At 40.7% G+C, this 462,037-nt stretch overlaps 1 protein-coding gene across 6 annotated transcripts; it reads left to right on the forward strand.

The window, feature by feature from the left end:
- Positions 1-35,761: 35,761 nt before the first annotated feature.
- On the forward strand, positions 35,762-341,733 carry CELF2 (CUGBP Elav-like family member 2). Of its 6 annotated transcripts, none has more exons than XM_063099375.1 (14): positions 35,762-35,874; positions 169,230-169,426; positions 218,405-218,487; positions 250,785-250,833; positions 259,091-259,225; positions 267,420-267,499; positions 271,489-271,647; positions 275,207-275,270; positions 292,965-293,099; positions 320,636-320,767; positions 327,728-327,907; positions 332,368-332,511; positions 336,215-336,386; positions 337,767-341,733. In XM_063099375.1, the coding sequence occupies exons 1-13, from the start codon at positions 35,801-35,803 to the stop codon at positions 336,340-336,342; spliced, it is 1,560 nt and encodes a 519-aa protein (XP_062955445.1). In that variant the 5' UTR covers positions 35,762-35,800; the 3' UTR covers positions 336,343-336,386; positions 337,767-341,733. The 6 variants fall into 6 exon arrangements, with proteins under 6 accessions (XP_062955445.1, XP_062955444.1, XP_062955446.1 ...); XM_063099374.1 differs by having other exon boundaries at positions 320,636-320,755; positions 327,710-327,907; XM_063099376.1 differs by having other exon boundaries at positions 320,636-320,755.
- Positions 341,734-462,037: the final 120,304 nt, after the last annotated feature.

Genomic DNA, 462,037 nt, shown 5'->3' on the forward strand with positions numbered 1-462,037 from the left:
CAGTGATGACTATGAAGAATCCGTGAGCACAGTATCCGTGAGCTAGGGAAAGTTTTATGTAAGCATGCCTCGTGCCTCGTGCCTTTTCAGAAGTCACTAACCGAACACTTTTAGCTCCTCAGTGAGACTCAGTTCTGTGTTCACCTTGTAGCCCATTTTCAGAATTCCAGCCTTCTTATTTCCAAAAGTTAGAAACTGTTCTCCAACCTTGAGGTTCCAGAGCCAGTTCTCTGCTCTTGAAGTCCCTCCCCTCACTCTCTGGCCCCATGGTTGGCCACCATTCTCCAGGAGAGCAAGGAAAGAAGGGGGTGAGAGATTTGGGGTCCCTCCTGTTTGCCTGCTTTTTTATACCCTGACTGGTATTGTTTCTGTTCTCTTGGCACTAGGCATGTGCCTTCCAACCACGCAGCTAGGATGAGGGCAGGAGAGTCACTGATTGGCAAACCTCAGATTCTAAGTCCAAGAAGGAGTGATACGGGTGAGCCATAGAGATTTCTTAATTATTAATAATTATAATACAGATCACATTGCATTGTAACTTTACCATTTACAATATACTCCAGCTAAAGGGCAAATCAAAGCTGACAATGCCTTTAAGTGCAGAACTAAATCAGAACCTATCTGGTAAAATGTCTAAAATGGGGAATGGGGGGAAATGGAACACTGATAATGATAATGTGAAGAGAGAAATCTTTGTAATTGCAAAGATTCTAGTAACTATGAGGGTACTTCAAAAAGTTCATGGATAGATTCATATTATCTTTTAATCTGATTTTTCCCTGAACTTTTTGAAATACCCTTGTATTTCTCTTGTCCCTTTTTGATCAAAAGAGATTCTTTTTTTGTTAGCATGTTTATTTTAAGAAAGTCAAAGGCATTGTTTTTAGAGGAATCTTGACATTGCTTGCAGATGCAAAGAGAAAGGTGATAAGGTGGTATGAGGTCACACTCATGATTCAACTAAAAGACATCTGACTTTTTTTCCTAAAAAGTTGCTAAAAACAGGAAAGAGAGAAGAACGCAAGGAGAAAGAGAAATTGTAGGCGCTTTAAATGTCAGAGAACATTTGGGCAGCCAGCCGTGGTTGAATTTTTTCTCCCTTCCTGGCGTCTCAGCTGGTGCTGTTTTGTTGCATGTGTAGTTTTTCTTCCCACATCAGAGTTTTATCCTTACAGATGTGCCTATTTATTTAAAAAGAAGACATGTCTTTTTTCTATTCTCTCTCAAGATGGTATCCATCTTACCTAGAAGGACTATTACCTTCAAAGGCTTTCTTGGATCTTAGTCTCTGTTATCCCTCTATTTTAACCATGTCCTACGAAGTCCATGTTCTCTCTGGTCTCCTGTTACCTACGGCACTCAACTCGGCTCACTCTGCTTCAGCTGGGCTGGTCTTTTTGCTTTTTCTCAAATCAGCTAGATCCTGCCTCAGGAGTCTTTGCACTTGCTCTTCCTGCTAGCTGGAATGCTTTGCCAATAAATGACATGGTCTGCTTCCCTTCTCTCTCTCTTTTACACACACACACACACACACACACACACACACACACACACAGGTTATTCAGGTATCTGCTCTAATGTCACCTCTTCAGGAAGGCCTCCCTTTACCAACGTATAAAAACATCCCTTACCCCATCTCCACCCCTTCTCACCACCTTTCCTCTCTCTCTTTTTTTTTAGATTGCTGTACTCATTACCTGGCATGAGGTCACATATTACTTGGTGCATATCTACATACAAGTTTTTACAACAGAGGTTGTCACAAAGTTCTGAACTACCAGAGCATGGGACTATATGTTAGGGGCAAACAAGGGTCCTGGTGCCCTTATAACAGGGCCACCAAACTCCCAGAGCCCGTACTGATGAGGTGCCCAATAAATATTGTTGAATGAATGAGTGTTTCCCACTTATTTTATTCCTTTGCTCTCACTTGGATTCCACCTCCTTAGGTAGACTTCTATTAAATACCTGTAATCAAAGGTCTTTTCTCTTTAGTCAGTGTGGTTGTTGGAACTATGCGATTTGTTGAAAGGCTGAGTGGGAAATGAGCTCACTAAACTGTATCCACCTGTCAAAATACTTAGTGGCTTTTACTGCCCACTTAGTAATACCCTATTGGTGCTGCATTTTGAGAGCACTAAAAACTAATAGCCGGAAGGAGCGACATGCATATGGTCTAATATATTCAAGGTAGGAGAATCTGCACCTACAGTAATTTGTGCAAGTTAATAAGTACTTCACAGGTTGTCATCTATGTTTTTTAAATACTGAGTTTCTATACCTGTTTTATAAACAACAGAAAAATACATACTTTGTCTTCTACTGTCCATGCATGCATTACTTTCACTGAGACTCTTAGAGAAAGTAGATATTCTAACAGTGCTTACCATAGCTGCTCCCCTTTCAAGGAGTCTGGTAATCTTGTAGTAAAATAAAATTGAATGTTTTACACTGACTTTTTCCTGCTGAGATATTATAGAAATAATGTGAATACCTAACATTCACTGTGCACTTTCTATGGGCCAAGCGTTGAGCCAAGCCCTTTTCATGCATTTCCTCACTTAATTCTCTCTTCTCTATTAGACAGGTGAAATTATATAATTCTCACTTTATAGATGAGAAAACTGAGGCTTAGAAAGTCCACACAGTCAGGATATAAACCCTGTCGTGTTCAGTTTCCAAGTGTCTGCTCCTAACTGCTTGGTAGACCACCTTCTCTACTTCCTGGAACCCTAGCAATCAAAATCCTGTGGCACCTGGAGTCATGTAGAAATGAAAGGTAAAGGTGTAGGAGGTCTTACAAGGACCCAGGCTCCCCATCCCCATGCATGCTTCTAATGTTATATTTCTAAACTAACAAAAGAAAACCGGCTTCCAGATGAACACAAGAAATGAACTGGTAGCTGCTCCAGAAACTTAGAATTTGGCTCTCCTGGAATTACAGATGAGGTTAATCAAGCAGCATCCGGGTCCCAGGGAGAAGAAACAGGAGAATAGACCCCAGCCCAGGCTAGAGGCCTGAAAGAAAGGAGGTGAGGCCAGAGCACGTGGGAATGAAGTCTAGGAGAGAGCTCCTCATCAGATTTCTAAGAAATGTGACTAATGCCGTCTTTTTATTACCCTCTACTTTCAGCTTTAATTTGAGGGAAAAAAAGTTGATTTCCTTCTAGACAAGGTTTATTTTATGACATAAAGCCTATTGATTCAAGTAACTTGAATGTTACATTTTTCTCACAGCCCTTTTCAAGCTAATTCATTTATCAAGCACTTGCCGGTTTTCCCATTCTTGTTCATAACTAACCCCCAAATCTTCAATTTCTCAAATGATTTTGGGTTTAAGGTTACTCTCATTTCTTATGGTCTACTGGAGCTTTCCTCAGTGTTTTTCATATTTGAAACTTTATGGGAATGTTGTGCTTCAAGGCGTATTCATTTAAATTGGCAACAAGTACATTGTCAAGAGCCTAAGCTAAAGAAGCCTTTTACCCCAGATGTTTTGCTGTATTGATGGGGTTATCAACTCTTCACTTACTGGAAGTCTGCATCTTCTCAACCCAGTGGGTTGGCTGAGGGACTAATTTTTTTAAATAATTTAAGCTCTTTTTCCATTATATTTTTTCCAGTATTTCAGAAGGTAAATTCATACACATGAGTTTGTACAAGATGAAAGTATTAAATTAAATTTTAAGCATTTTGACTTCAATACCACAAATGTTTACTTAGCAATACAGTATTTATACACATTACAGTAAAAGAAACTAAGGGTGTTGGGGGGAAGAATAATCAGTAAGTCACTTGTACCTAAGTTGGCACATCTTCCATAACCTAACGATTTACTTGGTTGACTTGATTAGGGGCTGTTAAAGAATGAAATTAACTTTGGAAGCAAAGAGCAAACATATATAACATGGTTCTTTTACTGGAATCAATTCAATCTACATTTTTTATTGAGTGCCTATAAAGGTCCTGTGCTGTGGTAGGTGCTACTGAAGATATATCTGCTTTTAACATAGGTTTTGATTCTTGACCTCAAGGATTTAAAAGCCAGCATTTCAATTTGCATATAACTTCTGAGTTCAGTTACTGAAATGTTAGGTTGAGATTGGGAGATGCACATATGTGACTTTGCTGATTTTTTTTAAAGACCTTGGGTTGAAAAGATCATGATAAGAAAGAATAACACTTATTAAGTATTATGAGCCAGGTGCTTGACATCTGTTCACTTATCTGTGAAACATTCATGTACAGTATGCATTATCCCCACTTCATAGATGAGGAAATAGGTTCAGATGAGAAACTTGCTGAAGGACACACAGATGGTCATTGAGTGGCAGTTGGACTCCAAGCCCTGTCTTCTTCTAAAGACCCCCTTCTTTCCCCTTCCCTTCCAATCACAACATATACAATCAGATGGATTTGTGATAGCTGTTTAATATGATCAAGGCAGGTGACCACAAAGAATAATTAATACTCTAAAATAGCTACTTTGCGTTGACTATTTGGCTTATTTAACTGTCTACAGTTACCAGCAAGACAGATCATTGTAAAGTCTCTTAATTTCCTTACTTTATGTGGACATAAGCCCGGTGCTGTTTGATTCTGACTCTAATGATATTTAATTTCATATTCCTAATAGCTCCTTATCTAGTGGGTATTCTAGAGAATGGGGAAAGGTACACTTTAAGGATGACCTCAGCTGTGTGTATTCAGTAGTCTTCAGGTAGGACAGGTGTGCCTCCCTTAAACAAACTCTGTCCAGAAGAGTCAGGCTTGCAAACAGATACTCTGGGAAATAATGGTTTGATAAAATTTTTCTCTTTTAAAGGGATACACCACAGGTTTTGTTTCATTAGTAAGACCCTCTAATATACTTAAAATATTTAATGACACCTCTTTCTAGAGATACATATGTTAAGTGAGGCACATCTGGTTGTCCTTATGCAGAGCACAAAACACTTCTGTCATTCATTCTTTTAATACAGTAATTTTAAAAGCAGGGACCAGGGTAGAGATGAAGAGAAGTAGGGGCATGATTGTGGTCACCTCTGTCTGTTCTGATGACTAGTGTTTCCAATCCTCTAAAACTTCGAGGAAATGGAATAATATGTTGCCTCACTCCCTTTCCAACTTCTGAAGATGCATTTTGACTGGGAATTAGGTAAAATTTATTCCATATATAACATATATGAAGATGTTTAAACTGTAATTGCATGTAATTTGAAGGAAATGTTCTTTCAGTGGAATGAATATTGACCTACTCAGAATATTAAAATGTACAGGGTTCACATTTTTGTGATAATATTTTATGATTTTGAAAACTTATTCTTAATAGACCCCCACATTACATTTCAGGAAAGTGGTTTCATTTTCTTTAACAACCATTAATAGCTATTAGAGGTTTAAAAAAAAAAAAAAGGCTTTATATGGATCATTAAAGTGCACTTAAGTAATTTGTAATTGACAATTAAATCAGCATGGCAATGCATTATCATAAGTTTGATAGATCTGCCTTTTTTAAGTACTGAGAAGAAAGGCCCTTTTTTGCAAGACGTCCCACTACAGACTGTTCTTGCATTTTAATTGATCACAAAGCACACATTGTCTCAACGTATGTGCTTGGTAGTCATCTTTTACAAGTTTCCTTTGTGAGCATTTCGCGGCTGTGTGTGGGAGTCTGGCTTATGCCAGAAACAGTGTCCTTAGTGAAATATGGAATTAGCAGCACCATCTTTAACCTTTGCCCTTACCATTGTCTTATAAAATAGAGCTTTCTGCTTTGAGAGTCCAGATTCCTCATTCTCTCCTTCCCTCTTCTTTTCCTTCATCTCTCTAAGACCAGTGAATGCATGTTCACAAAGCTGGCTTTCAATGCCAGCTCAGCGGTGGCCGCACTGATGAAGTCCCCAAACTGGCAGCCAATGAGCGTTGACTTCATTCTGTTGAACCATAAAAGAGGCAGGTGGGCTATGTTTCTCTGTAAAATTTTAATCTTTTCTTCCCCCTAGGAATTTTGTGGACTTCCCATATAGAAATTCTGGTTAAAATAGTTTCTATATTGAGATCAAAATACAGAAATATCACTAAATTTGAGAAGGAATTTTAATCATTCATGTATCTGTCTCTGGAGCGACTTCTAAAAATTCCAGATAAGTGATAATTTCCACTTTTGTTTATTTCCTTACCCTATACACTAACAGTGGATCCTGTCTATATAGTGTAAACCTTAGAAACAGAGTACATTCTCTGTATTTCAAACTATTAAAACAAAAATTGAAAAGATTAATGTTTATATAATTTGCTAGAATCTGAGAAAAGTACCAGTAGAGTTTTTTCCCCTCTAATATCAAAGAAAGATATTTTATAATATGGACATTATTAAGTTTTATGTGAGTCTAATTAATCTCATAAAGATTTTATCTGCTTTTACTACATCTTCCTACTATTATTTAATTTATAGATTTTATGGGTTTTCACATGAGATAAATGCATCATATTAAGGGTGAAAAAGTATGGTAGGTGATTTTTAAGTAGTTTTTAAAATATCGAAATTAGTTAGATATTGATGCCCAATTAGAAGAAATAATTTTAATCTAACTGGGAAGGAGAAAGGAGTATGGTATAATCAGACTGAGTATCTTTATACTGTAATATAGTTCCATGCATATGACAGCTACTCAGTGGTTTTTTTTAAAAAATTAAATTGAATTAATTCAAGGGGTTCAAATCACACTTAAAGTGACTTAACCTGGCTATGACACAACTCTAATGAGTAGTTCAGCTGATCTCTCCAGGGTCACCCGGTTGCAGGAATGCATGAAATACTGTTTACAGTCAGAATGACAATGGGGATGCATCCCCATCACCATGTGGAATGGGTATATATGAGTATATAAAAGGAGAAAAGAAGGTCCCCTCCCCCACTCCAAGGGGTAATTGATGAAAATGTTAAGAGAATGCTGTAGAAGTGTAAAGATTGTTTATCATACGCAAAGAAAGCTGAAACTCACTGAAAGATTTTTCTGAAGGTCAGCCATGGTCAGACTACTTGGCAGTGGTGATCTTTAATTTTAGACCCGCCATCTCAATTTGATTCTACTACTTGAAACACATCTCAAGGTATTAATGAAAGAAATTAAGATTGGCAAGTCTGCAGAGACTCTTGATTCTAAAACACAAGCAGCAAAATGGTTGATAATTTAAAAATATCTACTCAGTCAGTAGTGAAAAGATTACAACAGCTCTTCAGAGATATTTTTTCCCATTTCTGGTAATACACTAAAAGCCCACTGATTCAAAACAGTCCTTTCTAAAATTGGACAATTTCCCAATGTAAACTATTTTGGTAAATATTATAATAAACTGAGACATACTTATACTACTTAGTTGCATAGAGTATACTAAATGAAAACAAATATGTCACAACAGTGCTATAATAAATGTGTTTTCTAAACTATAAAATATCAAGTTACATCATTTATTTTTTTAACTTTTTACTCTAAAAAACATTACATAGTCTTTGGGATTTCTAGTTAAGGTCATGTTTTGAATTATGGCCCTTTACGTAATCTGAAGATAGAGTACATTAAAAAAATCATACTCCACAACCAATTATGATTTGTGCAAGAATAAGATGTTTTAGTTTATAATGTATAACATAATACATCACCTCAGTAGGTCAATAAGAAAAATTATATCAATGGGCAATACATAAAATAAGGGGTTAAAAAAACAAACAAACAAAAAAATCTTAGAAAACCAGGAATACAAAGGAATTTTTAAAATGTAGTAAAAGGCAGCTATCTTAAACCACCATTGGGTAAGAGATGAGCAAGCATGCAAATTATCATCCTTCTTTAAATAATGTTATGGAAGGTCTAATCATAGCAATAAGAAATGGAACTAAAATAACAGATATACTAATTAGAAACACAAAAATAAAAATTTTATCATTTGTAAAAGAGAGGAAAAAGATAAAAAATAGAAGATAACCAACTAAAAATCTAAGAATTTAAGGATGAGTGTAATGAAAAAAAATTTTTTTAAATCAATAACTTCACTTTAAATCAGTACTAACAGATGTGGAAACTATTTGAGGAAAACATTGTCCTCCCTGAGAGAGAAAACATTAAGATTTTAGGGAATTTAGAGTTAACCCATGCTTTTAGATGGAAAGAACAAGTGCTATAAATATGTTAAATTTTTCCAAATAAATCTCAGGGTTCATTCACTACAAACACTAATCAAAAATCTCAGTAGAATTTTTTTTGAATGGACAAGATTATTTTAAACCTCAACTTGAAATTCTCTTTCAAAGGAAAGAGTAATAAGGGGGGTGACTTGCTGTACCAGATGATATAGAACATAGCTACCAAGTTTTCATAATTAAAGCAATGGGGTACCAACATAAGAAATGACAGGCAGATTTGGTAGCACGGAAATTGATACATAAACATACACATATTAACCCCAGAACATCTGGGAAAATGATCATGTATAAATGATGCTGGTAAAACTGTGTGGGAAAGAGGAAGAGCTCAGATTGAATCTTCATCTTATCCCACTCACCAAAATAAATTCTAGATGACTCAAGTGGTAAAAATAAAGCCAACAAAATACAAAGGTAAATATCAATCTACTTTGAGGGTGGGCAAGACTTTTTATGTAAAAAATAAAAAGATAAAGGAAATTATTTAAATCTTTGGCTACATGAAAATTTTAAAATTCAGCACCAAAAAGATTTTAATAATTAAAAATTATTACTTTTAATAATTAAAAGTAATCTGAAACGAAATTAAAAATCTTTTTTTAAGAGTTAAAATACAGAAATAGAGAGCTGCTTCAACTCAAAAAATTACCAGTTTATGACTACGGGACATAAACAGACCATAAAAGTAGACAAATAACAAACATTGGGGGAGGTATTTATCTTCACCAGTATTCAAAGAAATGCAAATAAGGCAGTGAAGTAACATGTTCCACCCATCTTATTTGCAAATTTAGAATTAAATAGTCCATTTGAGAGAATGGCAAGTTGTGCATTCTTGTATGTGGGGAAGTGTAAACTACTGACAATCTTCTGCAAAGAAATTTGGTCATATATGTTCAGACTTAAAACAGTTCTCTTCTCTCAGAAGATCAGAAATTCCCACACACGTACGTGTTTAAGAATTTATATTTCAATGCAATATATAACAGAAAAAATTTACAAACACCTTCAATATCTAACCTTAAAGAAATGGTTAAATTATAGGACATCAGTAAAATGAAATAACATGTAGTTCTTCGAAAATATTTTGAAAATCATTACTTCTATGAGAAAAATGCCTCATGTTACATAAAGAAAGGATTAGAAACTGCTCAATAGAAACAACCCCAATTTTATATAAAAAGATGAAGTATATGCATTTAAAAATGACTGAAAGGAAATGTGCCAAAAGTTAAACAATTATTTTTTTAGTTGGATTTAGGTGATGATAATTTTTCTTCTGTATACTTATCTGTACTTCCAAGCAATATTGTGAGCATGAATTGCTTTTATAATCATTAAAAACAAGGAATGTTATTTTTGAAAGAATCACATTCTATGTCCAAATTATCACTAAATCTGAGTTAATGGCATCTAAATTAAGAACATATTAATGGTAAAGTTTTAGTAGTATAATATTATACGCTCAGTGGGAATTCAGTATATTATACTGATAAGTTTCATTTGTAGCAAGATGCTAAATATAGGCTAAACAAGGAAATGATCTTTCAGAGATTTCTGGATGAATAATTGTTATAAAACAAGTTTGTTTCAGCCTGAAACAGCCTGGAAATAGGATTAAATCAGTTGCTCACAAATGCACCAACACTTTTCTACTTAGAGTGGTTTGGGTATCATTTGGGGCAATGAGTGTTCTCAGTGACTTTCACAGCCCTCATGGTTTTGCAGGTGTTCTGGCACTGGGCCTTCATTTATAGAATTGAGAATGAAATGTATTCAGGTGCTTATAGCATCTTTTTTGAGGATCGTTTGTGTGCATGTGTTGTTTTGTTTGTGTATGTGTAGGGGTTTTTTTCTCCCTATAAAGTATTCCTTTTGAAGTTCAGAGCTTAGGCAGAGAAAGCCAGAGTTTGGCGGGTGTAACTTTTGAATGCATAAAACAGCAGCTTTAATCTCAGGTTATGATTGACACCAGACAAAGTGCAGACTCTCTTTGTTCTCAGAAACACAGTGGAATCCATGTGGGTATCTGTGGTGTCGGGTGGGCATGCGTGCACACGTGTGTATGTGTGCATTGTTTGTTCAATGTAAAAAAAAGGTTTGCAAAGTTCAGCTGAAGACAGCTAATGAATTTGGCATCCTTGAAACTGTCTCCTATGGAGAAATTCTAGTGACAGGCCCATGACATACATGCTAAGGGAATGTGACAACAGTCTCAGTTGGGACCACCACTGCTGAGGAGACTGAGGAGAATGTGTTGCAGAGACCTCTGGTGACCAGGCCAAGAGCCTGGAGAATTTCAGATGTGCTGTCACCAACAAAAACCATCAGTGGGTCAAAAGGATGATAAACCTCCCATATCAAATCAGCTGATTACACCTAGACAAGATTACCTGAACGAAGAACAAGGAAGTTTCATTTACCAGTAATTTTGTTTTCTTGATTTTATTTTTTTTCCAGAGGAGGTTCAGGCTTTTCATCTTTTGTTGATTTCCCTAATATTCCATGTAGCTACAGAGACTCTGCAGCTGCCCCCCAAAACTGTAGAGAGTTAAGAGCAGAAGAAATGCTCTTCAAAGAATACTGGAGTCACATGGAACCCCTATGGCCCTTTGAACATTTGGTCATCAGAAAATGAAAGGCAGATAACTTTTATCCATAATTGTGCACGTTCTGCTTACTACTTGCTTCCAGACTCACTTTCCTCATTTCCATCCTACACAGCTCATCAGTTTCCCCTTCCTAAAATACCACTCTGCCATGCCTCTCTCCATTGTGGTTCTTTGATCATTTGGTCATTTGTTTGTTTATTCTATTATGCAACAAACATTATAGCACCTAGTGTGTATCAGGCACCTTATTAGGCACTGGAGATATGGAAAATTTTATCATCATCCTCGATCTCAAGGAGCCAACACTCTAATGGGGACTCAGATAAGAAAGCGAATTTGCTAGTCAATTGCTGCAATAAGGGTATGTACAAATTATTCCACAGAACAGTTGCTTGCAACAATAAACATCTGTTCTTGCACTTATGAGTCTGCAGATCAGTGGTGGTTGGCATATCTAGGCTGAGTGGCTCTCTTTCTGGCTGCGAGTCCTCTGGACTTGGCTCCAGACTGTGTGTTGAGCTCAGGTCTTAGCCATGTGTGTTTGTTCTGGGGCCCAGATGGAAGGGGCAGCAGATTCTCTGGGCCATGCTTTTTTCATGACAGGTCACAATGCATAAAAACCCAAACCAAACCATACGAGCACATTTAACATAATTTCTGCTAACATTTTAATAGCTGAAGCAAGTCCCATTGTCAAGTTCAACTTTCATGGAGTGGGGAATGTATATTCCACCCAGTCTAGTGCACTATGAGTCCACATGATGGAGGGAGGACATGAAGAATTAGCAAAATAATCCAATCTACCACACAATTGTGACCATAAATTATCATAAATGATGCAAGAGCAATATATTCAAGGTTTAGAGGAAGTACAGAGAAATATTTTAGAGGAGGGGTATAACCGTAAGGGTTCAGCTAGAGAAATGGAACTAGCAGGATCAATAGACAGATGATGGGTAGACAGAATATATCATAGATAAATAGATGGTGGGTAGAGGATGTATGGATAGACAAAAATATAGATACATGATAGATAGATGATAGATATTTGTTACTGGAATTTGACTTTACACAGTTGTGGCAATAGGTTCAGCAGTCTCTGCAGGATTTTTTCCTCTGCATTTAATGCTGGGGCTTGACGTAAATAGCCCAAATAATCAAGAAAGAAAGATGGTGACCTGGGGGAGAACTAACGCAGGCTAGAACCCACAAACTGAAGCTGGAAGCCCTTAAGGATGGACTGAAACACTTGTAAGGTCTTGTTTCATCTGCCTTTATAAGGTTCTTGTGACCTTGGTGATGGAGCTAAACACACACCTGGCCCAGAAGTCAGAGAAGCTCAGGATGCAGGGGAAGGCAGGACCAGCTCTGCTTCACAGCTGCAGGGGCAAGTCAGCAGATCATCAGCAATGTGTGCGAGCTACAAGATGACTGTTTCTTCTCTTCCGTCCTTCAGGTCTGCTAAGGATCTTCCCTGTCGTTCACCCCTAACTAGAAACTTTTTTAAAAACGAATTCTGGGAAATGTAGTTCAGCTTAGCCAAGTTGATAAATAGCAAAGCCATCACAGGAGGCATCTGATTGAACTACTAAGAAGGAGTAAATTAGGAAGTGCTTTCAGGGCAGGTGACATTTGAACTGAATCTTTAAGGATGAGCAGGAGTTATTCGGGAAGGAAAAATGTCAATTTTGGCAGATACAAAGCACGAGAAAGATAAACCCCCAAATATGGAAGATCCTGGCATAGAAGCCCAATAACCAAAGCCACCAGGAACACATCCATAGTCAAAGTTATATTTATTTAATTTGCTTCAGCAATGGAAAATGCATGGTAAGGGTATGCTGGGGCATCTTAGGAAAAGGGAGTTGGAAGGGGCTTATTGTAGAAATAGGGCTTGTGCTGCATGATTCTAAGCAGGTTTTAAGGAAGTTCTGGATTGGGTGTTTTCAGGACTATTGGGTATTGTTATGGACTAAACTTTGTCCTTCCCAAAATTTATATTGAAGTCCTAACCTCCAGTACTTCAGAATGTGACTATTTGGAGATAGGGTCTTTAAGGAGGAAATTAAGTTTCATGAGGTAATAAGTGTGGGGCCCCAATTCAGTAGGACTGGTGTCCTTATGAGAAAAGAGACACTAGGGATGTGCAGGCATAGAGGGAAGGCAATCTGCAAGCAGGAAGGGGGGATCAGGAGAAACCAGACCTGCCAACACCCTGATCTTGACTTCCAGCCTCCAGAATTGTGAGAAATAAATGTCTGTTTTTAAGCCGCCAACTGTGTGGTGTTTTGTTATGGCATCCCAAACTAACTAACACAAGTATCTTGGTAGTTTTTAATCCAGACGGCAGGGAGATTGAATCAGGGCTAGAGTTGTCACTGGTAAAGAAGCAGTTGGAAGGAATATTTCATCATTTTTGTCGTTATGGTGTCTTTGTCTTTCTTTTGTTCCACCATGGTCTCAAAGTGTGATTATTTTTACATTCTGTGAAAGCTGTTTATGCTTAGTTGGGAACATCATGGTCTACCTGTCAGCTACCAGCTGCTGGAACTGTTTTTCACTTTCTCATTGGCATGTTCAGAGAGGATTCCCATTTACTGATCTAGAAATTACAGGGAATCTCCATTGTGTACTATGTTGAGTCCAGATGCCTTTGCCCAGTTTACAAGATTTGCAGCCTGGCCTCACTCTTCCCAGTGTCTGTTTCTCTATCTTCATCAATCCATGCTGTTCTATTCAGCTTTTCTTTCACTGTCTCCCACATAACCTACCCTCAGACTGCATGGGATACCCTCCCTTTCCCTCCACGTCCTGCCCAAATGAAAGCAAGCTGTATTAGTTCATTTCTATTGCTTATAACAGAATACCTGAAACTGGGGAATTTATAAAGAAATGAAATTTATTTCTTACAGTCTGGAGGCTGGGAAGTCCAAGGTCCAGGGAGCACATCTGGTGAGGGCCTTCTTCTTGGTGGTGGCTCTACAACAGTGCAGTGTGTCACATGGTGAGAGAAATAGGCTGAGCAAGAAAGCCAACTTCCTCACCCTCACTCCTTATAAAGTCATCAGAACCATACCCATTACTCTGTGAATGGATCAATCCATTCACCAGGGCACAGTCTTCGAAATCCAGTCACCTCTTACAGGTCCCACCATAATCAAATTTCCTACCCTCTGAACACTATTACAATGGGGGTCAAGCTTCCAATACATGACCTTTTAGGGGAGACATTTAACCCATAACATATGCCCTTCAAGATTCACCCAAGTCCTGAACTCATCTCATCTCTCCTACCTTGGAGTTCTTATAGCTCATAAAATCTCATAGCTATAGAAACTGTATTTGTTCTTTGTTTCACATATGTAAGTTATGTCTAATGCCTCTTTTAAATCCTCCATAGTGTAATTCCATTTTAGATAACTAACACTGTATCCATCAAAAAAAAAAAAAATGTGTGGCTTGTTCAGTTCATCACGTTTTTTGTGGTGTTTTAAACTGGGACCATATTATGACATCTTTCTATTGTATTTCTTTAGCGACCAAGATGATGTCCTTGACTTATTCATCTATTCAGCCAGCCAGTATTTTTGAGCGCCTATTTCATGCTCAGCACTTTGGTATTTAAACCAAGTCCAGAAGGAAACACAGGAGTAAACCTAGTGAGGGAGTGGGGAACACTGGAGAGTTTGCATGGGTAGGAAACAGCAGGAACAAAAGCACAGAGGGAACAGAAATCATATATTTGAGGAATTGGAAGAAGTTCAAGGTGCAGAGTATAGTGTGTCAGGTGAGAGAGCCTGAGAGCTGAGCTGGAAATGCAGGTGGTCTCGTGAGCCACTGTTAAGTGGCTTGGACTTCATCTGAAGGGCAGCAGGAAACCTGCATGGGTTCTAGGCAGGAGGCAACTATGACTATATTTCAGTATTAGATAACTGGCTGAAATGTGTGGGGTGGATCAGAGCCAGAGAGATGAGAGACAGGAGATTCCTAGGAGGTATGGTGGCCTGAACTAGGACCTAGATGGGAGAAGTAGGCAGGTTCTGGAGAAAGGGTCCTTCAACGGACTCCCATTGTCTCTCTGGTCATTTTACTCACAAGCATTCTAATTTATACATATTTATATTCATCAAATTATACTTCAGTTATGGACTTAAAAATGGACACAAGATATTTTTGATCTGGGTGCTGGTGGCATGGGTATGTCCAGTCAGTGAATAATCCATGAGCTGAACACTCCTGGGTACTTTTCTAAAAGTATATGATACTTTACTTAAAAAGGTTGAAGTTTAAAACAATTGAGCCAATAAATTTTATCCAAGTCTAGAGTTTATAATTCCATACAACTTTGGAATTCTTGTCTGACAAAATTTACAGATACCTTCAAAAGCTACTTTTGCTGTTGCTTTTTTGACATACTGGATCCAGCCAGCCTGTTGCAAGCACTGAGTTTGTTCCACACTGTTGCTTCCTGACTTGAAAGCTGGTTGCAGTCCCCCTGCCCCCATAATGTTTTTAGTTACACATTAGAGGAGATGGTTAAAAAAAAAAAAAAAAGGCAGCAGGGCACTTTTCTATCTCAGAAGCCAGGTAAAGCTGCTGAATATTTGGCTAGAGTCAGTGAAAGCAAGGATTTTATCTAACATCTAGAATCTACTTCTGCCCTGGGGCCCTGCCTGACAGAAGCAGCTTCCTTTTAAAACTAGGCTGCCCTAGGGGCTGGCCGGTTTGCTCAGTTGGTTAGAGTGTGGTGCTCATAACACCAAGGTCATGGGTTCAACCTCTCTACCAGCCAGGTGCCAAAATAAAAATAAAAATAGGCTACCTTCTAGGGTTATTGCCCCAGTTCCCAACTGGTTTCTGAAACTTTGTGAATGTTCCTGCCTCTTATTTGTACTGCCTTGCTTTTTCATTTAGCATCCAAACAAATAATTCGTGATATCATATATGACAAAGTAGCTCAGAACTTTATATATTTTCTGTCTCCAACCAGGTTTCAACACTTTTGTAACATGTTTGGCCTCTCTCTCACTGCAGTATCTTCTCTTGCCTCTTCCTCAATTTTGGATTCACCCTGGGGTTCTGGTCTTGGTCCAATTCTTGTTTCTCATCCTCAGCTTCCTACCTGGCTGGTCTCTGTCACTGCAGTGCTTCTGACTGCCTCCTCTGCTCGGAAGGTCTGCCTGCAGACGTCTCAAGCTCAGCTTATTCTCAGTGGAAGAAGTTACCTTTCCCATCTACCCTGTCTCACCTTTTTTGTTTCCTTCTCAGGTAACAGTACCATCATTTGCCAAACCGTCCATGTTGGAAACATCAGAATTATCCTCAACTTCTGTTTTCTTCATTCCACCCCTTTGGTTGTCCACATGGTGATTCCACCACTAAAATCCCTTTGGACCCTCTCTTCTCTCTCAGCTACTGCCTAGGCAGTGTGGAGTAGGGGAAAGAGCCAGGCTTGACTCCCAGCACTGCCACTTACTGGGTTGGTCAGCTGGGACCTTTCTTAATCTCCCAGGCCCTCAATTTTTTCCATTTGTGTAATGTAGGTGATAATGTTGATTTGCTGTATTGCTCTGATCAGTGAGTGATTTAATCTTATCTGGAGCATGTCACACAAGCCGGACAAATAGGTAGTGGTCAGTGAATAGAAGAACCTCCCTCATGGGGCCCAACACCTCTTACCTGCACGGTGGCTTCCCCATCACCTCCAGACTCTTTGCTGTTCTCGATTCATGCTTCTTACTGAAATCAGAGTGATCTTTCTAGGGCTTGAAACCTTTCATGGCTTCCTGTTGCCAAAGTCTTTAGTATAGAACGCAATGGGCTTCCTCACGTAGCACTAGCTACTTTCTGCCTCATCTTCATTATTCCTTTGGCCTCTAGGAACCTGCTAGGAATTTTCTTTTGAAGACCATGACTTAGTCATATCCTTAGAAAATTGACCATATAGACCATAACAATATTAACATATTTCATAGGAACAGAGAATTCAATGTAATGTTTAATGTCCATCCCTGCAATGTAAAACAAAATCAGATTTCATACACTCTAAATTTAAACTGAGGATACAACTCATGAGAGCAGATGTAAGGAAATGTGTGTGGCATTTAACAGCTTTTACTGTTGTGTTTTTAATAGCAGGCAGAGGACGGTGGCAATAAGATTGTAATTGGTTGTAGATCTCTACAGCCAGCAGAGGTGGGAGAGGAGCGGAGCCTGGGAGGCCACTGGGGAAAGGAGAGGCTGCTGACACTTGGGACCATGGCACAGTTAACCAAAGGGTTAAATACATGGAGGAGACCTACTCCTGAAAACGAATGGAGCAAAAATTAGACTGACTTCTGATTCTTGTTCTGTGACTAAGGTCACTTGCTTTTTCCAAGATACCACGAAAATCACCTTCCCACTGCCATTGCCCCTAATTCTGACAGTCTTGTCTACTCATGTTCAGTGTCCAGTCCCACCTGCCTGAAGTTTGTCAACTCCCAAACTTCAGCATTTATGGAAAGTAATGAAAGAAATATATAGTTTTGTCACTTTATTTTCTGTGCACCCATATAAATGGTGCTTTAAAGTTAAAAAAAAAAAATGTGAAAACAAGCTCATCATTCCATCTCAAGAAATGTATAGGTCCTTAAGGTGGAGAATAGGACCTTTCTAATCTTTCTGTCCCTCCCAGGTTCTCGATTAATGATATAATGACTGCTTCTCCTTGAGGGTAGTATTTCACAAATTGTGAGATATACAGCTGCAAACCACTAGGGCTAGGTAACTTAAGAAGAGGGCTTCACGAAGAAATCCAGAATGTTTATTAAGTGTCTACCGTATGCCACACATTGTTCTAAAATGGTGTTAAAAGTGGAGAACGTCCCAGCTCTCATGCAGCTTAAGTTCAGATGGGAAAACAGATAATGAACAAGTAAATAAGTAAATAACTTAATTTCAGAGAGTGCTGTAGAAAGAAATGTAACACTAAAGTTCCTGAGTACTCTCTAAGAGCTGTAAATGTGTCACGGTAGTTTCAAAACGATCTTTCCTAGATTGTGTGGGTTTCTATCTCTGTTATATCATCACATGAATCCCTATCTTGGTCTCACATTTCAGAAAAGAAGGCTAGTCTGTTCCACCCATGGTCTTTGTTAAGGTCATGTTGTTTACTTCTTAGGATTCTCCAGATCAAAACCATTAAAAAAGAGGGTTCCCCAAGTGTATCAAATTCTACATTCCCACTTCCGATGCATGGGTAATGGTCAAGTTACTATGTTTCTCTGACGTGGCAGTTTGGACAGGCAGAAATGCAGTTGCTTGTGCGTATGTCTCCCTCAAAAATAGCAAGAATAAACTTGGTTCTTTTTCCATGCAAATGTTATGCCTGACTTATGTATATTCACCTGTGGTCTTCTTAAGATTTCTCATCTGCCTGAGAACACCCCTTGGCAAAACAGGTCAAAAGTGGTCACTCAGCTGTGAACACATTTACTAAGTCATAAGAGTTCACAAACCAAAGTTCATTATTTTGTCAATGAAGCTATTTATGGTAGTCTACGTTAATGGGAAATTCTTTACTTTCTTCTATTTGTCTTCAGTGGATCTTTTGTACCTACACAGACATAGTCCTCTAAAGCCAGTTCTTGGTGTTCATTTACAGCAAGCAGTCACTGTTACTCTTTATAATAATACCTCTTAAATTTAAGTAGTACCTATTTTCAAGTGGCTTCTTAGAGCTCTAAGTACTTCGTGGTTTATTATTTACACCTACTTATTGGTAAATATGACACTTTGTCATTTTAAGAGGCTGTACAATTATTCTTGCTGATCTCTATGCCCCACTCATCCCAGTAAACATCTCCTGTTTGAAAATGAGTTAATAGTCCCACAGCTTGTGGAAGGAGTGTCCATTTGGAATTTTGGGCCCTTGGGTGTGTCACTGGGATGGCTGCTTCCTGCTTCCAAAGGGTGACTTAGAAGAAATTTTTGAGTGCACAAGTAAAATTTATGTTCCAAAGTTCCTCAGATTACCACCAAACCCTTTTTTTTTTTTTACCAAGGCTGCTGGGGTTTTACTTTAAACCATTAGTTTTGTGTCTGAGGTAGTGATTTGTAGTAACTATATCCTTTTGGCTTTGAAGGTTCCCCCCCAGGGTGGGAGAAGGCTCTGGGATTGTGCCATTTCTCATTAGTTCTGGGCTCCCGTCCCTGCTGCTGCCATGGGCTCGCCACTCTTGCGGACTTCATTGCTTTGCCTCCATCACACCCACAGAGACTCTTCCTCTGAGGCTGACAAATCTGGGTCAGAGTAACTTTGTTCTTCAGCAGAATGAAAGCAAATTAATCCATCACATGTATATTTATAAACTTTGCTGAGCACCTACTATGTGTCATGCACTTAGCATGCTAGAAATCCATTTCTTTTAAACCATGGTCATTGGCTCATGTTTCCTTCACAAATTTTCTGTGTATTCTTTTCATCCTTTATAACAATATGGTATGTTTCTTCGTTAAGCCTGGCAATTCTGGGTATCTGAAACTAGCAGCTAAATACATTTAACATTCTTGGTGCCTTCACATTCCAGGATTGTTCTTTTAGGATGTGGATCTAAAGGGCAGGCTAGATTTTTGTAGTGCCCCATCCTTCAGCAGAGGAGGAATGGGTTCTGCCTGGCTCTGCGTCCCTAGAGCACTTCATATTATACACTTACACTGCAATAGTACTTTCTATTATCTTTGCAATGTAAATGTCAAAATGCAAAGACATAGCACAGAAGACAGAAAAAATTTGGAGTCATTATGTTGCATTTGGAAGTTTAGCTTTTTTTCTGGAAATTACCTATAACAGAAATAAATGTACATATAATTTACCTTTTTAAAAAGGTTTAGGAAGCTCAAATCTAGAAAGATCAAGAAGCTGGCTTATTCTTGGCTCACCACCAATATTCCTGCATTACAGTACTTTTCCAGTTTTAACCTTACTGGTTTCCATTATTAGCTGAAAATTTAATTTATATAGTTAAAAAAAAAAGTCTTTGGATTTAGACAGCATCAAGACATCTAAGTTTTTGTTGTTATTGTTGTTCTCTGTTAATTATCACTTAATTCTTTTGAAAGAAATTGCCCCTATAAATAAAATTTAGTAATAATCAGGATTATTAAAAATTAACTCCTATAGCAGATGATCTTTAAAAAATGATAATAATAATTCACCCCCAAAATGCTTAGACTGTTTAGTCTCAACTCAGTCTTCATTTGGAATAAAGTTAGAAAGGAATTGATATGACACTAATATCAAGATATAATCTTTTATCCAATTTTTTATTAACTTACTATCTTCAAGTTTATTACTATCACATTAGAAAAGTGTAAGATTCATTACACTAAACACTCCTTGAAAGCTGTGCCTTGCCAGGCTGTGTGTCTGTGTACCACTTTGCACGACGGGTGGAGGTCTGGGTTCCAGTGTGGTGCTGTGGACAGAAAGCAGGCCCAGGGGTCAGTGGACTGAGTCCCCAAGCTCAGTCACTGTTGTATTTTGATCTTCCTGCACTTGAACTTCTTCAGCTGAGTGGGGGCAATGGTACCAGCTCTGCCTGCCTCCCAGTGTTGTCGTGGGGACTAACTGAGCTGCTAAATGTAAAAAGGTCTTGCAATTTTAAAACAAAATGGCATAAAAGGAATTTCTCAGTTGTCATCTGTGCCAACCGATGTCTGAGTTAGAATAAAAAGAAGGTTTTTTTTCACATGTTTGTTAAGGAAACAACATAAAGACATTTTGAAAATAAAATGGTCCTTTCCCTATAGTTCCAGTGGTTGAAAATAAATTCATTCCTTTATTTAACAAATATTTATTAAGCACCAGCTAAGGGAAAGATATTTTACTGGGTACATTAAGAAGTGGAAAAAATTAACTCAATGTGGATTTGGGGCTAAAACTTACTATACGATATAATACAATATATAATATACTATACAGTATGTAAATGTATTAAACACTGTGGCTCCTTTCAATTCCCTCATCTTTATAGCCCCAAGTTCAGCACATGCAATGGTGGATGTCAGGCCCTCAATCTGTCACTGTAGTGGAGTTTGGGCAAGTACTAAACTCTCACCTCAAAAGCTTTCGCATTGTTTAAGTCCCTAGACTAAAAAGGAAGAGGACAGAATATAAAATATTTAATGGTTTGCTTCAATTCCAGTCATTACTACTATGGATCCATAATTTATTTCAATATAGAATAGCCCCATATACAGAGCACTGGCTTCCAGTGCTAAGAATCTATTTATGGATAAGCATATGCATTATTTGGACATGTTAGTACCTGCCTCACATTTTAGCCCCATTAGAAATTGTATGGAAGTATGTAGAAGAGGGCTTTGTGTCTGAGCAGCATATTTTTACCTCTCTCTCATAGATAAAACCCATGACTGATGTCAGTCCAATCCTTCCACTTTTTGTTCTATTTGCACTGACTGAACACACCCAGTTTCATTACAAGCTCTTCAGATGCTTTAAAACAAATTAGAATTCATTGCCCCTATTTAACTGCTGGGGCAAAGAGAGCCACAGAGAGGTTAAGAGACTTCTGCCCCAGCACTCAGCACAAGTCACAACGGGAATAGGCTTGAACTCTATCTCCCTAAGGTCTCTCTGGCTTCAGGCTCATTTGCATGTTGCTTTTTTTGCTTTGGAAGAACACCTGAGGTCTTATATGATATCACTTTCTGGCAGGGTCATTATATATATATATATATATTATATATATATATATATGTTCAATAACTTTCATATGTTATCATGAAGCAAGAATATGTAAAAATGGTGTTTTAGACAGGGTTCTCATTTCATAATTTGCCTTTTGTCAAGCAATTCATCATGTCTTCTCATTGCCATCTAGAAACAGAGATGAAGACTGCTATCCTATGCTTATATTCCTTAGTCCAATTAAGATGCTAACAAGATTATTGTGCAACAGGAATTAAAGAACCTTCATCACTCCCCTCTCCCCCCAGAGCATCTCCATTTCCCTAGCTGTGGACCAAGACCAAGTTCAGAAGTCAGAGATGTAGCAAATTATCGAGGCATGCTCCAGACTCTCAAATAGTTGGGAAACAGGGTCCACCATTATTTTCCCCACTTTACTGTTACTCCCAATAATTCTTTGATGATTACTGAGGTGCATGGTCATGCTGATGGAGGATGGGAGTGAGACTAGTACTCAGTGACCCAGGTCTGTTTCAGGCTGTTCTGTGTTGTTCCATCCAAGCTGAGAGCATTCTTGGCTTCCAGTCAGCACACACCTCCTGGAATGGTGCCTTTGCTTGCACTTTTGACAACTGATTGTTCAGTCCATAGCATCTCGTCTTCTCTGTGTGTGTGTTTCACTTGCTATTTTACTTGGCTAATCTTCATGGAATTCTTCTAATTCCAATAAACAGAAGTACAATATGTATTTCCCTGGTTAACTGTATGTGCAAAGCCCGGTGAGTATAAATAGAGAAGCAGATTTTTCTCCTTTTGGAAAACAGCAACTCACTGGTCTTTTGAGGGTCTTTTGAGGAGGATGCTCCTGTGTTGATTAGGACTTGAGTGTGACCAAACAATCTTGGCATTGCCTACCTCTTTGAGACACGCTGCTTCAGCTGAATTATGCTCTGATTTACAAGAACTCTGGTGCTCACAGAGTTAAATTATTTCCAAATCCCCCAATCTATCCTCTGCATCTATGACCCAGGGTGGGGCTAAGGGTCTTGACCTTGTCACTCTTCCTGAGTACAAGAGCAGAGGAACAGATGAGTCCAACTGTGAATGCAGTGTCCCGGAAAAGAGAGGCAAAAATCCTTTTTAGCCCACTGACCTACCCAAATCTTCCGTTAGTCATCTGCGAGGCTTGCTGATAGTTGATAGCAAAAAGAAACTGTGGAATTGGTTTTGCTGTTAAATGTATAAGAAAAAGGTAAATGAGTTGCTTGTTTTTCTTTCCAATTTTTTAAGATAGTAATTAGGAGAACTAACACCAGCCAGGCTTGAGTGAATGCAGACAAGACCCCTATAGGCAGCACAGTGTATTAGTGTAAAAATATGCATAGACAACATAACTTGTCAGAGAGGATTATTTCTACTTAGTGAATCTGCAGGAGCCCTCTTTGCTCTACTATTCAGCATTAGACTAGAGAAGAGAGTGGGAAACAGGGAGAGAGAGAGAGAGTGAGAGGGAGAGAGGAGAGAGGGCGCATTAGTGAACAGCGATGTGGCATTGATGTTTGAGCGCACTTCTGAACTGGCTTTTGTTGAGACTATCAGTGTAGAAAGCATGCGCTGTCCCAAATCCGCTGTTACTATGAGAAATGAGGAGCTGCTTTTAAGGTATGTTGTTGTGTGTCCTTTGTTTTTAATGTATGCTTTTCTAGTTTCTAGAGCTGGCTGAGGCGATAGTCGTGCTCTGAATCAAGTAGCTTCCTTATCCTAGAAGAGAAGGGGGAAAAAAAGAATCGAAGGAGAGAGGGAAACGAAATTGAGACCAAGAGACGGGGAGAAAGAAAGCAAGCGAGAGAAAGGCGAAGGACCGCTGTGTGCGAGTTAATATTTGCACTAGTTGCCTTTTGAAAGCATATCATGTATTTGCTCGCTGCTATTTGTGAGTGGCCAGTGGATGGTTTTAAGGGCTCCGAATCTGGCTCTTGGTTCGTCTTTTCCTTTGCAATGTCTAAGCCTCTTTCATTATTATGCACTCTGCGTGGAATAATCACCGAAAAAGGAGCTGAGGAGACTCCATATTAGACTTGCGTTCCAAATACCGCTCTAATCTGGACTTAGCCTACCTAAATAGTCCTCCTGTGTTACCAGGTTTGGATCACTTTATCCTGTTTGCCAGAATGTGTACCTGTTTGGAGACCTCTGTTCATGCATGGCGTCCTGGGTCCCATGTATTGAGAGCAAATATTTGTTTCCTGAATCTGTGTTGGGGTTCTATCACATAGCAGGAAGGAGGCACCACTGACCTTTGGGGAAGCAGAGAGAGAATTATGATCGAATTGGCATCCTGCTTTGAAAAATGTAGTCTTTTGTTTATTTGCTAGCAGACATTGTACCACTGAATACATCTTTGGGTCTGACAATGGGATCCGCTGAACAATGGAGCTGTCAAACTAGCTTAATGCATGTCTGGGGCTTTTTTTTTTTCTTTCTTTCTCAACACCCTTTTTATCTCTTATAATCTTGTTTGTATAGACTATACAGAAGGAAGAGCTTTCTGAACTGCTTGTTTGTGGTTTTGTGCCTTTAAAAAATTTAGCATCTACCGTTCGTACAGCTTTTCACATTTTGCAGTTATGTTGGTTGGATTAAGTTAGAGATTTATTGCTTACTCTCTGTTAACTACTGAAAGAAAACTTATTGATTGAGAATGCTTGTAATACCATTGTCATTCTGGCAAATGCCTTGTGCTCAGACCTGCCTTTACGGTATTTAATGTTTCAGGATTCTAAATTTGCCCATTTGGAGGACATATGGAACGTAGCATAAAAGAGAAGTTAAGAGGAATATTTTTAATGTTTAAGTAAATTATCATTTCTAGTCCCTACTTCCCCTTTTGACATCCATGCATATAAATAGTTTAGAAATTCAAGGACAAGTGAAAACTTTTGCTCTTACAATTTTGGTCACAAACTGTTATTATATAGCCTATTAAGTTGTTAAGTTAAAGGTCTCTGTGGAATATATTGATATTTGATTTACGCTTATGTCCTCATAAAATGCATTTGTATGCAGGGCAAATGTTTCTCATGTCTTCAAATATCTTTCATTTTGATAAGCATTGGTTTCTAAGGTGAGAACGAGTGAGACTTTAGAAAGAGAAAATGGAAAAATGTGTTTCAAACTTCTCAAATATTGAACCAATTTTTATTCCCACATTAGACATAAAAGAACTGGCCTTAGAATAGTAAATGATAATTGATTTACATGAAAATCATCTTACTAAGGTTGATTTCTGTGAAGAATGTATCTTATCTAATATTTTAGTGTTTTGCTTAATTAGCTATTTGTGCCAGAGCAATATATCAAAATATATTAGTAAATTTATTGAAAAAGATTAAGGGCCTAATTTTTAAAAACAGACAGGAAATCATTTTAAGGGGCACAATTTTAAAAACGTTTAGTTGCAAACATTTCCTGTTGGATTATATTTTTATTCAAATTAGTGAGGTTCCCAGTAAATAAGGAACAAGATATATTACTTATGAAAACACAGTTATGAAACATTAGCTATTTTTTAGAGTTTGGACATGAGTTTCATTTTTTTAAACTAATTTGAAATGTTATAAAACATTTAATTCAGAATTATTAAATGTTTCCAGCTAAATAGAATTGCCTTCTCAAGAAAAGATTTTTATACTGACAATATTTTTAGAGCCTAGGAGCACCCAAAACATATGTATGCAGTATAATAATATTTTTAAAGTTATCCATTGTGAATAGAGTGGATTTTAAATGCATCTTTATTATGGTCTCTTACTTCCAATGGGATCTGAACTGTTCATTCCATCGGGTACACCAATAATTGCTTTTAGGATGAGCTCATAAAAGGTAATTGGTGAAGCTTTTATATCTGAAGCAGGCCCACTGTTACCAGCACACCCAAATTCTACTTTCATGGGAAATTTTTATTCTAAAACAAAGGTTGCAAGTCAATTTTTCTGTGGTTTGGGAGAAAAGTAGTAGTCTGTGTTCTCCCTAACTACTTGTCAATAACACACTTAAAGAAATCACTTGGAAACCTCCATGTTGGATTTTTGACTCAATTACCAATTATTTAACTATTTGCTTTAATTCCTGGGCATAACAGTTTGGTCCAGAAACAAGGGAAATCCCTTCTCACTTTTCTTCTCCGACTGTTTGATCCATTACCAGCTTCCGGAATTTGGAGACACTCCCCACCCCCAATCCAGCATTCATCATACAGATGTCTTTTCCTTTAACCTGATAGGGGAGGTGTGAGGTTGTGAGAAGTTAGCAAACTTGTCTACATCTATTTCCAAGATTCATAATCTGTATCCTGCCATAAGCCTCTATGTGTAATGATTCCTCTGGACAGTGACCTAAACAAATTTGAAATAAAATTTAATTCTGAGCTCAGATCTGCAGAAAAGGAATAGTAAAAGACCTAAACGGAAAAAATGGTTTATCTCAATAGAAAGTAATAATTGCACCCTGAATCCCTTTATAAAGGAGCCTCAGGAATATAGATGTGTTCAGCAGACTACAGATCGAGATCTGAAACCTCAGTGTTCTAATATTCCTTTATTTATTAAAATAAAACCTGACAGTTTTTATGTTTAAAATTATGAGTGTATGCAATTGCAAAATATCCTGCTGGAGCTGCAAAACAAAGGAGAGCGTTTGATTAATATTCATATCTAGAACTTTATAGTAAGTGCAGATTGTGCTTGAATACCTGGGAAGTCATTCAAAGAGTGAATCAATACTAATTATTGTAATCAGGGGGGTTAATTAGGTGAAAATGTGGCTGATGGAAAGTTCATTGCTCACAGCCCTGGAAACACCTAGGTTGATGAAAAGAGAGGTAAAATGCAAAAGTGAGAGTGTTACGTGGGAAATGATCGCTCCATATTTAAGGTGTCAGAATTTGTAGATGAAAAACATACCTTGATTTTGTATAATCATGGTAGTGGGTAAGTTAGACATGTCCAACTTTGTTTCATACATAGAGATTTCTGTAACAGTCATTAACAGATTGTAGTTTGTTTAGTGGCATCTTCTGCTCCATAGCATTTCTCTGTACTGCTTCGAACAGTAACAAGTATTAGTCCATCCAGTGGCAATAATGTCTTCCTGGATCATCTTTATTAGCCTTCACTGAATTTCTCTCTACGTTTTGGTAATTCCTGGGGAATTTGTTGGGGGGGATGGGTTCTCGTTTCACAGAACTATTGATAACGTCTCTAATTGTTATTGGATTTGGGTGTTTTTCTAAACAGTGATTTTTATTCTATGGGAAAGATGAGGCGGTGGTTTGGAGAGGATTGAAATTCATGGCATTTTCCTTAGCTGACATTGGGAAGAGGGTGTCAGAGGAAGGAAGGCATATGTGAGGTTTTAATGCAGCCCATTCAGAATTGAAATGAAGTGTCCCAGAGGTGAGGCACCTTTCTGATCACGTGGTACCCATCTACAGAGATCCAACCAAGGTGGAATCTAGATGGAAGTGCATGTGTGTATGTCTGAACTGCCCACTCAACTCAGAGGTGCTGCTGGTTAACCCTGATTTGGGATGAGGTACATTTTGTTCCCAAGTGCACCCTTCTGTTTCATGGAATGTCGTTAGCAATTATCACATACAGGTGTGTTTACTTCACCACAGCTTTCCTCGGACTATGTGACTGATCCTGGCACATTTTCTTGTATGTCAGAACTATCAACGTTAACAGGAAATGGCATCTGTGGAGAGAAGGTGACACCAGTCCACACAGTGACATGTATTATGAGGGCAACTTGAGCTCCTGCTACCTCAGCCCATTCCAGGTTGACCTGCCGCTGATTGGGTGTTTGGGATCATGCTGAATCACTCGAGTGTATGAAGCAGGATCGCCAGCATGTCCTCAAAGAAAAATAAAACTAGAATTTTCCTGTAAAATTATTCAGTTCAACCAACTTTGTTGTCATGGTAAAGAAGAGTGTGAGGTTTGAAGTCATAGCACTGACACACCTCTAATATTCGTGGCTTTTCTCTATCCTTGAGAAAGCTTTGCAGCTGCAATCAGTAAAGACTCTGTTGAAACTTATGGGTGGCATTGCTGGCTCCTAGCAGGTGTGTGAACCTACTAGCTTGGGCACAGTTGTGCCTTTTTGCAGCAATCCATGAAATGCTTTTCACCCATCCTGTAAAGCTGTTCATCTCAGACATCCAAGGGCTTCATGCCTTGCAATGTTTCTTATGCCTTGCTTTTTGAATGTCTTGGTCTGGGACTGTAGCTCTCTTTTGGGCTCTAAGAGATGGCTTACCGACTCATTCAGAGATGCCTTAGGAATCATCTCTGTAAATGAGAACTTACTGAGTTGATGGTGAGTGGTGTGACTTCCTGATGGCAGTGGTTGAGATTCATTTTGACCTTCTCTTTAAAAACTGATTTGATAAAAAGGAGTGAAGTCCTCATTCCAGGTCCCAGAATGCTCAGTGCCTGCTCTGTATAAACCATAACCTTCCTTTTCCCTCTGGGTTAGCTTCAGGTCTTAGAAGTATCAGTGAAAACCTTAATGCTACAAGAACAATAGAATTAGAACTGGCTTCCTCTTTTCCTTACCAACTGCCAGTTCTAGATTTCAACAAAGATTGCAGAGTGGGGTGTTATGATAAAAGTAAGGAATAAAACTAAAATTTATTAACAGTCTCCTTTGTGAGTGGCACTACACTATGGGTTTTTTTTTTTTTTTTTGGTTTTAAATAATTTAATCCTCATAGATATCCAAGAGTTAGTGGTAGTTGTTATTCCCATTTTAAAGATGAAAGAACTGAGACCAAGAGAGGTAAATAATAAGCCTGTAGACACACAACTGATAGTGGAAGGGACTGTACTCAGGTATTAACCAACTCCTTCCCTGGTCAGCTGGCAAGGATACCTATTTAATATTCGACATTTTAAAGCCATTTCTTCCTGGTGCTGCATTTCCACTGTAGATTTTGATTTGTATGTGCCTCTACTTTTACCAGTGAAGAAGCTGTAAAATTCTCAGATCCTAGGAGGAAACATCACCTAGGATCTGAGGTCAAATCACTGGTCCTTGTTTATGATTTCAGCTGCTCAGCCCTTCCAGAATTACAGTTCTTTTAATCTTGCTTACCTTCCAGTGCCAATTTGGGGAGGAGGGTAGGACTGAAGAAATGGAGACTGGTGATAAAGGAGAAAGAATCAAGGGAATAAGAAAGAAATGTTTTTTGGAAGCAGTGACTTTTGCTTCAGAGTTCTATCAATTCTCTTCTATATTCTCACTTGTTCACCTTATTGACCATGAGGTCTTTGAATTAAAGTGCTCTGTGCCTCACTTCTCTTGGGCTTTAATCTGTATAATGAGGACAGATGTTGGAAGGAATAATAGAGAATTTTAAAGCATTATGAAATTTAAATGTGAATTTTTATGTCTACAAGATGCCAAAATATGTCATACCATGATCAGAACCAATCAGGCAACCACAAAATATATATATAGTACTTAATAAAAGACATAGTCCTGGCCCTCAAGCAGCTCACACACTCATGGAACAAAGAAAAAACAGTGCATAAGGAGGGGGCAAGTGGTAAATGCAGAGAAAGGGGAGCTGAGCTGGGCCTTGAAGGATGGACAGGGTAGAGATAAGTGAGAAAGAGGGGAAGGTGCCTTTAGCACACCCTGAATTTATCTTTGTTACTACAACAGAGCAAAACACAGTCCTTAGTTTAATCACTTTTCTGCCTCAGACTCCGCAGTCATCCACATCTCTCTTTCTAACTTTGTCATGTTCCTATGAAATAGGGCAAATATGGCTATGACGGCATGAAGAGAGAATAGAGAGATGATCAGATAACAAAGCTTTACACTCAGCAATAGTGATAAGACAAGAGGTAGCACATGCCACTCAGCTTGGGTAGACAGCTATACCCTCTTCCCATGAAGATTTTGGGTAGCTCTTTTAAGAGAGAGAGAGAGAAAAAAAATTTTCCCCTAATGGACTTCATGGGAATTAGCATCAAAGCAAATTTAAATAAAAAGTCATTTGGGATTTTCAAAAACTTCTATCCTAGGCTAAAAATGGCTAGAGATTTGAACCATATTTTATAGATAGAAAATAAACTTCCTGTGCTCAAAACCTTAATGTATTTTCAACCTACATGTCACTTTAATAGCTTGGTTATATAATTGCTATAGTAATAATTAGGTTAACACATTGTACTTCTTATCTGAGGATCATAGTAGGCTTTGATTTTTCAGCCATCCATCCCTACTAGGAAGTAACGGCCACACATTAGGCAAAGGTCTGGCTGATGAATCAGAAAATTAAATGACTTGTGCTCAATGTCAATCAACTCCTTGACACAATGAAATGCAGAATCCAACAGGTTTGGGTCTTAAATCTCATAATCTTTTCACTCAGTTTGAGAGTAGCATTTGCACTAGAGTTTGATCTGCATGAGCCAGATCAGATATCTTCTGAGCTTAGTAACCAAAAGCTCTTTGGTAGGGATCAGTTATCATTGTGCATAAAGAAGATTCGTGTGCTTTATTTTACAGAAACCCAAGCTTTTTCCTCTCTTAATCCTCACTCTTCTTCAAGATGTATTTGTTCAGGCCGCCAAGCCCCCAGAGATGATTCCCTGTTAAATTGAGATTTTGATTCTTGCCAAGACCTGTCTCAGACAAGCCCATTCTAAAGCTTACGATGTCTGTCCGTTTCTTTTTCTTTCGCCCCCACCTGTTGCTGCTTTCTCTGGCATCTAATGTCGTGCCAGCAACTGTGTCCTCCCAGCTGTACTGCTCAGCTGTTGTATTTTGTCAAGCAGTAACTTCTTTTTTTAACACCGTGTGACAGATAAGAACTTTTGGCCAATGGGGGAGAACATTTTGCGGGGGTGTTGAAGGGTGGATTGTGAAGGAATTAAAAACCTCATTCTGATAAGTATAAATTTTGTTCCTGCCGCCAGGTTGGCACCAGATAAGGTCATCTGGTATAGTTTGACAAATCTCGGCATCTTCAAGAGGCACTGGAACATTCCTTCAAAGGTTTTCTTTTTCGGAGTGCCTTCCATGTGCAAATCATGGTGCTAGACAGGGAAGGCTTTTATTCTCCGTACCCTTTCCCCAGACTCCTTCCCAATTTTCACAGCTGATGTACTCACTTCATGGTACACCATCTTACATCCTCCTCCTCCCTCCCCCTGGTAATGTCTGGAAAGGAGTCCCACTGGTCACTGCAAAGACAGCTGTTCCTAGTTCCCAAATCAGCCTTGGGCAAGGCAAGTCCAACTTGATTTCTCTGGCAAATGAACAGCTCAGGACTCTTTACTCTGGACTCCTCAGACACAGCTGCAGAGGAAGGCTTCTCACATTGTCAGGCTCCCATTTGAGAGAGAGAAGGGGGAAAAGGCTAAAGAAAGAGAAAGCAGAGAAAGAAAAAAAAAAAGGCAACAGCAGCAGTGTGATGGAGAAAGGAGAGAAAGGAAAGGGCAAGTTAGAGAGGGAAGTGATGGGGTGGGTGGGCTCTGGGTCTGAGAGATCCACAGTATTGACATTTCATCCCCTTGGAATAGAAGCTTCTGAAAACTGTAGAGGGGCATCTCATTTGCGAGTGCGAAGGTATGTATGCAAAGAACCATCTTCAGTTTGATGGCCTCTTCAGCAGGAGGATACATTCACCATTATGTATTTGGGCTCTATTAAAAGCAGACTCAGAAAAACACAAGATTGCAGAAAGCCTGTAGAAGCTGCTCTCAAGGGAGTGTGACTACTTAATATTCTCTTTAAAAATGTAAAATAAGAGTTTAATAACTATTTCATCTTTATTGGTATTTAATTTTACTTAAATCATTTTAGGAATGTGATAAAGTCACCATTCCAGAAGCTTTCCAAATGAGGGAGGGGGACGGAATAAGTGATCATTTTAAACTTACGATTAGTGATACATTAATTTTTTAAGTGATACTTTTATGGAATAGAATATATATATATATATATATATATATATAATGTATCACTTAAGGATTTGTTTGAATTTTTTTGCCAAGTACATTTTTTAAAATGTTTATTTTTGTAAGTTGCTAATGAAGCTGGGGTAAGCTAGGAACAAACACATGGCCACAAAGTCAGATACTCTCTCAGGTACTTAAAATTCATGTGGATTTCAAATTTATTGCCTGGAAATGATGGGAAATCCCCTTATAGGGCCTGTATTTCTTGTTCCAAATGGCTCTGAGCACATTGGGCTTGTTTTTTGTTTATTTGTCTATGTTTTTTTGAAACTGAAACAGCTATGTTAATAAAATTTGAATTTGAAAACGTGATAGGCAAAAGATGTTTTGGATTCCGGTTTGTAAGGACTAGCCAGAAGTGAGGGGGAAAAGAAATCCTTCAGTAAAGGTGGTTTTATGAGTGGACTGGACAGTGCTATTACATTGTTCTGTCGTCTCATCGCTGATAGCTACGGCTTTTAAAGAGGTTGCTATGTGAGAAATTATGTATAGGAATAACAAAAAACAGAAATTTGCCATAAAATATACAGGGTTATGTATGGGAGATGAAAATTAACTGTTTGCTTATAAACATTAATCACGATATGTCAGGCACCAGTCTAAATTATAGTATAAATTTTGTGCAAAAATGTCGAAAGATCTTTAGTCTGGACTATATTCTGGTTCATTGGTCGAGTGGGGTGTCAGGAAAACGATTCTCCCCTTTCAAGCAGTGTGTACTCTGTACGTTTATTAGCACTCTGTTTCTGTTGAGAGTTGTTTTTTAAGGACAGTGATCATTCAGTGCTCACACAATGGCCATTGGACAAAACTCAGTATGAGGATGGAATTGGGGAGCTGAAACAGCACAGGGCACTTGCTTGCCTTGGAAGGCCCCATATAAAATGAGGTCATTCAGAAACTTTCCCTTGAAGTGCTTCCAATTCATGAATTGCCTTTTGTTTGGAAAATGAATAGCAAGTTGATTAAAAAAAGGAGACAATTAAGGAAGGTAGGGGGATGGGACTAGGGAAGCGCTTAGGGTTTTTCTGACAGTGGAGCAAAAACTATGCGGAAACTTCATTGTTCCTGACAGCCCAGTCCCCAGTGATGTCAGCACACGATGGTGTCACCAACCAGTTTACATCCACCAGAGAGGCCCACTGATGGCCTCATCCCCTTTCACTGCTGTCGATAAGATCCTTGCCTATAAAATAGCTTCATTGAACCTGAACATTCAACAGCAGCCCAGTGGAGCTGTCTGCCAAATAAACGCCAACTGCCAAAACATGATACCTGATGGCTCATTACTGCATGAAAATTAAAAAAGGGGCCCTATTGAGTTGTTGTTAGATTTTCTTTTCTTTCTACCAAAGCAGTGAAATGAGAAATTTAAGCTTTTCATCAGATGGTATTTGGTTGAGTGTTTTTGTTTTGTTTTCTCAAGAGCTTTTGAAATTTGTATTTTTTAAAACGGCTCTTGTAAATGTGCTGTGATAATGGAAACTGAATAGATATTAGAAATGAAAGCTACAAGGGGAAGACTGTTGTGAATAACCTATGGGTGTGTGTGTGTGTGTATAAATGTTTTGTTTCTCTCTGACACCTCCATCAAGGGCCTATGCAGTCACTACATTATTTATGAATTTGGCAGCCAAAATATTTAAACTAAGCCACACTCCATAAGCTTTCCTTGGTACAAGTCATCGTATCCCATATAGAGTGAGTTTTGTTTCATATTTGACCCTGGTTTTGCTTCTAACTTTAAATGGCAAAGCAAATGCTTTGAAAACTATGTTTTGCTGTAGTTGTTAAATAAGGCAATAACCTATGCACTTGTAATTCTCTCTCTATGACCTACTTACATACTACTTCACCCTCCGTATAGTATGATTAAAAGCTGCTTTGAATCCACTACTGCCTCAAGGGATTTGAGGCTAGAATTTAACAAACTGCTGAGAAGGCTTAAGTCAGTAAGAGGGCTTCCCTATACCTTCTTCTAACTAATTCACGTGCAATTAAAGAAAAAATAAATATTTCAGAAGTGTACTTGTTAATGAAGCATTTTTTATCTTATAGAATGTAGATATACATGGAGCTTTATTCCATAGCTGATTTGAAAATATTTTTTGCTTAACACACTTGTGTTTTGCTTCTGTTTTGGAGGCTGGTTCTGATTGTTCTTTCTTAAAGTAAACTTGTTATATATCAGCTCGTTATATATATTAGGGATTTATGTAAATACTGTAATATATAGAAAACCAAGAGAAGCCAAGGTTTGTCTACATTTATCCAGCTAATTAATTTGTTAAGATAATTAAAAGACCAACCAAAATCTTAAAATTTCAAAGGCAGCCGGCAGTAGATGGGGTGGGCAGTAGATGTACCTTAGTATTATAAGGAAAAGTTTGGGCATTTTGGGATATAAGAATTCATTTTATTGCAAGTGTTTCTCAGTTCCGTATGAACCTAGACCTGTTCCTCAGGAAAGGCAATATTTAAAATGAAGATTAGTCTAGCCCTACGTCTATCTTGGAATTAGAAAGTCAGAAGCCAGATATATTGTTCAGCTGAAGAAGGAAACTAAGTCAATTAAGTATGTGTAGACTTAAATGAATATTCCAGGCCTGTTACTCCATATGGCTCAATGCATTGAGTCTGGGTTTAAAATCGGTATGTGAATTTAAAGTTCATATGTAGATTATCAATTTTCCTTCATAACCTCTAAAAATAGTTCTCATTATCACACAAGAAATTGGTGAGAAAAAATTAAAGCAGTCTTCTCCCTATTGTGTCTGATACATTTAATTACACGTGACTTAGTTAGTTAACCCTCTGGCTACTGTGACTATACTCCTTGGCATGTGTCGACTTGTGAGGAGAAAGCCCAACATCCTAGCACAAAGCTCTGATTTTCTTTAGAATAACAACACAGAGTGAAAATCAGATTTTTCAAACACATAATATTTGTATATATATGTATTTACATGTACACTTAAATGTATACATATCTTAAATTCCGAGGGTAACATATATGTCCTTACAAAATAAAATAAGTGATGATTACCACGAAGCAAACTGTGAACTTTTGGTATACAGTTTACGATGTGGATTTACAATGTGAACTCTGCCGTGAAGTTTTCCATACTTGTGACTACATTGTGAGAAGTTCCGTTTAACCCAAATAACAAAACAGTCAGAATGCTAAATTAGATGTCACCTTATTAACTACTTATCTCTCGTGAACTTTTGCAAATCACCTGGAAAAATTAAACTCACCTGCTTCTATTCATTCGTAAGCGTTTTGCCATTTTTCTCAATTCTTTTTAGTAAATCAGTAACGAATCTTAAATGGGTATTTAGGCTTCACGGCCAATACATTACAGACCTAACACTCATGAAGTCCCTCTGGTGGTTTTTAATCACTGTGTTAAGTACTAGGAAATGACAGATTCGTGATTTATCATTTTAAAAGAAAACGTGATTTATTACAGTTTCTTATTTTCAATCCCTTACACTTCTTAGTGTTTTCAGGATAATACAAAAGGCAGTACGGTTGTACACAGACAAATTCATCTTTCTCCTTAAAGCACTACAATAAGTCCCTAAGTGTCACTGGGGCCATTTATCTGATATTTACTTTGTCTAAACCACGAATGCTATCCCGGTGATTGCGGTCAGTTCCTACCCTGGCAAGCATGTCACACCTAGCAGCATCGAAACCAACACTCGTGCTGCTCCGTGTCCCCTGGCTTCGGCTCGGGAGCGTGGTTCTGGTCTGGAAGTGCATCTGGCTTTGGCGCTCCGGTGGCACTAAACCTACTCCAAGTGGCCATGGCGGCCTCGCGCCAGGTGTGATGGCCGTGGGGGACAGAGTGGAGCAGGACAGACCAGTGCAGCGAACCAGCTCGCCTGTGGGGCTGCGGGGGCCCCGGGCTCGGGCGGCTGCGCGTGCGGCCGGGAGCTCAGCTGCGCGGCGGGTGTGCGCGGCTCAGGGACGGGCCGGGCCCGCAGGGGTTAAGCGGTGGCCGCCCCGGGAGCTCCGCCCCGCCCGCCGCACCTGGCTCGCGGCAGCCGGCCGCCCGGCGCTGGATGTCGCCGGGGATTGGCGGAGAGCGCGAGGGAGAGAATGTGACAAGTGCCGGCGCGGCGGTCGCCGGGGGAGGCCGCGCGCACCTGTCCCTGCCCGTTTCGCGCCGCCCGCGGCCGCTCGGACGCGCGCAGAGCCGCCCCCCGCCCGAGCGCCGCCGCCGCGTGCGCCCGCCCGCCCGCCAACATGACTTCTGCCTTTAAGCTGGATTTCCTCCCGGACATGATGGTCGAGGGCCGCCTGCTCGTTCCTGACAGAATGTGAGTGGAGCCGCCGCGCCTGAGGGCCGAGGGGCCGCGCGGCCGAGCGGGCGTCGTCTCCTCAGAGCTGGCGGTGCCCGCCCCGGGCTCAGCCACCTCCCTCGGCGTTCCGGGGCCGGCGCTGGCCGCGGGGAGGAGGAACAGGGTCCGGACGTGCGGGGACCGGGCGGGGACCGGGGCGCGGTGCGCGCGTGCCAGTGTGCACGCTCGTGTCATTGGGAATGCGGCGCTGATGGGGCTCTCGTGGCCCGTTCGGAGATCCCTTCTTCCCCCAATTGCCGCTCATCGGACTTTCCAGCTGCAAAGACTCTTTCCGTAAGGTGGGCGAGGGGAAGGAGCGAAGAGGAAGGGAAAAGAAAAAAAAAAAAAAAGGGTAATTGCAGAGCATTAAACTAGCCAGGTGCCCTCCATTGCAGAAATTAGAGGTAATTTTTACGTAATCGTGGTGGTTTGTTTCATAGGCAGTCTGTAATTTAATAATTAATGTGACTCGAGTTGTTTTACCTGTCGTCAAACTAGGGTAGAGCGTTTATTGGGACAGGTAGAAAGCTGGGATTCCTGAGGAAAGTATGTCTAATTTTTATTTGGATCGTTAGTCTTGATAGGAAAGTTTCTTTTACGAGCTCAGGGACTGTCAAGTCAGGAGGGTTCACTTGTATGTCAGGCATGTTATATGAAAAGGAAACCTAAAGAGATAGAAAAAGGAAGCGCATGGGAAGGTCTGTGTCCTTTTTAGACACGGAATATATAAAATTCTCTTTTAACAGGCAAGAGATGTGATAGCGGATCTGGGCTGCAATTAATCTAGTGGAAAAAAGGACTGGTGTTCTAAGAGTACGTAGAATATTTTTCCTATTCTACCCACTGTAAGACTGAACATCCATATTCTTTCTGGCACCTTATGGTACCCTGCAGTGTTCAGGCCATTCCGAGCTTTATGATCCATTTCCCTGGCAACTAACTTTCCCCTACGATGCCAGATTCTTTTTCTGGTATGTTAAGTGTTATGAGTTGAGAGATTCTTGAGAAACTCTGTAGTGGCCAATTATCTGAGCTGCTAGGACTTAAAAAAAAAAAAAAAAAGTGGGGGAGGGGAATGATAGAATCTGTTTAATGTGAATTGTCCTGTCAGTCGATATTAAGAATGTTAACTTGCTCCTACATGATCAGGTTCATTGTCTCAACTAAGATAATCAGATAACATAATTTAAAATATTGAATTTCCTTTGGCAGTTTTCTCTGAGAAATTAATCTTGATTAGTAACATTCCCATGATATTTGTTTTAAGTGATCTTTGTCCTGTCCCCCTTAAAATACATGTATCTGTATAGACACGTAATACATGTTTGCACATGAACTAGTTTGAAAGTTTTGTGTGTTTTCTGCTCTGTAGGCTGGAATGTTGGTGCTGAACCAAAGAATTGGCTTGATCATGATTTTGAATTTATGGTCATCTGCTACTTAAGAGACCATAATATATCTAGCCTAATGAATGCTCTATGAATTTAAAGTGTCATTGGCCTCTGAAGGATACGGTCTCTTGTCAGTTACATTAGGAATTGTGAAAATTTAATTTGTCCTTTTCATTTGGTGAATGAATGTGGCTTGTTCAAACTATTTGCTCTGATCCTAATATAACTTCTACCCTTCTTCTCTTCAAAATGTTATTTCCAAATAGGAATAACTGGAATAAACTGGAATCAAGCCCAAATTGTTTTCAGCATTTGTCAACTATTGCTTAATTGAACAACAACCCCCCCCAAAAGATTTGTAAATAAGTTTTATTATTTGTTTCTTATATAACTGCTGTGTGTGTCCATAGCCCTGAAAACACTCTAGCACATTTTCCAAAATAGTTTGTAATTAACTCACATTAGAGACTATTTCGGGGATAGACGTATGTGGGAGGAAATATGACAAGTTGAAAATACTTGAAACCCACCTAGGCATAGATTTTATTGCCTTATTCATACAGTTGAGAAGATAGCTGTTTAGATTTATTGTTTTCGGGACTGGTTGTCATGTATAGTATATTGCCTTTGGACTAAATTGCAGTCTGCTAGATACTGGCCTATTCCTAAAAGGAACTTAAATAAAGCATAGGGGGCTTTTCTGGTGTTGATTTTCTAAAACAGTAGAACATATTTTCAATGGCATTTTCCCACAAGAATATATTAGATAAGTTTGCAAGATGTAATATGTTTGAGTCCTCAAGGCAGATGAACAAATAGCTTTTGAGATGAATTATTACGCTTGATGGCCCCACAAGCCATCCAGTATTTAAAGGGCCCAGATCATTTAAAGCTGTGTGGTGGTATAGAATTGCTATGACATATGCGTCAAAGTTTTGGGATTTTAAATGTTCAGAATTAAAACTGAAAATGAAATGGACATTTTAAATAATATTGACTATTAAAGTTTTGTTGTCTTTGTGTTCTTATAGAATATCATTTAACAGCAAAGCAGAAGGAAAATAGAAACTGATTTTTTTTTTTTAATCTATTTTAAACTGGGGCAGAAGGTTTTGAATTGGGGGTGGGGAACAGTGTTTCCTCCTTTGTTTCACCTTTTTAATGATCATGTACATGCATTTAGGGTTTCTAAATGCTTTTGAATTTTTAAACAAAACAGAAATATCTCAGAAATGAGAAAATACAGGTGGAAATGTTATAAATGCAGCTTTAAAAGTACTAGTTCAGGATAAGATACTAAGAAGTTACCAGTAAATTAAATTGAAATCTTAATTTTTTTCACATTCAGTGAGTAACCTTGTTGAAAATGAGGAAGTCATCCTGTCTATAAATTCATCACCTTGGTGAATTAGCCGTTTTGTGGATTAAGTCCTCCCAAGTTAGGATAACTGGCAAAATATCTATCAGTGTATAATTAAACTGAAAGGTAGTCCTGAGGACATTATTGTTAAATTTGAAAGTAGTTTTAGAGACCATTTTATCAGACCTGGTTTTATAGATTAAGAAACTGTTAAAGGGGCAATGTGACTAGTCTGAGGAGACAAAGTAATTACTGCTTTTTTCCAAAATGATGAAGTGTGAGTTGAATCGGTCGTTGGATTACTGCTATGTGCCATCGTTCTTTATTACATTGTCTCTGATCTTCACAGTAGAGCTACATGGGAGGTATTATCCCCACTTTACAGATAATGCTTATAGAGGTTACTTGCTTGCTCATGCCACATGGGCAGTAAATGGCAAAGCTGTGGTTTTCTCGTGTATATGTAAATGTATGTTCATGAGTTGATGGGAAGAGAAGAGACATTAAAGTATGACATAGGTTTTTATCAGAAAACCAAAATTGTGCCATGTGAGAATGATTGAGCATTATGAGAAGGAAATATGTGTCACCTATTCAGGATTGACGTATCTGAAGTGTCATTTTATACTCTCTAATTTGATTCAAATTCAGTTATTTCATATGTTTATTAACTAATGAGAATATATTTTAATTACATTTTTTTCATTTACAAGGTGCCAGCAAAATGAAGATCAAAAGCAGTGGGGTCCTTCCCCCAACCCCATGACATTAAAAGTATATTTGGAAAATGAATTTACAAATAAAAAAAATACCAAGATAACTAATATTTATCACCAGACTCCATCATGTTCGTGAAAGGAAATTAAAATGAGAAAACGCTAAAAGAAAGGTTTTTTAAAATATTTTTTTAGGTGGGATTTCTTAGTTAACATTACATATTTTAGTATTTTAGTATCAGCTGCTCTCTGGGACCAAAAATTCATCCCACACTGGCTTTTTAGAACACTAATGTTATCTTTGATCTGGGCAGGGGTATTATTTTAATTGTTAAGTCTTGCTATTTAATTGTAATTTGCTGGATTGAGATTACTTTGGCATCTGTTGATGAGATACAGTGAACTGGGGAAATAAGACCTTTGAAAGACAAGATAAAAAGGAGATAGAATTTTTCAGATATGAACCTAGTAATTAAGATTTCATGGGATCATTTAGAATGTTTTCCACCTCAGAGTGTTTTTTTTTTTATTCTCCCATAACAGCTATAATAACACTATATTTGGCCTGTGATAAAAGACTACAATCTCCTTCCCTTTTCTACATAAATCCCCAAACTTTTCATTTCATTTTATCCCTTCCTTTTGGTTTTGTTTCTTTCAAGTTAAACACTCATTCACTTCTCATAAAAAGGCAGGTAATGTTTTGGCATGCAAAATAATCTGATCCCCTTGAGTGTAGTACAACCAGCACAGGATATGATCCAGCTATCGTGCAAAAATTCAGGATAGTGCTCATCATGGAGGCTTATGAGTAGACTCAGGAGACGAAATAGAATAATGGGAATCTGATGTCATTGTGGAGAATTAAAAACAACAACAACAAAAAAACTCCCCTAAAAACCCGAACAAATCCTCACAAATGTTAAAAGATAATATAAGCACCCCTTATTTGCATTTAAATGGAAAATGTTATATTTTCAACATGTTTCAAGGAGCTAAATTAGTAAGTCATTGATGTTTACTTTCAATGCTGAACATTTCCCAAATTTAACAGGTCTTTTTGTCCAATTTAGGGTATTACTATTGGAGGGTTTTGTTTCTTCAGGGGAGGGTCACATTTTTGCTTTTTGTTTGCAGATTAGGTCATCACAGAGAGTTAGGTATTTCTCAGTGTAATATTGGTTTTACAGAACTGCAGAAAGGATGATTTGGAAACTACTAATGATTTCCAGTTCATTAGCACCTACAAGTTCTCATGCCATCCTGTTTGTTTCCACTATCAAGGAGGTACCTAGTAATATAATGAAGCCCGCATCAGTGGTGTGCTACTTGTGTAGCAGTGCAGAAAATGCATTTTATTTTTCCTTAAGAAAAAGCTCTTGCTAAACCTAAGAGAAATGGAGCTGTGCATTCCCAGGAAAACCTGTGTGGGAAACAAAAACTAATTAGAGCAGTAAATGTGATGCTCTCAGGTAATTGTAAAATAATTATTCCCCTTTAGCATCATCTCTGTTTAATTGTGCCATCCAATATCCGCATGCTCTGAATCCAGATGTAAAGGGATGGAAACCTCCTCCTCCTCCTGGGAATGTCTTTTTCATTTAGTGTGAGCTTAAGACTCTTCCTAAAGGACTTTTAAAAGAAAGGGGGAAACATTTAGGGAGGTTTTGAACAGCTTCACTCTCCCCGTTTGTTCCAATTCATGACAGAAAGTGATTACTCCAACTATTTTTATAGAAATACAGTTCCAGTTATGTGGCTGAAATGCGTTGTGAGCATATTTGAGATTTACACTTCTGCAGTGCCAACCCAGAGTTTTATAAACAATCTCTTTTATGAACTGCAGATTGTATATTATGTTCAGATACTGAGAGTGATGCTTTAAAATCAGCTGATAATTTAAAATGTAATGCTAATAAATATATAATTGTACAGCTTTCAAAATGACATATGAGTACAAATTCGGGTTTTGGTTAAATTTTAATTACTCCATTTGAATGAATGCCTCAGCAAATTATTAGATCCACTTTTTTCCTCCTGAAGATTTATGTAAATTGAGTTTCAGCTATATTTAGACTAAAATATCATTTTGGTTTATTCTGCACTTTTCTACTAAACTTATGTGGCTTTTTACTTAAAGTGAGATTTTTAATTAAGAAATCTATTCTGAAGAGATCAGGGCTTAAATAATCTGTGTTCCCTTTAGGTCAGCAGCAGGGTTAGAGTCACCCAGATAGATGATCAGGATTCCTTTCATAGTAATAGTCTTTTAAAAGTGGTATATGTGTAAGGTTTTGATTTTGTCTCAATAATTGAAGTCAAGAGGTTTGTCTCTTCAGTGAGACTGTGTATGCCTCTGTCATAGCCATGGAAATCAACTTCCCTCAGCCCAACAGCTGCTTTGTCTGACATTTACAGACTCAACTAGGACTGAAGATTTCCTGCTTTCACAGATGAAGGTAGTGACTCACTATTCATAGAGAATGCAATTAACTTTAGCTGATTTGGCATTTTGACAAAACTTTTGGACAGCTTAAATATATATATATTTTTAGTGCCATAACAGTGTACTCCTAAGTACTTCAACTTACTTACTAAACCTAAAATTCTATGACAATGGCCGAAAGACTTGATTTTCATGCTTTCTCTAAAGAAAGTTCATAGCCTGGCTTAGGTTCATTAAATTTTAAGGTGGTATTTTATATCTTTTTCTGTGAATTATGTCTTTGTTTCTCCTAGTCTCCCCTTGTAGCAGAAAAGTTGCACCTCATTTATCTGACACCCAGAAAACCAGTTGGTTCTTTAGGCTAAAAGAGCAAAATATTTTATTTACCTGGCAGTGGTCAGTAAGCATAAAATATGTGTATATGTATGTATGTATGTGTGAATATATACAAGGGTATTTCAAAAAGTTTGTGGAAAAATAGAATGAAAAGATAACATAAATCTTTCTATGAACTTTTGAAGACCCCTCATATAAATAAGTATGTGTGTGTGTGTGTGTGTGTATATATATATATATATGTGTGTGTGTGTGTGTGTGTATTTATGGAAACCCATCTTATTAGGTATAATTCTTTACTTTCTTAAGATAGCTGCCATTTAATGGTCTTTGGTTACAAAATTTATGAAATTGTTGCACAACATAAAATGTATTTACAGATTATTACCTTTATACCCGAAAAGTTTAAAGTTCTGAAAGGTTTTACATATTACCAGAGGTATAATACAAATTAGCGATACTTCTAGAAAAAGGTCTCAGGACTGTTTTGACTGTTTTGTTCAGAATCTCAGATTAACTTCTGTTAAAAGTGAAAAAAGAAATCCACTCTGATTCCTGTCATGTCTCATTGGATAAAAAGCTGAGGCCCTTCCCAGTTTAGTGGCCTCTTCTACACTTAACTTGCCAAGTCCTCCGACCTGGAGGCCACTCTGTTTTCCAGTTGCAGTTGAGATGTTACTACTCTCAAGATCTTTTTGATTTAGAATATGAAGTAAAAAAGGACTCTTCACAGAAAAAGCTGGACAGTGGGTGCTAAATGGATATTTTCTTGTTGTGTAGTTACATCTGGTTCTGGCCAGACTGAATTCCTTACCCTGTGCTGCTTTGTTGCTGCCAGCATTTTGTGTGACCCATCTCATTATCCCACAGCCTTCTGTTCCTGTGGAAAGGAGTCACTGAAATTTTGTTTATGTCTAATGGGGGTCCAGCAGGTAAACCAGACATTTTAAGAAGGTATATGTTACGGAAGCGTTATGAGGCTATAAGGGGGTAGAATAAATGTACAAACCAATTTACACACACACACTCTCTCTCACACCCTTGCACCCCCTCCCAACCCCCCCCCCCACACACACACACCCTCACCCTCACTTTCAGTTGTTTGGAAGAAGGCATTGGGTGTCAAGTACTGGTTGAAATGCGACATTTTGTTTTGTCCTTGAAAATCTTAGAGGAATAATAGAAGATAAAGATGATACAAAAAAGCAGAAAGAAGGAAAGCATTTGGTAGAGGACTACTGTAGATTTATTTAGCTTGCTTATTTGTTTTATGCTTCACTCCTGATTCTTTGTAGCCCAACCTACATTTACTGGGGTCATAAACAGTAGAGCTTTTTCTGAAGTTTCTTGTCGCCTTTCTTATATTTTCTTGATTTATATATTTTATTTTAATCTTCTCTAAATCCCATTTTATTATTCTTTTTCTGAGCAGTTTCCTAAATTTCAAGAGAGGGGGCCACTTCCATCCATGACATAGTTCTCAGGATTGGAGCCTCGAGAGAAGAGCAGTATCAAAATACCTAGATCATCACTTGCTGTAAATTCCACTGGAGCAGCTGCATGTTTCTGTGCATAAACTGTATTTTGACTTCCTCCATTATAGAAGGGGTGTTGAGTTTTTGGGTTGAGCATAAGGGTAGCATATTTCAAAATGATTAACTTTATGGATGTCATTGTCTTGGCCAGCTATATTTGGCTATGCTGCAGCTGTGTTTGCTTTCTCAAAATTGTCACCGGGAGGCCTCCAACTGCAATTATTCACTTCAGTCCATGCTGGTAACATCTTTCCACATGATTCCCATTGTCTGTCCAACCATCTTTTCTTGGTGTCAGGATTTAGAGATAACACATGAGTCTTTTGAGAAGGCTGAATGCTGTTTAATACTGCTGGCAGCTCTGTTTCAAAGTGGTTTCTTAATGTTAAGTCTGTCTTCCCCTTGCATCATAATCCTACCTGTCAGGATTCTTCTTTCTTTTCACAAGCCCATATTTTCCATACTCCTTGTTCCTCCTTTTCTTTTAAGCTTAGATGTCGAAAAGTTGCTTCCAACATCTGATGGGCGTTATATCTTCCTCTTCTGTGTTACTAGAGCACTCTGGAATGCGTTTTTACTTACTTCTGGTGACTTAGAGGCCCCTTACACAAACACTGTGTTGGAGAGAAGACTAAGAAGCAAATCATTTTTTTTTTTTCTTAAGCACTTGCCAGAGAACTTGCTTTTCTCTCCGGAAGAATTTAGGAAACATTTTTCTTAATGTAAAAACCATTTTAGTTCCATTGGCTGTGTATGGATTTTAATTTCTAGATAGAAATAACTTCCTCTTGGATTGTTTCTGCTTTTCAGGGACACTTGCCCTGTGTGTAGTAGAATGGAATCACTGGGGACATTGCTTCAGGGTCAGCCATGTGGAAGATCAGCAACAGAGTGGAAAGTCATCCTTCAAGGCTAAGTGTCTTTATTAAGCAGCATCTCATGTATTCTCCTGGCTTGTCTTCCAATTTGTTCCATGCCTTCTTCAAGTCTCAGTTGACTTATCAAGATTTCTCATTTAGAAAACAAAGATAGTAAAATATGCTTCTTATCTGTCTGATAGCATTATTGTGAGACCAGTGTTGGGAAAGGAAATTACAACCTAAATATTTTATAGCTTCCTGACACTTAAAACTGGCCACAAATTCACCTATGTTCCCTGGGAGAGTCAAATGTGATGGAACTTCATTACCACTGAACAGTTAATGTTTTCTCCCTCAGAACAGTCATGCTTTAAAGTCTCAGGCAAAGTCCCATAAAGCAGTATTGCTTCCATATAAAATTTCAGAAAATGCTCAGTTCCTAGAACAATGTTGTGAAACCTGATTTTTTTTCCTCCTCTTTCTGCATGGTGATTGAGAATGAAAATGCAGTTCATGTTCCAGCTGTGAACTTGTGGTCAGACCTTCTGTCCTGGCTGGGATGGGGTAAAGCAAAAGGAATATCTTCATCCAGTATGTCCATATGCACCTTCTGAAAAGCTCATCTCTATGCCCACTGAAATAGATTTTGATTTTCTTATGGGAAGAGAATCAGCCACACAGTATGAAGGCTGGTTCTCATATATTGGGAATCCTAACCCTAGCAGAAACCTAGCCATTTGATGATATGAATGTGGAGGGGGAATATTGTAGACCCTGCAGCCTAATGGCCTCATTAGGTGCTCAGGCCACAGAATGCCTAGAAAACATAGAAGGTGAGTCTCTGGGGGAGGAAAAAATTAGAGAAGGAATCAACAGTTTTTGCCTTATGAGGTGGCATAAGGTTAAGACAGTGGGTATGGTGTGTGTGTTATCAACTGCAGTATGCGTGCTAGTTATGCTATTTTTGTGCTTAATGGACAGGCACTTCTTTCTCCTGACATAGCTGATAGGGTCTTTAGAATCCTAAGAGATCAGAGCTAATATATAGTTTGAAGATTTGCTTTATTCATTCAGGCATGACCAGATTCAGTTTGGGAGACTAAAGCCTTGGTGTTGAGTCTGTTGGTTGAGGATTATCCTCCATGACAGGCCAGGGGAATACATGACACCCACTGTGGCTGAAAGCATGATACTGACTGTGGAGAAACTCACCAAGCCCATGAGTGTGACTACCAAAATGCAGAATTTCTAGGCTCACATAACAGAGCACTTTGCATTAGAGTGATCCAGGGACTTTGCTGATTACTATAACTTCAAGGGATACAGCCTTGCTGTGGGCATATTTTCTGAAATATTTTATGATATTAGTTGTTCCCAATTTAGGATACAACATGGGTCAGCCATTAGGCTAAGTAATTTATATATCAGTAATCTTTAGAAAAATTTTGCCTCACAGTTTGGCCTTGGAGGTTGCTTGTCTTTTGAGGGATTCTTAGGTCCTTCTAAGACCATAAGTAGGTTGAATTTCTAGATATTTTGGCAGATTGGCAGCAGAAGATGTGGCTGTTGAGTGTGAAATATAGGTTCTTGGCTATGACCCAACAATCTTCTGCTTTTTATGTGCTCTTTCGTAAAAAAAGCTCTTTCTTGCTTTTTCTTGATTTTACTTCATTGCCAGACCAATTTCTGAGTCTAGAGGCGTGAGTAAGAGATGTCAGTGGAAAGGGGCATGAAAGCAGTGTCAAGATCTCTTAAGGCCTGAGGCAGATTCTCACTTACTGCTGAGATAAGGAAGCAATTAACATTGCAGTTAAGGGGATACTTATTCTTCATTTATCATAACTGTATATTTATGAAGAGGTTTCTTTTGAGGATTTTATTAGACACCTGGCATTTCCCCCATTTACTTCCAACTTCTTAATTTTTGCATTTGATTTAGATAAACACTTGCCCTTTCTCAGGGGCACTTCTAGCCCATATTCTTGTGACTTCTTGTGAATTAGAAAAAAGCCCTCAGGTGGCATTCACACCCCACTGTCCCACTCAGTTAGTGACTTTATGCAGTGTACTTTCTACAGTTACAGCCACTTTTACCCCCTTCTTTATAAGTGGGCTACATAAATAGGCAATAGAATAATATATATAAGTAAGCCTCTAAGCCAGATCATAGTGGATTTTGGATGATTGACAGTTATGACCAACTCATATATAGTACCTGGTCCATTTCAGGTGTCATTACACTTTCATCCTCTCTATAGCTTTTTGCTCAAGTGCATAAACATTTGATAGGATTCTGTTTTTTCAGCAAATGTGTAGATACCCAATGTAAAGGAAGGGATAATAGAAATGTTAGAGTAAAATTCATGCATGGGTTGGTCTAACCCACAAACCATTTCATACTGAATATTAGCTTGTCGCAATGCCTTTACTTTTGGCAGGACACAAGTGCAGTAACCTAAGAGGATGTGATTTTAGTGGAGTTTTCATAGCCTGGGTGCTTATTGTATTCTTGCTACTGATGCAAACATTATCTATAATTACATTTTCAAGTGACTGAAAATTGCAGGCTTTGTTGAACAAAAATACAGCCAAAGGGTGGAATGTATATCCACTCCACCCTCATTATAAGGCTTTCAGAAATCAGACTATGAGGTCCAATACCATAGCTCTTAACCACATGATACCAACTCCATTCTCTGATGTTTAAACACTGTGTCAAAATGCTGGGTCCCCAGTGATGATCATATAATTGAAGGAAAATGCTGTTACTCTTTTAGTGGTTTGTTTGCTCCATTGTCCACTCAATCACAGTGGCACCTCCTCTCACAGATCCTCTGTTTCCAGGATGTAAAATAAACCACAATTTGATTTAGATCTAAGCATGATAGACAATGTTTTAAAAGTTGGTTGAGGTACAGATGCTGTTGTTTTTCTGGGGCAGGTATGATTGCATCCCTGTGACATGTGGTCTTCTCATCCTCCACCCCGAAATAGCGCTCAATCAATAAACCTTGTTCTTGTGGGGATCCGTTATGTCATAGGCTCTCCCCTTGTGCTTAGAACCTAGCCGTGGAATAAGAAAAATATCCTGGCTGATTTTATTCTTCTAGAGACAAGATAAGACCTTATTTCTAATTTCAATGAGAACTTAAACCACTTGGAATTTAAAAAAAGAGAATCACATATTATAGCTTAGAATTTTGCTCATTGTTGAGTAGCATTTTAAAAACCAAGGATTCATTGAGTAGAACATTTTCCTTGGTTTTGCACTGAAAACTAATGGGAGGAAGAACTTATGATGACATCGTCGTTTTGTTTTTAAAGCATTAAATTTGTAACCTGCATGGTGTTTCACAATGTCATAACTTAACCTTCCAGGCCCAAGTAGAGTCCAAACTCTTTGAAAAACTAAAGAAAAATTATTGTGGTGGCTTTAATCCAAAGTAGAGGCAGAACAAATACTTAACTAAGATTGCTCAGAAAACCCACAGATCATTCCTGATTTTCTTATGTCCTTCTTTGACAGGTAGGATAAACATGTTATCAAACAAATGTTTATCAGGTCATAATTAAATTGTGAATAGTTAAAACCCATTTAGGTCTGGCATTTACCTAGTGAACTGGGTATTTCCCAATATGTATGTTGTATTACCTTTTCTAATATAAATTATAAACTGAAATGTATGTTGGGTTTTAGACCACTTTATACTTTAATATTATGAAGGTTACCAATTATATTCAGTATTTTTAACATTCATAGAGCTTAAATAAGATAACTTTGGGGGTCCAAATAAAAGCTTTCTGTGTGATACAACATGCCAACAAGGGTTTGTTTCTTTTTCTTCATTTTTTATGTAAATAGATTATTGCAGCTTTTGAAGCAAGGCCAGCAGTGAAAATTCTGAGGCATAGGCAGTCTCATAATATAGCATAATTGCCCAATTGTAAGGTACAAATGAGGGGAACTCAATTTGTGTATTTCAGGAGTTCCTCTGTGAATTACAAATACTCTCTTATGTTCAAGGTACTTTTTTGACAGGTTATGTGTTTTTGCCTCTGACCAAGTGCCTGAGCTTTTGATAGCTTGGGTTCTTAGCCAATCAGCAAAACTTACTTTAAGAAATGTAATTAGCTTAGAACCAAAGTAAATTAACTTTTAAAGTTGTCTAATTCTCAGGGTTTCTTGTGTGCCACTACAATAGCAAACTGATTCCACTGTGGTGTTGTAAATATAGTGCAAGTCAGAAAATACACTGCAGTTGTACAGTTTGTACTGCAGATTGAATAGTTAAGTTGGACAGCTGAGGAGTATAGGATTTATGAGTCACAATCAAACTATTATTCAGCTGAACTGATTAGTTGTTTTGTTGTCATATGGAAACAAACCTAAACATTTTCTTTACTGAAATCTTTTATTTTTACTCTGAAATGCCTCTCAGTGAATAAGAGGGGTTGCAGCTTATTTTAAGCATCATTCTTTACACAAATATTCAAAGACTCAGAGTCTCGTAATGTACTGGATGGTTACTGACAGTTCTACGTGTCAAAAAAATTTTATAAAGGGTAACAATAGTTAGTAGATAATAAGCCTTAAACATTTGGTTACTTTGAGTTTTTAGTCTATTGCTGTTGACTGCCTATTTCTTCTTCAGAGAAATACTAGTTGAAAATGAAAAAGGATCTGCACTTTTGTGTTTTGGGCTATGTTGGATTAATAAAAGATTTTCTTGTTGGGACACAAGAATTTAGCCGTTTCAACTTTCTGGAGACCTTCATTCTTTACCCTGTAGATCAGTTGAGGTAAATATTACATTGCCTCATCATTTTTTTCTTTTTCTTTTTGCTCATATAGATCCCTCCTAGATGCCTTAAAAGTATTTCACGTGTTCTTTATTACTAAGAACACTGGATGAAACATAATGAGAACACATTTACATTAGTACCTCGACCATTTGGATTGCAGAATCTAGTTATCTTGTGATGGGAGAAAATCAACATTAATCAAAACTGGTAATCTTGCAGTTCTTTCCCATCTGTAAAAGCTGCCAGAGTAGTAGTACCCTACTTCATTAGGTCAGATTGGATCTGGTATGAAACAGAGCTAATTGTGCAAGCAATGAAATGTAGATTTTATCTAGTCTATTCTTTTGCTCCCTGAACTTCCTTTAGAAGAACTCTTTAATTTACACTGGATCAAGAATCTTGAGAACAAATAGACGTGGATCAGTGAAAATAAGAGAATGGGATAGTGGTCAGTTAATTGGTATTCCACATGTTACCTCAAGCTCTTTTTCATATTCTTGGTACTCAAGATATGTGTCTTGGTTTGCTGGGGTATTCCCAGTTTATATGTATTGACCTGGTGTCATCACTAATAGTGTCCCCCTTTTACTTTAATAAGTGTCTCAGTTTTGGATGATAAATTGTATTGTCCTGTTCTCATGTATGATCCTGTATCACTAGCTTTCTTAAATACAAACATGTGTGCCAGTTATTAAAAATCTATACATAGGTTTAACCTAAACCTTTCCACAAAAGTGGTTATCCATGCTTCTAAAATGTTTAGGAAAACAAATTTCTAGCTTCTCTTTCTCTGACCCATTTTCTTACCTAAATTCTTATGAATAGAAAAGCTATTCAAAATTTAACAAAAGTTTATTCAGTGTTTCTAATTTGTTAGCACCTGGCTGGGTACTTTGGGATATGCTCTCTGATTAACTTATGTTTTTCTTTAACCCAAATCACTTGTGCTGGAAATTTGTCTCTACAGCTCTCTGTAAACATCATTCCCTCAACACCTGGGTTTGGTGTTGAAAGAATCTGAGACAAGACTTTCAGGGACACCTTTCCCTTCAGCTTAGTCAAATTCATGAAATAACTTTTCCCCATTCTGGAAAGCTCAAATAGGAAGCTCAGATACTTCTGATAACTTTGATCTGAAGCATGACCAGGGCCAGAAAATGATCTAATGATACTGCCTTGGTTCTCATACAGCCCCTTGTGAATTAGTAACAAGAGCTTGGCCAAGGTATGACTCCAGGGTGCCCAGGTAAATTTTTGAATTTTAATCTCTTGTATACTTTTTCACTCTATAATGCTAATGGCTCTTTTTTTACAGTGCTAGAATTTCAGAGGATTTGTGAAATACGTGTATTTAAAATTGATTTTCTGATTTTTACATTTATACCCAGCTGTTTGTTATTCATTTCAGCCATCACCATCTGAGTCTCAGCAGACCATGTAATGTGCAGCTGTAGCCAGACGTAACATTGCCTCTCCCTAAACGTTTTTGTTAGAAGCTTAGAGAGGCAGGTTAAAGACTGCTGATAACTGTGTTGCCTGTATTAATTTACCCTCTGGAGCTACACAAATTCTGTTTGGCAATTTTATTTCATGACCAACAAGCAGAGCAATGTTTGTGATCTCCATCCGTGGTGGTAGTAATGTTGACACTGTATATATCAAGTATATCTACACTGATATGAAAGGTACTTGTACAGCTAATTCAGACTGCAGGAAGCTGTCTGATCTGCATGCATAAATACTCTGGAAGCATGGTTGTACTTAAGAAATATCAGCCAGGATTCACATCAAACCTTTGCCCAGATTAAAATAGGTTCATAAACCAGTCTCTTGAACAGAGAATTTCTTAGGAAAAATAATTTTAGGATCATTTCCCTTTAGTCTACAGTCAAACCTTGTTTCTAATTTGCATTTATTATTCAAATCTGTGTTTCCTTTTGTATTTGTGTGATGTATCTTTGTTTAGAGGCTACAGCTTCTGCTAAATTTAATTACTTCCCTTCGAGGCTTTAAATTGAGGGCAGCATCTATTAATCGTTAATTACTTTCCTCTGCCATTTACACAGTAAAGGTACAGTTACTAATTGAGGGTATGTTCCATACAATAAGAGGCTCCTTCAGTATCAATATTTACTTTTGTGTGGGGACCAATTTTTATTTCTCGAATCTTATCTTTTATTCAACATAAAAGCAGACATTCCATTGATACATTGACCATTCTTATGATCCAATGTTTTTATAGATCCTAGATAAATAAAGGGAATTATATTTGGCCCTGTGTTGCCATCTGGTGGTGTCTTGTTCTCTTTTAACCTCCTTAGACCAATCTCTGGTGGGAAGATATATCCCTGAGCCTATTCTGATTTTAGTTTTACCCCATGAGCCCTCTGGGGATTTACACATAGCCTGTTTCTCACTGGTGGCCAGGGGAGGAAGCATCAATAAGCCCTGGTTTCTTTTCTTTTTAAAATTTTTTTAATGGCACTAGTGTTTATTGCATGTCTTCTACATATTTGGCAGTTTTAACTGTCTTCTTAAAATTCCTCTCTTGACCTCTATGGCAGGTAATTCTTTTTCCTCTCCTCTGATTATCCCCCATTATTCCTCCTTCCCCCCATTCTTCCTGCCTCCTGACTATAGGTATCTTGCCTTACTCTTTGGCTTTCAACATGTCCTTTTCAACTTTCCATTTTTAGAAAGCTTGTATCCTCAACTACCATATCTAGATTGATGGAGAAAAGAGCTGTTTCTCAACATTTGACCTTACATTTTTATCTGGATGTCTCTTGGTGAACTGTTTCTTAGCCTTAGTAGCCTAGGCTTAGATCAAGGTAGGTAATGAAGTCTGTCAGCTCAGCTGTGGGCACATCCTCAGTGCTCTTGGGTTGGCCACAGTCCTATTTCAACAATTTATTAAGAGTATAATGAACCCCACTAAGGGTTTTGTAATTTCTAAAAGAACAGTAAGAGTTGATTCATTTATTTGATTCAGCATTTCACAAGATGACGGTACCTCATGGCTTAGCCTGGACTGTTTAGTTCCTTATTGACATTTCAGTCTCCACTTTTAAATGGGTTTGCTACAATCTTGACTGTTGTGTCACAACGTGCTTCTATTCCATGTTCCTAAAATTTTTAATTTAATTTTTAAAAATCGTAAAGGTAGAGAGCAAGAAAGAATAGGGATAAAGACTGAATTAATGAGCAGTGGCAAAGTGAAAAGCTTGAGATTTCCTTATTATGGGGAAGTTTAAGGTTATGACAAAAACAAAGTGATTTTAGTTTGTAGTGTTTATTAGATTTTGTCAAAATGCTCTCCAGACCCTAGAACTCCGGGGAGGTAGCCATGTGAAATTATAAATCTCCCATCTCTGCTAGTAATAATAGGCAGAGGAGCCAAAGCTTACATGGGAAATGCTGTGTGTCCCTCTGTTTCCTGGAGGTGGCTGCCTCTGGGATGACCAAGCCACACCAGCAAGGATGAGCACAGGTCAGTGTCCCAGGGGTGGACATTTCAACCTCATTTGAAAAATGACTTCCCTTTTCCCCGCCCATAGCCAGGCTTCTCTTTGTGGAGTCCTCTCTCATAGCCTCTGACCTGTGTTCTTTTTGTTGTTGTTGTCTTGTTTTGTTTTGTTTTGTCCTTTTTTTGTGTGTGACCGTAAGGGAATCGCAACCCTTGGCTTGGTGTTGCCCGCACAACCCTTGGCTTGGTGTCGCCTGCACCGCGCTCAGCCAGTGAGCGCACCGGCCATCCCTATATAGGATCTGAACCTGCGGTGGGAGCGCCGCTGCGCTTCCAGCGCAGCACTCTCCCGAGTGAGCCATGGGTCGGCCCTGACCTGTGTTCTTAAGAGAAAAATACTTTATTCTTAGAATGCGTCTGAGGTGGTTTGCACTTTATTACTTCTCCAAGTTGTGCTGGTAGAGATGAGTGGTGTGTAGAATTGAATGGTATTTCAAATGGTAGTGGTTATTAAGCTATTGATACAGGATGGTTGTCAGCTTAGGCAAGCTATAGAGATAATCCTACTAGAAAGTGATTACTCATCTACCAAAATGCATCAAAAGAGTAGTAGTTATGGTACTGGAACAGTAGGAATTCTGACAGGATTTCTGCAATCAATCAAATATTATGCAGTACACAGCTATAAAAATGAATTCTATAGTGAAACTTAGAATATCTATTTCAGCACTGATTTCATACACATTACACATAAATTTATAAGTCATACATAAATTACTAAAAAAGATGGGTAAAACACTCCTAAGGATTATGTTTTAAAATGTGCTACGAGCTTAGAATAAATATCCCACAATTAAAAATGATTTTTATATTTGGAACCCCATTTATGGAAATCACGATAATTATTTTAAATTATACTGGTTAGGTTTATTTCTATTAAAACATTTCTGGCAGCAGTGAAACTCACTTATTAAATATGATGTTGGAGTTAAAAGTGGAAAGTTTTACAAATTCTTTGAGGTGGAGCAAGGATAGGACCTTCTGTGGGATGAACATGCACACACACGCACATGTCCACACTGCTCTCTCAGCACTGACCATGTAGCGGCGATATCATCTGAGTCCTGTGCAGTCTCTCCCTGTAGCCTGTAGGACACTGACAGCAGAGACTAAGATGAAGTGAGTCTTAAGACCACAGCCCCAGCGCTCTGTATGGCACAGAGTAGTTGCAAGCAGATCAAATGAAGAGGGAAGAAAAGTAGAGAAGTCATATTGCAGGTGTAGATATTTTGGAGTACCTCCCATGTGCCAGGATTTGGGATATAAAGACAGAAACCTCACCAAAGCTAGCAAGGACTTTTTGAAGTATGCCTCTTACCTATCCTTTCTGGTAGTTGTATGTATTCAGACTATGAGGGCAGAAAGCTCTATAGTCAGAGGGGACTGAAAGTGTCATAAAACTAGAGCTCAGTGCTTAAACTATGGGCACAATTATTTACCTCAAAAAAGATTACTTGTTCTGTATTTGCCCACATTTTATTCTTTTCGTAAGCCTTATAAGCTCCCAAATGTGCATTATTGAAGAAAAATTTTTACAAGTCACACTTTATTTTCAAAGCTTTATTTAAAGCTACTCAATGGAAAATATGTAAAGTGTCCTTCAGAACTTTGAAGTAGGAACTTATGTATCAGTTTTTAAAGCTAGTTTTATTTTTTAAAAAAGGAATAATTGTATATCTATTACATTTTACACTTTTATGCGAGTGGCACTGGAGAAAACCATGGGCCTGAGCAATCCAAATATGCAATTCTCAGTGACTCTGGAATGTAGGGTATCTGAGGGATTAAGGACAAAATGTGTTGATAGTCTGTATTTGGGCTGTGACAAATTGATTTTTAATTGAAGACTTCCCATTTTCAGGAGTTCTGTATCCCTTAGGAAAATAATAAATTTTGAAAAATTTCTATAATGTTCATGTCATTGATAATGGAACCGCATGATTATAAGGTATGGTAGGACAGGAGGAAGTTAGAGAATTCTCACAGGAGTGCAAAACAGAAAGAAAGGGTGGCATTTATGTACCTGACTGCATCTTCACTGTGTTCTCTGTGTGAACTGCCTCCAACAATATGGAGATAATTCAAAACAAGCATAAACAAGATGTAGACACAGTGTTTTGGAGAAGAAACAAAATAGGTTCTCTGTTATATAAACAAACTGTTTTGTGTTTTGTGCTTGATAAGATCTTAATCTGCTATAATAACATTTTCACATCTGATAAATTGCATCATGTAATAAAAGTAATAATAGTTTATAGAAACTTTAAAGGTATAATTTGTATGGAATTTTAATTATGGAGCTGTAGAACTTAGAGCCACCAGGAAAAACCTTTCTTATGCCGTATTTCCTAACTACTCATTTTGTTGTAGTTATACTTATTTGGTTGGTTGCTCTTTTCCATATATAATGATTTTAGTTGTTATTCCTTGGTTCAGCAAATAATTTTAAATGCGTACATATCTGCCAGTTGCCATTCTAGGTGTTGGAGAAACCCTGCATCCTCAAGGTTATAACCTCATTCATAGAAAAGATTATTTATTACTTCTGTTCTATTTCCTGAGTTCTCTTCTGACCATTTCAGCCTTCTGTCTTTTTAGAGTTTTCCATTATCCAGGAGTGCATTAAGCCCTGTTTAGCTCCATTTCTGTGATGGGTTGTTTTAGCTGCTGTTCTCTGTTCTTCTGCCACTGATAGTGTTTTAGTCAGCTTGTGCTGCTATAACAAAGTACTATAGACTGAGTGACTTAAATGCAGACATTTATTTTTCATAGCTCTGGAGGCTGGGAGGTCCAAGATCAAGGTGCCAGCAGATTTGGTTCTTGGTGAGGGCCCTCTTCCTAGCTTGCAGACAGCCAATTTCTGGCTGTGTCCTCAAAGAAGCTCTGTTCTCTTTTCCTCTTCTTATAAGGGCACTAATCTTGAGGGCCCCACCTGCATGACCTCATCTAAAAGTAATTACCTCCCAAAGGCCTGGCCTCCTAATACCATCATGTTGGGGGTTAGGGCTTCAATATATACATTTTGGGAAGACACAAGCATGCAGTTCATAACAAATAGTGGAACTATTAAGACATAGAAAGAGATCCCGAGAGAGATGGAAGAACTGCAGTCTGCACTGCTAAGTGGGGTAGAATCAGGAAAGTGCTACAGCAGTACCAAGACCCACAAGCTATGAATAATGGTGTCGACAAAACACACGTGTCTTGGGATTTCTCTTTCATACTCTTAGGAGGAGCACTCAGAAAGCCAAACCAGAGAAAATTCCCAAACCTGCTTATGTAATGAGGCTGAAAAAATCACATTAAAGTGCAGGTATAGATGGCCTCAAACTTATATGACTTCATATTAACAATATGACATTTATTTCTTAGGTACTTCTTTCAACACATTTTAAATTTCTGCCCAATCAAGTTACATGAACTTATTTCATCTGATTTTTCAAACCATTTTCCTGTGAACATTACCTAATATTAAGATATATATATATATCTTTTATGTATAGAGAGAGAGAGGAGGAAGAGAGAGATGGGCCCTTCTTCATGCTCTTAACCCAGTGGGATCTCTTTAACCCTTCCATCAGGACATTAATCCCTTTGGAATTGAATGCACCCCGGAGAGTTTACAATATTTAAGCTGATATATTTAGATGTTCATATTCCTGTTACTATATGTATAGTAGCACACACACACATATATAGACACATATATACACACACATATTATAAAAGAATTCTGTCAGAATTATTTAGACTTTTATATATTTGGTACATACCTAGCTCTAGATTTCTGTGACTAGTCCCATTAATATGTATCTGGATTTTACTAAAATATTATGATCTACCCATTGGGGGCGTAGTTATAGGTACATGGTTAGCCAAGGTAGATTCAGGATAGACTAGAACACTTGTGTTGCACTATTTTTGCATGATCAGAATTTCAGTAATACTGTGAAATGAAATCCTGGAAAACTGGGGGCTGAGCAGTATGTTGATATATCAAGAGATTACCAAGAGGCTAGTTTTCTGCTGTGGTAGAAAGAAATTCTATATTTACCCCTTTTCCTTTCAGATTTCTATTATTCCACAGTAGTCACTATATTTAGTACAGAACTTTTTAAAGCCTGGCATCATTGCTTTATGTTGAACAACTTTAAACTGGGAACTCAAAGATCACAGTTTTTTGGAAGCAGGAGTCATGGTAAAGGTGGAAATGAGAATATAATTGGTGGGTATCTCGGCCATCCCTGCATACAAATGACTTAATTGTTCCTCTTGGCTTTGAAGACTCACTTTGATGTTTCTTCTAATGGCATAAGAATTCAACCTGGTTTAGCTTTTCTTTTTATATGAGAAGCTGTGACTGATTGACTGTGGCTGTCTTTTTTCTTATTTCTTTTTTTTAATCAAAATATAATTCACATACCATGATAGTTACCCCTCTAAAATGCACAATTAAGTGGTTTTTAGTATATCTACAAAGTTGTGGGGCCATCACCAGTATTTTCAGAACATTTTCCCTGACCTGATCATGACACTATATATATCAGAACAACAGATTGTACCCTATAAGCACGTACAATTACAATGTGCCAATTAAAATAAATGAATTTAAAAAAGAAACCCCATACCCTTTAGTTATCAACTCCCATCTTCCCCTCTTACCCCAAATTTCCCTAGCCCCAGGCAACCATTAATATACTTTCTGTGTCTATGGATTTGCCTGTTTTGTACATTTCACATAAGTGTAATCATACAGTATGTGGCTTTTTGCATCTGGCTTCTTTCACTTAGCATAATGTTTTCAAAGGTTCAACCATGTTATAACATGTATCAGTACTTCATTTCTATTTATGCTTAGATATTATTCCACTGTATGTGTATACCACAATTTGTTTATTCATTTACTGATGTACATTTCAGTTGTTTTGGCTGTTATGAATAATGCTACTATGAACACTCAAGTTTTTGTGTGAAAATCTGTTTTTAATTCTCTTGGGTATATGCCTAGGAGGGGAAGTGCTGGGTCATGGGGTAATTTGGGGGGAACTGCTGAACTGTTTTCCAAAATGACTATACCATTTTACCTTCCCACCAGCAGTATTTGAGGTTCCAGTTTCTCCACTTCCTTGTCAACACTTGTTGTTATCTGTCAAAATATCATTCTGCATTACATTTATTCTATAGATGAGAAGGGTAGGATGTAGAGGTAAGAACCAAACCCAGAGGACCTTGGCAGAGCGAGGGTTAGATTCAAGTCTCCTGACTCTGGCTCACCATTCTTTCTGCCACACTGCATTTCAGGAAAGCTGGGCAAGGAAAAAACTGAGAAAAGAATAGTTCTGGAATTACCTATTTTTATTTTCCCATCGTAAGAATAGAGTGTTTGTTTCTTCATTATCTGTGATGACATTCAATTGCATATCTGTAACCTCAGCCTTTTCTCTGAACACCAGACTTGACTATCCAACTGCTTACTCAACTGTCCCTAACTTGGATTAGGCACCTCAAACTTTACATGACCCAAACCAAACTCTTGATCCCCTTTCCCTTCCATTTTCCATCTCAGTGGTAGCCAGCTGCCCAAGGCAAAACACTGAGATTCTTAACTTCTCCTCTCATTTTCACATCCGGTCTGTCAACAACCTTACTGGTTCTGTGTTCAACACTAGTCACTCCTACTCTGACCACTTCTTTCTTACCACCCTAACCAAGCCATAAACATCTTTCACCTGGACTGGTCACCTGGCTGTCATCTCTCACCTGAGCATCAGCATGCCAGTCCCCTGCTCACATCCCTCCAATGGCTTCCTTTCAAATCTAGAAAGAAATCCAACATCCTTAAAATATCCTAAAGCCCCTGACTACCCTGCCCTCTTCTGCTTTCTCCACGCTACCCACATCGGCTTCTGTGCTGTTCTGTGATGATGCCAGCATGGCATCCTCTCAGGTTCTCTGTGCTTGCTCTTCCCTCTGCCCTAAATACTCTTCCCCAGTTGCTTGCACCTGCTTGCACCCTCACTTCTTTTAAGATTCTATTAACATGTCACCTCATCAGAAGGCTGTCCTTGAACACAAAAAATTGGATCTCAAAAATAGCAGTCCCGTCACTTTCTATCCTCTTACATACCCTGCTTTATCCCCTTCATGGCACTTTTTCCTATTTGACAATATATTATACATTTATTTGTTTATTTTCTGTCCTGTCTGCTGGGATGTAAGCTCCCAGACAGCAGAGGCTTTGTCTCTTTGGTTTACTGCTATATCCAAAAAGCCTGAAATAGTACTTAGCACATAATGGGCAGTCAATAAATTATTGTTAAATGAATGGTTATTTTATTCTTCCTGGCATCACTCAGTATCTTTTTGCTGTCAATCTATTTTGGGTGAGCTTTTAATCTTTCACACATTTTGCAAAAGACTTCCATATATTTATTTATAAATGTGTATAGGTCTTTCTATAGCAGTTTCTTCATATATAAATTTGTGGTAATGCTAGGCAGGTACTTTGAGACCTTGTTTGAAAAATGGTTATCCCCCCCCTTACAAGTTTCAAAGATTGTAATGTTGTCATTTTTATTACTCAAACTGGTTTTAATACATTATAACAGTATGGACCTTGTTAACCAAGGACATGATAATAGCCTTTTATTATAAAACCCTACGATATAATATTGTGATGTAATAATATCTTCTTATTATGGTTCTACTAACAAGGATCTCACTTATATATACATAGAGCTCTCGTAGTTTTATAATAAATATCCAAGGGTAAGAATCTGCTGTTGAGAATCTTCTCTAAAACATAAGATGCTACAATACCAAAAGGGGTATCAACAAGATATGTCCATATGTTCAAATTATGCATTCATAGTTTAATTCATTCTTCTGTGTTGCACATTGTTACCTTAAGATTCCAGATTGTTCAAGTGCCTTCCAGCCCTCCTCTTGTCTGTTTATTCCATTTTATGCAAAAGCCAAAATAAGTAAGGCTAATATTAACTTGGGTGAAGATAATGTTCCAGTGCTTTCCAGTACACTAAATAATTCAAGAGGTTATGATGCAGCGGCTGAGAACTTGGGCTCTACAGTCAGGTTTACCTAAATTTAAGTCTCGACTTTATACTTTAATATGGTGTGTAACTATGAGACTTTACCTTCCTAGTCTTCAATTTCCTCACCTGTAAAATGGGATGAATAACGGTAGCTACCTGATAAGGTAGTGTGAGAATTAAATGACATGGTTCATGTAAAATTACCTGGCACATAGTAAAATGCTCAATAAATGTTATCTGCAATTATTATTATTATTATTATTATTATCATCTTAAAACGTTTGAGCACTATGTGTGGAGAAATATTCTTTGGCAAAATTATTCTAGAATGACTATCGGGTAAAAAATAGTAAAAGGGCTTTAAGTAGAGCAATAAAATGCCTTATATCATCAGAATATATATATCCAGATATATATTCCTCCAGAGTTGTGTATCATTCAGTTTGTTGAAAAAGAGAACTAGGGCTGCTACTAAACACAGCATAACAAATATAACACAGATAGAGACCCCCTTAAGGTGCCATACGTATTTATACTCTATTTAAAGAACAAAAATGGATCTTTCTGAGCACTTAATCTGGCTAGGACACTCAGAATACCCATTAGATTGTGTGCTCATTTAGTTGTTATAATGGGAGTTGACATCCTTTCCTCTTTTTATCTAAGCCTCTGGGGGTAGAGGTAAGAGAAAGAAAACAATTTAAAATGCTCTGGGTTTGTTTTTAAAGGCAGTGCCTTGATCATAAAGAGTTTGAACATTCAGTGAGACTGACTTTGAGCTCTTTAAACTTTTCAGCTCCGTTTTATTAGCTGCTATTTAATGTTTTCATGCCTCCCCAGCTGGGCTGTATGTGGTTCTCAAAATCACTGTAGGGCTTGTTAAAAACACTGAATGCTGGGCCCATCCTCAGACTTTCTGATTCCCTGGATCCAGGGTGGGGCTGAAAATTTGCGTTTCTAACAAGTTCCCAGGTGATTCTGATGCTGCTGGTCAGGAAACCACACATTACCAACCACTGCTATATGCAATTTGGATCTCCCCAGAGCATTGGCCCGAGTTGGGCATAGAGTATGCGCTCAGTAAATACTTGTTGGTTCACTGCATCTAATGACACTGAAATGAAATATAAAGGGAAAATAAAGTATATTAAGGTTCTCATTAGGCAAACTGCCTGATTCTCATTAAGACTGTCCTGATTTCTTTTATGTCCTGGGCATGTAGGCTCAGTGCTAATTTTCATGGCTTCCGTGAGTCCCTGAAGTAGTAGTATTTTCATCTACTTCAAGGTTCTCCTCATTTACCCTTTCCTTTCTTGACTCATTTAAGACAGAACACTAAAAATAACCAACAGAACTCTCTGGACTAATACGTGAATGAGAATTCTTATATCTCCCAAAGAGTTTTTATAAATCCCTTATCTTTAATCTCATTTCACTCTCTCTCTCCACCCAGTTAACATGAAGCTAAAGCCCTTGGCTTCTTGCTTCATTTTCTCAAATTTCAAATTTGATTGAAACTGCCTCCACTAAGCTAGCATTTGATTGAGTCACTGGGGAGAGAAAGATTTATAGAGAAGTGATAGAAAACAAATTGAACTTGTAGAGGAAGGATTGTTTGAAATTATTATATTGCCAAATTCATTGTTTATTTTCTCCTTATTTTTCTGAATGTGAACGCTTGGGTATTTCTTCACCAGAAAAGAATTTTAAGCATTTTAGAGGAAAATGTTTTCCTTCATTAAAACAGAAAAAAAACAAATCTCTGTAAGTTTCCATTTCCACTGACACATTACTACTTAAAAGGGAGTAAACTTTTATACAGAGATATTAATGACCTTTAGGTATCTTTTCCACTGCATTTCTGAGTATAATTTTTACTCTTTACTTACAGCCAACACGAGTTCAATTTTTAAATTAGTGTTTTCCAAAGCAGACTCCATGGAACACAATACGTATGAAAGTGACTCTATGGCAAAAATTAAGCTTTGTAAACGTGGGTTTAAACAAAGTTAAACAGGTGTCTTTAATTCAGGACTGTCAGAATCTTTGATATGGCTATTGTGCGTTGTGGGTATGGAAAAGAGAAATATCCCCAGACTGTATTGGACTATGGAACCTTCTGGTTCTAGTGTTCTGCAGAACAGAATTTGTGAAGTAGTGTGTGAAAATCCTACCCATCATCATCTTTGATTCCTAAAGCTCAGAGGTATAGAAAGCTGCTTTTTTTCTGTGCAGTCAGATACAATAGACACAATTTTGGTTCATTTTCAAAGCAGGGGAAAAAAAAATTCCTGTCGGAAGATTTAAAGTAGTGAAGAGATCCTATTTGTTTAGTAATTCTGTCGCCATGAAGACCTTGGTGCCTTTCCTGGACAAATTTTTGGGCCAAAATTTTTGGGAATATAGACATTTTTTTCTCTATTGCCTATGGTTAGACAAAATTTCATTATCTAATTCACCCAGCATGTTTTTATTGCTAAATGCACTTCTAGGGTGAAATACTACAGGGTGGTCGTGGGGTTTATTCTCTCCCAGGTGTCAGTTTTCAAAATTATTGAAAATTCAACGAAATGTCAACTTAAGATTCAAAGATTCATAATCTAAACAAGCGCACGAAGCCATGTATTCAAATGTAAGAATTGTTCCTTGTCATGGTCTTTTCAGGTTCATTGTTCCTCTCAAGACTCCCTCCCCACAACATTCCCCAAGGTTATATTCCAGTTAGCAATACTCCGCCTATAATGTGACTTTTCCCAATCACTAGAAAATGTCAAGGAAGTATAGTTTGAACTGTGGAGGCTATTTATCTCTATGCCATAGTCAAAGGAAAGAGTAGAGTTTTATAGCTTCAGGTTATCAGTACTATTGGCAATAGAAAAGTTGACATTTTTCTTCTTTGTGTTTGAGCTCTTACCTCTTTTTTAAATTTTAGGTTGGCAGTGAAGAGTTTGTGTTTTCAGCTGTTTCAATATTACATGTATAAAAATGGTGAGAGATGAAACCAAACATATACTTTATCATCAGATTGTTGGATTCCTGAACATAGGGTTTTCTCAGTTACTTTGTGTAGTTTAACTTGTAATTCCAGGATGGTTATCTGTGATAGTAAATGTTTCAGTGCCATCAAATCTTATTTTATATTTTACTCCCACCTCTACCCCCCCATGTAAGGAATATTGGCATCTGGAAAGAATTTGATCACCCTCATTTGACAGCAATATTATGCTTGTTAAGATCCACTGAGCTATGAAAACACATCCATAAAACATCTAAGATAGAATTTAAGAACACAGTCTTCCTTTTCTCTCTTCTTGAGGGGCAATCCAAACTTTTTAACTTGATATATTACAGAGCACTGTCATTTTCTGTTTCAGCCAATCTGGTTCTTATTCACTGACTGTAATTACGAGTGTAGGTGTATGAATTAGTTGGTTAAAAACTCCAAAGTGCTCATGCACACAAATGTGTTGCATGTAAATGTTCCGAGTACAGAATACCTAATTTAAATGAATGACAGGGAGCACAACATCATTGAAATTGTCAGGAAAACAGAAATTAGGTATTTTACAGCACTGTTTTTGTCTCTGCATCCTGCCTTCATGTATTAGAAGCCAGAGAAGCTGCAAAGTATGTACAGAATTGAGTAGGATCTTGGGTGTAACCTATTACCAGGAAAAATTGGCAAGAAGGAAATCACTTCTTGTTTTCTGCATGTACTTATGTAACCTTGAACAAACTGTTCTGTTAAAAAAGTCTTTACTTTTCTCTTGCTGGGGAAAAAAAAACTTCAGCCTACCAAATGTTTTGGTAGCTGCACTCGATTGTATGCCTTTCATTTGAAACTGCATGTCTTCTCTATGTTCTTTTTCCCCTCATGCTTCCCAAGTGTTGGATTGCAGATGGAAGCCTCTGCTGAGAGTCTCAGCAACTTGACTTATGGCAATATGTTAATTATTTGGAAGATTACAGTGTGTTCAAGTGTGCTGGATTCTATCATCACTTTACTGCTACATTCTAATGTCAGCAGGATTATGCTTGTGTTGATGCCCTGTTTATGTCTAATCATTTTATGGTGAAAATAGATGAGAGAGAGGTTAAGGACATAGCCTGTAAAAAAAACAGCACAAACCAGGACCTCTGATTTTCTCTAGTCTGAATCATTCAGTAAATTGCATTTATTTGTTGCTTTTCATTATGTTTCCCTTTCTCTTCCAACTTACTTGTTCCTGTCTCTCCTGTTCCTTGCTTTTCTGATCCCTTAATTATTTTTCCTCAAAATTTACTTTATCACGTCATTTCTGCATCTTTCCTTTCTGCACTATTCCATGCTTCCAGTACATAGTGAAACTCGTAGAATTTGAGAACAGAGATACTGTTACTCATAATGTCTTGCCTGCCTCTTTAGGGTGGTCATATTTTCTTTTGGGTTGTGTATGCCCTCTGGATATTGTAGAGAGGAAAATGCTGAATGTGACAATGCTTACAGAATGTGTCTTCACAGTTGGGAGGAGAAAAATAGAATATCCTCAGGAGAACATTACCAATAATGGAGGACTGGTAATGTCCTCTTGGCTCTCCATAGCCTGTGTGCTTTCTCAGGGGTGTAATAAACATTTGCTGGTCACACATGCCACCTGTGGCCCATCAGGTGCTCAGAGGGTCTGTGGAGGCAGGCAGTACTTAAATAGCTTCATCAGGATTCCCAGCTCAGCTGGCTGCTATAGCTTTCCTGCTCCCTCTGGGTTTCTTGACAAACTGGTCTCCTGCTAAGGGCAGAGAACCGAATGGCAATGGGAGGAGTTAATGAGCCACAGAAAATGTGGCTGTCTAAGAACAGAACGTTGTTTGTGTCCCGTACTCTTTGTCCCTGAAGTTTTCAGTGAGAAATCCAGTGTAACAGGCTTAAAAACATCCTGCTTGTGTTGATCTCTTTTGAATGGTAAAAGAAAATGCAACATTTAAAAATCATTAAACCACAGTGTTTGGGCATTATGCTGGGCTTGGGTTTCAGATACTTTTATGAGATGCTTGATACTACTAAGAGGCAGAAATTGTAAAGAGTAGAAGATGTTTGTATAATCAGAACCTGGCCTTTCTCAAACCTGGAGTGTTTGTTGTAATTTGGTTACTTGGATATGCTGGGCTCTTTGAGCTACTCCTGCCTGCTGGGGGACCAGTTCTCACTGACTCACAGTTTTGTGCAAACACTTTATATACATTCTTATTCCACCTTTCTTTCTTTCGTATTGAGCACTTTGTTATATAGAGCCTGTCTCTGTCATCTCTTATCAGTTCTTGGCTCTCCATTCCAACGTCACTCTATTCTCTCTATTATTGCACCAACCTCCTTGTCTTATTGTCCATCTCCAATCTCTTCCACCCAGTATGGCCAGATCAGTCTTCTGAAGGCCTGTGTGGTGGGGTCATGCCTCTTTTCACAATACCTGGTGGTTGCCCTTACCTACCTGGCACTCAGAACTCTGCAAACCAGTCTCTCTCTCTTACATAGCATTCTCTTCTACCCCTACCCTTCGCTCACTCGACCCACGGGCATGTCTCTCACTTGCCTGCTTCCCTGCCTTTGTCCTGTCTCTTCATTTATGAAGTTTCCATTTGTAAGGGAAGGAGAGATGAATAAAACCTCAAACCCCGAGAGAACCTCATCTGTTTTCTGAGACCAGTTCTGTTTTTTAGCAGCCATATCAAGATACATGAAAGCTGAATGAGCACATTGTATGATCTGGTGTTGCCTTCAAAGCATGGGGACAGTTCTTCAATGTGGAAGGGGAAGAGTCTGTGATTCTGAGCCAAGTCTTTAGTTTCTAGATTTTCTTAAAAAGATAAACTTCCTTGAAAAGTTTAGCCTTTTAGATGCTTCTTGAAAGAAAACTTATGTTGGATCCATACAATGATATGGAAGCTATCCTGAAAACATCTTTGCTACTGCACGTCACAGGAAATGCTTGCTTACATATTGAATACTGAAAACAGCTGAAACATGTACAGTTAGTTATCTTTCAATTATCCACTTATATATTATTTATGGAAAATACTTAAATCTAGCAGGATCCTTAGCCTAGCCTATATTATTTTGGGTTTGCTCAGCTCTCTCTAGCTCAGCTTAGTTGCAACATAATAATAACCTTACTAAACAGTGCATGTTTCTGAAACTTATCCTGATGCCTTCCAAATCAGATAATTGCATTTGATTTATTCATTCAGTATATATTGAACACCTATTGACAGGCACTGTGTGCTAGAGTTTCAGAAGAGATAAGGCGACTGCTTTCATGGAGCTCACACTTGAGAGGGAAACAATTGTTAATCAAATAATGACACAAATACAGGTATATAATTACAAGCTAGTTTAAAATTTATAAACAAGGGATTTGATTTAACTGGGGCTGGAGCTGGTAAAGGATGAAATGTTTGAGCTTCATGTAAAAGAGCTTCATATTGCCCACTCTGTATGATTTAATGACATTAACTGCTTCCTAGATTCTTAAGATTTTTGTTCTTGTATGTGTGTGTGCATTTGTTGTTAATAGTTGTTTTGCTAAACTGGGTCTGTAGACCATTCAGGGGAAGTCTGAGAAGACAACCAGTAGAGAACATTACCTCTTTTCAAAGACATTGCAAAATTTAGTGCAGATAATCTAGTTTTTAGTTACTGTGATCCAACCTTGATCGATCCAGACACCTAAGACTGAAGTTTCTTTATCCTGTTACCAAACTGTAGGTCGTTTGGTCTCAGAAATCACCAGACTGGAAAATGCTGATGCATGTTTCCTTAGGTGATCATTGTTGCAAGGGTCTTGGGCACTGTCCTGTGGGTTATCAGATGGACTTTCACACTGTTCAGAACCAAGCAGTGCCATATTTAAAAATGAAATGCTAACTGCAGACAGGTAAGGTATAATTTGCTTTATATCCTTTAATGGTCTTGTGTTTAGCTGGCACTTCTCTAGATCCTTATAAATGTCTCTGACAGTAACCGTATATGTTATCCTTTTCAACGAAAACTCTTTTTTACTCAGTATCTTGTTTGATCCAAGCAGCAACTTTGCAAAATAGATGGCCCTGTTATTACAGTGGAATTGACAAGAGGAAACTATGGCCTGGGAAGATGAAGTAAGTGGATTAAAGTGCTAGAGTTAGTGAGCTATGTAGTAGAGGGCTTCTAATTTCAAAATCTGACTTTTTTTTGATTGATTGTTTTTATTACCTAGCTGCTCAATACTAACTTTTCAGAGCTTATTGTCCCTTAGACTGAAATTCTACATTATCCTATTTAAAGTTTCCCCTTGATTAGAGGCTGAGGTTTCTTTTAAAAAATATTGTGTCTTCAGTATAATCTTGTAGTATTGGGTTCATTATTTTAAAGACTTATTTTATAGTAAATCAAGGTTATAACAAAGTTGTATTGTTACAAGGTGGAGGAGACCATAGAAAGAATCCAACTCATCTAGCCCTTAAGTTATCAACCATAATCACTGTAATTATGTGAACATTCTCTGGACTTTTAAAAAATTATTACAGTCACTTTCCCAACAAAATGTCACACAACAGCCTTCTTTTGTTCCTTGGATCAACTATTAATTAGTTTTCCCTCAGTAGACCATCTCTTCAGTTAAGTAATGGAATGTTATGATTTCTTTTAGTATTTTCTAGTGCACAAATCCTCTCCTTAATATTGCCATCGGTCCTTTCTTTAATCTGAGGTGCATATCTAAGGAAATAAAATGCATTCAAACACAATCGAAATCATTTCAACTATGTGTTGTGAATGGGTTAGGAGGAAATATCTTTTTTTTTCTTTTTATTCTCCCATTTTTAGACTAAAATTTTTTTCTTTTTGCATCAACAAATGTCTGTCATTTTTGTTCCAAACACATTTCTTAAAGACCGAATCAATTTATTTGAGCATTCATAGACATACTCTTTAATTCAGTTAACTTGCCTTGAACATACTTCTGGTGGTTCTGTTTGTAGGTTTTATTAAGGATGTTATTTCAAATAATTGAGCTATTTGGTTATTTTGGAAAATAAGTATCCCATTTTGATAATAATCAAACATAGCCACAATTAATTTTGGTGTATAATCGCCAGTATCTTTAGAAAAGCAACAGATTCTTCAACTAATCCCAAGTTGTGAGAAGTGAGATAATGTACATAAAATAATTAGTACAGAGGCTGGCTTATGGGAAGTGCTCTCTGTGGTTATTACCACAAAGCTGGCACATGTTTATATAGCAGTAGTCCCAGAATACACAACTATGTCTTTTATTACATTGCATCTTTCTTCACCAAAGCTTTGGTCTGTCATCTTTCTCTTTTTTATTTTATCATCCCATAGTTACGGTGGTATCATTAGGAAGAGGAGGTTGATATTTAGGACAATAGTTCCTAGACTTGGACATATATAAGGCACTTAGATCTTATTTTGACAAGAAAGGACATTTTAAAAATCTATCATCAGCTTTCATCATAACTTTTAAAAGAAGCAGTAAAAGACAATCTCAGTGTGTAGTAATAGGACTATCTTTTAACTTGAATAATTTCAATTTGTGAAAAATTTACTACATTATTCTTACTGATCTCATTTCATCATGGATTGGAGGAAACTGTGGTGGGCCTATAGTGAGTGGACTGGCACTAACCGACATGTAAGAACATCAAGGTCAAATGAAGGAAAGGACAGGAGTTAAGACTGTTAAGGGAAGACTACAAACTCCCTTTTCTAGTTAGTCTGTGAGAAATAAATCTATGAGCTATTGTAGATTGTGAAAATGGATTGGATCATAGACATTATTATAATGGTCATAACTTATATTCCATGTGTTTATATATTATTTATGCAAATTTTCAGTTGTCCGGAATAATGTGAGGGGAAAAAGTTGACAGGAGAGGTGTTAATTCATATATCATCTGTATTTTTCCCTGTGTACTTTAGAATGAATCTAGATGAAAGATACACAAATATTTACACAAAACAAATAGGTAGACTGTATATTTCTAGAATGCCTTTAAAAGTCCGAGTTGATATCCATTATTATTCTACTATAGCACCACAGTTTAATCATAATCAGAGCACTTTATAAACGGTATCAAATTCCTGTTTCTCTCAAGTTTCTGAATTGGAAAAACTGAGAGAAGGAAAAATAAATGGAATTATTTGGCTGACAAAATATAACCATTTAAAATAGAATAGCTGTAATAGAGATACAGATAATGCGGGCTCACATAAGTGCATTCTCTTCTTTCTTTGTCATTCATGCACCCTCATACTTCATGCGTTCATGAGTGGAGGAGTTTGGGATAGGTGTGCTTGGCTTAGATGGTTTTTAAGATTTGTTCTATACCTATTTTCTGTGGAATGGGTTCTGAAGAGGAAAAACAAAATTGTTTTGCTGAACATGACCCAATTTTGATCCTACTTGCACACCCAAATTCTTGATGGCATCTGGAAAGTATGGCAGATTCTGTAGACTGAGTGCAAATGCTAAGGCCACCATCTTGAAAGCTCTTGCATGTGAATTTTTGCTCCCTTTTCCTATCCCCATCTGGAGTATCCCCTATCTAGCCATTTCTAAAGGTTCCTTTTAGTCCCAACTGCTGTATTATTTAAATCCCATCTACAGCACTCACTGCAAGCAATGCTCAAATCTGCTTTTGTATTTGAAAACAAAGCTTTCAAAGCAGCCAGGGGAGCCACACAGAAGAGTAGTGATTTTGTGACAATGGCCTAAATCCAAGAAATGCATTTAGAAAGAGTTTTTGTTTGTTTTAAACAGAATTGGTTTCAGCATGTTTGTCCGTTGAAAGTGGAGAATGCTGAGACCGTGTATAGACAAAACCCCTAATGGAAATTGTAGATTACTGTTATAGGTAGAGGTGTATGTATTACTCTATATTCCGCAATCCTATAAAACTCTTTAAAATTCATTTTATTATCATACAATAATTCATTCTGCATATAGAATATGCCCTTTCACACTCCATAGTATTTGTAGGATTGTTCCATAAGTGGGGCTTTGTAGTTTCTGTAGGAAATGGTCAGATGTTTTTATAAGTAACTTTAGCCTTTTCTAAAATGCACAGCTAGGAATAGGTGCCTGGTAGCATGCTCTGTAGTTTGTAATCAATCCGGTAATAATGATTTATTATACTTGTACAAGGTTCTGAACACTGTGACAGTCCCTGTACAAGATAAAGAGAAGTGTAAGATGCAATTATAAGCATAAATTCCATAAAATGCACTGATGATGCAAAATGAGAGAGAGAGAGAGAGAGATGGATGTATTTGAGTCTTTAAGGAACCCTTGTGCAGGAAGGGAAAGTATTTGAATTGTATAGGAAGGGAGTCAAGTAAGAATGAAATGTTTATGAGGAGTGCTGATTTATTTCTTGACAGAAGCATCACAAAACATGTCAGAGGAAGCAGGGTTGGAGATTTCATTCTCATTAAAATAGTAGACCACCAATCTTAAAAGAGGTGAAGAAGATACTAAGTACCAATGTTAGAAGCAAATCATTTTGATCAATCAGGGTATTCCAAAGTCTGAAAGGGCACAGACATTAGAATTGACTGTAAGCTTACACCAAAAATAGAAATCATAGGACCAGGGGAGTTTATGTTGTGAAGGGCAGGGCCTGTAGGAGGTATCTCGGGCACCTAGCTGAAGCTCCGAACCACATACTTCTTTGGGGGAGATGAGAACAGCAGAGTGAAGTGTCCCAGTCACCAGCTCTCAAATGAATTCCGAATCTGTGGGCTTACAAGAGGCTGTGCTGGGCCGATTAGTGAGCAGCCGCACCTGGAGTCTCTGGTACCATCTGTGTAACAGGGAAACACAGTCTGCCCTAATGAAAAATCAATCTTGAGAGGCAGCAGATGCAGCCCCTGAAAGAGCAAGAGGTCCTGGACCAGACTTTTGTGCAATGCTATGGGAGCTAATGAGCTGGCCTGGGTCAAAGGAAGTGTGCCCAGGCCATGAGAGCAGTGCCTGGACCTCGCAGGGGCAGGTGGAGCCACAGGGGCTCAGGACCCACTGCCTGGTCCTGTTGCTGTATGAGCATGACCCTTGCCAGAGGGAACAGTGATTTTATGAATGCCTTGAAATACAGCAAGGGGGAAATTTTTATTTTGCTAAAAGTTAATCTACAGAGAGAGCAGGAAATAAAGGAAAACAAGTTAATGGCTTGATAAACAACTACTCACTTTGGAACTCTCACAAAGAAGCCTCAGACGTGGCCATGTGGGGGAGGATGTTATTTGAATAAGTATTAATCCAAGGAGAATGCCTGGCCTTTATGGTAAAAATAATGATAATATGTTCAAAGCCACTGGCATAGTTTTTTTTTTTTTTTTTTTTTCTCACCCTGATGAAGCTGGCTTGTTAAGTGTGAGGATGTAATGTAGGGATGGCAATTGTCAGATTATGATTTGGGGAATACAGGAGCTGCACAATGTTTTTAACAGCCTGTTTCCCCAAACCCTAGCATCATTTCTTTAACCCATGCTATCAGAAAGATGAATTTTAAGATATCGCATCCAACAAGATTCTGATATTTGCTTGCAAGTCCACCACGAAGAACAATTACATTTAGCAAGGAAAGTTCTACTTTTTACTGTTAGCAAGACATGTTAAATTAAATGCAACTTTTGTTTCTTTTTCTTTTTTTTTTTTTTTAATTTTTGTCTAGGTTTTAGATTGCCTGGAAAGAAATAGGAGGCTAAGCAAAATGAAAATATTTTATTCCCAACCAAATGGGAATAAATTGAAATCTAATGTTAAAACCCCCTCTTCTGGAACCACTGGAGAATTTGGCATGTCTGGTTAGGTTTTAGTATTTAAAGGCAATGCAAAAGAGTATAAATAAAATACTAGGCCAGTTTTGGTTGAGCTCAGCCATGTAATAACATTTTGAGTACTTTCTGCAAATTGTCCTCCTATAGGTATAATGTATTCAGCTATAACTGCTCTTCTGTATGTTTCTTTGATGGAAAAGACTCATTTTAAGGAGTTATAATGTATTTGCTTCCCACTCACTCCCACTGATTTTAAGAGCTCTGTTTTAATGTGTTGCATTAAAGTAAAAAGCATTATTTTTCAGCAACCCATGCAAGCAAATTGGATGAGGTATTGCTTACCGTCTTTGTTTTGTATGTGAAACAATCAGGCTACAGAGAAGATTAAGAGACCACTTCAGTGCCCTACACCATTTACAGAACTACCACTAGAATGCAGGTGTTCCGACTCATTTCTGCACGGTTTGAATTGTATAACATCACTTCACCACATGAGGATGCTGCTTTAATGAGTTAGCTAAAATATGTATGCTGTTCCTTAATCCCTGACTTTTCAACTTGATTTGATTGGGTTTGAATGTCTATTTTAGGGTGGAGATCCTATGATCAAGTTTGTCTTTACAGTGGACCTAATAATTTGGGGAGGTTTGAGTCATTTTACTTAGATAGAAAGCAGAAATATTAAGAGCACTTACTAAGCAGATGCTGAGGGAAAATAGGCCCTCTTCTCACAGTGACAGAAAGTGTTTTTTTACATAGCTGTGTCCTTCTTAGGACTAAGCCTGTGTGAAGGAGTACTTTGGTGAGATGGTGAAAACATATCCCATGTGACTGATTTTGTTTCTCTGCATTGAGGATTTTAAACCTTAAAGAGAAGGCATGGAGTCCAAAAAAAGAGTTGTGCGACTGTAATAAGCCTGTAGCTGTACACTTGAGGATAACAGCTGTCAGGACAGAGTAAGGAAAATGCAGTAAATTCTATCAGCCAGAGGGAAGCTTGGCCTCAGGCACTGTAAGAGCATAAGAGTAGTGCTTTCACTTAAGAAACTTAACTCTTTAAGGACTCCCAAACCCATCTTGTTGAATATCTGAAATCCCTGAAACGTGCAAAGTTTCCATCTTCTGATAATGTGCCTGAATGAGGACATTGAGCCTTTGCCTTGAAATTATTGGAGTTTATCTGATTTAGTCCAAGTTTCAATCTTCAGAGGCTAAAGCTTGGAACAGAGTAGATACTCAGAAACAGTTGAATTGGCCATAGTTCTTTTTCTTGGATTCTTTTCATTTAAAAGTGTATACGCTAATCTTTGAAATTAGAGGCTTGCGCTCAAAATGGAAGAGGAAGAAAAGAGAGATTGTGAAGTTCTTGAGTTGGTGCTGTTGACTGCCTTGTGAATGGAGAACACAGTATTTGAAGAGTCAAAGTCTGGTTTGCCTCATCAAGTCTCTGGACAGCCCTGTGATCTTAGAGGTACCAGCAGCAGTTATAATCTATTCTAATATCCAAGATTACATGGAATATGCTTTGCAATTTAATTCAGCCCATAGGTACTGAGTGAACCTCACTCAAAAATCTTCTAGGATAGGACAGCTCTGGGTGCTCCTGTCCCAGCACAGTAAGTGGTGCCTTTGTGATCCAAAAGGTGTTTTACACTTCCTGAGGGGAAGGTAGCCATATGCCAGATTTAGTCATTACAATAAAATAGCTAATTACAGGAAAAGTAGTTTGGGTATGGGAAGTATCTCATATGGTGGGGTTTCTTAATGTTATAAATGTTCCTGCATTTTGTAGGCTGCTGTCTTTAACTCTTTTGCCACTCTTAGAAAGATTACAGTGTCACCCTTCCTTGATTTACTTTGAGATAGAATGTTTAGAAACATGCTACATGTGAGAGGGGATTTACTCCCCATTTGATAGTTGTGAAGTGATTTAAAATCATTAAATGAGAAATGCTGATTTGAAAAGGTCAGGCAACTACCACCACACTTGATTTATCTGTAAAGTCTAGGCAGAGGAAACATATAAACATCAATATTGAAAGTGCAGAATTTTATTAATTTTTATTTGAAAGCACCACTGTGCTAGGCACTATGCACAGCATTTTTTAAATTTCAGAGTAAGTTGGCATCACATTTTAAGTTACAACATCATACATGTAAGGTTTATTTCTTCACTTATTAAATGAAATGTTCTTAGAATATACTCGCAGATTTTAAATTTGAATATCAGATTCTTTGGAAGTGTTACACAAGTGTGGCAGGTGTCTTTAAATAAAGAATGGTATTAATTTTTTGCTTATCAGTGGAGATAAAACATGATTGTATAAAAATGTTTAGGTTTAAGAATTCAGTGTTGTGTTGATGGATCAGTGGTTGTCATTTTTGGCTGCACATTAGATTCACGTGGGTAATTCTTTAAAAACACTGGTTGGGTCCCCTCTGACCACTTAAGTCAAACTCTCTCAAGGCGGAACCTGAATATCTTTGCTTTTTTTTTTTTTTTTCTTTCTTTTCCTTTTCTGATTTAGTCTAAGTTTCAATATTCAGAAGGTGAAGCTTGGCACAGAGTAGATACTCAGAAACAGTTGAATTGGCCATAGTTCTTTTTCTTGGATTCTTTTCATTTAAAAGTGTATCTGAAATGCTAATCTTTGAAATTAGAGGCTCACTCAAGCCGGGTGTGGGCGAATTTGGGCCTTTTGCATTCTCTGTAGATAATCTAATGGTTTGTACCTGCTGTAGAACATTGTTCCTCCAGTGAAGTTATATTCACTCAATTGAACTACAAGAAACTACGCTCATAAGTTTGTTTAACAAATATTTTAATGGTCTGCTATATGCCACGTGTGGTTCTCAGCACCCTCTGGGGAGAGACTTGATCCCCTACTCCTGGAGTTTATATTTCTTAGTTTTGGCAAAAGATTATTTGAGACTTCTCAAAGTCTGAATGCATCACCAATAGGATCATCTCATTTCATGACAGATGAAATTACCTAATTGGGTTCACAGTAGGTTTTCTGAATCAATTCATAGTTCTTGACACTTCTGATTTTTGGATTTTGTTTCTCCTCTACCAGAATTCCATAGCTGGATTAATTTGCTGTTTTCAGCAGGTCAATCCCACCAGCACTGCCCTCATAGTACTCTGTGATCATTTAACCAAGAAATTATTTTTGTTTGCCTCTTATAAAGAAACAAGTAACACATTGCTTTTCTTTTTCTAGAATCCCAAGCTTCAAAGTTTTAAATCACACAGGATTTCTTGCTTGGGAAAAAAGGAAAAAAAAAAAAAAAAGCGTTTAACACTGTGGAAAAAGTAGCAGTAAACAAGTAATATCAATTAAACAATAACAATACAGTTTAAAAGTAAACCTATCATTCAGAATAAAAGATTTCATATTATTCAGGTGTTTTGACCTGTTCTGTTTCAAATGGAGTATAATTGTCACAATTTTTTCTGTGTCCTGATACCAGTCTCTTCCCCATCCCCTCAATAATTATCTAAAATCTTGATATGTAAAGCATGAGCACCAGGGATTAAATGCACATTCAATTAGGCAGAGAGATTCTTTACTGACCTAAATAACAGTTCATTCATGAGATAATGTGACCTGCAGTCAGAGAGATAAAAATCTGTTGCTTGAGCTGTGGTGAACCTGGCATGGTAAAAACTCTGCAGTAGTTGGAGAATCATCTAAAATTAGACCAGCCAGAAAAATATTGCAAAAGCTTTGCAGGCCTGGTCTCAATTTCAGGAATATTTCTTTCTCAAGATGTGTGAGTAATTTGTCACCTAGACTATCCCTGGTAATCCTTTAATGCTCATTTTTATTAGTGTGAAGTACCTTGCTACCAAAGGAACTGAGCAATTAAGCAATTTATGTATTTTTAAAGTAGATTTTCCATTTATAACTTAGGGAGCTCACCTTCTGTTAAAGAGGGGTTTCCTTTTTTGAGAGGTGGTTGATGTATCTTGGGATTTTTGAGTAGTCACAAGTTTGGCAACCATTGCCATCACCTGAACATCAATACCTGTTCTAGAAGTTAATACACTGTATTGTGTATGCAAGTGTTTGTCTTAGTCATTATGATTCACTTTTCAAATATGTGATATCGTCTCCTTTCCTCAGATTTCTTTCAATAAATCTGTTAGTAAATTCTGGTACTGCCTGAGGGAAATTCCTTACCACAGGAGTGACCTCAGATTCTTTTTGGAAAGAGATGGGTGGAAATAAATTCAATACACAAGTTTACTACCCAGTGAACAATTTATTGTGATGGGTAGAGGTTTCCTGGGTCATTTGAATCATAAGGAGGTCTTGGTAGTGGTTTTTTTTTAAATTATCCATGTCAAAGTGGGAAAAGTTCAAGGATGTGGTTTTGCTCTTTGAACCAGTAGGAAAAACTTAAAGGAAATCTAAAATATTAAGTTCAGGCTTTATTCATCCAACAGATGTTTATGGAGCATCGATGAATAGGACAGACAAACCTATCCTACCTCTGTGGAGTACACATTCTAGCAGGGGAAAGAGAAAACAGACACTAAATAGAACAAATGACTTCTGTTAGCTGTTGCTGTAGCAGTGGGGTCGAGAAAGATGAGTAACGGGAATTGGTAGTTCCAGATTTGGAGTATGTAGTGGGGAGGTTTTCAGTTTTAAATAGGATGTCAGGATGAGCTTTAATCCAGAAGGAGAGACCGGAAGATAATCAAGAAGGAGATGAGGGGTTCAGTCATATGGTAACATAGGGGTAGAGCAGTCCAGGCAGAAAGCGCATCCAGTGGAAATGCTGGGGAAAGCAGCGGTGTGCCTGGCATGTTGGAAGAGGTGCCCGAAGGCCAGCATGGCTCGTACAGAGTGAGGGGTATGGGAGGAGAAGGAGATAAGGCCACAGAGTCACAAAGAGGTTCCAGACCATGTATGGCCTTGTGGGTCTTGAAGGATTTAGCTTTACTCGGAGTGATACTGAAAACCTTTGGAAGTGTTTGAACGGAGGAATGACTGATTTGGCTTCACTGTGTGTCTTCACACCACTCATCAGAAGTCTGATAATTACTTTTATTTTTTTCCTTGAATTGTATTACTTTTCTAGACATTCTGGGTCCACACACTTTTTCCTTCATTTTCATATCACTGAAAATCAATACAACAATAGCTAATGCTTGCTGTGTTGGGTATGCTGCTAATCACTGCGCATTGATTAACCCCAGGACCCTTACAACAACTTTAAACAGTAGATGTTATCATTATTTTATAGGTGAGGAAACTGAGACTCAGAAAACATAAATAACTTATGAAAGCACCTCAGGTCACACAAGCGGCAGAGTCAGTGTTGAAGCCCAGGCAGTGGACTTTTAATTTTTAACTGCTGTGGTAAAACACTCATGCTCTCCCACCCTAAGCACCCCTCTTATTCATCAGCCTTAGGCCCTGTAACCCTTCTACTTCCTATACCTGGTTGGCCAAGGGAGAAGGTCAGGTCAACCTGGGTGTGCATGTGGATTGCACCATATGGTTCAGTGTGTGTCTGTTGGGGAGCAGTTGCTGCTTGTGTCAGAGTCATCTGTGGGACGACTTCAAATTATAACTTCCCAGTTATAACACAGTTTTCTATGTGCCAGGAAATGGGGTGCGGGGTAAATGAGACGTTCGTGTATATTAAACAAAGAACCCTGGTTAATGTTGCATCTCTTTCCTCCCCATTGAGACCACTGATTTGATGTTGCTGGTTGTAAACAAAACAATCTGGGTGACATTTTTCTTGGGTCTGTAGTGACCATCACATGGCATGATAGATACTCTTGCCTACAGGTGGAAATTGTGATGAGGGTGTTGAATTTGCAACTTTTACTTCACTCTCAATTCCCTCCAACATTCAGTTATTAGTCATTTAATGTCACTCTAACTTTTTTATGGCTATTAACCATGTCATCTCATGAATTTGCTGTTGCATTTTGAAAGGAGCAACCTAAGCCTCTAATAGAAATATGTGAGGTGAAATAAGTTCTTGGAGGAAGGCATTATAACCTCTTACAAGAATATATAAATGTGTGCATATTTAACAGATTTAAAAACACTGGGCTTGCTTTAAGTCATTATATTTTATGGAAACAAACATTCTGATAGCCAGTGGAAATATGTTTTTGAGGTGGTGGTAAAAGGCAAATTTCCCATGGGGAACTTTCTTTCTGAATTTGCTAAGTAAAACTTGCTTACAAATGTGTAACATCTATATTACGTTGCTCTTATTAATATCTTGGAGCTGACTTTGTTTTCCCTGGAAAATGAAAATGCTTCTCAGTGCCTGTGTGGCATATATTCCACATTTAAATAAGATTCCACACACAAGGCAAGGAGAGTACAAGCTTTTCGGAAAAGAAAAAAAAAAAAAAACCCATACAGATAAACCAAATCTAAATATTGATTTAAACTGAATCATAGCTCTTTAGACAACACCACTAAATAGCCACTGTTTCCCAAGCAAGAAACTCCATGTTCTGATAGTTGTAAAAGAAATGGAACATGCTTCCCTGGTGTGTTTCTATGGATGGAATAAAAGAACACAAGTTAGAGTCAGATCAGGCATGAATTTAAATCTCTTTTCCTACTTTTTTGGTTCTATGACCTTGGGCAGGTTATTTAACCTTCTAAATCCCAGTTTCCCATCTGTAAAGTAAGGATAGTAATATTTACTTTGCAAGGTTTTGAGAATTAAAACAGAGCAGTAAATATAAATCACCTGACCCCAGTAGGTCCTTAGTAAATATTTCTTTCACTGTTGCCAAGGATCATGCATTGTGGTATGGGGTAGGTGGAGGAGGAGAATATATAATGATCAAATTGAAAAAAATTATGAAGCAATTATGGGCAATTATTGCTCGTTATTACAGTTATTTCACATAATATGGAGATAAAAACAGAACTGATTCTGATTTGGATCTGTTTCTTTAAGGTCCCTTTTGAGAACCTACTGTGTGCCATGCTGATTCCAGGAACTGAGACTACACTGGAGATCAAAGTCATAGTCTCTGCCCTCATAATCCTTACAGTTTTATGAGAGAGCAGACATTGATTAAATACTCATAGTAATCAGACCAATAAATGTCAAATTGGAACTGTACTTAGTGCTGTGAAAAAGAAGAAAGCTTTATAAAACTGTATGATAGGCAAGTTTGACCTAGTTAGGGAGATCCAGAAAACCTTCCCTGAAAAAAATGGCACCAATACTGATATCTTAAAGGTGAGTGTATTCAAAACCTGGAATTAACTTTTGCTTTTAACCCTCAATATGGATCAGGGACCGTCAGACCCTATTTTAGTTTTGGAGTTTCTTTTTTGAGACATCTTAACTGTTCTTAAGGATTGCTAGCTCATAAATTGCATCTTTCTTTGAGGTCTTCCAAAGAAAGAGAAAATTTACTTATCTTACCACTGTTATATGGTTTCATTGTACCCCTTTATATGTCTAAGCCACATTGTGGCATCTTAGTGATCTTTCCTATATCTTGAAACATCCTATTTCATCATTTGAGGAGTTAGTTCATCCTTACTCATCAATTATTCCCATCCATATTTATTTTTTAAAAAGGCTAAAATAGTAAGAAAAGCAAAGAATGATGAAATCATCTATAAGGATGATGCAATAGTGAAATAAATGTTCACTATTGTATTATCTTTGAGTTTGCTTAGTGATATAAAACACACAGTTTTAAATCGTCTTTCAAGAAGGTATAAAAGAAGCCTGGAGACACATCATCTTTTATCTAAATTTTAAAAAATTCTTCAATTGAACACCATTGAATTCGGAATGTTACGTTTTCTCCAATGATAGCAAAGAGAGGAAGACTGATGGAGGAGACATCTCACGATTATTACATGATTCAGAAGTTAAATGCAAAAAGAAAGAAGCACTCTAGACTCTAATGATAATGGTAAAATTGTATAAATGAAATCTCACCCTGATTCCTCAGATGAAGATATGCTAGATGAATTTCCCCCTACTCAGGAATCAGTGAGTCAACAATACATTTCAACAGACAAAAATGAAACGTGATATTCTTACCCAGTTAGTCATTCATTAAGAAGTACTCAATCATACAACATTTTACACCGAAAACCTGGGTCATCCTGTTTTTGCTAAAAGGACATGTGACAATATTCTTTCATCTTTTAAATGTTTGTGCACCAAGAATTTACTTCATATGGTTCATAAGTGGACAAATGCAGGTGTGTATACAAAGGTGGTTAGAAGGAATAAATGATGTCAAAATGGAAAAAAAAGTCATTGGATTGTCATTTTAATTGATTTTACTAAATCTGAAAATGAAAGTGTTCTGCCATTATTAAGCCAGGAAGATGGCTGTCTTCTCATCAGCAAAATTATGAGCCATTAAAATGTTCAAAGATGCTTCGTTTGGATGATGCAACTGCAAGAAGAACCAGAGGTAATGATAAGCTAGAACCTATTAAAAGTGTATTCAAAACCTGGAATTAGCCTTTGCAAAATGGGTATGTTCCAGCTTCTTTCAAATAGTTAAAGAGCAGTTAGTTGCATTCAAAGGCTGTTGCCTGCTGTGAATATTTGTAGCTTCAGAGCCAGGAAAATATGGAATAAAAATTTGGGTTTGCTGTTTAAGTTCTTTAAATTTCCAAAAACATCATTTCTATTCTCCCTTTATTTTCCTGTAAATTATTCATTCAATTCATTCAAACAAAGTAAAAAAAAAGAAAAGAAAAGAAAAGCGCTCATTGGCCCCAGATGGAAAAATGGTGATGACTTTTTCTCTTGGTATATAGAGGCTTCAGCAGGCAAAATGTGAAGAGAATTTCAGGTAGAGGAAACAATACACACAAAGGCCCTGAGGTAGAAGAGAGAATAATTCACTGGAGGAACTAAATGAAGGCTCATTGGTGGCTGGAATGCAGAGAGAGCAGAATGCATGATGAGGCTAGAGAAAGAAGGGGCACGCAGGACACGGTGCTTTGTGTGTATGTTGAGGGTTTTTGTCCTGACTCTAAAAGCAAGGGAAGCCAACAAAGGGTTTCAAACAGATCATGGGCATTCTCATACTTGGATTTCAAAAAAAGACTTCATTTGAGATGATTTTTGAAGTATCCAAGATGAGATACAAAGTAAGCACTTGTGTATATGGTGCTGGACTTCATAAGAGGTTTCTGAGCTGAATATGTAGAGTTGTGACTCATCTGCATTTAGTTCATTCGAAAATCTTGAGTTATTAAAATCTTGATCAAGGATGAAATCAGCTAGGGGAGAGTATAAAGTAAGAGAAGATCCAGGACCCAGTTTCTAGGACCACCATTATTTTTGGCCCTGAGGAGGAAGATGAACTTGTAAAGGAGACCAAGAAGTGAGGACTAGTGGCACATAGAGTGTTGTGTGAAGCAAGATAGAGGAGGTGAATGTTAGGGGAAGGGTTCGTAGCATCGATTGCTGCAGGGGGGTCAAATAAAAGGAAAATTGAAAAAAAAATTTGTTTTTGAATTTAGCAGCACAGAAATACGTGTTAACTTTAGTGAGCGATATTTCAGTAAAGTGATGAGATGACAGGCTGGATTGGAACTAGCTGGCTATGAAACAGGAGATGAGGAGATGTAGAGACAGCACAGATCACTGTTTTGAGAAATCTAGCTGTTTAAAGGGGGTAGAAAGAAAACAGTTATATCAAACAGCCAGATAAATACAGCAGTGAACCTATTTGTCTTAATCTTGTTTACATTTTTATTTATCAAGGCTAATTCTATTTTAATTTAAATCAGTGTTCTACCTTTATTAAAAACTTGAATGCTCGTGATGTCTTTGAATTGTCAAGAATTTCCTTAAATTCCATCTGGTGTACATTTTGTAGCAAGCCCCTGGTCGAGACATGCACCAGTTCTTGTAATCAAGCTGAAGGGCATGAAGTTTTATGGGACCAGGCATCCAACCTGGGTTATCTCAGTGTATTCTTCTCAAAAGCCCCATGAGTTGGTTCATTACCTCCATTTTGATCAAACATCTAGGAAGGGGAAACACTGGGTTCAAACTCAGTTGAGTCAGTCTCTACATTTCCTGATTTGTCTTCTACACAAAGATAACATCACAGTTAAAATAACAAGCTGCCTTTCACAAGAGATTTCTCAAATCAAAACCCAGATTCTTGGATTTATTTTTATTGTTGTTCTTTGTAGTATATTCAAACAACCTGTCAGTACAAAACCAATTCAGCATCAGTTCTCCTGCTTCCCCACTGTTGCCTCATATAACATTTCTCTTTAACTATCTTGGTGCTGGAATTAGTTCTTCTGAAAAATGAAAATAAAATGAGTTTACCTCTCAGAGGCTTTGGAAACATGCAAAGGCAGAAGATTTTGTTTCTATTCTCTAACCACCCTACTTACTGTTATCTCAGTACTTTATCCAGGACACCAGTGCAGGAAAAAGCCATATCTGAAATCCTTTCATATCTCACCCCTGTTAAGTCCTGAGTAAATGGGGTCATGTTGGTAAAATGTTTTGGCACATGTAGAAGGAAACCCCTGAATTGACAGAGAAGTCATAACCAGCATTGTATAATGATTATTAGATCCTGCATTGAAAAAGAGATGTTGAGTTTATGATGAAGTGTGGGCTTGGAGATTGCGTGTTATATTGTCATGATTTCACAGTAGGGTCAAGCTGACCAAGAGAGTGTATAGCTGAGTTACACATTTCCAAGTAAAACAGAAGAAAGAGTCGATGGAGGTGTGGTCAAGCAATAGTCTTTTTGTTGGTTTTTCTTCAGGATCAAAGTCCCTGTTTAATACACGTTTTCAGCCTATGGAAGGCACTAATTTGAAAGAATTATGCATTTTTGTCCCCTACAGTTTTAGATTTGTTCCTTCTATTTCTTTAATGGAAAATTACAGAACCTCTTTTAACTACATGTGGCAAGTTGTTTCTTTGCCTTGAGGGGAGATTTTGATGTCACCATGTCAGTCTCAAGTCTTTAATTTTGTTTTAACCAGATCGCAATGAAGAGTTTGAAGGACTTAAGCATTTGTTTTCTGTGCATTGTCCAGACCATGGCCACAATGTAAACTTCTAATGTCTGTGCTTGCTTTGTGAGGCCGGAGTGTGACCACTGTCCTTTGGGAAGCCATGGCAGCCGCACCCCGGTCTTTATCAGCCTCTCTCTGAGCACCAGTGACCCTGGGTGACAGTTCAGCTACTGGGCTCTGGGGCAAACCATTGTGACTGACTGAGCTGATCATCTCTGCTCCCTATGAATTTTAAAACAAAGGTGTATAAAGAGACAACCCATACCATAGAGGCACAAGAGGAGTAGTCTCCTACCCCTACAAAGTTTGCAGGTGACAACTGCTAATCCAAGGTGTTTTTAAACTTAATAGGTATCACTCTCATCTTAGAATATCCATTTTGGTGATATTCTTTTAGATGAGTCCTGTTTTCCCATTTTTTTTCTCCCATTACAAGTCAGAGATACATTAACTGGGGTTGGGAAGCAAATGTCCCTGAAATATATAAAAATTTATTTTAAAAAATAGGAAAAAATGTATCTTAAATGGCTATGTTAAAATAGTAACACTATGCTAATCATATTAATATGATTACATTATATATTATACAAATTATGTATTACACAAATTATAATACTCATACAAAGTAACTACTAATACAAGGTATAAATTATACAAATTATATAAATATATGATAAATATAATTAATAGTACAATTATACTAAAATGCTAACATGCCAAATTATAGTGATAATACTTTAATTTTAAAACTCTCAACAGAATATAGTATAATACTCATAAGCAGTGTGACTTGGTATGTCTCACAAACTGCTCTTGTTGTAGAAGAAATATCCCTTAAGCTTAGCAGTTTGGTCTCAAATTACTGTAGCATTTTCTTTTAGAAAGGATTTTTATTTTATTTTGGTGGAGCTTAACTCCTCCCACCACTCCCCCATCATTGCATCTTTTCAAATAACTGTTTCTAGCAGTATTGATACGTTATTTAAAAGGGAGGAATGGCAGTAGCAGCAAGGGACTGAAATATTTCAGTGATCTCTAGAAATATATGCTGCAACATATATCGATATGAATGGTTTTCCAGCATTTAGTATGTATATATCTAAGTTTAATAAGGTACTAACTTTGATAATTATAAAAATTGCCAAATTTGCTGATGTCTACTATATATCAGGCACTGTGCCTGAACACTTTCTGTGTAGACTATTTGGTTTCAAGTGGAATGGTTTTTATATTTGATTCAGCTGTGGTTCACTGGTTAAGGATTATTATCACATCAAAATGGCCTTGAGCCTCACGGAGTGCTGATCTTAACACCGACCATGGAGGAGAAGCCAGATCTTTTATGGGTGCAGGTAAAGTGACTGCCGGCGGACCCACAGTGTATTTTTGTGTTTCACCTAATGTTGTGAAGCAAAGTGAGGATTTAATTTGAAATTTCTTTACATCCATTAGTTTGGTTATTAATTATTAAAAACTTAAAATATTTAAACACTGTAATCAAACATAAAATAAGTGAGAGAATATTTCTGTGGTCATTGAACTTGGAAGCCTGACATTTGAAAACCTGTTGTAGAGAAATGAATTCTGGCCTCTGTGCCCCAGGCCCCTGAGGGGCTGTAGTTATTGTCAGAAGATCTCAATCCTTAGACACGTCAAGCTCTGTTTATAGGCTGAAGTATATGTGAGTGTGTGTGTGTGTGTGTGTGTGTGTGTGTGTTACAACATCCATCCAATCTGTCTTATTGCTATTTTGATTAGTAAAATAGCAAATAACTTAAAAATATGTTACTGAATTCAAAGTAGCTTTCTGTATATCCTTTTGTATTTTTCTCAGTCATTTGATACCAAAAGATCAACTATTATCCCATGAGGGGACTAAAGCAGTTTTTAAACTATACTAGAAAAGGATGGAAATTACTGTGCAAGGGAGTTTTTTAAACATAGCCAAAGATTGGAAATTACTTAGTGATTTTGGCTTTTAGCCTAGTTCTTCATTCTTGGAAAGCGTGTCAGCTTATTCTAAAGTAAAATCGTTGTTGAAATGAATACCTCCATTCTCCAAATGTCTTAGTACTGCCTTAGGTGCAACATGAAGTTAAAGGGAAAGTTTTCTAGCCCATGCCTGATTGCTGTTCTTTGGTTTCTTTATTAATATTCAATGTGAAATAAATTACCTGCAATTCTTTGGGCCATGCTGAAAGATGCCCTTCAGTCCACATGGTCACTCTGTGGACAGGTATTATTGGCAACACTTGTGTAAGCAGAGACAAAGCATGTGTTACAAAAATATATCACATGCAGTTGAGAGACAGCAGTGGCAATTCTGAATATCACAAAAGGTATAAATCATGTACCATAAATCTGAATGATCAAACATGGACAGTTCTATTTGAACCTCTGCCTAGGAAAATATCTGTTTCTTTAGTAAAGACTCACTAGTCTTGTCTAGCCATAGGAATTATGGTTTATTTTTATGTTCACATATCTAAGCAAATTAATTTTGCCCCTAAATGACAGATTAGTCAAAAGTTAATTTTAAGTCACATATTTAAATTTGGGGACATATATATTTTCTCATAGAACTGGTTTGCATATAGGTTCCCAACTGGGCTACAAAAAAAACCCCTCTTTGACTCAAAATGGAACTGAAAAAATGTTTTTGATAATATTCTTATTTCCTAATGATAATATGGGAAAATGTTCCTTTGTTCTAATCCCCTTGGCCTTGCCATTTGCCAAGGATGACTTGATTGTCCTCTTCCTTTGCTATTACTGAGTGGTAAAGGCATGCAGTGCTCGCACTGTCTGGGTCCCTTATTTGTAAGGGATGTTCAGAAGTCATTGGAAGGCATGTTTATATTTCTTCTACTAAATCATGAAAGAAAGCATGATGCCCATTCCACCTCGCTCTTTCAGCATTCCCCCCACCCCCTCCTCTGTCCTGCTCCTTCCTTCTCCCCGTCCCACTCTCCCACCTCACACACAGTTTTTTAAATAGAATAAAGAAAATGAAGGTTAATGTTTGAATTGCCCAGTAAAAAGATTACATTCTATCATACAACACCTTATTAAGAATTCAAGATTCAATAAGAGTGTGGAGTAGTCTCAGTGTACTGATATATGTGAGGTGGGATAAGAAAGTTCGTGAGAGATGTTAATTTGATCCCCAAAACCAGTATGTTGTAAGTGTTTTATTCTACCTATAAAGATCTATAAGAAACTCAAAAGAAGACTGCTGTGTAAATAAAGCAGACTAATGCCATGAACATAAGGATTGACTCAAATGTCCAGTATCTAAAAAGTGAATAGTGGTTTAGCATTCACTAGAGACTTGTCCTTTGGGAGATAAAGTATTTGCAGCAAAGTAGGTGACCTGCAAGGATGAAATGGGAGGGTGAGCAGTTGTCTGGATTCTTAGGAATAAAGAGTTATACTCATAAAGGACCCAGGCAGGCAGATACTATGACATGATAGTTGGAAACTTTTTAGGCAAGGTAAAATTACTAGTATTAGGGCAACATCTCAATTAACCAAAATCTTTAATTTACTGCTAACATTAACACCTGAGAATGAACAAAACAAAAAAGTTCCTTTTTCTTCCTGTTTTTGTTAAAAAGCTTTTTAAAAATTATACATCAGCATACATTATTGGTGTGAGAAAATAGTGATTATTTTAAAACAGTTTGCTTTAAATAATCTCTTTTGAATTATTCAGAAGGAAAAGAAAAGTCAGGATCCCTTGTTTTTAAAAAAAAAGTCCAGAGTGAGTGTTGGTAGACATTTAAAAAAAAAAAAAAAAAAAAAAAAGCAGGTAGAAGTTTAAAAAAGAAAAAATTAGATGGGCTATTTCTTATCATCATAGGTGGAGGAAGCTTGTTAACAACATTGGCCCGATGGGCAGATGCCAAGCTTAACTAAAGCAAACTTTATTCCTGATCGAGGAGGAATTTTGGAGGGGATAAGAAGAATGCTATATGGGGCCTTTATTTTAGAATCCTAAGTGATAGTCAGAGAGTCCAAATTTAGCAACAAGCAAAAAGGGACAGAAGTTTTTGTTTGAACAGTAAAAAGAAAAGACAGTTGCTATGAGGGTTCATTAGCATTGCGAGGATGTAGGCTTGATATATTATACAGCAAGAGCTGGATAAATGTGGCCTGAGGGCTTTAGATGTGCACTGCTTGCTTTAATATCTGTGGACAGATCCAGATTCGGGGCTACTTGTCAATGCTTGGATGGTTTTTAGGTGAATGCCTTATAAGAATGCTTTGCAACGCAGAATTAAGTTAAGTACTGATTGATAACAAGGAAAGCTAGAGTTAGCAATGTGACATGTAGCACCTACCATTCCCTTTTAAAAGAACACTAGCTCTAGCTGAAGTTATGTATTTAGCCTTTCTTCCAGTGCATTCTAAAATGACGTGTATTCATTAAGTGAAAGTTTATAGTAAAAGAAGCATTGCCTGCATCCGTGGGCTTGGATCTGTTTTCATCTTCCTAAGCTTGAAGAAAATTTAAATCACCTGGTTTGAGCTCCACAAATCAAGGCATTGGTAGTCAATAGTAGAATTTCAGGCTTACAGGGGATTGACTGTAGGAGTACTTGCCTTGCAAATCTAACACGGTTATTGATAGCATGTAGTTTTACAAAAAAAAAAATACAGGTTATAATAAACTAGGGAGACTGTGAAAGAAGTATTGGAATTGTAGGTGAGATCTGGCTTTGAATTCTTGTTCTGTCATTTACTGCTCAGTAACCGTAGGTAAGTCACTTTATTTTTCTAGGCCTCAAGTTTTTCACCTATAAAATGTTGATTTTCCAAGTCCTTTGCAGTTTTAAAAATGATTAACTCTGAGACGAGTTAATTTCATCTTGGTGATTGTAGTTCTATAGTGCCTAGGGTTATCATTATAAAAATCAGATTTCCAGGGTACAGAGAATTGTAGGAACAGCTATGTAAGAGTGCAGAGGAATGTGTGCCAACACCAGAACATACCCCCCAAAACGGCTTCACATTTGCTCATTTTCTTTTGGATTAAAGTTTTTATAATAATTACTGTTTCTAATATTTTCTGTCTTAAAGCCTAGGTCAGTGAAATAAAGAAGTACTACATACTGGGGGAAAAACCTGAAATAATCCCAGGTGGGTTAGTTCTGATTAGCTCAGTGTTTACGGTGTTGTAAGGCTTTTATAACTAAAGATTTGACACCATAAGTGTGAACAAAATATCAATATTGTTGGCATTAGAAACTTCTATTTTCCAAATATGCAGTCTTGAATATGTATTCTTCTCTCTTCTGGAAAATTATGCAAGTCCCCTGAGCTATATAAAAATACCTATTAGTAGTATTAGTAAAATTTAGAGATGAAACTGGAAAGTAAGTTCAAAGTTAGCTATTTATTGTTGAGTGTGTTAAATATACTGATGTCCTGTAAGTGAGGTATGTTGAAGTACAGGGGTGAGGCTCTTGACAGATTAATTATGAACAATTCACTCATAGTCATAACCATACAGTGCACATAAACATAAGATTAATTTTACTTTAATAGACTCTGTTCCTACAGCTCTAGAAATTATGTGAGTAGAAGAAAAATATGTAGGACGAGGATACTAGTCTGATTTTCAAACTGCTATGTCAGGATTTAGACATACAGGAATACCTATAAAAGCATATCAGGAGTTTTGGAACTAAAGCCCAAAGTAATCCTTGAGAAAAGCATACCACAGGGAATGAAAAATATAAATGAGAGCTGGGAAGTGAACTGCTTAGGTAGACTGGAGCACACCATTTTCTGCTAGTTCGAGGTAATTCCCTCTTACTCTGTGTTTCATCCATTTAAGTTTTGAATGCTTTCCCTTGGAGGACAATTTTATGGTCTAATTGGTACAGGTATTCGAGAGCCTCTTTAAGATATTCAGCCTAAATTTTCTTTTTATTTCCTCTTCCAGTTTCTGTGTAATTGTTCTTCCTCGTATCATCCTAAAGGAAGTTTGTGGGGAGATGTATGGAATGGGAAGTAGAGTTCAACAACATTTCTCTCTTGGGTACTACAAATTTCACCTTTCATAAACATATGCTTTGTTCAGAGAAAATGATTACAAAGAGAATGAATTCACTGCTTTTCCAGAGCTGAATGAGTTCTACCGATAACAAAGGTATGCATAGAGAATAATCTAACCCTAAGTAGTGGAAGAGAGAGATTCCCTAAATCTGTTTTTCCTTGACCTCACTTTTACTGCTTGACCCATTTCTAGAGTTACTGGTTTTGTTTATCTAGAACCTCCTCCTTCTCCAGATAATCCATCTTCCAGAATCTATCCATATCCCCAAATACTACTCAGAAAGGCTAGGTAGATATGTAACACTACAGTGTTGTATATACCCATTAAAAGCTTGATGGATGAATTAATAATTATGTCAGATGACAAAAGCTTGGGTAGTTCTGTCTCTTCATGTACTGCTTGCAGAAAATATGAAAATAATCCAAGGCAGCAATCCTATATTCACATACCTAGTCGCTTACCTATGTATTCTTGACCTATGCAAGGAAAGATTATGAACCTGTGGATGCTCAATAGATATTATCTGGGCGTGCTGATGATGCTCTTTAGCATGTCCATTTCTTTCGTTTGGAGAATCATGGTACACCTATCATTAGTATGAATGTGATATGATTAAAGAAGTAAGCAAACACTACTGGACTAAAAGAGATTTGTTTTACAATTGATTAAATCACTCGAGCAGCTCATATTCTCCTTTCAACTGTTACTTGTATTCCATGTGTGTAGTTGAGGTGTGTTGGCAATGTATATCCTTTGTGTACTGAACATATAAAACTATCCTTCCTCCTCTAGCTTACCTTCCTCCCCTCTCTGTAGTTTTAAGGGTACTCTTTACATTTACTGGCCTTGAAGTAAAGATGCAAACATTCTTAAACTTGTTCAGAGTGACTGGGGAGGGACAAAATAAAAAGTGTAAATTGCATATGCTTTTACGACGCATCTGAAATGAAGTCCTATCACCTAAATGATCTCTTAACTTCAGAATTGCATTATATTCCATCTATAGATTTTGGTTTTAGCATATATCCATCATTTAGGTTAAAGTATAGCTGTTAAGTCAACAAAAATGTGGGGAAAATACAGATGGCTTATTTTGGGATCAATGGAATTTTATTTAGTGCAAAACAGAAAGAGAAGTAGTCACTCAGCATTCCCTCTTGGGTCAACTTTTGCTATTGCCTGGCATTGTCATTGTGTGTGATCAGAATTACCACAATGCAGTGCAAACAACAATAGCATTTAGTAATAAAAAGCAGATTACTTTGGGATACGTTAATTGCTAACCATTTGTACTACTTACAGCATTAGGAAAAAAATAAAATCTGATTGAATCATCAAGATTATAAGCTACTGTGAATTGCTCTCTAGTTTATAAATGTTTTAGCCATATTTTGTGAAAGTCAGTATGGTAGAGGGAAAAGAACGTTGAACTAAACAGACACTAGTTGAAACGCTGATTTTGCTACAGAGAGTCACCTTGAACAAGTCATTTAACCTTTCACAGCCTCAATTTCTTCTAAAAATGGAAATAATATAGGCTTATTTTAAGAATTAAATGGAGTCATATATAAAGGCTCCAAGTACAGACCCCATTTAATGGTAGTTCACTTTGCTTTTTCTGTATCTGTTTAAATAAATCTATAGATTTACAATTCTTTTACCATCATTAATGGATACTTTTTTAGTAAGTGCACAGTTTCTGATTTATCCTAGTTGCTCAGTAAATGTCCATGGGAATGAGTGAATGGATGGATGAGTATAAATATTTAGTAGGATGTGGCTGCTATTATTTAATTTATTACTCAAGGAACATAGAGTTTACAGTTTACTCTAGATTACTCAAAAAGCGGATTCACTGACTATGTCAGCATCTAGAAATGTATAGTCTTTGTAACTTTTAGGCAAAACCAGTATTAGACATGAAAGTTTCTGCATGTATTAACCGATACCTTCATCTTTGTCAAACATTCATACTGCGAGAGTGTAATTTGTGCATGGCACTGACTTAGTTATTGAAGGGCCTTTTCATTGTGTGTTGTAGAAGAATCTTGTCTAGGTGCTTAATTTAAAACTTATGCGATAAGCTACTATTCCGGAGGTGGAGGAGGACAGGCTTTGCTGGGACAGTCTTTAATTTGAATTGAAGTCCTAGTATTCACTTAATGAAAAGAAAATTGTGTGAACTGTGAGTTGATCCATGTCTGTTGTCATTAGAATTAAGTTTAGTCGGCTGCCAGTTTCCAGAGCCAGGCTAGAGCTGTTTCAGCAAGCTTCAGTTTTTGGTTTCTAAGTTGGCTTGGTGAGATGAATTAGTATGGTATTTCTTTGAAAAATAGGTTTGTTGAGTTTCTGAAATGTTGCTTTAGCATCCATTTCATGGAAATCAAACTAATTACTAATTTACGTTTTTAAAAAAACAGATAAAAATATTTCTAAAGCAGGGCATGTTCTCATGTTAGTAGCGTCAGCTGGAAAGAAAGATACTTTGAAGGAGCCAACTTTTTAGACAGTGATTTTCTATTTACTAGTTTGGCAAAAAGACTAGCATGGGGAAAGGAAGAAATCTTGAAGGTAGGTGTCTAAATCTCAGTAGCATAATTGAAAGAGTAGCTCTTGAAATTTCGAGTATAACTAGCATCCAAGTTCACCATCTGGGTTTACATCAATCTGTGTTCACACCTGAGACAATTCAAGTTTGAAAAACTGGCTAAAGAATGTTAGGAAAAGAGCTTTTATATTGCTAATGGAATTTGTTCTCAGGAAAGATGGAAATTCTGCTTCAGGAGCTTGCTTCACTGTTTTGACATTATGGGTTCATATACCAGCCAGAACCCAGAAGAGTTGAGATAGGGGGAAAAAAAATAGAATTCTTTAAACTGATATGTTGGAACGTCTAAAAAGGTTCTCACAAGGGATTCATTTAGACATAGATGAAAATTTGAACAAGGAGATTTTGATTGATTTGTTTTATTTTTCTCTGATGTGCTTGATAAATTCTCTTGCCCACTCTGGTAAATAAGAATTGCTAAAGGGTTTCTAGTGTGTATCAACTGGGCATCCTTGATATTATTTTTCTTAAGAAGGAAAGGCTTTCAGGGCACATTAGTCATTTCGTGATGCATTTTCCCTGGACTCTGATATCCCCATTATATTGGTGCTTTCTTCCATATGTTTTTAACTCTTGGAGAATAAAATAAAACTAGATTTATTCTGGGGCTAATATCACACCACCCCTGGCCTAGTTTACTTTCCCTGGAGAGACTTTTGACTATAGCTTTGGCTGGTTTATCACAGAATGGTCAGTATTCCAGTGGGCTGTGGCTGGGGCTCTGGATTCATTATCTCTGGTTGGACCCAGGGTTCTGTGGAGGGGAGGAGTAAGGAAAGTAACACACCCTGTCCACCCCTTCACACATCCTCATCTCTGCTTACCCCCAAGAGCTCTCTCAGAGTTCAAAACTGTTCTTACTCCAAGAGACGGAGCAAAAAGTGATATCCTGCCTCTAGCTCCTTCCAACAGAGGACCCTAAAGAAAATGTGCTCTGTTGTAGCCACTGGGTGAGCTGCTTTTTTTGTTTCAGTCATGGTAGGGATGAGCTCCATGACCTGGCCCATGTGGTGATATCCATCTCCAAACTATTCCCTCTAGTTTTTCTGTATTTCCCAATCCCTCGGGTATTTATTCAACAACAACAAAATATTGGTGGCTGATATGGGCAAGGCAGTGTGCTAGGCTTGCCTGCAGAGTGGAAACATAGTAGCTTAGGAGACACAAAACTGGGCCCCAGATTTGACTTTGCTATGAGTAGCTGAGTTGTTAAGCACTCATCCTCCTTCACTCTCAATTCTCTCATCTGTGAAATGAAAAGATTACTTAGATGAGCTCTGAGATCCCTTGCAGTTCTAAGAATGCTATGATTTTCTGAATACAAACCTCTAGAGCCAGTATTTCACATTTTCAAATTTGAGCTGAAAACCCCATTCTTTCAACTCTTTGCATGAGGCACATGGCAGTCTATGAATCGGTCCATGGTTTGTGACTTGGTTGTCTCATCAGTGGTGGAATAAATTTACTTATCTTAAGCTACATATTTTAGGTGGAGAAAGAAGCAAAACCTCTGAGCGAATATGCAGAGCTTTATCATCCTTCATATAGTATGTTGTGCACAGCTCCTTTGCATGTAATAACTAGCTACTAACAAAATCACTAGTGTCTCAATGTTATTTAGGATGGAATGAGATTTTTCACTTTTTACTAATATCTCTAAGCTGAATTAGTAGATGTCAGATAAAGAATTCCATTCATACAAGAATAATGTTCCTGATCTCCTTTCATGGAAGAGTCAGCCATGAGGATGGATCTTAACCCTGAGTCCCATCCCACTATGCATTGTTTCCTTTCGGTTGTGATTTTTATTCTATCTTGACTGGCAGTGAGGTCAGGGGTCATGATGACCCTTCTGTTCATACCACAGAATCTGTTCACACCACAGAATCTGTTCACAACTGACACCTCTGTTGGGAAAATAAAAACAAATTGGTGAAAGGACCTTTATTTTGACAGATGCCCATTATTGGGGGCTATGCCAACTGGCAAATTCTTAGTAATAGGAAACAAATGTGTATTTCAGCTCCTTGGCTCTGCTCTGTGAATGACTGATAGGAAGGAACCCTTAAGCACAAATGTAACTGAATTTAGATAAAGGTGAGATGGAGAAGCCAGTGAAGACTGGCCTAAGAGTAGTTTAGGAACTGAAGTATGTATTTCGTTCTGTTATGGACATGAGTGACAAGGCCCCAAATAACCAGCCTTTGAATGATGGAAAATAACTCGGGTTTTACATGAAACCTTTATTAAGGTAGTGTCATGCCCGCTGTTTCTAAAACCTCAGTTCAACCCTCTTCTTTTGCCTGTTTTCTCCTTTCCATATTCCAGATTCCCCTTTTCCTACAGTGGGTGATAAGTACAGTTATCCTCAGACCTATCTAGAAGAGTTTAGTGGTTTTAAGAGCAAGGACTCTAGATTCCAACAGCTTGAGTTGGAATCTTGTTTCCACCACTTATTTGGGCAAGCCAATTATCCTTTCTGTGCCTCAGTTTCTTCATCTTTAGAAGGGAAATGATAACGCTTTTCTCGTTTAATGATAGGGAGGATTAAATCAGAGAATGCACGTAGAGGGCTTTGAAACAGAGGCTGTCATATAGTAACTACATCTTTACTCCATGCTTCCCATTGCCAGTTTCAGCAACAAATACATGTTTTCGACATTATTTATACATTATTTACCATTCCTTCGATGATCCCCATGTTTGGGGGTTCAGAGCAGTTAACTAGCCCACCGTGAAGATTCAGTCTATGCTATTTGGCAGTGGTCTGAGCAAATAATTTTTGCCAAAGAAAAGAAACTGCCACTTGGATAATTCATTTCCCTCCAGAAGAGAGAAGAATCTAGAAGAATCTACTTTCTTGTTCTCTAGTTGGATATAACCCCAAAAGTAAAACTATTTAATTCCACAACTTGTATTGAGCAACAACTTTGTTAATGGTGTGTGTCAGCTACGATGGTAGAAACAAACACTAAGACATAGTCCTTGTACTTAGGATCTTTTTGGGCAAAGGGACACTCGATTGACTATATTTTTGAGCAGATGTGGATTAGAGATGGATTCTATATCAGGTTCTTACTGGGTTGAATGAAGGAACACACCAGCACACAATTGTGATATGCAAAATGCCACATTAGAGGTAGCTATAAAAGGCTTTGGGACGCTGAGAAGGGAGAAATGAATGTCATTTGGAAAAATTGAGGATGACATCTTGGAATATGACTTGGGCCTAAAAAAAGATGAATAGTATGTTGACAAGCAGAGTCAAGGGTAAGGTCTGGTGAGAGAAATGAAGTGATATGCTTGAATTCACAGGTGGTATAATTCACAAGCAGTCATTTCTGCCTTTAAAGTAAAAATATTGCTTTAAAAACTAGTCAATTTGTTACTGATGTAGAAATCTGAGGTTCTGCCTGATAATTAGTAACAAGTCCCTGGGAAAGGGAATAAAGAAAGGAATCCATGATATTTTCTAAGTTTTACCAAGAGAATGTGAAAATTATTGTCCAGAGAGTACAGACCCCTTCAACAGAAAAGGTTATTACCGTCTAACTGCTAAGGTCATCAATATATATGCTTTTAAATAAACCCAGTGATCCTCTTAATATCATTATGGAAATGCAGGCTCTGGCACATTAAAAGTGTCCTATTGGGATGTCATGCTATTCCTGTATTTTGCAAAGTCTTTGGCTTCTGAAATTTTCTACAGATAAATACCTGTGGCCTTATTAGTTGATACTACAAGGATATTCTAAATATTCACATTTATCTTTGTGAGGTTTTTCTTCCATTTGTATAAAATTTCAATATGTTGGATTGATTTTATATTTAGTCGTTGTGCTGTTCCTCTCTTCCCCCTAAGTTAACAAAAAGAACAAGTATAACCTAAAGGTTTATATAATACTGTCATTGAAGATATTAGAGATCGTTTTCCAGTTCTTTATAGACAGGAAAACTAGACCCAAAGAAATAAAGGATCATGGCCAACATCATACCATTCCATAGTGACTGACCTGGGTCTAGAAGACAGACCATTTAATTTCTCTCTCGGTGTTCATCTTTTACACTGTAATTCTATCCATTGAAAAAAATTGGAAACTTAGATTTGAATCAGTGTATTAGAACACCATGAATTAAGAGTCCAAGAGATAGCCAAGTACATTTTGATTGACAAATTATTTGAAAATAATAACAGCTAACATTTATGACGTTCTCCTAAGCACTTTTACATGCATTAATTCATTTAACTCATCACAGCAACCTTGTGTTATTAGTACTGTTGTATTCCCCAGTTTACAGATGGGCCATTGAGGCACAAAGAGGTTACATAAATTGCCTAAAGTTATGTATTAGGGACATTGCAAAGCTGGGATTCAGAAGCTGGTGGTCTGGCTCAGGTTCTTTGCATCTGCTTCCCCAAAATGGGATCTGGTCATTGGGAACTTTTTGTACCCATCTCCCCATCTGCCTTGTGTCAGAAGCAGTTTTTGTAATTTCATATTAACTATATAGTTGGTAAAGTACAGAGATCATCCTACGGAAGTTTCATTTGAATCCTGGATCACTGTTCCTTTTCCAGAAATGTGTAGGGTGTGGAACTGTCCTGAATTAATCCAGACATTCAGAACAAAGCTATATTTGCACTGCCATCTGTAACAGCCCCATAGCTATAGGGCAGTTCTCCTGAAGAGAGAGCAGCATGTCCCTGGTTGAGCAAGTGATTTAAACTCGCTTGACATTTGCAGCAATAGCAACCATATTTTTCTCTCCATCTAGGCTATATCTTGACTTTGGGACTGGATTCTTAAGAGAACAGCATTGTTTGTATCTGCTCCCTGCTCCATGGAGAGTGCGAGCTAAACACTCCCTACTTGGGTCTAAAGAATGATGGGGATTAGACTCCAATGTCATTATATAAAATAGAATAGTATCATTGAGAGAGGTGGGATTGAGCAGTCCAAAATATTTGATAACACTGAAAAAGCTTTTTTCTTCTTCCACAATTAATTCATGTCTCCATTTGCATTTGTAAAAAACTCCTGACAGCACCAGCAACACGAGAGATGCACAGCCTGAGCAATAAATCTCTGGAGGCATTCAGCAAGTGCCACGGGGCTCATTAATCTTGATTATTTCCCATAATAGATAACTTCACAAATCAGCTATTATTCCTAATCACGCACATAAAGATAATGGACGGGTAATAGCTTCCTGCATAGTTAGACCAAAATAAAATTTCAGGTAAAAAATATATTTTTACAAATTCCTGGGAAAGGTGGTTTCTGCTTTCTTAAAGGGGCAGGAGGAGATAGGGGAGCAACCATTGAAGGAGAAATTGATCCTCCAGGATTGGGTTTTAAGAAAGAGTTAGTTATGTTTGATTTTTCTTGGAGACATTCACTTGCTTGTATGTCACCGTGTCACTGTAAGGTGGGTTTGAGAGACTTTGGGCCACAGGAGACAACAGAATTGTGCAGTTCCAGTCTCTAGATGGTGTTTAAGAAGAATACCCAAGAAAAAATGGAAAGCACTATGATTGCAGTGCTATTTTATATTTATAATGATGGCATTTGATGTTTGTACTTTTTGCTGAACTCGGTGAATTCATTTATCTTCACAGGGTGTATGGATTACCCCAGGATTGCTCTTCAGATACCAATTACCAAACAGAATGAACAATAGAAAGGATTATAGTTTATGAGAGATGTGTTTGCTACATATTTGGATTGTGTGGATATGATGAAGTGTTTTTTGTTTTGTTTTTAACAAGTGACACTAGACTGTGTAAATCTAAAACCTCGGGTCTTTTTCAAGGGGCAAAAATGTAAGTGTCTATTGGGTATTTGGAAGTGTTCTAACCAAAGTTGTCCAGGTGAAGGAAATTAGCAATTGGCTTCCCCTTCTAAATTATGTCTTTCTGAAGGTATCTCGATTGACATGGGAAATGGCTTTGCTATCATACGACAACAAGCTGCACCTGTCCATCACTTTGCTCTCAAAATGCCAGTGCAGTAAAGCAGGGCCTAGAATGAGATGCATCGCTTTTATGTTGGGTTTTGACTCCATATTATTCAGTCAATAGGAATAATTGGCCTATCATGACAACACATACCTGCAGGAAAACAGTCTCATAACTCATGCCTTTTAAACTGACTGCATTGCTAAATAGTACCAACAAGTATGTTGTATTACAGACCTCCTCTCCAGACCTCTAAAGTTAAGATTTCACTCTTAACTTCTCTTTTTACCTAAAGTGAAGTAGTTCTGTTTTCTTAGAACTTCCAGAGGAAGAAGGGAGGTGGTCTACTTCTCATGGCCTTGCACATTCTTCACATTTATTAATGTTTAAGTGGAAGGATTTCCAGACTACATGATTAAATTTTTCCTGCCAATGAAATCTGTCTGATATAGTCTCCACCATGACAAATTAACTGGATGTCTTTTATGTGCAAGGCAGTGTGTTAGGCTGGGGATAGAGATGCCTAAGATGTCATGAACTTTGTAGTCCAGTAGAGGCGGCAAGATGCAAAAACAAATGTCTATACAAGATAAAAGGTAAAGTATGCCAGAAAGAAGGTAAAAATTAAATGGCTAAGGAAATTCAGGTGAGACAGAGCTATGCATTAAAGGAAGCATAAATCAATACCCATGGCTATGAGAAAGAAGGAAAGATATCTGAGGCAGAATGAACAGCATAAGCAAAGCATAAGCGTGGCAAAATTTTGGACCTCTCTAGGGAATAGGGACTTCTCCTATTGGGTGGGAACATTGGCAGTGTGAAACAGAAGATACAGCACAGAATGTAAATTTAGGCCAAATTATAGAGGACTTTGCATGCTGGGCTAAAGAGTTTGGTCTTTTCTCCATAGACATTGGAGATCTGTTAAAGAGTTTGTTGCAGGAGAATGACATGATTAGACCCATGGTTTAAAGAGATCAATTAAACAATATACAGAGTGCATTAGAGGAGGAAGACTCCAGAACAGAGCCAGTGTGCATACTCCTGTTTACCTCCAGTTTAAAGTGATTTGTCTCAGCAGTGCAAAGTGATATGAGAAGACAAATGTGGTAGGTAGGGAGAGCAAGGAAGAATTGATAGTTTTGTTGGGTATAGCAGTTATATAATGCTGCATAACAAATCATCCCAAATTTAATTGCATAAAACAACCACCGCTTTGTTATAGACTGTATGGGTCAGGAATTTGGACAGGGCACAGAAGTGATGTCCTTTCTCTGCTCCATAATGTCTGGGGGTCTCAGATGGAAAGATGCAGATGACTGGTGGTGACTCAGCTGGCTGAGGACTGTAATCATCTGGAGGCTTCTTCACTCATGTGTCTGACACGTAAGATGGGAAGACTAGAAAGCTGGGCCCAACTGGAGCTGGTAACTAAAGCATATACATGCCTCTCCATGTGCATTGGGCTTCTTACAGAAAAACTGCTGGGTTTTGGGAGAGTGAGCTTCTGTAGCATGAGCGTTTCAGTAGAACCAGGTGAAAAAGCTGTATGGTATTTTCTAACCTAGTCTCAGAAATCAAACAGTGACACTTCTACCATGTTCTGTTGCTTATGAGAGAGTCATAAAGGCCAGCCCAGACTCAAGGGGAGAGAATTGCACTCCCACTCTCAGCAGAGGAATGGCAAGTTCATATTACACAAGAGCATGTGGGATGGGAATTAAGGGAGGCCATCTTTGTGTTTTTCAATACTTTTTTCCAAATCTTTGTGTTTTGAAATGCTTTTTTTCAAAAGCATTTTGGAATACTTCAGACATTTTAACAGACTCACCTGAGAGAACACCAAAAGATTGCTTTGTAATTTAGAAGTGTAGGTATTGAAGTAATAGAATTATATATGATTGTGAAAAATTACAGGCAACTTAAATTTCCAGCAATAAGAGAATAGCTAAAAAAAAAAAATATGGCATATCTACTTAATGGAATATTTTTAGAGCCACTTAAAATTAGAATAATAATTAGGAAAATGACCAATATTTATTGACTATTTTCTATTTGCCAGCACCAGACTAGGACATAAGCAATCTAATAGAATTTCACAACAATTCAATTCTGTGAGGGTTAGGCTTCACTATTATCAGTTTGTAGACAAGAAACAGATATAATCTAAGTGAAAAATCATGTATGTAAAACACTTTTCAATAAAATACAGCTGGAAATATATCAAAACACTAATGGTGGTTATGTTAGAAGCATGAGGCTATATGTTTTCTTCTATTACCTACATTTTCTGTAAGTCACAATTTTAAAAAGGTGTAATCATTATATTCAGTATTTTTGTTTTTATAAGCCATAGTTAATGTGTATACAGTTATAGGTAGGCTTTTAAATATCAGTTATCTGAGTTGCCTTCTGAAACTTAATTCCTTTTAAATAGGATGATTTCAAGGAAAAAGATGTAAAGTAGTAAGCCTACAGTACGAATGTTTGATTCTGCTTTTTTGTCTAACCAGCTTCTTAAAATAACATCACTCTAGGATATAAATTCCCCCACACCCCCCAAATTCAGGTTTCATCATTTTAACAAGCTCCTGTAGAGTCAGCTCACTTGAAGACATTAAGTGAAATCGCTAGTCTCTCCGGACATGGGAGGTAAGGCCCTTCTCCCTGGGGAACAGCTCATCAAAGGAATGAAGACTTTTGTGAGAAATATGGCCTCTTTTATAGAAGTTAATCAGCCTCTTTCTGGCTTGAGAAAATACTGACTCACATGCCCAGCACCTAAAAGAAATGAGGCCATGACACGTGACATAGCCCCTCTGAGAAAATGGGCTTTGCCTTTTCTTTCAGTGCCTTTCCTAGCTTTTTAAAAACTGGGTAAACTATACTTGTGAGGAAATATTTAAAATGCAGGTTTCTGCAGTTAAATGAGCATTTTCTCTGCTCACTGGGATCAGTATAAGAAAAGGTTAAATCCAAGATGGAAGAAAACCCAAATTTTTTTTTTCCTCTACCAACCTAAGTAGTTTCTGAATTCATTTTGTAAAATAACCTGTAGAAAAATTTAACCCATAGAAAAATGGAGATGGCAAACAATAGAATTATACCAAGTGATTAAAAATGAGTTTACCACTGTCAAAATATTCTCAAAGTTAAAAATATTACTCTCGATCAAACATAGAATGAACTGTCAAAGATTTATTTAAGTCATTAATGAGGGAGCTAGTAAGCTGTAACATTGGTTTAAAGAGCATTTGAGGAACTTGGTATTTATAGGCATTTAGAAAAGAATAGTAGCATAAAATTTCTTGATTAGATATAAAACTGGTTAATATCATTTCAACCAGATGTAAATCTAGAAGTTAACCTGTAACTTCTAGTTAAATACTAAATAGCAAAATCAGACATAGGTATGTCCTCCTAGAGTATTAAATAACCCTTGGACAAGCCTGGTAAACATACTCCAGGATGACAGTGGAAGGACATGCTGTACTACCCCCACCTTTCTTTATTTGTAAATTTTAGTTAATTTTTATTGCCACACAATTTTTAGGGTTTGTTTTCTTTTCAGCTTTTAAAAGAGTTTTAAGAAATTTAATACACCTTTCAGCTCCCTTCACTAGCAATAGTAATGGTGATCAAAGAATAGGATATTGCAAGAGGTTGTGGATACCACTTTATTTCAGCCCTTGGCTCCCTTATTTCAGGCCATTGTAGGGGGGAAAAGATTTCTCACCCATTGCAGTTTTCATGACCTAGACCTCTATAACAAAAGACAGATTAACAAGAGAAAGGCATACAGAATTGTTTAATATGAATTTTACCTGACACGGGAGCCTTCATAAGGAAATGACCCGAAGAAACAAGGAAAACTGTGTATTTTATTGGCAGTCGTGCAGAAGTATAATTGAAGGACAAAAGGGTATGATCTAGTGGTAGTAAACTGGGGAAATTAGCAAGGTCTGTTTGTCCAGGTTCTTCTCTGTGTCCCTGTGCCTTCAGAGATAAGGATGTTCCTTTCCTCTGGGTATGGAGTTGGTGTCTTTCACTTGAGGGTCTTATGACCTGCTTCAAGAGAAGGCCAGAAAATTCTTTCTAGGTTATATGACCTGCCTCAGTGGAGAAGGGCAAGGGGAAGGTGAAAGTGACCTTCCTGCTTCTGCTGTTTTCTCAAATACCCGGGGTTTATTTTAGGGTGGCATGTCCTGAACCCTTTCAACGTCTTGGACTGATAAATGAATACTTGATCTCACAGCCCAGTCGAATGAACATTTGTCCACATGTGGGACCCAGATATCTTAGTTTGTAGCCATCACTGAATTTGCAACTTGACTTTCTTTTGCACTTCTCTGTTAGGAGAGGCTTTTCCTGGCATTTTGGATGCTGCCCAGTGAGATTCCATTCGTTTCAGTGTGTGTAAAGGGAGGCTGTGCTTTGTGATTGGCATCACTCTTAATTTCCTATTCTGTCAGGGAATTAGCATGCCAATAGATGCAAAGTGATACGTTCACTTGTAATTGTCTCTCCTAGCTTTTTTTTCAGCCTTTGGTTTGTTGATTTCCTTGACAGAAGAAGGAGTTAATGCTGCTGTCAATCATTTTGTGGGACATTTGGCCTGATCCTTCTTCAGAGGGTGCTTATCATATGGCAACAGTTTGGTGTTTGGGAATTAGTTAATGTGCACATTCCATCTGACTTCCCAGGGTTGAGGCTTAGTCTTGAAAGTTCTGATAACCCAGCATTGTTTCAGCTACACCTCAGGATAACTCTGTCCTCACAAACGGTATTGTGAAATTCAAACTGATATCAATTTTAATTTATTTCAGTATTTAAAGTAAATATATGCCATACAAACTAAGTACAGGTGAGGAGGAGGGGGGAAAAGAAGAGGAAGAAGAGTAAGAAAGATATTATGAAATTAAATGAATGTGCATATCCCACTGTAATTTTAGCAAATCACTACCTTAGTCATCAAATTGCACATCACAGTGAAACTGTTCCTGTATGTGAAACAAACCTTTAAACAAACTTAATGCTAATAATAATCTACATAAACAAAACAGTTCAGCAATTTTGAATTTAGCAGGGAACTTTTTTACTTGTGTTGTCCAGCCCCTTTTTTCAATTAAATCAGCTAGTCTATTCAGTTAACATGGACCAAATTGTCCATATGATCTCAGTTTACTACTCATTTCTTGATCTCTGTTTTGCAGCTAGATCCCCTGAATGGCTAAGAAGGTCCACCTGTGATATAATTGTGATAGTCTCAGGTTGTAGCTCTACAACTCAGACTAAATGAACTCTTCTAAGGTTGAGTCAGTATTTTTCATCATTGTCATGGGCAATTAGTAGCCACTTACGATTGGTTACAGTTCATTTCTGCTAATGGTATTACAGATGAGATCGGATCGACCACGTGACAGTCCACATGAGTTCTCAGAGAATGAACTTCCATATGGTATTGGAAGCCATTCCATATTTCAGGCCAGTTTGGAAAACTACTTTTCTTGGATTGCGATGTTTTATTTGTTCTGGTGTTTATGAAACGTGTCTTTATGGCAAATTGCTGGAGACCTAGCTGCCTGACTGAAATTGAATTGCAGAGCATTAACTTTACACTAAGTACATAACAATGACAAGAACTGCATACTATTTTGGAAATATGACAATCTGTGTTATTTTGTTAAAATGCCATCATTTGTAAGAGTAGCTTTGGAAAAGTTTTCAGAATTAGCCATGGTTGTAGAGGTCTGGTTACTAAGATATGCAGTCCATTTATGGGCAAAGAGCTGCATTGTTTTTTAAAATTACCTTGACTTTCTCTTCTTCCTCATTCTTATTATAATGAACTTGGGAATGTTTAGTGAATCAGGTGACTTGAAATGGTTGAATGTTTTCCAACCTTCTCATTCTGGTCGACCGTAAGGCTTCCATAGCAACCAGCTTTTTCCTGAAAACATTTTCTTTAAAGGAGGAAAAAAAGCAAAAGAAAAGCAAGAGCCATGTCTATATGTTAAACACATCTGCTGATTTATTTTTAAAGGTAGAAAAGGAAGCGTTTTAAGCACTGTGGGAAAAGACTGCCTGTAATGTGTCCATGCTAGAGTGTCTCTCATTTGGTTTCTGAATCTTCATGAGAAAGATTATATGTCCCCTGCAGATGAACCTTACTGTTCAATGAACATATATGAGACTTCTTGATGTAAACGCCTAGCGTGGGGGACATTGTCAAGTATTCTAGTGCAAAACCTTGAAGGATACACTGCACTTGTTTTAATTGAATATCATTTTGTACATTAATTAATGTGTCCATTCTAATTTCCCAAAATGGCAGATAATGATGTGTGAAAACAGTATAATTACATTTTGATATTTTTGGTAGAGTAATAACTAGATTCAATTTGCTTTTGATCTTGGAAGTTATTTATTATTCCTATCAATCATTCATCCTTTTAAATTATATTTATGTCCATTTTCTGTTTTTATTTTTAATTAGGCATGAAGATTAGCACTGTCCGTGATATGTGGCCCTATGATACTTTCTGCAGGGTATTTACAAAGTCAAGTTTCTTCCTGTGCTTGTTAGCAAAATGCATTGAGTTTCCCTTTCATAAGAGAAGTGTGAACAGGCTTGTGCATGCATACACACATATACCAACTTATTAACCAGAGTTTGTGACTTCATTAAAATGAGCACCCTTGCTTTTGTGTGGAGGTAGCATATTATCTGGTTGTGTGCTGCATAATTCCAGAATATGTCATTTCTATTGAAATCACTGAGCACCGTGACAGAATCCCTGTCTGTGATTGTGTGTTGTCCTCGTTTCAGCTTCCCAGCATTCGGCTTATTTTCTCCAGTCCCTTCTGATGATTTACCTGTAACCAAGATGCAGCCGAGAGATGTATTAATCCACGACCTGCAGAGAGTAGGAGCAGTTGAGGTTTAACAGAGGCATGTAAGCTTCCGTGTCTTTTGCTCACATGTTAACTGTGACAAGGAGTTGTCACTTGGAAACAGCCTCTCAGCTTGGGAAAAGACCTTATTGCCTTTCAACTTGAAAGAGGTTGTGGTAGAACTTTTGTTTGGTGACCAGAAAAAGAGTGACAGAGTCAAGCATGAGATACTCCCCAGTAGGAGAAATAGGGTGTTACTATTCATCATAATGACAGTAGACACTTTGAAATGAAAATCTTATAAAATATGAGACCAACACTTAGAAGCAAGAAGAAAGTGATGAAACCACACCCTTGTGAAAATCCCTTGTGAAAATGGATACATTTATTTTGATTGGCTTTTAGAGTAAAGCTATTAAAAAAAATTCTATACTATGTATAATTTGTTTTAACTTTTTGCTGTATTCTGCATTATGATGAAAGTATTTTTGGACATGTACCTCCCATTTTTTTAGGTATTAATAGCTCCTTTTACCTCCTCCTGACTTTGTACTGATATCAGGTCTGATTTTCCAAAGACAAAGAAGTAGCCTCATATTGACCTGCATTTATTAAAAATGCATTATGCACCAAATGCAGAGGAGATGCCTTTACTTCTAGCTCTAAACAACTAAAGCTTAAATAATGATGCATTTCAGCAAGGTAGTCTATTAGAACAGCTCTCTTGAGAAGTGTTGTGTTATGAACAGATTCTGCATTTAAAATATTCATTTTGTTGCCTCCTTCCTACTAATTACTTCTTTCTTTGTCTTACCTCTAATTTGCATTACTTTAGCAGAAGAGAGGGAATCTAGTTGGTTGTTTCCCCTTCACAAATCCTTATACTTAGTGGCATCTGTAATTTTGACTTAAGCTCATTTCTGTTGAAGGAAAACTGCATTGCCAAGGAAAAGATACTAGCTAATCACTATATCTAATTAAAAGAAGAGTAAATCACTTAAAACAAATTAAGTATCTTAAATAAAATGGAAAATAAAAGCAGTTAACAATCAAGAGGGAGGATGCTGCCATTTCTCAAGTCTGTTTCAGTGAGCTAATTGAAAGCAGCTTGTATTTGGATGTCTGGCCAAACTGGGGGTCGGCAAAGTTTTCTCCATGGAACCCCTTCCCAAAGAGTCTTCCCAAAATGAGAAAAGCCAAACAACAAAAAAGTAGAGCTGCCTTTCCCATTCATTTTTGTGGTATGTCTGTAGTAAAAATTATCAGAGCAAAAGTAGGAGAGTTATTTTATTGAACCGTTAATGTAAGAATCTTGCCTTCGATCCTATGCAGTTAAGTGTCTTTTGGTTGTTAAGTTAGGAAGCAACAAATAACCCTCTTGCCTTCGATCCTATGCAGTTAAGTGTCTTTTGGTTGTTAAGTTAGGAAGCAACAAATAACCCTCTCTGTGTGGCTCTGTGGACCTGCTCACTCATTTTTTTCCTTCCTAGCCAGGATGATGGAAGTGACTTTCAAATCACCGAAGCCCTAATTTAAATAAACTGGAAAATAATGAGAATTTTATTCTTGACCTTAATCTGAAGAGGTCTGAAATTAGCTTATTACTAACCATGTCCTTCTTCCTTTCCTTTAGTACTTGTTCTTTATGTCTTCAAATGCATGCCGATCTAGCAGATATTACAGACAACTTAGGAAGAGAACAGTTTTTACCACTGGTTCAAAAAATGTGGTCTGAGGAATACTGTGTTCCTCACAGAATTCTCCTGATCATGTTTTCACTTGGCAACTTCCATATTTTTTTATCAATTGTAATTTAGTGGTTTATAGTATTTTTCATAAGTATCCCAACAAAAGTAGAGCTGCCCTTTTCATTCATTTTTTTAGTATGTCTGTAGTAAAAATTAAGAGAGCAAAAATAGGAGAGGTATTTTATTGAACCATTAATATAAGAAACTTGCCCTTCAAAATGTTTTTTATTTTTCCTTAAACTAGGTATCCATGAAGGAGTTCCATTTGCTTTTCAAGTGCTTTCTTCAATCTTCATATATATGAAGAAAGATCAGAAGGTTTAAATGTAAATTTCTGACACGAGGGTTTAGGAGAACAGATATATGCATGGGAGATGGAAATGTACTCTGGGAAAATTAACATACCCAATAAAATGATCTCTTTATTCTACTCCTTTACACAGAGCCACTTGACTCCCTCTATAATAAGGTTCTACTCTACCCTGAACTCTGGGACCAGGAGATTTGACAGAGTCTAGTATTCCATTTCAGTAGTAGGTATCAGGTCGCCTTACTGTCTGGTTGCCTTGGACCTTATCCTTCAATTCTGAAAGCCAAGTCTTTTTCTGTGTTCTCTGTGACCAAGTGTCCATGAGTAGTGTATCCTGTTCTTTCATTCCTGGTTTTAGGATCCTGCTAGGTACCTGAGTTTCTATGGGTTTTTCTGATGCCATGCTTAGCCTGCTAGGGACACCCTCAAATGGTGGGTCTCTGTAGCCAGCCAACAAACATTGACAGCATCATCACCTCTAATCATGGACTTCCCAGATTAGCTGTAAGTTGGTCTCTTCTCCAGGCTCTGGCCTTCTGGGGTATGACCCATCCTGCCACCTACCACATGAAATTCTAACACACTAAGTCACATACCGCTGGATGCACTTCAGTGACTGTTTCAGTCGTTCAAGTCTGACTAACAGAGAATATTCACCAGAGGCCATGAGCCTTCATCACTGAACTACTAGAGTCCCAAGCACTAACCAGAAAAGCAAATTCAGGATGATTGAAAATAGTCAGGGAGTTAGTGCAGGTTTAGAATTTTGTCTTTTCGAAAATGAAGTGTGTTTTATATGCCCATATTTTGGATTGAATGGACCAAGTAAAGGACAGTCTTAGACTGAGAAGCTGATGAGTAGGATGTTCTTTGCTGTGAACAGTGACAGGCCACCAGCAGCCATTGCCTTTTCTTCCTGCGATGCATCAGGAGATAGTGTGCTCTTCTCTCGGGTTTGGCCAAGACCAGTAGACTTGGGTCCACAAGCTGTGGCAAGTAGAGGTCTTCCTCCTGCTCTGTGCCATTTGTCCTTGGATCAGCCAGAGCCTCACATCAGCCCAGACCCGAGTGTCCTGGAGAGGAATAAAGATTCTTTAGCTTTGGAAAAAGAATCACAGGGGAAGGGACACTTAGGGAAGAAGAGAGGAAAAATGAATAAGGAAGAGGACACAAAAGGAGATACACACTGAAATTGTCCATCCCTTTAGAAGGGAGACTGTTACAGTGGGCACTTTCCCATTTTTTTCTGTTTAAGACAAATAATCCATAATATATACAAATGTATAATGAACGTACTGTTTTCTCTGTAAAAATAATAAAATCCCTATGTAAGGGAGTATATCTGATTTTTCTTTTCCGTAAACTGGTGCCCCCTTATCCTTTTTCTGTGTGGTTAATTTCTGTGGCCAGCTGATGTGACTGGGGCTTGGCTCTGCATGGGGTGATAATACTACCTGGGCAGTGAGCCTACAGGTGAGAACAGACAACTTCCCCACACCTCTTTCATCCCTTCAGTTTGAGTACATTCCAGAAAGAGAATATTTAAAATAGTGTTTGGTTTAAAACGCAGATAATGGATAGAAACACAAATAGAGTTGTACTGTAAGAAACACAGAGATGGCTTCAGATTAAAATTTGGCGTAAGAATTAGGACCGTTCTCCTGGGAACGACGAGACAACCTTTACCCCACCAGTCCTCCCATCTTTCAGGACCTGCAAAATACATGAGTCAATTGGAAGGAACTATTTGAAAAACCTAGGGATACATGAAATGTGACTTTATGAGGAAATGAACATACTCTTAGAATACCTTCACCTTTTTTAATACCAATATGTTGCATGGGCTGTTCTGCTCTTCAGTAAAAATGCTCAATAGCCCCCATCCATCACATCATACAGTGTGGTACATCTTAGTAGCAGAGAGCTTATAAAATATAGTTGGCAATAAGTCACAAAAACATTCGTATTTTTTAATAACATTTTTGAAGGAGAAAAATCTGTTTTTCAATAAATTCTGGCATGGCTTCCCTCCAGATTTTATTTCTCATTTAAAATTATCTTGGGGTAGATTTTTTTTTCCCCCTCTTCATTATCTCTTTACTAGGTTTCTGCCTAAGATAAATACATTTCAGAGGTGGATTAAAAATAGAACTATGTGTGGTCATAGGATTCCAGATTCCTTCTATTTCTGTTTTTGGTTAGTTGTGATAGAATTAACACCAGTGTAATTTATTGAATTTACTGAAATTTTGTAGTCACTGTTACTCAATATCAGGCAAAATTATTCCTCAATTCAACACATTTCTGTTATTACCCTTATGTATTTGGCTTTTCTTTGTAAAATACCTTATTTCTACTCACTTCTGCATACATTTCAGAATCTTATAAGTGGTAGGTTGCTACCATTTTTAATGGTAGAATTCTGAAATTATTATATGTTAATCACCCAGAATCAACAAGTTGGTGCTGTGGAATATCAGCTAAGGGTGATACTAATTGTAGAAAATTCTTTCTCCCCCTTTTCATTCCTAGGAGATCAACACATGTTATTCATAAGTAATATGGGGCCTTTGTACAGGGCCAGATGTAAATTCCTAATTAATATAAGCAGCTTGTACTCTCTAGGAAATAAAAAAGGAACTTTTTAAAAGTCTATGAAATTCATTCTTATACTTGAAAGAAAAGATGACAGTCAACCTCTCCTCTTCACACACACCCCTCCACCAGTTAAACATTAAATCTAAGTTCTTAAATGTAACAATGTGCAGAGTTTTTCCTTCCAGAAAGAGTTCCCACAACATTTTATAATATGAGACTTTTTAAAGCACCGAAAAAATATTAAACATCCAAAGCCAATGAGCAGGTACCTTGGGGAGGTAGGAAAAGCAAACTGACGACACTCCTTCTGTGTTTGTTGTAACGGGGGGTCTCATATACCAGCTGTCTGGTTTTCATCTCTTAATTCTATGAATTGGAAGGTTTCATTCAATGAACCAAAATTCACATTAGGATGGAGATGGTGAAATGTTGAAACACCAGGTAAAGAGGCACTTATTCTACTAAATACCTTTGTGGCTATATAGTTAGATTTTGAGATTTGATTGTTTCTAAAATATTTTGTTTGTGAATCCAACATTTCTTTTTATTGGGCATTCAAGAGATTTAAAAGGGGAATTAGTAGGACATTGTGATGGACTAGATATGAGGGTGAGAGAAGAAAGTATAAAACGATAGCTGTAGAGTTACTTACTTGTGTACTTGAATGGTGGTGGTGGAGAGCTAGTCATTGGAAAGGAAACACGTTCGGAGGAAATGATCAGGGGTGTTATGTTTTAGATATGTGGAGTTAGTTGCTATACTTTTGGACATCCAGATGGAAATGTCAGATAGCAAATAGGATGTACAGATCGGGACATCATAAGAAAGGTCTGAGTTGAAGCTAAATTGTGCCTAGGAGTAATTTGTCAAGGCTGTGAATGAGATTGCTTAACAGTTCATCAGCTGGGAAGAGGAAGATGAGCCTATACAGGAGAGAGCGAGGAATAGCCTAAGAAATAGGGAGAGTGCCAGGACAAGTGTTAATGTCATAGAACCCAAGTCAGGAGAGCATTTCAAAATCAGAGAAATTGTCAACCTGGATTATAAAACATGACTTTCTCCGTCTGCTAATTCAAGCATAGTTAAATATAGGCAACGTTATAATCTAAAACTTCTTTGTGGAAAATTGGCTGCACTTTCTACACAACAGAGATTCACCCTTCCTAACTGGCTGACTAGTATACTTTTACCACTATGACACAACAAAAACTTCCTTTATACACAAAGCATCATTTCTCCCGTGCCTGGAAAAATTTTGCTTTAATACCATCCTGTGCGAAATGTATCGTTTACTACTCCATTCTTTCTATCTTATGTGGGATTATAATTATCCTCACTTTTGTTGACAATTTGGATAATGACAGGAAAATATCATTACTGCTGAGGTGTCCTGGTTTAAAGCAGTTTCCTGAGGGAAAGCATCAAACTCCAATAATAAAGTTACAGTCCAAATTTTAAAAATATTTTTTAAAATGTCTTGTCTTCTACATAGAAGCATCTGCTCTTTTATTGAACTAATTATAATGATAGAGTTCTTGATAGAGCTACTGTGGGTGACTAGTGTAATAGAGTGTTCCCTCTCAATTTTACTTACCACATGGAACTTTCTGAGTTTGACACTCACTATGAGACCAGACTGTAATGCAGTGAATCCATTGTATAAGCAGAAATAAATTCACAAAAATAGTAATTGCTGTTTACATTCACCTTCCTTCCAATTAATGACAAAAATGAGACTTCAGTGAATTTCAAGATACTTTCCCCAATATGTCTGTTTTAAAGTAATCGAGTAAAAGAAAAAGGCATTAACTAGTTCTTTTTTGGTATAAGGTAAGAAACAAATTTAAATATCTAAGCACTTCTCACTTCATAAGGTAATTTTGCTTTCCCTATATAAACACTTTCTGCTATAGCTGAAGATAGAGCAAATGCATATTGTTGTTGATCCTTGTAGCAAGTTAAATTCTGTCTTACTCCCTGAGTCTTGCTTTACACTAAAGTGTCTTCAGGTGTTAGATTACATGGCTCTAGAAATGGACTTCTGGCATCAGAAGCAGGCTGTAACTTTTGTGGGAATGTCTGTTAATTGTCCCTGAAACTCTGGGCCCTCTTCTCTCCCCATTACCAAGTTCAGCCACGCTTGTGGCTTTAGATATCATCCATATAGCACAGACTTCCACATCTTTATCGCAAGTCCCACTTTTTTCTTGAATTTCTATAATTTTTTATTGGAATCTCTACTTAGCCAATCAAGTTCAATGTAAAATAGACCTCTTAACTCCCCCATGGAAGGATCTCCACAGAAGTCTTAAAAAATTACTTAATCATGCATCAGAATCATGCTTAATTCCTTTCTCTCCCTCACTTCCCACACCTCACATAAAACCCTCAGTCTGTCAGTTTTTTCTTCCTAAATGAAGTTTAAAATTTTAGTACCCTTGCCTTCGTCATGCATGGACAGACCATGTTTCCCTTGAACAACCTCGTTTTCCTCATCTGTAAAATGGGGATTATAACAGTACCTTTCTTGAAGGGTTGTCATAATTACCTGAGATAAACTATAGAAAGCACTTGGCACATAAAATTAAAACCGTGCCTGGTATGGGTCTTATTTGCTGTGGTGATGGTGATGGTTATTTTAGTCTTTGCCTCAATATTATGAGTTCCAGTGATTAGTCCTTAGTAGAAGCCCAATAAATACTCAATGAATAGCTAACAAATGGGTGAATTCATACATGAATGTAGTCTGGTAGTTCCAAAGATTAAAGTAAAAACTCTTTCTGAGACGTGATATTGTTATTGGGATTGGAAGGCCAAAATTATTTGATATTTTAAAATTTGGAAGAGTGGAACTTAATAACCCCTAAATTTGTCCTCTTCTGAAATGTAATAAATTCAGATTATACTATTTATGGTCAATCATTTTATTTTTATTCAGCAAAGCATGAGAAATATTTCAAGAAATATGGACCAATACTACCCTTTTACTTTAAGCATTTGGTCTCCAACATTAATCTGATTATCACTGATACTGACTGCTGTTCATTTCATACTGTGTTTAATAAGCTATAAATTACATCAAATTACACAATTACATTTGGAGAAAGCTAGATTTTAAAGGATTTTATTCTTCTAGCATTTCCAACTTATTTGCTTGCATTTTGACATGTGCTATAAACCATTATAATCCTGTCAGATTATCAAACTCTGTACTCTTCAGATGAAAAAAAAATAAGTTTCAGCTTCTGGGAAACAATATATAAAATACTCTGATGAGGTTTACCTTGTCAACTTAAGTATTTACCAGGAATAGTGGTCTATAAGAAAAACCCTTAAACTAAGAAAAATATCCACTAAAAACAAAAGTTATTAAAAACAAGATACAGTTTATTTTCTAATAATGCTCTCTAGAGTTGATGTGTGAAAATCTTCTGGGAAAACAATGGAATGTTCAGAGCCTTAGCATCAATATGTGTAGTTTGAGTGTAGTTTGGCTTCATATAGCATGTGGCCAACGCAGGTGACTTGGTGAGGATTGTAGAAAGTGAGATACTGGAGCAGTTGCCAGTTACAGTTGTGTAATTACCTTGTCTGAAGATACACAATCAAAGAATAAAAACCCTGTCTCAACTGTGATGTGATTGGGCCAAACATCTTTTTTTCCAACCCTATGATTTCATGATTAGCAAAATTAAAACAGTGATCCAAATACACATATAGTTGGGTTATGTGATGGGAAATTAAAAAACATTGTCCAAATTAATCAAGACATCTTTTTATTTTCCCCAGGTGAAAAATAAAAATAAAATAAAGGTAGTCCTTTTTACCATCTACAGTAGTGGTTAAGAGCAAGGATTCTGCAACCAGCCTATTTGGGTTTGAATCTGGCCTTGCTATACTGCCTAGTTGTGTGTAACCTTGAATTCATTTGTTTGCTTCTTGGGGCTCAGTTTTCTTTAGTGCCTATCACAAAGTGGTGTTATAGAGATTGAGATTATATGTTTGTGAAACTATACAGCAATTCCTGAAACAGAATAAAAAATGTTAGGCTTTGTTGCGATTATTGTTCAGAATGAGTTAGCCATGACTTCATTTACCTGAAAGCAACAGTGACTCCTGAATTTGTCTTCAGCCCCTTCATTTTATGATATACAGTTGTATTTTTCAGATGCCCACTAAAGATCACAATCTGGTTTCCTCTTTGGGCTCTGCGCACCTGTACATGTCCATAACCCAATTCATTTTCTCATTCCCCTGTCTGCTCTAGATGTTCTCCCCTTTTCATGTTCTCTTGGTCATTTAGGTCATTCTCCAACTCTTTCTGCTCTAGCACACTGGCCTTCTTGCTGTTCTTCAAACCTCTGAAGCCAATCTCTGCCCTAGGGTCTATGTACTTGCTCTTCTCTTTGAATGTCCACATAGCTTGGAAGCTCCCTCAGTTGACTTAGATTTTTCCTCCAGTGTTCTTTCTTCAGTTAGGTCTTTCTCTTACTCTCTGTAATATCACACCACAGTCCCTCTACCTCCTGTCCTTTTTAGATTTCCTCAAAGCACTTATTTCCTGACAATATAGTATGTTGTTCACTTACAGATTCTTTTTAATGGAAAAATAATCAAAGAAATCCAAGTATTCCCTTAACTATTTTGATAGAACATTGTTGCTGGGTACTAGGGCTTTATATTGTAAAAAATTGGCATCAGACCCATGTCATTCCATTACCAGATATGCCCTGATCATTTTGAGAAGGTGCTACCCTCTTTAAAGACAGGCTTCAACTAAAGAGAACAATTGAACCCAGAACATAGTCATATTGGCACTTTTAATATTAATCTTAAAACATGTAATATATTCATTTCTGTAGAGCTGTGGAATGGGGACAAGGATCCAGCATCCTCTAGGGTGGAATCCTCAGGTGGTTTGAAGTAGGTATTTTGAGCAAGGTTGAGAAAATTAGTATCAATGGAACAATGAATACTTTATGGAGCAATCATTACTTGTACTTTTATCATCTTGTTGGAAGGAGATAACATCTGAGCAGGGAAACAGGAGTTGCTGTTACAGTTACATTTACACACACAGTGCGGCATTTTGAGGGGGTACCAGTCCTCAGGGATAGCCACTATCTAGTGTGCAGGCTTCTCAGTTCAGGCTTACCCTCTAAACCTCCCTTCAGAAAAGTTGTTACAGAACCTCATGTACTTGAATGTCTTCCTAGGCAGGAGAGCTTGAGTACTTTCCTCTCCCTGATCCATTATCCCCTGCTAGTTCTGGCAGATTGCAGAGAGAGTAAAGCCCTCCCAGACATCCCACTTGAATCAAGCTTATGCCTGATTTAAGGCTAAGACTTGCATCATTTGTGTTTAGGGATCTGTGTCAGTATAACTGCTGGTTTCCTCTGTGGCTCAGGAGGTAGCAAACTGTCCCTGCCTATCAATGAGTGACTGGCAGTACTAGCAGTGCTGCCAACTCAGGTGTCCATCCAGGCCTCAGAGGCAGTGCAAGCAAGGGAGGAGGCTGGGGGAGCTGTGGCAAACCCAAGGGCACATGCCTCCTGGAAGAGGGCATCTCTAGCCACTCCAGAAAAGCTGGCTTGTGGGCTAAGATTTTTCCAGTTTTCCAAGAGAGCTAGAAATCCAGATTTAATGTGAAACCTAAATATTGGCAACTAATTCAGTTTTTATGAACATTGTCTAAGCTGGATTTGACCCATGGTCCACCAGCTTGTGACTTTTGTTCTCAAACAGACTTTTTCACTTTATCCCTTTTTTACTAAGATGGAAGATATTACAGGTCATCGTGTAATTCATAGGATAAGAAAGTTGGGGCGAAGCATATATACATATACGCAAGTGTGTGTGTGTGTGTGTGTGTGTGTGTGTGTGTGTGTGTGTGTGTGTACACACACTTCTGAGCTTCTAGGAATCTTCTCCCATCCACCAATAGCTACCATCACATTTTGTGGTATGTTCCTTTGAATTTGGCAGCTTAGGCATCAACCTGTCACAAGGCTATAGGAATTGCAACATTTATCCGTATTAGGATTAGTTTTAGTTTAAATTCATACCTACTACAATCCCAAGTATTCGATAAATGCTTATGGATAGAATGCCATGCTATATTTTAACCAAACATATATTTCTTAAAGTTAAGATATCTCACTTCCCTTTTATGGTCTCATAGTCTAGTGTTTGGCTTCTTAACTCCTGATCTAGTCCATATGTCAGTTAAAAAAAAAAAAAAAAAAAAAGCCTACTCTCCCCCTCCTCGTTTCCCTCCCCCCTCGTTTCTCTCCCCTCTTCTCCTCCCCTGTTCCCCTTTCCTCTTTCCCCCTCTCCCACCAACCACCTTTTCCATTCTCTCTCTTTCCTCTCTTCCTTTCCTCCCATTTCCCCTCTTACCTTGCAGGTGCCCAGCAGTGGTTGATAGAATCCTACTCCCTAGTTCATTGTCATCATCAGGACATGCAAGGATGCCCTCATTTTGTTTCAGTCCCTACCCCCATTCCCATTCCTCTCAAAGGTGTCCCCTGTAGTGCATTTACTGTTTCTTTAGATGTATATGTACCCTTGAAAAATAAATTTTTGTAATATACATAAATGGGATTATGGGTTCTGGTTCTGTGTTTTATTGTTTTCTTTTTCAGTCAATGCTGTTTTAGAGCTACTTAGGTCTTATTACTTGCTTCTGACTGCTACATAGTATCCTATCAAGTAAATCCTCCACATTTGATTTATTTGTTCCCCTAGTGCTAGTCACCCTGAGCTGCCTCTCGATCCCAGGTATTTCAAATAGTTCTGTGATGAACATACATATTCTCTTACAGCTTTGCAGAAGAATTTCTCTGGTTATATTCTCAAGGCCCTAGGGTACAAGCAACTTAATTTCACCAAGCATGGAAGATTACTCTCTACAATGACTGGACCTGTTCATACTCCCAAGAGCTGTGAATAAGGTTTCCTATTTTCCTCCTTTCTCTACTTGGCGTTATTTGACTTTCTAGATCTAATCTAGTTGCTGTATTGTGGTTATTTTAAATTGCATTTCTCTGATTACTGGTGAGATTGAGCTTTTCTTTATATACTTCTTAGCCATTTGGAATTTTCTCCTCTCAATTACCTGTTCATATCTTATGCACATTTTTCTTTTTTCTTGTCTTTTTCTTGTTGATGTCTTGTATAGTCTGGATATTAATCCCTTGTTCATTTCTGGATGCAACAAGTATCTCCTGTTAATAATGTCTACTGTGTTCTTTGCTGTAGGTAGATCTATCAATGTATTTCTTTATGACTTAAAAAAAAATCATGTCCAAGAAATCCTTCCTCCCAAGCTGTCAAGGATATTTCCCAACAGTAATTTCTGTTAGCTTCATACTTATATTTCCTATCTAGGCATTTACAGCATTTTGAGGGAAGGCTTTTACTGTAACGTGTGTGTGTGCGCGCGCGCATGTTTATGGCAGCGAGGTATAGATCTGACATTTTCTGTCCATGGTAAGCTAGTTTTTACAGTATTATTCTTCTAAATAATCCATCTATTTGCAGCTAATTGAGTTGCTACTTCCATCATGAACAAGTTACCACATACGTGTGGATCTGTTTAGGACCCTGTTCCATTTCTAGAATAGCTAAAAGACTTGGGCACCCCAGATAAATGCTCCAAGAAAGCAGTGATACCAGGAATCCCTAGAACCTCATGTATTTGGCGAGTGGACGTGAGGAGCTTCTGTCTAAAAGTTTAAAGGTGAAAGGGCTTTAAGTACAGTCTCCTTCATGTTCTTATCTTCACATGAGGAATCTGAAATTAGAGAGAGATCCAAGTGCCCAGAATCACATGCCAATGGTAGATCTAGAATTGTGACCCAGGTTTTCTCCAGGGCAGCTGAGTACTCTCTGAGTCAGCTATCCCAGGTGGCCTCTCTACTTTCCAGGGCAGAGCAGGTGGTTTTTCAGCCACATATTCTGTTCCTGCCTGTAACGGTTTTGTAGGTTTCTAGTTGCTTCTTTTTAACCTTGTTTAGTGAGCAACTCTTCTGCTGTTCAGGCTGGTTATTTTCTTTAACTACTGAGTGCAGATGTTTCCTACAAGTTTTTCTCCCCTCTTCTTTCTTCCCCTCCTCTGTAGCAAAAGGAAATGTATCGGTGCCAGTCTAGGAAGCAGGTCGGGGGCAGGACAGGCTCTTAGAGAGGAACATAGCAAGAATAGCCTCTGGATGCTTCATATTTTAATATCTCGAAAATTACTCTAGCATTAATTTTTTCCTAGATGCGTTATGACATAACTGCTGTTATGTCTTTCAATGTGTTACCAGGATATGTTTTTCTGTGTGAGAATCAACCTCTCTCTTTCTGAGTGGAGCATAAAAAAACATGTGAAACAGAAAGAATTATGTCTCAAGTTATTCAACACTTAGTTCTTCTTTCCCCATCTTCTACCTAAGTCTGGACCAAACCCTGCTTAGGCTTCTGCATATTATTTGCTTGGTCTAAACACTGCTAGGCTTATAAATATATTATTTTTATGAAGTAGAAACAGAAGAACTTTAAAGGAGACAACATCCCTAGGCAGAGAATCAGAATAAAGGAAAGGACGAAGTCTTGGTGACATTTTGTCTACTGTTTGGTGAGGGGGAAGGCAGTAAGGCGTCTGGTATGATCTTGATGGTGTTCTCTGAGGTCATGGGCATTCTCAGTAGCACACCAACAAAGGACCCTTTCTTCTAGAGTGCCAAAGTAGAGTGTGCCAAAGGGGGGCCAGGGGGCCCTCATCCAGGGGCAGTAGGGGCTTGAGTCTAGGAACTGCGAGCCTGACCCTCCCCACCACCTCCTTTCATGCCCAAAGACTTAGAATCCTTGACCACTAACAAGGACCAAGGCCCTTGGAAATGCACATTTTACTGAATCTTTATTTTCAAAACTGCATCACCACGTGAATGTATAGCAAGGCCCTGGGGAGAGTGGCTGTCAGACTGGAAGATAATCAGCCCAGCTTCTCCCCACTCTGAGTAGCATTTGGTTAGGATGTGCTCTTCAGTCTTTTTCTTTGTGTTACCTGCCTCTGAAATGGGATCCATCATTCGGAAGTGATCTGAAACCCTTTGATGAAGTAGGAATCTGCAGCATTTACTAATGCGTGATTTTTTACTCAGGGGCTCAGAGACCTTCTGGGCCTTCTGATTTGTTAATCTTCATCTTCCCACTGGGTTTTTTACTTATTTTTTTAATTTTTTGTGTTAAAAATGGGCAAACTGAGCAAACAAAACTGCTGTACACCTGTCTATTCTCTAGGTAGGTCATCTAGTGATATCTAAAAGTAAAGCAGTTCCACAAAATAGATACAGTATTTTGATGCTTTTGTTAATGCTTGAACATTTGACAATGTAGTTTAAAATGATTCATAAGAATAAGCTTAGTTTTTCTTTGATCTACATTCAATAAAAGCTGTCTCATAAACTAAGAAAAAAAACTTTTTCCTGCAAAGCCTAACAGAGTTCTACAGGAAAGCTATTTTCAATTATAAAGAGGATTTTTTTTAATTAAATAGGAAACTGTTCTTGGTTATGGATTGGAGAGAATTCTAAATGCTTGTCTGTCCGATATGAAGGTATTCTCTCCTTCACTAAGCAACACATCCTTATGGCATAGAGGTTATAGATGAAAAATGATTGAACTCATGTGAGTGACTTTTCCTGTGCTATGTCTGTAGTGCAGGCAAAATGCCCCAAGTTTGTGTTGGATGCAGTGGGACTCAGTGTGTTTCCACAGGTAATTTGAGAACAAATCAATACCTCAGACAATAATGTGTTTTAGAAAGAGACTTCTCATATCAAGCAGTGGAAGTTGCATCTTACGAATTTGGTTGACTTAAAATAATCAAATATTTTGAGGAAGAGGCATCTACTCTTTTGACGAAGAATGAGTGCAACCTGTGTGCTTGGCCTGGTTTTTGTAAGGAAAATATGCTAAGTATTTGGGGGATAGCCCAGAGTAGCTTTTTAAATCTACTCACCTTCTTATTTCTTGTCTCCACTTTTGGCTTTCAGGGGAACTCTTCCGGATTTATACCTTGAGATATACATGGAATGCTGAAGCAGAACTTTATAGATGTCTTATATCAGTACAGACTCTGAGCTGACACTCTGGTACATAACACATTTTTTGTGGATGTGAGTCTTTTCAAGAAAATCTTGCTTTTTATAGGCTCTTCCATTTTATTCTTTATCTCAGCCATGGAGAGAGTAAGCTTTTTAGGTTTTTTAAAGATGTATTCACAGTAGCCAAGATGTGGAATCAACCTAGGTGTCTGTTGACAGATGACTGGATAAAGCAAATGTGGTATATATACACAATGGAATACTACTCAGCTGTGAAAAAGAATGAAATCCTATCATTTGAGGCAACATGTAAGAGCCTGGAAAATGTTAAGTGAAATGTCAGGCATGGAAAGATAAAAATACCACATATTCTCACTCACATGTGAGAACTAAAAAAAAAAAAATTGAACTTTTAGAAGTAGAGAGTAGACCAGAGGTTATTAGAGGCTGGGAAGGGGAGGAGGATAATGAGAGGTTGGTTAATGAACACAAAGATATAGTTAGATAGGAAAAATAGGTTCTAGTGGTCTACAATAGTGCTAGGCATCCATAATTAATAATAAATTATTGTGTGTTCTCAAATGGCTTGAAGAGAGGAGCGTAAATGTTCTCATCACAAAGAAGTGATAATTTTTTGTGATGAATTTGCTAACTACCCTGATTTGATCACTACCTATTGTATACATGTATTGAAATATAATTGCACCCCATAAAAAATGTACAATCAATATGTTTCAATTAAAAACAAGAAAATTTTTAACAAAAAAAGATGTATCTCAGTATATAGAAAGTATCGTCAAGATCATTAACGAGGGACACAAAGAATTTGAGATTATGGGTCATTTGATATGGGAAAGGGAATGAGAAACTAATTGTAGGGGTTGAAGAAAGAGGAGGCCAAATTGATATTTCTAGTGAAGTTATATACACATACATAATACATATACTTTTGTGTATGTCTCTCTAATTCTGATTGCATGCACACAGTCCTTCACACACTCCACATATATGTTCAAATTAGAGGGAGTAGTTGGTTGAGCTAGTACCAGTTCATCACTTTTCAACTGGTAATGGAAGGGAAGGATTCAAAATGGGTTGTATGTATGGCTTTATATGCTTTTTTTCTTTAATTTTTTTAAATTATTTTTTTTTAATAGCAAAGGAAGAAATGCCATGCCTTAATGTTTACTAAAGGAGAAGGAATTCAATGGCATAAACTATGGAAAACAGTATTTATTTGTGGGAAAGCAATAGTAAGAACCAGTTTTAACACAGGCATCTGTGAGGCAAGAGAAATTTGACCAACAAAAATGACTCATAGACAAAGATAGCTATGGCAAATACTAACTAATTTATGATGGGCGATATTTTTGAAACTGAGTCATGATAAGAAAATTCATTGCATTTCCAAACATATACCCCACTTCTGAAACTTGTGTTCTGACTTCAGAAATACTTTGTCTTACTACCAGTACTTGGAAAGCCAATGAACAGGAAAATGCTCTTTTCAGTTCCTCAGTAGATCAATATCTTCTTACTTTAAACTATAGATGGCTTTAACTTGCATTCTAACCTAGTGGCCATGAAGATTCTTGCCAAGGTAATGCGAGCACTTCATGTTTCTTGGGAAATGTTTCCAAAAGGAAAATCAAGATTCTGTTTTATTCACTATTACATCACAATGGCCTTGATAGGTGTTTTAAATTCATTGAGTCTATCATCATTACTATTAATATAATTATCATCACCACTAGATGGTGCATGGGGAATTGGGGACACCAAATGTTGTAGGATTCATTCTTCTGTATTCTATCACTAATTGGCTATTATGGGACTATAGAAGTGTATCAGACGGTAGAGGAGAAGAGATGCTAAAACTTGATGGACTCTTCTATTAACTAAAATTATGCTGGAGATAGGGTGGTGAAGGTAGGCCTGGCAAGAGAGAAAGTCTTCCATACTTGCACCTTTAAACATACATCAAATACTAAAGTAGAATTTTATAAATGTCCTGTATCAGAAGTAAGTATTCTTTAAATTGGAGTGGATAGTACCTCTTGTGTTCTGGTAGAGCTGGGTTCTTGAGAATCCCTTATTAAGCACGACACTCTGCCTTGACCTGGGTCCCCAACAGGTCTGCATGTGCAGAATCGCCTGAGTTGTAGTCCCGTCTCATCCCCTCTGTTCAGCCAGCCCAGGAACATAAGAAATTAAATTAAGTTTCTTGATTTGACAAGTGTTATTTTCCAAGACCATCACTTCTTGATTTCTTATTTCTTCTGGTGACTTGTATAGACTTTAGGGAGTCTCTGGTGTCAGAAAATGTTCTGGCTTTTGGCTTCCTCTACTAACAATATAAGTGAAAGAAATTATACATAGTCAACTAATGGAGTAATTGGGCAAAAACAGCTCATAACAAATCCAATTCTGGGAAATGTTTCTGTGCTTTGATTATTATGATACTCCCTATTTCTCCTTCTGCTTAATTTTTAGAAGTGTGATATAGTAGTTTATTTAAGGCTTCTCTAGTTCTCATTTATCTTTCTAATCCTAGTGCCTAGCAAAGGGTCTGGTGCTCAGAAAATATTGAGAGTAAAAACAATATGTTTTGAACACTGAAATAATTATTTCTTAACTTCAACATGATATTAATCCACATCCAGTCCAGTATAATAGGCCAATAGTATTTACGTAAAATGCTCAGATAAAACATATGCAAAGGATTGTTAATGAGTAAAACTGATAGTATCAGTAAATACAGAGCATGTTGAAGAAAATTTGACATTTTTAGATGCTATATCAAGTCTTTTGATAACACTAAGTTTGGATTTGTTACAGGCCACTTAATGGCTATTTAAAACTTGCTAACACTCTTACTTAGCTATACTCTCATTGAGCCATAAATCGAGAGAGACCCATGGCTGGAATTTCAACACATTCAAACAACTGCTCTTTGTGTGAGGTTGAGTGAGTGGATAATGGTGGTGGGTTTTGAAAAGAAAAGATTCTTCTTAAGTGATTGTCTAATCATAATAGGTTGGCAAAAGCCCTTTAATTATTTTGACTTGAGAAATTTAAATGTATCCTGAGATCTTAAACCTCACAAATATGTTTCTACTCTGGAAAGACCAAGACCAATACCTTGTCTAAACACCCACAGCAGAAAATGTAATAATCTTACAATATAATCTTGAGCTCTGATCAGTCAAAACATACAACTAACACATCATATTTTAGGACACATAGTAGGGGCTTAAATATTTTTGCGTGGATGAATCCAAATTACACACCTAGAGAATAAAATCGTCCCCATATAAATGTGTGGAGATCTACTTGTTGCAAATTGTCCAGTATTCAGATTAACCACATGACTATCTGGAGGTCAGTGAGGTAGAGTGCTGAGATGTATATATACACACAAATTCAATTTTTTTCAGCGTCATTTTGATCGGAAACATTAATTCAGACATAGTCGTAAGCCTCTTACTAATGGCTTTTTAATGGATTAAAAGGATATGTGTCTTATTCAGCTCTCTGTATCCAGCCCAGCGACTTCATAGAACCTGATAGTATAGGCATTTAACAAATTTTTGTTGCATTGTTGAAAGGGGAAAGGAAAAATGTAGTGGGTCATTAAGAAGTCTTTCCCTTGCTCCTGTGGAAAAGAAAGGGCTGGCTTGTAGTTGGAGGGAGTCACGTTTGTGAGTCAGTGGGATCCATTAACATATCTGCTGGAGCACTGTCAGAGATGAAGTAAATTTAGAGACCTACTTGTCCCTTTAGCTATTCATCACCGTTGATTGGCTCCGGTGGCAGGCAGCAGTATTTTTAGAGAAGCGAACGATATGGAATTTCTTCATGTACAGAACATTAGCTGATCCCATTATTCAAAGCTACTCAAAAAGTCATAGCTGACACCTGATGGGGCTGCAGAGGAAAAACAATAGACCTAAGAAACAAAATACTGAAATGTGTCATGATAATGTTCGTAGATTCAAATTATTCATCACCACTGTTAATCCAGTTGGGTACTGCTAGTTGTCGGTGTTATTAAAAATTTCCATAGGAATCGGTTTTACTCACATCTCTTTGCCTTATCATAGAGTGAAAAATAGGGTGATTTTTCAAATCTTGTCCCACCTTTGTTTGAAATATATCTGACATTTACACTTTGACAAGTGGTATATCAAGACGAAACATGAAGGACCTTTTTACCTATAGCAGCCAACATGGTGCTGTATCTTGGTTTCCTGCATGATAAGTGTAGGAAGACAGCAAATAATTTTTTAAATGGCCATAATCCTGTGGGATAGTATTAGTAATTTATAAGATAAAATCCTTTTAATTTAGTACTCTAAATTAATGTTATTTGAATTTGGAAGAATTCTGGACTAAAGAAATGTATAGAACATCCTTCAGAAGATCAAAAGAATAAACCATATGCCATTTTAACCATCAGTAAAAGGTTAGGTCTTATCCAAAGTAGATCCTTTTTGGCACTCTATTCTTTGACTTAGTTTTTGAAACCTAATGATCTTTCAGATCCAGAAATTCCTCTGAATCTGTTGGGCTTGTTCAACCAGAAGTTTCTGTTCGTGAACTTACATGTGAGGCCTCAGAAGCTTGGAGGCTAACCAAACACTGACCAGAAGGGCTGTAAATCTTAAGCCAAAAGCACTAGTGCTACAGCTGGGTGTGATGACCACTTTAGCTGAATAAGTTTCTTTCTTTGACTAACCCACGTTATTATTTGGTAAAATCAGTTGTTGGTTTTCCAAGCTGTAGAGAGAAGAGTGACCGGTAAGTCAGGGGAAGTAGGTTGGATGTCCAGTAGTGGTCCCTTCACTTTTTAAAATGAGTGAGGAAAGAGATTCTGTATTCCTTTTGATTATGTGGCAAAGAAAATTATCAGGGTTAGTCAAAAGGAGCTTTTAACAAGATCTCAGTGAGGTGGTGTCTGTCTATTAAGAAAATTCGTAAGTTTATGTCAGTTGAAGAAGTACATTCAACATTATAGTAGAATAATTTTTCATTAATTTAACTAACACTTATACAGTGCTTAATATGTGGCAAGTGTTATTGTGCATGGCTTTACAGATATTAACTCATTTAATCTGCATAACAGTCATATGACTGTTATGTTCTATTATCACCTTCATTTTAAAGATAAGGAAACTCAGGCACAGATAGTTAAGTAACTTGCCCAGGATCACACAACTAATACTAACTAAAGGCAGAACTTGGATTTGAACCTGAGTAGTCTGGCTTCAGAATCTGTGCTCAAACCACTATCTGTGCTTCCCAAGTGATACAAGATGTTGATTTGTAGATCACATTGACAACCAGTGACAAAAAGTCCTTCTAACTTAAGATATTTTATTTCTTTATATCATATATCTCTACTTGCATCTTTTATTAAAACCATTAAGAGATTTCGTTGAATGCCAAGTGTGTTGGATTTAAAAGACCTGGCTTTGAATTCTGACATTTACTTGCTTTGTGGCTTTGGAAGAGTTCACCTTTCTGACTCACTTTCTTAATTTAAAAGGGTATAATGATATAGATCCTATTGATATCACAAAAGTCAAAATGTCTGTGAAATATAAATCACTGTAGAAATTGGTTAGGCTTCATTCAAAAAGACCAGTGGTTTCCAATGATGAGAATGCGTGAGGGGGCCTCACTATTTTCATGCAGTTCCAGCTTTCCTGTTATTCTCTGCAGGTGCTCTAACGGCTGCTCCTCTAGACCTGCACCTAACCTAAGGTTATGCTGTAAGACCTCTTAGGGAGTTTATGTTTAACTGCTTAATATTCACAATAAAAACAAAAACCATGCATGTGATGGTATCATGCCAGAAACATGATCCTTATTTACATTAAAATGGAGCAATAGAGTCTCCATTCTAGGTGATAAATCACACGTTCACCCTCTCCAGGGTAGGGTACCTTTGAGTGGCTCTGCCGCTGACCCCAAGCAATGTGATACTGAACTTCCAAAGCATCAGGCTTAGATTGAATAGTATTCATCTTAGCTTCTGGTTCTGATCTTGTAAAAGCTAACTCATGCATGCACAACATGATAGGCCATGTCACGCCTCACAGCCTTTTTCTGTGCTATCCTTTTATACATTTTTTATAAGGCAGAATGTATTCAAAGCATTCTGCCTCAAAAGGCATTTTGCTCTAATGGCTGTGTAGAAATGTTTATTCTCTGCTTCTATGTTTTTAAAAAACAAAAGGGTAATCAAAAGCATTTAATTGTCTTAGATGCTCTACAAATAGTAATTAAAAGCTATTTTTTTTTTTTAGTTCTGCAGAAGTATAAGCATGTCTGTGAATTAAATAAGGCCCTGTGTCGAGCCTGATTTGCACAGCAAAGGTGATATATTTTAGTAGTGCCAAAACCAAGGGCTCATTGCCCAATTCCTTAAGGAAACCCTGTTTATATTGTGCTTATTCTTTATTCCTCTTCTCTGTAGTCTTAATCCAAGGCTCAGTGTACTGTTTTCAGGATCTGGCCTCTACCTGATTTTTGTTCTCCTCACAAGTGGTATGCTCAAAAACCATAGTCATGTCTTCTATTCTCAATGCTTTAAGTAACAATCTTCAAAGATATGCCACTTCTGTTAAGAGATTAGTATATTCAGTAAGTAGTTCCTAATGTCTCCATTTTGTAGAAAGAACTGAGGCACGGTGGCCTCAAGTTTTTGCATAAGGTTATATATCCATTTAGTAGAAAAGCTGAAGTTACTAACTTTTGGATTCTTGGCTTTCGGTTTTCCCCACCATTTCGACAGCCTTTCATTTGTATGTCCAAGAGAAATGTTAAACCAGATAAATACCTTGGCTCATCCTGTCCAAGCATGAGAAAATCAAAAGTCTAGTGCTGTTTTACAGCTCAGTAGTCAATTCTCTTGTCCTTGAATCCTTTGAACAAGAGACAAGGAGGTCAGCAAACCCCAGTTCTATTTTGGTCCTGACCAATGACTGATTGTATGACCTTTCACAAGTCACTTAACTCCTCTGTCACTCTGTGAAATGAGGGTGGAGGAGCCCTGGTCCCCTGCCTGTCTCAGATGGTGACTTCATCAGGAAAGGTGAATGGAGATGCTCAGACAGTGGCCTGCCTAAGACACTTTCCCTAGCCACTGTTCAGTTGACCAGATATGAGAACGAGGCTGAAACTAGATGAAGACTAATGATTTTTCAACAAGAAGATGTGCCAGAAAAGCAGTAAAACCGTGTCACTTTCTGTCTTCCTGTATTAATGAAGTTGTGGTTTTCTTTTTCTCCTTAAACTTCAGATTTCTTGAGTAAACTTAAACAAATTTCAGAGTGATAAAATAGAGTGATAAATTGAGTTGGGAAATTCAGTAGACTTGCTTCCTTAAAGTCAGATTTGACTTTACTACAGTCTTCTTTCTTGAGGAACAGTAAATGTTAACCAACTACCTTAGAAGAAGCTGGGGGATTTTCTGTGATTCGGTATAGTAGACCTAATTTCTTGTGAAAGCATGTGATTAGCACTCTCTCCAAGGACCCTTTTATAGCATTTTTAACAAAGTTTTAAAGAGAAAAAATTATAACACCAATCAAATTTATGATTCCCTCTAGCGGAGTCTAACCATTAATAACTTATTCTATCAATTCCAAGAGAAGTGTCTTGTTTATAAGTGTCGTGTTTATGCTATAAATCTTTAGTTTCTTTTAATTTTTGAATATTTAAAAATACTTTATAAATTGTTTTCAAAATCCAAAACCCAAGTAAAAATGGGTAATAGATACAGATCCCTCTTACAGAAGAAGAAATACACATTGCTAATATACACAACCTCCTATGAAAATACCTTCAACCTCCCTTTGTAATGACTGAGGAACTAGAACATGGCAGTGGTTAAGAGGATGGGCTTATCCATGCTCAAGTCCTGTCTGCACTACTAACTTGGCTGTTTGATTTTCCCCCCTCTTTTTTTGTTTATTATATGCATACGGTACAATTTACCATTTTATGTGCACAGTTTGATGAATTTTGATGATTGTGTATAATAGTGCTGTCTCTCCCACAATCCATTTAGTTCCTTCTTTATGCTTCCATTTCCCGGTAGTTAATTTTCCTAGCATGCAGAATTTGGTTGGAGGCAGGTACAGTGCTAACTCTACAGGTGGATGGAGAGGTTCATTTATGTCAGCAAGCATTCTTTGAGCACCTCTTATGTGTCAGGCGCCTTTGCCAGATGCAGGGGATACTGTCTTCAAGGAGTGTATATACCAGGAAGTATAGGCAGTTGCAGGTAGAAGTATACATATTTAGCTGTTAGTTTACACACTGATGAAGAAGAAGATACCCTACTTACTAGTGCCAAGGAGCAAATATTCTCTGAATAATTGATTTATCAAGTAGCAAGACTGTCCCCATTTTCTAAGCTCCATCCTTTGCTGGATTTTGCTCCTAGGTTGTTAGTTTTCTAACAGGGTTTCATTTCAGCTGTTTCTATCATTGTTGAATAACAAAATTTACAAAGAGAAAACCTGACTTCAAGCTACTTCATGTTATTTAGAGACACTCTGACGATCGACACCATCTTTGAAATTGAAATTCCTGTAAATATCAAACATCTCCAAAGACCTAGGGAGCACTCTTGTTCTTCAGAAATCCGAGGGAGAATGGGAAAACTACATTTGGCTGTGAAACCCTGGAATAGCCTTTGCTATTGCCTTTTCTGCATCTGGGGGGCTCTTGGTTTATCCTCCAGCTTCCCCATCCCTCTCCAGCCTTTGCAACCTCTCCATGCTGTGGCTGGCTTGCACCCTTGATTCCCTAGATTACTGCCTGGAAATGGAAAAGGGCCATATTGAGACATACAGCGTCACAAGAGATAGCGTTGAGGCTCTTACAAATACTTCGCGGGTGCTCCTGCCTGAAGCGTGGAGTCCTTAAAGTGCTGAATTACTGCAAGTGTGGCTCAAACAGTGCACAGATTGGCTTCTCAAATCAACAGCTTTTAAGTGCATCCAGTTACAGACGCACTGAGAGCTCACAGGTAGGTGCGCACCCTGTAAATGAGCTCAGTGTCTACAGTTTCTGTTGCTTAGACCCCAATGCATATTCCCATAAGGGACAGAAATCACCAACTCAGACCCACATCTCGCCTCAGAAGTTTATGTCTATACAATTGGACTATTCAATTACACGCTATTTTGCAAATTCAGAAATAATAAAATTCCCGCCAATTTCCAGGCTTGGAAAACCAGTTTCTCCCTTGATGGGTCCAATTACATGGTTGATATAAAATTTTAAGACCTATCTTAGTGTTTTTCTGAGGCTAGTCACTCTCTGTGGATTTCTGAATAAATAACACATATAAGATGTTTGAGTATTTGTAGGTCTGGACTATTTGTATGAAAGGAATTAGGCAAATTCTTCTCATGCCAGACCATTAAGCAGCATCTTTTATTTTGCAGTAGCCTTCTTTCTTTCCTGTCTCCCTCCCCTCCTTTCTTTTTTTTCTTCTCTTCCTCCCTCAACAAATATTTGAGGCCCTGCTATGTGCCATGCACCGTGTTATGCTGTGGATACAAAGATAAATAGAACAGAGATGGTTTTATGCTCTTCGGGAGCTTATGGTCAAATAGAGGGACAGACTTTAGTAAAATAATCATGAAACTAAACATATATTAGAAATTCACATTGGTGCAGTGAAGAAAACTTGCCCAGTGCTGGGAGGCTAATGACTTTCTTTGCTGTCTTTAATTTTTCATTAGTGGAATAACTGGTTTTGCTGTATCTGTTTCTTAATAGATGATGCTCCCATAGTGCTTCTTGCAGACACTGTCTTTAGGGAGGTTTTATTCTGAGTACATAGAGCCCAGCATGCTAAGAGAAATGCTCTGATGATGGTGGAGAGTAGAGATGATCATGCCTTCAACTGAAGAAATTTACTTTCCAATGAAGGGCTCACTACAGACTAATGAGGGGGCTTTATTTTGTTCATATTTACCAGATGACCATGTAGCCTAGAAAGATGGCTAATGTGAATCCATCTTAAAGGGTCTGAAACATTCTAGATAATTAAGGCATCTCTGGCAACTGCCTTTGGTTTCTATCCTGCCTTCCACTGTATTTTCAAGAAGCCACTGAATGGAACATTCTCATTTTTTAAATGCATAGCACTATTTAGCATTGGGAGCAGTGTTTTTTAAAAATGGATCTTTGAAGCAAGACTGGGGCGATCTCTCTGTATCCCTGGTTCCTTTCTGAATATGACATGCTGTCATTCCTAATACTGTATAGAATAGCCTTGCTTTGCAGCTTTTTTTTTTGCAATAGTGATGGCAGCCATTAGAATGGTATAAACCACTTACTAATCAGTTTAGCAACCAAGGACATCTGCTTTACATAATACGGAGCCAAATTAAGAAGGCTTTTATAATGCTCAGAAATTGTCAGACAAAATCAGAAAACGTAATGGTAAAATCAATTGACTCTTTGTGCTGGTTTCCAACCAGCTGTACCCTTCAGTGACTGTAGAAAGCCACCTATTTGAGTTAATTCAAAATGTTTCAGAAAGTAGTCCCTTCATAGATTGTATTCCAAAAAACTTACTAATTTGATAAATTGTAGGTAGGATGTGAGCCCCCTTTCCTCTTCTCTTAGATTTGCTCCTAGGAAAAATGAGCCTCTTAAAAACAGTTGTGAAAAAAAATTCTTATGCAGATCTTTAAAGCTTTATTTATATATATCAGGTATTTATTATGGTCAAGCTCAATGGCTAACAAAATAATTTTGGTCCCCAGGAAACTTATAATCTTGGACAAAAGTAAAGGAAATTATTTTAGAGTTTGAAATTGCTGTGGTGGAGGTCAATAGCTGATCTGTAGGAGTGTGTGTTGGGGCACTTGATCCATTGTAGGGTGGGGACAGGGATCGAGGGAAGCTCTTTGGAGGAGGAGGGAGAGCATCTGTCCCAAGATCTAGTAATGCAATTGCAGTATCTGGGACCAAAATTTACAATTTTGAACATCAGTCGCCATAAAGAAGAAAATTGAGGGCAGATGAATTTGATGTCCAGAGTTTCCCAATTTTTCCCAGTCCTTCATTCTCTTAGCCCTCCAGTTGCACATCCGTGAAGTAACAGCCATAGATGTGAAAAGAGGAGGCATTTTCCACAACCAGGAAGATTCATGGTCTCCAAAGTGTCCTTGTTTACAAGGACATTGTGAAAGGTGACATTCGGGTACATGAAACAGGCAGCTTCTAAGGCCAGAAATAATATCACAAGTTGCAAAGACTTCATGAACTGTGTTTTCTGTTTATACCTTTTTGGTTATCATTTTTGATGCTATGTCTATTCCTCTCCTTTAGCCACTATAAAATTCATCCTACATCAGAAATGAAAAAAGAGTTGAAAGTTAAAGGGCCCAAGAAAACTCAGTCATGACTCTGATGACATACACAGTATTACTTGCAGAGCCGAGTTCTGCGTCAGGATTTCACTACGTAGTGAAGGATAAGAGTTTGGTGATAATATGCTGTGATGTTAATAAGATCTCTGGGGGCTGAACACCCTGTTGGGGCAATTCCTTAGTAGTGTGAGATACTTGCTCTTCAGAGAAAAGAAACCACTGCTGCTGTCATGCTACACTGTGGCCAGCCCTCTCCAGTGGTGAGGATATTGATCACAGTCTGGTGAGGTGCTTCTGACTAAGCTGAAAGACAAGGAAAAATTATACAGCTAATGTATACAGCTAATGAAGACATGTATCTGTTCTCTCTCTCCCCCACCCCGCCCTCTCACTCATTGTTGAAAGACTAGGTATTTATGTGTACATGCATACATACACAGACTTAACATAGTTGTGCTTCTCATTCTTGTTGACTTACCTGTGAAATGAGATTGGTTCCAACTGTTTTTGTGCCTATTCTAGAAAAGGACAATATCACTCAGCTTCTTTATTCCTAATAAAGATGGAAATGGTTGGGATAAAGGTTGCTCAATTGAAAATAAAGTGCAGTACAAACATGCCTGTAATTAACTTCATGTTCGTATCTAAACCAGAAACTGATTCAGCATTTTAAAATGTAACAGTAAATGTCAGTGTTTAAAATTTTCCAAAAACTAGTGGTCATTTGTGTGAGGCAAATAGGAAGCTTAGTAGAGCATTATCACATATTGATTCATTCATCTTGCCCACACAATTATCTGTTGAATGCCTGCTACGTGCCAAGCACTGTGATAAGTTCTGAGTATACAGTGGTACATATGATCTTATGGGGCTTACAGTCTATCATATGTGAAATTTCAAAAGATACTCAAAAGACTGAAAATCCCTTTGATATGTATTCGTAAATTCTTCCAATAATTACTCTCTCTAACTTACAGGCAACATAATATTTCACTCTGATTCACATATGCTCATTTAAAAAAAAAGTGTGAGGTTGTTTCTTGTAGACGAGGATAGAGGAGAAAAACTGACTGCAATTCCTTTTCTTGGAACAACAGGTAGGTATAAGCTAGAATTTTTCCCGTTATTGCGTGACATTGTTTTACTAGTTAGTTCAATCTACTTGACTTTGTTTCTAGTGGGAACCACTTAGCTGGACCATTAGGTATGATGGTTTCAGGTTCAACAGGCTCTCTTTTAAAATTGACCTGATCAGTGGTGGAAATGGCCAAGAACTTATACAAATGTAGTGTGAGGACCTCTGGGCCCCAGCTGAGTGCAGATCATTAAACAGCAGGTGCCATACAAACCCAACTCCTGAGCAGTTGTACACCCGGGGCTCAGGGAGTGAAAGAATAGTCATTTCTCTTTTTGGCTGTAAAATTAATCTGCTTGGACATAAATCTAAACTTTTGTGAGCCAGGAATCGGGATTATTCGATGACCTTTGTTATTTGTAATGTGGCCATTGGGAAAAAGCCATTGAGTATGATACATGATAAGTAGAGGCAGGCTTAAGATGGGTAATTTAGTAAAAAATGAGAGTTTCACATAAGCATCCAAATGGCTTAACCTTCACCACTAAATTTGGAAAACACTCCTCCCTTGAAGGATTAAGTCCCTCTATTCACTCGCTTTTTAATAAACTGATGATCTATTATCTAATAATGTGCTTTCTTCATTTTAAATTACTCCAAAATGGCACAGTGGTCTAGAGTTGGTGGTGTCAAAATAGTGATGGTAACAATTTGTCACCCTGCCTGTCACCTCTCAGTTTTGCTGCCCCACCTCTGTGCTTTGTCACTACAGCCTTAAATCCCTGCTGCCCCCATTAAAGTGTCTGTTTCTCTCCTAAAACTCATTTATACTGTTTGTTTTTGATGTCTTCCTTGGCAACTTAATTTATATGTCTACTATTTTTCAAACAGAGTAATACTCTGTGCTTACTCTAAATTTCTTTTTTCAAAATCACAGCTTTGGGTTTGTATGGCTTCTACCAATATAAACCATTCATCTCATTTCTCTGTCAACACACACTTATAATTTTCAATATGTTTCCTCAACTTTTCTTTCCATCACTCAGAATAAGATCTTTCTGTCCATTTAATGTAAAATATTAAATCATACAGCTTTGACACCTCCTTCAAATAACCAAAATGGACTGTCTAGAAAACAGAGACCAACTAAGGACAGTTCATTTACCATGACTGGTGTTTTAGAAGAGAACAATACCTATCCTTTCCTAAATTTCCAATTCTTTATTCTATGTTTTTTCCCCATCATCTTTCATAGATTTTTCTATAATAACAAGGAATCTTTTCAGAACCACGTGTCACTTCTGTAGCTGTTAAACATTTCTTGCTTTTTTTCCCTCTCACATATGCCTACTCTTATGTTTCAAGATGTAAAAATTGGTAGACTAGTATACCTGCAGCAATATAAACACAGTCCTTGCAAAGTGGATTATAATATTAAGCAAACTAGGAGTAAGAGAGGAGTTTGATATAGCTCCATAAATTTCCAAGATAGCATTATGCGTACAAGTATGCATACATATGTGTGTATTTACAGTTATGGCAGAATAAGGGATCATCTTTTCAACAATTTTCTAAAAAGGCAAATGCTGTTGAAGTGTATTTTAAAAACTTGCCTTTCCCTTGGTTAGCTCTGTTTGCAGCTAATTAATATTAATCACAGAGCTGTTTCCAAATCAATGCTGTTGATACACAAAATGTAATGTATTAGTATGAGAATAGAATAAAAGTCATATTTGTGGCTGTAGAGTGAGACTTTGAGGTTTGGTGAATTTTTTAATGTATACATTATTAGTAGTTAACATTTAATATTTCCTATTGCTTTGTAATAGTCTGAGCATTTGCTTTCATAGTTTATTACGTACCCCAGGGAATGTGCTTGCTCTGCAGTCATTTGTATCATTTATATTTTCAGGCATTCATTCAACAGACCCCTCCTTTGTGCCAGCATTGTTACACTGCAACGTTTTCCTAATGCTAAGCCATTAGAGGTACAAAATTGTCTCATGAGATCACTGGGGAGGTAGGAGCTAGTATCTAGTCTTCACAGATTGCCCTTTCTCACTCCCCAGGGTGGAAGTTTCATTTCCTTACTCTGATGCCCCATAGCACTTTAGTTTTCTAAGGCATTTATCACTCTCTACTTTGTATTACACGTGTTGAGATTTGAAGAGTGTGTGTATGTAATATATATTTGTATTAATGGTTCTGAGTTCTGAAGTGTAAATGCTTTTTATATTTCTAACCAGATTACATATTTTTGAGAGCACTATATATTTGATTAATTTTTTTCATTTGCCACAGCATCACTAGCATAATCTCTTACAAAATAGTATACGTTAAACCAATAATTGTAGGATGAATGAATGTTCTTGAAACCTAGTCTACTATAAATTTACTTAATGTTGCATTCTTTTCTTTTTTTGCTCCATCTTTTCACTACTAGTTAATACACAACTAGATACAGAGATGGGCAATCCATCCAACATTAGAAATGTGAAAAACCTTGGAAGTGGATTTCTGTGCATTTGTTATTAACAGAGATATTCAACAAAAAATCCAAAGTGAACACAGCCACTGTATAAACTATGGTTTTTAACCAAAAAATAATGTAAAATAAAATAACTTGCATCAAATTGTAGTTCCACTCAAAACTTCACAATAATACACCTTGAAAGTCCGAATATTTGACTGCTTCAAAAAACTTGGCAGGGTATTAATTGAATCAGGGATGGTGTTGATGGAATGCCTTAGAAGTCTAACAAGAAGACAACAATTTCAGAGTTCGCAGTACCCTTAAGTATGTCATAAAGGAAGCCAGCTCTCATATACTTTGTTTCATGGAGGATACTTGTTCAAAGAAGCATGAGGACTCCTGGGGCTCATTATGCACACTGTATACTTAGTCACTAGAGAAAAGGTGGCATGACATTTTGTATGACTTCTGCCCAAGTTTAAGTTTTGGAATTTATCATCCTAGCTGAGAAAATTTTGAGTTAGCTGCTGTGGCTATTTTGGACTTAATAAACCTGTTCTGAAAGCTGACTTTGACCCTGTTCTTCATAACCAGTTTGTAAGACCAAAAGATATTAAGTAAGAACCACCACAAATTTTTTGGTCTAAGAATCTTTCACCATTTATTGATGACAGGCCTCCTCCTCTAGCATAGTCTATGTAGTATGTTAGTATGATCTATGAAGCAGGATAAGATATTCTCAGTTGTGTTGTGGTAGCAGCTATAGGTTGTTGTAATGACTGAGAAGAATAAACCATTATACATAGAATATACTTTGCAGCTAGTTGCAGCTCATAATAAATTGGCCTTAGTGATTTTTGCAGGGAAAGAGAGGGTTCTGTGATGAAAGAAAGACCATTAAAGAGTTGGCCCAGGGATCTGGTTTTGCAGCTGGTTAGATGTAAAAGCCAGCACTCCTGAATTACAGCTCTTAATGAAAGAATTGGGTTTCTGCTAACTCATAGAGAAAACTCATAGCAGATTTCGAGTGAATGTTGAGTTTGAAGTCTAGCATTCATGGATGAAACTCTAGGACTAGAAAAAGTAGAAGACTTGTGATTATTCAAACATTTTTTAACAGAGGTACAGTTTATATCTGTGTACAGTTATCCAATTATATCATTCAGGCCCCTTGCTTCACTCCCTCCTGCTTTATTTTTAAGAATTTCACTGCCTACTAAATATGTCCACCAGTGAGTAGTCAAGAACAAGGAAGAGAAAGCAAAGATTATCAGTGTTACTTCTTCCAAAAAATTTACTTCTTACTAAAGATCTAATATTTAAAATGAGCTTCTTGGTGGATTTCAATTATCTTATTTCTCCATTTATACCAGTTTTTACAAGCAGGTTATGCTTTTTGGAGGGCAAAAGCCTAGTATACAAGAGAGATATCAAGGGAAGGAAATACGAGCATACTTTTATAATGAAGGCTAAATCAGCTCACGATCACAACCAAAGAATGAAAATAAAGCCCCTTCATAATTTAGCAAATATGGGCAACCAAGGTAGAGTCCTAGAAATCAACATGATCCTGATACTCAAGGGACTGTGTATTAAACAATGACAGGGCCCAATAAAATTGTCTTTGTGTTGTAAATTTTCAATTGCAGGAAGTTACAGCTCATTCAAGACCTAATATCCATAATGCAATCTGACAGCAGCAAAATCACTCCACCGGCAAAAGACTTAAATGAAAAGCAATGCTAAATGCCTTGCCTAGGAGAAAAAGTGACACAGTGTTTATCTAATCACATGTCCAAAGGGTGTCATAGAAAACAGAACATGGGCACCAAATGGACCCTTAGGCTTTTGTTAATGATGCATCCAAAATATTGGTCATTCGTGTAGTGAAATTTGCTTTGTTTAGGCCCCAGTATAATTCCTTGGCCTTAAAACAGGATGAATAAGGATTTGGAATAATCTGGAATAATCTAAGAGGAGATACTCGGGGTTATCTGTATCAGAAGCTACAGGAATATGAAAGGGAGAAATATTGGGACAAATGTGAGTCATGAAAATGCCATTAAGTAGTGCTGTTATGTTTGAAAATATAAAACCGTGAAGAGCTTAAAAAAGATATCTGGGCTACATGTGTACTCTAGAATCCCAGTGATATTTCCATCAGAAAGTTGGAAAGCAGAGAACATAAAAGTCTAGGAAAGATGACAAACACCTTTAACTTCTCCTAAAGAGATCCTTGAGTCCACAAGGAACTATTCAAAAAGAGGAGGGCCAGATAAAATAACAAAATTTGGAGCCTTGAATTGACAGGTGTCACGAACCTAGATTTTTTATCTTAGATCAGAATTTATTAAACAATTAGAATCTTGAAAACAAGTTATTCAGTCCTCCACCCCCACCCCATTCAAATATTGGTCTTTTCCCCCACTGAAATATTGACCCTTTGATCCAACAGCTTCTGCTTTGGGACTGAGAAGAGCAATAAAAACACAAATTTCTTTATATTTCACAGTTTAGAGGCCCCAGCAATGTTACTGCAATTAATGGTGATAAGAACAGTAATGATCATTGTGAAAATAAAGTCTTATATAGTCATCCCTCTGTTTCCACGGGTGATTGGTTCCAGAACCCCCACCCCAGGATACCAAAATCTGCAAATGCTCAAGTCTCTTATATAAAATGGCATAGTATTTGCATTTAACCTGTGCACATCTTCCTGTATACTTTAAATCATTCTCTAGATTACTTATAATATCTAATACATTGTAAATGCTATATAAATAGTTGTTAATACTGTATTTTTTCATTTGTATTATCTTTTATTGTTGATTTATTTTTCTTTTCCTGAATATTTTGCATTTGCAGTTGGTTGAATCTGCGATGTGGACTCTTAGAGGGCTAACTATACATATATATATATATCTTATATATATATAAGATATGGGAATGTTATTAATGTCTGAACAAAAGTGCAAACATAATTACTTAAAAGTAAGAGGGAAATAATGTAATTAAGCCTAATATGACACATTTATATCATCTAATTTGAGTCCTCACTACAGTCCAGTGGGTATCATTAACCCTGCCTTTTAGAGGGAATCTGAATCTTGTAAGGGCCCTGTAACTACCTGCTGGAGACTGTTCCCTGCCCTATAGTCTTTGGCTGACTTTGTAGTTTTTTCTCACCCAGTCTCTTTTTCTGTAAAAGGTCTAGTAAAAGATACAGCTTTCTCATAGAAGAGTGTAATTCCTTACGTCTGAACCTGCTAGGGACTTTGAAATCTTTAAAAAATGCCCCCTCTCCAACTTAGCAGGTATTAAGCAAAGGCTGAAAAACCAAACACTTGGGCAACAAATTTTATGTTTTCAATTGCCTTTCCTCTGTCACAAATAGCTTCTCTTTGTATTTTTGGTTAGAATTTGATATGTTTTCCATAGACTGTAAATAGCTAGCATGGAGATATTTGTATATATTTACTAAGGATATCATTACACTCTTTTGAGGTGAGGTGAATACCACTGTCTGTTTTCCCCTCCCTAGTGCCTGACTTAACCTCACACCACAGGTGTGCTGAAGTAAAGCTAACAATTGAGGGGAATAATGGCACAGTAGCCGTTTTCCAAACTAGCAGTGAAAAGGTACTCTACTCCAAGAACAGCACTAGCCTCTCCCACTTTCCTAGGAGCCTAGAGTTACTGTTCAGAGAGCTGTGCTTGGATCCCATAGTTCTGGTTCTTCATAGTGTATTCACTGTGTTGTTTTTTCATTTGTATTTTTTTTTTATTAAGAAAATATAACAAAATCTGTTGCACAAGTATTGAGTTTTTTCAACCTCTGCTTAACACCTGCCAAAGTGGGGATAGAGCATATCTTTAAAGATTCAAAGTCTTTAGCAGATTAACTGTATTGAACCAATCTGATGGACTTGCTGTTGGGCGCTCTGAAGGCACTAGTGGTAAAAGAGCAGAACATCAAGTGTTGCCTTGGAAAATGCATCACCTTGGGTATTTTAGGTATCCACAGAAAAGCTTTAAATATAACTAGATCTTGCCTGATCAAAGCCTTGGAGCTATTGGTTGATTGGATGTCACTGTTACATTCTCCTAAGGCATCCTGCGCTTTTCCTCCTAGTGATCATCGTTCTTGTAGGTACCCCTGGGTGAGTCTGTCTTCCCATGCTGTAGCCATTTCATGAAGTCAGGGATCCTCTAGTTCACCACCATCTTCAGCACCTTAAACAGTGTGCCTGCTATGTTACAGACCTTCAATAAGTGCCTGCTGAGTGACTGAATTAACAAATGTTTGTTTGAAAGGATTAGTGCTTCAGTTGGCAGTGGGGTCTGAAAAGCAGGGCATAAGGAGAGGATGAGGAATACATGGGGAACCTTGGCCTCCATCCTTGCAGGGTTCTTCCTGGTTGGAGGATGCAGGAGACCTGGTAAGCCATGTGTCTGTAGTTTGAATTGAAACATTTTCCTCTTGAGTTATTGGCATAGCTGTGGTACTGACCTTAGGGAGTATCAACCAAATCATAGCACCTAGTATCAATGCTGTTTGAAATCTTAGGTCCTCATATGGTCTTCAAATGCCAGTTTTTGCAGCTTCACAGAGTCCTTAAAGGTTACTGTTGTGGACAGGTATTTGCATTGATGCTTGGAAATGTTGAGCAACTCCATGAGGGATAAGATGAATCTTTGGTCCCAACTCCCTGCACTTTTCTTCCTGAGAAGTCACAGGCACCTACCAGTTCTGGCATGATGTGATATGACACTATTTTATGCTCTCTCTTAACTTAAAATACTGCTTTAGGTTTCTCTAACAGTGCCATTGATGTCTCAGTACTTGTTTTAAAATAATTTATGTGCAACCTCTGTATTAACCTGCATACTTCTTTTTTAGCAATTTCCCTCTTCCCCGACTTGTTATTTTTTCATACATGACATGAAATAGTGGAAGTCAGAGGCCCAGGCCAAGTGCATGGCTTGTGCATTATGTTTCTTTTGGTTTGTTGAAAAAACATTGAGCTCTCATCTATGAAAAATGTGTTTCTTCTGACTTGACTCCACTATGTTCAAGACTTAGCAAGCAGATTTTCTAAAAGTTAAAATGATTTTTATCAGTGCCCATGAAATATGCTACAAGAAAGACCCTTGCTTTTCTAAGAAATTTTCCAAATAGCCAGTCATTTGTGCCTGCTGCTCAAGAGAAAATACCAATTGTAGTGGGTTGAATTATGTCCCCCAAAAACTCAACGAAGCTTGAACTGTGTCCCCCAAATTTTATGTATTAGAAACTTAGCCTCCACTGTGACTATTAAGAGGGTGGGAAATCCTGTTACAGTAATTGAAAAGTGGAGCCTTGAAGAGGTGATTGGATTGTAGCACCGTGCAGTAGTGAATGGATTAAAAATGGTGGTCAGGGGTGTGGTACTGAGCGCTTTAAAAGAGGAGAGTCTGTCTTTCTCTCTCTCTCTCTGCTCTCTCTGCTTCCACCATCTTGCAATATGAGAACTCTGGTTCACTGTTGCTACCACCAAATGGATTTTGGACTTCCCAGCCTGAGAAACTCAAAGGAATAAATGTGGTTTTTCTTTATAAATCACCTAGTCTCAGGTATTTTGTTATAAGCAACAAAAATGGACTAATACAGCAACTTTACCTCATAGAGCAAGGGGTACCTCAGCTACTACTGTGCATTTAGTATTTTTCTCATTCATTTTCCCTTCATAAAATTCATCATGATTGTTCCCCTGCATTTTGTTCAAAGAGCATGAGCTTCCTAGACCACAGAACTTTCCAGAAGTCCTAATAGCAGACGTATATGGTTAGCACTTGTCAAAGTTTGGCATGAGGTCTGTAAGTGTTGCTTGAGGAAGAGGGGGTGCAGATTCCAGGATCTCTCTCTAGACTTTCTGAATTAGACTCTCTGGGGGTGGATCCTGGGATTTTGCATTTCTACCAAGCACCCAGGTGACTCTAGGCTGTTTGAGAACAGTTATGTTTGTTCAGCAAATACTCATTGATGGTCTGTAATGCACCACGCACTTAGCTAAATACTGGGAATAGAGAGATGCACAAAAACAGATTTGGAACCTGAATGTGCTACTTTACACTTGTTTAGAAATGTAACTCAGCCTTGAATTGTAAGGTTTAGAGAGATGCCTAAAAACCTGGAACCAACATTTTGAATCAATTAGCCAATTAATAAGTATTTATCCAGTTCCTAGGAGAAAGGCACTGTGTTAGTTAAGCACTTGAGATGTTAGAGAACATAACATGGTCCCTGGGCTCCATGTTGGGAAAACAGCATAAAAAAAGTTAAACAATAGTAGAGGAGTAAAGTAATTCAGTGCAACAACACAAAGAAACCAGTCTAATGCAAGATTAATTGCTAAGTGAATGATACTAATGGTAACCAGCAATGTTTTGAATATTGCTCTTTTTTTCGTGTATTCCTCCTTCCATCTGGATTTTTCCCCATCCTGATTCCATCCTACTTCTAGCATTTTGTTATTTTTAAATTTATAATGTTAAATATCACTCTGTAAATGTTGCAGCTTGCTAATATAGACTATTTGGAATTTTTTAAACAGAGGCCATCTCTGCTTCAGATAGCATATCATTCTACCGACTTATCCAATCATAAAGTTAAGGCTAATTACCTAATTAGGTAGTCATATATTCAGATAAAATAGACATTTTTTTTCTCAAAATTCTACCTAATTTGAATGCATACATATATGTATATGTGCATATATGGTATGGCATATATAAATATGTACATATATACTTATGTATATCTATAGACATGCACAAATATGGAAAATATAGAAAGAAAGAAGGCATGCTTGGAAAATAGGATGATATAAGAACTTTGTGATTATTTGAGATATTAGCAATTGCTTTATGTTGGCTTTCCAAAGCAGACTGGAATATCTTCTTTTGGGAATTTTAAAGAGGTCAGTAGATTAAAGTGAGTTAGAAATGTTCTGTTTAATTCTCTTTAATAGTTCTTCTGGAATTGCCCTTTTGTGATTTAAGTACTCTGAATTTAAGACACATTTTCTGAGAGTTGGGTGCTTCTCAATCCCAGAGGACAGATGCAGTGTTATTATAGTGCTGTGGTTAAGAGCTTCGGTTTTAGTGCCGCACTCTCCGAGTGAGCCACAGGGTCGGCCCTAAGAGCTTCGGTTTTAGAGTCAGATGTTTTTGTGTTCATGTCTCGGCGCTCTCACTGTACTGTGTGGCCATGGGACTTTTATTTCTTAGATTCAGTTTTCTCATTCTATAAAACAGCCTGAATAATAGTACTTACCTAATAGGGATGTAGAAAATATTAAATAAGTTAATCGATGTTAAGCACTTAACCAAAGGCCTGGTTTACAACAAGCAGTCAGTAAATATTGGCTCTTAGTATATCATTATTCATTTAATTAAAATAGCCCACTATAAGGGCCAGCCTGTGGCTTACTTGGGAGAGCATGGTGCTGACAACACTGAGTCAAGGGTTAAGATCCCCTTACTGGTCATCTTTAAAAAAAAAAAAGAATAGCCCACTATATATTCTATATATTCATTTGCTTTTCCCTAAAAGGTAAGACAAATTAGGTTGTACATAATAACTTATTGGCCTTTTTCAATAACCATTTCTCTGTGTATCTCTGCAAGCATGTAAACTTTTTAAAATAAACTTATCTATATTCCTTCAATTATGCAAAATCTTGGAATTTGGAGCCAAGCCTCAAATGTGTTTCTTTGTAATATAGACCCAAAGGAGGGTATGCATTTACAAATGCATTATTTAGTAATTCATAGTACATATACCAAACAGTATATGATCAGTTTAGGATGGTAAAAATAATTTGAACAGTGTCAAATTATACCCCAATAAAGATGGGAAAAGAAGCAGACTTAGATGATAGATGAATCTTGACTTGGAAATACTTTAGACCTAATTAATTGTATTTCATAGATGCAAATAAAAAACCCAAATAGTCTTTCTAGTACATTAAAATAATAATAATTTGAACAAAATCAGCACAATGGGAAACCATATGGAAACAGAATATAACACTTCCCATAAAAGAGGCCTGGAAATATTGACAGTAATGATTATGGAATTTTCACTTCCCAGCAGCTGCTGTTTCTTGGAGATATTTACATATTAGACCCTTTCTAAAAAATAAACTGAGAAACACAAATGGAATTACCTTTGTCCCAAGGCTAAGGCTAAAGTCCCATAGATACCCTGACTGTATATTGGAAGAGCGTTCCTGGGCATTTCATCTGTAGCCCTTAATGCCCACCCTTCAGCAGAAGCACAAGGAACTTCTGATCAGCTATTGCTCTTCAAAGCCACATAGCTCTTATATGCTCATCCTCTGTCTCTTCCTTTAGAGGCTTATTTTATTCACTCTGTATTTATATACCAAGAGCTTATAAATGCAGGATACCATGCTGGGTGCTTTAGTAGTTATCAAAGTGAACCTAACCCTCCAAGAATTTTTAATCAAACAGAAAAGATTAGGCTGAAGACATGCTACCAAATTTCTATTTTAAAAGGATTTGGGCAGGTGTAATGGACTGCCTTTGTTTAATGTATTTCAAATCTTGTTTTCTTTAAGGAAATCAAGATGCTAAAGTGAATGGCATGTGTTCAATAAGAAATCTTCTCCTGAGTGTGTTAAACAGAGCAGTGTTCTCCCTCCTAAACAATTTATAATGATTTAAAATGGAACCTTGGGTGCTGTGACATAAAAAGGCCATAAATTATCAAGTCTAAGAGAGAGAGTCAGTTCTGATCATTTAACTTGAGCCTGGAACATACTGAAGGCAGGAAGTGCAATGGTATGTGACTGAACTGATGGGAGTTAATATGTAATTACTGTTTTTTACAGTAGGTTATAGTGATTATATTCTATTTATTCTATTTTCCTTTGGAAAGTACAGTATAATGTAGTTATAATTAATAACTATGAAGATAGGCTCAATTACTTAAGTCATGAAAATGAATTACTATCATCGTATTGAGAATTTTTTAACCACCTTTTATATAGAAACAGTAATTCTTCTGAGAATATTACTTGTAAATAAACTGAAATGAATAAATGTGGAGTTTTTGCTGAAATGAGTAGTTTTAAACAATTTAAAAATTACCAGACTTTTGTAGCTTGCTGCTGTCTCTAAACCCATTTATATATTTTTCAATCATCACACTTTAGTTGTAAATTTAAATTTTTGGATTAAAAACAGCATTTCAAGAAAGTTTATCTTTACAAAATAAAGTTTTAAACAGTTTTAAAAGAATGAGAAAAAATTCTGCTAAAATTCAGGATTATTTTTGAACCTTTAATCTACTTTTTGAGGAATATTTTTAAATGATTAGAAAACCTTGCTTTAATATTAATGGTATTATGTGCTAAAGGGGGCCATATTGTTTTCTTATAAATATTTCAGTTACTTTTCAGGATGAAACTTTCATGCAGATTATTTGATTTTAATGTCTATGCTTTCCTTTTATTAGTCTAGTAGCTCCTTTAGGTAAAACTTATAAAATCTTTAACTGTTTCCTCTTCTTCCCTGCACCCCAACACCACATTTAGTTACTCGCCTTTGCTTGTTCTAAGTTCCCTACAAGTACCTATTCTGTACCCCTACACTTTCCTAGCACCCTAAAGTAGGCCTCATCACTTAACTTTGTTTTATTCAGTAAACATCCCCTCAAGTTGTGTTTACCAGTTCCTCAACAAACCCCTCAGTTCTCTCTAATTGGTTCACTTCTCTTCATGTTCACTGTTAACACTCTAGACTAAGCTATCTTCAATTTCTCATCCGCATTGTTTTCCAGGAAGTTAAAATCAGAAACAGTTTCCTGGGATTTCACTTAAAAATGGACATTTCTAGTTTTTAGGGACAGTGAGCCCAACATTATCTTTTGGAAAACGGCGTCACTGCTAAATCAGTTAATCAGAAATACCAAACAATAACTAAACTTGTCTTAAAAGAAATCTAGTTGGTGTGTTTTTACTCTTTCCCAGCCATAGATACCCAAAAGGACAGGAATTCTATTTTAGATGTCAACTTCTGATGTTTAAGTGGCCCATTTCAACTCTTTGACATGCTTTTCTATGGAATAACTGTGGGCATAGGATGGGCTCCCATTCGTCCACCTTTTAGCCTCATGCAGCTTTCTTCTTTGGTGATGGTATTTACTTTGATAAGACTCATTGTACTTTATAAGCACATATTTTTAATTATGGAAAACATTGGTATATTGAAAAAATGTACAAAATACTGAGTTCTATTTGCTTTGTCACATAAATTTAGCTCTTTGAGATTTAATGTCCTCACATTTGTTAAATTATAATAGTTTTCTCAAATAATGTTCATCACTTATTTGCGTTAAAAATAGAGTTGCTAACTTCATTTTTTCATTCATTCATAGAGTCATTTATTCAGTACACATTTTTGAATACCAGGAACAGTGCTAAGCTCTGGGGATGAAAATCTGAACACATGACCCCTTTGGCTGGAAACCTCTGTCTAAGTCATGTGTGGATTCTTAGCATGGTGCTTCCTATCCTATGTGGTATTATGGGATGGAGTAGAAGAGTTCCCTGAAAAGCATTTCAGAGTCAGATAGGATTTGGCCAAATGAATGGAAGTGAGGGGCAGTCCCACCCTGAGAAGAGTGGAAGAGTGAGCTTGGCACATTCTGGGACTAATGGGTAGACCAGTATGTCTGGAGAAGAGGCCTTGAGGGTGATAGTGTAGTAAGAGTAAGGCTATAGTACTAACCACAGGCCAGCTCCTAAAAAGCCTTGACGGTTCTTAAGAGTTTGAAGATAATCTAAGAGAACATTAAAAGATTGTTAAGGAGCTGGAGCAACAGAGGCAGATTTACATTCTTGAAAGATTCCTCTGGGAGGCAAGTGGAAAATGAGTTAATGTGGTTTAGACTAGACAGCCCTGGCGTGAGGAGGAATAGAAAAGCAGTAGGCCTTGGTTCCTCAGGCCATTGCCATTGACTTTGAAGTGCAGAATAATCAATCATTGTATATTTATTTAGTTCCTGTTACATGTGATGTGCCTTGATAGATGAAGTTGAGAATTCAAAGAACTGTTAGACCTGGTTCCTGCCCTCAAGACATTTAAAGTCTAGTTGGGAAGAAAGATGAAAACATCTTGTATAGTATGTAGTGTTTTAATAGCTTGCAGAGTACTTTCACATACAATATCTCTTTTTGTTCTGAAAACAGCTGTGATGTGTCACGTTATTACAGCTGACATTTAATTAATGAAATGATTAGCCACAGATTAAGCCACGTTCTGTAGTCTTATAAGTAATGAAAATACAATTTGAAACAAGGGCTTTGGACTCCTAGGTGTGAGATTTTTGCCATTACATCATACTGTCCCACTTGTTAAGTAGTAATACCATTATTAGGTAACTGTATAAGAAGAAAATATGTGAGATTATATAAAATTTAATTACTCATCAGGTGGTTTATATAAACAAGAACTATGTGGTGAGTTTGGAGAAGAATTGATCACTCTATCTTGAATGATAATTTGTTGATGAAGTAGGAAGCTAATTCTAGGGTACAGAAGTGAATAAAGAAATGTGCAGACTGACAACAGAGTATAAGAGTTTGTGCTTGAGGGTTCTTGTAGTGGAAATAGGGAAAGAGCTGGACTTATCAGTTGGATTCAATCATAAAGAACTTTACAGTCAAGATTAAAAGTATATGGGCTATCCTAAAGGTGGGGAGCACAGGAGCTGAGAAATATGTACTTGTAGTTAGAAAAAAGAACTCAGCAATGGTGTGTGGAATGAATGGGCAGGTAAGCTGTAAGGTCAGGTGGTTAGAAAGAGATTTTAGTAGAGCCAAGGTATGCGCTCCCTCCCCCAGGAGAACTCCCTCTCCTTGTGCTACTTCATTTCTTCCTGTTGTTCTTTGTGTGCCTCTAATGTATCCCTCTTTCATTCCACATCCTTTTGGTATTTGAGGTAGTAAACGTGTGTTTCTAACAATCTTCTATCAACTTCTCATAATCCTAACATCCAGTTCAATGAAATATTTTGCTATTTTTAATTATTATGATTCTGGTGTGTTAAAAATCTGCAAACCCTTGAAGAGTTTGGAGACTTGTAGAAAAACACATTTACTTATTCTTTTCAGGTCCTAGGGACTTGGCCGTTGCAGCTTAAGATTTCCATTCTTGATCCTCCTTTCACTTCACATTACATTTTGGTCTGGCTTACTCACACCTCAGGCCAGATAGTAGATAGCTGTTGCTATTTCTGTCTTCCTGCCTTTACCAGAATTTAGGATACATACATTTGGAATGATTTTTCACACCAGATGAATTAGTTGGAAATTTTCTAATGCACATGTTTTTTCCCACTTCTTCCCTTATTTCTAATCTCTTGCATACCTCACATTGATAACTTCAGGCCCCCACACATTTTAACGTGCCTTCCAATGTTTTATGCTGTTTATTCCCCTATTTCAAAATCCCTACTCAAGGCACCATTCTCAGTCTAGGCCTTGCATTAACCTTTTCAGTGCTCTACTGAACATTTATATTAGGAAGTCTCTAGACATATCTTTGCATTTATTGTCACCTTTTATTACAATACATTTCTCTTAAAGGCTATACCTGACTTTTTAAAAAACAATTTTCCAGAGTGGTAAAATATCTTTACCTTAGTCTTTAAAAACGAAATTATTAAATAAAATGCACAGACTTGCAAGAGACAGCTCTTTAATAAAGTCACAGCACTGCCGTATATCAATAGCATCATTCTATAGACTGAGAAAGCTACTTGGGCATTTCTACAGTTAATGCTTTGCAGCATGTTACATTTTCTTTTCATTTTCAGGTTCACACTCTAAGCCTCTGGTTGGTGTGTTTAATATGGACATTATCTAGTGAAAATGCCACATTTCATAATGTTGGAACAAAGTTTCACAGTAATTGCCTTTGAAAGACATTTGCAGCTCTACATTTACAACTCAGTATCTCGCTAATTTATGGCAAGGTCAGAAAAGCAGCAGGCTTGTAAGAGAAGGAAAAAAGACTGTTCCTCGTGCTCATAATGATTTATGTAGTTGAGCAATTAGGCAAAATATACAAATTGTAGTTTGTTGTATTAATAGGTTTAGCCGTGGGATATAAAGTCATAAGGAGTGTCAACTGCTTGGGACAAAACACAGTGCTACATATAAAATGTTTACTCTTTGGGTCTATAAAATGGACAGTATGTAGTTTCCAATAGAATTATAGTGCTTATTTAACTTTGCTCTTCCAGACTTCTGTGTTGGCTTGATTTTGAGAAAGCAGATCACCAGTTAAACAAAGGAAAGAAACTTCAGGAACAGATTTACAGAAGCATAGACTGTATTTAAAAAAACAAAACAAACAAACAAAAAAGCACCCCCCAGTGAAGCCCTGATTGGCCAGTGGGGACTTGAAAATACACTAATCACTAAAATACACTAAATGAGAACACTTGTGTTGAAGGCAAGGCAGCTTAATAGAATTTGAATATAACTAAATCTGGCCACTTAGCGTAACTGTCTGCCTCCCTATAATGCAATAGCCAAAGGTAATCTGCTTGTTATGCACTTTCCTTTATGATCCCAGCAAGTCCCACATTCTGAGAGCAAATGTAGTATTTACCATAATCCATGAAAGGAAAGAGCCCAGGCTAAAAATACAAAACAGAACAAATGTAAAACACTGTTTTGTAATTGCTCTATAAATGAGTCTCAGGCATCTGTGTGGCAGAGATACTTTTATGTATCATTGAAAGAGCTGGCTGAGCTTCAGATGGGTTTGCAGGAGCATTGGGATTCATGAGCGCCTCTGAAATATGTTTTGTGCTGACCAAGCAAATAATGGCAGGTTGTATGTAGGACTCCTCCATTTGCCTGATGAGTGATTGCCTGGTGAGTGGTTACATTTAATATGAGAATCAGGTAAAATTGTCCACACAGAACCAATTGGTAGGGTGGAGATATTAAAGGGTAGAATTGCTCTGGGAAATCTATAGTCTCAGATCAGCTACTGAAGGAAGGTGGGGATGCTGAAGGCAGGAAGCAGAAAGAGGAAGTGAGCTGTGGGGGACTGCAGAGAGAAGATCATCAACAGTGAACTCCCTTCAACCTCGATATGGAGCAACCACAAATAGGGTTTACAAAATCCAGCCAGGCCTTTGTAGTAGATAAGAAGTTGCTTAATTTATTTTCCTTCTTTTAACATCATTATCAATTCTGGGTGCTCGAGATTGTGTTAGGCCATGTAGCTTCCACTTATTATGTGGATTTTATATGCTGCTGTTTACTTTGTGTGAGAAACAATTATTCCTTATTCATTTATATGTGCTCTGCATTTTCTAGACGTTACTTAAAATCGGAGAACACTGTGAGAGCACCTGTATTCTTTCTAAGTGCTGTTAGACACGTAAAATATCTTGTTTAATCCTCACAATAGCACAGAGAGATAAAAACTCATTGTGCTTATTCTATGCTGAGGAATCTGGACTCTGAGGAACTTGCCCAGGATTATATAGCAAGAAAGCTACAAGAGTCTGCACTTGAACTTGGGTCTGGCTAGCATCAAAACCCTCCTCTTCCATGCATTACACTTCCTAGAAGTATTTTGTAGTATTTTATAGAGACTCATTTTAATGAATGAATGAATGAATGAATTACCCAAATAATTGTACCTTATGAGTAGTATTTTACATGCATTCATATGAAGTTTTCCAAAAGGATCCAAAGTATAATTAAACGTCTTACCAGGGCATATTTTTTAAACATAAGGAATGTATCTGAATCTCTATAGGTATTCTAACAAATAAAATGGATAAAATAATGAATAAATATATCTATGGTTAGGGTCTGAACAATCAAACTTTCATTACAAAAAAGGGAGGAAACATTTTTGTTAAAATCTAAAAAAGAAACTTTATTCTCCCTTTCCTCTTTATTATTATCTCTTGTGTGGCTTATTTACTGAATCATCCTTTGCTGGTTGGAGGAAATTATACACAAAGTGGATTAGAGAAGAATATTGTTGGATTACTAAACCACATTCCATCATTCCCTGATGGCCACATGCTCATGTGCTCTATGTGTGAATCGTTGCTATTCACATTTCTAAGTAATGGTATATTGCGTATAATCTAAGAGATCTTTTCAGGATTCTTGACTTCTGAGACCAGAGGCACCTTGACTCTCCATGTCATTAGATAGCTCATATTTCATTTACAACCCACAGCCCCTAATTGTGTTTATCCACATATTGTTATCTTTGCCTCAGCTCCCTGTTACTGCTTAGGTGAAAAGTAAGGCAGTTCAGCAGCCAGCCCAAGGCCATGACATGTGATAACAAAATGAGATATAAATGGATATGTTTGTTTGAAAAAAGAGGGTGGAGCTGATTTGGTAATTGATATTTAGATTGCATGGTGCCTTGATCCAGATTATTAGAAGACATTAGAATTAGATCAGTGCCTAAAGTAAGAGAAAGATTACTATATCCTGTTTATTTATGAGATAATCTCTCAATCCACTCCTACTCACCTTTTGCATGTGGCAGGCTCTCTGCTCAGGCACAAAGATACACAGGTTGGTGACCACAGGGATGGAAAGGAGGTGATAGATTCAAGACAAACTACTACTTGGGATTTTCAGGTTTTTGTTTGGGGAGAAGAATTGATATTAGAGGAGAGGGTCTGCAGAGGCCGAATAGCTTGTCTCAACCCACCCTGCCCTCTGCCAGGTTCTTGACTCCCACCACAGGAAAGAATTCAAGAGAAGAGTCAAAGTAGAAAGTGAAAACAGGTTTAATGTAAAGAGTAAAAAATACAGACCTCTCAGGGAAAGTGTGGCCTAGATCCAGAGACTGAGTGGCAGCCACACCAGGTTTAATACAAAAGTAAGAAATACATACTTTACAGATAAAATGCAGACTGGTTCCAGAGTGAACAGCAGCCTGCTAAAGGCAAGTTTAACACAAAAAGTAAGAAATACACATCTGAAAGGCCAAGTGTGGGCTGACTCCAAAGAGAGTAACAACCCTGTCTTTCTACCAAGATTCAACTTTTATAGTTTCCCTATCTATACACATTCATGCTATCTAATGAATATTCAACTAATGGGGTGGTTCTCAGTTATGTAACCTAGTATTGTTCATGCTCAGTTGGTCTCTTTGAAGCATATATATTGGTCAAATTCCATTACATGCACTGAGTATATTCAAATATATTCTGGGTGCTCTCTAGCGCCTCCAGTGGGAAGTCATTCAAGGGATAAACTCCTTTTTACCAAGCATGCTTGGCCACCAAGATTACACAAGTCTGCCTCCTGTGGTCGCAGACTCTGTGTTGGTACTGAAAATAGGTGCTACAGGCCAGCACAGCTCAGGACTCAGAGACAGGGCTTGAGTCCTAGGGGAGTGATTTGAGACCCAGGGAAGTGGCCTGAAACCCAATCCCAGGGGGAACGAGCACCTCCTATCTGAGAGTCACAACTTTTCATTTGTTCTGGCCTTGTATGTCAGTGAGAAATCATTGTGATGCCAGCAGTGGTGGTACCGACAGAAAAATAGTGACTGGACAAGTCAAAAGGTTGCATTTTAATTTCTTTCTCAATGTTTAAAGAACTCTTGTTTTAAGATTGTTAGATTCAGAGATAGAAGTAATTAGACGCCAGTGCTACTCCCTTCCTTTTTTGTTTCTTTTAGTATGATGAGCCCCAAGAGCTTCTATAGTCATTAAAAAATAAAATGCTTGTGCAAAGCTTGTCCCCGTAAGCCTTTTTGAGTGTGGCTTCTGTGCATATAAACCAGGATGCCTTTGTTAAGTAGGGTAAGCCTGTTAAAAGGATTGCGTTCAGTGTTTCATAATCACATGACAGTATATACAAGGCAAGTGGATTTCTTTTGTATTGAATGTAGAATATAGGTTACAGGAACATATATAATCACCGTTTTCTGATTTTGTTAGGAAATTGTTCTGATTATATGAGGGATCTTCAAAAAATTTATGAAAGATTCATACTCTCTTTTGTATTTTCTGTTTTTCATATTTCTTTCATATTTTCATTTTTTCTATTTTCTAATATTCATATTTTCTGTTTTTCCATGAACTTTTAAAGTACCTTTATAATTATTTCTGTGGCATAGAGTGGAGATTTCAAGTTATATACCACTTGAAAATTTATTTTTTGGACATCTGGCCATAGGTATATAAAACTGCCAAGCAGAGTCTTGCCTGGGCCCACACACCAAGCAAGATTTCTTTCCTCCCAGTCAGTACAGTGGCAGCAAAGGGGCTTCTCTGTCCCATAGAGAGCCACATGTCAGAAAGAGGATTGGCCTAAAGGTCAGTGAAATAATACACACATAGTAAGTTAAAACAGATTTTATATTAAAGGAATATTGGAGCTTAGCACCCTTGGAACTGCCACAAAAAAAAGTGTGCTTGTTTATTTGCATAAGTTGGACAGCAATGAAAAGTGGCACCTGTACAGCAAGGACTCGTTTAATAAGGAAGGGGCTCCTACATTTTCCTAAATGTGTACATCAAAGTCCCTTGTATTAAAATTGATAAAGTAAAAGGCATCCCAGCCATATTAAAGTCAATGTTTTTAGCAACAATGAGAACCCTAAGCTGTGGTGCATTGCTCATTGTTCACATTTTGCCGAAAGTGGTCCCTGCCTTCCTTCATTTACACAGTACAGGATGGAAGGAGTGCTTTTGCTGACTGGTAAAGTCAAGTGTAAATAGTAGAAGAAAATTTTGCCCAATATGCTTCTTTCTCCTATCTTTAACCAACAGATATATGGGGCTGTAAATAATTGAAGCTAAGACTCATCCAGTGTTAGTCGTATATGAATTTTAATAAAAGTCAAGGGCAGTTTGATACTCTGGCTGGCCGCTGGCAAAGCAATCCACCTTTTATAGCTTGGGTCAAAATAACATTGTGTCCTTTCTCATTCTTGAGATGCTTAGCTTCCTAAAATGACCATTTTTATTTAGATCAAGGACCCATTTAGAGTAGTTTTAATAATGTATGGTTTCATACATAAGTGGCTCTATAATTTATTTCACCATTATTCTTCTCTGACAGGGTTTTGAATGTTTTCGTTAATTAAGGGGGAAAAAAAGAACAGTATTTCCCTCCAGCCAGCCAAGCTAGTTGCCCTTGTTGTTATCGATTGTTGTCTTAAAAACAAAACAAAAAAATAAAACAAGCCTAGTAGCCTGTCAATAATGGCTAGTTAGTGAATTAAAAATTGCCTCAGTAAACCTCATCACTCCGGGTTCACAGGGGAACTGCCTCCTAGCTAGAACCCATTTATCACAAGTTAACCCATTTAGAAAAGTAACCTTCTGCTGACTTTTGCCCAATCACTGCTGCCCACACCTAAATTATTGATAAGCATATTATAATAGAGATCCCCCTCCTTCATCAACTGATACAATTTATTTTCCCATACAACTGAATCCCCTGATCTTTAGGTCTTATGTTATCGAGGTGAAAATTCCTAAAGAACAGATCCTTTCTGTGAATTGAAGACACAAATAAGACCCCTGTGGCCAGAGGAGGGAGGTTTTCCAGAAGCAGTGTCCACGAAGAACCCTGAGGCTTTGCACTTTCTGCGTGTGGCTTCAGAACACATCTGGCGTTCCTGTTATTTCTACATCTTTCTGTGCTTTGCTCTCGCCTACTTTCTTTGGCTCCTCCTGTTCCCTGTGTGCTGAGGTGGAACGCTGCCAAGCTGTCCTTAGAGATCATGATTCTTTGGGTTGCTAATGAAACCCAAATGAGGCTAATGTGGAAGCCTCAAAAACAGGCTGATCTCAAACTGTGCATGTAGTTATAGACACATAATTAGGAAGTTACCTCATTGTCTTGTATTCTCCCTCAGACAAATCTGCTCTGTCCTCAGATATCTATTCATTCAGGTATATTCTCTTGTCAGCTGATCTCCAAAACTCCTAACAACTTTCTGCTGTTTAATATATTCCCAATACTACAGACACAGAAAAGCTCACACAGTTAAATTTCCCAGAAGAAATGGGGTTTCCAAAATTGATATCATATGATCCTAGCAGGGGAATTAAAATTGTTTTTGTAGCAGTTTGTGTTGTTGTGCTTAATATTTCTGTATCATCCTGTCCTTGATGAGTTTTAATGTTTCAACATCAGTAATGTTTCTGTTTCATTGCTGTTTTCAGTCACATAAGACATAAATCTTTCAAAGTAATTTTGTTTTCACTCAGTCTTATAGAAAAACTTTTTTAAAAAATTGTGATTCTTAAAGGAAACATGGAGCTGAAGGCAAGAGCACAGGTATCATACATACTTTTTGTAATTTATATTCTTTGTTGTTTTGGTATAGTTACTGATTTTGTGACACTCTTCCTAGCATAGCAAGTGTGTCCATTGTTACATATAAACATAAAATCTACCATCCCAAATCCTAGAAGAATTTACTATCTATTCTATATTTTTTTGGAAAGATTTCTTTCTTAGTATTTTAATGACTCCATTGATATGAGAATTCCTTTTCTATTTATTTTATTTAATTGCTCCTGTAAAATTGTCTATAAAAGCAAACATACAAACCCACAATCTGTAAGATACTTATGACACCTTTCAAGTGGAGAGTGTTGCTATACTAATAGTGGTCAGCACTTACCCCAGCTTTCCTATCAACAAAGTATGGGCTGCCTTTGTGTAGTCAGACCTCCCTACATTCAACAACAGGAAAACAACAAACCTACACAGCCATTTGTTTTCATCTTTCACTTTTGCACTCACTTTTGAGGCTGTGCCCTTTTTAAATTATAAGCTCCTATTTATTTCCCATGTGTACAACTCCCTTCTCTTCAAGGAGTCTATTTAGCAAATATTGTCAATTCAGGAAAATTATGATTGTAATTTTGGTTGTCCCAGTTTAAAGCTGTCATTTTAACACTGAAGAATTATAGTAATATGCTCTCTGTTATTAAAAATAACAGTAATTATTTCAATAATTTTTAAATACCAACAATAATAATTGCAGGTGACTTTTCAGTTTCAGTATTTGACTCCCTGACACCTTTCAAGAATGATGTGAGATCATGAAAAGTTTTAATAGGAGCAAAAGTAAATGAAGAGTGTTAGTAAACAGAAAGTTCCTAAAAAGAATAAGGCTATTTAATTGATTAGAATTGTTTGTGAAAAAGGCATGCTGTTTATAATTTGTTTCCATGACCACAGATGTTTCCTCACCCAGTTTTGAGTAACAGTGTTAGGCCTTAATTTACAAACGAAAGTTTTCAACCTCAAGTCCCATAGTCCAAATTGGGTTATTAAATTTAAACATCCTGACTTTTCCTGTATATTCCCTGGATTCAGATTAACACTTTGGCCCTTTGAAAGAATCATATTGCTAGCATCTTGGGTTTTGTGTATGTTTGAATTGTTTTTCCTTTTGTATCTTTTCCACGGGTGGTATAACAGGAAAAAAGACCAGGGAGCGTGAAAGTGAGGATGTTTTGTTATTGTTGTGTTTCGTTTGTTTGCTTTGCCTTTTATCTTGCCTTGAGGGAAGGCTATATTAATTCCTTTTAGTTGAGTGAGGTGGACAGGATTTTGAGCTCTGGAGTCCTTTGTCAGCTTACTGGTCCTGCAGACTTACCAGTAATGTATACACAGGGGCCCACAAGTGGCCTGAGCCATGGTGTAGACCCTATGGCTCCTGAGAGCCAGCTTGGCCTCAAGAGACCCAAAAGATTATTCAGCTTTAAACTAAAAGGAGGCTTGAGGTTGTTTATTCTGGACCAAACCCTAACTTGAATCCCTGGGTATTTAAATATCTCTTGGTGAATTGAGTCAGGGAGCAAGCAATGTAGGTAAGAGTTTTTAGGAAAAGTAGTATATACATTCGTTCTCCTAAAAACTAGAGCATCTGGTTAAAGCCATTCATTCTTTTTCCACTTCCTCCTGAATCCACTCTGGTCATACTAGATGTGACAGACATGGGGAAAGTACCCACCCCTCTGAGAGGGAGGCAGCTGTAGTACAATCTGCAGGAGTCACAGGGAGTTACAACAGAGCATTCCAAAGAGAAAAAGAAACACTTTATGGGGAAGAAGAACTTGTAGCTTCTTTGGAAACTACACTGAAAGTTCCTATAGAAGCACCATGGCCCAGTTATATCCTCGACCTTGGGTTTGACCCCATAATTTTCCTCTTGAAGAGGAAGTTGGGGCTGAGGAGTCAGGAGTGGTAATGAGTGGGGAAGGGAGGAGCCCGCTGTTCCCAGTGTGGAGTTGTAGCAAAAAGCGTTGCCTTGCCCCAGAAAAACATACTCTTGTAGCCACTTCAAAATGGACCAAACTTTGGACAGAGAAAAGAACATTGGGACATCTTGTTCAAGACCGCAAATATTAGGTTGTACAAGCTACAAAGCAATGAGGAACTTAAGGGCAGTGACAATGTGTCATTCATCACTGTGTTCTGAACGTAGTGCCTGGCACAGAGTAGGTCGTCAGTAAACAGTTGTTAAATAAAGGAAAAAATACAGTGGAGTGAATTAAATAACAGTGGAGACTGTGGTAAGGTCAAATAGCATTAACTATGTAGAAGAAGCTGATGTGTACAGGCTTGTCTTTTGTCTTTATGGAGAGACTTTGATTTGCAAAATTATCACCCTTTTAACCTTTTAATTCTGGAGCCTGAAAGATACTATTGAATAAAACATAAAAATCTGCTTTGTTCCTAAGTCATCTTCCCCTCCCCCCAAAAAAGGAAATTCATTTTTTCTTCACTTTCTTTTTGTAAAATCTTCCTTTGAACTGTGCTGTATAGTTCAAAGGAAGACACAGTTCCATAGTCTCAACCTATGTACTCAGAATACATCAAACTTACGTAACTTCACAGTTGTCAGTGTCTCAGACCTGCCAAAATTTCAGTAGCACTTGTTTGGCTGTAGATTAGTCAACGGTGGTTCTGGATTCTGGCGGTCCAGTTAGAGTTATTCAGCAGTCAGGAGCAGAGGGGAAGTGGTGGGTTACATTAGTCCAGGTACCATGAGGCTGGTTTTGTCATTGATTTCTCTGAAGCTCAGAATCTGCCGTGATCAGATTTAGTGAGTTGAGCCCTTGGGTTCCAGAAACAAAGACAGATTACGTGGACCATGTTATAAGAAAAAAGTCTATGATCAGGTGAAGTAAGGCATTTCTGGATGTCAGCTAAAGCATCATTTAATAGGTACCATGACTGGTACCTATTATTCCCAAGAAACCAGCAGTTAATTTTTTTTCTGTCCAGTTTGACCCACCAAATTTGAGCCATTCCACAGAGGTCTCTTCCCTCTCTCTCTTAAATATAGATAGATAGATATTTAATTTTTAATATTCTCTTCCAAGTTTTTTTGACAGGTTATACATATGCTAATAGAAAATAGGCTTATTATTTGAAGCACAGAGCTGCTTGTCACCGAAGCTTCATTAACACCGTTATCACTGCCTGACATTTATCTTATAATTTTCTAGAGCTGACTGTTCTGTCTCCATGGAAACCCAAATTGCAATTGAAACAAGTACGATAATAAAGGCATCTACCAAGATTGACAGCATGCAAAGCCTGGTTGCATTTGTTTATAGTTCCTTCTGTAGCTGAAGCTAGAGACAGAGAATATGCACTTTGGGTGTTCAGGATTAACTCTCTCGTATTATGGGTTGTGCCTGACTCTGCTTATATGGCAAGTTTATTATAGCACCCTTGGTTCTGGTGTTGCTAATGAGGATGATGATTTTTACTGGACTCATCTCATTTCAAGACATTATGAATATTGGGGGCCGAGCCCGTGGTGCACTCGGGAGAGTGCGGCGCTGGGAGCGCGGCGACACTCCTGCCGCAGGTTCGGATCCTGTATAGGAATGGCCAGTGTACTCACTCACTGGCTGAGTGCCGGTCATGAAAAAGACAAAAAAAAAAAAAAAAAAGACGTTATGAATATTGGATGTAAAATTAACTGTGATCTTATTTGGATCCAACAGGAAATTCTTCCTGGATAATTTTGACACATGGATTGTTGATCAGTCCTTAAATTGGCAGTTGTGGTACCTGAATGGATTTCTTTTTGGGCAGGGGGAGCAACCACGGAGTTGTACAATTTTTTTTTCACCTTGATATCGAGGAACCTGTGCTCTTTGAAGTTGATGACTTCACATCAATTTGGTTGGTGCCTCAAAGCAAAGAGTCATGAAACTGGAGTAGGTCCAGAATGAATTAATCTGAAATTAATTTGATTCTGAAAGACTCCATCTGGCTGTGTTTGGGAAAGGCAGTTAGACAGATACATAAACACATGATCATCTGTATTCATTGTGCCAGATGTAGTGTCAAAAAATGAAGAAATGGCTTTAAAAAAATCAGCTATGGGGAATTTTGATATAATGATATTCAGCCTCTTAGAATAACAGCCATTATAATTTAGCACATAATCCTATTTTCATTCTTATTTGTGTAGGGGGTTAGATCTGATGGTGTGTGTTTTAAGAAATAAGAGAATTAAATGTCAGAGCCTATTTTAATTAGTGATTTAAGATGCTGAATGGAATTTATGACATTCTGAGAGAGAGAGAGGGCCTATAGATTTCCAAGCCAAGATGTGGTATTTGGTATTGATTCATCTTAAGATGTAATTTAGAGATTTAAAAACTAGCAAAGTAGACTATCATTTGGACTTTCCCTTTTGATATGTTGTTTTGTAGCATGACAAACGCATTTTTGTATTTTAGGGAAACATGCAGGATAAGCTGACATATGTAGAACTCTGGAAGTCTTCTTTCCGTAACTATACAAACTTGACAGTGTTCTTTTCTCTTTTGCAAATTTCTTTAAGCAGACTATCAGAGGCAAATGTTTTGGACTGCTATCTAGGAATTTAGTACAATCACTATAGAGCACCTGACTGACTTATGTATGTCTGGACAGAAAGATTCGAGAAAATTCATGTTTAGTCCCCTTAGTGGTATCACAGTCATCTATTTGGGGCCTTTTATTTCCAATTTTTAAACCTCAACCATCATCTTTTGTTATGTCTTAAAGAGAAAGAATTAAAGCTTACTTCCAGACCAGTGATGCATTACTGACTTTGGAAAAACAAACTAACAAAAGGGAGCAACTTCTCCCTGCCCATGCTCACCACCCACCTCCCTCATTTCTCACAGCCAAAACAACAACAAAACAAAAACAGGTAGGTAGAAATAGAGCAAGAATATTTAGTAGAACTTAACCCAAACAAAGACGAAGAGTCTAGGCAATATCAGTTGTTGCACTTAATGACAACAAATTAGACATTACACAAATCCTAATACTCAATACACTGTCGTGTTCGAATGAGAAAGTAAAAATCTCAGCTCATCCCTAAGGGATGTCAGTCTGATTAGCTAAGTTTGCAGTATAGTTGAAAGCTTAGCCTTTAAGGTACCAATTCTCTTTATTGTTTCATTTTGAAGGAATTCTCCTTACAGTAAATTATATATTTCTCAGCCATCTTAAGCAGTTCTTATTGAGCATAATGTGACCCTTTAGTTGAGACAAGATTGTCATTATACAAATTAATTATTTGGATGTGCTACTGTCCTTGGGATCTACTAGAGAACATAAGTCGGCTCTGCTAGGAGTGGGCTTTTAACTGCTAGGCTCTTTCAGATTCTCATGTCGGTTGCCTGTCACTACGTGGGCCCTCCTACCTCTTGTTTACTACTGCTCTCCTGTCGGTTTGAAATGCAGATGATCAGGGCTATGAAAAACCAGTGTAAAATAAAATCTTTGAGAAATGCTGAGGAGCTCTTCAAAGGGCTTAAAGGACATAAATGACAGGGTGGGAACTTTGTGGCATACATTTTTGACTGCTCTGAGGTAATTTTTTTTCTTAATTCTACTGCTGGCATTTCACAATGGGTTTGAAGACATTATCACAGAAAGAAATACACTTAAATCTAATAAAATCTTAACCTGCAGAAAAACATATCTTCACAAATGGATTCTATTTTCTGATCTAAACTATGGTCATTAATATGATGTAATTAGTTCACCTTTGCTGTGAACTTTTGATTTTCCATATCAGTGGAAGGAAACTGTGGCATTAGTAATCTCCAGTGCACTTACATCAAACCTCATACTGCTGGCTGCATTCCTTAGGTTGGCATTCCATTTCCTTTGTATTCCTTGATTACACATCATTTATGACTGAGAAAGTAGGCCAAAAGCAGGTTGAGGAGAGACCAGCCTGAGATTAAATTTTGCCATTGATAAATTATAAAATGAATAATGAATGGACAGATAATCAATATTTAACAGAAAGGTAGATAGAGTTCTGAATGCCAGGAAAGCACAAAGGTCAGCGAAGTCTTTGTCCTTCATTACAAAAGAGGAAAGCCCACTGAATGGTTTTGCAGTAATTCAGGTACAACAAGATGACAGCCAGAATTAGGACAGTGGTTGTGTGGGTTCAAGTGGACCCAGCAGGCATTTAGAGAAAAATGGGCATGACTCAGTAACTTATTTAGTAGTAGGTGTATTGACTTTCAGATTTAACAGAACAGTACTAAGTGGGATAACATGTTTCTTTATAATAGTGGTGGCAAATTACATAATGTGTGATTTAATCTTTATGACTTTTAAGACTTCTTGCTGTATTAAATCTATTCAAAAAATATGTATTGAGGATATACTGAGACTGAGTTCAATGCACTGTGTTCATCTTCCAAATAAGGCCTTCCCCAACCACCTTATTTAAAATCGCAGCCCTATGTCCCTATCTCCCCTCCCTTTTTTATTGTTCTTCATTGAAATGATCTCTTTCTTACATAAGATTTACTTATGTTGCTTATTTTATGCCCCCCCCCTAGAATAAGCTCTGTAAGGGCTGATTTTTTTCCCCCAATTTTACTCATTGCTGTATTCCCAGCAGCTTGAATAATGCCTGGATTGTAAGGGTCGCTTTATAAATATTTATTGAATTAATGATTGTGTAAGACATCCCTGTCATGAAGAATTTCACAGTTTCAGCATGTACCTGATTGGGGGTTCAGTTAATTATTGTTTCTATAGATTCAGCGGTCAAAGAAGGGAAGAGGTTACAGCAACAGTAAGCAGTCAATCTGTGTTATATGAGTGTTCTGTGTAAGACACTGTTCCTGTCCCCACATTGTGGAGAAGGGGCAGCGTGGGGTGGGATTTTGAGCCAGTAAGTAAAACAGAAGTTGAACATGAAACCTAATTGGAGGAAAAGACAGGAGAAGATTATTTGGGGATGTGCTGAATTTAAGGTGGTGCTGGAGCGTTTTGTTAGATCAGAGTTGAATGGTCAAGATCAGGAAAGTTATTTTCGTACGAATCCTAGTGAGCAGCAGGCATATTTGAGAATGGGTAACCTTTCCACAGGAGTTAGCACAGAGGGCAAGTGACAAGTGGAGGTGGAAGAGGCTTTGCATCACAGGCTTCCAGGATATGGCTGCGTTTCTAGCATAAGTGGGGGACTGGACTATGCCCCCTGTGGGAGGCCAAGAAAGCACATGATCTCTGTCTCTGCCAGGGGTCTGTGCTGGTGCTTCCTCTTCTGGTGGCTTGGTGGAAGAAGGGAGCTGCTCCTGGGGCTGCTTTCCCTAAAGTCCCAGCCCCCTTATGAGAGTTGCATCCTTCTATTTTTGTTTGTTTGTTTCTTTCTATCACATTCCTAGCTAAGCAAAATGGTGCATCTTATTATCCTTGGCCTTTGAATCTTTTTTTTAATTCCATTTAAACATTGACCACGGGGCTATAGTGTGGTTATAAAGCTGAATTCCCAGTCTCCTTGGCCAAATTAGTCACTTGTGTTTGGTTTACTACGAGCCCTTATATGTATTTTGGTTTTATGTTGTATGCACATCTGTCTCTTCTAATTGGCTATGAGTAGCTTAAGGCCATAAATTACACATTTTTCATCTCTCTCCCCTTCAGACCTAGCACTGTGCCTGACATAAAGCAAGTCCTTTTCAATAACTGTGTAAGAATGAGAAGGAAAGAAAAGGACTTTGTGTGAGGGTAGAGTTCAGGTGTGTTTGAAATTCCGCACAGGGGCACTGTCTGCTTCACTTTCATCACCAGCGTTTCTGCAGTGAGTGGAGAGAGTTGTGAATTCACCCTGACTGCTTTCTCTTGAGTAAATAATCCAGGCAAAATATTTTCACCAGTGGTGAAAGCAGGAGCTGTTTGCCTTGAGGAGCACAGCTGTTAGTCTGCAGGGAACCAGGCTTGTGTCTGTGCTCTTTGCCCTCTTGATGCCTGCCCTTATTTTCATCACTTGCTGCTTGGCAGTGAATAGGAGGGACATTTTTGTTGGAAATCAGTGTTCACTTTGGGAAGTGCGGGTCCGTGTTGAACTCCCCCCACCCCCCCCCGACATTTGTCTTCATTTTATAATGATTCACTTTTCAGTTAATTGATGGCCAAAGGGTCTCCTCTCAATCGTCCAAAAGAGCCATTTCCAATTATTTGCCCACAGCAAACAGAAAAAATCTGGCAGAGGGTTTAGGTAAATCAAGGCTGGAAAGCACCGAGATCTGCCAGCTAAAGTGGGGACTCCCCAAGGAGTTTCCTCATCTGTAAAGTAGGGGTAGTAATACTAACCTCAGTCTCAGAGGATTCATTGGTACGAACCCCTAAAGCACTGGAAATGTGAAGCCCTCTGTAATTCTTCCCTGTGATGATTATTTACCTATTGCCATTTCTAAAAGTTCATCTAAAACACCCACCTCTCCCTGTGCAGCTGCCTCCTGCTCAGTCCTGAAATCCACTGAACTATTTCTGATAAATCATTGAAGGAAATGAGCTCCCTGTGCAGGGGCTATCTCTAGCTGATGCCTCGCTGCCTTGCCAGCGAAGGTTTTTGTATGTTGGGCCATCAGCTACCCCCTGGATGCCTCCAAATTTACTTCTTTGTGGGGGTTTTCCAGCTTCCTGCTTTTTACTAGCAGTCAAATTGAGATAAGGTAATAAGGTTTCCCTTTTACTTGATGAATACAAATGCCTGAGTTCTGTGACCTTTTCTGCAGGAACAGTTCCCTACGAGTCATGGTTGCATTTTGCCCTGGCAAGTGAATGTATAGCTTTAGACCACCTCTGACCAAATAAAATCCAATATTAACTCCAGTAATCTAGCAAAACGCCTGTCACAAATATATTCTTTCCTAGTTGTCATCTGTGAATGAACATGATGTCCTGTGCATTCTTAACAATTTTTTTTCCCCAAATTTTGTCAGAGCCCGGGCATGAGCATATTATATGTGCGTACTTACAGGAAACTTGAACCTTTTTTTCAGAGGAGCTCAAACTAATTGATTTACAATTTGACCACTTGGAGAAGAGCTTTGCCTCTCTCAGATACTTAGGGTATTATTTGCTCCAGTTAGTCTTCCGTGAGGATCGTAAGGAGTCGCTAGCTGATGTATGGCCATCTCACCTCAGAATGTGGGGCCTTGTTTTATAATAGGTGTGGTGTGGCTGTGACTCAGAAGGTTTTGCTGCACTTGATAAACAGAAACAAAACCTTCCAGGTAAATACAGGAGCATGATTACTTTGACATCCTACTGGTGATATAACTGATATCCAGAGAGTTCTGTTAAGTTTACCAAAAGTAGTCAGCAACATAGGACCCCACTACAGTATGTAGCCGTCAGACCAGTGGCAAACTACGCCCTGTTGAAAGGCAGTCCCAGAAGATGGAGCTTTTCTTTATAAGAGCCATGACTTGGTGCATTTTAAAAGGGAGTTGCAATTCCCAAAGCTGGAGGTTGGATGACAGTGATTCCCCTTCCTAAATGCAGAGTCTGTGGTTATTTTAGAGGAGATGGGGAGCCTCCCTAGGCTGGGGCTGTGTCTGAGTTTCTGATGTGCTCTCCAGAGTGCAGCGCAGGCAAGAGCTGATGCTCATAACCCAGGTGCGGTGTTGCCAATCTGTGAAGAGAATGTTCAGAAACAAAAAGCAACACCAAAATGGACAATGTAGGAGATTATTAGTATTAATGAACACCATGCCCATCCTGTTGCCCCCAGGGGCATAGGCCCCTCACCAGGTTCTTCCTGCTTGTGCCTCGTGTACTCAGTCTTGGACAGTTTCCTGTGATAACCAAAGCCTGTTTCTTTGTGTGCTATTACTTAAGCACAAGCAATATTAAAAATGATTCTGAGAAAATTATATTAAGTGAAACAAGTCAGGCACAGAAAGAGAAGTACCACATGTTCTCACTTATTTGTGGGAGCTAAAAATAAATAAATAAACACATAAACAAACATAGGGTGGGAGGAGAAGAAGACAACAATCACAACAATTCCTTGAACTTTTTAAGACAAGTGAACAGATATGATGTATGGGGGGAGGGGAGAGATGGAGGGGGGAAGAGGAACAGGTAAAGGGTCATGAAAATCGACTACAATATATATTGAGAAGTTAAAATAAAAATAAAAATAAAAAACCAATTCTGGAGCCATTTGAAAGAGTGGCTTGTCAGCTGACTGAGATGATGGGACTGCAGTTAGGATATTAGGAGGAGCACTGCCACAGACAGAGCAATGGTGCTCTGGCAGCACCCCCAAGCTCTGAGTCTGCAGACTGCTCTCCACAGTGTGAAAGACACCTTGTCAGCTCTCTGGCCTGCAGCCTTAGTCGCCTGTGAGCCTGGGAGAAGGGGAATCACACCAAGATTTTAGGCAGCTGGTCATATTATCTAAATTATTTTTCCATAAATCAGTCTCTGGGTCCAAACCATAACCACATAATTCTAGGAACTCCAAGCCAGATGGGAGCTATTTTATCTTTGTTTTACAATTGAGGAAACTGAAGTACAGATTGGTTACATGATTTGCCTGAGATCTCACAGTTAAGTTGATGTTGAGCCACGACAAGAACCCAGGCCCCCCAACCCACTTATCTACTGACCTGCTGCTTAGTGCCTCACCACTGCTATTTAGCACCAATGTCATCTTCCTGGCCCTGCATTCCTACTTTTCCAAAACAAGCTCCCCACAGGATGATGTTTAGGTGAATCTCAACTCTAATAAGTTAATTAATTCATTAATTAATTAAAGTTAAATAATATTAAAAACTCAGTTCCTCTTTTGCATTAGCCACATTTCAAGTACTCATTAGCTACAGGCAGCTACCATATTGGATTGCAGATACAGAACATTTCCATCATGGAGCAGAGTTGAATAGTAGTGATGTAGGTCATTTCAATGAATAAAAAAAAGTAAGAGCAAGAAAAATTTTTCCAAGACAAGGCATCTTTTTGTGTAGTTTTGGGTTTAGTATGGATTCTGAAGGTGGCATTTTATGTCTTTTTTTCAACAAAAATAAAGTTATTTATACCTACATGGCATTTCTCATAGCCATTTAGTAAGTTTGTTCTTCCTTTTATATAGATAAGGAAAATATAACACAAAGTTATTCAGGGAAAAAGATGAAAGAAATCTCAGTTCTTTTGTTTCTATTCTCCAAAGGAGACCTGCAAATCACTGGGCCTTATAAAAGCTTGTTGACCTGGAATTAATAACAGTAATAGTAATATGTTCAATCGGTTATAATAATTTTTTATAAAAATGTTTTACTGCTTAGAAGAACCTCAGGAGATTTTGCATATTCTCTGTTGATCTAGTTCTTTTTACTCAAAAATAGAGTAGGGAAGTAGGTCATTGCCTGTGCTAAAAGCAAAAAGGAAGCACTCTCATTTTTTTCCCCAAACACCATTACATTTTCATCTTGGCTCTGAGACTGATACCATCAATGCCCGCTGGCTCAGTGCTCTCTGACTGTGGTCTCATTCCATATGGCATCTGTCCTAGAGGAGCCTTATAGTTGGCTTTTTGCCAAGGGCACAAGTGGAATTGGCACTCAGGATCTTGTTGCAATTTGCAGGCAAGGTGCCAACAGAGATGTATGTGCTTGTGTCCAGGGCCTGCACGTGGTCACTGAATCCATGGAAGACATCTCCCTAGAGAAACCCAGTTCGTGGAATATTAAGCAATGACAGTTGGACTTTCAGTCTTAATTGTATCCACATTCTGTAGGCACCATTTCTTAAGGGTGTGACATTGGAAAAGACACTTTACCTCTGTGACTCTGTTGCTTCATCCTCAAAACAGAGGTAATGATTCCACTGGAGCTGTCATGATATTGTATGTCATGTACTTGGCAAAGGTTTCTGGCAAAGAGTAGTCCCTCAATAAATATTACTTGAATTTGAATCTAAATTTCTGCACTGTAAAAGGCACTATGCTGAGTGCTGAGGATGGCTAAGGAGTGAAGAGAAGCAAGCTAGTCCAATTTTCTAAGCCCAAGATCAGATTCCCATAAATACATGGTCTTGCTGAGGGTCTTGCTGAGATTTGGGGTGTCTGTTTCCATAATTACTTCTCTATCAAGAGCACATTGGCTCTCCGTGGCCTCTGGCATGTACCCCCACAGATTTAACTGTCGAACACATAATCTCTGTCTCGCTTAGAAGTGTCAGTGCCTACAGCCCTATGAGGACAGTGAGTCTCCACTAGAAATGACCATCAGCCAGGAAGAAAGTTGGGAGTTCAAAGGAGGAGGAGCTGGGTGGATTAGCACAAAGTTAACCAAGCTGTTGCAATACCATCAGGATTCAGAGCATGGGATTCAGCAGCACTGGGGTAGTTGGTGCAACAGGACCACCTAGTCAGCATAGAAGCTTTTGATCAAGAAGGTGTGGTAGTGGTGGTGCTGTTTTTAATTTATATGACAACTATATATCATTGGATTTACTTAAGGAATTGTCATGCCCTTAGCACTTATGCAAATCTTTGGAACAGTTATTTGCAAAAAGGCAAGTCATTAGGAAAGGATGTAGATGTGGATGGGAGGTTCTCATCCTCATGACTGTGGGAATAGAGAGGAAGAGAATCTGTGGAGATGGAGACATGCTTATGTGAGTATTGGGAAAATATGGGTAGTAGAGTAGCCTTAAAAGACTCCTAAGTCCAGCACTTTGCACCCTCTTTCCCACAGACAGAAAGAGGATAGGTGTATGCACGTGTTTCTTTTCATGCTTTTATTTGTCATTGTGATTCCAGGGACCCCATATGGCTTGCTCTTGGCTTTGTCTTCCCATTGATTCGCAATGAGATATTCACTCTCAACACAAGCTGGACCAGATAGAATATTTGGCCACGTGATGGATTAGAAATAGTTTGCACTCTGTAGCCTAGTGGGCATAGGTTTGAATTCTAGCTCTACAATTTATAAGCTAGTAATCTTAGGAAAGGAACTTATTTCTCAGATGTTGGCATTGGGAAAATACTACTTTCTCATAAGATTGTTATAAGGATTAAAAATGTAAAGCAGCTAGCACAGTATCTGGTATATAAGTGTTGACTGAAAGATACATGTTATTTTTACTTAGGGTATGAATTGTGTTCGAATCTATACTATAAAAATTTTGGATTTAAAAGTAAGGTTGTGATGGCCACTCATTTCAAGTGCATCACAAATGCAAAGAATGGGTCAACAGTAGAAATAGCTGACACTTACCGAGCACTTACTCTGTTCCATGCCTGTGCCATAGGAAGCGGTAGTGCCAGGATTCAGAGTGCATGCCCTTAGCCACTGCACTACACTGCCTCAGGATGATAAGAGGTCTCTAGGCATCTGTGAAGGATGGCTGATAAGAGAGGAATTAATAAATATGCACTCACTAACATGAGGATCAAATGTGTAAGGTGTAAGCCCTCTTCTCAGCTTTTTTGTGTGACTTGGTGAGTCTGTATTTTGTGAGAAAATATAAATGGCCTCTCATTTGAAAAAACATTGAGGAATGCTTGCTCTAGAATTCTAAGCTTAGATATTAGGGCTGGTATACTGCCACCTAACCTCCCTCTCCCTAGCCGCCCCCCCACCCCCCTTCCCGGCCACATTGCATTAATGGTGCTCTGTACAGACAAGATGCAACAGCTCCATTTTTTGAACTTCCGTTCTCTGTTAGCCGAGACCTGTGGCAGTGCCTTCCTCTTCATTCTCGCTGATTGTCAACAGCAATAACCACAAGTCCTTCCTGTCCCATAAATAAGTCTTGCCACACTCGCAGCGTGCTGTGAACACCACATTCTGTACTGCAAGGGGCCCTGCCACCTCCACCCTGCTGCAGTCACAGCTCCACAGGGTTAAGGTGTTTATTGAATTCACAGAGTGAGTTGAAAAGTAGTATAGGTACATAAGAACAAGATGAATGATCTAGCTCTAATGTAAACATGCGTTATATTACACCTAAATTGTTGAAAGAAGATTTTGTACTCAATATTTTATTCAGTGGAATAGTTTTCATAACAATAAGGTTGATTAGAGAAAGCTCTGAAATTGCTTCAAGTAAGACAATCTCAAGGATTAAAAAAATAAAGTGGTAAAATAGGGGGATAAGAACAAGTAGAAATTGAAGCCTGGACCTAGTAAAGAGTATTTGACAGCCTTTTTCTCTCTGGATTCAGGATTCTTTTTTTAGTAGGTTTTAATTCAGGATTTTTAAAAAATAGGTTTTTGGTTTTTTAACCATCAGTGTTGTCTATTTTCCTGAGGGCTCAGGACGAACCTAGACCCACAGCAAATCTGGTGTATTTTTTGATATTTTATTTTAACCAAATAAAGAACTCTGCTGAAAATCTTTGAATACCTCTTCCTATTACCCAGCGGCTACAGTGAAATCACACCTGCCATTTGCAGTTTAGTTTTAGTCAGTGTGTCCCCTTTCTGACCTTTCTGCTTGTTGGGGTAGGGGATGGTCATGGGCAAGGTTCTGTGGATGCTGTCTGCTGGCTTTTCATTTGTTTAGGTGCATTATGTTTTCACAGGCTGAGAAGTTAAACCAAGAGCCCAGTACTGCAAATGAGTGCTGCTCAGAGGCATTTAGCCTTGACACTTGGCAGAGTAGATGAGTTGAGGGTTCATTTGGAGCGGGGGAGGGCAAAGTGTGTATGATTTTGCTTTTACTATTTACTCCAGCTCAAATAGGGAGGGGTGGGGGGGTCCAAGTAGAGCAGGAATGTCTTCCTCATCATGTTACATGATTATGACTAGAACTGCAGGCTTAAACAAGTGTTCCCTTCCAAATGGGAGTTTTGGAAACATTAAGTAAGACTGATATGTAAAAGCTTATGGTTTTGCGCTTTGTATCACCCCCAAATATTTACTGAAGCTAGAAGAAAAGGCAGACTTTCTTTTTTTTCTCTCCTAAACGTGTGATTGTTTAGAACTCAAGTGTAACATCTGGAAGTCAGATATACAGAGAGCAATTTATGGAGTGTGAAAGATTTGAAATATTCAGTGTCCTTTAGTGGGAACTCAACTTTCTGGGGCTGCATTTTTTTTTTCTTCCGGCACAAAGCAGGCAATTCTGAGATCGCTTTTGCCTCTCTGAATTAAACCCTTTGTGCGTGGGTCCCATAAACAATGTGCTTTTTAAAGGAGAGCCCCCTCCCAGCTCCGGCCCTTTTCTCCAGCGTGGGCAGCCAATCAGCTGCACAGAGCTGCATAGCTGGAGCGCTTTCCATTCTGAGCAGCCACAACGTACTAATTTGATGCACACATGGATGCCTCTCTCACTCTGCAAATTCATCACCAGCATCTTGCATTAGTCATCTGACGGACTGCCAAGTGTTTCATTTTCCTTCCATGTGACTTTATTATTACCACCTCTCTCCTCTCTTCCAAAAACCTCCCAAAAAAGGGGCGGGGAGAAGGGAGGGGGAGAGAAATCCAGCCCTGCCTTTCTTTCCCGGTGATAGCCAGTGTGGGGCTGATAATGCTGCCGATGCGTTGATGGCTGCCTCGCGGAGTGAGCCCTGCACTTAACTTGCAGCTGCCTCCTAAGCCCGGTTTCCGAGATGTCCACGCCCCGGGTGACAGCCGGCGGGGCGCAGCCCTGTGCTCGGGCGGCGATGCAGAACAGCGGCATGCAGTGAAAGCCTCGCCGCTGCCGCCGAGGAGCAACCTAATGGTGCCTCTGCTTTGTTTTAGTTCATCAAATTTCTACGACTCATTAGGCACTTTCCCCGTGCTCCTCTTCCTCCTCCTTCCGCCTCCCCACCCCTTCAACCCCCACTAGTTTTTCCTTCCTGTCCCTCGCTGTGCAGCCCTAACTCTGGCTCCCGGTTCCCTTTTTGACAGTAACGGCACAGCCAACAAGATGAACGGAGCTTTGGATCACTCAGACCAACCAGACCCAGATGCCATTAAGATGTTTGTCGGACAGATCCCCCGGTCCTGGTCAGAAAAGGAGCTGAAAGAACTTTTTGAGCCTTACGGAGCTGTGTACCAGATCAACGTCCTCCGGGACCGGAGTCAGAACCCTCCCCAGAGTAAAGGTACAGACAGTGCCGGGTGCGCGCGGCGGGGGTCATCTAGGTGTCCAGATGGGCATCGCTGGGCTGCGGGAGCCGCCTGGAGCCCGCAGCCTGTGGGGGAAGAAGGGAGGGCACGCTGGGAGTGGCCGGTGCTGGTGGCCGCAGTGCTCCTGGGGCTCCTCCCCAAGCCCCCACCCGCTGGGACAGGTGGGATGCAGGAGGGAGAGAGAGGAGGGGCCGAGGGAGAGAAGGAGGCTGAAGGCCCCCAGCGCCTCCATCCAGGCGCGTGATTGCTCCCGTGAGGTCACTTTCTAGGCAGCGCAGGCTCTTCTTGGGCGGGGTGGCTGTTTATCGAAGGAATAGTGTTCCTCAGCCTTGCATTTCACAAGCTAACTCTTTCTACCCCTGTCTTCCTCTGGTTGCCTGTGTGATTACGATTGCACTTCACTTTCTCATAGCCTGTGGGGACCTTGAAATGCCTTATGAACAGTTAGTATCATGCTGCTGGTGGGAGGCAGAAAGGGCTCACTTTTAGGAAGGACGTTCTTTCTTGGGGGCTAGGTGGGGCTCGTTAAGTCAAGTGTGCCTTCTGGAGCAGGGAGTAGCGCCCTAGCGGCCCGAAGTGGTTAGCACACCTTCAAAAATGCTTGAGGTGTAAACCCTTATCCATGGTAGGATTAAAGAGCACAATCTGGTGGTTGTTTCTGCCTCCATTTTAAGATGATGGTTATAGGGGTGATGGGGGTGCAGTTATTAAAATAGAGGCCAGAAACCATTGTACCGGGTTGACATTTTTGTGTGCTGGGGTCTCTGTGCAGACTGAATTTTAAAATATCTCCTCTACTGCTACCACTTAGTCTCTTTCCCTGTTTTAACCTTGCTTTGGTAATTTTGTTCTTTCTCTGTTCCTGATCTCTCAATTTCTCTGCTCAGAGCTTCTCTGTCTTTCTGTGTGTTTCACAGTCTCTTTTTCTCCATGCCTTGGTATTTCGGTCCAGCATTTTATTTTATTTTCATGTGGCTTCTCATAAGAGTTCCTAAAAACTCATTGTTTGGCTTGTAAATACTCGTACACTTTAGTTGGGCATGAGAACAGTGGTACATACTTTTCTCTGAGCCTTTTTCTTACCGGCAAGGTGAAAGGATAGGACTAAATCTTTAAGACTTTCACATTCTGTGTCTCTCAGAAATGTTGGGCCAACCTTTGTTCCCTATAGTTGCTGAGATCTCGTAGGACTTTTGGGAGCCTTTTAAGGAATTTAAGAGCTCCTAGCCAATAATCATTTTATAAAGGTAAACCAACATGCCTTCAGAATATGTTCTTAAGACTCTAGTTTTTTATCTCAGTATATCATATAACACCAAGGTTGTTTTAAAAAGCACACAGAATTTTGTCACCACAAACTTGATTTTCCCCTAACTTGAAAAGTAGAAAATTAGATGTCTAAAAATTGGTAGAATTAAAAACCCCACAAATTAGAGCACTATTGACAACTTTTATTGAACATATTCTGAAACTGTTTACCTACATGTTTCCCAAATGGAGAAGATGGGAGTTTGTCTTAATAATTAACTTTAACAGTATGCTGTTGAGGAAAGATGGGGTAATGTATGGGACTAGAGCTAAGGCATCACCAAATGGGGAAGGGTCTCCCACCCTCTAGAATGTCACCTACAGAAAAAGAAGCCAGAGGCAGTAAACTGTGCTTTAGTGCAATAACAATAGTTTGTCCTTGGCTAGGAAAATATGACTCTAAATTCTGGTTTATTGGCTTTTTTTCAAAATGATCTCTGACAAAATGACCAGAGCTCATTTATTGTTATAAAGCCTTGTTACTTGCATTTTAGCTTTTGAATACACATGTGTTAAGCTTGGTCAAAAAGACCTTTTTCCCAGTCATGTAAATAATTCTGTGTGGACTAGTTAGTCTACCATTTTCTCTTTTCCCCTGATGTTCCTCTGAGCGACATCTTTACCAGACTATATTTGAGACTGTATATTTTGTTAACTTCCATTAGGTCTTATAGCTAATTTCATGAAAATAGCTTGCAGAAGTCCAGTGTCTTGAAGGGGAAGGGAAGTCCAGTGAGGGAACTAACTTTTTGAGCACTTACTATGTATTGGGCCTTATGTTAGGAGCTTTACATATATTCTCATTTAGTCCTTACCAAAATCCTGAAATTAGATGATATTAGTCACATTTTACAGATGAGAAAACTGAGGCTCAGAAAAAATTAAGCAATATAGCCCAGTTTACCCAGCCAGTACATGACAGAATAGAGATTTGACCATAGTCCATCTGTCTCTGTGTACTACATCATTTTGCCTGTCGGTGAGATAAGACAAAATTGGCCCTGCTCTGCTCCATTCAGGGCTTGGGTTAGAGGCCTTCTTTATCTAAGTGTTTCCCAAGTGAAAGGAAGGAATTTCACCCTTTAAGAGCAGGGTAGGATTTCATTTCTGTCTTTATGTTTAGTTTTTATACTCATGGGTTTAGATTATACATCACTCCAACTCATGGTATCATGGGATAGGAGTTACAGATGAAATCATTCAAATCTTACCTTTGGAAATACAGGTCAATTCCCATTACTGTGAACTCGAAGTCTCACATCAAATATTGCTGAAGTACGTGGGCTGTCAGCCAAAGCTTGAAAGGGTTTTTGTTATACAGACATCTCTGTTGTAAAGGTATTTGTTGTAATGGGATTTGAGCTGTATTATGACATTCCTCTCGGAGGATTACAGCCCTTAGCTGCTTACATATAGAGAGCAACAACTACTGCTCGCTTTGTATTGATACCTGTGTGTTCATATGTTATCTGCCTGTTCGTATGTAAAATAGGACCTCAAATTTACATGGATTCTGACTCAGTCAGCAGAGTACAATTATCATGTTTTCACAGGGCTGATGTCAGAGTCTCAGAAACTAGAATTATTGGAGGCTCTGCCTGAATGTGGTTTAAATGATCTAAGTAAGGCTTTTGGAGTGGCCTTGATTCATTGCATTATCAACATTGATGGATCCAAGGAGAGAGACAAAATTAGGCTATTATCTAATCCAGGTGAATTAGAGTTTTCTCTCACTTTACATTTTATGTTGTTTAGTCATGAGACACCAAAACTTTGTCCTATTTTTGAAATCATGCTTTAAGAATTAGAGTCTAAGCTATCTATTTCTTCTCCCTGTAGATGTATATATTGACCAAGCAGGGTCAGCAACTCTGGGTTATCTGGCTTTGTAAACTATCCCACCTGTTAGAACTTACAAAGAGCATGTTTTATTCACTGGTTATCTGTTGAGTCTATGGATGGTGAGAAATACCACACAGTAGTTAAGAGCATGGCTTTTGAAATCAAACAAACCTAAGTTCAATTTCTGGCTCCACTACTTCCTAGGTATTGGCCTTGGGAACATTACTTAATCACATCTGAAAGTGGAGACAGACCTCATAGGGTTGCTGAGGTAGTGAAGTTATGTGCTTTGCACAGAGCTGGACTATGGAAGGAGCTTGTTAAGCTGGTGATTGTTATTATGGTTGTTATTATTATCTTCACCATCACCATTTTCAAGAGCCTAAGATCTAATAGGGACAATAAGGTAAGTGAACATAATTTGAAAGAACTTGAGATAAGAGTAAGAAAGAGATGGGCATACTGGGACTATGGAAGTTCAGAGAAGGAATAATAACTTGCAGCTTACATGAGAAAGGAAAAGATGGTATCTTTCCCAAATCTTGAAGACTATAATAGTACTTCAGTAAGTCAAAACAATGTTGAACATTACAAGTGGATGGACTGGCTTGATTCAGGCATGTAGGTGAGAAGGTGCAGGGCATGTTCTGGAAACTGAATTCTTCCAGAGTTCAGAGGAAATGTGAAATACATGAAATGAAGTAGAAGAGAAAATCACAAAGCCTAGAACTATAGGCAAGGACTAGTTCTTAGAGGCTCTTCATTCTCAGGCTAAAATATTGGAAATTTCTTTGTTAAACAAAGAAGGATATTTTGGCAAAAAGAGGCCAGGAGACTGGTGCAGTGTGTTGATTTGTGTTGAGAGGAGGGTGCTGTCTGAAATGGGAATGAAAAGGCAGGAAGCGAGTGGTGCAGATATGACTGCGGTGGAAGGAAGGAGACTTGATAATAAATTGGGGCAGTGATGGCCAGGAGGTTCTGACTCAACTGGAAGAAGTGGGAAAGTGGTCAGCAGTGGTGGGAACAAGGGAGAGGCATATTGTGTTAAGTTTTGATTGTGCTGAACCCAAGGTCACAGACAAGAAGCATAAGATATGATTGAAGAACTTGAGAGCATTTCAGAAGAAGGTCAGGGTGGGGAGAAGAATTACAGAGGTATAAGTGGGGGGCTGTGAGTGTAGACTCCCCTTTCTAGTAGTCTGGTCATGAAAGAAAAGAGAGCTTAGGTATGCAGGTTTTTGTTTGTTTGTTTAACCAAGTTATAAGATGTAGAGCAAAAGGAGATAGTGAAAGTGTAAGGACAGGAATCAGGTTCTTGAAGAGACAGAAGGACAAGCTGAAGATCACATATAGAAGGTGGCAAGATACTTCGTTTGAGACAGCAAGGCAGTTAGGGGGAAGTAACAACAGAAAATTTCAGCATAATAGAGGGAAATAGACTCTCAGTACAGATGCCCTCCGTCTTCTCACTAAATAGTAAGTTTCTAAGAAGGCTGGGTAGAATTGAAGAGTTAAGAAGAATAGAAAAGTTTTTAAATGACTGCTTTGGAAAATTCAAAAGGGAAAGAATTGCAGAACTGTGGAAGAGCAGAGAAGGCCCAGTTATACTTAAGTTGAGTGGATTTAGAGTGGGCCCTGATGTTTGTGGTTCTCGGACTACCCATCCATGAATGAGCAGAGAGATGGAGTCATAGGGAACCTAGAGTTGGAGGTGACCAAGGCAGATAGGGTAACAGGTCAGGAAGGGTAGCAAATGTGTTAGAATATTCTCTGAGGCCTGACACAGGGAAGACAGAAGAAGCAAAATGTAGCTCCTGGTCTGGGAAGTAAAGAAAGAGTTGAGGGGTTAGAGATCAAGGTGTGGTAGAGGAAGGGGAGACATGGAGATCATGTTCAGCCCAGGCCGAACTCGAAACTCTTAGGTGGTAGGTAAATTAAATGCCTTGGGCCATCAGTCTCTCCATATTTTAGTCAATCAAAATTATAATTCGGGATCACAGCATCCTGAAAAATATACTATATAATGAATGTTATTTACATTTTTCTGAACTTAAATGGTTAGGTATGGTTACTCTGATTTTACAGGAACGGAAATTGAGTGACTAGGTTAAAGTCATTTAGCTTTGAGATTGGAAGGTAGGCAGCAACCTCAGACCTAGCCTAAGGCTTTGTTGATCCGTTTTACTGTCTCTCTTTTGGCGACTTCCCAGCCAAAAGAGAAATAGAAATGGGAAGTGGCTTGTATTGACCATCACTATGTACCATAGGCCCAAAGAACAAAACTTCCTTTTTTCTTGAAATATATTGAGAGGTCATGGCATAACTGCTCTGCAGCTGCAGCTCTTTAGTTCTAAGAGCCCACAGTTTTCTGGGTGAAACAAAAATTCATGGTTCCTTTGGAAAGGGTTATTACCTTTAAGTTTCAAAAGAACGGCTTTGTGGTGGTTACGATACTATTGCTTTTTCATCTTCTCGTTGGTCAAGTGACACTGGGGACTGGCCCTGCTGATCTTAGAATAGAATGGCAAGTTGTTGCTTTCCACCTTAAAGGCATTGCTTCAGTCTTCAAGAATTAGTTAATAAAACCTTTGTTTTAATCTCTCCCAGTTCAATACAACGGAAAAGTTTTTCTGAGAAAAAGACTAGATGGCCAGGGAGTGAACAGGGAGAGGGGAAAAGGAAAAGGAGAAGGTAAAAAGACACCGAAGCCTAACTGTACTGATTCCAGAATTTGGCAGAGGGACAGCCCTGAATCCAGAAGCTTCTTCTGTGCTATGGTAGAATGAGAGTAGGCCTTGAAGTCAGAAGACTTACGACTGGTGCTTAGTATTGCACACTAGGTTAGAGAGTGAGCCTGAACTTCCTTGCTGATACAGTAGAAATAATACCTACCTCATGGAGCTGTTCCACATACAGTAAGAGAACAAATGTGAATGCTGCTGGTGTAGTCTAAAGAGAGTTGATAGTCTTATAAACTTTATTCTCTTCTTCTTTAAAATGTTAAGAATTTGTGAAGAATACCCTTGGCCTTTTTCTTTTTTCTTTTTTCTTTTGTGACCGGTAAGGGGATCGTAACCCTTGGTTTGGTGTCGCCCGCATCGCGCTCAGACAATGAGCGCACTGGCCATCCCTATATAGGATCCGAACCCGCGGCGGGAGCGCTGCACTCTCCCGAGTGAGCCACGGAGTCGGCCAGCCCTTGGCCTTTTTCTGAAAGAAATGATGTTGGAGGGGACAGGGTGGAGGTGGAGAGGTTCACTTTCACGTTTCATGCCTTTCCTTTCTTCCTGAGAACCTCTGTCAGAAACTTCCCTTAAGGAGTAGAAGTGGACTTAGAGCCCGTTTATTTAAATGATGTCATCTCAAAATCAGTAATTATGAAAGAATTCAAAACACAGGAAGATGAACCCATGCTATATTTTAATACATACAAGTAAAGGAAAGGATAGGATTTCTGTCCTAAATTTCTTGAAAACTAGGGTGGCTGCCCTCGATTTTCTGGGACAGCCCCAGTTTTGGTAGAACTACCTCAGTGGCCCACAGGAAGGATGCTTTCATACTGAATTCATTTTATGTTGGCAAAAATATCTGTTAGTTATTACAGCATCCTTTCGTTGTTGGCTGTCCAAGGACCCACAGGATAAACATAAAATGAGGTCAGAATTTCTATATTGATGTAGGCAGGGATCCTTATCACATCTTAGTGAAAGATGGATTTACTAGTTATATCCTATGGTTATATTAAAAGACTTAACAATTCATTTTTTGAAATGGAGTTTTTAATTATTTTTTCTTACACAGACTTCACCTATTGAGCTGATTGAGATAAAGGAGGGAGAAATGTTAAATAAGCCTCTTTTAACTTATAGTAAGAAGGAATCCCTTTAAATATTTCATACTCTGGTGATGAGTGACTGGACTGTGCCTCTCCATCACAGCACTGAATTTTTGTTACTTATTTCAAAGGGTATAATTTCTTATACCCCTTACATATTTTATATATATATATATATATATATATATATATATATATATATATTCTACTGTGGCAGATAATATCTACCATGGATACGTTTTGATCCTTACATCTCTGGAGAGAGAAAGAAAGAAAAGAAAGGAGGGAGACATAGAGGACCCACAGAGAAAGCCAATATCAAAGAAGAAAAGAAATTACTCAAGGCTGCTTTTAGCCATTTTGTTTTCTTCTCCTCGGTCTGGGACATTAAGACTTTGGCTAGTCCCTAGTCATCTTATCCCCAGTAAATAGCAGAAGAATAAAGAAAATAGGCTTTGAACAAAAGGAGAGCAGACTTTTTTGGTAGAAATTTGTCATGAGTAGTAAGTCCAGGGCTTCATGGCTTCTATCTGTTTGAATCCCTCCAACACACATTACAGGTTGATTGGAGAAGCAAAGCCTAGGTTATCTAACAATTTGCATTTGCCATTGAGTGCGTTTATAGTTTGCCTGCCTAGAGGCCTCATTTGCCTTTTTATTTGCCCCCAGTGAGATTTCCACACATTACAGGTGTTCTGCCATCAGTTACGTGTTATTCCAGGCTAGATCACCATACTGTATTATGAAACCAGTCCTGTGGAAATGAGAAGTCCAGTTTCCTAGCCAGAAAGAGAGGCTTTCTCTACAAGGTGATGCTGTTAGTTATTCTGAGACATATATACATTGTCTGACAGCTGCCTCAACATGATCTACCCTCCCTTACTCACTTTTGCTCCAAAGACCCCAGATAATCAAGCATTTGGGTTGAAAGGTTTACTTTCTTCCTCTTTCAATCTTTGCTTCTAATCAAAGTTTAAAATTAACCATAGTTAAGTTAGATTTTAGAAGTGTTTAAAATGATAGCATTAAAAAATAAATAAAATTATTGCATACCTTTTGAAGAAGTTTATTTAATCATTTCAACCATGGTAAAATGAGAAATACCATCAGTATAATTAGTGCTGCTTTCGTATCTTATGATAGTAGATTCTTAAAAGACTGAATTTTCATCCTTGGACATATGGCTGTAGATTCTAACAAAATTTAGACATTAGGTCTCAGGTTGTTTATTCTTCACGCTAATTTTACTGATCCTGAGTAAAATTATCTATCTATCTATCTCATGCTTTGTTTTTCAATATTGGCTGGCCAAACCTTTTACAAGAACAATTCTCCCTCCAGTTAGACATAGGCATGCCAGGGTGTACCACTGTGAATAAATACAGAACAGTTATTATGATCTTCAAAACTTCTGGAATCTAAGAAGGGATGGAAAGATAATTGGCCAAATGGGAAAAGTGGAAACTAGGCTAAAATAATGATTTAGCAACAGATTCATATGAACATATGGGTTCATATGTTCTGGTAACAAAAATGATGATGATAGTATGTTGGCTTCCAAGATAATTGGTCAAGAGAATTTAAAAATGTTCTGGCCCAAACTGTGAAATATAGTGGAAAATCAGTTAGGCATTAGGTCATGTCGGTGATATATTAGAAGTAACTCTAGAGAAACTGGCAGTGAACTACACCAATTAAATATATTAAAGAATCAGGGTCTTCAGATGTGTGAAGATATTTTCAAATTTGCCTTGATGAGTACATGCTACGGAGAAAGGAACACAGAAAAAAAGACATACGTGAGGTGATGGGTGATGATGTGCATGGATTTCTCAAGGCCTCTTTTCCCGAGTCACGTAGACAGGCACATACAGACAGCAAGCTAAGAAGCAAGTTTTGCTGTAAATGGAAAGGGAGCTAGTTAGCCGAACAGGGGAAGGTTATAATGGTAAAACTAATGGGCAGGGAGAATGGCGATGGCAGTTGAAACACCACAGGAATTGGTATTTAGGATCAATATTTTTTCACTCTCTATGTAAATGACAGAGATGTCTCTAATCCAGATCCACATTCTGGTGTTAATTCAAATTGGAGAAACTCATAAAACATACTTTGGACAATGATGAGTTTGAAGAATAAAGGAATATAATTTCTCTGTTTCCATTAGAGGATCATAAATTGGAATTGGAGAAGAGAATTAAAGGATTGAAAGACAATATTCACTCACCATACTCTTTAACTGACCCAGAATTTGATCATTATAAAATATGTTGGGGTCTGTTAGGCCTTAAGTTTATGTAGGACAAAGTCTGCAGCCTAACCGGCATATATGTGGATCAAGACCTATCTCTTTACAGTAGCTTTCAGTGTCGTCTGCCATGTTTATAGTCTCTCACCAGCTAAGTCTATCACCTGCTGCTATTTTGTTGTCTTCTCTTTAGTTTTAGTTAAAAAAATAAAATGTTTCCCAGACTACTGTAGTTTAGTGGAAACTGCGTCTCAGACATGTAGAGAGGAGCATAGGAAACAAGGCCTCTGACAAGCTAGTGGTCAAAACTCCCCCCAAATGCTGAACATTACAAATGACGGTACCAGACACCAGGTGTTAAGGAACAGGTAATTCACCATCTTTCACAAAGAGCTTTTTAGCTCCTATCTAGGGCACTGTGCCCAATATTAGGAAAAGTTATTGAAGATATATCAAGGAGATGGAAGAGTTCCAAAGGAGAGCAGCATGAATCACAAAGGTCTAGGAAGGTGAACCCATATGGAAAGGTCTAGAAGGTTAACTTAAAAGGCGAGAATGAAAAGGGAGAAAGGCTGTAGCAAGACATTAAAAAGACGGATTGTGCTCTCAGAAAAAAAAGAGAGAATATGATTGAAGTTTTGAAGATGCTAAAGTGCAGAGTGAGGCTATATTTAGATAAGCTCTTTCAATTAGTGCTAAACCCTGAAATTCTGCTGCTTATACTTAAAATGTTGGAACAGCAGGCACAGTGTAGAATTTGAACCAAACTTTTACACAGAAGAGGTGGTGAACTTAGAGCATGTTATGAAAGTTAAGGAGATGGTGGGGGCAGGCAGCTAAGCTAGCAGTCCGCAGGAGTGGACCTCTGGCTAGCTCTTTCATAAGGCTTAATGCATAGCTCTTTTGTAACAGTGATTTGGAGCTTAGGGTAGCCTTGAAAGCCCTGGGTCCTATTTATATAATGTTGAATTTAATGTAGAATAGAAAAGATGAGGGGTGTGGCCCGGAGAGCTCACAAAGTGTTTGCCAGGGTACCAGTCACGTGGCAGTGAACATTTATTAGTACATACCTACTGTGTACAAGGTGTTATGCTTAATGCCGAGAATATGAAAATGAACAGTCCATGTTCTTTGCCCCAAAGGAGAGAAAGAATTGTGGGTATTAAAAACAGGACTGCCATAGTTCTTTTGAAATGTAGAGCCAGCTTTGGGTTAGCAATGTCCTGTGTGTGTGTGTGTGCATGTGTGTTTTCTCTTCTAGAGAATGCCCCATCCCCCCAAAAGCATGAGATTCCTACGCTATTCATATACAGAAGAAGAAAAAAGAAGTGAGAGTGTTAGGGGAACCAAGGTCATGTGATAAGAGTCTGATGTTTTTCCTTCCAGTAAAATGCCTGTATCTCTTCTTTCCCCTTTTCTTCATTTTTAGTTTTCTTTCTTCTTTCCCCTCCCTGTAGGGAGTTTAGGACAAGAAGAAGCAAAAGTTTCACTAATGAACCTTTCTGAGGATTCTCCATTAAGTCCAAGGACATGAAGTTCGCCCACCCTCCTGTTAGCATAACAAAAGCATCAATAATGAGCAAGCTGGCCCTCAGTACCTTTTTTCAGTGTTAACATAGTTTAGTGCAGGGTCCTGGAAGAACTGCCAGCCTCTACCTGATGGATCCAGGTACACCTGACACTAAACAGTGACTGATAGTCTTAACCCTCGTAAGAGGTACGTGTGTATATTGTAAAACTCGCACATGTGTGTTTTAAACTTTGTGGTAGCCCAAAGTTAGTTTCTTTCTTTGAATGCCATTTTTTCAAATGGATGTGATACTGCCTACATGGTAGGTTTCTGATGAATAAGTTATTTACAAAATGTTGGCTATGAATTGCCTAGTGCAGTGCCTGGCATGTGGTGGGAACTGAATAAAGAATTGTAAGTAGTGTGTAGTAGATATAGTAGAACAACACAAAGATGAAGAAATAGCAACACTAACGGTGCCTGATTTTGTAAGCTATATGTATTAGGAAGGGTTTTCCGACATTTCTGTCTAGGGAAAACTTCTGATGCTTCTTTTTCAACTAGGTTGCTAGAAAAGAATATACACAACTTAAATAAGCATTATATGGGAAAGGGAAGGATGTGGCAGAATGAGAAAGGGGAGGAGTAGTCAATAAAAATCAATAATCTCTGGGGGAAGAGGGCCTGCTATAGATTCCAAACCTAGGTGATTATTCAGAATTCCTGATCTAGTGTACCTGGCCTTGAAGACAGCAGACTCCTTCAGAGTAATTATACTTCTGATTACTTTGCTTTGGCCTAAATTTCCATGGATATCCTGTAATAACCATAGACCTTATGTTATATTGCTCAGCATATTGCACAGTGTTTAATATTGTACTCTCCTTCATTTGGGGGTTTTCAGATTTTGATTTGTCTTTGGCAGACAGATCTTTCTGTATGATTTGTTCAAAGGTGACTTTGCAACTAAACTACCATCAACAAGGTGTTACTTTTGAGTTATTTTTCAACATTCATCGCAGTTCTTTCATTCCATTTCATATAGCCTCTACACTCAGTTTTGAAAATGTTGGATTGGCAGTAGAGCAGCATTCCATGACCACAAGCAGAGGAAGTTTACTGACTTTCATGGCAGGAGTCTCTAAGCATCCTGAGCTAAACATCGTGAGGAATATCATTTTTCAGAGAGGCCGGTTCTTTACCTACCCCTACACCCTACCCAGTATCACCAGTGGTTTCAGAAGCCTATGTAGGGTAGCTCATTTTGCACAAAGAATTCTTAGGATAAGAATTAGAAGAGTCACAAGGACTCTTGAAAAGGAAATAAACGTGAAAATTTTATTACTAAGCCATCCTTTACACGGAGACTTACATTCTGTTTAGTACAGAAGTATTGTAGTAATTGATAACAATTTTGAATAGGTTTTCTTACTGTATTATGTAGTTAATGAAACACAATAAAAGAAATGAAATTTTTCTTTTTCACTTTCTGTGTTGCCTCTTAGAGATTATCCTTCAAGTCAGGTTAGCTTAAGTTGGGTGTTTGGTTTTTTGTTTGTATGTGCAAATTAAAATGTATATATATTCAGTTATTAAAAAGAGGATGTGAACCAAAACGTCTGCATGAGTTAAGAAAAATCAATGAGAAAATACATTGCTTAATTTGTACCCTCCCCTGCTGTGCTGGAAACATGCTTTTCCTTCACACTTCCATTAGGGAGGGAGAAAACAGACCATCCCAGTTTCACTATCCTGATTGAATTGAATACCTCAGCAGCGAAACAGGAAATAGGGCCTTAGTTTTTAAATCCTCTATAAGATATTCGTGGGTTGTCCAGGTAGATAGTTACACTTGTAATAGAATACCACTTTGCCCTTTCTCTTCAGGATTCAACAATGACTTGTTCATTGTGGGTGAAGACGCCAGTTAACCCAGGAAAGGCTCAAGAGGGCCTTTCTCTGCCGGCTCTGCCTGAAGCATTCTCCCTAATACTGTAACGGTAGCTGATGAGAGCACTGTGGGCAGGTGCAGCCTCCATCAATCCCTCAGTGACATCAGCATGTCCTGGTGGTGGTCTTGGAAGATAACCACTGTGTGGCTAAATAAGCCACAGTCTAGATTTGAAAATGAAAATATTCCTCTCAGAACTGCTGCCATACTACCTGCCCCATTCGGGCTTGCTTCAGTACGACTGAGTGAGCAACCTGGTCAGGCAAAGAAAGAAATGCAGTGTCCATGCCTAGTCCTCTCTCCTCTTTGCCAACCAGACTGCTGAGTATAATGCTCTCTTTGTGAAGTGGACATCTGTCTAATGGGAACTGGACTGTGACCACCAGTTCATTTTATAGAGGCCACCATACAGCTGCCAGATGGTGATGGGTTCTAGCTGTTTTGCAAGTCCAATATGGGTTGTATTCAGCTCTACGGGTGCAAAACATGGGATCCTTCCACCAAGCCCATGTCTCTGAAGAGCAACTGATTCCAAGAGCCAGGGCTTTGCTCTAATCTCTGTGAAGGAAGAAAAAGACTTAAGGAAAGGTAATGAATAAATTAAAGAAACTTTTTAAACCACATCTTTTAAGTCTTTCCTTTCTACCTAATTGCACTCTAATCTGTACTTAGGAGTACAGTTTTTAAGTGGGACATGTCAGGCTTTTATGTCATAGATTAAACCCCAAGGCAAATAAATTTTTGACAGCTTAAGAGGCAGAAAGAAGAGTCTTTGTCAAATGGCAGAGTTTGATTGTTTAACCCAGTCTAATCAGTAGTTGGAGGGCCTGCCACAGTCTTCAGGACAACTAGAATGTTCAGGAGATAAGAGGCCTATCACTGCGGCTTTCTCTTTCCCCACATTAGCTGAAGAGCTTCGTGCATATACGTAAAACTATTGGTCGGCTGCCCTAGCAACACAGAATGCTGTGTTGACACATATTTCATCACATGTTTGCAATGAAAATGCTGTATTGTTAGAACACTTCAAAGTCAGGAAACCGTTAAACCATATTGCATTCTCTCTTTCCCTCCCACCACTTCCCCCACACCCCCAGGAAAATTACCCCCATTTTATAGAAGAGGAACGTGAGACAAAGATTAAGTGGTATTTTGAGCCATGCTGATAATCCCAGGGAAAATGATTCATCTACTCTTAAAAATTACTCCGAAGGATGTGTTAGATTTTAACACCTCCACTTCTTTTACCTACCATGTGTGATCCATATGACCTTGAATCTAAGCCTTAATATTGTATGTAGAGTTCAAAAGTTTCCCATTTTCTTTCCTGGCATTCATTCTAATATAAGTAGGTACATAATACTGTACTGTGAAAAAAAAAAAAAGAAGAAGAAAAAGAAAAATCAAAGCTCCAGGCACACTTTGAAAATCTTTTAGAATTTATAACACATTTGCATAAGAATCTTTCACGCAACTAGCTTACATTGCTTGTTAGAAGACTGTCTTTTGTATCTCTGAAATTTCTGTGCCTAGCTCAGTGCCTGGTATGAAGTAGGCATTAAAAATGAGCTGCAGATTGAATGAATGAGTAAATGCTGCCTTTCTGTGATCAAAAACCCAACTTACCTATTTTTACAGAGTTACTACTGAGCAGCAGAGAGATGCTTTTGTGTATCCTTAGAACAAGTTTTGAGAGCCTTATATGCCAGGCAGCGCGCAGTGTCCCAGGGATACAAAGACAAAACATGTGGCCCAAGTCCACAGGGCCCTCAGAATCTGTTGGGAGGGAGGTAGGGTATACAAGTGTGTGTGTATTGTTGGAAGAGAATCTGTAACATTCTTCCTTTTTTATTCACCCCCCTAAAAGTTCTCTGACCCGATAAAGTTTAAGAAAAACTGCATTATACAAATAGGGAGATAGAGCATCAGAGTTGTCCAATATGTTTAGTGTCTTGCCAGGTGCATGCTAAAAATCAAGTCTTCAAATAATAAAGCTTATTAGGTGTTGGGAAGGTTGCACGCACCCTCAGTGCCCAGCACAGTTCCAAAACAAAACACATTCACTCTGCTTCCAGTCACAAGTCAACTTTTAGCACCTTCAAATATACAGGGCTGAGGTATTTCTTACATGAGGCCCTGTAAGTATTTTATAAGCCTGTTTAGAGTCCCCAGTCATTTGGAGCCAGAAGGAAAAAAAAATGAGAGTGAAAGAGTTTTATAAATTGTTAAGACTTCATACCGACGTGAAGCGTGATGTTTGGGTATATACTTTTCCTGGTTTGGGCCCATCTCCATGCCATGTTTAGCTTTTGTTTACTCTTTGCCTACAGATAAAATACCAACTTTCAAGTAAATAGTGATGGACAAGGATGGTGGTGGAACTGAAAGGCAACTTGGTGTAGTGGTTGAGACCAGGGCCTTGGAGATTAAAATGCCTGGTTTCTGATCCCTTCTCTGCCACCTCCTGTCTTTGTGACACAGAGCATGATACTTGACTTCATGCCTCAGTTTTCTGATCTGCAAAATGAACAGGGTTGTTATGCAGATTAAGTGAGACCATATATGTAGAACACTCAGAAAAATGGCATACTGTAAGATGTTGTTACACCCAATCTTCGCCAGCTGAGAAAACTGAAGTACGCAGAAGTTAAGTGAGCCATTACAGTCTGACGTTGTGTCTTAGCAACACCTCTGGGTACAGTGTACATTCGCAACAAATCAGCCTTTCAGTAAAAGTAGTATCAGTCCTCAGTGGCATTGACAATAACGGTAATAATAACTAATATTTATATAGGTACTTGCTGTGTGTCTGGTCCTATACTAAGGGCTTAATAGACATTATCTTGTTACAACGTATATCCTCACAACAGTCCTTATAAGATGAATACTATTTATTGTGCCCATTCTGCAGAGAAGAAAACTGAAACTTACAAAACTAATACATCTAAGTAAGTGGCAGATTTGGAATTCAAACTTAAGTAATTTGTCAATAGAGTGCCTGCTCCTAACCATTACATTGTTCTGGTTTTATAGTATGAAACTGGGCATGTCTCTATGCCTGATGTCTATAATTGTTATACTGAAATTAGCCATTTCATTTCAGAATGTATATTCCTTTTGAATATGAGTTGTCTTTGATATCTCTCTCTGTATTCTTACCACTTAGCACAGTGTGTGGTAACCAATAGGTGCTTAATAACTTTTGTTGAACTATATTGAATTACTCCCTGAAAACTCCTTGCATTTCTTACTTCTACGCTATACCATTTCTTCTACATAAAGGTATTGTTTCTTCTTCCGAGTTCTGATTGTTTATATCCTGGCCTTTTAAAGTCTAGTTCAAAGTCTAGTGCATAACTTCTCTGTACATTTTGCACTAGAAATACACAATAAATAGTATTCACCTCATAGGATTGTTGTGAGAATATACGTTATAACAAGATAATGTCTATTAAGTTCCTCCTGGACATCCCATCAGAGAGTAATGCCCCACTCCACTGAAATTCCTATGACATTTTGCACCCCTCTCTCTGTGCACAGTGTTTTCTGTGTCATGTTGCATTTGTGTATGTACTTGTCTTATTGAACTTTAAACTTCTTGCAATCAGAGGCTATTGTAGTCCACTGATGGACCTCGTAGAACATCATAGAACTTAATATAATGCCTTAAAACAGTGATAAACATTTGCTGATTGAGTGAATGTAAAACATTCAAGAGAAAGGGATTTTTTTTCCCAGCAACTTATTCTATTTTTTCTTCTTTTTCTTTTCATGACACATTGAAGTAGAGCGCCCCATTGCACTCCTGGTTTTGAATCAGCTGGTGGGCACTCTATGGAGCATGAAAAAAATATTGTTTCAACTGAAGCAACGGAAGTAAGAGAATCATTTTAGGGTGTCACTGTAGTGTGAAAAGCTTTGACATTTAAAAGAAAACAAGGAAGGAGAAAAACAGTTTGCCCTGTAGTTGGAACTGACAACCAATCTTGCCAGCAGAGGCGCCGAGCCCTCTCAGCAGCATGTTCCACTGAAACCCGGCCAGACTTACAGATGTTTTCTTGGGCTCTGGTGGGAAGAATCACACTGCAGTTCTTAGGAACAATTCTATTCTGGCAGAGACTGATGTCCCAGAGAGTGGGCAGCAAACAGAGATGACTTCATAGGCCTTACCTACTTCTAGTTCCTTAGATTCTGTGGTGTACGTTGCCTTTTTCCTCTTTCATACATCACTCTATTCACTTACAACCTTTTTATGAGGCGGTGAAAACTCCACTTAGCTGAGTGCATATTTGGAACTCCATATGATGATGATACACTTTGTCTCTGGTTGTGATCCTAGAAGTTCCCAGAAGGTCATGTGGAGGTGAATGGAACTCTTCCAGACTTGGATTTTCTTCCTTTCAGGACTCAGATTATAACATGGAAGAAAACTTATTTTGGGGGGAGCAGAAAGGAAATAGACTCAGGGGGAATGAGGAAGAGGTATGAAGTTGAAATAAGTGTGGAGATTTTAAAGGCTGCTATCTCTTGCCTCTTATGTCTCATTCCAGGTTTTAAATTGCCCTTTGGATAAGATATTCTGCCAGCACATAGTGTGTCCAAAACTGAACTTATCTGCTCTTGGTTCTGTTGCCCCTCTTGCTGTTAATGGTCCCACTTCTCTAATCTCAGAATCTTGGCGTTATCCCTGACTCCTACCTTTCCTTGCCTACTCATCCAAATCTTGTAAATTTGAATCTTTTGTATTCTTACAGACATTCTGTTCATTCCTATTACCACTTCCATTTGTACCACTTTCTTCGAATATTGTAGCAGACTTTCAAATGGTCTTTTCTTTTTAACAGCTTTATTGAGGCATAATTGACGTGAAGTAAACTTCACATACTTAAAGTGTAAAATTTGTAAGTGTAAACATATATGTATATCTGAAACTGTCACCACATTCAAAATAACTAACATATATCTATCACCCCTAAAAGCTTCCTCAGGCTTTTTTGGAATCCTTTTCCCCCTACGCTCCAACCACTGATCTGCTTTCTTTCACTGTATGTTAGCGTCCATTTCCCAGAATTTCATATAGCTAAAATCATACAGCATGTACTTTTCTAAGGTGATTATACTATTTTACATTCCCACTGCCAGTGTCTGAGAGTTTCAGTTCCTCTACATCCTTGCCAATACTTGGTATGATCAGTATTTTTAATTTTACCATTCTATTAAGTGTACAGTGGTGTATGTCATTGTGGCTTTAATTTTAATTTGCCTAATGACTAATGATGCAAAGCATATTTTCATGTGTTTATTTGATACCTGTGTATCTGCTCAAATATTTTGCCCATTTTTTGATTGGGTTTCCCTATTGTTGAGTTTTGAGAGTTCTTGATATGCTCTGTATTCAAGTTCTTTATGAGATGTATGTTTTGCTGTCAGTTTGTTTTGCCTTTTCATTCTTTTCACACTGTATTTTAAAAAGTAGACATTTTTAATTTTGAGGAAGTCTTATTTATTTATTCTTTTACTGATTGTGTGTTTGGGGTTTTGTTTTTGTATTCACTTAGTATTTTTTTTTATTCTTTTATTGAAACAGAATTGATTGTGTACAGCCATGGGGCACAGCATTGAATATCAATACCTTTGTGCAATATGTGATGCTCAAATCAGGATAATTAGTGTAATTAACATTACACAATGTAATAATTTTTGTGGCCTTTTACCAGTTTCTCACCAAAATAAACAAAAGAATGAAATTCTGTCATTCACAGCAACATGGATGAACTTAAGAAAATTATGTTAAGTGAAATAAGCCAGGAACAGAAAGAGAAATACCACATGTCCTCATAAGTGGGAGCTAAAAAAAATAATAATAAAAGAAAGATACAACAGTCACAGTAATTCATTGAACTTTCAGAAGGAGAGAACAGAACTGAGGCCACCAGAAGTGGGAAAGGGGAAGTTGGAGAGGGGAGGTTAGGGACTAATTGGTAAAGGGCATTTTATTTTATGTAAAGAAAACCTAACTGACGGTCACAAAGGTTTCCTCCTATATTTTCATCTAGAAGTTTTATTGTTTCAGGCTTTATGTTTTGGTCTGTGACCTATTTTGAGGTAATTTTTGTATACAGTGTGAATTATTTACTGAAGTTCACTTTTTGCGTGTAGATATTCAGTTGTTGCCACACTATCTTTTGGGCACTGAGCCCTTTCTCTGGTGATTGCCTCTGTACCTTTGTCAGCAGTTAATTGTCCATATGTGTGTCAGTTTATTTCTAGATCGTCCAATCGGTTGCATTGATCGTATTTGTCTATCTTTACATCAGTACTACATTGTGTTCATCATTATAGCTTTATAACAAGTCTTGCAATGAGATACTGTTAATCCTCCAACTTTGCTCTTTTTGTTTAAAGTTATTTTGGCTATTCTGGGTTCTTCGCATCTCCATATAAATTTTAGAGTCAGACAGTTTTTACAATAAAAGCCTGCTGCAGTTTTGATTGGGAATGCATTCCATCTGTACATCCATTTGGATAAAATTGACATCTTAGCAATATTGAGTCTTCCACCCCGTGTAACAGTGTATTTTTCCATTTAATGACTCTCAGAAGTGTTTTGTAGTTTTCATCGTTCAAGTCTTTTCACATCCTTTGTCAGATTTATCGCTAAATATTTAATATTTTCTAATGCTATTCTAAATAATATTTTTATTATTTCCACTTGTTTGTTGATAGCATATGGAAGTACAGTTTATTTTTATATATTGATTATGTATCCTGCAACCTTCCTAAACTCATTTATTCTGGCAGCTTTTTAAATATTCCATTAGATTTTCTACACAGATGATAATGTCATTTACAAATAAAGACAGTTTGCTTCCTTTCAATCTAGGGGTGTGTGTGTGTGTGTTTTCCTTGCCTGCTTGCACTGGTTAAAACTTCCATTACAGAGTTGAATAGAAATGGCGAGAGCAGACGTCATTGTCATGTTCCTCATCTTAGAGGAAAATTGTTCTGTCTTTCACTGTTCAGTATGATGTATGCTATAGGTTTTTCTTAGGTGCTTTTCATCAAGGACATTCCCTTGTATTCCTGTTTTGCTGAGAATTATTAACAGGAATGGATGTTGAATTTTTTCAAATGCTTTTTGTGCATCTATGGAGATGATTATATGATTTTCTTTCTTAGTTTGTAAATATGGTGAATCACATTGATTGATTTTTCTATATTAAACCAGACTTCCATTGCTAGGATAAACCCTACTTGGTTGTGATGATTTAATTAGATTCTATTTGCTCATATTTCATTTAGAATTTTTGCATCTGTGTGCGGGAGAAATATTTTACTATAACTTTCTTTTAATTTCTTTCACTGGTTTTTGTACAACGTAATCCTGGCCTCATGGAACAAGTTAGGAAGTGTTTCTGTCTCTTCAGTTTCCCAGAAAGGATAAATAAAATTTATTATTTCCTTAATTGTTTTGTAGAATTCATCACATGAGTCACCTGGGCTTCAAGTTGTCTTTGTGAGAAGGTTTTAACTACAAATTCAATTTCTTTAGTACATATAGGACTGTTCAGGTTACCTACTTTTTAAATGAGTTTCTCTCTCTTTCAAAGAATAAGTCCATTTAATCTAAGTTGTGAAATTTATTAGCATAAAACTGTATAATATTCTTATTATCTGTTTAATATCTGTAGAATCTGCAGTGATATCCTCTCTCTCATCCCTAATATTGATCATTTATGCTTTCTTTTTTTCCTTTTTCTGGCTTGAGGTTTCTCAATTTTATTTGTCTATTCAATGGACTTGCCTTTGGTTTTGTTGATTTTCTTTATTGTTTTTGTTTTCTATTTCACTGAGAAAGCCTATTGAAATCTCCAATTATTATTGTGGATTTATCTGTTTCTCCTTGCAGTTCTATTAGTTTTTGCTTTGTATATTTCGAAGTTCCGTTATTTGGTGCATACATGTTTAGAATTTTTATGTCCTCTTGATGAATTGACTCCTTTATTATTTTGAAATGACCTTCTCTGTTTATAGTGTTAGCCTTTGCTTTGAAATCTACTTCAACTGATATTACTATGGCCACTCCAATTTTCTGTTGACTAGTGTTAAATGGTGTGCCTTTTTCCAGTCTCACTTTTAACCTTTATATTTACAGTGCATTTCTTGTTGATAGCATGTGGTTGGGTCTTAATTTTTAAAATCTATTCTGATCTTTGCACTGAAGTGTTTAGATAATTAACATTTAATATGATTGTTGATAAAGTTGGGTTTAGGCCTGTCATTCCTATGTTAGTTTTTTATTTCCCCCATCTGTTCCTTTTTCCTTTTTTTCTGCCTCCTTTTGTATTGTTTTTTCTTCCATTTTATTTCCTTTGTTGGCTTATTAGCTATAAATCTTTGTTTTGTTGTTTCAGAGGTTGCTTTAGAGTCTATATTATAATCTTTACCTTATTGCAGTTTACTTTCAAGTGATAGAATACTGTTTAACATATAGTATGAAAATCTTATGGTACTGTATTTCCATTTCTCCCCTCCCAGCCTTTATGTTGTTACTGTTATATATTTTGCTTTTACATATGTTATAAACCTTACAATACATTGTTGTAATTTTTGTTTAGGTTGTCAAATTTCTTTTAAGAGAGATTCAAATAACTTACATATTTACCCATGTAGCTATTATTCCTAATGCTCTCCATTCTTTGTGTAGATTCATATTTCCTCTGGGACCATTTTTTCTTCTGCCTGAAGGGTTTCCTTTAACATTTCTTGTATAGTTGGTCAGCTGGTGGTAAATTCTTTCAGCTTTTTTATGTCCAAAAGCATTTATTTCATTTTCACTGGTTATAGAATTCTAGGTTGACAGCGTTTTTTTTTTCTTTCAGTATTTCAAATTGTTCCCCACTGTCTTCTCAATTGCATTGTTTCTGATGTCATGTTTATCTTTGTTTCTCTGTATATGAGTCTTTTTTCCCTCAGTTTGCTTTTAAGATTGTCTCTATTACTGGATTTGAGTAACTTGATTATAATGTGTGTTAGCTTGGTTTTTCTTCATATTTCTTGTACTTGGGATTCTTTGAGCATTTCAGATCTATGAGCTTATAGTTTTCATCAAATTTGGAAAATTTTAGCCCTTTTTTCAGGTAGTTTTCTGTCCCTTTCTCTCTCTTCTTTTTGGAGACTCCAATTACTCATGTATTTGGCCACTTGAAGTTCTCCTACAGCTCACTAATGGGCTTTTATTCGTTTCCCTCTGTGTTCCATTTCAAAACACTAATCTTCTCTTCTGCAATGTTTAATCTGCCACTAATCCCATTCAGTGTCTTTTTCATCTCAGACATTGTAGTTTTTAATCTCTAGAAGTCTATTTTAGATCTTTTTTATATCTTTTAAGTCTCTTCTTATCCTTTGAAATATGCCAAAGACAGGAATAATATTTCAAAGTTCTTGTCTGCTAAATCTAGAGTCTGTATTATTATTTCCCTTACTTGTAAAGTAAGATCTTTCTGAGTCCTCTATCCAATGTGCCATGAATTTTGAGGTTTTTTTTAGTCTGATTGGTAGGAATAGGCACTATTCTCAGCCTTTAATCCTTTTGGAAGATTCTTTTCCTTGGCCTTTGGCTGTTTCTTCGCTCAAATGCGTGATTAATACTTTACTGAATACTCAAGAGGGACTTCTACAGATCTTTTGGGTTCTCTGTGCAGCTCCCTCCTTTCCAGTACTCTTTCCTGTGGGTTGTAACTGTCCCCAGACTCTCAGCTCCATATCTCAACACAGAGAGTCTACCAGGTTCTTTCTGGCATCCGTCTCCCTGTGCTGTGGCCTGGAAACCCTTTCAGGGCAGTAAGGTATCTTCAGACTAATGAGTGATCCATCTAGGCCAGAAGCAGAAGGCTTCTCTTCTTGATTCTATTTCTTATCCCTGTTTTTTTTCTCACAGTGCCTTCGTATTTATCTGGAGGAATCACAGCACTGATTATGGTACATGAACCTTTAGTGGCACCACACTGACTAGTAAATACAGCACAGATTCTTTGTTTTTCAGATCTTCCATAAAAAGTTCTGTGTTTTCCTCTGATTCCCTTCACAATCTTCATTTATATTTCTACTGATCCTTTAGCTGAATTTGTGTACTCCATCTTTTCCTGTCAACAGCTTGCCTTTCTTCAGGACCTACCATTTTCTACAATGTCTTATCACATCTCCAAGTTGAAAGTACTCTTTTCTTTCTCCAAACTCCTGTGAGGATTTTTATGTATCTCTTTTATTCAGCCTGTCATTTTCTACCATGTATTAACTTATTTATACACATGTCTTATCTCCTCTAAATTTGTGAATTCCTTGAGGACACAATTCATGCCTCATTTATGTGCTTTTAGAAATATACAATGTGTACATAGTAGACAATCCATATTTGTCCATTTAACGTACATTTCTTTGGAATCTTGGGAATGTACATTGAATAGATATTTATAAAATTTTAGCCCAGTGATAAAAAATAGGCTAAAAAGTACCTGGGGAGATTTAATTGTCTAAAGGATGTTTCTATCCTGCTTCTTACTTAGATGGATATATCTCCTCTTTCTTCTGTGTGTCTTGGTTTGCAAACAAGAATTGCCCTTTCCCTTTGAAAGAATAAACTCTGAAGGCAGAGGATTTCATTTTACTCTCTTTGTATTTTCACCACCCAGCATTGTACCTAGTTCAGGAACTGTCTGTTTAATCACAGCAGTAACTCTCAATGGGAAGAATTCTCAAAAGAATTTTTCTTTAAAAAAAAATAAATCTACAAAGTAGACTGTATCATGGAAGTGCTAAAGAGAACTTTTGTCTTATAAAATCTATCTGAAATACTCAAAACATTCAAGGAAGGAGAAAGCACAAAACTAAATTCTGACTCCCAATCACTGGGTTTTCTATTTCTTTTTTAAAAATCCATTGAAATGATTCTGCTTATATAAGGTACCCAGAATTGTTGAATTCAGAGAGACAGAAAGTAGAATGGTGGTTGCCAGGGGATGGGAGGAGGAGGAAATGTGGAGTATGGTTTAATGGGTGTAGGGGTTCAGTCTGGGAAGAAGTAGAAGCTGAAGATGGGATAGTGGTGATGGTTGCACAACAATGTTAATATACTTAATGCTCCTGAACTCCATTGAATTCTGGCCATGTTTATGAAAAAATTATAGGTAAATGTGGGTTTAGATTATACTTCTCCAAAGTTGGGCTATGTGCTTATCCTCTCTGATTCTTTTTCCTCATCTATAAATGGGGCTTAATGTTTTGAAGTTTCTGGCCCAGTGACTAGAACATAGTGGGCACTCAGAAACATCTCTCTAGTTCTTGTCCTTTTCAGCTTTATACAGAAAATCTTTTTACTTTAACAATCTGCCCAGATATGGGCTTGGAGAGTGAAGGGGACAGGGCTGGTGGTTTGGGAAGGCGCAGTGTTTAGTTTATCTCAACCAGTTGAGGCTAATGCTTCTGTCCTCATGTTTATTAGGGCCAAGCCTATAATCTTGGGAGGTACACTGAGCAAAGAGACTCTCTGAGTTGTCTTCTGGTGTTGCAGTGAGGAGGAGACTTCTGGATCAGGACATCAGCTGCCAACCTGATGGTCTCAGGAAAGTGACCTAGTGACCCATCAGGGCACACAAAATGGGGACACTACCTTGAAATCTGAAGTCACTGAGCAGCTGGGGAAACTGGAGCCTGGGTAACCCTCTGCCAGCCCTTGCATTTAAGTGTGGACCCCCTAGGATATATACTCCCTAATTTCCTCATTGCCAGAGGTTAGCCTTTTCCCAAATCATCAGACTTGACTTCTTTTGTAAGTAAAAAAAATAGTTATTTAATGGTTGTTTCTTGTTGTTTAGATTTCTGAACAAAGTGATTATCCAAAGTCTTAATGTAGAGAAACCGATCTCAAATAAAAGGAGGGAGGGGAATGTGCATGAAAATGCTGTTTCTCTGCCTTAAGTTCTCCCCCACTGCCCTCACATGCAGAGTCGCCACCCTATGTCAATTCTACTTTTTAGAAACTTGACAACCCACGGAATTTTTGTGGTTCAGTTTCAAGTCGGTGTCATTTTATGCGTTATTGCTGTCTGCCAAGAAAAACTAATTAGTAGTGAGGATTGTCACCTGCTCATCTCTGGCATTTGGTGCCTTTGTGAGTGTGCCCATTGGTTTTAGGGAGCCAGCTGTCCTACTTATATAGCTGTGCAGCCCTTTCTTGTCATACTCACACCGACTAAGTAGGTTGCTCGTGTTTAGCCATCGTTGAGACGGGGCTCTTCCAGCATAATCCCAGAATACTACAGTAAGGGGCACTGAATTAGCATCCTCCCTTTCCCCAGCAAGGATGGAAGATAGAGAAAATGATGCAGTTAGTTGGAAGCACAAATCTCAGCGTTCCCTTTATTCTAGGAACATTACAGGACACCAGCTGTTTTTATGCCAGGAAGCCATTTCTCACACACTGAGTAGCCTTGCAGTGCCATCGCACTCCTGCCTGGCCCTACCACCATGTGACTGAGCATTGGAAGGGAGAGTGCGGTGTCAGCTGCTAAAACTGATGGACTAGATTATGCGAGAGCTGGTTTCCATGGAAGTCGGCCACTCTTTCACCTCCCCCAAAGTAACAGTCCCATGACCATCAGTTATGATGTTAAGGGAGCCTTGTTAGCTTGGAAAGGAGTCAGGGATTTTGAGATCTAATACAGACACTGTTAATCTCCTGTGTGGCCTGGGGTAAGTTGCCCACCTTCTCAGAGTCCTTTCACAGAGTTGATATGAGATTCAAATGAGACAGTGGTTTTCAACCCTGTCTGTACATTAGAATCACCTAGAGAAATTAAAAAACAAAAATACTAGTGTCCCGACTCCACTCTCAGGAATTCTGATTTGATTTCTCTGCGGAAGGGCTTAGGCAGCACCTAAAGATTTTCAGTTGATTCTAATGTGCAGCAGAGTTGAGAGGACCCAGACAGACAAGGCAAGAATGCTTTAATAAATTTAGTTTTTTGCATTTGTTTTGTTGATGTCTAAGAATTTTAACCCTACTGACACAAAGATATTGACTTTGTTTTTCTTGACATTGTTTTCAGCAACCACTCCAGGTCATTTTTAGTGAGAATTAGCCACCATAGTTCACAGACCTGAACGCAAGCACCCCCAAATCTTCAGCCTTTCACTGGGCTTCCAGTGACTTTTCCATGGAATATCAGTCTTTATTCTGGAGAACGTGGCTTTCTTATGGACTCTGTGGACAGGCCTAACCTCTCTGAGGCTATAATTGCTTTCTGGTTGGAAAACCCATAGGGGCTCCTTCAATGAGGCAGATGCCAAATATAAGGCAGGAGAAAGGAAAGATGGTTTGGATGGATAAGGTGGTTAATTTCAGCGCAAAATCTTACAGTTGAGGGTCTATAGGAAATCATAGGTTTATGCGAATGTGAAGAGAACGACTCAGAAGTTTCACAGTGACAAGATAAGTGTAGCAATTATATTTAAATGAGTACAGGGGAAAATCTTACCACAAACTGCATTAACTACAGAAGGCTCTCTACAACAGGCTGTAATTGAATTAAGGGTAAGATCTGTGTTCCCACTAATGCCCTACCAGCTCTGTCTGGAATGGTGTCATCTTCAGCCAAGCATTCCTGTTTGTTTAAGACACCTTTTAAGACACCATTTGATTTTGTGCGTGTTTATAGTATTTTTTTAATGGAATAGCTTTTCCAAGAAATTCTGGAACATATTTGCTTATATGATGCTTCACATTTATAGATTTTAAAAGTATTAATTCTCAGTATAATCCAGGAAAAATGCTAAGAAGGTCCAGTCATCTTCATGTTGTGAATGAGATAGCTGAGATTTACACAGTTTAGGAACTGGTCACATAGCTAGGAATTTGGTAAATCAGAGACTAGATATACGATCCTAAAACTCTCGTTTTGGTGCTTTCGCTGTTTTACAATTTTTTAGTTTTTTACTTCAAGCTTTTAAAAATAAAGATTTTTAAATTCAGTTTTCATTTTGAAATGAAAAATGAGAAAACTAAAAATTTTAAAATAAAAAAAATTGGCCATTGCCCAATAACCAATTAGGTCTACACCTTTGCATTCTTCTAGCCCTTTAGAATCAATCAGTAAGTCTTTTTTCTGCAAAGGGTATCCTGAAACATATAAGTTCCAAATACTGATCACTGAAAGGTAGGAAGAAAAGTAAAGGAAACTACTTTAAAATAAAATTGGCTTTATCCTTTAAGTACACTCTCCCTAACCACTCCCCTTTTGTTATTTTAGCAAAGATCAATGTTAATATATTATACTATTTTACTATAAATGTAATGGTAAATTTTAACAGAATTCAGAGTTAAATGGCAGTTTCTGAATCTGGAAGGAAGTAATATTGGTTTCACACACCATAAGTATTATTTACCGTGGAGAAATTCAACTCAATTTTTATTTGCTGTTTCACAGAAAACAATAATCCTTCATATTTTATAGTGCCATTTGGGTTACAAAAATATCAGTGGCTCTTTGTTGGACAAGCTATAATCTCAGGAAGAAATGGAGGTGAGCTTTGATTTCAGTGGCCTCTGCTCTGAATTTAATAAACACACACACACGCACACACACGTATGTACATACATACATACATAAATACATACATGTATATAATTTTGGCAACTGGCCGGTAAAGGGATCTTAGACGTTGGTATTACCAGCATCACACTCTAACCAACTGAGCTATCCAGCCAGCCCTGAATTATAATTTTCAATGGGCCACTTTTTGGCATCCTGTGGCACTAGTCCCATCTCATTTTAACAGGGAAAATAATGCCTTTCCCTGCATAGTTCAGAAGGAGCTTTTGAAGTGCTTTTTCGAAAGCTATAGAAATCTATGATATTTATAGTCAGTGTTCAACTGTGAACTTAAACTCACCTCCTATCACACTGCTAGGTGTGATAATATTTCTCATTCTGTTACAACAGAGTAATGTCACACTTGGCACTTTTACTGTCCTTTTCCTAGAATATCCCCAAAGTGCTTTCTGAGAGTGTTAGCTGCTATTTGGCTCATTTTTCTGCGCCAGAGAGAACAGAAACACAGCAGGCACCGAGAGGAGATTTAGTGTGCAGTAGGTCATTCCGAAAGGCAGTGAGTAAAATTTGGTATTCCCTGACTCCTGCTTTTGTACTTTTGCTACATTGGGTCGGGAGGTCCTTAAAGCCATGCTTAGGTATCATTTCTTTTTATCCATTTCTGTTCCCTGATCATCGGGCATGAACCTGTATCATTCATCCAGGCCAATAGCAATGCTTGTGGAAAATAGTGCCACTGAAGAAAACAGGACAGGAGATAAATTATGGTTAAAGTTAGGGCTGGCATCTGGTTGGAATTAGGACAAAAATTAATTTATCACTGCCTAGGCCCTATAAACCAAGCTATCTTGGCAGGCCTTGGCACCACAACTGCACAATTGCTAGAGAAGAAGGGGAAAAATGGAGTCACAGTCACTAAGACAGTGAGCAGCCACTTCCAACCTGGTAATAGTTTATATGAGCACTGGTATGCTGTAATATCATTTATCTTCTGATTCCTTGTTCCACATTGCATCCCTCTTGAGGCCAAGAACATTCCAGCTGTGCCAAGGAGTGGATGGAAAAATAGCCTTATTATTAACCTAAGTTGAAAACATAATGGCTTTTTGAATGTCTTCATTCACAGATGCAGTCACACAAAATATTAATACTTTTTCTTGAACATGGCAGAACAGAGTCTTCATTTGTCCACCTCCTTTTTCCACATCTATGGTAAAAGAGCACTTCATGGAAAAAAATTAGCTCCTTGAGAATTACTTAATCCTTTACATTTGCATATAGTCTGAATTCATAATTGGACTATTTTTATTGGATAGCAAACGTATTATCCTATAAATCCATGAATATGTAATTTAGAATCATTTAAACCAACCATGCCACAGTAACCCTAGGAAGCAAGTGAGCAGAGTCAGCTTTTCAGGGGAAGAAAATGAAGATGTGGGGAATAACTTGCTGAAAGCTACTTAGCTTCTGCTATGGTGGATCTGAGTTTTTTAAACTAGAGACTTTAGACACCCTGTTTGATAATAACTTACATTTGTATAGAATTCATCTACTAATAGGGTATTTTCACATCACTGTCTCATTTATTCCCTGTGTTGGCCTAGTGAGTAAGTGAGGTGGGGATTAGCATCTTTGTTTTACACAGAAAAGGAATCTGTGGTTGAAGGAGGTCAATAACTTAACCCGTGCTGAGAGACATGGGACTAAAGCTGCCATCTCTGACTCTTTCAGTTATACCAAAGGGACTGTTGATCCAGGACTCTTCCATTGTTATGTACAACAGCATGTGCAAAAAAGGTTTTGTGGCTTAAGTGGCATCCATTTTCTCAAGTTTCAATTCCCATAAAATAAGCAGATACAAGGTAGCAAATAGCCTTATCAAATGTCACTGGGGGAAAAGAAAACAAAAATCATTTTCTGTACTCTCCAGAATACAATTTAGTGTCCAGGTTGCCTAATACCTCCAGTGAAAGCAGCAGTATTTATTAGTCATCTCTCAATGAGCCCCTTTTCTGTTCAACAGTACACAATGGAAGTAACACAGACCGTCCTCTGGGCTTCCTTACTTGATGCACTGAATAGAAACTCACTTCTGTTTGACTTGCACAGTCAGTGGCGGGGGGGGGGGGGGGGGGGGCGAGCAGCTCTCATATCTTTATTCCCAAATGGGTATCTGATATTTAGGGCTTGTGAGCAATCTCTGTTGCATTTTCTGCATGTTTAGTTTATTGGTATGTATTTTCTGCTGATTTTAATTCATCTCTTTTTAAGGACTCTTCTGTACCTTTTTGATGTTGACAATTTATTTCTTTGTGTTTTTCTGTTATTACCCTTTTAAAAGTGTATTTTTGTGGCAGCTCAAGGCTGTTGCAAAATACTATATTTTTCAGTGTGGAAGTTGGATTGCAACTTACAGTAACTGTCAGTTGGTAACCAGACCCCCCATATAACTATGTCAACATTTACCAGTGATTTATTGCTTTAAATTGGAATCAGCTGATATGTGGTTCCACAGTTTTTAACTCTGCCAGGTTAAGCTGGAACCTGCTAGTACACATGAAATAGTTGTTTTATCTGCTGTTCTAAGACTGATGAAATGTTTAAAAGAAGGCTGTGTAATCAGTTTGCTATCTCCTAGTGTTCCAGCTTATTCTATTCTGTGTGGCAGAGTACAGTCTCAAAAATAATTATTCTGCTGTAGTTAACATGGGAGCCAAATGCATTGACTGATAAAAGCTGCGTTTAGCAAGCCCTTTCCTGAATTGGATAGTTCTGTTTTGTTATCTTCTTAGAGGGAAACATGAATTGTGATGGTCAGACCTCCTAGGAGCCTGGAAGCTTAGGGCAAGACCTAGAAGACAGAGCACTTAGTCTATTACCAATGTCTTTTTTTACCTTTGATCTTTTGTTTTTAGATAAACTTAATTAGACTAGATTTTCATTCATTCATCTAAACATAGGTAGACCCCTTGGAAATATGGATGTGATACTTAAGAGTTTTATTTTGCTCTGAAAGCAAACAAAAGTTGTAGAATGTCTTACAGAATGTAGATTTTTTTAAAAAATCTAAACCAGTATCCATTTTTTAACATGCTGCTTTTATAGCCAGCTTTTGAACAAAGCCTGAATTTTTTTTTAAAACTATGTAGTTTCTAAGGATAATTATTTCTGTTTACAAAAATGTTAGTGGTGATCCATAGACTGTAATTGATGTTTCGAGGAAGACCCAACGCTCAAAGTAAAGTCTTTTATATAAAGTTCTGCCAACTAGATTGCACAGCTTGTCTTCGAACTTTAATTAAAACATAAGGTTTTTTTTCCCTTTAACATTTATTTGTACATATCTGTGGGGTACAATTTGTTTCAGTACATGCATATATGGTACACTGATTCACTTAGGGTATATAACGTAGCTTTGTACCCATTAATCAACCACTTCTCCTCCCTTCTGCCCCCATTCCCCTCCCGGCCTCTTATAACCACTATTCTACTCTCTACCACTAGGAGAACCACTTTTTTAAAAACTTCATATATGAATGAGAGCATGCAGTTTGTTGATCTGAGCCTGCCATACTTAATATGATGGTCTTCAATTCCATGAACATAGAACATGAGTTTTTGAGATAATAGTGTAAAAATACAATGTATAATAGTGTAAAAATACAGTGAAATGTATTGGGGAACAATTCTCATCTTGTGGACCAAGAGCGGTTACCTGTCAGGTAACCAGGGATACCTTATGGGCTGGGGATTGTAGAAGCTGAGAATAGGCTGATGTACAGTTGTTTATTTTTTACAGATGAGAGATCATTGAGGAAGAATTGAATAGTTTTATTAGAACTCAAGGTTATGACCTCTGGCACCAACATCTTTAACTGGAGACCAGTTAGAAGCTATTTGGTCAAGAAGGCAGTACAAGATGTTTCTCCCTGTTTCTGTGATGTTTTCTTCCTCTCCCTGAATCAGTTGCTAGTCATTTCTTGGCTCCTTTTTCTTTCCCTCTAGAATATATAGCTAATCGCTTCTAAACAAACTCAGCCCTCTAGCCAGACACTTCTTTCTGTCATTATGTGAGTGTGGTCCCTGCTTACTACTGCTACCTGACCAGAACTGCCAAAAGTAGATGTCAAGCTTGCAAACAGAGAAGGCCTGTATGTCATGGACTTTCTAGAGCTTGTATTAGATGAATCTGGCCTAGAAATGGGGGATGGATACTGGATACATGTTGTCCTCTCCCCACACACCTTTCTGAGTGCGCCTTCTCTTGAGAAACACAGTCAATTACACGGAGTTCATTGCTAGTCACAGTTTAGAGCAGGCTCTCCAGACTCCACTCGGCTTGTCTGTTATGAGGAAAAAGCCATCAATATTTTAAAAGCTGCTGACAGGCATGAAGTTAGCCTTGATGGCTAGAAATTTAGAATTTTTTTTATTCTCCACAAAATCTAGTTATTGCTTCTGCAAAGCAGCAATACTGAGGGAAGGCTTAGCATAGAACAAAGGATGTGGTGAAGATTAATGAGATAAAACCAGTCAGTGTCTTGAAGCTTCAGATAACCTGGAAGTGTTCTAATTGGAGGCCTGAATTTCTCGCCTGGGAGCTCTCCAGAGCATTCAGCACCCAGATATGCCCCAGCACTGGTGTCACAAAACTGGGTCATGGGAATATGCTCCAGAGAATATATATTAGGGCAAATCTTCCAGGGACAGATTTTGACAGGTCTTACAGGTTTCTAGTGGTGGTTGAGAATGAATGATATTAAAATTCGCCAAACATTCCAGATATCACCTTAGTGGTAAGAGAAAAGGTTCAAGGTTCAGGGGAGTATATTAACTCTTTGGGACCACTAGAGAAGTTTTACAAATAGATTTCAAGAAGTAAATGGCCTATGTGATTTCCAATATGCCTACAAAATTTTTAGGGGTTGCATTCACATTTATATGTAGGTATCTCTCTTATGTTCAACCTCACCTTTACATTCATTCCAAACGTTAATTTTTCTTTGTTCCTACGTCAAAGTCCTAATAGGGTAAGAGCGTCTATCTCACAAAGATACTTTGTATCTTTTACATTATTTACATTTACATGAAATCCCAACCGAGTTCCGGGGGGTGGTAAAAGAGGTGAGTTTATTAAATTTACTACCAGTTCTCTAGATTTTCATAGCACACCCCTTGATATTTCTTATACTCTGTTGTATATGGGCATGTGTTTATTTTCATGAATACTTTGGAAGGATTTAAAACAATTACAGAGTTACCTAGATACCAAAAGGTCTTAACTGCACTTACTAACTCGCAGCTTACCGTAGGAAAATGGTACAGGATACTGCCTCTTTCCTTTGCCATGCTGGCCCAGACGCCCTGAGACATCTCTAGGTCAGACTTCTGTACCTCTCTGCGCCAGCCTGCTTATCTGGACCCCAGAGTCATTTGAAACTGCTGCAGGCTAGAGAAGTGGTAGAGGAAATGGGGATAAGCCTGAAGTACTGGGTCAGCACTTTGAGAAGTGCTAACAAAGGAAGGGAGAAAAGGTTGGAAAAGAAGGCAGAAATTAACTGTTGTGTTTATTTGTGGGCTCAATCTCCCCGTGTAAATTTTTTTCCCTGTGAGAAAATGAAATTTAAGAATTGTTCATCAGTAATGATGAAATTGTTAGATATGTCTGTCAAGGAAGTAAGTCCTCCTCTCAGTCTGATCAATTTTACCAAGTGGTTTGTTCAGAAAGTGGGTGTTCTCACAAAGAAACTATAAATACATGTTTAAGTGTGTCACTTTCTTTATCCACCTGACTTCTCTACAGCCATTTACCATCTTCTAATTTTCTGAAACCAAATTTTAGAACATACTAACTTTGATCCTTCTGGAATGTTTTTGATATGGCCATCTTCAGTATCCTCTGAAAATATGCGGGAGGTGCAAGATAGCTCTGTCATGCTCATTGTTGTCTTTGTTTCAATTATGTTTTTGTTGTGTTTTTTTCACCACTGGGTATTGTAGTGATCAAGATTGGCTAAACTGTAACAAATACATCCCAATATACGTTTGGATTTAAAACACAGTAGAAGTTTGTTTTTTGCTCATGTTGAGAATCCTTTATGGGTGTTCTTGCTTGGTGGGTGGCTCTCCTCGACGTGATAATGTAGGGATCCAGCCTTCTTCATTTTATGGCTCTGTCATTGCTGGGGGCTTTTTGTTTTTTCCATCTGCATTCATCCAGAAGAAAAGGAAAGTAAGAAAGTATGGAGGAGTCACGTCTGTTCTATTCAAAGTCCTGGCCCTGAAGCAGCAAATGTCACTTCCTCTCACATTCCCTTGGAATATGCATAATCACATGGCAGGGGACTAGCAAATGGGGTTTCACTGTGTGCTCTGCTACAATTCTGGCACTGTGGAAAGAGAGAATGGATTTCTATAGACAGCTGGTAATCTCTGTCACAGGTGTCCTTTGTTGTATAATTTCCCAGACTTCTAGAGGATCTGGGGGACACTGTCATACAGATTACCAGGCCTTTCCCCTGAAAAGCCTGAGCTGATAGATCTGGTGGTTCCAGTTATTTTATTACCTTCAGGAACGTTTGAGAAACACTGTTTTAGGAAGTAGATTATAGAAAGGTATTTTGTGCATTTGTTTCAGTCTTCTGCTGAGAATCCTATGTTATAAGGAATTTTGGCAGTCTAAATGGGTGAAACATAACTCCTGACACCCTTAACTATCTTCTGTCTTAGAATTTGGCCTTATTATATAGACAAGATTATACTGTGACTGTACCATGTAACACTAATACATCTGTTTCAGCCTGCATTTTTCTTGAATTAGCTGATTGTTTCATTTAGCTGACCAAGCTTACCAGTCATTTTGACATATGGTGATTTTATGGTTCATATCAAATCCTCGGCATATATCACATTTTGACAGCTCTTTATACACGTAGGTCAGTTTACAAGATTGACTAGTAATGAAATCTCAGGGTTTTCCCTCCCTCCTGTCTTAATGTTGAATCGTTCTGAAACCTACCATCATGGAAATTAAAAGCATAAATATCCTTGGCGAACAGTCGTTGAATTATTTATTAGTGACCACCAATTAGTTATCTCAAAAATGAAGGATAGAAAACTTGTCCATCCATCCTTCCAAATATGCCAGAGAATGACACATATGTGGAATATCTGCTTGGTGAGATTTTCACAGCAAATTTGGATCCTAGACTGCCTTCTCCGTACTATCCAGCAGTCACGTGGGCTTCGTCTCTTTCAACAAATTGGAATGTGCTCAAGGAATTCAAACCAACTTTGATGTTAGCCTAAGACAATTATATTCAGGAAGCTAAGTCATCTTCTTACTAACATCAAAAGTATTCCAGGACCTATTAAAAAGATGTTTGGAATGTCCACTTTTTACATTGCCTGAGCTATTGATCTTCTTGTTATAAAATATAATTTAGGACTGTAGGACCCTTAGTGGTGGGAGAAAATCTCTTTTACCTACAAAGACTATTATTATCATTTGTTATCTGCACAATTAGGAAGCAATAGAGTACAGCAGAGCCTTGATCATATAAATGATCTTTGTTGCCTAGAGCTTTTTAGCTCATTGCAGAGTGTTTTACAACATGCCTTTCTTCCCAGCCCATCTTCATAACCATGTGTGTTTGTTTGATATCCAAACAAGCGGTGACCCAAGTCCAAAAGGGCTAGAAGACATAGAAATTCACCTTCATTTAGTCACCTATGGAAGAAATAGGAGCCTGTGGGATATTTCTTTTCTCTTTTTTCTGAAGATTTGTTAGAAGAATAAGTGTCATTGGTGCAATGATTGGGAAAAATGGAAGTTTTTAGATCAAATACTACTTCTGTGTACGGGAAGCACGAGGAAGGTTGATCGATGGCATGTTCTTCTTAGGATGAAACCCAGTGGCTGCCAATTTGTGTGTGGCATGTAGACTTTTCTGTAATCCTGAAATCAAGGAAATATTTCACTTTTCCCTCTGAGGTGTTCTAGAGAGAGATTTTATGGCAAAGATGAATTTTCTTTCTACCTGCTAACAAATGAGCAGTTAACTCTGCAGCTAAATTTCAGGCACATCAAGTGCAGGGACTGTGTATTATATTTTTCTTATATCCATAATCAGTTATACTTATTTAATTTCCTGAAAAATGGAAAGCCATGCTCACTATATCTCTGGTTAGAGGTTTAGAGCAATGAAAAAGCATGGCAGTCTTTGGCAAGAGTAAGTCTACCCAACTGGAACTGGGCCCAGGCTTTGTCACTAACCAGAGAGTTGACTCTGTCAAGATACCACCTCTTTGTGCCTCCTTTTCTTTAACTAGAAATAAAAACTAACCTAGATAGTTGCCAAGATGACTTTTCTCTCTTCAGTCCAGCATTTAAAGTTGATCACAGTCAAATTAGGACCAGCCCTTGTCAAAATTACAATGTGGCTAAAGTTTGTCACTTTCTCCACAGCCACCTCATTTGATTGGGGTCATTTTTCCTCTTTCATGGTACTACCTCATGCTCCAGCACCTGTATTCTCACTGTATACACTCTTATCAAAGTCATAGGTTTATTTACACTAGAGTATAAATCATTGGGAAAATAGGTTACATTGTTGTTTCTTCTGAGAGATTTTTATTTTAATATGAATCTCAGCTTCAAACTAAAAGGATGAAGCTCAAAGGAGGAAAGGAAAGATTGGGAGAGAAGACAAAAGAGGAGGGTATCTGCAGTGTTTGCCTGTGACAGCTCTGGTTTTCATCTGTGGTCCCAGGATTATTATTAACATTATCCCCTCCATCTTCAATGTGCCATCACTTGGATGATGAATTATTTGATCACTCTAGAAACAGAGAAAGGCTCTGTGGTGCCCCTAAAATTATATCATACAGTATACGGAAGAAAAGAAGCCAACCTTTATATGATGTTTTCTGTGCACCAGATTCTGGGATTAGCACCATTTTTACATTATCTTACTAAATGGATTAAACAAAATCAATTTTACCTAACCATTAAACCATACCTATCTTAGGCCAGAAATTGGTAAACTAAATGGGAATCATTTCTTGGAAAATGGGCTAAAGAGTGTTGTGTAGACTGTTTTTACTACTAGTAGCCCGAATCAGAAAGGCTGGTGGAACACGAAGTCTAAAAGAAAACCCTGTTCCTATAGGGTGAGCAGATGGGAAAAGGCCCTAAGGAGAGCCAGTCCCTCAATATTTAATAGGAACCTAGATGCTTAGCACCATACTTTGCCCTGAGTGGGGACGGCAGGGAGGGGTGGGGAGACAAGGATGTCTAAAGACATGGTAGCCACCCTCAAAGAACTATGATGATTGTTAGGGTGGCGTGAGAATAAAAAAACAGCAGAGCCACAGTGAAGACAGCGGTTTATCAGGCACTGAGTGATCTTTTCCTGCGTCATATCATGTGGACTCTCAAAATGAAATCCAGCCACTGGGAACCCCTTTGTCTGAGGGGTGCTTATCACACTGGGTGGTCCATGCCCCAGTCTTCCACCTGACATCTTCCTTCTTTCCCTTCCCTGATCCTAGATGTTTAGGACACCACATCTTCATGCAAAGCCCAATGTTGCTGGGTTGTTGTTTTTTTCTTTTTCTATTGTTGCTGAAATAAAGGGAAGTAACAAATCTGTGGTTAAACTCCTTTTATAGTAATGAAACCCAGGTGTGCTCATTAGACAGCAACAGGTTTTATTTTGCATATAGGAAATTTTTGCCTCTTGGGGGCATAACATAGAGTGTACAGTTTGGGAAAGTTTTGTTGTACCCTGAATAGGAAAGTCATCAAAATGATTCCATTAAAATTGACTGACTATTTAGAGGCCGTGTAAATGGATGTTCAGAGTATTCAAAGGCCATGCAAATGGGGGAACTTGGCTGCTTCCAAGTAATTACTTCAGAAAGCAAGACAACAAAATCAATTCTAAACCCTATTAAAGGGTTCGTGGTCATCGCTTAGAAAAGAACCTCACGTGCCCTCCCTTGCATCCAGAGACCAACTGGGAGCAGCTCCACGTGTGGCATGCGTGTTGATGCTATCTTTCTGTAGCTCTTTAATTTGTCACAAAATCAGGGTAATGCTGCCTGTGCCTTAATTACCTGCCTCTAACAGAACCTGTGGAGGGTCTGTTTGGGCTCAGGCTTATGGAGAAATATGATCAATTTAAGATACATAATAACCTCTAACATTTATTATGCACTTTTATGTGTAGGCCAGAAACTGTGTTATACATTTTATAAATTATCTCATTTAATATAATAAGCCCGTGTAATATCTGCTATTACTAACCCCATGTTATAAATAAGAAAGAGGTGTAAAGAGGTGAAGTCATTTTTCAAATACCCAGTCAGTCTGAGATAATAAGGCATGCCTAGCCTAGACTTACTGTAGAGATTATGAAAGAAGCAAGAGAGAAATATCCAGTATCACTTTGAAAACTCATTATATCTGTCATGAGAACACAAGGACCAATTTATACTTAGCTCCAAAAGTGAATTTTTTGTATGATTTCCACTGTTCCAAGCAGTAGAGAAAAACATCTCCCTCCCTCTTCTACATGCACATGACATGTGGCTTAGTTATGGTTGCAGTGGGCTGGAGGCAGTTATAATGGTCATAAATATTAGCTCTACAGAGTTATATACCACAAGAAAAAATCTAAGATAAGGACAGATCTTTTCTTGAGCCTAACATTCTGATTCTATTGTAGCCAAAGGGTTTGTCTCTCCATTTTGCTTTGACTGTAAAGACCAGAATGAGGAAATAGATAACTTCCTCATTCCAATTCCAGAAAAAAAAACCTTATTCTACCCTGGATTGCAAATGCCCCTTTTGAGAGTTCAGGCACACCTAGAACAGTAAAAAGTTATAATACTGCTAATATGTGCTGAGATTCAGCTCTGGGCTGTATTTTATTTGGGCTAACAATCACAGACGTGTATTCTGAGTCTAGCAAATACAAGTTGATGCACCACTGAAGCAGGACAATGAAATTGAGACTTAAGAGATTGTCCTGGAAGCATCTAATAGCCCAGTGTGCTGAACTGAGAATCACAGGAAAATAGATATGATTTTAACCTACTCTCATTGCCACTAGACTCCTAATTATAATGCTGTCCTATCCTCAAGAGAATCTATGCTATGAAATAACCTTATATTAGAAACTTCCTTTTAATGAGGTCCCTCAGTACGATAGAAAGTAAATCCTTTTTAATTGGATTCAGGATAGAACTACCTTATACCACATTTAACCCTGCGAGGCCTTCCTTAGTATATGTGAAGTTATCTTGGTTCAGTCTGCCTGAAGGCATGCTCAGGCCACTTGGCCCTTGCAGAAGGAGCATTGTCGCCATCTCCGCTGGTACCCAGTCTCTACCTCCACCAGGACTCCTGAGAGACTGGCCAGTGAGTTGGGCCATTCACACCAACCTTAAGGAAACTGCCCAGTATGGCCTTCTAGTAGGCTTGTTACGTTTGACCTAAAGTTATTAACTTTTTTCTTACCTTTAGAGAAAAATATGGTCTTCCTATGGCTCTATAATTAGTATTTGAAAAATAGAAGATGTAATGAAATCTGTTACCTTATCATCTTTCATCCCAAAGGTCAAATGACGTTTCTGTAACAAAGGAGACCGTTTGCTTTCTTCACACTGTCCCCGTGGCGCTATGAGAAACATGTGCTGGGCCTGTAAACTCACCACTCTGATTCTTAGAGCAGAGCAGGAGAGTTCAGGAAACATCTAAATGCGATGATTGTCCCATCGGGGTAAAAAAAAGATGACATTAAAATTCTTCAGATACTTTTATAGCTAATAGACATTCAAAATGGTTTAATGTAAGTGGCTTATTTCAGAGGACCAGGGAAGAGGAAAAAGCAGATTCCAGCAGTTTTGCCCTTGATATCGTTTCTATCTGTGTCGTGCTTCAGTTGGTATTTACATAATAATGGGTGAGGAAGTGTTGCTGTACACACATAGCTATGCACATTAGTCCTCAGTTGCTTTCCCAAAAGGCTTGAAAATGCAGTAAATTTAGTCTAGGTCAAAAAAAAAAGGAAAGAAACTCTATTTTACTGGCAGAAGATTTAGAGAGTGTGCCTGTCTTCACAGGGGCCTGGGAGTAACAGAAGATGGTTCCTCTGGGGGAAGTCCCCAGGGTAGCAAGAAGCTAGCATTAACCTGGATCTTGTGGCCAGTGAACAGAAACGTGGCCCTAACGTGTCAGGGGGAGAGTCTGAGGGAAGGTATGGGGTTGCCACTGAGCCCAGTGACATCATGGTTGCCTCCCTGTCTGAAAAGTTGACTCAGATTTGCTGTCTAGGAGTAAGCCTACTGGGGAGGTGATTCAGGGTTGTTGGAGGAGCACTGGATCACTGCTCCAGGCTGCCACAGAAAGAAGTACAGACCCTGCTTTGTCAGCAGAAGTTTCCCAGGGGATTCCCTTGGGATAGCATTTGGTAATCCCAGTGGTGGTGTCCACATAATTCAGTTACTGAAAGGAGAATGGCAACATCATTTCTCTGCTTCCTAGGTAGTGGCCAGATGCTAGTGCTTTTTACATCAGGGTGCCAATTATACCAAACTCTATAAAACTAAGCTAATTGGACACAGTTTCAAAAAAAAGTTCATTTCTCAGGATGAAGCATTTGTATTGGGTAGCTGCTGTTCTAGCTATGGAAGGCCCACTTTTAGATGGAGGGGGGAGGTTTGTCTTAGGTGACTGTTGGAGAGACATTTCAAACAAGAGAAGTTTAGGTTATAAAAAAACATTTTAGGTGGCAGGAAAGGAGTGTGAAGCAGCTGTGAGGATCTTCAGAGTAAGGTGGAACCTATTGGAGGTGGTTCAGGAAGGTTCTCCTTCTGATAGGCATTGACCTTGTAGGGTGCTCATTAACCAATAATTATTGGGATGGTTTTGCTTTGCTAGTTACTACTTGTGCGATGGGGGCAGCCTGCTAACTTCCTGTGAACTGACCTTTTCCTTATCTGTAAAATGGGTGGAGGGTTAGGCTGGTAGAGTTACTGCTTGTAAAATTCTGTGATCCTACAAAGGAGCATAGAAACCATGAGAAAGCAATGCCACCTTAAGTTCCTCTATTTTTTCTTAGTCTTTAGTTTAACACAATTAAAGGCTGGGGTGGTGCACTGCAAAACAAACCCCTCTCATCTTACAGGTTCTTCCTTTAGCTAACTAATTTTTGCTTTGCTTGTCACTTTTTTCATACCTCTCATTTCTTTCTCTCAGTTTATGTCATTACAGCTGTCTTGGTTCAGCATCCAAGGGCAGAGGAGCCACAATAAAAAAATTATAGCAGGAATACATAAATGTGTTGAGCAGCAAGGGGACTGAATTTTAAAGGTAGCTTGTGAAATCAGTAGCGTCACTTGTTAAGCCGTGTCTTGCACCCTGAGGAGCAAGCAATGTGTTAAGGACAAAGTAAAAGGAATAAAAACCTAGGACTGTGGAGGCCACGAGTTAATGATAGTACATCTGATGTGTTTTTTAACTGGCGCGGCACCAGTTCTTCTGGGTGGGTGGACTTTGGGCTGAGGAAAGAGATACATCCATGACTCTCCAGGGTACCAAATTGCTCCTGAAGCACCTTTGTACTTTCTAAGAATGGAATTTTATTATGGTCTTTTGCATCAAGATGCTGAAGGTATACATACATTTCTAGGCTACAGAACAATGACTCCTCTTTTTTTTTTTTTTTTTTTCAAGATCAATGCAAAGTTTTCTTTAAAAATTTAATTCAGGGGATTTTTGATGGGGTTTTTTGAACCTTTAACTGTTTTGTAGAAACTGAAAGTAGGGGGTCTTGGCAGGGGTGAAGCCAATGATTCATAGTCAAAACCGTAGTGTGTCAAAGATGCACTTGAGCATAAAATGTATAACTTAGATCAACAACCTTTGGACTCTGAAAAAAGTATTAAATTCTCTACGTAGTGGCTAAGATTAAGGGAGAAAATAGATTATAAGGGGAATCAAGTATGAGTATGTCCTCTTTTGACTTAAACGGGCTTGCATGCTACTGACTTGACAAGAAGCCAAGATCCCAACTGCAATTCGACTTGTGTAAAGCAGGCACCTGCTTTGCTTACAAATGTGCATACAAAAGAGAGCTTCATTCACAGAAAGGAAAAAATCATAGCAGGTTCATTAATTTAGCCTTCTAGGCCTTTAGTCTCTTGATCTGTCAGCCCCTTAGAATTCAAAGGCAGCCTGTAAAGGAATTTTTGATTCACAACATAATGACTTTGTTGATCCTGAATTCAAATATATCTTGAATTGAATTTGTCTGCCAGGACTATTACTTTGTTTAAAAAAAAAAAAATACAGGGTTCGATCATCAAATGATCATTCTGTGACTGTTTTCAAGTGTTTATTTGCTTAGATTCACAAAACAAAGTAGATTTCATATGTTTAAGATATCAAATGGCCTTGAAGACATGGACAAGCCCCTGTCTTTACCCTGGGACAGAGTTCACTTAGGGGAGACAGGTGTTCTCATGCACAGCACAGTAAGCTCCAAAACTGAAATACTTTTTACCTTACCAGCTTAGCCACAGAATTGTAGGAATCACTTTTCATCTTCTCTCCAGTCCTCAAGTTGTGCAGTTATTTGCATTTCAGAAAATACTACAGTTTTCCATAAAGAAAATATTACTAAAGAGTAACATCAGATAAAGAAATAGCAATTAGAATTAGAACATTTCAAAAAGACCCTTTCTGCCATTCAGGAGAACATTTTACACAGGAGAATTTATCCTTAGTCCAGGCTGGTGGCTACAGGAGAGGCACAAGGCATGTTTGGCTGATACCAGCCATACATGGGCTGGCTCCTGCCATGGAGAGTGTAAATTGTCAGCATGTGATCTGAAATTTCTACCCTGCATCTGAGGAGTGACTATTTCAATAATTGAAAACCATTAAAGTCACTGATTTCCTGTCTTTATACCTGGATTCTTTAAAAATAGACACACAGATATAATTTTTTTTTTTTTTAAACTGCCTTGTTGCCCATATTTTAGAGTCAAAGGCTTAAGGAAAACTGTCTTTTTTTTTTTTTTTTTTTTTTGTCGTTTTTTCGTGACCGGCACTCAGCCAGTGAGTGCACTGGTCAGTCCTATATAGGATCCGAACCCGCGGCAGGAGCGTCGCCGCACTCCCAGCGCAGCACTCTACCAAGTGCGCCACGGGCTCGGCCCAGGAAAACTGTCTTTTTAAAATGGTGTCTCCAGAGCATCAAACCTTAGTTCCATTTCTTTAATGAATATGGTGTCAATTTTCTTAAGGGCAGAATTAATTTTAAAATCTGATCTTTGGTATCATCCTTTAGGGCTGTGTCTACACTACCCTCCACACTGAAGAATGTAAATAAATTGCTGTTTGACTCAGGGCAAACTGTGCTATAAACTGGTTATCTCTACATAAGCATTACATTTTTTTTTTCTGTGAGTATTATTACCAAGAGTTTCCAAGTAAAGATTTTCAAGAGGAACAGCTGTGGTTTGAAAAGATTTGTGATAATCCAGATGGTTTCTTTGAGGATAACTCTACTTGATCATTTAAAATTAAAGTCTTTCAGTAGAGTTGAGTGTTTTCTTTATGATTTTAAATATACTACTCTGTGTGTTGTGTACGTACATATATACATACATGTGTACATATGTACCATTGGCCTGTCTTGTTTGGGACTTTATCTTTGGAAACAGCAAAAATCTCATGACAGTGTCACAAATTATCCAGCAATTAAGCTAGCAAAATACCCGAGGGAACTCTTTATGACAGCAGAAACTATTAGTGAAAAGATATAGTCAGATACCAGCTACCCCATTTGGAGTGTGTAGTGCTCAGCTACTGGGAATTGCTACTCTCAACTTTTGAAATATGATAGTATAATCATATCTCACAATTATAATACTGATTACAGATTGCTTTACAAGCTGAACATATGCAACTGTGTTGCTAAACTTACCTATTTCTGGAAATCTGGGCAGTGAAAGGCTCCAAGTCCCCCCAACAGGACTCTGAGGAGGGTGACTCCTTTGTACCGCTCTCCTTCCCTCGGTGCCCAGTGTCTCTTGTTGCTTCCTGACCACCCAAAGGCTCACTGTGAGGCCTCACACAGGCCTGCCTTCACAGACAGCACTCTGTACCCCAGGATCTTTCTTCTACACTTTCTCTGTCTCATGTTCCCTTCCTAGGGGCTCTTCTAGATTTTCAAAGCTGAACAGCAGAATTAATTCATAGTGAGATGCTAATGGCCAGTAAGACTTACCCCTCTAAGATATATACAAAATCATCAGAATCCTTTGGTGATCAGCTAAAGAAGTCATCAGTAGTGGAAGTGTTAGGCTCTGTGCGGACCTAAGACTGGTACTTGGTTCAGGAATCACCTCTCAAGTTTTACCGCTGTGCCTAATTTACCTCTGAGTTTGAAAAGTCCTGGTAAGAAGTGATAGGAAGGGGTTGATAAACAGACACATGAAGAATAATTTTTTTGGATCCAAAGTCCAAAGCGTTTATGAATATGATTATAATGAATTGTTGAAATTTTTTGAATGAGGGTCACCATAAAGTAACCTAGGTGTGGAACATCATGTTTATCTTTTCCAACTTGGCTGCTGCCACTGACAGAAACTCCTGAATGAGTGGATAAAGGTAGCACAAATTGTCAAGTGTAAGTGCTTATTAGACAATGTCAAATGAGCAAAGCAGAAAAATGTGAAGCAGCACAGATTACCAGCAGTATGCCAAAACAGCAAGTTGAGACGTGTTAAAGCTCCTGACTCATCCGACTGCATCAGCCTCTGCTGATGCTGAGCCCCTTGGTTGGTCTCTTGTCTTCTTTGACATGGAGCAGGTCCTTTCTGTCCACTCCATGGACAGTAGGGAGAGGGGGCTTCCAGGAACAAAGGCTGAAGCCTGAGGGGCTATCCCCTCTGGCACCTGTTGTAACCACTGACCACTGAAGAGCATCTGTGGATATTAGAGATGTTTAACTACCCACCTTACACTGACGTTTGCAACAGAACCTGCAGAAGGAGGGAGGCTGTCCTCTAAATCCAATTGCTGAGCCATCTGGTGTTGCAGCTGACCTGGAACTGAATCCAGTACATTTCAGACCTGAGTTACAGCTGGTGTGGGGAAATCTAAGAGACAGGTGATTCCCTTAACAGGTGTACATTCAGAGAAGGCCAGCAAGAAAGAAAATTTCATCTGTGTTGAGCCTTCATGGATTTCTGGGATCTGTAGTAGCTCTCTGACCTTGTCATAATAGTTACCATTTTAGGGCAAATAATGATATTTCTCCCTTCCTTCATTGAAATGTTATCTGCAAGTCAATGAATCTAACAGTTTACGTGAGCATATTAAGTGATATGATAGAGTGATTAAAAAAAAAAGACTGTGGTTGTTAGCTGGGAGACTATTCACACAAACAACAATCTGTGAAACAGTCTGATTTCTGGAAATGTACAAGCTAAAGTCCCACTGAGGCAAAAACACTAATTGCTGCATCTAAGGTAACCATTTAAATTTGGAGGTATTTATACTGCAAATTTTAAGATAACTTAACAAAGTTTTTATTAAGTGAATCATTATGCATGCTGAATGTAGCATAAAACTTTTTTAGCCCAATAAAGGTAAAGAGTAATTTTGACTCTCTTATTCTGAATTAAATACTTTGGCTATATGTACACATAATTTTGGGGGGGAGTTGGGGTGGGGGTTTGGGCAAACTTGGTTTTTATTCACTGATTTAGAGGTAATGAAACTAAAGTAACCAAGGTACAGAGAAACTAAGATACGTTCCCCTAAGTCATTCAGGAACGAAATGTACACACCAAAGGAAGATTCTTCGGGTAATATCCCCAGTCTGTCCCAGGCCCCCCACACTTGTACAAGTTGTTCATTGCAGGAGGGTACTCAGCTGAGACTGGGAATAGGGATAGAAATCCAGCCTGAGTTCTGCTCACTAAGCCATGGGCTGTGCAGTAAGGAGTTGTGTCCACCTGGAGATGGGACACCATTTTTGAATTCCCACAAAGGTTCCAAGTTTGCTTGCCAAGCATGGCACCTGTGGAGATGAGAGCTGTCAGGTTCAGGGCATATGAGCAGTGAGGGAAGCATATCATCATTGTTATCTAAGGTATTCTCCTATGTGTTCACTTAAACTAGAGCTTATAAGTCTTTGTTTAAATGGGTATATGGTAAAAGATTTAAAAGCTATGCATAGTGTGAAGAGGATCTGTGGTGATAAGTCCATGATTTCACCAGACCAGTTGCACAGGCAGAGAGTGGACCCTGGATGAAATTGGAAAGAGTTTGAGATTTTGGGTATGTCCCCATGTCCTGTTCTGTACATTAGACTCCTCTCTTCATTCCTTTCCCTTCTTCACCTGCCATCTCACACTGCTCAGGTACCACCTTCAAACTTTCTTTCTCCCAGGTACCACCTTCAAACTTTCTTTCTCAAAAACAAACAAGGGCTGAGCCCGTGGCGCACTCGGTAGCGTGCTGCGCTAGCAGCGCGGCGACGCTCCCGCCGCCGCGGGTTCAGATCCTATATAAGGATGATCGGTGCACTCCCTGGCTGAGCGCCGGTCACCGGAAAAAAAAAAAAAAAAAAAAAAAAAAAAAAAAAAAAAAAAAAAAAAAAAATCACTCACCTTCTATTCACTAAGAAGTACTTTGTTCAAGAGGAAAAGCCTTCAAGTAGTCAAATTTACACTAGGATGTAAATAGCTAGGAACAATTAAATATCCCCTTCCTCAAGGGTAGCATTTTAACACCTAAATATCAAATGGACTTCACTTTCCCAGTGGATTCTCAGGAAGTGGGAAATGGTAGGAATTTTGTTTAGATGTCTAAAGCAGGAGAGCTTTATTCATGAGACCACTGTGTGTTGGTCAGAGCTCTTCAAGTTGGCCCAACATATGAAGGCACACTATTCCCTCAGTTTACATCATCTTTATTCTTTGTTGATTTTGTCTTATTGTGTTTAGTACCACATTTTCAGTTCCCCCATCATTCCACTGTTCTTTCAGCCCAATCTAAACTTTTCTTTCTTGGCTCCGAGCATGCCCAAACTGGCATTCACTTCTCATCTCCCAAGTTTACTCCTACTTTTCAGCCAAGCAAACTGTTCCATCCTTAAGTCTTTTTTCTTTTCTTTTTTTTCTTTCTAACGTATCTCACCCCCAAAAGCTACCTGCTTAAAACTATCAAATTCTGCCACTTTTTGAAACTTTGATTACTAGGCAAGGTTGAAGTTCAGAACCTCCCCATCGCTTCCTTATCTGGAAGCAAATCCCATGAGCCCAGGAGAGAGACAGTGGAATTTACTGAGAGTCTGTCTGTCGGAAGCAGTTAGGAGGCATTTCCTGTTTTTCTTTCTATACCAAGACTGCAGAAACATGCTTAGTATTTTTCTTCTTCTAAAAATGATTACAATAGGTTACCGGAAGCTGGGACTTTTCTGTTTACAATTATTCCTTGATTTGAAGGAATTCCCATAGCGTTTCTGGAGCTTATGTTATAAAAATGAAGCTAATTTAGTGAAAAGTCTACCTTTAAGCAGCATGGGCAAGTGAACTCTGATCAAAGAAGTCAGAAGAGCTGGAGTGAAAAGCTCATTTAAAAATGGCCAGTCTCTCCATCTGTCTTAGTCTGTCTTCTGCTATAACAGAATAACACAGACTGAGTAATTTATAATGAACAATTTATTTGGCATGTGGTTCTGGAGGCTGGGAAGTCCAATATCAAGGCGCTGCATGTGGTAAAAGCCTTCTTACTGCATAATAGCATGACAGAAGGCATCACACGGCAAGGAAGCACATGTGAGACAGAGGAAATTGGGCCAACATCATCCTTTTATCAGGAGCCCACTCCTCAGTAATGGCATTAATTCATTCATTAGGGCAGAGCTCTCAGGACCTAATCACCTCTTAAGGATCCCACCTCTCAGCACTGTTACAATGGCAATTAAATTTCATCATGAGTTTTGGAGGGGACAATCAAACCATAGCACCATCTATGAGTCTTTAAAGAAACTTCAAAATATTCAGTTTCCACCTTCATTCAAATGGTATATTTGAAGAGTTTCTGATCCTTGGACGCATGGAGCTTTTTAAATGTCAAGGAGCTATGATCATACTCTGTCTGCGAGGTGAAGGTTTTGCATATTTATCTTGGTAGACTACAACTACATCAAGTGTAAGACAACAAGGTTCCAAATTTCTTTTGTAAATGGGGAAGAAGTATTTAGATGTCTTTAGGAATGGGTATGAGTGGGATTGTACTTTACTTTCCCCTACTCCTTTGAATGAGTTTTTATTTTGAGAAATCAGAATGCCAGTGTGTGATTCTAAACCTTTGATGGCTTGCAGTGCCAGCACACTGCTCTGCAACTGTGTCATTTTGTTCTCCTCTTTGTCTTATTTGCATCGTTCCCCTAAGTAGAACTGATATTGATGCCTAAGTGCTGCACGTTTCTCTCATGCTACTCTCTGTGCCTGGCGTATGAGTACCTCTCAAAGCTCTTCTCTGGCTCCGTGCATTAGGAGCCTTTAGTAAAGTTGCAGTAAAATACAGTCTTGGAGAGTGCATTGCAGCACTTTTTCCTCAACCCAACTTACAAGAGACAGCCCAGATTAAAGACAGCATCTTTTTTCTTTACATTTCTAAAGTTTTTGTTTGCCCTTTTTCTAAGCCTGGTTGTGCTGAGAAACTGTGAGCTGATAGAAAAAAATACTGATTAAATATTTTTCAACAAGTTGAAGAAGGGGTCACCCATTCTTCAGGATGCAGAAGGAATGGTCTGAGGCTGCAACACCATTTGCTTTGGTGTAAGGGTTAGTTGGAAAGAGGGCATATGCTGGTCTGCCTTGGAGGGGCACTCAGCCTAGACTCTCATCAGCTCTTGGAAGTGGGGAGTCAAAAGGCTGCCAGTTGGAATGCCGCAGGCATATTTAAAACATGGGCCAGAGTCTGCTAACAGCTGCTTGAGCATGTACCCACCCATATTGTAACTTAATTTCTAAGTTGGTTAAAATATAGTCTTTCATTTTGGCAAACATTCCGAGTGTCATATATACAGAACTTTGTATTATGTACTATGGAAGAAATAAAGAATAAGGCATTATCCCAGCTTTTAGGAAGATTATAGTCCAGTTGTCTAAATCTTTGCATTTAGAAAGTGTTTTAAAAGTCTGATGTTCTAGAGGTACCCTTTAAGAAAATAAGAGTTAGTGTAAGTTTGTGCTATTGTTATTGTGATTAAATACTTCTCTTTATGTAGTTGCTATGCCACAAGTCCCATTAACACCTCATTCACCCTCCCACCACCTCCCACCACCTCCCACCCTCCTTCCTGAATAGCTGTATTCCAGATAGTTGGTACAGAGTTATGAATTGATCTCCAACATGGGTAAAGCTAATAAATATGATTTAGGATGAAAGGCACTGTGTAAAAGCTTGAGATGTTGTCATTACTGTTCTCATACACTTTATTATTTTTAAATTGTGCATCCTTTTAAGTAGATTATTTGTTCGCCACAGTCTCCATTATATCTAAGCAAAGCATTCACAGAAATTTCTAAAACCTTTTCATTTCTCTCTGTAGGTTGTTGTTTCGTAACATTTTATACAAGAAAAGCTGCACTTGAAGCCCAGAATGCACTGCACAATATTAAAACTTTACCTGGGGTGAGTCGGTTTACTTTTGTACCAAAATCACTTTATTGCTTGAAAATGGTCCTTTCAACTGAAGGTTCTAGTTATAGGCTCTTAGTGCCAAAAATGACTTTGGTCTTTTGAGGAATGTGTGCTGACCCCTCTGCTCCCTACAGCCGCCAGATCAGCTGGCTGGCCCATAAAGAAGCACTGGTATTAATGCTGACAGGAAGAGCTCTCAAATAGCATGTCCCCTGGTTAGAAAATCAGAGTGACCCCACTGGGTAGCAGCAGCTGCCAAAGGGTATTGGGTGGGCTAAGGTTTTAAAAGGAAAAAAAAAAAAAAACCCAACACAAGAGAAGCAAATGGAAAAGGAAAAGCTTTTACTCACCAGGAGCCCTTTTTCAAATTTAGTCTTTAGATTTTCTTTTGAAAGGACAAAATGTACCCTGTACAGCCATAATATTAAGCCTCCTAATGGTTTCTAAACAGTCAATGGTGGTTAACAAAGTCAATGTTTTAATGCCCAATTTGTGGCTTCATGTTGATATAGAACAAAAAATACAAAGCTTACAGTCTTTTTTTCCATTTTCTTGCGATTAATATTTGATGATTAGTACAATTCACTAGAAATGAACTGATGTTGCATATAGCACCTTCATCAGAATACATTATTACTAAAGGATTTTGTGGCACTTTTATATATTCCAAGCTAGTATCTGTTTCCCTATGCTGTTTGGATATCTTCCCTATTGACTTAAATATCAGTGATGAGTTAATTCAATACCATAATGATATGCATTGGTTATAATGAAGGACCGGTGGTAAGCAATGCAATGATAATGATTTTATTGAAACCTGGTTTGATAGGAATAAAATAAAGATAACATAATGTCCCTAATGTTTTCAGGGTATAATTCTAACTTTGTGTCATTTATCTGTCTCTTTACACATACACAAGCACCTGTGCATGTGCATATACACACTAATATATGTAAACATAAGCATTTTGTCCCCCGTTACTCCCACAAAAGATAGTATTTTTATAATTCACCTTAGATCCATTGAAAATTTTATAATATTTATAATGGCAAGATGCTTAGCAAAAGGTTTTCAAAACAATAACTTCTTAATTACCCAGAAGAAATACATTATGAGCCTTGGTCTTGAATCATACCACTTTGATTTTCCCCTTTTCATTTGAGCGAACTAATAAATGGAAGGTTCAGAAACCAAGTGTGTGGTACCAGAATGCTCCCTTCCAATTTAACTACTACCTGAAACTTCTAAGGTGGTTTTTAGTAAAGCTGCTTTTATTAAGTCTAAGTGATTTGCTCAGTGACTTAGAAAAAAAAGTAGTAGTATTTCAGCTTCATTCTCCATGTAAATGGAATTTTTCCAATATAAATTCTAGGAGATTTCAGTGGTATGTCACATTATTGAATGAAGCAACCAAGGTAAATATTTACTTACTCAGCCAACAACAGAAGAAAATAATCTTTATTTCCCAGGCTCCTAATCAAACCCAAAGACCACTTTGTATTTATTTCTTCTCTTAAAAAGAAGTGCTTTACAGTAATTAGCACACAGAATCCCTTCTAGGTGTTTTCAAAAATTACTTGAGATGATGAATTGCTATTTAGCATTTAAGGTATGGTATTGTTAGTTGCCAAATTACATAATATATATATTTTTTTTTTTGTCATTTTTTCGTGACCGGCACTCAGCCAGTGAGTGCACCGGTCATTCCTATATAGGATCCGAACCCGCGGCGGGCGCAGCACTCTACCGAGTGCGCCACGGGCTCGGCCCTTACATAATATTTTTAATGAACGCAAAGCTTGGTTAACTTGGATTCATCACCTCTACTAGAAGTAACGCTGCCAACATGCCACCTTCATATGTGAAGGTACCCTCAAGAAACCCAGAGTTAATATGAGCATGGGGAGTGTTGAAATGTATAGAAGAAACTGATGAGTATGCTTCTGTTTGGGATAGCTTACTCGGACCCTTTCTTAGCAAATGAATAGCATCTTCTGTATTAAAAAAAAAAAAAGTTATGCATATTTTCTTTCTCTTCTTCCTAAAACATTATGCATGCAGAATTCAGGGGTGGTGATTTTGGAGACCTGTTGTTAAGGACATTAATTTGGGAGTGGGAAAAGTTGGTTAGTGGATTATTTTTGCTTTTGTTTTTATCTAGTTCAATTTTATATGCCCAATTACTTAAGGCAGGTTAAACAAAAATTTGAAAATTCAGATCTGATTTATGAGACTCATAGCCTTTACAGTGTACCCACTTGCTACATTTGCCATTTCAAACACACTAAATAGGCACAGAGTTCCACATCCTGCGTTTATGTACAGCTTTATCTGATAAACATCACCCTTAACAGCTACAGGAGAAACATGAAAGTGGTTGCCTTTCAGCTATAAGCCTTTGGTGGACAGGAAGAAATGGGACCAGACATAAAAGATTAATGCATATTCTTAGAAAAAAAAAAGTACAGGGTGCCTTGCTGTTTGATTACAAGCCTCGGCATTAGTCAACATTTCCATAATTCTAAACCAATATACACCTGTTTTCCCACTGTGACGTGAAGGCACAACTTAATTTAACAGAAACCCTGCTGTGCTAAATCTCTCATTAAATACCAAGTGAGTTCGGTAATTTAAAGTTGTAGCACTACTATTTTAACTGGTTGCCTTCGTATTATGAAATTAATAAGAAATTAATGATGCACTTTGCCATATGCCTTCAATTTCTTTCTGAATAAAAATAAAAGGGATAAAGAAAAATGCATCACCAGCTGACACTTTAAAGCTTTTCTGGTTGTAATCATTTTCCTGCAGATAAAATCCATTAAAAAGGCACTTGCTGCCTTTTTTCTAAAGTGTCCAAAACTTTCAATTTAAAACAAGATCAAATAGTGCCGGGCTTTTTTTTTTTTTTTTTTTTTTTTCCCTAGGTAATTTTCTTTTGCAGTTGATGTTTTGTATCATGAGGAACTTTTATCATGGAACCAAACTTGATTAATGTGTAGGGGTTTGCTTTTGCCTTTATGTTCCATCTTCCTTTCTTAAGGGAAACAAAGAACTTGGTTAGTATTTTAGTATGGGAGGTAAAAACAAGCTGATGGTACTGTCTACCAGCACTGCAATCAGATGTGTGTCTTTAGATTTTGAATTAAAGGCATCCTCCTTTTCATGTCATGCATGGGTTTTAGGGACCCTTTACATGGCGTCGGGGTGGGAGTGCAGTGGTATCCAGGTAAAAGATCAGGGCTTTCCTAAGCAGTGCAAAGTAATTGAGGACATATTTCTCAAACCTGCCTCTTACTATGTAAGCAAGAAAGACACTGGGTCTTATATCCTCTGAAATGCTCCACATAAATCCTGCAAATGCAACAGTAGAAATAAAGGGAGCAAATTCGACAGCTCAGTGCAGAGCAAAGAATGAGAGTCTGGGTGTCGTTTCCTCAGTTTGGTCATGCTCTCCTCTAGAAATGATTGCTCGATGCTCAAGCAACAGATCAAATCTTAGATGTAGTGCCTGATTAATTACTGACATTTCCTGAGATTAAAAAATCACCAGTGATTATTGAATACCTACTATGTGCCAGGCACTAAGGTAGGTAATATGCAGGAAATAGCAGAGATCAAGCCCAACGGGCCTTTTAGCTGGTCTAGCTGGAAGAATGGACAGTGGACAGTAATTAATACTGGCATGGTTTATGCTTTAGTGCTGTTCTTCCTGGAGTCAGTACCAGTTCCACATACATACACATCCTTGTTATCCCGAGTGAGTAGTGCTTTCATAGCCTGAAGAAAATATTGTGACTGTGTCTGCTCAGGCTGGGCTGCTTGGTGAGCCGTCTGGTTTGGTGCAGCCTTGTTAGACTGACATTTTCCACTGCTGTGCCATTTGTGTTCTTGGACACATTTTGGCTGCCTCCACTTTGATATAACAAATCAAGCTTACAGAAAGCCTCCTTCGTTTAGGGTTCTGGGTTGGTACAACCCAGCTGGTAGTATTACCTAATAGAAATGTCATTGTCTGCCATTTGTGTTTCCCAGAGAGAAATCCTTATAAAAGCAACTTGCAAGATTCATTTTGTTTTCATTGGCCTAATTTAATTCAATTAAAAAATAAAATAAAATAAAGACATTATTTGAAGCACAGAAAAACTATCAAGATCTTTTCAGTAATCATATGTCAGGGCCAAATGTCTTTGTGCCTGTGACAGCACCGTGCCTCATGTCAATTTTTTCAAGGTCTCAACACATATTGTTTCTAGCAATAAGACTTTTTGATTGAAAATCTACAGCAGTATCATTAGAGCATTCACTGTATAAATTAATTTAATTAAGGATGTAATAACAGAGAGGAATACAGTTTTGAAAAAGCTCTTAAATTTTAACAGCAAGGAGGAATCTGCAGAATCTAAATGTCTTGTAAAATATTAATTGCAAATTTCTTCCAGACATTTTCTCTGAATATGCCTTTTCTTTTAAGAATCACTACCAGTTTTATTAAATGCAGTTTATATTAAGGAGTTATTGCCCTAAGAGAACATTTGTTTAGTGCAGTCCATTTTAGAGATGGCATACTGAAAGGTGTTTTATAGTAACACATGCAGTGTGAGCAAGGACTACACATAGATCTGAGATATAAAAACAAATGAGCCTGATCCAGTAGGAAGAAGCTGGAAGTAAAATGGCCTCTTGGGACAAGTGAGTTCACCCATCTGAAGTGAATGGGCCCCTTCCTGGCTTGCCCTAGAAGAGACAATTTACCTGTGTGGGTAGGCGCTTTACTCCCAGGCAGGCTTTAACTCAACTCTCCATAGAATTGTCCCCCTGTGTCCTTTAATAGTGAAATGCTAGGGTTTTATTATTCTTTTCAACAGAACAGCTTGGCTCTCACTGGGACCAAATTCAATCTGTCCATTGTAATGTGTTTTAAGGTACTCATTATCTTCGAACCCCCTTTCCTAATTATTAATATGTATTTAATACCTTTGTTTTCAGAGCCATGATTATTATTTTATCATTATCATTATTATTTCTGTCATAAAATCTCCCAAACCTCATCTTCTCATATTATGGAAATTTCCCTCAAAATCATCCCATTTGAATCAAAGCCTAACTAGGTCAAGTTAGATAAAACTTTTTCTCAGATACATTTTATCTTAAATTGTTATGAAAAACAGCCAAAACATCTGTACAAATTAGGTTTGAGTCCTCAAAATCTTGTATCATGTGGAACAAACAGAATATTTATTCATTCATTTGAAATATTTGTTAAATTTTTATTGTTTGTCAGACACTGTTCTAGATACTAGGGAATACAGTAGTACCAAACATTCCCTTTATAACTGAATCAGCAAAAAAATAAATAAAGCCTGCCACCATGCTTATACATGGTAAATGTTTAGTAAATAGCTGTTGGATATTGAAGGCACAAGTGGGTTAGTTTTATAAGCTATTTCCAAAGGAGTCAAGTTTTATTTAAAGAAAGATCTGCCCACAAATATTTCAAATGTTTCAAAATGTAAGATGAATATAGATTTGTTATTATATGTATGAGTGTATAATATAATTTATTTCACATACACAGATCTATATATATTTATATCTCTGTAGATTCACACACATATACATGTGGATATCAATTTAGTCAGATAAATACTGAAGAAGATATAACTTAAAGTCCCATTTTCTGTTTGGCCTGCCAATGTGCTCTTAGTTACTTTGTAGTCAACTTTCTTATTTTAGGCTTCATGAATTCAGTTCCTGAGTATAATTATAATTTTTATGTTTGTTTTTTGGTTTTTGCTTTGAATCAGGATTATGGTTGATTCATAGTGTGTGTGAGAGGGTATTTAAGAACTGCCATTTAATGGTGATATTCCCTCCCTTCTGCCTTCTTAACAGAAGAGAGTAAGGGCTGAATGGGATTCTGCCCATCAAGCTTTTCAAGCCTCTGAAGAAATGTGCCTTGTAAGACATTATTTCTACTTCATAGTGTCTGTCAAGTGTGAACTCTTCTTGGGTAGACCGACATATACAATGTATTTGCTGTGGAGTATTTAAATCGGGACATTGATTTGAATTATATTCTTCAGATTTACATTTGCAGAATTTGGCCTGGGCTAAAATATTTGGCCTCATAGGACTGCCTAAGAGGAACCGTTCCCCTGCTGTCTAAATCCCACAGAAATAAAAGCAAAACGAAAAGTAAGGACTTCGTTTTTCTTTAAGATGACTTTTTTAAGGACTGTGATGGAGAATGCCAAGGTGTAGCTATGGAGGAGTCTCCTTCATCCCTGGGAGCCATGCCAGTGCGAAGGAGTAGGGTGAAAGTGTAGAACCACCCTCAAGTGGCACTCAGACAGGTGTGGCAGGATTGCTTCCAGCTCACCTGTTTATACCTGAGAAAGTTGGAGAATAGAAGGAAACTTTGGCCCAGTGGTTCCAGTCAGTCTTCAGGTCCAGCCCCAGGAATCGGGGAAAGTATATTTTAGTACTTCATAAAAGGCCACTGGTAATTTATTTCTCCTACCATAAAGTTTTATGTGCTACGTGAATAGTGGGTTGTTTTACTTTAGGCTAGCAGTCTGTCAATTCAATAACTTTGACTGGCAGTTATTTTTGTATAGCTTTGATCAACTAAAATGAAAACTAGTTACTTTCAAAACATGGCCCACTCAATACAATGATGTCTATGGAAGAAAATTAATGAGGATTCTTTGTTTGGAAAAATTGAAAATGCCAGCACAGGGTTAAAACAGGGAGCAGCTACACCGTTTTTTGGCAGTAGAACTCAGTGGAAGGCATTACTGTTTTGTTTTGCCAATAACATAGTCCCAGATACATACCTAATTAATAGGACTGTTGTGAGGGCTTACAAGAGAATGTGTGTAAATGCCCTGGCACTGGTGCCTGATCAGATTTGCAAAATTGTCCTGTGTCATTTTTTGAGGAATATTGGTATCTCATGGTTACTGTGTGAGTGTATGGTAGGATGGCATAGGGAAGGTTACAAAATGAAGTAATAGATTTCAGAGATAATCATTTCTCTATGATAGTATAAGATTAAATTGGCAATGTTACGTTCACTTATATAGACCTTAGTTCCCAAAAGGTTGATAGGTTTCAAAAGAAGATAGGGAAGGAAAATCCATAAATTCGACTAAAGGTCTGGATGGAATTGCAGAGGAAGGAGGTGTGGTAGTCAAATGAAAGGGGGGAAAGTTTGAAATAAAGCTAGAAAATTTTTTGAATTCTGTTGTTAGAGTATGAGGTCTGCATGAGAATTCACCACCTGAAAATGTTATATTGTGCTGGACAGAACCTGAATCTTTCATGTGAGCCAGCACAGCTCAGGAGACTAGGGGCAGTCGAAGTGGGATGGCTAGTTCATAGCCTCAAGCTTTAATCCACACAAAAATGTATATGACATAGGAGGGTGTGGAGAGAGTTCTCCCAGGAGCCCCCAAGGTTCTTCCCCATGTACCAGAAACAGAGAGTGGCTGAGCTGGGGGAAGCTGAAGCCAGGATCAGAGGGAGCCTCAGAACCCCACTGCCCGGCCGGGTCTGGTTTGGTTAATGCAAGGGAAGCAAGCACGTTGGTCACACTGGTCACTCTGGAGGGAGGGAGGCAGGGAAGGAAGCTTCGTGTGTCCCTCTGCTTGTTTTAGCTGTGGACTGTCATAGTACACAGGTGCTCAGCAAGTCTCATTAGTAATACGACATAGGTTATTGAAGTTGTTTTGATAATAAAGCAGTATTTCAGGACCACATCATACAGCTCTTGCTACCCACAAGTCAGTGAGATGAAGGGATAAACAATAAACAGTATGTGTGGGAGGCCACAGAAAGGGACACTATGACAAATGTGCCCTTTTGTACTCTTTATTGTTCGTGACGGTCATTACTTCCCATCCGCACTCAAGATGCATATTCCTGCTACCATCCCCTCCTACACCAGCACTGGAAAACACTCAAAACTTCTTCCTTCCTTCATCTGCAAAACAAAGTGGTTGGACTAAATGATTCTTAGAGGAGGCCTTTCCAGTCTTACAAAACTGTTCTTTGCCTTCATGTCTTGTCTATCGTCATGTCCTTTTTAAAGAAGAAAAAAATCTCCATATGTGACTTTACATGCTTCAATTACTGGTTAGTCATTTTAGGTACTTTATGTAGATGAGTCTGGATCATTCAAGGTTTGACTCTCCACTGGGAGAGTCTCTGGGCATCTGCTTCCCTTTCCCCTCTGGTTGGGAACAAACAGGGAACTTAGCACTCATAATTTTACCACCAGGAGACAGAGAAAGGAAAGGAAACTCTAACAAGTCCATTTAATTCCTTGTTTACATCATTGGTTCGACAAGAAAAGGTGTTTAACCTAATGAGGTTTCAGGATTATTGGTGGATTTCTTTTATCTGTATGATTCCTGTCCCCAGTTAACATGGATAAGTGAGTTGTCTGTGTTTGTAAATGGCTTTATGGGGTTGCTTATTATCCCTTCTAAAAATATTTCAGGTGATATATCAATAGCATTCACTATGTTATACTGAGAACTCTGAGGTGACAGAGATTAAATTAACTTCTCTGACCTCCCCTAGCAAAGCAGTGATGGAAGTAGGATTAGAAGTCATAGTCACTGAGACTCCCCAGTATTTGGCCTCGTGACATCTTAGGGAGTGGGGAGCATGATTCAGGAAGCCGACACAGCACAACAGTAAAAACCATCATTACAAGAGGAGCTTCTCTTTCCTGATGCCCATGTGGAGGCTCTGTAACTGTATTTTGATTTTCACAACTCCACAGGACACATGTTGGATAGCCCCATTTTACAGTGAGGAAGTGGAAACTCAGAGAAAATGAGTTGACTTGTCCAGGGTTACACAGCTGGTAACTGAATTTACAGACTGTTGGGTTCAAGCCAGCATGTCTGGACTCTGAAGCTGATGCTGGGGGACTTTCCACTCTTCTGTGTATCAGGCATGGGCTTGCCAGTCCCAGTTCCCGCAGGCAGGTGGCTGGTCTCAGAAGGACCACCTTGGCTTCCTTTGGAGCTGTCTTGAAATAAATCTAAATCCTTAGCCCTTCCTACTGCTGCAGCTCACTGTGTGGAGTGTCGAGCTTGTCGGTGGGTGTAGAACAGTAGGGCCATGCCAGTTCCAGCTGCAAAGGATGGTGCCTGGGAACAGCAGTATAGACCTAGAAGTAATCTGGGCAGCACTCCCCCCACCCGTGCACATGACAGCTGCAGCTCTGCCTGAGAAGTGAATCCATGCTCTCTCGCACAGGCCATGAAAAACATTCGGTGGGCGAGGCACGGTGTTTCCTGGAAACTTGGTTATGAGGTTACCATCCAGCCACCCATTCTATTCAGTCCTGCCCAACTCAGAGCTCTCTAGGAGGAAATTACATTACTGTGAGAGGAACTACTTTGCATAAATGATTATAAATGCAACGCCTTTCTTCATAGGAGTGTAGCTTTACCAATATCATCTCATTGACATTCACATTATTAGGATGCTTTTCTTTATCTACTTCCACAGGCTTTTGGTCCCAATCCACAGTCTGCATTCCAATGCCCTATCTCCATCCAGCTCCCCCCTGCCCCCCCATTTCTGTGTTTCATAGGGGAAGGGCAGAGTTGGGGATTGAGGCTTCTCTCGGAAGAATAAGCACAAACCCTACAACCCCAAGCACAAAGCAGCAGGACAAAGAGCAGACCGTGGCTATGGCCATGGACTGAAGTCGAGAAATTAGAAGTCTCCATCCACTCACCAACATCACTCTCTGCTACCCTGAAAACACCTGGAAGTCTTTAGAAAGCAACTCGTTCTACCCTGTTATTTTACTGATGAGAAAACTAAGGTCCAAGCACTGAAGTCTGCATAACCATCTCAGCTTCTAAATCTGCTGCTGCTGCTGCTGCTGCTGCTTAGACCAGGCTCTCCACCATGAACGAGGGCACTAAGAAATAGAACCATGCAGCAAACACCACAGATAGTGTGACAGGATTGAACATAGTCCCCTCTCCAGACCCATAAAACAGTGCCTGCTGCTCTCTTGGTCACTGCGACATCCACGTTCAGGGCAAGGAGACTGGGTCAGCAGAGGAGCTCTTCACTGATTGCCTGGAAGCTTAGACATTCCTGCCCTCCCCTGTCCCCATCCAGTCACCTGCTGTATTCAGTCCCGCCCAACTATTCTTGCTCCTCACCAGGAGGCAAATTAAGGTTAAAGGCTGAACACTGACTGGGTTATTAGGGCAAGTTCCATGGTTGGTTCCATCTAGTCATCACTCTGCAGTTTCTGTTTTCATATGAATGTTAAATGAGTAGATGTATTTTGGAGGGAGAGGCTAAGGTTACCTCTGCCACTCTAAATTATGAGAGGAGGAGCTAACAATGCCCTGGACCATTGGTGCCTGGGGTTAGACCAGGAAGTTCTCAGTGATCTCTAGGCCGACACTTTCTGCAACACTGTCACGCATCAGGGACAGGAAGCACCTAGTGAGAGTGAAGGATAGGTTCCCTGGAAACTCATCTCCACTCCTGGAAGGTTGACTGAGTGGCTGTGGGTCACAGGGTAAATTTTAATCTGTGAAATTCAGCACTTTACGTAGTTGCCAATACGTGTACAGTATTATCGTTTCTTCAGAAGAGCATATACTTAAATATATTGCAGGAGACTACACCAGGTATTTTGTATTAAGTAGCATATAAGGTCCAGTGTACAGTAGAAGTATTAACAAGTCATAGGGATTAGAAAATAGAAAATTAATTGCTGTTTTTGCATATATATCATATGGTGGATATAAAGTCAAAATGATCGATTCAGAACTTCAGGATAAATATGTTTCTAGCAAATTTTGGTTCTATAAATGTTTTGTCTGCCTGATTGCTATTTTTCGGTGACTTTCAAAATTTAAATTTAACCAAATAGCAATAATAGCAATAAATGTTCATTTAATAAAACTAATAGTAATAGTTAACATTTATTGAGTGTTTGCTATGTCCTGGGAACTATGCCAAGAGCTTTATGTATACCTGACCTCATATAAATAAGAAAATACTAAATAAATAATAAAACAGTAATAATTTGTTTTCTTATTCTGGTTGCCTCTTCAACTAGAAGTTTATTGTTCTAAGTTCAAGAGCATTAAAGTGGTTACATCTATTAGAGACAATTTCTCTAATGATAAATCAATGACTATCTTTTCTGGCTAATAATCGACCTACTCCAGCTAGACACAAATATGATGTAAAAGACGACTGTCAATTAACTCAGGCTAACCTCATCCTGTCTTCCTAATCCAATGCTAATATCTGATTTATGATTTACTAATATTTGTAAGCTGTCATTTAAATAGATGCAGAAGGAGCATTAGCCTAGATTTTGATCAGTTTTATTTTACTTTTTTCCTGCGACTCATAGAGGCACTAACTATAATCACAACTCCTAAAAAAAATAAACCTCATAAGTACTATCAAATCATTTACTAGAGAATCTCAATCAATTTGGAGTTTCCAGATGTAAAACCTCTATAGATCATTAACAAAAATTAAATACTGTCGGTAAGGAAAATGAAAAGTAGTAGTCAAAAGCCCAGGAAATCCTGTAGCTAATTTCAATAGGTTTCTGTTTAGGTGTATGATATTATATGGGTCAACAGAGGAAGAAAGGACCTGTGGAGGAAAATAAGCCAGACCTAATCCTAGATCATAGAACTATAGAAGCTGGTATTCTTCAACCTCCTTACTTTGTAGCTGAGAAAACTGAAGCCCGGAAAGGTCATGTGACAGGTGACCTACTAAAAGTCACACAACCAGGAAGTGGTGCAGGTGGGACAACAAATCACATCTACTAACCCTGAGCCTCTTGCTCTTTTTAGCAAACCATGCCCCTCACGATATCTCTACAAGATGGTGCTACACACATCATTTTAAGGAATGAGAAATTCAGAGCCAAATTACCAGTCTGTAGCGTTACACTCTATGACATTTTTCTTCTCCTTTTCATTCTCTGAAAAAGACCCAGATATTCTTCCTGGTCATTTACCTAAAATGACATGTGAGGTAGATGAATTTATAAAGAATTGATGAAGGAAAAGCAAAGTGGTCCTTAATACTTAAGCCATTTACATCGACAATTAGGGTAGTGATTCGCAACTTTTGACTGCATAACAGAATGACCTGGGGAGCTTTTAAAACTATAGTCGCCCGGGCCACACCACAGACAAATTAAAAAAGAATCTCTTGGGATGGGAGCCTGGTGTCAGTGTTTTTAAAGCAGCTCCCCAAATGATTCTAGTGTTCAGGCAGGTTTGAGAATCACTGCTGGGGGGCATTACTGGTCATGGACCCCAAGGGCTAGTGGTGGTGACTAACTTATTTTCTTCTTCCACTGCTCATCTTGCTACATGAGGACACACTCTCACCTGCTGATTGTCTTCCCATGACAAAGCCTAGACTTGCCACTCAACATGTGGTCTGCAGACCAGTAGCAATGACATCATCTGAGAATGTAGAAATGCAGACTCACAGGTCCCACCCAAGACCTGCATTTCGACGAGGCCTGCTCTCACCACACGCACACAGGCACACAGGCACACACACAAATAACTATGTGAGGTGATGGATGTGTTAATTAGCTTGATCATGGCCATTATTTCACAACATATCTGTCTATTAAAACATCACATTATACATGGTAAAACGTAAATAAAATTTTTAAAAAATTTTTAATTAAGAAAACTAAACCGTGAGTGATAGGTATTCACAGTAAACTTTGAGAAGCACTGTTCTGCAGCATCAGGCCTCCCCATCTTGTTTTCCTAGGAGTCTGTCACAGTGTGCTCTCAGGCAGCCCTGACATATGTGCATACGCATGTCTTGCAACCACTGCATTGATGTTCCCTCATCTGAGTACTGAGGAGGCAAGAGATCTTCTGTGGCAAAAGAGGCTGCCACCTACCCTACTTTGTTTCAGACCTTCTGGAGATGGGTGGGGTAACCTGACCATCCAGAACCGACAGCAGAGAAATAAATGAGGCAATGGGAATGTCCTGTGTTTTCCAACATCTTCGAATGGGCAACTATATTTGTCCCTCCTGTTCATTCTCTAAAACCTGCTGGGAAATCTCTGAATGGGACTGACATAGAATTAATAAGTCCCAGACTCTAAGAGGTGAATGGAACTGTTGCTATTTTAAGCACAGTTTTTCTGGCCAGAGTAAGCTAATTCTAAAGCATGAGGAGCAATTTTCTGCCACAAAGAGTTCATCTGTAATACTAGCAGCCCATTTCCACCTTGCAGAAACCATGGGAGTGTAGAGTACCTGCTGTTTCATCATTCACAGACTTGAAATTTCTTACCAGGAAAAGCAAAGCATTTGTTATCCTGTTTCTCTTGATATCCACAGCTTGACAGACTTTCTGCAACAAACAAAATTTAACTACATATGAATGCTAGGGTAAAATATACTGTCACATAATAAGGAATGTTATATATGTGCATATGTATGTTTCTGTAATTTGGAAGGCTTAAAAGAGTGTCATCTGCCCTAAACAGTTGTGAGATTTCCCCTTGAGTGAGTTCTTGTTTTCCATCCTTTTCTTGTGGATCTAGAGAAGCTTTTCACATTTCGGGTCATTCCGAATCACTTAAAGGATCAATCAACAGACATCCTGTGTAGCACTCTGTAAGCACAAAATCATTCATTGCCACATGGCCAGCATTTGCCTAAGTCAACAGCTGTTATCAGACCGGCATTAAAGAGTGAGCTGCAGTTAGTTGACCAAATAAGCAGAAAGTGAGTAAAGGATCCATATGGAGGGGAAAAAAAAAAAGCAAAGGCGGGGAGCAATATAAGAGAGAGCACATACCCAGTGAAGGAGACAGCCTGGGGTCTCAATCCAGCTGGATGGTGTGTTAGACCTGAACAAAGAAGGGGACCCAGAAGGACTACATAAGAATGGTAGGTGAAAATGACCAGGCTTCCTTTGGAACTTACAAAAATGCACACACGTGTTCATTTTGCTTATCACAGTCAAATGATTAACTCTTGAAGAAAAGTTTGTGTATGGTTGATATCTTTCATCCTCACATTCCACTACCCATCTTTCTGTATTTCGCTATCTGATTAGAGCTGAATTAATAGCTTTGGGGCTAAAAAAAATAGCCTCTACTTCTTAACAATGCATTTTTGGAGGTTCATAAACCTTATTGTTTTCTCACCAGTGTTTGTTGTACCTCTGATCAGATGAGTTGAGTCTTTTTCACCCTTGGTCACCCTTGGGGAGAAAAAAAAAATTAGAAGTCAGCAAATCACACACCAACAGGATCAAGTGGTCACAATCAACATATCAGCTCATTAGTGAAAATGAGCTCTGGACTCTCACCCCAGTTGACTAACCATGAAATCCCCTCATCACTTGGAATGGTGGGAAGGAGCAACACTAAAGATGTTTTAGTCCTTGTGTCAGTCTTTGTTAGCACTCCCTGAGATGTACCTTGATGTCAGCTAAGTAGAAGTATGCTGTACTGATTTTAACAGCATACCAAGGTTGTATTTTTTGTGTAATTTGCTCCATAGGAGATAGCAACTCACATTTATGGGTGGGAAAAGGAAGATGGAAGAACATGTTGCGTACATGTCAAGGCTCTAATGTGTGGCAAGTCTGTCAAAGTCAGTTGTGCCAAGTATCTAGTTCCCAGAATAGCATCCCAAGTCTTGTGTAACCATGACCTTCAGTCTCTCTTGACAGCATTTGGTTAAGTAGATGCTACAGTTTGAATTCTTTGGATGTGTTTATAGGCATTTTATCTTGAAGAACATATCATGTTTAAAGAAGAGAGTCAAGTTTTATTGTGATGTGGATATTAAGTATTTCCAGTGGTAACTTTAAAAAGCTTTACTGTGAAAGAGAAAATTTAGCTTAGACTTTAATAGAACTGTAAATAATGAAAGAATAAATACACCACTGGCCAGGCCCAAGATTTTCAAAAGAGAAGGCTGAATTTGGCCTATAGCTCAGAACACTGAAGAAGCTGTATTGGAGCAGAGCTAAGTATAAAAGATAGCACAGGTATATTAAGCCACATGCCTTCTCATTGCGTTCTTCACACAATTAAGAGAGATTAATGACACTTTCCTTTACTATAAAGGAATTTTGGTTTTTTTCATAGTGATGGCAAGAAAAGAGTATGATCAATTACTGCCCCTTAAACATTGCTGTGCCCTAGGTTCTGTTTTAACCCTTCCTTCTCATACTGCCTGATTTGTGTAGGCCCCTGTCATCCGTTCCAGCAGCTTCCCCTCTTCCATAGGCTGCTGATCGTCAAATATTTATCTTGAAATCAGACTTTTGGGCTAAGTCCTTGGATATCCAATATCTGTTATTAAACAGATTCATCCAGGTGGTCCACAGGAAGTTCCAATACTGAAGTCATTATTTTCCCACCTGTATTACCTGTCTAAGTGAATGGGTGGGCCAACCAAGTCAACAAGCTAGAAATTATCCTCACTTTCTCTTCTTCCTATACCTCCTCTTTCTATCCCTCAATTTCGCTCAGCAAGGAAATCCTGTACTCTACCTTAGTAGCATCTCTACAATTCTTCCCTCTTTATCAGTTGAGATTTATTAGTTGTCATCACAGCTAATAAAAACACAGAAGGGATTAGGGGATTTTTGAGATTATCCCTATAATAACTGTACTCGTTAGCCTTCGAAATGCTTTCTTCAATGGGAAAAGATGGGGTGAAATTACAGTCGGGACACTGGAGTTGTACATTACCTTCAGCACACTCATGGGAGTGGGTGAACATTGTTGTGTCTTGAAGCAGAAAAAACAGATGTAATTGCTGAGTCTGAAGGGTGAAATTCAAACTCCATACTATGCCCCTTCCTTTTTCTTCAGCTTCTAGAACATTCTTGCTCACATACTGTGTCCCAGCCATATGACACTGTACACATGCCATCTCACAATTCTAGGAGGGTAGAAGTGAACATTCATTGTAATTCACTGTATTGTGTGCTTAAATTTATCCTGTCACCTGTTATGCTTTATTATTCTCAGTATATTGACATCTCTGTTTCTCCCATATTGAGCTCCACGTTCCGTGAGGAGAGTGAGTGAGCATTCTCAGAGCCCCGCTTACTGCCTCATACCATAGGTGTTGCTCTACAAATGTTTGTTGGATAGATGAACTCTCAAAGATAGCTTTTATATTTAAAAAGAAAAAAAAAAAAACCTCGAGAGTTCTTTACAAATGGGTTGGGTGGAGGTAAGAGGTGGGAGGGTGGTCTCAATCCCTTCATTCCCCCATCACAATGCTTTTGGTCAGGTGGACTCTACAAACTAGAAACAGACAATGAGACATGAACATGCACAGTCACAAGGTATTTTTTGCTCTAATTATAGTCCTTAAGTGAGTGAAGAAAAGAGTTTATAATCATATAGTACTTTACAGTTTACTGTGCACTTTCATATTTATTATTTGATTCAGTCCTCACGGTCATGCCGTGAGTTTTCTGATATGATCCTTTCTTGAAACGTGAGATTATTAAGGCTTAGAGATGTCAAGTGATTTGACTGTACTTGCAATTGGTAAAGCCAAGATTCAAACTCAGATCTAATGATTCTAACTGTAGTGTTCTTTCCCCCTATAAAACAAACATAAAGAGACTAAACTTCACAAGTCCCCATTAACTGCTACATGTCCAGAGTTGTAAGAAATGAAAGTAGATTTGCCATTGCAGATCAAGTGCTATCAGTCAAGGGTTTTTACTTTATTCCATAACATAAATTCTTTCCCATATTCTTGTCTCACATATTCCTTATCTACATTTACCTTTGCCATTTAAATTTTGGTTACATGCCATATATTTGAAGGCCTAAGCCTTGAATTTGATCTTTAGAAGACTGAACTTCAGGGTAAGGGTATTTATAGAACAATTGAACCATCATCATAATTTTCCTAAACTCTGCCAACAAGTAATTTCCAAAGTTGGTAAACGATCTCACACATTAGAGTAGAAAGTGGAAATCAAAATGAGACAGTGAAATTAAACTCAAACTCATAAAGAATTAGCACTGGAGGAGAGATCTTCATTTGGCAAAATATCAGCCAAAGTTAGTACTACTATAGAAGATGAGATGAATAAATATAGCTGTGGAAAACAATATCAGATGTCTTGCTCAAATGTTCAATGGATTTGCATTTTAAACATGGGTACTATGAAATAGCCCTTAAGGCATGTTTCCAAACTTGCCATCTATATTTAGTCGGAATTTTTTTTTTAAGCCAACCTCATTCATTTTAAAAAAAAGGGAAAGAGATTCTTAATCATTTTTGCTTAAACACAATTAAAACACAATTAAGAAAGGAAAATTACCCTAGTTATCTACGTTCATTCACTTAGTACAAATCCCAGAGGCCATGGAGGTAGTTAAATAAATAAATGGAAAAAGACTGCTAACTGAGGTATGGTATTTATTTGTCAGTTGTAAATGAAGTTGTCATTCCTAAACCAATCACATCATGCATTTTTTATGAGAGGTTGCAACTTGCAGAGAGGTGGAAATGTTAAACACTAATTAATAAACGTGGCTGGCAAAGAAACTCAAACAACTCAGGACTCAGAAACTAAGCTGTGAAAGGATCATTAGAATATGAAATTCAGTGGTGCTTTTCCATTGATTTGATGAAATGCCTATAACCTGTCAGAAGTTTCAAGATAAAATACAGTTGGCTTAAGTTTTCCAAGTTAGTTTTGAAACATAGATATTAAAGATTTGCTTGTTAGAGGGGTATTTTTGTGGTGGCTTTAGATTGCCTTAAAGTTGAAAGCAAACTAGAGATTATCAGATAAAATATCAATAATATTAACAGAGCATTGAAGCTGCTTGAAGCTGGATGAAGAATTCCTTGTGTAAAACAAAATGTTCATCATATCCATGGTTGCTCTAAAGTGTACTGGTGTTTTAAGTCATCAAGTCAGAGTTTAATTTAACTTGAATTAAAACTAGTTAATATTGCAGGTGAATTATTAGAAAGCTTTCTAAACCTTCAAAAGAAAACACTCTCAAAAATTGAGCTTCTGGGACTTTTTGTGAGCCATCTGAAAAGAAGAGTATGAGGTTGAACCATAGGAAATTGTCAATATTTAACCATTTTTAATGTAAAATTAATTGCAAGTTCACATGATTCAGCCTAACTTGAAGTATAGGTGTTTCTATAAACAAACATACAACAGTTATATTGGCAAAGGAAATACTGTGTTTATGTGCATGAGAAGGGTCATTATGCCTTTTTATAGATGAGCATATGCTAGAAGTTCCAGGAACAGGGAGTTGTCCAGTTTGATTAGAATAGATGAGAAATGTGGCACAATAATGAGAAATGAGCCTGAAGAGGTAGCTTTGGGTCAAAGCATGGAATTCCCTGAAATACAAGTCAAGGATCTGGAATTTAATTTGGCAGATAATTGAAAGTTTTTGAGCAGAAGAGAGAAATTTCTAGAGCTGAATTTTATATTAAAAAGGCAATAGTGTAGCAAATGGTTTGGAAGGCAGTGACCAGACATGGTGAGGAAACCATTTCAGGAATCCAAGTGAGCAGTAGTGAAGACCAAGCTAAGTAGTGGCAGGGGAAATAGGAGTATGAGAAGAAAAAACAAATTTAATAGAGATAGATCTAAAAGCTGAGAACTCCAAGGGGAAGAAGATCAAGCACATTTAGGGCCAAGCCAGCACGTTACATGAAAGGTCTGGGAAAACAGGAACTGCTCCCATCACGGAGAAGATGCTCCATAAACAGCAGTCTCAGTCCAGTATCACAAGTTTCCAATGGGTAACCAAAATTCAAGTCCAGTCTGGGCAGGTTTCACTATCCAAAGATATTTCTTATGGGGATGAGGCAGGGGTGTGGCTCGAAGAGTCTGAGTAAAGCTATTTCTGGGATGCAGTACAAGAAATCATCATTAACAGAGTCAAGCCCCAGAAGAAGACTGGGAAGATCCCTGCAAAGAGACAGTTCCCATTATGGCTAGCACTCATACCTGGGTACTCAAGGAGAAAACTAGGGACCCAGATAGAAGGACCGATTAAGCACCTGGACTCTATGATGAGTGAAGGTGAGCAAGAGAGGTGCAGTGGTGGCCTCTCACCAGCATTCAGGGCTCTTCCATCCCAGTTCACTGGATATTGAGAATTGGGTAACAGTCAGCTGCCTGGAAGCAGCTTGTATTGGGGAAGGAGCCAAAGCTGTGTGAGAACTGAGGCCAAAGGTGGTCATTTTGGGCAGAGACTAATGTCAAAAAAGATCATCTATGTATTTTTTTTTTTTTTTGAAAGTTGCACATTGTGGTGTTTCAGTACACTGAGTTACGCTCCCACTCCCACCCCATGGCTTCTTTTTTTCTTTTCTTTTTAACATTTTTTTGGTATATATATATATATATATATATATATATATATATTGCACAGTGATTTACTTAGGGTGAATAGCATAGTTTTGTACCCATTAGTCTAGCCCTTCTCCTCACCCCACCCTTCTCCCCTCCTGGCCTCTGGTATTTGTCTTTCTGTGCCTGACTTACTTCACTTAACTGAATGGTTTCCAGTTCCATACATGTTGCTGCAAGTGATATGGTATCATTTCTTTTTATAGCTGAATAGTATTTCATTGTGTGTATATATCAGGTTTTTTAATCCATTCATCCATTGAGGAACATTTAGATTGATTCCATCTCTTGGCTATTGTGAATAGTGTTTCAATGAATATGAGAGTGCTGGTGTCTTTTTGATATATTGATTTCATTTCCTTTGAGCATATATCCAGTAGGGGGATAGCTGGGTCGTAAAGTAGACCTATTTTTAGTTCTCTGAGGAACCTTCATACTGTTTTCCACAGTGACTGTACCAATCTACGTTCCCACCGTCAATGTAGGAGGGTTCCTTTTTCTCCACATCCTTGCCAGCATTTGTTATTTTCTGTCTTGTTGATAATAGCCACACTAACTGGGGTGAGGTGATATCTCATTGTGGTTTTAATTTGCATTTCCCTAAAGATTAGTGATTTTGAGCATTTTTCCATGTGCTTGTTGGCTATTTGTATGTATTCTTTTGAGAAATGCCTTTTCAGGTCCTTTGACCATTTTTTAATTGGATTACTTGGAGTTTTTTTGCTGTTGAGTTGTTTGAGTTCCTTTCACATTCTGGATATTAGCCCCTTGTCTGATTTGTAGTTTGCAAACATTTTCTCCCATTCTATAGGTTTTCTCTTCACTTTGTTGATAGTGTCCCTTTCTGTGCGGAAGCTTTCCAGTTTGATGCAATCCCATTTATGTATTTTTGCTTTAGTTGCCTGCTCTCAAAAAAGCACTGCCCACGCCCATTTCATGTAATGTTTCCCTTCAGTTTCCTTCTAGTAGTTTTATAGTTTTGGGTCTTAAGTTTAGGTCTTCAGTCCATTTCAAGTTGATTTTTGTGTGTGGTGAGAAACAGGGGTCTAGTTTCAATCTTCTACATGTGGATATCCAGCAACATTTACTAAAGAGAGGCTGTCCTTTCCCCACTGTATATTTTTACACCTTTATCGAAAATTAGTTAGTTGTAAGTGCGTGGGTTTATTTCTGGGCTCTCTGTTCTGATCCATTGGTCTATTTGTCTATTTTTATGCCAGTATCATGCAGTTTTGGTTACTGTAGCTTTATATATTTTGAAGTCAGGAAGTGTGGTGCCTCCAACTTTGTTCTTTTTGTTCAAGATTGCTTTAGCTGTATGTGGTGTTTTGTGGTTCCATACAAATTTTAAGGTCGTTTTTTCTATTTCTATGATGAATGTCATTGGTATTTTGATAGGGATTGCATTGAATGTGTAGATTGCTTTGGGTATTATGAACATTTTGATGATGTTAATTCTTTCAGTCCATGAATATGTGATATAATTCCATTTATTTGTGTCTTCTTCAGTTTCTTTCACCTGTATTTTATAGTTTTCATTGTAGAGGCCTTTCACCTTTTTACTCCTAGGTATTTCATTTTTTTGTTAGCTGTTATAAATGAGATTACTCTCTTGATTTCTTCTTTGGCTGTTTTATTATTGGTGTTTAAGAAGGCTATTGATTTTTGTGTGTTGATTTTGTATCCTTCCACTAACTGAGTTCATTTATTAGTTCTAGTAAGTTTTTGGTGGAGTCTTTAGGGTTTTGTACATATATGATCATGTCATCTACAAGTGATAGTTTGACTTCCTTCCTTCCAATTTGGATGCCCTTTCTTGCTTTCTCTTGCCTGATGCTGCTGACTAAAACTACCAGTACTATGTTGAATAAGAGTGGGAAAGTGGGCATCCTATCTTGTTCCAGATCTTAGGGGGAAAGGCTTCAACTTTTGTCTGTTCAGTATATCAGCTGTGGGTTTGTCATATATGGCCTTTATTGTGTTGAGATACATTCTTTCTATACCTAATTTGTTGAGTGTTTTTATCATGAAGGGTTGGATCATTTATTTTTCAACCAGACTGATTTCTTTTAAGATATGAAATTATACTAAGTTTGTGGCATGTAGAAACTATTACTGGAAGTGCAAATGAACTATTAGGTCATTAAACCACTTCTTGATGGCCAGGTCAGTCATTAATATTTCAGTGTGTATTTTGCGTTGCTCAATTAGGCAGCATGTCTAATTTAGCATCTGGGTAACATCTGGAAGAATGAATATCAGATCATCCATAATTGACTTTGGAAGAAATTTCACAATCAGAAAGAAATCATGGTTAGAAAGGATATCAGTATACTTCCCACTTAGTGATAAGTGCAAATTATTACCTTTCTCTTAATTTTGGCTCATTAATCAGTAGTGATTGTGATCTTCCAACTGTCACCCAGAATTCTTGTGGTCTTTTGCTGCAGTTGTAGCTGTCATAGCATAGACTCAACAGCATGATGATTCAACAAGGCTTTTCTTATGTCGAGTGTTTTTCATTTGTCTCTATTTCTTAAAGTTTTATACTGTCCAGTTTTGTCATTAAAACATGTAGATATAAACAGAGGATTTTAGACAAACCTAAATACAATCTTAACTAGTTTTGCTTTGCTTTTATTTGGGAGCTCAACTGACTGGATCAGTTGTTTATTACATCACAAAGATGCGGTGACAGAGAGGGAAGAACCGAAAAGTTATCAAAGAAATCGTCTTCTGACCACGATAACATTGCGAAACACAGTAAGAACAACACCTTCTACCAAAGTAACAGCTAACTAGGTACCAAATCTTGCTAGAGGGTTAAAATGGAGCATAGACTTACCTTTATAACTAGTATACTATAATATTTCCAAGAAAAATTAAACTAAGAAAGGATTATCATTTTTCTTGACTAGCAGAGCTTCCAAATACATTGTACTCCCATTTTGTTCATATGTTATTTTTAATTCATGGTCCATGCTTCCTATTTTAAGCCTATTCATTTTTCTTCTAATTTTAAGAATAAATAAAGCAAAATGGAAGCTTGTGTTATTATTTAGTATGAAAACACAGAGCCTAATCACAGCTAATTAGTATAATAAATGCTAGGCTGTACCTCTTCTTGTTTGGTATTGTTTTATATACAGAAGGTAACATAGGCTGAATAACTAGGATGCCAAATTACAGATGGGTTTGTGGAATGTTATTTGACAGCCGATTAGAGTAATCTGTCAGAAATGATGACTTAATCACCGTAACAGACTCCAAATTCCCTCATAGAATTCCACCCAGAGTAATTTAATTTTCCTGCAATATTTTATTTTATTTTTTGCCAGGACTAAATGGTTACATTGCTTGTTTTTTCCCCTCTAGTTTACCACAGGATTTTAACAGAAATGTAAATAGGTAGTGTCATTACAGCTAAAACAAGCTGACTTGGAGCCTGAAAAGCTAAAAGCAGGTATATAATTCTGTGTTCTGTACATTTTCTCCATCCCTGAATTATTAGAATGTATGAAAAAAGCTAGGAGTTGAGCAGTACTAACTGTGTACTTCCCAGGTGACCAGAGAAGGCCATTCTTTCAAACGTGTTCTCTTAGCTATCAAATGGGACCTTTCCTTTTTCCCCCAGGGAAACTCCTATACTATGTAGAATAGTAACGATGATGATGATAAATTTATTGAGCACTTATGCAGTCGGTGTTTTAAGCATTTCATGTGTATCAGTGGCTGTTAGGAAGAATTTGTAATGTTCTTCCATTGTGGGTATTTTCCCCTGGTTCACTGACCACGGGACAAGAAGGATAAATTATGTTTACATGTTGTTATCACACTCAAATCCCCCTTTTTGATGTTGTCTTAGATCCCTTCTATAAAAATATATGTCAGCAAATATTGCTTGAAAGTTTTCTGTGCACCTACTATGTGATTTTACTTAATGGTGATACACAAAAGAGCAATCACACCACTGGAACTCAAAGTACACATGTATCCTGTATACTTTACTTCCCCATGGAATTTGCATCTTCAGAGGGTAACAGCTTTCTCCAGAATTTCCAAAGCAGTGTTCAAATAAACAGACCTTGTACAATCCAGGCAGTTAACACAGAGCCAAATACCAGGGTCTTCAGATGTAAATGATCGCTTACGCAACAATAAGCCGTCCATGCCTTAATTCATTTTACAGATTCCAATGTCCTTTTTTGCACTATTGGTTTGTGAATAAACCACAAAATGTAGGATCAATTAATGTCAGTGAATAAAAACCATTACTGTCCTCTTACCAAATAACTGATAGCAAATCTTGCTTATCATCAATTTGCTTCACATCAACACAGAAAATTTCAGATGGCTTGGCCCGTAAAAGAAACCTGAGAGTCTAATTCCATTTTGTGAGTCTTATTGAGAAGGGCATGAAGGGATTACAGGGCTTGAGCTAACACTGAACCTCTGTGTTACAGCATGTTTCTTCTTAAGTCAAATGGCACATTGTTGGCTGGAGCTAGACTTTCCTGATATGACTGTAAAGCCATGATTTTTTTTTTCTTTTTATTCATCGCCAGCTTTTAAGTTTCTTTCCTGCCTTTTTCATGAATTAAACCCAAACAAAAATTTTTGTTCTAGGGCAAATTTTAAAAATTTTATGTGTGTGTGAACTATACACACACACACACACACACACACACACACACACACACACACATACTCATATATGTATACACATGTGTGCTACACACATTAGTATATGAGTTTTTAAAAAATAAAATAAAATATTAAAATGGGACTGGCTGGTTAGCTTGGTTGGTTGGAGCATGCTGTTGGTAACACCAAGATCAAGGGTTTGGATCCCTGTACCGGCCAGCCTCCAAAAAAATAAATAATAAATAATAATATATGAGTTTAGGTTGGGAAGAAACCTATAGACTTAAGGTAGTCTTTATCTCTAGTGTGGAAGAGGAAAATTATGGTAGACTTATAGGTTCTTAGAAACCTCACACTCACTTGCAGCACAACCGTATGGATAAGTGCTAGAGGTGGTATGGAGTAGAGGCTTTGGGCTTGTGCCCCAGCCCCAGACAGTTCTGGATCTGAATTCTTGTCTACTGCTTACTTGCTATATGACTTGGCCACGTTATTTAATCACTCTCTCCCTTGGTTCCTCATAAGTGCCAGTCTCATAGGGCTGTTGTGGGGATTAAGTTAGTTAACATATAAACAGTCTAAAACAATGTCTAGAAAATTGAGGGTGAAAGGAAGCTTTCCTTGGTTTTCATGAAAATTGTCTAACTCCTCCATTTCACTAACCAGATATAACCAGGTTCACTAATGAGCTCCAAATGTGGCTTTGTTGCAATGTTCCTGGTTTTGACTGATCTAATTATTTTTGTCATCTATATTCTTGCGGAGGTGTGATTCTATTAAAGATACCTTAGCAAGTTTTATTATACTGTTACCATTAAGAAAAAAGAAAATTCAAAGGTTCTTGTTCTTTGATGACATTCCTAAATCTACTTGTGTTTCTCCCCAGTCTGTTACACAGAGCATAATATGCAGGTACTTCAAAAAGTTAATGGAAAGATTCATATTATTTTTTAATTCTATTTTTCCACAAACTGTTTGAATTTCCTTCATTTAACAGTGACTAACATGGGAAAATTACTTACCTAAAGAGATAGGAAAAACTATACACCTTCGGGGGTACCTTACTATAATAGAACGTCCCTTGACAGTACACACAGTCTTTTATTTTAGGGGATAATGTGCCTGCAGATGGTAGCAAATAAGTTATGAAACTTATTTTTATGATTCATAAATTTTCTTGAGAAAAATTCAGAAAGTATAGGTGCTTTTGGTATTTCATGGTTACCATACAAGCATGATACAAAGTATTCTGCATGAATCATTCTTTCTGCTGTCCTGGAATGAAGGAAAATACCGGTTTGTCTTCACAGGCTGGGATGCTTTCATTTTCTCATTTGCACATAGCTCTTTTGTGAATTCACTGCTTTCCCTCCCCTCTTTCTCCACTTTTAAATATTTTATGGGCAGTAAGCTTATAATATGTGCCAGCACGGCAGCTCTCTGAAGGGGTCAGGATTGGTGTAATAATGAGATGCATAACAGTGACTCTGTAAAACCCATTTCAGGTTAAAAATGGCATGTTTTATTGAATCTTATGTTAAAGGTAGTTAACTCATCAAATGGCGATGGCTGGGGTTAAACAAGTTTCAACACGAGTTCTTCTGTGTGTGGAAACCAGCCATGCCACCTTCCTCCCATCCCTGTCCTTCCCCTAGGACTTTGTCTTCCAGACTAGCCCCGTGTTAACTCAGAACCTTCCCTCTGTGCACCCCAGGACTGAGGCAGAGAGATTTGGAGAAAGCATGCTGGACTTGGTCCACAGTAGGAATGCTAGAGAGGGCAGTGGCTGGCTGCTGGTGCTCCGTGGCCAGCCTCCTCTCTGTCATCGTGGCCCAGGCATGACAGCTGTTGCCAGTTGTATGCAGCTCTCCATACACATGGTTACCCCAGAGGCTTTAAGTAATGGCTTTGCTCCAAAGTTGTATCCTCATTTTCATTTCCATGAGGCACAGCTGGACTCTTCTGTGACCAATCAAAGTCAACACATTCAGAAGTGGGTAGCATCAGGTCCAATCAGTGGTCAGCCATTCTGAAGACCAGGGGTGGACAACTCAGTTCTGAGGCCCCGTATGTCTATGGAGGGAGGAGAGGAGAAAAGACCAAGTGCCACTTGTCCACGAGGAGGTGGGATGGAGGCAGAGGCTTCATGCTGCAAGGCTCAGGTGCTCCAACACCAGCAAACAGCTTCCTCCAAGGGCAGCGAGAGTGGAGGCCTGGGGCAGCAGCTAATACCTGTGCAGGAAGGGCAGCTGCATGTTGTCTTGGGTGCATGAGCTTAGTTTAGGGGTAGAAAGGACAGCAAGCAAGGCCTTACCCTCAAGAAGTTTCAACTCACTGAAAGCCTGATCAGACCCCGAAGAAACTGTACCTCAGTGCACTGCAGTAACCGTGCTCTTCTCAGGTGCCTCCTCCTTGACTGCGCATGTGATGCCAATACTGAACACACAGATGGAATAGATATAAACAGCTGATTTCCAAAGAACACGCTTAGCTCCAGTCTCCCTCCCCCCTGGGAGTGAGGGAAGGCACTCTAAAAATTTCCCTTTTTATTATATTTTACTTGTCTTTAAACAAATAGGGCTAAATAGAGACCAAGAAGTTAACCAGTACCTTAATTTGTAACTTTAGGTAAAGTGTTCTGCAATAAAATAAAAATTCATGTGCAAAGAAATCTTCAAAGAAATGGATTTAGTATTCTTCATAGAAATGTAAACTTGAAGAAATATGTTAAGTCACATTTACTCCTATGAACAAGATCTATTTCTGAAACTATGAGTCCTGCCATTCCCCTGGTGCAAGCTCACTGCAGACAGCCTATGAGAAAACTGTAGATCTCCTGTTGTCTTATACGTTTGCCCACAAGTATAGCTGAATTGAACACAAGTAACAGACTCCTTGTGTTTCATTGTGACTCAGGAACACCACCCTTTGAATGTCAGAGGCTAGTGTTTATAAAATTTCTGGGCTCATCAAACAGTGTAGACAGATCATGACAGCACCGACCACTGAGTATTTTTCAGACACAGACAATTCTGCATGGCTATGGAGGTGCAGAGCCAATTTAATTAGCACAAGTCTCTTAGGGGACTCCTTGCAAAAGTTCTTGAAGATCATGTGCTCACTTGCCTTAGACAAAGGAAGGACATATCCCCTGGGGAACCAGCCCTGACCCTGAGATTTCCTTGTAACTGGGAAACTTGAGGCAGGTTTGAATAGTGGCTGCCACATTCTCAGGGCCTTTCCTGGTCTGCTGCTGTCACCTAAGACATCCAAATGCAGAGCACAGCATGAAGATCCGTCCTACAGCCTCATCTCACTCTGGCAGCAGATGCAGACAGGTTTTCTGGTCGTATTGGAAGCAGTGTCGAGAAGCAGCAGTTTGGATCCCGCTGATTTCCTTTTTAGTGCATGAGAAAGATGCGGAGGGCATGACCTCTGGCTGCGAGTCATGGTCCCGGGCAGTTTTAATTCAGGATTGACTCAACTTGCCTTGTTTTCGACTTACCTGAAATTCCCTGATCTATGAATATATTCTTCATTTTTAGTCTTGTTGTGCTTTAGGTATTTTGTTATTGGTGAATGATCTTCTTTAACAACTTCTATTGCTTCCTCTATTGGTTAGAATGTCATACTATCATTCTTTAATAATGATACGACCTATTTTCTCTTCCTTTGTGCCTTCAAATATGTTGTCCTCCTCCCTGAAATGTCCTTCAGGCACCTTCTGGTTAGCATTAGGATTCCTTCAAGAATGAACTCAAACATTGCTTTATCTTAGACACCTTCTCCAGTTTGTCCTTCCTTAGTCTGTGTTGAGTATCTCTCTTCTGAGTTCCCACACTGCATGTCTATATCATAGTGTGGGAAATGACTGATGTATCTGTCTGTGCTTCTACCATCATAATGAGAACTCTTTCTCGTCCTTCTGTTGCCAGCATCTAACACTGTGACTGGTAAAAGCAGAAACAAGTGAATGAATGAGTAATCCTAGAGTCACACTGGGTCAAATCTTTGAAACCATTTCTGTTACAGAGAAAGAATCCCTTTATTATAACTCAGAACTTTAAAGTAGAATGCCCACTCTTTTACGGTAACTTCCCTACTCTGTTCAAGAAATCTTCCAAAGTTCTTCGTCATGAGCTTTTGAGGAAGTAAAACAACATTATGAGAATGACTCCTCCAAACTATTTTTTGTCTTCCTTGACATTTGCATCCTGTGTGTGATCAGAAATTTGTAACTCAAATGAACTGTTCATGATAATGAGCCAGTCTTAGTACAGTACTGATTGAGCACCTTTCTCCAAGAAGGTCACAGTGCTGTACTTAACATTATCTAAATTGTCTTAGAACATACCTGAAGTAGGGTGACCACCCCTTCAGAATTCACCATGGTCTGACAATCCAGATCTCTGTGAAGTTGATTCCTCCCCTCCAGGCCTAGGAAAGACCCAAAGTTCAAGTCCATAGTGGCAGTGGCTGCTTTCTTACTACCACTGCTTTCCTAAGCCTTCTGGGTAGTCTTAGGTTAGAAACTGAGCTAATTCTCTCAGCAGCTGCAAGAAAACCAAGAGTCAAGGCTTAGTGCAATACTAGTCATAAAACTGCAGGGATAAAGTGTCATGGAATTTTCTAGTAAGGGTAGATTACTTTCACCTAAAGAGAGATTGCAGGCGCCTTCAAGTGAGTGTTTCTCTGGCTCCTTCAGTGAGTAAAGCCTGCAGTTCTGAACCGAAGGCTCATGTGTCCAAATCCCGTGCTGGACATTTTATGGAGAAGCAGTGTGGTATAGGAGAGTCATCACCGGATTTAAAGTAGGGAGATTAGATTTCTGATCTCACGTCTGTCGTTAACCAGCTGTGTGTCCTTAGTAAAGGCGCTTATTCCCTTCAAACCACAAACTGAGACTGTTGGATTATATGATTTCCAGGACCCTTTACAGCTTTAGAGTAGAGTGATCCTGTCCTTACCACTCCGTGACTTCCTTTTTCAGTCTTCCATGCACTTCACAGATGGATCTGAGTGCTTGTAGCACTCTAGTTGTGCTTTTCTTCTCACATTTGTCACCATTTTTATGTATCTGCATATCACCCACCCTGCTGGGCCTTAAGCTGCGTGAGAGTGAAAGCAGCATTCCTTTCACTTCTGTGTCCTGTGCTGATGTAGGTGCTCTTCCTTTCCCTCTTCCCTCCTCTCTCTTTAAGCTGTGAATCTCGTCTGACTCTTTTCAGCATATTAACCTGTACAAGTCTTTTCTGTCCCACAAGGAAGATGCCACCTCCCATTCTCCACTCCCATCCTCCACTGAACTCCATGTCTTACACCCCCGACCCCGCCCCGCCCCTGCTAATCTTCCCGAATTAGGAGGCTTCATTTATCATACCCACTGTTGTCCTCCCCATTACGCCTCCACTACCTAAAATCTGGCATTCTGGCCCCTACGGCTCCACAGAAACTGCTTTTGATCAATGCTCTGAAGAAGTTTTTATTGCCAAACCCAAAAAGATACTTTGGCCTTTTCATTTGCCTCTAGCAGCACTTGTTCTGAGCACACTCCCTTATTCTTGAAACTCTCCTCTCGTGGCTCCTGTGGGACCAGTTTCTCCTGCTTCTCCCATTCCTCTAATTGCCCTTTTCTCTGTCCTCCTCAGATTCTTCTTTCCTGTTGCTCTCTGTGTTTCTGTCCTTGGCTCTTTTCCCTCCCTGATGGCTTCGTCCCTGCCCATGGCCTCCACTACCTCCTCTGAGATCAGTCTCTGTAGCACTGGCCCTTCTCTTGGGCCTGATCCCTACATTCCCAGCTCCTCTCTACATCCCACAGTCACATCAAATTTAGCTCGTCTGCCTCCCCCAAAACTTTCTCGTGTTTTGCCCATTTGGGCAATGATCCCATAATCCAACTGATTATCCAGGCCTGGAATTCTCCCTATGACCGGCTGCCTCAGTGTCACCTAGACTGTTTGCAGTGGCCTCTTATCTGTCCTTCCTGCCTCCTATGTCTCTCTTCTATACTCTATCCTCCACACTGTAGCCAAAAATGACTTTTCTAGAATACAAATTCAGTTGTTGCCTTTGCTACTTAAATCTTCCATACTTGACCATGGACTTTTAGACAGAATTTCAATTCCTTAGCTCTCAAGACTCTCCACGACCTGGATACTGACCCTTTCTTGTGGCATTCCCTGCTCACATTTTGAACTCCTTATGGGAAGGAACTGTGCTTTCTCACCACTGTATCTTTACATGGGATCTCTCTGTCCCATGGCTTTCACCTGCCATCCCCTCTTCCCCTGCTGTCAAGTCCAAGGACTTGAACCAGATATCATCTCTGCAGGGAAGCCTTCGCTTTCCTCACCAGGCAGAATTAAGTGCCTATGCCCCTGGACTTCCACACACTTTGTCTTGCCTCTCCCCTAACACTTGCCATGTTGCTGGGTGGCTGTTTGCAGCAGTGTCTCCCCCACTGCCCAGTGAGCGGGTGAAGGGGAGGAACTTCTTCCCTTGGCCTTTGTGGCCAGCCCTAGCCTAGAGCCCGGCATACAGTATCTATTCCTTCCATGTTTGCTGAGCAAGGAGACAGATGCATGCTGGAAGGATAGCATACTCAAAGACTGTCCATCTTCCCCAAACATTTTTTTTTTTTATCCTTTTCTCCATTGCTATGGGAGATAGGTCACATTCCTCAGTCCAAATCAGGGGTTTCCATGGTTTACTTCTCCTTTTTAAGGTATATATTCCAGTCTTTTCTGAAAAGATGCACATGTTTACCCCTAAACATTCCATTCTTGTTTCTCCTCCTCAAATTGAATATATTAATGAATGAAGTGGGAAAACTAGTAGACCCAACATCTCAAAGCCTATGTTCTGTGCATAAGAGCCTCTTGCCTTTTAGGAAAAATGAAGCAGCTCTGAACTATTTAGCCTCTTGTCCCTTGATGGTCCTCCCTCTTTCCTCTTCCTCTTGGGTTTTAAAGAACCTGGAAGGTATTCAATGTACATGGTCCTGACTTCCTGCTAATAATTTCTCATCATATAAGTGCTAGAGCCAAGCACCATTCCCCTTTTATTTAAATTAGATAAAACCCAGAGCTGTGGCTTGCAAGTGATGGAAGTCCACTGGGGAAATTAAAGGTTCAGAGAGAACGGGACCCATTATAATAAAAGCATTTGCACAGCCAGTGATTCTGTTCACCCTGTGGCTTCTGTGTTCCTTGGGGTATGATGAAATATGAAGCAAGAAGTCCTTTGAAAGTAGTTTGAGGAATTTATTTTAATTGGAAATGGTAGTAGCATTCTGTGCTTGGAGTAAACTCTGTGGATCATGCACAGTGGTGTCATCAGCATTGTATAAAGAGCCATGGAGCCTCTAGGTCTGCCATGATTCAGGACCTTGGCCCCTGGCCCCACTTTGTTGCAAGTTTTTGTACTCCTGCACATGGACTGAATGTGATCATTATAAGGTCTGTGTTTCTCTCCTTCCTTCTTTCCTTTCTTCCTTCCTTCCATTATTTCAGTGCCTTCGCATTGATATAATATACTTTTATTAGCATTTAATAAAAATTATATGCTGGCACCTGAGTCCATCAAATGCTAGATCTTCATATTACTCATAACTATGGGATGTAAGAGAAATCCATGTAGCAAACATACAGAATGGGCAGAAAAGAAGCAAAGATAATCTGCATTTAAATTTGTAATAGTACAATAACAATAGCTAATTTTTTTTCCAGCATATCCTAGGCTCTGCTTATGAGTCACTTTGTGTGTTTTCTCATTTAATTCTCACAGCCATACTATGCAGATGTTATCTCCATCTCACGGGTGAGGAGTCTGAAGCTCAGAAGAGCTAAGACACATGGCCAAGATCATGTAGCTATAAGGAATGGCAGAACCACAATTACCTAAATATAGAGCGAGAAACTATACTGAATGGCAGAACCAGGTTTAAAACTCAAGTCTAACTCCAAAGCCCAGGCTTTTAAATACTGTTACAGTGCCCTATGACTTAAAAGGGTTGAATTCCTGAACGTAAAGCAGAGTCTTGCTTTTTAAAGTAGTTCATTTTACCTGGGAGAAGTCTTGGTTTTACTGATGTGCCCTTATAGCAGTATCAGTACTCAAATTGTTTCAGATTTCTGAGACTATTTTTACAGTTGTTCAATCTGCCTTTACTTTCTCACTTTTGTATTTTTAGATGCATCATCCCATTCAGATGAAACCTGCAGATAGTGAAAAGTCCAACGGTAGGTGGTAACTGACTGTCTTATTAATAATGTCTGCTGCTTTAAAAAGTCAGATGGGGGAGGGAGGAGCCAGCCCAGCTGCTTTTTCTCTCTGAGAGGCCATGCTCCAGGAACCGTCCACTGCGGTGGCCTGTCTGGAGGAGTGCACACTGCACTCTCTTGCCTCATTGGTCTCTGCTATAAAGATCTGTGAAAGTGTTACAAGGAATAGTTTTCCACGTCCCTCTGTTTGGGGCCTGCCCTGTGTAGTGACCCTGTTGCATTTGGCCATTATTTATCTCCTCCAGTAGAGCAACAGAGACACCTGATGGGTGGAAAGAGGATGTGAGCAGGAGAGGAGTTGCCCATTGAGAATTAGGCTATCTTTTTTTTTTTTCTTCTTCCATTTGTTTCTCGTCGACTTGGAAGCTGTCTTATTGCACTCTTTCTTAATTGTACCAATGCATTTCCATCAGAATTCATTCAGAATTCAGTCTGCTGATTAAATAATCGTACATTTGATGCAAAAATATGCACGTGATGAGGTCCATGAAATAATTGGGATTTGCCTGTCCAAGACACGAGAGGGTTGATGAACACATTTCTCTCTTAAGTTTTTGCTTCCATTTCTACAAACCTTGGGTCCCTCTTTTGTTCTTTTAATTTACTGAAATATATGTTAAAAGAGTTATCTACCTTCATAGACCACAGAACTTCTCTGTCCCACAAGATTGGCATAATCAGCACTGTTTCCTTCCAACAGGCAGTTTTGCACCTCATTAATTAGTAATCAGGGCAGAAGCCACGCACTTAGAGATCTACATATCTACGAATGTAAATTATGATTGGGCTCCAAATCTCTCCACAAGGTATTTTTTGCTAATTGTAGTGCATCCCATTTTCTGGCTTCTTAAAGACCAGAAAGTTTTGAAGAAAATTCTAAGTCGTAGTAGTGCGGGGCTGCTAGCACTTGGTTTATCAAAGCTTTCCCCTCTTTGGGAGTAGACTTTGGTGCTTTACCCACTGTCTTCTCCTCAGCCATGTAGTTTTCTTAGAGTTAATTCCCTTTTTCCTATACTGCTTTATCACAACATGTCATTTAGTGTCAGAAGTTCTAAAATCTGCTGCTGCTTTGAGATCATAACCAACTCACTCACCCCCTCCTTTATTCAGCAATTACTCGTTGGTCACTTACTGTGTGCCAGGCACGTTGCTCTGGGCTGGGACTGCAGCAATGAATTTGAAAAAGAAGAAAAGAATATGAAAAATTGTGTCTCTGAACTCATGGAACTTGTATTCCATCTAGTAGTATCTAGTAGTCACTTAAACACAGAACTTGAATCTCCTCATTAGTCAAGTAGGAATAATAGTAACTGCCTCACATAGATTGACTTTTTTTCCTCCAAGACTCAAATAAGATGTTTGTAACAGTCTTTGTAAATGATAGAGCACTTCCATAAAATGTTGATTACTGTCAGCCAGACATTGTCTCCTGGCTCTTTAGAGCTCTTCATGGAACATGTCTAACTATGTGGAAGGCTGTTTTACCCATGCTGATTCCTTGAGTTCCGGGGGTGCATGCTTGCAGTCTGTTTTATTCCTCAGTAGGAGAATGGAGAGGGGAATCTTGTATCTCTGGGATGAATCCTGTCAGTGCAGGTCATCTCAGACCTTCTTGCCACTAAGAGATGCTCCCTGTCCTTTGCCCCATAATTCTCTAAACTATGTCAGGACAAGGGCCACAGGATGAAAGTCTGTGAAAAGGATTTGTCTTATTACTAAATGTTAGGTTGTAGTTATAAAAACATGACAAATGGAGAACTGAATTGAAGACATTTGACCTGGGATACCCCAATAGTTGAAAAATGAAAGGATTTCTTCTTTTGCATTTTCTACTATGCAGGTATACACACTGACCTAGAGAATCCTTTTCATAGGCAAGCTGCCAGGAATTCTCGAGTGATTTGTTGCTCTTGCTGTCCAGTATCTCCTCTGGACACTAGGGACAACATTTGCTTTGGGTCTACAACGACAGCAACAGAATAGAAGTGTCATGCACACATGCAGTTTTGTATGATCTAAAAAGCCAGTGATTGGGAACTGTTGTTACTAGTACCTCAAAGTGCCATTTTTCAGGAAACAACATGGAGTAGCAGTTAAGAACTATTTTGAGAAGCCTGGGTTTGACTCCTGACTCTGCACTTGTTATTTGCGTCCCTGGGCAAGTTACTTAACCTCACTCAGCCTCAACATCCTCAGCTGTAAGAGGGGCTACAGTAGTGTTGTTGCAACTCTTTTTGTAACACCTGCCTTATGGTACTGTGTGAGGATTACATAAGTTAACATCTGTAAAGAGATTAGCATAATACCTGGCACACAGTAAATATCCAGTATGATAAGTTATGCTAAGTTAACAGCCTAATTCTTCTAATTGAGGCAGCTATTTCAGTGCATTCTGGGTGGCAGAGGCTGGCATGTCCAGGCTTGGGCTATTCATACCAAAGCATGGATCTTTACATACGAATTGAAACCCCCAGTCTTTCTAGTTGGACCAGTTCACCCTTTGCTTGGTAGATTGACCTTCATTTTCTGAATTTCCAGTAAGAAAAGTTGAAAAGTATAAATGGACTGAAAGCTGCTTTAAAGGGCTCTTCTTTATGGAGGCTCAAATGGAACCTCACCTTGCATAGATATGAACAGGTTTAAAGGTTCTCTTTGGACCTAACTGAGGAATCAAAAGAAATGTATAATTTTCTAAAGTAGGTGGTAAAAGCTGCAAGCCTTTTCTGATTTCACATGGCTTTTTTGACAGGTAAGCATAGTTTCAAAAGCTTGAAGAGCACAAAAATTTCTTTGGTTCAAATGCTCTAAATAGTTCCTATAGTTGTGAAAGAAGTATAATGAGCCCTAATTGCACTTTTATTGAGTTTGCTGACATTTATGGATAGCACAAAGGACTCATCACAGTTAGACAATTACTGTCTTCATTATCACTGGGTTCAGATTTCTAAAACTTTGTATTTGCTGAGCAAGAAATGGCTACTAATCACAGATTAATTAGTGATGGACAAATCAGTTTCAGAAAAGCAATCACCCTTTGAAGCGTTCGTCCATGTAGGGATTCTGACAAAGGAAACCTCTGTGGTGAGCCCAGAAATGTTAGATTGCTCTTAGATCAGTCCTGCATTTTGGATTTTACTGAACAAGCTTCCTAAATCTCTTTGGCTACCTATAGCCTGCCCTTTCATTTGGCTCTGATTTCAGCTGCAGCCTCTAGCACACTTAAGCAACTCAACATTTTATTTCCTGCCCATGTGCTTCTGCTGCACCAGGTGTCCAAAAGAAAAAAAAAAAAATACTATGGGTAAACAATAAATACCAACTTTCAACAGAATCCAACATTTTTGTTATTTTTCCATTGCAGAAAATTGAGTTTTGATACAGAAAGGGCATTTGAGGAGGTATGGATTTAGGGTACCCTAAATAAACTAGTGCAAATATAGTTGCTATCTTTCTTTTTATATACCATCCAGCTTTTAATCCTCTATTGCTATGCTGAAAAGGGTACCAGCTGTGCAAGATTGAAAATTAAAGGCACTTGCTGAAGTTAGTCTAGCAGTGAGTGATAAGAAAAGCACAGAGGCTGCCTTTGGTTCTGTGCTTGGGTCTCGGTGGCTTAAGCCAGTATTCACTATATGTCATGCTTCTCATTGTGAAGAGGATTGATTTTACTCTGTAGACAGAGCATAAATTCATCTTGCTTTAACCCTCCAACCTCACAACTTGTTGGGGGTCCTTAAAGACTAGAATCCAGAAATGCCATTTAAGCCCTTTCTCAAGGCCTCCCAAATCTCCAATGTCCACGCATCAAGTTCAGAGCTAGCAAGAGTCAGGGTAACTAAATATTGCCAGGGGACGGTGAAGACATTCAAAGCCTCCATTAAAAATAGGAATCACAGGGTGTTTCCACCTAGTCACTTTCTGATTTACTGGAAGATGAAATAATTTTGAAATTCAAAGTGGAGGACTCACAGATTTGGAGGCAGTAATTAAATGCCATATGTTAGCACTAACACATTGAAAAGTTGTTAATTAATTCAGGCAGTCCCAAATCCAGGTGTGACTTTGACAGATTGTACACTAGGGTGTTAGCACAGACTTACAATTAGGGATTTTTTAAAAATGAAGTTTCTATTCCCCTAACTTAAAAAAGTCACCCCTTAAAGTATTAACTCTTTCTCATTATACTATGTGAGGAGAACTTTGGCCTCTGGTGTGGAACCCCTTTCAGTTTTGTTATCGTTATTATTTATGGAGGGGCCCCATCTTCACATATAAAAAGTATTTTCCTACATTCATTCCATTCATTGGCTCTTCTAGAGAAAAATGGCCTTTCTCCTAGTGAACAAGGATCTTACCTTTTAATTCTCTTTTTTAATTCTCCTAAAATACCGAGCAGAATACTGTGAATGTCATAGGGTCATTTAAGCAGTCAACATTCTTATGACAGATTGAAAAATAAGTGACATACTTATTGCCTAGGAATCCTCAAGAAAGTCAGCAAAAATTGATGAAAAAGTTAAGTGAATTCAAGATAATTGTTTTTTAAGAATGTTTATAAAACTGTTAGGTATCCTTAGAATGGGAATCCTACGAATAAATTTTATGAATAAGTTTTCACTGGAAAATTGGGAAAACTCAAGGGAGAGAAAAGCTGTATATGTTTAGCCATCTCCATTTTGCCATTAAAGCAAACATGGCCCAAGTGTTAAAACCACTTTGGCTAGTAAACAATTGCTATAATGTCCAGCTTCCTTTACACACACATGCACACACAAGCCCACACGCACAAAAAAGGAAATCAGCATTTTGACTAGCATATGGATGATGTAGTTTTCCATTTTTTTCTTAGCTAATACTTGTTATTTTAAAAAGCGAGAGCTATCTTCATCCTCACTGCCCGGTTGAGTTTACTCTTAGTGATGGCTAGGAAGTCAGTGCTTCTTAATAAGTGGTTTCCATTTTTTTAATATTCATCTTAGGAAAAATAATTTTTTTACCTTACTCAGGAGCTGCATATTGAATTTACTCTAGCATCACCCTGAAGCTCAAAACCTGCAAATTGTTTTAGTAAAATACTATAATTATAGGTTTACCAGTGAAACCAAGGACCAAGTGGGAATTTTTCATTTGCTTTTGTTTAAAAGAACTAAAACCATATTCTTCGGGGTAAAAAGTACTACAACAGGATTTTTCTTTTTTTTTTTTAACCATTATAAAGATGACAGCCATAGTTCCCTGGGGGTGGAAGCCCTAGAGATGAGATGGAAGAAAAAGTTAAGAACTGCATACTGGAATTTTTCCCCTCCCTACTCTGCCCCATTTCCTTCAAGTCCATCCCTTGCCCTTCCCCATTCAAGAAAATGCCAATCCTCATAAGGCCTGCCAGGCCAGAGTCCTTAGCACGTGAAGGAGTCCATGCATCCTGCGGAACCTATGGTTGTCTTGACATTGGAGACCACAAAGGCTTTGGCGTAAAGAGAGTTCCTTGCCCAGGGTATGTGATGTTTCTCAAGCTTAGTTGTCAGGCCAGCACTGCCCTTGACTTATTAGGCTGTCTCCACCTCACAGCAGATCACTGATACTTACTGCACAGGGAGGGAAGATAACTTAAATGAAAATCTTTTATCTGCATAAGGAAGTCAGGTCTCAGCAGCCTCCCTTCTAGGAATCATAGCCCATGAGGCCTGTTGCCCATGTCTGCTTTGAGTCACATCATAAGCAGTGACCTTTGACTGTCTGTCACTTTCCTTATACATTGAGCCCCTTCTCCACAGATGAAGCAGAAGACAGTGCATGTTGTCCTAAAGTCAGGCTGCTTTTCTCCATCTACCCCAGATGCAGTCCTTACTTATTACCGACTCTGTACCTTGCCTAGTTAATAAATCTATCCACACCCTGCCGTGCTTCTTAAAGTTCAGCTTAGATTCCACATCTTCCATCAAGCCTTTCTCAAACACTTTGGAGCACAATTCATGGTTTACAAGTTATTGTGGAATTGTGGTTTCAAGCCTGTGTTCCTTACATCCCTGGAGTTTTTCTTAGTTGTTCAAGGAGCTGTCACAAGTTGGAAAGAGAGGCCAGTGGAAGGGATTCTGCACACCGCTCCAACATTCCCCCATCCCTATGCACTTCAGTCAGCCGAAGTTTGTAGCTGGGCCCCATTCTCTCCTGCTTAGGAAAGAGAGAAAGGAAAAAGAATAGAGTTTAAATCTTACTTTATCGATGATAAAACTGAGGTCCTCAGAGGTCAGCTAAGTCTCCAAGGGCACACATCAAATTAATGGCAGCACTGGAACTAGAACCTAGGACTCCTAATCACGGCCATTGCTCTCCCCTTTAAGCCTCATCTGCCTCCTCTGAATTTGGAGGAAACACAGCAGAGTGAAAAGAACACTGGGCTGTGAAGAAGATACCAGGATATGGTCCAGGTTAGACCACGTGTTTGCTGACTGACCCTAGGTGAGTCCCTTCCACCTATCCGGCCTCAGGGTCTCTTTTAGAGACAGACAAAACATCGTTCAAGTCTCTTACTTCCATTCTGGGGTTCTATGACAAGGAATATTCCAGCTGTCTCATTTAGGCCCTTCAGAGCTGCACAATGCCATACAGTAGTCACATGTGGCTTTTTAAACTGAAGTTTTAATTAAAATTAAGTTACGTTTAAAAATTGGTTCCTTAGTCATGCTAGCCCCTTTGAAGTGTTCAGTAACTACACTTGGCTTTTGCTGCTGCACTGAATAGCACAGGCACTGGACAGCGCTGTTTCAGAGTCACCACCCATCCAACATCCCTGCTTCATGAACAGACCTACCCCAGCTCCTTGAGGGCACAGAACACATATTTTAACTTAGGTTCCAGAAGCAACTGGCCTCAGTAAGTCTGGAGTAAATGCTTGTTGGTTAAGTGAAAATGAGACACTTTCTGTCCAGGGAAGGAATAAAAGACACAGAAATTCAAGCCAATTAAATAGTAATGACAGATTATAATACAGATTCAAAACAAAGATTTCTACACAAGTGCACAAGTGACTTATGTCAGAGCCTTTCCCCTAAGCAGCTTTATTTTTTATTTTATTTTTTTTTTTTAACACTAAGAAATAGATTGAAATGAAACAATGGAAAATAAGCAGGACTTTTCTCCCCCTGGGCATCTATGACATCCTAGAAAAAGCACTCTTCTAAAAAAGGCTCCAAACACTGTCCTGAAATCAGTTCTAACCTTGCCTTACAGGCTACATGTAGGTCACGTACCCTGAGCACAGGCATGGAGATTTTGAGGAAAATCTCCCGGGTCATCTGAGATAAAAACTTGTCTTATTTCCCACCCTCTTGTTGGGTTCAGAATTGCATTTCATTATCACAATACCCGAAATGCATTTCTGTTCACCAAGAGTCCTGCCTCCAAGTGATTAGAATAGTACTGCTCCCTCCTATTGTCCTTTTGTCAAGGGTGTCACCACGTGGGACCATCTGTGGTGACTCCCTGGAGGCAGCAGCCCTGTTCTCTTCGTTAGAATTGGCTTCCTCCTTACCTGTAACTAATCCAGCTGGTTAGAACCAAGGGCAGAACCTGGTTAGAGCTGCATAGACAATGCCATGGGAAGGAGGTACTTTCCTAGCTCTCCAGAAAATGGTAATCTCTCTGAGCTCTTATGCTTGTCTAGATCTGTTGCGGGCGGGGGGTGGGGGGACGAAGCTATTTGAAATAAGGGGAGAAAGATTTTTCTTCCTGTGAGTGCTTCGTTTAAAGTTTCATTTACTATTTCACTACATCTGCTCCTGTTGTTTTTCCTCTTCTGACCTTCCTTTTTCCCTGTCACTCAAGTTAAAAGAACATCTACAAAAAAACTAAATTAAAAATCTGTAGCCAAAAATATCTCTGTTGAATGGTACTGTTAAGCAGTTATAGAAGTACTTTAAAATTTTAATAAACACATTACTGTTTTCAAATGGGGGGAAAGGACCTAACAACAGTGTTCCATGTCCTATTAAGATGTTCTATTAGCAAGAACAAATGCACAGAGATCAAATGTTTAGGAAGGGCAAGGTGGGCGAGAGTGAGGGGATGGGCGTGTGGAGGAGGATACAGGACTGCAAGTCCAGAGAGTTTGGCTCAGTTTCACATGGCTGGGGCCCAGCTTGATGTGGTAATGAAGCATTGATTACAAGAAGAAAGATGAAATGGCCTTTGCTTATTCATTATTTTTATCTCCTAGCTGTGGAAGACAGAAAATTGTTCATAGGAATGGTTTCGAAGAAATGTAATGAGAATGATATCAGGGTGATGTTTTCTCCATTTGGCCAGATAGAAGAATGCCGGATTCTCCGGGGACCTGATGGTCTCAGTCGAGGTGAGTGTGCTGTCTATGAAGTCTCTTTCCTTAAGTGCTAATTGGAACTCTGTGTCGCAGTCAAGGCAGATGTAGGCACTGCGTATAGCAAGAGGTCACCCTGTAATACGTCCCGTGTGATAAAGTTATACAACCTGAACTTTTCACCATAGCTGAAATGATCACCTTTTATTTCTCAAGTTGGGAAGGTCTCGGTGCCAACATATTAGTTCAGGTTATTACTGTCAGGTGGGAGTTGATAGGCTGCCCTGCTGCTACACCTTCCTTTTTAATCTCAAGTAGAAGAAGATTTTTGGAGGGTGAGGGGGAGAGCAGAGGATGAGCAAGGATATTTATTGTTTTCATCTTAGTCTTCTGGCTCTCTGCCTGTGCCTGAAAGAAATGTTAAAGATATGGTCTTGACAGTGAAACAAACCAGGAAAAAAGTGTCGATGTTCACGAGAAGTGCAGAGCAGATAAGGGTTCAGCAGCTGGGCCTGTTCTCGTGGTATTAAGAGTTTTGTTTCAAGGAGCAAAACTCCTGGACTCCTAAGCCCAGGAAGTCTTTTAAGTGACAGAAAAGTGACTTCATCCTGAAGAAGATTGTAGGCTCTTTATTGCCACCATGATATAAGCAAAAGCTGTAGTTCAGAGCCTCAGTGAAAACCTTTATTTTTGTAAGCAGCTGTACAAAATAGTTGGAAATAACTGTTCTCTTTCCATGTTTGCCTCCCCTTTTGACGATGCCACATACCTCCTTTCTTAAACCACTCATAAAGGTTGACACTGAGTGTTAACAATTGTCTGACTGCAGTTTCCTGAGTCAGTCCAAAATGGAAGTCCATATGTGTAAAACATATTTTTCAGTTCTTATAAGAAATCCATATTTTTACAACATAAAGAAGTCTTCATTCTATGACCAATGTAGTTACCACTGCATTTCCATAGGGCTAATTAGAAACCTTAGTTTCATTCTCAGTCTCTGGCTTTTGGCCACCACTGATACCCCAAATCATAGGTTGAAAGAAAAGATTGGGCCGTAAGTATCAAGGCACTAATTTTTACCCTTCTCACTAGTTTTTCCTAATTTCAGTACCATGTGAGGAAGAACATTTGGTTTTTTTTGATTTTTAGACATAAAACTTCATGATGTCAGCTGCTAGAATTTAAGGCCCAGAGAACAAAAGTTCCACCTACATCCACCTTCTGAGCTCCCAAATGGAGGTAGTCTAGAGGAAGACTAGGAGGGGGTGGAACAGCTCCAACTTTTTGATTCCTGTATTTTCTTCTGAAGGTGATTTGAAGGAAAAAAGAAAATGAAAAAGGAGAGCAGCGTGGAAATCACAGCTTTTGCATTCTCTAACAGTTCTGAAATTCTTGTTATGTAACACTTACTTAAAAGATGTGATTCTCTAAAAGCTGAGCAAGTCATGGTATTAAGTGTGATCCCCAAGCAGCGGATCCAGTGCCTGAGGCTCATCTGTAGCTTATCGCCTGTACCATCCTCAGTGTCAACCAGAAGTCTATTGTTCTGATGGACTGCACAACCTCTGGCTCCTGTACAATCCTCACCAGCAGGGGATACTAGGAGAGCCATCCTAGCAAGTTCAAACACAAAAGTTTCTAGTTACTCCAGATCATCTGAGTCTGCTGCTATCATAATATATATGCCCACTTAGGCAGACAAACCAAGAGAGCGGACACCATGGGAAAGGCAGTGTGGCTAAATGAAGAATAAAATACGTAGGAAAGCATGGTAATATTTTTGTCATCCCTTTTGTGTTTCCAGTTTAGTAATGAGAATCTCTATTCTCTCCTTTGTTGTTCTCAGTCACACTTCAGTGTAACCATTGCATTTCTCATTCCCCAAGGTATATAGCTTGGAGAAGGGATGTAAGGAAGACCTGTAAATTAATCATAGTGAAATTTATAATGGCTTAAAGATCAGTGACCCCAAGTTCCAGTCCCAGAACTTGTACTGACTTGAAATGTGAGCTTAGTCAATTCATTTTTCTATCCCTCAGTTTCCCCATTTACAAATGACAGCAGTAAAAATATCTGTGCTGCTTATCTCATGGGCAATCATTAATTACTGTTGTGGCACATGTATGGATTAGTAGAGAGGCCTTGAATGTGAAGTACGAATGCTTGCTTGATTTCTGCTCTCCCTCTGCTTGGATTGGCCGATTTATGAAATGGCACTCTGTCTTACTTTCTCTATCTGTCCAGTGGGGACAGGAATGAATCGCATTGCTGCCTGAAGCATTAAGAGCTCCTTGGCATACATTAGTTATTCCTGCAGATAAGATTTTAAAGCAGCCAAAACTTTCATGGGAAAGAGCAGGACACACTGTACTTAACAAGAGAACTTAGCTAATTTAATCTGCCATTTGGTTGATTAGCCAGCACTTGACACCAGAAACAGCCTGTTTCTGAAACAACTTTTTGGAGCCCTCTCATCAATATTTTATGCAAATGCTGATTCAATGTAAGGAGGAGACTCCTCCTCCCCTCCCTCACTTTTTTAAAAAAGAATAATTTCTGGTGAACTGATGAGAATTCCCTACTGCAAAAAAGAAAATATTCATTTATAACCATTTGTTCTGATATACAAAGACAGACAGTAGTACGTTTTTCAATTAGCAGGACCCAGGGACTCCTGGCTACAGCAGCCTGCTCCCAAATCAGCGTATTTGTTAAAAGAACAATTCTTTTCATGCTACTATTTTGCTTTCATTAAAGAATTGCAGTTTTCAATCAAATGTTAATAAGTGTCTCCCATTAGTGGCACTGCAGATAAAGGGCACTCAGCATTTCTGTTCTCAATGTCTATTGCTGGCTCAGCTGTTTAAAAAAATAAATAAGCAAATGAAAGTTTGGCTTCTCTGAGAAGTACAGAACCAGGGTATAAACTAATAAAAGTTTTTCAGTCACACCATTTGAGAATGAGAGAGAGGTGCAGTTGAGTGGTTCTCTTTTCTTTCTCTCTTTTTGTCCCGTTCAACTAAAAGAAAGAAGACATAGGAGGCCATTAGTCTAGCTGGCTCCCTCCCAGCTTTCTAATGTCATTTCTTCTCGCCACGTCAGTAGTTCCAGGTCCTCCCTGGTAGGTATTACACTGAGGTTTCTCCAGGCTTATTGACTCAGTACCCTCACTTTATCACAGTGCTGAGCTGCCAGTGCCCACAGCTGTCCCCATCAATCATTGCTGTACTTTCCGTTAGAATCGCTGCCTTTAAAAAAATATCATGACTCGCCAGCACCAGCCCATGTTCCAGGACAGACACCCTCAGGAAATTGTCATGACTATCTACATGGAAAGTACATAGGACCTGCCAAGCACACGAAGCTATTCAACAAGTATTAGAACTTTTGCCTGCTTTAGGCAGTGTGTCCACGTCTAAGTATGCATTTCCCCCTATGGGGGCAGTAACCTATTCTGCTATCTTTTCTAATATGGAAAAGATGGTTTGAGATGCTTTCAGGCAACTTCCTGATACTCTGGTCATTCTGCAATGGCAGCTCAACTTCTCGAGGCCTGCTGTACGAGCCTTCTTCATGGAGAAAATGAGCAGGATGCCACAAGCCCACACATGGCAATTCACATGAGATGTTTGCTCTAAAAAGCAAAGCTTGAGGTCTCTAAGCCAGATGTGTTTATTCGACAGGATCCCCTTAGCACGTTGATTTCCCAAAATACACGTTCTCCCTTATCCATAACCCCACAGTCAGAATGAGATTTTTAGGTACAATCTACAGAGTTTTCTGCACCATGGCAGTTGAATATCTGTAACTTGGAGACAATGAAGGAGTTTATTTCATTTTTCTTTCCCACAGGCTGTAGTCAACTTTTTACTGCCATTTAAGGTAACTTTCTGCTTGTTTAAGAATATTCCAGCTGTGTTTATGGTGTTTCAACATTCCCCTGCCAAAACCCTTGACAAATGAATTGGCAATATTTTCGGGGATGTTGGAGAGCACAGACTGGATTGGGCCATTAAATCCTCATTTGTTTTTGTTATATCTGATCAGGATATTAGGAGAGAGCTTTTCACTATTAAAACATGTACATGGAGCGGACTCAGTTATCACATTTCATCCCTGCCTACACAGTACCTAAACATGCAGACATGTGGAAACTTCTGTCACATGTCCCCTGCATTATTGACAGCATTTTGCCATGTTGGTCTTAATACTATCTTCCAGTCTTATCTCAGTGATGAGATTTTACCAGCTATTAAGTAGGTCCTAGACTGCAACCTACTAAATGAATGATGTCTCCATGCCAATTTAAATAAACTAACCCAACATTGGGGAAGGTGCATTTAATTTTTACGTTCCAATATTATGCTGGTGTATATATTTAATAAATCCCGCTACTGCTAAAAGATATAGCAAGGAAAAATGGCTGCATTAAGATCTTTGTTTGGCTGACTAGGAATTTATAAACAAGTTTCCATAGGTTGAAATCTCCTTGATGCTACACAATTATTTTAAATTATGCTTCCTTCAGTTGAAATGTAGCAGGCTGCTGTACCTCTTTCAAAGAAGTAGCAGAAAAGCAAGAGGCCCTGGCATTGTTCGTGCTTTGTGCTTTTAAAAATGCCTGTACTTTTTTTTTTGGTGCGGAGCAAGAATTCATCCAGTTCTCTCAAAATTCTCATGCAGCTGAGAGAAAAGGTAGAACACCTGAGTTAAGATATCCTTTCAATTGAAATGACAAGTGTAATAGATGTGTTCCAAAGTCTTCTCTGTGACAGGGCAACGTGCTTTCCTTAGATCCTGTCTGTAGGAGGAAATTACTTTGAGAAACCTTTCCCCAGTCAATCATTTATCTGTTTTAGCAGCAAGAAGGCAACCTCACCAAAATAAGAGGAATTCAACTCCTTTCATTTTTATTAGCAATCTCTGACATTCTGAAAGTGGAGACAATAACTGCAAGGTAAATTATAGGTTGGCCACATTTACAAAGAGATTTTCTTTTTGCTGTTATTTATTTGGAAGTTTTTAGACAGTAATATACATGCTTATCTTAGTTAAACCCCCTCCCCCACCACAAAAGAAAGAAAAACAGCTTCATTACTTTGATATTTGTATCTTTTTTTCCCCAGTCTAGTTTCTCCAGCATTTTGGTCAGTAGCCAGAGAACTGATTGCGGAGACAGCACATTCTACAATCTAGACTTGTAAAGGGCTGACCCTGCAAGACCAGAGCCGTTGTCCTATCAAGACCCAATGAACTCCACTGCATCCAGCAGTTCCTTTTTAGTACAAGAGGGGGGCAATTACAACCCAAGTTATTTCTGTCCACTGGAAAGCTTTCTAGTTGGCTTGTGAGAAAAAGCATCAGCCAGCCTTAATGGTAGGAACTTATGTGATCCTGTGTTGGTAAAAAGCCACACATTGGAGGCCTAATCCCAAAGCTACCAGTATGTTTTCAATGATGTTGAAAAGAAAATTAAAATCTATCTATAGAACTACCATGACTTCCTGTTTTAGAGAAATTACAAAGGTAAACAAGCTACCATTCCAAGAAACATTTGGTTCTGAAGTTGCTTAACTTCATCCAGAGTAGCATAGAGAATGAAATTTTTCAACATGCACTCTCACTTTATAAAAGACACAGTAATTTTTTTCTCTTAAGTAATTGAACACAGCATACAGTACAGAACTTGACAGAAGCCCCTAAGGAGACACTTCTCTCTTACTGCACCACTGCCAATAGAATAAAAAGGTTAAAGAAGTCATCAGATTTGTCAGATCATTTTTTTTGGATGGGGTAAAGATTGTATAATTAGAAACATCAGTCAAGTTTTTAATTGCAGGTTTCGTAGAGGAAAGGGCAATGGATCGGGTTTATAGAGAGATAATTTTATTGTTCTCTTGCTACTACTTTTCTTCTGAGACCTGTTAATTGCTATATCTTTTCTCACTAAGTTACTTTACAAAAGTTCTGCTTGTATGAAATTGTGGTAATGCATAAATTGTGCCTTTTTGATTCTTGTTGACATTTTACATGTTTTTTATGCATTCTTAACCTCCATTTGGAAACTGTCAGTTTGGCACATGTTCCTAAACAATAGCAAATGAAGTGAATATAACAATCTCTTTGACTATTCAAAGCAGAATTAGTTCAGGCTTTGCGTGCTTTCAAATATGTCCATTAGATGATTTGCTTTTTCCTCCATTGTAGTAACAAGATAAGAGGTGGAAAAATAAATATCTCTTGGTATTATTTTCTCCATTAATAATGTTGGTGATGATCATGATGTTTCTAAAGAGAAGTTACTTTGAAACAGATGGTAAATTTTAGAGCTCAGCATCAATATGGAAGCCAGTGGCGGTACTGTCATTTACCTCACACTCTATTACACACATCCTCTAGATGCCTTATAGAAGGCCACTAACTTTCTTTTATTGATGACAAAAGCTGCAGTCAGTCTAGGTGCAGGCAGCCTGTTTAGATATTTAGCTTCATCAGCTGCTACACAGCATTCATAGCGAGCTACATTTCATTCAGGCTTCTTAAGGCCAGCTTAACCGGAGGTAAATGTGAGATGAATTTCCCATGTGCTGAGAGTTTTTTGTGTATTAAAAATTACAGCATGGTGCAAAAAAAAAAAAAAAATGCATTGACTTATTTCCATGACTGGATGTTGTTGTGCTTTGGGGTAATGGGCCGGCATTGCTTTCTCTTATTGTTGTTTGATTAAAAGGTGCTACAACAGCCTTGACTTGATAATCTCACCAGGTACACATGCAGAGTGAAAAAGAAGATATATTTTATGGCTCATAAATTGATTTACATAAACCAAACAGTCTGCTGGTTGTTTGAATGTAGAATGTTCTATTTTGCTTATTGGCCACAGGGGCAACAATTTCATATTGTTGATGCCGGAATTCTGCTTTCATGCTTTCACCGAAATGACAATAGACTTGAGCCGCTCAGTGTTTGGATCTGCTTCATTTGGAAATCTTTTAAGTAGTAATAATAATAATGTTTGAGGAAATTGAGTGGAACACTAAATTATTCTCCGATACCTAAGTTCAAACTGTGCACAGCTAAAGAAGCTGAAAATCAATGCACTTTTAAAGTCATTAGAGATCATAAGTGAAATAAGTCTGCGCTGCTTTAGCTAAGCTTTTAGTGTGTTATGGTATTATTATAAAATCAGCCTGAATCTGCATTAATTTCACAGTCTTTTTCTCTAAGAAGCCCAAGGGTGCATGATGAACAAAATGTAAATTTCAAAAGGCAGTGTTTTTATTAGTGAAAAGGGCAGTGAGCCATCTAGTTGGAGCAGTGACCTGCATGGTGGCCAACGCTGGTACAAGGAGCAGGACCAGGCACTATAGATTCTAGTTATAGCATGAGAAAAAATAGACATGGAACATTTAACAGGTCTCACAGTAGACATTCAGAGAAATGTACATTGTTTTGTGTATGGAAGACTTTAGGTTGAATCTCTGATACATTTCAGAAAGTCACAACTTATAGAAGTCATGAAGATTTTTATACAAATAAAAAATCCAACGCAAATTTTTAAATTTTACTTTATATGCACTGTTGAATATTCTCAGAGTAATAGAGCACTTGTTTTGTTAATAATTAATAATTACTAAGTAGTTTAATGGATTTGGTATATTTGTTTGCATTTGAATAGCATCAACTTATATTTATACATGTATATTTTTTAACTACCCAGAAGGAATTAGATATATTTATTTGCTGACATTTTGAGCTCTTGAGATTTATTTGCTAATTTGCCCTTGGTGTGAGGATTTTCTTATGTGCTCCTTAAAAATCAAGGATAAAATTTGAAATACAAGGTTCTGATATGTGGATGCCCTCAGTAAAGATCATCAGCCGAAGAGAAAATGGAAAATAACAACTTTTATTTTAGAAAATGCAAACTAGATCTTGCTAATTTCAAACTCTGTGGCTAAAAAAAGTACCCAACTTCCTCCCCTAGTTTTTATTTTAAAAATAAAGTAATAAATAAATCTTTCTGCTTTGGTCAGATTAGCAAGTCAGCACTGTGAATAAAAAGCAAAATAGATAAAACCAAAGAGAGAAGTTGTTTATTTTTATGTACTACTGAGAACAGTGTCGTCTTGTGGCAGTTCTCGTAGACTGTGTTGGTTTAACAAGCGTCCAACCCTTTTGTCTTGTTGTTTTTTGTCTTTCCTGCTCCCTGTCCCCTTGTTTCCCACAGGCTGTGCGTTTGTCACATTTTCTACAAGGGCAATGGCACAGAATGCAATCAAAGCCATGCATCAGTCTCAGACCATGGAGGTACTGTATCATCTGCCCTTTCTTTGTTTTCTTTGTGCAAATGATGGGGAATGGTAAAGCAATTCTCTCCTGTGTGGATTGTTCACATGACAATCACAGATTTAAACTTTTACCATCTCACTTTCCATTCATTCATATTCATTCTCTCTCTCTCTTTCTCTCTCTCTTTGCATTTTTCCCCTAATGATGTGAAATGCATTTAGTAAAACCTTCCACTTACTCTACAGTTGTTTTTTGAGCCTTTTGTTACAGCAGCACAGGTCCTGCGACGTAAAGTCATGATGCACTTTAAGCAGTGTCATTCCTGGACCTAAAGGATCAAATACATTCCCCACCCCAGGGTTGGTATGGATTAAATAGTAGTAACTTCCCCCACACCAAATGGCTGCTTTCCTTGTGTTAAGTTACATGGTTCCTTTTTTAGGCGGGGTTAAGTTATCTTTAGTCAAACAGAATGGTGTTTTTGTGTCAAGAATGCTGGAGAAAGTTAAGACTTCTCCCATTTCGTTTAACAGTAAAAATGCCAATTTATGAGAGTCCCCTGAAAAATTAGATTTGTCTCCTTAACTGAAAAATGAGCAATAACATAGAAACATGAAGGCTCAAATTTGGTCTTCTAATGAGAGATAGTGGCTTTAGGGGAAGATGAATACCCTGGTGTCGATGTATACCCACCAGTGTAGATAGATGGTTCTGCACTTTTAGTCTGTGATTTGGGTCATGACCTTTCAGAATTTTGCACAAAAGCATTCCAAGAGTGATATGCTGTTACTTATTCTGTATTGTCTGGTAGAATCATTTGGGAGTGCATGTTCTGTATTATGTATACTGTATCTTTGTGTATGGGTGATCTTTTCTGAAGGTGGCCTTGTGGTGTTATCTAAGCTATGTTTTCATATTTTGAAAAAAAAAATGTTTCAACTTTATTTAATGTGCAAAAAAATTCGTTATTGATTGTTTGAGCTTCTTTTATTTACCCCCATTTTGTTGGGGTTTTATTTTTTGTTCTTTTTTGTTTTTTGCAATGCTGCATCTCCCAAAGCATGCCGGGAGCTAAATAATCATTACGCGTCATGTTTTGTGGGCAACTTTTTTGTAGTGAATCAAAAGGTGGGTGGAAAGGAGGGAAGGAGTGTGCATGGAATTGTCATTAAGTGTTTACTGTACTTTTTTCTAAGTTGTGATATCAGCATTGCAAAGCCTGTTGTCTTTTTCAAACATTCATTTGACTTTGATATTCCTAACATATCTTATTTAATCAATGTGTTTCCCTTTCAGTGCAATGCATTTTTAAGATTCTCACACCCCCTACCTGAAGGCAAGTGGGGGTGACAATCGGCCATGATAGGAAATAATTAGCAGGATTTGAAATATCTAGGAATCCAGTCATGTATAACACGCAGTTTCGTTTGTGATAATGTTTTGATTCCCCCTTTTTCTTAACTTAGGCTGCGGCCTTATTGCAGATCAGTCTGATTTCCAGCTACATTTCAGTCTGGAGATTAAAATGAAAGTGCTGTTAGGGAAAAAAAAAAGTCTTTACCTGTATTTATCTTCTATATAAGTGTTTCGTTCTTAATAATTTTTATTTCCTGTAATTTAATGATTTGCACCCAAGTTGGTCTCACCTGAGATAATTTTTTAATGTAAATTCTTTCAACTCTGTTAGAAACTTTGCCATCCCCATTCCTTCACTTGGAACCCCCTCCTCCGCCCCCCAGGTAATGCCACAGAGAATGCCGATGTAGTCCTTGTTTTCCTTGTTCCTGTAGGAGAGCTAAAGATAAAGCAGAGCTAGGTGTGAACCAAAACCAAGAAAGTAACAGACTCTCCTAATAGAATTTGTTATAGGCAATGAGGAGTATTAATTCTTAAGAAATCCTTGATCCTTTATTATTAGTATCTCTATTACTGAAAAATTAAATTTGGTGTACTTGTTTTTAAAACTGGACATGCCCTGAGGCACTTAGATTGCTTGTTTAGTTCCACAAAGTTGACTTTTAAAGAGATTATATACTAGTATTATATAGTCACATAATTGTGCAACTGAGGGTTTTTGCTTTTTGTTTTTAACTAATTATATTATTTTCAGGACTCTGGCATACATCTTTAACCAAGATGTATTATCTAATTCAAGATAATGTGAATATTAAAAGAACAAGTTTTTAAAAACAATTTTATGTTGTGCCTTCTGTTTCTCCACTTTCCTTCACTCTGTCTCCACCCTGTTTTTCTTTCATAGTTTAAACAAGTCATTTTTTAAAGCCATGATCATTGGCCTAATTTTCTGCTTTTAGATGATTTTTTTAGTATTTAAGGAAGAAAAAAACAACAATAAATGTACTGTTAGGAGATGCTATAATTTGTTATGGAACAGATCTGATGCAATAATAACAACCCTCTTCCATGCAAAGCCCCCTTCTCTATATCATTTTCTTCTTCAGAGTATTTTGCTCTCTTTACAGTGATAAAGTGCTGAAATATGGAGTAGATAAAGAAAAATGAATTATAGATCTTTTAAATGTTAGAAATATTATTTTAATGTAATTTACTGACATTTCACATTCTGTACCATGACTCTACCTACCAGAGCTGAAGATGGATAGGCCAGAAGCTTAACAATGAGACAGTCACCTCATTTTCCTCACTTTTTTTTTTCGTAATAACAGACATGATAGGCTCATGTATTCACAGCTCCATCCCCAATAACTACCCAAGGTGATAAGGGGGGAAAAAAATGCAAGTTTGTTTTCTAGAAGAAAGAAAAATCACCCAAAGGGAATGGAAGGGAAAGCTCATTTGGATAGGACTATAACATTCTGAGAGTTCTGTTATCATGCTGAGTTTCAATAAAAGTTTTTATTTAATCACTTAGGTAGAATTACTTCTTTTTACCTCAGCAAAATTTAACAGCTTTAATTATGATGAAATGTGTAGGCAAGCCATACTGAGAAGGACTAGGGAGGAAGGAGGCACGTTTCTGCTGAGTACTCACCAAGTGGCAAATGTTTCCAAGGCCCTTTAGAAGGGAGGTCTTCCTGCTTGAGGTGTTAGGCCGTTATTTTCCCTGATGATTTTATCTACCCCAAAAAAGAATTCATTCTATGATATGACCTTTGGCCGTTTCTTTCTCACTACCCCTACTCCTTGCCTTTCAAAGGAAATTAAAACTGAAAGAAGCTGCTAGAATGGTACCTTTCATTAGGGAAAGAAGCCAAGTAGAATCCTCCTTCTGCCATTTAAGATATACATCTCCTTTGGCTAGTCTGAGCTTCCGGTTTTTTGTGTTTGCAGTAGCTCCAGGGATTATGGATAGAGTAGATGTGACATGGAAGGAAAAAGGGAGACCTTTCTGAAAACATGTGAACAATTATTTGGTCAGTGTGTTCTCTGAATATCTCCTTCCTTCATCCACATTCCTCAAATGAAACCCACCTCTCCCTAGTATTACTGGATCAATATGATGATTTCCACAGTTCCAAAGTTCAAAAATACATACCTGAAAATTGGAAAGGGTAAAAAAATAAATGAATGAGAATTTTCATTCCCATTACAATTACTTTTCCTTTGTTCTCTGCTCACATGTGGAAATAGGCAGACACACAAAATCAAGTCTGTCTTTAAGACAAGCAAACCGTGAAGCTCAATTAAAGAACATTGATATGATCTGTTGTCGCTAAGGAGGTCCTGGATGGTTGAAGGAAGACACATGAAGAGAGAAGGAGAGGCAGTTTAATAATCAGAGCAAGAAAACAAATGGCTTCACCAACCACCAGACCAGATCCCCCAAAGAAGCCAATGTCAGTATCTGGAATTTTCTCTTGATGGTACCATTCAGAGAAGAAGGAATATCAAACCATTTTTAAACCATTGCAGACCATTCCATGTGTTTCAAGATAGTTAAGACAGACAGATCCAGTGCTGACTGTATTGAGAGGATTCAATCAGGCCATAACTTCCTCTTCACTTTCCAATGTGTCTGACCACAGGGCTGCTCTTCACCTATCGTGGTGAAGTTTGCTGATACTCAGAAGGACAAGGAGCAAAGGCGCCTCCAGCAGCAGCTCGCGCAACAGATGCAACAGCTCAACACTGCCACCTGGGGGAACCTGACGGGTCTGGGCGGACTCACCCCACAGTACCTGGCGGTAAGTGCTGGAGAAGGTCAGCCAGCATGCACTTCTCACAAAGGGGTGGGACACCCACTGTAACTCAAACCATACTTTTCCCCAAGTACACTAAAGAATTCATTTTCTGTACATTTGAGTCTCAGGAAATTATTGAAATCAGTGTTTATGCAGAATGTTTTTCCAAGCAAAATTGATTAGCATAAGAATAGGACTAATCTAATTCTTGCCTGATATAGGCTAGGCAAAGGCCCACTGGCTAAACTTCTAACCACTGTTTGAAAGGCACCATAAAACCCTGTCTTAAAGAGATGCAGTGTGCTTGGTAGCTGATTATTTAACGATGCTGAGACAACTGTGAACTCACTACCTCACAGATTAGTACATGCAGGGACCTCAACTGAAATCTCCTAGAACTTTCATTCCGTGACCCTGGGTCTTCCCAGAGGAACTGTGTTGACAAAATTAAATGTTTCTTACGTCACCTATTTAAAACCAAAAAAGTTAGATCCTATTTCAGGTCAAACAGACCCAATTCTTTCAACCATCCCTTATATTTCATGGTTTCTAAACTTTCGTTTTCTCATTTTTCCTTTGTGCTACACATTTCACTTTGTCAGTCTCTTTAGTGATCAGAATTTAAGACAGTTCTCCTAGTATGATCTAAACAGGACAGAATACTGGCCCCTAGTGTAGACTTTAAAACATCTTACCATACCTTGAAAGTGGTTTTTGTCATAACCATGTCAAATGCGGGCTGGAAAGCAGCAGATACTCCTAGATTTTTATTTTTACTTAACTACTACTGCTAAACCATGATCCTCTACCTCATTTTAGTGCTTCAGAACCTAAATGCATGACTTCATGTTTATTAGTATAATTTCATATTGTGAATTTGGGTCTTTTATTCCAGCCTCTGAGAGAGAGTATGCGTGCATGTAGCGTGTCCTAATTCTGTCATTTTACATTTTAACTATCTCTCTCAGGATTGTATCATCCATTAGCTTTACTTTGTAGCAGAAGCTGTACTGTTTTGTAAAACGGTCCTCCCTATTACCTTGAAAGGTGAGATTTTCCTGCTTACTGTACAGATGAGGAGAGGGAGGCTCAGAGAGATTGAGCAACTTTACCCAAGACCCTGTAGCTGCTAGTGCCTAATGGCGTTTAAACTCTGCATGTTTTTGCCATCTTGCACGTTGCTTCTCTGAAGCCTCCGTGAGTATGGATATGGATCATGTTTGTCTTTTTACCCACCCCACCCATTGCCCAGTGGGATCTGGTCTATAATAGTTTTTCAATATATAGTTGGTTAATGAACAAGAAGCGTGCTTTTCCTGTCTTCATCTGAGCAGTTAATGAAAGCACCAACCAAGGTTCCTGTCACCCTCTGCCCGTTTCTCCATCTTATCCACAAAGATACCGTGAGAGGTTTTGTCAGATGTTTTGCTAAAATCTGTATATGCTCTGCCATATATTTTTCCTGGTCTTTCAGTCTAGAAATTTTATAAAAAAACAAATGAATCTAGCTTAATAATTTGGTTTCCACAAACTTTTGCTGTTCAGGTGGTCACAGACTGTCAGTTTAATTATGTATTTCACAATTTTTATCTGAGACTGACATCACGCTCACTTTTTCATGGTTTCTAAGAGTCCAGCTTCCTGTTCCACCATTTCTATAAACCAAGACACATGTGCCCGCCCTTAGTCTCCTGGCACATGTTTCTGTGACCACATCTGCAAACTATTTCTATACCAGAAAAAAGAATTAATCTCAGTCTCATTTATAAATACTTGTTTTTATAAGCTCTTACTGTGTTTTCTCATATCATAGGTTTTGATTCTTTGTTAGCCATGTTTGCTGTACCCCTTTCAGTTGAAAACCTTTTTTTCTGAGAGGACCCTTGGCCTGTCAGGCATTCTCTACCTCTGTGTTGAGCAACAGATTCTGACCCTGGCTCCCCAGAGATTGTTTGTCCATGGAAATAGTCCTTGGTGATGGTTTAACGACACTCCACGTATTACCACCTACCTCAATAAGTTATTAATTCTTCAAAATATTGCCAAAGCTAATTTATTTTTACTTAACTTTAATTTTCAAAAACATGTAATATGAGGAGGGTGTTGGGATGAGAAACCCAACAAATGAAACCAAAATAAGGTAATTCTTTCTATTAAAATGGGTAATCCCTAGCTGCTCCCGTCTTCCTTTCTGTGTGTCTATGTGAGAGAGCATGTGCACATGCACACACATGCAGAACACGTAGGTAAAATATTCCGAAAAGTTGAGATGGATGAGTGAACATTAAAGACATTTTACTGGTTTTAGTACCTTTTAATGTTAAGTCCCATAAGATCATTGTACCTGAGACTTACGTTTAATCAGCCATTGATATTCCATTCTGCTTGGTGCTTTTACACCAATTGATAGATGCCCATTTTTGATTCATATCCAATTACAGAGTTTTTCATATTAAACTGAAGAGACCTGTATTTACCCAGATGGACAACAATGTTCTACATTATATTTTGCAGAGCTCCAAATTTTGAAAGCTATTTTTAAAATAGTGAATTCATCTTGTTCCTTGTAAGCACATAGTATTATAACAATATTTCAATAACAAATTTGGTAAATCTATGCTTTTTGGTATCTGTGTATATTTGAATATAGGAGATAACTATGTGCTTGCCCCCACGTACAAACTATATCTGTTTTGATCTACCTTACCAAAAAAAAAATCAATAAATCTATTCAAACACTTAGTATAACACCTACGTTAACCTATAGTTCGATTGAATTGGACAAGTACAGGAGTGTTTCAGAACTAGAGACACATGCCTTTACTTTGTGGCACCCTCTGATTCTACGTGGCAGGAAAAATATGTTTTTGAATGCTCTAGGGAAAAATGCAGACTTTTTCACAAGTATTTTATTTTCTTTTTAAGAAGACTGACATTTGTAGTTCATAACTTCAATTTACGTAGCACCATATAATTCCAAGTTTTGACATACATGTTTCTGTCTGCCAGTGAAGACTATCTTAAAAATGGCTGACCATTTTCTTGGTTACATAGTGTGGCTGTAACTGTATGACTGTGAAGAGATACATTTATAAATCTTTGTAGTTATTCTAATGATTTTAGTATTGGCCTAAGAATCAGGGAATGCATGTGCTCCTAATGAAGGATAAAGGATGCTGAGCTGTGAAGGAAAGTAAAGAGATGGAGGGAATGGACCTTGATTGACAGAGATGAGTTATGGTAACTACTAGACTACAGAGAGAGATAATTAGTCATGCTATGTTGGTTTCAATAGATTTAACACCTGGTTGTTAAAAAGAGTAAATTGATTGTTTTAAGGCACAGTGTTAGTGAGTTTCCCCAGTGTCTGTGTTTCTTAATAGAGATTAGACATTAATATGGATTAACAGCCCTAACTCTGGGGACCTTTTGTCCATCAATAGGCAATAGCAACCAACTATATAAATGTAGAGTAAACTGAATTTGCCCTAGTTTAATGAGGAAGTCTCTTTGTTCTCATGTGCAAATTGTTCTGACTTTACACTTGCATGTTCACTTGCAGCTTCTGCAGCAGGCCACCTCCTCCAGCAACCTGGGTGCATTCAGTGGCATTCAGCAAATGGCTGGTAAGTCATGACCATGCATTGCTTGAATTTGGGGTTGGCCCAGAGGGTAAAGAAAAGAAGTAAGGGAAACAGAAGAAGGAAGTCATTATCAGACCTATTAGTTTTCTGTCGTAAGTATTAAAATTGGAATCAGCAGCTCAGAAATGGCTCTCCTGCCTCTTCCATTTCCTATCCACTCTTCACCATGCAAAGCAGTTATAAAATGAAGGGGCTGAGAATTCCTTCATAGTATGTATTCTCTCTAGTCATTTGTTGTTTTTTTAAATGGGATTGATTACTGGGGGATTTCCAACAAGATTTCTATATCCAGGGCAGCCAAAATGATTGACATCCCTCTAAAATTTTAATAATAGGCAGTCAATAAAAATGTTCTGACCTCCATAATGAAAGCCAAGATTGCAGGCTATCTTTGGTACAGTTTGCAGTCCCTTGATAACGACAGACAATTAACAGGGCTCCTTTTCACTTTCGTACCCTAGTTGACAAAATTATGCATCAGAAGCTTTTATGTGAAAGTATAATCTTTGTTCTCACAAAAATCAAAGTGTGACTGTATATGAAAGCCAGCTCATAGAAGGATTCCTTTGTATAATGAGCTGTGCCACAAGTAACTGAGGTGCAGTGATTAGTAAAAGGTCATTCCGACTGTGCTCCCTTCCATGCTGAAATATCCTAACCGAACACAGGCCAGGGAAGGCAGCGTGCACAGTAAATCAGCACACAAGTGCCCATTAACCTGCCACAAGGAACAGTCAGGAAGCTTTTTCCTTGTTTGATTCCAAAAGGTGGAGGAGAAAGGACAAGGAAAAGAACAGATTTAGGCATGTTAGATTCAAGCACTATTTTAATCAAGGACACCTGGAATCGACAAACTGAAACCTGAATGTGCAAAGTAAATACCAAATTTCTCTGTCACTATGAAAACTCCTTTTTTCCACATTTGTTTCTTTTTTTCTTTTTTTTCCAAATACATATCCTTGTTTTTTTCTTGTTTCACTTTGAATGAGTCTGGAAAGACTGTCAGGTTTCTCTCTGTATGTGTTCTGTGATCATCAGCACATTCTCCCGTCCTGGTCCATAGGCACGTGGTGACTCGTGTTACAATGGGCGCTGGCCCACAATAAAAATACTGCTGAATTTTTCATTGGGCTTTAAATCTGTTGGTACTGCCAGCTTGTTCTGTTGTAATATAGCTTATGAATTATTAGAAAAAATGTATCTTGAAATGATAAATAGTTAAGTCATTCAGCAGTATCTTTATGAATATAGTTTGGGAAGCTGGCTTTGGAACTAATTATCACATTGAATGGTTAATTCATTTTTAACTCTATGAAGGGAACTAGAGAGACATAAGTAAAATATTCAGGAGGTTTTCTGTGGTTGAAAAGAGAATACCTCCTGATTGCAAGCTCTGAAATAAATGCTAAGACTTGTCGTACTTTCAGCCTATGCGAGATTTGTTTTCCTTCTAATAGCATGAACCAACCCAGATCCGAAATTAGGGGCTTTCCTTAGAGGCAGCCTCAGGCTCTCCCACTCCTACAGCTGAATTATGCAGAGAAGGTCACTGGGTCCTGAGGCTACTGCCAAACAAGTCTTCTCGGATGGACAGAGTGCCCTGTCATTTTTCATTAGGATGTGTGCGCCTCTGCCGCGCCAGCCACAGGTCAGGGTGTTAGCATTTACATGCTCTGTGCGCTCATCTGAAAACTCAGGCTTCTGGGAGTCACCTTATAAAGGTGCACAGAACAGATGGCTAATTTAAAGGCATTCTGTAAATGCTCTGGGCTTTCCAAAATATCTGTTTCTTAAGCCTTCAACATACTGAATTCAGCACAGTAAGTCTGCCCAGGCTGCGAAGTCAAATGCTGAACAGCCCATTACCTTCCATCATTTTGAACAATTACAGTGTTCAAAATGTAGATGTCAAGTCTCTGTCTGCTTCGTGATTTCTGTAAGGGATACCCTTCATTTATATGGATAATCAGGTTTCATCTTCCTAAGTATTTGAATCATTATGGTTTGGGCTATTTTAATAAGGAAAAGTTATATGGCCTCTCCTACTCTTTCTTCTTATCCCGAAAATAGGGCTGAATTTTTGTCCTTATCTTTAATCTCCACTACTATTATGAAGTGATCGTGGTGGATTGGTAATTGAGGTTACTTCCTAGAAGAAGCTTTTCCACCTCAAATGTGGGAGAGGTGCCCTTCTTCTGTGTCCCCCCGAAGGCCTGCACTTCCTTCCTTCCTTCCTCATTCACCTCTCTGAATACCCCCAACTCGTTGGTACTCCTAGAGGGCATGGCTGGCAGCTGATGGAGTCAGCCCTTCTCCTGTAAGAGGACTATTTTTGAGTGGATAAGTAAATAAATTTATAAATTGACAGACATAAACTTATGTTTTGGATACATTCCTAATGGGATCTTAAGTTAAATGCCCAGTTTTTTAATCAAGAAATTTGTCTTTAGCCTTACATATAAACTAATGACAGTATCTTCACAGATAAATTATTGAGGATTTGGAGATGGTTTGTTTAATGTAAAACCTAACAAATACAATAGAAGCTATATAATAGTAGAATTGAAGGAACCCACTAGGTCATTTATCTCAAACACCACCTGATGTTAAAATGCTTGTTGAGTAATTGATTTTGTGACATAGTGAGAGCGGGCATATATTCAATTCAAATATAATTTTTATGTATTACAGTGGCATATATAATAAGCTCCATATATAAAATTCAAGTAGTCCAGCTTGGAACACTATCACCAAAGAAAGTGAAATATCATTTCAGAACCCAATAATATTTTGTTGTGAGCAACTCTCAAAACGTAATGGTCTATCCTTCAGGAGATTGAGGTTTATAGCTAGAGTCTAAAATGCCACATTTATATGAGTAAAACATTTTTCTGTTTGAGGGGAAAATAAAATAAAGCCCAAAAAAGCAACAGAAAAAGAAATTTTCGATGACACGTTACTAAGTAGTTACATCAATAAAGTCGAATGAAACATCAACTATACTTTTTTTCCAAAAAATCTTACCATTTTCCTTTCAAACTAAAAATAACTTTAAATGTGTTTTATGATTTTTATAAAAGGGAACCTTCACTAAATATGGAATTTAAAAACAGAAAAAGGATTAAGACCAAATCTTTATAAGCTAAATGCTTTTATATATACTTTGTGTGACTCCTTGAAGTTGATTTATTTTATTTTTCCTCCTGAAACTTCTAATGAAAACTTGTCCATTTCCCATTCAACCTTGGTATTTGTTCAATGAATTTCTGAAATCTCAGAAACATGGAGTCTGACTTTGGGCTAAGAACCTGAATTTTTCTTGGAAGAAAATAGAAGAAACAAAAAGTTTCTGTTCGGTCCTTAATTTCTTTATAACAACTATCATCTCAAAAGAGCATCATAAGAGAAAAACAAGGGTAGTATTTCACAATTTTGTTTTTAACAGAGCTCCTTGAGGTAACCACACAGTTTATCTTCACAGCATGCCAAGAACAAAAACATACTTTGTTACTGTATTACAGTTGGATAAATGGAAGTATGAAGAGGTTAAATAAGTTTTGTGAGACCACAGCACCAATAAGTGGCATAAAATGGATTAGGATACAGAATCCCCAAATATCACAACAACTTTATGAGATAGGCTTAGGGAGGTTAACAGATTTGTCCAAAGTCACTAAGCCAGTAAGTGGCACATCCAAATTTCAAGTTCAGCTCAGCCTGATCCAAATCTTGAGCTGTCTGTTGCCCCCAAGACTGTAAAATGTTGCTCTGTGACACAGTCAGTTCAGGTATGTGCATGAATACAAGCTGCAGTGACTTGCCTACACAAATGCGGAACAGGCCAAATGACAAGTCCCACACCTCGATAGATCACGAGCCCCAAAACTGTTAAAAAGAAAGCAATTCAGAGACGGTAAAGGGAAGATGCCTCCTTTCATTCTGGAAAACATTACAAATTTATTTTAGGTTCCTTGTTAGGAGAATTTTTTTTCTGGGATGAGGAATTATTATTAAACAAATTATGGAGATTGTGAAGCTGTGGCTGAAGAGAAGTATCTGTTGATGAATTGGGGTAAACTGTTTCATTTTAATTCTAATTTTCAGTGAAGCTAGTTGTAATTCCCTTCCAGAATATCTGGTTCTAAGTTTTGAAAGTAACAATAAAATTTTAGAGTGCAAATATTCACTTGAAACAACAAAATAGCTCCTCTTTTATCAGCTTTACATCCCGATAGACTATCATAGATATCTGTCACAAGTGAAGAAGAGGGAAGACATTTGCAAAAAACAATGTATAGGAGTCTGAGAATCTCAAATTAGAAACCCTGCCAGAGTTGTGAAGTGTGCAGCATAGATCCACGAAGACCCACAAAGACTCAGCATTCCTCCCAAAGCCGAGTCTCCAACAGTCACAGTGCAGACACTTCCTGCGAATGTGCTAATAGGCCTTATGAGAATGTTCTATAACCACCCATCTGTCACTTTTTAACAGACCTGATTGGCAAGCACTTGTAACAACTGACATCTGTTCTCACTTATTGATATGCAGATTTATGGTAATTGCTATGAACAATAAGACACAAAATTACTTAAGGTGAACATTAAATTAAATTTTCATGCCCTTCTCCTTATAAATAATTTTTTTAAATCTTAAGTTTCAAGTAGGCATATTGCACATCTGTTTTGTACATAATTTCTTCATTTTGAGATTTTTTTTCCCTAAGTAATGAATGAAAAGTTGAATCCCTGTATTCCCAGCTTTTTTTTGCCATCTTGATAGCACATTGTTAGATATCCTAAAATTTAAGTGCTTTGCATGTTTAGTCCCCCAGGTTATGCCCCTGGTCTGAGGGGTACCCATCTGAGCAGAGTGCTTCCTGAAGTTAAATGTCATTTTTCTTCTCAGAAAAGAGCTACTTGCCAAGCCAGAACCAGCTTCCCACTGGGTGATGGGTGCCCTTTCGGGATGATTTTGTGGGAGTAGCTGAGAAAGTGTGACCTGGAGGCAGTCGGGGGCAGCGGTGGAAGGCCTGTGAGAAGAGCAAAGAGAGAGAAAAAATGGAAAATGTGAATTCCAAACATGCAGGAGCAGAAACCCACCCTTTGCCTGCCTGTGGAGCCACCACTTTTCTCTGGGGAGGAGGAGGGCAGAGTTGAGTAAAGGAGGGGACTCCCATTGCCCCCTGGGACATGGAGGGTGGTCAGGAAGTGAGGGCAAAACTGACATGAGCCTGTCCCCACCCAGCTGCCCTTACTGCTTCCTCATGTGGGGCCAAGCAGGAGGGCATGTAAGTGAAAAGTCTGCCTGGCAGCTCAGGGCTCCCTGGCTGTGGGTGCATGTGTGGCAGGAAGAGCCAAAATGTCAGTCATCGGGGGTGTATGCTCTTGGTAGTGAAGAGTTTAGAAACATTGTGCCCACGAAAGATGTCCAAGTTCTTTTCACACTGCCAGGATTACTACCGTGATGGGGTGGAGGTCATGAAACAGCAGTAACATGTAGAAAACCAGGGTGTGGTGCAGGAGTGTCCTTGGGGAGGGGTGGATAGAGAGTAGGCCCAGACCTGCGCCTGGCTGGATGGGAGAACGCTCTGGGCAGAGGAGAAGGCGTCCCGGCTGGGGTGAGGCTCGCAGCAGGGGAAGGTGGGCCCTGTTTGGGTGTGCTGTTTGCTCAGCTCCTGTCAGGGTCCTGCCCCAGTGTCTGGCTGCACCCGGGAATGCAGCTCAGATTGCAGGATCTCGGGCTCGTTGGGCCATTTCTGTAGCTTGTCAGTTCGTGTCTTTCATCACTTCTTGGCTCTAATTTCTTCTTGATTCCTCATGTCTCATAATCACTACCCCAACCCCAGGCCTCTTGGTCACTGGTTTTCTACCAGGACTTGGCTCCTTTTCAGGTTATTTAGATAAGTCTGAGGTTCTTTAGCTTTTTAGGAGCTATCACCGAAAAAGTTCTGCACACATGTCACAGACACATTTTTTCATAAAATTTCAGGGAGTTCACAGACCCCCCGAATCCCATTAGTGGTCTCCAGCTCCAAATCTCTGAGTGGGGGAACTGACATGTGGGGGAAGTCACAGCGTGCAGCAGGCTCAGTGTGCCAAGAGAGAGGCTGCGGTCCCCTTGTTCTCTGAGGCAGCTGACACCAGCAATCTGGGGTAGCTTGGGTTCTGGTAATAGATGCAAAAGGAAATCACGTTAGGAAATAAAAGAATCAATTATGTAATTTAGAAAACAGTATGCAGTACACAGTTACACAGTGGTTACTGGTTAACTCAGTTCTTAGCTGCTAACGAAGACAAGATCACAAATTCAGTCCCTGCCCCCTGGGGTTCAGGACCCATAAACTGAGCTGGGAACAGTGTTGTAAAACGCTGTCTTTCGGGCACAGCATTTCTTCTAAGCAGGACTTAGGTTTGGTTGTGCTGGACTAACAGGCCTCCCCTGGCAGCTTTCATCTATCTGCTTATGCTGTCCTTAGGTAAATGCAGGGAGCCGATAAACATTGACTTCTTGCCCAGGCCCCATTTCCTTCCAAAACCCAGTGCTGTCCCACCCCTTCCCTCCCCACACTCCCACCTTGTCCCTCCTAAATTTCTCTAAGGTGCAAAGTTTAAAGAAGTAAATGGAGACCAAGACACGAGGAGGAGGAGGAGGGCAGACCATACCCAGATGGGACAGAAAAGACAAGAAAGGTCTGGCTGGGGAGGCCAGGTTGGCAGGGTGAGGACAGACGAGAAAGAAAGATCTCCTCATGTTTACCCGGGACCACTCCTTCAGGGAGTGGCCCTTGGAGAGTGAGAAGTGGTATTTTGACTGCTTCGTGCCTCAGTTTCCTCTATCTGTAACATGTACAATAATAATAAAGCCTACACCATAGGGATGTGTTCTCAATACTAAATAAGAGACCACACAAAAAGCACTGAGGCATGCCTGGCTCGTGCTTTATTCTCTTTACCATTACTGTCATCATTTGAGGTGATATTGTAGTTATTAGTCTAGCTAAGAGAGCGCACTCTGATTTTAACTCTGCGCTAGGCATGGTTCTCGGAGCTCTACATGTTATTAATGCATTTAATCTCTTAACCCTCAAGAGTTAGGTTCTATTTTAGTTCCCCTTTCAGTTGAGAACCCCAGGGCACAAACAGTTACATGGTGGCTTGAGATGAGAGAGGTTGGCAGGAGTTGAGGCAGAGCCAGATTTAAACCCAGGTCATCTGAGAGCAGAGCCTATGCTCTGCCTGACCAGCCCGCGCTGCTCCAGGAAGTGCAGTTGTTGCTGCTGTTGTCACCGGCAGAGAACGCTGTGCATTCCAAGCCCAGGAACACAGGACAGGATGGAGAAAGATGCCTCTGCTGGCCCTGCACTGGGAGAAGAAGGAATATTGGGATTGGGATCAGAAAAGTTGGCAGGTGAGCTGCCCTTCCCCACCTCTGGTGTCATGGGTCAGCACACAAGGACCATCAAAGAGGCAGGATAGGAGGGACAGGCTGTCCTCCACTATGACACATGCTTCATCTCCTCGGCCAGCCAGTGCTTTCTGTGCTTCTCTCATCTCTATCAAGTCAAAGACTTTAGTGAGAAATTTGATTCTGAACCTGGGCCTATTTGCAACAACTGATGAACTGAATGGATTTCCGCCCCAATTCCCCCATTCACTGGCTCTCCCTGCTCCAATATCCAGTGACCTCCTTGAGTACTAGGACTGTCTTGTTTTCCACTTTATTCTCATGTCTTGCATTGGGTCTGACCCATCACAGCCACTCAGTAACTACTGGGTGAGTGGGTGGATGGGTGGGTGGATGATGGATGGATGGATAGATGGATGGATGGCCGGCCAAGCAGGCTGGCAAGTATGGGTCCTCCCGCCTGACTGGTTCTGTCTAACCCTTCCCCTCTTCCTTGTCTCTGAGATCCCTCAGATGCTAGAGAACACGGTGGCCTCTTTCCACTATTCATCTCAGCTTCCTTGGATCCTAACTTTTCCTTTCCTTGTGGTGTGATTGTTGAACACTGTTCGCCAGCCCCTCATGTGGACCCCAGAGCCTTAATCATGCCACCTGGCCTTTCTAGGTAGCAGCAGAGAAAGGCTGAACAGGATCTCAAAGACTCTCGGGTGGCGAAGCATGGGAAGGGGGGAGGGGCGTTTAGAGGGGACACCAGCCCTCAGCCCTGATTCTTGAGGGGAGAGGACAGAGGAAATAAAACCTGATTGTTGTCAGCTTTGCTTCAGGAACTTTAGTTAATGTCAGAGGGTGAGATAAAGAATAAATGTGCTTCTAATAAGTATTTGTACAACGGATTAGTTAATGGTTGAGAGAAAACTGTCAATATTTAATGCTGTTGTAAATACTGAAGAAGTAACAAAGAATGGAGAAGACTAAAACGTTGGTTGACTCTATAGACCATATTATTTACAGCAGTTTATGAAAATCTCATACCGTTTATTACCCTGTTCATTCATCTTACATAGATTTATCTATCACCTACCATATATTCAGCTATGTGTATATGTATGTGTGTGTGTGTGTTTAGGTGGACTGGAAAATGAGTAAGACAAAATATTTGTTCTCAAGGAACTTAGTTTCTAGTTGTGAAGGTAAAAAATATAAAAAATATCAAAGAAGGGTATGATGAGAGCCACAAAAGAGTTATAAGCAAGCAAGGGAATTTGCAGATAACACACACAGTGCTCACATTAAATGCAAACCTGGAGGCAACAGCTTTGAAGTGTGGAGCAGGAAAAGAACTGATTCTTAGCTGCAAAAGCGAGTCTTGAAACAGGGAACACGGCGCCAGGGCTGCTGTGGATGCAGCCAGGATCCCGGAGGCTGGGGCCGCACTGAAGGCGGCCAGCTGCCCTATTCAGGATTCGAGGTTTCAGGCCGGCATTAAAGAAGATTCCTGGGAGCGCCCGAGCGGCGCCGCGACTGAACAGCCCGAGGCGGCAGCGCCGAGAACACGGAAGGCAACAAACCAGAGACAGAGCGAGCGCCCGACCTGGCACAGCACTGTGAGTGATCCCTGGCCCACGCGGCTCCCGCCTGCACCACCAGGCCACTCACTGCCCCGGTGCTGCCTCCATTTTCCCAGGTGCGGGCAGCTCCGCCCTGCTCGGCCATCACTGAGCCCATTTGCTTGGCCTGGCGCGGGGCTTTCCGGACCCTGCAGGCCGGCCTCCTCTCCCACTCCCTCCGCGGTTCTCTGGCGGGGCTGGGGGTGTGGGGCGTCCCGACCAGTGTTGGGAGGGCTAGAAAGTACGGGCGGGCCGACTGTCACTCCACCACACCCTGGACTCCGGCCCCGGTAAACTTCCTGTTACTGGGAGGCAGATAACATCTCTGCGACCACCAGTTTGGAAAAAAGCCTAACGAATTTCTGGTTGGGAATAGTGTGGTAGGAGAGTTCCCAGGTCCGCTTGAACCTGCCGGAGAGCAGGCTGCAGGCAGGCACTAGACTCGGTTTATACCGGGGGGATACAAAGGTGAACAAGACCCGAGAAAGATCTACACAGTGCTACAAAGGCACCCAGAGAGACCGGTTGTCTGTGCCTAGCAGAAACCTGATAGACTTCCTGGGCGAGGCGGTGCTGAGCAGGGTCTTGAAGGCCCAGCTGATAGACGAGGGGTGCAGAAGACACGCGCCAGCCCAGCACAGTGTGCACAGAGGGGGGAGACTCGACAGAAACCACACACCCGGTGGGGTCGCCACTGCACGATCTAACAGCCTGGGCCAGAGCACACGGAACGGGGAGAAGTCCTGTACAGAAAGTGAAAGCTCAACAGAGATCACACACCCTGTGGTACGTGATCCACCAGCCCAGCAGAGTACAAGCTGACCAGAAAGGTGGATCCCCGGAGAAGCCCAAGACCCGAGGCAACCACACACACAAGACACTAGAGGCCAACTGAGCAGTCACGGCGGGAGCCATACCAAATTAGCAACCACAGCAAAATCCTAGTTAGTCATTAGTCTCAAACCGGTGGACTGTGAAACCCCCTGCCACAATGAATAAACACCAAAAAAAAGACACCAGAAATACAAAAAATCAAGAAGGTACACCACCAAAAGTTAATAAATCTCATACTCTAGATCCTATAGAACAAGAAGCCCTTGAAATAACTGACAAGGAATTTCGAGTGATAATTCTAAGGAAACTGAATGAGATACAAGAAAACTCAGCTAGACATCATGATGAAATGAGGAAAAGTATACAGGATCTGAAAGAGGAAATATACAAGGAAATCAATGTCCTGAAAAAAAATGTAGCAGAACTTGCTGAACTGAAGAAATTATTCAGCGAAATAAAAAACACAACGGAGAGTTTAACCAGCAGGCTTGTCGAAGTTGAAGAGAGAACCTCTGAACTTGAAGATGGGCTGTTTGAAATAACACAAGCAGACAAAAAGAAAGAAAAAAGAATCAAGGACATGGAAGAAAATCTGAGAGAGATATCAGACAACCTCAAGCGCTCAAATATCCGAGTCATGGGTATTCCAGAAGGGGAGGAAAATGGAGATTCCATTGAAAACATATTCAACAAAATAGTGGCAGAAAACTTCCCAGGTATAGGAAAAATCACAAATCTTCAGATCCAGGAAGCTCAACGATCTCCAAACGTATTCAACCCAAAAAGGCCTTCTCCAAGACATGTCATAGTCAAATTGGCAAAACTCAGAGACAAAGAGAGAATCTTAAAAGCTGCAAGAGAGAAGCGTCAAATCACCTATAAGGGAGCCCCAATCAGGTTAACATCAGACTTCTCATCACAAACCCTAAAAGCTAGAAAGGAATGGGATGATATTTTCAAAACACTAAAAGACAAAGATTGCCAGCCAAGAATACTCTACCCTGCAAGGCTATCCTTCCGAAATGAGGGGCAAATAGTATATTTCTCAGACAAACAAAAACTGCGGGAGTTCACTACCACAAGACCACCCTTACAAGAAATCCTCAAGGGAGTACTGGGTTTGGTTCCCGAAAAATAACTACCACTGCCATAAAAACCTAAGAAAAATCTAAACCCGCTAGTACAATAAAAATGGCATTCATGAAGAGAAAACAAGCTAACAAAAACACTATCTACAACCTAAGGCACCAACAAACAAAGAAACCAAACAGTAAATCAGAAAGCAAGGAACAAAAGACACCTAAGACAACCAAACAACCAATAAAATGCTAGGAATAAATCAACACCTTTCAATAACAACTCTTAATGTTAAAGGCTTAAATTCCCCAATTAAAAGACACAGACTGGCTGACTGGATCAAAAAGCAGGACCCAACTATATGCTGCCTACAAGAGACCCACCTCACCCATAAAGATTCACACAGACTAAGAGTGAAAGGATGGAAAAAGATTTACCATGCAAACAGAAAAGAAAAACGAGCAGGAGTGGCTATTCTTATATCTGACAAAATAGACTTTAAACTAAAAACCATAAAAAGAGACAATGAGGGACACTACTTAATGATAAAAGGACTGATCCATCAAGAAGACATAACAATCATAAATATGTACGCACCCAATGTTGGAGCAGCCAGATTTATAAAACAAACTCTATTAGACCTAAAGAAGGAAATAGACACTAATACCATAATAGCAGGGGACCTGAACACTCCACTGTCAATATTAGACAGATCATCTAGGCAAAGAATCAGTAGAGAAACACAAGATCTAAACAAGACTCTAGACCAATTGGAATTGGCAGATATCTACAGAACATTCCACCCAACAACCTCAGAATATTCATTCTTCTCATCAGCACATGGATCATTCTCCAGGATAGATCACATATTAGGTCACAAATCAAGTCTCAATAAATTCAAAAAAATTGGAATTATCCCATGTATCTTCTCAGACCACAATGGATTAAAACTAGAAATTAATAACAAACAAAACTCTGGAAACTATGCAAACACATGGAAATTAAACAGCATTCTACTTAATGACATATGGGTCCAAGAAGAAATCAAGCAGGAAATCAAAAAGTTTATTGAAACTAATGAAAACAATGATACATCATACCAAAACCTGTGGGATACTGCAAAAGCAGTATTGAGGGGAAAATTTATTGCATTAAATGCTCACTTCAGAAGAATGGAAAGATGGCAAGTGAACAACCTAACACTTCACCTTAAAGAACTAGAAAAACAAGAACAATCCAATCCTAAAGTTAGCAGAAGGAAAGAAATCATTAAGATCAGAGCAGAACTGAATGAAATTGAAAACCAAAAAACAATTCAAAAGATCAACGAATCAAAAAGTTGGTTTTTTGAAAAGATAAATAAAATTGACAAACCATTAGCATGGCTAACAAAAAAAAGAAGAGAGAAGACTCAAATAACAAAAATTAGAAATGAAAAAGGCGATATTACAACTGATTCATCTGAAATACAAGGAATCATTCGAGACTACTATAAACAACTATACGCCAACAAATTTGAAAATCTGGAGGAAATGGATAAATTTCTGGACACACACAAGCTCCCAAAACTGAACCGTGAAGACGTAGAAAATTTGAACAGACCAATAACAATAAAGGAGATTGAAGCTGTTATCAGAAGGCTCCCAACAAAGAAAAGCCCAGGACCAGATGGATTCACAGCAGAATTTTACCAAACATTCAAAGAGGAATTGACACCGATTCTTTACAAACTATTCCAAAAGATTGAAACGGACGCAAATCTCCCAAACTCATTCTATGAAGCAAACATCATCCTGATACCAAAACCAGGTAAAGATATAACCAAAAAAGAAAACTACAGGCCGATATCCTTGATGAATATAGATGCAAAAATCCTCACTAAAATACTAGCAAACAGAATACAGCAACACATACGAAAAATTATTCATCATGATCAAGTGGGATTCATCCCAGGGATGCAAGGTTGGTTCAACATACGCAAATCAATAAATGTGATACACCATATTAATAAACTCAAACACCAGGACCATATGATCATCTCTATAGATGCTGAAAAAGCATCTGATAAAGTTCAGCACTCATTCATGACAAAGACCCTCTATAAGTTAGGTATAGAGGGAAAGTATCTCAACATAATTAAAGCCATATATGACAAACCCACTGCCAATATCATCCTGAATGGGGAAAAGCTGAAAGCTTTTCCTTTAAGAACAGGCACTAGACAAGGATGCCCACTCTCACCACTCCTATTCAACATAGTGTTGGAAGTACTAGCCAGAGCAATCAGAGAAGAGAAGGAAATAAAGGGCATCCAGATTGGAAAAGATGAAGTCAAACTGTCCCTGTTTGCAGATGACATGATCCTATATATCGAACAGCCTAAAACCTCTACAAAAAAACTGTTGGAATTGATAAATGATTTCAGCACAGTAGCAGGATACAAAATCAACACACAAAAATCAGTAGCATTTCTTTTCTCCAATAGTGAACATGCAGAAGGAGAAATCAAGAAAGCCTGCCCATTTACAATAGCCACCAAAAAAATAAAATACTTAGGAATTGAGTTAACCAAGGAGGTGAAAAATCTCTATAATGAGAACTACAAACCACTGCTGAGAGAAATTAGAGAGGATACAAGAAGATGGAAAGATATTCCATGCTCTTGGATTGGAAGAATCAACATAGTGAAAATGTCCATACTACCCAAAGTGATATACAAATTCAATGCAATCCCCATCAAAATTCCAAAGACATTTTTCTCAGAAATGGAAAAAACTATTCAGACATTTATATGGAACAATAAAAGACCACGAATAGCCAAAGCAATGCTCAGCAAAAAAAATAAAGCTGGAGGCATAACACTACCTGACTTTAAGCTATACTACAAAGCTATAATAACCAAAACAGTATGGTACTGGCATAAAAACAGACACACTGACCAATGGAATAGAATAGAGAATCCAGAAATCAACCCACACACTTACTGCCATCTGATCTTTGACAAAGGCACCAAGCCTATTCACTGGGGAAGGGACTGCCTCTTCAGCAAGTGGTGTTGGGATAACTGGATATCGATATGCAGGAGAATGAAACTAGATCCATACCTCTCACCGTATACTAAAATCAACTCAAAATGGATTAAGGATTTAAATATACACCCTGAGACAATAAAACTTCTTAAAGAAAACATAGGGGAAACACTTCAGGAAATAGGACTGGGCACAGACTTCATGAATACGACCCCAAAAGCACGGGCAACCAAAGGAAAAATAAACAAATGGGATTATATCAAACTAAAAAGCTTCTGCACAGCAAAAGAAACAATTAAAAGAGTTAAAAGACAACCAACAGAGTGGGAGAAAATATTTGCAAAATATACATCTGACAAAGGATTAATATCCAGAATATATAAGGAACTCAAACAACTTTACAAGAAGAAAACAAGCAACCCAATTAAAAAATGGGCAAAAGAGCTAAGTAGGCATTTCTCTAAGGAAGATATCCAAATGGCCAACAGACATATGAAAAAATGCTCAACATCACTCAGCATCCGGGAAATGCAAATCAAAACCACATTGAGATACCATCTAACCCCAGTTAGGATGGCTAAAATCCAAAAGACTATGAACGATAAATGCTGGCGAGGCTGCGGAGAAAAAGGAACTCTCATACATTGTTGGTGGGACTGCAAAATGGTGCAGCCTCTATGGAAAATGGTATGGAGGTTCCTTAAACAATTGCAAATAGATCTACCATACGACCCAGCCATCCCACTGTTGGGAATATACCCAGAGGAATGGAAATCATCAAGTCGAAGGTATACCTGTTCCCCAATGTTCATCGCAGCACTCTTTACAATAGCCAAGAGTTGGAACCAGCCCAAATGCCCATCATCAGATGAGTGGATACGGAAAATGTGGTACATCTACACAATGGAATACTACTCAGCTATAAAAACGAATGAAATACTGCCATTTGCAACAACATGGATGGACCTTGAGAGAATTATATTAAGTGAAACAAGTCAGGCACAGAAAGAGAAATACCACATGTTCTCACTTATTGGAGGGAGCTAAACATTAATATATAAATTCACACACACACATACACACACACACACACAAATCGGGGGGGGGAGGGAAGAAGATATAACAACCACAATTACTTGAAGTTGATACAACAAGCAAACAGAAAGGACATTGTTGGGGGGGAGGGGGGGAGGGAGAAGGGAGGGAGGTTTTGGTGATGGGGAGCATTAATCAGCTACAATGTATATCGACAAAATAAAATTAAAAAAAAAAAATAAATGCAAACCTGAGTGGTCTTCAAGGAGGCTGTGAGGTGAAAGCCGAGCAGAAAGCACTGCTGGGGTTCAGGAAGCTCTGCTGCCAGTAGCCATGAGGCCTTGACCAAGCACCTGATGTCTGACCCACATGAGTGGGCTAAGCCAGGCCATCCACAATGCTCCTTGCAGCTCGGTGGCTCCATTACTGTAGCTACCACCTAGGGAGGGTCATTGATATTCTGGAGGAGGACCCTCTGGCCTCAGCTGGAATACTCTGCCTATCATTAGTTGGTGCCAGATGCGTGTTATAGGTTTTAATTTCAGTGCTAAATTCCTTGTATGCCCCACTGTCTGTTGGAGATGTAGTCTGGTCATCTGGTTTACATCATTAAGACAATAGAGGGAACATTAGTCACAAGAGGGCCAAAAGGGGACAAGATGGATTCATACACATGTGCCCTACTCCCCATGAGACACTCAACAGCCCAGGTGCTCCTGTCACTCTCAAGTGTGAAGCACATTCACGTTGCATTCAGGAAGGAGAACCCCTCCTGGGTCCATGTGGTTCTGCATGAAAGTCAGGCCGCACTCATATTCCCTCCATTTCCATTTTCCTAAAGTAAAACTAAAAAATAAGACCAGTGCTTCTTGACACCCACATTCTCATAAATATGACCCTGTTTGACCCTTGACCAGAGAGGACAAGAGAGCTCTGTTCCCGGTTGCATTTGCTTGATAAAGCAGGGTTGCCAGAAGACTACTTTTTTTGTAGGAATTCACAGGATTCCGCAAATACTTATGTCCTACTTCTAAGCATCCCCACGAAATAAGTGGGTTTTGAGCTTTTGTCTTAAGCCAGCAAGTCTGGATTTCTCTTGGAAGAAGAGAGAATATCATTTTGAACAAAATGAGAACCCATTTTGCAGCAAAGACATCAGGAACTCTTTTCAGAGTAGAAATACACCCTGGTTGAGGAGGCCAGGGCAGAGCAACAGAAGTGCTTCCTGCAGAGCTCAGCAACCAGGCTCTGAGCCATGCTTATGCTGAGACCTCCACGCCAGTGGCTGGCGACCTGCGCATATGGTTGCTAGCATATTCTCTTGCCCCTCCATCCACCCCCCTGCCACAACACATATGGAAGTAGTTATCAGGTCACTCTCCCTAAAGCAGATTAAATTTGCTCAGTAGACATTTATTAAATGAATGTGACTATGAGAAGGTAAAATTAAGTTGATTATTTAACTCCAGTGTCTTTCTACAAAAAATTCCTCTGTATGAGGAAAGAACCATTGTTTCCTGCGTCTCATGTGTGCATTCTCTTCCTGTGAAGTGAATCATGGAAAAATACTTTAACTATTCAGAGAACCTTTGGATCAAGAGCTAGAGGAGGAAGAAGAAAAGATATTGAAAGTGCATACGGCGCAGACACCAGGCCCTAGCCCATCCCCAGATCATTACCCCAAATCTTTCAGGTGATCCCACTCTCATGTTCTTGCAAATTTTCATTTCTCTCTGCTATTTTCTTAATTTTCAGTAGTCAGAAACACCTAGTTAAAAAAAAGTTCCTCTTTAAAATGCAAATACAAATAATTTACAAATAAAACTAGTAAGACACTTCCATCTCCATTCATTCTTTTACTCATCAAATATTGAGTTCCTACTATGGACACATTTTGGAGTTCGTATATAAGAGAGAAGTTCCATGGCAATAATGACAACAGTAATAGCTAGCATTTATTGGGTATTTACACTGTGCCAGAGCAATTTGCATTCATCATTTTATTTAATCTGCACAACAGCTCTTTGAGGTAGAGTTCAGTTAATATTGCCACTCAAAAATCAAGAAATGGTGCAATTAACTAACTTTCCCAGGGTCACACAACTGGGAAAGAGTCAGAGGCACAATTAGAACACATGTCAGTTCGACTTCACGGCAAGAGCTTTTACCTGATAAACTGTAATTTCTTCTGTAATACCTTATACATGCGGCCGTCGAGTTTAAGGATTATGAGTTTACCCTGAAGCCCTTCCTCCACCTGTCTACTCTCAGATCTCACCGTTTCTTGACAGCCAAGAAGTGACCAGTCCACAAGCCCTACTCAGTCAACCCAGAGAAATCTGTCTTTTCTAACTCACTGGGCAGCATTGAGAGGAGGCAATTGGAAGAGAATCCTGGGTGAGGACAAGGCAGCACCACAGTGAAGCGACTACTGAGGTGGGATTCAGGGTCCCTGTCTTAGTTCCCAGTGTCTAGGAATAGAAGATCATATCCTAAGAACTGAAGGAGGAGTCCTTGGAGGAGAGGGATAGAGGGCCCACCTCCCAGCCAGGCAGGGTGACCATCACAGACACGAGTGCAGGGGCTTCTACTCTGGCCTCTGTCCTGATGATGCTGTGAGCTATCTCCTGTTTGGATACTGGGAGAGGTGGGCCTTCTGCTAAAGTTACATTTCTCTTCCCTCCCACAGGCATGAATGCTTTACAGTTACAGAATCTGGCCACACTGGCTGCCGCCGCAGCTGCAGCCCAGACCTCAGCCACCAGCACCAATGCAAACCCTCTCTCCACCACGAGCAGTGCCCTGGGAGCCCTCACGAGTCCCGGTGAGTGAGAGGGTGGCTCTTCCTTGTAGGCGACATGGTGAGGTGCCCAGCTGCCAAGGTAGAGCCAGGAAGCTCATGCTGCGCATCTGGGTTATTTTATTGAGTTCATTATTTTTTTAAAGGAACAAAGTATGAATGTAAGTGCATCTTTTTTTCCCCAAGGATAAAATGATGAAAGGTTTAAGTAAGAATCTTTCGTGCTAGTGATTCTCTCGTGTTTTTTAAAAACAGACTATGTTGTCCCATTTGATCCTAAGTCTTTGCCACTGTGAAGGGCCTCAGTCTCTTAGTCCTGCTTTTTTGTCCTTTTTAAGCAATTTAGAATTCTCTGTTGAATCTCAAAATCCCTAATTGTTCCAGTGTTAAATTTCACACCAGCTTCATCCTTCACATTTGATTTTAAAATCCAAGGTCTGAAGCCACCACTGGAAGCCCCCTGGTCTCCCCTGTGGGAATGAGGGGGGTGCCACAGGCCTCAGTCCCACCCGTCTTCCTTCCTCCTCCTTCCATCACCTTTCCTTCCCCTTTCCCCTCTCTTCCTCCCTGCCAACTGCTCCACAATGGCATCCTAGAATGTAAAAAAAAAAAGATATTAATAAAAATTCCATTTTCTTTAAAAATAAATAAAATAAAATCCACAATCTAGTGAGGAATATCTTTGTTGTTCATTTATGGTCAGATTCTGAGCTGTACAATTTAAGGTCTTTTTTCCTCACACATTTTGTTGCCTTATTCAAAAACAGATGCCATTTTTCTTTTCATACAAGCCAGATGTAATATGGTTGCTTAGATACCATGATTTGTGTTTTTTTTTTTTAATTTTTTTAAGTGGAATGTTTTTCTGGCTTTTCTTCTTCTCAGATTGTTCTAGACCTTGATAGATGATCTCACCTCCTTCTCTGGTACATGAAGGAGTTGGCCTGAACAATCTCTAGGCTTCCTTGTAACTTTGAAAATTTCATGACCCTCTATTGACTGTGCCCAAAAGATTAGCTAAGTGTTGAAAAAATGTTAATTTAATACTGCAAGGTTTTCTTTCAGAAAAACATAAAATGAAAGCTCCAGCAAGCACACTGCAGATCAGCATTCTTAAGGCTTTGACTTCAGGGAGCAATGAGGCGTGTTCCTTGAGCCTGCAGCACTGGCAAACACAGTAGCCCCTGGTCTCTTCATAAAACGTTCTGTATCTAAGACATTTCACCCTACATACAGTTTTGAGGGAGAAACCTAGGTGATAGTTAGGAGAAACTGGTGGATTTATCCTTAACATGCTGAAATAATCTCATTGCAACAGCATTTGGGGGCATTGACTTCCTTGTCTAAAATGTCTTTAAAAATGTACCATTACTATATGTGGACCTCACTTTATGCAATAAATAGTATTCTTGAAAAATCACCTGTCAGTTTTTTCAAGAAATTAAGTGATAGCTTTAATGTATACATATGCTTATTATTTAAGTAAATCCTTTAGACCTTTTTGGAGAAATAATCATTTTTGACATGATAAATTTTCCCTTGTAAAAATAATAGTGATTTTTCTTAAAAACAAATTCAAATTTGACCTCTCTAGTTTTATTTGTTTTATAAATCAGATTGAAAAGTCTTTTCTTAAATAGGAATTTTTTTCTCCCCAATGAGGACTGTGAAATGATTACAATAAAATAGCACAGAGTATTATACATGCCTTTTATTGTGCGTTTAGTCAGAAGACGACTTGTCAGTTTAAGAAGCCAAGTGCAAAAGCAGGTGTAAACTAATCAGTGTAGATAATGTAATTCAATAAGTCATCTCTATTAAGTACTGGATAGCGTTAGGCACTGTCCTGGGGCTGGGGCACAGCAGTGAACAGAACAGACACATGGCTTGCTCTCATGATTCTTGCAGTTTACCAGGGGAACTCGGACAGTAAGCAAATGAGCGTATGAGAGATAAGTGATAGATCAGGCTGTGAAGAGCAATTGAACAGAATAAGGTGGAAAGGGGGAGGGGATTGAAGGAGGTGATCCCGCTCTCAAAAGGTGGCAGAAACCCGAACTAAATGAAGGAAACCATGTAGTGTTCAGGCAGAGGACAAAACAGGGGTGCGGGCTGCAAGGTAGGAGGGGCCTGGAAGGATGGCAGCCAGTAAGGATGAGTGCTGCAGGGCTGGGCAGGGGGGTCGGGGCGGAGCAGGGAGAGGAGAGGTCCACTCCATCCAGTATGGTGAGGGTCACGAATTTGTTGTAACCGTCTTAAAATGTGGGGTACTCAAACAGCCTAGGAAAATGGCCAGCTTGAGTGTTTGTTGAAAGGGAATTTTAAACATATTTGGCCATTTCTAGTTTTTTCCTGAAACTATAGTGAAAGAGAAAATGTGGTTCAAGGTGTCTTTTTCTTGTTCCTGTTCTAGGCAAAAACCACCACTAAAAAAGTGTCCTTTCCTTTACTCTCAAAGAGGCATTCTGCCCTTCAGTAAATCCTGCATACTGAGGTATCATTGAAAGTGATTTTTCTCTTCTCTATTGAGGAATGCTTTGCATAATAGCTGAAAGTATTTCATTAGAATCCTGAAGTGTACCAGCAGAAATGACTTAAATCTACATTCCAATTATTTTCTTAAGTGTAACTAAAAAATCCGGTGTTTAAGTAAAAGTAAATTATTTATCTAATTTCCATTAGGGACTTTTTCAAAGCCACAGAAAATAGTAGTATTCATGATTCACCACTTCATCAGGGCAGTTTCCCCTCAAATAAAAGGGGTTGAGAGCCGTTCCTAAGGCCAGTGCGATCACATATCTTTTTATTAATAATAAACTGGGCTTACTATTTGTTTCACGCACAAGTCTGGTCACTGTGAGGCACATGGAAGCCTTATCCTGTCACCCTGCACAGGCCTTGGGTTTACTCTGCTTTTAAGTGTATCTCTTAAGCTTCAGACAAATTCATCTAGAAAGGAAAGGGACAATTCAATCCCCAGAACTATTAATTTTTTTTTAATAATTGTAAATTTATCATTTCAATTTCGCATACCCACAAAAAGTCTCCCTACAGCATTATCATAAATGATTTTAAATAGTCTTGACTTTAAAACATGAAAGATTAAGCTTTAATTTTTGTTAAGAAAAAAAAAAAAGCCCCTTAGGCAATAAATAGTTTCCTTTGTCTCATGGTCTTGAAATAAAAATTAAAATAGTTTAAATTGCCCATGGTTAGAATAAGTGTTTTATGCAATTATCAGATGGTAGTGAATAAAACTCGAAATTAAATCATGAAAGAATAAAAGCCAGGTAAGTGCATATTATGCCTTTTCTGAGTTTCTCACGAGTCTTTTGATGCCTAATTTAATCGTGTTTCTTGTCTTTTATTCTGATATGATAATTTTTCCTTGGTTTATTTCAATCTTCTATTTAGTTAATTAATTCTTGGGTCATTTGTTCTTACCTAGTTTTGAACCTGTTTTTGAGGACTGTGTCTCTGTGTTTATATAAAGAGGCAAATTGTCTAATGCAGGTAGGTATTAAAGAAAGATGATAATATTTGTCTTCCACCCAGCTTATGGATTTGCTGTCTTTGGTAATTTTGAGAGCTTGGGAGAAAGCATTACTATCACCACATATGAACATTTCCTTGGCATTTTCTATTTGACATAATATTGTATTCATGTACCACAGTGTTCCACTGACCTTCCTCTGTGTCATTTTTTTAAAGAAAAAAATGTTTTAAAGTTCTCTAAATGCCTCGGTAAGTGCAGACTCAGTCAAGTACACACTTCAGGATAATAGATCATTTCTTTCGATAGCATAAGGCATTTACAAACGCTAGGTAGCATTTTTCCACTCCCACCGTTGGCTTTTCAAAGAGTCTTCACTTTAAATTCTAGGCAATAGTTATCCCCCATCTTTGGGGTGTTCCCCTCCTCCTTTAAGGCTGTGACAGAGTTCCAAGGAAATGGTGGGGCTTCCTTGTGGACTACTGGGGGTTATCAGAGTTGAGAGCTGTTCTCACTTGATTCAGAGCTAACCTGCCCTCCTCACAATAGTAGTGACCAATGAGTGGTCACTGCATGTGTTGCCCCCGTGTCACCAGAACAGCTGAATGAGCAATGGAAAACGAGAATTCACTCTCAAAATTATTTCATACCCTTGCAGTTTATAGGAGGCTTTGTCACCTTAAATGTACAGTATTTGCATTCATATCATATGAGAACTTGTGTCATGTGAAGAGATGTGATTCACAGACTGATTTAACCCACAGTTCTGAGCCTTCTAGTTTGTGCAGGGCAAGTACATAAAATCCCTGCACTGCCCCCTCCAAGGAGTGACATGCCCGGGACAGTCACCGAAGGTAGGGTGTAATGAGGCCAGGAGAGAGGGACAGACAAAGGGAATTGAGAGAGGCCATCTCCTCAAGGCTCCTGCAATATTGCTACAACCTCAGAAAGTTAAACTACTCCTACAGTCCTGTCTTCCCACTGCCTTTCCCACCCTGGTAAAAGTGTCATTGCAGTTGTTGACGCTTCTCCCTCCCTGGATCTTCACAGCCAGCCTCTGGTTCAGCTGCAGCCTCACCAGTGTCTGCATTCAGTCGGTTCTCCCTTTTCCTTTCAGTTGACACTAGCCTGGATGCGGCCCTCATTTTTCACTTCCTGTGTACTACAACATGGCTCCTGCCTTCTGTCTATTTGGGGCACTGTTGGCACCTGTGGTCTAGACTACAGTAAAACAAACTCCTGAGCCTGGCATGCAGGTCCTCCCAGACCCACCTCCATCCCTTCATGCCAGCGCTGTGCTGCCCCAGGCAGCCCACAGTCCATCAAGCCAGCTCATTCTTCATCCCCCAGACACCCTGTCAGCCTTCACAGCTTTATTCTTGCTGGCTTCTCCTCCTGGAAAGCCTTCTCCCCCGTGTCCTCCCATGAAAGTCTTCTGTATCTGTAATTTATTGCAGTGCCTGTTCTTGGGAAGATTAACATGTGGGTATAAAATTGGTGTGTCTAATACATCTGATAAAAAGTATAGTTTATACTACTTCCATAAATTAAACTGCAGTAAAAAGTGTTTTGTAGTAATTAATACAAATTTTTTTCAGTACCCTACTAACCTTTTAAGAATCAGTGCAAATGCCACCTCCACCATGAAGCCTTTCAGTAAGAACAAGTCCCTTCCCCGTTATGTTTCTAACTTAAGTACTTCACTGATTCTTTGTAAGAAGCTGTCCAGGCTCCTTGAGGGCAGAGGAGGAGGGAGGCTGAAGTGTCAGCGCAGAAAGGAACAGGCATTCTGTAAACGCCATACTTCTCTCCTGTTCTGCTGATGTACGTTCATTATACCTCCACTAAAACACTGATTCTGTATTCTTTGCAGGACAGTTGTTTGGACACATGCCTTGTTTCTCACCCTCTAAATAGTAAGTTCTTTTTAAGTAGGAACAAGTTGGTTATTTATTTATAAACACACACCCCCCCCCTTGCATTTGGAATAACACATCACATACAGGCCGTTAAATGTTTTTTATTAAGTCAGTGGAATAGCAAAGTAAAAACAGCCTCAGGCAAATATTTAAGAGCCATTCTTTCAGTCTAGTACGGTGCACACATCTCTAAGGAGGCACCAGAGCCTCCAGTCACAGTGACGTTGACAGAGTCAGTGCACCCACCTTATGACCCATGATTTGGCTCTTGATGAATCCAAACATAGCCACACTTTGCAAGTGAATATTCAGATCCAAGAGGCTTCTAAGAATGAATCAATGCTAACTTAAATTAGAACAAAGTCATATGAAGCAGAGTTTTCTTGTTTTGTTTTTTTTTAATTATTAATATGTATAAAGAGCAGCTTTCCACATGTTCTGATGTCATGACATAGAAGTAAGTGTCTTGTATCAAATAAAGGCATTTAATTTTGGGAAGAATCACCTACTCTAATGTAGGCTTTTGAAAGATAACACATCAGATCATCCTTAAAAGGTACCCCTTAATTAGGTATGCATCGCTAATTCCACAGAGCCTTCCTGGGCACTGTGCTAGTTACATGAAGCAAGATCCCATTTAGCTTTTCAGAGTATTTTTTACTTATACTTTACTTATAAAATACAGAGCTTTGCATAATTCAGGGACCAGTTATTCATGTGTCTCTTACCCTCCCGTTTTTCTTCTTACACCCAGCTTTTGTCATTGCTTATTCTCAAAGGAAAGAAGTAACTCCCTAAGCAGTCAGTTCTCCCCTTCACTAGCTGCTCTTTTTAGTGATTTAGTCAGGCGGAGTCAAGCCATTTGGTAAGGTGAGCTACTTATTTGTGGAGTTGAATCAGTCAAACATCTTTACACCCTTATTACTACAGAAAGAGAACTGACATCCCATTTTTGGCTCATTTCCTGCAAGTTTCAACATTTTGTGCTTCTCTGAAAGTTTCCATGTATGCTCTTGCTCTTGATATTACGGGGCCCACTTTATTTTCATTAATGTTAATGGAGTCAAACATAAAATGTTCCATAAATGAAATGTCACTGTAGTGGCTGTAATCTCCTATATTTTTTCATTCATTCAACAAGTATTAATTGAGCATCTCCTATATACCTGGGACTATTCCAGGCACTTGAGACGCATCGGTGGACAAAACTGACAAAAATCCCTGCCTTCGTGTACTTTATATTCTAGCTTTATATTCATTAGCTTTTTAAAAAGCACTATTTTACCAAATTCCCACCACAGTAAAATAATTTGAATGCCTTTTAAGTATAAACAATAATTTCTATACTCTGAAAAAAAACTTTTCATAACCAATTTTTTTTTTATATCTTATGTTAAATTTTGTGAATTAGATGGTGGGCAGTGAGGGAGGGAAACTTCTTTCTCTTTGTTCTTCCTCTTCTTTACCCTATACCATTTTTCTATACATTTAATGCAACAAAGAGCTCTGAGTTTCCTTAGAGGTGACTTGGTAAGTGCCAAAACCAGGAAATGAGAAGGTTTTGGATAGAGAAGTATACTTGGCACTCCTACTCTGTGGCTTCTCAACAGAAGCAGTACTTGAAAACCAAGTTTTTTGAAGGTTCTTAATCATTTAAAACTCATATTTTGGAAAGAAAAAAAAATGTTGGGAACAGTGTGTCTTCCTAGTAAATGGTTTTTTTATGTGGCATTGATCATCCTACTTCTGAGAGGAAAGTATGCAAATACCTCTCACCCAGTGGAGCTTTGAAGGCCCCTGCATGTGCTGGGAGCTGATGTGGAATAACCTTTAAATTTCACTTATCATCAGGAAAATAAGTGAGAAGTCTATTGGTTGAAACAGCCAGAACCGCGGATAATTCTCCAACTCATTACAGTGTCCTGATCTGCCTGCAGGTCCTCAGCTGCTGCCATCAGAACAACTTTTGCACAGTGGATGGGCAGCCTGTGCGGTTTACGAGGTGCCCCTGACCTATAGCAGACTGGAGTCTCTTAATAGTCCTGAACTAATTTAAAGATTAGTAAAGCTGCACAGCTGAGGGGTAGAGGTACTTATGGCTCACCACTGAGCCCACATGCACATGTACACAAGTAGATTCCACCTGGGCCCCAAACTCTGTTTGTCAGATCCTGTCATCTGGTAGGTGGACAGATCCTGTCATCCGTTCTTAGAGCTGTCGCTCACTTAGTGCATTGTTCTTTCTTTGTTTTGAGTGGGCTTTTGAATATTTACGGACATTGCCTCTAGTTCTTTGTATGTTTGCTTTTTGCTTTTAGCACTGGAGTCTGTGCTTAGTTTTAGTGATTCATTTTTAAATATTGCTTTGGACAGTTTCCTATATCGTATGGCAAATCCACATCAGATCCCCTTGTGATATTTGTATGAGCTCAGGGGTATGTTTCTTGTCCAACATAATCACTTAATGAAGTTTAATTACCACTGAATTATCTATGTTACTGTCTGATATGACCATGTTATCACTGCTAGCACTAGTGAATAGCATGTATGACTTGCTTAATTATGGTTTATATTAGGTGAAAAAATCAACAAAACTTTTAGTCACCACTTCCCAGAAGTTTATAATATATTGACCTTTTTTTAAGACTTAAAAACAAAATAGAAATTTTTAGTTCATACGTGGTTAAGTTCCATGAAGTGCTATAAACTAGATTCCACATACAAAAATAAGCAAAATGCACCAACCTGTACAATCTGGTTGGAGGGCCATAGGGCAGGCAAGGTACAAGATAATAGTGACAGGAGAGATTCTGTCTTGAGGTAGTGGGGGAAATTTTAATAGAAGAGTTGACATTTGAGCCAAAATTCTAAGACTAAGTGGGATTTTTAAAGCTAGAAATGGGATGGAAGATGTATCAAATGTGTCAAACATGAGAAAATGTAAAAAAAAAAAAAAATTTAATCAGCAAATGGAAATTCATCTCATTTTTCACATGCAAGATAAGGAGCTGGAACTTTTTCTTGTAGGCAGTGAAGAGCCATTTTAGGACTTCAAGCCCAAGAATGTCAGTGATTGAACTAAGGTACCGATTTGATGTGAGGGAGGACAAAAGGGAAGGAAAGGAGTTAAAGACGACCTCAGTGTGCTCAGTTTGGGTGACCAATAGAGCAGTGTTTTCATTAGTTGAGAGGGACTTAAGGAGATAGGAACGTTTGTAGGATAAGATGAGTTGACTTGGCACATGTCGAGCTGAACCCCGTGTGAGCAGGCCATATACTGAAATACATCCAACAACCGTGGATATCTGACCCTCAGGCTTCCCAGAGACTGGGGCTGGATGCATGGCTTGAGCCTTGGCTGCAGAGGTGAGGCTAAGATGAGCTTGGGGAGGGCTGGGGTCCTGTGCTAGACTCACCAACAGAGCAGAGACTGGGGCTGGGTACAGAAAGCCTTGGGGGATGTCTGTATTTGGGGACAGACAGAGGAAGCATTCCAGACAGCACAGTGTCAGGGAAGCCAAGCAGGGAAGGGGATGGAGAAGGTAAGGACAGAGAAGAGCCGTCTGCAGTTGGCACCTAGGCATTCGTCCCCCCTGCGGTGGCCATTTCACTGCAGTGATAGAGCAGACTCAGTTCTGTAGGTAGAGGCGGGATGTGAGACTAGAGGCAGGAATTACATACATTTTCATAAAATTTGGTGATTAAAAAATAAGTAGGGCCACTAGGAGGAGAAAGTGTTTTGTTTTCTTTTTTTAAGATGGAGGAAATTTAAACATATTTTCAGGCTAAAGAAAAGGAGCCAGAACAAAGGAATAAAGTTGGAGGTCAATGAGAGGTGAAAACCGAAGGACTAGAGTCAGAAGGCAGGTTATAGGTATGGAATCAAACCTGCGTGTGTCTCTCCTGTGGCAAGGGGAACAGTGCTGGTGAGGGTCAGTCTGCCTGCTATCTCCCCCACTGGCAGGAGCCCTCGCCAGCAGCTCCGGCCTGGCCTCTCAGTCTCTGCCCAGCACTAGCACACGAGCTCACGGCATAAACCCAGATCAGTGCTGAGTCAGTAGACGGTGTGAACGTAAAAGAACACCTCAGCCTCTGAGACATGAAGAGAGAGTGATCAGGATTGGGCAGGGTATCAAGAATTTAAGACAGAAAGGTATTTGTATCACATATAGGTCAAGAGTTTAAATATCTAGGGCTAGAAACAAAGAGAAGTTCATACCCAGGGCAGAGGCTTAAGAAAAAGTTAATCCACAAAATGTAATAGAGGAATTAAACAATTTTATTTGTCTTTCTAGAGTGTGTAGACATCTTGGCCAAGAGTAACTGGAGCAGATCATTTCATCTTTCTTTAATTTTCTCATGTGAAATGGAATTAATTATTCACTTTAACTTTTCTTATTAAAATATTGAGGTTTAAATGTATATATATCATATATTAAAATGTATACTGGTGCTTTTTTAGAAGACAGTATTAAAGTACACATTCAGCATCCCTCATCCGAAATGCTTAGAACCAGAAGTGTTTCAGATTTTGGATATTTTTAGATTTTGGAATATTTGCATTATACAAGTACTTAATCAAAAATCTGAAATCCAAAATGCGCCAATAAGCATCATGTCAATGCTCAAAATGTTTCAAATTTTGGAGCATTTCAGATTTCCAAATTACGGTTTCTTAACCTGTATCATATGAGAAAGATTATTTTATTATTTTGAAGTGACACTAAATTCTCCTCTGTAGAACACAAAACTAGATTAAAACTAGAATAAGATCCAATGATATTTTTCTCTGAATCTCTTGCCTATGGAAAACAAGTCTCTCCCCATCCTTCCTAAAAATGTTGGAATGTAAATGCAAGAGGGACAGTTTCCTGGTTTCCTTGCCCCTTCTGGTTTGTGCTGAGCTGCACAAGGTGGCAGTGAACTTCCCATAGTACCTCAGACATGACTTGAGGTTGTGGAACCAGCACCCCTCCTTACCAAAGACAGAATGGTGCTGCTGGATGAAATGGAGCAAGACAGCTATGTCTAGCAGGATTTCAGCATTGAGGGTCAGCACTGAGGTCCAGGGGGAGTCATTTGTTTCCATCTCAGGCCATGAGCGGACACATGCTCTGGGCCAGCCACTTGCAGGAGAAGCCAACCTGCCACAGTGCTGGTGAAACAGACCAGCCACACCCCGCCCTTTAAATCCAGGACTGTGTTGGGTCATCTCTCGCCCCTTGCCAAACTGTGGGGTCACGTCATCCTGAGGAAAGTCTGCCTCCTAGAAATGAGTGTTTGCTCCTCCAGCTGATCAAACTGCCCCCTCTCCAAGACACCCTGAAGAAGGCCTGACTTCAGACAGGTTGTCAGTGACGCTAATGACATGGGCCTGCTGTCCTCACCCTTTCTCTCCAGGGGCCAGAGCCTGGTCACATCATCAAATTCTAGAGCTGCAAGGAATCTTCAGAATAGTCTCTCCAGGTGCCTTATTCATGATCCAGGTGGGAACAGAGAGGCCTGTGAGGGTAAACGGTTTGCCCGAGGGAGCACAGGTTGCTAGCAACAGGTGAGAAGACATCAGGTGGTGACATAATTCACCATGTAATGAAGACATAATTCAGAGCAGGAACTCCTGAGAAACTGGAATTATCTTTCTGGATTTTTCCACTTACATGTTCTCACCCTTGTGCAGTGATCAACGTTTTTTCAATCTATCTATGACCACCTGTGAAAACAAACATCTGAGGCCAGCTAAGGGGGGGTGTGTATTTTTATTTTAGTAAATCACAATCAAAATATCATTGGAGGGAAAACTGTTTCTCTTTCCTTTGCTCCATTCTTAACAGATCCATATATACTGAGTTTATATAAACTGACTCTTTCAAACTTGTGGCCCCGAATTACACCTTCATATCTGTGTGCTTGTGATGGGGAAGATACCAAAATAAGGCCAGGCAGGGAGGTGCTCTCGTTTATTGACAACTAATGTAGAAATTTTTTTTCTTAGAAATATCAACTAGTGAGCTCTCCTGCAAGCATTTGAAAATGAAAATTTAAGTGAAGAAAACAATACAACTGCTTTGGACATTAAGAGCATGATACTGTTCTTATCAATTTCTCACTTTCCAAAATGTTTGCTATCATAGAGTAAAGCCTCAAAAGTAATTCAAAGTCCAAATCTAGTCCTCTAGACTTTGAGTTTCTCTCTTAGCCATCTTCTAGAGAACCAATACTGACTTGTCCTGCCCGGTGTTGCTCCAAGCCAAGTTGCTTACCAGTTTCCTTGAGAAACGGAAGTGGACAGTAAAAGGAAGTGACACAGAAGTTTATGAGGTAAAAGATACTGTCCTGTTACAGACTGTCAAGGAGTGAGATCACACCATGTCCAGACTCTTACACCATTCTCTAACAGCCTCGTCCTATCCTATTACCACTACCCCCCACAAAAAAAATCTTTTAGGGAGTAAATTAAAAATAAGAGGTGTGGTTATTGTGAAATAATTAAGTCCCATTGGAGGAGAGGCACTCTGTATTTTGTTAATGCCCTTTGATTAGCTAGTAATGATGGTTCCCGTGTCTTTGCTTAATTATTCTGCCTCCTGACAATGTCCACCTGCACTGCTGACATACAGATCCAAGCTCATCTGAGGCAAAAAGGCAACCAACCGCAGGCTCCAGAGTCCTAAGTATGTTTGGTCAATACAGGCAATTTTCTCTGTACTTACAATAATTGTATTTCTTAAACCACAAAGCCACTATGTTTCCACTGTCTAACTGTTCTATGGAAAGTGTTTAATGAATGCACTGAAGGCAAATTTTGCTGTATTCTTGTAGCTTTAAAAAAAAAAAAAAAATTTCTTGCTGTCCAGGAAAAGTGGGGAGGAGGCTTACTATGAGAAAATTACTGCATTTATTCCCTAAAAAGCAAGGTAGTTTCTGGGATAGACTTACGACCTGCAAATCATTGATAAAAGACAAGAGGAAAGGGGCAACATTCACACAGGAAGAATTTTTTAAATAAAGAATTAAAAAAAGGTGAGAGATTGATAATCCCCTAATGGCCATTTTTCTACCTTTCTTGCTAGACCTGGAGTCTTTAGAAGGATGGAGGAATAGCCAAATTCCTTAGCTTTCAGCAGTCAGTCCCACTCCAAATTGGGCCTTTTTATCATCTCACCCTCTGCGAAGAATAAGAAAGAAACCCAGCTACATTTACTCTGTGTGTCCTTGTGCCTGGTTCAGGTAAAAGGGCAGTTGGGGTTATCAAGGTCTTCAACTTCAGCCCTGCTCAACTCCTGACTGTCCACAGGAGTGGTGCTTTGTAAGCTGCAAGTGGACATCGGGTCACTGCTGCTTAAGAGTTATATCAGAGGAATGGACAGTGTCCCTGGCCCTGCCCTGGTGACACCAAGGCAGCAGCTGGCTTCATCATTTCTATTTTTTAAAATACGCACACTTTCTCTGACACATGCAGAAAGAAATGGTTTGATAAGAGTCTTTTGTTTAGCCACAGGCTCAGCTGTGTCATTAGGAGACCTCTAGTGAGCTGCAACATGAGGTGAAATGGGGCCCCGTCCAGCTCATCAAGGCCTACAAGTTGGCCTCGACTTAAGAGAACTAGATATGGAGTCCAGTTCACCTGCTTCGGCCTTCAGTAGAATCTTCGACTCATTCACTCAGCAAATGCTTATTTAGTGCCTACTGTGTGTCAGTCACCCCTGTAGGTTCTAGGAAATATAATAAGCAAAATCCCTGCTCTTTAATAAGTTTATCTTCTAGGGGGATTTTTCTTATGTAGAAGGTGAGAGCCATCACTTACTACTCTGACACAGTGTTTTACTCTGTCCTCCCAGAAGCTGTTCCCCTTTCCTGTCAGAAATAAACTTTACCTCTCTCCCTGTAACCTTCTGACTTCTCATGCCTCAAACTAAATTTTATACCCAGCCCTGATGGGATTTGATAATACTTTATGGTACATCCCTGAGACCAATAGTTCTCAGACATTAGTATTCAAAGAAACACCATGAGAGCGTGTTTAAAATCAAGATTCCTGAGCCCCCCAGCCAGACATTCCAGTTAACAGAACTGAAGTCCTGGTGATTCTGATGCAGGAGGTCCTGGACTGTGACTGTAAAAAACAACCTTTCTCCTTTAAATGTGTGTACAGTTACAGCGTCCCCAAAGAGCAGTGTGGTGCCTGCCCCCAGCAGACAGAACAATTCTGGAGCAAATGGCCTGGGAGCATCTCAGCAGCCCTGGGCCATGGGTCAGAGGGCATTCAAACCACAGAAGGTCCCCTTGTTCTTGGTGATCACTTAGGATTTGAGTTGGTTGTGCTCAATGTGGCAACTGCTGTATGGGTTTTCCTGGACAGAGAAGGTAGATGCTTTTCATATCTAAAGCTTGGCAGGGCTTGTATTTATGTACATCCATTTGTTCTTCAGCCTCTCAACCAACCAGGGGTTTTCACATTCTTCAGTTATGTCATGGGCAGCGGCAGTTGGAACCTTCACCAAAGTTCTGCCTTAAACCATTACAATTCTGCCTTCTTGGAGTCCTCATTTTCTCTGCCAGGAGATGCAGCCAACATGTGTTTGGCACTAGTAGAAACAATAAGAGCTTTTCAAAAGTTGGTTTATGGGTCCTCCAAGGCCACCATGCTTAGCCTTGGGGTCTGCAAAAACCCCTTGATATATGGCCATCCGGTGGCCTCTGCTTTCATATTTCCACGAACAGGGTGCAGTGTTCCTCTGAGGCAGCTCAGCTCACTTAATAAGTCTTCAAATCCTTGGTTGGTTCTCCTTTATATTGAACTGAAATCTGCCTCTTTACCACTTTCACTCACTGATCCCAATTTTGATCTCTTGCACTACAAAGAATATCTTTCTGATGTCAAGACCCAAGACTGTTTCTTCCCTTAGACTTCTTTCCAGGCTAAATTTTACCTTCCTATCAACTCTTTCTCTCTCACTCAACTTGACTTTCATATCTGCTCACCCTCCTCTGGATGCTTTCAAAACTTACACGTGACTGACTTTCATGATGACCAGACTAACAATAAAGCCTGCAGAATTAGTCATCATCAGTGCAGTTGCCCGCAGGGGGGGAAATATTCAATCTTCATATCAAGTGTTGCAAAAAAAAAGTGGGAAAAATGTAAATTCTTCCTTTTGAGGATAGCATAACCAGATTTCCCTTCAGATACAGATTCAACAAATGTTTGTTTATCACCTACTGTGTATCAGACATCAGTGCTGCCTCATTTGAATATTATATCTGTTGTCAGAGGTGGGTCACATTACTCCCATTTTGTGGATGAATCTAAGCTCTAAGGCTTGGTCAAGGTCTTACAGATTGGAAGGGAGAGAGCCAAAAAAGTAAAGTTGAATCCTGAGTGACTGCAAGCTCATTGTTTCTGTAAGTAAATCTCTACAGTAGCCACAAGAGGCAAAATAGGATAAGTTCAATATCAGCATTATGTCAATTCCCTAAAGACAGACAGCTGGGTTTAAATCCTGGCTCTACCACTTACAGCTGTGGGATCTTCTACAAGTTACTTGACCTCACAGGATAATTCTAAGTGACTAAGTGAGCCAATACATGTAAAATACTTAGAACAATGACCAGCACAAGGTAAGCACTCAACAAATATTAGCTATCATCATTATTAGCTTTATTCCTAGTAAAAGTGAATTAGAGAATATATTAGTTTTCTGTTGCTCCTGTGACAAATTACTATAAACTCTTTTTGTTTGTTTTTGTGACCGGTAAGGGGATCGCAACCCTTGGTGTGGTGTCGCCCGCACCGCGCTTAGCAAGTGAGCGCACTGGCCATCCCTATATAGGATCCCAACCCGCGGCCGTGGAACTCCCAGCGCCGCTGCGCTCCCAGCGCTGCACTCTCCCGAGTGAGCCACGGGGTCCACCCCAAGTTACCATAAACTTAATGGCTTAAAACAACACACATTTATTTTACAGTTTTGTAGATCAAAAATCCAGCGTACTCACTGGGCTAAGATCACAGTATCCGCAGGCTGCATTCCTTTCTGGAGGCTCTGGAGAAGAATTTGTTTCCTTGCCTTTTCCAGCTTCTAGAAGCCACCGACTTTACTTGGCTTATGGCCGTCTCCCCCGTCTTTAGAGCGTGCAGTATTGGGTCAAGTCCTTCTCAGGCTGCCATCTCTCTGGTATCTTCTCTTTCAATTCCCTCTTCCACGTGTAAGAACCCACCCTGATCATTTCCCCATCTCAAGGTCAGCTGATTAGCAATTTTAATTCCTCTTTGCCATGTAACCTAACATATTCACAAGTTCCAGAAATAAGGACATGGACATCTGCTGGGGTGGAAGGGGAGGCATTATTCTGCCTTCAACAGAGGACTTAGTAATAATTTACCTACCCAGGAATGGAGAGGTCAGAACAGAAAGAGAACAGAGACCAGGAAGGCCTTTATCAAGCTCCACTGGCATCTTGTATTTCAGCTCGGCATCCCTCCCCCTGGCCTGGTGGACGTCGGGTTCTTCCCAGTCTTGACAGATTAGTCAACCCTCCTCCCATAGGAAAATCATCAGGGCTGGGGAGAGATGGGAGTAGTCCAGGATATCCATATGGCAGAGAGAGGAACTTTTTCTGGGCAAGCGAAGCTAAGGTCACTTACTCTCTGGAAAGCTGAGAAAAGGAGAAAAAGCATTTATCTCTGGCAGAAATAAACTTGAAAAGAAAACTAATGGAATTTGTTTTTTAAGGTATGATTAGTTTTGCTTAGCATTTGGGGTGGTTTAAGGAAATTTTCCAATAGCCCTTGCCCTCGGGCACACAGCTGGAGTGCCACCTCCTGTCCTGTGCCCTCACTGGTGTGCGCTGTGGCCAGTCCATGCAGCATTCTAAATCTGTGCTTATTCCTGTCTAGTTCCTGGGAGGATCCCACCTGCAGTGAAAGAATATGTCTGGAAGATTTACTGTTATTTGTTGATAGGAATTAGGGAAGAGAAACAAGGCCTTGCACTGGCTTGGTGGGTCCAGCTCTAGCTCTATTTGGGATACTGTACAGCAGTTATTCCAAGTGATCTTCTAGCACTATTTTCTTTCTTTTTTTTAAGACCCTTGCATAGCAAGAGGCCTAATGACCTAGGCACTCAGTCTATGCCATACTTTCACCTGAGCCAAGAAACTCTCCTGGACATATGTTCATCCAGGACCTACTACAGCTCTGAGGAGACAGAACCCCTCTTAGCCCCTCAGTCAGGACTGGTGTTTGGGGATTACTCAGCTTGGAGTCTTTCCAACTACGAATTAACCTGGCCACCTGAGCAGTGCTGTGGACAGGTCAAAGTGGGCATGTCCTCAGCACCAGCTCCCTTCACCACCTCGTTCCCCTCTTCTAACACCTCACCCACCACCCAGTTTTCACAAAAGGGCACTGACTTTGCCTGCCATGTGAGCTAATAAAAACATGGCTTTTGTTCACTGTGTGACCATTGTCTTTCCTGGTTAGCCAGCTGGTTGGAACATCTGTGGGTTGGTTGATAGGCTGTAACCAGTGGTAAAACAGGCCAGAGATGCGATGCATAACAAGTTATTGCTGCCGCTGCACGAGCAAGGTAAGGCAGGCTTTGCTGGCCCCACGTGCATTCCTCCTAGCTTTGTTCCACAACCTCTTGTTTGGATGGAGCACCTTCTACCAAAAGAAGGGTTCTGGGTGGTTATGATCCAACATTTACATTCAGCTCTCAGTGGAGACTGAAGGGAATTTTAGGTGGGCAGAATGCAATTACTGAAGGCAGCATCTTGCTAGTCTGCCAACACAGAAATAGGAAAATATGTGTGTTGGTGGCATTTAATTTGTCTCTGTCTATTGTGTCTAGAGGTCTCTTTTCTCTTTTGTGCATCTGTTGAACATTTAGTTTTGAAGTACTTGATTGATATTGGCTGTGTGACAAATTTGAGTCTTTCTTTTGCTTTAAGGAGATCATTAAAATTCAAAAGTTTCTTAAAAGCAGCTAGATATACAATAGAGATATCTTTTTCCGACTGAGACTCAAATTGGGGTAAATTTTCAAAATATTGTCCAGTGATATGGAACACATACAGTCCTCTCACTTTAAGGCAAGTCATCTTAGTAATTTTTTCTTAGTCTGATGCTTGATTTCTCTCCCTCCTTTTCTTCACCCTCTCCCCATCTTTCTACTGGAACTACCCAAGAACAGCAAAATAAGAGGTGAGAAACTGTGTTCAGTCCAGTCCACTGCAGCCAGTCTCCCTGAGTTTTTAAATAAATAGAAAACTGAGGTGTAAAGAGCCCTCTCACTTGCATATCACTTCTTCAATATCAGTGACAAAATGAGCCCACTGAGTTCCAGACCTCCTCCGCCACTCCCCTGACCCCTGTGCACAGGCCTCCCCGTGCTCGTGAGCTCTGTGTGTCTGTCTGGGACGAGCATTCCCTGCAGCCTGCTGCCCTCCAGTACAGCTGTGGGCTGTCCACACAGGAGCAGAATAAGGCATCGACATATGCCATCCTCACACCTGCTTTACCAACTGGAAGGATCTGAAAAGCCATCCCTGAGCCATGAGATCAGCCAGTTGGGATGTCCTTCAGCGCCTTTTCTCTCTTGCCACTGAGTGAAGCTCCACACAGGAGCAGGCAAGTGACAAGTCTGTTCCTTGCTGTTTGGATTTCTCTGGCCAAACACACATGGCAGCATCTGTGGGCCCACAGTTCCTAGCATGGACATTGTAGAAAGAGAAAGCGTTTCTAGTCTGGCTCATGGGTCCTCTCCATGGTTTCCTGTGAGATGGAGAGGTCATCCAGCAGAAACAAGACCAGTGGCCTTAGAATCATCAATCACTGAAGATGTTTAGATTGAAAGTAGAGAGAAAAGCTTATCTCCTTTTCGTTGTTTTATGAAATATGCCCTACATAGTCTTGTCTCCTTGGGTCAACCTCTACCCAGTAGTTGACGATAATATAAAAAAAACCTCAGAATGGTGCCAAATACTGTGCCAACTTGATTACATCAATTACTTTGCTTAATCCTCATGACAATGCTTCGAGTTAGGTATTATTTTCTCCTTTTCTCCCCCGACCTCCTGTTTAAAAACAATGAAGCAGAAGCTTAGGGGAGATGAGGGAACAGTGTGAGTCCAGAACACTCAGTCTTAACTACAACTCCATTTTTACCTCTAGTTTTCTCTTTTTAAGATTCCACTGAAGGGGGGTATGAAATTATATTGTCGTGTTATCTATTCAGAGCTACAGCCTCATTTTTAAGAGTTGAGGGTCCAGGTTAGGACCCTTTTTCCTGTCCTCAGTGATGCCCATGCCAGCCAATCCCCAAGATCCCTGCCCTGCTCACCACAGATTAGAGGCAAAGTGACCTTCACAGGTCAGGGAGCAGAGGAGCAGAAACTAATGAGGTCTGTGATATAAAATGAGATTCTGCACCATGTAAGCTGCAGAAACTGCAAGAATAAGGCCCTGTCACATGTTTGTGTCTCCAGGAATTATAGTAATCACACTATGGCATCAGCACAATGGCAGGTCCATGGCACTGTTTGCTAGGAAGGAGGTGGCATTGCTTACTGGTAAGCAAGCCTTTCTCAGGTCATTGATCTTAGTGCTTTGGCACAATGCTTCTCCCTCCTGGGGTGAATGGCTGCCAAGTCTGGGAGCCTTTCTGACATGAACAGGAGTTTGTACATGTTTGTGAGATGAGTACTAGAATATTCTGAACTAGTTACTCAATTTACTCCCCTCCGTCCCTCATCCCAGTTTGCTTCCTGTTCGTTTTCTGTGCTGTGTGAGGGAGATCTCATCTCCTCTGCCCATTCTTATCCATTCTCTTCCCTTAGATCTGAATAAAGAATCTGAGGCAGAGAAAGAAACATAGAGCCCTGAATAAAATAAGGGTTTTTGACAGTTACTGTATACCAGCAGTAGATTTAATTAGCTACATTTCATCAAAACAGAGACAGATTTTCATGACAGTATATTCTCCTTTGCCATGCAAGCAGATGACCCAGTTTTTTTCCTCTAAAGTTTTGATCAGTTCTGTATATTAGTCTCAAGTTAGAATAGCCAGTCCAGCACCTGTGGTTGCTGTTTGCATGGTATGTATTTTTCCATCCTTATACTATCAACCTGTTTATATCTTTGAATTTAAAATGTATCTTCTGTGTAGTCAGCATATACAGCACATAGTTAGATCTTATTTTAGGTTACTTTTTTAATCCAGTTTGACAGTCTCTGCTTTTTGATCAGATTGTTAAATTCATTCACATTTAATGTTCTTATGAATGTGATTGAATTTATGTCTGCCATTTTACTTTTTGTTTTCTGTCTCATGTCCTTTTCTTCTTCTGGTCTTTTATGGCTTTATTTTGCATTAAGTGAATATTTTCTAGTATAACATTTCAATTTCTTTAATGATTTTTCTCAATATTTTTAATATTTATTTTCTTAGTGGTTACTCCAAGACTTTAAGGTCATATCTTATCAGAATCTACTTCAGATTTATACTCTTAACTCTAGTAAGATATAGAAATATTCCTTTTACAGAATTCTTTTTTGTCCTACTCTTTTTTTGCCATTATTTATACACATTGTGTCATATGTTAAAAACCCAACAACATATTGTTATAATTATTACTTTATATGTGTATGTCTCTTGAAGAAATTGAAAGAATAAAGGAGAGCAAGTATACATTTTTATTCGTAGAGTACATTTGTAACCTTTTCTTCATGTGGATTAGAGTTACCGTCTGGTATAATTTCCTTGCCCCAATACAACATTGCCCATACCTACCTCCTTTGTGCTGTTATTGTCAAATATATTACATTTCTATATGTTATAGACCAAACAATACAATTATATACATATTATTTTAGTCAGTTGATTTTTAATCAGTTAAGAGAGGAAAGGAGGAAAAGAAATCAATTATACTGTCTTTTTAAACTACCTACATAATTACTGTTGTCAGTGGTCTTTGTTTTTTTGTGTGGATTCAAATTACTATCTGGAGTCATTTTCTTTCAGCCTGAACAACTTCAGTATTTCCTGTAAGGTAGGTCTGCTAACAATAAATTTTGTCATTTTTTCTTTATCTAGGAATGTCTTTATTTCGTCCTCATTTTGGGATGATAGTTTTGCTGGATATAAGATTCGTAGCTGACAGGGTTTTTTTTTCCTTTTCGGCACTTTGAATATATCATCCTACTGCCTTCTAGACCATTATTTCTGCTGACAAGTCAGCTGTTAATCTTATTGAGATCCACTTGTGCATGATGAGTCTTTTTTTTCTCTTGCTATTTTCAAGATTTTTCCTTTGTCTTTGACTTTCACCATTTTGCTATCATGTATGTGGGTACAGATCTCTTGTCTTTATCCTATTTGAGGCTTGTTGATTTTCTTGGATAGTAGATTAATGTTTTTCATGAAATTTGGGAAATTATTGGTCATTTTCTCTTTGAATATTTTCTCTGATCTTTTCTTTCTCCTTTTGCTACAAGCATTACATGTAATTGTACGTAATGGGGTGTGCCATATTTCTCTGAGGCTCTGTTCATTTTTCTTCATTCTTTTTTCTCTCCATTCTTCAGATTACATAATCTCTATCAATCTATCTTCGAGTTCACTCATTCTTCTGCCAGCTCAAACCTACTGTCAAGCACAATGGTGAATTTTTCATTTTGGTTCTTTACTTTTCAACTCCAGAATTTCCACCTTGTTTGTTATTATAATTTTCATCTTGATGAAACATTGTTGTCATAGCTTTCTTTAATTCTTTTAAGAATGATTCCCTTTAATTCTTTGAATGTCTTAGCCTACTAAGTCTAATATCTGGGCCCTCTCAAACAGTTTCTGTTGTCTGATTTTTTCCTTTGTATGGATCACACTTTGTTTCTTTGCATGTGTCATACATAATATTCTGTTAACAACTGGATGTTTTAGATAATATGTCATAGCAATTCTGGATACTCATCCTCCTAATACCCTCCATATTCCTCCTCCCTCACTAGCTTCTTGATTGTTTATTTGCTTAGTGACTTAGCAAGACTACTTCAGTGAAGTCTGTTCCCCTGCAGGGTGCCACTGATATTTTTCCTCAGAGGGCACAGCCTTTGGCTATAAGTGACATTCTTATTTTTCTTTTTTTAAATTATGTAATTCTTCCAAATGGCTCTCTTTGACTGCCTCTTTGCCTGATCTCTGTTAAGTTTCTGGCTGGTCTGTCTCTACTGTTATCTCACCCAGCCTCCACTAATTTGTAGTTGTTTGCTCTGTTGCTTTTGACCCTGGGGCATAAATTGCCCCCACAGTCTGATCTGATGAAAGTCAAGCCCTTTTGTAGGAGTAGTCCTTGGGGCTACCCAGGAGGACTCTTCTTAGCTGTCTCTTTCTCTGGTTCTCTTTTTTAAACTTTTAACTGATCTACCAAGCTGTCATGGAGCTAACTAATCTCCTCTTAATTGCTCACCACCAACATTTCTTTTGTTTTTGGCGGTGCCTTAGGCTTGAGCTTTTTCATGCTCCATCCAAATGAATTCTGTCCCGAGGAAGAGTTATGGAGCTCTGTGTTCTTATGGCCTATCTCTCCCTGTAGACAGAACCTCTGGTCTATAAGAAGGGCCCTATGTAGGGTCTAGCACCTAGTCTTCTCAGCTTGCCTCTTCCAGCATAGAACCTCCACCTTGTAAGTGAGATAGGGTGAGGGTGAATAGGGCCCAGTACTCTCAGAGTGTTGTGCGTGGGGTAGAGCTTCTACCCTATGAATAGAGGTTGGGTTGAGGAAAGGACCTCCATAATTCTTGGCCAGGAATAGAGTTTCTGCAACAGAGCCGGGACAGGGGGATTGGAAATACTGGTGGTCTGCCCCTCCCTGGGAGAAACCATAGCCCTAGATTTGGAGCTGTGGAGAGAAGAAGCCCATCTTCTTGGTCATACCCACCTAGAGTAGAGCTTCCATTATGCTAAGCTTCAGGGGAGTTGGGAGGAGTGGTACCAGGGAAGGGAGCAGGTCATGGGTTGTGGCTCAAATGGCACAAATCCTTCCTGTTCTTACTGAGATTTGGTAAATTTTCTTCAGAAAAATGTTTTTAATTTGTGTATGCATTCAGGATAATTTCCAGAGACTTTAAGTAGTTGATTTTTATAATCACCAGTTATGGTTGTTTCACTGGGGAGAGGGTCCCCAGATATCCTTATACTACTGTTCTATAAGTGCTTCCCTGGTGTTGCCTAAAATTGTGTGGAAATTTTTCAGGCCTATATTGCTGGCTTAGAATTTGAACATGCATTAGAGATAGTTTTTACCCCTTACTCACTGGCACAACAATCTGGTAAGGACTATTGCATGTAGACTGACATCAGATACAGTCCATCGACGGGCGGCATTGGTGGTATAGTGGTGAGCATAGCTGCCTTCCAGATATAATCCATGGAAATATCCCAGATGGGGGGACTTCTGTTTCTGGCAGTTAGGTGGACTAGGTTACCAGAAAAGACCCTCCCACTGGAAAAAAACTAAAATGTATAATAAGATAGTTTAGTAAATATTTTTAATCACATCAATAACTAGTAAATCAGTAAGGAATACTCAGCAACCAATGTTAAGTGAAGGGAGGAACCCAGAGAAGTAAAGTAGCACATTGAAAGGTGGCTTTCACCTTAAGGACATTTGGTGAACCAGATAAACTTGAGCATCAGTTCTCAAAGCCTCCAAGTACATAAGGAATACAAGAAAGTCAGAGGCCCACCTGACACATCTAATAGGAGACCATCCCCATGTAAGTCCGAGACCTAAAAAGGATAAACTTCTTAGTGTAAGGATAAATAAGAAATACTCCATCTTCTTACGAAACTACAAGGAAAACTGCCTTGTTTAGTTTTCCAAAATTTAGTGCTGAGTAGGGTTAGGGAATTTCCCTCTGAAACTTTATAACAATAAACCAGCCCTCACGTGAGTTTGAAACCCAATTTTATTTTATCTGAGTGTTCAAAAACCCTCAAGCAATAAATTTAAAGTGATTCCCAGCTTGTACTTTCCTCCAGCTCCTTGCAGACTCAAATGTAAGTCATCCTTGAAAGGCCCATCTTCAATCCAGGCCTCAAAGAATTCCTAGAAATAAAGTTCCAAGATAGTTAAGCTCACAAGCAAAAATAACAAAATACACAAGTAAACCAAGCACCAAGAGTAAGAAGAGCAGAGACAGAGTTAGACACTATATTTAGATCCACCAAGACATCAGATGTTGGAATTAATAGCACACAACAGAAAGGAAGTACAATTAATATGTTTAAGAAATTTTACAAGATTTGAAAAATGGAAAAAAGCAAATGATTACTAGAAATGACCAAGCATGTTTATCAAATAATTAAACTTCTAGAAATGAAAAATACAACAATCAAAATGTAAAATTGAATGGATATGTAAGTTTAACAGCATATTAGATACAGTTGAAGAGAAAATTTATGAGCTGGAAGACAGATTTTTGGAGGTTATGCATAACTGAGAAACTGAGATAGAAAATATGAGAGGTTATATGATATGGAATAGATCTAACGTGTCTGGTTTAAGTTCCTCAGAGATTGGAGAAAAGGCAATATAAGAACAGTTAATGATCAAGAACTTTCCAGAACTGATAAATGACACCCCCCCAAAAAAAAAATCTAAATGTTGATTAGAGACCCCAGTGAATTCCAACTGGGGAAAATAAAAATAAATCCATAATTGGATGCACCATAGCAAAAAATACAGAACACCAAAGGCAGAAGATCTTTAAAACAGAAAAAAATACTGTCAAAGGAACACAATGAGACATCTCAATACCTGACATCTCAGTAGTAATGATGGAAGCCAGAGGGCAGTAAAATGTACTGAGATAAATAAATGGTCAACCTAGACTATCTGGCAAAAATATGTCATGAACTAGGACAAAGTAGAGATGTACTTTTCACTCAAATGAAAGCGAAGAGACTTTTCCACCAATAGACCCTCTCTAAATGAAGTTTTATTGGATATACTTCAAACTAAATGGCAAATAATCCCAGATGAAAGAAGAAAGAATAATAAGCAAAGGAAGTGGTAAATATGTGGACAAATCTAAATAAATGTTATATAAAATAATTATTATTAGAATAAAAAATAAAAACCAAGCTAAAATCAAAATATATGATGATGTGAATACACCACACATGGGTTAGGAGGGGTTCTTCTGAATTAAAATATTCTAAAGTCCTTGAATTTTTCTGGCAAAAAGTAAAGATAATATTTAACTCTGATTTTTATAAGTTAAGGATGACTGTTAAAATTTGTATGGTAGTATATAAAAGAATGGAAATATGCATTACTTCCAAAGTAGTAGAGGGGGAAAATGGAATTGAAAAGACAAACTTAAAGAAAGGCAAGAAAGGAGAGAAATAGTACTAGGACAAATAGCATAAATTCTAAATGCTGCTATTAAAAGACTATTAAATTATTAGGCCGTATTTTTTTAATCTGCCTATATATTGATTACAAGAGATATAACTAAAATATAAACAGATAAAAAAGTAAAAACACAGCAGAAGATATACCCTGCAGATAACAAAAAAGGCTGGTGCTTCTTTTCTAGCATCATATAAAACAGACTTTAAGGTAAAATTAAACAGACTTTAAGGTGACCACAAAAGGTTTGTGCACCAGAAGATAGGATCATTTACACATTTACATGGAGAAATTGGCATTGTCATAGTGTAAGATTTTCAAATGCTTCTCTCAGTAACTGACAGACCAACCAGACCAAAAAAAATGAGACTTAATGTGAATGTTCCTAATTTTAAAAATGTATCGAGGATAATATGCATAACTTTATACCAATACATATTTGAAAACTTAAACAAAACATATAAATTCCTAAAAAGCAATAACTTAATAAAACTGATTCAAGAGGAAAAAGAAAAGTTGGATAATCCTATTTGAGAAATATAATCAATATTTCAGAATCATACCAGGAAGAAATATGAAATCCAGATCATTTTTACTGGAAAGTTGTATCAGACATTTAAGTTACAAATAATTTTAATCTTATATAGTCCAGAGATCCATGGAATAGAAAAATAGGAATATTCTTCTAGTCATTTTATGAGGCTAACAAAAGCTTGTTAGCAAAACTAAGGAGATTACAAGAAGGAAAAATTAAAGGTCAGTCTTATGCACATAGATGAAAAAATCCTAAGCAAGCTATTATCAAATAATGAAGCCAAGGAATTATTGTTAATTTTGTTATGCATAATAATGGTTTGGGGTTTTAAAACAAAGTCCATAATTTTTAGAGCTGCATACTGAAGTTTGTAGGGATAAGATGACATAAGGTCTGAAATTTGCTTTAAAATACATTTAGGGAGGAGGTGAGTTGGTTCTTAGAATCTGGATGTAAATTTATAAGATTTTGTTATTGCCTCTCTTTTGTGTATGTTTGAAAAATTTTATAATATAAGAGGGCTAGAAACATTGACTTGGTTGTATATCCTTTTCTTTTAAAAAGAAAAAAATACATTATTAGGTATCAGAAGTTAATACCATACGTGAACAGAAATGTGACAAGGTAGGGAATTCATTTTTTAGGAATTTGATTTGGCCTTATCTATAAGGATCCCAAGCAAGGTGGATTGATATGAGGTCTCCAAAGGCTGAGCAGGCATGAAATCCAGCTGGGCAAGAACATTCCAGGAGGATGGATGAAATTCCTGACTATTCTAGATGGAAAGGAAGTTTACATACTCAGGATCTCAGAGCAAGAAATGGACCAGAGGTCCATTTAGTAGAGGTCAGAATTAAGTTTAACCTTTACCTCCATCACCAGGATAGAGTGAAATAATGCGTATGGAAAAGGTCAGAATATTGTAAAGCTACACAAATGTAAGATACTTGAAATATTATTTACAGAAGGAATTATAAGTGCAGAAGGGATAGAGAGTGCAGGCACTTTGGAAAACAGTTGCACCATTCCTCAAAATGTTAAACGTAGATTCATCATATGACCCAGCAATTCCACTCCTAGGTGTACACTCAAGAGAACTGAAAACATATGTCTACTCAAAAACTTATACACAAATGCTCATAGCATTATTATTCATAATAGTGCAAAAGTGGAAACGACTCAAATGTCCGCGACTGATAAATATGGATAAACAAAATATAATGTTATCCACACATTGGAATATTATTGAGCAATTAAAAAAAATGAAGTACTGATTCAAAATACAACATGGATGAACCTTGAAAACATTTTTCTAAGTGAAAGTAGCTAATCACAAAAGGCCACATATTTTGTGATTCCTTTTATATGAAATATCCTGACTAAGCAAGTCCATAGAGACAGAAAGCAGATTAGTGGTTGCCAGTGTTCAAGGGGATGGGAAAACAGAGGGAGTACTGATGGGGAAGGGTCTCTCATGGGGGTAATAAAAATGTCCTAAAATTAGATAGTGGTGATGGTTGTACAACTCTGTACTAAAATCCACTGAATTGTGTACTTTAGAGGGGTAAATTTTATGGTTTGTGAATTATATCCCAATAAAGCTATCTTTAAAAAAAATTTTTTAAAAAGGAACATAGACCATCTTGATGCCCTGTACGAAAATGGTTTTATCTCACCTCACTTACCCCTCTCTCACCACACCACCTAGGCCTGAAGTTTTCTGTCAAACTCAGGAAGATGCATGATTTTTTTTTTTTTTTTCCAAAATTGCATTGAGAAAATATCAAGTCTGAAGCAGAAACAATAAGAAGACCAAGAATTGCCGAGAACTTTTTGGCCTGGATGAGAAGGAGTCCTGGCAGACTGAGGCTCTCCTGAAGTAGGGCTAATGGAGGATCACCCAGAAGGATAGGCCTCCCATTCACAAATTTTCCCCTGCATACCAGCAATGAGCGTGTCCACTGGTTGGTAAAATAGTGCTATGATTTCTTCAATCACCAAATCTAATTGTCAAAAATGCCACAAGTACGATTCCCTATGTCTTTCACACCATAAATACAAGCAAGGCTCGTCGACTTGCAACAGTTAAGAGACTCCTCAGCTCTGTCTGCTGTGACGGTGACAGATTAATTTCCAGTCCAGTAGGCCTTCACTCATCTGTGCTTTCTCTCCCCTGTTCCTCTGTTTTCTTTTTGTTTTCCAGTGGCTGCTTCAACCCCCAACTCCACTGCTGGTGCAGCCATGAATTCCTTGACCTCTCTGGGGACTCTGCAAGGATTGGCTGGAGCCACTGTTGGACTGAATAATATTAATGCACTAGCAGGTACCATAAACAGTGAGTATTTGCTGCTCTGGTGGACAGCCTTCCCCCAAATTCTCCACAGAAAATGGTCAGCCAGAAATGACCCAAAAAGGATATGTAATGGGGAGAACTAACACTTGGGATGGAGGAGCACATGCTTTGATAGGCAAAAGCTCTCTGCATTCATTTTGTCTCAAAAAATCCCCGACCACTCACCACCCCCAGATTCTCTCCGATATGTAGTTTGTATACTCATCCACAGAGTTCTGTGGTTGGCAGATATTTGCAGGTTTCAAGGAGTGTGGTTTGGTTTTGGTGTTGTTCTGCTGTCCTGCCAGGCCGTGTGTTAGAATAGAAAAGTTGATGACGGACTGGAAGCCAGCGAGCATGAGTCCAGCTCTGCTGCTACACAGTTGTCGGAGCTCAGGCGAAACTCTGCTCCCTCTCTGGGCTTCGGTCTCCAGTTGAAAATGGAAAGTTCTGGATGAGATGATTTTAAAGGTGCCTTCCATCTCTACAATCCAAAGATTTGTGACAGTTACAGAAGGGGGGAAATGAGCCTTGGAAAGAAGGAAATGAATCTGAGGGGAGAGGAGCCGCTGCTGGAAGTAATATCATCTAGGATCTTTATTAAGCTCCCACAGGCATGGGTCACTCTATAGCAGGGACTGTCCAGGGGGGCATCATTTTACCATGGCAGGTTGAAACAGGTTTTGAGGCAGATAGGTTGCACTTGCTTCTGAAACATATGGGACTCACCAGAGAACTCTAGGTTCTATCCTATGCAGTCTACCCATTCCTGTTAGTTGAGATCTATGTGAGAAATAGTCCCCAGGCCAGAGGATGTCATATTTCAGGCTCATGCTTGGTGCAGGCTCTTGCACTGGGGAAACTGTCCATAGAGAGGACACCTAATTTACTTGTCCTTCCATTCGGTCCTCCTGGTTGCCTGACAGTAGCCATGCCCAGCAGGCCCATAACAGCCAACACAGTTTATGCTTTGGGGGCCCCGTTACCTACCATATATCCCAGCCAATCTAACACCTGTCCGTTTTAATTTTTAATAAAGGGATTGCTAATTAAACCATGATTGAATAATTGGACTGTTTTAAAGGGTTATCAGGAAGTAAAATTTTTTTAAAAGCAAAAAATCCCAATAATTTTATACTTCAGAAGCTCAAAAAGAAGACCTTGCAATGTATTTGGTTAAATTTAAAAAAAAAAAAAAAAAACCTAAAACTCATCCAAATAAAGATTAACTTTTACTATAATCTTGATAAGAAAATAAATCATAAGTTTAGAAGTAGTCAATTTTCAGGTTTTATTAAATCCTTTTATTCAGATGCCCTGGGAGAAACAAAAACTTGGACTGAGTTTTTTCTGACCACAGGGAAAAGAAAAACATGTTCCTTCCAAATATGATGGCTCTTGATTAGCAGATAATGTGTGAAGTGGTAACCATGTGACAGCCAGAATGTTTTATTCCAGTTAAAACTGCCTCCAGCTTTTACCTTTTCCAGCAGCCACGTAGGACCCTCGTTGCCTTGCCTCGTGTTCCTGGTACAGCTCCTCTCTCTGACCTTGTCCTTCACCTAGGTTGAGGATGTGTGTTCACACACTTCCCCTCATGCTGCTTCTCTTGCCCCAGGACCTAGTTCCCCTAAAACAAGGACTTTGATTTGATCGCCTGCCTGTCCTTGGTCTGCAGAGTACCAGGCCAGTGGGAATGGTTGTCCTCCTCAGCACGTGCTCATGATGCTGCGTGTGTGTCCTCTCGTCTGCTCCTGCGCATCCCCACCCTGCTCTGTTGTGCGTGGCTGGGAGTTTCCCATCATTATCGTGAGGGACTGGCAGGGACTTTGCTGAATGGCAGAGAAACCATGACTAGTTCTTATGTGGGTTCTTGTCTTACACGAATTTTGCTTCTGGCAAGGACAGCAGGTTTAAATTGCTTACTTTTTAAAAAATTCTTTGTCATTGGATTAATGTAAGAATATATAGTTCATGGGAAGTTAAGAAAGAATATTTCTGGTTTCAATTAACCCCTACTGGACAGTATGACCCAGGAAAATGTTTAATTAAGCCAAAAATCATGTACAAGTGAAAATATACTCCTCTTGATTTGATAAGTATTACTAGTGCAGAGCAATTTTACAATCTCAACATTGACTTGGACCTAATGTTTGCCACTTGTCTCAAATTAAACATCAAGAAAAAACCTCCTAAGATAGAGTATCCTCTTTCGGACCATTCTTCCTCCACAGAAATGATGATGCTGTCTGTCCTACCAGATCAAAGAAGGTAATCAAGAAATGGTTACCCAGACAGAGTTCATTTCTAAAACAGTTGACCAAAGCTTCCATATCATTGTTACCTCCTGGCACACTCCACCGTGAGAACCATTCCTTGCTACCACATGGAGGGTATTCTGGTTTTCTGAATAGAGCCAAGTCTTTTTCCATGAACACAGCAGCCATCAAGAAAGAAGGTAGATGGCTCGTCTTAGCTTAAATTTTACCCTCTTCCCTGCCTGAGCGTCCCACCTCTCCCCTCCAAAATGAAGTTTTTGATGAGTAGACAAGTAGCTAAATTAAACTGTTTGAGTTTGATATCCTTTTTCTTCCTTTATATGTTGTTGAATGGAGGCACTAAGAAACAGTACAGCACCCTAAAGATAAAAGCAGGAATCAGCAAGATCAGAAGAAGGAACACGGGTAGCTCCCCATCAGGGCTTTTACCTCTGGATTATGTGAGGGTTCCCTGGGCTTGTTTTGTATTTTAATATCTGAACTCAGATGAAAAAAATACTTTGTGCAGATATGTACACCCAGGAGTCTGTATCTGATTTTGTGTGTTTAAATGTATGTCAAGTGGCATTCTGATTTTTCCCTATTTAAATTGCATAATTCTCCCAAATGGCTTACCATATAGTACTTAAATTATGAGTGTTTGAATATAAGTAGTCAGAAATGCCTGGTGAAAAGTGTTCATGGAAATATTTTATGTAAAGTAAAGAAAAGAGGAGTTGATTTCAGCATATTACTGTGGCTTGTCGCTACTTGCATTATGAAATTACAGTTTCAAACCGTATTCTTGGAATTTATAAAGATGTGTGCTGCTAGACACACACACAAGCACACACAACCCCACAAGCGTTTGTGACCTTATTAATACAGGCATACACATCAGTGCCACTAATTGTACATATTTGTATTCATCTAACCTGGTTCCAGACATTTTATACTCAGGTTCTCATTTATCAGCTTGCAGCTTAGAAGGATATACCTCATCTGTACAAGGGAAAACTTACCTGAGTAGATAGGGTACAAATCTATGAGAACATATTAATACATTACTCACTTTTTCCTCTTTTTTTTTTTTTTTTTTTAGTATGGTACATAGCAGAGTGGCTTGTAAATAAATGTAGGCTGCTTATGGTACTCAGCCTCTGATTCCACTCTTCAGTGCCATCTCCGTCGTGGCCACAAAAAATGATCATGCTCCTATTTATGGGTTAATTCTTCTATGTCATTTTAACGGATTTACTCAGTCTTTTCACAGCTCCTTGGGTCTCTATCAGTCGAGGACCTTTGGAGAACAATTAAGTGCAAAGCACTTAGTAGTCAGGCTCCGCACCAGCTGTATTGACAGACCAGTTAGAGACCGCCCTTACGGAAGTCTGCCACACTTGTCATCTTCCAACCTTCCTCATCCAAATAGCGTGCACAGGAGTCGTGACTAAATGGGAGGAAGTGGCCAATCCATTCAGCCTTTTCAAAGAAAAGCCCTGTGCCTTTAGGTGGAAGTGTTTGATTCACCTTAGCTCTCTGTTTCTGCTGTCCAGGGCTTTTAGAGTAATCAGGCCAACGCTAAGATGACAAGTGTTATCTTTGATATAATGATTATTTAATATAGAATAATATCAGATAATTACAAGAATTACTCTCAAAAGTTGGATTCTTCCTTTAATGGTCCTTCAAGTTCTAGCATATAATCAACTCCCTATTCTACCCTGAATTTGGCAAACACACCACCCCACCACCACCCCCAATTTTCTAAGATGGTTTTGGTTGTAAATATTCTCAGTGCACTTGTGCTTGTTAGAAGTTTTGCCCTTATATTTTATTCAAGAGGATGGTTACAGCACAGAAGAGACCAGTCAGTCCTGGGCTGGAGAGGCCAAACCCTCCCTCTCCCACCTGCACGTGTGCCTGGCTAGTCCCTCTTTTGCATCTACAGCCTTTTTACATCGTGCTATAATAGTCTCCCACATGCATGGCACCAGCAGAAGCAGATAGAACTCTCCAGAAAGCAGATTTGCCCTGAGGTATAGTCCAAAACCAGCCAACTGCTGTGAAGTGTTGCCAGGAAGAGTGGAGGACGCAACTGGAATGTTGCCTGCGAGAACTATGAGCCTCACAGAGACTCTGTTTGGTCCCGTAACATCCACCCCGTATTTCAGGAGCAGGAATTTCCTTTTGTTTCTATGTCTTAAGAGAAAAAATTTATTTGGCAAAAGGGAGAAAGTTCAAGGTAGAAAGATAATTCTCCTGACTTGAATAATAGAAAAGGCCACGTACCGAAGGGGAAGGGAGTTGGGGCAATAGTAGCGGCCCCTGTAATGAAATACCACTGTGTATTCAGCCTCTGGAGAAGCCACGTTACTGAGGCCACAGATCACAGGAGGGTGCCCCTGTGGGGCTTATGTGTCAGGGCCTGAAAACTCCAAGAGCTCAGCTGACAAGGTATGGTGGAGAGGTGGCCTCTTGACCATTCCGTTGAGTAGCAGAGAACTGGCAGAGTTCGCAGAGTGGAGCTCCTGTCTCCAGTGTGCTGGTGGGCAGCTGAGCCTCACGGAGCTCTACAGGCCACCACGTGCACCCAGAACCCCACTCGTGGGGATTATAGTGAGCGACATGTCGCCGCTCGCTTTGCTGCTGGAATTCCCTCCCACGCAGCAGTCTGAGTTGCCGGAGGGCAGAGCCCATGACTTGGTCATCTGTATGCCTAGCACCTGTTGACAGCCTGACAAAATGAACAGAACTTATCAACAGTGCCTGGCCCTGTCCCAGGTTATTTTACAGCCTCCTCCCGCCTCTCGCAGGAAAGAAACATGGATGCTTCTTTGCATCACAGGAACACTGGGAGGTGAGGACGCTGTAACCAAAAGGAGAGAAATTACTCCCTAGCCCTTAGCCACCACAATAGTAGTGGGATGGAGAAGAAAGGAGGCAGTGAGGTCAGTGGGATTAGCTGGTGTCTGAGGGGTCCTTTAGAGTAATGAGGATGACAAACTATTTCCAAGCTCTTCAACAGCACTTATTTACATGGCCCAAGAAACAGATCCAGCAGGACCTCTGCTGGCCGACAGCCCTTAGCTGAGTGTGTGCTTGCTGGATCTGCTGGAGAACACTTCCTTCCTCAGCAGGCCAGGCCATTACTCCATCCTCATGTCCTTCAGACTGGCCTCACCACCTCTCTCCTCCTCTGTGTCCACACTGAGGAGAAGGTACTTGGTACCCTCTCTCAAGGCCCACAGCAGGAATACCAGACCTGAGGCGCTGTGAGTTCCTTGCTCATGAGGCATGGTCTGATTCATATCCTGCATGTTGTCCTTGTAATCTAAGAGATGAGGTTAGCAAAATAACAGATGCACGTATGAAGGCAGTAGAACATTCCCCACCTCCCGTGTCCCGTGGATAGCAACAGTAGCACTGACGGGAGTGTTGAGGGGATTATGCTATTGGATCCCTCTGCGTAATTCCCAAGCTGCTTTATCTGATCTGTCCCCTATTTGCATTAGACTTCTTACAGTTTTTTTCGTTTGGTCATCGTTGCTATTTTAATATCTCTAATCAGTAACCCTAAATCCCAAGATTTTTATTAATGTTCCGTAAGTTCTTCTCGGAAACTGATTTAAAGAAACAAACAAACAAAAAAAAAACCATAATCACAAAGGGAACGGAAGGCAATTGTGATGTCACCTCTTCCATTTCCTGAGTTCATATGAAAGTTAACACTCTATAAAGTGTTACTTGTTTTGACTCAGTATTCAGGGAAAATGTGACACAGCCAGCAATCATAATAGTAGAGAAGAGCAGCCAGGATGCAAGGGAAAAAATCAGAAAAGCATAAAGCATACTGGCCAAGGTCCAGTTCACATCGGTTAATAGCCAAGAGCCAGCTTACAGACACGGTGTCACCTCAGTTGACTGAAAAACATGACACGGAGTACTGTCATTGGCAGAAACCCCAGCTACCTCAGCACTTCATACCCTTGTACTGAAAGCTGCTCTGTTACTAGCCTTCGGTAGTGAATAGTAGTAGCTGCAGTTCTCTGCAGTTTGGGGGCTGGTGTACATTTCTTCCCGTGCCTCCATTCTTACTCAGCGAGGCTGTTTACTTACTCTTAGGGTCCTAGTCCCTGACAACTGCCATCAACTGTTCAGAAAAACCAGTTAATGGAACTGCTAATTCACTGGTGTAAAGAATACAGAAAATTTTATTCTTTCCTCCTCAACTCCCTGAGCCATCCCATGGCTCCTCAGAGAGCCCAGTAAATGGATTTACATGTATAGATGTTACAGGCCTCTGCCATTAATGTTTTTTTTTTACATGCTTCTAAGCTCGAAGAAGCAGAAGGCTTTTATTTCAAAAAGATAAGAACAGTACTTGCCAGTAGCACGTTGCATGGAATTAAGATGTATTGTCTAACTGTAGTGCCTCGGTGAATTTTGATCACTGGCCTTAGGGAGTAAAGGTTATCATTGCTTAGGCCTTTTTTTTTTTTTTTTTTTTTGCCATTATTATGATTTCTGTCTTCATGGTTTCATTTTAATTTCCTGTTGGTTTAATTGGTGTGCTAGCTGCATGCACTTGCTGTTGTACTTGTGTCAAATGATTCTCTAACTTCCTTTGGAAAGCACTAATGAATAAGTGCTGTTTCTCTTCTCTATTGTTGGGTTTTTTGTAAAGTTGCTCAAATGCTCTCAGGTATGGCGGCTCTGAATGGAGGACTTGGCGCCACAGGCTTGACGAATGGCACGGCTGGCACCATGGACGCCCTCACCCAGGCCTACTCAGGAATCCAGCAGTATGCAGCGGCCGCGCTGCCCACGCTGTACAGCCAGAGCTTGCTGCAGCAGCAGAGCGCAGCGGGCAGCCAAAAGGAAGGTACGTGCTGCCCGCAGCCCCAGCCCAACAGGCAGCATTGGCCTGTAGAGCACGTTTCAAAGGTACCAAATTGAACTGGTGTCATAGGAGAAATCAATTGTTCTATTTCTGGTGTTCACATTTAGGGGGAAAAAAAACCTGACAAGCCTAAACCACTTATTTCATTCTTCTTTTCTGTTCAGTTTTATATTTATCTTTTGATTTAATTTTTCATCTCTCAAGATATTCTCATCCATCGTGTGTTTATGCGCAATTACTTTTTAGTGGTAATATCAGAAAATTGCCAGGAACCCCCCTCTCCCAAGTGAGTGTGGGCCATAGTTTCCAACCTGCACATCGACTCCTCCTCGTTAGTGGAAGGGGGTGAAGGAGATGGGTCCGTACAGGCTTCTGTGGATGAAGTGCTCTCTTCTGTATTTCTCAGGTTTTTCAGAGTCCACATACCCTGTGACGGTGTGGCTGCTTCTCAGTAGGCAGTGGTTTTCAGGTTAATGATAAAATCCACAGTTAGGGTGGGATTGACTTAGTTTTGGTTAGTTGGGGGTCTTCTGGGGAAGCAAGTAAGTGATTGATAGCCTTGTTTCTCTACCAGTAAAGCAAAATAAACTTCAGGAAGTTAATGCTAAGAATTAATTAAAACTAATTATGAAATGGTTAATGAGTTAGTCCAAATAAGGATAGTTTGTCATTCTTCCTTTTGATTGAAAGCAAAACCTGCAACATGATAGCTGTATTCTTTCTGACTTGTTTAGAATATGGGAAAGAAGCTAGAAAAGGAAATACTAAGGAAAAAAATTTTTAATTTCTTTCCCTGCTCCTTTACCCTTACCCCACAGTTCCAAACTGCTCTTGTCTGAATACTTTGACTCTAAACATGGTGTTTTGTAAGAAATAGAATACCTTTACTTTGTGAAGCTCTGAGTTTTAAGGGGACACAGCTTAAGAGATATTCATGTGTAAAATAAAGAAAAAGAATATTTTTCTTTTTTATAAATCACTAGAAATGAAAGATATATGAAAGTCTAAGTTACTCTTTATTATTTCAACTTTCTTTTTACTCATGACTGGAACTATTGCAGGTTGTTTAAACATGCACAACTCTTCAGACAATTGTGGTTCACCAGGTGTGTGCAAGAGACCTTATGTCATAAATACCATGTCTTCCCAAAGAAAAGTCTGTATTGAAGCTCTTTGTATGGGGCCTGACTACCCTGGTGACAGATAAGGGTGGTAAGAGGGATCCTGTCAGATAATGATATCCTCACACAGAGACTGCAAAGCCGATCCCCCCACATGGTTTTAGAGAATGTTGGTCACTTCTCCTTTATCTAGCAGCACTTTGTATCAAATTATATAGCCCGTGTCACTGAGAAGTTGTCAGCCACCAAAAGACTCAAAATTCAGTGGTTTAAGGATAAAGTCTGGACCCTGAAACAACAATTTTCTGAGTTGCTTCACCCCAACCCACTGCCCTAAATTTCCTTGCCTTGAGTTTTAGGGATTGCTTGCACAGTAATTCCCCTCTAGGATTAATGTAAAATAGGTCAAAATAATAATTGTCAACTCCCGATTATTCTAATTTAGGTTTGTGGGCTACCAGTAGCATGGTTTAGGGTTTTTTAATTTTTTTGTTGCTGGTGGTGGTGGGTTTGGGTTTCTTTTAATCATCTCCCACCTTCTTTTACCTCTCTTCTGATCACCTTCTCCTCACCTAGTTAATGTGTGCTCAAGAAACTTAAACCATCTTAATATTGGCTTAAGTAAAATGTAATTTAAAAGGCAGATTATATTAGGAAGGGAGGAGGAAAACAGAATGAATTCCAATAGTGAATATATTTTTAGACTTGCTGCTCCACAGTTCTGTCCTTTAGTCAAGAGAGCTGAAAGTTGACTTGACGTATTTAGTTATATACCCTGGTGTGTTTTTCCCCCACAGAAAAATGAACCAGTCTAGCTTTGTAAAGAAATGGTTTTAATTTTTCCCCAGCCAAATCTTCTAAAGGGTTATGACATCCCTACAGATCTGAACCCAGGAGAGCTGATCACCTTTCCTTGCCATTCCTAAATATCCTCTGACTGCTCTCACACCTTCCCATCTTCCTTTATTTGCAGGAGGCAAATCAGACACATTCAGGTAATTAGAGCCTCCAGTTGCCCAGTGAGAGGCTGGTGGGCACTGGTGGTCTCATACAGCTTTGCTCCTACAGACAGCCCGAGGGCTTCATGCTAGATCAAGTACTCTGTGAGAAAAACGACACATGAACACCCCAGCCAGCTAGGACCACAGGATAACACAGTAACTCTCACAAGTTAAACAATGTGTACTAGGAGAAATCTGACAAAGGATGACTTGTGAACAGGTTTTTACTACTACTGGGGGTAGAGGAGAGGGTGATACACAGGTGGAATCCTCAAAAAAGTTAATTTAATCCTTGGTAACAGCCACCTTTGTTGCATACAAGGGAGGTTGTCCATATGAAAATACTTTTTGTCATTTTAATGTTAAAAATGGGGGCAGGAGGTTGCAAAATCAAACTGTTTCTTCGTGATGAAAAAAACTGGGGGTCTACACCAGGCACTGCTTTTGGTATTTTTTCCTAGGAAAATAATTAACAAAAGGGCAAAGCCTACTCAGGTCTGTTTACCTGTCTCCATATTTTCCTGGTCTCCTCATTTGGCCTAGTTACATGCAGAATGTACAGCATTCTGAATGCAAGATTTTTCAGGCAAACCCAGTAATCTTTCTTGTGCATTAAAATTGTATTTTCTCCCCAGGATTCAGGAGGTTAGATGTACTTCGCAATTCAAATTCTGTCCCATTAATCCTCATTTGTACATGTGGATCTTTTATTTAGAAGGAATGTTAAATCTAGTGGTGCTAGCTTTGACCAGTATACATGCTGCAGAGGACATGCGTGGCACAGTAGCACTCTGAACATCCATTTGCAGTGCTGTGGGTTTTGCATCTATTCATATTAAATTCTGATTTTTAAGACATTTTTTAAACCAGAAAACATTTGGGGACTTAAACCCTACAATCATGTTCCTTTAAAATACGGACTGCATCCAACCCTCATTCTGCATCCAGCTCATTCCTATATAGGAGGAGGATGTCTATGGGAATAAAAAGAACTTTGTAAAAATAAATGGATACGCATCTTTGCAAAAAAATGTCAAACCAAGTTTCCCCCCCCATCCCCCACAAAATAAATCATAAAAGAAAGAAGTATTCTAATGAGTGGGGTTTATTTTGTGGGGGGTGGGGGGAAGAAACTTGGTTTGACATTTTTTTGCAAAGATGCGTATCCATTTATTTTTACAAAGATTTTTGTCCCTATTGTATTTTTCTCCAACCCATATGCATAGACACCCTCCTTCCTATGTAAGGAACCCATAGCGGCCTATCCCCCAGGGCTTCCCAGTGGGGCAGTCAGGCCTGGGTCATCTCCTGTAAACATTAGCTGAGGACCCATGAATGAGATGCACAAGTCACTTTGCCAGTCTGTGAGCCCCTTTCCCTCCCAGACACCAGGCCTGGAACATCCAGGAGATATCCAGCCTTTATTGTCCATCCAGCTCATTGGGATCCCCTTTTTTTTTTTCTTTTTTGCTTCTTTTAACTTTCAGGTAGCTCTTGTACAGGTGGGTAGAGGGTTAGCAGAGTGAAATGGAGAGGAACTTGAGCACTTACCTCTCCACCCACTGTAGCTAAAGAAGATCTTCCCTGTTCTACCCTATTTCTTGTTCTCATATTTGCTGGAAAAGGGGGGTGGAAGTGAGGACCTTGGCTTAGTGCAGTCTTTGACTAGCTTCTACATCCATTGCATTCATTTCCAAAGCTAATTCCCAGTGGCATAGTTCCTGTCAAAGTTGTGAGACTCTAGCTACCTTTTTTCCCCTGCCTTGACTCATTGCCAGTCATTTCTAATAAAGATGTTTATTAGGCTGTTAAGAGATTTGATAAAACTAGCTGGATAATTAGGTAAATGACTGAGAAATCTGAACAGCATTCCTGCTACATATGTTATTCTAAATTGCTGCAGTTTGTTTAGATTGCACAGAATACTCTCTTCTTCTCTAAGCCAGTCTATACATAAGAGAAAATAAGGCCACCCAGGAAAAAAACCCATGTCTGTATTCTCTGCCCCTCCTGCCCACTGCTACGATCTTCACCCCCGTGAAGTGTGTGCTAATGCTCATGAAGCGCATGTGACCCACAGAAGACCACCAGTGAAAAGGAAGCCATTCATAGCCAGTGTCTCTTTGGAAATCAGGAAAACCTAAAGGATGAGTGCTTTCCTGAAAGACGTACCAGCACTTGACACTTATCCGTTTTTTCTCTTTTAATATGAGCGAAAGCCAAATGATTAGCCTACCTGTTGTTAAAGTATTCATAGGAAGAGGCTTTGAGAACTAAGACATGAGGGGATACCTTACTCTGATTTTCTTTTCCTCCTTAGGTCCAGAGGGGGCAAACCTCTTTATTTACCACCTTCCACAGGAGTTTGGAGACCAGGACATTCTGCAGATGTTCATGCCTTTTGGAAATGTTATCTCTGCTAAAGTCTTCATTGACAAACAGACCAATCTGAGCAAGTGCTTTGGTATGCAAAAGAAACCAAGCTAGAATGTTGCAGTAGGTTCCCAAGTGAGGAATCATGGGAAGGAAAATGTGAATGACAAATATTTTTAGAGTCAAGATTTTTAGAGTCTTGTGTGGTGGTGGTTCCTGATTTTCTGCATGTATGTAAGCAGATTTGGGCAAAGTTGTTTAATCAAAAACAGGGGAAGGGGCTATATAAAAAGGAAGGAGCTGGAAAATTAAACTAAATGCCCATACATTAGGGTAATGTTCTGTACTGTACTATTAAAGTGCCTTACTACATATATTTAATAATCTTTCATTGTAGAGCAATAGCTGTTTCTTCAAGCCTCATAGATTGAACCATGAACTTTTATCAGATGGAAATATACAGTTAACACATTGTAATTTAGGCTGTCCTGATACAGAATAGTGTTGTAGACACTTTTCCACTAATTTCTTACCCCCTCCAGGTTTAATATGACTCAGACATTTTAATATGCTGTGGGTAACACATTGTATGGGGGGCTTGTATTAGTCCCTTTCTGTTACTTATTCGAACAAAATACCTGGAACTGGGTAATTTATAAAGAAACCAAATTTATTGCTTTCAGGTTTGGAGGCTGGGAAGTCCAAAGTCCCAGGAAGCACATCTGATAAGGGTCTTCTTCGGTGGTGGCTTTACAGCAGTGCAGGGGTCTCACATGGCAGAAAATGGTGGAGCAAAGAGAGACTCTCACATGCTGTACTTTTAAAGCTCTTAGAACCACACCCATGACCTCCCTTATTAATCCATTCAGTAGAGCATGGTCCTACAATCTAATCACCTCTTCAAGGCCCCCACCTTTCAATTATAATAGGATTTCCCACCCTCTTAACAATCACAGTGGGGATCAAGTTAGGGGACACAATCCATATCTGGGCTTATCGTTCAAGCAACTTGATACACACACACACACTCACTCACATACATTCACCAGCAGGGATGCCATCAGGCTGCCACCAGATTGCAGCACACCTGACAGGATGGGCGGTTAACGCAGTGTCTCAGGGTTGGGTAGAACACTGCATTGTGATGGGATTCAAGGGCTGGAATCCGGGATTCTAAGATTGGCAGGGACTGTGTGAGTGGCTATAGAGCACAGGAGTGTGCAAGTATTATCAGAACAGTGGAAAACCCAGCTCCTCAGTGCACCAGCTCATCCTGCCAACCTTCCTCAAGTAGCCTGGACCCTGCCTTCTGTGGCTTTTTCTGCTCTGCAATAGAGTAAGGAAAGCCTGCTGCATGCACTGATGTCTTATACCAGGAGGTGTTTTATTTCGCAAACCCTTTTGGCCCCCAAAGTAGTTTAGAGACCAGGCAGGATGTTCCGAGTATATGTTACTTGCTCGCAAGCACTGGCCCAGTGTGAGGTAGAACATTTGCTTTAATCGCTCCTGCAATTTACTAATGCATGGTGGGTAGTAAGTAACAGTATAAAACAAAATAAAGTAAAATAGATGTGGGCCAAAGGAAACACACAGAATTGTGTGTTATAAAGAAAAATATCAAAGGTAGAGTGGTTCTCAAATAGCCAAAAACTCAAACTTTCTATTTGGCTGACTGGTAATCAGTAACCAGTCCAAGGACAGTGTTTTGGCTTCTAAAACTATGTTATCGTAGTGATTTTCTAATTTCTCCGCTCTCACCCAGGAAGGTCTGCAGTCTCTGTTGTTAGGGGAATTAGTATGTCAGCCATTATAAAGTCACCGTTTTTACCCTAGTGGAAAGGTTGTCAGCCTGAACCCATTACACCATCGCTGTCGCTGTGTCAACTACATAAACCCCCTTGTAATGGTTCATGAAAGGGTGAAATGGAAATTAAATTGTTATATAGGGTATATGTGTGTATTTGAGTGTGAGCTTACCTTCAGGAGTCTTCCCTGCCCAAGGTTTTGAGGCAGACTTTTATATTTGTCATAGCTAAACAATGTTCTAGGCTCATTTGCAGACTGGAAAGGGATTGTGCTTTATGGTTTGACTTGAGAAAATATTTACCGCCCCGAAAGATTACATCAGCCCACAAACTACTTGACCAATGTGTTCATAATGATATAAGCTATAGCTATGTTTATCAGCAATTATTTAGCATTATGGACTGCTTTCAATTTTTACTGAAAGCCTTAGCATCCCGGGTTTTTCACCAAGCCACCCTAATTTTTCAGGGCCCTGGTTTGCTGGATTGCTACTCATGAGGTGGTACCTCGCTCTTTCACTGGTACTGCCTGGCCCTGTTTCTTTATCCTCCTCACCCTTAACCCATTTCCATTCTTTAATCATCTTGCTATGTCTGGATAAAGACCAAGAGGGAAAGGAGAAAAGTCAGAGCAAAAATCTTGGATTTGAGACCACATTTATTGGGAATTAGATTAAATAAAAATTTAAACAACCCCTTTGCAATACAGCCTGCCTGTGAAAAGCTTTTCTGCCTTATGCCATATGCCCATTTTTATCAGCTGAGAAGAGATGCTGCTGCAAGTACATTTATGTCCTTTTCTTCCTCCTCTAGTTTGTAAAGGAATTTTCTCTTTAGCTTTAAATTTCAATAGTAGATAGAGATGCCTACTATAGAAACTTCTGAACAGCTGATGTTCAGGACTGAAATTAAATCTGTGTAATAGCTTCCTTTCAACATCAAAAGTAGGTAGGAACTGCGCAAGCCCACCATTTGAATTGGCATTAACTAAAGCTGTCCTTGTACCCCTGCCCCTGCTTTCCCCCCCAGGGCTAGAACAAATTATATGATCAGAATTCTCTTGTTTCTGGGTCTTTGCAGAGCATCATAAGTTCTTTTTCAAGAGCATGCCCTCCCTTCTTTTTTCATGGTGGTGGTTGCTACAGAGAAGGATACTGGGAATTCTGTTAAGATGATTGTTAAGCCCTAAGCTATTTAGACTGTTTATTCCCCAAAACTTTGGGAGATGAAAGGTAGCAATTTTCTTTCTGTTGAATTTATTGGAGCTCTGAAAATGGAAATACAGGTAAGAAGAAAGGCCCAGCATTTCCCTAGGTTCCTCTCATTAATAACTACAAAATGTTAAAAATCAGGTATAAATTATTCTAGAGCTTATTCACTAATTGACCCATCCTCTAGCCAAACAGGTGTCGGCTCGGCTCGGTCTGTGAATATATATGTGGAGAACTGGAATTAAAGTGAGAGTCTTTGGCAGTATCCACTGTTACCCAGCCCCTCCCTTGATCATCCTGCCTTAAGCCTCACCCGGTTGGGACATGTGAGCCTCTGGCAGCCCTTCGAGGCCTGGAATATTTATACCACTGCTTATATGAGTAGTGCTTATTTGTGTACCTGGGGTTCTTTTGGAAGGATTCTAAGGGACTTTAAAAACAAATAGATTTGACTGAAAGCAATAGATTAAATTCACTCAAACAACTGAGTTCAAGATTTTAGTTTTCTGAGGAGGGGTTTTGTTCTACATGATACCAAATTACCAGACCAACTAGCTTTGTCACTGCTTCTCAGTGGACATTTCCCATGTTGTCCCTGAGACCCTGCCCTGTGCACAGTAAATTTAGCAGGGCTGGAAGGAGACTTTGAGGCTGGCACACATTACTTAGCGCTTGCACTCACACCATGCCAGCCAGCCCCAAAAGCCCTGGTCCCCCTCTTCTGCACTGCTCCCTCTCCATGGTGACTCCCTCCTGCCTTCCCCTTTGTGTTTTCCAGGTTTTGTTAGCTATGACAATCCCGTCTCTGCACAAGCTGCTATCCAGGCTATGAATGGCTTTCAGATCGGCATGAAACGCTTGAAGGTGCAGCTGAAGCGCTCCAAAAACGACAGCAAACCTTACTGATCCTAACCCCAGAGGCTCCCTGCTCTTATTTTAGCTTTCTTAGGGTAAGTCCCATAAGCCAGCCTGTTCTCAACAGGAAAGGCAGAGGAGGACCACATTGCCAACTTTTACCAAGAGAGACGGTTATTTTTACAATAAGGCCTCCATTCCCCCCACTCCCTCCACCCAGTCTGCCATATTAAAACTTGGGCTACCTTGTTTCTATTGAGTAAACTCCACCTCCAGTTGTGCCACTGTATTTCATTTGTTTTGCGATTTGAATCTCCTTTTACCTTTTTTTTTCATTTTTTTTATTTTTGCTTTTTTAAAGAAAAACATATACACAAATAAATGACATCTTGAGAATTTAAAAGGCAAACAAACGTAATGTGCAATTCTAACTCTGAAACCACTGGTGCCCCAAGAGCACTGCCTGGAAAATTCATCCTCCTTGGCCTGCGCCCGCCCCTCCAGAGGGCCGGGGCGGTGGGGACGGTCTTTAGAAGTTAACTTGGTGGCCTAGCGAGAGGGGGAAGCCAGGAGAAGCACTTACTCAAAACAACACAAAACGTCTTTCCACTCCATCAGTTGGTTTTAATAAGTAGGATTTTATTTTAGGGTTCAAAGAAACATGACAATTTATTGATCAGATTATTACATTGGTTGTCTATTTTGTTATTGTTTTATTTTAGTTTTTAGAAGGGATTAATGTAAAAAAAGATTTAGAGATCTGTTTCTTAAAGCTACAGGGTTTAAAAATAAAATAAAAATGAGTGAAAATACTTGATGTTTCTTGAAAGATAAATTTAATAATAATAAATAAATACATAAATAATACTTAAAAAAGAAAGCCACAGGCCTGTAAATTTTATTTGTAAAAAAAGCATTTCTATTTTTATACAAAATTTTTACTGCCTCAGAAATAATGGAAGTTATTTATTGCCTATTGTTAACTTATTGGGTACCTAAAGAGCAGTTCTCTGTCTAGCTAGAACCTTCTGAAGTAGTCTCTAGAGGAATTGTTCTAGGAATGGGCTTTTTTTCACCGTTGAACCCTAGACCTAAAGTTCATGCTTTATCCTCTCGTTGTTCATATCTGTCTGATGATTTTGTTCGTAACTTCCATTATCCAGTTTACAGTTCAGTTGTCTGACTTTCCCCGTATGTCACATTTGTTGAAACTGGACCCTCTCCCCTGTCCCTTGCCAGTCCCTCACCCCAATACACCTGGAATCCATCCCTTCTCACTCTCTCCAGATGGATTCTCTTGGGGTTTCATTGTGCTGTGGATAAAGAGTGTAAGAAATGCAAATTATGTGAATGGCTCGTAGACTCCCTAATGACCTAAGATTTGCATTAGTTTATCTCCTGCACCCTTAAAAGTGATTTTGTTGCTGCTGCATAGATTCTGTGTAACTTTTTACTCTTCCTTGTTTTTTCCCTAGACATCTTCATGCCCGTTAGTTCATCGTTTGCCTAGCATGTCCCTGTGGCGTCTCAAAAAAAGTTTCATCGTCCCGTCATTGTTTCTGATGTCTTTCTGACCTCACATCACATTTGGTTCTCCTACTGACCTTTGATCTAGTTTGACCTTTGAAATTTGCATGTGACCTCATCTAGCTATGAATTCTGGGAAGTCAATGTGAAAAACATTGCTGCATTCATGCAAGACTGAAATTTATTATTAGACAAATTAATTATAGAGAATAACCTGTGGCAAAAATGTTTCCTTCTTTTTTTTTTCTTTTTTCTTTTCATAAAACAGACTTGAAAGTATTATACAGGGATTGGCATTCTTCCCGGTCACTGGTAACAATAGCAATATGTGTCCAGGGACACAGAATGTTGGTTTCTAACAGACTACTTCCAAAAACAGTTTGAGAAAAAAACTGTCTGATTTTAAGTCTCTAGAGGTCTGTAATAGTTTTTACATTTTTCAGGCAGTGTAAAGTTTTTTGATAAGGCCATTTTAGGTGGCTCACTTTCTCATTAAGATATATATATAGAACCACTTTTTGTAGATTAGTATAAGAAAAATATTTACCCTGTTTTGGGGCAAATGCTACCTATTTGTGTCACCTTTTGCTGAACTGACTCACAGTTAGACAATCCATGGTTTAATGCACATGAAATTACCTATATTTTATACTGTTTCAATGTACAGGAGAAAGGTTACTGTAAACTGTGTTATGTTGGTGCTTCTGTGAATTAAGTTGTGGTTTCATCATGAGTCTTATGGTCTTAATGTTCTTTGTTGATAAGACAAGTTTAGAATTGGTTTACTTAAAACAAAAAAGAATTTCAAAAAAAAAAAGTTGTTTGCTTAAAAAAAATTTCATGTGAGGGGAAAAAAAAAAAACCTATTCCAGAATAAGTTTTGTGTTGGCTTGTGAAGCATTGATGTCATTTTTTTTTTTTATTGTGGACTATTTAGATGTGTTTGTGTTCAGCAAAATGTGATTTTTTTTTCTTTTAAAGAAAAAAGTGAAAATATATAGTGCCAAATTCCAAAGGTACGTCCTTCCTAGAGCTTCAGTGTGTTTCTTGTGAGAAGTAATTTGATAACATGGGTATTTTATTATGTGTTTTGTATAAATCCCTAATATTTAAAAAAACAAACAAAAAAAAAGAGGTTAAAAAGTTTGTTAACTTGCTATCCTGTGGTCTTGTTGCCTGAAATTGTTATTGTTTGTTATTTCTCTATGATGTTTTTTGTAAGACATTGTATAAGTGCCCATGTCTCACTTTTTTAACCACTCTGCACATCAATGCTGTGAAGGCAACCTCACCATGTATTTTCTTCATAATATATGGAAACCTCTAAGGTGAGAAAGTTTTGAACTTTTAACCCTTTCTACCCAGAGCTATCTGGAATGTTGGTAACTTTTTATACTGTCATCATGAGTTTGTTTGGGGGTGTTTCTATCTAATTTAGATAATTTTTCATACATATATCTTCTGAGTTTTTTGTTTGTTTTTACTATTTTTTGTCCTTTGGGTGAGATCCAAAAGAAAAAACTCTACAAGGCAGATCTGAAGGGGAAAAAAATAACTCTCCAATTTTTTTCCCTACTCCATTTTTTCTCTTTTTTTACTTTTGATTATTTCTGGTAATTTTTTTTTAAAAAAGAATTCCTAATGTGCTGCTGGAATTCCTTCTTCAGTTTGAATTAAAAACAGTTTATTGGATAAACCGTCTGAGGGGAAAAGTAGGTAGAGTCAGCATTTAAACCTTGAAAACTCTGTAGGCTTTTGAGATCAGGTTTAGTGGTATGTTCTAGTTTAGAATATTTTCATATACCTTGCAGTTAAACGACTTTGAGATGAGATAGTCTTTTGAGGGATTTTGCTTTTGTTTCTTAAAATACTCCTAAATATTTCTAATCAGCCATTGTGGTGGGGATTCTCTGACCCCAGTGGATACCTCTGAATCAGCAAGGTATCTGGAGTTAGAAGCTCACAGCTTTTCCTGCCTTTTTGTTTTTTGGTTTTTATTATTGAACACATTTAAAGGAGAATGACAATATAAGTAAAGCTCAGTTCTTTATCAAAATTACTGACCAAATACCTAGCACCAGTTCCTGCTGCCACTTTTTAAAGTGCCATATGACTTTGACCTTCTGTGAACAGATATCTTGCTGTCTTGACAAACCTTAATGTCATACCTACAGCCCCAACACAAACTCCAGCCTTCCTGATAGCAGGCCCTGGAAGCTTCTTGGTCTCAGCTGCATGTCCCCTCCCCTCTCCCACCCTGTTTGGCTTAATGGGTGTGTGGATGTGACAGCCCTGGGATGGAAAGGACTAGCCTCTCATAATGCAAAAAACAAAAACAAAAGTTTCCTTCTTATAGCACATGCACTTCTAATGAAATTATTTGTATTATCCTCACACGTGTTTACTACTGCTGGGGGCCTTCCTTCATCCTTTGAGGGCTATTTTGTACTTCCTGCAGCAATCAGCTTACTAACAAAAATTATCGCACATGCCTCTCTCATATATTAATTATATGGTGGTGTGTAGACACATACATAAAAACACAAGAGAACACCATTCAGATTTCTTAGAACATTTCATTCAGAATCTCTTCATCTGTCAGTTACATAAATCTCAAAGAAAATTTTCTGATTCCTTCACTGAAGCAAACTGCCCTCCTCCTGCCCTCTTTTCCTCTTCACCCCACTGCGTCTCCCGCAAAAGAGAAACTGAGCGCAGCTGACAGGAGGCTCAGGCTGGGCACTTTGAGTTGAATGTTTCTTATTTTGCAGACAACCAAGACAGTCTATTTAGGGGGAAAGTCCTTTTTTTTCTTTTGTATGTTCCATTGTTAAAAAGATAACCCTCCTCCTCAGAGACAAACTGTCCTTTTATCCCTTCATTCACTTATCTTTTAATATCAAAAGGAAAAAGCTGCAGGGGAGCAGAGGGCCTGTGCCAGAAGAAAAAACACACAGGGAAACTGCTTTTTTAAATCACGTGTAGAGAATAGTCATTTTTAAACTAAATGAGAGAATTAGATAAAATGGCAGTCCTCAAAGGCGTAACAAGTTCATCTTTCTTTCACCATAGGGGTTATAGTTCTTTGGCTTGTGCTACTCTGGAATCATTTTACTGTTTCTGTTTTTATTATCTTAAGTGCTAATTAAAAGAAGAAATAAAATTTTTAAAAAACCTGTAGTTCCATTACCTTTTTGAATAATGTCATACAAAAAATGTATTTGTGTTTTTTTGTGCTGTGAGAATTGTTGTTTGTAGATTAATAATATCATTTTGTTTAGAATTACAAAATAGTTTTTAAATATTGTCTGAGAAAAGCCAAAGTTAATGCAACCTAGTGGAAACTGTAAGACCATTTGAGTATTGTTTCTGTTTTATTGATGCATTTGGATTTTGTTGTTCGATGGAATTTGAGCCAAAAAAAAAAAAAAAACAACGCAGGCTTTCCTATTTCTACAACTGATTGTACTTATGCATTTTGTACCAGTGGAACTTTTTATACTGGAGATTAAAAAAAAAAAAATGGAAATTTTTGTGGCTTACTCTAGTGGGCCCCCTGACAATGACTGATTTCAAGTTTGATTTCCGGTTGATAGGAAGAAAGTTGTTTTTCTTTTGAGAATTAAAAACTTTGGCTTGCTTTCTTTTTTCCCTTTGCTTATATCTAGCATTAGAATTTTGTCTTAAAATACAGCGGTAAGTTTCACTTTTTATTCTGTATTGTGCAGTTACACAATAAGGTAATTAGATTTAGAAGTACTCAGTCACTTTAAGTGGATAAATGTATTAGTTAAAACTTTAGGGGTTTGCTTTTTTGCTGTTTAGATCAATTTTCTGATTCTTCTGTCCTCATTGTGAACATAACTGTGTAGTTGAAATAGTCAAACTTATTTTTGTAATGTATGTTATTGTGTGATGCGGTTTTTTGCTTCTGTCTCCAATATTAAACCATTTTCCTAATACTTGTTTCTCTCTCTGCGTGTTGTATTGTTGGTAGTCATTATATGTTGGTGATACATCTGCACACCTCACTGTTTCACGTATGTTTTTTTTCTATATGTTGTGTAAATAGATACAGTCGATTCCACCTAAGTGAATATCTGATTTGGGGAAAGGGGAAACTGTACACCAGCCACCTTTATTTATGTACAACAAATCATTTTCATTACTGCTTCCAAGGTTTATACACTTTTTTCTATGGTTTACCTAAATAACTGCCACAGAGTTGGACTTGCCAAAATGTTTTGTGGCCTTTTGACCACACAGAGTAATTTCACCTTCTCTCCTCTCCTCTTCTCATCTACCCCTTCCCTTCTCCCTCCCTCCCTCATGAGTATACACATGATATGTGCAGTTCTTAATGTTCATTAAAAACTGCTGCTGGGGTTTCTTCTATCTGCCCGTGAGTCCAAAGACATATCATTACAGTCACTCTTCTTAGAAACTAATCACCTTTTTAAAAAAGGTGAGCTCTCCAGGGAAGAAAAAATAAACCTAGCTGGTGAATAGAGGATGTGAAAAGGGCTAAACTTAAGTCTGTGTGTTGCCATCAATCAATAGATGTGAACAGAAAAGTTATTTCAGTGAGTTAACTGGATCCAGGAGTGGCTTTAACTATTAAAGGTAACAGAAGAGAAAAATATTTCCAAGTGCTCAGATGGAAGCTCTACTCAGTCTGGTGGGGGTGGGGATGAGGTAAAGTTTCGCATGGTCATACCTTCGTAGTATGTTGTCCGTTTCCAAGTGACAGCTAATAATGCCACTCCCTCCTGGATGAACACAGTGTTAAGAATAAGCGTTGGCCCCACTACCACCCCATCCCAGTTACCAAAAAGAGAAGAACTATTCCTTACATGCTCTCTAAAACTGAAGCCACAGGCCCTCCGCCCTTTTCCGTCCATCTCCTATGCTCAGGAATCTTATGATTGCTCTTAAAGTGCTCTTAAGAGATTCCATCGACGTTTGCTCCAGTCTTATCTCTTTTTCCAGTTTCTCAGACGCACAAGCTGTGTCCAACTCAGGCCACCCAGCACCTGGCAGCCATCCTCTGGGTGCCAATGAGGTTTTCCCCTGCAGGTGCTCAGTCTCTTCACCCTCTGGTTTCAGCAGCCCCTCTGGTCCCAAGATTGCAGTTTCTAGTTGGTTCAACAAGAGAGGGGCCTAGGGAGGTGGAAGAAAGGAGGCTCTCTCCTGTATGCTGAACACCTCACTGGTGGTGACTTCCACAGCTCCAGGCCTACACAGATGGGAGCTGACTCCCTGCCGAAGCTCCTGCTCTAGCTCATCACAGCCTGCCTCAGCCTGCCTCTGAAACCCACTGCTTACCTTCGTGGGGAGAGATGGCTGAGGGTGTGATTTCTTTTTCTTTTCTTTGAGAGGGAGGGGGTTGGAAAGTATGAGGGAGGGGAGTGGGGGGAAGGAAGTGATCAAATTGTTTCCCAGGTGCAAGTGTTTATCTTTTAGACACATAAGTACACATTTCCACCATGTGACACAAGGCAAAATACTCATGCTAAGTAAAGGAAGGGAAAAACAAAGCCAAATTCTCCAAAGAAGGGGATGAAAATACCAGCTCCTTTGAGCACTTAACCACTGTAAAGCTGGTCCCTGCTTAAGTTCCTACTTACAATTTTGATGATATAAAACACCGCTGCAGTGTTAGCAAGGTGTGTCTGTTTGCCATGCACGGACCACCCTGGGAAGTGACAAGCGTCAGTGTTTGTTTACCTTGCTCTGGGAGCCACGCGTCTGGCCAGCCCACAGCAGGCATGTGCGGTCTGTGGCCGGACTCTTGGCTGGCAGGCTGGGAAGCCCAGTGAAGGCAAAAAGTACTGTGAATCGTTCCTGATAAGTGAATAAAACGTGACCGAGCAATCAGCTCATTCACTTATCAGGAATCGACTGTTCTGCTGATTCGCTGTTTTTGTTCTTCATCTCTGTTGTAGTTCACTATTTTTGCTGTGTTCTGTTTTCTCCTCTCATGCTTGGGCAAAATCACTGGGAATATTTTCATGTGACTATGAAACGTTTATATCGAGTGAAAATGGTATCTTAACAAAATCTATGCACTTGCTATCAGGAACACAATACTGGATGTGTCTTATATATATTGAACTATATAGTACTCGATTTCTTAAATAAAGCTTAAGAAAGGACTGTTGTGTGTAAAATTAATGTGATTATTTTTCAAAGCAGTGTTTCTAAGGGGTATTTTTGTTCTTTTAAGTCTTGAGTGATACAGGATATTTTTCATTAAAATTATATCGCTGGCTTTATGACTTAATATTCAATAAATTGACTTTGGAAACAAAATGGAGTGGGGGGAAGTTCTTCTCAGTGCATTTTAGAAAGAGACATCTGGAAAAGCATCCCCTTATTTGATCATGGCAAATCTACCCAGGCGCTGTGGATGGCACAACAAAGCAATCCCTTCTCCTCCAAAAGACCACTAGAAAGCGTCCAGAGTCTGCCCTAACCTAGAAAACCCAACTGCTTTTCAAAATATGATCTCTTTAGGCTCAGAAGAAGGGACAAAGAAAGGCAGATCCAAGAATGCCACTGGTTAGCATCTATGCTTTGCCAGAATGATGTGATACTAAAACTATACCCTGCTGGAGAACAGTGGCGGTCCCATTCAGAACTGAAAAAAGACAGCAAAAGAAGGGATTTGATCATTCAGGATGAGAAGTGTAAATTTTCAAAGTGATATGTGAGAGAGAGACCTCCTCTAACAGTGGCAAAGCTTAAATGGGAGCCTGCTGCTAGGCCTTTTGAAAGAATATTTTTGAAGTTTTTCCTACAGGCCGTAAGTTTGAACAGAATGGCATTTTCTGTTGGGTCTTTTTGCTTTGGGGTTTTATGTTGGATTTGTTTCTCTTGCTTAATGTGTAATTCTAAGAAAAACTCCTAAACTCCTACTTTTAAAATGGCACAGGCATCCTAATCCCTTATAAAACAAATTTTAGTTGTCCCTGGTAATGAGAGAAAGAGCATAGTTAATGAAGATCCACAGATAATCCAAAATTATTCTTCCATTCTCTGCTTCCTCCCACCCCAAAACTCCTAAAAAAAAAAAAAAAAAAAACACACAAAAACTTCTAGTGAAGGTGAGGGATCAGAGAAATAGTCCAGGGACAGGAAAAGGTAGCCCAGTCAAAGGGTCTGCACAGGCTGTACTTGCGGGAGCCATGCAGGCTGGGTGGGGGAGAGGAACACTGTGAAAGCCATGGGTCTACATGGGCTGGGCTCCAGTGTTAAGAGTTTGCTGCACGTGGAGGTGTCCTAGGAAATCCTCTCTTCAGTCAGTCACAAGGCTAGAAAGCCTCCCCTTGTCTGAAGAGATCACATCCAAGTCCATAACAGGTAGGAGGGCACTGAGCCTCAGTAAGGGAGTACTGATTCAGGAGTCCCCCACGTCTCATAAGCCGGGAACTGTGTGCTGGGAGGCCAGCTCAGAGGGACAGGTTGAGGCAGCCTTAAGTCAGAGGCCTGTCAGGCAGGAGCTGCCTTAAGGGGAATGCTACATTCTTTTAACCTCTCTCTACTGGTCAGCAAAGCAGCCCAGCACCAACCTCTCCATGCCTGCATCAGGAGGACGTTTAAAAAAAAAAAATACATATAAACAGAATATATATATATATACACACACATATATACATACATGCAGTGTTCTGCACTGTCAATTACAGTTAAAGCTGCACATAAGAATCACCAATTTTAAGACATGGATGATCCTCCCATCTCGAGGCTGGCATCACAAGTACAGAGAGGGAGTGCGCAGGAGCATTCTCTGGGGAGCTAGGCTGAATGCTGATCACCCATGTAACCTCCCTGTGCCTTAATTTCCTCATTAGCAAAGTGAGGGTAGATGTAATACCTAATGCAGGGCTTGGTAATACAGGCCTTGGTATACGAGGACTAACTAAGCTGACAGATAAAACGATTTGATCAGGGCCTGTGACATTGTAAGCACTCAGCGCCAGCCAGTTAGCAGCAGTGGTAGCACTTCTGCCACGGTCAGCTAAACTCCCACTGCCAGCCTGGTCTATTACCTGCTCCTACCAGGTGTCCTTTCAGCCATCCCCAGAGAGCCCCCTAGCTCTCTAAGTTCCCTGGATAACTATATACAAGGTCTAGCCAGAAACCACAGCTCTTCCAGCAGAGATCTCTGCACTAACAAGTTCCAGAACAGTCTTCCTCTCATGAGAAATGGTCCACTAGAGGTACAGGTTAGCATACCATGCAGTTCGGCCCTGAGCCAGGAAGACCAACAATTCACTCCATTTTAGAAAGGAAACCAATTCCTCACTCTAATCCACCCCTTCCTACCTCTAAGTATTATATTTAGGCATCTCTTCCCCAAAACGAAAGCCTAGCTGTCCAGTTTGAGCCTGAGGCAGGAATGACAAAATCACCTGTAGATTTTCTTATAGCAAGCCTGTAGGTTGTAGGCCCTCCAAGGCAAAGTTATGTCTTCAGCAGCAACCAGGATCAGTGTATCTTTGACCACCTTGGGAAGAGCAGAGGTTGGGGCTCAGAAGCACCATGTAGCCAAGAGAGCTCTCTAGACCACCACCCTTCCTCACCCCACACCCATTTAACCAAGAGCACTCTGCTTTTGCTTGTTTTAATTATTGGTGATCCATGTAGAATTTTATCTGGAAAAACAATTCTGCCACCGAAAGCACAAAGATGAAAAGCCACCGCTTTAGCAGAAGGTAACAGAGAGGCTCACCTGTACCTAAGCCTTGTGACAAACATTTACTGTCTCTGAAGTCATCCCCCCTTCCCTCTTTCTTTCCTCATCTCTCTACCCCCTCTGTCTTCCCATAGTTCTTTGTTTGAAATGCTATATAACATTTGCTATTTATTGTGTGCTGTTGACATGTCGCTCATGTCTTTCTCCCAAGCTACACTGTGAACCCACTGAGGGAAGTGACTGTCTCGTTCATCACTGTCTCCCCAGTGCCTTGCACAGTGCCTGCCATACAGTCAGTGTTCAAACATGTCAGATGGAAGGATGGATGTGTGTGGCAGGTGACCTTGCTTGGGCTGGAGGAAAGCGTTTCTTATTCATGGACAACTCAGGAAATGCCTGTGGAGAGAGGTCTGGCTGTGGGATGAGCTAAGGATGGTGGACACTGGAAGCCTCTTGGCAAAAGTCAGCAGGAGCCACTGTGGGCAGCTGGGACACAGGTGGGATGAGGAAGAACTTTTGAGTATGAGCCCCAAATATGCAGGTTCTGCCCTGCTGCCACAGAGCTCATCAGCTGTTGGGTCCTGAATGGAAGGACATACCTGCAGTTAGCTCAAGCTACCTTGGGTGTACTGTCATCTCTCTCTAAAGCTATACTTGGCACCCTCAGGAATATTTTATATCTGGGGACTGCTCTTCAACAGAATTTTAATATCTAAGAGACCAGAAGAGCCAAACAACTGAGTACAAATCAATAGAAAGCCATGAGTAAAGGTGCCCGACTCTGAGGCGTTCCTGAGCAGCAGGTCAGCTCCCTTTCCCCGTCTCCCACTGCAGCAACTCTTGGACAGGGCAAGGCAGCACCGGGAGCAGGACGGGCCCAGCCCAGCACGAGCAGTACAGTATAGCTGCACCAGGTGAACACTGACAAGGTCCGTGCTGCTGCTGGGATGCCGTTTAGCTCCACGCATCCAGGAAATATGCTTGAATCCTAGTAATATGTTCCAACTTGTCAACAGCTGTCACAGAAATAGTGCATAATCCACAAATCATCCACTTGTTCAAAAGACACGCACTAAACAGCTACCTCCATAATAGGCACTCTGGTAGGGGCTGGGAGTGCAAAGACAATTAATATCTCATCCCTGCCTATGGAAGTTTTGCCATGATTAGCCTCTCTGCCAAGTAAGGAGAAACCCTTCAAATAGGTGAGACAGCAGATGGTCCAGACCAACACTCTCCTGACAATGGACACCACATCACCATGGCACCCACATGGGGCCATGTGCTGAAGATCCACAAAGAGATGACAGCTCTTTCAAGCTCTTGGCTGAACTCACTGCTGCCCAGACTCAGTGTCTCCCTGCTATAGCTGGAAGGTCTGTCCTGGGGGAGAATGAAACACAATGGGTAATGGGGGCAGAAGAGCTGTCCCTGAAGTCTTCTACATGGCAATGTCTCTACCAAGGGCAGAGTTGACCAAAGTGGCCTTATGGGCTCCAGAGTCATTTCCCAACTGTCCAACTATGGTACATTCTTACCAGTCTACAAAATGTGATGTGCCTCATGAAAGAGTACAATGGAGTTGGGGCAGGTGGGTAAGGGGAGACAGGGCCTCTGTGGCAGTGAGGGACGGGAGTGGTGGCATGAGAATGCCTGCTAAGCTAACACTGCCATCGGTGTCCACCTGGAGCGCCAGGGCCCCAGGCCCACAAGCTCACCCTGTACCCAGGTCCCACCTCTGCCCATCTTCCCATCCCACTGTGACTGTGTCCACCCTGCAGTACCCCACTCTGTTTCTCCTGCATTGCTAGATACACCCCTGTTCCTAGTATCAACTTCTGCCAAGCAGCCATAAAATGTGTGGGGGTTGGGGGGGGTCAACTGCCTGCTTTCACTGGCATTCAACCCTCAAAGAAAAGGAGATTTCCCACTCAACTTCAGTGTCCCTGGGGTGAAAACGTGAGAAAGGCAGCCCCCTCTGGCTGACAAGAGCAAACCAGAAAGGAAATACTGGTGACTCTCTCATTAAAGAATATGATAACTATAAATACATATCATTCACTTATGTTACTACAATTGCCCAGTTTTAAATTTGGGTAATTTATTAACGTACAGTGTGGTATGAATTTAGAAACACTGATCTAAAATAATATTTTCCAAATTATATCCCACAGACATTAACCTGCAAATTAATCTATGGAGAAAAAAAAAAAAAAAAAAAAACAGGTTTGGTAGCCAAGGAGGTGTGAGCAATGCTGTTAACTGTATCCTCCTCTCGGAAATTCAGTGTGCAATAACCTATGAAAAGCTCTGAGAAGTCTCTACCCCGCAGCAAAGATCCACCTACTTAACTCTGTTTAACCCAGTGTTATTAAGTTGTGTATTCCTTCTCGAAACTTTTTATCATATGACACCTGTTAACCTCATAGAAATACCTATTAACCTGAGGGGCAAAACAATGTGGTGGTTAAGAGCGGGGACTTTGGAACAGTAACTGCGCCACCCCTATTAGCTGTATGACTTTGAACAAGTGACTCAGTTTCTGCAGCTGTGAAATGGAATGATAATAATAACGATGTAACTATATGCAGAGTATTTATAACAGCATTTGTAACAAAATAAAAGCACTAGATAAGCGTTCGAGACGTCCAGCAGAACTAGTGTTCTAAGACACTTTGGGAAACATGAGTAGAGAAATAGAATTGCTGTAGAATTCTGGGGATCCTGTCTCTCCAGAAGATGACAGACTAGTTGGAGAGAGGGGTATATCATTATGGTGCCATGCTATGCCATCAACAAGGAGGAAGTAAGGACTGTAGAGCCCAGAGCAGGGAATAAATAATGTTTCTAATGGTGAGAGAGGTTTCAGGAAAGAATTCACAGCCAAATTGACAAAAATCCCAAAATGCGAGTGGGGTTTCAACAAGCAGAGAAGTGGAGAATGACAGCAGCAGAGACAGAGTAGGTGTACAGCCTGGCTGGGGAACACTGAGTAGCTGGATTTGACTAGAGTGTAGTAGCTGGAAGATGGCAGGATTTACTGGAAGTTGTTACGGGCCCTGTATTTCCAAATTAGGGACTTTGGGATTTCAGTACACAGGAATTAAGGAGCACAAATGTTAGAAACAACAATCAGCCAGGGAAGGACCAGTGTGGGAACTGAGTAGAGGAGGGAAGGACGAGAGGAAAGGAGAGAAGTCTGGAGGGGATTCATGCAGTTCAGGTAAGCAGAAAAGACATGAACAATCAGATTAGAGAAGGGGAATCGGGGTTAGCAGTATTCCAAACATAGTAAAACACTGGAAATGACATTTAGAGAAAGTTAGATACTGCAAAACAAATCAAAAAAGGGACAAAGAATGAGGTATGGAGGACAAGGAGAAGGCCGAGGTGGTAGCAAATGTCCTTGGGACGGACACTGGAGTAGACGCATATTCTGTAAAGGGGGTGAGTATTGACGTGGGTTCCTGTCGGGTTCTAGTCTCTCCCAGTCTGGTCTTGATCTCAGCAGGAGGGGCAGGATTAGATGCGGAAGGTGGAGGAAACAGGCAGGAAAGGAAATGGGCAGGAAAAGAAACGTCTGAGCTCACCCTGCAAGAGTGCAAGAGCAACACTGACAATGTGATACAAGGAGATGACATCTTACTTCTTCCCTACTCAGAAAGGAGCTCAGCCTGGGGACTCCGGGCAAGCTGGGATGTCACCATCTTGAGGCTGTGGCCCATTCAGGAGCCCCTTTTTCCCCGGTGGGCCTTCCTTGCTCTCCCCACTTGCTGGCAGAAGCCTGGGATTTCTCTCCAGAGGATACAGTTTTAGCTGCTTCTCCCTCCTCCATACTGGCCAGGAGACTGCCGAGCTCCATGAACATCCATGAAATTCCATGTTTTGATATGGCTACTTGACACAGCAATATGTTGACATAGCTAAATTTATAAACCAGTATATTTTCAACATTTATTTTATTCCCAGCCATTATACTCAAACACCTTCACCCTGTGCCTCACACTCTTCATCCTTTATCTCGTCCTTGGCCTCAATGCATCCCCGAGCTTCACTCAGAGGTAAGGATGAAGTGCAGGATGGGTAAAGAGCCAGCAATGTCTGCTGTGCACATTGCTAGGTAATAAAAAGTGGGCCACCTCACCTTTCCCCTTTTTGTTATGCCTATGTCAAAATGGCTGCATCAAAACCACCACAAGATTTGCTACCTCAAGCCATGATTCTCTCTATATCCACCTGGATCAGCCGAATCTCCAGGTAGTATTAGCTCATCTCATTAGCTGCCTGCCTTCTCTTGCAACTGAAAACTACACCAAACGCACATCAGTTATATCCCTCCCTGCGTGAAAGCCCTGTTCTTTTCCTGCTGACTTTCCACTTTGAGGCTAATTGCCCCAGCCAAGAATAGACATCTGCTGCAGTATGACCCTGAACTACAGTGCTGGCTGGAGTCCTGCCCGCCAGCTCCTGCACCCAGGCGTCTCCTGGCCAACTGCTGGAGACACTAGAGCATCACCCTGTGCCAGGAGCAGGGCCTACGGTCCCTAGTAGTGGGCCACCTCACTCCTCTCACACTGCACCTGCCATCTGCTGATTCCTACAACCAGGACGGGCTCTCTGCTCCAAAAAATTCCTCCCTAACAAGGTCCACTTAGAAACTGAAGCCTTTCACTTCAAATTAGAGAAAAGGCTAAAATGCAAATGAGCCTGGTAAAAGTTAAACAATATGGTTCCACTTGGAAACTTAAATGGCCCTTCTCTGTGAGGTGATCTTTCTCATTTTCTTTTATGAGGTGATTTTAATCGAACAGAACGGATGTCACAAAAAGCCTGAGAGAAGGTAGGAGTGCGTGGTCAGGGGGCTGCCCAAGGACAAGCTGCTTCTACACAACAAAGCTGGCATATGGAGCCTTTGCTATGTGCCAGGCACTGAAGTAAATGGGTTCGATATACATTAGCTCATTTAATCCTCAGTGTGCCCCAATGAAGTGGGCATTATTGTTTCCATCTTGTAGACGAGCAAACGGGTTTCAAATATTTGCCTACCGCCAAACAGCCGGTAAACAGCACAAAAGTCACGTTCCGTGATTTCCCTGGTAGGCATCTCGGCGCACAGGTGGTCAGAGCCTCGTTCAGGCTCCCACTGCCCACTGGATGGGCCCTGGTGGCGCCCGGGGCCACAGCGCACTGTCAGGTGCAGTGGGGAAGCGTGCTCTGGGGCACGGGGCTCCGGCACGGGCGCAGGGGAAGGGGGAGGAGCACCGGCCACTGCGACGCATTTGCTGACCCTGGCCTCAAAGGCCGCCTGCGACGTCTGAGCCGGTGCAGCCCCTGGCGGAGCGCACGCGCACCCTCCGGCCTCCCTGCACTAGCGCGGGGCACACGGCTGCCAACCTGAGGCAGGTGCAAACGGCTCACACCAGGAATTCAGGTGGGCAAGAGCCCACACGAGTTCTCCGCTCTCCACCTCCCATCAGAGCTCTCGGCTTCACCTGGCATCTAGTCAGCTTCAGGGGCTCTAGGTCACTTCGGCCACTGGGCTCTGTTTGTCCTGCTTTCCGCAGGCCTGGCCCTACGCATCGGGAGGGCTTACCCGGCATTAGGCCGGGAGTGAGGACCCGGATGACATGCGCCCTCGTCCACACAGTCGCAGTGTCATGCTGCCGCTTCTCAGCCGGTCGGCCTTGACCCCACCCTCGACCTTGACCTCAGAGTTGGCAGGGTTGGCCCCACCACACCTGGGGCGGCCCTCCAAGGACAACGCGCGTCTCCTTCCGGCAAGCGCACCGGCTAGGCCGCGAGGAACCCTGGGCCATCCGGTTGCTCACGCACAGCACTCTGGGACGGGGCGGAGCTGGGGAGCGGGTGGGGTGCAGGCGGGGCCACTGCAGGCCATGCCCCCATCCCTGTCCTGGCTGCCCACGCGTGGGGAATCTGTGCTGCCTGTCTCTCCCGCTCGCTGCTGAGCAAAGAGAGGGCCAGGAGGCAGCCGTACTCACCACTGCTGCTTTCTCACCTGGCTCCAGCTCTCTGTGCCTTCCCGATTCCGGAGTTTATCCCATGTCAAGCAGGGGACTAAAACTGACCCAGCAAGTACTCTCTAGTATTTCTATTTTGCACTGAAGCACAATTTTTAAACTTAAAAGACAAGCATTTGGTACTTTTGTTCTTTGGTTTTACTCTCCTTTGGAGTAGAAATGCCAGAGAAAATGCAGGATGCCCAGTTACATTTGAGTTTCAAAAAAAATAATGTTTTTAAAAGTATAAGTGTGTCTCAAATATTGCATGGGCTATACTAAAAATTATTAGTTGTTTATCTTATTCAAATTTAACTGGGCATTCCCTATTTTCATTTGCTAAATGTGACAACCCCACTTTGGGGAAACAGAGGCCTTTTTTCTGGTACCCTCGATCAGGGTAATGCCGTGGAGTGTGTTTGTCCTTGGGAGGTGGGAGATTACACTAATATTTCACAATATCGTCTTCCTGCACAAATAAAAATGCACACCTTTGTCAACTATTTTACAGGAACTATAATAGGGACTTTGTCAAATCCATGAAGTTGGCTACTCTCAGGTACTTATTTAGAACAAATAAAACTGTCATATATTACATAAGGTAGAAAGCACACGTTTCTGCAAGTACAGTTACTGCAATCTGCTCTCTTGTGACTGTTTCAGTCACTGACATTCAGACCGTGTGGACACAAGGGAATTCAACCACAGAAAATTCAGCAAAGCCCAATGGTCGGTCCTTCATCACACGTACACACTGACTCTTGTTTAAGCAAGCAGAATTGCCAAGTGCTCTGCAGGCAGGCACTTGCTCTTGGTGTGAATTTGGGCGAGTTACTTCACGTCACTACCCCTCAGTGAAGAGCCTGGCACAAAAATAAATAACACTACAATATAAACCTGACGGTCAGAATTGGTGTCTGAGCTTAAGTAGTAAATGTGCCACTTTATAAGCCACTTAGATCCATTGAGAAAAAGGAATTCACTGGTTACTCACCCCTCCCAGAAGTGTCTGCAAGCAAGAGAGAATGTGACTGAGATGGAACATTTCAATCAGGTTATTCATAAAAGCAAAAAGACGGTGTTTGGGGAAGACCGCCCCTTGCCTCGTGTCTGTCTTTTGCTACCAGTACATCCCAGTTCCAGAGGTGCCTCTGGCCTAGCACTTGGGATGGGCATCTGGGTGGAAAAGAGGGGACTCCACAGCCAGACGGGAGATCTGAGAGGCATGATTTGTTTTTGCAAAGATACACCCAGAGCCGACCTTATCCAACCGCCTCACATCCTCCTGCCACCCCAATCCTTTCCCAGTGTCTTCTCTCCACCAACCTGATGGCCATTGCTCCAGCTCCACACTTCTCCCTGCGGACTGAAGTCGCCATAGTCACAAGCAGCCGTGCCTTTGATGACACTGGGACCACTGCCAAGCTCACTTGGACCTCCAAACCCATTCTTGCATTCTTTATTCTCTCTTTTTGAGTGTGAGTGTGTGTGTGTGTGTGTGTGTGTGTGTGTGTGTGTGTGTGTGTATACCTAAATGCAAGAGTTGAAAAAGAAAGTCACTTTGGCCTTGGGAGAAAGGCCGATTTATTTCCTCGTCCTGATGGGCTTGTTTTTGTCTGTGTCACCAGCATGACCAGGAACCATCCCAGGTTTGAGTCTTTATCATGCTCAAAAAAAAAGGGGGGGGAGGAAAGGGCCTTCATCCCACCATGGGCCTTAGACCTGACTCAAGGTCCTCTGAGCAATAAAGGACAACAGCAGGACACTGTTTAATCTCTTCCCACCTAGGGCCTCTGTGGCTGTAATTACTCTGCATAGTGAGTCACTGATGTGGAAGGTCCCCATGTCTCCTCCTCTGCCCATGTCTTCCCTCCCAAAGAAGAAAATAGATTCAGATCACCTGAAGACTCTTCTAAGAAGGGTCAGAAATATCCTGCTATGGTTCAAATGTGTCCCCCAAATTTCATATGTTGGAAACTTAATCTCCAAATTCATATCTTGATGGCCTTTGGACAGGCTTTGGGAGGTAAATAGAATTAGATAAGACCACCAGGATGGGGTCCCCATGATAAGACTGGTGGCTTTTTAAGAAGAGGAAAAAAGACGTGAGCTGGCACACATGCACACTCCTGCCCTCTCACCATGTGATGCCCTGTGCCATGTTATGGTGCAGCAGGAAGGCCTCACCAGGTGCTGCCACCATGCTCTTGGACTTCCCAGCCTCCAGAACTATAAGAAATACATTTCTTTATAAATTATCTAGTCTCAGGTATTCAATTATAGCAACAGAAAACAGACTAAGACATATTCCTTTTCATTCTATTTTCTCTGGAGCTATAGACACTCAAAAGTTGGCATTACTTACCAAGAGTTGTACCTTTTGGAACCCACCTTCCGTCACTGCAAGGGTGTCTTTTAGACATGCTACCACAAGGGCCCAAACAGCCTGCGAGTACTCTTGACTTCCTCGTGTGTACCCAGCATTATTCCAGGAACCACAGGCTGATGAACGGAGTGGGAAGAGCACCTGCCTCCGAAGACCTGACACCACCAGACAGTCCTCAGTACATCCATCTACCTACCTAGGAGTGGGGCTTCCACCATGTCAGCCCCATCATTTCAGCCACCTGTCACTCAGCCTGTGACGGTGGGGACAGGAAAGACCCCAGTCAGAGAAGTCTCCGAGCAGTAAAGCGCTCAACACTGGGAAGAGAATAAGGTGAGGCAGGTGTAGAGCCAGCACTGCTTCTCCCTCGGCCATGTGCGTTTCCACTCCACTTCTTCTCAGGCTCGAGTTGCTCTAATTCTGCTTTCTTCCGCCCTCCATCCCTTCACCTCTCCCAAAGGATGTTAGGCCTCGTGGTCAGGTTCAGAGACCAAGAATGAGACAAAGAAAGGAGAAAAACTTACTCCAGGGGTTCATTTGTGTCTAACCAAGACTTAACTTTAAGGAGCTCCAAAGGTTGGGAAAAGGGGAGGGAGAAGAATCAGGAGTCATAAAGTCCTCCAGCTTCTGACTGATGCTTCCTTCCTGCTCACAACTACAGGAAAAGTCAAGGTCAAAAGCAAAGCCGGGTTGAAAGGATGAGCAGAAAACCCACAAGGCAGAAATCAGTAGCAGTCAACTCTCCTTAAGCAAATGTTAAATACACTCATTACAGCAGTAAATAATACCTCACGATGGAGAGCACACGGCGTAAACACCTTTAATACAATTCTAATTTTCTCTTTGCTTCGAGAGCCCCAGATTGTTATGGCAACAAAACAGAAAAACAGATCACAGTATTAATTTGATATCTTAGCTTCATTTGTTCCACATTTGCAACACGACACGTGCATAATAACCAGCCCAGGCCGAGCCAAGGCAGAGAGCACGCCACAGGAGGGCGCCGTGGAGCATCCTCTCAGCCTCGAGCTTTGTCAAATAAAAAACAAATAATAATTTTCTACGAAGAAGAGCAGTGTGATTTCCCACACAACTTGCTATCTGGTTGATAACACTTGAGAAGCAAATCATTCCGTTCTTGTCTGCCCGATGGTGACACTGGGCAAACGTGACAGGCAGCGTGCTGTCAGGGAGTTTCCCACTGTGAATTGGGGACTGAGGAAGCTTAGCTGGCCTGGTTGTCCCCTCTCCATGCGACAAGCCCTTCTACACGTCCCCCTTCCTTCCCCCCACTCACTTTTTCCTTTGCAACCAGCGAAATCTTTTCATAACAAAAACCTCATTATTTAATGTGGAGAAAAGGAACTCTCATACACTTCCAGTGGAAGAATAAACTGGTAGAATCTCCCTTGGATAGAAACTTGGCAACATGTAGTAAAGCTGAATATTCTCTTACCCTGTAACCCAGGAATCTTCTTCTTGGGTATATAATTCGTAGATGCTTTTGCCCACATCTCCAAGGAAACATGTCTGAGATTATTCACTGCAGTGTTGTTTATGACAGAAAACAATGGAAACAATGTAAATATCCAACAACAAGACAATAGATGAATTATGGACAGAAGATAAAATAGAATACTCTTCAAAGATTACAATCAATGAACCACGGCCACATATTCAACACATGCAGACGTCAAGAACAACGCTGAGCAGAAACCAAGTGCACAGTGACCCACATAGTGTGATACTATTTGTGTAAAGTTTAAAAACTTGTTGAAAAACCAACAGCACATAACATATATGAGTCCACAAATATACGGTGTATTTACTGCGTATTTACTGTATATCAAAACAGAAGAAAGAAAAGGAAACGTGGTGCCATGAGGGATGGTGCTTGGCCAGGGTTGGAGGTTGGAGGCTTTCTGCTGAAGGGACAGGAAGAGGGCATAGAGGTGGCCAGGAGCCCCAGAGCGACGCCACTTGGGCCCAGTCCTGCTCTGTCAGTGATCAGTGTGGCCCCGGGCAAATGACCCAACCTCTCTGCGTCCTGGTTTCCTCATCTATACGACAGCATCAGAACAGTGTCTACCTCGCAGGGTTTCTGCAAGGACCAAATAAGGTGACCTGAATAAAAGAGAACACTGCCTGGTGCACAGTAAGGGCTATGTAAATGCTGGCTCTTATTTATATTCCAGGCAGAGGAGTCAGTGCACTCAAAGGCTGGGGTGAGGGGCAGCAGGATGGGCAGAAAAGCTTTGAGGATTCAAGTACCAGCCAGAAACCCACGTGAACAGGGCAAAGCAGGTGGGGCCGCATGCGGACGGTGCTGAGGCTGGAGGGTCAGGCAGAGGCCCAATCCCAAAGGCCTTGGAGGTCACAGCAAGGAGCTTGGATATGCTGCCAGAGAGATGGAAGCTACAGAGCAATGCGGCCCAGTGTTTACCTGAAAAAGATGACCCTCACCGAGCAACAGAACTGAGAGCTATAGACATTCACAGCAACTTGATGACTCTAGAGGGAATAGTCCAGAGTGAGAAAAGCCAGTCGCAAAGGTTACATGCTGTATGATTCCATTTCTGCAGCACTGCTGAGATGACAGCATTACAGAAATAAGAACAGATCAGTGGTTGACAGTGGTTAAGGTGGGCAAGATGGTAACCAGGGGCCCGATGGTGATGGAACTGTTCTGCATCTTGCCTGACTTTGTCAATGTCAGTGTCCTGGGTATGATCTTGTATTACTGTTTTGCAAAATGTCACCACTGGGGGAAACTGGGTAAAGGGTATATCAATTTCTCTGTGTTATTTCTTAAAACTGCATGTGAATCTACAAGTATCTCAAAATAAAGAATAAAAAGACCACCAGCTGCTGGGGGGAGCACAGGCGGGAAGGGGCGCCGTGGGGCCAGGAAATCCAACTGGGGAGCAGGGAGTGTTGAACCTGAAGCAGAGAGGGACAGGGAGAGGGAACAGGGTGGACACAAAACACACTTGGGGAATACAGGCAGGTGGAGGTGGCGGGTAGTGACAGAGAGAGAAGGAGAGAGAATGATGCCAGTTTCTTACTCGGATGGCTGGACTGTGTGTTGGCAGCTTGGAAGGACAGTGTATGAGGAGGAGTGGGGTTGGGAACGGGGGTAAACGGGGGAGTGGCTGGCTCACTTGGGCCAAATTGACCTTGCGCTTCCTGTCAGCTTCTGTGTTCCCAGCTCTGTGCGACGCTCGGTCTGTATTCAGTGAATACTTGATAGAGCGCAGCCTTGTAACGCCAAGGGTGAGGGTTCAGATCCCCATACCAGCCAGCTGCCAAAAAAACAATAAGTACTTGGTCCTTGTGATAATAGCCCCCAAAGATGTTCATTTTCTCATGCCCAGAGCCTGTGAACACGTTACGTTACATGGCAAAGGGAAATTAAGGTTGCAGGTGGAATTCAGGGTGATTATCAGCTAACCTTACAACAAGGAGATCATTTTGGACTACCTGGGTAGGCTCAATGTAATCCAAAAAGTCCTTGAATATGGAAAAGGGAAGCACAAGAGTCAGTGTCAGAGTGATGTGAAGTGAGAAGGCCTTTGAAATTGGAAAGAGGCCATGACCCATGGAATGGTGAGAAGCTTCTAGAAATGGAAAAAGGCAAGAAAACAGATTCTCTCCTAGAGATTCCACAAAGGAACCCAATCCCACCTACTAGTGATTTTAGCCAGTGACTTTTGACCTCCAAAATTGTATTGTAATAAATTTGTGGTTCTTAAGCCACTAAGTTTATGGGAACTTGTTACATCAGCAATAGGAAATTAATGCAAGCATGAATGGGAAGCAGGATGACCTGGCTTGGGAAGGACCTGGGTAAAGTCCCCGTCAAGTTACAAATCCCCCAGTGAGGAGGGGAGAACCAGACAGACAAGAAGGGGATCAAAGATAACTCCAAAGTGTAACTGAATAACAAATCTGAGACTTGCCCCACCACCACCCCAAGCACCATCACCAGCAGACCACATGCAAGCGGTTGCTTTCTCTGTTGGGGGGTAAACTGTAAGTGGAAACCTCCCTTAGTGAAAAGAACAGCAGCTGAACCGCCGGGGATATTGGGCAAACGCTCTTCTGGCCTCACTGCTCCAGGCTGCTCTGTCACAGCCCATGCTGTGGAGGCCTGAGGCCCTTTCTCTCCCTGGGGCTGCCTGAGAAAAGCTTCACTTTGTTTGGGGAAAAGTGATCAACTGCCCCAAGAGTCCTCTGAAGGTGGAGTTTTAAGTTATTTCTTTCATAACTAAAATAGATTTTGTATCTCCGTGTATTTTAGTGTTGTACACACAGGTCGGATTCAGCGAATGCCTACTAGTTGAATGGATCTGAGTGTGTTTATTTTAGAGGGAAAGAGTCCTGCCTTCCTGTGTCCCCACTTTTCTGTAGTACCCACCATGGCATTAGTCCCATATATGTGCCCAAACTGGATCTAAAGAGAGCTGATGTCCAGGGAAGGAGAATAGAAGTGGGAAACCAACATTTAGAATATGGTGAAATCCACAGGCTACAAAGCTTTGAAGATTCTGGGCTCTGTATCTCAAAGTGGGCAGATTCCAAGACTGGGAGACCAGAGACCAGGGTTCCTGGTTTGGGTCTAAGAATCTGGGGTGACCTTTTGTTCCTCAAAATCTCCTAGGAATACCAAAGTAGAGTTCTGGAAGAGGTCCTGGGTACATGACCTTGTTCTGCTACTAATTTTCTGGTTGATGTTAAATAAATCACTTAATCTATCTAGGCCTCACTTTCTCCATCTGTAAAAGGAAAAGATTACATTAGACGTATAGTAAGAACTGATCAAATATGTGACTAAAGTAGGCATACACCAAACAATATTAATCGTGCATATTTATGCACCATTAATTCCTTAATATTCCATTAATATTCTTCTTATTTATTTCAATAAGTCTTTGATACAGAAAAGATTTACAGCTGTTGACAACTAACATAAAATAGAGCAATGTAACAAGAATTGAGAGTGGATGAGAAAAAAAGAAACATAGTCAAAGACACACAAATGTAGGGGATAAAATGTCAACAGAAATTAGACTAGAACACAAAATCAAGTTCTGCATTTTGCTAAAGGCAAGCCAAACATTGTGCTCTGAGCTACCTAGAAGCCAATGTGAAAAGAGAAACTTACCCAGACCAAAAAATAAAGGCAAATCAACTACTCAATAAACAACTAGACTCTACAAAAATGTCAGAGAAATTCTCCTGAAGATCATTATCAAAGGACAATGTTGAATGTAGTGATGTCCTCAAAAGCTTCCTTCTAGAATATACAACAATGAGTTTTCCTGGGGACTGAATAGAGGCTGGTGGCATCACACTGACATGAAAGTCAGTCGCTCAGGAATCCATGGCAATAGACTTCAGGCATGCAGTTCTCTGTGGATCTGGCTAAATTCAAAGAGATATTTTAGATTATTTAGATGCATGGAAGGTGCTGTGGTTTGATCCCCCCCCCAAGTTCATGGATCGAACTTAACCCCAAATATGGTGGTGGAAAGTGGGACCTTTGGGAGGTGACAGGATAGCGAGCATTGATCTATTCACAGGGTAATGGGTTGATGGTTTGATAGGCTGTCATGGGTGCAGCTCTGATGGCTTTAAAAGGAGAGCAAGTGAGGGCCGGCCCCGTGGCTCACTCGGGAGAGTGCGGCGCTGTTAGCACCAAGGCCACAGGTTCAGATCCTATATGGGGATGGCCGGTGCGCTCAGTGGCTGAGCATGGTGCAGACCACACCAAGCCAAGGGTTGCGATCCCCTTACCGGACAAAAAAAAAAAAAAAAGGAGAGCAAGTGAGTTTCTCTCTCTTGCTCTTGCCATTCTTGCCATGTGACACTCTGCATCACTGTAGGGAGTCACCAGCAAGAAGAAGACCCTCACCAAATGCATTCCCTGGACCTTGAACTTCCCAGCCACCAAAGCTGTATGAAATAAATTTCATTTCTTTATAAACTACAAGTTTCAGATATGCTGTTTTAAGCAACAGAAAAGGTACTAATACAGAAGGAATACAAATCTTTCCATGATCGCTACTTGATAGTTTCCAACTAGTTTCAAAATACCAGATAAAGACATTTCTGTCATCCATTCTTTTCTTCAGCTTTATGAGGTATAATTGACAAATAAAACTGTTTATATTTAAAGTGAACAACATGAAGATTTATACACATGTGCATTGTAAAGCAATTACTACAATCAAGTTAAATAACACATCCATCACCTGACATAGCCTTTTTTTCCTTTTTTTGTAAGAACACTTAAGATCTACTCTCTCAGCAAATCTCAAGTATACAATACAGTGCTAGGAATTATAGTCACCATACCATATGTTAGCCCCTCATAGCATTTTCATCATATAAGTGAAAGTTTGTACTCTTTGGCCAACATGTCCCCATTTCTCCCATAGCCCCAGGCTATCACCATTCTAACTCTTTGTTTCTGTGAGTCTGACTTTTTTTTTTTTTTTTTAAAGACTCCACCTGTAGGTGATACCATACAGTATTTTTCTTTCTCTGTCTCGGCTCATTTCACTTAGCATAATGCCCTCCAGTTTCATCCATGTTGCTGCAAGTGGCAGGATTTACTCCTTTTTCATGGCTGAATAACAGTCCAGTGTGTGTGTGTGTGTGTGTGTGTGTGTGTGTGTGTGTACATAAACTTTCTCTGTCTGTTCTCCTCTTGATGGACACTTAGGTTGATTCCATATCTTGGCTATTGTGAACAGTGCTTCAATGAACATGGGAGTGCAGGTATGTCTTTGAGATAGTGATTTTATTTCCTTTCGATATATACCCAGAAGTGAGATTGCTTGATTGTATGGTAGCTCTATTTTTAATTTTTTGAGGAACCCCCATACTGTTTTCCATAGTGGCTATACTAGTTTATGTTCCCACCATCAGTGTACAAGGGTGTCACTTCTCCCAGGGTGATGGAGATGCAAAAAATTACTCAAAGCCCATTTCTTCTGAGCAGTGATAGTCCCTGAAGGGGTTAGTTCCCAGGAACCCTCAAGAGAGAAGCATTCCTTGGGAAATAACACTGAACGAGGGTCTTCTCTCAGTATTTATTCTCCAGGCCAGAAAATTACAGAAAAGGAACATGGGTGGTTACAAAAAGAACTGTAAGATAATTGTCATGGCAACAATCATTAGATTTAGCTGCACCGAGGACATCTGTCCTTAGAGCCAGCAATTTTGCTATGTTACAATTCTTTATCTACAACAGAGAGTTTAGCCCAGGGAAAGTTTTCTGTCTTTCACAAGCTTAACATTTCTATGTGTAATTTTTAAAAGTTAGGCCCTGTGAAATACATTTGTTTTATAAATGTTAGTATACTCCACATATGCCCCTTATTTATTTATTTATTTATTTATTTATTTTAAAGAAAAAGCAAAAGCTATAGATCAAGGTTTCACAGTTAAGACAAAAACATTTTGTTAAAGCAAAGTTAGTATCATTTTAGTATGGCAAATCCTTTTAACTTATCCCAGGTGGGGACTGATGATGTCACCGTCTCTCAGGGCTGTTGCATCAGCATCATTCCCGGTGGTGTGAATTGGGGAGTTATTGCCAGTTGTTAAAACTCTGGAATGGGATTCTGTTCCATGTAATAGTTGATTTTGAGTCCAGAGAGTTTGTTTGTGTTCACCGATCCAGGACATCACTAGTATTTAATATTTGTAAAAGTTTTTCATCAATTACAAATCTTTTGTTTAGGAACAGGATGTCTCATCCAAGTCATAAGCACCCCCTTTAAGGCCATGAAACTTTAGAGAAATGCTTTTGTGGACAAGGTATTATTCCCCCCTTTTACATTCAAAGCATTCCTCATAAAAGCATTGATGATCAATTTTCTGATTGAAAAGGGTTTACTTTTCTTTGTATAGATCCCTCGGCACTGGGAAGGCTCATTCCCAGGTTGTCATGTCCCACGTCGGAGGGGGGAAAGACGAAACAGCGGTTAGGCCAAATTAGGGCAACATGAAGAGGGATCAGGAACTTAGAAGAGACATGCTATTTTATAACCAAAGTTTTAAATTATATCCTGTTATAAAGAGAGAGTCAATTTTTATTGAACTTATGAAAATAGCCACATTGCCATAATAATCATAAAGATACTCAAAGTTTTTAAATTTAGGGGGGATCAAATAGGGAGAAAAACGACTGCTTTTATCTCTGTTTTTAATAATTTTTTTATCAAACTGCTGTTAGTTATAGGTAGCTTAAGAGAGAGTTTTCTTAAATCTGGAAAACAAGACATTAATGAGTGATGTTTCAAAATAAAAATTGTAAAAATCTATAATTCCTTTTAATTGGTTCATTAGTTTTATGTAATTAACTTTTGTTATTTTGACTTTGGTGAGTAATTTCACAAACCCATCAGTTTCTTCATTAGCATTCTGGAAATTCAGTTCAAAGGTATGAACTCAAAGTTTGTCAGGAAACTGTACCTGTCAGAGTTTTTTTATGAAATATTTGAAGACATAACATTTTAAAATTATAACTGAACCAAGATTATGACCAGTAGCATTTATATCAAGATACAGATTTCCAAGAACATTACAAGATTTTGGAACACATATTAATAACATCTTAGTATAACCAAAGAAGGTCAAACATATTTCTTGTTTTGACAATGTTTTTCATATAGTCTAATTTATCAAATAAGCCAGTTGGTTTTGAAACATCTCTTATATATCCTTTGAGAAGCCCCATGGCCCTTGGAACCCCTCAAAGTTACTTTAAGTGAAAAGGTTGAGCTTTCAGAATTTAGTTTTGGAAAGTTTGTCAAATAACAAATGCTTAAATTACTCACCAATCATTACAAAAATAAAACCAAAGTGACATAAGATTTCAAAGGCAGAGAGTACAAGAAATTATCATGATAAAACATGAAATAAGTTTCCTAGGCCAGTTACCTAAAAGATAAAGAAAACCTCTTACAATTTTCTATTAAGAGCAGTCAAGTGCTTTTAGGAAATCTGGTTGTTCCAATGTAGGAGAGCAAATTTTAACTCTGTATAGAATATTTTTGATATTAATTTTTAGAAAAACTCACACATAACTTGCTTTCAAATCCAGTCAATCCTTCTACTGTAAAATCTTTTTAACAAACTTATCTACACAAACCATTTTCATGACTTACTCAGACATTTGACAACATGCTTTAGACTTTTCATTTTTTTCTATACTTTTTATTTTTTAAATAGCCCGTTATTTTACTCTAGGACAAGAATACATTGTACCAGATGTCTTTTCACATAAAAATATTTTCCTTCCTTTAGCCTTTTTAATCACAATTACATCTTTATATCCATAGTCTTTTTTAAAATCACCTTTTTTTTAAGTACTTTTTTTAATCAATGTTAAATTGGCCTCATTTGCCTAAAAATTATATACAGAAAAGTTTTTCTGGTTTTGACTGGGTTCACAACTTAAAAGCCTCTAGGAAAGACAAATGTAATCCTGTTTGATTAGTAAACCCAGGCAAAGATGTGTGCTGATAAGAACATTTTTATACATTCAGATTAGCAAATGGGCATCCATTTGTCAGAGCAGATTATACAAAGCCCAGTCTGAGCCTCAGCTATTTTTCCCAAATAAATATTTATGGTTTTCCAGCCAAAAACTTGGTGTATTAAATTTATACCCTTATCAGATCATGTTAACTAGGGCCTTTGAGATATTAGGCATAGGTCCCCTTTCACTAGCCATCCTGGGTTGCAAGTATCCACATGGCATTTACGGCCATGTGGAATCCAGAGAGGCCATGTGGAGCTTAAGGCAGAAGGCAGCATTCACAAAGATAATGCCTAAAAGATATTGTTTCTCCCAGCATGGCCAGAAGGCAGAGCTGAGATAAGGAGGAGACATATTGGGTTTTTGTCCTGCAGCTGATGGCCCATGTGCTGTGGACAAATTATGCCCTCTGATCTCACCATGGCCCTCTGTTTAGTGTCCAGAATTTAGAGGCTTAAAACCAAACATAAACTAACAACAAGACATGTGTAGGGCATTGGGAGAAGCCCAGAAGCCTGTTCTCATACAGCTTTTAGTCCTTAAACAAATTAAACAAGTATTGAACATACCACAAAATGTGTTGACCTAAAGACAAATTTAGGCAAAAGCTTTAAATCAAATTTTGAAAATATTTTTATTTTATCAAAACTTTAGAAAATCGAAGTCACATGAACTTGAAAAGTATACTTATTTATTTAATGAGCACACATTAATTATAAGCCAATTTGGTACCATGCAGACAATACAAACACACATACAGGTGTGAACATATGAACGTGTAGACATAACATACATTTATGTACTTATACATGTAGACATAAACAGAAACGATAAGGATTTTATAGGTTTCATTTAAATTATAATAAGGAGACAGATAAAATAGAAAACTCATTAGTATCAAAGGACAGTCAGGTTTAAATTGTGTTTCTAAAGAATGTTAAAGCTTATCTGTGAGTCCTCACCCTGTTTTAGAGAAAGTAAGGTAACAAAAACAGGTAGATTTTAGTCTAGTTTTTGTTTCTCAAATGGGTTACTGAGTTTAAGGGCTGAGCTATTAAACATAGATGAAGACATTTGACTTTTTGGGTTTTCAGAGAAAGGCAGCAGACCCAAAAGGAGGTCTGGTTGGTGCTAGGGCTGCGTTTCTCATAAACCCTCAGAGTCTTTGGTGATGAAGAGAAGTACATGTAGTTAAGAAAAGAAAACATGCTCAAACAAAACTAACATTGCAAGGAAATATAACTTATTTTACTTTAGTTTTTCCAATTAAAAGTTTTTTCAGTTACTGGCAAAGATTAAGTTTTATCCTTTTTCAGTGACATAAACATGTCTTTGTTTTTTGTTAAGGTCTTAACTAGTTCTCAAAGTGACTTGACATAGATTCCAAGTTGTTAGATGGGATGCCTTGACAAGAACCATTGTATATAAATTAACCAGTGATCAATTTGTTCCCCGATTTTTATGTCAAGGCTCCCTTCCTTGGTGTACCAAGGATATTGTTGTCTAATAACCACTAACAGTTTTACAAACTGCCGTTTAGTTACTTTATAGCTGGCTGCTTTAAGGAGACACTGGAGTTGTAATATATGTTGAGTCCCCCTTTTTGTTAAAGAATTTTCCATATTTTATAAGTAAAAAAAAGAGAAAAAAACCTTCGGGTTGAAAGCTAGCTTGACCTGCTGCAGGTGTGCAGTCACTAATCGAAAGCCACCTATGATTCCCTTACCGGGATAAGTAAATGCAAATATTGGACATCCTTTACCTTCCAAGGCTTGGCAGGTCGGTCTCTGATCCATGGAGTCAGAATTCCTCACACAGGGCACCATTTGTCACCTCTCCTAGGGTGATGGAAATGCAAAGGATTACTCAAAGCCCATTTCTTCTGAGCAGTGAGAGTCCCTGAAGGGGTTAATTCCCAGGAACCCTCAAGAGAGAAGCATTCCTTGGGAAATAACACCTAACTAGGGTCTTCTCTTGGTATTTATTCTCTGGGCCAGAAAGTTACAGAAAAGGAACATGGCTGGTTACAAAAAGAACTGTAAGATAATTGTCATGGCAACAATCATTAGGTTTAGCTGCACCAAGGACATCTGCCCTTAGAGCCAGCAATTGTGCTGTGTTACAATTCTTTATCTACAACAGAGACTGTAGCCTCAGGAAAGTTTTCTGTCTTCGCAAACTTAACATTTCTATGTGTAATTTTTAAAAGTTAGGCCATGTGAAATACATTTGCTTTATAAATGTTAGTATACTACACACAAGGGCTACCTTTTCTCCACATTCTCACCAACACCTGTTATCTCTTGTCATTTTGATAATAGCTATTCTAACAGGTGAAATGTGATATGTCATTGTGGTTTTGATTTGCTTTTCCCTGATGATTGAGTCTTTCAACTTTTATTAACTCACCCCACATACTAAAGAACAAATCAGAAATACAGACTTTATCTTTAATGACACCAAAGGATATTTGTTACTCAGAATGGTACAAAATGAAGGCAAAAAACAGACAGAAACGACCAAGCTGGGAGCAGGAAGGTCAAACATAAAAGCCTGTGGTAAGGGGTTGGGTCTAGAAGAAAGGAGATTTACTCTGAAGAAGCCCAGAAAGCCCCTGGGACTGAAGGTACAAGGACAGTGGAAAGCAGGTGGCTTAGTTTGCTCAGGCTGCTGTAACAAAATATGTTACACTGGGGAACACACAAACAATAGAAATTTATTGCTCATAGGCCTGGAGGCTGGGAAGTCCAAGTTCAAGGTGGCAGCAGATCCAGTGTCTGGTAGGGCCCTCTTCCCATAGATGGTGCCTTCTACCTGTGTCCTCACATGGTGGAAGGGACAAACAACCCCCCTCAGGCCTCCCTTATAAGAAGGGCTGTCATCCTATTCATGAAGGCTCTGCTCTCATGACCTAATCACCTCCTACAGGCCCCACCTTTGAATACTATTGCATTGGGGATCAGGTTACAACATATGAATTTTGGGGGGATACAAACATTCAGACCATAGCAGCAGAGAAAAGTGAATAAGGATGCTAAGACATTGAACCAGAGAGGGGGACTCACCATCACCAGGCGTGGAGAGAGTGACACTGGAGACGGGGGGATGAAACAAAGGCTAGCACAGTGAAAGCATAGACTTTGGCCCTCTGCTGCTTCCCATCTTTGGAGCTCCAGCAAACAGGGTGACACTCGCAGTCAGGGACCTGAAGGATCCTCCTCTAGAGAAACTGAGACACCCCCAAGAAAACAAAGGCCCACAGATAATGACTTATGGGGGGTCCCCAAGGAAAAAGCCCCTGACCACCTATTCCTCCTCCGGTAGAGCCCCCAAGACAGTAAGCCCCACACCTGCACACAGAGACCCAACCAGCAACTCATACCTAACTCTTATCTGTGAATGAGCTGTGGAAGGATGGTAAAGCATTAGATTTGGTATGCACAGGCCCAGTGTCCGAGTGCTCTAAGAACCTAGAGATTTGAGGGGTGTCGCAGGCATTCTGAAAGTGTCTGATTCAAACCGTATTTTCTAAACACATTTTAACTACTTTTACAATAAGAACAATATTGTGGGAAAAAATAAAATAAAAAATATGAATGAACTGTGAAGGATCACCAGGCATTTTTCAGCAAGAAAGAGAGACACCAAAACAAACAGAAAACAAGAGTTGGGAGAAACCAAAATTTCAAGGAATAGAATAAAACTTATGGGAAAAAAGACCCTATAAATAATAGTCTCATCTAGATAAGGAAAAATCTAAACAAATGACAAAATAATGCAGTTATTAACTCCAAGAAAAATAAAAGCTGAACAAGAAATAAAATATTATCATGATACATTATTTGGCTCAGCAATGAATAATATTCACAGAGTCACAATAGAAAATAAGGAATAAGGACCTAATAAAAAATGTGATTTAACTATAGTGGGAGGACAGGAGAGGGGAAGGGAGGGAAAGTCAAATCCTCATCTTCTGCAAAACTGATGAATTAAGATGCAGGATATTCATTCCGGAAGGTGGCATTAAATACTAGAAGAAGCAGTAAAGGCAGTTAAAAGAATTATTTAAGGAGTAGGGGATAGGATGGAAATAGGGGTTAGAGGACTACTTTTTTCTGATCTGATTTCTTAGCACCATTTCACTTGTTTGAACATGTGCTTGCTTTGCTTTGATAAAATGAAAATTAATTTTAAAATTTAAAGATTCTCTCAGCCACATATGAAATGCACACATATATGATGGTCAATTTACAGTCACTTTCCATAGGGATTCAACTATTCAATGTACCCAGTGAAGCAGGACTTGTATGTATCACAACCAGCGAAGATGGTGAACTGAGGAAACACCTGTACTCTAGACTGTAAGTTGCATGAAGACAGGGATCATGCCAGTCACGTCTCCTAAGCACCTGCCTGCCATGGTAAATAATAACAGCCAACATTTTTTGTTGACCTCTTATTATGTGTCAATCCCCTAGTCTAAGCATGTTACATGTATTAAGCCATTTAATCCTACCAGCATCCCACAAGATAGACATTACAGTTATTCCCATTCAACAGATGAGAAAACTGAGGGACAGAGAAGGTAATTGTATTCGTTTGTTTCTGTTGCTTGTATTAAAATATTTGGAACTGGGTGTTTTATAAGAAAATGAGATGAATTGCTTACAGTTTCAGAGGCTGGGAAGTCCAAAGTCCAGGGGATACATCTGGTGAAGGCTTTCTTTGGTGGTGACTTCAGTGACAGCAGGATATCACATTGCAAAATGATGGAGCAGAGAGAGAGCAAGAAAGAAACAGACTTTTTGTGTTCCCCTTTTAAAGCCCTCAGAACCATGCCCCTGACCACCATTACTAATCCATTCACTACTGCACATGGTCTTACAATCCAATCATCTCTTCAAGGCCCCACCTTTCAATTACCATAATAGGATTTCCTGCCCTCTTAACAGTCACAGTGGGGCCAGTTTCTAACATATAAACCTTGGCGGACACAATTCAAGCTTCAGTGAGTTTTGGGGGGCATAATTCAATCCACTACAGTAATTTATGCATATTACAACCTAGTAAATGGTGAAGCCAGGCTTTGATTCCAGTCTGACACCTTCTCTTTTAATGACTGCATGTGCCCAATAAATATTTGTGGAAGGAAGACAACATGGCCAAAGGGGGTGGGCAGTGGTGGTGGTGGGAATTAACAGAAAGACAAAAAAGAAAAGAAAGGACAACTCTCCCTAGAAAATAAGTTGGAATCTGATATAACACAGATATCCAAAATCCCACTCTAGAGAGCAGGAAGGCAGTCATTTTAGCCAGGAAAAAGCTGTAAGCACATCTAATCAAAAAACGCTCTCAGACTATCAACACAAAGCACCCATAGACTCTCTAGCTTTGAGCAATACTGCTTCCTGGGGTGCTCTCCACAATGACCGCACTGCAAAGTGTAGGTGAAGTAACCAAGAAGACAGCTCACTCCAGGAGGAGGAGGCAGGAAGGACAGCAAGAGCCAGATCTTGAGTGACCTCCCGTCTAGACCCAAAGACAACACCTGTGTACGTAATCCAAGTTTTCCCACTTAATAAAAAGAATTAACATTGCTATGATGCCAGAGTAAGGGTCTGGGAGGCCTGATAGTCAGCCTCAACCCACCCCTCCTCTTACCAGATTCTTGACTCTGTCACAGGAAAGAATTCAAGAGCAGAGTCACAGTAGAAAGTGAGAATAGGTTTAATATAACGAATAAGAGATACAGATTTCACAGAGAGAGTGTAGTCTAGCTCCAGAGACTGAGTGGGCCCCACTCCAAGTTTAACACAAAAGTAAGAAATACACACTCAAAGTTTAGTACAGAGTGCAGGCTGGCTCAAGAGAGTGAGCAGCTGCTTGCCGAAAGTAAGCCTGATGCAAAAGAAAGAAACACACGCTCCACTGGCAGAGTGCAGGCTGGCTCTAGGAGAGTAAGCAGCAGGCCCACCTTCTGCTGGGATTCAACTTTTATAGTTTTGCCATCTAATACATATTCATGCTATCTAATGAATATTCAATTAAGGAGGTGAATCCTTAGTTATGTATCATAGTTTCGCACATGCTCAGTTAGTCTCTCTTTACAGCATGTTCATTGGTCAGATTCTTTCATATGCACCAGACAGATTCAAGAATATTCTGTGCTCTTTAGCACCTCTAGTGGAAGGTCATTCAAAGAATAAATTACACTTTACTGAGCATGCTCAGCTACTAGGGTTATATAATCCCTCTCTACTGAGCATGCCCAGCCACTGGAGGGCACCCCTTGTGGTCTCAATTTCCCTGTGTTGGTGCCAAAAATAGGTCTAACAAGCAACAGTAACTCTCTTCTAAGGGAGAAGCTAGAGGAGGGGCTGGAGACCTTGGCGATTGGCTTGAAACCCAGAGGCATATCCTGAAACCCCAACCCAGGGAAACTGAGCACTTCCTATCTCAGCTATGGTCTGAATGTCTGTGTCCCCCCAAAATTCATATGTTGAAATCCTAACCCCCAAGGTGATGGTATTAGGAAGACGGGGCCTTTGGGAGGTGATTAGGGCATGAGGGCAGAGGCGTCTTTAATGGGATAAGTGTCCTTATAAAAGAGGTCCCAGAAAGCTGCCTTGCTCCTTCCACCATGTGAGGACACAGCGAGAAGTTTCCACCTATGAACCAGGAAGCAGGCACTCACCAGACACCAGACTGCTGGTGCCTTAATCTTGGACTTCCCAGCCTCCAGAACTACGAGAAATAAATTTCTGTTGTTTATAAGCCACCTAAACTGTGGTATTGTACAAACTGAAATAAATATAGCAGCTATGAAACAGGATTGCTCTGGCTCTCTCCCACCTCCTCTCCCAGGGCCCACCACCCCTGAGGACAGCTCACATGTGCTTATGGACACGACCTCCATTTCCCACCCTTCCAGGGACTGGCCCCTTCACACCTCTCTGCTCTGGCTCCACCAACTGCCACCAGCCAAGCATCTGCTGCTTGCACCAAGGCCAGTGCTGCTCACAAACCCATTTATCACTCTCTGGTGTTGTGAGCCATGGAGCTCTCAGTGGTGGCTTCTTCTCCTGCTCCTTCTCCACTTTCTGCTGCTCCCAGGGACTTTACAGTGACTCTTATGGAGCAGCGACCCCCAGAGGGGCCACACTATCTCCCAAGGCCCCCCAGGGACCACAGAAAAATCACCACTTCACTTTCCGCTGCAGCCCCTGTTCTCCAGCATCTGGGCACAAATGCAAGAAGACTTGATTGAGAACAGAACCCTCCGTGCCTCCAAGCGGGAGGCGTTGTCTCTGATCTAGCCTGTGGCCTTGACTCTCTCTTCTTATTGATTTTATTTTCCCCTCCTTAGTTCCTCAGGCAAGCAAGCCCCTGGGAATAATTCTATGAAAGCTGGGACAGGAAGGGGACAGAGAGCTTAGGACTGGGAAGAGCAGACATTCTGTTCAGCAGAGTCAGCCAGGGCATGCTGCAGGGAAACTGTAAGATACAAGCAGACCTTGGAGGATAGGGTCTGCGACAAAGCGCAGAGCACGTGACTCCACGCTGGTCAGAAGTGGAGACCCTGGGAGGGCTGAGTCAGAGGGACCTGTAGGAAAGAGAGCGAGGCAAGACTTGCTTTCAGGCCTTGAAGACCAGGCTTGGAGTTTCAAAATAGAAAGCCAGTTCTGGGAATCTCCCGCACACCTCCATTTGCAGATATCCTGTGGCAGATGCGCTCTGAGGCTGGCTCCTGTCCCTTTCTGACAACTTGCTTCCTTTCCTTCCTCTACAACCGAGCCTAGAAATTAAGTATGTATGTCACCTTCCAGCCCTCTCTAAGGCTAGGGCTGGTCATGTGCTGTTCCGGGATTTGGACAGAAGTAGAGTCCCTGTGGAGGGACCTGACACACACACATACACACACACACACACACACACACACACACACACACACACACACACACACACACACACACACACACACACACACACACACACACACACGTGGCAAAGTGTCAGAAGAAGAAAGCGTGTGGCTCCTGCCCCCGCCTCGGCTCTTCTGCCTCTTGGCTGCAATACAGGAGCACACCCTGGAGAGGTGGCAGCCGTCTTTCCACCAGGAGGACCAAAGCTACACACCAGGAGATCAGAACAGGGGGACAGAAGAGGCCAGTTCCTCCCAAACGTGCTGAGCAGCTGCCCCAGGCCCAGACTGCCTTCCTCCAGGTGTCCCATTATGTTGCCAGAAAGGAAGGAAGGAGGGAGGGAAGAATCGTGCTTAAGCCATTATGGTCAGATTTTCTATTACCTGCAGGGAAATGCATCTCCTGACACTGCAGGATCCTTTGCAATATCAAAAAACTGGAAATAAAAATTGACATGGGGTGGTAACATAAATTATGAGCAATCCACACTGCAGAATACTATATAGTGCTGAACTACACCCACACACACAGTGACATAAAAAGACCTCTGCAGTGTATTGTCAAATGAGACAAAACAGTCAACACAACAACGTACAGTGTTAACTTATGTGATTTTTAAAATTATGTCTGTGCATGTATCTATCTATCCATCTATCTGTCTGCAAATGTGTAGATAAGAGGAGAAATGTATGTACCAGCTGTCCACAGTGGTTTCTCCTGGGGCTGTGGGAGAGCAGGTCTGGCCAGGGGTGCAGGGCCTCACTTTTCATGCCATAGTTCTGGGGAAAGCAGTTGAAGAGCACAGCCTAGCTCCTTTCCCTTCCTTTCGGTAATTAAGTTCTAGACTTGCTGACCTGGACAGAGGGCTTAACGTCATGGGAGATAAGCCTCTAGATGTCTTTGACTCTAGAATTCTAAAGACCCTGATCAGCCTTCCCACCACAGGAAGAAAGCCCTGTGGCTGTGTGGTCGGGGAGCCCTCTGACCTGCCATGTCGATGGCATTACCCCTGGGCTTCTGCCCTGCACCACCCCCAACCCCAAAACCTAGAAATGGAATTCATGCACCCAATCAGATAAGCAATTGGGCCATTCGAAGAGCTGGTGGGTTCTACGACACCCCAAATCTGGCTGAAACACTCTTGCCCACTTCCAGTGGGGACTCTGTACAGCCCTGGCAAAGCTGGTCCCTGCCACCTGTTACCAGTGAGGTTGGAGGAACCTCCCTCCCTCTTCCTGACCCTGGGAGTCTGAATCAGGGACTCCCTGTCACTTCTTGGCAGCACCAAGAAGGGTCCTGGTGCGAGGGGATTGCCTGTCTGCCTAACGCCACCAGCAGGAGAGATGTGGCCAGAGCGGTCCACAGCTGCTCTGAGGGATAGCTGCTCCAAAATCTAAACCACAATGGGTGTGGGGGAGAGAGTGTTCAAAGGTGGCGGCAGAGAATGAATATTGAGGACACTCCCAAGAGCCAGTTCCCTGGGAACAGAGTGTGGGCTGGACACAGTGAGGTCCCACATGGTCGTGAGGCCACCGTTGAGGAGAAAGGAGCCACACAGAAACTGGTGCCCGCAGCCACCAAAGCCCTCCAGCAGCACTATGTTAAGTAAGTGTGAGTTAATTAAGGCGTAATCAGTGGTGAGGGCGTGGGGCAGACGGTTCCATTCCAAAGACGGCACGAGGACCTGCGAGAGAAGGACAGGAGTTACGTGACTTGGCTGCCACACAGTAATCTCAGAGGCTCTCAGCCTGGTACTCGCTGGAGAGTAGGGGAGACACCACTCTCGCCCCGGATCGCCTGCCTCTCAGAGCCAAGCCCCACTTAGGTCCAATACTTCATCCAATAAACCTTTACTGGCCACCTGCTGTGTGCACAGCCTTGAGCTGGGTAGATGCAGAGGCAGCTTGGTGCCTGCACACACGTGGGAAGGGGCACCACTGTGCCCAGCAGGGGCCATGGGGGGGAAGTCACTGGCAGAGCAGCTGCAAGGACCAGGGAGCTATGATGGTGGGAGGGACGACAGTGCTACAAACAATAAGTGAGCAGCTGTGGACGGAGCGTGCAGAAGCGGGGGCAGGAAGACTGTAGGAGGGCTGAGCACAGAAAATCCACCTGCACCTTCCCATGCAGAGGGTTACAGATGCAGGCAGGCAGTGCTCAGAGCAATGACCCTACATCCTCCCGTTCTGTTCCTGAGGCTGAGTGGCAAGCCCACGGTCCCCTACAAATGCCAGCCTGTGGGGCCTTGGCAAGGCCAGAAGCTGAGGCATCCATGGGAAGCACGTGATGGAGTGGGGCAGAGGACTGGGGAGGGGGTTGTTGAGTCTAGAGTAGGAGCTGAGTCAAGGCATAGTGCTGATCATGATGTAGGAGTTGAGTCATGGGGTAGCGTTGTGTGTGGTATAAGAATTGAATCATAGTGCTGGAGCCAAGACGTGGCGCAGTGTCCAGTGCAGTGCAGGAGCCGAGTCGTGGCTCAGTGACCAGCGTGGTGCAGGCGCTGAGTCATGGCACAGTGTCCAGTGCAGTGCAGGAGCTGAGTCGTGGCTCAGTGTCGAGCACGGTGATGCAGGAGCTGTGTCATGGCACAGTGTCCAGCACCGCAGTGTCCAGCACGGTTGCAGGAGCTGCATCGTAGCACAGTGTTGAGTGTGGCAGAGTAGGGTACCGTTGCATTGCACTGCTTCATGATGATTACAGAGCTGCCCAGAAATAAGCATCCCCAGCCCCTTTCTCCTACCCAAATTCTGTCCCATCTCCCTGACCTCCTCCCCCATTCTGGGGAGCTAGAGTGACACTATCTGCCAAGGGGCATTGGAGGGACATTAGAGCCTCAGACTGAAGGGGCCACACAGATCTTCCTCACCTCAAGCCAGGCTACTGCCTGCCTTGGAACCCTGATGACATTGAACTCACCCATCAGTCTCCCTTATCCTGTGGCCCATCTGCCACCTGCTCTCCCTGCCCATCCACCAGACTAGTGCTTTAACGGAATCAGCTTAAAAGGGAAAAATATCCTCCAAGTAACAAAGAATCGTGTAATTACTTTGCAGCTCCTTGTCCTTGGTAATTTTATGCTTGTGTTGCTATAATTACACATTACGTGGAGTTAGAGAGTCACGGCTCTTGTGTGGCCGATCAGTGACATCTGCAGGATTTTCAAATGGAAGAAAATCCACAGGGAGGGAACTTGGCTGTGTAGTGCTTGGTTACTGTGACTTCCCCAGACCTCCATCCGTATTTGCCTCCAACGATGGCCCTCAGCTCCCCCAGGATCCCTTACCCTCCACCGAGGCCACTCAGTCCTTACCTGGACCCCTGCCTCAGCCATCTGCCAGCCCCGCAAGACCATCCGTTCCCCACACAGGCCTCAGATGGGTTTTTCATAAAGGCGATCTGATCATCACTTCCTGCCTGGCGTCCTTCCCTTCACCTTCAGGAGAAAAGCTAGAGTCCTCCTCGGGGAGGGAGGCTGGGCAGGGAGGACAGATGTGGAGCAGGCCCAGAGCCTGGTCTCGTCCCTCTGGGGCGTAGGAGCTGCTGGGTGGCTCCCAGGCAGGACTGGAGGCCTCTGAGCCGCACCAGCGTCCTCATTCCAGGTGGCCCCATGTTTTCAGAATCAAACCCTTGCTGATAGAGAGTAATGAGTACGAAGGAGAGCGCCGACTCCTCTTGGCCTTGGAGACCCATACAAATGACACGAATGAACTGCTTGTAGTTGGCCCCATGGTGACCAGAGGGAGGAGCATACCCTATTTCTCCTGCTATAACCAGTCAGGGTCAGGAGTCCAGAAACCTTGGGATTCACCATTTGAAGGCAACCTGGAGCCAGCCAGCTCTGTTTGGGAGGACACCACTGAGAGAGGCTGCGTAGGGCTGCTGCGTATCTGTGGGAGAAATTTGCAAAGGTCAAGGTACATCCCATTACATGGGATCCCCCCAAGCACACTGCACCAGGACCTGTGTCCACTTCTGCTCTGTTGGCACCTGTACCCCATGTCCAGGGCAGCCAAGGTCAGGACACCCCTCTTGACCACAAACTCCCCCACCAACTCTGGCCCCTGGACCAGCTGCCCAGCCTTCACCCGCTCCAGGGCTACAGCTCCTCAGAAAGCCGACTTCCTGCTGCCAGGGGCACTTCAGCCCCTAAGTGGACCCTAGACTAGACCAAGATGGTGCAGAGGGGCAGCCACAGGAGGTTCTGAGCAGAGGGGTGACATGATCATGTGACTATGGTGAGGAGGACCACAGGGGCCAGGGCTGAGCAGGGCAGAAGTCAGAGGTGGCTGCCACTTTGCAGGCAGAGACAAAGGTGGTGAGAACTAGGTAGATTCCAGGATCTTTTTATTTATTTTTTATTTTTTATTTTTTTTTGTCCTTTTTTGTGACCGCGCTCAGCCAGTGAGCGAACCGGCCATCCCTATATAGGATCCAAACCCGCGGCCGGAGCGCCGCTGCGCTCCCAGCGCCGCACTCTCCCGAGTGAGCCACGGGGTCGGCCCTCCAGGATCTTTTTAAAGCAGTGTTGACTGAGTTTCCTGGTGGCTGGCCTCGGGGCTGTGGGATCCTGTGCTGGTGCAGGGGGTCGTAGGAGGATAGTTCGCCCAACCACTGGCCCTCTCCTCTCTGAGGCCCTTGGCTCTCGGCTGGTACTGAGCTGCAGGCTCATCCCATAGACCAGGGTGATGGGCCCGGCCACGCAGTTCCCTGCTGGACAACCGCCTGTGACAGCGTGACCAGCCAGCCCCACCCCTCGTGGTCTGCACGTGCCTCCCCTCATTCCTGGGGAAATGATGGGTCCAGCCTTAGTTAGGTCACCTCTGAAAGTCCTCTGGTCCTGGCTCAGGAGAGCCTGGGGTCTCTGGGAAGCCCACTGGCTCTTTGAATCTGTGGAATCCTCTCCGTGTCCCCCAGCCCCCAGGAATATGTTGTGTTGGTAGGAACAGAAGAATGGAAAAACAGAAGAACACATGAACTCCTCTGCACCCTGAACTCACAGCATCCCACCCCATCTCCAGCCAGCCATGCTCAGCCTGCCCACCTATGTCTGTCCCCAAATGAGTCCTCCCTCCAACCACCCTTCAGTTTTCTGGGGTATCTCTTCTCCAGGAATGCCCTCTGCCCCTCCTCCACAAGAGGTCTATAAACATGGCCCAGGCTTCCCTTTAAAAACGAGGTAATACCTTATTAACAACAGACTGGATTTGTTTCCCAAGGCTGCCATGAAAAATTGCCCTAAACTTCTTGGCTTAAAATAATAGAAATTTTTCTCTCACAGTTCTGGAGGCCAGAAGTCCAAGATCAAGGTGTCGGCAGGGCCACGGTCCCCCAGAAGGCTCCAGAAAAGAGTCCTACCTGGCCTCTTCCAGGGAAACTGCAGAACTGGTTTCAACCAGTCTCACTTTGTTCTAGCCCGTTTTGAGAAACCCACTGATCAAGCTCAGGGGAGGGAGGTCGTGACCTTGAGCACTTCAAGGAACAAAGATTTCCACCAGCCAAACCCAAAGCCTGGAAACTTAACCGCAACAGCCAGTTCCGCGGGGAGAGTTCCTACAGTGAAGATGGTCTGGTGCACTGACCAACCAAGCTCTGCCAACTCAAAATTCCCCGACCCCTCCAGACATGCCCAGACCCTGGACTGGGGAGACAGGTTTGAGCCTCGCCTCCTGTCTCCTTGCCGGTCGACCTCGCAGAAAGCCTTTTCTTTTCTCAAAAACCCGCGCCATAGTATTGGCTTCTATGTGCTTTGGGCAGGGTGCCCTTGCTCGACAACGCCAGCTTCTGGTGGCTCCTGGCCTGCCCCGGCTCGTGGAAGCATCGCTCCAATCTCTGCCTCCGTCTTCACGTGGCCTTCTCTATGTCTGTGTGTCCTTTTCTGTCTCTTATAGGGGCACTCTCATCGAACTTTGGGCCCACCCTAATCTGGTATGATCACATCGTGATTCTTACCTTAATTATATCTGTAGAGACCCGATTTCCAAATAAGGTCACATTCTGAGGTTCCGGGTGGACATGAGTTTTCTGGGGGGGCACTGTTCAACTTGCTGCACCTACTATGTGCGACATCATGCTGATGTTTACCTGCATGACCTGATCACGTTTATGAGTCGTAGTTCTTATCCTCGATATTCCACAGGGAAACTGAGGCTTAAAGAGATGGAGTGATCACCCAAGGCCACACAAGATGGGGCTGTCGCCAGCATTCTTGCTTATCCTACTTTGCGGCACTGCCATTAAAATTTGGTCTTTCCCAGGATGGCGTCCACATCTGGAGAAATGGCCCAGGCTCTGCCCAGGTCTGTGAGCGGGTGGAGGGACAGGGCAGGTGACAACCTAAATGACTGAATATAACACAAAGCTGGACTGGAGGAGGTGGGAACCTCAGAAAAGCGGTTCAGAGCCAGACCTCCTCTACTGGCTACACAGGATAAAACCACAGGACAGCTGCAGTCACAAAGGTCTGTGTTGAGGCTAGAGGTAGGGAGAACGTATTTTCAGAGGAAGGTTTCCCTTCATTCAGACACCACTGAGCTCAATCACACCCAGGGTGCTGTTTTGAATCCTGGTTTTCAGAAAAGCCCGTGGCCCTTGGGGCTTTAAAAGGGTCAGTCACCTGGCTGCAGTGTAGCAAGCGAGGATTGACTGAGAAACAGAAGACCGGCCCTGCCCCCTGAGGCTCGCTGCAGCTAGACCGGGAGAGAGGCGGGGACACTGACCAGCAAATGCACCCAGATCAGCACAGAAGCAGGCCCAAGTCCTCACAGAAAGAGGCCCCGTGGCCATTCCCGGACGCAGTGACCACACAGAGGAAAAACAAACTTGGACCAGAACTCTCCATGGCACTCGAGGACAAGAGCGAACAGCAGAGTCGGCCAAGAGAAAATCTGGTGGCAGGGACCAGGAGAGCTGTTACGCGTGTCCACTCCTCCCCCGTGTTCCTGAGGTTCCGTGTGAGGACGAGCCCTGTGTTCTCTGATGGGAGAGTGATCAGCAGCTCACGGTGACCTCAGCCTGGACAGTGCACCTGGGAGTGGCTGCTCTTGAGTATGACAGCAGGCCAGGGGCTCTGGGGAAAACCTGCAAAAGTGTGAGGGTCACCTGAGCAGCAGTGAGGACAGCCAGCAGCAAGGGCCCAGCAGAATGCAGGCACCTTCTTTGGGTTCCAGTCGTAGAGTCCCCAGGCACTCTCTTGAGGAAGCCACACACCACCCCCTGCATTTTACAAAGGGAGGCCAAGAGAGGGAAAGGTGTGTCCTGCAAGTGAGCAGCAGCCTTGTCTGCAAGGGGACTGGCCATTGGGTGGGGTTGGGGTCAGTCAACCTAGGGCTCTCCCCTGAGGCATTCCTTCAAAAAGCCCAAGACATTCTCTTCAATTTTTTTCTCCTAGACCCCTTCTGTGATCTGAAATTCTGATAGGTTTTGCAGATGATCTGCTTTTCCTCTAACCACTCTAAGAAGCTCGGGCCCTGGTGTGCATGTGTTAGGTCAACACTGCTCAGTCAACACTGCTAAGTGAATGTACAGATCCAGTCACTCCCTGCACCACCGCCCACCTGCCAGCCGTCTAGTGCACATTTACCATTGTGCACAGCTGCCTACCAGACAGGGAGGGAGCCCAGGGATCCGGGGCATGACCGTTGCTCTGGGTGGCAAGACATCCTCTTGGGACAGGGGACTGACTCAGGACAGCCTGTGAGAAGTGCCCACGAGGGGCCTGGGTAGGAGGTACTAGAGCTGCTTGGGGTGGGGGTGGGGAGGACAGAGCAGGTTGAGCTGGCATGGTTATGGAGTGTGGGCATTTTGGGACCTAAAACCACATGGGTCTAAAAGATTTTTAAAGGATGTGTTTTTTTCCTTGGCATGCATTTCTCTGAGTTCCCTCTCTTCCCATAGTTGTTTGATATTTTGAACCTTGGTTATTGGGCAAGATGACATTATTTACATGAATGTAATGTTGTTTTCCAGCCAGCCTAGAGCTGCAGATTTGCACATACTACCCAAACTCTGAGATAAGGATGGGACCGGAACCAGACGGAGCCTTGGTGAGACCTTGCACCCAGCTCCTTGCACGGAAGCCCTGGCAGCTCACATCCCCCTCCCCCCTGCTTTTCATTTCCCACGTTCCATTACTCAGCCCCCTCTTTAAAGACCCTCAGTAAATCTGAGTCTTGCAGATGGCTTTAGTCTGGCCACTCTCCTTCAGGTTTACTGGAGAGATGGGCTAGCCCAACATCTCTCCTCAGGTCACTGGTATTCCTGAACAAGAGCTGACTTCCATTTTCACCAACAAATGTCAAATGACTTTTGAGTGATTTGCTTTTGAAAGGGGGCAGGTGGCTGGACCTGGGCCCTGTAACACCCAGATCAGGGAGAATTTGAGCAGTACTTTGAATTATGTTTTCCAGTGGTTTCTATTTGAAAAATAAAACAATTTCTTCTACTTTCCTGGTCCCTCATGTTCTGTCCTCTTCGTTCAACTTCCAAACATTGGTGTGCCCCGGGGCTCGGAACTTCGCTCTCTTCTGTCCTCCACTGATAGCCGTTCCTCTGCTGAGCTGGAGTTAAATGCCACCCTCTGTGGACAACTCCCAACTTTACACCTTCAGCCTCATCTCTCCTCCAAACTGTAGGCTTGACTATCCAACCCACGGTCAACGTCTTCCCTAGGATTTCTACTAGACCTTTCAGACTTCTCCCTCACTGCTCTCTCTGGTCTTTCTCTTCGGTTAGTAACAACCTCACCCTCCAGTTAGCCCAACAGCCTGAGCACTTGACTGTCTTTTTTGCCCCCATTGGACAGCTGATGTCTCAGCAGGTCATGCTGGTGTGACCATGTCTAACACATCTGCTGGTCCCACCTCATGTGAGCAGAGCTGCCATCATCTCACACCTGGACTTCTGTAACAGCCTCTACCAGCCTCCCTGCCTCCACTCCTGACTGTGCTGGACATGGTCTGCACCATCTGCTCTTGCGGATTCTCTCTCAGCCATGCCAACCTCCTGGCTGGGCTCTGCCACCCCCAGGACACACGCCTCCCCCCACATGGAAGAATGTCCCCAGCTAGCCACAGACTCACTCCCCACCCTCCTTCCAGTCCCCGTGCAGATGTCGCTCTCTCCATGAGGCTGACCCTGACAAGTCTTATAAAGATTAAAACCCTGCTTGCTCCATCCCCTTATACCAGTGGTGTGCTGGTAAATATTTAACAACTGGTTCTGGGGGAGGGGGCTCATTTGTAGCCACTGCTGATTGCTATGGTGTAAATTCTCCCATCATGGCCCATCTTCAGCTACCAGCGTGAGCTCCCTGAACACAGAGCTGGGAAGAGACGTGCACTATCAGTACCAGCACGTCTCTCCTGAACCCTACTGTTTCTCCATAACACCATTTCACCTTCTAACATACTCAGAAATGAGAACTGTGGTTAATAGAGATGGAAAAGGGTGGGGGAAGGGGAAAGTGAGAGGTTGGTTAATGGACACAAAATCACAGCTAGATAGGAAAAATAAGTTCTATGGTGTACAGTCCAGCTAAACATCTGTAATTAACAATAATTTACTGCATGTTACAAGTAGCTATAAGAGAGATCAAATATTCACAGCTCAGAAAAATGACTAAGTTTTGCAATGATGAATATACTAATTATCCCGACTGGATCATCACACATGGTAAACAGATATTAAAACATAACTCTGTACCCCATAAATATAAATAACCAATATGTTTCAATAAAAACAAATAAATATTAAAAAATACTCAAAAATGTACTTATTTATTATATTCACTGCTTACTGTCTGTATTCCCCCATTAGAATATAAACTCCTCTGGAGGCTGGGTTTTTTGTTTGTTTGTTTTTGTCTTTTATTCCTTGATATGACCCAAGCACTTAAAGCAGGAGCCAGCAGCTACAGCCTGCAGCCTGTTGTTATAAACAGTCTCCTTGAAGGAAACCACACTCAGTTGTTTGTGTAGAGTCTACACAGCCATTTTGCATCTCAATGGCAGAGGTAAGCAGATGCGACAGAGACCATACAGCCAACACCCCAAATATTTGCTGTCTGGTCCTTTACAGAAAAGTGCCCTGATCCCTGACCTAGAGGACTGCCTGGAACAAAGCATGTTCCCACTAAATATGTGTTGCATGAATGACTGAATGAATGAAGGAAAATCACACAGAAAACCAATGTGGAGACTTTTTCCCTCTAATCATGCTATCTTAGTCACTTTGGGCTGCTGTAAAGAATACCATAAACTGAACAACAGAAATTTATTTCTCACAGTTCCAGAGGCTGCAAAGTCCAAGATCATGGTGCCAGCAGATTCCACATCTAGTGAGGGTCACTTCTAGGTTCATATGAACAGCCATCTTCTCCTGTCTTCCCACGGTAGAGGGGAGGGGGAGGGAGCTCTCTGGGGTCCCTTTTATTTCTCTTTAATTTAAAAAAATTATTTTTGGCAGCTGGCCAGTGTAGGGACTGGGGCCCCTTTCATAAGGGCACTGATCCTATTCATGAGGGCTCCACCCTCATGAACTTGTCACCTCACAAAGGTCTCACCTCCAGATTGGAGGTGAGGATTTCAGCATATGGATTTGGGAGGACAAAGACATGAGCCTATAGCAATGCCATACCCACCATCCTACTGTTCTGCTTAAAGAACAAGACTTGGTCCATCACGTTTGCCTGGAAGGTAAGCCTGGGACATCACACCTCACTAATTCTCCTCCCTGGGACACTCTGGGATCAGGAGATCGCCATGATCTTCTCTGAAAGCTCTTGAGAGGAGGTCAGATGTGGAGCTTCTCCATTTCCCCAGGACTGGCCTGAGCCTGGCCTGCCCCTCCCCCTCATAGAGTGGCCAAGGCTAGACACATAGTACAGTTACATCACGTTGCCTTCTCGCAAGGCCTTTGCAAGGCAGAACGTTTTATCCCCATTTTACAGAGATCAGACAGAGGTCTCAGAAGTTTAAGTACCGTCCCCAAAATCACATGGCTGGTCAGGGGCAGATGTGGGATCTGAGCCAGAGTCTTTGGGACTTCAAAGCCCTTGTCTGTGCCATTTCTGCCAATGTGTGAAATATTTGACTCCACTCTGGGGCATGTACCCAAGAGCCCAAACTTCCTGGTTGGAAATAAAGGGACAAAAGATTCCAGGGGGGACTTATTTCTTCATGGAGTGTCATGACTTACTTTTTAAAAAAATCTCATGCAGAGTTTTAATTCCTTTCCAACCTGCAATAATCATCCCAAGAGATGCTAAAGAAACCGAGGGCAGAGGGTCTATGAAGGGAGATCTCTCCAAGCCTGCTGGCTCGGGTTCCACCCAGGTCTTATGTCTGCGAGTCTCTGCTGAGGAAGCAGCACTATTTGACAGATGAAGAAATGGAGTGAAGAAGGGAATTTAGTATCTCCATTTGCACAGAGGGTGAGCTGGCCCAGGAATGAGAACAAAAAACTCTTGATCCCAATCCCATTATCCCACACTCAGTTTTGATTTTAATTCAAGTTAAGGTTAGATTCAAAAAACTCTTGATCCCAATCCCATTATCCCACACTCAGTTTTGATTTTAATTCAAGTTAAGGTTAGATCCTATATCAAATTAATTTGACTCTGAAGTGATAGCTGACACTCAATAAATTTAACAACATAGACATTTAGAGCTGCAGGAGGACCCTGGAGGTCACCTGGGCTGGTGGTTCCCAGCCACGTGCACGCCAGAATTGCCTGAGGAGCTGTGCAGAGGCCATCCCAGACCCATGGCCCAGTGATCAGTCTGGGGTGGGCCTGGGCATCTGCATATTTCAAATGCTCCCCCAGGTGTTTCTCAGGTACAGCCAGACTTGAGAACCACAGATCTAGTTCAATCTCCTGATTTTGCAGATGAGAAACCTAACCCAGCAGCTTTTAAAGGATTTTCCTCCATTAATGTAGAGCCATGCAGGGACCAACCCAGAGACCGAGGCAGGTCTCCCAGGCTGTAGTCCTCTGCTTTGTGCCATCTCCTGCCCACCAGGCAACCCAAAGGTGGAGAAATAATCATCATGGGGATGTGGTAAAACTGAGGATATTTGGCATTTTTTTCAAAAAGTACTAAAGTCCTCTGAGGCCTCAGACTATGTGAAGGAGGGTAGAAACTGGCATTATGGCCCCATTTTACTGATCTGGAAAACTGAAGAGCTGTGGGTTTAAGTGTTAGGAGGCAGTGTAGTCCAGTGTGAAGAGCCCTGGATGTGGATTTAGTCAGACCTGGGTTTCAGTCCATGCTTTCACTGCGTGTTCTTGGGCAAGTTACTGAACCTCTGAGCATCAGGCTCCTTGCTTATTAAGTGGGGATAATAAAGCACAGACTCTTAGGACTGTTGTGTGCATTAAAGGGCCTGGCCCATTGTGAGCACTCAGTAAGGAGAATCTATTAAGGACGACTACCTTTAAGTCACTTTGTCAGTTCCTGTACAACAGGAGTAGAATCACAGATTATCTACAAACGAGCAAGCTGAGACTCGAGAAGTCAAACCACTTGCCCAAGATCACACAGCAAACTGGGGATGGGTCTGGGATAGAACAGAGATGTGGAGACTCTCACTCGGCCTGTGGGCTTTCTACAAATGCTGCTTCCCCAGGATCTGCAGATTCACCTCCCAGGCCTTGTTGGCCCTAATGTGCTGCTTTTAATGAGATTGGAAAATCAGCTCCTTATTAGAACTCCTCAGGGGTGGGCCCATGAAAAGGGAGAGGAGACCCATCGTCCCTGCAGCCTCTACGATCAGCTCAGCCCCTGGAAGAAAAGTAATTAAAGCCATGAATCCTGGGCCGCCTCGTGCATTAACAGCAGCACCATTAGCTCGGCCCTTACAACCCTCTCTCCACAGGGCCACAGGACAGAGAAGAGCTGATTTGCAAATGAACGCAAACTGCTTTGCTTTGGATTTACTGTCTGATGAGGGACCATCCATCACGTTTATGCGAACGTAATTACCTATGATCACCAGGCACAGCAGCCGGAGCCGGCTCCAGTAGCGGCGGGCCCTCCGCAGCCAGCCGGGCCTCTGGACAGGCCATCACGGGAATACCTCTGGAGTCATCGAGAAGCGGGGCAGAGGCCACTGGGGATCCCTATTCTGCATGGGTCTTTCTTCCAACAAGACTTGCTCATGCTGGAGTCATTTCTACTTGCAAGACACAGCCGAAGAAGTCGGGAGGGAATTAATCAACCAAGCAGCACTCATGAGAGTGGCCACCATGTGCCTGGCGCTGCGAGAGACTTTAAGAGACTGGGGGGAGTCATGCGCCCCCTCCCCCCAAAGGCACAGAAGTCCCTGCTCAGCACAACTGGCTGTGCAGCCTGGGGCACGCCCCTTACCCTCTCTAGGCCTCAGCCACCTCCTTTATAAAGTGATCAGGTCACACCAAGCTCTGCCATTCCATGACTCCGAGGAAACAAAGAGCAGGGGCCACACGAGGCCGGGCAGGCAGCCAGCGAAGCCGGGCAGGGAGCCAGCGGGTCAGGGCAGGGCCGGCAGCTGCTCCGGCTGTCCCTTGGACTCCAGCACAGTGACAGCACGAGAGACAGCACCACAGCCTCTACCCTGCCCCCACAGGGTTTGCGGATGAGAAAACCACATCTCCCTGGGAAATGTTCTTTTAGAAACTGGGATTATTTTGACCTGGAAGAATGGGAAACAGTAGAGGAGTGTGGATACCAGTGTGTGGCACTTGGATTCTACTCTCCTGCGATTTGGGAGCTCTTCGGGATTTTTGAGAGCAGGGAAACCCTCTACCTGGTGTTGGAGGGTGATTGTAGGTAGGAAACCAAGGGCTCAGGGAGCCCGAAGGGCAGGGGCTAGGGGCTGTGGGCCTCTGGATATGAAACAGAGTAAGGCTGGGAACCAAACTGACTCCAGTTTCTCTGCAGAGAACACTTTGTTACTTTTCCACTCTTCAGTCATGAGACCCCCAGGGCAAATGATTACCCCATGGGCTGCCCTGACAAAATAGACTGAGATAAGAGAGGAAACAGATATTTACTGAGTTGCAAAACCCCTCCCCAAGGCTTGTTTACCATCACTGTAAAAGTTACAGATTAACTTTAAGACCCCTTTAGGAATTCCCACCTGAGCACAAAGCATCAAGGTGACTGCTACAATGACCCTCCTGGGGTGACAATGATGAACAGCACTGCCAGTTTGGACCTACTAAGCATGCACCCATGACACAACCAAGAACAGAATGGGCCACCTCCAGTGACACTGGCCTGCCACCCCTTAACTCCTTTCCCTGTAAAAGACCCTGAACAGCTCCCCTCAGGGGGCTAGCCTTACTGTCGTTACCCGGCTTATGCATAAGTCTATCTCCTCTTGTAATAAAGCGTTGCTTGCTTTACTATTGGGTACATTGAAAATTTCTATGACTTTGGAATCCAGAGCCTAATTTAATCACTGGCAAAAATTGGAAAGCTTTGGGCACCAGAGAAGACTGTAGCTGCAAGAGGCACGTGGCCACTGGGACTATTTTGCTCCCATGTTTCTGCTGCTGGTAGATCTCTCCTGGAGTCCCTGGCCTAAATTCTGACAAGGCAATGCTTTATTCTCTTTACCTTTCTCTGATTTTTCTGAGCCCTCGTCTGCTGTTTGGTTGGATTGTTTCCACTTCTGTATAGGTGCACCCGGGAGGGCTCCTGGCTATGCTTTGTTTCTCTGATTTAAAATCTAGTTGGTACTTTTCTTCTTTATGCTGATAACAGTGGGAGAACTGCTTTTATCAATTAGTGTTAATGGAATAGGTTGGCCCCGCCGAGTGGGACTAGACTAAACTGGACCCCACTACTCCTCTTTTCTCTTTGTTTGTTTGCTTGGTTAGACATTTAGTTGAGTACCGGTAATCTGAATAAACCTTCCAGTCCTTGCACCAATTTTTGGACTTTCGGGTCATTTGTTTAAGGCGAGAGAGCAAGCCGAGCCTGACCTGTCAGTAACAGATGGAGCCCCTCCACTCAGGTCTATGCACTCCTGTTAAAGTTGAAAATCGGAGCCAACCGAAAGGCCTCCCCCCCCCCAAGTATTTTTTTTAAAGACTTAAAAGCAGCGGAGAGAGAGCAAACACATGCATCCGGCCAGAGGGAGCTCTCTCTGCCAACCTGAAATCTCTGCTTCTCGTTAATTAGAGGAGCTGAGAAATCACCCTTCAAAAGCCAGCTTTTCAACCAGAAATGCCAACTGCTCCCCATCTTGTGGGAACTGTGCTGCTGGACACGTCGGGAGTCCCAACCCCCAGTGGCAAAGCACCCCAGCCACGCGACTGAAATGGCCACTCGGTGCTATCTTTGCAGACAATTGCTGTGTGGAATGTCCCCCCATGCATCCTCTTGATCTGCGTGCTTCAGGAGCTGTCCCCTGTCCAGTGCGCCCCTGCGATCCCAGCTGGCTGAGCTGCCACCCCACGTGCCAGGCCCAGGCCACAGCCTCTCTCCTGCTCTCTCCTCCGGCAGCGGCATCTGGATCTGCGTTTGGCTCCTGCCTCACTCCTTGGCCAGCTCTGCTCCTGGCCGTGCAGAGCAGAGGAACAGCTTGGGAAGCTGCGGTGACAGGCAGTGACAGCTTGAGGTGCTGGGCTCCCAGCTCGGTGGCCTACTTTCCTGCTCAGCTGCTCTTGGGTGGTCTGAAAGTGAAGGGCTGTGCAGTGTGGCCACCAAGGGGACTCGTGTGATCCTGTGGGCTCTGGCCCCACCAGACAATACCTGGATCTCAGCCTCACAGATGGAGAGGGAAGGTGTGACATAAAAAATATGTATTTGGTCTCTTCCCTGGTTCCTGGCACAGAGCTCCTGAACCCTTGGGATTTCCTGACTGGTAGGAGTGTCCTTTGTTCTAATGAGGGGACTCTTGGTGGGCTCCTGTGTGGGCGCTGTTCGCCAGAGGACCAGGCCGTGATTAGAAGCTTGGAGCTTTCAGCCCCACCCCCGATCCTCCTGGGAGGGGAAAGAGCTGGAGATTGAGTTAATAATTGATCACCCAGAGTGATGAAGCCTCCATAAAAATCCCCAAAAGACGAGGTTTGGAAAGCGTCCAGGTTAGCGAACACACGCATGTGCTGGTAGGGTGGCATGCCCCAACTCCACGGGGACAGAAGCTCCCGTGTGAGGACCCCTCTGGACCTGGCCCTGTGTAGCTGCTCATCTGTATGCTTTGTAATATCCTTTGTAATAAACCAGGACATGCCATGCATTCCCTGAGTTCTGTGAGCCGTCCTAACAAATTATTGAACTTGAAGAGGGGGTTGGGGGAACCCCTGATAAGTAGCCAAGTCAGACAGAAGTGTGGGTCCCCGTTACTTGTGCTCGGCATCTGAGCCCTGACCTGTAAGGTCTGCACTAACTCCAGGTAGTTATTGTCAGCGTCCAGAGAGCTGGAGAATTGGATGATGTGGAAAACCCCACACGTCTGGTGTCAGAAGTGTTGAGTGTAGTACAGAAAACAGTTTGGTTTTCCTTTTTAGAAGTGCATTCCCAGAGGTGACAAGGTTTCCCACAATGGAGGGGAACGAGATTGTTTCATCTGGAGAAGAGGCAGCAGGAGGCACAGACCGTGAGAACCGTAGTCAGTGGACAAGGGCATTGACTCCAAGAGGTAGGAGCAGGACTCCGGGTGGAAACAATAGGAAGACAGGTTTCATTGCGATAAAGAAAAGAAAGGCTCAGCCCAGATGTGTGGCCTCCTCTGGAGATGGCATACTCCCCAGTGAAGGCACTGGGAGGAGCCCAGGTATCAGGGGCAAGAGGTGTCAGGAGGTTGGACTTCAGCTCATTGGAAGTCCTCTGACGCTGTCCCGGCCCAGGAAGTGGGCGTCAGTCTGCAGTGCCGGATGCAACAAATTCCACTCCCAATTCTGCCACTACTTTGTTGACAGTGGGAGTTGGCAAGGGCTCAACCTCTCTGAGCCTCAGGCTTCTTATCTGTGAAATGACAGGTCTCAGTCATCTCCAATCTTAAGTATGGCGGTGTGACCCAGCCCCCATCTGTACCCTTCTCCTGTGGCCACAGAGGGGCTGGGCAAGGGCCCTTCAGAGCCAAACTCACAGGCAAAGGCTTCGCAAAGTGATCGAAGTCAGGAGGGGGTGGTGAGCGGGGGTTGTGGAGGACCTTCTAGAACATGTTAAGGCCAGTGTTACACTGGCAGGGAGGCTCTGAATCTCAAACATAAAACCGATGAGGACTTTCAGCACAAATAACCCCTTGCAATTCGATATGTATCTGGTTGGTTTCAGCAACTTAAAGTAAATAAAAGGAAAAGACAGCTGAGCTGAGAGAAGAAAATCCCCATCCCTTTCATCCACCAAGCAGCAGGGTGGAAAGGGCGCCTGGCCTGCGGCTGCACCCAGAGCCATGAAAGTTCACAAGACAGCAGAAGAAACTGGAAAACCTTGCAAATCCTAGTGGAGTCTGGGGGTGGGGAGTGGGGCAGAAGAGGAAGGGTCTTGGGGAAAGAGGTAGGAGTTAAAAGGGCAGAAAAATTGGGTCAGAAGGAAAGAAATAGCTAGTAAAGCTAGACAGGGTGCCACCTGCTGGTCTAGGGAAACTCTTCCTGGAGCCGTCCCAAAGGTCTGAATCAAGATGGTCACAGTCTCAGATGGTGACAGGACACAGGGTTGCTAAGCCAGGATTGGCATGAGGGGAGTGTCCAGTGCCTGGTTTTTCTTCTATTACCACTCTCGCCTCTGAAGTTTAGACTTCTCACCAAAGACCTCAAGGTCTCTCTGAATAGCCTTGGTCTCTCTGTGCTCATGTGTATGTTTGCTTTAGGAGAACAGTGGCCAAGCTGGTCACCAGCTATAGGTGTGGAATAAATCCCAGTCCCCAGTTGCATCAGCTCAGCAAGAGAACCATCTCCAGTGTGGGCTATGAAGCACCTTCAATGGCTGAAAAGATAATAAAGTCAAGTCCTTTGGGCTCTCTCCTCTACTCTCAGCTTCACATCTGTTGGGAAAATGGAATGATTGGTCAGGCTCCGCTCACCTCGGAGCCGGTTCAGGGTGGTTCAGTAACATTGTGTGTGGGGGGGGGTGGAGTAAGTGCACCTGCACAGCACCACTTTGGCTGGTGTTTTTACTGCTTCAGGCGCCTGCCCTGCTCAGCCATGTTTTTCCAGACCTGCAGCTTTCAAGGACCATGTGGCCGGTTGCCTAGCTGATAGACCTGTGTAAAGGGGTCTGGTGACCCAGCCTGGCATGGAGGGGCCTGGTGACCCAGCCTGGTGTATGAAGGGTTTGTGACCCAGTCTGTGAATGGGCTTGAGGGGTCTGGGAGTTCCAGACCCAGCCCGAGCTCAACCATGGGCCCAGTCGGTGCAGGATTACCGGTAGGTAAAAGAGCCACAACAACTAGCATGGTCCTCTAGCTTTACAATTGGGGTCATGAACAGGATTAAGAGCTAGAAAATTGGCCCTGTGAGCAGGATTCCAGGCCTTAGCCATAGCTTAGTAGTAGGCCTTAGCCTATCCAGACAACATCCTTGGGTGAAAGGACAAAGAGACTGTTGTATGGGTTATTTAGGAAAAGGGGAGAGGCTACCATCTTGGATCTCTAAACTTTGGTGCAAATCACACCTCAATCACAGCTAAGGTCCCACAAAGTCAGAGGTGAGCACTGCCCCACTGTGGAGCTGTTATGACATCCAGGGTATGGATACAGAGATTGGGATTGCCTCACAGAGCTAGAGGGACTTGGTATGGACAGCTACAACCTTGGTTCTGGCACAGAATTTCCAAGTGAAGATGATGTCTTAGTTCAGGCTGCTATAACAGAATACCACAGACTGGGTGGCTTAGACAACATTTATATTTCACAGTTCTGGAGACTGAGAAGTCCAAGATCAAGGTGCCAGTTGATTCTGTTCCTGGTGAGGGTTCACTTCCTGGTTTGCAGATGCCACCTTCTTGCTGTATCATCATATGGTTGAGAGTCTCTTCTTACAAGGGCACTAATCCCATCATGAGGGGCCCCACCCTTCTGACCCAATTACCTCCCTAAGGCCCCACCTCCTAATAGCACCACATTGGGGGTTAAAGCTTCAACATATGAATTTGGGGGGGACATAAACATTCAGTCCATATCAGATGGCTTCCAGAGATGGGAGGCTGATCTGCTGGAGTAAAGAGTTCTGGGAAAATCCGAGTTAAATTTCTTACTGCCTGGCAGAAAGGGAGTGAAAAGGCCCAGGAGGAGGAAATGGGATAGGGGAGATATGTGGCAGGACAGTGGAAAAGCAGACACAGACTCTGGAAAGCCTCGTCCAAAGTCTCAGCATGACCCTGCAGAGAGTTTGCTGGGAAAACTGACAGTGTTAACAAACTTTCCGAGGGCCTTCCAGAATCTTCATGATTAGTTGGGGTGGAAGAGGAGAAAGGAGAGGCCATAGAAATTTTAAAGAAAGAGAATGCTGCTGCAAGCTCAGGTCTCTGAGATAAAAAGAGAAAAAGTCACAGAGAGAGAGGTTAGTGGCTGCCCCAGACAGGGTGGGAAAGCTCCAAACTCTTCTCCTAGGATGAGAGCCCAGCTCATGGCTCCACCCTCCTATTTTCAGTTCCTGCTATAGGGACAGGGTGGCATACAAGGAAAGCTGCATATATCCTGTGAAATATTCTTTGATGGTGGAGAAGATGTGGGTCAGTCAGAAAAGAGGTTAGATCACTGGTCAAAGCATTTGGACCCGCCCTCAGAGAAGCTCAAAGCTGGACCCAAGTCCCTGATGGTGGGATCACAGGTAAGGTATTAGGAGGCCCAATGTCAGGTCCCAAGTTGATACTCCTTTCTGGTCCTTCCCAAGAGGGTTCCTGCCCAGGTCCCACTGCAGGACACAATATAAGTAGGTGTCTGGCACAGGGTGAGGACAGGAACCTCTTCTAGGTGCACTGGGATGAACTAAGAATCCATGAGGTGGCCCAAGGGTGACAGAAGCTGTGCCCCACCCTCAGGGCCTGGTGAAGTGGCCTGGGTTCCCAACTCAACCAGCTGGTGGAGAGACCTCAGGGAGCAGCACCCAGGAGACTAGAGTCCAACAGCCTGGAAGGGTTTGCCCTCCAAGCGTGGGAAACAGGCTGTGAGAAGGGGACTGGTTTAGATCGTTAGGTTGCAAGACCCTGAGTGCTCTAGAGACCAGCAACATAAGGAACCACATTAAAGAACCCCCCGTGACAGCATTATATGGGAGTCCCTGTTTGGGGTGAGGGAGTAACCAGCTTGGCTAAAGTGCAGAGATGTGGTAGGAGGTGAGGCTTTAAATCTAACTGATGCCAGACTGCAGAGGGTCTTGCACACCCGACTGAGGGGCGTGAGCTTCCTCCTGCAAGCTGTGGGAAGACGAGCTAGGCAGGGGCCAGCAACGTGCACCTGCAGCCGCCTCTGACCCCCTTCCATTCTTTCCGCCCCAGCCAGCTCTGCAGACCTGTGCCTGGCACTGAGCAGGGCACATGAAGAATTTCCTGAACTAAAATGAAATCAGTAGATGAAAAGGACACCTGCTCTCCCATGTTCATTGCAGCACTATTCACAGTCACCAAGAGACGGAACCAACCTAAATGCCCATCAACGGGTGAATGGATAAAAAACTGTGGTATATGCACAGAATGGAATACTATTCAACTATAAAAAGAAATGACATCCTATCATTTGCAGCAACATGGATGGAACTGGAAACCATCATGTTAAGTGAAGTAAGTCAGGCACAGAAAGACAAATACTGTATGGTCTCAAGCATATGTGGAATCTAAAAAAAGAAAGAAAAAAAATGAAGTGGTTCTCCTAGGAGTAGAGAATAGAATAATGGTTACCAGAGGCCGGGAGGGGCAGGGGAGGGAAGCAGAAGGGGTGGACTAACGGGTACAAAACTATGCTATGTACCCTAAGTGACTCATTGTGCATTATATGCATGTATTGAAACAATACCCTGTACACCATAAATATGTACAAGTAAATGTTAAGATAAAAAAAATTTAATTAAAAAAGAAAAAAAGAATTTCCTGAACTAATTAATGGACAGCAGGATATGGGACCCAAAGTGGAGGGAGTATCTAATGAGTGTTAAAAGCTCGATAAGAAGAAGAAATGTTTAATTTTTGCTCTTAGAGAAACCTCTTTGAAAGAAATATTTTCACATGTCACTTATGGTGAGTGACATAATTATGGATCAAAGATGATCATAAAACAGGCTTTTATGGAAGGTGAGTCTAGTTAACCTGGTAGCTTTGTTTTGCTGTGGAATGTAGAGAGTTTTTATGCAAGTTTGGGAGTAGAGCTGGGGACAGGGACAGCCACCTAGATTGGGCACTTCCTGGGGACAGGGAGATAGAAAAACACTCAGAGAAAAAATTTTAGAGAAACAAAACATCTAAAATGGGTCTTTAAGTCGTTCACTGTGATATAAACCCCTACATCTGTCTTCTCTCTGAGATCTGCTTTAAGTTCTACTTTGCTCACTACTGCTGTCGTGTGAGGGAAATCTTTTTGAGTTCTGCTCCCAAGTTAGCACAGGATGAAAATCAAGTCTGCTTCCACAGTGCAGGTGGATCATGGAGTCACCTGATGTCAAATGTAGCCTGAGGGGTCCAGAAGACAATCCTTTGGGGGACGCAGGTGAGAGAGCCAGGATGGCGGATATGACCACATGTCCTGGGGACAGTTGGTGGAATCCAACAGCATGTGGATCTATGACCCACAGAAGACAGCACCTGCCTGCAGCCCTGTTTCCTCCAGCATGTGATGAGCTTTGATTCTCAAAACTCAAAAAGCAGCCAGCAAGGGCAGGAGGAGGAGAGGAAACCAACACACAAAAATTCAGAGAAAGTTTGTCATGGGAAAAAGTACATAATCACAGGCCTTCACCCCAAGCCCTGTTCCGGAAATCCAACTGTTCACCCTGTATTTTAAGCGTAGGCTCACTAAAAAAGAAAAAAAAAAGTATAAAAGCAATTATATATAAAAGCAATTGAAATTCTCCTGGAAAGACTTCCCCTGCCTGTCCCCAGCCCGCGCTTCACCCTGTGACTCTCTCGAGCTTGATACAACTGGCAATAGAAATGAAGACTGTAATTAAAGCAAGACTGGCTGATGGTGCTGTTCAAATTAAACTCCTTTAAAAAAAAAAAGAAAGAAAATATTTTCAATAAAGAGAGGCTAAACTCAGCATGCTGTAGTCATTACCGTAGCACGTCTCTTCCAGGAGGATTAACAAATATGAAGTATCAGGCCTGGACATTTTGATCAAGCAAAGTACTTTAAAAGGTTTTATTCCCTCCCTCTTTCATTAAAATTGTACTATGGTGATCCAATTCTATATACAATACAGATATATACCTGCATGCTGTGTCGCTTCATCCCAATGGGGACAATACGACCCTCTGTAGAAATGAATATCACTTTTAGGTCCTGGTGGGAAAAAGCTGTACATATAAAGTTATATACAAAAGTGGCCCCATATATAAATATATAAACACAAGTGCTTGCTTGCATTGCTAGGGTGGCGGTTTTGAACTGGGGAACAAAATAGAAAGATATTGAATAGTGCAATGATGCAGATCAAGGTTTGGGAATGTGATTTATGGGAAGCCAGAGCAAAAACCCTGGCACACTCATGGGGAGGCCCCTCTGCAAAAGGCTGACCAGGACAGGAACCAAAGCCCAGCGCTTGGAGGAACCCGGGAGAGAATGGCTGATCACTGCAGTCTGGACCTTTTTGTTTCCAGCGCTGGTCCCTTGAGGCTTGATGCCTAGAAAGGAAGGGAAGGCGGGAGAGGCGAGCAGAGCAAGAGAGCAGAGGACAGGAGAGGGGAAAAGGTGAAGGGAGGGGAGGGTGCCAGGTGCCTTTGGTCACAGAATAGAAACCAGCTCAAGCCAGGTAAGAAGAAAGGGGCATGGATGATGAAGACAGAGGGGTGATTCATGGAAATCCACCCAGGTGGGCATCCAGAAAGCTCTGGAAGGAGGAACTAGAAACTCTTCAGAAGCCCAGGCTGTTCTCAGTCTCCTCCCTACACCTTTATCGCCGCTCCCTGCCCTCTCTGTACATCTCAACCCATGGCTGTGTTTAAGATCATATACACACATCCCTCACACAGGCCACCTGCAGAAGCCACCTGGCCACTTCTGAATCCTAAATCCAACTTCCCCACAGTGGGAGTTTGGTGGCCCATGGGCCCACTCAGCCCAATCCCGGCAGAAAGGGGGTTGCATTATGCAAGCCTGGCCAGAGTCCACCCCTGGAGCAGGATTCCTGGGCTAGAGAGATAATGCAAAAGATGAGGGAAGGGAAGGTTCGGGAAAGGGGTAGAGGAAAGGGAAAATGTGGAAAGGGGCAAAGGAGGACAGAGGAACCTCTTATCTTCCTATTCTGGGAAATCTGGTACATATCATAGAAGCTTCTGGAATCCCCCTTCCACATCACTGCCTCTCTCTGTAGCTACGAAACAGAAGCAGCCTGTCAGACCCTTCTCGCTGAGGGAGAGCCTGGGGGAAATGAGCCCAGGGTGAGGACAGTAGTCCTGGCCACCACCCCTGGCTCTCTCTCTCTGACTCCTCAGACTCCACCTCCCCACCTCAGACACCTCCCTCTTACCTCTTCTTTTCCAGATAGGCTCCTCAGTAAAGAGGCCAGATAGGATCTGATTGTCAAATCCTTTAATAATATTTTTAAACTTTGCTTTTATCTCCATTCACTCCTAAATGTTAAGTCGTGCAAAGGCTATAGACAAGATCGAGGAATCGAGGTTCCCACATCCTCCCTCGCACCCAACAGTTAAGCTCCAGTTCTGTGGTCAACACACTTTGCATGAAGTGGGCATCCCCCAGCCCCAGGGGTCCTCCCAGTACTACTTTCTGTTTTGTTCACTTGCTCATTCAGTCAGTCGTGCACGTCTTCCAGATACCAGGCCATGTGCTAAGCACTGGTGACACAGCCATCATCAGGACAAACTCAAGTGTCTCTTTTCAGAGAACCTCAAAGACTTGGGAGCAGCACTGCCTCTGAAGAAAGAATGCCCCATGTAACAAGTGTCACAAAACGGGAATCAGGACATGGGGAGGTGAGGCAAAGAAGGGCTCATGACTACAGGAAATTTAGAGACTTGGAAGTCTGTGTAACAGTCCCTTAGGGCTGCTGCAACTAAGTACCACAGACTGCGAGGCTTAAACAACAGACATTTATTCTCTCACAGATCGGGAAGCTGGAAGTCTGAGATCAAGGTGTCACCAGGGTTGGTTTCTTCTGAGGCCACTCTCCTTGGCTTATAAATGGCCATCTTCTCCCTGTGTCCTCACATGGTCTTCTTTTGTGCATGTCTGTGTCCTAATCTCCTTTTCTTATAAAGACACCAGTCCTACTGGATTAGGACCCACCCTAGTAACCTCATTGTAATTTAATCACCTCTTTAAAAATCCTATCTCCAAACACAGTCACAATCTGAGATGCTGGGGATTAAGACTTCAACATATGAATTTTGGGAGGGACATGATTCAGACCATAATAGCCTATTAGGCTATTAGGTGCTAGCCAGGTGACCAATCCTGGAAATAATGTTCTAGAAAGAAAAAATAGCTTGGAGAAGAGCAGGGTGTGATTGTAAAGGGTCTAAGAAGTCAGGTTAAATATTCTAGACTTTACAGGTAACCTTAAGATTGTTGACCGGTTTCATGCAGAAGAAGCCTGCATGACAAACATTTTCACATGACAAGCTTTACATTTTAGAAAAATCATTCTGGTGACATTATGGAAAATGAGTTGGAAGGGATGCAGGGAGACCAGGTACTGCTGGCACTCCAGGTGGCAGGTGAAGGTGGCACGGACTGGAGAGGACACTGGGTGTGGGGAGTAGTCGGAGTACTAGAGAGATACTCAGGACTGGAATCTTTGCACTGGGCTATGGAGTGGATGTGAGGAGTGGGCGGGGGGTTGGGGTAAGCTCAGGCACAATGAGGGAAGTAAGGTAGGAAACCAGAGGGAGATTCTGATTTTTGGAGATGGCAACAGAAATGAAAAACTTGACCTGTCTCTGGGCTGTCTAAACAGAGATATCAAAATAGACAGCTGGAGAGAAGAGAGAGTCCTGGGTAAAGGGTGTGGTGTGGGAGGTGATGGCATGTGAATGCAAGCTGAGCCACGGGAGTGGGCGATGGAGAGACAGAGCCCTGGGAAGTGTTGGCACATGCAGACTGAGAGGAGAAAAGAGGACCTAACTTTTGCAAAGTGCAGTGAAGAAAACCACAATAAAACAAGGCATGCCTGTAGAATCATAGGTCTGTGAGAGGGGATTTACTAGGGAAATTGGCTCATGCGATTATGGAGGGTGAGAAGTCCCACGATAGGCCATCTGTACTCTGGAGAACCAGGGAAGCCATAGCATGGCTCAGTCCAAGGCCTGAGAACCAGGGAAGCCAATGAGGTAACTCTCAGTTTGAGGCCAAAGGCCTGAGAACCTGAGGGGCAGCTGGTGCAAGCCCTGAAGCCCGAAGGCCGAAGAACCTGGAGTTTGGAGCCCACAGGCAGGAGAAGAAGGGTGTCCCAGCTCCAGGAGAGAGAGAACCGCCTTTCCTCTGCTTGTTTGTTCTGTTGGATGGTGCCCACCCACATTGGTGAGGACAGGTTCTTCTTACTCAATCCACTGACTCAAATGCCAAGCTCTTCTGGCAACCCCTACAGAGACACCCAGAAATAATGCTTTACCAGCCAGCTGGGTGTCTCTTCATCCAGTCGACCCCTAACATTAACCATCATGCCATCTGACCCAGCAATCACACTCTCGAGCATTTATCCCCAAGAAATGAAAATTTATGTTCACACAAAAACTTATACACAATGTTCACAGCAGATTTCTTCTTCATAGCCCCAAACTGGGAACAACCAAAATGTCCCTAAATAGGTGAGTGGTTGAATGGGATACCGCTCAGCAGTAAAAAAGAATGAGCTTTTGCTCTATGCAGCAACTTGGACAGGTCTCAAGGGTTTTATAATTAGTAAAAAAAATTAATCTCAAAAAAAAAAAAAGAATAAGAAGAAAAGAACAAGAATTCAGTATGGAGCAACCATAAAGGTAAGAGGAAATCAAGAGAATGTGGCAACACAGGAGTCAGGGGACCAGAGTGTTCCCAGAGAGGAGGGTCAACAGGGTGGCACGGACACACAGTGGGCGTGGAGAGTGTCTGTTGGTCCCTTGTGGCCCGTGTGAAGGCAGCCTTGGGGGTGTGTTGAGTTGAAAGTCAAATTTTCATGGGAAGAGGGTGTGGGGGCACCCTGGCATATTTTGGCTGGAAATGGGAAGAGAGAGAAGGAATCACAACTGGAGAGATTAGAGGTCCCAAAGGAGCGTTCTGCAAGGGAAAAGATTTGAACACACTTAGGTGATATTGGAGAAGAGCCAGCAGCAAAGGAGCATCAGTCCCTGAGAAGGCAAGAGGGAACATTGGCTTTAGGAAAGAGAAGGGACAATTCTTCCATTTTAGCAAGAGCGACCAGGGCCTCTAATTGAAGCAACGGAACCCCAGTGAAGGGTGTGCGTAGGGAAATAGTTGGCACAGAGGGATATTTTATGTAGATCATGAATGTGGGTTGAATGGACGAATTAGTAAAGGAATGAACGGAGGACTGAATGCCCAGCACATGTGGTGAGAGACATACAAATCAGGGTTGGTTTTCAATATAAGATTTGTCCTAAGATGGCCAGCTTTGCCCCTTGGCTATTTGGTATCTAGAGTAGAAGATAGAAACCATCTATTACCACATGGAAGTGGGCCATTAAACTACCCTCACGCAAGCCAATTGTTTCCTCCAGAACATTTTGAATTAACTACAAAAGCTGGAGGACCGTGATTAAAGGCCCTAACGCTGAAGACCACGGAGCATGCGAGAGCCGTCGTCCAGGTAACCTGAAGGGGTATTGTCAGGAGCAGAAACGACAGGCGGTGCTGCCTTTGAGCTGGGCCCCTCCTCCCCCAACCCCAGGGCAGGCACTGCGTCTGACTGCACAGGACACCCCCTCTGTGGGCTCTGCGTCCAGATTAAAGCCCGCTAGAATAACTGGACCATTGGATTCCAAATTAAATCACCCCCACAGGCCCTTCTCTCTCCAGTCGCTGGGCTCATTTGGGCTCAGGTAATGGAACATCTCCTCCCACGAATGGCCCAGGAGCAAGTGAAGGAGAGAAACTGACCCTTTTACTACTTCAGTAAAGAGAAACAGGGAGAAAGGGGTCACTGACTAAAGCCCCAAAGTTTTTAGTGCTTTAGAAGAACTTTCTCCTGACCATGGGAGATCTGGAGCATGAAAAACGGCTTCACCGAGATGTGCTTATAAACAGAGTTGCCATTCATTCCTGTGTCCCAGCAACCAAAGTCCAGAGCTCTGGAATTTATCATTCCAGAATGTTCCATTGCTAATCCCATCTGTAGGCAGGGGTCATGTGAGGTCTTTGAAGGCTGCAGAAGCTGTGGGGGCTGCTTGCTAGGAAAAGTGAGGTCTGCTAGGAGCAGCCTAGTTTGTGTGGACTCGTAAAGCAGGAACCACAGATTCTGGACAAGGTTCCCCTCTCCGGTGGTGATGAAGAACTTGACAGTGAGCAGACAGCTGGAAGTGAGGAAGTTTACCAAGGCACTCCTAGCACTCAGCCCTGTGTGCAGGGCTGGCCCCCACATCTGCTGCCTAAGGAAAACAGGGACCATTCTGGGCTCAGAGCACTTCCTGGGTCAGGACTCCATTGGGACTCCTACTAGTGGCAGGGACTACAGAGAAAAGGGGGTACCCCTGGTTGCCCACATGTCTGACTCCAATCCTGAGCCTTAGCCCACCTCCCACCATGCTTACGTGCTAAGAAATTAGGTCATTAGGAGCTATTTCTGGTCCCAGTCTGCCCCCTGATGAGCTGTGTGACCTCGAGCTTCAGTTTCCCACTTGCAGAATGAGGGGGATTGGACTAAGTGAATTCAAGCTGGGCTCTGAGGACCCCCAGGATTCCAAGATAAACCTACATGTCTGGGGGTGGCAGAGTTGAGGGGGTTTCACCTGCACCCAGAGCCCACGTGAACTGCACCTACAGATGACACTGCTGAGGCCTGCAATTCAAAGCCCCTGGGGGTGGGGGGCGATGGGAGGAGGAGGAGGAGCCCACCAAGCAGCTCCACTTTTCTCTGTGTTACGTGCAGAGTTTCCGGAAGGGTCTGCATCTCTGGAAGTTTCTACCATACTCGGCTGGATGCTCTCTGGATCCTCTTGGCCAGGGATGCTCTGCCTGCAGGAGGTCCCTGCTCTGCTGATCCTGCCCCTCATGGCTGTATGGAGCTGGCAAGCCTTGGTGGCCGCCTCCCACCAGGTTGCCTGGAGGTGGCCGGCTGATTTCCTAGTACTGAGACAATTCCAAAACTCTGAAAAGCACCATGTTAAAATTAGAAGAGACCTCAGAGGTCTCCAGGTCATATAGTGTACCTTGCCCAGTGCCCAGCTAGCCCCGTGGGCTACAGCCCAGGTGGTCCCACACCTCGAGTCTGTCATCAGACCCACAGGCCCAGTACTCTCCCCACCATGAACCACTCTGCCTCCAGCTGGAGTAGGACCAGTGCACAGGCCTCCCCACCCCATCCCCCCATGGGTCCTGGTTCCCAGCCATGGGGATGTGGCTGGGAGCTCCTGAGACCTGTGTCAGCAAGGCCTGGGCCTCCACTCTGTGTCTTCACCCTGTGTGACAGCTTCCAGTTCTGCTGTCTGCAGCTGTTTCTCTCAAAGCTGATTTGAAAAAGTAGATGCAATGGAAACAGTCTCCAGTTGATACTGCAGAGGGAGTTTAGCAGGCGAAATGTAATTACGCAGGTTGGAATGCATCCAAGACGTCGCACTCCCAGGGGGGGCCTCTTGGTCTCAGTAGCAGTAGCACAAAATGGCATGAGAGACAGCCCAGCTTCCCAAGATCTAAGCAGAGAGGGGATTTAGAGAGCGGCGTGTGACTGTGTCTCTGGCACCCAGCCTTGTCGCTTTGCACTCTCCTCTGAGTGCACTGGGATTGCCCGAGCTATCTCTGCTGCTATGCCTTCTCTGCGGGTCCCCAGGGCAAGGTGACCCAGCCAGCAGCCCATCACAGAGATGCTCACCTTCGGAAGCCCAAAGCAGGGTGTGGAGGACCCAGAAAATGCCCTGACGTACATTCAGGTACATTCAGGTCCCAGGTCCTCAATGTACCTGACTTTGAGAAAGGGATTCTGAAGCCAGCAGCTCAGGGGACACGGAAACAGCAGAAGGTCTTGATTCTGGCTGAGCCTGTCCTGGCCATGGGTGAAGATGGCAAATGTCAGACATCATGATGCACACAGCTTTCCAATCATGTCCATCCCTGTGCCCTTCACTCAAATTTACAGCCAATACCTGACTGTCTTCTCCTGGCAGGGCAGCGAGTTTCCTAATCAATGGATCTCCCATGTGGAGGACTCTGGGCTCCCACATGGACCCTGCTGCAGGAGCACACGTGGCAGTCCACACAGGCAAAGGACTGAACAGCCACCAAAATGCAACTCAGGCTGGGATCAGGGCAGGAAGTCTGAGCGAGGCACCTGGGGAGTCCAGAGGAGGAAATGAGTGCTTCTGCCCGGGGGATCTGCAGGGAGGTGACAGGGGAGCTGGGAGTATTGAGCAGATCATTAACAATTGGCAGACAATTTCCCCAGCTGGGCTGAGAACATGTCTCAGCTCCCCCAGGGCAGAGGAGCTTGTCTGCAGGCAGGGCCTGGCTCTGTGGGAACCCTGGTCGTGCCAGGCCCCATTCCTGGCAGCACTGATGGGGGGTGTGGTGGGGGCACGAACGTCAAGGCTTAGGCTCAGCTGTGCCCGTCCTCTACTCCATGCGCTGGATCCTACTCTGATTCATTAATCTTTCCCTGCTCAAAATGCCTCCTTTATGCACTGCTTCTCCATCCTCACTCGGCAACATCATCACTCCACTTTGCGCATGTTTTAAACATTTACACAAGTAGATAAAATGACATAATGAGTGTCTGTCATCTAAATTCCACAATTTTCAACTCACGGCCAGTCTTGTTTCATCCACATCCTCCCCCCATGTTCCCCGACCTTTACCCCAGACATCATATCATTTCATCCATAAATATTTCCAAATGTATCTCCAAAAGATCAGCGTTTTCTTAACCCATGTCCACAATGCCATTATCATTTCTTTAAAAAAAAATGGTATCCTGTGCTGGCCGGTTAGTTCAGTTGGTTAGAACACAGTGTTATAAAACCAACGTCAAGGGTTTGGATCCCCATACTGCCAGCCACCAAAAAAAAAAAATTATTTTCTGAATATTACCAAATATCTGGCCAAGAATCCTGCAGTCTGCATCGTGCTGATTATATCCCCAAATGTCATTTCGTATGTTCCTCTGTCCCTTGAAATTCCTGTAAATTGGTATGTAGATCTAGAGACTTAATCTGATTCAGGTATGATTATTTTTGGCAAGAAACTCCGAAGGTGGCGATGTCCCTTCCATCAGGAGGTACATCGTATCCGGCCGGCTCTCTTGGTGACGTTAGTAGGCATCGACGATCATTGCTCAGATCCACTCATTCATGAGAGGCTGCCAAATGGTGAAGACCTTACCCTACAATTCTTTCTTCACTGATAAGCTAAACTGCTTCTGAAAAAGAGAAACTTCGTATGGAAAAAGCAGACTAAATGTTTGATTCTCTCTTATACCAGTTTCCCAAAGAATGGTTGCCTGAACATCCTCCAAAAGCGGTCAATGTGGGTATTATTTTTGGCATCGTTATCAAGGCTTGGATTTCAACATATCGATCCCTTGTAGTTACTGTACCAATCGATGCTTGAATCGCCTCATCTTTGGCCAGGAGGAACGACTTTGGCTTCTGTGTCCATTTTGATAGATCCCTTGCTTTCTGGTGTGACGAGATGTTCCAGGCTCCTCTTGTATATTCATCTCACTCTTGTTTATTTCCATGGCACGTCCCCTTACCCCGGCCTCCATTCTCTCTGTGTCTTCACTGCAGTGAGATTAATCTTTCCGTAAGTTGATGCCAGCTCTCTTTCTCTTCTTGGGCAGCCCTGTGCTACAGAGGAACACGCATGGCTTCGGAACAGGGCAGAGCAGAATTTGGAAGCTGGTTGGATCAATGACAAGTTGGGTAACCCTGGGCTGCTTAGACCACCTCTCTGAGCCTCAGTTATCTCATTTGTAAAAACAGGAATAAGAATATCTGACCTCACAGGACTGTGGTGAGGGGAGATACGTGTGAAGCATCTAGTGCAGAATCTGGCAAATGGGAAGAGCGTGTTGATATACATTCCTTGTCTTCTTTTTCCAAGAAACATCAGTGGCTCCTGACATCCATCCCATTGCTCAAACTTTCAGGCCCCTGTTGGTCTGGCCCCACCGTATCCACCTAATCTTGTTTTCAGACTGTCCTCGCTATGCACCTGCCACCCTAGTGCAACCAGCCTGCTCTCACCTGAGTTACTAACTTCCTTGCCGACCTTTCCTTACATGGCCCCTTTGTCTTAAATGCCCCACGTTTCTCCCGTTTATTCCAATTCTACTCATCTGTCAAGACTCAACTCAGATCCTCCTTTTTCCCTGACCCTCCAGCCCTCCTTTTCTTCTTGTCCCATAAAAGCTTACCAGAGGTACCCAAACTCTGCCGTGGCCACTTTCACTAATACTTACTGCCTGGGCAGAACACACTTTGGGCACTGCTCTTTCTGAAGCTGCAATGATCTCTAGGTTCCCATCTCTGTGTGTGACAGTGACTGTAGCACAACTAGCCTCAGGGTGTGTTTGGGCATGCATGCGTGGGTGTATGCGTGCATGAGCGTGCATGTGTATGCATGTGTGCACACATATATAGGCATGTTCTATGTGCACTTGTGTCCATGGATATGCAAGTGTGTGCCTGCACATATAGGTGTCTATGTAAACATGTACACGTATGTGTGTGCATGCATTTTTGCATGTGGGCATATAAGCATGTCTGTTCTGCATGTGCATGTATGTATGTGCACACATATGCGCACCCATGCATGTATGTGTTCTCTTGTGCATGCATGTGTATGCATGTGCATGTACATGCACAGATATATGTCTCTATGTGGGCATGCACCTATGTACATGTATGCCCATGTGACCAACACCCTGCAGGAAGCTGTCTCCCTGAATATCCTCTGACACAGACGGAATCACTCAGAGTTCCTGAGGCTCTGCCCATCCCTGAGACTCCAGCCAGGACATTGAGGACAATTGGACCCTGACCTTTACAGAGATCCAATGATGGTCTCCTTGGGGATCTCAGTTTTCTAAACCAGATGTGACCCCCATCTGGAACAAGAAGAGCCGTAAATGACTAGGAAACATCCCCGTCCAGATTCAGTGGCCAGATTCTAAACCAAACACATACTCAATGCAGAACTTTTCCTTGGAAGAACTGCCCCCAGGAGTAGCAATGAGGAAGGACGCTCAGCAGGACTGGCCTCTGCTCCCTGAGACAGGACAACCCCACCCAGCAACTTCATCACCTGCCCAAGGTGCCACAAAACCCAGAAAGGCAACCACGAAATGTGATGTCCACCCACAGCCCCCCGGGATCCCCATGGTTTGTCTCAGGGTCAAGTCCAAAGGCTGTTCTTGATTACTGCTGTGCAGAGGGAAAGAAAGAATTGCTGTTCAAACAAAGCCCAGCTGCAGGCTCTTTGGCTTTCTTGGCTAGTGACAAAATTGAGCTTCAGGGTAGCTAATCTTTTGTTTGGGGAAAAAAAACAAAGCTTTGATGGGCTTTCTTGGGTCTTTTGGGTTTAAAAGACATGCCAGGGCTATCTGGTTAGCTCACTTGGGAGAGCGCAGTGCTGGCAACACCAAGGTCAAGGGCTTGGATCCCCATACTGGCTAGCCACCCAAAAAAAAAAAAAAAAAAAGACATGCCTGTCCCTCCCCCTGAAAGCATCACCCAGATAAAGGGGGTTTAGCTAAAGCAGGGTTAAAAGACCAGCATAATAAAGAATAGCAATTAATCAAATAAACCTGGAATTTTCTCCTAGAGGATTGGAGAGGATTAGGGGTTAGGGGAGGTGGTGGCCACTGAAATGGAGAGGAGTTGGCAGTGTCCCACAAAGATGGTCAGTAAAGTCCCTGGCAGGGCGGGCAGGGGCTGCTTAGGACAGGGACACTTTAAGTCCTTGCCCATCCTCTGCTGTCCCAGACTGTGAGGAAGAGGCCCTGGGCTGATGTGTTTCATGGGATGAAGGGCTCTGGCAGCAGTGTCACAAACGCAGGCTGCCATGTGATGGTTGCTGAGCAGCCACGAGACAGCCTGTTATTCTGGAGGAAAGTGGCCCTTGAATAGATGGGGATGGGCTGCACATTTTTTACAAGAGTGCAAATGGGAGCTCAGGTTGCTTTATGGGATGTGAAGGAATGTGTTGCCCTCCACCCAAAATGGGCACAGCACTTGGGGACACATTGAGTTGCAGGTGTTTAGGGATTCAAGGAAGTGGTGGAGGCTCTTTGGAACCTGCTGGCATGTGGCCCAGCACGGATCTCAAATATTGGGTCAACCACTTCCGGGGCATCATGGGGTTGAGAGCAAGAGGAAGTTCCTAGCAACAGAGGCACCTGGTGTCATCACATAACAACATGTAATAACAGCTCACAAAGCCCCAGGTGGCATACTAACAGTGGCTCAAAAATGCCAGCCCCACCTCCTCCACACGTTTGTCACAGGAACAATGTGTCTCGGGGCTGAAAGAGCCCCCACACCCCCCAGCTGCCAGCCACTCCACTCGCAGAGACCCTGCACCCAGTCCTGCATGGCTCTGAGGCTCGGTTTCTCTGCTGGTACCAGGGAGACTCGCCCTCTTCCCATCCTCCAGGGACAGGCCTGACTGTGAGAAATGCAGGTGCGCGTGCCTAGGAAAAAACGTGTGGGCTGCTCGTTATTCCTAACACATAAATAGAACATGCTTTTGTGCTTCTTTCCAGAGCAAGTCACATGGATAGGCTCTCCTTCCACAGCTCACCTACCAGGATTCTCAACTGGGGCACCAGAGCCACCAAAAGGGAGACAGGAGCCGCCTGGGCCAGGCCTCCCAGGAGGCTCTGACAGCAGAATTTTTAGAGTCCTTCTCCCCGCTCAGCATGGTAGGTTGAGGTCACTCCCTCTGGGTCCCAGGAAACTCTTTAAAGTCAGCTCGCTTTTCTAGTTGAATTATTTTTAAATGAGCCAAAGGCCAGGGTCCTGTCCTGCTTTCTCAAGAAGGCTGCCTTGTCCAGGGGAATGGAACTCAGTGAGTTAACACCTCCATTCCCTGCTCCTGCACAAGGGATGCTCAGAGAACCCCAGAAAGACAGCCGTCTGCCATCTCAAATGTCACTGTGCAAGGGCAGGCCACACTGACCCCCGGAACAGAGTAGCGACTAGGGTCAGGTGAGCGAGGCCTCCCGGTGCAAACCCAAGGGGCCAGGCCAGCCACCTCCCAGACGCGTCTGAGGGTCCCCTTGGCTCTCGCGCCCGGCACCTCACTTCCCTCAGCTCTGCTTGGAAATGATCCCTTCTAGTGTTGGATCATTGGCAGATTCTGGAAGTTTTCCCCCACATCCACCCTAAATCCTTCTGCTTCAAAGTGAATAAAGCTTGTAGCTCTTGTTGCAAGAGAGAGAGAGAGAGAGAGACTCCACCAGGTCCTACCAGTCACCCTTCGTATTAGACTTCAGCAGCTTCCTCCCCAACCTCACTTTCCTTCCTCGTTCTTTGAAGCCTGATCTGCCCACCTCTTCCAACCTCCGCTAGGGGGTTTGGTTGCATGAGACCTCCCACCAGCATCCCCTCCATCACAACACATTCTATTTTCCTTAGAGCTTTTTTTTTTTTTTTTTTAAAGTGGCTGGCCAGCATGGGGTATCCGAACTCTTAAACTTGGTGTTATAACACCATGCTCCAGCCAACTGAGCTAGCCAGCCAGCCCCCTTAGAGCTATGTAACCCTTCGAGTCCCTTCTCATTCACTCCCTGCCTGCTGGCTGCAAAGCTGTGAATGGGGGATGGGTTACAGCCAGGAGCAAGACAGACAGTGGCTACTCGATGCCCTCTATGGACACTTTTCCCCCCAAATATCAAAAATTATATTTTATGACTGTGTTGGTAGGAAGATGAATATATTAATATTATCTATGACAATATTTTCTTCAGCCTAAACATTCATATTTTTCTACTGATTTTAAAAGAAATGACAACTAAAACATTTCTATGAGCTCTTTGATATATTGAATTTCTCTGCTTTCCTCTCTGCCTCTGTGTTTATGGGCTCAGGTGATTATACTGAGCCCATCCTGATAATCCAGGGTCATCTCCCTATTTTAAGGTCAACTGAGATGGCTGGCAGGAGTGTGGGGACCTTGGGAACTGACTGTCAGCTGGCAGGAGTGTGGGGCACTGTCACACAGGCAGCCTACCACTGCTGCAGACACTGCTGCCATGTGGGTGGTCTGCCACAGCCACCACCAAAACCACCACCACAGCAGCAATCACTGCCATCATGCAGGTGGCCTGCCAGCCTCTTGACTGCATTGACCCAAGAAGGGTCACCAGCAGAGCCCAGGGAAAGAGATGAGCAAGCACAGACCCGTGACCCACTGGCCCAACCCACAGGGAGAATTCTGCTGCCCCCTGTGGTGGCATACCTGGAGGTGGGAGGTACATGCACAGCCCACTTGAGTGCCTTGATCCAGGGAGAGACACTCACAGAACCCCGGGTGAGGGCAGAAGCCCAGGAGACTCAAAATAGAGTAAGGAAGAAAATTCCCAACCACTCCCAACCCATCCCCCAACCAGGGGAAGCAAGGACCCAGGAGGAGCCTCTGCCTGTAGAAAAGAGCAACAAGAAATGCCACCCAGGGTTGCCCATTCAAACTGAGGAGTTCCAGTATCCCCTGTGTACCCATGATGGTCATAGGATGCCAGCCAGGTGCCAACAAGCCTGCCCCGGGTTACCCACCCCAGCCAAAGAGTGACAAGGCACCCATGCATTTCTCCTAAGAACTCGAGAGCTCACCCATGTCCTTGATGATCCAACACAGTGTCACTAACCTCAACAAGGACATACTAAGTGCCCCAGTACCTAGACCACAGAGGCACTCACACACAGCTCCAACACTGAATATGGCCAAAGTACCCACACAGAAACTACAATACTGTGTCTACCCAGAACCAGTACTAAAGGCAGGGTGGCGGGAGGGGAGGAAAGGGAGGGTTGCTGATTATGCACCCACATCCTAGGGCATCCCAAAACAGACAAGCTGAAAAGGGACACAGTCTGCTGTGTCTGTCCCACCAGGACGGTCCCGACTGTAGGGGTGCAGGAAACGGCCCCCTGCAGGGGAGTGGCCTGCTTCTGACAGTTTCCACCTGGGAGATGGAGGGATCTAAGGGACTGCCCTGGAGGATGAAGGCTCAGGACAGAAGGAGTGGCTGGAGAGCTGCGGTGGAGGCCGTGCGGTCCCACTGGCCCCAGCTGACTGAGCCCCACCTCCCAGGTGGGCACCTCTGAGGCTCTGGGCTCCGGTTTCTTGAGCAGGGGGCCAAGGAGGAGAGGATGGAGATTCTGAGTCTGAAACCAAGACACCGGGGACAGGCCCAGGATGGGGAGGCCACCCTGCAGCACCTTCAGACCCCCTGGGGAAGTCTGCGGGGGATCTCGGCTTATACCACCCCAGAAAGTGGAAGGGCATCGTGGCGTGGGTGGGGGAGGGTCAAAGGAGGATCCAGAGGCCTGGTTCACACCCTGCCCAGCCTGATGCTGGGCAGGTCCTTCACCTCTCCCGCCAGGATCACAGGCTGCCGCTGGGCTTATCGTGACCACTGAATTACCATGCCAAATTCTGAATTAAATGTAACCCACTGGAACATAAGCATCCCACGGGAATGTGGGCCCCTGGAAAGCAGCTATGTTGTCTCTTTTTCTTATTGTGGTCAAATACATATAACATGAAATTTACCATTTTAACCATTTTTAATGGCCCAGTTCAGTGGCATTAAGTCCATTTGCATTGTGCAGCCATCACCAACATCCATCTCCAGGACTTTTTCATCAACTGAAGCTGAAACTCTGTTCTCATTAAACACTAACTCGCCATTCCCCCTAAGTCCAGGCCCTGGCAACCACCACTCTACTTTCTGTGACTGTGGGTTTGACTATTCTAGGAACCTCACATAAGTGGAACCATATAGAATTTGTCGTTTTGTGGTTGGCTTATTTCACTTAGCTCTGTGTCCTCAAGGCTCATCCATGCTGCAGCCTGTGTCCAAACTTCCTTCTTCTTTAAGGCTGAATACTATCCCACTGTAGGGATAGACCATGTTTTGCTTACCCATGGGGCTTGGTCTCTTTTGTCCACTGCCCGATTGTAGCACCTGGAATGGTGCTGGCACACAGGAGGTGTTCAAGCACGTGCTGAAAGATAATTTAGATGAACTCATCCATCCGAAGCACTTCTTTCGGGTGCATAATATGCCTTTTAAAAGTCTCAGCAATGGCTTTGATCAGTCATCTTCACTCTAAACTCATCTGTGTAGATGGGATTTACACACAGAGCAGGACTCAGTACCACCAGGAAGCAGCCACGTGTTCCCACGGCCACCCCATGTGCCCACACAGAGCTGGCACAAGTTACCAGTTAGGATCAAGGTCACTGGTGCTTTTGAGAACATACCTGGAAGTACTACCAGATACTGCCTCTGGAGCTGGGATGGTCCCCCTCGGCTTGGTTACCATTTTCTGGAGATCCTCTGTGGTGGGAGCTGCTGGCTGATCTGTGGCCCTCTGCACCCTCACAGATGAATCACACCTTCCAAGCAGGCTATGTGCAGCCTGGAGCCCACTGTCAGCCCTTCAGAAACCACATGGAGTGGTTGTCAAAGGACGGCCTCCTCCTCTCTTTCCACGCTTGCAGAGAGCCCGGGGTCTGCACTAGGTCATTTTTCACTATATGGAGAGAGAAGCCCTTTCCAATTCTTCTTTGAACACATTCCAGGATGTTACGATCCTCTGTCCTGAAGATGGTCAGCTGGCAGACTGTGTCCCCTGTCCCTTTTTCATGGTGCATGGCCAGGACCCAGTGGTGCCAGCACCTGAAGGCCTCTGCCCCAGCGCAGGGAGCTGCAGGCTGGTGAGGTCTGACTTCAGAGGCTGGCTGCAGGAGTGCAGGAAAGAGGCTGTTATGTGTCTGCACAGAAAACTCCAGAACCTTTAACCCTCCACTGGAGCCCGGAGTTTGATGGCGGCTGCTCTATCTTCTGCTGTCGGATGTGGACAGCTCTGTGCGTCAGCCTTTTGACAGGAAGTAATAATTGTCAGAAGAGGGTCAGGGCTTAGAAAACACAAGCGTGCCCCTTAAGAGGACAGCAGGTCCTGCCCATTAGCGGGTCAGGGGACCTTCCCCAGCTGACATTTATGTAGCTGCTGCCTCATCAGGAAATTTGACATCAATGACACCCCCCTGTGCAGTCACCTTGATGGAGTGTGTGGGGGTGGGGTGCTCAGGCCTCCTGCAGAGTGGCATTGGGCAGATGGTTTAAAATGCCATAATAATAATGGAAAAGGAGCACTCCATGGTTATTGCTGTAGTAATACAAAAGGAACAAACAGTCATAGAAATGTTAGAGATTATGGCAAAGCACACAGATGGAATAAACTGTCCATAATTTCATCCCTGAGAAATGAAAGCTGCTACCACTAGGGTAGAAAATTCTCCGATCTTTGCCAATGCATATATATGTTTGCATGTATATACGTATATATACATACATGTAGGCAGTGATGTTTTTATGAGAAAAGACTTTTGTTTATAACAGAAGTCCATCACCAGTCTCAGAAAAAGATGCTACGAAATAATGGTCATTTTAATACTTAAATTTTTAAAAAATGTTTGTTTATAAACATGTTTCATAGATTTTTCTAGCAGCATTTTCCAAACTGTGTTCCACAAAACAAACTAATTATAATAAAAGCCAGGGAATGCTGAAGACCATATAGAGATGCCCAGGGCATATAAACACCCTGCAAAGTCCAGCAGCGAAGAAACCCATTGTTTAGCCAGCACTGTTGGCCAGAGCCCACTTCTCCCCGCCCCACCCCGCTGCTAGCACTGATCTGTGCTGATCTGCATAATACAGGGAATCGTATTTTCTCATGGCCTTTCCTCAAGCCTGTGTACAAACCCTTTCCGGTTCTCCTGGACCTAAGGAGCAGCCATTTCAATGTCACTGGGGAAACCATGAGAGCAAGAAGGAGAGGGGAAGTGGCTGATTAGTATTTACTGGTTGCAGTTCCAGGTAACTAAACACATTCCCCCAGCTCTTCCTGGAAAAGGGATGATGGCAGGAAAGGAAGGAAAACAAGAAGTTCTCTAACACATAAGGCAACTATCCTGCTCTAACTTTTTCTTACCTTTTCACTCTTACTAAATAAGGTAAGTAAGGGATGGGAGGGGGTGACAGGCAGTGGGAGGAAGGAGAACATTCAGGAATCTATTTTTTTTAAATAAAGAGCTTTACTCTTTTTTGTAAAATTAGGATGACACTGTACTGATGGCTTTTGTAATTTGCTTCTTTCACTTAATAGATCATGAATTTTCTCAAGGCATTAAATAGCCTTCTTTTTCCTTTTTAAAAAAATAGCTTTATTGAGGTATAATTGACATACTCAAAAATCCTGCACATGTTTAATGGCTACACTTTGAGGAGTCTGTACATATCCATACACCTGTGATACCATCACCCCTACCAAGGTAATGTAATTAAAATTCTAGGTTTTCATTGATTGAAAGACAATATTATTTAAAGGTCCATACAACCCAAAGCTGTTTACAGATTCAGTGCAATTCCTATCAAAAAATTTGTCACAGAAATAGAAAAAACAACCCTAAAATTCATATGGATCCACAACAAACCCCAAACAGCCAAAATGGTCTTGAGAAAGAACAAAACTGGAGGCATCACATGTTCTGGTTTCTAAATATATTACAAAGCTACAGTAATCAAAACAGCATGGTACTGGCATAAAGACAGATATATCAACTGATTGAAACAGAATAGAGAGCCCCCAAATAAACCCATGCATATGTGGTCAACCAATGATCACCTAGGTGCCAAGAATACACAGCAGGGATAGAATAGTCTTTTCCACACCTGGCCTTGAGAAAATACAAAAGAATAAAATTAGACCCCTATCTTATACCATACACAAAAGTCAACTCAAAATGGATTAAAGATTTACGAAACTATAAAACTCCTAGAAGAAAACATATGGGAAAAACTTCTTGACATTGGTCTTGGCAGTCATTTCTTGGATATGACAACAAAAGCAGTCAGCGAAAGCAAAAAATATACAAGTAGGACTACATTAAATTAAGAAGCTTTTGTACAGCAAAGGAAACAATCAACAGGGTGAAAAGGCAATCTGCATAATGATAGAAAATATTTGCAAACCATTTATCTGGTAAGAGATTAATATCCAAAATAGATAAGAAACTCCTACAACTAAATAGCAAAAAGCAAATAAAGTAAAATAAAATAAACCCAATTTAAAAACTGGCAAAAAACTTGATTAGTCATTCCTCCAAAGAAGATATACAAATGGCCACCGGGTACATGAAAATGTGCTCAAACATCACTAATCATCAGAAAAATGCAAATTATATAGTCTACTAAAACATAATTTTAATTACTTTATATTATTCTATCTTGTAGACAAATACCAAAATTTTTTTACCCACTGTGCTAGTTTTCAATTTATTGCCTATTGGCTCCAAATTGACCGTTCGGTACCTGCTCTAAGGTACTTGGACAGACTCTAAGCATCGCTCCTTTACAGTGAGTGCAATGTTAAGCTTTGTCAGTAGAGGGCAGGAGAGGGACACTACAAGAGGTGGTGGCCTTCTGTTCCTCATTTCAGCATGCTGGGTTTGCTTTTTTTTTTTTTTTTTCTCCTGTTGCATCACTGGTCGGTCCATTTCTCCGTGACTGGGTCAGTTACTAGCAGACAAGAGACCTGCTAGCGGGGTTTCCATTTGGAAAGAGTAAGGTTGGGCTCAGAAGAAGGAGAGAGAAAAAACTGAGGGCAATTAAACAGGAATGGCAGTGATGGAGGGTCCGGAGAGATGAGAGGAACGGCCTTCCTCTTGGAGAACACAGCGGCCTCTGCTGAGCTCTCACCTGTGGCCATTTTACTGTCCTGGACACCCTCAAGCTCCCCAGGGCAGAAGGCAGGGGTCTGGGACGCTGTCTGCTGGTGAACATAAAGAAGCCCTCATTGCCTTACTGAGATGGAACTGAACTGAACCAGATAGGTGGTGGTTCTGGAGGCTGCATGTCCAAGGTCAAGGTGTTGGCAGGGTTGGTCCCTTCTCAGGGCTGCGAGAGAGGACATGTTCCACGCCTCTCCCTGGTCCCTGGTGGTTTGGTGGCAATCCGGCTCTCCTTGGCTTGTAGATCTCTGCCTTCATGTTCTCACGGTGTTCTCCCTGTGTGCATGTCTCTGCACCCAAGTTTCCTTCTTTTGTAAGGACACCAGTCATGTTGGACAAGGCCTGCCCTAATGGCCCCATTTTAACTTCATTACCTCCGCAAAGACCCTATCTCCAAATAAGAGCAGAGGCAGTGAATTGTCCCCAGTGTATTCTTTCTTTCCTTTTAGGCATCGAACCCTATATTAGATGGGCACATGTCGTCCCAGTTAGAAACTACATTTTCCAGACTCCCTTGCATTTGGGTGACTATGTGGCTAGATTTGGGCCCGTGGACTGCGAGAAGAAGTGGTTTGTGCAAGTTACAGATTGTTTCTATGAGGAAATTCCTTCCCCTCCATGTCTTCTTATTCTGCCTTCATGTGGACTGGAATGGATATGACAGGATGATCCAAATGCAATCCTGCAGTCAGGGAAGACACCCTCAGGGACTGGAGAGCAATAATGAGTGAGGTCCTGGAGTCCTTGATGACCTTGTGGAGCAGAGCCACCATGTACCTGGATCTCCTCAGGATGACTCTATCTAGTGCCTAGCCCACCACTGAAAACTGGGTGAGTGTGGGGTGAGTGGGGCAGTGAACTTCTCTCTCTGTGTCTAGGGTGCCAGAGCAGGAAGAGCCTTTTGGGGGCCTGATGGGGAAGATGGCACACCACTCAGAGATCCTGGTCACTGGGCTAGATGGAGCAACTGGATGGGTCTTGGAGCTGCGCTCTGCAGGGGTGAGTGTGAGGGTGATCTATGTGCGGAAAGAGAGGTGCACCAGGTAGCTGGGTGGCCAGGGGGACCAACTGCTGATTATCAACAGGATCCATTCTCTATTCTCCCCTTACCTCATTCAGTAATAGGACCTCCATCCACTGAGTTTCAGCTGGGCATGATTCTACACTCCCTTGCACTTAGTGTGACTATGTGATAAAGGCTGGGCCAGTGGGATACGAGCAGAAGACATGTGTACAACTTCCAGATCATGCTTTCTTCATTTTTGTTTTTAATGGAAATTGCTTGTCCTCTCTTTCCTCTTGTGCTTCCTTCCTATGGTCTGGGACATGAATGTGGTAATACAAGTTACCTTCAAACCAGGCAAAGACCACAGCCTACAGACAGCAAAGAAACCTGGATTCCTGCTCATCCTGGATCATTCCATGAGAAAGAAACAAAGTCCTACCTTGTTTGAGCCACTGTATTTTGGGGCCTCTTTGTTGCAACAGCTTAGCCTGTACCCTAACTAATATGCCAGGAATCCCCGGCATTGCAGAACAGCATTTGTCACAAAGCAAGGACTGAATGAGGAGGGAAGAGACTTAAATTCTCACCTTTCCTCCATCGCTGACACTCTTTGTAACCTTGAACAACTCACTGACCCTCTCAGCCTCAGTTTCCTCCTCTGAAAGTGGGAATAGTAACAGGTGTCCTAACTCACAGAGCAGCCGCAAGCCTTAGATGACACAATCATTGTAAAGTCTCACTGGAAAATACAGAAAGGTTAAAAAGGCAAGGTTTCTAATCACCAAGAACTTAGCTCACCAAGACCACAGAGTAGATTCCTACGAATTCTTTGTTCTTTGCCCCAGAGCCTCATTTTCCTGACTTTGAACCAATGGGAAAGTGCTGCTCAGGAAAAACTGTTGAAAAATGCAAACCAGCAGAAGATTCTTATGCTATCTAGCCCTCAGCCCCATCTTAGGGGGAAGTCATCCTGAAGTTAGGGGGTTTTGGTCCCTAACTTTCAGTCTCTGACTCAAAACACCACAGACCAAAGAACCTTGGAGATGCTCATGTAAATGCATGCTGGTGACATCTCTTATAAAATCACTGCTCCCCTTTAAAAGCCACTGTGAGTCCCTTTTCCCATAGGAGGTGGCACAATGCAGGTACAAAAACACAGGATTTGCTATCACTCTGCCCTGGGCTCAAAATCTACTCCCCATCCCACTGGCTCTGTGCCCCAGGAGATAAATTTCATCATTAAGCCTTAATTTCCTCCACTGTAAAAGGAGTCCACTGGTATCTGCCACACAGAATTCAACTGGTTCTAAATAAAGCATTTAGCACAGTGCCTGACACATAGTAGGCACAGAATCACAAAATACAGGAGCAGGCACCCACGAGCAGAAAACTCTGCAGGAACCATTGTTGGCTGCAGAACCTGAACTCAGGACAAATTGCTGGAGACTCAATGTGGACAACTCTGAGATAAAAGCACCAGAGGAACCCAGACATGGGGGGGTTCCACACTTTTGTGAATTTTATCTCCAGGTGCTCGATCAGATTCTCACAGTGAATACTGGAGAAAAATTCCTTCATGCTTCTGGCTGTGGAAGGGGGAAAGGAAACATTTTAAAACACAACAGAGCATTCTATTCTTCTTAACAAGGTCTGCCCTCAGGGGAAACTGGTTAACCAGACCCGAACATGCTAGGGTTTCCCGCTACTTGCAGAAAGGGAAATATCCAACTCCAGATTACTGTGTGGAGAAAGGGAAATACCCAGCTCCAGCCCACTCCAGCCATACCGTCCCACCAAAGGTGGTGGTGGGACTTAGAAGCACTTGTGAAGTTCACAGTTCAGAGGCGCAGGCTCACAAGAAGACTCAGACCTATTCATAGGACTATAGCCTCCCTGCCCCCACACATCACCACCACATTACTAAAGGCCTATTTACCACAGTTCCTCTTACCCACTAACTTATGTCTGTCTCTCAAGAAAAAACTACAAGGCATACTAAAAGGCAAAAAAAATAACCAACCTCCACTCCCCCCCACCCCCAGTTTGAAGAGACAGAGCAAGCATCAGAACCAGGCTCAGATATGGCAGGAATTATCATATTGGGAATGGAAAACATCTATGATTAAGATGCTAAGGGCTCTAATGGATAAAGCAGATAGTGTGCAAGAACAGATGGGCAATGTAAGCAGAGAGACGGAAATTCTAAGAAAACAAAAACAAAAAGAAATGCTGTACTCTGCAAAATTATTCTTGAAAAGTGAAGGAGAAATGAAGATGTTATCAGACAAACAAAAATTGACGGAATTTGTTGCCAGTAGATTTGCTTTGCAGGAAATGCTAAAAGAAGCTTTTTAGAGAGAGGGAAAATGATATACACCAGGAGCTCAGGTCAGTACAAAGAAAGGAAGACCATCAGAGATGGAAAATGTTAAAGTAAAATCAAAACTTTTATTTTTCTTATTTTTAATTGATCTAACAGATAACAGTTTGTTCAAAATAGCAACAATGTATTTGATTATATATTCATATATATGAGGTTGCTTCCAAAAGTTCATGGAAAGATTCATATTATCTTTTAATTCTAATTTTCCACAAACTTTTAAAGTACTCTTGTATATGCTTATGTAGAGTCATGTCTAAGCAAAATGAATGATAGCAAAACACAAAGGACAGGAGGGAGGAGTTAGGATCATTTTGTTATTATGAGATACTCTACCCATGAAGTGGTATAGTGTTATTTGAAAGTAGACTTGGATAAGTTGTAAATGTACATTGCAAATTCTGGGGCAACCACTAAAAAAAAGTTAAAAACAAAAAGTACATCTGATATGCTAAAAAAATAAGAGAAAATGGAATCACATAAAATACTCAATTAAAACCACACGCACACACACACACACACACACACACAGAGAGAGACACACACACACACACACACACAGAGAGAGAGAGAGAGAGAGAAAAGAAAGAATAGAAGACAAAAATAGTAACAAAGAACAAGGGCAAAAAATAGAAAGCAGTATCTAATCCAACAATGTCTGTGTCTTAGTCCATTTTGTGCTGCTATAACAGAAATACTTGAGACTGGGTAATTATAAAGAACAGAGGTTTATTTGGCTTATGATTCTGGGACAGCTGCATCTTGCATGGTCCTCAGGCTGCTTCTATTCGTGGTGGAAAGCAGCAGGCATCCAGCAGGTACAAGCAGATCACATGACAAGAGGAAGCAAGAGAGAGAGAGAGAGGAGGTGCCAGGGTCTTTTTAAACAACCAGCTCTCATGGGAAATAATAGAACGGGAACTCACTCATTAATTCCCCCTCCCCCAGGGAGAGCATTAATCCATTCATGAGGGATCCACCCCCATGACTCAATCTGTTTCCAACACTGCCACATTGGGGATCAAATTTGCACATGAGTTTTGGAGGGGACAACACATCCAAACTCCATCAGTCTGTAATCACTTCAAACATCAATGGTTTAAATGCACCAATTAAAAGACAAAGATTGTCAGAGTAGATCAAAAAACAAGACCTAACTATATGTTGCCTACAAGAAACCCACTTTAAATATAAATACACATATGATTAAAAGTAAATGGATGGAGAATGATATATTCTGTTAATACTAATCAAAAGGAAGCAAGAATAGTTATATTAGTTTCAGACAGAGCAGACTTCAGAGAATTGAAAGTTATCAGGGATAAAAAGGGACATCACATAATGATAAAGGGATCAATTCTCCAAGAAGATAAATAATCCTTAACACGTATGTGCCTCACAATAGAGTGTCAAAATACGTGAGGCAAAAAGTAATAGAACTGCAAGGAAAAATAAATTAATCCTCCATCATAGTTGGAGACTTCAACACCCCTCTTTCAGAAACAGATATGGCAGGCAGAAAATCAGTAAGGATGTAGTTGAACTCAATAATACCATCAATCAACTGGACATGAACTACTTCATCCAATGATAGCACATCACACATTCTTCTCAAGCTCACATGAAATTTTCACCAAGACAGACCATATTCTGGGCCATAAAATACACCTTAATAAATTCAAAAGAATAGAAATTATACAATGTCTATTCTTAGGCTAAAATAAAATTAAACTAGCTATCAATAACACGAATACAGCTGGAAAATTCAACATACTTGGAAATTAAACAAAACACTTCTAAATAATACATGGGTCAAAGAAATCTAAGAGAAACAATAAACTATTTTGAATTAAATAAAAATAAAAATATAACTTATCAAAATTTGTGGAATGCAGTGAAAACAGTCCTTAAATAGAAATTTATGGCATTGAATGAACATATTACAGAAGAAGAAAGACCTAAAATCAATGATCTAAGCTTCCACCTCAGGCAACTAGAAAAAGAAGAGCAAATTAAATCCAAAATAAGCAGAGGAAAATAAATAATAAAAATTAGAGCAGAAATCAATGAGATCAGAAAATCAATAGAGAAAATCAACGAAACCTAAAGCTGGTTCTTTGACAAGATCAACAAAATCGATAAGCCTCAAGACAGGTAAAGAAAAAAAGAGAGAGGACACAAATTACTAATATCAGAAATGAAAAGTAGAGGGACAGCACTACAGATCCTATGCACAATGAAAGAATAATCAAGGAATAGTATGAACTCTGATCAATTTCTTGACACCAGGCCCAGATGGGTTCACTGGTGAATTCTACCAAACATTTTAGGAAGAAATAATATAAATTCTCTACAATCTCTTTCAGAAGATAGAACCAGAGGGAATACTTCCTCACTCATTCTGTGAGGCTAGCATTACCTTAGTACAAAAAAAGCAGACAGAGACATGACAAGAACACAAATGACATACCAATATCTTTCATGAATACAGATGCAAAAATCAACAAAATATTAGCAACTTAAACTCAATGATATATAAAAAGACTTATATACAACCAAGTGGGATTTATCCCAGGAATGTGAGGCTGATTCAACATCTAAAAATCAATTAATATCATCCATTACATAAACAGGCTAACGAAAAAAAATCACAAGTCATATCAATAGTGCAGAAAACACATTCAACAGAAGCTAGTACCCGTTCATGAAAAAAAAAAAAACTCTCAATGAACTATGAATAGAGGAGAACTTTCTCAACTTGATAAAGAATATCTACAAAAACCCTACAGCTAACATCATATTTAATAGTGGGAAATTTGAAGCTTTGCCACGAAGATCAGGAAAAAGGCAATGATATCACCTTTCACTATTCATTTCTACACTGTACTGGAAGTCCTGGCTAATGTAATTAGACAAGAAAATAGAATAAAAGATATACAGATTGGGAAGTAAGAAATGAAGTTGCCTTTTTTTGCAGATAACATAATTATCTATGTAGAAAATTTGAAAGAATATAGGGTTTTAAAATGTTTACGGTTCTTTTTGTCCCCAGAATCCAGTCCAATTAGAGATGTAGTGTCAAGTTATTGTGTTTTATAGTCACTTGAAATAGTTCCTTTCTAGGTGGTGAAGCTACCAATTCAATAATCATTTCATTTGTTTCATTTTGCTTTCCATATTTAGGGATTACTTTTTAAAATTTAATTTCAGTTCATAATTATGTAAAACATTTAAACAATTCCAAAGTCGAGTATATAAAATAAAAAACAAGGGAGAATTGAGTTGACTGGTCTTAGTATTTGTGGGTCCTGGGACAAGGTCAAAGGTAGAGAGGCCCACACCCCATGTGGATATGTATTTAAAAGTTATAAATTGAAACAAACACATTCTTACATAGAATATGTCCTGTCCTCTCACTTAGACAAGTACTTCTTCACATTGACATGGAGGGCCAATGTCCGACTTAGACCTCTGGGCTCCTTAGAGTTCCACACTGGAGCATGTCGGCATGGAGGGGGCCTGCCCTGCTCTTCCTTCTTTCTCTTTCCATTCCTCATGCCCTCCCACACCACAAGGGGCCTTGAAATGTGTAGATGTGTCAGCTCCTGGTCAGCCCTCAGGAGGAAGGGCCCAGGGACGAGGACTTCCCAGGCCCTAGAGTTAGGCTTGAGATCATTTGGGTAGGGGATTCCGGAATCCAGTGTTGTAGAAAGGAGGGTGTGGGTGCCACATCACTCGGCCCCGTGGATTCCTCATCCCATAGAAAAGAATCGTGCTGGAGCCAGGCCAGAGCAGGGTCTGCTCTTATCCTGTCCCTGTGACAGCCTGAACAGAGAGATCTACTTTCTCTCCCTGTCCCCTGCACCCTGCAGTTTTTGATTTATCATTCCATTTTATAAACACAAGCAAACACACTCCTACACATTTACGTAGACTGTGTACTCCGTGGTGGGAATGAGGGAGAGAAGAGAAAACGTCACCACATCACCAGTCTCATAAGGGCTAATAAGGTGTTGAAGTGGGTGGTGGCCAAAATGACCCCAAGCAGCAGAAAGTGACATGGGAAAAGAGCTTCCTATCACTTTGACATGTGGATTAGTTTGTTTTCTGTTGCTTATAACAGAATACTTGAAACTGGGTAACTGATAAAGAAATGAAATTTATTTCTTACAGTTTGGAGGCTGGGAAGCCCACAGTCCAGGGGAGGCATCTGGTGAGGGACTTCTTCTGGATGGAAACTCTCTACAGGGTCCCGTGGTGACCAGAGTGTCACATGGTGAGAATGAGCTGAGCAAGAGAGAGCTCACCTCCTCACTTGTTCTCCTTATAAAGCCATGAGAATGACGTCCATGACCACCCATTAAACCATCAACCCAAGGCTCCATCAATGGTTCCATCTATTCTCAAGGGCACAGTCCTTACAATCTAATCACCTCTTAAAGACCCCACCTTTCAAATACCATAATTGGATTTCCCACCCTCTTAACACTATTGTAGTGGGAATTAAGTTTTCCAGTACATGAACTCCAGGGGGACACATTTGACCTGTAGCAAGATGATCTCTCAAAGGTAGCAAATACAACTTAATTTGCATTAACCGATAGGAAAATACCATCTTCTTTATGTCCCCAAATGAGGCAAATGGCATGTAAGAGAAGCAGACCCAATTCAGGCTCCTGAAATAACATTAAAGCACCTTGCACACTGCGCTGGTGGGACCACCTGCCCTCCCCTTCGAGAACCCCTGAGCGTGCTGATGCCGGGCGCTCCAGGCAGAGGGAAGGAAGGCCCCGGGCCAGGGAAGCAGGACTCGCCCACGGCCAGCGCCAAACCACCCTCTTCGGCCACTCCATTCTTGCCGTTGACCTCCTCCCGTATTCTCCACGTTTTGCTCTATTTTCTTCAGCTCCATGTGCCACTCGTCCCCTGCTCTTAGTCAGGGGACGAGTGGCACTTCACGGTCTTCCAAATTGCCAGCCCTCTGCTGAAGTGACACGTCCCCCACTATCAGCGCGATGCTTAAACGCTTCCCACCCAGTGATTAGGAAGCAGCAAATCTCAGTGAGGACGAGGAAACCAGAACCCAAAAGCAGAACCCCGGGTGAGCCAGGTGGCGCTGCCCATCAGCGCGTGTGTCCTTTCTGTCACTAAAAAGGAGCTGAGCTGCTTTGTCACAGATATCCCAGAGGAAAGCCTGGTTCCCTCTGGACACTTTGAAGTGCGCAGTGGCCGCTAGGTGGCCCGCAGTGTCTGAGGGACAAAACCTCTCCAGCCCCCAAAGCTGAGAGAATTGGAAAACTGATGTGCCAGCCAACAGTTCTTTTTTAAAAATATATAAATAAATAAACAGATATTATTTTAAACTTCCCGAAGTTTTTATCTATAAGAGCAATGTGGGGTCAACTCACTAAAAACTCCACCACTTAACTTTATCTTGGGTTAAAAAAATCTTCCTGAAATTTTTAAATTATTTTGGTGGCTGGCCGGTTTGGGGATCTGAACCCTTGACCCTGGTGTTACCAACACTGCTGAATATTTTTAATGTTAAAAAGAACAGGAGCAATATTCACTCCATGTTAGGCCCCCTCTCCATTAGCCTTATGTGGAAGAGGCTTCCACAACTGATAATTAGCAAAGAAAAGAAAAAGCTCCTCTGCTTGGGCTCTTATCCTGTATCCTCAGTTCTCTCTCAATTCATATAATTAAAAGAAAATCTACCTAGAAGCGTAGCAGCCAGACACCACTGCTCTCTTCGTGAATCTGTCCAATCAGGAATCAAGTGCACCTTGGTTACCATGGGCAACCACCACTAGTCCCTCCACTCTCTCAGGCCCTCTTACAAACAAACACTTCTCTGGTAAGGAAAGGATTTTCTTTGTTAAGGGATGACTCCCCTCCCCAGACCTTCAACTTCATCCTGAAACCTCAGATCCACCTGCTTTGTTTTCTTTCCAAATACTCAAACACTTTGAACAGAACAGCTGGTACATACACAGTATTCAGCAGTTTCCTCTAAACTGGCAAGCCAAGGTCAAACCACAGGGTTGCTCAGCCGGGATGTTAATAATGTCACTTGCAGAAGCAATTTTGTTTACATAAGACAGCAGTGAAAAAAGACCCTGTTTGCTCTAAAGATGATATCGTCAACTAATCTCCATCTGAAATATTCTACACGGAGCTGTGATTCTCAGAAACAAGTTCAGGCGAGCCACCTGCTAACTACCTGCACGACCCCCTCTCCCTTTTCCTCTTTGTGCACAGTGGCCACACATCCAGCACCAGATAATGAATTGTGACAATCCTCTTCCTTGCTTTCCCAACTTCTCTGGCAACTAGGGTGGCCGTAGGACCCACTGCCGACCAATGAAACCTAAACGGAGGTCCGGGGAGAATACTTCTGAAAAACTTTTGCTTTTCTAATTAAATGGACAGATATAGCTGGTCCTACTCCATACCTCCTTTCTTTCTGCCTTCAGCGCAGATGTATCAGTCTGTTTCTTTTGCTTCTAACAAAATACCTGGAATCCATTCCCTATGGCATGGTCCTAAAATCGAATCATCTCTTCGAGGTTCAATTACTGTTCAATTACCGTAATAGGATTTCCCACTCTCTTTACACTGTCATAGTGGGGACTAAGTTTTGGGGGGACATCAGTCCACAGCAACAGACATGATGTCTGGAGCTGTAGCATCTATTTTGCAACCACAAAGCAAAGAGATTGAGTAGGTGTCTTAGTCTGCTCAGGCTGCTAAACAAAATACCATAGACTGGGTGGCTTATGAATAACAGAAACTTATTTCTCACAGTTCTGGAGGCTGAGATGTCCAAGATCAAGGTGTCAGCAGATATGATGTCTGGTGAGGGCCCAGTCCAAGTTCACAAATGGCCATTTTCTAACTGTGTCCTCACATAGCAAAAGGGGAGAAGAGCTCCCTTTTTAAAAGGGCACTAATCCCATTCATGAGGGTTCCACTCTCATGACCTGATCACCTCCCAAAGACACCATCTCCTAATACCATCACCTTGGTGACAAGATTCCAACATAGGAATTGGGGGGGGGGGACACAAACATTCAGTCTATAGCAGTAAGCATCACGTATTAAAGCACCAGTGGTAGGAAGCAAATGCCCACCCCTGAACATCTGGTTATGTGAGAAAAATAAATCTGGAGATGTTCTAGCCACTTGAGTTGGCTTTCTGTTATGTGCAGCTTAAAGGACACTCCCTGCTTGGCACACTTTCCATTAACCCTGCTGTCTCTGAAGGAATGTGAAACAAGAGTGGAATTTCCACCTGCCTCCACTCTCCAACTCCTCTGTAGGACAAACTCACAAAAACCCAACCCGGGTAGATTGTGAAAATTTCCAATTTGGCCCAGAAATTGTTGTAACTGTCAGGCTAAATGAGTGACAGCTAATACCCAACGGAAGTCATTGGGATCATGTAATAGAAGATGTCAAAGAGCCAGCCCATGCCAGGGCCAGGGTGTCTGGAGCCTGGGAGGGGGCGGCTTCCCCACCCCCCAGCAGCCTGAAATGTGGCCCAACCAGGTACCCTCGTCACGGGGATGGAAAGGCTCTATCCAGCTTCCTGTGCTGCGTCCACCTGGCAGTGCCACGGTTCAGAAGACGATCTGTGTAAGGACAACACATTTGAATGGGGCTGGAGCAGAATATTTTGAAGAAACCCTCAATATCACTGTTCCCAGTGGCTTATTCTTCATTAATTTCAGAGCTTAAAGAAAAAAGGGTGAGGAAAGGACCTAGAATTTACATGGCACAATCATACACAGAAATTATGGTTTTAGATAATAATAACCTCTGATGGGGTAGGCTGGCGTTATTGTTAATCCCACTTGATTGACATTTTTTAAACTGAGGCTGATGGTGTCTCCACCCAGAAGGCAGCCATGGCCGAGTCTCTCCCCTTCCCTACCCAGGGCATTCATTCCAACTCCTGTCTAGTCCTGGAGCACGCTGCGCCCCGAAGTCATCAGATTCCAGGACACTGACTGTGCCGGGCTCACTGGGGGCAGGATGGCTGCTTGAAATGGTGTCCTTTCCTCCTCCCCAATACCCCACGGGCAAGGAGCCCACACCGCCAGGATCCAGTTGGGCTTTCTCCTCCATTCTCTTCCTCTCTCACGCCACCTTGGGTGCCCTGGTCACTTCCACCTCTTCAACTGGGTGGTGTGACAAGATCTGACATTGGGGATGGGGGGTGGAAGTGGTTTAGACTATGTGTCAACTTGACTGGTCATGGGGTGCCCAGTTTAACCATTGTTTCTGGGTGTTTCTGGACGAGGTTAGCCTTTGGATTGGTGGACTCAGGAAAGCAGACGGCCCTCCCCGAGGGGAGCGGGCACCACCCGGTCCACTGAGGGCCCGACTAGAACGAGAGCTGGGAGAAGGAGTCCACCCCTTCTGCTTCTTGCCTGTCTGCTTGTCTGTCTCATCTCATCTTCTCCTGCCCTTGACTGGACTTACACCATCAGCTGCCCTGGTTCTTAGGCCTTTGCACTTGGACTGAATTTCACCACTGGCTTTCCTGGGTCTCCAGTTTGCAGACCCCTGATGGTGGGACTTCTCAGCCTCCCATAATTATGTGATATGATTCCCATAATAAATCTCCACAGGTAAATACACACACACACACACACACACACACACACACACACACTCTCACATACATATCTCCTTTGGGTTCTCTTTCTCTGAACACCCTGACTAATACAGGTGGTCTTTTTGTAAGATACTGGAGCTGATTCAGCAGGAAGAGGGAGGGGTCGCGCAGGTGCTGGCATTTGGAAACAGCATCATGTGGCACTTACAGGCTACAGTGCTGGCCAGGGCCCCCGGTGTTCTTACCTCTAATTGCCAGCACAACTGCAGAGGGTCATAGCAGAAAAGTGGACCCACTTTAGGTGAGGTCAAACTGAGCTGGCAGGAGTCTGCCCATGGTGGAAATAGTGACCTTTTCTTGGGGCCAGCAGAGATCTCTGGCAGAGACATTTTCAGTCATGGCCGGCAAAGTCACACAAGCAGAAGACTGCATCCTGCTGGGGCTGCAGGAGGCCTAATTCTAAGGAAGCAGAGCTCTGCAGGCTCCTCAGAGTCAGGCCTCCACTGACCTTTTCCTCTTCTACTGCTGCTGCTCGGGGTAAAGAAAGCACAGCACCACACAGGCAGTGAAGCTCCAGGTGTGGACGTGGCAATAGCGATTCTAGCATTTTCACTTGTTTCTTTTTTGTTTTTAAAATTGAAATCAAGAAGAAAAAGTGAACCATGGGTTTATGGGCCTGCTGGGGCTACAAATAACAAAGTACCGTAGACTGGGTGGTTTAAAGAACAGATATTCATTTTTGCACAATTCTAGAGCTGGAAGTCCAAGATCAAGGTGTCAGCAGGATTAGCTTCTTGTGAGGCCTTTCTCCTTGGTTGGTAGATGTGTTTTCACATGGTCTTTCCTGTCTGCGTGTTTGTGTTCTAATCCCTCTTGTCATAAGGACACCATTTGGATTGGAATAGGGCCCACCCTAACGGCCTCATTTTAACTTCATCACCTCTTTAAATATCTTATCTGCAAATACAGTCATGTTCTCAGGTACTGGGGCTTAGGGCTTCAATGTATGCATTTTTGGGGGGACACAACTCAGCCCACAACAGGGCTCGTGTGATGACATTGGGCCCACCCACATAATCCAGGATCATCTCCTTATTTTAAGATTCATAATGTTAATTATGTCTGCAAAGTCTGTCTTGCCATGAAATATAACACATTTACAGGTTCCTGGAATTAGGGCACAGATATCTTTGATGGTGTTGGGTGGAGCGGTGGGATTCTGCTTACCACACCATGTTAAGCATTTTTTATATATTATCTCATTTGTACGTGTGCAGGTTATGCTGTCATCCCCAATTAATAGCTGCAGAAACTGAGACACAAGGTAATTGTGAATGACCCAGAGTCACATGGTGGGTAGATGATGGAGCTTGGCTAACCCATAGCCTGACTACAGGGCCCTGTCCTTAACTGCATCCTGAGATGCCTTCATCCCTAAGGGTAGCAGGTCAGAAGGTGGTAAAATCCTGTGTCCCAGGGTTGTGGCTGTTGCAGGATCCACCCAGCCTTATGATGCAGACCTGCACAGTGCTATCACATGGGCCCAACTAACATTAAAGTGGCACCTGGTTCCCCATTTGCTCTTGCTTCTTATGTCTGTAGCTCCCTTGCAACTTGACAGGCAGGACTGGGCCAAGACAGAACCACATGTTCCTGAACTCCCTTCACCTAATAACATTGATGACAGTCACCCCATTCTATGTACTGAATGTTTGTGTCCACCCTAAATTCATATGTTGAATGCTAATCCTCAAGGTGATGGTATTAGCAGTGGGGCCTTTGGAAGGTGATTAGGCCATGAGGGTGGGGATCTCATGAATGAAATTAGTGCCCTTGTAGGAGGCTGAAGAGACTAGAAATCTTCCCTTCTACCACATGAGGATACAGCAAGAAGATGGCCATCTATGAGGAGGGGAGCCCTCACCAGAAACTGACCATACTGGCACCCAGACCACAAATTTCCAGCCTACAGAACTGTGAGAAATAAATTTCTATTGTTTATAAGCCACCCATCTGTGGTACTTTGTTATAGCATCCTGGACAGACTGAGACACCCTGATTCCTAGCCATGTGATTCAGCAGGTCTGCAGTCCACCTACCCAATCTGGAGTCCATACTCTCTGACAGGGCCGGGTCAGGGTGCACCTGTGTCATAACTTGGAGGATGCATATGTGTCCCTCCAAATTGCATCACGGCTGCAGCAGTTCTCAGAGGAACTTTTAAGCCACTGGATTTGCCACAACAAGTGACACAAACATAGCACATGCCTAGCACTGAGCACGGCACTGAGTGGATCCTATGGCATGTGTGTGCAAATGCATGAATTCATGAATGTCCAGGAGAGCCAGTGACCCTGGAAAGCATATGCCTGGGTTGTGGGAGAGCTTGAGATGAAAGAGGAAAATCCCATCCTCCATCATCCAGTCAGAAGGCAAACCAGCCATTTCCCCAAACAGCACTTCTCTTCTACAAACAACGGCCATAAACGCAGACACTCTGAAACTTTAAGAGGCTGTAAACCCTTTGGCAACAACACACAGCTCCGAGAACACGCACATGAATAAATAAAAACCCAAAGCTGCCACTGAGACCTTGCTGCCTCCAGAAGGACACAGAGCAGCTGACTCTTAGAGGAAAGCAACACAGACCCCTTGGCCTGACTGCCGAGGCTTCACAGGAGCCCTTAGCAAGGTCTGCAGCTCCCAGGCCACTGAGCAGGGAGCACATGGTGCAACCCGAAATGGAGGCCATAGGCTGGTAAACCAACTAGCATCCTGGGGCCACTCCTGTGAGAAGGCAGGAGGGTGCAGACCAGCTGCGCCCTCAGTGCCAAGGTCACAGTCATCTGGCGCACAATGTGCTTCAGGGCAGACAGAACCTCCTGTCTGGGCTCTGCATCAGTGGTGCTTGAAGGCAATGCTTCACACTGGGAAAGTCTGGTCTGCAGCTGGCTTTCTCTGTTGAGAGCCGGCTACGAAGACCCCACGGTCCCCACAGCCTGTTTGGACCAAGGTTTTGTCTTCGACTTAAAAACATTCTTTTCTGTAAATTGCAAAGAGGTCCTTGTAGTCGGACAGAATGAATCTGACCATCTCCATGTCGCTTCTTTTCCCAGGACTGCGTGTCAAGGCTGCGCGCTTGGTTAAGCTTCAGGGATAATTCGCGATGGCGTGAGAGTTGAGTCTGTGTTGGAGGAGAAGGGGTTCTTTTTCTCATCTGCTTTTTATTTGCAAGCACACCTTTCCGATCAAGTGCCCAAACACACATTTTATCAGGGCTAAAAAATGCACACACACCAGGACTCAGAAGAGCTGGGCAGGTAGAAGCCACTGGAAAGAGCCAGAGCTTGGCAAATGGGAATTTCTGCTTCAATTTCAGCAGCAGTTGGGTGGGGGCAGGGCGCAGTAACGATAAGGCAGAATGAGAGATGAACCTGCCAGGGAGTCATCCTGGGCTTCCTGAGCACGTATTACGCTCTGGAGCCAAGTGGGGTGAGGCAGGCATGAGCAGTTCAGGACCGAAGGGAAAAAAGACCAAGGAGCCTTGGAATTAGGGGCTGTTATCCTCAGAAGGACTCATCTGAGGACAAGACTAGTCCTTCACCTTCCAGGTAAAGAAACCGAGCTGCAGAGACAATAAATAAAACATAAACTTTCAAAATATAATAATAAAGTCTGTGTCTGCTTCTAAATCACAGGACTATTGTGTCAGGAATCCTATAATTTTGTTTGGGTTCAAATGAGCCACGGGGACCAAGTAAGCCACAGGGCCTGAAGCTGGCCTGATAGCAGACGGGAGGGGCTTTGCTGTTCTCTGGTGGGAGGCATAGAAGTCTGGGGGTCCTGTAATATCTTTTTCTAAGTCGAGCTAATAGAGATAAGCTATTGAATTTTTTCACATTCATAAGCCCTACTTTCTCCCAGATAAAAATTTTCCTTCTTCCTTAGTAAGGAAACATATCTTTGAACACCTCCAGTTCCCTCCCAACACTGCTACAAGGTTGGCATTGTTATTCCCATTTCATGGATGGGGACGCAAAGGCTCAGAGAGGTTCAGTCACCTGCCAAAGTCACACAGCTAGCCATGATCTAGCCAACTCCAGAGCCTGTGCATGCTCCTTATAATCTCAGCAAAACCCTTGTAGGTTTATTGGCCGCCCACACGCAGGCTGTCAAGTTTCCATCCACGGTGGCAGGAGCAGACAGAGCAGATGAACAAACCCACCCCTGCCGGCCCTTCTCGGGCCGAGGCTGCTCTCAGAGATGGGGGCCAGGGTGCAAGGGCTACTCCTTTCTGTGGACACGAAGGGGCAGGAAGCTGGTTTGCAGGAGGGGCCATGATGAAGCCAAGCCACCCCCCTCTAAGTGCCATGCACGAAGGTGGTTTGGGCATGGGAACCTGAGGGACTGTGGCAATAGAGTGGAGGGATGGTGGCCTCCATGGCAGCACCTACAGTACCTGATGTCACAGGTGACCCATGAATGCCCAGACTCATGTTCAGTTGGGAATAGAGATGGATCACTTGAGTTGATCCTGACGGCTTCAATCAGTCACTGAGTTGAATGACCTTCTCTGTCATAAGTGTCCACAGAGGTCAGCCACACGCACTCATGCTCCTCTAACAGAAAGCCCCCCGTGTTCTCACTAGAACACCCAGGGAAGTGGCAGAGCCAACTTCGAGGAAAGACAAGGGGTCACCCTTAGACAAGCTGCTGCGTAATGTGGCACAAATGTCACAGCCTCACAGAAAGACTTGTTTTCAAATCTGGGCTCTGCCACATACCATGTGAACTTGAGAGAATGATGTAACATTGCCATTTGCTCATCAGTAAATCTGCTGGTAAGGTTCTGAAGGAATGAACTGGAATAGCACCTAGAATGACAGGTGGCATAATTAGACTCTGGATGACATGTGACGTGGAAGCTCCTGAGCTCCCACTTAACCCACGCACAGTAGCTGGGGTTTCCACCTCTAGCACCTTCCATCCTTGGCCAGAGTTTAAGAGCTATGGTCTCTGTGTAAGACAAGAAGACTAAAGAATACCAGATGAGCTAATCACACACGATGCCTCCCCTCCATGAGAGAGAGAGAGAGAGAGGCCTGAAAAGAAGAGGGCTGGAGGGAAAGGACGGGTTCCTGAGAAGAGGCCCTTGTCTCACGGGAACTTCCATAAAGTTCCCAGATAAGTTTGGGGAAATTAAAATTCCCTTGAGCCCACTTCCTATAGAGCCTTGCTAGACACAGACCCTCAGGAGTCCCTGGGCTCCCCTGGGGTTTGTGGAGCCCCCAGTGATCCCCATCTCCTGGTGTTCCTGCCCTGTATGTGCCCTCCCCTACTGAAGAGGGCTGGCCTGTGTAGCCAATAGGGTGCTGCAGATGACAGTGTGACGTCTGAGACTAGACAAAGATCCCATGGCTTCCCCCACATTCTGCAGCATCACCTGCTCTGGGGGCAGCTGGCTGCCAGGTTGTGAGGATGCCCAAATAGAGGCCCCCAGGTGAGGAGTTCAGGCATCTGTCCACCAGCAGTCACTGTTTCCTGCTAAGTTTGGAGGTAATTTGTCAAGGTAATTTATCTGGGGTGCTGTTACAATGAAAACCTAAAAACACAGGCATGGCTTTGGAACCAGGTAGTGAGCAGGAGCTGGAAAGACTTTGGGAAAGTGTCAGTGCAAACTTGAGAGCCTTGAGAAACTGTGTAGAGAAGCATGATTGTCACTGAGGAGGCCTCAGGAAAAGGCCTAAAGGAAAGAGGACCTTACTGGGAACGGTTATGTAATAGTGGCCAAAATCTCACCAACACTGTCGCCTGAGGTCGTGTGGAAAGCAGAAACTGCCTTCCGTACTGCTGTATTCATGATCCCATTGACTGTTGAAGGTGCCATCTGATTCCTTCTGACCGCTTCTAGCAAAATGCGACAAGAAAGAGGTAAGCTAAGGGAGGACTGTTTGACAAGTGGGAGCCAGAACTTCCTGCTTTTGAAAATTCTCACGCCATCCAGATGGCAGATGATACCAAAGTTAAGAAAGGACTGCCAGGCAAGGACCAAGTCAGGAAGATCCGGTCTGAAGACGAGTCCAAGAGTGTGGCTGAGTGTGAGTCTACTCATGTGCATAACAAACGCCACAGACTGGGTGGTTTAAACAACAGACATTCACTTTCCCACAGTTCTGGAGGCTGGAAGTCTAAGATCAACGTGCCATCATGGCTGGTGTCTGGTGAGGCCTCTTCTCCTAACTTCTAGATGGCTGGCTCCTCACTGTGTCCTCACACGGACTCTTTGTGCACATGTGGAGAGACTGAGATCTCTGGTGTCTTCCTCTTCTTTTTTTTTTTTTTTTTTTTTTTTTTTACAGGAAGACTTTGCATTTTATTTTTTTTTATTTTTTATTTTTTTTAATTTTATTTTGTCGATATACATTGTAGCTGATTAATGCTCCCCATCACCAAAACCTCCCTCCCTTCTCCCTCCCCCCCTCCCCCCCAACAATGTCCTTTCTGTTTGCTTGTTGTATCAACTTCAAATAATTGTGGTTGTTATATCTTCTTCCCTCCCCCCCCCGATTTGTGTGTGTGTGTGTGTGAATTTATATATTAATGTTTAGCTCCCTCCAATAAGTGAGAACATGTGGTATTTCTCTTTCTGTGCCTGACTTGTTTCACTTAATATAATTCTCTCAAGGTCCATCCATGTTGTTGCAAACGGCAGTATTTCATTCGTTTTTATAGCTGAGTAGTATTCCATTGTGTAGATGTACCACATTTTCCGTATCCACTCATCTGATGATGGGCATTTGGGCTGGTTCCAACTCTTGGCTATTGTAAAGAGTGCTGCGATGAACATTGGGGAACAGGTATACCTTCGACTTGATGATTTCCATTCCTCTGGGTATATTCCCAACAGTGGGATGGCTGGGTCGTATGGTAGATCTATTTGCAATTGTTTAAGGAACCTCCATACCATTTTCCATAGAGGCTGCACCATTTTGCAGTCCCACCAACAATGTATGAGAGTTCCTTTTTCTCCGCAGCCTCGCCAGCATTTATCGTTCAGAGTCTTTTGGATTTTAGCCATCCTAACTGGGGTTAGATGGTATCTCAATGTGGTTTTGATTTGCATTTCCCGGATGCTGAGTGATGTTGAGCATTTTTTCATATGTCTGTTGGCCATTTGGATATCTTCCTTAGAGAAATGCCTACTTAGCTCTTTTGCCCATTTTTTAATTGGGTTGCTTGTTTTCTTCTTGTAAAGTTGTTTGAGTTCCTTATATATTCTGGATATTAATCCTTTGTCAGATGTATATTTTGCAAATATTTTCTCCCACTCTGTTGGTTGTCTTTTAACTCTTTTAATTGTTTCTTTTGCTGTGCAGAAGCTTTTTAGTTTGATATAATCCCATTTGTTTATTTTTCCTTTGGTTGCCCGTGCTTTTGGGGTCGTATTCATGAAGTCTGTGCCCAGTCCTATTTCCTGAAGTGTTTCCCCTATGTTTTCTTTAAGAAGTTTTATTGTCTCAGGGTGTATATTTAAATCCTTAATCCATTTTGAGTTGATTTTAGTATACGGTGAGAGGTATGGATCTAGTTTCATTCTCCTGCATATCGATATCCAGTTATCCCAGCACCACTTGCTGAAGAGGCAGTCCCTTCCCCAGTGAATAGGCTTGGTGCCTTTGTCAAAGATCAGATGGCAGTAAGTGTGTGGGTTGATTTCTGGATTCTCTATTCTATTCCATTGGTCAGTGTGTCTGTTTTTATGCCAGTACCATACTGTTTTGGTTATTATAGCTTTGTAGTATAGATTAAAGTCAGGTAGTGTTATGCCTCCAGCTTTATTTTTTTTTCTGAGCATTGCTTTGGCTATTCGTGGTCTTTTATTGTTCCATATAAATGTCTGGATAGTTTTTTCCATTTCTGAGAAAAATGTCTTTGGAATTTTGATGGGGATTGCATTGAATTTGTATATCACTTTAGGTAGTATGGACATTTTCACTATGTTGATTCTTCCAATCCAAGAGCATGGAATATCTTTCCATCTTCTTGTATCCTCTCTAATTTCTCTCAGCAGTGGTTTGTAGTTCTCATTATAGAGATTTTTCACCTCCTTGGTTAACTCAATTCCTAAGTATTTTATTTTTTTGGTGGCTATTGTAAATGGGCAGGCTTTCTTGATTTCTCCTTCTGCATGTTCACTATTGGAGAAAAGAAATGCTACTGACTTTTGTGTGTTGATTTTGTATCCTGCTACTGTGCTGAAATCATTTATCAATTCCAACAGTTTTTTTGTAGAGGTTTTAGGCTGTTCGATATATAGGATCATGTCATCTGCAAACAGGGACAGTTTGACTTCATCTTTTCCAATCTGGATGCCCTTTATTTCCTTCTCTTCTCTGATTGCTCTGGCTAGTACTTCCAACACTATGTTGAATAGGAGTGGTGAGAGTGGGCATCCTTGTCTAGTGCCTGTTCTTAAAGGAAAAGCTTTCAGCTTTTCCCCATTCAGGATGATATTGGCAGTAGGTTTGGCATATATGGCTTTAATTATGTTGAGATACTTTCCCTCTATACCTAACTTATAGAGGGTCTTTGTCATGAATGAGTGCTGAACTTTATCAAATGCTTTTTCAGCATCTATAGAGATGATCATATGGTCCTTGTGTTTGAGTTTATTAATATGGTGTATCACATTTATTGATTTGCGTATGTTGAACCAACCTTGCATCCCTGGGATGAATCCCACTTGATCGTGATGAATAATTTTTCGTATGTGTTGCTGTATTCTGTTTGCTAGTATTTTAGTGAGGATTTTTGCATCTATATTCATCAAGGATATCGGCCTGTAGTTTTCTTTTTTGGTTATATCTTTACCTGGTTTTGGTATCAGGATGATGTTTGCTTCATAGAATGAGTTTGGGAGATTTGCGTCCGTTTCAATCTTTTGGAATAGTTTGTAAAGAATCGGTGTCAATTCCTCTTTGAATGTTTGGTAAAATTCTGCTGTGAATCCATCTGGTCCTGGGCTTTTCTTTGTTGGGAGCCTTCTGATAACAGCTTCAATCTCCTTTATTGTTATTGGTCTGTTCAAATTTTCTACGTCTTCACGGTTCAGTTTTGGGAGCTTGTGTGTGTCCAGAAATTTATCCATTTCCTCCAGATTTTCAAATTTGTTGGCGTATAGTTGTTTATAGTAGTCTCGAATGATTCCTTGTATTTCAGATGAATCAGTTGTAATATCGCCTTTTTCATTTCTAATTTTTGTTATTTGAGTCTTCTCTCTTCTTTTTTTTGTTAGCCATGCTAATGGTTTGTCAATTTTATTTATCTTTTCAAAAAACCAACTTTTTGATTCGTTGATCTTTTGAATTGTTTTTTGGTTTTCAATTTCATTCAGTTCTGCTCTGATCTTAATGATTTCTTTCCGTCTGCTAACTTTAGGATTGGATTGTTCTTGTTTTTCTAGTTCTTTAAGGTGAAGTGTTAGGTTGTTCACTTGCCATCTTTCCATTCTTCTGAAGTGAGCATTTAATGCAATAAATTTTCCCCTCAATACTGCTTTTGCAGTATCCCACAGGTTTTGGTATGATGTATCATTGTTTTCATTAGTTTCAATAAACTTTTTGATTTCCTGCTTGATTTCTTCTTGGACCCATATGTCATTAAGTAGAATGCTGTTTAATTTCCATGTGTTTGTATAGTTTCCAGAGTTTTGTTTGTTATTAATTTCTAGTTTTAATCCATTGTGGTCTGAGAAGATACATGGGATAATTCCAATTTTTTTGAATTTATTGAGACTTGATTTGTGACCTAATATGTGATCTATCCTGGAGAATGATCCATGTGCTGATGAGAAGAATGAATATTCTGAGGTTGTTGGGTGGAATGTTCTGTAGATATCTGCCAATTCCAATTGGTCTAGAGTCTTGTTTAGATCTTGTGTTTCTCTACTGATTCTTTGCCTAGATGATCTGTCTAATATTGACAGTGGAGTGTTCATGTCCCCTGCTATTATGGTATTAGTGTCTATTTCCTTCTTTAGGTCTAATAGAGTTTGTTTTATAAATCTGGCTGCTCCAACATTGGGTGCATACGTATTTATGATTGTTATGTCTTCTTGATGGATCAGTCCTTTTATCATTAAGTAGTGTCCCTCATTGTCTCTTTTTATGGTTTTTAGTTTAAAGTCTATTTTGTCAGATATAAGAATAGCCACTCCAGCTCGTTTTTCTTTTCTGTTTGCATGGTAAATCTTTTTCCATCCTTTCACTCTTAGTCTGTGTGAATCTTTATGGGTGAGGTGGGTCTCTTGTAGGCAGCATATAGTTGGGTCCTGCTTTTTGATCCAGTCAGCCAGTCTGTGTCTTTTAATTGGGGAATTTAAGCCTTTAACATTAAGAGTTGTTATTGAAAGGTGTTGATTTATTCCTAGCATTTTATTGGTTATTTGGTTGTCTTAGGTGTCTTTTGTTCCTTGCTTTCTGATTTACTGTTTGGTTTCTTTGTTTGTTGGTTCCTTAGGTTGTAGATAGTGTTTTTGTTAGCTTGTTTTCTCTTCATGAATGCCATTTTTATTGTACTAGCGGGTTTAGATTTTTCTTAGGTTTTTATGGCAGTGGTAGTTATTTTTCAGGAACCAAACCCAGTACTCCCTTGAGGATTTCTTGTAAGGGTGGTCTTGTGGTAGTGAACTCCCGCAGTTTTTGTTTGTCTGAGAAATATACTATTTGCCCCTCATTTCGGAAGGATAGCCTTGCAGGGTAGAGTATTCTTGGCTGGCAATCTTTGTCTTTTAGTATTTTGAAAATATCATCCCATTCCTTTCTAGCTTTTAGGGTTTGTGATGAGAAGTCTGATGTTAACCTGATTGGGGCTCCCTTATAGGTGATTTGACGCTTCTCTCTTGCAGCTTTTAAGATTCTCTCTTTGTCTCTGAGTTTTGCCAATTTGACTATGACATGTCTTGGAGAAGGCCTTTTTGGGTTGAATACGTTTGGAGATCGTTGAGCTTCCTGAATCTGAAGATTTGTGATTTTTCCTATACCTGGGAAGTTTTCTGCCACTATTTTGTTGAATATGTTTTCAATGGAATCTCCATTTTCCTCCCCTTCTGGAATACCCATGACTCGGATATTTGAGCGCTTGAGGTTGTCTGATATCTCTCTCAGATTTTCTTCCATGTCCTTGATTCTTTTTTCTTTCTTTTTGTCTGCTTGTGTTATTTCAAACAGCCCATCTTCAAGTTCAGAGGTTCTCTCTTCAACTTCGACAAGCCTGCTGGTTAAACTCTCCGTTGTGTTTTTTATTTCGCTGAATAACTTCTTCAGTTCAGCAAGTTCTGCTACATTTTTTTTCAGGACATTGATTTCCTTGTATATTTCCTCTTTCAGATCCTGTATACTTTTCCTCATTTCATCATGATGTCTAGCTGAGTTTTCTTGTATCTCATTCAGTTTCCTTAGAATTATCACTCGAAATTCCTTGTCAGTTATTTCAAGGGCTTCTTGTTCTATAGGATCTAGAGTATGAGATTTATTAACTTTTGGTGGTGTACTTTCTTGATTTTTTGTATTTCTGGTGTCTTTTTTTTGGTGTTTATTCATTGTGGCAGGGGGTTTCACAGTCCACCGGTTTGAGACTAATGACTAACTAGGATGTTGCTGTGGTTGCCAATTTGGTATGGCTCCCGCCGTGACTGCTCAGTTGGCCTCTAGTGTCTTGTGTGTGTGGTTGCCTCAGGTCTTGGGCTTCTCCGGGGATCCACCTTTCTGGTCAGCTTGTACTCTGCTGGGCTGGTGGATCACGTCCCACAGGGTGTGTGATCTCTGTTGAGCTTTCACTTCCTGTACAGGACTTCTCCCCGTTCCGTGTGCTCTGGCCCAGGCTGTTAGATCGTGCAGTGGCGACCCCACCGGGTGTGTGGTTTCTGTCGAGTCTCCGCCTCCCTGGCCGCACGTCTCCCCCCTCTGTGCACACTGTGCTGGGCTGGGGAGTGTCTTCTGCACCCCTCGTCTATCAACTGGGCCTTCAAGACCCTGCTCAGCACCGCCTCGCCCAGGAAGTCTACCAGGTTTCTGCTAGGCACAGACGACCGGTCTCTCTGGGTGCCTTTGTAGCACTGTGTAGATCTTTCTCGGGTCTTGTTCACCTTTGTATTCCCCCGGTATAAACCGAGTCTAGTGCCCGCCTGCAGCCTGCTCTCCGGCAGGTTCAAGCGGACCTGGGAACTCTCCTACCACACTATTCCCAACCAGAAATTCGTTAGGCTTTTTTCCAAACTGGTGGTCACAGAGATGTTATCTGCCTCCCAGTAACAGGAAGTTTACCGGGGCCGGAGTCCAGGGTGTGGTGGAGTGACAGTCGGCCCGCCCGTACTTCCTAGCCCTCCCAACACTGGTCGGGACGCCCCACACCCCCAGCCCCGCCAGAGAACCGCGGAGGGAGTGGGAGAGGAGGCTGGCCTGCAGGGTCCGGAAAGCCCCGCGCCAGGCCAAGCAAATGGGCTCAGTGATGGCCGAGCAGGGCGGAGCTGCCCGCACCTGGGAAAATGGAGGCAGCACCGGGGCAGTGAGTGGCCTGGTGGTGCAGGCAGGAGCCGCATGGGCATCCACCCCCCGAACAGAGCTGTGCCAGGGATCACTCACAGTGCTGTGCCAGGTCGGGCGCTCGCTCTGTCTCTGGTTTGTTGCCTTCCGTGTTCTCGGCGCTGCCGCCTCGGGCTGTTCAGTCGCGGCGCCGCTCGGGCGCTCCCAGGAATCTTCTTTAATGCCGGCCTGAAACCTCGAATCCTGAATAGGGCAGCTGGCCGCCTTCAGTGCGGCCCCAGCCTCCGGGATCCTGGCTGCATCCACAGCAGCCCTGGCGCCGTGTTCCCTGTTTCAAGACTCGCTTTTGCAGCTAAGAATCAGTTCTTTTCCTGTTCCACACTTCAAAGCTGTTGCCTGTAAATGAGGCAGCCTCTCCTGCCGGGGGCAAAGTGGCGTTGAGCCCCCACAACCGGCCAGCAGCAGCAGTCCTCCCTTAAGAGATGGCCAGAGGAAGGTCCACAAGTTTCCCGGCTGCCTGAGGCCCAGCGGCCACCTTTTCCACCTCAGCTACTCCGCGCCAGCCGCCGCAGCCGCCGCCATCTTGAAACTCCCTCTTCCTCTTCTTAGAAGGACACCAGTCCTATTGGATGAGGGCCCCATACTTATCACCTCATTTAACCTTAATTATCTCCTTAAAGGCCCTATCTTCAAATGCAGTCACACTGCGGGTTAAGGCTTCAACATATGAATTTTGGGGGGACACAATTCAATCCATAACAGACTATAAAACCCTTTCCTCAGATCTCAGAAAGATCCAAGGCAGTGCCTCACTGAGCTGCTGAAACAATGGGCTTCTAAGAAGCTTAAGGATATGGTCCCTCAGCCTTCTCAGCAGAAAACCAAGGGAGAAAAGGGCTTATATTAAAGATATTTGTGGCTTTCTCTCTTTCTTTCTTAGCTCCCAGTTATGAGTGAGAACAGGCAGTATTTCTCTTTCTGTGCCTGACTTATTTCATTTAACATAATTTTCTCCAAGCTCATCTGTGTCACTGTGAATGGCAGAATTTCATTCTTTTTTAATGACTGAGTAGTATTCCATTGAGTATATATACCACATTTTCCTTATCCAGTCATTAAGACCATAATAAAACATTGAACTTTCAGAAGTTACTAGAGGTTGGACAAGGGGAGGGAGAGGGGAGGGGGCTAGGGAGTAATTGAGTAAGGGACACAAAGAATAATTCCGATTTGTAATGATAAACATGCTAATAATATTGATTTGATCATCATATACTGTACGCAAATACTGAGAGTCAACTCTGTACCCCATAATGTGTATAATCAAAAATAAATAAATAAAATGTCTAGGAAAAAATAATTAACAAATATATTGTAGTTTGGGCACTGCTCACATTTTCGACCAAACCAGCATTGTCCTCTATGAGATAGCTATTTTCAGAAACCCACTAAAGTTCATGCTATTACAGGAAAAAAGAAAAAAAAAATTGCATACAGATAGGTCATATCAAGCTGCTGGCTATATGGCTATTGACATCCATATTCATTGGAAATTATCTAGAGTTCCCACAATGCACTTTGGTCTGATGTCCTCAATTCTGTACTGTGTCCCTAGAGACATCAAATGACAGAATGAAGGTTTGCTACAACACATAGCTTTTTCTTCCTTAATCCAAATTCATTGAGAAAAATATTTTTGTCACTTGGGTAAACAGTGTGAGTTAAATTTTATCTATATATGTTCTGTAATAGCACCTTAAGAATTCTTCTCAGTCCATCCATTCAGCAGAATTTACATTAAACTAGAGCCACTTTGTGAAAATAAATATTCTCTTTATATCTGAAAAAAGAAAAAGATATTTGTGGGTGAGTCTTTTTTCCTAATGGAGAAAGCCACAATAAGATTCACAGGACACCCACAAAGTTTTTAAGAGAATTGTGTTGGATGAAACATTGGCAGCTTAGACTGAACAGGACAGAAACCACACACATTGAAAAGATGCCTTTGGATCTGGAAACTTCTACAGGCAGGAAGCAGGCCAAGAAAACTACTCTAACACAGGAAAAGAAAGGATGACTCAGACAGTGGAACCAAAAGCCCAGACAATGAAGCCAAAAGCCAGGGAAAATTATTCCCAGGAGCAATTAATGTGTGCCCCAGTGGATTTCAGAATTGCTATGAACCCATGATTTCTGTGTATCTCTAATTTCTGCCCTTTTTTAACAAGGTCTATAACAATTATCCTATTCTTGTGTATCACTGCATGTTGTTGGGTGTGTTGGGGGTGGTTAGGGGAGGGTGAGCAGTTAACTTGTCTCTCTAGTTCACAAATTTCAGATAAAAAAGAACTGGACTTGAGGATTTGTACTCAAGGAACCACATCTAAGGAGCTTCATCAATATATATATACTAATTTGGCTTTGATACTGAGATTCTGACTTCAAAGTCATATGATATTGGGATGAGAGTTTTGGGGGACTTGGGAGAGGCTGGGCACATGTTGTGTGTGGAAAGGATGTGTATCACTGGGGGACTGAGGAGAATTTGGCTGCCAGCTTCTAAGCTGACCTCTAATGATCCCCACCTTCTGGTATTATCACCCCTGCATAATCTCTTCCCATACTGAACCAGGCTGACTACAGAACCAATAGGATATTGAAGAACTGAAGTATGTGACATGTGACTCTCCCTTACTCTCTCAGATCACTCTGGGAGAAGACAGCTGTCATGTCATGCAGACACTCTAGCAGGTTCATGGAGAGATCCATGTGGCAAGGAATTGAGGCCTCCTGCCCACAATGAACACTGACTTACCAGCTGTGTACCAAGACACCCTGGAGAGCAGATCCCCTGGCTGCTCCAGTGGTTGCTGCCCTGACTGACAGTTGGATTTCAACCTCATGAGAGAGCCCAGGCTAGACCACTCTATACAACTATACAACTGCTCTTGAATTCCTTGACCCAGAGCAACTGTGCATTGTTTTAAACCACTTAGTTTTGGGGTAATTTGCTACACAGCAATAGATAACTATTACAGTATTGAAATGAGCATATGTCAAGTATTTTATTATTCAGTTCATTAATTAATGGTGGAAACAGTAAGGTGGTTCCAGGAGCCTCTGAGGAACTTGACAGTTTTAGGCAATTTAATAAAGGGCTGTTAGAATCTGAGCGCTAGGTTAACGATGCCAAATAACACAAAAGTGGTTAATGTTCTACAGAGTGATAAACTGCAATCTTTGAGGTTACCATTTCTACCAGACAGAAGTTATCTTCATCTCAATCAGTCAAAAATCTAGAGTTCACAGAGAACTTCTGGGACCTTTGTTGTGGGGGCTGTCCTGTTGTATTAGTCTGTTTCTGTTGCTTATAACAAAATACCTGAAACTGGATGATTTATAAGAAAATGAAATTTATTTGTTTCTTAGGCTGGGAGGTCCAAAGTCCATGGAACACATCTAGCAATGACAGGCATCACATTGCAGAAATGGCAGAGCAGAGAGGGTGAGAGGCCAACCTCCTCATTTGCTCCCCATTTAAAGCCTCAGAACCATGCCCCTGACCACCATTATTAATCCACCATTCTCTAGGGCATGCTCCCACAATCTAACAACCTCTTCAAGGCCCCACCTTTCAATTACCATAATAGGACTTCCCACCTGCAACAGTTACTGTGGGGGTTAAGCTTCCAATTCATGAACCTTGGGGGGCACAATTCAATTAATCCACAGCAGATGTTCCCTGGCCTCAATCTACTTGCTGTTGTAGCATCCCCCACCCAGTCACGACAATCAAAAATGTCACCTGATATTTCAAATGTCCTCTGGAGGCCCCCAGCCTAAGAATGATTGCCTTAGGTAATTAGATAATTCTTGGCAAAGCTATTAAACGATGCCCATCTTGACACTGAAAGGACAGGCCATCCACCTTTTTTCCTCATTCCTTTCTTTTAAACAAGCACACGTGAGCCAGGAACTGAGAAGGGGAAGACCCTCCTATGTGACTGGCTGATTCCAAGGCATAGGGGTCCCAGCAGCTGTGGGGGTCCCGGCTCAAACCGCATGTGCCACGCAGCCTCCTTCCAGCTGAGGGAGACAGAAAGGAATGGGTAGAGTGGGGAAATATGGTTGCAGCTGGGCACGGGTGACAGCTCCCAAGGGTGAATAACCCAGCGTGACACGAATCCGTCCTCAGGGCAGCTGGGGCAGGAAGGTTAGGTGTGTGGGGCCAAAAAGGTAGGTGGGAGGGGGGACAGGCAGGTGTGCAAGAAAAGAGACATGCCCAGAGAATCCCAGGCCCTGGGTTTTGGGATTTTGTTTTGTTCTCTTGCCTTTTAAGAATCATTTAAAACCTGCAGGCAGTATTTACCTAACAGAAAGAAGAAAGTTGAATTCACCTTTGGGGCAGATGGGTTCTTTCCTTGGGGAGGAAGGCTTACATGAGCCTTGATTACTAAACATGAGGCAGTCGCTGTCTTTCCTGCAGACACTAAACCACTGGCCTGAGTGGAGATGTTTCAGGCTGAGAAGCTACGTATTCTGTGCGGAGTCAACAGTGGAATTGGAATTGTTTCTGATAAAAAAATTACTCGGGGGCAAGGGGCTAGGACATGTTTCCTGGAGTGGGTCTGCAGTGGCTGCACCTGACCTCTGTGGCCTGTGGTGTGGCGTCTCCAGGAGGCCAGGGTTGGGCTGCAGAAGGGAAGGCGGGCAGCGTCTCTCCCCACCCCCAAGAAATCCCGGGACAGGGAACCGTGGCGGTCGTCCCTCAGCTGGCTGTTATCCAAGGCTGAAGCTCTGCAAGAGCTGGTGTTGGACAGTATTTTCGAAGGGGCCAGAAGGCAAGCAGGTGCCCCTCCAGCACAGTGACACTTCTGCCGTCAGTCCTCCTGGGGACAGGCTGGCCTTGAGGCAGGCAATGAGCACTAGGGAGGCCAGCCTCAGGCTGCAGAGACGGCCATGCTCCCTGGGCTCACAGCAGCTGGGCTGGATGCTGAGTCAGGGACACACCTGGAGGCTAGGTGGGAGGACCCTGTACGGGACTGTGGGACAGTCCTGCCTAGAGGCTCTAATGGTATGCACATCGGCAGGCGTGCAATGACCTCTGCTGTAGCCCTTCCAGTCTTCTTCCCCAGCTCAGCAGGACAGCCTGAGTCTGCCATGGTGCAGAATCTCAGGGAGGCCTGGCCTGCACGTGAAGTGCTGCCGGTGTGTCATGAGGGGAGCCACCAGGGGCGCGAGGTGGCCACACAGTGCCGGCTCCATGACATGCCTGGACCCCCAGACCTCAAACTCAGATGCAGGACAGCACTCAGGAGGCTGAGACCCCGGGCAGGGAGGGGACCCAATATGAATGATTCACAAGATCAACAAGCAGCTGGGGAATTCATGGGCAAGGGAAGTGCGGCTCAATCGGCGGTCTGGTGAGGCCTGGAATGCAGGCTGTCGATAAACGAGATAGACGTAGACAGACAGATAGGTAGATAATGACAATAATAGATTAATAGATAATAGACAGCTATGGATAAATAATAGATAATATATAAATGAAGATAGATAGATGATAGATCTATAGGTAGGTAGATTAGATAGATTAATAGATAAATGATAGACAGGCATGGATAGGTAGATGATAGGTACACAGATGGACAGATAGAGATAATATATGGAGACTGATAGATGATAGATGTGGATAGATAGAACATTGATAGAGAGAGAGGTAGAGGATGGATGGATGGAGATATAGGTATGAATGGATGAGTGGATGAACAGATACAGATGTAGGGACAGGATAAATGAAAAAGATGGACGATGGATCGGATAGACACACAGGAAGGAGAGAGAGAAAGGGCAGATGGATAGATAGGTGACAGGGAGGTAGGTCGGGAGATGAAATAGATGGATGATGGATAGATAGAAAATGATGGAGGAAACATTTTTATTCTCTTCCTAAAATGTGGACAAGTGGCCAAAGAAGGACAGGGAAACATAACCACATGAGAACATGGGATACAAATGACTCACTTTTGCTTGCTCTGCACCCTCTGGGGGTTTTAGAGGCACAGCTCGGTGGTTCCCAGCCTCCCCCTTTCTAGAGATCCGTGACGGATGCATTTCAAGCCATTTCACCCAACACCAACCAGGAGATCAAAACTCGACATGAAACAGAACTCTAAGAATCAAAGAGTGTCCGTCTCTGTCCCCCATGTTGCACAGAAGACCCTGAGAAAAAGAGGAAGCTGTCCACCTGGGGCAGCCCAGCACCTCCCACCCTAGGGCCGTGTGTTTCTTTCCATGGTGGCTCCTCTGTCCCTCACTGTCCCTGTAGGGAAGAGAAGGTTGGGCATGTCGCCCATTTCCCTAGAGTGTGTCAAACACTCAAACAAATACTGTTCTAAAGAATGTGGGTATTCGGAGATGAAAGACCCTATGCAGGGTTAACTACTGTCACTTAATAACAGTAAGTCCCCAGAAACGTAAATGGCAAATAGATTCTGCTGGGGGGCAGGAGAAGCTTTTATGATGAAATAGAGCCTGGTGGGATTGTAAGAGTGTTTCTAATCCTCTGGGAAAGGCCTAAATGGAAAGTCAAACCCCCATATACAATGTGCACTTCTTTCTATACACAAAGCTGATTATCTGCCATTAATTGGAAACCAAGAAAAATTACTCAAGACTGAAAAATAGCAAGTTTTGGAACTTTTTGGACTCCCCTCCTACATTCCTCATTAATAGCTATAAAGAAGAAATAAAACCGCATTGATTTAGAGGAATGCAAAATATCAGAACATGAGTCACTCTTAGGAGGTGGGCGAGAAGATCTACCTCAAGGACTCCAATTAAAGTAATTACATTGTTACAAAAATTACTGTTTTTAAAAGACCAAAATCCTCTATTGCAGAACACTTCAGAAAGGAGGGGGAAAAAAAAAAAAGCCACATGACCAGCACGATTAGGGAGAACAAAGGCCAAGTATTGTTTAAACTTATCTGCTTACGTCCTCCCGTGCCTCCCTTCTTTCGTGGGCAGCCACCATTCCCGAAAGTGTGTCACACTTTCTGAAGTGTTCAAAGAGCTGTCAGCCACATCCCCAGGGTGGTGGGACCAACACCTGAGCAGAGCTGCATGTGGTGCCGTACCAGCCAATGGCTGTCACCTTCTTTCTTCCTCTGAGCCTCTTGCCAGACAAGGGTTTCTGGTGCTGTGACTCGTCTGATGGATGGAGTCACATGGCCCACGGCAAGATTCTGAGAAAGGAGAGGGTGGCTGCCACATAGGGTTAGGGGATCCCGGCAGTCAGGTGGTCAGGAGTTTGGGATAACCTTGTGCCTGAGGCTAGAAAGATCCGATCAGCAGTTTGATGTTGGTAGGGATATTCTCCAAGTAGGAAAGGAAGGACACATTTTTAAAAATGTTCAGTGTGCTATAGATGAATATTGTTTGTAAAGTACTTTAAAAATTAATTTCTAGAAAAATGAAATTAATAAAACAAAGAAACACAAGCCCTACTAGTTTAGGATTAGGTTCAAAAGACATAAAAATGACTCTGTCAAATTGCTATAAAGATTTCTAAAATCTTACCTTCCATTTCTGGACTTACCTCAGTGCAGATTGCAGCAAGCAGTCTCCCAACTAGCCCCAGTCCTCGGGCCACATGTTAAGTAGTTCTGGTCTAGGACAGCATATCCCAAAGTTGTCACTGGAATATGCTGTACACAAGACGATCACGGGAAAATGGGTCCAATGGTCAAATAAAGTGCGCATGCTCTTAGACATGCATGACACATGGTGGCATAGTAAAGCCTCCGAGAAGTCCTATTTTTTAAAACATCCACTTACCTCTATTGAGCTCAGTTTCCAAATATATTTATTTGATTATTTGTCACTTTCTCTTTCTCTCCCTTTCCATTTTAATTGCTTATTTATTTAGTTTTACATATCACCTGCAACATTGGCCAAACTACCTTCCACCAGCCACACACTACGAAATTCCAGCCTGGGGTCTGGCCTCGTGGGAGTCTGCCCAGCCTGGTAGAAGGAGGTCGGGAGTGCTGGGAAAGTGGAAAGTCCCCCAAGGTCAGAGAGGCTTTGTCAGCTGGTCAAGCCCAAGAGGGTGATGCCAGGACCCATGTGCTGACCACACCAAACAGTGCAGGGAATTACTTCCGGAGAAACTCAGGTTCCTCTTTCAGGAAATTTTTGGCTGCAGTGGGTAAGAACTCATTGGCAGGGCTACCCCATGCTGGCACTGGCCTAGCGCTTTGGGCCACAGTGGCCTTTAGCAAAAGTCTGTGCACGGAATAAACTCAGTCAAGTGTAAGGAGACTGGGAGACATGTGCAGGCGCTCCAGAGACACTCTTTATCCTTCCCTGGGCTCACTCAAGCTCAGCCCCAGAATGAGTTTTCCTAATTAGTTGGCATCAGGCAAACATCCTGTGGTGCAGTCAATTTCCTTACAGGAGGCTCTTGAATACTGCTTGGAGGTACATTTGAATTCTCTAGACCTCCCAATTCCCCTCTAAGGAAACAAATATCTATAGTTCAATTTCTGCACAAGGAATGCCAAGTGTCATTCACACTGAGGTTGGGAGAACAGAGTCTGGGGACACCTGGGCTCAGCTCACCGTGGGTTTAACAGCAGAGGACCAGGTGGCTACTACAGCAGCCCAGGACGCTCTGCCTTTCAGAGACCTCCGTTCCCTGCTGCTGTCTCCCAAACCAAACACAAACCAAGGTCAAGGCCACTCTCTTGTCTACAGCTCAATCTCCTTGTTTCCTGCCTTCCTAAAACGATGTTGTCTCCCTGTGGGATTACTACTTCACAGTCTACTCTGATATGTGCCATCCAGAGTCAGGAAAAACGGGGGTTCCCCAGTGACCAAACAGACATACTGTTTGGTCTCAGAAAATTGAGCTATTTGTCTGCACATCACAAAGCCTGCACAAATGGCCAGCCATCGCGGGCGCCAAGAGACTTTCCACTGGCATAGGGCATAATGAGGGGCTCGCAGACTATGTTGCAGGGTTCTTTGAGGTGTATGGCATGTCAGCCAATTCTTTCATATGCCTCCCAGAAAAAGGTCGAGGCTGCTCCCCTTGCCTGGAAGGTGGGTCAGCCATGGGCGCCCGCTTTTAACTGCTGCCGGCATGCGAGTGAAGATGGCCCAGAGCTGTGTTTGGTCCCAGGATCCCTCAGTCGTGAGGTAATGATTACAATGGCTTAGGCTGCTAAGTTTGGGGGTGATTGCTACTCAGCAATAGGTAACTCACCCACTTCTCAAATGGGGCGGGATCAGAACTCCCGTGCACGTCTCTCTCTCAGCACACCCCGTGGCCTCTCTGAGCCTTTGCCAGCCAGCAAGGTGCAATTGGAGGGAACACAGAGCATGCTTGTCCCTGAGCTGTCCCCTCCACTCACCACATCTGGCTTCACACCATTCATGTCCTGGTGGCTGACTCTGGTCTGTTTCAGAAGCTTCTAGTTACAAAACCCAGTGGGTTACTTGGTTGCTAACCCGGGACGCTTCCATCTTCCTGGTTAGTAACCCAGCTCTCCCCTCTGCGTGCAGCTGGTAGGTGGATGTCCCCATCCCTGGGCACCCCCGAGACCTTCTTCCTTAGCTTCCTGCTCAGGGCAAGGAGCAGTCAGTCCAGGCCCTGCGGGTGCCTACAGTTTCCATGTGCGCTTCATGAACCCACTCAAGTGCTCCTGGACAATAATCTCTCCCTGATCAGCAGGAGGGTGGAGAAAACCTAGATCTTCATTACCAGCATGAGCAGCCAACACCCACCAGGAATGTGTGCAGTTAGGACAGGAAAATTAACTGGGCAAGTCCTGTTTTTTGTTGTCCAAGGTCTGGTAAGGCTGGGAATGGGCACAGCTACCAATTCTCTTCTCTCACACGTAGAGAAGATCATCGTGCTGCTGTGAGGATGAAATGGGACACGTGAGATGCTTCTCACTGCACCTGGTGTAGAGGAAGAGCTTGACAAACGTAGGCTAATCTCATCCTTCCTCCAGCGGACCTCAAGTTTCACATGTGGACACTGAGCTCCTAACGTTCTCTGTGTTCCTCCTGTCTTCCCTGCTTACTTAATAGCACAGAATCCTGCCAGGTGTTCAGCCAGCAAACCCAAAGCCCAAAACACCTGGAGTCGCCCCTGCCACCTCTCCTAACCTCACCCACCACATCCCACCCAATGGCAAAGCTTTGTAGTTCCATCTTCAAAATTGATTCGGGATTGACTTCTCACCCTGCTCCTCCACCGTCCCAGCTGTCATCAGCTCTCTGGTTTACAGCCAAGATTTGCTACCACCCCTGCCTGTGTCCATCCTCTCCCATCTGCCCCCACCCCACCCTCATGCCCTCTCAACCAGCAGCCAGGGGGACTGTGCCCAAACAGAAGGTGCATCGGTTTTCTGCTCAGAATCCTCCAGTGCTTTCCCATCTTTCTCAGGCTAAAGCCAAGTCCCTCCATGACGGTGTGACCTCATGACCTGGCCGCTGCTGCACAGTCCCCGCCCGCGTCACTTGCCCACCCCAGCGCTCTCTTGGCTGTATCTCGTGGCTACCAGCCCCGCGCCTGCCTCAGGACAGGTGCACTTACTGCATCTTCTGCTCGAGAGATGCTTCCCCAAATTCCTAGATGGGTTGCTCCTCAGCTCCATCCAGTGTGTTTCAAAGGCCAGCTTCTCTGTCCCTCCTCCTGGCTCTCATTTCCCCATAGCCCTCACAGCCATCTGACATACTACACACACACTTCGCCTTGATCCAGAGTGCACCTGCAATTCCTGGGAATATGGGGCGAGGAGGGCTGTTTTCTACACTGCTGTGGGGGCGTGGGGACATCTGTTCTGTGCACTGCTGTATTCCCAGTGCCTAGAAACAGTGCCTGATACGAAGTAAATGCTCAATCTTAGGCACCACCCCCATTGGTAAAGAGAAATATAGTTAGCCTCGTTGGATCGAGATGTGCCCAAGGTCAAAGTCCAGTCTTCTTTCTGGAAGGCCAGTTCTTGGGGAGGCTCTCTGGCGCAGCCAGTGGCAGACCTGCTACTTTGTTTGCTACCACCCCTTGCCCATAGCAAGGTAACATGGGTGATGCACGTTTCCTGGATATACCAACGGCGTGACAGATTGGAAGTGTGAGGAGCTGGAGGTCCCAGGATGCAGGTTTTAGTCCAGGCACTGGTATCAACCAGAGCCATAAGCTCTACCAGCTGAAGGGTGCCACTCCACATCCCAGGAACCAGCCAGGACCCCATGGAATGAGCTACTCTTCACCCTCCCCGGAGGGGAACATCACAGATGTCTCAGCAGACCCCCAGCATGTTAAAGAGCCATCAGCAACTAAGAATGGGTGTGACAGCCATGCCTCACATGCAATCGCTTTTTCCTTCTTGCTCTTCTTGTTTTCACTCATGTATTCATTTGACAAACACTACTCACGCCCATCTAGGGTAGAGATACATTTGCGGTGGGTTTCACCCTCAGAGGGCCCTCCTTCCTTCTCTGTGTCTTCCACTCCATTTTTTCTTTCTCTCTGAGCTCTGTACCTAATGCTTCTCCCTGGGGTGAGGCTCGGGGCCTCTAAGGCAAAGGTGGCTGTCTCCTGTGCAAATGATCAACACAGATGGCCTCGGTGGGGACGTTAGAGCCCTCAAAACGTCCAGTGAAGTCTGCCGGTCCCTAAAATTCTGTAACCCATCTGCATGACAAACAAGTCAGTCAACCTCCATGTGGACTTCGAAAAATCCGAAAGAGAAAGCCACGGGGGATGGCAGGAGAGCCATGACGAAAGACGGACTGGAGCTCCGAGTTCTGCGGGGGCATGTTTGTCAGAGCTGGCGCTTGCACATGGCACAAGGCCCAGGCATAGCAGGTGGCACAGACATGGCCTTAAGTGATTGCTTCATTAAGGAATTAGATAGGTTATAACTTCCAACCTGCAGCTTGGTTAAGCTAGATTTCATGATCCCCCTTTCCTGCAGAAACACATATACAGAGGTACATGAGGAGCAGGCTCGTCCCTCAGGAGCTGCTGCTAGAGCGGTGGGGTCTGTCCGCAGGCAGGACAGGAGAGAAGTGACTCGTCGAGGAGAAAAGGTAATGGGTACTCCCTCCACTGGCTGGAAGCCCTGCTAGGGAACCCCAAAGGCAAGTGTTTACCTTTTCCATCCAGAGCTTGCCAAATTGCTTCTGAAGATAAGAAGCATCAACTCCAACAGCCAGATTAGAGCCTTCAAAGGTTCCAAGCCTGTGAAATGCATGATGTCACAGGGACATGGAGGGAGAAGGCAGACAGGCCACCCAGGGTGTCGCAGGCGCTGCATGGGAACTGCTATGTGCCCTGGGTGCGCTGCGCAGCCGCCTTGGCCCTCCGGGGTGGGCTGGGGGACTTGAACCTCCTGCTGACTGCTCTTCAGGGAAGCCTGGCCTCGATCCTTGTTGCTCACAGCCTGGTTGCTGACTGGCAGCACCAATCTCACCTGGGAGCTTATAAGAAATACAGAATCTCAGAACAGATGGCAGCCCTACGGGATCGGACTCTGCATTTGAGGAAGACCACCAGGTGATGTGTGTGCACACTGAAGTCTGGAATCAGTGACCTGGGTAATGGGTACTGCAGTCTAACTGCCAGTTAAAATGAACCCTTTCCTAAAACATTCTGTGCAACTTGAAACTGTGTAAGAAGAGTTTTATGAAAAACCTAAGCTGCTGGCCAGAGGCCCATAACTGAGATTTGACACCCTTATTTAAATATAATATTGGGGTTTGCAAGAGAGTGACACAAGGTGGTCAGAGACTTAGATACGGAAGGGGGTACACAACAATGGAGAATAGAGACAGGAAGGGTGTGGGGGACACTAATGGCAAACCACACTTCATAATTGTGCCAGTAGGCTGGTGGGGGACGGACTTGGTCTGCACCTGGAAGATCATCTTCCCACGGTAGGGCAGACACCATGGGGTTTGGAGCATTGACCGACCTATTGAACATCTACCCAGGGAAACCCACAACCCACAAAGCTGAGTCCCACCTTTCCTCTTTGCTGAGCTATTAAGCCAGTGGTGTTGCTTGTATTTGCACACAAACATCCAGCTTCACTGCTCCCAAACTCCACCACCACCTTAGTCATCTCCAAGGTGGCCCTGGGGCCCCAGCAAGCAGAGACAGAAAAACCCCACAGCAAAAGAGGTCCACAGCATATGTCGCAGACAGCCTCGACAGCCAGGCTGAATGAGAGCTGCCTATTTAATTTGACGGTGGGGGGGAGCTACTGAAGGTTTGTAAGCAGGAAAAATTACATAACACAAATTGGGCTTTAAGATTTGAGACAGATGACGTAGAAAGTTATTGCAATAATCCAAGCAAGTGTTACCAAAGGCTTCAACTAGGGGGTTTTGTTTGTTTTTTTAATTAGGAATGTAGTGAACAAAATTTAACTGTATTCTGATGAACACTTCCTGGCTCCCGGTACACGGTCAATAGCACTATGTTGAACGAATGAATGTGAGTGGCTTAGGGACAGCATTCCCTGTTCCAGTCTACACAGCAGAGTAGTTAAGCCCTAAGTTTTGTTGAGCTACTTTCACCCATAGGAACTGGGCCAAGATACCATTTCTTGCGTATTCGTGACTGGGTTGTTGGTTGATCGGTCTGCAATATAACTAGCTTTCTGTCCTCTTGTCACCCGTGGGCATGGGCTGGCCAGCTGCAGGCGGGGTGCACATGCAGTGTCCCTTCCCTCCTTTTGGTTCCCACCTTCGATCTGCTTTGGGATGGAGGAGCTGGGAAAGGTGAGGTCTGGTTCCTGCCTAGTTGTGGGACATTGGGCAAGTCCTTTGACAACTCTGGGCTCGCTTCTTCATCTGCACATGGCCATTCACAAACTGGGAGAGTTCTAGCGGTTGCCTTGTTGGGGACTACTGAGAGGTGTAAATGAGCCTCCTGGCGTTGGGCATGATCTGAGATGCCTGAAGTGTCTCCAAACAGCACAGCCTTTCGGCGCTGTCACCAGAAGTACTGCCACACCAGTCAGGCCAGGCTCTTCTTGACCTCTTCCTCCTCAGGAAAAGCTGCCCTGTGACAGGGCTCTGGAGAGGTCTGTTACCCTGCTTCTCATCAACACACTTCCATAAAAGAACTTCTGAGTTTCTCTGCATCGGTCATGAATTCTGATAGCTGTTTCAATTAAGTTCTAGTTTTCTACACTTCTCTCAGCTTATCTCAGACTTAACTCATAGATTATGGTAAATTAAAAAAAAAATACATCGTACAGTTCCCCTTTTCAGGACTCTGATTAAATTCACACTTTCCAGCTGGTGTTACAAAGGCCGTTTCAAGCCTAGTTTCCTTCTTTGAGGTTATTTCCAACAGCTATCCATAAATTATTAGTTATGGTGTGTTTATTCATTTCCAGACTTCCAATAGTATATTGATTCTGGGCAGAAGCTGCTAAGCATCTGGTTTGGCAAAAGAATTTAATTTTCTATAAACCACATAATCTAATCACAGTATCTAGACAAACAAACACTAGATCAGGGCCCTTAAGTGCTGCTGTGTAGACCAGTGCTGATCCATAAGGTTTTTCCCAATTTGCAATGAGGGTAAAACAAAAAGTCAATATAGAGGATTTTTTTAAAGGCTAAATACGTTCAACTTAAAGAACTGCCTGTTTTTGAGTTTATGTTCTTTTTTGTGTGTATGTTACAATATTCTTTATTTTTCTTTTAATAAACATATTTGGCAAAATAAAAATGAACAGCTCTGTGACAGTGCCCCAAATTCTGGAGAACATTTTACTACTTCACAAAGTCCAAAAGAATAGTCTATCCTGGACTAATGGATCATTCAGTGTTCTTAAAAAGTTGGTGCAAAGCATATTTAAAACCTCCTCCACCTCTTTTCTTGTATCAGCAAACACCTTCCCATCGCTTCTGATCAGGATCAGCCAGCAATGAAAAGACTGGCTGCCCAGACACGCTTTTAAAAAGAAGCCTTCAAGCCTAACATCAGTTTATTCAGCAGGAAGAGAATATGGGGTGTCTGATCTGAGACTCCCTCCATATCTCAAAGTCTTAGTATTTCTGAGATCTCTGCCTTGTGAAAAATTACTGCTGCTTCTTGAACTTTCACTCACTAGGCATCATCATGACCTTCAGCGTCCGAGGTAGAAATAATAAAGCACCTTTCATCCCTCTCACACCCACCTTGGGGCAATCCGAGCGTGGCTGCTCCCCAGTGGCCCTCCAGGCCCCCCGGGCCTCTGACCACCTGCTGTCTTTTGGGGCTGCCCCAGCAACCTGTCTTGCCCCTTTCCCCCAACTGACTGAAAGAACAAGGCTGTCCAGAGGAGAGGCAGCAGCCTGACAGCCCGTCCACTGAGGGCCAGACTTGGCTGAATTCCACCCAAAGCTCTGTCATTGATCGTTCAAAGTTAACGCCTGAATGGTGACCCAGGTCCTGCTTCACTCCCAGCTCCCATCCCCACCTACCTGGGATGCACCCTACCCCCTTCCCCTTGTCATCTCCATCTTACTTCAATGGAGCTAATTCTCACATCCCAGGTGTCTGGCCATCAGTTCTAAAACTGTCACTGTCCTAAAAGGCCTCCAAGTCTTCATGCAAACAGAACTTCTCATGACCCTCCTGACAGCTCACGGTTTTCAAGCCCATAGTTAGCAGCTCCCATCCTCAACCCACCCATGACCTGTGACACTGCAATGCTTCAAGGCTAGTCTGAGGCAAAGCCAGAAGCTAGAGAGCCAGCTGAGGACTACATGAACAGTGTTTCATGGCTCTTTTCACTTAGCAGGAAATCATAGGTGTGTTTCCACGTCAGTACACATGAAGCCACCTACATGCTTTTAAAGGGTGAACAGTCTTCTTTTACATGGGTGCAGCATAATTAAACCTACCCTCCATTGAAGGACATTGTTTATCTCCAGTTTTTCTCAGTTACAAAGAATGATGCAAAACACATGCTTTTACATATATCTTTTTTTACTTGTGTTCTGTTCATAGAAGTAGTATTACTGGACCAAAGAACAGAACAGTATCAGAATTTATAGCAGAATTTTATATGCTATAAATTCTGATACTGGAAAAGTGGCACAATTTTGGAATGCAATTTTCCTCTCCCTAGCATGGCATGAACAACATTCCTTGTGCCAACCACCTCTGCCAATCATTGTTTCAATTTCAATCTCTAATAAATGGGGACATAAAACATTAATGGGAATGAATAACTTTGTACTTATCTGTACATTTCCTTTTCATATTCTTGCCCCATAATCCATTTGGGGGCACTTTACAAGTCAAAAGGGAAAAAAAGCTCATTCAGTATGAGTGACGTTAGCCCTTTCTCTATGCAAACACTTAGGTTCCCCACCTAACCTTCACTGAGCATCTATGCCCCAGGCACTGGAGCACACTACACTGTCTCAAGGAATCCTCAGAACCACCTTGTAGAGGAGGCCTCCTTTTCTCTATTTTATTCATGAGACTGAGGTCCAGCAAAGTTAGTGGAAAGCTGAGACTCGCCTCCTGGTTTGTTTTCAAGTGTGTTCTTTCCAGGACACCATCCAAAGCTTCTACGTTCCCTAATATGTGTTGAAGATGGTTTCCTGATAGTAACGGAAAAGAGACATGGGAGCTAAAAGAATGAAGAACTGAGTGTGAAGACACTGGCACCTCCTTTCTTTCCCTATGGATGGAATCACTTTGTTGACAGAGGCAGGTCATTCATGGTTTCCCATCAAAGGTTTAGCACCCGAGGGTCCAATTTCTCACAGTATATTCTCTACAATTGCACTACATGAGACAAGGTAGGTTCTGAGGATTAGATTATTGAATCATGAAATGTTGGACTGTAGATTTAACTTAAAAAACAAAAACAAACCTAATTCCTGGGCCCCACCCCGAAAGATTGATTCAGTTTGTCTGGCGTGTCTCGCACACCACTGCTCTGGAAGCTCCCAGGTGATTCTTACCTGTAGTCACGGCTGAGATCCACTGTCTTCCATCATCTCCACAATCCCTCCTGACCCTCACGCCCACCTTTTATAGCTGAGGAAAGTGAGGCCCAGAGGGGAATACGCGTGCCCCAGGCCACACTGCGAACGAGATGACAGCGCAGATTTGAGGGCTGACAAATGTAGAGGTTGTCGTTTTTTCAAAGATAACTGTGCTAATGGTAGTACTCAAGGGCGCATACGTGGTGGATAGCCTAAAAGTGTCCTTGTTGCCACTTTAGCTGTTGTGTCAACATTTGCTACTCTGCTTTCTTTGCTCCCTGGCTGCACTGCGAGAGGTGCCTCCCGTCCAGGGCTATGGGCTGGTTTCCTCCATCTATCATCAGGGCTCCTTCCCCAACATGTCCAGTTCAAGCCACATCTCTCCTCATGGGAGTCATCTTTGGGTTTTGTCATTATTACTCAAGGCACTGGTTGCCCCTGCTTCCTGGTCCTTGCCAAGGACGTGGGTAACGCCTGCCTTCTCCGCCAACTGATCCGCTGCCTGAGAGCAGGCACCGTCTGGTCTTTGCTCACCAAAGTTTCCCCAGCACTGGGCGCCCACTGCACCTAGCACGAGAGGCCAACAGACCCAGGGTAGGGATACCCTCCCGTTAATCTTGGCAGAACCCTTTCAAACTTCTCTTCCCTTCCTCCAGAGTGTGCAGATCAGGAAAGCGAGTCCCCGAGGGGCTCGGGGACCTGCCTGACTCATACCATGAATTTGTGGCCGAGTTTATTAACTCATTCACGATGGATTCAGCTTTTCGGGGAACCACGGTTCATTACTGTTCATATTTAGCTTGCAGAGGAGTTAAGCCCTCCACCTTTTGCACATATGCCATTTCTCTTCATGTGCTACAAAACCTAATGACTGCTCCACAGAGGCAGTGATGTTCACGGGCAGTACATAGTCTTCTTGATGCTGCCTGCTATGTATTCAGATTATGCTGATTTTCTGCCAAATAAAGTGGAGAGTCTGAATTACAGAAAGTTTAATAATTAGTGTTTTAATACTTAGGAATACATAAAGTAACAAACTGAAATAGAATCAAGGGATGACTTGTAGAGGTACTTGAGAAGTCTGAAGTCCAACTGACTTCTAGTTAGCATTCTTTTTTTGTGTAAATGCACCCTTCCTCCCACCAGCTAACGTAACCCATCCTTCACTGCAGCCATCATTCAGTAACTGCCCACCCCATCTCATCCAAACCTTTCAAGAGCCCCGTCACTTCCCACTTGTGCCTGCGACCATCACAACCTGATTATGGCTCCAGGAATGACAGCAGATGACAGCAAAGAGCTCCTAATTGTCAAATCCAAATTGGCTTTTCAGTCCTACATCACTGGGCCTTCCGGCTGCATTTTACACACCAGATGGTTTCCTCCTTCTTGGGATCTCTACAGCATCAGTCATGGCGCCGTCTTCTCAGCATCCTAATCATGCTTTCCTCTCAAGTAACTTAGGTAAATCCACTGCCTCTTCACTTCCGTGCTCCTCACTAGACTCTTAGCTGCATGAAGACAAGGCCATGTCCCTCCTGGTCACTAAAACCTAGCACTGTGCTGGCATGTGATTACAGACAATATTCCAGTTTATTAGTGGGTGACGACACTGTGCTGAGCACTTTATACAAACTAACTCAATCCTCACAACTCTATGAAATAAAAACTACGATTTTCATTTTCTGATCCATTTGAGGAAATGGGTCAGACATAAGCTCCACGAGGACAGGGACCTGGTTGTGCTATCACATCATGATTTCACCACGACCTAGAACAGTGGCAGCCACGGCTGCAAGGTTCAAACCTAAGCCAGTCTGACTCCAATCACTGGGCATGCAAACATTGTGGAATCAGCCCATGATTGTCCCCTCCACGTCTTTCATCAACTCCTCTTCCCCTGACACCTCTTAAATGTCCCAATTTTACATAGCTGAGGAAAGTGAGGTCCAGAAAGGGAATGTGACCTGCCTCAGGTCACACTGCTGGTGAGTGGCAAACTCAGACTACAGAGCAGAGCTGAGGGCTTCCAGTCCACTCTCCCAAACTGACAGCTGTTCAGGGATGTCGCTGTCGTTCCCTCTAAAGGCAACTGCACTGAATGGTAGTACTCATGGGGGTAGATCTGGTGGATAACTTAAAGCTTCTTCACGTCTGCAGCATCAGCTATCTGTGTCATCCCCAGGCTTTCCCCATCTCCGGCTTGCTCATTCTCTCCCAGGACTTCACCTTCTCCACGCTGGCAAGTCCCAACTCTTTCTGCAGTAGCTAACTGCCTGTCAGACAATGCCATCCACCAGTCCCCCAATCTGAAATTCTACATGTCAAAACAGAAGTCATTTTCCCTCTAAACGTAAACCAGTCCCCTCCCCTGAATTCTTTTTATGAGATGGTGGCCCCACCATCCGTCCTGCCAGCCCAGCTAGGAACTGCAGAGAGCACCTTTGATTCTTCCTTTCCCCTCAACAGTAAAGCATGAGGTTTCCGAGCACAGGCTTTGAGGAAAACAGCCCCATTCACAAGAGAATAAAATAGGGATAAATTCAACAAACCTAGGGCAAAGCATGGACTGAAACTACAAAACACTGCTGACAGATGTTAAAGGAGACCAAAATAAATCAAGAGATGTTCTGTTCATGGATCAGAAGACTCAATGTTGTTAAGATGGCGATTCTTCCTAAATTGATCTATGGATTCCAAACAATTCCTATCAAAATACCAGCAGGTTTTTTTTTTTTTTTTTTGCAGAAACTGAAAAGATCCTAAAATTTACATAGAAATACAAAGAACTCAGAATGCCAAAATAATTTTAAAAAGAATAAAGGTGAAGAACACATATTTCCCAATATCTAAATTTAAATAAACTCTTACACACACGTTCAATTGGTTTTTGACAGAGGTACAATGGGACAAAGCATATCTCTTTAACACATGGTGTTAAAACCACTGGGTAATCACAGGAATTTAGATCTTTACCTCACACCATATGTAAAAATTAATTCGAAATGACCCATAGACTCAAATTTAAGAGCTAAAATTATAAAACGTCCAGAAAAAAACATAGGAGAAAATCATTGTGACCTTGAGTTAGGCAGAGAGATACAGTACTAAAAACACAATCCTTACAAGAAAGAACTAATAAATCAAACTTCATTAAAATTAAAAACGTGCACTTCAAGTAACACCATTAAGATATCGAAAAGACAAGTCATAGAGTAGGAGAAAATATTTGCATGTCATAGAGGACTTGTATCCAGAATATATTAAAGAACTCTTACTATTCAATAATAAGAGAACAACCCAATTAAAAAGTGAGCAAAAGTTTTAAATAGACATTTCACCAGAGAAGATATACAAATGGACCACAGCACATGAAAAGATGGTTAACATCATTAGCTCTCAGGGAAATGCAATCAAAGCCACAATGAGATACCACTTCACATCCACTGGGATAACTATAATCACAAAAGACAGATAGTCACAAGTGTTGACAAGGATGTGAACAAACCAGAACCCATCGACATTGTCAGTGGAAACGTAAAATGGTGCAACTGCTTTGGAAAAGTCTGGAATAGTCTGGCAGTTCCTTAAAAATTTATTTTTTGTTACCAAAAAAAAAAAAAAAAGAAAAAGAAAAAAGAAAAAAGAAAATAAATAAAATAAGTTAAATATATGTCCACACAAAGACTTGTACACAAATGGTCCCAGAAGCATGTGAAAACAACCCATGTGTCTATCAACTGATGAACAAATAAACAAAATGTGACATAGCTATACAATGGAATACTACTCAACACTAAAAAGGAAAGTAATTACTGACACATGCTGCAACATGGATGAGCCTCAAAAACATGGCTAAGTGAAAGCAGCCAGATGCAAAAGACCATACATTGTCTGATTCCATTTATATGAAATGTCCAGAAAAGGCAAATCATAAAGGGAGAGAGTGGATCAGTGGGTGCCTGTGGCTAGCACTGGGAACAGGGCTAGATTGCTTATGGGCACAAGAGATATTTTTGAGGTGATGGAAATGTTCTAAAATTGGTTGTGATAGTTGCACAGTCCTTTTGTAAACTTACTAAAATCATCTACGTATAAACTGGGCAATTTTTAAAGTGAGTCAAGTATATCTCCTTAAACCTGTTCAGAGGAGGGAAGGAAGCACAGGCTCTGGATTCGGATGGTTTGGAATCAAGTCCCAGTCTATGCTCACCAGCTGCGTCACTGAGGGGAAGTTACTTATCTTTCTGCCTGAGCTTTCTCATCTGGAAACTAGGACTTCTTCAAGCATTAGTACATACTTCACAGTTACCAAGAGGACTAAATGAATTAGTATAAGTAAAAGGCCTAGCACAGGAAGCAGTGTTAGCTATTTTTCTGATTAGGATTATTAGGATTACATTTATCCTATTGTCAAGTCCTGCCAGTTTCACTTAGTAAAGAGTTCTGAAATTAACCACCTTTCTTCCTAACTTCTTCTCTGGCTTTAATCTCTGCACCACCTTCTAGTAAAACACTTGCCACAGTCTCCTGTTTTTCTGACTCTCTCCAGGCTTGTTCCTTCACATCCTGCCTCCACTGCCTCCAGGGACCACACAGGACACGTAAATATAACCACAGCAAAACCTGCCTATGGGATCAAGTTCCACTGCATACAAGGCTCTCCATGACTCTCCCTGAGGAACCTCTTACTCCTCTACACACCCACCCAGGTACACAGCAGTGTGGCAAAACTCCCCACACACACTGTGCAGCTGCTCTTGCCATTTGTCCCCTCTGCAGAAGTGTACCTTGCTCCCTCCCTTCTGTCTCCTAATCCTTTTGGGCTCAGGTGAGGCAACTCCCTTACAAGGCTTCCCTGAGCCTCTTGAGCTGGGTTCACAATTTGGCTTTTCTGTGGCTATAAGTAACAGCCTGTGCCTATCTCCAACACTGAACTGAGACACCCAGGTTACAAAACACATCTCACATCCTGAAGCATGAACCAAGCATAGTTCATCCCCAGCACATTGTAGATGTTCAGTAAAATGTTGACTAAGAAACATACGATTCAGCATTTTCTCAGCTCCTCATATACTGAAAATGCTCTTAGGCTTCCAAACAGCATAGGCCTTTTTAAGCATGTCACTTAAGGAAAATGAGAGACAGAGGTTGCCTAGGAAAATGGAACTCTTAATAAGGCTCTGCCTATTTTGAAGGACTATTGTAAGCAGCAAATGAGAGAAAGCACACAGTCATGCCACTTTCCATTTGATGCCATTTACACTATGATTGCGAGTGGTTTGTCAAAATTTATAGGTTTGTTTGGTAATGGTAATTTTGCCAGTGGAATTTTTTCTAAGTCTCCTGACATCAGAGCTTGTAAACTCTGAAACTCTTCATCTGTTAAGAATTTTTGAGATATCCCAAAGTAGAAATATAAGACAATCAACTTCAGGATTTTTTTTTTTAAGAGCTTAATGACTGAACTTTAAGTTGGGGGGTGGGGGTGGGCAGTAAATAAAATTATCTGATGCCTGACTTCCATCCCAGATATTCTGACTTAAGTGGTCTGGGGCAGAACCCAAGCAGAAAAAATATTTAAATTTCATCAGATAATTCTAAAGAGCAACAAAGGTTGGGATTCACGCTCATGAAATCTTAAACTAGTTCCTTTGTTTCTCAGTTTTCTCTATGAAATGGTTGCAGTTATGCTTAGATTTGTCAATAACTGAAAGTCTTTCTGAAAGTGCAGAAATAAATGTTAAATGGAGTCCTTTCTCGTATTCTCAATACCTTGGGTCATCTTAAAAATAAAGTGTGACTTATTAAATCCACCTGGTCAATAAGCATTAGTATCCATATTAGAAACAGACATTTAAAATCCATTAAAGGACAATTTAAAACAGAAAACCCCAAAATCATAATCTTAATAAGACTAAGGTGCATATACACAATCAAATGCATACTAAAATAAAGGTGTGATTCCAATAGTCTTATTTCCAGAAGATGAAGCTGTATGTTCTCTGTGACTAAATCCTTATTCCCAGACATGGCATGTTTTTCTCTAACCATGAAAGTGAAAAGAAAAGGAATCTGAGCAAGGCACTGACTGGGTACTGTTTTGTGCTCGCTTTACAATGGGACCCAAGGGAGAGATCTGAAGTGGCTGTGACAGTTATGAAAACTCTGAAAGTCTACTTTAAAGCTACAATGAGTGTGACAAAACTTAGTATCAGAATCTTCTTAAAATGGAAAAAGAAAGTTAAAATAATCTCATCCTGTAAACATCTATTTTTCTTCTCTAGTAATGTCCTATTGATGGCATCTCTTTTTATTCTTTCAAGAAACATTCTATCATTGATACTTTGATATCTGAATGAATCTATATATATATATATATATATACCACCCAGCTTTAAAAAGCTGTACATTTTTGAAGAATCCTATTAAACAACATAAAGACCTGAAAGAGTCAAAGTTCGAAAACCCTTTGGGACCCTGGATCTAGTTTCTTTAAATTCTCAAACTAAACATTAAAAAAATAAAAACTACACCCAAGTGCTTATTATGTAAGGCGAAACTGCCATGAGGAGAAGACTTAATAGTGGCAAAATATCTACACCATGCACATGCAATTACGGAGTAAAATCTGTCTCCACATCAGAAAAATCCTCCCTATAGGTTTTTCATAAATATATTTTGACCCGCTTTACCAGTATTATTTCATCTTTTATCACTATTTTGTAATCTTTTATTAAAAAATAAATTTGAAAGAGTAAAAGTGTATGGTGGCAAAATAATTTCAAATTAAATTTTCCTACTT

Source organism: Cynocephalus volans, chromosome 6 (assembly GCF_027409185.1).
Source record: "Cynocephalus volans isolate mCynVol1 chromosome 6, mCynVol1.pri, whole genome shotgun sequence".
Lineage (NCBI taxonomy): Eukaryota > Metazoa > Chordata > Mammalia > Dermoptera > Cynocephalidae > Cynocephalus > Cynocephalus volans.

What these genes read in the sequence shown, in the direction of transcription:
- CELF2 (XM_063099374.1), top strand. Translation starts at nt 35,801, where the DNA reads ATGACTTCTGCCTTTAAGCTGGATTTCCTCCCGGACATGATGGTCGAG. An exon ending in ATCAGTCTCAGACCATGGAG is followed by an intron (nt 267,500 to 271,488) that starts GTACTGTATCAT and finishes GTCTGACCACAG; the next exon opens with GGCTGCTCTTCACCTATCGT. An exon ending in TAATATTAATGCACTAGCAG is followed by an intron (nt 320,756 to 327,709) that starts GTACCATAAACA and finishes TTTTTTGTAAAG; the next exon opens with TTGCTCAAATGCTCTCAGGT.